The 576,716-nt window shown below is 41.1% G+C and overlaps 6 protein-coding genes, 5 long non-coding RNA genes, 3 other non-coding genes and 5 pseudogenes across 38 annotated transcripts, besides 59 other annotated features; 7 read left to right on the top strand and 12 right to left on the bottom strand.

Moving 5' to 3' along the window:
* LOC724065 (chromosome 19 open reading frame 53 pseudogene) lies at window positions 7,477-8,078 on the bottom strand (annotated as a pseudogene).
* Window positions 32,105-35,983, bottom strand: ADRA2A (adrenoceptor alpha 2A). Its single transcript, NM_000681.4, has one exon. It carries the CDS (start codon window positions 35,013-35,015, stop codon window positions 33,618-33,620), a length of 1,398 nt encoding a protein of 465 aa, NP_000672.3. The 5' UTR covers window positions 35,016-35,983; the 3' UTR covers window positions 32,105-33,617.
* Window positions 35,971-36,020: a silencer, noted in NCBI's record as "silent region_2830". NCBI's record gives its function as "represses an Ori minimal core promoter by ATAC-STARR-seq in GM12878 lymphoblastoid cells {active_cell/tissue: GM12878}" and the evidence as "EXISTENCE:reporter gene assay evidence [ECO:0000049][PMID:35858748]".
* Window positions 99,347-193,642, bottom strand: SHOC2 (SHOC2 leucine rich repeat scaffold protein). Of its 13 annotated transcripts, NM_001441185.1 has the most exons (11): window positions 193,355-193,408; window positions 171,538-171,635; window positions 161,220-161,404; window positions 147,951-148,887; window positions 127,247-127,384; window positions 112,467-112,597; window positions 108,218-108,406; window positions 105,359-105,481; window positions 103,627-103,764; window positions 103,182-103,299; window positions 99,347-101,402 (listed from the first exon to the last, which is right to left on the bottom strand). In NM_001441185.1, exons 4-11 carry the CDS (start codon window positions 148,651-148,653, stop codon window positions 101,194-101,196), a joined length of 1,749 nt encoding a protein of 582 aa, NP_001428114.1. In that variant the 5' UTR covers window positions 148,654-148,887; window positions 161,220-161,404; window positions 171,538-171,635; window positions 193,355-193,408; the 3' UTR covers window positions 99,347-101,193. The 13 variants fall into 13 exon arrangements, 12 of the variants coding, with proteins under 12 accessions (NP_001428114.1, NP_001428113.1, NP_001311266.1 ...); NM_001441184.1 differs by lacking the exon at window positions 161,220-161,404; NM_001324337.2 differs by lacking the exon at window positions 171,538-171,635.
* Window positions 123,999-124,086, bottom strand: MIR548E (microRNA 548e). Its single transcript, NR_031614.1, has one exon. It is a non-coding gene; the product is annotated as a microRNA 548e (primary transcript).
* Window positions 175,757-176,409, top strand: RPL13AP6 (ribosomal protein L13a pseudogene 6; annotated as a pseudogene). The gene has a single exon (NR_026715.1). The product of NR_026715.1 is annotated as a ribosomal protein L13a pseudogene 6 (transcript).
* Window positions 192,949-193,038: a silencer, noted in NCBI's record as "silent region_2829". NCBI's record gives its function as "represses an Ori minimal core promoter by ATAC-STARR-seq in GM12878 lymphoblastoid cells {active_cell/tissue: GM12878}" and the evidence as "EXISTENCE:reporter gene assay evidence [ECO:0000049][PMID:35858748]".
* Window positions 193,049-193,488: a silencer, noted in NCBI's record as "silent region_2828". NCBI's record gives its function as "represses an Ori minimal core promoter by ATAC-STARR-seq in GM12878 lymphoblastoid cells {active_cell/tissue: GM12878}" and the evidence as "EXISTENCE:reporter gene assay evidence [ECO:0000049][PMID:35858748]".
* On the top strand, window positions 193,646-214,282 carry BBIP1 (BBSome interacting protein 1). 7 transcript variants are annotated; one of them, NM_001195304.2, is made up of 5 exons: window positions 193,832-193,891; window positions 194,799-194,891; window positions 205,176-205,332; window positions 211,400-211,474; window positions 212,486-214,282. In NM_001195304.2, the coding sequence occupies exons 2-5, from the start codon at window positions 194,855-194,857 to the stop codon at window positions 212,526-212,528; spliced, it is 312 nt and encodes a 103-aa protein (NP_001182233.1). In that variant the 5' UTR covers window positions 193,832-193,891; window positions 194,799-194,854; the 3' UTR covers window positions 212,529-214,282. The 7 variants fall into 7 exon arrangements, with proteins under 7 accessions (NP_001182235.1, NP_001182233.1, XP_047281961.1 ...); NM_001195306.2 differs by lacking the exon at window positions 205,176-205,332 and having other exon boundaries at window positions 193,646-194,167; XM_047426005.1 differs by lacking the exon at window positions 194,799-194,891.
* Window positions 193,668-194,207: an enhancer, noted in NCBI's record as "NANOG-H3K27ac-H3K4me1 hESC enhancer chr10:112678563-112679102 (GRCh37/hg19 assembly coordinates)". NCBI's record gives its function as "activates a minimal SCP1, AML or CMV promoter by ChIP-STARR-seq in naive H9 embryonic stem cells {active_cell/tissue: H9 hESC(naive)}" and the evidence as "EXISTENCE:reporter gene assay evidence [ECO:0000049][PMID:30033119]".
* Window positions 193,709-193,758: an enhancer, noted in NCBI's record as "active region_4060". NCBI's record gives its function as "activates an Ori minimal core promoter by ATAC-STARR-seq in GM12878 lymphoblastoid cells {active_cell/tissue: GM12878}" and the evidence as "EXISTENCE:reporter gene assay evidence [ECO:0000049][PMID:35858748]".
* Window positions 193,779-193,978: an enhancer, noted in NCBI's record as "active region_4059". NCBI's record gives its function as "activates an Ori minimal core promoter by ATAC-STARR-seq in GM12878 lymphoblastoid cells {active_cell/tissue: GM12878}" and the evidence as "EXISTENCE:reporter gene assay evidence [ECO:0000049][PMID:35858748]".
* Window positions 194,339-194,498: a silencer, noted in NCBI's record as "silent region_2827". NCBI's record gives its function as "represses an Ori minimal core promoter by ATAC-STARR-seq in GM12878 lymphoblastoid cells {active_cell/tissue: GM12878}" and the evidence as "EXISTENCE:reporter gene assay evidence [ECO:0000049][PMID:35858748]".
* Window positions 209,257-209,336: an enhancer, noted in NCBI's record as "active region_4058". NCBI's record gives its function as "activates an Ori minimal core promoter by ATAC-STARR-seq in GM12878 lymphoblastoid cells {active_cell/tissue: GM12878}" and the evidence as "EXISTENCE:reporter gene assay evidence [ECO:0000049][PMID:35858748]".
* Window positions 213,006-241,084, bottom strand: PDCD4 (programmed cell death 4). 3 transcript variants are annotated; one of them, NM_145341.4, is made up of 13 exons: window positions 240,994-241,084; window positions 236,942-237,046; window positions 236,259-236,342; window positions 231,477-231,779; window positions 229,915-230,009; window positions 227,646-227,759; window positions 225,126-225,347; window positions 223,382-223,479; window positions 222,342-222,456; window positions 218,814-218,921; window positions 218,490-218,600; window positions 216,925-217,064; window positions 213,006-214,984 (listed from the first exon to the last, which is right to left on the bottom strand). In NM_145341.4, the coding sequence occupies exons 3-13, from the start codon at window positions 236,266-236,268 to the stop codon at window positions 214,924-214,926; spliced, it is 1,377 nt and encodes a 458-aa protein (NP_663314.1). In that variant the 5' UTR covers window positions 236,269-236,342; window positions 236,942-237,046; window positions 240,994-241,084; the 3' UTR covers window positions 213,006-214,923. The 3 variants fall into 3 exon arrangements, with proteins under 3 accessions (NP_663314.1, NP_055271.2, NP_001186421.1); NM_014456.5 differs by lacking the exon at window positions 236,259-236,342; NM_001199492.2 differs by lacking the exon at window positions 236,259-236,342 and having other exon boundaries at window positions 231,477-231,737.
* MIR4680 (microRNA 4680) lies at window positions 214,857-214,922 on the bottom strand. Its single transcript, NR_039828.2, has one exon. It is a non-coding gene; the product is annotated as a microRNA 4680 (primary transcript).
* Window positions 240,332-240,531: a silencer, noted in NCBI's record as "silent region_2826". NCBI's record gives its function as "represses an Ori minimal core promoter by ATAC-STARR-seq in GM12878 lymphoblastoid cells {active_cell/tissue: GM12878}" and the evidence as "EXISTENCE:reporter gene assay evidence [ECO:0000049][PMID:35858748]".
* Window positions 240,742-240,891: a silencer, noted in NCBI's record as "silent region_2825". NCBI's record gives its function as "represses an Ori minimal core promoter by ATAC-STARR-seq in GM12878 lymphoblastoid cells {active_cell/tissue: GM12878}" and the evidence as "EXISTENCE:reporter gene assay evidence [ECO:0000049][PMID:35858748]".
* Window positions 240,922-240,971: a silencer, noted in NCBI's record as "silent region_2824". NCBI's record gives its function as "represses an Ori minimal core promoter by ATAC-STARR-seq in GM12878 lymphoblastoid cells {active_cell/tissue: GM12878}" and the evidence as "EXISTENCE:reporter gene assay evidence [ECO:0000049][PMID:35858748]".
* Window positions 241,976-242,586: an enhancer, noted in NCBI's record as "H3K27ac-H3K4me1 hESC enhancer chr10:112630184-112630794 (GRCh37/hg19 assembly coordinates)". NCBI's record gives its function as "activates a minimal SCP1, AML or CMV promoter by ChIP-STARR-seq in naive and primed H9 embryonic stem cells {active_cell/tissue: H9 hESC(naive and primed)}" and the evidence as "EXISTENCE:reporter gene assay evidence [ECO:0000049][PMID:30033119]".
* On the top strand, window positions 242,108-244,122 carry PDCD4-AS1 (PDCD4 antisense RNA 1). Its single transcript, NR_026932.1, has one exon. It is a non-coding gene; the product is annotated as a PDCD4 antisense RNA 1 (long non-coding RNA).
* Window positions 245,224-245,293: a silencer, noted in NCBI's record as "silent region_2823". NCBI's record gives its function as "represses an Ori minimal core promoter by ATAC-STARR-seq in GM12878 lymphoblastoid cells {active_cell/tissue: GM12878}" and the evidence as "EXISTENCE:reporter gene assay evidence [ECO:0000049][PMID:35858748]".
* Window positions 245,414-245,463: an enhancer, noted in NCBI's record as "active region_4057". NCBI's record gives its function as "activates an Ori minimal core promoter by ATAC-STARR-seq in GM12878 lymphoblastoid cells {active_cell/tissue: GM12878}" and the evidence as "EXISTENCE:reporter gene assay evidence [ECO:0000049][PMID:35858748]".
* On the bottom strand, window positions 246,564-252,473 carry LOC124902500 (uncharacterized). Its single transcript, XR_007062288.1, has 2 exons — window positions 251,841-252,473; window positions 246,564-246,838 (listed from the first exon to the last, which is right to left on the bottom strand). It is a non-coding gene; the product is annotated as an uncharacterized LOC124902500 (long non-coding RNA).
* Window positions 247,865-248,244: an enhancer, noted in NCBI's record as "active region_4056". NCBI's record gives its function as "activates an Ori minimal core promoter by ATAC-STARR-seq in GM12878 lymphoblastoid cells {active_cell/tissue: GM12878}" and the evidence as "EXISTENCE:reporter gene assay evidence [ECO:0000049][PMID:35858748]".
* Window positions 251,581-251,650: a silencer, noted in NCBI's record as "silent region_2822". NCBI's record gives its function as "represses an Ori minimal core promoter by ATAC-STARR-seq in GM12878 lymphoblastoid cells {active_cell/tissue: GM12878}" and the evidence as "EXISTENCE:reporter gene assay evidence [ECO:0000049][PMID:35858748]".
* Window positions 251,931-252,240: an enhancer, noted in NCBI's record as "active region_4055". NCBI's record gives its function as "activates an Ori minimal core promoter by ATAC-STARR-seq in GM12878 lymphoblastoid cells {active_cell/tissue: GM12878}" and the evidence as "EXISTENCE:reporter gene assay evidence [ECO:0000049][PMID:35858748]".
* Window positions 252,511-252,640: an enhancer, noted in NCBI's record as "active region_4054". NCBI's record gives its function as "activates an Ori minimal core promoter by ATAC-STARR-seq in GM12878 lymphoblastoid cells {active_cell/tissue: GM12878}" and the evidence as "EXISTENCE:reporter gene assay evidence [ECO:0000049][PMID:35858748]".
* Window positions 253,138-253,637: an enhancer, noted in NCBI's record as "H3K4me1 hESC enhancer chr10:112619133-112619632 (GRCh37/hg19 assembly coordinates)". NCBI's record gives its function as "activates a minimal SCP1, AML or CMV promoter by ChIP-STARR-seq in primed H9 embryonic stem cells {active_cell/tissue: H9 hESC(primed)}" and the evidence as "EXISTENCE:reporter gene assay evidence [ECO:0000049][PMID:30033119]".
* Window positions 254,155-262,372, top strand: LOC124902499 (uncharacterized). The gene is made up of 2 exons (XR_007062287.1): window positions 254,155-254,376; window positions 260,071-262,372. It is a non-coding gene; the product is annotated as an uncharacterized LOC124902499 (long non-coding RNA).
* Window positions 254,923-255,052: an enhancer, noted in NCBI's record as "active region_4053". NCBI's record gives its function as "activates an Ori minimal core promoter by ATAC-STARR-seq in GM12878 lymphoblastoid cells {active_cell/tissue: GM12878}" and the evidence as "EXISTENCE:reporter gene assay evidence [ECO:0000049][PMID:35858748]".
* Window positions 255,058-255,427: a transcriptional cis regulatory region, noted in NCBI's record as "candidate enhancer chr10.4148 targeted for multiplex CRISPR interference". NCBI's record gives its function as "positively regulates PDCD4 gene expression in K562 cells {active_cell/tissue: K562}" and the evidence as "EXISTENCE:mutant phenotype evidence [ECO:0000015][PMID:30612741]".
* Window positions 255,093-255,222: an enhancer, noted in NCBI's record as "active region_4052". NCBI's record gives its function as "activates an Ori minimal core promoter by ATAC-STARR-seq in GM12878 lymphoblastoid cells {active_cell/tissue: GM12878}" and the evidence as "EXISTENCE:reporter gene assay evidence [ECO:0000049][PMID:35858748]".
* Window positions 260,169-260,218: an enhancer, noted in NCBI's record as "active region_4051". NCBI's record gives its function as "activates an Ori minimal core promoter by ATAC-STARR-seq in GM12878 lymphoblastoid cells {active_cell/tissue: GM12878}" and the evidence as "EXISTENCE:reporter gene assay evidence [ECO:0000049][PMID:35858748]".
* Window positions 266,626-267,125: an enhancer, noted in NCBI's record as "H3K27ac hESC enhancer chr10:112605645-112606144 (GRCh37/hg19 assembly coordinates)". NCBI's record gives its function as "activates a minimal SCP1, AML or CMV promoter by ChIP-STARR-seq in primed H9 embryonic stem cells {active_cell/tissue: H9 hESC(primed)}" and the evidence as "EXISTENCE:reporter gene assay evidence [ECO:0000049][PMID:30033119]".
* Window positions 269,115-269,274: an enhancer, noted in NCBI's record as "active region_4050". NCBI's record gives its function as "activates an Ori minimal core promoter by ATAC-STARR-seq in GM12878 lymphoblastoid cells {active_cell/tissue: GM12878}" and the evidence as "EXISTENCE:reporter gene assay evidence [ECO:0000049][PMID:35858748]".
* Window positions 269,635-269,684: an enhancer, noted in NCBI's record as "active region_4049". NCBI's record gives its function as "activates an Ori minimal core promoter by ATAC-STARR-seq in GM12878 lymphoblastoid cells {active_cell/tissue: GM12878}" and the evidence as "EXISTENCE:reporter gene assay evidence [ECO:0000049][PMID:35858748]".
* Window positions 269,835-269,894: an enhancer, noted in NCBI's record as "active region_4048". NCBI's record gives its function as "activates an Ori minimal core promoter by ATAC-STARR-seq in GM12878 lymphoblastoid cells {active_cell/tissue: GM12878}" and the evidence as "EXISTENCE:reporter gene assay evidence [ECO:0000049][PMID:35858748]".
* Window positions 269,905-269,974: an enhancer, noted in NCBI's record as "active region_4047". NCBI's record gives its function as "activates an Ori minimal core promoter by ATAC-STARR-seq in GM12878 lymphoblastoid cells {active_cell/tissue: GM12878}" and the evidence as "EXISTENCE:reporter gene assay evidence [ECO:0000049][PMID:35858748]".
* Window positions 270,045-270,104: an enhancer, noted in NCBI's record as "active region_4046". NCBI's record gives its function as "activates an Ori minimal core promoter by ATAC-STARR-seq in GM12878 lymphoblastoid cells {active_cell/tissue: GM12878}" and the evidence as "EXISTENCE:reporter gene assay evidence [ECO:0000049][PMID:35858748]".
* Window positions 270,235-270,314: an enhancer, noted in NCBI's record as "active region_4045". NCBI's record gives its function as "activates an Ori minimal core promoter by ATAC-STARR-seq in GM12878 lymphoblastoid cells {active_cell/tissue: GM12878}" and the evidence as "EXISTENCE:reporter gene assay evidence [ECO:0000049][PMID:35858748]".
* Window positions 270,385-270,454: an enhancer, noted in NCBI's record as "active region_4044". NCBI's record gives its function as "activates an Ori minimal core promoter by ATAC-STARR-seq in GM12878 lymphoblastoid cells {active_cell/tissue: GM12878}" and the evidence as "EXISTENCE:reporter gene assay evidence [ECO:0000049][PMID:35858748]".
* RBM20 (RNA binding motif protein 20) lies at window positions 273,544-469,767 on the bottom strand. 4 transcript variants are annotated; one of them, XM_017016103.3, is made up of 14 exons: window positions 469,572-469,767; window positions 331,128-332,211; window positions 329,585-329,646; window positions 328,580-328,671; window positions 328,123-328,220; window positions 315,364-315,504; window positions 313,094-313,225; window positions 302,550-302,629; window positions 300,065-300,734; window positions 292,836-292,940; window positions 291,077-291,737; window positions 289,398-289,532; window positions 281,830-281,951; window positions 273,544-277,144 (listed from the first exon to the last, which is right to left on the bottom strand). In XM_017016103.3, exons 1-14 carry the CDS (start codon window positions 469,595-469,597, stop codon window positions 277,034-277,036), a joined length of 3,519 nt encoding a protein of 1,172 aa, XP_016871592.1. In that variant the 5' UTR covers window positions 469,598-469,767; the 3' UTR covers window positions 273,544-277,033. The 4 variants fall into 4 exon arrangements, with proteins under 4 accessions (XP_016871592.1, NP_001127835.2, XP_016871593.1 ...); NM_001134363.3 differs by lacking the exon at window positions 469,572-469,767 and adding an exon at window positions 468,367-468,676; XM_017016104.3 differs by lacking the exon at window positions 469,572-469,767 and adding an exon at window positions 348,187-349,235.
* Window positions 282,810-282,990: a silencer, noted in NCBI's record as "fragment chr10:112589780-112589960 (GRCh37/hg19 assembly coordinates)". NCBI's record gives its function as "represses an EF-1alpha promoter that drives an FKBP-Casp9 reporter gene in an ReSE screen in HepG2 liver carcinoma cells {active_cell/tissue: HepG2}" and the evidence as "EXISTENCE:reporter gene assay evidence [ECO:0000049][PMID:32094911]".
* Window positions 297,104-297,393: an enhancer, noted in NCBI's record as "active region_4043". NCBI's record gives its function as "activates an Ori minimal core promoter by ATAC-STARR-seq in GM12878 lymphoblastoid cells {active_cell/tissue: GM12878}" and the evidence as "EXISTENCE:reporter gene assay evidence [ECO:0000049][PMID:35858748]".
* Window positions 300,498-301,063: an enhancer, noted in NCBI's record as "H3K4me1 hESC enhancer chr10:112571707-112572272 (GRCh37/hg19 assembly coordinates)". NCBI's record gives its function as "activates a minimal SCP1, AML or CMV promoter by ChIP-STARR-seq in naive H9 embryonic stem cells {active_cell/tissue: H9 hESC(naive)}" and the evidence as "EXISTENCE:reporter gene assay evidence [ECO:0000049][PMID:30033119]".
* Window positions 337,330-338,529: an enhancer, noted in NCBI's record as "P300/CBP strongly-dependent group 1 enhancer chr10:112534241-112535440 (GRCh37/hg19 assembly coordinates)". NCBI's record gives its function as "activates an origin of replication core promoter dependent on BRD2, BRD4, P300/CBP, MED14 and CDK7 cofactors, with strong dependence on P300/CBP, by STARR-seq in HCT116 cells {active_cell/tissue: HCT116}" and the evidence as "EXISTENCE:reporter gene assay evidence [ECO:0000049][PMID:35650434]".
* Window positions 338,250-338,439: an enhancer, noted in NCBI's record as "active region_4042". NCBI's record gives its function as "activates an Ori minimal core promoter by ATAC-STARR-seq in GM12878 lymphoblastoid cells {active_cell/tissue: GM12878}" and the evidence as "EXISTENCE:reporter gene assay evidence [ECO:0000049][PMID:35858748]".
* Window positions 348,352-348,852: an enhancer, noted in NCBI's record as "H3K4me1 hESC enhancer chr10:112523918-112524418 (GRCh37/hg19 assembly coordinates)". NCBI's record gives its function as "activates a minimal SCP1, AML or CMV promoter by ChIP-STARR-seq in naive H9 embryonic stem cells {active_cell/tissue: H9 hESC(naive)}" and the evidence as "EXISTENCE:reporter gene assay evidence [ECO:0000049][PMID:30033119]".
* On the bottom strand, window positions 351,770-351,870 carry RNA5SP327 (RNA, 5S ribosomal pseudogene 327; annotated as a pseudogene).
* Window positions 356,289-356,556, bottom strand: RN7SKP288 (RN7SK pseudogene 288; annotated as a pseudogene).
* LOC124902498 (uncharacterized) lies at window positions 362,699-367,318 on the top strand. The gene is made up of 3 exons (XR_007062286.1): window positions 362,699-362,761; window positions 363,661-363,741; window positions 367,243-367,318. It is a non-coding gene; the product is annotated as an uncharacterized LOC124902498 (long non-coding RNA).
* Window positions 403,257-403,808: an enhancer, noted in NCBI's record as "H3K27ac-H3K4me1 hESC enhancer chr10:112468962-112469513 (GRCh37/hg19 assembly coordinates)". NCBI's record gives its function as "activates a minimal SCP1, AML or CMV promoter by ChIP-STARR-seq in naive H9 embryonic stem cells {active_cell/tissue: H9 hESC(naive)}" and the evidence as "EXISTENCE:reporter gene assay evidence [ECO:0000049][PMID:30033119]".
* Window positions 410,788-411,394: an enhancer, noted in NCBI's record as "H3K27ac hESC enhancer chr10:112461376-112461982 (GRCh37/hg19 assembly coordinates)". NCBI's record gives its function as "activates a minimal SCP1, AML or CMV promoter by ChIP-STARR-seq in naive H9 embryonic stem cells {active_cell/tissue: H9 hESC(naive)}" and the evidence as "EXISTENCE:reporter gene assay evidence [ECO:0000049][PMID:30033119]".
* Window positions 414,206-414,705: an enhancer, noted in NCBI's record as "H3K4me1 hESC enhancer chr10:112458065-112458564 (GRCh37/hg19 assembly coordinates)". NCBI's record gives its function as "activates a minimal SCP1, AML or CMV promoter by ChIP-STARR-seq in naive H9 embryonic stem cells {active_cell/tissue: H9 hESC(naive)}" and the evidence as "EXISTENCE:reporter gene assay evidence [ECO:0000049][PMID:30033119]".
* Window positions 427,911-428,442: an enhancer, noted in NCBI's record as "NANOG-H3K27ac-H3K4me1 hESC enhancer chr10:112444328-112444859 (GRCh37/hg19 assembly coordinates)". NCBI's record gives its function as "activates a minimal SCP1, AML or CMV promoter by ChIP-STARR-seq in naive H9 embryonic stem cells {active_cell/tissue: H9 hESC(naive)}" and the evidence as "EXISTENCE:reporter gene assay evidence [ECO:0000049][PMID:30033119]".
* Window positions 440,217-440,506: an enhancer, noted in NCBI's record as "active region_4041". NCBI's record gives its function as "activates an Ori minimal core promoter by ATAC-STARR-seq in GM12878 lymphoblastoid cells {active_cell/tissue: GM12878}" and the evidence as "EXISTENCE:reporter gene assay evidence [ECO:0000049][PMID:35858748]".
* Window positions 447,747-448,041: an enhancer, noted in NCBI's record as "tiled region #1411; K562 Activating DNase unmatched - State 5:Enh". NCBI's record gives its function as "activates a minimal TATA promoter and a strong SV40 promoter by Sharpr-MPRA in K562 cells {active_cell/tissue: K562}" and the evidence as "EXISTENCE:reporter gene assay evidence [ECO:0000049][PMID:27701403]".
* Window positions 460,778-461,277: an enhancer, noted in NCBI's record as "H3K4me1 hESC enhancer chr10:112411493-112411992 (GRCh37/hg19 assembly coordinates)". NCBI's record gives its function as "activates a minimal SCP1, AML or CMV promoter by ChIP-STARR-seq in naive H9 embryonic stem cells {active_cell/tissue: H9 hESC(naive)}" and the evidence as "EXISTENCE:reporter gene assay evidence [ECO:0000049][PMID:30033119]".
* Window positions 461,278-461,779: an enhancer, noted in NCBI's record as "H3K4me1 hESC enhancer chr10:112410991-112411492 (GRCh37/hg19 assembly coordinates)". NCBI's record gives its function as "activates a minimal SCP1, AML or CMV promoter by ChIP-STARR-seq in naive H9 embryonic stem cells {active_cell/tissue: H9 hESC(naive)}" and the evidence as "EXISTENCE:reporter gene assay evidence [ECO:0000049][PMID:30033119]".
* Window positions 468,882-468,971: a silencer, noted in NCBI's record as "silent region_2821". NCBI's record gives its function as "represses an Ori minimal core promoter by ATAC-STARR-seq in GM12878 lymphoblastoid cells {active_cell/tissue: GM12878}" and the evidence as "EXISTENCE:reporter gene assay evidence [ECO:0000049][PMID:35858748]".
* Window positions 469,169-469,713: an enhancer, noted in NCBI's record as "H3K27ac-H3K4me1 hESC enhancer chr10:112403057-112403601 (GRCh37/hg19 assembly coordinates)". NCBI's record gives its function as "activates a minimal SCP1, AML or CMV promoter by ChIP-STARR-seq in naive H9 embryonic stem cells {active_cell/tissue: H9 hESC(naive)}" and the evidence as "EXISTENCE:reporter gene assay evidence [ECO:0000049][PMID:30033119]".
* Window positions 471,330-471,867: an enhancer, noted in NCBI's record as "OCT4-NANOG-H3K27ac hESC enhancer chr10:112400903-112401440 (GRCh37/hg19 assembly coordinates)". NCBI's record gives its function as "activates a minimal SCP1, AML or CMV promoter by ChIP-STARR-seq in naive H9 embryonic stem cells {active_cell/tissue: H9 hESC(naive)}" and the evidence as "EXISTENCE:reporter gene assay evidence [ECO:0000049][PMID:30033119]".
* Window positions 475,348-475,899: an enhancer, noted in NCBI's record as "H3K27ac-H3K4me1 hESC enhancer chr10:112396871-112397422 (GRCh37/hg19 assembly coordinates)". NCBI's record gives its function as "activates a minimal SCP1, AML or CMV promoter by ChIP-STARR-seq in naive H9 embryonic stem cells {active_cell/tissue: H9 hESC(naive)}" and the evidence as "EXISTENCE:reporter gene assay evidence [ECO:0000049][PMID:30033119]".
* Window positions 498,536-498,585: an enhancer, noted in NCBI's record as "active region_4040". NCBI's record gives its function as "activates an Ori minimal core promoter by ATAC-STARR-seq in GM12878 lymphoblastoid cells {active_cell/tissue: GM12878}" and the evidence as "EXISTENCE:reporter gene assay evidence [ECO:0000049][PMID:35858748]".
* Window positions 500,494-500,643: an enhancer, noted in NCBI's record as "active region_4039". NCBI's record gives its function as "activates an Ori minimal core promoter by ATAC-STARR-seq in GM12878 lymphoblastoid cells {active_cell/tissue: GM12878}" and the evidence as "EXISTENCE:reporter gene assay evidence [ECO:0000049][PMID:35858748]".
* Window positions 500,818-501,755: an enhancer, noted in NCBI's record as "NANOG-H3K27ac hESC enhancer chr10:112371015-112371952 (GRCh37/hg19 assembly coordinates)". NCBI's record gives its function as "activates a minimal SCP1, AML or CMV promoter by ChIP-STARR-seq in naive H9 embryonic stem cells {active_cell/tissue: H9 hESC(naive)}" and the evidence as "EXISTENCE:reporter gene assay evidence [ECO:0000049][PMID:30033119]".
* SMC3 (structural maintenance of chromosomes 3) lies at window positions 506,964-545,317 on the bottom strand. The gene is made up of 29 exons (NM_005445.4): window positions 545,181-545,317; window positions 543,999-544,074; window positions 539,267-539,305; window positions 537,609-537,676; window positions 535,520-535,591; window positions 535,098-535,177; window positions 534,306-534,384; window positions 531,991-532,108; window positions 530,914-531,089; window positions 530,370-530,450; window positions 529,464-529,628; window positions 529,050-529,171; window positions 528,616-528,829; window positions 523,304-523,407; window positions 523,021-523,120; window positions 522,440-522,600; window positions 521,880-522,021; window positions 519,789-519,939; window positions 516,462-516,614; window positions 514,722-514,873; window positions 513,200-513,358; window positions 512,466-512,573; window positions 511,882-511,990; window positions 511,128-511,375; window positions 510,834-511,046; window positions 510,347-510,538; window positions 510,010-510,187; window positions 509,722-509,828; window positions 506,964-508,781 (listed from the first exon to the last, which is right to left on the bottom strand). Exons 1-29 carry the CDS (start codon window positions 545,193-545,195, stop codon window positions 508,710-508,712), a joined length of 3,654 nt encoding a protein of 1,217 aa, NP_005436.1. The 5' UTR covers window positions 545,196-545,317; the 3' UTR covers window positions 506,964-508,709.
* On the bottom strand, window positions 536,551-536,652 carry LOC124902586 (small nucleolar RNA U13). Its single transcript, XR_007062419.1, has one exon. It is a non-coding gene; the product is annotated as a small nucleolar RNA U13 (small nucleolar RNA).
* Window positions 544,708-544,997: a silencer, noted in NCBI's record as "silent region_2820". NCBI's record gives its function as "represses an Ori minimal core promoter by ATAC-STARR-seq in GM12878 lymphoblastoid cells {active_cell/tissue: GM12878}" and the evidence as "EXISTENCE:reporter gene assay evidence [ECO:0000049][PMID:35858748]".
* Window positions 545,338-545,437: an enhancer, noted in NCBI's record as "active region_4038". NCBI's record gives its function as "activates an Ori minimal core promoter by ATAC-STARR-seq in GM12878 lymphoblastoid cells {active_cell/tissue: GM12878}" and the evidence as "EXISTENCE:reporter gene assay evidence [ECO:0000049][PMID:35858748]".
* Window positions 545,448-545,497: an enhancer, noted in NCBI's record as "active region_4037". NCBI's record gives its function as "activates an Ori minimal core promoter by ATAC-STARR-seq in GM12878 lymphoblastoid cells {active_cell/tissue: GM12878}" and the evidence as "EXISTENCE:reporter gene assay evidence [ECO:0000049][PMID:35858748]".
* LOC105378483 (uncharacterized) lies at window positions 545,704-548,511 on the top strand. Its single transcript, XR_946318.2, has 2 exons — window positions 545,704-545,979; window positions 547,999-548,511. It is a non-coding gene; the product is annotated as an uncharacterized LOC105378483 (long non-coding RNA).
* Window positions 546,312-547,014: an enhancer, noted in NCBI's record as "H3K27ac-H3K4me1 hESC enhancer chr10:112325756-112326458 (GRCh37/hg19 assembly coordinates)". NCBI's record gives its function as "activates a minimal SCP1, AML or CMV promoter by ChIP-STARR-seq in primed H9 embryonic stem cells {active_cell/tissue: H9 hESC(primed)}" and the evidence as "EXISTENCE:reporter gene assay evidence [ECO:0000049][PMID:30033119]".
* Window positions 558,398-558,975: an enhancer, noted in NCBI's record as "OCT4-NANOG-H3K27ac hESC enhancer chr10:112313795-112314372 (GRCh37/hg19 assembly coordinates)". NCBI's record gives its function as "activates a minimal SCP1, AML or CMV promoter by ChIP-STARR-seq in naive and primed H9 embryonic stem cells {active_cell/tissue: H9 hESC(naive and primed)}" and the evidence as "EXISTENCE:reporter gene assay evidence [ECO:0000049][PMID:30033119]".
* Window positions 558,976-559,553: an enhancer, noted in NCBI's record as "OCT4-NANOG-H3K27ac hESC enhancer chr10:112313217-112313794 (GRCh37/hg19 assembly coordinates)". NCBI's record gives its function as "activates a minimal SCP1, AML or CMV promoter by ChIP-STARR-seq in primed H9 embryonic stem cells {active_cell/tissue: H9 hESC(primed)}" and the evidence as "EXISTENCE:reporter gene assay evidence [ECO:0000049][PMID:30033119]".
* RPL7P35 (ribosomal protein L7 pseudogene 35) lies at window positions 562,139-562,966 on the top strand (annotated as a pseudogene).
* Window positions 576,292-576,501: an enhancer, noted in NCBI's record as "active region_4036". NCBI's record gives its function as "activates an Ori minimal core promoter by ATAC-STARR-seq in GM12878 lymphoblastoid cells {active_cell/tissue: GM12878}" and the evidence as "EXISTENCE:reporter gene assay evidence [ECO:0000049][PMID:35858748]".

The following is a 576,716-nucleotide window of genomic DNA, read 5'->3' as shown; positions in this document are numbered from 1 at the left end:
CCTGCCTCAGATCACACAGCTGGACATAGAAGGCCTGACTGCAGGGCCTGAATCTGGGCCTGGGCTCCTACCCCCCAGTTCCTTCAGTCCTTCAGGGACCAGCTTTCAGGGACCCATAACCAAGGGTCTGAAGACACCCTAAGTCAGAGACCTTACATCAGACATTACTGAGAGACTTTGGACTAGGACTGTGAGAGCTCTAAGTCTTGTTCGGGGAAAGTTGGGCAGGGCAGAGGCCTAGGCTTTGGGCAGCAGAGACCTAGGTTTCAATTCCAGAATCCCACTTAGTGGCCATGTAACCTTGGGCAAGTTACTTGCCTTCTTCAGCCTTAGTTTCCCCATGTGTGAAGTCAGAGTTGAATTAAGACCCTATTATCTCATCTATTAATTACTTTAAAACACTCAAGTATAGACAATGTGAAGGAAATGTAGACATGTGTATAAATTTACTTTCATTTTCACCCTAAGGCAATAAGTAAACAGTTGAAATTCCCTATCAGGAACCCATGCTCTAGAAGGTGCTATCAAGGACTTCATAGGGCTTATAGCCTAACCTCATGTAGGTCAGACACACCTGTCGTGGATAAAAAACAGGGTTCAAGAATCAGGGCTGGTTAGAAAGACTGTCCAGCATTCTAGCCTTTGCATAAACAGAGTTTAAGCATGCAGAAACCCAGAGGCACAGCACAGCTCTGGGACTAGAATTCCCTTTGGTTCTGTGTGCCCCAACCCCTACGTGATGGAGGGGTCTGCCACCTCGTGTTCCTAGAAGGATGGCAGGTTCTGCCACCAAAACACTGTTTCCTTCTCTTGAAGTGTTCTTACACACAGTGTTTGTCCAAATGCCAAGGACCCTCCACACTCACAGGCATGGGGGTGATGCTTTGGTGGACACTTACCTCTCATTCTTCACATGGTGGAATCTGGCCTGAGACTGACTCTCACTGCTGCACATCTCCAGGTAGCAAGAGGAAGATGCCAAGCTCCAGCCCAACAGGGTTTATTGGAAGCTATGCATCAAAACCAAAAATCCTGACAATTGTTGAATGGTCACCATGATTTAGATTCCTTCCCAGCTACTCCTTCCAAGTTGTCGGAGGATAAGAGACACGAAATATCAGCAAATGTTGTTATTATCATCATTCTTATTATTCAGGCCTCTCTCTTCTTTAATCAAAGAACATATCTATGATGAGGAAAGGTGCTGAGAAGTGGAGAGAGGAGAAAAGATGGGGGTTGTGTTTTGAGATTTAGAAGGGCACAGTGTGTCCAGGCAACACTCCCAGCCCCCAGAGGTTGCAATGTGTGTTAAATCTCAGGACACATGAGGCTCTCCCACTGGAGACAAGAGGTCATGAAGGCCCTCCACACCCAATCTCATGGTCATAGACAAGCTAAGCTACCAGAGCCCTTCCTTCTGCCACCCTCCAGTGACACATGACATTGAGATATGGTTGTTCTGGTGTGGGGACACTTTGTCATGGAGACACTTCAGTAATGATTATCAGAATCATAACATCAGCAATAAGTGTATTGTACCTGGTACCTGGTAAATGAAATCAGTGTTAGCTGCGTTCCTTCTGTGAATATTGTCGTAACAGGATACTGTGTGGAATATTCAATAGAGAAATTGAAGTTTTAAAAAACTAAGAAATTTGCCCACTCACAGAGAAAATGGCAACTGGGATTTGAATGCAGGCAGTCTCATTTCAGCATCTACATTCCTAACCACTGGTCTATAAAATACTAACACAATTAGGGGTGGAGGGTGACGTTACAGGAGCAGACAAACTGATTTTAAAGTTCGTGTAGAAAACTAAACCAACATATCCACAGAAATGGAAAAAGAGAGCTATGAAAAAGAGCATGCTATCTATTCCCAGTAATAAGAGTGTCACTGGCATATGCTCAGACAAATATCCCAATAGAACAGAATAAAAATATAAGAAATAGACCCTGCTATGTGTGGAAGTGAGGATGTGATAAATGTGACATCTCAGATCAGTGAGGAAAATATAGTTGAATCGATAAATAGTATGGGACCAACTGGGTGGCCATCTGGAGAAAAATAAAGTTGGAATCATGCCCCACACTATATTTCAGGATAAACATCAAAGGGATCAAAAACTTAAAACTAAAAACTACGAAACTACAAAATGCCTGGACGAAAGCAGCAGAATTCCTATAAAGCCATGGGTAACATCTCTAGTCAACACTCAAATTCCAGAACTCATAAAAGACTGATCCATTTGATTAATAAAAATTAAAACTTCTGCATGGAAAAAAATAATAACAAGCAGGCCAGGTGCAGTCTCATGCCTGTAATCCCATCCCTTTGGGAGACCTACGCAGGAGGTTTGCTTGAGGCCAGCAGGTCGAGATCAACCTGGGCAACATAGCAAGACTCTGTCTCTACAAAAAAGTTAAAACTTAGCCAAGCGTGGTGGCACACGCCTATGGTCCCAGCTAGGGATGGGTGAGGGATGGGATTGGATGAGGTGGGAGGATAGCTCGAGCCCAGAAGGTCGAGGTTTCAGCGAGCTGTGATTGTGCCACCTCAATCCAGCCTGGGTGACAGAGTGAGACCCTGTCTCTCAAAAAAAAATAACAATAAGCAAGAAAAATCTAAGTGGACATATTTATAAGCCATATCACAAATTGAGGGCTAATCTTTCTAAAATGTACAAGCTCTTACAAATTGCTAAGAAAAGGACAATCACACAAATGGATGTGAGTAGACAGTTCATAGAAAACAAATTTATGGTACCACAAACCCCCATGACACGGGTTTACCCATATAACAAACCTGCACATATACCCCTGAACTTAAACGTGAAAAAAAGAAAACAAATGTATAAATGACCCTTAACTCTATGAAAAGATACTCAGCCTTATTCATAATAAAAGTGCAAATGAAAACTACACTGAGATAATATCATTTGTCTAACAAAGTTGGCCAAGAGCCAAAAGTTTAAGAACTCACCTGTTGGACAGGCTGTGGAGAAACAAACTCCCTCACACGTTACTGGTGGAAGAACCGCCACAGAGGGCAATTTGGTAAAATCTATCAAAATTGCAATGCTTATACCCTTTACCCACAGTAATCCCACTTCTGAGAACTTATCCCACAGATAGACTTGCAAACATGTGAAGTGACATATTTATAAGGTTATTCACTACAGCGTAATGTATTATAGCAGAACAAGGTGGGAAACAAACAAACGTTCATCAGTAAGGACTGGTTGAATAAATTATGATGTTACAGTACATCCATCCAACAGAGTACTGTGCAGCTGTTCGGGAAAAAAAAGTAAGAATGAGGAAGCTCTTTATGTGCTGACGTAGAAAGAGCTCCAAGAGATATATTGTTCAGGGGCAGACCAGTGTTTACATTATACTGCTTCTGGTATAAAAAACTGGGAGGTGGAAAGGATTTTTAAACTAAAACTTATAAAACAAAAAATAAAAGTGCTTGCCTGTTAAGGATAGGGGGTGGTAATTGCACAGAACTAAAACTGGGAGGGAGATTTTTCACTCTAAAACCTTTTTGTGTAACCACATGAATATATTACCTATCCAAGAAAATAAATTTAAAAATTGTAATATTATGTTTTCAACTTTCTTCATGATTTACCAAGTACTATGTGAAAACAAATATCCTTCCCCACTTCCTCAGCCTCCTCCTATCCCTAATCCTGGAGTGAGGCTCAGGTACCATTTAAGCTAAAAAAAAAAAAAAAAAAAAAAAAAAAGAAGGTCAAAAAAAACTGATGGGTGTGTTACTTGGAAATTGCAAGAAGGGGCAGGTGCAGTGGCTCAGGCCTACAGTCTCAACACTTTGGGAGGATCAGGTGGAAAGATCACTTGAGGCTGGGAATTCAAGACCAGCCTAGGCAACATAGTGAGACCCCATCTCTATGAAAATAAAACATAAAAAAAAAACTAGCGAGGCATGGTGGCCTGCCTGTAGTCCCAGCTACTTGGAAAGCTGAGGTGGGATGATCACTTGAACCCAGGAGTGAGCTATGACCACGCCACTGAACTCTAGCCTGGGTGACAGAGCTAGACCTTATCTCTAAAAAATAAAAAATAAATAAAAAACAGCAATTTTGCATTTTGATGGGGCTGTATCAAAATGTCCCACATACAGTCACACAGATAGGAAGAGAGGGGTGGGAGGGAGTGCTTTGGATTTTGTACCTGGGCTGCAGAGAGTGCCCAGGTATAGAATTGAAAGCACTCCCTCCTGCCCAACCCCCACCCACACCACATGCTCTCCCTCCACCCCCACCCCAGCCCCTGCCCCTACTGGCGGGCCCTGCTTGCACCTTAGAATCACCTGGAAAGTTTTAAAGACAATGCCAACACCCCAACCACACACCAAACCAAGCAAGCCAGCTGGCCCTCCCTCACATCCAGGCGCTGGCTGTGGTCGTAGTGGCACATTTGTTTGTGTGATTGTTTGATTAGTGTCTTACTCTCTTAGACAGTGAGCTCATGGATCCAGCGTTTACCATTGTATACCATGTGCCGAGCGAACAGTTGGTATTCAATAAATATTAGTTAAATGAATGAAGAAAGGGAGGAATTAATTGTGGAATCCACGAAACGATGAAAGGAAGATGACAAGGCAAGGAGGTGAGGCAAGGAGCAGGCCTCTCAGGGAGACCCCATTAGGCCCAACAGCCCACAGTGGGGGGCCCAGGACCAGGGCTGACATCCACACCAAGACCTGACCCCTTACTTGGCTGTGATAGGCAACTTGTTTTCTCCAGGGAGCTGATGGATCCTACCAAGGGCTGAGGAAACATTGATCTTCAACCCTAATCACGGAAGGCTTTCTGATTGGTAGGCACTAAGCGCAGCCCAGGGGCAAGAAGCAAGGCTGGGCCCCTCTGCTCTGGACAACACCACTTCTGGAGCGCCCAGTAAGGACTCTCGTATTTGCACATGACAGAAACTGGCCAAATGGCAAAATGCCATACAGGTCACCCTGCCCTAGGCTTTTGGCCTTTCTCCTGAACATGCTAAAAGGAGTCATGAGCTGCCACATGGATTTAATAAACCAGATACCCATGATACAAACCAAGCTGACAAAGTAGTCCCCTAGGAGATCAGAGGTGTGGTCCTCTCCTTTGGAAAACATCTCCCCCTCCACCCACCAGTATAATAGCCCAGCAGCTCGTTGCCCAGGGAGGTATTGGGAGTCCTAGCAAGCCAGAAGGAATGGACCAGTAGACTAAAGGGCAGTAAGAGCTAATACCGAGGTGGACACAGGATCCAAGTTGAAGGAAAGTTGCTTCCCAAAGCCAAACCCAAAGTGGGAGAACTGCACACCCCCCAATCCTGCCTTCAACGCTAGCAATATAATGAATGAGCATTTATCAAAGTTTTCCTGAGCCTGGGGCTGTGCTAAACCCTATGTGTGTATTATCTGTAGGTACTCTTATTGTCCCCATCCACCAGATGAGGAAACTGAGGCACAGAAAGGCTAAATAACTTGTTTAAGTCTTTGAGGCTTTGCTGCGCAACACGATAGCCACTAAGGACATGCCACTATTGAGCCCTTGAATGTGGATAGTTTGAACTGGGGTGTGCTGTAAGGAACAGGATGTACCTGTGTCCCAAATAGCTTCAGATTGTATCCAAACTGTATTATTTGCCTGTCAGTATTAATCTTGTTTCTCTACTGAGCTCTGAGCACATGGAGGACAGGTAATCTCCAGGGCGTGGTGCCAGCCACCCCACGTGGCCTTGGTCAGGGTCAGCAGAGAATGACCATGGCAGAGCCCCAAGTGAAATCCTTGCTGCCCCCTGGGGGAGACTCTGTGGGACCAGATTGAATGCACTGACCTTCCTCGGCCCTGTGAGGCAGCGTCACCAGCTCAGTTCTGTGGGAAGAGATGGGGGAAGGGTCTGGGGACACTCAAAGTGGCCCAAACTCTTTCTGCTTGCTACACATGCTCAGCCCCAGGGGGCCCACAGACTCCCTTCAAATCCCGGCTCTGCTTCTCACGTTCTGCCCTTTCTGGTCATGAGATGGGAGGTATGGTGGGCTGCAATGGCAGCTCTGCAAGTGTCACCCTCCCTCCCTGCCTTTCCTGTTAGCCAGAGAAGCTGAGTGTATTAGTCCATTTTCACACTGCTATAAAGGCATACCTGAGACTGGGTAATTCATAAACAAAGGAGGTTTAATCGACTCACAGTTCTACATGGCTCAGGAAACTTATAATCATGGCAGAAGGTGAAGGGGAAGCAATCACCTTCTTCACAAGGCGGCAGGAGGGAGAGAGCTTGCAGGGGAAACTGTCCCTTATGAAACCATCAGATCTCATGAGAACTTCCTAACTATCACGTGAACAGCATGGGGGAACTGCCCCCATGATCCAATCACCTCCCACCGGGTCCCTCCCTAGACTCATGGGGATTACAATTCAAGATGAGATTTGGGTGAGGACACAGAGCCAAACCATATCACCAAGTGTGAGAATGATGACAGGGTCACAGCCAACTCTGTAGGAAGCCTACAACACCAGTCACCTCCAAGAGATGCCATATTCCACACAGATACACAAATTATGTCTACTAGCTACCCAAGAAAAGTAAAATCAACAGACCAGTGAACACTACATTTTGGGATGCAGCTTGGTGGAGCTGGGGATCTGGATTAGAAAGAAGCAGGGAACACTCCCCCTGCTCAGCACGGCGCCCGGCGTGTGGTGGAAGTTAATGCACACGGCTCATGCCCTGCACATGCTGTTCACTGCCTGGAACAGCTGCCCCACCCGACAAACCCCACCCTTGCATGTTGGGCTCTGGCTGCCCCTCTGTGGAACCATCCATGCCCTCCCACCGGGGAAACGGTGTCTCCCACCTCCATCCCACTGCCACCCCTTATACTGACCCCATGACAGTGCCCAGCCTGGTGCCACCCTCCCCACTTCTAGGGGAGTATTAGACACGAGGCCCTGCTTGGAGAAGCCTGTTCAGCACTGAAACAAGCACCGTTTTATCTCAAGCTTCCCATTTTTATTCCAAACACAAAATAGAGAAGTTTTATCAAGCACATTCAATCACCACTCTTCCTCCTTTCCTCGCATTCCAACAAACGCGATTTAAGCCTTGGCAGGCTCGAACAAATGGGAATCAAAATTCAAGTCACTTTACAACACATCCTGGAGTTCATTCATCCTCACGTTGATTGCTTCAGTCATCCTTCACCAAGCGTCTTCTGGGAGCCAGGGGCAGTGCTACACCGCGGCATCCCATGGTGGTCTCTGCCCTCCAGAGGCTGCCAGTCTAATGGGAAACAGCTTGCTGCGTCTTTAGTTGTCTGTCTATATGGCCCTGTGCTATGACAGAAAAATGAACAGAATGCTGTGGGAATACAGATGATGGAGGGAAGGACGAATCTGTCTGGAGGGATCAAAGAGGACTTCACGGAGGAACTGACATGTTAGCTGGATTTTTTTTTAAATGACAAAGCCAGGTTTATTGCTCTGGGTTGAACCTGTGAAGGTAGGACCTGGGAAGGGGGACAGGGGCAGATGAGATTGGTGACTGTATCTTCCTGGCCATTGCTGGGTTCTCAGCACCCTAGGATCTGCTGCCCAAGGGCCAGGCCCCCAATGAAGTTCTAGGTGAGACCCAGTGCTGGGGGACAGGGTGGTCTTCCTGACAATGCAGCCTGTGGGATCACCTGTAAGGTCCCATCATGGAGGTGGGGGCTGCAGTGTTGGCCTGTGCTGGGGCCAGCATCCTCAGGAAGGTGTCTTGTTGGAGGAGGTGGCAGCAGCCACCCCTTTCTTCTTGGTCGGGGCCTTCAGCAGTGCCAGCTTCTTGGGCAGGCTGTTGCTGGCTTTCATCACCACGGCATGTTCGATCTTCTTCCAGATCCTGACTTCTAGATTCTTCTTAAGCTTTTGCTGCTGACCGACGCACGCCTTCTCGGGAGCTGTAAAACGACCGTCTTTCCTGCGGCCCCGGTTCCTTTCAGAGGCCGCCGCTGCCTCTTCCCTGGCTTGGGCGCCTGGAACTTGCGCTGCCCCTGCGCTAGGATCCCGCACGCAGCGGAAGAGGCCAGCTGGATCTTAAAGGATAAGAAGAAAGGAAGAGATGTTCCAGGCAAAGGGAACATACATGAGAATGCAAGAATGTAGGAAAGGGCACTGTGAATTCCGAACACAATGAGAAAAATTCCACACACCTGGACTATAAGGTGCACGTGCAGGAGTATTGCTGATGAGGCCAGGGAGAAAAGTTGGGTCCACGTGTTGAAGGGCTATGTGTGTTGCTGTAGGTGGCAGGGAGCTGATGGTATCTATTTTGTAGAAAATTAACTCTGGGCAGGGTGCAGTGGCTCACGCCTGTAGTCCCAGCACTCTGGGAGGCCGAGGAGGGCGGATCACGAGGTCAAGAAATCAAGACAATCTTGGTCAACATGGTGAAACCCCGTCTCTACCAAAAATACAAAAATTAGCTGAGCATAGTGGCGGGCGCCTGTAGTCCCAGCCACTCAGGAGGCTGAGGCAGGAGAATCGCTTGAACCCGGGAGGAGAAGGGTGCAGTGAGCCGAGATTGTACCACTGCACTCCAGCCTGGCGATAGAGTGAGACTTTGTCTCAAAAAAAAAAATTTTTTTTCACTTCAAAAGCTGGGTGAAAATCAAGACTATTCTGGAGTGCATAAGGTGCCCTACTGGGCACAGCATATTGGACCCTTGCAGAAGAGCATTGACTCTTTATGTTAAAGGTCTGTTTGCTACAGACTAGACAGATAGGAGTGGGGAAATTAATCTCCTAAATAGGGGATGGCACAGGTGTCCCCACTCCTGCCTCCCATGGCCATGACAGGCATTGCTAATCAATCACAGCACTACTTTCTGGTGAGTCTGGTCTTGGCCCCAGATTCTTCCCAATACAGAGCTCCATGTTACCACTACAATTTAGCCGAGGCGGCACATGAAATGAAGCATATTTTCCATTATTACACCAGGGAAATAAGCCTATTATAGACGTTAGTCCAAACTAAGCAACATCAGCTAGTAAAGCTTAATGTAAAAGTTCCTAAGAAGTACTATTCAAAATAAACACAATGAGTTGGAGGGGAAGAATCAAGTTCATAGCCTTGAGAAAGTAGCATTTAAAAGTGCCCGGGGGCCGGGGGGTCTTGGGCCTCGAGATTAATTTTTTTCCAACGCAGCAGACCCACAGGTTAATCATCATAAAGCTGTCACTCTCTCCACCCTGCACTTGGAGATGATAAGAAATGTTCAAGGCCTTGCCACCGCAGGTTTTACCTTCCAATTTCCCCTTTCACCTGCAGGAGAAGGGAGTTGCAAAGTGCAATGTAAAAAAGAAATCAATTAGGATTCCTAAAGTGGGTGAGGGGCCAGCCATATTCCTGGTCCAGCCCAACAAGTCGGCTGTTCCCCTGGCTAGAACGAGGCAAGAATCCATCTGGCCATGGCCCCCTGCCCTGTCTCAGTCCAGAATTCCAGAAGGATAGCAAGGCTCAAGTTCTGAAGATCCGGGCTTTGTGCTTCAGGAGTGGCCTTTGGCAAGGAAATGGGACAAGCAAATACCACATTGGTCTTTTGATCCTCTGTGCTTGACCTCTGCCCAGGGCCTCCATTTCCTTTTCACACCTCCCAGCTCCACCCCAAAAAGCAGAAGAAAAGCAGTACTGGCCCCTGGGGTTCCCACTACCAAGTGCCCAGAAAAGCTGGAAAGGTGCAGGGAGAAGGAGTCCCACCCCATTCCCCTGAGCACGCCTCCACCTTCTGTGCAGGGCCCCACAAACAACTGTCTATTTGCTTCCTCTTCACCTAAGTAGGAGGCCCCAGCAGCTATGGCTGGTCCCTAATAGGGTGGGAGCCCAGCTCCCCAGACCCTAAGTCAGCCGGCATCTGTGAATCCTGAAGTTCCCTCACCCACAACGAAAACCCACAAGGACCCAGCAAGCAGGGCAGGACACTGGAAATCTCATCCAGTGTGGACTTTAGAACTGGAAGACATGCATGGGAGGGAGGGTCCTTCTAGACCAGGACTGAGTCCCCAACCCCCTAGAGGCTGAATCCTTAACCCCAGCCTCAGCTTCCTCCTCTATAAAATGGGAATTCTAATACTGACTTTGCAAGCTTATTGGAAGGATTAAAAACTGGGTACAGGAGGAGCCACCTAACAGAGTAGTTGGCACACAGCAGGAGCTCAGCACAGGCACAGCTACTAGCTGGACCATCTGCCTAGACCATGTGAATGGCAGGAGGCCTGGAGCTGTGGCTCATTCATACTGGGTGGTGGAGAGGTTGCTGTTTTCACTACCAAGTGAAGCTTCTGCCATGGAGCGTTCAATCCCTCAGCCCATGGTCACCCCTGAGGCCCATGAAATTTCAAGGAGATTCTGTAGGATTAGGAACAGAAGGAACTGGGCCAGCCTCCAACCAGCCTTTGCCTCTAGGGCAGTGGCCTTTGTGAGACACACTCACTGCCAGCACCCCCACCTCCCGGGCCACCTGAATGCCTGGCAGGGTTTGTTTTCCTCTAAGCATGACCAGGTCCATCCCAGAGCTGGGCAATCATTCAGGGAGTTCCCACAGCATCTGCCTAATATATGCGCCCCTATCACGTCAACCTCAGGCTGGGGTGGGACAGTCTGGGTAAATGACTTAATAGCAGGACAGTCACATGCCTGATATTCACTGCACCTTCCTCCCTTTCCACCTTTCCAGCCTCAGCCTGGACTCATGATAGAGAGACCCACGTATCCCACAGCAAGCGGGTTCCCCAAGCCATTCAGCTTTGGCCCCAAATACACCCAGCAAACCGAAAGCTCCTCAGATGGTTGTCTCCACCCTATTTAGGGACCATCTTATGCTCTTGGCACTCACTCTGGGAGACTATGCTGTATCCCACGCAGCTTATCCAAAAAGGATCTTCCCATTTCATCAAACTTTCCCTGTAAGCACTTGAGTAAACATTGCCTGTGACATTAAATTTCCAGTGGGTTTTTTTGTGTGTGTCCCCTACAGATGGGGCTCTAGACAGCTGCCCATTGCTTAATACTGCTAAGGTGCCAAGGTAATTTCCTTCTTAGAAACTCACAGCCCCACAAATGCCAGCCATTGTCCAGATGATGCCAGGTCAGACTCCAGCCCATGGCGGCAGCTTCTCTTAATCCCCTTTCACTGCTGAAAGGACACGCATATCTCCAAGTCATTGCAGCTTGCAAAATGCTTTCCCAGCTTGATCTCTTTTGGCCAAAGTTGTGGGATTTTGGGTGGGCAGAAGGCATCATCTTCCTCCTATAACTGAGAAAACAAATGGGCAGAAAAGTAGCCCAGGGGCCCATGGAGCTAGAAGTGGCAGAGAAATGGCAAGGATGTCTCTTGGCAGATCCAGAACACAACAGACATGTCTGTGCCTTGAATTTTTAAACTATTTACATAGTATTTAAGCTTCTTTGGCTACAAGTTGAAAGAGATAACAGATGGGACCCTCTGGTAAAGAGAGAGGTGAAGATTGGGCAAGATACGTAGAGACAGGGGAAATCTGCAGCAAGAAATAGTTTTGATAGTATGAATACGGACCATACATTGAGCACTTACTACATACTTCACATCCATCATCACATTCTACCCAACTTGTGAGAGGATATCATCCCCATTTTACAGCTGAGAAAACTGAGGCTCAGAGAAGAGAAGTGACTGTGCAGATACTCACCCAGTAAATGGAAAAGCCTGATACATACCCATGTTTTTCTGAACCCCTGACCCATCACATCAGTCACTACGCCGCTCCAGTTGCAGCCCGGTTCTGCCCCTTCCAGCTCCATGGGGTGCCGGGCTGTTTTTCTGGCCCTTTCTGTTTCCTCAATTGTAGGAGGCAGATCATGCCTTCTGCCCAACCCAACTCCCAGAACTTTGACCAAAAGAGATCAAGGTGGAAAAGCATTTTGTAAACCTGCAATGAACTGGAACTACCAAGCATCTCCCGGCCTTCCTGCTGAATCAGAGCAGATTCCTCCAACGGAGGATCTTGCCCCTCTTTTCTCCCACCACTCTACAGGGCACTGGTTCCTCCTCTTTTTCTTGGAAATGCTTCTAAAATCAACAAGATCATAGGCATCGAGCCCCAGTCATGCCAACATCAGGCGCCTGGAACCCTGAGCCCTGCAGGTCGGTCATTCTCATCGGCCCCCTCGCATGATCCAGAGCAATTACTTGCTTAAAATTCAAAGCCAGGTTGCACAGGGCCCCAACGTGGGAAAATGTCATGATTTTTCCCATGTGAACAAGTGACACAAAATATGAAAATAGCAGAGGGACTCCACCCCACCGCTGATTGGTCTCGCACAGCTAAAAAGGAGAACACGGTTTTATGACGGGACAAGATCAACAATGAATTGGCTTGTAGGGAGGAAAAGAGATGATATAATATTTTCTTGAGCTAAAGGGACTAAAAATAGTGTGAGGTTTTCCAAGTGATGGTGGTGGTGGTACTTCGGGATGTGGCTGCCAATCATATATTGCAACAGCTATTGGCATGTTCAGAGCCGTTCACAGGGACTGGCTGCTCACCCAGCTCCAGGAACAAGGAACAAGCAGAGGTCCGCCTGTCCCCATTATTGTACCTTTGCTCCTGCAGTGCCCCTCCCTGAAATGCCCTTCCTTCAGCCCACGCTGAATCCAGACATCCCATGTCCTGAGCTCCAGCCAGCTACTCTAGGCGGCATTTCTCAAACTTTTTCCCCAAATCACTCCAACAGCAGAGGAGAATTTGCAGGGGGCTGGGTGAAGGGTGAAATTTGAGACTTGTCTGTCGACACCAACACAAGCACTAAATTTCCTCCAAATCTCAGTTTCATCCTGAGAATTCATGAATGTCATTTACCTTAAAAAGTTTAAACTTATTTTAGTATTTAAAAATCAGTTTGTTTCCTGATGTCACAGTTATATGGTTACTCAGAAGGGCTGTTTGCCTTGTGCCATCAAGAGCTTCTTGGTCCAATGCTGCCAGTGTGGAGTGCCCCTCAGCGAGAAAACAAAGGCCTTTGCTGAGGACCTCAGAGCTTCTGTGGCCATTGAGGCAACTCATTCATTCATCCATCAATTCATTCATTTATTCATCCAATAGGTATTTACCAAACTCCTCCTCAATGCCTACTATCAGGGATACAGCAGGAAGGAGTCCAACCCTCCAGGAACCCCATCTCATGGAGGAGACAGACAAGGACACTGTGTGTCACAGCCTGGTGGCAAGTGCTCCAGCAGAGACTAATTATAGGGGCTTTGGAAAGTGGGCACCGGGGCTCAGGAAAGCCTTCCTTGCAGGGAAGGTGCACGCCAGGCTACAACCCAGCCTAACAGAGAACAGCCATGTGTCACGGGGCAAGCCGGTTAACCACTCAGTTTCTTCATCTGTGAAATGGGTATAATAGAATCATATGGCTTTCATGAGGATTAAATGTATTCAATTAAAGCAGTGCAAAGTGCTTACTATGGCACCTGATCCATACTAAGTGTTCAATAAATATTACCTATTGAGCTGGGACCTGAGGAATGGGTGGAATTGGGATGTGGGGGTGAAAGAGGAGAAGGAGGGAAAAAGAGAAGAGTATGTTTCAAACACAAGGAACAGCATGCTTAAGAACAAATATTCAATACATATTTCTTGAATGAATACATTCTATAAGGGAAATTAGAGTAATGCAATCTTGATAAGCCACACCCTTTGTCTATTGTTTCCTGGTGAGTGTGTGTAGGTGGCACTGAGTGGCACCTGAGCCAGGCACCCAAAGGCAAGTCCACTGCACTTTTCTAAGCAGGATATGAACTCCTTAAGGGCAGAGATCGCATCTTTCCCCTCTTGGGATCCCACATTTCTGAGCCAGGGTGAGCTGCAGGGTCTTATTTTTGTATCTCCAGGGGTGACTCATTCACCCCTCTCCTCCCTCTTTTGGCTATTTCACCACCACTTCCATCCTGGGGAAAGGCCTTGGCCAAGATCATTGGAGAGAACCAGGTGTCCCACTTCATGGAAGGACCTGAGTAATGCAGGCTGGGGGCAAACAGCCCTGGATTTGTATTCAAGTCCTAGCTCTGCCAGCAGGAGGCTCTGGGTCCTTGGCTGAGTCACCTGGGACACCAGTCCAGAGATGGTTCTCCCATGAGGAGCAGACTTCAGAGGTTTTGATGGGAAAGGATGACTAACCATCCCAGTTCTCCCTGGACTGAGAGGTTTTCTGGGATTTGGGACTTTCAGTGCCAAAACCAGGAAGGCCCAAGGCAAACAGAGATGAAGTGGTCACCCTACAAGGTGGCCCCAGGGAAACCATTCTCACTCCCAAACTTGTTTCTCCTCTCCCACATTCTGCCCCCTCTACCTCCCCAGACCTGAGTCGCAAGTCAGTACCAAATAACATCAGAGTCCTTTAGCTTCTTCGCTGACTCATGGATCTGTGTCTTTGCAGGAGAAGGAGAGAGGATGAGGAAGAAAAAGCGTCTGGCATTGCCTCCATGATGCTTCCACACTCGAGGTTGGCATCAATACTCTGTTTGAGGGGGAGGACTGGGCCACATTCTCTCAGAAAGTCCATGTAGGGCCAAAACCAGCTAGCCAGGGTGCTGGCAAGGCAAGGGAATGGAGAGATTGGTCCACTCTGCTCTCAAGAGGTCAGGGTGATGGAATTTATGACCTCTGGTGGCGCTGAGCCCACCACTCCTCCCCATGAGGGCTAATTGGACTGGTCAGTCTGATGCTGACCCGCTAGGCAGAGTGTGGGCAGGAGGCTGCAGGGGGCTGTCCTCATTCAGGCCCCAACCCTACCCACACTGGGAAACCCAGGACAGTCCCCTGGGGCCGCTTTTCCGATCCCCTTGGCATGCCCACCTCAGAGATCGCAGCAGGCTCCCCGTCATCCCATCCAAGAGACCTCTCGTGCTTTCAATTACCAATCCCCATTTACGTCAAGGTTGAGGCTTGAATGCCAGGCTATATTAGGCCATGCAGAGCCAGGCCTGTTATGCTTTCTCGTTAGCCACATCACATCGTATTTTTAGGGGTGGCCAATGCCAGGATGCCAGTTTTCTTCCTGAGTTCCCTAGAACCACCTCCATAAAAATAAATAAATAAATAAAATCACACTTGAAGGTCCAAGGGCCCCTGTAGTTCCCACCACAGTCTGGAAAGGTACCCTCTGCAACCAGGGACAAAGAACTAGATAAATCTGAGGCAATGAGGGACTGTGCCTATTTTTCCATCCCCTGCAGCTGCCTGCATCCACGACCCCAAAGCCCTGCTGAGCCTCTGGTTCCTTGTGGCCCAGTACAAGAAAACAAAGATCCACGACTCTTGTGGGAACCAAACGCCCTTCCTTGGAGCAGCCTCTTCTGTCCCTCCCTGTCCCTCTGCGGACCCCCAGCACTTCAGTGCGGGGCTCCTGTGCTCTGTCATCCACCATGTCCATCAGCACTGTGGCAAGGAACATTAGAGTTTGCAAAGCGCTGCCTCACCTGTGGTCTCCTTAGACTTACCTTTGGAGTGGGGTGGTAGGATACCCATTTTACAGATGAAAAAGTAGAAACAGTGGAAGGGGAGATGGTGTGCTCAAGTCAGGAAGACAGTAAATGGGAGGGTCAGAGCCTCTTTGCACGGCCCCAGGGGCTCGGCTCAGGGGCCAGGCCCAGCTGCCTATACAAGTCTACACACTTGGTAACCCAGGAGGAGCTGCTGTACATTTGAGTTCCTTTCCCAAAAGTATACTCCTGGAGGTAAGAAGCCCTGGAAGCACTGTGCCCTCTGTACTGCACTCCCTTCCCAGCCTCCTCATGCCCAGGACAGGCAGCTTCCATAGGGCTGGGGACTGGGGCAGCCAAGAGGGAAGAAGTGCTCTCTGTGACTTTCCACTTGTTCTCCTCCCCCAATTTTATAGTGATTCTCTCTCTCTCTCTCCCCCTCCATCTCTCTGTCTCTCCCTCATACACACACACACACACACACACACACACACACACACACACACACACACACAGAAGCACATCTGGGATCCAGCAAGAGACCCCAGACCATCTCAGGTGGGGGATGGAGGGGCAGGGTCACTCCTCTAGTGAGCTGTAAGTTTCTTCCCTGGCCAACAATTGAGCATGCTGCCAATGTGCTGGGGCATATGGTTGAGGAGGGGCTCCCACGGAGGCGCAGTGGGCAAGCTGAGGCAGAGGTGGTAGGAATCAGGGCCTGCTGCTTTGAGAGCAAGGCTGGGTCTTCCTGCCTCCATGAGATCCTGAGGATATGGCTGCAGACAGTAGAGGATCAGGGACCAACTCCAGGTCCCCTCCATGCTTCCCATACAAGAAGAATAAGGGCAAGTCCTTTGCCCATAGCTCTTTGGCCATTAGCCCCTCTATGTCCTTCAGACCCCATGGGGCAGGACACAGACCACCTAACAGAACTGGCCCAAGAGAAGGGCTGGCCCAGGGGAAGGACCCCACATCACCAGGGCAATGGACCTTGGTTAAATGGCCGTGGTTGCTTCCAAGTCTCTAGCTCCACCTCAGGCCACGAATCCAGGTCCATTCTCAGTAAAGCTAATGGGCCACATGAACCTTCCTCGGACAAAGAAGCAAAGTTCTAGCCTCCTTATTTCACTGGACCCCCACTCCCTGGGCCACCCCACCCACACCTCTCCTCCCACCCCTAACTTCTGCCCTCAGGCTCTTCCTTCACACCTACTGACCAACCCCATCACCATGGCAGCAAGAGCCCAAGGGTCAACAAGGCCATACCAAACACCCTCAACCTGCAGGCACTGTGATAGACCTCAGGTGGGGAGCGGGATAGGCACAGCCTTGACCCACCCAGCAGTTTCAGGCTAGAGAGGGAGGAAAGGCTTACATAGACCAATAAATAATAAATAATCAAATAATGTGGCAAGACAAGGATCCAGAATACATCCCCTTTCGTGGTGTGATGAAGCAGCCCAAAAAGACTGTAAATGGGAAACATGGAGGAATTTGGTGAGTCAGTGACACCCCAGCTGATTTTGGAAAGACAAAAGAAATGTGGTCCCCAACATTCCTCTCTTCCTTGAGACAGACATTCCTCATTCCTCAGGTGAATGAGGAACCCAGGTGTGCAGACTTCAGGGTCCACACATTTGACCACAATGCTCCTTTATTTTTCACTGGATTCATGTACACACATAGATGATTTACAGAGATTATTGGCATTTACAGAGTCTTGTGTCCAAATACTGTTGCATAGTTCTGAAAGCTGAACTTCTATAGAAATGTGAGGGGAATAAAGCAGAATATTTAAGTGCAGAAAGCTGGCAGCCCAAATGACCTATGCTCTCAGCTCATCTGGCTTCACTTTGCCAACTAGATCAAATAATGTCCCCAAAATGCAATGCACAAAAATACATACACTTTCCAACGATGTCTAAACCCATTTCTGGAAGGTTTCACCATGAAATAAGTCACTTGGTGGCAACAGCTCCTGTTACAGGACAGCCAGGATTTGGGCCATGCCTCTGGGACGATGATGGTGTTGTGCTATTTGCAGAGCCAGGAAATAGTTGTGAGAACGACCATTCTGTCCTCTTTAGAAACATGCAAATGGTAAGTTGGACCCTGAGACTGGAAGCCCAGACGGTCAGAAGTCCTCTACCTCCTATCCAATAACATAAAAGAATCCCAGAAATTGATGGATAACTGAAAGTTCCTCCCACCCTCCCAAGGAGTTGTTCCAAGTAACCTTATATACTCGACCTGTTGGTCCCCATAGGACAGCACGTGGGTTATGGGTTTCTGACCTTGGTTTGATGGACTCTAGATAAGTTCAAAGAACTGTTTAAGGCAGTGTCAACATAGTTTGAATTAGAAAGTTGATCATAACACAAGGACAAAGTGACACCCAACTAAAGAAGCAAAACAAAGAAATTCACTTCAAATTCACACAATCTTTGAGCATATTGATGAGGTGACTTTGACCCAAAGGTCACAGGACTGTATCTGTCAGGACTTCCTTGTTGTAAGTGACAGAAAACTCAACTCAGATTGGCTTAATTAAAAGAATGGGAATGTACTGGCTCATGAAATTTTTTAAAAGTCTAGAGATAGGTCTCACTTCACACACAACTAGATTAAGGACTCAATTGGTGTCATTAGGGCTCCATTTCTTTTCCTCTTTAAGAGCTCTTCCATCTTCCACGGTGGCCTAGGTCGTGGATGGACATGGCACATCCAGTGGGAAAAAACACTGCCTCTTTCTCAACAATTCCATTGAAAGTCTTCTGGAAACTTATTGGCTCTGACCGATTCAGGGATGGGCCCCTGACCCATTCATTGTGGTCACAGTGGGGGATACACTGGCAGGCTACAAACCTGGGCTTAGCTCATAGAGTCACCTTGGAGCCCACCCCAAACACACTGATTGAGAGTAATACATAGATGGGAGTGAGGCTATTGCCAGAAGAGAGAATGATGGCTGGGGAGGCAAACCACAGACATTCACCACATAACAAGCAGGTTGATTTTCATGCATGGCCTCCATCCCACACATGACCCTGATGAGCTACAGACTGAATCCAATCCCCTCAATACCATCACCATGGTTCTCTCTGCCCCAGTGAAAAGAGGTTGCTGGGAGTGCTGCAGAAAAGCAGGGAATATGCAGAAGGTACAAGAAAGTCTCCAACCCCACAAAGAGCCTGGAGCTGACACCTCACAAAGAGTGTCTTATGTCTACTGCTTCCATCAATTTTGCTCCCATCCTGCTCCCAGGCAGGGAAATGGTCCAGATCGCATCTGCAAAGCTGAGACCAGCAGAATCTGAGTCATCCCTGCTTCATGATAGTAGCAGCCCAGGGCTGGGTCAGAGAAAATGTGCATAAGACATTCTCCATTGTATTGCTGGGACAGAGAGTGAGGAATCATTATCACCAAATAGGTATCATCATCATCATCATCATCACTAAGAGGAGACAAAACCCAGAAGACAACAACAGCATATGCCAAATACAAACCAAAACAATTAAGAACTGAGAGAGGAAGTGACCACATTAGTCATCAGGACAACTGAAGTAAGATTGGACAGCACAAGGCAAGTGAGTTGTGGTGAGTGATTCAGGACTAACACTGCGAACAGTGAGCACACACCAGAGCTGCTGCAGATGAGCAAGGGCAGTGATGGGGTGCCAAGACCCTGCCCGACCCAGGCCACACAACAGAGAACCCAGATGAAGTGGCTATGAATACATGCCCAAGTGACCCTGACTTTGAGGCAGGGATCCATGGAGGTTCCATGGAGGGTGGCATGGAGGACAGGAGTCACCCAGAGAGCAAAACAAAGGCTGACCTTTGTTGCTGCACACACAAAGGATGACCAGGAATGGTACTGTCAAGCCCTGAGCCATATGAGCTTATTAGTTCTGACCCCTTTCTCCTTTCTGGTTCTTCCCTACAGATCCAGGGCCATCCTTACTTAATGAGCTGAGACCACGTTTTGCCTCCAGCCTAAAAGCTGGGACAAGAACACCTTCCTCCAATTCCACTGTCCTGAGCACTGGCAAACTCCTAGATCGGGGTTCTGTTTTCAATCCCTCTCTCTGTGTTTAAAAGCTAAGGCTTTCCCCCAACTCAAAGCAATCATTGCCATATATATAGATATATATACAGAGAGAGACAGAGGAAAGGCATATGTACATGTATAGTATATGACATGTGTGTGTATCCCATACACACACACTTGTGCATGCACACACATCCACTCCTCCATATCTTCAAGATCCTGCACAAAGCTGTTCTCTCTGAGGATCCTTCCACAACCCTCCAGGCAGTGCCTATCCCAGCCCTTGACAGACTATAGGTGTGTGATGGTTACTATTAAGTGTCAACTTGATTGGATTGAAGGATGCCTAGATAGCTGGTAAAGTATTGTTTCTGGGTGTGGTCTGTGAGCATGTTGACAGAGGAGATTAACATTTGAGTCAGTGACCTGGAAGAGGAAGACCCACCCTCAATGTGGATGGGCACCATTTAATCATCTGTCTCATGGCTAGACAAAGCAGGCAGAAGGGGGAAGAGCTGGCTTGCTGGGTCTTTTGGCTTCATCTTTCTCCCATGCTGGATGCTTCCTTCTCTTCCTCTGATGCCCTTGGAAGACTGCAGGTTCTTCTGCCTTTGGACTCTTGACTTACATCAGTGATTTGCCAGGGGCGCTCAGGCCTTGGGCCACAGACTGACAGCTGCACTGTCAGCTTCCGTGCTTTTGAGGCTTTTGGACTGAGCCACTACTTGTTTCTTTCTTCCCCAGCTTGCAGACAGCCTATCGTGAGACTTTGCCTTCTGATCATGTGAGCCAGCTCTCCCCTATACACTCCCTTTCATACAGACATATATCCTATTGGTTCTGTCCCTCAGGAGAACCCTGGCTAATACAAACTGTACCCACACAAGTCTTTGTACATCCCATCTTCACTCTGTAGTTGTTTCAAGCACAAAAATGCATCAGAGACACAGGTCTTGGGAAGTCAGACATCTGCAGATCTCATCAGGTTTGATCTTAGCCCTTGTACCAAATCAACCACTGATAATTTAAGAGCGAGGACTTTGCCAGCCAGGAGGCAGGCTCTTCCCTGGCGGACAGCACTTCCTCTGTCCTTAAAACACAAGTACTTACATTCTCTTTCCTGCGGAACTTAGCCCCTGTGAGGTGAGCGATTCCCTCTGTCTTTGTGCACATCCAGGTGTGGAGCAGCCATGTAACGTGTGTGCCTTGTCACACTTGACACCAGGTTCTCATCTCTGCATTCACAATTCCTGCATTAACGTGGTTCTCAATGGTCCCATCTACTGACTTAGGTGTATTTCATCACATTAAGTATCATTCACTCATTCATCCACCGAATGTTTACTGGATGCCTACTATGGGTTGTAGGTGACTCAGATTCAGCAGGAAACAAAGTCCTTGGATGTGGCATCATAAACAGGCAGCCACACGCTATGGGAAAAGCTGTGGACTGTGCTCCTGAAGAAGTGGTAGAGCAGAGACTAAACTCTGAGTAACTTTGGCGTGTCACATAGATCCACCACAAAGTCAGAATGACAATATGCACCCGCTTGTGGTACTGCACGAGAACTCAGATATGAAGAGGGCATCGCAAACAACCCTGATGCATATGTGGTGTTACGAGAATATGCCATGTCCCTATGAGTGGACATTGGATAGTTTTCAATGCTTGCTAACATAGACAGCATTATTGTGGGCATCTTTTTTCTCTTAATATTAGTTCTTTAGTGAGTGTTTTTCAAGAGTGTGACAGTGGAGAAAAATAATATTGTAAGTAATGTTATGGCTCATCTTACAATATTGCCAGATTTCTCTCCAGAAGATAAGGCCCAATTTACATATCATACCAGGTATGTATGAAGACATGTGTTTCTAGGTGGGCTATTTAAAATATTAGCACCCAATAGAGCATGAGCATGCAGCAGTCAGAACGGACACCTGCTGTCGACCTCCAGCACAGCCGTGGCTTTCCTGGCCTTGCATTCTATGATTTCTCCTTTTTACTGTGATTTTATTATGCGATTTTATTATTTCCATATTTTTTTTTACTGTGAGATATCCCACAGTTGTTCTCAGGCTCATTTCTTTCATTGCTAGAAAGTTTTTCCATTAACCAAATGGAGATGCATTTACTTCCCTATGTGCCGATCATCAACATTGATATCAAACTCCTCTTATTATAAGGAATCAGTCTTAAATGTGCAGGATTGGAAATTTTTCTGAATATTTTCTACCTAATGTATTTTCCCATTGTGTTGATTTCCTTTTTGGTGAAACTGGTTTTTTTTTCTGCTGTAAACATCTATTTTTGAATTTTTATGAATGATTATGTCCATCTTCTCTCATCACAGCCTTCATTTCTTCAATAGACATAACATATCTTCCCTCTAAACTGGAGACACTATAGTGTTTCCTTCATGCTTTCAAAGAATTTTTCATTTTGCTACAAAAGTTATACATGATGATTACAGAAAAATGTAAGATGAAAATTTTAGGAAAAAATTGACTGCAAACACTCCACCCACAGGTAACTACTAACAGTTTGGTGTTTCCAGTTTTTTTGTTTTTTAATGTTTCAATTTCTATGAGATCATACTGTATTGGTTATCATCTGTCTTTTTCTCTTAAATCTGTATTATGAACAGTTTTCACATAGATTGGTTTTCTTCTTAAATACACAAAATATTCCAGTATATAAATGAAATAAACGTTGCAGTTAATCCCCTATTATTGGTGAGAACTACTGTTTCTAATTTCTTGCCATTGCCTATAACACAGTGAGTTACTCTAGTTATTAACTTTATCTCCAACATGAAACTCAGGACAGGAATTAGATCTTTCCCATTTTGTATCCTCAGGACTTAGCACAGTGACAAATTCACAGTAAGTGCCAAATAAATAAGTAAATAATAGCTAATCATTACTGAGCAATTACTTTGCACCAGACATTGTTCTAAACACTTAACTTACATTAACTTGTTTGTTTCTTACCAAAAAAGCAAACAAAAATTTTTACATATGAGTAAACCAAAGCATAAAGCAGTAAAGAAAGTACTCCAATTAGCTCCCTTCACTTCCTCCTATTTGCTCTGCCCTTTCAGAACTTACACTGGGACAAAAACAGGGAACTCTGGCGCGGCCCTGAAGTGAAATATGGATCCACAGGCCACATTCCACAAAACTGGGGGAGCAGGAAGCAAGTGTTGGAGATGGAATCGAAGAGTGTCCAGAGATTACACAGAGGCAGCCCTGCCCCCAGACCTACAGCTCACAGGACCAAAGCCATCTTCTATATCCAATGCTGAGTTATTACTGCAAAGTCATCACCTCGTTTAATTCTACAGCAGCCCCATGAGATAGGTAATATTTTACCCATTTTTACCTGATGCCATGGGGAAAAAACAACTTGTCCAGCGTCACATAGACTGCCAGAGTTGAGGCCAGGATGCAAACCCCAGTCCATCAGAAACCAAAATCTAAGCTCTTCATAGCCCCATGCTGAAGAGCTTTGGAGAACTCATGAGTTAGGGGTAGCTTAGATGGGAGAAACCTTTCCCCTCTAAGGGGAAAATCTGCATGTCTTAGGATTTCCTTTAGGTTTACGTCTTTTCTTACTTCTTTCTTTCTTTCTTTTTTGAGACAGAGTCTCCCTGTATCACCTAGGCTGTAGTGCAGTGACATGATCTCTGCTCACTGCAACCTCCACCTCCTGAGTTCAAGCAATCCGCATGCCTCAGCCTCCCAAGTAGATGGGATTACAGGCATGCGCCACCATGCCCAGCTATTTTTGTATTTTTAGTAGAAACAGGGTTTCACCATGTTGGCCAGGCTGGTCTTGAACTCTCAGCCTCAAATGACCCACCTGCCTCAGCCTCCCAGAGTGCTGGGATTACAGGCATGAGCCACCACACCCGGCCCTTTTGGTTTAGTTCTGAAACTCTTCTCACCAAAAGCTCTCCAGTAGTGGGCACAGAAGAACTGGGGAAGATACCAGTCTCTGGCCCCAATCCATCTGAATGAGAAGAAAGAGTGATGAAAAGACCCTCCCTCAGAGCTTTCCAGAATGGGAGGGCAGGGGGCAGGCCCATGAGTAGCTCCTCTCAGCAGCAGCACGGTGCCCTCCACCATGTACCCCTATTGGGCATTTGCCACCTTTGGAGATGGAGAGTGGAACTGACAGGAAGACAGACCCAAGGATTAAGCCTCAGTATAACTGATGCCAAACCCCAGGTTCTTTCCACTATTAAAATTTAAAAGTGTGGTGGTGTATCTTGGCTTTAAAGTGTGGTGTGATTTTGGGAGGCAGCAGAGGGATCACGTATGTGGCATTCCACATGCAGGAGAATCTAAGCAGAGTTATGGAGGCAGAAATGAGCATTATGTTCAGAAGATAGTTAAAATGACCTGGGGTGCAGCGAAGCAGCAAGGAGCACTAACCTGGCACCAGGAGATCTCAGTTTCAAGTCTAGAAATGCATCGTGGTCGTTACAGGTCTCGTATGGGTCCTGGAGCTCTTCTAGGCCCACCCTCTTGTGCTATTGAAGACACAAGGTCTTCCATCAGGCTGGAAAAAGAGAAAGCTAAGACCTAAGTGGTCAAATCTCTGTCACAAATCACCCTAAAACACTGCCCCACCCAGCCCACCTCAGCCCAGGGCAGTTACAGGAGTAAAAGGAACCACCCAACTCCCAAACTAGAGAAGAAAACGTTAGCACTACTGAGCCTCTACCAGATGCCAAGCATAGGCCTAAGCAACCTACCAAAACACTGGCAACTTCTTCTACAAGTTACATGTGGAGAAACTGGTGCTTAGCCATCTGTTCAAGGTTAAACCAAAGCTATGTGATGAAACCAGGATTTTAATTCAGGTCTTCCTGATTCCAAAGTTTTAGCTTTAAAGTGCCCTTCTCAGCAATACCAGCCATTCCCTCCCTGGGAATTGCACAGTGGGAAGCTGTCAGCACCTTCAGAAGGGGCGAGGTGCTACCCACACTATTGGAACTGGGACTTCGGGGAAGGATGCCTGGCAGGCATTGCTGGCAGAGGACCCCTGAAGCCATTGCTAAGCTGGGTCCAGACAGGGAGAGAGCAGAGATAATCAGCTCATTCTCCACTCTCACTCCTGCACCCTGATCTGCTGGTGGCTGCCCTTAGGCAGAACTCAGAGAGCACAGAAGAAAGAGTAAGGGGGCAGCTCACAGGGCTCAGCCTTCCAGGGCCCAGCATGGACAAGGGCAGAGACTATAGCCAAAGGTGCAAGTAGAGAATATCTAATATAGAACCCAAAGCTCCGTCCTCAATGCCTTCACCTGGGCTGCCCTCTCTGGGGGCTCCTGGGAGGGACAGCTCCATTCCAAGTAAGTGTTCAAAATCCCAATGAGAACACTTGGACACAGGAAGGGGAACATGACACACCGGGGCCTGTTGTGGGGTGAGGGGAGGAGGGAGGGATAGCTTTAGGAGATATACCTAATGTAAATGACGAGTTAATGGGTGCAGCACACCAACATGGCACATGTATACATATGTAACAAACCTGCACATTGTGCACATGTACCCTAGAACTTAAAGTACAATTAAAAAATATATTTTTAAAAAATGGAAGGATTAGGTTTCAGGCAAACAAGCAAATGTGGAGGGTCATAGGAAAAGGCCCAGCCAAGAGCAGTGAGTTCGCTGCTGAGAGCTCCTCACGGCGGGCAAAGTAGACATCTCTGTCAAGTCACAGGTTCCCTAACTTCTTGGAAATGGATGACTTTTATCTTTGAGGGCCTGAACAGCCCGGAACAGGAGTCAGCAGCACAAGTTCCAGATTTGGGGCTTATCAGATCTTCTGATCCCAAGCAGAATCCATGGGGTTGGCCGGGGTGAGTCCTTGCAAGCTCTCATTCACCCTTCATAATCAACTAATCTTTGGGGACATGACATGCTTGTGCTCCACGGTCTCTCCTCAAATCCTCCCTGGCTGGTTGTGTCGATAAGACAGGTGACATTCGGAAACGAGAAGCGCGTCACACCAGGTCAGGTCCCGTGGCCTGTTAGGTCAACATACCACCATGACTGACTGAATTCACACTCCAGGAGATGTTTGCATTTGACCATGAATAGGAAGCTCTGAGCCAAGGAGCCACTCCTTGAAGATGGAAATTCATGGAGGGTAGGAGCAGTGGTTCACAGTATTTTGCAGGCAGGGGAAGCTCTAAAATCCCAATATCTGGGTCTGCACAGACACTGGCGCTGCCACTGGGTGACCCTGAGGGAGTGAGGGCTCCTGGCCTTCCCTGTGGTGTCAGCAACCTAGTCAGGCTATTAATACTTTGACTGAATTACTGCTCCCAATAACCCTCCCCAATCAGTCTCCACCCAGCAGCCAGAATGATTGTTCTGAACCAAAAAAAATCTGATCAGGTCCCTCCCTTGCCTAAAAAACCTCTCATGGCTCCCCATGCCCTCAAGATAAAATCCTTTACCTGCAGCTGCATGATCTGGACTATCTTCCTCCAGCCTCGCCACTTTCACATCTCATGGTCCTATTAAAGTGGACTTCATAAGTTGCTTGAATATGCAATGTCCCCCACCCCTGGCACTCCCAGTCCCTTCGCTGGACCTATTCCTGCCCATCTCTCATCTCTCATCTGGCTGCACACTTCTCTGGGCTCCCTCCCCAATGCCTTCATCTGGGCTAGCTTTCCCCACCCACCCTGGCACCTGCATCACCAGGCTTACCACTTGCTGGAGCCCACAAAAGAAGAAGCTCCCACCACAAAAGAAGCTCTTCCCCCAACAAAAGAAGAAGTTCTCCCCCTCACAAAATAAAAAGCTCTCCCCCAACAAAAGAAGAAGCTCTTCTCCCACAAAAGAAGCTCTCCCGAAACAAAAGAAGCTCTGCCCCAACACAAGAGGAAGCTGTCCCCCAATAAAAGAAGCTCTGTGAGGTAAAGATCCTAATTAGTTTGTTCCCCACTCTACCCCAACACCTAGTACAAACAGAGGGATGTTAGTGACATTAGCTTGGGGCAGCTCCAAAACATAGTTGAATGAATAAAGGAAGGAAGGACTCTATCATTCATTCATTAAATGTCTCCGTGTCTCCTCTAGGGCTAGGGCATAAAAAATAATCCCTTAAGTGTGTTCAGGGAGCATGCTGAGAACAGAGCAGCAGACTCCCCAGTGTAACCAGGGGACAGGTGAGGACATCAGCCTGGGCCAGTCCTCATCTCCCCTCACCCGGGCCCCAGCCTCAGTGGCCATCACTGCTGGGCAGCTCTGAGCTGTGTCTGAGCCACAGACATGGGATGGGGATTACCCAGAGAACTGTGGCCAAGAGCCAGCCACATGGGTCCCTGGGGCTCTCTCTCTCTCACCTGACCAGGTTGCAGGGAAGACAGGGAAGGGGAGTGTATGTGTGTGTGTGTGTGCGCGCACGCGCACACACACACACATAATAACCCCACACACAGCCTTGCATCTGCATAGTCAGGGAGGAAGGAGGGCCTGTGCTTTTCTTCTACAGATGCCCAGTGACCCAAGCAGCTGGCCCTTGGACAAACTGCAGAAAGCAGGCAGCTGGCCTCCCTCCAGCCTGTTCCCCAAAGTGCTGTTACTCTGCCTTTCTCAGGCTTTGGGTTCTACAGTAGATATTCTCTACTTGCACCTCCAGCTATAGTCTCTGCCCTTGTCCATGCTGGGCCCTGGAAGGTTGAGCCCTGTGAGCCGCCCCCTTACTCTTTCTTCTGTGCTTTCTGAGTTCTGCCTAAGGACAGCCACCAGCAGATCAGGGTGCAGGAGTGAGAGTGGAGAATGTGCCGATTCTCTCTGCAATCTCCCTGTCCAGACCCAGCTTAGCAATGGCTGCAGGGGTCCTCTGCCAGCAATGCCTGCCAGGCATCCTTCCCCGAAGTCCCAGTTCCAGTAGTGTGGGTAGCACCTCGCCCCTTCTGAAGGTGCTGACAGCTTCCCACTGTGCATGTCCCAGGGTACTTCCCTGGCCCTTGTAAGTTTCTCTTAACCCTGCCTGTACCTTGCGAACAGTCCGTTTTCAATTCCCCTTCTTTCATCCCTTCACAGGGTGCCATCTTGTTTTTCTCAGGTATAGATTTTAAAGAGGTCTCAAGTCCTGGGGACAACATTAACAGCCTCTCACTCTTGCCTCCCATCCCCTCCAGAATTCTCTGTAGTCAGATAAACTGCTCCTTCCACAGAGAACAGGACAGCCTGGAGGCTACAGAATATGCCTGCCAGAGAAGCAGTGTTGGCTGCCCCAGAATGCGCACATTGCATCATCCCATCCTCCTCCTAGATTGGCTCCATTGCCCTAGAAGGGGAGTGGCATTCCACCTCGGGGGAGCAGACTCGCAGGCAGGGAGGGGCCAACTGACATGACAACCAGTGAGACGCACCACACTCCCCTTTAATTCCCTTTGTGACCTCTTCCCCTGGTGTGTACACATATACCCTCAACTGCCCAGATGCTTCCACGCCAGGCCCAGGTGAGCAAAGTGGTCCTCAGTGTCCATTGGTGCCTGTTTACACGCACACAGAGATACATACACACTCACACACCCATACACGCTCACATGTTACACACACATACACATAGGCTTAGCCTATGTTTGGAAAACACACCAAACCCTCACTTCTACCCCAGCCTCAATAAGGCCAATGGCCGTTAGCGCCAGATCTCCCTACAGAGAGCACATGGCTTGGCCCTGTCCAGTGTGCCTCACCCATGGCCTGGACAGAAGGAGAGAGCAGACCGGCATTTCATAGAATTATAAAATGGATCATCAGAAAAGCCCCGTGAGATCCCTTAACCCAGTATTACCCAACAAGAGTTCCAGCAAACATGAGTCTCTGAGATGCTCTGTTAAAAAAAAAAAAAAAAATGAAATTCCACAGTCCAGGGAGTTTGGGAAACAGCACACCACGTCATCCTCTCTCAGACAATCGGAAACCACATAGGCACATTAAAGGCTCTGAGAGATCCTGAAGGAGATGTACCTATTAAAGACTGCTTACCCCAGCATTTCACCAGATAGGTGGCAGACAGGGAAGAGATGATACGTAGGTGACAGACAGTAGAGACAGATAGAATGATAATGTCAATAGATAATGTAGATAATATAGATTTTGTAGTTGAATTAACTGCACAGAACACACTGTTAAATAATATTAGACCAACCACTTGCATTTCATAAATGAAGAAGCAGGGACTCAGAGAGGGATTTGCTCAAGACCACATCGCTGGTAAAAGACAAAACTGGGCCTAGAACGCAGGCCTCCTAATCCTCAGTCTAGGCTATTTCCAACAGACCCTGTTCTATTTTTTTTGTATTTAACTAACTCTAAGCCCCAGGATTTCTGGTAATCAAATAGATCAATGCTATTTCCAAAACAAATCTGAGTGTTAGTGATTTTGCTCCGTGACTTGACGTGGCCTCCCTTTCGCGCGTGCCCTCTGCTAAGGAAGGTGCCCCTTCCTGCACCCTGGACTCTCAGGCCCACTGTGAGGGGTGGCAGGGCCCAGGGCAGAGGCCAAAGGGCTAACCTGGCACTGGGCTCTGGACCTCGGTACCTGGATCCTATTATGCTACTGAGTCAAGGACGTAGACTTCCTTACAGGTGTCCCCAAATGGGGACAGGACCTTGTCATGCCATCCCCAAGATGAGGTTGGATGAAAGCTGAGGTCTGACTTGGGCCTAGGTGCCACTGCCCAGGCCTGGCACTGGTCCCACAGGACTCAGCTGCTAGAACCAGAGCTTCCTTCGCGGGCCTAGCCTTCTCAGAGTGTGGACATCCCAACTCCCACATTCTATGCCCTGAGCTCCCAGCCACAGCCACCTCTCCCCCACTGCTCACTCACAGTACAGATGCCTATTACCCTTGGTGGGCACACAGCATCCTCTCCCCCACTGCCACACTGTCACTGTGTGTGGCTAATGAGTGCTTTTCACAGGAACATCCTGTCTCCCCATGTAGCTCCAAAGCTTCCAGAGGGCAGAGGCAGGCCCTAATCTCACTCCACAGGGACAAGTGGTGAGCTTTGCACAGTGCATGCAGGGAAGGAAGAGAACTGCCTTGCAATGCCTAGGATGGTCCTTGACACAAAGCAGGCACAGGGGATCCTCTGGGGTTGATTAGCAACTCACCACATCCCAAAACAAAATAGAATTCATGTTGGGTGCATATGGCATCAGACGGAGAGTCACATGGAAGAGTGGGCTCAGGGGCTCCTGGAATGCTACATAACCAACAGCTTTTCTAGGTCTCAGGTCCCTTGATCTGCCACTACAAGGTAAGAGTTAAGGATTGATGAGGATGCTTCTGGCTCTAAATCTCTGATTTGATTATACAGTCATAGACAGGGGAAAGCCCAAGCCACGTTTTCATCATTCTCTCCCCCAGCCTTTTAGCATAGAAGAAATTGAACAAAGCCTTGGGGAGGAGGAGACTGTGCTTGTGCCCAGGCTCAAATGAAGGCACTACCCTTCCCCCAACCCAGCACACTTGCACGAGTAAATCTAGCAAGACACACTTCAGACCCAAAAGCCAATGGCTTTCAATATCCCAACCAAAGTTACATAAAACAGGAGATTCGGCCACGAAGACAGACCCTCTTGGCCCAGATACTCGGGAACAGATACTATGCACAGGAAAATGTGGGGTTAGCTCTTTAAGCCAAGATCCCTGTGGGAGCCATTTCACCTTAATTTCCCTCCCCACCCCACACCTTGGCAGACTGTTGCTTGAGCCCTTTGCAAATGAATAAACAGTGATTCCTACTGTGAACTCAGAAACCCACCCATGCCTGGGCTCCAGCCCTCTCTCCCCCACTTTCTGCAACCTCCATCCACCTCTGAGGTTTCTCTGCTTCTGTATCGAGGAGGAGGGAGCATGACACCAGAGGCCCCTCCGTGTAGCACCTCAGCCCATGCTTCTTCCCCCTCGGCGGGTGGAGGCAAGGCAAACACTTCCCTGACAGACAGGACAGAGCTGAGAGTCAACAGCAAGCAGTATTTGTATCTGCTCCTGTGGCTGGGACACACAGCCTGGGTCCTGGGGGCTCGCCAGGCAGGCTGTTGTCTGGCACTGTTTGCCTTTGGGGCAATGGGTACACTGGAGTGAGGAGGGAGAGGAGAGGCTGGGGTGAGGGTGGGATGGGGAGCAGGCCACAGAACCAGACCAGGGAGCCAGCCGTGGCACCACAGGCCAGGAGGCTGTTTTCTGAAGCCTCTGAGCCAGGGTCACTGGAGCCCAGCACCTGGCCATCCTCCTGTGTGCCGGCTCAGAGGATCCAGGTGACGGCAGGAACTCCTCACCCCCTCAGAGCCATGGTCTTCCCTCTCCCAGGCCCCTCAGTGCCCAGATCATTTCTCAGGGCTCTCTACCCTCCCACTGCTGCATACACAGACACCCTCTCCTGCACGAGAGAAGCAAAGGAAGATGAGGAGATGCTGCATGGCCCAGAGGGTGCAGAGGACCTGCTTCTGGGGGGTGTCCAAAGCTGGTCCGCACATATTACAGGTGACTGGGCTCACAAAAGCTGGCCTCCCCCAAAACCACAACCTGACGCTTGTGTTTGCCCCTCAAACCCCCCTCCTCCATAAGTGGCTATTCATCAGTACTGCATCTGACTACACACACAGAACTACTACTACACATCTCTCAGCTGCGCCCTAACCCGGGCAGCCTGGAGCCAGAGCCCTGTCACCTAGCGCCTTGGGATCCTGAGCAAGTCGCTTCCTCTTGCATCTGCATTTGCCTTCTCATCTGTCAGATGAGGGGTTGGACTCCTGGATCACTAAGGCCCCTTCCAGCTTCAAAGTGCCATTACCATAGTATGAGGGCCATAAGCCCTCCTAGACAGCAGAGCAGACTTTGATATTATAGCAATGCAACAAGAAGGATGCATGCCTTCTGGCCAGAGACAACTCAAACCACCAACTAATACATGGTTCTATTCAGGTTTTAGACCATACTTAGTGCATAACCACACTATGGAGTATATGCTACATGTCATATATTATCATGCTTTAAGGTGTGATATACATTTTGGAGTATATTCCACACTTGGTGCATATACCACACTTTGGAGTAGATACACACTTTGAGGTATATAGACACATTAGGTCATGTAGACACTGGGGTATGTATACACCTTGTGTATATTAAATACTGGGATATATCTCACACCTGGTATAGATAGCACACTGCATAGACACCTCTCCACTGGGAGTGTTCTGAGAAGGGCTAATGCCAAAACTCTGGAAAGGTTCTGGGGTTAAGAGTGCAGGCCCTAGAACCAGATAAAGCTGGGTACGATGCATTTCCACCACTTGTTAACCTTGAGCAAGGTTAACAAACTTGCTCTGAGACTCAGTTTCTTCACCTGTAAAATGGGGATAGTAATAAAACTTACCTCATAGCGTTCTTGAGAAAAGTAAACGAGGCAATGCCTACAACCAGTTCACCACAGTGTCTAGCATGTCAGAAACACTTAGTAAATGGTAGCTTTGTTACTGATGGAACGTTTAAAAAATTTTTATAATGTACATTTTTTATTTTTAAAAAATCCATAAAATCAGATGTTCCCAGAGTCTTAAAGCTTTTGAAAACTCAGATAACAGACAAGAGGACCACTCCATTCATATTTATTTCACATTTGATCTGTAAACTTTTTTATTTAAAAAAAAATCCACTGTCATTAGCAACATGTGCTGACATTAGTTTTTCTTTAGTGAAATAAGAGTGCAGGCCTTAAATTGTCTCTGTCTAAAACATGTAGAAATGCAGATGTAAACACAAAGTCTCTGCCCTCCTCCCCTGACTTTGGCAGTTCATCAATGACATGATCTCAACCAGAAAAGCACGGAGGGGGGAAAGGACAACATTTTGATACCTAACAGCTCTTGGGGAAGAAACTGTACAGTTTGGCAGGCCCATTTGTCTTTTCAAACTGTTTACCTTGGGCAAATTGTATCAGGTTTGCTTCTTCCACATAATTTCCACTCCTTGGAGTCTAAAAACAGCAGCTAAAAGATTTCCCCATAGTCAGCACTTTCGGGGCAGGAGGGGCACACAGACATACAAGATAGAAACATACATATTCTTCTTCAAGCAGTGGCCCTGGAGGGAGAGAGGGAACACTGGAAAGAGAGGTTTTAAAGTGAGTTACTGGGGCAAACAGTGCATCAGAGAATAATGGCTTTATACACAGGGCTGATGTGAGGCAGAAAGGCTCATTTACTTATGTCTTGATCCACCATCATAATATTTACATAGGAAAAGGCAATTATGCTGTTAGGCACAGGAAAAAAATGGACAGAAATCTTTTCCCTGTCAGGAAATCTCAAAGCAGGTCCGTGTCGAAGGGACAGTCACCAGTTGCTGGTGAAAACGACGACATAGAGGGACTTCATAACACCAGAAAGGGCTTGCATTGCAAAGGGGCTTGGCCTGAACCAGACAGCTGTGTCTGCCTGGAAGGCATCTCTCCCAAGGCCAGGATTTCAACATCAAAACCAAGGCCAAGAGATATGGGGGCCCCATGTGTGCTATCAAAAATAGTGTATATTTACAGCGGGGGATGGGGAGGGCAGGCAGGGCTGCCCTTAGCATTTTTCTTTAAAAAGAGAGAGAGAGTTGGGAATGGAAGGGGAATTAGCCAGGGCTAGGTAACCCCCATCCATTAACCTTTTGTGAGCCATGCCCTTGTAGTCCAGTGCTTGCTCTGAAGAGCTGTGAGGGCTGTACCAGGCGAAGAGGGTGAAAATACCTTTAGGAAGCAATAGTGATTAGGGGTGGCCCACTAGGAAGATGGCTCCAGGTCAAGAGTGGCCAAACCAACAACTGGGGATGTGTGGGCCTGGCAGCAAGAAGCTTCCCTTGTAGGAGCAGCAGACGCCCGCCCGCAGGAGGCTGCAGAGCCACCCCAGACGAGGAAACGCAGAGCAGGCAGCGCCCGGGTTTCTGAGTGCCCTGGGGCTAAGCACCCCTCGATGCCCCCCGCTGCCTGCAGTCAGCGTGAGTCTACGCGGGCGCCAGCGGAAACCTCACACGATCCGCTTCCTGTCCCCCCGACAGAGGATCTTCTTGAAGGCGCGGCGGAAATCGTGGTTGAAGATGGTGTAGATGACCGGGTTCAACGAGCTGTTGCAGTAGCCGAACCAGAAGAAGAATTTGAAGAGCGTGCGTGGCACGGAGCACCCGACGGCCGTGAGCGTGTAGGTGAAGAAGAAGGGGAACCAGCACACCACGAACACTCCGATGACCACGGCCAGCACGAACGTGAAGCGCTTCTCGCGGTTCTGCCGCCCGCGCCAGCGCGACGCCTTGGCAGCCCCGACGCGCTCCTCCCCCGGCCCTGCAGCCGGCGTCCCGATCCCCGTCGCCCCCGGCCCGCGCCGCGGCAGGCTGTCGCCCGGCTTCACCTGGCTCGCTCGGGCCTTGCCTTTGCCCCGGGGACCGCGCTCGGGTCTGCGGGGCCCTGGAGGCCGCTCGGCGTGGTCGGAAGACGAGCTCTCCTCCAGGTCCAGCGCGTCGGTGTCGCGCGGCCCGGCCGGCGCGGGCTCGCCAGGGGCGCCGTTGAGCTGGGTGGGCAGCGGTTCGGCCTCTGCGCCCCCCGGGCCCGCGCTGCGCTCGGGGCCCAGACCGTTGGGCCTGCGCTCGGTGCCCCCCGGCGGCGCGGCGACGGCGTCCGGACCCCGGCGGCTGGGTGGCACGCGGGTGCGACGCTTGGCGATCTGGTAGATGCGCACGTAGACCAGGATCATGATGAGGCAGGGAGCGAAGAAGGAGCCGATGCACGACGAGATGACGTACCACTTCTGGTCGTTGATCTCGCAGCGCGGCTCGGCCGGCTGCGGGCCGCCGCCGCCGCCCTTCTTCTCGATGGAGATGAGCGGCGGGAAGGAGATGACGGCCGAGATGACCCACACGGTGATGATGATGGCCTTGATGCGGCGCGGCGTGCGCTTCAGGTTGTACTCGATGGCCTGTGTGATGGACCAGTAGCGGTCCAGGCTGATGGCGCACAGGTGCACGATGGACGACGTGCAGAAGAGCACGTCGAGCGCCAGGTAGATCTCGCACCAAGCCTTGCCGAAGTACCAGTAGCCCATGACCTCGTTGGCCAGCGAGAAAGGGATGACGAGCGTGGCCACCAGGATGTCGGCCGAGGCCAGAGACACCAGGAAGAGGTTTTGGGGCGCCTTGAGCGCGCGGCTCGTGAACACGGCGATGATGACGAGCACGTTGCCGAACACGGTGAGCAGCATGAGCAGGCCGGCCAGGCACACCAGCGTCAGCGTCACCTGCAGGGAGTAAGGGGTGGCCCGGGCGCCGCCCCCCGGCGCCTCGGTCCCGTTCCAGCTCGCGTTGCCCGCGTCCGGCTGCAGGGAGCCCATGGGCGCAAAGCTGCCCTCGGCCAACGGCTGCTCCTGGCGGAACATGAACGCGGGCGCCCGCTGGCCTGGGCCTGCTGCCAGCTGCCTTCCGGCCCGGCGCCCGTGGGTCCTCCTCTTCCTCCGGCGCCCCGCTCGCCTGGCTGCGGCTCACATAGGGAGGGGGCCGCAGGGAGGCCGGGCCCGAACTGGAGGACCGCTAGCGGCCCATGGCCCGGGTCCCGCGAACTGCGCCTGGCTCGCGCTTCAGACGCTCTCGGTGGGCGCCTTCTTGCTCCGAGCTCCTAATACAGCCAAGTTTTATTTCTAAGCGGCGGGAGAGAGTAGGGAGAGCCGATGGGTAAAGAGAGATTTATTCTTCAAGAAGGGAGAACAAAAATCATCGGTGGCCTGATAACTTGGAAGGATGACAGGAAATTAAATATATATATACATATCAATATCTGTATCTTGAATCTTGAGCCTGAGCGAAAGCAAGAGGTCTTACCGTGTGCGGGGCCCGCCCCCACCCCGGGAGGCAGCCGAAGGGTGCTGATGCGAGCTCGGGGGTCCTATGTCTGTCGCCTTACATCCCCGAAGCGATTACCGACTCTCTGGCTTCCCCCAGACGCTGCGGTTCTGGCCCGGCCCGGCCCGGGGCTGGGGCGCGGACTCTGCCGCCTCTCGGAGCGCCGCGAGACTTCCAAAGTTGTGCGCCCTGCTGGGGCTGGGGCACACTGTGCGGAGCTCCGGGACGGCGGCGGCGGCGGGGTGAGGAGTGTGGGGGCCGCATGAAGGCACCCCCGTCCTCAGGCGGGCCGGGGCAGGTGAACGATCAGCTCTCCAGGAGCCGCGACGGAGGCAGGGGTTCTCCTGGGCGTCCGCCTGGTGGGCGCCGAGCGCTGCTGGATGGGCCGGGGTCCGACGACAGCGCGAGTTGGGGCAGGAGCGCAAGGCGGGGAAGAAGGCGCTGGAGTGGCCGGGCGGCGGCACGCCGGCTGCTGGGCTTCTGCACCGAGCTGGAGCTGCTGCTGCTCCGCTGCGCTCACGGTGGACTCGTTTTATAGCCCCAGGATCAAGCAAGCGTTGCTGAGCAGCCGGCGTCAGCCCCCACGTGGGAAGCCGACCCTCCCCCGCCCCTCGCACCACCCCTCCGCCAGTCTAGCGCCCGCGCCTAGCGCTGGACCTCGGGGAGCGTTGCCCTCAGGCGGGACGAGCCCTTTGGAGAGGCGGGTACCTTGAGCTAGAGACTTAAAGAGGGAGCCCGGGGGTGGGGGGTAGGGGAGGAGCGGCCCCTGCTGGGAGTTGGCCATGCAGCTCCGGGCCGACGGAGCAGAACGCAACGGGCACCCGTGAGTGCCCCCAAGAAGCTGGATCTTGGGAGAAAAGGGAAGAAAAAAATGGAAGGGAATCCCCGCCCAAATCGAGGGAAGTAACCTCCGGTGTGAGTTACGTCTGGAGCAGCCCAGCTCCGGGCCAGAGCCGACGCGGTCCGCAGGTGCTCCTGGAGGCTGGGGAGAAAGGGGTCCTGGAGAGGGAGGAAGGCGCGGCTTCGGATGGAACCCCTGGGGCGGAATGGACAGCACCCACGGGGAAGTGGTACAAGCCGGAGTTCAGACCTCCGCTTAGGGAAGAAGCGGCTACGTGTCCTCCCAGCCGCGATGCTGTCTGCGGGAAACGCAAGACCCGGGGTCTGGACCGCGCCCCCTTAGACCGAGGTGGGGAGGGGTCCAGGAGCCGAGCGCCAGGGCAAAGCGAGGACGCACTGACACCTGCTGGCCGCTCGTGGTCACGGCTGAGAAGCGACCCGCTGACGCCAGGCGCCTCCTCCCGTCTCTTAGGTCTTCTGCCAACAGAGCCTTCTCCTATCTCCGAACAAATTGGTTTCTAAGCTCAGGAAAGGAGAACCCAGAGTTTGAATTGCACCCTGCCGTGTTGCAGAAATCTTCCTAAAGCAGATACTCGTGTGTCTACCCCTGGCGGGAGTGGGGGTTTGTCTAATAAAGTCACATCAGGAAGGGCTCAGCAGGCACCGCCGGCCAGAACGGGCATCCCACTCTGGACCCGCACAGCCCACCCTTCCTGCAGATCCGAGAGAGGCCAGGATCCTGCCTCCTTGGTTGCACAGCTCTGGCTTGCTGGGAATCATTATGTTTTTGTTGAGGACCGAAAGCTAGACTCCACTCCCGCCCCGCATCCCACCCCCATTCAGATGTACACACAGCATCCTTCAATAAGGGGAAGAGGGAGTAGAATATTTTCCATGTTCTCTCTGATAAGAATAGCGGTGGGGGCGGGGGGGAGTGGGTGTGCGGCGAATGGCAAGTTTTTCCGTGCGTGCTAGCTGTCCTAGGATAGATTTTAACGGTCACTAGAGCACTAGCTTGCACCCTGCTAGCTGCACTTTTCAGATGAGAGCAAGCAGTTTAATGGTAAAACCCAAGAGGGTAGGAAATTTCAGCAGGAGAGAGATTAGACTTAAAGGAATGTCGTCTTATTTAAGGAACCACTAAACCAAAATGCCTTGTGCAGTCACCTAAGTTGGAATTCCAAGGATGGAACAGGCTGCCTCTCTGTGCAGCCAGCTGCAGGCTTAGGTCTGGCTGGGGGCTGATGGCTAAATTAAGGGCCCTGAGAATCACCTTCATTCCCAGCTGATGTCTATAGCCCGCACCAGTGATACAGTTATTGGTGCTGCTGCTGTTCATGTAGTCTCAAAATCTGTACTTTCCAAAGTATTTCACAGAAGTCTCATTTGACTTCAGTACCTTTGTCTCCCAATCTTTGCCCTAATGGTATAAACTCCCTTTCCAGTGTTAGTTCTGAGGAGCCTTTCTAATCTCCCTTTCTGGACAATCTAAAGGAAGCTGAGAAGACAATTTCCTCGCTCTGTTGAGTCACTCATTTTCCATCTTCTACTAAAGTCTCTGCTCTGAGGCTCTTGGCAGGGGCTTTGGACATCGCCAGTAGGCTCAGTTGGAAACATGGCTACAGTCATTTTTGCACAGCAACTAGGAACCCCACACTTCAAGTATGAATACTAAGAGACAAAAATCAGAGCCCGTGGCAATCTGGGGTTTGCTGTGTTGCTGTTTGTAGAACTCGGGAACTGAGTCTTAGGAGACCATCACTTACCATCTGCACCCCAGCTTCCAACACACTGCTCTTCTTCCTAATTTCAGAATCAAAAGAGGAAATAAAAACAAAGTTTACAGTAATTATCTTTCTTGAAATTTCTGCTGCTAGCCTGTGTATGACACCTCTTGTCATATTTTCTAAATGCTTCCCAAACAGCCAGGTGGTTTCTTAATTCCCTGATTTGGAGTCTTTTCTCCTAAAATGGGAACAGGTCTTTTCAGAGCCAGGAACCCTGAGGCCAATACACAACGAATACCAATAATAACAAGTGCTGCATTTTATTAAGTACCATGATGTATGCACCATGTGTAGGGTGATATACATGGCCCCTTTATACACAGAGTTCTTATTCCTGTCACATGTTCCTTATCACCAAAGGTTCTGCCTCCTCAGTTTGTCACACAGGGTCAGTATCTCTGAGCTTTGAAAAGCTATGTGGACACCATTAATTTTTGCTAGAAGATTTCATGCTGTGCAAGCTGAGTGAGACATTGCTGAGCAGAAAGATATCCACAAATATAATAATTCTCAACCAGGCCTATAGATCAGCATTTCCTAGGAAGACAAAATACACTTACCAATGCCCCACCAGGGAAATTATTCACCAGGTCCAAGGTGGGATGCAGCATGTGTATTTTGACAAAACTCCTTGAGAGCTGCAGGTGTGCACACCCTGCTGAAGACTTACCACCCAAAGCAATAAATCTCAGTGGGGGACAGGAGTGATGAGCAAGTGCCCTTGTGGGGACAGGAGGCAGTGTCCAAATTACCCGGGGTAGGAAGCCAACTTGAGCTAGAAAGAGTGGGCCCCAGATTGAGAATCACTGCCCTGAGCCAGTGAGACTGCTATGACAGTGTCATAGCCCTCCAGGGAGCTGGGACAGAGCAAATAGTTGAGAGCCACTGTAAATATGGAGTTTGGGTTTGATGGCCTGAGAAGGAGTCATTTCTGGGGACCCAAATGGGGGTCCATTATTACTTATATTATTACTAAAAATAAATAGTACCTATTAGCACCAACCACATGCTAGGCACAATGCCAAGCAGTTTATGTACTATATATTATATAATTCCCAAAACAATCCCATAATGTAGATTTTATTATCTGCCTTTGTAGATGGAGGAAACTAGGCAACAGACTAAGTAAACTGTCCAGCTAATAAGTGGCAAGGACAGAGCCGAACTCTATTTTTCCTGGTGGTAAGCCCAATGAGCTTTCTAAGTTCCTTACTGTGAATCTCCAGCCTTGATCGCACTGCCAAAGAGAAACCTGCAAAATGTTCATCAGAAATGAGCACATTGACAAGTTAGCACATCCTCCTTCTAGCCCTGTCCTTTCAGTCCATTGATGTCTACTAGATTAGGACAGTACAAGGCAAGATGTATTCCCTCTTTCTGTATCTAATGCCCACTCTTGGAGGCAACGTCACATACACTCTAGGAGACTGACCATTCCCCAACAGCCAAGCTGATGGAGAGCAAGCACTACACCAACTGGTTAGGCAACCCCTCCTCCTCCTAGTAGAAGCAACCTCTCTCTCTCATGGGTGCCATACATATTTTATCATGGCTTAGATGGACTTTTCTTGCTCTAGCTTATCTATTCATTTGTATGATGATCTAGCAGGTAGAAAGGACTGTCCTTTTCATCTCTATTCCTAGAGCATCTCTAAAACAGGCTTTTTAAAAATCATATTTCTAGTACCTACTCCTTGGAGATTCTGATTCAGTAGGATGAAGGCGGGGCCTGGGTGTTTGCATTTTTAACAAGTGCATGAGTAATTCAATAAATACCAAAATATAACACACAGAGCATGGATACTTGATAAATGTGTGATGGATGAATGTATGAATGAATGAATTCTACTTACACTGAAGCTATCAAAGAGGCAAGAGGGGCCCAGAAGTTGGTGAAGTTGGTGACTACGATGGCTAGCATTTTATTCCAAAATCAGGATTTCTTAATAGTTGAGGTAGCTTAACTAGTTCAAGGATATAAGTATAGGATTCTCTCATTCTCTTTTTTCCTAAAAGGAATATGTAAGTAGAGGAAGATAAATTTATAACTATCAGCTAGGTAATTTGCCAATAAAAGAAAGCTTCTTAAGATAAATCATCTGTCCTCATGTTATATCTGAAACTAAAGTATCAGGCAATACCAAAATTTGTCTTGGCTTCTATGTCTTTGATGGTGACTTCATCTAACAAAAGTGAGGGAGCTGGCTGGGAGAGAATATTAATTGCTTACTTTTTGAAAAAAAAAGACTTGACTGTCTAAGAAAAAGAAAACATGACTCATTTAGCCTGGACTCCTAGGCTGTGACAAAATCCTCACAGATAGAAGCAATTTGGTCACACACACACATAAACACAGGCCACCCCCCCACCCACCCACCCCTGCCCCCACCACAGCCTGAACTTAAACACACACTTGCTAGTCTGAACATGATGAACAGGTGGGGAATGCAATGTTCCCGCTACTACTCATGCCGTGTGCACAGCTGGAACCAAATGCTGCAGTAAGCTACAATCATCTGTCAACTCACTGTATTGCTGACAAGGGGAAGGGGGGAGTCAATAGGGAAAACTCTATTGCTTCCTCTAAGCTATTACTTAATTCCTCCACTTCTTTGTACCTGTGCTGAAGCCCTTGGGAATCCCATCGTTATTGAAGGTTAATGGAAGCCAAAAGAAAAGCATCAACTCCAGGGGTGCTGTAAGGAGCTGCCTTATTCACCACCTACCATGTTCATCATTTGACTGCTGGATCAGTCTTGCTGTATTCACAAAAACAAGCGATGAGTCCTGCCATCGCCTTTATCTCTTTCTAACGTGCTAACCCATCCTGCCCCAGCCTGGAAAATTAAGCCAGGTGTTTTCTATCTCTGCAAGGGCTTCTGGCCAATACCAAAAAGACAGCACTTGGTACTAGGATCAACTCAACCTTGAGGATGCCAAGAAAGATTGGGCTCCCAGCTGGCTCTTCGCTGGTGTGCCACCCTGCAGGGCATGTTTGTGTTGCCACTACAATGTGACTTTTGAGAGCTTGTGTGTACACACAAAGTTTAACATCACCTACCACAGTCTTCCAAGTCAGTCCTCACAAAGCAGTGACCTTTTCCACCACATCCAGGTGAATTATCTTGTCTGCTTTGTCCAGAAGCATGAGCAAAAGCAAACCTTGAAACAGTTATGGTGAGCAATGCTTACTTGTTCTCAGGTATAACAGGTGAGCTAGAGCCACTGGGTATGAAGGAGATATTTGTCACCAACATTAATAACTCTTAAGCTAATATTCCATTAATCTAATTAGGTAAGGTAAATCACCTTTCACATTTACTCAAAGAAACCATGGAGACGCCACGCCTGAAGCATATACACCCATGCACACACACACACACACACACACACACATGCACACAGACATATTTAAGAGATGGTCTGGCTCTCACTGCTCCCTGGAAATGATCTTTTTTTCCCCATTTTTCCTAATTGATAACACAAAGCACAAACTCTTCCTTGGTAAAAGGACCACGGCCTGATAGTTTCTGGGAGGCATTCAAGTGAAGTCGTTAAGAATTTAGGCTTTAGAGTAAGAGAAACCTGAGTTCTGGTCCTGCTTCTGCCATTTCATAACTATATTTACTTAACTTCTCTAGACTTCAGTTTCCTCATATGGAAAAAGGGGAAATAATTTCACATATCTCATGCATATCCTCAAAGATTAAATGTGTGAATACATGGAAAATACATAAGACAGTGTTGGGTTTAATTGGTGCTCAGACCAGCCTGGCCAACACGGTGAAACCCTTTCTCTACTAAAAATACAAAAATTAGCTGGGAAAGGTGGCGTGTGCCTGTAATCCCAGCTACTCAAGAGGCTGAGGCGGGAGGATTACTTGAACCTGGGAGGCGAAGGTTGCAGTGAGCCAAGATTGCACCACTGCACTCCAGCCTGGGCAACAGAGCAAGACTCTGTCTCAAAAAAATAAATAAAATAAAAAATAAAAAAATAAATCTAGAGAAAGAGAAGAGAGTTGGAATCTCAAAGCTGATGGAAGCTTGAATAGGATAAAGAGGTGAATGGTTTTTTAGGGTGATTTCTTCTGCAATTCGAGCCAACCCAAAGTGCCTAAAATATAACAGAAAATGGATTGATTCACATAAATGAAATTTATTTTAACCTGAGGCAGAGCTGGCTTTGGGCAAGATGGATGCAGTAACTCAGTACTGTCACTAAGAAGCTGATAACTTTGTGGAGAAAGAGGATTAAGCAAATAGAGAGTAATAAATGTAAGGAATCATGCAAGCCTCCCCACCAAAAAAAAAAAATTATATATATATATATGTATGTATGGGAAAGAAGCTGCCTTGGTTTCTCCTAGCACTCCAAATTCCAAATGTTGTTGCTAGGAAGTTGAGATGAACCTCTTGCTTCTTTTTCTTGGATTCCATGAGATTTCAGAGCCCACACAACTACTTCCCCTTTTACTTCAGCCTCTTGGAGTTGTTTTCTATTTTGTGCAACCAGAATATTTGACCAGAATGAATGCTAGAGCCTTAACTTCATAAAAATAGTTTTCATCTTCAATACGCCAGATTCCATGCTAGACAATGATCATATAATCATCAAAACATAACTTCCAATAACTTCTATACACTGCAAAGTCTTTGAGAGGAATCTTTTCTGTTAGTGTTACATATATTCAAAAAAATTAAATAACAGTTTTGATTTTAAGCACCAAATATTTTCAGTTGATGATGGCACTCTAAGTTTATGCTTCTTCTTTTCTTAGAGATGGAGACTTGCTATGTGGCCCAGGCTGGCCTCAAACTCCTGGGCCTCAAGCAATCCTCCCAGGTAGCTGGGTCTACAGGCCTACGCCACTGTGCGTGGCTTAAACTCAAGACTTTGAAGCACCCCTTTGTCCAATCATGTAGAAATGAAAGATAAACAAAAGAAATTTTAAAAGATAGACCCACTCCCGATGCCAAGCAAGATGGAGCAAGTCTATTACAGCCTCTCGGTCCAACTAAACAGCACAACTAAAACATCTGGAAAATTCAAAAAGCAGCTATCTGAAAGGCAGACAGTAACAGGGAGAGTGGAAAGGGAAAACAAAAATTGAGGAAGAAAGCCTCATGAGAGAGTTTCCTATTGATTTTTTTCCTCTTTTGTCTCTCACGTTTGATCCACGGAAGGCCTCAGTTGTGGAACTGAGCACCCCAGCCGGTATGAGCAACTCAGAGGGTGAAGCTCCCTCTTTTGACAGAGAATGGTGGAGAGGTCCACTGTGAGCTAGGAAATGTGGAGAAACTCTCTGAACATTTTTTCTTATTTGTCTTGTTTTTACTCTCCTCACCCTGCCACTAGAGTGGCCCCAAATAGGGAAATGTGCAGTAGCCGTATAGGCAGCTACAACTTTGAGGAGGAAAAAAAAGGTCTTTTCTGGCAGTAGGAACAGGGAAAGAAAGACCCTGTGCTCTAAAGGGCAGAGCCGGGGAGGGATTTCAGGACTCTTACTGTCTTTTTTTTTGCTCTTTTACCTTACCACTCTGCCCAGGGACTGAATCAGTCATGCAGAACTGGTGGCAGGATCATGGGTAACTAAAACTCTAAAAGAAACCTATCTTTCTGTCCAGAGGAATGGGACAATGGGTCCCTGGGAGACCAAGATTACATACGGGAACCCAAAGAGAAAAGAGCTGGAGAAGGGAATCCTCTAAGCCTTGTGTCTGATCAGGTGTAAGTCCCAGGCCCACCTGTGACCTGTGCATGCGTGTGACCAATGGCAGGCAGGATCCTGCCAAGGTTCATACCCCCAACATCAAAACACTGGTTACAGAAGGGGAGATGAGACCTGTGATTTGAAACCAACTACTAGGTTGATTTCCTGTGAACATAAACCAAACAGATTTTCACAGGACCAAGAGTAATAATCATAATGTCCAAGACAGAATCCAGAATTGCTCAACATACAAAGATCCAGCTAAATGCTGGGAAGGGAGAAATGATGAACAGATGTTTAACTTGAGATGTTAGAATTAATTATCTGACAGAGTTTAAAGTAACTATTATAACCAGGTTGCAAGAGGTAAAGGTAAGTATTCATTAAGTAATTTAAAAGATAGAAGTTCTCTGAAATAGACATGCTAAAGAAGAACTGAATGCCAAATCTTAAAACTAAAAAATTCATTCAAAAAATTAAATCTCACTGGAAAGGCTCTGTATGGGTCTCCTAGGGATGCTGTAACAAATTACCACAAACTGAGTGGCTTAAAATAATAGACACATATTCTCCCACAGCCTTGGAGGCTAGAGGTCTGAAATCAAGGTATCAGTGGGGTCACATGCCCTTCGAAAGTTCTAAGGCAGAATTCTTCCTTCCCTCTTCCAGCTCCTTGTGGCTTTTTGCATTCCTTGGCTTGTGGCAGCATCAGTCCAATATCTGTCTCCATCTTTACATGGCCTTCTTCCTTCTATGCTTTTCCTATCCAAATCTCCCTCTTCTTTCCTTATAAAGACAAAAAGTCACTGGATGTAGAACCCACCCTAAATCCAGGATGATTTCATCTTGAGATCCGTAACTAATTACATCTGCAAAGATCCTATTTCCAAATAAAGTCATATTCTAAGGCTCTGGTTCAACATGAGTTTGTGGGGAACACTATTCAACCCATTACAGGCTCAGTAGCAAAAACAGAGAAGACAGAGGAAAAATTCAGTGAATCTGAAGATAAATCAATAGAAACACTAAAGGAAGTTGCTCAGTCTGAAGGGAAAAATAAGAGGGAAGCTTGAGACCTCAGGAATGAGGGAGTAACAACAGAAATGGGAAATATTTAGCATACTCATTGGCTAAGGCTGCCATAACAAAGTACCACACACTGGGTGGCATAAGCAATAGAAAATGTTTGTCTCATCATTCTGGAGGCTAGAAGTCTAAGATCAAGGTGTCAGCGGAGATGCATCCCCCCGATCTCTGCCTTCGTCTTCACATGGCGTTCTCCCTGTGCTTGTATCTTTGTGCCCAAATTTTTCCTATTTCATATTGGACAGAGGCCTTCCTAAAGACCTCATTTTAACTTGATTACCTCTATAAAGCCCTTATCCCCAAATAAGCACATTCTGAGGTACTGGGGGTTAGGACTCCAACATATCTATTTTTTGAAGGGCACAATTCAACCAACACTTGGGTATCTATAACGAGGGTAAATATATTTTTTCCTTATGAGTTCTTTAAAATATGATTGATTTTAAGATAAAAATTACTACATCTGGTAGGGCTTTCAATGCATACAGATGTAACATATATGACAATTATAGCATGGACAGTGTAAAGCAATTTATATAGTTATAAGTTTTCTACATTTTAATTTTTCCAGCTTTATTGAGGTATACATGACAAATAAAAATTGTAAATATTTAAGTGTACAATATGATTTTGATATACATATACATTGTAAAATGAGAATCACAATCAAGCCAATCAACATATCTGTCAACTCACATAGTTACAATTCTTTTGTGTAGTGAGAACACTTAAGATAACTATCTTAGCAAATTTCAAGTATACAGTATTAGCTATGGTCATCATATTGTACATTAGATACCCAGAAATTATTCATTCTGAATAACTGAATCTTTGTACCCTTTGACTAACATCTCCCCATTTCCCTACTCCCCAGTTCCCGGCAACTACAGTTCTTTATTTATACTTTTTTAAAATTGACACATAATAATTGTACCCATATATGGGGTACATAATGATGTTTCCATACATATGATGTATACAGATCAGATCAGGGTAATCAGCATATCTGTCATCTCAAACATTTATCATTTCTTTGTGTTGGGGACATTCAATATCCTCCTTCCAGCTATTTGAAACTATGCACTATTGTTAACTACAGTCATCCTACAATGGTATAGAATATAGAACACTAGAACTTATTCCTCCTATCTAGTTGTAATTTTTTGTCCTTTAACAAATCTCTCTCTACCCCTTTATTTCCCCTATCCTTCCCAACCTCTAGTATCTTCTGCTCTACATTTTATTTCTATGAGATCACCTTTTTTGTGTGTGTTTGTGAGATGGAGTCTCTGTCACCCAGGCTGGAGTGCAATGGTGTGGTCTTGGCTCACTGCAACCTCTGCCTCCCAGGTTCAAGCGATTCTCCCACCTCAGCCTCCCAAGTAAGTGGGACTACAGGCGTGTGCCACCACACTTGGCTAATTTTTGTATTTTTATTAGAGACAGGGTTTCACCACATTGGCCAGGCTGGTCTCGAACTCCTGACTTGGTGATCCGTCCACCTCGGCCTCCCAAAGTGCTGGGATTACAGGCATGAGCCACCGCGCCCAGCCAAGATCAACTTTTTTTTAGCTACCACATATGAATGAAAACACACTGTGTTCACTTTCTTTTCCTGGGTTATTTCACTTAACATAATGTCCTTCAGCTCCATGCCTGTTGCTGCAAATGACAGGATTTCATTCTTTTTTATAGCTGAATAGTATTTTATTGTGTATATATACCACATTTTCTTTCTCCATTCAACTGTTGTTAGACATCTAGGTTGATTCTATATCTTGGCTATTGTGAACAGTGCTGCAGTAAACATGGGGGTGCAGACATCTCTTCAATATACTGATTTCCTTTCCTTTGGATAAATGCCCAGTAGTGGGATTGCTGAATCATATGGTAGTTCTATTTGCAGTTTTTCGAGGAACCTTCATACTGTTCTCCATAACGGCTAGACAAGTTTACATTCCCATCAAGAGTGTCCCTTTCTCTGCATTCTCACCAGCATTTGTTATTTTTTGTCTTTTTGATAACAGCCATCCTAAGAGGGGTAAGATGATACTTCATTGTGATTTTGATTTGCATTTCCCTGATGATTAGTGATGTTGAGCATTTTTTAATATTTCTCTGTTGGCCATATATATGCCTTCTGTCTAGAAATGACTGTTGAGATTACTTGCCCATTTTTTCATCAAATAAATGGTAAGATTGTTTATTTTTTTATTTTTTATTTTTTTGGCTAGTGAGATGTTTGAGTTCCTTGTATATTATGGGTATTAATTCCAAGTCAGAAGAATAGTTTACTAATATTTTCTCTCATTCCATAGGCTGCTTTTTGACTCTGTTGATTGTTTCCTTTGCTATGCAGAAGCTTTTTAGTTTGATATAATCCCCATTTGTTTATTTTTGGTTTTGTTGCCTGTGCTTTTGAAGTCTTGTTCATAACATATTTTCTAACACAAATGTCCTCAAGTATTTCCCCTGTTTTCTCCCAGTACTTTTATAGTTTCAGCTCTTACATTTGGGTCTTTGATCCATTTTGAGTTGATTTTTACATAGTGTAATAGCTGGGGGATATGGATGTTCAGTTTTCCCAGAACCATTTATTGAAGAGACTGTCCTTTCTCCAGTGTCAAAAATCAGTTGGCTGTAGGTATATGAATTAATTTCTGGGTTGTCTATTTCATGCATTGGTCTTTGTCTGTTCTTATGCCAGTTCAATGCTATTTTGGTTACTATAGCTTTGTAGCATATTTTGAAGTCTGGTAGTGTGATGTCTCCAACTTTTCTTTTTTCTTCAGGATTGCTTTGGCTATTCTGGGTCTTTTGTGGTTCCATACAAATTTTAGGAATTTTTTCCCACTTTTGTGAAGAATGTCATTGGTATTTTTATAGGAATTGTATTGAATCTGTGGATTGCTTTGGGTAGTATGTTCATTTTAACAATATTAATTCTTCTAATCTATGGGCATGGGGTGTCTTTTCATTTGCTTCTATCTTCTATTTCTTTCCTCTGTGCTTTGTAGCTTTCCTTTTGAAGATCTTTCCCCTCGATTGAATTTATTTGGTAGTTATTGTAAATGTGATTGCATTCTTGATTTTTTTTCAGCTAGTTCATTGTTTATGTACAGAAACCCTACTGATTTTTGTACATTGATTTTGTATCTGCAACTTAACTCAATTTGCTTGTTAGTTCTAAGAACTTTTTTGTAGAATCTTTAGGTTTTTTTACATGTAAAATTATGTTGTCTGCAAACAGGAACTATTTTGCTTTCTCCTTTCCAATTTGGATGCCCTTTATTTCTATCTCTTACCTAATTTGCTCTGACTAGGGCTTTCAGTACTATGGTGAATAAGAGTGGTGAGAATTGGTGTTCCTCTCTTGTTCCAGTTGTTAGAGGAGAAGCTTTCAGCCTTTCCTGTTCAGTATAGTGTTTGTCATATTGGCCTTTTATTATGTTGAGGTACTTTTTTTCTATATCAAATGTATTGAGAGTTTTTAATCATGAAGAGATGTTGAATTTATCAAATGCTTTTTCTGCATCTATCGAGATGATCATATATGGTTTTTGTCCTTCATTCTACTGATGCAATATGTGACACTTATTGATCTGTACATGTTGGAAAATCTGTGTACTCCTGGATACTTCCCAGGAATGTGCAGATGATTAATCATGATATATCATCACTTAATCATAATGTATTATCTTTTTGATGTGTTGTTGGATTGGTTAGCTAGTATTTTGTTGAGAATCTTTGCATCCATGTTCATCATTGACCTGTAGTTTTATTGTTTTATTTATTTATTTATTTATTTTGAGATGGAGTCTCACTCTGTCACCCAGGCTGGATTGCAGGAGTGTGATCTCTGCTCACTGCAACTTCCACCTCCTGGATTCAAGTGATCCTCCTGCCTCAGCCTCTCAAATAGCTGGGATTACAGGTGTGCACCACCACACCCAGCTAATTTTTGTATTTTTAATGGAGTTGGGGTTTCACCATGTTGGCCAGGCTTGTCTTGAACTCCTGACCTCAAGTGATCACCCAGCTCAGCCCACCAAAGTTTTGGGATTACAGGTGTGAGCCACCGTACCCAGCCTAGTTTTCTTTATTTGTTATGTTCTTGTCTAGTTTTGGTATCAGGGTTATGCAGGCTTAGGAAGAATTCCCTCTGTTTCAATTTTTTGGAAGAGTTTGAGAAAATTTGTATTAATTGGGTTTGGTAGAAGTCAGCAGTAAATCAAATGCAGTCCTGGACTTTTTGTGGGGGACACTTTGTATTAGTGAGTCGATATCATTACTTATTGGTATGTTCAAGTTTTCTACTTCTTCTTGGTTCAATCTTGGTAAGCTGTGTGTGTCCAAGAATTTATCCATTTCCTCTAGGCTTTTGAATTTATTGTTATATAGTTGTTCGTAGTAGCCTCTAATGATCCTTTGTATTTCTGTGTTGTCTGTTGTGACTTCTCCTTTTTTATTTCTAGTTTTATTTATTTGGATCTTCTCTCTGTTTTTTTTAGTCCAGCTAATGATTTGTTTGTTCATTTCACTGACCTTTTGTATTGTTTTTCTAGACCCAATTGTATTTACTTCTGCTCAAAACTTTTTTATTCTTTTCTTCTTCTAATTTTGGGGTTGGCTTGTTCTAGCTTTTCTAGTTTTTGAGATTCATCATTAGATTGTTTATTTGAAATTATTCTCATTTTTTGGTGTAGGCATTTATTGCTATATACTTGCCTCTTAATACTGCCTTTGCTGTGTCCCATTGGTTTTGGTATGTTGTGTTTCTATTTTCATTTGTTTAAAGGAATTATTCAATTTCCTTCTTAATTTCTTCTTTCACCCATTGGTTGTTCAGGAGCATGTTATTTAATTTCCATGTGTTCACATAGTTTCTAATGTTTCTCTTATAACATTGTGGTCAGATAAGACAGTTGATGTGATTTCAGTGTTTTCTAATTTGCTTAGACTTCTTTTGTATCCTAACATATGGTCAATCCTAGAGAATGTTCCATGTGCTGAAGAAAAGAATGTGTATTCTGCAGCTGTTGGGTGAAATGTTCTATAAATGTCTGTTAGGTCTATTTGGTCTATGGTATAATTTAAATTTGATGTTTCTTTATTGGCTTTCTGTCCAGATGATCTGTAAAATGCTGAGAATGGGGTGTTGAATTCCTCAACTATCATTGTATTGGGGGTCTATCTCTCCCTTTAAATCAAATATTTGCTTTATGTATCTGTGTGCTCTCTTACTGGGTGCATATATATTTACAATTATATTTTCTTGCAGAATTGACCCCATTATTATTATATAATGTCCTTTGTCTCTTTTTACAGTTTTTGACTTGAAATCTATTTTGTCTGATATAAGTGTAGCTAATCCTGCTCAATTTTGGTTTCTGTTTGTGAAGAGTATATTTTCACACCTCTTCACTTTCAGTCTATGTGTGTCTTTACAGTTAAGGTGAGTTCCTTATAAGCAACATATAGTTATGTCTTTTTAAAAATTTTATGCATTCAGTCTGTTTATATGTTTTAAATGGGAGATTTAATCCATTTACATTCAATGTTACTACTGATAGGTGAGAACTTACTCCTGTCATTTTATTTTACTTTATTTTATTTTAGAGACTGAGTCTTGCTCTGTCACCCAGGCTAGAGTGCAGTGGTGAGATCTTGGCTCATTGCAACCTCCACCTCCCAGGTTCAAGAGAGTCTTCTGCCTCGGCCTCCCAAGTAGCTAGGATTATAGGCATGTGCCACCACACCTGGCTAATTTTTGTATTTTTAAATAGAGACATGGTTTCACTATGTTGGCCAGGCTGGTCTTGAACTCCTGGCCTCAAATGATCCGCCTGCCTCGGCCTCCCAAAGTGCTGGGATTACAGGCATAAGCCACCCTGCCTGGCCCTGTCATTTATTGATTGTTTTCTGGTTGTTTTGTGTATTCTTTGTTCCCTACTTCCTCTTTTATTGTTTATTTTTGTGGCCGGGAGATATCCATAGTAATAAGGTTTACTTCCTGTCTCTTTCTCCTTTTTGTGCTGGCTCTACCAGTGAGTTTTATACTTTTCCATGTTTTCATGATGGTGGTTATAGCCTTTTCACTTTCAGGTGCGAGTATCCTTTGAGTATGTCTTGTAAGGCTGGTCTAGTGGTGATGAATTTTCTTAGTTTTTGCTTCTCTGTGGAAAATTTTATTTCTTCTTCTTGCTTGAAAGGTAGCTTTGCTGGGCATAATATTCTTCACTGGCAGTTTCATTTTGAATATATCATCCCATTCTCTCTTGGCCTGTAAGGTTTCTGCTGAGAAATCTGCTGTTAGCCCAATGTGGATTCTTTTATATATGACTTGATGCTTTTATTTTGCTGTCTTTAGAATTCTTTATCTTCGACTTTTGACAGTTTGACTATAATGTGCCTCAGAGAGGACCTATTCGGGTTGAATGTATTTGGGGTTCTTTGAGCTTCCTGGACCTGGATGTTCATCTGTCTCCCAAGTTTTCAGCCCCTCTTCCGTAGGATGCCACTGATAGGCATGACCCTTCCATGGGATGCCTGATAGCCTTGGACCGAAATCCCAAACCTCAGAAATAGCCCCATGGGCACCCCCTCAGCAGACACACCCACAGGCCAGCTGACAAACCATGTGACCATATCCTGAGCCTGAGAAACAGCCTCTTGGGCTGCCCCAGGAGACACACCCCACAAGTTGAGCAGCAGTGTGCCTGCATCCTGGGCCTGAGAAACAGCTCCATGGCCCACTCCTGGCAGGCATGCCCCAGGCTGATTGAACAACCATGTGCCTGAGCTCCTGGCCAGAGTATCAGCTCCAATCTCAGCAAGTCAGAACCCAAGTTGGCCAATGCACCATGTGCGCACACACACATACACATTCTCCCAATGTGAGAAACAACCCAGCAACCCACTCTGGCACTACCCCCACAAATTCTCAGCCTAGGCCACTGAGACATTCATAAATATCAGTAGTGTGTATTACAGATGAAGAAACTACATGGAGACTACACTACTGCATCCACCTAGAAGCAAGGGCAACACATCCCAACCAAACCAACACTCTATGACCCATTCATATGAATAAGTATTTCCCTTCAAAACCTACTCCATAAAATTGGAAGAAGTGACTCTTCCACCAGATGCATAGAAATCACTGTAGGAACAGACACATCACACATGTAAAAGCAAGGAAACATGACACCTCCAAAGGAAAACAATAATTCTCCAGTAACAGATCCCAATCATAAGGAAATATGTGAAATGCCAGAAAAATAATTTCAAATATTAATACTTAAGGAAACTCAGTGAGATATAAGGGAAAACAGATAGTTAACTGAAATCAGAAAAACAATTCACGATTCAAATGAGAAATTATATATATACATGTATGTATGTGTATATATATGTATGTATGTGTACATATAATATATATACATACACGTGTGTGTGTAAAAAGAACCAAACAGAAATCCTAGAGCTGAAGAATTCAATCAATGAAATAAAAAAAAATCAAGAATTTCAGCAACACTAGACCAAGCAGAAGAAAGAATCTCTGAACTTGAAGACAAGTCTTTTGAAATAACACAGACAGACAAAAAGAGAAAAAGAATTAAAAAGAATGAAGAAAGTCTGCATGATTTATGGGACATCATTAAGAAAACAAATACTCATATTATGGGTGTTCCCTAAGTATATGGGTATTCCAGAAGTATAGAGAAGGAAAAGGGTGAGGGAAACACCCTGGGGGTGTTTCTGCAGGGGTGACCCATGGGGCTATGTCTCAGGCCTAGTATGCAGGTACAGGGCTGCTTAAATGGCCCTAGGGTATGCCCACCAGGGGTGGCCTACAGGGCTGTTTCTCAGTCTGGAGCATGAGTGCAAGGCTGTTCAGCCCGTTCAGGGGTATGCCCACCAGGAGCAGCCCTCCAGGGCTGTTTCTCAGGTGTGGCACATGGGTACAATGCTACTCAGCCATGCCTGGGGAGTGTCTGCCAAATGGGGTACTTCAGGCTCTTTCTCAGGTCTTGAGCATGAACATGTAGCTGCTCCACAGCCCCACGAACATAGCATCTGTTCAGAGGCTCAGGGGTCTCTCCCACTTGGGGATGGGCACACAGTGGTTTGACTGGCTCAAGAGTGAGTTTGTCTTGGGCAGGGCTGCCAGACTATTGCTCCAGCTGGAAGTGCAGTAATAGGGGTTGTTCATGACCAGAGTTACAGCCAATCTGGGTCCTGGGCTCCAGGCACACTGGTATTCATCCATGTGTGGGTTTGGTGGAATGAAGATGGAGAGGTGTAGTCACTACTAGCCCTCAGAGCAGGGTGCATTCCAGAGGTGGCTCTGGTCTCAAGATTCTGCTATGCTACAGGAGCTTGGCTCACAGGTGGTGGATGAGGGATGTGGAGGGCACCCTATTTGGATAATACAGCTGTGCAAATTCCTGGCAGCTCTCCAAACTGGATTCAGGACTTGGAAGGACTGTGGGATCCTTCTGCAGTAAGGACTATAGGTATTTGGCAATGGGGACTAGTGGGAATCGGATCTTCTGCTTACCTTTTCCCCAAAATGTGAAGTCCCTCCTGACTCTGGGCAGATATGATCTGGGAGAGAGATGGGCTGCAGAATCCACACGCCTCCATGCTGCCCTCCTGGAGATGCATCTCCACTTTCCCACTGCACTCCGGCACTGTCCCTTCAGCACTCCAGTCAAATCTTAACTGTTTATTCATTGTCTTGGTCCTTTCTTTTGAGGAGAATGAGCACCAGCCATCTCGAGTTAGCCATATTGCTGATGTCACCTGGCAAATACAATTCTGATCTCTGCTTTTATGAGTTTAACTTTTTTATTTTTATTTTTTGTTTTAGATAGGGTCACTCTGTCACACAGGCAGGAGTGCAGTGGCACAATCACAGCTCACTGCAGCCTTGAACTCCTAGGCTCAAGCAATCCTCCCACCTCAGCCCCCTGGGTAGCCAGGACTACAGGCACACACCACCATGCCTGCCTACATTTTTGGAATTTTTGTAGAGACAGAGTTTTGCCATCTTGCCCAGGCTGGTCTGGAACTCCTGAGCTTAAGTAATCCACCTGCCTCAGCCTCTCAAAGTACTAGAATTGTAAGGATAAGCCACTGTGCCTGGCAAGTTTAACTTTTTAAAATTGTACATATAAGGCCAGGCACCATGGCTCATGCCTGTAACCCCAGAACTTTGGGAGGCCGAGGCAGGTAGGTTTCTTGGGGCTAAGAGTTCAAGACCAGCCTTGCCAACATGGCAAAACCCCGTCTCTACAAAAAAATACAAAAAATTGGCTGGGCACAGTGGCACATGCCTTTAGTCCCGGCTCCTCGGGAGGCTGAGGCAGGAATCGCTTGAACCTGGGAGGCCGAGGTTGCAGTGAGTCAAGATCATGCCACTGCACTTTAGCCTACATGACAGAGCAAGACCCTATCTCAAAAAACAAAAAAGATTGCACATATAAGTGAGATCATATAGTATTTGACTTTCTGGGTCTCGCTTAAGTTAGCATAATGCCCTCAAGGTGAATCCTATGGCAGGATTTCCTTCTTTTTTAAGGCAGAATAATATCCCATTTTATATGCACACACACACACACACACACACACACACACACATACACATGAGGGGACTTCAAAAAGTCATGGAAAATTGAATTAAATGATAAAAATAAAAAATGTAAGGTTTATTTCTCAACATAAACTCCATCGAAGTAGACATTTTTGTAAGCAATAGTACCAGCTGATTAGTTCATCCCTAAAAAACTAAGGGTCCCGGAAATTTAAGCACATCAATGTAGGTTTTTTTTTTTTTGGTTTTTGTTTTTGGTTTTTTTTTACATTATTAACTTAAAAAAAGCTGGGTGCCTTTAAAGATTTAAAAGAAAAACAAAAGACTTAAAAGGAAACAAAAACACATCAATAGGAACCAAAGTAGGAAGCTCAGGTGGATGCCTAGTGATTTCCCATAGAAACTAACAAAATTGACCTTGATTAGAGAAAAGAGCAGGCCCATTATTGTGGTGGAGAAGGACTTTCTGGTGAAGTTTTTTCAGACATTTTTCCGCTAAAGCTTTGGTTAACTTTCTCAAAACAGTCTCATAATAAGCAGATGTTATCATTCTTTGTCCCTCCAGAAAGTTAACCAGCAAAATGCCTTGAGTATCCCCAAAAACACTGTTGCCATGACCTTTGCTCTTAACCATCCCACTTTTACTTTGATTGGACCACTTCCACTTCTTGGTAGCCATTGCTTCGATTGTTCTTTGTCTTCAGAATCATAGTGGTAAGGCCATGTTTCATCTCCTGTTCCAATTCTTTGGGAAAAAAAATCCTTCAGGATCTTGATCCCACTTGTTTACAATTTCTATTGAAAGCTCTGCTCTTGTCTGTAACTGATCTAGGCACAGCTGATCTTTGACACCCATCAAATAGAAAGTTTGCTCAACTTTAATTTTTCAGTCAGAATTATGTGAGCTGAACCAAATGAGATGTCTATGGTAGTAAATATTGTTTCTGCTGTTACTCATAGGTCCTCTTCAGTTAGGGCACAAACAAAATGAATTTTTTCCTTGCAAATTGATGAGTATGGTCTGCCAGTGTGGGCTTCATCTTTAACACCATCTCATCCCTTCTTAAAGTGACTTATCCATTTGCAAATTGCTGATTTCTCTGGGGCATTGTCCCCTTAAACTTTTTGTAAAGCATCAGGGATTTAACAATTCTTCCACCCAAGCTTCACCATAAATTTGATGTTTCTTCTTGCTCCAATTTTAGCTAAATTCATGTTGCTCTAATAGAAGCTTTTTTCAAATGGATGTCCTTTTGAAACTTAGTACCTCAAACTAGATCTTGTTCAGACATGTTATAACAAATTAGTATCTCAAACTAGATCTTGTTCAGACATGTTATAACAAACTAGTACAGGTTTCTTTTGGTGCAAAAAGCTTTGAAAACCATACATAGTTTTTTTCATAACATGCATTTTTCATGAACTTTTTGAAGACCCCCTCGTGTGTGTGTGTGTATCTCATATTTTCTTTATCCAGTCACATGTTGGCAAATACTTAGATTATTTCTATATCTTGGCCATTCTGAAAAATGCTGCAATAAACTTGGGGGTGTACACATCTCTTTAAGATATTGATTTTGTTTCTTTTGGATATTTACACAAGAGTGGGACTGCTGGGCATACAATATTTTTATTTTTAACTTTTTGAGGAACATCCATACTGTTTACCAATCTACATTTTATTTGAGGTGGTAAAACATTAACTCTAAGAAGACTATGAAAGGTTAAGGTATGTATTGCAATCCCTAGATCAGCCTGTAGAAAAATAATACAAAGATTATAACCAAAAAAAATCAATATGAAAATGAAAAGTAAATATAAATAAAAGTAATTGAATAATCCAAAAAAGACAAGAAAGAGAGAACAGAAGAACGAAGAACAGAAGTGACACACAGAAAACAAATAATAAAATGTAAACCTAAACTCAACCATACAAATAATTACATTAAAATGAAATGGTCTAAACCCACTAATAAAAAGACAGAGATCATCAGATTAGATAAATAAAACAAGACTCAACCACATGCTATCTACAAGCAGCCCAATTGAAATATAATGATATAGATAGGTTAAAAGTAAAAAGGATGAAGCCAGGCACAGTGGCTCACGCCTGTAATCCCAGCACTTTGGGAGGCTGAGGCGGGCAGATCATGAGATCAGGAGATCTAGACCATCATGCCCAACATGGTGAAACCCCATCTCTACTAAAAAGAAAAAATACAAAAATTAGCTAGGCATGGTGGTGTGTGCCTGTAATCCCAGCTACTTGGGAGACTGAGGCAGAAGAATCACCTGAACCCAGGAGGAGGAGGTTGCGGTAAGCTGAGATCATGCCACTCTACTCCACCCTGGCGACAGAGCAAGACTCTGTCTCAAAAAAAAAAAAAAAAAAAAAAAGTAAAAGGATGAAAAAAAGATATATGATGCAAATATTCATCAAAATAAATCCAGTGGGGCTATATTAATATCAAAGCCAACTTCAGAGCAAAAATTTCAAGATAAAGAGAGATACTACATAATAATAAAAGATTACATACATTAAGAAAATACAGGTAGGACATGGTGGCTCACACCTATAATCCCATCACCTTGGGAGGCAGAAATGGGAGGATTGCTTGAACTCTGGGGTTTGAGACAAGGGCAACATAGGAAAACTCCCATCTCTACAAAAAATTTAAAAATTAGCCAGGCATGATGATGAATCCCTGTGGTCTCAGCTACTCAGGGGGCCAAGATGGGAAGATTGCTTGAACCTGGAAGGTAAAGGCTGCTGTGAGCTGTGATTATGCCACTGCACTCTAGCCTGGGCAACAGAAAGAGATCTTGTCTCAAAAAAAAAAAAGAAAGAAAATGCAAAAATCCTAAATGTATATGCACATTAAAGATCTTCAAAATACATTAAGCAAAAATTGATATATTTAAAAAAAGAAATACATAAATTCACAATGATGAGTTCAACACTCCTTTCAGGGTAATCATATATAAAGGTCCTGAAAAAACTGTCAACCAAATTGACATTTATAGAACACTCCATCAGCAATAGCAAAATACATACTCTTTTCAAGAACAAAAGAATATTCGTCAAGATACCAAACTGGAAAGACAACCTGTGTTCATATATTGAAAGACTTAATATTGCTAGATGATAGTGCCTACCAAATTGATCTATGGATTCAATATAATTCTTATCAAAATTTCAACTATCTTTTTGTTAGAAATTTATAAGTCATCCTAAAATGTATATAGAAATGCAATGAACAAGGAATAGCTAAAATAATATTGAAAAAGAAGAAGAAGTTGGAGAACTCACGCTTCCTGATTTCCAAATTTGCTACAAATCTACAGTAATTAAGACACTATGTTTCTGGCATAAGAACAGACATATAGATTAATGGAATAAAATTGAGAATCCATAAATAAACTTTCACATCTATGGACAACGGATTTTCAGCAAGAGTGCCAAGACAATTTAATGGAGAAAAAGAATGGTCTTTTCAAAATGTAGTGCTCAGACAACTGGATTTTCACATGCAAAATAATGAACTTGGACCCCTACCTCACACCATACGCAAAAATAACCCAAAATGAAACAAGGACCTAAAAGCAAGAGCTAAAACTGTAACGCTCTTAGAAGAAAACAGAGATGCAACTCTCCATATCTTGGATTAGGCAATAGTTTCTTAGATATGACACCTAAAACACAAGAAGCTGATGAAAAAATAAATATATGAGACTACATAAAAATTAAAAACTTTTATGTTTCAAAGGACATCACCAAGAAAGTGAAAAAACACACAAAACAGGAGAAAACATTTGCAAATCATATATCTGATAAGAATCTAGTATCTAGAATATCTAAAGAACCTTTATAACTCAATAATAAAAAAGACCCAATTACTAAATTCTATGTAGGCAAAGGATTTGCATAGACATTTCTCCAAAGAAGACATGCAAGTGACTAATAAGCATATGAAAAGACCTTCAACAACTTTCCATATGCAAACTTCAACTTTCCATAGATGGAAATGCGTATTAAAACCACAATAAACCCAAATGTGGTGAGGTGCTCCTATAGTTCCAACTACTTGGGAGGCTGACATAGGAGAATCACTTGAGCCCAGGAGTTCAAGGCCAGCCTGGGCAACACAGTGAGACCCCATCTCTTAAAACATACATAAACACACACACACATGCAATGAGATACCACTTCACACCCATTAGAATGACTCAAAAGATAGATAATGACAAGTATTAATAAAAATGTTATCTGCTTTGGAAAACAGTTTTGCAATTCCTAAATATGCTAAACATAGAGTTACCCTATAACTTAGTAATTCCAGCCTCAAATATATACCCAAGAGAAAAGAAAATATATGTCCATACAAAAATTTGTACATGAATGCTTATAGCCATTACTCATCATATACAAAAAGACAAAACAACTTAATGTCCTTTAACTGATGAATGGATAAATAAAATGTGGTATATCCATATATCCATATAATGGAATATTACTCAGCCATAAGAAGGAATAAACTACCAATACTTCATTTTCAAGTTTTGGATAAATCTTGAAAACAGGCTCAGTGAAAAAAGCCAGAAACAGAACGCCACATATTATATGATTTCATTTGTATGAAATGTCCAAAATATGCAAATCCATAAAGATAAAGTAGACAATTACTTGCTTGGGGCTGGGAGGAGAGAATGGTGTTACTGCTATGGGTACAGAGCTTCTTTTAAAGGTGGTGAAAAATGATCTGGAATTAAATAGAGGTAATGGCTGTGCAACCTTGTGAATAAAGTAAAAACCACTGAACTGTATGCTTTTAAATGGTTAACTTAATGGTACGTGAATTATCTCTCAATAAAAATAAAAAATATAGACCGTATTCTGGCTTATAAACAAACCTTACCAAATTTAAAATAATTGAAATTATATATAGTATATTATTTGACCATAACATAGCCACACTAAATATCAATAACAGAAACTTATATGGATAAATCCCCCAAATATTTGGAAACTAAATATCACATTTCTGGAGAACACACATGTCAAAAAGGGAGTCTCAAAAGTAATTAGAAAATGTTTTGAATGGAATGAAAAATCAAATACAACATACCAAATTTTTTGAATGCAACTAAAGCTGCGTTTAGAGGAAAATCAATAGCATTATATGACTACATTTAAAAAGATGCAAGTTCTCAGACAAATAATATACATTTTTTAAAATAAGTAAATTAAACCCAAAGCAAGCAGAAGGAAGTAATAAAAAGTAGATATTAATAAAAAGAAAATCTATAGACAAAGGTCAATAAAACCAAAAGCCAGTTATTTGATGATATCAACAAATTGATCAATGTGTAGCCAAATTGACCAATGATACTTACACAGAGCTGCTACCTATAGGCTGCAAAGAACCCAGGCCAGTTCATTTACCCTGAATGGGTTGCTCTTTAACTTCTCAGGGTTGCTCTTTAACTTCTCAGCCTGTTCCTGTTGAAAGCCAAAATTTTAACTCAGGCCAAATAAAGCATGAGGATACAGTAATCATAGTATAATATTTCTAAGCTAATGGAAATTCTTAAAACCTTTAGGTAAAAGAAACAGCACCCTAACATTAAAAAGGAGGTAGAGGTAAGGGTTGCCTGGCTGTGCCTTTGAGAGATGTCTATCAAGAATTAAAAGACTTTTATTTTCCCAAATTTAAAATATTTTGGTTTCTAGTCAAGAAATCAATGAAAAATACTTATTTTTCATGTAGCTAAACTAGTTCTTTATGGAAATGTCAGGCAATCATGGAATAATTTTTTTAACTTTTTATTTAAAATCATTTCCAACTTACCAAAAAAGCTGCAAGAATAATAAAAGTCTCATATATCCTTTATCCAGATTTACCTATTGTTAAAATTTTACTCCATTTCCTTTATCATTTACTCTCTCCCTACTCCTCTTCTCTCTCCACATGCATGTGCACACACACACATACACACACACACACACACACAAATATTACTTTTCAGAACTATTTGAGAGTAAGTTACAAATATCATAGCACTTTACCACTAAATACTTTGCTGTGTATTTCTTAAGAATATACCTGTTATCTTACATAACTACAGAACAGACACCTGTACATTGTTTTCATCAAGCTACCATTTGTATTTCAATTTTGCCAACTGACCCAATAATAATTTCTTCTCCACTACAAAAGCCATTTTAGGATTACGTATCACATTTTATTGTTATGTCTTTGTAGTTGGCTTTAACGGATCATTTTCACAGACTTTGTCTTTTATAACATTAACATTTTTGAAGAACAGTGTTTTTTTTTTAAACATGATTCCTCATTTTGGGTCTATCTGATATTTCCTCCTGATTAAATTCCAGTTATACATTCCCATCAGGAATATGAATGTGATATTGTATCCTTCTTAGCATATCACAACCACAGCAAATGATGTTCATCTGCCTCCCCTTGGTAGGTTAATTTTGATCACATAGTCAAGGTGTTTCTTGGATTTCTCCTTTTTGTAGAGAGCATTTTTCCTTTCAGCTAGTAAGCAATCTGTGGGGACTTACTTTACAGTCATACAAATATCTTGCTGTTCATCAAAATGTCTTCCTAGGTTTATCATCTGTTGATGACTTTTGTTTTTACTATGATGGTTGAAAAATTATTTTCTAATCTCTGCACTCTATCCTCTGACTCTCTCTGGGTCAGTTTTTGGCATTGCACAAAGATCCTAATTTCTTCCCTAAGTATTTATGAATCCATCAAGGATATGTATTCATGGCTTTCTATTTTTTCAATGATTTATAACTAATTATTGTTCTTAATTATTTTGGTGTCCGAATAATCCGTGATTTGGCCTCTGAGAGTCCCTTCAAGCTGGTTCCTGTGTGCTTGTGACAGGCCCTTGTCAATTTTTTGAGTACTTTCTTGCTTTGATTTAAGAAGAAGTTTCAGGGATTCTTCAGCCCTAGATTCAGCTGTTTCTCTAAAGAGCCCTGCTCCCTGTTAATGGAGTAATAGAAACCAAGATCCAGACACTTTGGAGTGCTTTATCACAAAAAAAAATGTTGAATTTAGTCAAATGCTTTTTCTGCATCTATTGAGATGATCATATGGATTTTATTCTTAATTCTGTTAATATGATATACTATGTTCACAAATTTGCGTATGTCGAACAATTCTTGCATTCCAAGGATAAATTCCACTTAGTCATGATTTATGGTCCCGTTAATGTGCTGTTGAATTTGGCTTGCTAGTATTTTGTTGAGGATTTTTGAATCTATGTTTATCAGGGATATTGCCTATAATTTTCTTTCTTGTTATGTCTTTATCTGGCTTTAGTATGAGGGTAACAATAGATTCATCTAATGAGCTGGGAGTACTCATTGTTGCTTAGGCGTCTGTTTCTGGGTCCTTTCAGCAGATAGAGCTAGGAAATATATGAATGTATATACATATAGACATAGATGTATATATATACACACACACCTATACATATACATGTACATACATAAGTAAATATATTTTATAAATCATGAGTTCACATTGTTACCCCAATGCCTGTCCATTCCCACAGGGCTCTTTCTTGCCTTTCCTCATTCCAAATTTGTATGACCCTTCTTCCACAATAAGCCCGCTGACTCCTAACAACCTTAACATAGTTCCTCATTTGCTCAGTCTTATAATACATATAAAATATTAATAATTTAAGAGTTGCTTCACTCATCTCACTACCCAAAAAAGAATCTTCTATAAAGAGTTCAGAGATCTTAAGTATACTAAATGAAAGAAGCAAGACACAAGAGTCACATACTATATGATTCTATTTATAGGAAATATCTAGAATTGCTAAATCCATAAAGACAGCAGATTCATGCTTGCCAGGCACTGGGGTAAGAGGGAGATAAGGAGTGATTACTTTATGGGTATAGGGTTTTCTTTTGGAGTGATGAAAATGTTTTGGAACTAGATGTAGGTAGTGGTTGCACAAAACGATGAATGTACTAAATGCTACTGAATTTTACGCTTTAACAGCTAATTTTATGTTATGTGAATTTCACTTAAAATATGTTTTAAAAGTTTGTATGCCATTCTCCTCCATCCTGCAACCCCCAAGACAGGAATACAATCAAGTAGGATTGAGTGTATATGTTTGCTTCCAGGTTTTGTTTGTTTCCCACTCCCCTTCCTATCTTTATTTTTTTTTTGTTTGGTTTTTGTTTTCCAGAGTTATTACAGTATAACTGACAAACAGAAATTGTACATATTTAAGATGTATAATGTGATGTGCACCACCATGCCTGGCTAATTTTTGTATTTTTAGTAGAGACAGGGTTTCACTATGTTGACCAGGATGGTCTTGAACTCCTGATCTCGTGATTCACCTGCCTCGGCCTCCCAAAGTGCTGGCATTACAGGCGTGAGCCACCGCGCCCAGCCCATTAACTCTTCTTTAACCCTTTTCCAATTTAGAAATAAAAGTGCAGCTTGCTGCCAGCACTCATTTAATTTTACATAAGCACACTCTTTTAGGCTGAAGCAAATCAGACTGATTTTCATTGTGAAAATAAAATATGAAAACTGTTTTTGGAGTTATTTCTAAACAGAACTAACATCAGAATCGTCTCAATCATCAGAATCATCTATTTTGGAAAAATCTGATTCATCAAATGAATCTTCAGTCAACAACTGTTCAAGAACGATGTTAACATCATGTGTAGGAATGCAATGCTTTCCAGGATTTGACATTTTCAGCAATTGAGAATTACTATATTTTGTAAATGAAGATACCCCTACTAAAAACAGAATGCTACAAATAGAATGATGTATTTTGTTTCCAAAGTTGATATACTAGAGTAATGCAAAAATAATAAAAGCAATATATTTGAAAGCAAAGTTATCTTGGGGTAAATGCTGTGGCTGCAAGTGCCGCTGGTGAGTATTCTTAGGACAAACAGGAAAAGGGTTAAATTTTTGGTACAATTCACCTGTGAAGCTTTCTGTTCCTGGGCTTTTTCTTTGTTGGGAGATTTTTTATTACTACTTCTCTCTCCTTGTTATTCATTTGTTCAGATTTTCTATTTCTTCATGATTTGGTCTTGATATGTTTATGTTTCTAGGAATTTATCCATTTCTTTGATGATCCAATTTTTTGGTGTGTGACTGTTCATTGTAGTCTCTTACAATCCTTTGTATTTCTTACAATCCTTTGTATTTCTTTTTATATATATATATACTTTAAGTTTTAGGGTACATGTGCACAATGTGCAGGTTTGTTACATATGTATACATGTGCCATGTTGGTGTGCTGCACCCATTAACTCATCATTTAGCATTAGGTATATCTCCTAATGCTATCCCTCCCCCCTCCTCCCACCCCATAACAGGCCCTGGTGTGTGATGTTTCCCTTCCTGTGTCCATGTGTTCTCATTGTTCAATTCCCACCTAAGAGTGAGAACACGCAGTGTTTGGTTTTTTCTCCTTGTGATAGTTTGCTGAGAATGATGGTTTCCAGCTTCATCTATGTCCCTACAAAGGACGTGAACTCATCATTTTTTATGGCTGCATAGTATTCCATGGTGTATATGTGCCACATTTTCTTAATCCAGTCTACTGTTGTTGGACATTTGGGTTGGTTCCAAGTCTTTGCTATTGTGAATAGTGCCGCAATAAACATACATGTGCATGTGTCTTTATAGCAGCATGATTTATAATCCTTTGGGTATATACCCAGTAATGGGATGGCTGGGTCAAATGGTATTTCTAGTTCTAGATCCCTGAGGAATCGCCACACCAACTTCCACAATGGTTGAACTAGTTTACAGTCCCACCAACAGTGTAAAAGTGTTCCTATTTCTCCACATCCTCTCCAGCACCTGTTGTTTCCTGACTTTTTAATGATCACCATTCTAACTGGTGTGAGATGGTATCTCACTGTGGTTTTGATTTGCATTTCTCTGATGGCCAGTGATGATGAGCATTTTTTCATGTGTCTTTTGGCTGCACAAATGTCTTCTTTTGAGAAGTGTCTGTTCATATCCTTTGCCCACTTTTTGATGGGGTTGTTTTTCTCTTGGAAATTGATTTGAGTTCATTGTAGATTCTGGATATTAGCCCTTTGTCAGATGAGTAGGTTGCAAAAATTTTCTCCCATTCTGTAGGTTGCCTGTTCACTCTGATGGTGGTTTCTTTTGCTGTGCAGAAGCTCTTTAGTTTAATTAGATCCCATTTGTCAATTTTGGTTTTTGTTGCCATTGCTTTTGGTGTTTTAGACATGAAGTCCTTGCCCATGCCTATGTCCTGAATGGTATTGCCTAGGTTTTCTTCTAGGATTTTTATGGTTTTAGGTCTAACATGTAAGTCTTTAATCCATCTTGAATTAATTTTTGTATAAGGTGTAAGGAAGTGATCCAGTTTCAGCTTTCTACATATGGCTAGCCAGTTTTCCCAGCACCATTTATTAAATAGGGAATCCTTTCCCCATTGCTTGTTTTTCTCAGGTTTGTCAAAAATCAGATAGTTGTAGATATGTGGCATTATTTCTGAGGGCTCTGTTCTGTTCCATTGGTCTATATCTCTCTTTTGGTACCAGTACCATGCTGTTTTTGTTACTGTAGCCTTGTAGTATAGTTTGAAGTCAGGTGGCGTGAGGCTTCCAGCTTTGTTCTTTTGGCGTAGGATTGACGTGGCAATGCAGGCTCTTTTTTGGTTCCATATGAACTTTAAAGTAGTTTTTTCCAATTCTGTGAAGAAAGTCATTGGTAGCTTGATGGGGATGGCATGGAATCTCTAAATTACCTTGGGCAGTATGGCCATTTTCACAATATTGATTCTTCCTACCTATGAGCATGGAAGGTTCTTCCATTTGTTTGTATCCTCTTTTATTTCATTGAGCAGTGGTTTGTAGTTCTCCTTGAAGAGGTCCTTCACATCCCTTGTAAGTTGGATTCCTAGGTATTTTATTCTCTTTGAAGCAATTGTGAATGTGAGTTCACTCATGATTTGGCTCTCTGTTATTGGTGTATAAGAATGCTTGTGATTTTTGCACATTGATTTTGTATCCTGAGACATTGCTGAAGTTGCTTATCAGCTTAAGGAGATTTTGGGCTGAGACAATGGGGTTTTCTAGATATACAATCATGTCATCTGCAAACAGGGACAATTTGACTTCCTCTTTTCCTAATTGAATGGCCCTTTATTTCCTTCTTCTGCCTGATTGCCCTGGCCGGAACTTCCAACACTATGTTGAATAGGAGTGGTGAGAGAGGGCATCCCTGTCTTGTGCCAGTTTTCAAAGGGAATGCTTCCAGTTTTTGCCCATTCAGTATGATATTGGCTGTGGGTTTGTCATAGATAGCCATTATTATTTTGAGATATGTCCCATCAATACCTAATTTATTGAGAGCTTTTAGCATGAAGGTTGTTGAATTTTGTCAAAGGCCTTTTCTGCATCTATTGAGATAATCATGTGGTTTTTGTCTTTGGTTCCGTTTATATGCTGGATTATGTTTATTGATTTTTGTAGGTTGAACCAGCCTTGCATCCCAGAGATGAAGCCCACTTGATCATGGTGGATAAGCTTTTTGATGTGTTGCTGAATTTGGTTTGCCAGTATTTTATTGAGGATTTTTTCATCAATGTTCATCAAGGATATTGGTCTAAAATTCTCTTTTGTTGTGTCTCTGCCAGGCTTTGGTATCAGGATGATGCTGGCCTCATAAAATGAGTTAGGGAGGATTCCCTCTTTTCCTATTGATTGGAATAGTTTCAGAAGGAATGGTACCAGCTCCTCCTTGTACCTCTGGTAGAATTTGGCTGTGAATCCGTCTGGTCCTGAACTTTTTTTGGTTGGTAAGCTATTAATTATTGCCTCAATTTCAGAGCCTGTTATTGGTCTATTCAGAGATTCAACTTCTTCCTGGTTTAGTCTTGGGAGAGTGTATGTGTCGAGGAATTTATCCATTTCTTCTAGATTTTCTAGTTTATTTGTGTAGAGGTGTTTATAGTATTCTCTGATGGTAGTTTGTATTTCTGTGGGATCGGTGGTGATATCCCCTTTGTCATTTTTTATTGCGTCTATTTGATTCTTCTCTCTTTTCTTCTTTATTAGTCTTGCCAGCAGTCTATCAATTTTGTTGATCTTTTCAAAAAACCAGCTCCTGGATTCATTGATTTTTTGAGGTGCTTTTTGTGTCTCTATTTCCTTCAGTTCTGCTCTGATCTTAGTTATTTCTTGCCTTCTGCTAGCTTTTGAATGTGTTTGCTCTTGCTTCTCTAGTTCTTTTAATTGTGATGTTAGGGTGTCAATTTTAGATCTTTCCTGCTTTCTCGTGTGGGCATTTAGTGCTATAAATTTCCCTCTACACACTGCTTTGAATGTGTCCCAGAGATTCTGGTATGTTGTGTCTTTGTTCTCATTGGTTTCAAAGAACATCTTTATTTCTGCCTTCATTTCGTTATGTACCCAGTAGTCGTTCAGGAGCAGGTTGTTCAGTTTCCATGTAGTTGAGTGGTTTTGAGTGAGTTTCTTAATCCTGAGTTCTAGTTTGATTGCACCATGGTCTGAGAGACAGTTTGTTATAATTTCTGTTCTTTTACATTTGCTGAGGAGTGCTTTACTTCCAACTATGTGGTCAATTTTGGAATAGGTGTGGTGTGGTGCTGAAAAGAATGTATATTCTGTTGACTTGGGGTGGAGAGTTCTGTAGATGTCTATTAGGTCTGCTTGGTGCAGAGCTGAGTTCAATTCCTGGATATCCTTGTTAACTTTCTGTCTCATTGATCTGTCTAATGTTGACAGTGGGGAGTTAAAGTCTCCTATTATTATTGTGTGGGAATCTAAGTCTCTTTGTAGGTCACTAAGGACTTGCTTTATGAATCTGGGTGCTCCTGTATCGGGTGCATATATATTTAGGATAGTTAGTTCTTCTGTTGAATTGATCCCTTTACCATTATGTAATGGCCTTCTTGGTCTCTTCTGATCTTTGTTGGTTTAAAGTCTGTTTTATCAGAGACTAGGATTGCAACCCCTGCCTTTCTTCGTTTTCCATTTGCTTGGTAGATCTTCCTCCATCCCTTTATTTTGAGCCTACGTGTGTCTCTGCACATGAGATGGGTTTCCTGAATACAGCACACTGATGGGTCTTGACTCTTTATCCAATTTGCCAGTCTGTGCCTTTCAATTGGAGCATTTAGCCCATTTACATTTAAGGTTAGTATTGTTATGTGTGAATTTGATCCTGTCATTATGATATTAGCTGGTTATTTTGCTCGTTAGTTGATGCAGTTTCTTCCTAGCCTTGATGGTCTTTACAATTTGGCATGTTTTTGGAGTGGCTGGTAGCGGTTGTTCCTTTCCATGTTTAGTGCTTCCTTCAGGAGCTCTTCTAGGGCAGGCCTGGTGGTGACAAAATCTCTCAGCATTTGCTTGTCTGTAAAGTATTTTATTTCTCCTTCACTTATGAAGCTTAGTTTGGCTGGATATGAAATTCTGCGTTGAAAATTCTTTCCTTTAAGAATGTTGAATATTGGCCCCCACTCTCTTCTGGCTTGTAGAGTTTCTGCTGAGAGATCAGCTGTTGTTAGTCTGATGGGTTTCCCTTTGTGGGTAACCCAACCTTTCTCTCTGGCTGCCCTTAACATTTTTTCCTTCATTTCAGCTTTGGTGAATCTGACAATTATGTGTCTTGGAGTTGCTCTTCTCGAGGAGTATCTTTGTGGCATTCTCTGTATTTCCTGAATTTGAATGTTGGCCTGCCTTGCTAGATTGGGGAAGTTCTCCTGGATAATATCCTGCAGAGTGTTTCCCAACTTGGTTCCATTCTCCCCGTCACTTTCAGGTACATCAAGTAGACGTAGATTTGGTCTTTTCACATAGTCCCATATTTCTTGGAGGCTTTCTTCATTTCTTTTTATTCTTTTTTCTCTAAACTTCTCTTCACGCTTCATTTCATTCATTTCTTCTTCCATCGCTGATACCCTTTCTTCCAGTTGATCGCATCGGTTACTGAGGCTTGTGCATTCGTCACATAGTTCTCTTGCCTTGGTTTTCAGCTCCATCAGGTCCTTTAAGGACTTCTGTGCATTGGTTATTCTAGTTATCCATTCATCTAATTTTTTTTCAAAGTTTTTAACTTCTTTGCCATTGGTTCGAACTTCCTCCTTTAGCTCGGAGTAGTTTGATTTTCTGAAGCCTTCCTCTCAACTCGTCAAAGTCATTCTCCAACCAGCTTTGTTCCATTGCTGGTGAGGAGCTGCATTCCTTTGGAGGAGGAGAGGCGCTCTGATTTTTAGAGTTTCCAGTTTTTCTGCTCTGTTTTTTCCCCACTTTTGTGGTTTTATCTACCTTTGGTCTTTGATGATGGTGACCTATAGATGGGTTTTTGGTGTGGATGTCCTTTCTGTTTGTTAGTTTTCCTTCTAACAGTCAGGACCCTCAGTTGCAGGTCTGTTGGAGTTTACTGGAGGTCCACTCCAGACCTGTTTGCCTGGGTATCAGCAGCGGTGGCTGCAGAACAGCGGATATTGGTGAACCACAAATGCTGCTGCCTGATCGTTCCTCTGGAAGTTTTGTCTCAGAGGAGTACCCGGCTGTGTGAGGGGTCAGTCTGCCCCTAGTGTGGGGTGCCTCCCAGTTAGGCTACTTGGGGGTCAGGGACCCACTTGAGGAGGCAGTCTGCCCGTTCTCAGATCTCAAGCTGCACGCTGGGAAAACCACGGCTCTCTTCAAAGCTGTCAGACAGGGACATTTAAGTCTGCAGAGGTTATTCCTGTCTTTTGTTTGTCTGTTCCCTGCCCCCAGAGGTGGAGCCTACAGAGGCAGGCAGGCCTCCTTGAGCTGTGGTGGGCTCCACCCAGTTCAAGCTTCCTGGCCGCTTTGTTTACCTACTCAAGCCTGAGCAATGGTGGGCGCCCCTCCCCCAGCCTCACTGCCACCTTGCAGTTTGATCTCAGACTGCTGTGCTAGCAATGAGCAAGGCTCTGTGGGCGTAGGACCCTGAGAGCCATGTGCGGGATATAATCTCCTGTTGTGCCATTTGATAAGCCCGTTGGAAAAGTGCAGTATTAGGGTGGGAGTGACCCGATTTTCCAGGTGCCGTCTGTCACCCCTTTCTTTGACTAGGAAAGGGAATTCCCTGACCCCTTGCGCTTCCTGGGTGAGGCGATGCCTCGCCCTGCTTCAGCTCACGCATAGTGCGCTGCACCCACTGTCCTACACCCACTGTCTGGCACTCCCTAGTGAGATGATCCCGGTACCTCAGTTGGAAATGCAGAAATCACTGGTCTTCTGAGTTGCTCACGCTGGGAGCTGTAGACTGGAGCTGTTCCTATTTGGCCATCTTGGCTCCACCCCCAATCCTTTGTATTTCCATAGTATCAGTTGTAATGTCTCCTCTTTCATTTACAATTGTATTTATTTGAGTTTCTTTTTTTTTCCCTTTGGTTAATCTAGCTAAAGGTTTATTTTATCCTTTCAAAAAAAAAACAGCTCTTGGTTTATCTATTTTGTTTAGCCTTTCAAAGAAACTTTTAGTTTCATTGATCTTTTCAGTTGTTTTACTATCTTAATGTCATTTATTTCTGCTCCAATATTTATTATTTACTTCCTTCTGCTAACCTTGGACTTAGTTTATTATTCTTTTTCTAGCTCCTTGATGTATAAAATGAGTTTTTTTATTTAAGATATATTCCTTAGGCATTTATCACAATAAACTTTACATTTTAAATTTTATTTTATTTATTTTTTTGCAACAGAGTGTTGCTCCGTTGCCCAGGCTGGAGTGCAGTGGCATGATGTCAGCTCACTGCCACTTCTGCCTCCTGGGTTCAGGCAATTCTTATGCCTTAGCCTCCCAAGAAGCTGAGATTATAGTCACATGCCACCATGCCTAGCCAATTTTTGTGTTTTTAGTAGAGACAGGGTTTCACCATGTTGGTCAAGCTGGTCTTGAACTCCTGGCTTCAAGCAATCAGCCTCTCAAAGTGCTGAGTTTACAGGTGTAAGCCACTGCACCTGGTCTTAAACTTTAATTCTATAATTGCTTTTGCTGCCTTGCATAAGTTTTGACATATTGTTTTTTCATTTTTGTTTTACACAAGATACTTTTTAACTTCCCTTTGATTTCTTTGTTGACCTATTTTTTTCAGGAGTGTGCTGTTTAATATCCACATACTTGTGGATATTAAAAACTTAATACTCATCACATACTTGTGGATATTAAAAATTTTCCAATTTTTCTCATTATTTCTAGCTTCTTACTATTGTGGTTCGTAAAGATACTTGATATGATTTTAGTCTTCTTAAATTTCGTAAGACTTGCTTTGTGGCCTAAAATGATATATCCTAGAGAATGTTCCCTATGTGCTTCAGAAGAATATATGTTCTGCTGCTGTTGGATGGAATGTTCTATATATATCTGTTAGTTCTATGTGATCTATAGTAGTGTTCAAGTCAGCTATTTCTTACTGATTTTCTGTCTAAAAAATCTATCCATTTTTGAAGGTGAAGTATTGAAGTCCACTACTATTATTGCATTGCTGTGTTTTTTTCCCTTCCAGGTTCTTCATATTTCTTTATATATTTAGATGCTCTGATGTTGAGTGCATATAGAGTTACTATTGTTATACCCTCTTGATAAATTGACCCTGTATCATTAGTGACCTTCTTTGTATCTTGTGATGGATTTTGAGTTAAAGTCTATTTTGTCTGATATAAGTATAGCCACCCCGTTCTCTTTTAGTTACTATTTGCGTGGAATGTTTCCATTTTTCACTTTCAGCATGTATGTGTCCTTAAATCTAAAGTGATAAACTGAGTCTCTTGTAGGCAGCATATTGGTGAGTCTTGTTTTTCTTTTAATCCATTCAGCCACTATGTTTGTTTTAATTTTGAGAATTTACTCCATTTATATTTAAGGTACTTATTGATAGGTAAAGACTTACTATTAGCATTTTCTTGTTTTCTGTTTCGTAGCTCTTTTCTGCCTCTCTTGCTTTGTGATTTGTTAATTTTTGGAGTTATATGCTTTGATTCCTTTCTCTTTACTTTTTTGTGTATGTACTATGAGGGGTTTTTGGTGATTGCCATGCTTATATAAAATATATTTATAACAGTCTATTTCAAGTAAATAACAACTTAACTTCAATTGCACACAAAAACTCTACATTTTTACTTCTCCATCTACCCAATATGTTATACTATTTATTTTATACTTTATATTTTTTATATTGTGAATGTATTCATTAACACATTATTATAGCTACAGTTATGTTTAATTACTTTTGTCTTTAAATATTTATAGCAAAGTTAACAGTGATTTCTACACCATTACAGTATTTGAGTACAATTGACCCTTGAACCACATGGGTTTGAATTGTGTGGGTCCACTTATATGCAGATTTTCTTTTACCTCTGCCACCCTTGAAACAGTGAGACCAACTACTACTTTTTCTATTCTCCTCAACCTACTCAACATAAAGACAACGAAAATGAAGACATTTATGATGATTCAATTCTACTCAATGAATAGCAAATATATTTTTCTTCCTTAAGATTTTCGTAATATTTTTTCTCTAGCTTACTTTATTGTAAGAATAGAGTATATAATACATACAACATACAAAATGTGTTAATTGATTATGTTATCTGTAAGGCTTCCAGTCAACAATAGGCTATAGTAGTTAAGTTTCTAGAAAGAGAGTCAAGATTATACATGAATTTTCAACTGTGTGGGGGGCCAGCACCCCAACCCTTTTATTGCTTGAGTCAACTATATACTGAATTTGAATATATATTTATCTTTACCAGTGATTTTTATGCTTTCAAGAATGTTTATGTTGTTACTTGGCATCCTTTTATTTCAACTTGAAGAACTCCCTTAGCAGTTCTTATAAGGGTCTAATGGTGATTAATTCTCTCAGCTTTTGTTTGTCTAGGAATGTCTTTATCTTTCCTTCATTTGTAAAGAACAGATTTTCTGGGTATAATATTTTAGGTTCACAGTTTTCTTTCCCCTCAGGTTTTTTTTTGTTTTTTTTTTTTTTGAGATGGAGTCTCACTCTGTCACCCAGGCTGGAGTGCAGTGGTGCGATCTCAGCTCACTGCAAGCTCCGCCTCCCGGGTTCACGCCATTCTCCTGCCTGGGACTGCAGGTGCCCACCACCACACCCGGCTAATTTTTTGCATTTTTAGTAGAAACAGGGTTTCACCATGTTAACCAGGATGGTCTTGATCTCCTGACCTTGTGATCTGCCCACCTCAGCCTCCCAAAGTGTTGGGATTACAGGCGTGAGCCACTGTGCCCAGCTCCCCTCAGTATTTTGAATGTTTTATTCCACTTCCTCCTGGTCTGCAAGTTTTTACTGAGAAATCCGCTGATAGCATTATGGAAATTGGCTTGTACATGAGTCATTTTTCTCATGCTGTTTCAAAATTTTCTTCATCTTTGACTTTTAACAATTTGATAATAATGTGTTTTCCTGTGGATTTTTTTTTTAAGTTCATCTTATTTGGTGTCCTTTATTTCTTGGATCTGGATGTACATTTCTTTCACCAGATGTGGGAAATAATTGAGGAAATTATTTAAGTAAGTTTTCTACCCTCTTTCTCTCTTGCTCTTATACTTCTTAAACTCCCATAATGCGTACATTTGTTCATGTGATTGTATCCCATAGATCCCATATGGTTTCTTCACATGTTTTCTCTTTCATTTTTTGTTCCTCTAACTGGCTAATTTCAAATGACCTGCCTTTGAGTTCACTAATTCTTTCTTCTGCATGATCAGGTCTGTTGTTAAAGCTCTCTATTGGATTTTTTTTAAAAAAGTTCTGTCGAAGTATTTTTCAGCTCTAGGATTTCTGTTTGGTTCTTTTCAATATATTCTATTTCTTTATTAAACATCTCATTTTGTTCAATCACTGTCTTCCTGATTTTATTAATTGTCTACCTCTGTTCTCTTGTATCTCATTTAGCTTAAGATAATTACTTTGAATTCTTTGTCATGCAATTTGTAGATCTCCATTGCCTTGAGATCAGTTACTAGAACCTTACTGGTTTCCTTTGGAAGTGTTATGTTGGCCTGATTCTTCATAATCCATGTAGGCTTCCACTTGTGCCTGTGCATTTGAAGGAGCAAGCACCTCTTCTGGCATTTACAGACTGGTCTCAGTAGGTAAAGATCTCCTGTTGGGTCCCTGGGCTGATAGGATTGCCTCTAGGATCACAATTGAGAAAGTCTGAAGCTGGGTCATGTGGCTGCTGCTGGGTTCACAGTTGGGTCTGCAGTTGGCAAACCTATTTCCAGAGGTGTGGATCTTTCTTGGTCCCTGAGTGAATGGGACTGCCACCAGTACTTTAGTAAGGCTGGCTCTGCAACAAGAGTTCACTTCAGGGTGTGTAGTTGTGTCTAGAGATGGCAGACCTCTTGCCAAGTGCACAGATGAGTGTGACTATATACTGAATTTGACTATATGTTTATCTTTGCCAGTGATTTCTTTACTTTCAAGTTACTTGGACAGTTTTAAATTTTACATTGGTCCCTGGGAGGGCTACCACCAGGTGTCTGGGTGGGTTCCTGGGTGGGCAGGACTGACCCCAGACTGTGGCTGAAAGGGGTTGGAATTGAGTTTGGCTGGGTCACTCTTCAGGTGCCACAGCCAAAACTGAGGTCTGCAGGTCTGCCTCCAAGTATACAGACAGGTGTGAGTCCATGGGTGGGCAGAATTGCTCCCAGACCATCGAGAGGGGTTGGAATTGGGTTATAGGGCCACTTCAGAATCAGCGATTGGACCATGATCACAAGGCCTGTTAACCAACACATTGGTGGGGATAGCTCCTCCCAGATTCCTTAGTGGCTAGTCCTGTTGGTAAAACCAAGGCCAAATGGGGCTGTAAACAAGTCCACAGAGGGACAGAGTTGTTTCTCTGTCCTGTGGGAAGGACCACCCTTCTATCCTATTGCATCACCACCACTTGTACATAGCGAATTTAATTGTCTTCCTTCTATAAAGATAAGCAAATGTGTGCTTATTTCCTTTTACTACACAACAGGTAATATTGTATATACATGTTGCTTTTTTTTTCCTGAACAATCTGTCTCCTAAAAATCACTCCGTATCAGTTATAAAGACTTCCCTTCATATATTTTGTATAGGTGCATAGTATTCTATTTTGTGGATATATCATAGTTTATTCAACTAATATCCAAATCTGCTTGAACAATTATTTTTCAATATTTTGCCTTTATAAATAATGCTTCAATGACTAGCTTTATGCATATGTGCTTTCATATTGTTAGAGATGTATCTTCAGGGTAAATTACTACAAATGGGACTGCTGGAGTGAAAAGAAAATGTATACCTAGTTATATTAAATATTGCTAAATTTCCTTTTCAGTGGTTGTGCAATATTGTTTTCCCACCAGTAGGGCTGCCACTGCAACAAAGGTTCACCTCAGGGCCTGTTGTCTACAAAGCCTTGCAAATGGAGCATATGGTCAAACTTTTACATGTTGTCAAGCTGGTGGGTGAAAAATGCATTAATTTACATTTATCTTATGAGTAGAGCTGAATGTCTTTTTTACAAATTTATGTCTATTTATCTATTTAGGTTATTTTTCTATTATTCTATTAGCTACTTTGGTCATAGTTTAAAAGGTTTTCCCTATACCCACATTAAAAAGGAAATCACCTATGTTATCTTCTAGTTACTTGCAGTTTTATATTTTACATTTAGGTCTCTGATCCTTTGGGGGTTCATTCTTGTGTGTGGTGGAAAGAATGGATCTAATTTTTTCAAAGAGCTATACGGCTGTCCTTATACCATTTATTTAGAATATTTTTTCCCAAGTGATTTATCAACTTTATTACATAGATTTCCACCTGTAATAGGGCCTATTTCTGAATTTTCCACTTTAATCTATTGGTCTGCCTTTACATGTGCCAGTATCCCATTTTTAATTTTAGTATCTTTTATTGTCTGATAGGGTAATGCTCATAGCTTTGTTTTCAGTGTTTTCCTAGGTATTCTTGCATATTAGTTTTCTTACAAAAACTTTAACATCAACTTCTTTAGCCCCATGAAAACTCATTGGCATTTTTTTGTTTTGCACTAAATTTGTAACTTAGGGAAAATATCTGGACGATGCTGAGATGCCTAAGCAAGAACAAGAATTATCTTTCAAATTGTTCAAGTCTACTTGTCCTTCAGGTGCATTTTACAGTGTGTTCATGTATATATATATATATATATATGTGTGTGTGTGTGTGTGTATATATATATGTGTGTGTGTGTGTGTATATATATGTGTGTGTATATATATATAGTATGTGTACATATGTATCTATATATGTGTATGTAGCTTTTGAACATTTCTTGTTAGGTAATTTGTTTTTCTTGCTAACATAATTGGGATTTTCTCATCCACTGCATCAACTAACTGGTTATTACTTCTGTATACCACACATTCTCAATAGTGGCATTATTGCTCCTCAAAGACAAAAATTGATTTGGTGGAGTAACATACTAGTTTGTGGGTCTCTAAAAGATCACAGTACATAAGGAGAATACACTATACCTCTGTTCAGGTTTGGTCTCAATTTTGTCATCTTATGTTGTATTCATTGTGTTCCTTTACTTGATGTGTCCTTTCTTGCTTTTTAAAAATTTATTTAGGTATTAGAAAGGTTTGCCTTTTTATTTGGATGGTTATCTTTGTATTAATAGTTTTAAAATAATGCCCTAGTCCCCTTATTTCTCATTAACCTTTTACTATATGGTATGTTGCTTTTATGTATCTTTCAAGTTTCATCTATACAGTGATTGATGATCTTATTTAAGCTTTCTCTCTGCCTTCTCCCTTTTAACAGCTTTATTGAGATATAATTCACATACCACACAATTAATCTACCTAAAGTGTATAATTCAACTATTTTATTATATTCAGAGTTGTGCAGTCATCACCACAATCAATTTTAAAATATTTTATTACCCCTGTACCCATTAGTAGTCACTCTTCATTTTCCTCAAAGATTTCCAGCCTTAGGCAACCACTAATCTATGTCTACGTTTGCCTATACTGGACATTTCATATAAATGAAATTATACAATATTTGGTCTTTTGTGACTGGCTTCTTTTACTTAGCTTTTTCACGTTTTCAAGGTTTATCCATGTTGTAGCATTATCAGTATTTCCTTAGTTTTCATTGCCAAATAACATTTCAATCTGTGGCTATACCACATTTATCTATCCACGAATCAACTGATGGATTCTTGGGTTATTTTTGCCTTTTTTGCTATTATGAATGTTGTATGAATATTCTTGTACAAGATTTTGTGTAGATGAATGTGTTCACCTATATTGGGTATATATCTAGGGGTGAAATTGCTGGGTCATGTGGTAACTGTTTAACATTTTGAGTAACTGCCAGACTGTTTTCTAAAGTGGCTGCACCCTTTTACATACCCATCACCAATTTATGAAGGTTCCAGATTCTTCACATCCTCCTCAATATGTATTCTTACCTGTCTTGCTAATTATAGGCTTCTGAGTGGGTGTGAAGTGACATCTTCTTGTGGTGTTGATATATATACCTCTCCTTTTTAGATTGTGTTCTCTCTAAATATTTAGTCAGAATATTTAGTGTTCATCTGCCCTTCATTCCACCCTGGTTTTAATGTTATTTCTACAAATATACAAAATGCTCACAGCTGGTGTTTGTTTTCACAGTCATCTTTTTGCTTAGTAATACTCAGTATCTAGTAGATTCTTCAGGAAGGGTACATGTTTACAGCATTGCCTGAGATCTTGCACATTCAAAACTGCTTATAGCCTTAATACTTGAAGGTTAACTTTGATGGATATATCTTAGTTCACACTAAACTTCCTCAAAATGATGTTCCACTGTTGTGCTTGTGCTTTCATATTTTTGAAAGTATAATGTCTCTCAATCTCTTGCCTTTTAAAATTTTTTTCCTGAAGGATTTAAGGATTTTTTAAAACAATCTTTAATAGTTTTACTATAGTGTGTCTCTGAGTCAATTGTTCTAGTCAATTTTCTTGGGGAACCAATAGACTCCTTCAATGTGTCCATTCGGGTCTTCTTTTATTTCTGGAAAGTTATTTTCCCTGTAGCCAAATATGGTGAAATACCAAGTCCTAACCTATATTCAGTATTTTGGCATTTAATGTTGAATTTTCTCTTTTTGGGGTGAATTTGTTTATCTGAGCAAAAATGGCAGAAGCAACACAAAGTTTACCACACCAACTTGGGCAAATGCTGATGGCTTTTCCATCAACACCTCAATATCCTCCTAGGTTGGTGACAAGACTTCACTACATTATTTTCCACAATTTTATCTCAAATCACCAAAATATTTATTTCCTGTTCTTCCCAACATTAGAATGTAATGAGTCAGAAGAATGTTACTTGTAGGGAGAAGTGAAAGTTTTAAAATAGAAAAATCATAGAGATGCAGAAACACCATTTTAAGGTTATGTTTTTGTGAAAGCAATGAACAAGCTTTTAACAAACATTAACCAAACAAAAGAAACTTAAAAGTGACATGATTTTTGACAATATTAATTGCAAAATAAAATGATTTTTAGAAAAAATGTGCTAAAGAGGAGTTAACCATGCTCACTACCGTGGTAGGATCCAATATACAGTATCTGGGGGAGGTTAGCATGTTATCAAGAGTAATTCTGAGAGTTGCACAATAACTGCATGCTAGGACTTTTATAAGTCATATTTAGAGATAAGGATAACATTGCAAAAAAAAAGATTTTTAAAAGGATATTTTGAGGCTATTTATTGATACTTGGGGCATCAGGGTACTGCCATAATAATTTCATAGAGAGTGCACAGGAGTTGACGTCTCTCAAAAAAAAATAGCCACCAGAGAATTTCTGAGAATCATGGTTTCTTAAAATTTTGAGAGGCTCGTTATAAATCCACTAGAATGGCTAAAATGAAAACGTCAAACAATAGTAAATGTCAGGCAAGATTTGGAGCTATGGAACCCTATATATCAACTGGTAGAAGTGTAAATTAATGCAACCACTCTGGAAAGTTGTTCAGTAGTGAGATCATTTGGCTGTGTCCTCACCCAAATCTCGACTTGAACTATAGCTCCCAGGATTCCCTTCTGTTGTAGGAGGGACCCCGGGGAGGTAACTGAATCACAGGGGCCAGTCTTTCCCGTGCTATTCTCGTGATAGTAAGTCTCACGAGATCTGATGCATTTATCAGGGGTTTCTGCTTTTGTTTCTTCCTCATTTTTCTCTTGCTGCCACCATGTAAGAAGTGCCTTTCACTTCCTGCCATGATTTTTTTTTTTTTTTTTTTTGAGACAGAGTCTCACTCTGTCGCCCAGGCTGGAGTGCAGTGGCACTATCTCTGCTCACTGCAAGCTCCACCTCCTGGGCTCACGCCATTCTCCTGCCTCAGCCTCCCAAGTAGCTGGGACTACAGGCACCTGCCACCATGCCCGGCTAATTTTTTTGTATTTTTAGTAGAGACGGGGTTTCAACTGTGTTCTCCAGGATGGTCTCAATCTCCCGACCTCGTGATCCGCCCACCTCGACCTCCCAAAGTGCTGGGATTACAGGCGTGAGCCACCGCGCCTGGCCCTCCTGCCATGATTCTGAGGCCTCCCCAGCCATGTGGAACCATAAGTCCAATTAAACCTCTTTTTTGTCCCAGTCTCGAGTATGTCTTTATCAGCAGCATGAAAAGGGATAATACAGTAAATTAGTACCAGTAGAGTGATGCATTGCTGAAAAGATAACCAAAAATGTGGAAGCAACTTTGGAACTGGGTAACAGGCAGAGGTTGGAACAGTTTGGAGGGCTCAGGAGAAGACAGGAAAATGTGGGAAAGTTTGGATCTCCCTAGAAACTTGTTGAATGGCTTTGCCCAAATTGCTGACAGTGATACGGAAAATAAAATCCAGGCTGAGGTGGTCTCAGATGTAGATGAAGAATTTGTTGGGAACTGGAGCAAAGGTGACTCGTTGTGTTTTAGCAAAGAGACTGGGGGCATTTTGCCCTGCCCTAAAAATTTGTGGAACTTTGAACTTGAGATAATTTAGGATATCTGGCAGAAGAAATTTCTAAGCAACAAAGCATTCAAGAGGTGACTTGGGTGCTGTTAAAGGCATCCAGTTTTATAAGGGAAGCAGAGCATAAAAGTTTGGAAAATTTGCCACCTATGTGATAGAAAAGAAACACCCATTTTCTGGGGAGAAATTCAAGCTGGTTGAAGAAATTTGCATAAGTAGCAAGGAGCCTAATGTTAATCCCCAAGACCACAGGGAAAATGTCTCCAGGCCATGTCAGAGACCTTCACGGCAGCCCCTCCCATCACAGGCTCAGAGGCCCGGGAGGAAAAAGTGGTTTTGTGGGCCAAGCCCAAGATCCCTGTGTTGTGTGCAGCCTAAGGACTTGATGCCCTGTGTTCCAGCTGCCTCAGCCTTGGCTGAAAGTGGCCAATGTACAGCTTAGGCTGTGGCTTCAGAGAGTGGAAGCCCCAAGTCTTGGCAGCTTCCATGTGGTATTGAGTCTGCAGGTGCACAGAAGTCAAGAATTGAGGTTTGGGAACCTCCACCTAGATTTCAGATGTATGGAAATGCCTGGATGCCCAGGCAAATTTGCTGCAGGGGCAGGGCACTCACGGAGAACCTCTGCTAGGGCAATGTGGAAGCGAAATGTGGGGTCAGAGCCCCCATACAGAGTCTCTATTGGGGCACTGCCTAGTGGAGCTGTGAGAAGAGGGCCATCATCCTCCAGACCCCAGAATGGTAGATCCACTGACAGCTTGCACAGTGCACCTGGAAAAGCCACAGACACTCAACACCAGCCCCTGAAAGCAGCCAGGAGGGAGGCTATACCCTGCAAAGCCCCACAGGGACAGAGCTGCCCAAGACCATGGGAACCCACTTCTTGCATCAGCATGACCTGGATGTGAGACCTGGAGTCAAAGGAAATCATTCTTGAGCTTTACAATTTGACTGCTCTGCTGGATTTCAGACTTGCGTGGGCCCTGTAACCCCTTTGTTTTGGCCGATTTCTCCCATTTGGAATGGCTGTATTTACCCAATACCTGTGCCTCCATTGTATCTAGGAAGTAACTAGTTTGCTTTTGATTTTACAGGCTCATAGGTGGAGGGGACTTGCCTTGTCTCAGATGAGACTTTGGACTGGAGACTTTTGGATTAATGCTGAAGTGAGTTAAGACTTTGAGGGACTGTTGGGAAGGCATGATTGATTGGTTTTGAAATGTGAGGACTTGAGATTTGGAGGGGCCAGGGCAGAATTATATGGTTTGGCTCTGTCCCCACCCAAATCTCAACTTTAATTGTGTCTCCCAGAATTCCCCCATGTTGTGGGAGGGGCCCAGGGGGAGGTAACTGAATCATGGGGGCCAGTCTTTCCCGTGGCTATTCTCATAATAGTGAATAAGTCTCATGAGATCTGATGGGTTTACCAGGGGTTTCTGCTTTTGCTTCTTCCTCATTTTCTCTTGCCGTCACCATGTAAGAAATGCCTGTCGCCTCTCACCATGATTTTAAGGCCTCCTCAGCCATGTGGAACTGTATGTCCAATTGAACCTCTTTTTTTTCCCAGTCCCTAGTATGTCTTTATCAGCAGCGTGAAAACAGACTAATACAAATAGTATCTAGTAAATCTGAATATCTGTATATTCTATAAGTAATTCCATTTTCAGGTATATACCATAGAGACATACATATGTTTATCAAAAGACACATTCAAAAATGTTCATAGCAGCATTAGTCATAGAAGCCTGAAACAGAAAAGGAAATCATAATATTCATCAACAGCAGAATGGTGATATAAATTGTGGTATCTTCACATGATGGAATACTATATAGCAATGCAAATGAACAAACTACAATTATATGCATCATAAATCTCATTTGTAATTTATGTACTTTTATATATATTTTTACTTTTATAGTTTATATAAAAAAGCTACCTACAACTAAAAATATATATGTGACTTACTTGACAACATAATACCCTTCATACACACAGAGCATTTAAGATCAGAAGGAAAAACAAAAACCAGTAACTCACAAAATAAAGGGTTAAATTTTTCAGAAATTATGAAAAAAGAATATAAAAAATAAGGCAAGGTTTTTCTTCCAGATTTAAAGATTGCTACCCAAAAAGAAGCATTTGATGATATTGCACATTACAATTCTAGCATTAGCTAGATTAAAAGTCTTGGAAGTTTAGTTCACACACTGTATTCTCAATTTTGGTTAATGAAGACAAATGCCTTTATGTTACTTGTTGCCTTTCCCATTGGTTTTATTTCTTGGGAAGCATTTTGTCTTTTCCTCTTAGGAATTTTAAAGAAAGGTAATGTTCACATCCAAGAATGAATTAGATATAACTCCATGGTACCTGGGTGTGACAGTCATAAATGTCAGTGATAATTAGTTATAAATTATAAAACTCTCAGATTAATAGTTTAATATAATAATACAGCTCAGACTAATTCCATGATCTTTCATATTTCATCATGTCAAACTTTAAAAAAAGAAAAAGAAAAAGACAATATACTTTTCAGTGTTTGGGGGGAAAGTTCAAAATTGTGGTATTCTCATGGTAGTCACAAAGGAAGAAACCTATAATAAACACACTAAATATAAAAAGCAAGGAATTAAAACATACTACCAGAGAATATTACTTATCCACAAAGGAGGACAAAGAAGGAAAAGAGGACTTACAAAACAACCAGAAAACAAATAACACAATAGCAGTAGTAAGTCTTTACCTATCAATAATAATGGTAAATGTAAAAGGACTAAATTATCCAATCAAAAGACAGAGTGCCTGAATAGATTTAAAAACAAAAATAAAAGCAAGACCCAACTATATGCTGACTACTCACTTCCTCTGCAATGACACATGTAGACTGAAAGTGAAAGGATGGGAAAAAGATAATCCACACAAATGGAAACCAAAAACAGAGCAGTGGTGGCTATACTTATATCAGACAAAATAGAATTCTAGTAAAAAATTATCAAAAGACAAAGTGATTATGTAAATGATATGGGAGGGGGGCAGGGAAGTGCTGGGTAGAGACATGAGGGGTCCCCGGCAAGGGCTCTACCCTCGGGCCTGTGCCCGTGGACCTAGGTGGGCAGACACACCAGTTTTTGCACCCAAATGTTGCATTTTTCAAGACCACCCTGGCCTGCCACGCCCCCATCCTATGCCTGTGAAAACCCTGAGACCCAAGACCCTAGCGGGCACAGAGACAAGCAGCTGGACATTGAGAGGAACACACTGGCAGAAGAACACACAGGTGCCTGGAGGTCAAGAGGGGCAGAGGGGTGGAAGAGCACACCGACAGGTACCAGCAAATGCTGACGGGCCATCAATGCGGGACAGCATGGAATTCAGCCAGGGCGATCAAAGGAGAGTCTGCCGCTGGGCAGCCCGACTCCAGGGGAAGACGACCTTCCCACTCCATCCACCTTAGGTCCTCCCCATTCAACTCGCTGAGAGCTACTCCACTGAATAAAACCTTGCACTCATCTCCAAGCCCACATGTGATCCGATTTTTCTGGTACACTAAGGCAAGAACCTGGGATACAAAAAGCCCTTTGTCCCTGCGATAAAGCAGAGGGTCTAATTGAGCTGATTAACACAAGCCTCCTGTGGACAGCAAAACTGAAAAGCACACTGTAACACACACCCACTGGGGCTTTGGGAGCTGTAAATACTCAACCCTAGACACTGCCCAGGGTCAGCACTCCCCACCACCAGCCCGTCTGTATGCTCCGCCTAGGGGTATGAGCAGTGGGGCACCTAAGAAGCGAGCCACGCCCCCATTGCAGGCCCTGAGAGGAGAATAAGACAACTTTTCCGGATGACAAAGGGGTCAATTCAATAAGAGGATATAACAGTAGTAAATAGGTATGCAACCAACATCAGAGCACCCAAATACATAAAGCAAATATTAATAAATCCAAAGAGAGAGACCGAAATACAATAGTATTAATAGATTTCCACATCTCAGTGTCAGCAATGGACAGATCATTCAGAAAATCGACCAAAACACATCAAACTTCATCTCTAGACCAAATAGACCTGATATTTACAGAACATTTCATCCAGCTACTGCAAAATACACATTCTCCTCATCAGCACATGGAACATTCTCGAGACTAGGACATACATTCTCTAGGATAGGACATATGTTAGGTCACAAAATAAATCTTTAACAAATTTAATAAAATCAAAATTATATCAGGTATCTTTTCTGACCGCAATGGAATAAAACTAGAAATCCATCACAAGAGGAACTATGGAAACTAAACAAATACATAGGTTAAACATGCTCGTGAATGACCAATGGGTCAATGAAGAAGCAAAGAAGGAAATTTTAAAATGTCTCGAGACAAATGAAAACACAACATACCAAAATTTACAGGACCTAACAAAAGTAGTACTATGAGCGAAGTTTCTAGCAATAAACAACATCAAAAAAGTAGCAAGACATCAAATAAACAAACTAGTGATTTGCCTTAAAAAATTAGAAGAGCAAGAACCACCCAAATTGAAGATTAACAGAAGGAAAAAATAATGATGAGGGCAGAATAAAATTGAGGCTACCAATATACAAATACCAACAAAACAAAAATTGGTTTTTTGAAAAGACAATATAAGCAAATCTTTAGCTAGACTACCTAAGAATAAATAAATAAATAAAGTCAGAGATAAAAAAGGAGACATTACAATGATACCACAGAAATTCAAAGGATCATTAGGGACTATTATGAGAGCAATGTAGGCCAATAAATTTGAAAACCTAGAATAAGTGAATAAAGTTCTAAACACACACAATCTACTACGATTGAAATATGAGAAATAGAAAACCTGAACAGATCAATAATGAGTAACAAGAAAGAAGAAGTAATAAAGTCTAACATCAAAGAAAAACCCCAGGGCCCGATGGCTTCATGCTGAATTCTAGCAAATATTAAAACAACTAATTCTACTCAAAGTGTTTCCAAAAACTGAGGAGGGAATACTTCCAAACTCATTCTACAAAGCTAGCATTACCCTGATACCAAAACCATACAATAATAATTTTTAAAAAAGAATACAGGCCAATATCTCTGATGAACATAAATGCAAAAATCCTCAATAAAAACCTAGTAAATTGAATCTAACGACATGTAAAAAAGATCATGATGATCAAGTGGAATTCATCTCAGGGCTGAAAGGATGGTTTAAAATATGCAAATCAATAAGTGTGACATCACATTACTAGAATCAAGGACAAAAAAATATGATCATTTCGATAGATGCTGGAAAGGCATTTGATAAAACCCAACATCCCATTCATTGTAAAAACTCTCAACAAACTGGGTATAGAAGGAACATAATAAAGGCCATATACGACACACCCACAGCTAGCATATTGAATAGCATATATATCGAATGGTGAAAAATTGAAAACCTTCCCTCTAAGATCTGGAACGCAACGAGGATGCCCATATTCAACACTTTTATTTAACATAGTACTGGAAGTCCCATCCAGAGTCCATTCCTACTGGAAGACAAAGAAGTAAAGGGAATCCAAATTAGAAAGGAAGATGTCAAATTGTCCGTGTTTGCAGATGACTTGATCTTACATTTAGAAAAAACTAAAGACTCTGCCAAAACATTACTAGAACTGATAAACCAGTAGAGTTACAAGATACAAAATCAACATACAAAAATCAGGAGCTACAATGTTAGTTGTGCACTTGGAAAAAAAAATCAGTAGCATTTCTATATGCCAAGAGCAAATGAACTGAAAAGGAAATCAGGAGAGCAATCCCATTTCTAACAACTACAAAAAAACCACACCTAGAAACAAACTTAACCAAAGAAATGAAAGCTCTCTACAACGAAAACTATAAAACACTATTGAAAGAAATTGATAAGGACACACACATACAAAAAGGAGATATATCCTGTGTTCATGGATTGGAAGAATTAATATTGTTAAAATGTCCATACTACTCAAAGTGATCTATACATTCAATGCAATCACTATTAAAATACCAATGACATTCTTCACAGAAATAGGGAAAAATTCCTAAAATTTGTATGGAATCATAAAAAACAAACAGAATAGCCAAAGCAACCCTGAGCAAAAAGAACAAACCTAGAGACATCACAATATCTGAACTCAAAATATACTACCAAAACAGCATGGTACTGGCATAAAAACAGACACATAGACCAATGGAACAGCATAGAGAACTCAGAAATAAATCCTTACATTTACAGTCAACTCATTTTTGACAAAGGCACCAACATATATTGAAGAAATGATAGTCTCTTCAATAAATCATGCTGGGAAAATGATATCCATTTGCAGAATGAAATAGACTTATCTCTCTCACTGTATACAAAAATCAACTCAACATGGATTAAAGACGTAAATATATGACCTGCAGCTACTAGAAGAAAACATTGGGAAAACACTTCAGGCCATTGATCTGGGCAAAGATTTCATAAGGCCTCAAAAGCACAGGCAACCAAAGCAAAAACTGACAAATGGGATTACCTCAAGCTAAAAAGCTTCTGCACAGCCATGGAAACAATCGACAAAGTGAAGAGATAACCTAGAGAATGAGAGAAAATATTTGCAAACTATTAATCCAACAGAGGATTAATAACCGGGATATATAAGGAACTCAAACAACTCAATAGCAAATACTAATACTCCAATTTAAAAATGGGCAAAAGATCTTAATAGACATTTCTCAAAAGAAGACATACAAATGGCCAACAGATATGTGAAAAAATGAGGTAAAATAACTTGCCTCAGGTCACAGATCTAGTAGTGGCAGAGCTACATTTATTCACTTCATTCAGGATAAAAGCTAAAATCCTTAGCGTGACACACAAAGCCTCATGATCTGCTTTTCTCTTCCCCATCTCTCTGACTTTATCTCTACTCTTTACCAACTTGCTTTTCCTCACTCCAGCCACACAGGCCTCATTTTTCCTTAAAAATCAGCTGTTTTACCCAAAATGCCCTTCCCTCAGATATAGCTAAACTTCATCTAAGACTCAAATGACACTTTCTTAGCCAGACTTACCCAGACCACCCTATCTGAAATAGCAACATCATTTTTTTTCAAATAAACGTTTTAAGAGCAATTTTACGTTCACAGCAAAATTGAGCAAAGTACAGAGAGTTCCCATATATATCTCTCCACACACACCCACAGCCTCCCCAGCCAATGTCCCTGTGTGGTACATTTGTTACAGTTACTAAAGATTGATACATATTATGACCCAAAGTCCATAGTTTACATAGCGTTCACTCTTGGTGGTGTACATTCTACAGGTTTTGCCAAACGTGTAATGACATTATCTCCCATAATATCATACCGAATTCTTTCACCACCTAAAAATCCTCTGTGCTCTACATACTCGTTCCTCCCTTCCTCCAAACTCTCGTCAACCACTGATCTTTTTATTGTCACTAAAGATATGCCTTTCCCAGAATATAATTTAGTTAGAATCATACAGTATAAAGTCTTTTCAGATTGGCTTCTTCACTTAGCAATAAGGATTTCGGTTCTCCAGGTCTTTTTATGGCTTGATAACTTATTTATTTAGGGATTTCCCAGACACCTCAAGCTCTCTATGTGATACTGAGAGGCAGCCAGAGTGCATCAAAATGGTAAAGGGATACAAGGGGTCTGGTTGTGATACCTACAGTATTTGCCACTCCTCCTCCTATAGAATAGAGTAATATCCCATTGTATGAATGTGCCACAGTTTATCCATTCACTTATTGAAAGACATCTTCATTGCTTGCAAGTTAGGCAATTATGAGTAAAGCTGCTGTATGCATTTAATTGCAGGGTTCTGTGCAGATGTTTTAATTCATTTGGGTAAATACTAAAAAGCATGATCATATGGTAAGAGTATGTTTAGTTTTGTAAGATATTGCCAAATTGTCTTCCAAAGTGACTGTACCATTTTACATTTTCACCAGAAGTAAATTGTATTTCCAGTTATTCCACATTCTTGCCAGCATTGGTGCTGTTGGTGTTTTGGATTTTAGCTATTCTAATGGTTGTGCAGTGATATCTCATTGTTTTAATTTGCAATTCCCTAACTAATAGAGGATGCTGACCATCTTTTAATGAGCCTACTTACTATCTGTATATCTTCTTGGCGAGGTGTCTGTTTAGATCTTTTGCTCATTTTTTAATTGGGTTGTTCCATTTCTTATGCTGAGTTTTAAGAGCTGTTTGTCTATTTTGGGTGAGTCCTTTATCAGGTATGTCTTTAGCAAATATTTTCTCCCAGTCTGTTGTTCTCATTCTCTCGATAGTGTCTTCTGAAGAACACAAAAATTTAATTTTAATAAAATCCAATGATGTCTTTCACAAATCGTGGTTTGGTGTTGTATCTAAAAAGTCACTGCTAGACCTAAAGGCATCTAGACTTTCTCCTAGGTTTCCTTCTAGGAGTTTTATAGTTTTCCATGTTACATTTAGGTATGGCCAATTTTGAGTTACTTTCTGTGAAAAGTTTAAGGCCTAGATTTGCTTATATTTGCATATGGATCCCCACTTGTTCCAGCACTGTACGTTGAAAAGAACTATACTTACTCCACTGAATTGCCTTTGCTTCCTTGTCAAAAATGTTGACAATATTTGTGTGGGTCTCTTTTTGGGGACTCTATAGTGTTACTTTGATCTATTTGTAATACCAGTCTTAATTACAGTAGCTTTATAGTAAGTCTTGAAGTTGGGTGGTGTCAGACCTCTTGACTCTTTTCTTCTCTTTAAATATTTCACTGGCTATTCTGAATCTTTTGCCTCTCCATATAGATTTCAGAATCAGTTTGTCAATATCCACAAAACAACTTTCTGGGATTTTAATTGAGATTGTGTTGAATTTATAGATCAAGTTGTGAAGAACGGATTTCTTGACAATATCAAGTCTTCCAATTCATGAACATGGAATCTCTCTTCATTTATTCTTATTTCTATCATTAGAGATCTGTATTTTTCCTCATGTGTGTTTTATATTTTGTTTCATTGATAACAAAGTATTTCATTTTGGGAGAGAGGTACTAATGTAAATGGTATTATGTTTTTAATTTCAAATTCCAATTATTCTTTGTTCTGTATCGGAAAGCAATTTACTTTTGTATATAAACCTTGTATTATGCAACCTTGCTATAATCACTTGCTATCATCAGTTGTTTTTGCCATTTTCTTTGGATTTTCCATAGACAATCATGTCATCTGCAAACAAAGAGTTTTATTCCTTCCTTCCCAGTCTGTATGACTTTTACTTCCTTTCCTTGTCTTATTACATTAGCTATCACTTCCAGTAAGATAATGAAAAGAAACTGTGAGGGAGAACATCCTTCCCTTGTTCTTGGTCTTCGTAGGAAAGCTTCAAGTTTTTTTTACCAGTAAATATAATGTTAGCTGTGGGTTTCAGGTAGATGTTCTTTATCAAGTTAAGTAAGTTCTACTCTGTTCCTAGTTTGCTCAAGAGTTGTAACGAAGGAGTGCTAGATTTCGTCAAATGCTTTTTCTGCATCTATTGATATATGATTTTTCTTCTTAGCCTGTTAAGGTGATGGATTACATTAACTGATTGTCTGGTGTTTAAACAGCCTTGCAGGTTGACATTAATCTTGTGAATTCTTAGTCGTTACTCCTCAAATACTTGCTTCTTTCCCTTTATTCTTCTGGTCTTCTCATTAAATGTATATTACATCTTTTGTAGTTGTCCCACAGTTTTTGGATATTTGGTTCCAGTTAGTTTTTTCTCCTCTTTGCTTTTTATTTGGGAAGTTTCTACCGACATATTATCTTCAAGCTTCCTTCCTCAGCTGTGCCCAGTGTACTAGCCAATCATTCTTTATTGTTAGTGTTATTTCCAGCATTTGTAATTCTTTTGTAGAATCTCTCTCTGCTAATATTACCCACCTATTCCTACATGCTGTCTACTTTTTCCATTAGAGCCCTTAGCATATTAATCCTACTTATTTAAAATTCCTGGTCTGATAATTCCAGCATCTGTCATATCTGAGTCTGCTTCTGATGGTTGCTCTGTGTCTTCAAATGGTGCTTTTATCTTTTTAGTATGCCTTGTAATTTTTTTGTTGAAAGCTAACCACAATGTGCTGGTTAAAAGGAACTGAGGTAAATAGGCCTTTAGTGATGTAGTGCTAAGGTGTGGTGGGGAGGGGAAGCATTCTATAGTCCTAGGATTAGGTCTCAGTCTTTTAGTGAGCTAGTGCTTCTGTGCTGTGACCTAAACAAATGCTTCTTAGCTTCCCCTCCCCCACTCCCAATTAAGTCAGATAAGAAGTATAGAACTGGAGATTTCCCTTCTCCCACATGGAAAGCTAGAGGTGTCTAAAGTTGGGTATTTCCCTTTCCCTGAATTGGGTAGGCAGGAGGTTAGGCTCTGGTAAAATAATTTCTCTTGAGGCCAGGCTTTGTTAAGAAATACAGAATGCTCTGGTGTATTTCAAAATGGTTCCTTTTCCTCTCCCCATGCTGGAAACATGAGATTTTGGTTTTTTTCTTCTCAATCTTCACTATGAGAACCTGGTAGGGCTCCTAGAGATAAAACTCAGAAAAGGGAGGGGATCCATTTTTGATACCCCTCCAAGGTTTTGTTTTTAAAGTATTCGTCAAGACCGAATATATTCAAAGTGTACATGATTTAATATACATATATTGTGTGATAATTACTACAATCAAATTAACATATCCATCACCTTCCCCCACAACAAGTTAACTCTCAGATTTGTTCACATTGAGCTTCCAGCAGTTTATCAATTATAGCTTAGGTTTTTCCTACTCTGCCCTTTGTTCCCACGGAGGTTTCTGCTTGTTCCCAGTAAGTTGTGATTCTCTGTATCCACGTGTCTTTCTCCAATTTGGGGGGCTTCAGTTTGCTCTGTGACCTCCATTCTCTGATGGATCTAAGAAGAGTTGTTGATTTTCAGTTTGTTTAGCTATTTGTTAGGACAGAGTGACAACTTTCAAGCTCCTTACATGCTGCATCAGAAACCAGAAGTCCATTGGTTTTTTACAAATAGTATTTATCAACCTTTAATAAATCATAAAATTTACTTAGTATATTTATCTTTTGCTTGCCTTACTAGAATGTAACTATGGTCTGTTATGTTTGCTAACATATCCTGCACCTAAATCAGCGCTCAGCATGTTGGTGAGTGCTCAGGTATTTGCTGAATGATATACACACTGATTCTTCCTAAGAAACGAGATATAAAAAATACCAGTTGGGCACAGTGGCTTATGCCTGAAATTTAGAAGACTGAGGTGGGAGGATCACTTGAGCCCAGGAGTTTGAGACCAGCCTGGACAACATAGCAAGACCCTGACTCAAAATGATGATGATGATGATAATAATAATAATAATAATAATAATAATAATAATAAAATTAGCTGGGTATGGTAGTGTGTGCTTGTAGTCCCCCCGTTACTCAGGAGACAAGAGGTGGGAGGATCACTTGAGCCCAGGAGTTGGAGGCTGCAGTGAGCTATGATCATGCCACTGCACTCCAGCCTGGATGACAGAGCAAGACACCATTTAAAAAAAAAAAAAGAAAGAAAAAGAAAAAATGTATCTTAGACTTTCCTAGGAAAGTCATAGAAAAAAAAAATGAACTTGAATGGTAGACTCATACATCAACCATACTACAAAAGACAACTGTGGTAACTTTTAATTTGCATTTATATATATTGCAGGACACCTGGCTTCCTTGGTCTTGGAACAAATGCAATCTGGCTGCAATACCTGTCATTCCTTTTTTCCCCCTGGATTCATCTAAGCCAATCAGATTGGCTAGCCAGGAGGCCCTCTTTCTTAATTAATGCTGCATGCACAGCTCCAATCTCTCCTAAAGCTGAATTTTCAGAAAAGAGAATGTGATCGTGGCTAAAGCAGCATCACCAAGTCACAAAATCACAGTCAATGTGATAGAATCAAAAGAATACTATACTAGGAGAGGTGGTCCCCAGTACCCCTATACTGTTTATCTGACAGTCGGCTTAAAAACCTTTTGATTTGGTTACTTTAAAATGGGATAATGTCTTATCTTCCTAAGAGAAAGGCGGCAGTCTATGTAATTTTTTTGAAACTACAACTCTAAAGTCATTGTCCAAGACAAAAATTGTATTTGATATTCTCCCTATAAACATGAAAGATCCCAAACAAAAATAACAGCAATTAAGTATGCAAATTATAGATTATACACTTAAGTCTTGCACTTTGTGGCTTTAATCTTGCATTTGGTTTAAAAGGATGAGGAGGAAAGAAATGTGAAACTAATCAAATTTATGGCTATTACAATATATGCTTTTTCAAGTTAGATGATTAATGGGAGAAAAGTTGTGTTTGATATGGCTTTCACCTGGTTAGCCTATTTTAGTCAAAGCCCCACTTTATCAGCTTTCACCTGGCTAGCCTATTTCAATTAGCCTAGTGCAGACATCATGTTTTAGATGGTGAGGCAATACAGTGGAGTAGAAAGAATACTGATTAAGGAGTGAAAGACTAAGGTTATAATTTCAATGCTGATATGACGCTGCATCAATGTATAACTCATTCACTTGCCCTGGATATTCCCTGAAAATAAAGTTAGATTTACATAGAAACCAAAGAATCAGGAAAGGGAACATGAGATTCACTTATTTGTCTAAAATAATACACAACTGATCCTTAAATAAACAAACTAAACTAAAACTAAAGAAGTGTAAAAAATGATTACCAACATTGTCATAACAAGTTTTTAAAGGTTTAAAAGAAACGTAGGTGCTTAACAACACTCAATTTAACTTGTGGCCCAAATGGAACGGTAGTAATACAAATTGTTTTAAAAAATTTGCTCTTGGACACATAATAGTATATAGTAGAGAAAAGCTATAAAATAACTGCCAAGGCACACAGGCACAAGCAAACTCTTGTTGAACTCAAATTGTTTTAAGGCTTCCTTTGGAAGAATTGTTTACAGTACAGTATTTTTTTTAAGTGGGTATTTAGTAAATAATATTCAAATGTCCTACAAATGTAATTTCCATGAAGAGTGGTAAATGAAACAAATATACATATGTATGGCTATATGCATATAAACTGAAAAACAGCAATGCTTAATTCTTAGATATCTCATCTATGCTAACACCTAATGAATATGGTAACACTGATCATGCCCTGAGAAAATTAACTGGATAAATTATTGTACAAAAACATAAAATTTGAAAAATTTTGCTTTTACAGTTCTCACCTGCAATCCAAATAAATTAAGGGTTACCCAGAATTATTGGCTGTACAGTATTCTTTTGAAGTGCACATCAAAGGCCAAAATCTGTAAATTTATGACTTGCCTCTAAGTTGATGATCACAGAAAGAAAAAAAGAAAAGTCATCTCCAAACATTTTGTTAGAAAACAGTGATTACCTCAAATCTAGGTTCATCCATGAATCTTCAATGTTAACATTTTAGTCTCTATAAAGGCAATCAATGTTCTCACTTGCCCCAAGATGTCCTTTATTCCACAGTCACGGGAGGTGCTTTGGAGGTTAGAAAAATCGAACTCTGAGTTAAATCAGATATTCTTACTTTTTAAAAAGTAGATTACTCAAAATAGGTGTGAATTCCATTAGTTTGTGATCTAAGGGCAAAATTTTCTATGTGTCCATAGTGCGTGTTTGACAACAGAAGATATAGAATAAATATTTAATTTTGCACTAATGAACAGTGCTAGTTAAAAGACATGGAATACATAATAAATAAAATTCAGCAAAATATAATGGTCCCAAATCAGGGAAAATCAGAGAAGAACTTGACAAACTGGTCACCTGCTTGAGTTGAGACACATAAAGTTCACTTTTGTTTATATTTTTCACCTTCATGATTTTTATCCCTTTTCTCCTCTTTCATATATTCGTATGTACACAAGTGTATACACATGGTACATCTTTACATTTCAAAACAAACCCCAAACACTGTGTGCACTTCTGCCATAAGAAATATGGCAATTGAGAGTCTAAAACACTGAGCATTAAAAATCCACCCCACTCTTGCTCTAGAAAATAAATTTCATTAAAATTGGGGTTTCCAACTAATTTTCAAAGTGATACAATCTAAACTAAAAAATCCAAACATTTAGATTCTTTAATCTCAACAAGGAAATTATTCAATCAAATAAAATATTTTTTAAAAAGATCTGGACATTTACAATGCCTGCTTTGGAAGATAATATTTATATGTTCTCAGGGGTATAACTCAGGGGTAGAGCATTTGACTGTATGTATGTTCTCAGATATATGCACTTCTAATTTGAATAAATTACGCAGTCTTTAAAAAATTCCGGTAAAAAAGATTAACAGTCTAATCACTTCAATCTACTAAAGCATTACAGAGCCAATAGTCTAATCATTTAAATGTAATTTATTTTTATATTTTATAACAGTATTCTTTTCAAGTCAGAATATTTTGTGTGTCTGTTTTAGAACTGGGCCCCTCCAAAATACAGTTATTCTCTTCCTAGGCCTAAATTTTGCTAATAAAGCTAAGACTATGAAAAAAAATCTAATTCTTTAACTGGATCAGGTAAGCCAGTCTGAGTTGCAGATGAGTTAAAAACTAGACCTAGTAGTTATCTCAAACCCAATCTATTCCACAAGGTTAACCACAAAATAAAGGAAGAGTTAAAGAGCAAAATGAAGAGGGAAAACCCAGCATAAACAGGTTAATTAAATAATTAAAAGTCTGGAAAAGAGCGGTAAAATTTTTTTAATGCAGAAAAATAAGCTCAATCCTTAACATGTTATTTCTAAAGAGAAGATTTAAGGGAATTAAATCTAAATAAAGAGGATAAGCAGTCCTATACTGCCCTTAACATTCTCCATCTGGCATCCTCCACCCCAATTCTTTAAGGAAATACAATTTCTCACCTCTACTACAGCTACTTCTTGATTTTTGGAGTTCATCAGGGATTCCATCTTTTTCCCATCCTACATGATCTCCCTAGGGAATCCTTGTTTCAATTACCATCTATATGTTGGATCATCTGTTTCCAGGCCTAACTTCCTAACATGTATGTATCCAATTGCTTACCTGGTATCTCCACTTGATGTTCCACAGGCTCTAAAACACATTTTCTTCCTACCTCTAAACAAACCAAAAGAATCTGGTCCTCTGCCAAGTTTCCTTAGTTTAGTAAATACACCCAGATGCTTAAGCCACTAATCTGGGAGTATTCTTTGATCCTTAGTCATTTTACCCACTCAATCATTACTTCTTACTAATATGTATTGCTAAGACTCCCTTAAGGGTCATTCTTTCCACCCCATTACTAAAATTTCAATCAAAGTCACTGTCATCCATCATCTGGATTACTCTAACAGTCTCTCATCTGGCCTCTTGGTCTCTAGTTGTGATATCCTTCAATCTATTCTTCTCAAGGTAGCCACAGTGGTTTTTAAAAATACATATTAAAGAATGATACCAGGAAAGATGACAATTAATCACATTGTGCAAAGGACTAAAATTTGTTGTCTTCCTTAAGTTTTCTTCAGCCAATTAAATAGTTATCATTGGGTATTATCTCCTTTATCCTCATAGCTTTTGTTTTTGTGAAACATTTTAGAACACAAACTTACATAATTAGCCAATACTACAACTTACTTTTCTAGGAAACCTGCACTCAATTTCCACCTTTAGTTACCATGACATCCTAAACAGCTGAGTCAGAGCAAACTTTCTTATAAAAGTTTACAAAAGAAAACAAAAACATTTTCTTTACAGAACATGGAGATCATGATAAAAATACTATTAGGACTAGAAGGCTCAGAGAATGGAAGAATGACTTCTAAGAATTCATTTCTCCATTATAGAGCACAGTCTTCATGACAGGATATAACAACAACAACAAAAAAAACCCTGACATTTAGGGTTTTAAAAATAATAATATATAAACAACATAAACAACTATAATGAAGGACACCACTGACCGTATCAAATACTATGTTGCATGTTTTTGTGCACTTATTTCTGTATACCTTCTACATGCCATTTGCTGTTTCAAAGTTCTCCAGAAGAATTTCATAATAGTAAAAAGTCATTTCTCTCAGTTCCACATTTTTATGGTTTCATGACACTGCAAAGACTGACTTCAGGTCCAGCTTCAGTTACACACAGCATTAGAAATCTTTTCAAAGACTCTATGGCAGAACATTTACAAATACATTATTTCCATTGAATAACAATACAGAATGACTTACTAAAATGGCCATTTTTATAAAGTCGAAATAATCAACAATATAATTCAAGTTCAAAGTACATTATTTGAAGGCTATTTATACCTTTTAGCCTTGAATCATAATTCAGAATAGCTAAGTATTTAACACAGTACAAGCCCTGTTAAACATCAGTGGAAACCTGATCTTTACCTGGAGAAAAATCCAAACTGTTAAATACATCATCATGTTCTTATTTAGCAATTATAAGATAACTTTCTGAACTATGTTAAAAATGAGTTTTGAGGTGGAAGAAGAGACAAACAGCAAATGTGAAAAAAACTATATTAGTATATTTTTCTATTCAAGACTAATATTAAAATAAATTATTTGATCCACACATAAAACATTTTTAGTAGTGGACATCAGGTTTTAAGTACTAGCTAAATGGACAGATTTCTTGAATAATAATTTCTTCGAAATCATAAAAAGAAAATGGTATAGATGGCTGATGCAGATGCTACTTGTATATTGTTTGATCAGACCAGTGGAAGGTTAAATTCTCCATAATGCTTTAAAAACTATATTTTCATTTTAAGAAACAACATAAGCCGGGTGCGGTGGCTCATGTCTGTAATCCCAGCACTTTGGGAGGCCAAGGCGGGCAGATCACGAAGTCAGGAGATCAAGAACATCCTGGCTAACACGGTGAAACCCCGTCTCTACTAAAAATACAAAAAAATTAGCCAGGTGTGGTGACAGGCACCTGTAGTCCCAGCTACTCAGGAGGCTGAGGCAGGAGAATATAATAGTGTGATCCCGGGACGTGGAGCTTGCAGTGAGCCAAGACTGCACCACTGCACTCCAGCCTGGGCTACAGAGCAAGACTCTGTCTCAAAAAAAAAAAAAAAAAGAAAGAAAGAAACAACATCAATAATTATAAAAGGCAAATTAGATAACACAGAACATCTAAATGATGACGGTCACTGATAAAGCACCCAAAAACTCTCATTAGATTTTCCAAGTAAGATGATTTTTTGGAGTACCTATAATATATAAAATGCTTCTAATGCCATTTAAATATTATTACATCATAAGGATTCCTAGGATGGAACTCTAATAATTTGCACAAAGACAGAATCTCCCCTCTAGCCAAACTTGCGCCATTGTGCAAGAAACAAACAAAAAAAAGCTCCTTCCTTAAGGTTCTTAACTGTCAGAAATGTGACATAATATATTGATTTTGTTAGAACAAGAAACTTTACCAACACCTGCTAAAAAAAACTGTGATAATATACAAATCTATGATGTGAATGAACATCACCCCCAACATGTTATGCTGTTGTATACCGCACAAACCGCAAAAGCTGTATAAGGCATGCCCTGCCCCAACTACTCTAAACAGTAGAGGCTACTCCTCCTACCAAACTTGGAAACGTTTCCAGTCTGAAATACTATAAACTATTATCCAGATGAAGTCTTGATCACAAACAGGTATTTAAATTCAAAACCGCTTATATTCAGAACTTATAATGTCAGTGGGATATTTAATAAGTGTATACAAAAGAAAGTATTTTTTAAGGGTAATGAGAACTAACTCCAGTTTTTAAAAATTAAAAAAATCCCTTATTTTTAAAGTCATTTTTCAAAGTGAAAAAATAAACCCAGAAATTTTTCTCAGAAAGGCCTTCTATTCAATAACAAAGTACTGATAACTATTTTATAAAACATTCTCATATTTGCCTAATGTAACAATGTTCAAGATACCCCCTTAGATACCAAGACAATGTCACAACTCTGGCACATTCAAATTCTCCAAGATTACATAATCAACTAAAGATTGCCATGCGTTTCCCAATGACTCCTAAAGACTAAACTACTCAAAAGAATAAGGCAAGAGATAAGTTTTAGCTAAGACATCTGATACACTATCTTATCCTCTGATCAAGGCAGAAGGAGATCTTTCCTCACAAGTAATTCATTTTAAAGTTTATAGATTTCAGGAATGTATACTTCTCCAGTTTATTTTGAATTATGCTATCCACTTTTATCTAATTTTAATCATGCAAGAGTGATCATATATTCTGATTTCCTGAGACCAATGTTGTGCTGTTGGCCCTATATAACTATTGGTAGTGCCCCCTTTTCATTTCAGAAGTGTCTACTTTTATATACTTAGTTACTATACATTCCTATTAATAAACAATTATAAATTCTGCAAGGTGAAATTTGGATTCAATACACATGGCTTAGCAATAACAGATGAGGCTGGGCGTGGTGGCTCACACCTGTAATCCCAGCACTTTCAGAGGCTGAGGTGGGCGGACCACGAGGTCAGGAGATTAAGACCATCCTGGTTAACAAGGTAAAACCTCATCTCTACTAAAAATACGAAAAATTAGCTGGCCGTGGTGGCAGGCACCTATAGTCCCAGCTACTTTGGAGGCTGAGGCAGGAGAATCGCTTGAACCCGGGAGGCGGAAGTTGCAGTGAGCTGAGATCACGCCACTGCACTCCAGCCTGGGTGACAGAACGAGACTCTGTTTCAAAAAAAAAAAGGAAAAAAAAAAAGGAAGTAACAGATGAAAAGCAAAAGGTTATAACAAAAATTTACAGAAAATCTAGATAAATTTTAATGTATAATAACTTATCTATTTTAAATGATTCAAGCTACACAATTAGATAAATTAGAAATTTGCAATTACATTTTTTAGAGATCATTCCCATTGCAATACCTACATTTTAAGTACAAATAAATGTTTTATGTGTATTTTCCCTTCCTGTATCATCTACTGTTTTCACTTGTATCTATAAAGTTCATAAATTATTTAGCACTTCCTCCTTTCTGTATAAAATAATCATGTGGGATTTAGAAAGTATTAAACTCAGAAAAGGACAGCTTGGCATTACCATTGCCATTTTTCTGCTACATATTAACAAAAAGCAAAGTTTAGAGCAATGTTTTTATAATGTAACATCCTCGGACATTCTTATTTTATTTGCTGAGTCTCATGGAGAGACTAAATATAATTTCTTTAAAGGAAAGGAAAATTTTTGGATATGCCAATTAGTCCCATTGCAGTTTCAGGAAAAAGTATTAGCTCATATGTAGTCTTCAACAATATCCCTTATTATATTCAAACTATTTAAATATTAAATATCTTGATTTCACAGGGATATCTTAATCAGAGTCCATTTTAGTTTCTTGGGAAATAATGAAATTTGTGGGCTCTCACAAGGTGACAGCCTACAGAGGATATACATTTTATACTTCTTTAAAATTTTTTATAACTTGTCATTATATTGTTTACACACAGCATGACTTCTACATGTAAGACTGATCGTTTTACATTACTGTTACAGATTAACATAAAGGTGGAACAAAAATGCTTTAAAAACCATATTTTCATTTTAAGAAACAATAACCATTTTTTTTAAGAAAAGACATTTAGTTACTACCTTTAAAGTTCAAGTCCCAACATCTTAATATATAAACACACCTGGATACGAGATTTAAAAAACCACACAAACACACAAGCTCTAGGTAGAGCTGTAATAAACAAATTCCTTTTATAAACAAAATTTTAACTGAAAAGCCACAGCAGATGGGGGGAAAAAAAAAAGAAAGGATATTACTTGGTAAAATCCAGTGACATCTACAATAGTTTTACAGCACATTTAAGCATTCTAGGGTTTTATATCTTCACCTGCCTTCCATTTCTTAGTTGATCCTTATAAAATCTCTCATTACGAACATAGGTTTGACCTCAAAACTAGTCATGAATTTGAGTGCCAGGAAAAGCAGAACAACAGTCCAAATTTCTATCTTAATATCATAGCCTTAATTCAAAAATGGTTTTGTGTAAAACACAACGCCCAACTAAATGGAAAAAAAAAAAAACACACAAGCAGCAATATGTAATTATACAAAATAGTGATTAATTATATATGAAGTGTTTTTTAGGATGACATCTAGAACGCACCTTGCTCTGAGACTCCTCAATAATCAAATTGACTTAGACCAACAATACTGCTAAGTATTAAAAGCAGTGAAGCAAAGAAAACGCATCAAATAGTACATGCACATCTTACAGAACTTCCACTGAACTCCCCAATGGCTTCTATGCAATGTGCCTCTTTTCCATAACTGTATTAACAACTACCAAGAAAGGAAAGATGAGATTAAAAGTAATGATACTGAACTGAATTGTTTGAAGCCAGTGCCCCATATGTGGGGAAAAGTGCATTTAGTTCAGCAGCAATACAGCACAGTGTGAAGATATTGTGCTTAGACACAGATATTCCAGAATTGAAAGATGTACAAGGCAAGTCAAGATATAAAACCATAGTACACTGTTAAATAACCTTGAAACATACATACATTGCAGTTTTCAAAGAAAGACATTCATGTCATTGTACAAGGATAGGAAGAAATCCTTAAAGTTACCTACTGTAGTTTATGATATAATAAATACATATCTATATAGCATTGTATATACATATATAGATTGTGTGTGTTTATATGTAATTTATTTGCCCAATTATCCTGTTAGTTTTGTGGATCTGCAACTTTCAGGAATGAAAAAACTCCTTTTCACTGCAAGTTTCTCTTCCCCCAAACTTAAAAAATATTCATACTAGAAAAGGTCTCAATACCCTTCCCCTACCCAAAGACTCACTTCAGGTATTTTGCTTCACAACTCGTCAGAGAAGCAAAATTAAAGAAATTCTAGATTTTTGACTGTATCTTTTCACTTTGCCAGTTTTTTTTTTCAACAAGCAAATACCTTTCACTGTTTACACCAGTGGATGCAAATTCTTTAGCAGAGGATTCAAACTCTAGATTTGACTGAATAAAACAGAGCAAATCAAAACAAACAAAAGAAATCCAGTGATTTACTCTGACTGTAAACAATACATAAAATTTAAATCTCAAATCTCAAAATAAGTTAAAGAAAAATTCTACTTTCAGGGCCTACAATACTATAAGGATAAAACAATTGGTAAGGGGAAAATATATATGAAAAGTTGCAACAAAAATTTTTGCCCATTATTTTTCCTAAGAGAAAGTATATCTAACTATACTACCTCTGTCCCTTAAATTTAATAACTTCATAATGTGTTGGCAAATGTTTTAAGCAAACTGGCATATCAGATTACACAACAGAAAAACATCCATCAAATTCAGCAAAGAAAACTTATATAAGCCTTTTGTACAGAATTTAAAAAAAATTCTAAATGGCTATGATTCCTCTATTAGCAGAAACACATAATGCAATTTTTATAAATCTGCCATATACCAATATCTACATAAATAGATACAGATATAGATAAGAAACATTAATGGCAGTCTATTTTTGAACAGTGTGTGGGACCAGCAGATTTATATCAGACCATGGCACGATATGGACCCTGCATCTTTAAGAACTGAATGATGAAAGAAGGCCCCCCAGCAACAATCTGAGGTGGAAGGTGACTGAGTGGACAGTTCTCAATACTCATGATTGAAAGCTTGCTGCAGAGTGCCAGCTCAAAGGGAAGGCTATGCAGGTTGGGGTTGTCATTCAAATACAGTTCTTCTAGGTTCTCCAGTGTACCTGTTTAAAAAAAAAATCAATTTTTTTTTAAAAATTAGTTGCTATTTTAAAAGTTCAACTGGGCATGATGCTGTTCTGGTCATTACATATACTGAACACACATTTCCTTTTATTCTCCTTTCTTAGCTTTAAAACTCTACAACCATGGATCTCAAATTTTGCTGCATATTCAAATCAACTTGGAAGACTTTTTAAACTCCTATATGTCCAGGTCACACTTCATACAAACTAAATTAGAACCTCCTCCTTTATGGTAGGTCTTCAAGCTTGGAGAGGTTTTTGAAAATACATATGCCCCATCTCCAGAGATTCTGTTTGGGATAGTTTGGCACATATATAACATTTACTTATATATATTTTAAAACTCCAAAGGTGAGCTTATTATATATTCAATGTCTATAACCACTTTTCTGTTGTAGATGTAACATTTTCTCAAATTAATAAATTTCTTATGTGCAAAATATTTGTTACTTAATATGAACCTTTCACTAAGAGTTATCACATATATGGCAGTAAGCCAAAAACTGACTTATGTAGACCTTTAAAAATTTTTTCTTAGGATACTTGTATTCTCTAGGAAAATGTCTCAAGCAATTAAATGAGATCAGGTGAATAAATATACTAGAAATATAGGTGTAAATTTGCCTCATGTGTTTCCAATTTTTAAATTTCAAAATTCAGAATATTTCACAGTGGCATTTATTAGAAAATAACAGAAATAATAGCTAGTATGTAATCAATTTGTTTACATGTAAGATATTATTTAAGCTTCAGAACAACCTTGTGAGAACTTCCTATTATCATCTTTATTTTACAGGTAAGAAACTTGAGGCTTAGGGAGTTTACATACCTTACCTAAAGTCACAAAGCCAATAAGCAGCAGGGCTAGATTTTGAATTGTCAATTATCTCCAAAACCATTTTTTTTTATTATACTTTAAGTTCTAGGGTACATGTACACAACGTGCAGGTTTGTTACATATGTATACATGTGCCATGGTGGTGTGCTGCACCCGTTAACTAGTCATTTACATTAGGTATATCTCCTAATGCTATCCTTCCCCCCTCCCGCTACCCCACGACAGGCCCCGGTGTGTGATGTTCCCCACCCTGTATCCAAGTGTTCTCATTGTTCAATTCCCACCTATGAGGAGAACATGCGGTGTTTACTAACCTATAGTTCCTGTGGGACAGTGCACTATAGATGGGAAAACATTAATGCATAGAATTACTAATTTAAAAGCTAACATTTAATTACCTTAATCAAGTAATTCTCTTTATAAAGCAAGATTACAACTTGCACTGTCTAAAATTCCAGGTGGTCATGTATATTACATAAAATAATGGAAATGAAAACACCTGGAAAATGTTAAGTATTCCCAAATGTTAATATTGGTTAAATATTAATATTAATTCTAAAATCTCATAAATGTTCTTTTGGCATAAAACATTACTAATTCAAGCCTGTGTAATTTTAAATTTAGAAGGAATATAAAATAACTTCTAAAATGAGGTTATACATAAAACCTATTGGAAATGTAAGTATTCCAAAACATTCTCAAATACAGTACTAATTTTAAAACCAATCCTAACAGCCTTTAGGAAACCTAACCAAAACCAATCAACAATCAACCATCGGTGCTCTATTAAAAAAAAAAATCTTAAGCCTGATATAACCTCAGTTTAAAAAACAATAGATTTGTCATATTTATCTGAAATATTGCTTGAATGCACAAGAGCAAATTATTAGTACAGAGTCAAGCATTCACAGGGTTCATACCAATTTCTTCAGGAAGGTGAGTAAGTAGGTTCTCTCCAAGGCCCAGATGTGTGAGATTAGTAAGGTGACCAATGCCTCTGGGAAGAGTGGTCAACTGGTTGTTTGTCAAGACTAATTTCTAAAAGATTTACAAAATAAAAGAGAGTTACAAATATATTTCCTACATTTAATGTAAACTGAAAATAATATGTCTAAACAATAAAATAAATTAACAGGGAAACCAGATTGGATAGAATGAGAATCACTTACATTACATATTTTTCTTTCACAAAATACCATTTGTTAGGAAAACAAAGCCAGGTTATATGAACATAAAACTCAGCCCTAATACTAGAATAGGAAAGTCTATCTGATCCAAGAATTACATCAAAATCTTAAGAGAAATGTGGAATTTGGAACAGATTCCAAAAACTTTATAAAACTACAAAATCAGCATAATGTTTACCTGTAAATCCTTAAGATATGCAATTTCATTTGGCAAGGATTCCAATTTGTTCTCTTCTAGATCCAACTCTCTTAACTTCCTAAGGTTTCCAAGACCATGGGGAAGCTTCTTTAGAAGATTGTTTGATAAGATAAGAACCTAATGAGAAATTATTGATAATGTTTAGGAAATCATGAAATGAAATTATATACTGTCATTGTGTGGCTTAAAATCTATTAAGCAATGCTAATTTTCCAAACAGTGAATATTAAGGGTGATGTTCAATTATATAACATATAAAATATTTAACTTACTTTTCTAAAAAAACACCATAGTTATTAGAAAAGAGATTTTATTTGATTATATCAAAACTAATGAAAACAAAAGAAGCAATTTAATTTTAATGAAATTTCAAAAAAATGCTCAATAGTTACAAATGTTTATCTAATAGGAAACTATTTATTCAAAATCCCTTACAAACCATTACTTAAGGAAGGTAAAAGCTACCTTCTAAACTTGCTATATCAATCCACTCTATTTATTATCTGTGGTGTTCTTATTACACTGAAAGCATCCTGGAAGATACTGAAGGGGGTTAAAATGGCAGAGAAGATAGCCTTTGTTCCGATAAAGTTACAAACTAGCAGAAAGGTAAGGAGACAATACTGGGTTGGGAGAAAGAGCAATAGGTAAAACAGATACGTAAGGTTCTGGGTAAGTTTTTATGTTCATTTATTTTCCCTAATGTTACACCACCCATAATAAATATATACAGTAAGATGGAGAAAATAATTACAGCAGTCACCACTTGATTTTACTATTTGCAAGGCACTGTACTGAATGCATTATGTGCATTATTGCATTTAATCCTAACTACAACTCTACAAGGTAGATACTCTTATTATCCCCATTTCACAGCTTAAGAAACTGAAGCTTGGGCAAGTTAAGTACATAAATATACAGAGATAATTACACTCAGCTTTGTTTGACTTCAAAGCCCATGTTTTTAGCCATTAAACCATACTATTTCACCTTATTAAATAATTTAAAAATTAGACCTTTAAAAAACATGGATATGAAGGAAATTTTAAAAAGCAATATATTTACTATTAGTAAGCATTTTCATCAAAGGGATGAAAACTCTAGGAACTCAGAAGCAGGAGAAATCATCCTTAACTGAAGAGGTGAAAATAAGATGGATCTTTAATTATGGAAAAACATACTAAAAGAAAAAAACTAAGGGGATGAGAAGAGGGCATTCTAGATACAGAAAACAATAGGACTAAAATTAGAGGGCTAGAAATAGGCATACCAGATTTACAACAAAGACAATAATCAATGAGTAAATAAAATAGCAGGTCGGTAATTAGGATGAAAAAGTATGATAAAGCATTCTAAATGACAGTCTGAGAATCGATAATTATTTTGGTAGACAATGGTGTAGTTTTTAAACAGAATAAAGAAAAAAATTGTTCTAAAAGATGCTTTTACAGAACTTTTCTTTTAGAGATATTAATACTTTATGGCACTCAAAGACACCAACTTGTAGTAGGCAAGAGAAATTCAAAAGCACTGAATCTAGACTACCTAAGTCAACACTTCATTATCCTATTAGGGTTGTATGTTTAAGTGAGTTCTAACATTTCTAATTATGACATTCACCCAAATAGAAATTGCTTATTTAAATTTGAAATTTTTAAATGAGATACGTATGGAAGGTTCTGAAGTTCTCTAATTGCTCATTTATACTAACCTCAAGAGAAACGAGACCAGACACATCCTCAGGGATCTTTGTGAGCTGATTAGTGGCTAAATTCAATTCTACCATACTGGTCCAAGTTCCAAAATCCAAGGGAAGTGATGTTAACTGATTGTCCTGGCAAAGACAAAAAGAAGCATCCAAGGTAGAATCACAAAAACAAAGTTCTATATATACCTGTCACTTCGGAAAGAGAATTCTTAATTAAACAAAATCTTATTCCCCTTTTTGATATTTAAATATAGAAAGAAAAAAAATCAGCAACAGAAAACTCTAAGCCTCCAAAGTTTTTTATACAGTAATGAGGCTTTTATTTGGGAGTTAAACTGGAAGTTTGTTCCTTATGTGATTATAATGGAAATAGAAAAACACAGTATACAGAGAAACACTGGAGATTTCAAAGATCCTATGATAAATATGATGTTTTTACAATTTCACAATATGCAGAAATCACTGAATAAAATATAAATGCTCAAATAAAGATATGAAAACAATAGAAGAAGACGCATCTAATGACAGCCCATAAGGAAACCAGAATGAGCTCAGGAATTCTTAAGGTGCTGAGCAGTAAAGTAGGGGAGGAAAAACAGTCTTAAAAAGACAGCAAATTAAATCATTAAAACACTAATCAGGTATTTACCATTTCACTTTAAAAATCCATAAGAAAAAAATGGTAAAATATATTCATCACCAAAACAGAGGAAACAGTAAATATGGTCTTAATTTGGTTTAAAAATTAGACAATGCTGTCCACAGAAAAAAAGTATGCCACTTTTATTCACTTATAAAGTATACTTTCATCAATAACAACTCGTACCACAATGTTATGTGTTAGGGGTATTGGTATTGGGAGAGGATAATCAACACCCCATCCAGCTCAATACCAACAATGTATGTCAGTATGTTAACAGTGATGCTACCTCTCAGTGGCAGTATTATTTTATATCCTTTATGTTAATCTGTATCTTTAAAATTTGCGGCCGGGCGTGGTGGCTCACGCCTGTAATCCCAGCACTTTGGGAGGCCGAGGCGGGCGGATCACGAGGTCAGGAGATCGAGACCATCCCGGCTAAAACGGTGAAACCCCGTCTCTACTAAAAATACAAAAAATTAGCCGGGCGTAGTGGCGGGCGCCTGTAGTCCCAGCTACTTGGGAGGCTGAGGCAGGAGAATGGCGTGAACCCGGGAGGCGGAGCTTGCAGTGAGCCGAGATCCCGCCACTGCACTCCAGCCTGGGTGACAGAGCGAGACTCCGTCTCAAAAACAACAACAACAAAAAAAAATTTGCTGCATTGCACATGGATTGTCTCATTTCACACAAAATGACCCATAAAAGAAATCCCAAGTAGCAAGCATCCATTTGAAAACCCACTTTTTCTTTTATTGTAATATTTAAACTTGTTATCTATGTAATATTTAAGCTTAGTACCTATCTATGCCTAAACTACTGACACTTATAGTATGATTTATAAAGTATTTTCATTTTTAAAAATTTACTACTGTTACTTACATGCAAATGCATAAACTAATGAACACCTGAACCATTGTGTTTTAAGCCTATTACTACAAAATGAATGTTCAGAATCAACACCATTACCACTGTTAAATCTCATATAACCAGACTGATTAACAAGAAATTTTACAATTGTTAAAACTGTATGAGTATCTTGAATTTCCATTAGTTTACTTATCATATACTTCCAAAGAATCATCATAAAAGATACACACCATATTTATGAGCAAGTGTGGATGAAATTTAAAAATTGTACATTTAAGATTATAGTTTAAAGAACCACAACTATGTTCAAATGGTTCATCATGACAGGAAGAATACTATCAGCTATGTGGCCAATTCAGTTACCTTCCTTGGGCCTAAAGTTTGTCCAGTACAAATTAAATCACTGAACTTGATAATTTTCCATTTGTTTTCTCCTTTTGCAATGAATTTCATTACAAAGGTGAAACTCGATCACTGTAGAGTGGGTAAGCAAAAGGAAACTAACGTTCACCCATAAATAATTCTGATCTCTAAACATTTTGGCAAAAACCAGCTATACGTATAAATATAAAGATATTTAATATACAATTAAGCATATTAAAAACAGCTTTCAAAAATTCTGGGTGGGAAGAGATTTTTTACATGCTTTAACTTTCTTCCACTTGATAAAATGAGAATATTTCAACTAGTACGTAGTGTTCTTTTAGACCAAAATATGATTTTTAATGGCTCCACAGTATTCCACTAAAGATAAACTACTTAACAAAATTAAATCTCTATTAATAAGTTGGTACCTATGAAATAGATAGCTCTGCAATACATATCCCTACAACTATACTTTTATAGACATTCATATTTCCTTTTTTGGGGGGATGGGGAACAGGGTCTTGCTCTCTTGCCTAGGCTGGAGTGCAGTGGTGCCATCATAACTCACTGCAGCCTTGAACTCCCAGGCTCAAGCCATCCTCCTGCCCTAGCCTTCCATGTAGCTGGTACCACAGGCCAGCTAATTTTTAAAAAATTTTTGCGAGACAAGGTCTCACTATATTGCCCAAGCTGGTCCTGAACTCCTAGCCTCCAGGGATCCTCCCACCTTAGCCTTCCAAAGCACTGGGATTACAGGTGCATCAGCCACTGAGCTGGACAATGATTTCTTTAGGACAAAATCCTAAGGGTATGCTCAGTTCTAAGATATTTGTTATCTGATACAAAGTACCCTGACATGTCTTATGATCAGTTTAGACCCATCAGCAAGGTACAAGTACCCACTCCCCACACAATTAGAGAAAACATAAATATTAGTGGAAGTACCAATTAAAGCAATTCCTTTCCCTAGTAAACAAATATATGCTTACCTTCATATTCAGCTTACTTAATACTTTTGCTCTGGAGAAAATTCCAAATGGAATTTTGTTGATTCGATTGTGTTCCATGTTGAGGGAATAGATGGTAGAAAACTGAGATGGACCACCCACTGGATACAACTGGAAGCAATTTCTAGCTAAGGTCAAACTATTCAGTTTCACAAGACTTGATAAAAGACTCTGTAAAAAAAATGAAATAAACATAAGAATTAGAACTGTGATGAGACTCATTTTTTATAGAACAGCAGTCCCAACACAAATGCCTCAAAGGGCTTTGGGGGGTGACAAATGACAGAGACTGGTTGGGGCAGTCTGTGACACTTCTCTACAGGGACAGTCACTACACAGTTCTAGCAGTTTGGTGCCTTGCAGAAATGTGGAACCAATGTAGACTTCCAGATTTTATAGGAGGAAACAGAAAATTTTCCCAATTTTTATTCTTTGGCTTCAATTTATTTAAAACACTGTATGGAGTAAGGAAAACATGTCTGTGTGTGAGAGGTGCCTCATGGGTGACTAATTTGAAACTTCTACATTGCAGAAACTTTAGTGTCAGACAGTCCCAGGTCTGAGCCCTGTCTCTGCCACTGGCTGTGTGACCAATCCTACCTAGTCTTAGTCATATACCTCTCTCTAAATTATTAAGATTAACATAAAGATTCCTTTTAGGAACTATTAAATTCAGTAGATGATTATGCTTCCTGATACTGTATAATACACCGCTTTTCTATATGGTAAAATTTCTGAGGGCATATATGTACCCATTAAACAAGTATTTACTTAGCACATAACCCCATCTTGCCCTACTTTAGCCTCTCACCATTTAACCAAAGTATTAAAATATTCAGGTATTACCAAAGAATCTCTGCGGTAAAGAAGATTAAGCTCTATTTATAGAAGTACATAGGTAAGAAATAATTAGAAAATAATATACGACCGTATATAATCAATAATCAATTATATATAATAGGCTCTTGCTATTCAAAGTCTGGGCCAAGGAAGAGCAATATCAGCATCCCCTGGGAGCTCGTGAGAAATGCAGACTCTTGGGCCCCACTCCCACTGAATCATAATATGCATTTTAACAAGATTCCCAGGTGATCTGCATGCTCATTAACATCTGAGAAATCCTGTACAGGCTATAAACTGTTTTGAATCCTGACTCTATCTTTAAATAGCTTGTGACTTTGGCAAGTTATTTTTCCGAACCTAGTGTATCATTTTTTAAATAATAATATTTTATGGGCCATAGTGAAGACTAAAAGCGATAAAATACATAAATAAGTTAACAATACCTAGTAGGAAGTAAGTGCTTAAATTTTAAGTCCTTTCTCTATTTAAATTCAAAGCAAGGAAAACTGGAATAACTGGAAAAATAGGATGAAAGCTGACAGTGAGCTAGATCTTGAAGGATGAAAACATTTTAAAATACTCAGAGAAATAGAAGAAACACTCTAGATTCAAAGTAAAAGCACAAGCAGGGAGAAGCAAGCACTGTATGAGGTATGTATGTTTTTAAAATAATGTTCAAACTTCAGTTGTCCACCATCAGCAAATTGAAAACTTAGTACTTGAGGTGACAGTATAATTGGCAAAGCCATCTGAAGGAATGAAGTAACTATATAATTGAGGATATAACTATACAGAGAACTGAAACTTGTTCTTTATACTGTACCTTAAGAAGCTACCCTTAAAATTTGTGTATTGTTGTACAGAAACAAAAGGAACAACAGAGGTAAAACAGTGGCAAGAAAACTGCATGGCAGTCAATTCAGGAAAAATCTCTACAGGCTACACGATTGAAAATAAAGGAGTTTTACTGAGCCTCATGGCAAAAAATGTGATTCTTTTTATTCTTACAACTGACTTACTTTATTGAATTGACTCTTATGATAAAATGTTAATACTGAGTATATTTGAGAAGGGGCAACAAGAAGCCAGCTCTTCAAGCTCTCATTTCTTAGTCACATTGTGAAGCAGGGGTTGCTTATCATTTTTTTTTTTTTGTTAGAATGAGACACATCTAGGCTTCTATTTTACACCTTCTACTAAGTTTTGTCAACTTTGGTGGATTAATTAGATAATCAATATACCTCTTACCATACTTCCAGAAAAATATTTAAAGTAACAAATTTGGCCAAAAATATAACCTCTCTTAAGCCTTATTTCGCTATCTGTTTGATGAGGATACTCCAATAACTAGTAGGTTTATGATAAAGATTAAATGAGACAATACATGTAGAGCAACTAGACTCAAGCCTTGGGAATATGTGGTTCAAATTATTAGTTCCTTTTCTATATGTATACACCTACATTAAAATAAGTCCATTTTCAGACAGTCTTCAAATGACAAAATAGTCATTTTAGCAGCTCTGATTTCAGCTATTTAATATGCCCTTATTGAAAACCACTTTCATGATTTCTTGCCTAACCCAGCTTGAGTATCTCATAAGTGCTGTCTAATGGATTTTATTGTTTTCCTTACTATAAATGCGGATAATTTCACATTTGCATTGGGACTATGCTGCTTCCAAAGCACACTGATTACTTTTAAATTATGACTTCATACTTTCCCATATTCAGTGGGACTGGGAGTGAGGCTCAAGAGTCCACATTTCTAACAAGCTCCCAGGAAAATCCGTATTTCCTAATAGGTACCCAGGAATTATTAGTTTCACTTCACTGACAATAAGACTGGATATATATCCATTTAAATTTTTTCACTTATTTTTTTTTTTTTGAGACAAAGTCTCCCTTTGTTGCCCAGGCTGGACTGCAGTGGCGTCACCTCGGCTCACTGCAATCTCTGCCTCCCGGGTTCAAGCCACAAGCCATTCCCCTACCTCAGCCTTCTGAGTAGCTGGGATTACAGGTGCCCACCACCTCACCCAGCTAATTTTTTGTATTTTTAGTGGAGACAGGGTTTTGCCATGTTGGCCAGGCTGGTCTCAAGCTCCTAACCTCAAGTGATCCGCCCGCCTGCCTCGGCCTCCCAAAGTGCTGGGATTACAAGCATGAGCTACAGCGCCTGACCTTATTAAAGAACCCTTGTTCTTAATTTGATTACACACACACATACTCAGAAAAACTACCAAGTCAAAACATAGTAGCAGCACTTACGTAAGACATTTTTGTTACAAAAAAAGACTCTGCAAAGCTCAATCAATCCATAAGTCCCCAATTCTTTTGTTACATTACTACAGAAAGACATGCTTGAACAACTATAAGCAAACATCCATTGTCGACATGCTAAAATAGGTGGGAAAAGAAAGTCAATAGTAAAAGACTAATAATGTTGATAAAGACAACTTTAAAAGAAGAGTATTATATTGGCTGGCTGTGGTGGCTCACGCCTGTAATTTCAGCACTTTGGGAGGCCGAGGAGGGTGGACCACTGGAGGTCAGGAGCTCGAGACCAGCCTGGCCAACATGGTGAAACCCCCATCTCTACTAAAAATACAAAATTAACCGGGCGTGGTAGTGCCTTTTATCCCAGCTACTTGGGAGGGTGAGGCAGGAGAATCGCTTGAACCCAGGAGGCAGAGGTTGCAGCCGAGCCAAGATCGCGCCATTGCACTCCAGCCTGGGCAACAAGAGCTAAACTCTGCCTCAAAAAAAAAAAAAAAAAGTATTATATCTTACCCAATTAATCCCTAAGCAAAATAAGTGAAAATATTTTTCTAATAGAATCAACAAAACCTAAAAATGTGTTAAAAAAAAAAAAAGATTCTGGCGATTGTTCTATACTAAATAGGCCTTAATATTATTGCATAAACAAGGTAATAATTTGAGTCACAGGAGAATTGCTGCTAATATTAATTTTGATGATAGTGCATTCTGTATCACTTATCATCTTTCTTTTTATAACTGAACTGGGTGGGGTAGCTGAATTTTAAAACCAGCCATATAGTTTTTCCTTAATACCTTTACTGTCAGTTCCCAAAATGAAATGAGAAAGATTTACATGGTGCTAAAGTAGAATACAGCACACTTACTTTCTTCCTAGTTTTTCCCTTTTTCTTTACATTAAAAAAATAATAATCATAAAACTTAATAGGTTCATATACCCATTCTTTCTTGTTTGGAGTTACTTCAGCGGTGGTGGTACATTCACAGCATACTCATTATTTAAACAATCTCAATCACCAAATTATTTACCCTGCTATAAAGATTTACTAGCTTTCCTTGAATTATCTTGCAGACTCATTTCAAATCTTGTTTTCTCTAATCCACTTCTTACCTCTGGTAAAGTAGAAATGTTATTGTTCTCTAAATTTAATTCTTCAAGTGCACTGCATTTTGCTAATGATCTGGGTATTGCTGACAGTCTGTTATATCTCAGACCAAGACGACTTAAACTGGACAGGTTTCCTGTAAACACACACAAAAAAAGAAATTTATTTTTTACAAAATCTGATGAGCCTCTCACTGTCACAGGCTATCTACTAACTATTTACAAATTACTTCAAAGTACTGTTTCAGCAAGTTCCTTAACTTCTAGCACAAGGAACTCACACTACACTATCAATTAGGATGAAATTGAAATCACTTTTATGCTCACTTGTCTCGGAGAAATAATGAAATACACAGCTGTTAAGTTAATTTTTAAATGAACGATTAGATAAAGTATTGGCATACTTTAACAAGTTAATCTTTAGATAAGGCCTAATTTAACTGCATCAAAGCAGTGTATATTTTAAACTTACAATACTTATTCCATTTGTTCTATGTTATGATGATCCAATTTAGAACAAGTGGTTATATATAAGTATGTACACGTAATTTTGGAGAAGAAATTTCCAAATTTCTAAAATGGTATTGTTTAAAATATAAATTATTTTCTGAGATCAGAAAGGTTCCATACTGAAAACTTGGCCTGATGGTAAAAAATTTCTCAACCCCCTCCCCAAAACTTACAAACCAAAGTGAAAGTTATAGTCTCTTTTATCTAAGCATATCCAGCTTGAGCACAAAATAGTCATTATCGAATAAATAAACAGAAGAGCACTTTCTTTTCTTTTCTTTCTTTTTTTTTTTTTTTTTTTTTTTGAGACTGAGTCTCACTCTATCACCCAGGCTGGAGTGCAGTGGCATAATCTTGACTCACTGCAACCTCCACCTCCCAGGTTCAAGCAATTCTCCTGCCTCAGCCTCCCAAGTAGCTGGGATTACAGGTGCCCACCACCATACCCAGCTAATTTTTGTATTTTTAGTACAGACGGGGTTTCACCATGTTGGCCAGGCTGGTCTTGAACTCCTGACCTTAAGTGATCTGCTGCCTTGGCCTCCCAAAGTGCTGGGATTACAGACGTGAGCCACTGCGCCCAGCTGAGCATTTTATTTTCTACTTTTCTTGCCAAGACTACATGGCCAACTATATATAATGAATGATGAATATAATGACATCTGCTATCATATATGGTTCAACTCAAATTCAATTCTGCAAACAATATACGTTAAAAATAAGTTAATTTTGATACAAAAAAAGCTAACAAGACAAGAATTTCATCCAATATACTATTTTGTTGTGGCTGATTAATTTCTTTTTTGACTTCAAATCACAACTGTTGCTATGAGATACTTGGATGGGCCAGGTTAAAATGTCAAATGTAGCCTTTACTTTTAAATTAAACAGTTATTTCCAGTGTTAGAAATTACAGAAGTGGAAGCCTGTGTCAACACTTAACTTTTTGGAGATAAGTATTTTGAGTCCTTTCAGCCTTCACAACCTCTTGATGTCCATTTCTCTCCTTTTGCTTTAATCATTGTTCAAAAAGCTGTCATATGATCAACTTACTTTCTTAGATGCAATATTACTACAATACTTACAGAAAACATACATTAGTCTATAGCATAAGTTAAGCCTTGACACCTTAAGAGGGCACTCCTTATGCCTCATGATCCTTATTTGGTCATCAATCATCTGCATCTTTCCTTCTTGCTGAAAGTATCAAGTGAGTGAAGTTACACATAATGAGTAATTGGAGCTAATTTTTAGCCTTTACATTTTCAAGATAAGAATCAGTCATTGATAATAAAAAAATACTCATAATTCTATGCCATAAGTTGTCAACTATAACGCAGAAAAATGTAACCACCACTTCAATTCTTCCAATTAGAACTATTCCATAGGTATGCTATACTCATTTACTAATACATCACTTTTGTACAATAGTGTTTGGAAACTGGGCCAAGAGTTTACTGGGTCTAATTAAGTGAGATTCCAACCGGCACAAAGTGGAGTACAAAAGCAACAATAAAAAACTACCACTTAGCAAAGACAAGTTAATTTAGTCTTTAAAAAGCTTTGTAAATTAACTAAGGATGCTTCACTTAGTGACTTCATCAGTGTCTTTCTGATGACACTCTGGTGAGACGTGTCAATTCCTCAGGAGAAAAAAAAAAATTGAGTGACTTTCCAAAGCCCCAGAAAATTTAGAGGTTAGAAATACGAACGAGAATATTCACTATTGCTATCACTGCGTTAGGCCAGGCATGGTGGCTCACACCTGTAATCCCAGCACTTTGGGAGGTCGAGGCAAGCGGATCACCTGAGGTCAGGAGTTCGAGACCAGTCTGGTCAACATGGTGAAACCCCATCTCTACTAAAAATACAAAATTATCCGGGCATGGTGGTGTGTGCCTATAGTCCCAGCTACTTGGGAGGCTCAGGAAGGAGAATGGCTTGAACCCAGGACGTGGAGGTTTGCCGTGAGCTCAGATTGTGCCATTGCACTCCAGCCTGGGTGGCACAGCAAGGCTTTGTCTCATTAAAAAAAAAAAAAAAGACTATAATAAAAATGTTACTTAAAAGCTGGGTTGGCAGAAAATAATTTGCTTTATGACAAAATATGTTAATTAAGTCATATATAATGGCAAAAATAGGGACAATCTAAATATTCAATAACAGAAGAATAATTATTTAAATTGGAAGCATCACAATGTAATAGAAAAACCAAAGTATTTTATATCATTTATATGTCCATGGGCAAGTTACTTAACCTCTCTGTGTCTGTTCCTTATCCATAAAGTGGAAATAATGCCACATACCTGACAGGGTAGCTCTAGGGGTTAGATATAACGTGCGTAAGATACTTAGCACCATGACTAACAGATACATAATAGATGTTCAATATATAATTTTCATTCTGTAGTATGTCTATATTCTGCAATATTCTGTACATACTAAAGTTATGTTATAAAAAGTTTTAAGATGTGAAAGACTTTCAGGTATGATGTTAAGTTGGGGGGGAAAAAGCATGATAAAATTGTGCATTTTGTATGATTTCAACAACGTAAGAAACAGGCATGCAAAAAAAGGGAAAGAAAATGTATCAAAACTAATTGTTATCTCTGCATGGCAGAATTATGGAAGAACAATTAAAAATTTGTTTCATTTTGTCTACATTTTTCCTAATTTTCTATATTTTAAAATTTAAAAACATTTTGATAAGAATAGAGCTATAGTTCTAAAGTCATTTTAATTTTTTAAAAAATTGTGACATCCTTCCACTATCCTTTTTCTTTTGGATGAATATTTTACATTACAGAGATATTTTATATAATGTGACCAATTTGCATTATATGCCTGTACATGTTTTTAATAGTATATTAGACTATATATTGCAGGTTATTTCACTTAATTCTGGCTTCTAAGTCAACTTGTTTTAAAGTTCAAAATGTAATATCTTAGCAATGCAAAGACCAAGGGGAAAATGCCAATAAACAGTATACACCATTTGCCAAATAAAGAACAAAATAAAAATGCCCAAAATTCATTTTAGAATTCCTAGTTTCCTGATACTTAACTCACTTAACTCTATGCTCTGTGATAAAGCTCTACCCACCTCTCGACAAGTGCACAGGAGCACCCACAGCACTGTGCCAATACCTCTATCATCATGATTACACCATATTATAAATGTTTATTTCATGTCTGTGTCCATTTTTACACTTAGTGAGTTATCCACTGTCAGAACTCTAGTGCAGAGCCAGACACTGGTAATATGTATTTGATGTTTACTGAAAGTTTATTATAATAAAGCAAAAATTGAGAAACATTAAAAAGGTAGGTTGTATTCTATAAAACTGTATTTTATAGAAGGGAATAAGTACATATTTATCTAGTTAAAAATGTTTTCTAGTATCAGTTTCATCCCTTCCAAGTCAGTCACAAAATTCTATTTGTATTCTCAAAATATATTTCTCATGTTTGTCCCTTCTCCAATCCCACCCTCATCATTTCTTTTTTTTTTTAAGAGACAGAGTCTGACTCTGTCGCCCATGCTGGAATGCAGTGGCGCAATCATGGCTCTCTGCAGCCTCAAACTCCCTGGCCTAAGGTGATCCTCCCACCTTAGCCTCTGGAGTAGCACGGACTACAGGCATGCACCACCACACCCAGCTAATTTTTGTATTTTTGTAGAGATAGAGTTTCGCCATGTTGCCCAGGCTGGTCTCGATCTCTATGCTAAAGTGATCCACTCACCTCAGCCTCCCAAAATGCTGGGATTACAGGCGTGAGCCACTGCACCTGGCCAAAAACATTTATACTAAAAACAACCTATTTCCTATTGTATCAAATGTAAACATTCTTTGCTAGCTTCTAGGGGTTCCCGTAATATACCTCCACCCATCAAGCTAGCTACTTATTGTTTAACTGCTGTATAATTGCATAGTGCCACACAAGACATAGTCTCTTCTCTCAAGAGGCTTACAGTACAGTGGTATATTTTCACAAATAACTATAATACTTAGTTGACTATGATAATACCCTAAAAGAAGTATGAACAAAATCTCTGAATGTTTAGAGATGGGGGAGACAACTTCCAACACAAAGGATCAAAGCTGGCTTTATAAAGAAAGTGAAAAAGTTAATCTTAGAAAGAAGGAACATCTCTGTCTCTAGGAACAGGAGAGAATGAACAAAAGATAAGCAAAGAGGGAAAATAAATGTAGAAGTAAGAAGTCTGGGCACTTTACACTGTAAGGGTCATCTTCTCCATAAAGAGAACACATAAGCTAAATTGTGAAAAAAATGAGTATGGTGGTTTTAAGTTTTAGATAGCCATCCTGTGACATTTGATAAAAAGAAATGAAAAAGATACCTAGGAAGCAGCAGTAAGAGCCATCTGAGGGTAATCAGCAGGGACTTTACCATAACATTTGTGAAGTAACTTGTCACAGTCACCAGCTAGTTGGTGAATCCAACTTGGTTGGCTCCCTATCAACAAATCTGCCTTCAAGATCTTCATTGACTTTGCTCCACTTAGCTTGTTTCCTTGTCACAGAACCATGCTGTGCTCATTCTCACCTTCATGCTGTTTGACTGTCCTCACTGTTGTGCTCATGGACTGCATTTTTCTTCCATACTGAGTCCAATGCATTTGTTCATTGAGCCATTCTTAGTCATTTTATCAAGCTCTTACCGACCTCTCTGTAAACTGGATATACCAGCACACTGTTTTCACCGTAAGTTGGCAATTAATTATATTTGGTCTTATGTTAACTGTTTCATGGATTAGTTATCTCCCTCACCAGACTGAAAACCCAGTAAGTGAGGAGCTTTGCTATACTTCTCTCCACAGAATTGGTTTCAGTGCTAAGCATACAATAGGCATTAATTCATACTTTCTTAATAATTACAGAAACTAAAACATTTCATTATTTATCCTCCTTTCCATTAGGAACAAGATACAAAAAATTATATGAAAGGCCCATAAAAATCTATTTTCTTCAACCCATTCTTATTTTATAAAATAGCATGTCTATGAAACACAGACTTTATTGGACATAATTGAAAAATATATATGTTCATCTGGTCTATCTGAATACAAATTAATCATTCTACAAATATTTGCAGGAATTTTTCTGGGATACCCAACTTCTGAGCAGTCCATGCTTAGGTATCAGCCGGGAAGGAACTACTAACAATTCCAACTTTCTGCATTCCTCCCACCCCACCACATCACTTTTAGTTATAAAATATATAAATGTATCTTCCTATTTTCCTTAGATAACCATGGTTTATAGTCTGATACATACCTATTGAGACCTGTCTCTAAACACTTATTTATATGTATAAAAATACAGGGATTTCTTATGTTTATGTGTTTGCTTTCATATAAATGAGATCATTCTATATGCTTCTCCCCTCCCCCATATAACAGATGATAGAAATATTTTTATGCTGAGTAAACACAGATATACCTCATTCTATTTAACCATTGTAAAGTGTTTCATGTCATGTGTACCATTATCTCTCCAATCATTGCTCAACTGATGGCATTTAATTTTTTAAAAAAGAATTATGTAATGAATACCCCTAGACATGTATCTTTGTGCACATGTGAAAATATTTATGTGTCAGATGATATAGATATTTAAAATTTTAATAAATAACAAAAGGCTATATCATTTTTATTTCCACTAAGAGTGAAGAATAGCCCCCATTTACTCACATCCTTGTAAAATGGGGAGGGATGGTATCAACATTTTATCCCTTGCCTATTCCATTCCTATGGCCACTGCTACAGCAAGGCCAGCAGAAGTGAACATTTTCCTCCAAGTAGTGATCATGTCTGATTACAAAGAACTTCAAAACCTTCTGATAAAATTTTAATTTCCTGTATGCAGCTGCAGATAAAATGAGGCAGCTAACCTTTAAAAAAAAAAATGGAAGTAAACAAGACCATCCCTTTTTCTCCTTTACATCACTGCTTTCCCTATGGAAGAAAGTTGATCCATTGTAACAAAATGGCTGAATCTTTCACCAAGGGGTCTTTGAAGTCTGCCATAAGAGGGGAGAATTTATTAACAGAGAGAAGTCTCCATGATCTTACTCCATCAACTGACATGCCTCATTCAATAACCCTTTACAGTATCATGGTAGATAAATACAATATTTTAAATGTTTTTTATTCTCACTGAAAACTAAAAAACTTTCTGTGGTAACAAAGGTTAGTAGGGGAACCAAATTCTAAATGTTTGTCAACTCAAAAGCCTAGTAAATAGAACCAGATTCTTGAAATTTCTCATCCAAAACCAAATAACTCTTAAGTTTCTCACTTTTAAAACCAGAGTAGGTTCCTAGAATTTAAAAATTACAAAATAAAAATAATGTAGCCAAATTGCTACATGACATTATCTAGTACCAAAACCAGTAGTAATTTAAATTAAAAGGTACCTCCACCTTTCTTGGATCTAAATTTTTTGCTTTTTGCTGGGGCGGAAGGGGTTGAATTTCTAACAATGTAATCTATGAGAATAGGCTGTTCTGATGAAGAAATCTCACATTTGCAAAGGCCCTATCACTTGAGACCACTGGCAAATTCAAAGAGTCATCCACATTTTGCCAAAGTCCATTACTCTCAGCTAAATAAAAAAGGTTAAAAAAATTAAGGATGAAATATCAAAACTCTTTTACGCCAGAAGAAAACATCAGAAGTCTGGCATTTATTGTGATTCACCCTCTGCAGTGGTTTCAGCTCTAACCCCTCTCAATGAGTGGTTTTAACCACAAACTAAACTGCAACCTAGAAATCAACACAAGCTTGCTTTAATGTTGAGCCATCTTGACTAAGAAATAAAATCATTGTTGCTGAGCTCCTGTATATAAACGTAGGCTGATCACTGCCAATCACTGGCATTTAGCTTTCAAGTGCTTAACTTTGTCTACAAATTGTTCTGTGCTCCACTTTGACAGCTTGCTTTCTCTTACGCTGTCAGATTTTTAAAATATGGTGAAATCAAATGGCTATGAATTAAAATTAGATTCTTTCAATTTCAGCAAATATAACCAGCAACTTTAGTTTAATTTAGTATAACTTTCGAGTAAGACTAATTTAAATGATCATAATCTTATTTTAACAAAGTAGCAAAAAAAATAGTAGGAAAGACTCAGGGTTGGAAGGATGAAATGTCAAAGGTACCATTATTTTTTCAGAAACATTAAACTGAAAGCAAACTGAAAAGTAAGCAACACAGAAATTCCTGAATGTTAAAAACCCAAAGAACACCACCATTAAAAAGAAAACTAGTAAAGTTGTTATACATACGCTGCACTGTAATTACCTAAAACCCAATTACTAAAATGACTAAAATGCTACTTGTTGATATAACCATAATTAATGTAACATTTCTTCAGAGCCCAGTGCAACAAAAAGGCTTCTGTGAATTGTTCTGCACTCCAGCCTTGAAGGCAAGGTTTTGTGGCACAGTTCTCTCCTAATCTCATTTTGAGAAGAAATACAAAGTAAAGTATTTTTTCCTACTTCGGACTGTTTCTTCCCTGGATTACATAAAACTACCAGAGGTACCAGAAGGCTTTAAAAAACATCAGGTTCATACTTTAAAACAAAATAACTGTTGGAATAAAGCTTAATATTTTCTTCTGTTCATAGCTAATTTCTGAATGAGAAAATATTCATATAAAATAATACTTTTTTTATTCAACAAGGCAGACTAACAGTTAAATCAGAGAAACTATAAATATGTATTTAAGCACTCTCTTACTTAACTGCAACTTGGTAATCCCCAACCCATTTCCTTCTGTCTCTTCCTCACATCCTATGAGTTGTCAGCGATACTAGCTTCTCAGCCTGGAAGTAAATGGCAGTAATTATCACAGGGGAGTGATAGTTACTCCAGGAATGTTCATGTTAAATAAAGAAAAAAGTAAAAAACATTCTGGTCTACTTATAAGAAAAAAGAAAAAAAGGAAAAGGCAAGTAAATACAGTGATTTCTGGGAAGTGATTTTAAGACAATACAAGATTTGATTTTCAGTTACAAGTTTAGGGCAAGATTCTTTAGTCCAAGGAAAAGAGAGTGGGCAGCTGCTTCCAGACTAGCATCAACTCTGCAGAACAGGTGTTGGGCTTTCTGTTTGTTTTTCATTTTAAGTTATACTTTCTCAGAACTAGAGTAGGATTTAAAAAAGGAGAAGTATCAGGAGAACCATAATTCAATTAAGTTTCCACTACTTAGGGTAAATTCTTCATCTTCAATAAATGAGAGTGAAAATCTCAAAGGTCAATTAAAACTGTTGAAATTTTTAACAGACCAAGACCCAAACGTCAAAGTTTCCCACCAAACCTCAATCTTCTGCTACATCATCAAAATACTAGGACTGGAAAGGATGGAGAAAGATAAAGTAATTATTTTAATAAACATGGTAATCGATAAATGACTACAATATCATAAAAAGTTTCAATAAATATTACTAATTTACTTTGCCATTTACTCAGAGTAACAGCTGTACTATACTTGGTGACAACCATCAAAGCATATAAAAGTAAATGCAATGTTATTTAAAATTTTCTTGTTGTTAATGTTTCAGTTCTCATTGATTTCCAATTTGTAATACTGTAATCTGGCCCTATAGAATAAGCTAGAGGTGAGGCATATGTGTTATTCTAGGATAACATCTAAACTACAAGAGATTAATAATAAAATCAAATGTTTTCATATTAGTAAACACACTTAAAACACAGAAGAATTACCTCCAATAGGACACTAATCCTACTTACTAGAAGACTGTATCATATATCACCACCTATGCTTTCTCTGTTTACCAGGATTATTCATTTCAGTACTTTAATCGCATGCCCCTTTGACTGTTATTTAACAAGTTTGAGATACAGACACATATATAAAAATATTAAATAATAAAATATTGTTAGACTATTTGAGACAGAGAAGAAGGCCGAATGAAAATCATGCTATATATATCTATCTGATCAGTTGAAGGAGCAGGCAAAGTTACACAGATATTTAGGAGAAAAGAGTTCTAAACAGAGAGATGGGAAGCACAAAGATCTCAAGGCTAGAATTTACCTGATATGTTCAAGAAACAATAAAATGTCTAGCATGTTTAATATCCTAAGATATACATAGTGACTAAACATCAATGAGAGGGATAAGAAAATCACTTGATAACATTTCAAGTATCTTAAATTTTGGTTCTCCTGTCTGATTTGCAGTAGAGTAAAGCAACATTTTGTTGTGTTTTTTTTTGTTTTTTGTTTTTGTTTTTTTTGAGCAGTAGCAAGATTTATTGCAAAGAGCGAAAGAACAAAGCTTCCACAGTGTGGAAGGGGACCCGAGTGGGTTGCCAATGCTGGCTCCGGCAGCCTGCTTTTATTCTCTTATCTGGCCCCACCCACGTCCTGCTGATTGGTAGAGCCGAGTGGCCTGTTTTGTCAGGGCGCTGATTGGTGCGTTTACAATCCCTGAGCTAGATACAAAGGTTCTCCACGTCCCCATCAGATTAGTTAGATACAGAGTTTCGACACACAGGTTCTCCAAGGCCCCACCAGAGCAGCTAGATACAGAGTGTTGATTGGTGCACTCACAAACCTTGAGCTAAACACAGGGTGCTGATTGGTGTATTTACAATCCCTGAGCTAGACATAAAGGTTCTCCACGTCCCCACCAGAGCACCTAGATACAGAGTGTCCATTGGTGCACTCACAAACCTTGAGCTAAACACAGGGTGCTGATTGGTGTATTTACAATCCCTGAGCTAGACATAAAGACTCTCCACGTCCCCACCAGACTCAGGAGCCCAGCTGGCTTCACCTAGTGGATCCCGCACCAGGGCTGCAGGTGGAGCTGCCTGCCAGTCCCGCGCCATGCGCTCGCCTTCCTCAGCCCTTGAACATTTTGTTTTTCTAAGACTAAGAATTTGGATCTTATAAAGTCATTTTTTGAAAGTGCTTTTATGTGACATTCCACTGAAAGTGATTATGATGAGATTATGCATTATTCTTTCTTTTCTTCTTTACCATTCCAATTAGTTTGTTGTTCATACTAACCAAACTTACAGATACATATTTTAATGTAAAAACATACAACACAAACTAAATATGTCACTGTGTGACATATTTACTATACTGAACACTATACTGAATATACACTGAATATATATGGCAAACAGAAAGCATATATACCCTGAATATATACTGAATATACTGAAGAACACTGTACTGAAATAAAACTTAAACCTATATGTTGAATTGGCCCAGAGTATACTAGGAAAATATGATCCTGAAAAATAAACACTGATAAATAAAATATAGTTCTTAAAATTTCAGAAATCTAGAAATAATACTTTGGCTGGCCAAGCAAAATGACTAAGTCACTTATCATGGGGAAAAAAGAAAATGGACTGGCCTCTTATTTTTGTACATTCAATTCCAGAAGAAGGTAGAACTACCTGTTAACAAGTTCTACTGAGATCCTCAAGGAAAGGCAGTTTGATCCAATTATTTTGTATCTATCTAAATTGTTCTTAAATTATAAAAGCTACACACATGCAAGAACTATAGGAGAATACTGCTCCCATGAACCATTTTTGAGCAAATGACTACCAACCAGATTGACTTCAGCCAACCAAGAAATGACTGAGGCAACTATGGCAACAGGACTGCTGATAAACATTAAGACTAAAACAAAAATGGGAATTAGTACAACAAGGTATGTTACCTATGCTGACAATGCAGTTAACAAAAATAAGAAGAAAAAGAGACTCCTCCAGAAACGGCAGAAAGTAGAATAAACTCATTGATTGCCTCATCTGTACCATGATTCATATTTATGGATCACTCCACCCAACAAAAGTAGAATACACATTAAACTGCACATGGAATACTTTTACCATGATGAAAGAATTCAAGTCCTATCAGGAATGTTCTTGACCACAATGGAGGTAAATTAGAAGTCAATAATATATCATGGAAAATTGTCAAGCTTTTGGGAACAAAATAACATTCTTCTATCAGGTTGGTGCAAAAGTAGTCTCAGTTTTTGCCTTTAAAAGTAATAGCAAAAACCGCGATTGCTTTTGTACCAACCTAATAAAGCCATAGATCACAGAAGAAACAAAAGGGTAAATTAGAAAAAACTTTTAAAAGGAAAATACAACATATCAGAATTTGTGGGATGCTGCTGAAGCAGTACTTAAGGGGAAATTTACAGTGCTAACTGTCTTTATGAGAATAATAGAAAGGTCTCAAATTAATGACCTCAAGCTGCCACCATAAGAAACTAGAAAAAGAACAAATAAAACTCAAAGTAAGCTGGTGAAATAAAGTTCAAAATGGAAATCAATGAAATAAAAACCAGAGAAACAATAGGGAAAATCAATAAAACTAAGAGAGGATCAACACAATTGATATACTTCTAACCAGAATGATTAAGAAAAAGAGAAAACATACAAATTCTTGATATCAGGAATTAGAGAGGTGGCATTACTATAGATTCTACAGATATTAAAATAATAAGAATGTTATGAACAACTTAATGCTTTTAAATGTGATAATTGAAATAAAACAAATATATTCCTTGAAAGACCCATATGACCAAGTTTGCTGAAGAAGAAAGTGATAACCTGAATAGCCCTATATTTATTAAAGTAATTGAAATTGCTTTAAAACAAATTCCCATAAAGAAAAGTCCTGTCCTGGATGGCTTCACTGGTGAATTTTATCAAATATTAAAGGAAGAAATAATGCAATTTCATACAAACTATTCCAAAAATTGAACATACGTAGCCAGCATTACCCTGAAACCAAAAACCAGGTAAAGATAGGTTGTATAACATTACATGTGAATTTATTATTTATTCAAAACAAATACATCTAATATTTAAAACTACCACCAGAATGTAACTTTTTAATTTATTTCTTCTTGGTAAGCAATTTTGGTCTTATTATCCGGGTTTTTATCAAGTTCAGGGAAACATTATAAAATTATATTTTATAACTATCACCACTATTTGGCCTTCTGGAACGTCTAGTCCTATCTGCCATGACTTTTTAACTTTTCACTTCTTTTGTATACATTTCTTTTTGATCTAGATTCTAGGGGACTTTTAATTTATCCTAGAGATCATCACTTTGGTCTCTGGCTGTGTTCATTTGGTTATATGGAATTTTCCATTAAATTTGATTTGGCAAACATATCTCTAAGAATTGTATTTTATTCTTTGTTCCCTTTTTGTATCAGCCTCATCATGTTTTAAACATGCAGTTTAAATATCCTATGTTTTTTTTCTCCTAAGGTCACATCTCCTTGTTCATCTTGGCCATTTCAATAGATTTTAAAGAGAAAAAAAAGCATGAAATAATTGTGCTTGGTCCTTATTATCTTGAACCAGAAATCTGATTCTCTTATTTTATACAGGACATTTAGTAGAATATTTATTTTGGATATTAATAGAATAATTCATTATGTGTTGGAGACAATCTTGCCTTTCAGAGGGACATCTAAACCATAAACCAGTTAACTAGAATATGTAATCTCTTTCCACTACAAATAGTAATACGATAGTGTCATGGGCCAAAAATCAGGGAAACATAGATTCTAACGGCTATTTATTACATCCATGTCTCAGCTTGCTTTTCTGTAAATAATTGTCCTGTATAACCTAAGACAATCTACTCAACCCTGCTAAGAAATTCCCTAACAACTGCTTTGTTTCAAGTAATGGTAGGTAATTCAAATAAATTCTCCCAATAAAAAAATAAATAAATAAAAACATCTTCCAAAACCAAAATCAGAGAGTTAACAACGTAATGACTAAGCACCAGAACAGAAACAAGCTGGGAACCCAGATACAAGCAAAACAATGGAGATAATTCTGTCCTAAGAACACAGCCCTAACTGGAAGATGCAGCTAAAAGGCTAAGTTATTTTTCCAGCAAGAGTCAAAATCTAGGGCCTGCCAAGGGTGGGGACTCTAGTCATCAACCTCAACTGGGACCCTCTAGAGCTGCACCCTACCAGTAAGGGTGAACTGGAAATAAAATAGTCATCCAGTTAGCCTGCAGCAAAACTTTTAATCACTTGGGGGACCACACACATCTCAAGCCTTGAACACGAATTGATTGAAGTGATCCCCTCTCTACTAGGTACCCAACAGAGGCAGACAAAAACTCTTCTGGAGAAAGATAACATCATCACAGGCCTCAAATGATTTAGTAATCATGCCTCTAAAATATTCATGACTGGACCAAGCACGGTGGCTAAGGCCTGTAATCCCAGCAATTTGGGAGGCAGAGGCAGGCAGATCACCTGAGGTCAGGAGTTCAAGACCAGCCTGGCCAACATAGTGAAACCTCATCTCTATTAAAAATAGAAAAAAATTAGCCAGGCGTGGTGGTGGACGCCTGTAGTCCCAGCTACTCAGGAGGCTGAAGCAGGAGAATCGCATGAACCCAGGAGGCGGAGGCTGCAGTGAGCAAAGATCACGCCACTGCACTCCAGCCTGAGAGGCAGAGTGAAACTCTGTCTCAAAAAAAATAAAAATTAAAAAATTAAAATACTAAATATTCATGACTGAAATTATGTAAATTAAGTAGAGATGTAATTTTTCTAAATAAACATTATAGTATCCTTATACCACATTAATAACTAAAAAGGCATCAGAATTTTTAAAATTCACTTTACTGGTATAAATTTATGGGCAATCGGAAAAATAAGACTACATAAACACAAAACATATCACAGCTCAATTCAATTTTTTGCAATTTGGCTAAGTCTATAAAACATATTTTGAACTTCAAGTCATCTCCTTGCTTATCCCCTTAGTATTACAGATAAACAAACTTTAAAGTATATTGGCCATGTTTAAAAAACTAAATAGCAATGGTTTTATTTTTCAGTATGGAATACTTTAGCAAAGAAAGGACCACACCCAGTATAATAACATGCAACTCAGAAATAAGCAGAAATAGAAAAAGCCACCCATTTTGCAATTCAAACTATGACAGAATATATATACATGTAACTCAATATTCTCTCTCTTTTATAATCCCATTGGGCTCATTTCCTAAAACCTATTTTCTTTGCCAAGAAAAGGAAATGAAAAATGATTTTAAAATATTATCTTAAAAGTTTTACAACTTTGGTAATTGTGAATTTTACTCCTGAATTTTCATTACCAAATGGATCAAAAATAGTCCTATTAATATCCAGTTAGCTATTAACAGCTATCAATATCTCCTTTCTCCTCTCATACCTATAGTATCTGGGAGGTCTAGCAGTTCATTGTGCTGCAAGTCAAGGTTGGTTATCTGTGTACAGTTTCCAATCTCCTTTGGAAGGTGTTCAAGTTGATTGTGAGCTACATCCAGCGTAATGAGGTTACATAATTCACCTGTAAATTGACCAACATAAAAATTCAATAAGCATTATTAAAGAACATACTAGATAATACTTCTAAGCAAGAAAATAAATCTATAATTTCTGAACACAAACAACGGGAAACATAACCTTATTAGATAGGCAACTTTTATTTTAAAATTTTAAATCATTTAGTGAACATACTTGCATTGCCAGAAAATAAAAACTTCTTTTTTCTGTATCACAATTGTATTTTCTCAAAAACTAAGTCAACCACAAATCTGAAACCACTACTTCAAGATGACATCTGATAAAATTAAAATGTTGTTTCTGAATGATTACTTTTCCAACCTCTTTAAGTAACCAATTCAGCCACAAATGTTTACATATATTCCAAAATTTGAAGTACTGATTTTGTTAACCAAATTCAGCACAATAATATCAGATACACCTTGAGTTCAGTTTGAGGGTCATAATCTACCTCAAGACATGGAAATAAATGGAAATGGAAAAGTGATTTTAAAATATTATCTTAAAAGTTTTACAACTTTGATAATTGTGAATTTTAATCTTGAATTTTCACTACCAAAATGGATCAAGATAATCTTCTTAATATCCAGTTAGCTATTAATAGCTATCAGTATCTTCTTTTTCCTCTCATGCCTATAGTATCTAGGAGGTCTAGCAGTTCACTGTGTTGCCAAAGTTGGTTATCTGTGTACTGTTTTCAGTCTCCTTTGGAAGGTGTTCAAGTTGATTGTGAGCTACATCCAGCTTTCAAATATGAAATCTCATATATGCTTTCAAATATGCATGTGTTCTGATGTTATATAAATGCATAAATTGACATTTACAAATAAAAACTGCTTCTCAATTTACTAGGACTCTAAAAGAACAGAAAATAAGGTATATTTCTCCCTTTCCATTCTGGTTGAAAGCTCTGTATTGGCAATTTAAATTACTTGCAGTGTTACTGAGCTTTAAAAAACCTTTTCATTTTTAATTGGTCTTGTCAAGATTTTTCTATTTATTATTATTTTTTAAGGCAGAGGTTGGAGATACAGAAAAGCACAAACTACAGAACTCTGAAGAATGGGTGTGGAACACATTTTTAAGCTATACATAATAAAAAAAGAAAAATCGATGTTAGATTTTATCAAAATTTAAAACTTTAGTGCATCAGAGGATACTATGAAGAGTGAAAAGGCAACCTATATAGTGGGAGAAAATATATGCAAATCATATATCTCATAATGGATTAATATCCAAAAATATATAAAGAACTACAATAAAACAAGACCACCACAAAAAACCTCAAAGAAGCCAATTTTAAAATGGGCAATGGACTTCAATAGATATTTCTCTAACGATATACAAGTGGGCAATAAACACATGAAAAGACGCTCAACATCAGTAATCACTAGGGAAATGCAAATCACAACAAGATACCACTTCATACCCACTGGGATGGCTATTATCAAAAAATAGAAAATAACAAGTACTAGTGAGGATGTGGAGAAATCGGAACCTTTGTGCATTGCTGTTGGGAAATGGTACAGTTGCTGTGAAAAACTGTACAGTGGTTCTTCAAAAAATTAAACATAAAATTACCATATAATCCAGCAATTCAACTTCAAGGTATATATCGAAAAGAACTGAAAGCAGGGACACAAACAGGTAATTGTACACCAATGTTCATGGCAGCATTATTTACAATAATCAAAATGTGGAAACAACCCAAGTGTCTATTAACGAATGAATAACCAAAATGTGGTATGTTTATATAACGGAGTATTATACAGACTTGAATACATTTCTGATAGGTGCTAAACATGGATAAACCTGGAAAACATTATAAACCAAGTGAAATAAGCCACACACAAAAAAACAATTTTATGATCCCTCTTATATGAGGTACCTGGAATAGTCAAATTCATAGAGACAGAAAGCAGAACCGTGGTTAGTAGGTGCTGAGGAGAGAGGGGAATGAGGACTTATTGTTCAGCAGGTACAGAGTTTCAGTCTCAGATGACGAAAATGTTCTGGAGATGAATAATGGTAATCGTTGCACAGCAATGTCAATGTGCTTAATGCCAGTGAACTCTACAAGTAAAAATGGCTAAAATGATAAATTATATGTTATGCATATTTTATAATAAAAAAACTTATGGGACATAGCTAAGCTAGTGCTAAGAGGGAAGTTTATAGCACTAAATTTTTACCTTACAAAAGAGGCAGGATCTCAAATCAGTAATCTAAGTCTCCATCTCAAGAAAACAGAAAAAGATAAAAATAAGTCCAAGCAAGCAAAAGGAAGGTAATAAAAATAAGAGTATAAATCAATAAAAATGAAAAAAGGAAGAGAATAATGTAAATATAAGATAGTTTTTTGGTGGAAAAAAATCAATGTTTATAGCCCTCTGCCATGACTTACAAAGATAAAAAAGGGAGAAGGCACATATTTCAAATATTAGCAATAAAAAAAAGGAATACTGATCCTATGGTGTTTAAAAAGATAAAAAGGACATATTACAAAAATCTTTGTAATTAAAATCATAAATTCAAAAACTTATAAGATATAACCTAATTATTTCAAAGCCACAAACTACCAAAACTCAATCAAGATGAAACAGAAAACCTGAATAGTACTACTGCCATTAAATAAATATTTGTAACTAAGAAGTTTTTCAAAAAAGAAATTCTAGGTCCAGATGGCTTCACTGCAGACTTTTACCAAATGCTTAGAAATGAATTAACACCGATTTTATGCAATGTCTTCCAAAAAATAGAGGAAACAATTTCAAACTCATTTTATGAGGTATTACCTTGATATTAAAATCAAAGACAGTACAAAAAAGAAAACTATAAATCAATGTCTCTCATGAGATTTCTATGTCAGGAACTTAAGACACAAAAATTCTCAACAAAATATTAGAAAATTTACAAGAAAAAAACAAACAACCCCATCAAAAAGTGGGCAAAGGACATGAACAGACACTTCTCAAAAGAAGACATTTATGCAGCCAAAAAACACATGAAAAAATGCTCATCATCACTGGCCATCAGAGAAATGCAAATCAAAACCACAATGAGATACCATCTCACACCAGTTAGAATGGCAATCATTAAAAAGTCAGGAAACAACAGGTGCTGGAGAGGATGTGGAAAAATAAGAACACTTTTACACTGTTGGTGGGACTGTAAACTAGTTCAACCATTGTGGAAGTCAGTGTGGCGATTCCTCAGGGATCTAGAACTGGAAATACCATTTGACCCAGCCATCCCGTTACTGGGTATATACCCAAAGGACTATAAATCATGCTGCTATAAAGACACATGCACACGTATGTTTATTGCGGCATTATTCACAATAGCAAAGACTTGGAACCAATCCAAATGTCCAACAATGATAGACTGGATTAAGAAAATGTGGCACATATACACCATGGAATACTATGCAGCCATAAAAAATGATGAGTTCATGTCCTTTGTAGGGACATGGATGAAATTGGAAATCATCATTCTCAGTAAACTATCTCAAGAACAAAAAACCAAACACCGCATATTCTCACTCATAGGTGGGAACTGAACAATGAGATCACATGGACACAGGAAGGGGAACATCACACTCTGGGGACTGTTGTGGGGTGGGGGGAGGGGGGAGGGATAGCATCGGGAGATATACCTAATGCTAGATGACAAGTTAGTGGGTGCAGCGCACCAGCATGGCACATGTATACATATGTAACTAACCTGCACAATGTGCACATGTACCCTAAAACTTAAAAAAATAAATAAATAAATAAATAAATAAATAAGAAAACTGAATTCAACAATATAAAAGGGATTATACATCATGACCGAGAATGATTAGGATTAATTCCAGATATGCAAGGTGGGTTTAATATTTGAAAATCAATCAATGTTATTTACCATATCAACAGTCTAAAGAAGTAAGATCATTTGATGATTCATACAAGGAAAACTTTTAACAAATTCAAAATGCATTCATGTTAAAAACTGTCACCAATTTAGAAACAGTGGGGAATTACCTCAATTTAGTAAAAATCTTCTATAAAAACTTACAGCCGACTTCCAGTTTCCAATCTAACACATAAAAAATTTTGAAGTCATCGTTCCTGTCCTCACAAGAAAAAGGCTGAACAAAGTGAAGATTATCAACTTTTCTTACATCCTTTTGAGATCTAAGGACAAACCTCTGCCCCAGAACTGGAGAGAAATGTGATGCAGAGTCACCAGGAGTAGAAGCCACAGCTGGGAGCTTGGTAGGAACACTTACTGCATTAATTCATTCATTCAGACAAAAAATTATTGATATGTACATTCTCTTTTTCCAGACACAATACTGGGCACTGAAGAAACAGACTACAATATACTAAATGTTTGTATTCATGAAACTTACAATTCGTAAAAAGACTATAATGTGATTTGAGGGAGGCTAGAGAGTCTCTGCTCCAAATAGGTCCTTCACTGCTTGCTTATAAAATTTCACCATTAAAGAGCCATTCTTTTGGATCTTCATGGCCATTCACAAAGTTCTTTATCTTTAAGGTGGTGACCCATTTCACTGACTCATTCATGAAAGAAAAACTTACTGTGCACCTACTAGAGATTCAACAGTGCAGGAAATGAAACAAGTTTCCATCTACATGAAAGATTCAGCAGTGCAGGAAACAAAGCAAGTTTCCATCCACATGAAACTTACACTGTAGTGTGCATGGAGTGGGGAATCATAAAATAAGGAAATAAAGTGTCAGAATGTGATAACTGCTGTAAACAACAACAAGAAAACACATAAGGAAAGGAAGTTGGAACTGACTGTTGGGGGAAGTTGGGGTGAAAAAAAAAAGCATATTTGAACTGAGACCCAGGGGATTGGGAGGGAAAATAAGCAATAAGGAGAGGAGGGGAACAAAGTGAGAAATCTAGGGTCTTAAATATCAACCTAAGGAATCTAGACCATTTTGACCAGATAATAAAGCACAATTTAAAGTTTTGAAGCAAACCATGATAATCAGAGTACTGTTCTAAAAAGTCTGTTTTCTCTAGGTTTGAATGGATGGACTTGAGAAAGACAAATAAAAAACACAGAGCCTAGGTTGAAGCTACTGCAATTAGCCCACGAGAAATAGTGTGAAGGTCTATACTACCTCAATGGCAGTGGAAGTAAGTGAGTGAACAACAGGCCTACTATCAAGAGAGAAGAAAAAGTGACAGGACACTTTGGGAGGCCGAGGTGGGCAGATCACGAGGTCAGGAGATCGAGACCATCCTGGCTAACACGGTGAAACCCCGTCTCTACTAAAAACACAAAAAATTAGCCGGGCATGGTGGTGGGCGCCTGTAGTCCCAGCTACTCGGGAGGCTGAGGCAGGAGAATGGCATGAACCCGGGAGGCGGAGCTTGCAGTGAGCAGAGACTGCGCCACTGCACTCCAGCCTAGGCGACAGAGTGAGACCATCTCAAAAAAAAAAAAAAAAAAGTGACAGGAATGGGGTAGAACAACGCTTTTCAGACTACAGATGGTGAAGGCCTGGTTCTTTGTCTTTTGCTGTTCCCAACTGGTTGTAGATGAATATTTAAAACACAAACTCACACACTTGGATGTCTCAGCAATGTCAAATTGTTATGTAAGATTCTAAATGCTTACTTTCAATTTCTGTTCTTAATTTGGGCAAACTAGTAACAAACAGTTGGTGGCCCAGTACCTGTCTAGTGAGTAGGCTACACCTTGACTAGAATCAGAACAACAACAAAATTCTCTGATCCGAAGATACTGAGCTTGGGTTGATAGAGAAGATAAGATGCAATTATGAGAGAGGAATGGAATCCACAAGGAAGAAAAGTTGAGCTGAAGTTACAGTTTGGTCATGAAGAATTTAAGATATCAGTGAGACATCTACGTAAAATATTTAGTGGCTAACTATGGGGGAAAAAGATGAAGAAAATGTTATCATGGTAGAACATTTTTGTCCTAAGAGAAAGCTGGATTTAACATCTGCAAACACTGAGCTCTGGCTAAGGGTGGTGAAGTCGTGTTGATAATTTAAAACTGTGGATAAAATACTTAAAGGCATACAGGGAGACCAAAGTTAAAACTAGAGGGAATTTACCCTTAAAAGAAGAGAACTGTAATAGGCAGACTTCTAAGATAACCCCCAATGGCCCTGCCTCATGAATAATTGTATACGTTATATAATTACCCCTCCCCTTGAGTGTGGGCTAAACTTAGTGACTTGCTTCTTACCAACAGAATATGGCAAAGGTGATGGGATGTCACATTTGTGATTCAGTTACAAAAGATTCTGACTTCCACCTTGCTAGCACTTTATTGATGTCTTAGCTTACACGCTTTGATAAGGCAAGCTGCCATGTTGAAAAGACCCATGTGAAAAGGAACTAAGAGCAGTCTCCAGCCAACAGCAAGAAATTGAAGCCCTCTCTCCAGCAACCTGCTAGGAACTAAGTCCTAACAAAAACTACATGAGTTGGGATGTGTATCCTTTCCCAGATGAGTCTTCCCAAGCCCTGGCTAACACTATAACTGAAAAACCTTGTGAGAGACACTAAATCAGAAGGTCCAGTTAAGTTGTGCCTGATACCCAAAACAAAGAAACTATAAGATAACAAATGATTGTTGTTATAAGAGTTATCTTTTAGAGTAATTTGTTACACAACAATAGATAACTAATACAGCAATCACATGAGATTTACTTTCATAAATGCCTTTTTATAAAGCTTTTACCATGAAGTAACTAAAAAATCTGCAGGTGAAAAGTAAATCTCAAGTCGAAGGCCAGAGTCCTACTGCCTAAGAAGCCAAAGGACAGAGTTCAGGGTTATAAGAGTGACTGGAATTCAAGGTTGGATACTCTGTAAAGGAGGAAATCACAAAGAGCAGAGCCCTAAAATCTTCAAATACACACTCCTCAAATTCTTGCTGACTCCGAAAATACATGTGGGAGAGGAGACTGCAAGGAGCCCAAGGGGAGAACCACAGCTAGAAGGCTAAAGGAGCTGAGCAGAGATTTCAACAGTTGCCAACTGTGGTCTTTAAGAGTTTGGATTTTCAGTCTTGTCAAGTTGCTGGAGAGTAATAAACAAAATTCCAAAAGGGCTATAACATAGGAGAGTAAAGATCACATCTCAAAACTAAGGAATTTACCCTAGGTTTAAGGCTATAACCAAATAGCATCACCCTTACAAGAGCTAAATCTAAGTCTCTACGGTCAAGGTGACTCAACAGCAATTTAACCGCCTAGCAGAACAAAATGTAACACTTTTCAGAGGATAATGGAATCCACAGGAGTTACAGTATTAGCTATTTATACTAGCCAATCAAGAATTACTAGACTGTCTTCTATTTACCACCATGATGCAACTAGAAAATGAACAAAATGTTTGAGAAAATGGTTTGCAGACTGCAGACAACAGCCATATATGACTGTATTCCCTTGTATCACAGGAAAACAACAGAAGTCCCATGATTGCCCCAGGTTACTGCCTGGAGGCAGGTTCCAGGTCACAGAAAAAGCAGGGAAGGAATATAGAACAAGGGCCAATAGTTATTACTAAGTTAGGGCAAACGATTTTAGTCTAGGAAAGCCAAGATGGTTAGAATTTGGGAGGCAGAACTGGAGACAGAAGAGAGCAGCAAATAGATTTGTGCAATCTGCAAGAAAGTCTTATGCAGTGTTTGCCTAAATTCTTATCTGCATTAGGTACAAACAGACTACCAAAGGCTAGGCAAAGACCTAGCAGCAGCAACCCAAACAATTCCCAGCAGTCACACAAGGTTGTGAATAGTGTGAATTCCTACCAGCCACAAAAAGACCTCATAATATATAGTTTATCAGGGAGTCATCAAAATTTATTACCTTAGTAGTGGGGTTAAATTAGATGTAGACAAAAGGCTACTAAAACTACCATAACAAAGCTTAAAAGCAAGCCACGAAAGGATTAAACTGACTACAGAAAAATTTAACTGTATGCCAGAACAAAGTCCAGCACTATTAAAAGAATACAACAAAATCCAAGACTCAACAATGTGAAAATGTTATGAAGCTCACATCCAATTAAAAATTACTAAACATGCAGGATGGGTACGGTGGCTCACGCCTGTAATCCCAGCACTTTGGGAGGCTGAGGCGGGCGGATCACCTGAGGTTGGGAGTTTGAGACCAGCCTGACCAACATGGAGAAACCCCATCTCTACTAAAAACACAAAATTAGCCGGGTGTGGTGGTGCATGCTTCTAATCTCAGCTACTCGGGAGGCAGGAGAATCGCTTGAACCCAGAAGGCAGAGACTGCGGTGGGCCGAGATCACACCATTGCACTCCAGCCTGGGCAACAAGAGCAAAACTCTGTCTCAAAAAAAAATTACCAGACATGCAAAGAAGCAGGAAAATATGACCCACAACCAGGAGAAAAATCATTCTGTAGCAACAAAAACAAAAATAAAAGAGGAAACTATAAGACAAGGACAGTGAAAAAGCTGTTAAACAATGAGCTCCATATGTTCAAGGTAAAGAAAACTTGAATAAAAATGACACCCAATGGAATGTATAGAGGTGAGAAATAAAATACCTGGTATGAAAACTTCATTGTATAGAACAGTAAGATTTAGACACTGAAGAAGAAATGATATACAGCAACAACAAAAAAATAGCAATAAAATTATCTAAAATATACATGGACACACATGGACAAACAGAGCATCAATGACTTAAAATGTAAAGTCTAATATACATGTAATAAGAGACTCAGATAATAGAAAAAAAATGACCAAGTAAGGGAAAAGTTACAAGAAATAATGGCCAAAATTTTTCTAATTTTGATGAAAACCATAAACCCACAGATCCAAGAGGCTTATAAACTCCAAGATCAGAATAACAGCAGACTTCTTGTCAAAAACTAGGCAAGCTATAAGAAAATGCAGAGGTGTCTCTAAAATACTGAGGGGGGAAAAAAGGAAACTTTCAAACTAGCATTGCTATATTAGGAAAAACAGCTTTCAAAAACGAAGGCAGCAAGGTGTAGTGGCTCATACCCTTAATCCCAACATTCTGGGAGGCTGAGGTGGATGGATTGCTTGAGCCCAGGAGTTTAAAGACCACTCTGGGCAATATGGTAAGACCCTGCCTCTACAAAAGATACAAAAACTAGCTGGGTGTGGTGCACACACCTGTAGTCCCAGCGACTCGGGAGGCTGAGGAGGAAGGATCACTAGAGCCCAGGAGGTCGAGGCTGCAGTGAGCCATAATCACACCACTGCACTCAAGCCTGGGTAACAGAGTGAGATCCTGCCTCAAAAAAAAAAAAAGGCAAAATAAAGATTTTAAAATAAACAAAGCTGAGTGAATTCATTTTGAGCAGACCTGTACTACAATATGTTAACGGACGTTCTTTGGGCAAAAGAAAATGATTTGAGGCTGGGTGTGGTAGCTCACGCCTGTAATCCCAACACTTTGAGAGGCCGAGGCAGGCGGATCACCTGAGGACAGAATTTGAGACCAGCCTGGCTAACATGGTGAAACCCCGTCTCTACTAAAAATACAAAAATTAGCCGGGTATGGTAGTGTACACCTGTAATTCCAGCTACTTGGGAGGCTGAAGCAGGAGAATCACTTGAACCCGTGAGGCAGAGGTTGCAATGAGCCAAGACTGCGCCATTGCACTCCAGCCTTGGCAACAAGAGCAAAACTCCATCTCACAAAAAAAAAAGAAGAAGAGAAGATCCAGCAACGAGTGCTAAAATTAGTGAGCAAAAGATTAGGGAAAAACAAGGTATCTGCATAGTCTAAAAACATCTCCCAAGATAAATTAAAAAGAAAAAAATATTAACTTTAAAGTGGAGAAGCACAGCAGAAGCTGTGGAGAAGCTGTGGAGAAGCATTAACCAACTGGTCGAGGTCAAAATCACCAGTAATGAGACTTATCAATATGAATTGATATAATTCACTGGAAAAGGCAACACAATCACCACTGTGGCATCCTTGACAAAAAAACCAAACTCAAACTAGTCGTGAAAAAAAAATTAAACAAAGGAAAAATGAGTGATATGCTATAAAACATTTGAAGAGTACTCTGCAAAAGTATCAAAGCCATGAAAGAAAAGGAAAGCCTTTCAGTCTTTGCTTTCAGACTGTCAAAGATCAGAGGATACTATGGACACATGACTATTAAAAATGTAACATAGGCCGGGCGCAGTGGCTCACGCCTGTAATCCCAGCACTTTGGGAGGCCGAGGCAGGCAGATCACGAGGTCAGGAGATCGAGACACGGTGAAACCCCGTCTTTACTAAAAACACAAAAAATTAGCCGGGCGTGGTCACAGGCACCTGTAGTCCCAGCTACTGGGGAGACTGAGGCAGGAGAATGGCGTGAACCCAGAAGGCGGAGCTTGCAGTGAGCCAAGACTGCGCCACTGCACTCCAGCCTGGGCGACAGAGCGAGACTCCATCTCAAAAAAAAAAAAAAAGTAACATGGGATTCTAGAACAGAAAATGGACGTTAGTGGAAAAACTGATGAAATTAACTAAAATTTGTAGTTTAGTTTATTGTATTGTATCACTGTTAATTTCTTGGTTCTGATCACTATACAATGGTTATATAGGATGTTAATTAATATCAAGAAGCTGAGTGAAGGGTATATGGAAATCTTCCAAAATGGTTTTGAAACTTTTCTGTATGTCTAGAATTTGTTCAAAATAAAAAATTTTGAAAAATTGTTTAAAAACATAATTTAAACCTTAAAGCAAAATAGTATCAATGTATTATTATGGGACTTATGATAATGTGAAGAAGTAAAATGTATTGACAATAATTGTACGAAGAATGGAAGGAGGGAAATAAAGGTGTTCTGTTGTGAAGTTCTTAGGATATATGCAAAATAATACAATATTATTTCAAAGTAAAATGTGTCAAGTTCTGATAATGTATTGTAAACACTAGAGGAAACACTAAAAAAAACGCCACAAAGATGTGTAACTAATATGCCAAAAGTTGAGATAAATGAAACTTTTATTTAAAAAATACTTAATCCATAAGAAAAGAGAGGAAGGGAAAAAAGGAACAAGTGGCTGTCAGGCAGGATAGAAACACAAGACCTAACTATATGCTGTTTACAAAACCCATTTTAAAAAGATAGAAAAAGGTATACAATGCAAGCACTGTATGACACTGTTGAATGTAAAACATTATCAACCACCTTGACCTTGCTGATATTTTTACAATCCTCCAAAAAACAACAGAATATAGTCTTTTCAACTGCATTTAGAACACTTATCAAGACAAGCCCTATTTTATAAATCAAAGCAAAAAAAAAATCTGAAAATCTCTCTCATATATTTGGAAACTGAACAATTAACTTCTTAATAATCCATGGATCAGAGAAGATATAAAAAGGGATATTTAGAAAATATTTTGAATAATGAAAAGATAACCTGCCAAAATTTGTGTGCTGCTAAAAAAGTACTTTGAGGGAAATTTCTAGCTATGAAATAGTTATATAATGAAAGAATAAAGGCCTGAAATCAATCTAATTGACCAACTTAAGAAAACAAAGAAAAGCGTATTAAACCCAAAGTAATAAGGAATTTGAAAATAAAGACCAGAAACAAAGAAAACACACAAACAAAAGAATTTTTAAAAGATCAGTAAAATTGATACACATCAAGCCAAACTGATAAGCAAAGAGAGAAGGCCCAAATTACCAATTTCAAGAATGAAAGGGGAACACCACTATATATATATATAGTGTATATATATATATGGAACATTAAAAGCATAATAAAAATGTGAACTTTAAGCCAACAAAATCAACAAACTGTACAAAATAGACAAACGCCCTGACAGATCAAACTACAAAATTTCAATAGAGAACAAATAGAAAACCTGAATAACTATGTGTCTATTAAATAAACTGAATTCGAAATTCAAAACTTGTCCATACACACAAAAAAAACCCTAGTCCCAGACTGTATGGCTGATAAATTCTACCGAACATTTAAGGAGGAAATAATACTAATTCTGCACAAACCCTTCTAGAATATAAAAGAGGAAGAAACATGTCTCAACTCATTCTATGATATGAGGACAGTATTACCCTGATACCAAACCATGATCAAAATTTTTAAAAAAGAAAATAAAATTACAGATCAATATCTATGATGAATACAGACAAAAAAAATCCTTAACAAAATTTTAGTAAATTAAATCCAGAAATATATAAAAAGGCCCTTTGAAAATGTACCTAGTAGGCAATCAAAGATTGGTAAATGAGTAATTTAGGTTTGTTTCACGGTTATAAACTTTCCTTTACTCTTATTTGACTCACATTTAGGATTCTTATATTCTAAAATAACTCTTGTTCTTTATAGGGATATTTTTCAAATATTCAGAGTTCAGCTCTATAAAAATCAGAGCAAATCTTATTAAAATACATTCGTAAAACTATATAATTAAAAAGAGTTGGAAACACTTGTCCCACAAGTTTGAACAGATTTAGAGAGGTCAGAATTTATACCAGAACATTATTTATACTTGTCTTAAAAGCTTAATTATTCCTTTTCATTGCAAAGACGACTTCAGGGGCTCTTCTAAGCAAGTTTTCTGCAACTAAGGGACATGGACAAGTGACAATGCTCCTCTGATTTTGTAACATGCTGTCTTTACGGTACAATGTCTGCCTCCCTCTCTTTCCCATACCTCAGCCACATGGAAAGTAAACTGTCTCCTTTGATCCTATCAAGTCCTTCTAAAACAGTTCAAGTACTATTTTTCTGTGTTCCATTTTTTTTTCTCCTGAGACAGGGTCTCTGCCACCCAGGCTGGACTACAGTGGCGAGATCACAGCTCACTGCAGCCTCAACCTACCGGACTCAGGTGACTCTCCCACCTCAACCTCATGAGTAGCTGGGACTGTGGGTGTGTGCCAGCATGCCCAGCTAATTTTTTGTAGAGACGGGGTTTTGCCATGTTGCCCAGGCTGGTTTCAAACTCCTGGGCTCAAGTAATCCACCTGCCTTGGCCTCCCAAAGTGCTATTCTGTGTTGTTGTTTTTTTGCCTCCTTTAGCAATAATAACTTCTCTGGGTTTTTGTTGTTTAGTGAAAATCACAATTTCCTAACAGTAATAAGTAAAGAGTTCATTTGTAGGTTTCTAATGTTTCTTGCTGGTTCCCAGTCAAAAGAAGTTATTTATTAACAACTATGAATTCCCTTTACTGATTTATCATTCCTGCTAAAGTAAGTTACTTAGCATTTGTACAAACATTCAAATGAGATTATTAAATAATGTTACCTGGACCATATAAGCAATTGTATCACTCCTGGCAGTCCTGAGAGAATTTCAAGAATTTTAGTGATCACAAGTTACAATTTTAGTTAATACTGAAAATATTACTGAAATATTATAATGCTGTACTAAAATAAAGTATATAATACTAAAATCTTGAAAATACTATACTTTTTATATATTATAAAGTTATAGTAATAATACCATAATACTATAATACTAAAATATAAAATAAAAATAGGTTAATAGTACTGAGCTTTATTAAATTTCCTTCAAGCCACATTTATTGAAAGCCTACCACTTAATGTCTAAAAAATTCACAGAAAAATTACATAATAGGAGTTAAATTAAATCTCTTAAGGTCAACTTTTTGAAAAAGTTGCTGACTCTGTTCAATATGCTTTTATATATAGATATTAATTATATACACATGTATGTGTCAGTTATATGTACATCATTTGACTTATAATCAAATATAACACCTCCATATTGCACAATAGTAAGAAACTGATTTTGCTTTCAATAAATGTTGATGAGTCAAATAGGTAATTTTTAAAATGCTGATTCTTAAATGTAAATTTAAGGAGGTGAAAAAGCTCTATGATGAAAACTGTAAAACAATGAAAGAAATTCAAAGGGACCAAAAAATGGAAAGACATTCCATGCTCATGAATTAAAAGGATTAATATTGTTACAATATCCATACTACCCAAAGTGATCTACAGATTCAATGCAATCTCTATCAAAATGCCAATGACATTCTTAAAAGAAAAAAAAATCCTAAAGTTCATGTGGAACCATAGAAGACTCTAAATAGCCAAAGCAATACTGGGCAAAAAGGACAAAATTGGAGGCATCACACTACCTGACCTCAAAGTATACACAAAGTTAGAGTAACCAAAATGCACAGTACTGGCATAAAAACAAGACAATAGATCAATTGAATAGAGTAGAGAACCCAGAAATAAATCCACATATTTACAGCCAACTGATACTTGATAAAGGAGCCAACAATATACATTGAAGAAAGGACAGACCCTTCAAGAAATGGTACTGAGAAAGCTGGATATATATATATGCAGAAGAATGAAACTAGACCCCTATCTCTCACTATATACAAAAAACTAACTCAGAATGAATTGAAGACTTAAATGTCAAGAACCAAAAATATAAAACTACTACAAGAAACATAGGGGAAACACTTCAGGACAATGGTCTGGGCAAAGATTTTATGGGTAAAACCTCAAAAGTAGGGCAAACCCAAGCAAAAATAGACAAATGGAATTATTTCAAACTAAAAACTTCTGCAGAGCAAAGGAAACAAAGACTGAAGAGACAACCTGCAGAATGAAAGAAAATATATGCAAACTACTCATCTGACAATAGATTAATATACAAGAACTCAACAGCAAAACAATAATCATCATTATGTGATTTAAAAATGGGCAAACAATCTAAGTATACATTTCTCAAGACATACAAATGGCCAAAAGGTATACGAAAAAATGCTCAACATCACTAATCATCAGGGGAATGAAAATCGAAAGTACAATGAGAAGGTATCTCAACCCTATTGGAATGGCTATCATCAAAATGACAAAAAAAAAAAAAAACATCATCACAACAACAACAACAAAAACAGATAGATACTGGTGAGAATGCAGAAAAAGAAGAACTCTCATACACTGTTGGTGGGTGTACCATAAATTGGTACAGCCACTATGGAAAACAGTATGAAGGTTACTCAAAACACTAAACAAAAACCTACCACATGACCAAATAATCTGACTACTGGGTATATATCCAAAGGAAAGGAAATCAGCATATCAAAGAGATACCTTCACTCTCTTATTTATTACAACACTATTCACAATAGTCAAGATATGGAATCAACCTCTAACAACAGATGAAGAAAGAAAATGTGGTATATATACACAATGAAATGCTATTCGGCCAAAAAAAGAATAAAATTCTGTCATTCACAGCAACATGAATGAGCCTGAAGGACATTATGTTAAGTGAAATGAGCCAGGCACAGAAATATAAATACTGCATGTTCTCTCATGCTAAAAAAGTTGATCTCAAAGAAGTAGCGAGTAGAATAGTGGTTACTAGAGGCTGAGAAGGGTGGCGGGGGTTGGGGAGCAGCGGGATGGGGAGAGGTTGGTTAATGGACACAAAACTACAGCTAGATAGGAGGAATTCTATCTGTTCTAAATTCTACTGTTCTGTAACACTGTTGGGTGACTTTAGCAAACAATTTATTGTATATTTTCAAATAGCTAGTAGGGAGGATTTTGAATGTGTCCAGTGAAAAGCAATGATAAATGTTTGAGGTGACGGATGTGCTAATTACCATGATTTCATTATCACACATTGTATACATGTATGGAAACATCACATTGTAAACCACAAATAGGTACAATTATTATTTCTCATTATTATTTCTCATACATATGAATGATGTGAGAATTGCTTTGTAAATGAAGAAAATGATATGGGTTCTCAAAAAGCATATACTTTAATATATTAGATAATTTTCCTAAGCAAAAAAGGTTATTTTGACAACTAGACCCACATGAAATTATATACTACATAAATATGTAGCATTTTATTGAACCTACAATGTAGGTAAAACACATTTTTAAAAATACTCCAACTTCTGTTTTTATAAAGAAGAATAAATAAGGGAAACTTTAAAGAAAGAGAAGAAATCCTAAACCCACAATTCAGAGAGAAAAGAAATCACAGGAATATTAGCAAAATACAAAATGAAGTTTATACCTGGTTTCAATGAGCAACGATTTCCTTCCCAGAAAAATAAAATCCTTTAAAACTTCACTGTCTAGAGTTGCCTGAATAAATAGATTCGTTATACAAACTGTCTATCTGGTGGCCCCTGCTCTAATCCACTCATAAACAGAGAATATACAAAAGCACATCTTTTACAAGAAACTCAAAGGAACCAATCAGTTGGGAAAGGAGGTAAAAAAGTGCTTATTTCCTGTTTTCCCTCTGAAAACATGGGTTCTTGACTGTCTTTGTATAGAGTGAAGAGTCTTTTTCAAGATTAGAAATGGAGAAAGAAGGAATGACAGGAAGAATGGAACACTGATCTATAAAAGAAAGCAATGACTAAGGTTTCAATTTGTCTACTTAACCCAAAAAGAAGGGACACTTACTTTATTTGTCTATGCCTTAACATACAAAAGGAGAAAAGTAAATGAACATTACTAAATGAAAAGTTTTCTTAGCTACTTTCTGATAGATCTCTGGCTCTGAACAGTCTGTTCCAGTATCTTTTTATTGTTTTCTGCCAATCTTTACCCATGTGAATATGTATCACTGGTATCAAATCACATTACATTAATAAAAATGTCATTAATGCTTAAAAGGATAAATGTTCTAATATTTTTTTCCTATCAAGGCAACAGCATAGCCCAACCTTGTGTCGTGGTTAAATTCCAATTATATTATTTAAACTAAATAGTAGGCTCTATTTCGAAAACTCCTAATTTTAAAAAAATTATTTTTATTTTTTAGAGATAGGGTCTAGCTCTGTTGCACAGGCTGAAGTCCGGTGGCGCAATCATAGCTGACTGCCCAGCCAACTCCTGGGCTCAAGGATCCTCCTGCCTCAGTCTTCCCAGTAGTTGAGATTTGAGGTGTGAGTCACAGTGCCCAGCTAAAAACTTATATTCCTCAAATATACTGCTGAATAAAAACTGGATGGCATGATTTAAAGTGATATATTTATTCAAACAAGAAGAATAAGCATCTAATATAATATAAATTTAATATATATTTATAAATAATGTAGCTCTAATATGCATAAATGAAAGTTTAACAAAATTATAATTAGCATATATTTTGAATTAAAAATTCCCTGTTATGGGTTTCTGCAGTAAGTCAAATTACATTAAAGGTGTTTAACACTTTAAAAAATGTCAAATTTCCATTTTACTTGATCATTGAGCACAGGTCTTATTTTATAAACATTCTCCAAGGAGCTCAGAACTTCTTTTAAATTAAAAACCCATTAAAGCAAGATCTACATCACAGAAAATAACTATTTCTGTCTTTCCGTTACAATAAAAGATAGCTCTCAAGAATTAAAAACAAATATATAGTGATCAGGGAACTGCAAAACAAAACTACAATGAGATACCAATTCACACGATAGAATGGTTATAATAAGAAAAGACGGATAATAACAAGGTTACTGAGGATGCAGAGAAATTGGAACCCTCAAACACTGCTGGTAGGAATGTAAAATATTGCAGTCCCTTTGGAAAACAGTCTAGTAATCCCTCAAAAAGGTTAAACATAGAGTTACCATATGACTCAACAATTCTACTAGGTATATACTCAAGAGAAGTGAAAACAAATGTCCACACAAAAACTTGTACACAAATACAGAAACTATACTCATAACAGTCAGAAAGCAAAAACAACCCAAATGTCTGACAACTGATAAATGCATAAATAAAATGTGGTATACTCATATAATGAAATATTATTCAGCAATAAAAAGGAATGAAGTACTGATACATGCTACAACCTTGATGAGACTTGAAAATATTATGCAAATTAAAAGAAACCTGTCGTAAGAGACCACATATTATATGATTCTATTTATAGGAAACATCCAGAAAACACTAATCTATAGAGACAGAAAGTAGATTAGTGTTTGCCTAGGGTTAATGAGTTAGGAGAAATTAGGAGTGATTGCTTAAGGGTTCAGAGTTTCTTTTGGAGGTATTGAAAATGTTCTAACATTATCTCTGATGGTTACATAAATCTGAATATTCTAAAAACCACTGAATTGTTTATTTTTAATGTGTATATTGTATGGTATGTGAATTATATTATAATTAAACTGTTAAACCCAATCCTCCCCCGCAATCTTGTGCAATGGCTTTCAACTGCAGTTGCACATAAACTAACACAGGCTGCTCTTTAAAAGTACAGACCCTGGACCTACCAGAGAATCAAAATCTATGGGGGGTGGTACCCATTTTTCTAGATTGTGGGGAGACTACAGTGGAAACGACCAAGACTTACATTTCAAATTCTGACTCTGCCAACCTAGAAGCATGATCTTCAGTAAATTACCTAATTTTTCTACAGTGTCAGTTCCTTCTTCAGTAGCATGGGGAAAATACCTATTTCATTGGGTTACTGTAAGGATATAAGATAGTATAATTAAAGTATACACGGACAGAACAATGTATAGTATTATGATTCATGGGCTCAAACAACAGCCATCCTTATTATTATGATGTTATTTTTACTAACCTTTATTTTCTTGTTCCCTATAAAGAAACAGATGACCCAGACTTCTGCATGTTTGCCCCAGATCCATGTATCTAAGTTAAACTTTATAAATCATAATTCCTTATGAAAAACATTATACTTTTAAAAGCAGTTTACTTTCTGATGCCCTGCTTAGAATGAAATAAGCAACATTTATGATATTACCATTTTTACAGAAGTACAGCAATTACAAAAACACAAACTTCAGTAATGTCACTAATGATGGGAAGGAGCCCATTAACAAATTCAATGGCTGTTTTTAAAATTACAATTTAGGAATAAAGGTCAAAAGATTAGGTAGCCACAAATATAAGCCACATAATTACTTAAAATATGCCAATTTTAAAAGATACATTCACTTTTTAGTAAAAATGCTATCTATATGCTCAAGAACATATATGTATATTCTTAATTCCTAGGTAATTTGATAGCATTGCTATGGAAAAAGTCCTTAGAGACTTGTGAATTAAAGCTAGACTTTTAGGACTGAGTGTAACACATACACAAAACAACAAGAACAAAGACAGGAAGTAACTTTTATATTTCTATGTAGAAATTCAGCATTTATTTCTCCAATTGCCTATAATTCTATTCCACAATGAGCCATAACATGCAGGTCAAATTTTGACTAAATATGACACTAAAACAAGTCATTCAACAACCACATTCCTATCTGAAGACATGGAATGGAACATTTTCACCCAGAAATTCCTGGGAATATTTTAATATCTCGTGAGTAAGTCATACTCTACAGTATATTACTTGAGAAAACCTATCATAAATTTTCTAAACACATTAAATTAAACCAAAATTTAATTAATATTTGGATTGTCTAGTTAAGAGTTAAATGTAACAAGTCATACCTAAAATTTAAACCACATCTTTTTTCAAAGCTAAACAAAATATTAAAACACCCACAGAATATCATATCTTTGAAAAGCTGCAAAACCTAAAAATCAGAAAGTTTATCACTCATTATAAGACCAATGCTGAAAGCAACAAAAATATAATCTTTATTTTTCTCAGAATAAATTGCCTTTAATACAAAAAGAAAACATCCTTTAAAAAGCTTCATAATCAACTTCTTATGACAATTTTTACAAATCTTATAAAAAGGGCCCACAGAGGCAATACCTTTATCAATTTTTCAAAACTGATGTCAATGGATTACTATATTCCAAATGTTTCAGAATGTTTTTCCATAATTAAAAATGCCAGAACTAATTTTTAATTTTTTACTGACATGTTCACGCGTTTATATTCCCTATTTTTTTCTCCTACTACCAGCCTTTAAAAAACATTTTCTTTGTTTTAGTACAAGTTAGCTTTATGTGAAAGACTGGAATGAAAATTAGCAAAATGGTAACAGTGCTGCATTCACTACAGGTGACGTTTCTTCTACCCTTCTAAATTCTTGTGTTATTTTTAATAAACATGTAAGTACTTTCAAGATGCAAAAAAAAATTTTTTTTCTATTTCTTATGACACTGCTCTTTTGTAAGGCTCTGATTTGTCAACCTTTTGTGGTAAATTAGGTAGAAAGTGATGTGAATTTAAACATCTTTCAGATAAAGGTGGAAAAGTCAGAGAATGAGAAAATGTAGTTTTCATATATCTAATAAAATTGTATCAACAGATACTTTAAACACAGCAACAACTTGAAAATTAGGCAAACATCTTTTCTTCTTTAAATTTACTTATTCTCCAATGAAAGTTAAAGATTAGGTTTGTGTGGGAAAGATCTAATTACATCTATTTTCTAACTCACTTTTTAAGTCTATGAAACAATTTCAAGCCATGTACTATTAACAGTGCTGAAAATGGAATAAAGTAAACCATAAAAAAGTTGTAATTTAGAAATAAGCTGTTTTTAGGCAAGTATCAGGCATTTTTTGATATGAGAAAGCACTCAAAATTATTTAGCATAACAAATACTACAAATAATAATAATCCAAGGCCTCTTACCAATTTCAGCAGGTAGTTGTTTAATTTTGTTCTCTCGAATGCTAAGCATGCTGAGTTTTGACAAGTTTTTGATGTCCTTTTCCACAGTAGTTATACGATTAAAGCGAAGGTAAAGAGTGGTGAGAGAATCCAGCCTATACACCACTGAAGGAATTTCTCTCAGTTTATTATGCCGTAAATCAAGCATCCGCAGCTTCTTCAAGTTATCAAGAGAGTCAGGCAAACTGGTAAGTGAATTTTCACTTAGAGCCAGTGTCATGAGATTTACTAAACATCCCACCTCTGCTGGGAGGGACTGCAATTTGTTACTGTATAAATAAAGTTCTGTTAATTGAGTCAACTCTTTGATTGATGATGGCAATATGTGTATAGATCTCTTGGATAAGTCCAAACGCATTGAATTCTCTTCCCGGCATTTGTTGAGCTCTTTAATCACCTCTGCATTGCTGGATTTTTTTCTAGTCCCAGGTGCTGGGTTTGGCCGTTTGATCGTATTGTCAACTGAAAATGCCACCCCTGGTTGGGCAGCACTGGAGTCCTTCTTTCCATCTTTGGCATCTTTCCCTTTGGTCTTAGGTTCTTTTTCTTTGCTCTCTTTCCCAAAACCTCCAGAGGCTTTTGCCTCCTTTTCTCTTTCCTTGGCTGATGGTACTTTGGGATCTTTTTCTTTAGAGTCTTTTTCTTTTCCTAAACTACTACTCATGGTGACTCAAGCCTGGACAAAAACTACATGAACTCCTTTTATTTTCCAGTAATTGAATTCAAAGATGAAGAGACAAAGATCCTACACAATCAAAAAAGTACTGGCTTGAAGAAGTAATCAGCATGGAGTAACATCCATCTGTTACATGTTGGATCTAAAAGCACTATGCCCATTTCTGATCATTCATTCCAACTGGTAAAATAGTGCTGGTCAATCAATGATTCATTAGAGTTCCTGAAATATAATATAGACAGTATTAAATTACTTTAGATAATTTATATTAAATAGGCTCTGAAAAACAATCTTATTAGAGTTTGCCATTTTCCTATGATTTCATTCTCAAATATTTATGAACATCCTTTATAGGTAAAAATCCATTTAAAACTACACAGCTTAATAAGGCTGGCTCTACCTTCAAGAAACTTGCAATCTAATAGGAAGATGTATGAATGTAAGTTACTTTACTAGAAAATTTTATAAGACCTAAAAAGTGGAAGAAACCACAACAATAAGCTTAATATTTATTAAGTGCTTTCTATGTACTAGCATTATTCTGAGGAATTCACATGTATTAATATAACACATACAACAGCCCTATGAGATACATTGTTATCCCCATTTTATACAAAGAAACACTAAAGCACAGAAATATTTTTAAGTAACTAACTCTGAGATCTTGGAAACATGATGGAGCCAATATTCCAAATTAGGTAGTATGTGCTCACAGCCTATGTTCCTAACCCACTACACTAAAACAGTTCTAGCTACAATTAATTGGCGGATAGCTTTAGATAACAGAAAGGATTTCAGTGGTGGTGACGATAGAAGAGAGAGCAGTCTGGCAAAAGAAAAAAAAAGAACAAAGTGAAATATGTATGAAAAACAGCACAGTTCAGGGAAAGGGGCATTAATAATCTGTACTTTAATAAGCACTCTACATGATTCTGATGGAGGTAGACCTGAGGATCACCTTTGAAAACCAGTGACAAAGGGCAATGTCCAATGATGTGTATATTCTAGGGACTGAAAAAGAAAGATCAATGGCACAGGGTTCTTAAAAGCAGAAAAAGTCTGCTGGTAAAATGACAGGCCGAAAAGATTGGCAAAGGACAAAAAGATTAGTAAAATATTTATGGAAGGAATCAGTCCTCCCTAAACATTTTGAAATTTAAAATTAGTAATTCTTATTTTATGACTCTATTGTTAACTCTATTTAACTAACTGGTAATTATTTGGTACTAGGGATTAAAGATAAAATAACTTCTTACCTGACTAGCTTAAGAGGTTAAAACAGTTATTAGAATTTTGTCAGACTACCAAAAGGATGTGATAATGTTAAGTGCTAAGGATTCTGCTAATAATTTATTTTTATAGGATGTGAACCTCTCTGTATACAAGCTTGTAGTTTAATTAGACAGCCAAAACACTCACATATAACAAGTAATTGATAAGACAGCATATTATTAAATCCTCAGGCAAGTGGCATATGCTATAGCACTTTTGAGAAAATTTGTAACAGTGAGAATGGTTGAGAAAAGCATACAGGACTTAGGCTAACTAGTCCTGGATTAATGGGTTGTGTTCAAGCAAGTAAAGGAGAGATGGCAAAGCATTACAGGTGGGTGGCATGAAAAAGAAAGTTTTGCCTAGAATAGGGAGTGGAGCTTAGTTTGCACGGGACACTGAAAATGTGTCACTTTGCTGAAGCAAATGGTCAAATGTGCAGAAATAACAGGAACTGGGGTAGAGGATGAATAATCTGTAAATTTGAAACTGCACAGTATGAACTTTACTGGTATATAAGATTCTACAATTAAACAAATACATCATTATTTGCTAGCACACCAGGAGAGCTCTATCTATTACTATTCAACCCTTTCAAAAAAAAAGAAAAAAATTATTTTGCACTGCGATGGAGAGAGACTAAGAAAAACTCTAGAGATACTGATTCAGAAAATAATGCTGATAAGCCAATATGAAAGTACATTTACTAAAACCATACAACTGAATAATGGGAAATATGCATAGCTAAAGGGTTACAGGCATTGCTTATCAATTTGTATTTAAGAAATGTCATTATATCAAGTTTCTGGAAATCAAATTTCTATTTAGCAAGATATGTATACCCTAAATTTAGAAGGACACCTCCTATATAAGGATCAAATGAAATATATAAGGTGTAAAATCACATATATTAAGTACAGAGGATAGAACAAGATTACCCCTATTAAAAGGTAAGAAAACTTGGAAAGAAATAAAAAGTAAACTTTTCTAATGATAAAAACGAAAAAAGAAAATACGTGACCTGAGATATTTGTTTAAAAATACAAATTCCCAGGCTCCATCACAAATCACTGAATCAAAATTTTAGGGAGAGGGGGTCTAGGTATTTTATAAAAATAAACGCCTCAACAAAAGCTTATCAAGTTCGGGAAACACATGATATGACCAAATGTAAGATCTGAACACCAGTATATTTAATATTATATTTTTCAAATATAATTAAAAAACAATGAAGGTTGAAGGTAATGGGTGGGTCAAGAAAGAAACTGTATTAATGAAAATATAAGTTATTAATAAAGTTCCCATTGAAATCTAAAAGGACTTCCCATAATCCATAATACTAGCCACTGTATCTGAAATTCAGACTGATACTTGAACTGTCTGATGGGTTTACTGCAGTGGTGATGAATTTGAACTAGTGACCCCCAAACTCATCCTGTAGCACTTGTACCTAATGAGATTTGCTGATATATATAGTTCAATAATAGCTCATAAGAAATATAACTAGTCAGAGAATAAAGCTTTTGACCTTGACAAAATTACTATGCTTTACTTAAGGGAATTAACTAACCAGCCAGACCTAGCTATTAACTAAAAATTTTTCACATCCAGTAAAAATATTTTTGGCCAAGAGAACTAACAAATTATCTGACAGTCAAAAATTAAGTTCTGGATCTAGTTCAGACCTGAATCAGGTGACACTGTCAAACGTTTTAGATAAGAAAACATATTGAGAGTAATCTTTCATGTTTCTTGGAAATAAGTTATTTATTTAATAGTTGTTTTTTAATCACTTCAACTCCACTATGTTTTGGGGGAAGGCTATATTTGCATAAAATTTGAATCTTGCACTCATTTAGGTAATAGAATACACAGTACCCAGTCTCAAAATGCTTGAAATCTAGTGATAAAAGCATAAAATTGCAACAATAATTAAGCTGAGGCTGGCAAGGAGGTTTTTATACAGGGATCTTTACTACCCCAGAGGACTCTTTTATTCACCTCCACCTAATAACTACCGCATATGAAGCACTTGATATGTTAGCTCCCTTGAATACACTTAACCATTAGTGACCCCAAACAAAAACACTACAAATTTGGCCAGGCGTGGTGGTTCACGTCTGTAATCCTAGCACTTTGGGAGGCTGAGGCAGGCGGATCACTTAAGGTCAGGAGTTCGAGACCAGCCTGACCAACATGGTGAAACGCCATCTCTACTAAAAAATACAAAAATTAGCCGGGCGTGGTGGCGGGCGCCTGTAATCCCAGCTAGTCGGGAGGCTGAAGCAGGAGAGTCACTTGAACCCAAGAGGCAGTGGTTGCAGTGAGCTGAGATTGTGCCACTGCACTCTAGCCTGGGCGACAGAGAGAGATTCCTCAAAAACAAAACCAAATAAAAACTACAAACTTGGTGGAGCTCTGAGTTGATACCATTTTTCTCTGGAACATAACTATATTCCAAATTATGAAAACTCTGAATTTCAAATTCCTAAGTAGAATAGTTCCTCTAGTCCCAATTTACAGATGAGAAAACTGAGGCACCAAAGTCAGATACCTACTAAGTGACTAAGGAAAAATTCAAAACCAGGTCAGCCTGGTCAGGACTCAAAAGCCCAGATATATTCTTTTCCCATCCCATGTTGGATTTCAGAGATAAAACATCCAAATCATGACTATATGACGGTGGTGATTACAATTCATTTAGGCTTCTAATGGCTTCTAAGTCAAGGGTGAGCAAACTTTTTCTGTAAAGGGCCAGATTTTAAATATTGAGGCTTTGCAAGACAGATTGCTTTCTGCTGCAGGTACTCAATTCTGTCAGTTTAGCATAAAAGTAGACAATATGCAAATGAGTAAGAGTGGCTGTGTTTCAATAAAACTTTACCAAAAACAGACCTCAAACTGGATTTGGCCATCAGGCCATAGTTTCCCAAGCCCTGTCATAAGTCAGTGTCAGGTTTTAAATCATTCCTTTCAGGAACTATATTTTTATGCAAATTGGACACAAGAAGTAAAAAATGTAGGCTGCCAAATTTGGAAACGCTGGTTATTCAAATTTAGTAATTTGGACTTTATCATGCAGACATCATGATTCTTTCAACTCTAATGTTCCAGCAGTGTACTCTTAGGGGCTGCCAAGAGTAAATATAAAAAGCCAATAAAGGATTCCTGAAGGAGAAGAGGCTATGATTACAGTCATATTTTAACAAAATTTACCTGACAATGTTTAGAATGACTGTAAACAGTCAGGACTTCAGAAGGAAGGCAGAAAATTTAAAAAGCAGTAATAATTTCGTGTTTAATCAGTGCCAGACATTTTCAGCAAGAATTCCCTAATGTTCAATCATTGCCAGACATTTTCAGCAAGAATCATCTGGCGAGCTTAGAAATCCTAACCCCTAATCCAAGAATGCTAACAAAATAAATATCTGTGGTAGGGAACAGTAAGCTGTATGTTTAAAGAGTTTTCCAGGTGATTCTATGTAGAGCCGAATTTGGAAGCCACTGCAACAGTCCATGCTAAACATGATAAAGGTACAATCTAACTATTTTTAGCTACAGTATTTTGGAATTTTGTAGGTTCACTTTAGGTTGTCTCAATGTTTAGAGAAATGCTACTGGCATTTAATGGGCCAGGTCTGGAGATGAGAACTATCCTTGCATACTGTACAACCTTCAAATACCTACCAGATATATAACTAGGTGAAATACCTGTTTATAATTTTGAGCACCTAATTCCATTTTACACAAAAACTGCAATATTTTTGCACTATTCTTTAAGAGTTATTTGTTATTTCTGATGATCACTGATACTCATACTGATCTTGGTATCCGAGTCAAAAATATAACACGTCTATATCAGTTTGCACTTCTAACAATCACATTCATGAGGACATATGTACAAACTTTTGCTCTTCATTGCTTTCTGGTATTGTGCCTGAACACTTAAATACTGAAACATAAAATGTATAATAAATTCTTCATTTTTTTCTAATATCATTGTGCCTAAGCATTTACATAACATATAAAATGTACAATATTTTTCTTATATATCTCCTTTAAGAAATTACATAGATTTTTAAAAATAATGTAGGTTACTATCATTTTAAGAGTAAGGAAGTGTTACAGAATGTTGCATAAATGGGATATTAGGTCTGATGTACTTGAGAACAATTGGTTTAAACTACAAAGGTACTAGGAAAATATAGGAATAATTCTAGAAACAGAAAGCAGTTGGGGATGAACAGGAGTAGGGAGAAGGAAGGGATTCAGGGTAATGTCTGAGTAGCCGGCTTAAATCAGGTGGAGGCAGCATGATTATTCAAGACAGGGAACAAAAAAAAAAAGAAAATTAGTAAAATTTTGAACAAATTTATACTTAGATTCTAGTCTAGTCCACACTTGAAAATGTGATTTTAGAATAAAGGAGGGAGGTCTGGGCTAGAAATAAAGATACAGCTTTGGTGTCAACAGCAAAGGTTTCAGATGAGACTATCCACAAAACGCATGTAGAAGATGATACTGGTACTCTGGGGAAGATAAATATTTAGAAATGGATGGATGGGCCAAGTGCAGTGGCTCACGCCTGTAATCCTAGCATCTTGGGAGGCTGAGGCAGACGGATCAGGAGGTCAGGAGATTGAGACCATCCTGGCCAACATGGTGAAACCCCGTCTCTATTAAAAATACAAAAATTAGCTGGGCGTGGTGGTGCACACCTGTAGTCCCAGCTACTCAGGAGGCTGAGGCAGAAGAATCGCTTGAACTGGGAGACAGAGGTTGCAGTGAGCCAAGATCGCACCACTGCACTCCAGCCTGGCAACAGAGCAAGACTCCGTCTTAAAAAAAAAAAAAGAAAGAAAGAAATGGATGGAAGACAAAGGCCTCAAAGAGAAACAGAGGTACACATAAACTAGGAAAGGGTATTGTCAAAGCAGCAGCCAGTTCATCTATTTAAATTTTAGAAGGAAGGAGTAGTCAAAAATATGTAGCATACTGGCAGAAAACTTAGCCTTAGAGAAGACGGATCTTTTTTCCTTTCAATTAAAAAATGAGAATGGATTCAGCTACAGACAAGTTTGTTTGAAGGGAGGAGGAATAAGAGAGTTAAGTGGGATTATCATCTCCAGTTACATACAGAATCATATTTGTTTGGTGAAACAGAAGCAAATTAATCTGTTGAGAACATGAAAGGCAAAGTTTGCTAAGGGGTTGATGAAAGAAGTAAAAGGAATGTATGAGGACATAGACCAGAGATAAATAAAATTGCTGAGTCTGATAAATTTTGATATCATTAATTTGTCGTGGCATCAATCTCCAAAACTGTACTTGGCAATCTAAATTGTATTCCTAAATTAATTTAAAGTTGAGGGGATTCACAGGGCAAGTGTGGCAGAAAAATAAGGGACCAGACAGTACAGTTTGGGCTGGTAAGGAGAAAAAAGTGAACCTAATAAGCCATTAGTTTCTTAGATAATTAGAGGAAAAGGGAGTGATCAAGAAACTGGAAGAGTGAGTTGGAAATTGTGGGCTGGGGGGGGGGTATCTTCATGATTAAGAATCTGATGTTCTTCCTGCAGGAGAATTTACATTTATCCACAAACATATACATGCGGCATTATACACACCAGGTAAAAAACTATGTTAAGTCAAAGAGTCGGTATAACAGACGAGCATTAAAAAGCTAAAAAGATAGTAAATTATGGCAAAACAAAGCAATAAGCTTTCAATCACAACAGTCCTAAGACTTTGAGAAGTAAAGAAATGAGCTGATTTACTCAAGCACATATTGGAGTCACTGAGTTGCTGAAACTAGAATACAGAGCTACTGATATTCAGGGCACTATTCTAACCAATCTTGCTGACTACAATAACATATTTTATCTTGATGAACCATTTAAATGGTATGAAAGCATGGAACAATACTACAACCAAAGGTACCCATTTATGAATATTGCTATTTCCAAACTTAAATACAAAGATCAGCAAATTACAGGAAGAAAATATCTATTAAGTTAATGTTGCCTTAGGGCAAATGCCCAATAAAGAGCTTGTTTTCTTGATCTCTGAACAAAGCTCCAGGTTCACCAGAAAAGGTACCCTGATGTCTAATTCTGCAGGTCAGCTAGAACCTTTTCTTTCAATTAAAGAGGCTACAAATATAGCTAACTTTCTTACAAGAAGAAGCTACTTACGAGATATTTCACTGGCAATATATTAAAAGGAACATTAAACGGAATACTTTGTTATTTAAAAAAAAAAAGGATTTTTCCTAGGGCCCAATCATTTATTTTTTCTTTTATTTCTCATAAACATGAAAAACACAATGATTATATAAGGTAACAGAGGCAGACAATCTAAACCCAAGCAGATCAAGATAAATGTAAGATTTAAAACATTCATTTTATACAAGACTATCATTTTTTAACATGTAAGAAGAGTTTTCAAACTGGAAAAGTCTTAAACTTTTTATTCCACAATTTCAACATATTTTAGGACAAGGAGCACTGCTGTGAAAAACAAAGGTTTTTTAAAAAGCAGCAAAGTATCACAGGACATTAGGCAAAGCAGCAGAATTGCAAGCAGCTATATCCAAAGAAGCAGAGTGGTCTTAAGGTATGAAATGTAGTCAGGAGTTTGAGACCAGCTTGGCCAACATGGTGAAACCCAGTCTCTACTAATAATACCAAAAAAAATTACCCAGGTGTGCTGGCGCGCACCTGTAATCCCAGCTACTTGGGAGACTGAGCAGGAGAATCACTTGAACCCGGGAGGCGGAGGTTGCAGTGAGCCGAGACTCCAGCCACTCCAGGCAGAGTGCAGTGAGCGCCATTGCACTCCAGCCTGGGTGACAAGAGCGAAACTCCGTCTCAAAAAAAAAAAGACATGAAATGTAAAAAACCTGTTGGATCCACAGGAGTCATTTCAGGCAATTAGGCACATGCAGATACCAGAGGAAGCTATTACAGGTGACTCTGCAAAGTCTATAATTCTCTACATATGTTGGTGCATGTGCTACCCATACATAGCCATATATTTGGGTTGTGTGACCCATGTAATTAAAAAGCATATATTTAATAAGTTTCCATCACTTACAACTCTGTCATATCTTCCAATTTTGATGACAATGACCTTTAAATTATCTAAAATTATTTTATTTGCTTAATTGTTCCTTATGTCTTTATACCCTTCCTTCCTCCTAACTCTTCAACGAGAACAGGAACTTTGTTCAGTGTTGAATGAACATTGTAATATCAGAAAATAAAACATGTAATTAAGTCTCATATTTCAATTTCTACTCTAGGACAATGTACTTTAGTAAAAAAGAAATTATAATATTTTGGTTGAAACAAAAATTATAGAAAACAGAGCAATGACACAAAGTCACATTATGTATTTCTTGGTTAAAAGATTCTATTTTCCCCCTGAAGTTCCCTTTCACACTACAGGTTAACAGATGTCCCACACGTGATACCGCAAGTATGAATTTATTAAGTCAGCAGTTAATGAGTCTACACAAAACTCTGCATACAGAGACCTCAATAAATGTCTTTTAAACTGAACTGAGATAATCAATAGATTTCCCCCCCAATCTCACTAAAAACCTACCTCATTTGCATCAAACTTGATTTCCTTCCAAAATCAGATCTTTATCCCAAACTGCTCCATTTCAGTAAAAGACAACATTCAGTTAAGCAAGAAACTTAAGAAACTTAAGAGTTATTCCTATTCCTCCTTCCTTAATTTCCCATATCCAAACCTTTGGCAAACATGGTGGACTTTAGTCAAAATGAATCACAAATCGTCTACTCTCCACATTCATTGCCTTCACCGTACTCCAAGCTCTCATCGTCTCTCTCTTGAACTACCTTGTCTCCTACCTTGGCCTGCTGATTCCCACATACTTTAAATCCATTCTCCAAAAAGTGAACAAAGCACTTTTTATCCAAATAGTTCATATTACTCTCCTGCTCAAATTCTCTAACCGCCGTATGCAGCACAAAATGTTACAGAGGACTAGAAATGGCTAATTTTTCAAATATTAGGTAAAGAAAAGACATCTTAGAGTTGCCCCATTAAATCTCAAAATTAACATATTTTAGGAAAAGGTTTCCCTGCCTGTCTCTTCAACCTTACCTCTTACCAATCTCTCACTGGCTTACTATTCCCCAGTCACACTGCTCTTACTGTTCCTTGAAAACATCAATTTCTTTCCTACCTCAAGCCCTTGTCTGTGTTTCCTCTGCCTGGAATGTTCTTCCTCAGTCTTCACATGGCTGACTCTTTATAATATTTAGGACTCACCTCAAGCTTCACCCCTTAAATAAAGCCTTCTCTGACCATCTATCCTGTTTTATTTTCTTCATAACATTTATTAGTATATGAAATTACTTTACTCTTTTATGTTTATTTGCTTATGATACATCCCATTTCCCTGCAAGAATGTAAGCTCTGTAAGACTTCCTTCCATAAGATAAGGGACCTTGTCTGTCTTGTTCACAAATATACTGTTAGCATCTTTATCAGTTCCTGTTTTATAGTAGTTAAGACCCATATTAAAATAACAAAACATTTAAACTTTAATTTCAAAGGCACTTTTAATTTCAAAGTGACTTGAGAATCTGCTGCAAAGAAGCTAGCTGATACTACCCCTTTATTTTGATGCTAACATAAACATTTATCATATAACTAGGTAGTGAATGAGATGATTCTAGATGACCAAGTCTTCTGATTCCATAGTCAATATACTCCTGCCACCCTAACCAAGCTGCCTCTCTCATGTTAAAAAATGTATAATCAGAAAATAAAACATGTAATTAATTCAAATATTTCAATTTCTATTCTAGGACAATATCTTTTAGTAAAAAAGAAATTAAATTTGTAATATTTAATATTAATATAAGTAAATATTTTAACAGTATATACTGTGAACACTAAATTGGAATATAAACATTAATAAATTATACACAAAAACAATGGACTTATTTTTCCTTAAAAAGAGGCAAACAGTAGCTTTTCCTGAATACAAATTATTTAGAATAAAAATGTAATTTTTCAACAAATTTTTGGTCAACAAAAACTAAATCAGTGCTTATAGACAACCCAAATTAGAAAATAAAATAAACCAAGATAGATGACTTCACTTAGGTTAAATATATTAAAAAGTAATAATTATATATAATTAAAAATTTTCCTTTTTATACTATAGAAGAGGTATCACCAGATATCCATTTTTAAAGTATATTTCCTTTTCTATTCCCCCCAATCCACCAAATATGTGGCATAAGATGGTAGGTTTAAATATATATACACATCAAACCTATCAAAATATATATATATATATACACGTGTGTGTGTGTGTATATATATATCTCTCTCTCAAAGATTTACTGTAACTACGCACAAGTTATACAATCCATCAATTGTGCTCCTTGGTATTACCCAATGAGATGAAAACTATGTTCACAGAAAAACTTGTACACAGATGTTTATGGCAGCTTTATAATTGCCCAAACTTAGAGGCAACCAAGATGTCTTTCAATGGGTGAATGAATAAACTGTGGTACATCATAAAATACAATATTAATCAGCGCTAAAATGAAATAAGCTATCAAGCCACAAAAAGACACAAAAGAATTTTAAATGCACATTTCTAAATGAAAGAAGCCAATCTGCAGAGGCTACATACTGTATGAATCCAACTATGAGACTTTCTGGCAAAGATAAAACCAGGGAGAGAATAAAAAGATCAGTGATTCTGATCATTAGAGAAATGCAAATCAAAACTACAATGAGACACCATCTCACGCCAGTCAGAATGGTGATTATTAAAAAGTAAGGAAACAACAGACTCTGGCCAGGCTGTGGAGAAACAGGAACACGTTTAAACTGCTGGTGGGAATGTAAATTAGTTCAACCATTGGGGAAGACAGTGTGGCGATTCCTCAAGGATCTAGAACCAGAAATACCATTTGACCCAGCAATCCCATTACTGGGTATATAGCCAAAGGAGTATAAATCATTCTAATATAAAGACACATGCACACATATGTTTACTGCAGCACTATTTACAATAGCAAAGACATGGAACCAACCCAAATGCCCATCCATCAATGACAAATTGGATAAACAAATGTGGTACATATATACCATGGAATACTATGCAGTCACAAAAAAAGAATGAGCTCATGTCCTTTGCAGGAACATGGATGAAGCTGGAAGCCATCATCTTCAACAAACTAACACAGGCACAAAAAACCAAACATTGCATGTTCTCACTCATAAGTGGGAATTGAACAATGAGAACCCATGGACACGGAGGGGAACAACACACACCAGGGCCTTTTGCGAGGTGCGGGGCAAGGGGAGGGAGGGCATTAAGACAAACACCTAATGCAGCCAGGGCTCAAAACCTAGACGACAGGTTGATCGATGCAGCAAACCATGATGGCACATGTATACCCATGTAACAAACCTTCACATTCTGCACATGTATCCTGGAACTTAAAGTAAACTTAAAAAAAAAAAATCAGTTATTGCTAGGGGTTGGGGGAGTGAGGGATGAATAGGTGGAACACAGGAATTTTCAGGGCAGTAAAGCAATTCCCTATGATACTATAGTGATAGTTATATGTCATTACACATTTGTCAAAATCCATTGAACCTACAACAGTAAAAACCCTAATGTAAACTATGCACTTTCTGTGATAATATGTTAATGCAAGTTCATCAATAATAATGAATGTGCTTACTCTGATGCAAGATGGTGGTGGCAGGGAAGACTTCGCTTGTAGGGTGGAAAAGGGAATATACGGGAACTCTGTACTTCCAACTCAATTTTGCTATGAACCTAAAATTTATCTAAAAGTGAAGACTATATTTTAAAAATTTAACTGGAAAAAATCACTTAAATTACTGCTTTATTAAAAGCTGAAAAAAACAAAACGTAAAAAGGCAAAAAATTAAGGTTAACTAGTGTGAAAGAGGGCAATATTTAAGAGAAACTAGTAGTTTCATTGTCTGTAACAATCTACAGATGACCTCTTAAGTCTGTCCTAAATCAAAAATAAAAACAGCCCTGTGCCTGTAAGTTTTAATCAATTGAAAAGACATTATTAGGCCAGGCGTGGTGGCTCACACCTGTAATCCCAGTAATTTAAGAGCCTGAGGCGGGCGGATCACTTGAGGTCAGGAGTTCAAGACCAGCTTGGCCAACATGGTGAAATCCCACCTCTACCAAAAATACAGAAAAATTGGCCAGACATGGCTATAATCCTAGTTACCTGGGAGGCTGAGGTGGGAGGATCGCTTGAACCTGGGAGGCAGAGGTTGCAGTGGGCCAAGATCAGATCATGTCACCAATATCAGGATTTCCTAGATTTGAAGGCTGAACGTCACATTTTCTGTGTGTATTCTTCCATCAATGAAGACATAGGTTGATTTCATATCTTGGTTATTGTAAACAATGCTGCAATGAACATGGGAACGTAGACATTTCACAATATAATAATTTCATTTCCTCTAGATACGTACCAAGAAGTCAAAGAAATGAGATTGATGGATCATATATGGTAGTTCTCTTTTTAATTTTTTTATGAAACTCCATACTATTTTTCAGTACATGGCTGTACCAATTTACAACAGTGTAAAAGAGTTCTATTCTCTCTATATCCCCACCAACACTTACAGTCTTATTATCGTCTTTTGGATAATAGGTATGAGGTGACATCTAACAGGTGTGAGGTGACATCTCATTGTGGTTTTTATTTGCATTTCCCTGATGATTAATGACGTTGAGCATTTTTTCACATACCTGATGTACACTGTATGTTGTCTTTTGAAGACCATCAATGCAAGTCCTTTGTTCATCTTAAAAACTTGGGTTGTTTTTGTATCATTGAGTTCTTAAATATATTTTGGATATTAAGCCTTTATTAAATGTATGGTTTGCAAATATTTTCTCCTATTCTGTCAATTATTGTTCACTCTGTTGATCATTTCCTTTGCTGTGCCGAAGCTTATTCAGTTGATGCAATACCATTTCTCTATTTTCGCTTTTATTCCTTATGCTTTTGGGGTCATATCCAAAAAATCATTGCCCCAACCAATGTCAAGAAACTTTTCCCTTTGTTTTCTTCTGGTAATTTTACAGTTTTCGCTCTTTAAGTCTTTAATCTATTTTGAGTTGATTTTTGTACATGGTGTAATTATTTTCATGTTTTTATATATAGTACAGGAATGAAATTTTTATGCTCATGCTTCTGCATATGGATATTCAGTTTTTCCAACACCATTTATTGAAGAAACGATCACTTCTCCATTCTGTGTTCTTAACATCTTTGTTAAAGATCAACTGATTGTACACATGGTATAAGCTTTCTGTTCTGTTCTGCTGGTCTTTATCTCTGGTTTTATGCCAGTACCACACTGTTTGGATTACTAGGTTTGTAGTATATTTTGAACAATTATGGAGGCATCGGGTAGTATGATGCTTCCAGAATTGTTCTTGCTATGGCTGCTTGGAGTCTTTTGTGGTTACATACAAATTTTAGGATTGCTTTTCCTATTTCTGTGTAAAATATCATTGGAATTTTGATAGCTGTTGTATCAAATATATAGATTGCTTTGGGTAGTATGGACATTTTAATAATATTAATTCTTCAAATTCAAAAACAGGATATCTTTCCATTTATGTGTCTTCTTCAATTTCTTTCATCAATGTTTTATCGATTTCTGTGTAGATCATTCACCTCCTTTGTTAAATTTATTCCTTTTTATTTTTATGCTACTGTACAGGGGATTGTTTTCTTAACTTCTTATTCATTGTTAGTTTATGGAAACACAACTGGTTTTTGTAAGCTAATTTTATATTTTGCAACTTTACTGAATTCATTTATTAATTCTAACATTTTTGGCGGAGTCCTTAGGGTTTCCTACATATAAGATCATGTTATCTACAGAAAGACAATTTTACTTTTTCCTTATTGATTTCCACATCTTTTATCTCTTTTTCAGGTCTAACTGCTTTGATTCAGATGTACAGTACTTTATAAACTAGAAGTGATGAGAGAAGAAATCCTTGTCTTCTTCCTGATCTTAAGAGGACAAGCTTCCAGCTACCTGAGGGCTTATATAATCTTTATGGTGTTGAGATACGTACCTTCTATCCCTAATTTGTTGAGTTTTTATCACAAAGTGATAATCTTGTCAAATGTTTTTTCTGTATCTATTGAGAGATCACACAATTTCTGTCCTTCATTCTGTTAATGTGTTGTATCATTTATTGGTTCTTGCATATGCTGAACCATCCTTGCATCCCTGGGATAAATCCCACTTGCTCACTGTGTGTGAACCTTTTAATGTGTTGCTGAATTCAGTTTAGTAGTATTTTGTTGAGGATTTCTGCGTCTACGTTAATCAGAGATACTGACCTGTATTTTTTTTTTCTTTTAGTGTCCTTGTTTGGCTTTGGTATCACAGCAACACCAGACTTGTAAAATGAGTTTGGAAGTATTCCCTCCTCTAAGGTTTTGGAAGAGTTTTAGGACTTGTGCTATGTCTTCTTTAAAGGTTTGTTGGAATTCACCAGTGGAGCCTTCAGGTCCAAAGCTTTTCTTTTTTGGGAGGTTCTTGATTACTGATTCAGTCTCCTTACAGTCACTGGGTGTGATTGGATTTTCTCTTTCTTCATGATTGGTAGACGCTATGCTTCTAGAAAAAAATTTCTATTTCTTCTAGGCTATCCATCTGTTTGTGTATAGTTATTCATTGTAGTCTCTTATTATCTCATTTGTATTTCTGTTGTATCAGCTGTAATGGCTTCTCTTTCATTTGTAATTTTAATTGAGTCCTTTTTTTGCATAGTCTAGCTAAAGATTTGTCAGTTCAGTTTCTTTTCACAAAACCAACTCTTAGTTTCATTATCTCTTCTACAGTTGTTCTAGTCCCTATTTCATTTATTTCTGCTCTGATCTTTATTATTCCTTTCCTTCTAACAACTTTATGTCTGGTTTGGATTCTAGTACAAGGTTTCCAATCTTTTGGCTTCTTTGGGCCACAATGGAAGAAGGATTGTCTTGGGCCACAAGTAATTTACACTAACACTAACGCCAGCTGATGAGCTGGGAAAAAAAAAATGCAAAAAATCTCTCATAATGTTTTAAGAAACTTAGAAAGTTTACAAGTCTGTATTGGGTCACATTCAAAGCCATCCTGGGCTGCATGTGGCCCACAGGTTGGACAAGCTTTTTCTAGTCCTTTGAGATACAAAGTAAGGTTGTTCATTTGATTATCTTCTTTTTTCCTTAATGTAAGCATTTATCACCATAAAATTCCCTCTTAAAACTGCTTTTGCTGCTTCACGTAAGTTTTGCTATGTTGTGTTTCCACTGTCTTTTGTCTCGAGACACCTTTTCAAATGTCCCTTTTTTCTTTGATCCACTGGTTGTTCAGGAATGTGTTAATTTCCACATATTTGTAAATTTTCCAGTTTTCCTCCTGGTGTTATTGATTTCTAGTTTCATACTCTTATGCTTACAAAAAATACTTGATACAATTTCAATCTTCTCAAATTTCTTAACACTTGTTTTATGACCTAATGTGTCTTAAAGAATGTTCAATGTGCACTTAAAAAGAGTGTATATTCTGCTACTGTTCAATGGAATGCTCTGTATATGCCTGTTACGTCCATTTGGCCTAAAATGTTGTTCAAGTCTGTTATTTCTTTATTGATTTTCTGTCTGGCTAATCTATCTATTGCTAAAGCAGAGGTACAAAAGTCCCTATTATTATATTACTATCTATTGTTCCTATCATTTCTGTTAAGATTTTAGAATCTTGGCTTTCTCATTATAAAAAATATTTTGGTGCTCTGATGTTGAGTGTATATATATTTACAACTATTATATCTTCTGGATGAACTGCCTTCTTTATCATTGTATAATGACTTTGTCTCTTATGACAGTTTTTGACTTGAAGTCTATTTTATCTTACATAAATATAGCCACCCCATTCTCTTCTGGTTACCATTTGCGTGAAATATCTTTTTCCATTTCTTCATTTTCAGCCTATGTGTGTCCTTAATGCTAAAATGAATCTCTTTTAGGCATAATACTGTAGGATCTTTTGAAAAATATATTTTAAAAAACTCTGCCTTTTGATTAGAGAACTTAATCCATTTACATTAAAAGTAATTGTGGATAAAGTCTTAACATTGTCATTTTGTTGTTTTCTGACTATCTTGTAGCTCCTCTATTTCTTTCATCTTCTCTTAATGTTTTCCTTTGCGATTTGATTTTTTTTTTTTTTTTGGTACTTATTTGCTTTCTCTTTATCTTTTGTGTATTTACAGGGGTTTTTCTCCACGAAATGTATATAAGACATCTTGTAGTTATAATAGTCTGTTGTTAAGCTGATAAAAATTTAATTTCAATCACATACAAAAACTCTTAACTTCTCCACACCCTCTCCAAGTTTACATTATTGAGGACACAACTTATATCTTTTTAGATTATATATTTATCAACAAATTATCATAGCTAAAGCTTTATTTTGTTCCTTTGATGGTGTCACGTTTCCCTGATCATTTGAGATCCTTATGGACTTGCACTGGTGTCTGCATATTTGAAGAAGTAGTCACCTCTCCAGTCTTTACAGAGGAGCTTTAACATAGGAAGCCCTTTACCAGTCAGCCTGTCCAGAGATTCCGGACAGCATGGCTGGCATAGTCCACGAGCAGGCTTGCTGCCTGACTTCTCCAGCAGGCTAGCCTCAGTTACTGGATCCGCAAGGATGGGTCTGGAGACTGGTTCTGTGGGATCTGGCCTGGTGCCTGGGTCCATGGGTGCCAGCCTGGCACTGGGGTTCACTGAGGTGGTTCTAGTGCTGGGGTTCACAGTAAAGTTAGGGGCTCACTTGACTCTCCTTCCTCCACTTGGAGGGCATCTATCTCCATACTGTGCTGCACAGGCTTGGGAAGGGGTGAAACAATTAATGTGCAACTGTAGTTCCTATCCTCTTCAATGCATCATTTGTTGTATCTATGCTACACCCGGGTGCTACAATCTATCATTTGGAATCCTTAGCTCTTGTGAAGGTATTTTTGTCTATGAGTGGTTATTCGAAATGCTTCTGTGAAGAAACAAATGCTGAAAACTACTATTCTGACATTTTACTAACATCACTCTTCCTATTTAACTTTTAAATATGATGAAGTCACTCCCTTGCTTAAAAAATCTGATGCCATCCCATCTTTCAAAATAAAAGGCAAGCCCTTACCTCCAACCTCCAAGACTCCACATGATCTAGCCCCTACACTTGTCTAGCTTTTCTCCAACTCTCCCCGCTAGGTACTTGCATTCCATTCATATTAATCTTGCTTTTCTTTGAATGCAGATCTACATGCTCACACATGAAGTCTTTGTTCTAGCTATTCCATCTGCATAGATACAGCCCTTTCTCTCAAATATCCACATTGTTTGTTCCCTGCTCAAATATCTCATTCTTGATCTACATATAAAAGAGAAATGTCTTCCTATTCTTTTTACCCTGCTTTATTTTTCTTCACAACATTTACTACCTCATAAAATATATTTACTTATTTATTTTGTCTATCATCTCCCTCTCCTCTATGAATGTGAAAACTGTGAAAGCAGGGGCTTCTGACTATTTGGTTTGCAGCTGTATATTCAGAGCCTAGAACCTGGCCAATACTAGATGCCCAAGAAATGGTTACTACATGAATAAAACAACAAATTAATGTATCTAGACATAATTTTTTAGAATAAATTTCTTCTTTAAGAAATATAAATGATCAGCTTCAAAATATGTTATCTCAGTAAAACTAAAATGAAAAATAAAGAAGGCATGGTATAGAATTGTCATTCCCATACCCATCAGAAGTTACCACTACAATAATAAGATATCAAGGATTTCACTGAGTGATATCATGATTATACTATTCAAACTGAAGGGATTTTTATTTGATTAAAAAAATCCTACTCAGGGCCTGAGTAGGATGAAAAGGACAATCCCACAAAGATGCAGTTCTGTGTAGGGTATCAGTTAGAACAGGAAGAGATGAACACTGACATATGATGGTAACCCACAAGATGTTTAAGAGGCCAATTGGGATAGGGTGGGTATGCTCATAGGAAGATAGCTCAACACAGAGAATCAGAACCTGATTGGGGGTGAGAAGAACATCCACAGGTAGTGATGAACCAGGGTGTGATACTGGAGTCTATGAGAGTGAGGAAGATTTCTACATAATAGGCTTGATTGATGGTTAAGGAGGAGGCTGCGCAACATGAACAGTTAAGATTTCAAGCAAGGTGAAAAGGTATTCACACACAGGGTAAGCCTAGCATGGAGAGTCAGAGTCTGAGTGGGGTTGGGGTGGAGATAGGGAGAGTCAAACATGGAGGTCTGTCAGTGTGGGATGGCAAAGCCCAAGTGGAGGCGACATCACAGAAAACAGCAGAGTAAGCATCTCTAAAAACTGTCTCTTCCACAAAAGCACAAAGAAAACTGGAAAATAGAATCAACTTTATCAGAACTCTAAAAATTAATAAAAAGCTTGCATCCAAGTTGCATTTATTTTTAAAAAGCTCAATCTCATTAAGAATGATGAGCTTTCTATTTTAACTTGCCCTAGTCCCATCCCTTGCTCTCCAGATCCACAGTAGTCTTGAAGAAACGACAGCTCACATTCCCAGTGCACTCTAGAAGCTACGTTAAAAAGCAGCAAGAGTTGTAGCTCATTCAAAGCTTCATTCTCCCCAAATTATTGCTTGAGCAGTCTTGTTTCCAGGAAGACCCTATTTGCAATGCTGACCGTATGTGACCTGACTCAGAGCTTGCACAATGCAAAACGCCTTTTCCCCAGGGAGATATTCATTGAAAAAAATTACAGGAAAGTGTTTTATACCATATCTACTTGAGGCAGTGAATAACAGTTGGAGCAACAGACTTAAATCTTAAAAGGAAAAGCTGAGAATGAAATACCCGTAACAGACTTTGAAAAGCTCTGACATATTACTGGGAATCTAGAAGGTCATACACATGCCTAAGGCTGTGTACATGCTCAAGGAAGACCTGAAAAGGGCCTAAGCTTTGAAGCTCTGCACAAGCAGGACATAAGGACAAGGCAGAGTTGCCAACTACCCAGCTGAGTGTTGAAGGCATGCCCCAAGACACACACACACAAAATCCTCTGGCAAAGACTAGGAGATTTACTGGTTCCAGGCATGTAAAGAAATCTTTGTCCAGTCATTAGCAACAACTAAGCTAACCAACTAGAGACTGAATTATCTACTGAGGTAGTCACACACATCAAATAGAGTTTGCAGAATTAATTCACAAAAGAAATTAAATGAAGAAACAACTACAAGTACTCCAACAAACCCTGAAGAGAGGGCAAAATGTGATTTTCATAGTTGTCAAATTATTTTATTATAAGTCTCCACTATTTGGACATTTTTATATTATTTAGAATGTCCACATTATTTCAAAGATCATTTATTATTTAAAATGTCCAAATGTAATTTTCAACAAAAAATTATAAGATATGCAAAGAAACAAGAAAATATGAACCATACACAGGAAGAAAAGCAAATAACAGAAACTGTCCCTGAGGAAATCCAGATATTGGACTTATTAAACACTTCTAAGTCAGCTTTTTTTTTTTTTTTTGGCTCAAAGATACATACTTTTCATTTGTGATCTGGATTATCTTCATTTTCCACTGTGGGCAGAAGGAGCACACATAAAGGTAGAATCCATAAATTTTCACTGGATAATGGTAAAATGGTAAGAGGGCCTGGATAAGTACCAACTTCAAAATAAAAAGCAGAAAACAGTATCACAACAGAATATCCTAAGAATGGAGATAACAATATACTATGGAACAAGGAGCTTATGAACTTTGTAACATGTCACATTTCAGATTTCATAATAAATTTTCCAAGGTATGTTTTTGTCATTCTCAGTTTTTCTGTAATAACAAAAAAGCAGGGAGATAATAGGCAGGTCTTCCTTTGAGACGAGCAAGAAAGAGGAGACTGGTGAGATCAAATCCAATCCACAGCCACTTGGGGCAAAGTTGGGGCAAAAGACGATCTGAAATGATAATATGTGGAAGAAGTGTGCTAAAAGAGTTGGTTGAAAGATTCTGGGTTGCCAAGAAGAAAAGGAGAATGCAGACTGTTAAAACTGATCCATAGAAGGCCAATGTGACTTTCCGTGACCAGAATGCTTAATTCCATTCCTACTGCCTCAAGATTAACTTCCTTGTTTAGATATAAGAAAATAGGTTCTCAATTTGACAAACACAAGTTACTCACTTAATATTTAACATGGTGAGACTACTTTTTGTTCTCTAGTGAGTTAGCAAGGTTTCAGTGTTCCAGCAGGACAACTCAGCCATTTATTATTGATCACGCCCTGGAGTTGAAGACACAGGCTCACAGAAGGTCATGATAGCCCATGTTCACTTAGGTAAAAGTTGTAAATGAAAATTTAATATCAAATCTCCTGTAAGTTAGCTATTTTTAAAATGTTCAATGAACTAAAGGAAAACATGCCTGTAGAACTAAAGGAAGGTATAAGGACAATGTCTCACCAAATAGGGAATATCAATACAGAGATATAAGTTGTTTTTAAAAGAACCAAATAACCTGGAGTTGAAAGTGCAATCATGGAAATGCAAACCTCACTAGAAGGGTTCAACAGCAGATATGAGCAGGAAGAAGAAAGAATCAGCAAAGTTGAAGATAGGTCAATTTATATTATCCAGTATGAGGAACAGAAAAAAAAAAAAAGAATAAAGAAAAAGAAACGGAGCCTCAGAGACCTGTGGAATATCATGAAGTGAACTAACATACTCATAATGGGAGTCCCAGAAGGAAAGAAGGAAAAGAAATAATGGTTGAAAACATCTCAATTCTGAAGAAAAGCATCAATCTATACATCTAAGAAGCTTAACAAACTCCGAGGAAGATAAATTCAAAGAGAATCCACATGAAGGCAGATGATTATCAAACTGCTGACAGACAGAAAGAATTCTTCATCTTAGAAAACTGAGGATGAAAAAACTCAAAACAAAGGCAACAAGAGATGTGACTCATCATGTACAAGAGATACTAAGTATTAACATTTAATTTCTCATCAGAAAATATAGAGGCCAGAAGGCAGTGGGAGGACATACTCAAAGTTCTAAAAGAATTTTTTTAAACTGTCTAACAAGAATTCTATATCCATAAAAACTATCCTTCAAAAATGAAGGTAAAATGAAAGCATTACCAGAAGAATTCATTGCTAACAGACCTGCCCTATTAGAAATAAAGTGAGTACTTTGGGTTGAAATGGAAGGACACTAGAAAGTAATTCAAATATACATGAAAGAGTCCGAGTAGACCAAGAGGATGTTATTACAGAGAGGTAGCCTGGTATGGATTATCAAAACCTGAGCCAGTTGAGGAGAACGTGCGGCTCTTCAGTCTCTAGTATTTGGCAGACATTTTCTTGAAAATAAAGGAAATGAGCCTGTTAATTCAAAAACAAATGAGCTGGGTACAGTGGCTCATGCCTATAATCCTAGCACCTTGTGGGGCTGAGGCGGGAGACTTGCTTGAGCTCAGGAGTTAGAGGCTGTAGTGAGCTACGACTGAGCCACTACACTCCAGTCTAGGCAACAGAGCAAGACCCTGTCTCAAAAACAAAAACAAAAACAAAATAACAGAATATTTGTTGCCAGTGATAAAGTTAGACCCTAAATAAAAATTAGAACTTTAGAAAGCATGCATTCACCACCATGAACTTTAAAGCAACCCAATATTTAAAGACCTTCCTGACGAAATCAGTGGAATTATTAACAAATGTCTTTATTTAATACTGTATGATAAAATGTGTCAACATTTAGAAAATCTGCGTAACTCAAAGAGCCAGAAGACCAATGTATGATGAATCAAAATCACACGTGGGTAAAGAACCCTTCAAAGTACAAAACAAACGAATGAATTTTGTCTTAGCAGAGAATGAAAAATTCTTTGGATGGTGCTGAACAACTGGATATCCATAAGCTAAAACAAAAACAAAAAATTACCTTAATCTAAATTTCACAGTGTATATAAAATTAATTCAACTAATCCAAAATTTAAGTTAATTCAAAATCATGGTTTTAAATGTAAAATGTAAACCTATAAAATTCTGAGAAGAAAACATACAAGAAAGTCTTCAAATACTAGTAATTCGTAGGCAAAAAAAAATTTTTTTTCATAAAAGAAAAGAATCAATACACTGCACTTCATCGAAATTAAAAAGTTTTGCCCCACAAATGATCCTGTTAAGAGAATGAAAAAAACAGGTTATATAGACTGGTAGAAAATATTTGCAAACCATGTATTCGACAAAAGTCTTACATTTAAACATAAAAAGAACTCTCAAAACTCAACATTACGCCAGGCACAGTGGCTCATGCCTCACTTTGGGAGGCTGAGGCAGGTGGATCACTTGAGGCCAGGAGTTCGAGACTGGCCTGGCCAACATGGCGAAACCCTGTCTCTACTAAAAATACAAAAATTAGCCAGGCATGGTGGCACATACCTGTAATCCCAGCTACCCGGGAGGCTGAGGCACCAGAATCACTTGAGTCTGGGAGGCGGAGGTTGCAGTGAGCCAAGATCGCGCCACTACACTCCAGCCTGGGCAACAGAGGAAAATGCAAAACAAACAAACAAAAACTCAACATTAATAAAAGAAATAATACAAGCAGAAAATGGGCAAAGACTCAGGCAGACATTTCACGGAAGAAGAGATACAGAAAACAAGTATGTTCAAATAAGATGTTCAGTATCATTAATCAATAGGAAAATGCAAATTAAAATCACAATGACAGATCACTACACACCTATCACAACTTAGAAAAAAAAAGTGAGAGATGGGGAGAGAGAAATAATGTAAATACCAACTATTTTAAAAATTAGTTGGGTATGGTGGCATGTACCTGTTGTCTCAGCTACTTGGGAGGCCGAGGTGGAAGGACTGCTTGAGCGCAGGACATGGAGGTTGCAGTGAGTAGAGATTGTGCTAACTGCACTCCAGCCTGGGCAACAGAGCTAGACCCTGTCACAAAAAAAAAAAAAAAAAAAAAAAAAAAAAAAAAAAAAACCCACCACAAATACCACTATTTTGTCTTTCCTCAAGAAAGACAAATGTGTGTGGTCAATCTATAGAAAGAGTGTGTGAATCATTTTTCAACATATCCAAACATTCTAAAAAACGTATACCAATTATCCAAGTGGCCAGGTTGAGTGGATGGTGACAGTTCCTCAATTTGTTAAAGAAAAAATCTAAATTAAAGACAACAGAAAACCATTAAATAACTAAGAGAGGAACTGATAAAATCATCACAGTAAATAAAGATGACAATAAACAGAATCAGTAAATTGAAATGTTCATAAACATGCTGCAATACCTAAGAAGCACCTGAATAATTTGTTAATATAAGCTCTATATAAAATTGTATAACTATAAATAATTGAATTTACATACATGATACATGCAAAATCACATTATACTTTGAACATTTAGAGGACTTTGAATGGACATTTTTAATATACACTATTTTCACGTATATGCTGACTTTTGAACCTAACCCTAAAGATGTGCCTTCTTCCTAATATGATTCATTTCTTTTCTAAGAGAAATATAAAGGTATGTGAGAGTTACGCATCTCTGAAAGAGGCACAGAAGAAGAAATAGAAGAACATACACCACAATTAATGTAAAGATTAGACACATAAACCCCAAGAAACTATGATGAAACAAGATTAGGAAAGGCAGCATTGCTTTCTAGTATTGGGAAACTGAGTAAAATGAGTGGCCAACAAAATACACAAAATCCACATGTCTATCTCAAAAAAAAATTTTTCTCCTATCATTTCAGTCCTGATTCTACAGATGGCACTAATAACTTTTATCATTCTGCTATTTAAAAGAGAAATTTCTTCCAATAATACATTATGTCTAAATGCATAATTCATATAACCAAGAGGCCAATTATTTTCAACAGAATGGTATCTTCTGAAAAGTATGTTAAAAAGAATATATTCTATAAATTTTAATTCAGCACCTTAGAGATTAACTTCATAGTCATTTAAGTCCACTTTTCCATTAATAGTAGGAAAATATTTCCATAATTGACCATTAGGAAGTGATGATGTAGCTCAATTGGGAAAAGAATCTGACTCATCCATCTCTGGCCTGTGCACCAATTCTTAAAAACTAGCACTGATTATTCCTTAGTAGTAATATTGGTAAGGATACATGCTTATTTTAAAACTACTTTTTCTCTTGCCTAGGAGAAAAATAATTCAGAGAACTGAGGGGGAAACTAGATGTCTAGAAACTTGAGTTCTACATATATTAAAGTTGACATACGTTATAATCTAACATCAAAGTTGACATACGTCATAATCTAACATCAATCTAACATCATATGGATGACTCGATATCTTACCTCAATTCTCATGTTAAGTGGAGATACCACCTAGCTTTCCATCTCAAAAGCAATGTACTCAAAAGTAATCCCAGAACTTTTGGAAGCCAAGGTAGGGGGATTGGTTGAGGCCAGAAGTTCGAGACCAGCCTGGGCAACATAAGGAAACCCTATTTCTATAATAAATAAATAAAAATTAGCCAGGCATGGTGGCACGTGCTTATGGTCCCAGCTACTCAGGAGGCTAAGGTGAGAGGATGGCTTGACCCAAGAGATAGGAGCTACAGTGAGCCATGATGGTGCCACTGCACTCCACCCTGGGTGACACAGTGAAACCGAGTCTCAAAAAAATAAATAAATAAAATAAAATTTTTAAGGCAGTAAAAAAAATAGCAAAAAAATCTGGAGTTATAGGGTTTGGTTCCAATGTGACCTAGGCAAAAGCTACATTTCTAGGCTTCAGTTTTTACTGAAAAATAAGTCGGGAGGGCTACAAGATTTCCAAAATTCCTCCTGCTAAGACTTAACAGAAAGTAGTTCCAAAGAAGATCAATTTTTGATGTTTAATACATAGGAGGCACTCAAAAATTACTTTTAGTCTGGAAAATCAATGGTAACAAAATTTCCATGTCAAAAAACTCTCAGATTTATAGAAAACATACTACCACAGTTAAATGTTCTGATTATATTTACATCCTGGGACAGCAATTATCATTTATCCCTATTAAAAAGCAACTGACATGCAAATACATGTACTGGAATACCGTTAACAACACACTGATCTGAAAATATTCTATAATATATTCTCAGCATTTCCCAAAATGTATTTCTACAACATTTAGTTCCACTATCAAATAGGTTTGGAATAAGAAGTGCTTCCAATCTAATTATACTCTTCCTTTAAGTAGAAATTATTAGTGTTCTATACGTTCTTCGCAAAGTACATTATTATATTACATAGAAGATATCCCAAATTTATTTGGATCACAAAACCCTTTTTGGGAAATATCTATCAATATCTCACAGTGTTTCAACTGCTCAAAGTACACTTATTTAGTAGTAAACATAGGCACTATTATCAAATTAAAACATTGATCAAATTTTATTATTATAAATTATTAAAAATGTAATTGAGATTTTAAAAATACTGAAATGATCAATAACTAGAGTAACAAAGGCTAAAAATTGAAAGCTCCAATAATCTACCAAGCATTAAAATTTTCTGTGAAGCTGTTAGATGTGTTTTTATATTTGAGACTAAGAAATATACAGTCAGTCACATAAAAGAAATGGGGTGGAAAAAATACTTAGCTTCTCTCAGGTGCCACAGGTAAAATGAAACTCAGGCAAATGAATATAAGAATATGTTCAAATCAGAGAACAGAAGAAGGCTTGCCCACTAGCTATCAAAATTTTTCAAACATATTTCTTTTAACATATAGGACCAATTAAGTGAGGAAAATAAATGGACACTACCCTTGAAAAACAAGATGCCATTCAGAATACCAGATTATTCCAGAACTAACATTCATTAAGCTAAAGGACTTAAAAATATTCTAGTAGCAGAACTTTGTACATGAAAGTTTAATTTTCAGATTCAGTTGAAAGAAGAATCACCATCTAAGGAAAACTGAAGAACTGATGAGCACTCTAAAACTAAACCCTAACTTTAGTTATTAGTCTTTAGGCATTAGTCTCTAGTCTCATGCTTAATTCTTAATTGCAGACTTACTAGTTTCATTCTTAATGTTTTTTAATGCACAAGACTTCATAACTACAAACTGATATAATCAAACTCATATGTTAAATTGTGATTTTGTTTAATAAAACAAATTTATCCAAAAGAGCCTCTGTAAATGAACTATTTTTGGCTTTCGGAAAACTACATCAGCCCATACTTTATCCCTTAAAGTTATCTTAATTCTGACAAAACTGGACTGACCTGTAGCTCTTAGGATTTCTAATTTGAAAGATGGTATGGTCCCCTCTTTTCCTCTTAAAAATATCTGAAAACAACTAGGAGAGGAGAGTGAGAAACAGAAACACAAACTACTTCTTCAACAAACTAAGACATATCCCTAACCATAACATATGAGAGGGTCTACTAAATACAGTGAAGGCAAAGAGGGATGCTAGAAGAGCTCAAGCCAGGGAAATGGCTTGCATCTTCAAATCTTAAAACTATTAGTTCAGTTCTGTAAATTACATGACAGTCAGAAAAGCAAACCCAACAGTCCCTTGCTTGAAACATTTGAAGCTTTCACAGACCTCATTTGGCATCACTGAAACACAGAGTCAGGATTGGACCAAAAAAAAAAAAAGCAGCTTTCCCAAGGGGCAGCCGAAGATGGCAGAGGTGCAGGTCCTGGTGCTTGATGGTCGAGGCCATCTCCTGGGCCGCCTGGCGACCATCGTGGCTAAACAGGTACTGCTGGGCCGGAAGGTGGTGGTCGTACGCTGCAAAGGCATCAACATTTCTGGCAATTTCTACAGAAACAAGTTGAAGTACTTGGCTTTCCTCCGCAAGCGGATGAACACCAACCCTTTCCGACGCCCCTACCACTTCCGGGCCCCCAGCCCCATCTTCTGGCTGACTGTGCGAAGTATGCTGCCCCACAAGACCAAGCGAGGCCAGGCCGCTCTGGACCGCCTCAAGGTGTTTGACTGCATCCCACCGCCTTACGACAAGAAAAAGCGGATGGTGGTTCCTGCTGCCCTCAAGGTTGTGCGTCTGAAGCCTACAAGAAAGTTTGCCTATCTGGGGCACCTGGCTCACGAGGTTGGCTGGAAGTACCACGCAGTGACAGCCACCCTGGAGGAGAAGAGGAAAGAGAAAGCCAAAATCCACTACCGGAAGAAGAAAGAGCTCATAAGCCTACGGAAACAGGCCAAGAGGAACATGGAGAAGAAAACTGACAAATACACAGAGGTCCTCAAGACCCACGGACTCCTGGTCTGAGCCCAATAAAGACTGTTAAAAAAAAAAAAAAAGGAAAAGAAAAGGACATGCCCTTTCCTAAGAAAAGCTGATGCAGACTAATCAAGATAAATACTGCAATAGTAAAATTACTGTTTCTCAAAGATTTAAAAAGAGAATCCTTTGAGAATCTACGCAAAAAACATTACTATCTTAACATGTGAAGGAGGAGGGAATCAATGTTTAAACATCAGTGAAGCAGGCTGGGTGCGGTGGCTCACGCCTGTAATACCAGCACTTTGGGAGGCCAAGGCAGGCGGATCACCTGAGTTCAGGAGTTTGAGACCAGCCTGGCCACATGGTGAAACCCCGTCTCAACTAAAAAAAAAAAATACAAAAATTAGCCGGGCAGGGTGGAGGGCGCCTGTAATCCCAGCTACTCAGGAGGTTGAGGCTGGAAAATCACTTGAACCCAGGAGGCGGAGGTTGCAGTGAGCCGAGATCGCGCCATTGCACTCCAACCTGGGCGACAATAGCGAAACTCCGACTCAAAAAAAAAAAAAAAAAATCAGTGAAGCAATATCTAGAGTACTCAAGAATTTACCCCCAGCATAAAACATCATTAAATATGCAAAACCCTAAGGAATAGTTTTCATAAACTTTAAGAAAATACTTGATGATAAAGTTCAGCCATCTAAAAGATTTTTAAAAAACTATCGAAAATAACAAACTTTGAGCATTTGAATCCACTTAACTATTGGTCTAAAACTATGGCTATGGCTATAGAATATAATGTAATTGTTACAATTCCTGATAATGTTTTTATATAACCAACAAAACGTGAGAGAGTAAATAGACTGAGGAATGCTAATATCTTTATACTGTACTGCTTTACATCTTTAAGTATATTTCAATTGTTAACATACCTTGACTTATCTCTTAGTCCATTAGCTATAAAAGATGAGGCTATAACCATAATGATATAATAAATATAAATTAGCTAAATACATTCATTGAAAAAAAAGTCTCATATTAGATCTCAAAATAGAATGTAACTATATGAACACAAGACTCCCCTAACTCCCAAATTTGAATGGATGAAAATGAAAGAGATTTACATATTCAAAATGACACAGGCATTTATAAGCACCAGGATATTCACACTAGCATCATCTATAACAGCAGTATATGGAAACACCTAAATGTCCACCAACTAGGACCTAGTTAGATAAACTGAAGTTTTTTCAAGGGAATATTATGTAGTTAATAAAAAGAATGAGGCAACAATTGAGTTAGTATAGCAAATGGGCTAATATAAAAGACTCTGTAGCCAAACTGCTGGATGCTGGAGTTCACCTTCCAGCTGACAACCTACTAGCATGTCATTTAAAGTTTCTGTGCCTCAGTTTCTTCCTCTGTGGTAAGGGAATAATATTTACCTACTTCTCACGTTTGTGATGAAGATTAGTAATCAATACAAAAACACTTGTTAGAACAGGGCCTAGAACAAAGCACTACGTAAGTGTTAGATATTATTATAGTTAAGTGAGAAAAAGTGAACTGTAGAACAGCATAGTATGCTATCATTTACAAAAAACTTAAAATATATACATATATATGCACATATATGTGCAGAAAGTATACATATATGTATAAAATATGTGCAGAAGGATGAATAAACTCATAGTAGTTTCCCAGGAGCAGAAACTGGGTAGAAGAGGTTTCAGAGTGGGAGAAAGATTTACTTTACCTTTCTATATCTTTTGAATTTTACACCACATGCATGTATGGACTAGACAAAAACTACTACTTAAGTTACCTTTAAAAATCTTAAAGAATCTAGGATGACTAAACACAGTGCCACTTTTCTGGTTAGTTCTCTGGTCTACCATGCCTAGGGTGCATTTACTCAATTCAAGGGTCATACAAATAGCAAATTATCAGAGGTAAATGTATGTCCCCAAGATGTCACAGAGTTCAGATATTTAATGTTGTCACCATGTAAGATATAAAAGGAATATATCTTAGGAGACAACACTACAAGGACATATGTAAAGGGAGTGTTCACTGCAATGTGCACATAAATAGCAAAATATTAGAAATAACCTAATGTACATCAATAGACTAAATTATGGTACTATGCAATGTTGTACGGATATTAAAAATGACAGCATAGTATAACTTTATGTATATAAATTATAATTTTTGTATGTAACTAACAAATAGTAAATTCTAGACTCTCTCCACACAGGAATACAGATATATTTCATCTTTTCATTGCCTATGATTTGTGATATGGCTATATCATAATTTAATCATTCCTATTATCAACTGATATTTAGGTTGTTTCTATTTTCCTTTACATTTTTTAATCTTGTTTTCACCAAGATATATAATGCTTCACTGAACATCAATCTTCACCCACAGGGACTAATATTTCTGTAAGGCAGATTCCTGAAAGTAGAACTGTCAGGTCCAAACTAATATGCATTTTAAATTTTTATACGTAGTTCCAAACTGCCTTCTTCCAAAGAGCCTGCATCAACTTATACTCTTCCAGCCTTGCAAATTAGTAATCATTTTCATCAATCTGACGTATGCAAATGATATATTATTTAAATCTACATATTAGTAAGAGTGTGCAGATCTTTCCATTCTTCCACTGTTTGTGGTATTCAAACAAAATACAGCTAATAGCTACATCGTGCTTAACACACACTGTGGCTTTTTTAATTTGCCAGAATTTAATCTTTGGGAGCCTCACAAAAAAATCCAAACTTTCGTTAAAAAAAAAATCAAAAGATATGGGCATCACTGGACTGGATCCACATTTCTTTTGTTTGTTTTTTAGAGACAGGGTCTTACTACATTGTCTAGGCTGGAGTGCAGTGTCTAGGCTGTTCACAGGTGTGATCAGTGTGCACTGCAGCCTTGAACTCCTGTGCTCAAGAGATCCTCCCACCTCAGCCTCCAGAGTAGTGGGACTACAGGTGCATGCCACTGCGCCCAGCTCCATACTTCTTAATGACGAAAATCAACTGACATTGAAAAGGAGCTGCCCTCTCCAAGTGTTCTACAATTCAACCACCTCATATATTTCCCCTACTGGGTTCACTCATTTATGTTACCTGCCTGGTCTCCTGTAATAATTGAAGTTTAGTATCCTAGTCCTATTGGTTTATTTGGCTACATACTGGCTATTAAGATTCTTACTATAAATGATATTAATACCTTATCTTGTACAAACATAAGTATTTACTGTTAATTTTTCTTTTAACTTAATCATATATAATCATAAATATATATAAAATTTTCAAAGTCTAGAAGAACATAAAGTGTTAGCAATGCTATCCTTCAATTACAGGTGATTTTCACTTTTTATCTCTGTATGTATATCTTTTAAATGTATACAATGAGTAATCACTCCTTTCATAATTAGAAAAAAAGCTACTCTCATTTTGAAACAAAATATATGTAACACTGATAGTGATGTTAATTTTTAAACTAATAAAGCCAATTAAAACTTTACCTACAAAGAAAATCTGAATGCATAAAAGATCTATATAATAATCAGAGATCATTTAGTCTATGATTACCCATAAAGAACTTAATATATCTACTACTTCCAGCCAGAATTACAATATAAACTGTTTTTACAAGTGGCATTCAGAAGTACATGGAATGATATGACTCACTCTAAAGTTGTAAAACAAGTTTTGAATATTAGCAGTTCAGAAAACCAATTTTCTCCAATTACATTTAAATTTTTATAAATATAAAAAGTATATTTTCATTTGGTCAACATTTATACTAAGTGTAATGCACTTAGTATACCTTGCACTTTGCAAGGTGCAAACCATGCAATAACAATAAAGCACAATCCTTGCCTGAAAGCTTATACACAAGTGAGTAAAGCAAGAAAAAAGTCGAGTAAGTGCTGTTGAAGCACAAAGGGAAGGCACCTGAATTAGCCTTGGAGGTTAGGGGAATCAGGAAAGGCTTCTTAAAAGAGATAACATCTAAGCAGGAATCAACCAAAAAAGGTGAAAGGGGGCTAGGAATCCAGGTGGTGTCATCCTGACTTCTCTCTCCCCTTCAATGTTTACATTCTGACAATCACCAAATCTTATCAATTTTTCTCCCCAAATTTCTCAATGCCATTGGCTTCTCTTCATTCTCACTGCCATTACCCTGCTATAAGGTATACCAAATTCTCTCTTCTAATAGCCTTCTAACTGGTCTCACCATATCCACTTTCCCATCCTGTTCTTAACCTAATCACTATGTTGTAATTAGAGTGATCTTTCAAACATTCAAATCTAATCAGGTTAATGTCCAATTAAAAGAACTGAGGGGAGTCCTCAGGATTAAACCCAAATTTCTTAATAATAATTCACATGTCTTGAAGATCTAGCCCCTGCATACTTTTGCCACAACTCTAATACTTCCCATCTTGCACTATGGTCACATGAACTTCTTTCACATCCCATGGCAGCGTCTTCTATCTCCTGTCTCAAGGACTTTGCACAAGCTATATTCTTCTGCCAGAAACACAGATTTACAATTCTTCACTGAGCTAACTCCTACTTACTCTTCAGACCTCAGCTTAGAGGTCTGGGAAGGCTTTTCCTAATTATTCAAAAGCCTTTCTGCATACCACCTCCTCTGTGTTCCCACTTAAAACTTCCCCTAACAGAACACTTATCATGCTATTATTAGACTTGGCAGGTTAGTTGTCTGACTCTCTCATTTAAAGGTAATGGGAAAACAGGAACCCTTCTGCCTTTTTCACAGTTGTATTCTAGTACTTAGGACAATACTTAGCACATATAACACTTATATTTATTGAAAGAACAATAAATACTTGCTAATTTGGCTTTATCTGCCATTCTAGACAGCAATTTTTACTCTATAAATAACTCTAAACATAATATTATGAACCTTTTATTGAGCACAAAATAAATGCTCAATAAATACTGGTTTAATAACATGATAAATGAACAATAAACAAGGTTTCATCTCATGCATGGAGTTCCCCTATATCCTACTTAAAATTAACTCCAGGTCACTCAAATTTTGACATGAATACCTAAAAATGACAAGATTTCAATTGTATTTCCCATTATTTATTAAGATGTAAAGGCTTCTTATTCTTTTAAATAAAAAGAAAGAGCTCTCCCACCTAAATCATGTAAACCTATATATTTTTGCAGTTTAAGAGTTTAAAAAGGAGCTTTCAAAGTTAGAAGACCAAAAGATTGGTCCAAAGAATGAGAAAACACCCACAATTAACATGCTCAAAAGAATGTTATTGTTTACAGAGAAATGGAAAAGCACACCTTTAAGCAGCACAAGTGAACCTGAGGTAGGGGATAGAGGCTAACGGCTGTCCACAAAAATAAAATGTTCTACACTTGTCCATTTAACTAGAATTATGTCAAGAGTCCACAACTCATAGCATCTTCAAATTCATTCATTCAACTTTTTCCCTCCTTGGTAAGGAAGCAAAATAAAATATTTTGGAAAGACATGGAGAGACATGGGACTGATTTATTTTATATAGCAGCAAATGGGAGTTTTTTAGGAAACCTGCATTACTTCTTATGGGAAAGCAAAAGACTTTACGTGTAATTTACATTCTAGGAAAACAAGAGTTTAGAGCAAAGAACTGAAAATTCCTGTTTACCCAATCCACAATATAAACCATAATTGGGATTACAGCTCTCTTGTACAACACTTCAACTCACCATATGCATAAACTGCAAAATTCTTCACCAAAGTCTCACAGTTAAAAGGCAGGATAGGGAAGAGGGGATTTAAAAGTCTCAAAAGTACTAAGATATAATGGTAAACGTCAAATGGTAAATGACCAAACATTATCTGAAAAGTTTTAAATGCCACACAAACACTACCAAAAAAAAAAAAAAAGATTTACTCGTGAATATTTGCTTAAATTGCCTTTCTTGCCAAGGAACTCCAAACATGTCATACACAACTTAAGTATTCCCAAGATATACTTTACTTTTCATTTCCCATGCAAACTGGCAATTTTAAAAAAAAGGCTATTTAATTACCAGTGTAAAGCAAAAGAGAAAATATAACTGCTACATACACTAAGATGACTACAATATTCAATATAGTATTTTCAAAGAAAAAAAGATTTTCAGACCTTTTAAACTAAAAACTGTTAATTAAATTTAACTACTACTTTTTTGTACATATAAAGCCACATATTTCTTCACTAAGTCTATCTCATTATAAATCCTTTCCATTACTCACTCTATTTAAACTATCGGAAACTGTCAGAAAAAAAACAAAAATAAATGCGCTCTCAATAACAAGACTAGGAGTGTGTGGTCTCAAGGTATCTTATATTTGAGTATCAGTCAGTATTTAGTAAGTTGCCATGATTATAAAACAACTGGCGTTTCTTACATTTATATGGTCCATTTCTGAGACTTTAAAAGACCTCTATGTTCAACTATTTATCTACCATTCTGACAGTTTGGTTTATTAAATAGAACTTTTATAATTTGGGTTTTAAAAATATAATCTCATTATCTCTGTATTACATTTTAAAAAATATCACAAAGCTAAAATCTTCCTCATATAAGATCAAAAGAAACATAATAAGCAGCCATACTCAATTTAAGGATAATAAGGAATTTCTCCCATCAGAAGTTACTCAAGATATTGAAAGGCAGCTCTTATATGTTTTAATATACATAAAGGGATACTTTATTTTTGTAATTTAACACATTAAACACAACCCTACAATTCCCAACTGGTATGTATTAACTACTATCTTGTGAATATAATCCTGCTATGTCCTGAACTGTGTCCTTCCCAAATTCTTATGCTGAAGCTATAACCTCCAATGTGATGGTATTTGAAGATGGGACCTTTGGGAGGTACTTAGGTTTAGATGAGGTCACAAGGGTGGGGTTTTCATAATGGGATTAATGCCCTTGTAAGAGGAGACCAGAGAACTTGCTCTCTCACTTTCTGCCAACTGAAGATACAGCAGGAAGACCTGTAAGAGACTCTTCATTCGCCCTGAACAGAAACGGCTGGCACCTCAATCTCGGACTTTCTAGCCTTCGGAACTGTAAGAAATATATATACTGTTGCTTAAGCCGCCCAGTCTATGGTATTTTATTATAGCAGTTCAAGCAGATAAAGAAAATCTCAAAATAAGATTCCCACATCAGAAGCTTTGATATGAAATAAGATTCCCACATCAGAAGCTTTGATATGAAAAAAATTTCCATACCACAAACATGTAAATCACGTAGTAATTTGCAGGTAGCAAGTGATATATTATTTAAATCATGCCAGGAAGAAAAAAATGTTGACATTAGTGATTCTTAGTTGCTCTTGGAAGCAACTCAAATATTATCAATTTGCATAATTAGTTATAAAAACTGGATAATGGCCATAAGATGTGCTAATGAACAATTTTTATTTTTACCACATCAATCTACTATTTATAGATTATCAATTTTCAAAGAATTTGAATATGACAAAATATAAGAAAACTTCAATTATATTAAACAATTTCAGCTTTCTTTGATAAAACAAAAATCTTCAAGATCTTGGCACAGGATCATTGTTGTTATATTATGGTATTTATATAATACACATATATACCTGCAAATATCAGGTATAATTGAGTTCCAATTGAGAAAAAGCCAGGAAAGTTTTTTCATATGCATTAAGGTATTACTCACAGAGCTAACTCTACAGGAGTTATACAGCTGACTTTTTTTGAGACAGGGTCTGGATGTGTTCCCCAGGCTGGAGTACAGTGGCAAGATCTAGGCTCACTGCAACCTCCACCTCCTAGGCTCCAGCCATCCTCCCACCTCAGTCTCCCAAGTAGCTGGGACTACCGATGCATGCCACCACACCCTGTTAATTTTTGTATTTTTGGTAGAGACGGGGTTTCACCATGCTGCCCAGGCTGGTCTCAAACTTGTGAGTCAAGCGATCCATCTGCCTCAGCCTCCCAAACTCCTGGGATTACAGGTATAAGCTACTGTGCCTGCCATACAGCTGATGTTTAAAGCAAATTTAAGTCCATCCTTTTTCATATCATAAAACCTTTTATCTGAAACATTTAATATTAATCTATCTTTTACAACTAGTGCAGGCTCAACTTGGTCCCTTTATAAATTAACAAAATAAGCTAGTAAAAGTATGTTTTATCAAATTCCTTTATAACCATATTTTCCTAAATAAAAAAGTAAATAGTGAACTTTTTTTAATAGTTTCTAATCAATTTCAGTATCTGGTTCTCATAGGCTGAAACAATGCTACAATGACGGGGTTGCACAACAGTCTCGGGAAATTATTTTGCTTGTTTGTTGCCCAGGCTGGAGTGCAGTAGTGTGATCTCAGCTCACTGCAACCTCTGCCCCTCAGGTTCAAGCGATTCTCCTTCCTCAGCCTCCCAAGTAGCTGGGATTACAGGCATGCGTCACTGCACCCAGCTAATTTTTGTTTTTTTAGTAAAGACAGGGTTTTACCATGTTGCCCAGGCTGTTCTCTAACTCCTGACCTCAGGTGACCCACCCGCCTCGGCCTCCCAAAGTGCTGGGACTACAGGTGTGAGCCACCACACTTGGCCAGGGGAAATATTTAAATAAAAACTATTTTCACTAAAAGCTTTAAGTATTGTACACAAGCATCATTGGAATATTTATATCAGAGTTATCAAACTTTTTCTAATAAAAGAGTATTGTGTTTTAAAAATAGTGACTCCATTTTAAAAGTCATTTTTCTCAAGCCTCCAAATAATTATTTTCATGAGCCTTATTTGCAACCTAAAACATTACCACTTGATTTATTTCAAACATTCACTAACCATCATTATATCTGACTATCTTAAGGTGCTTGGTGCCCAACACAAAGCCTGACACAATCTCACATCATTTTGCGGTTTCAATATGCTTTGTTCTCGTCCCAAATACTCATATTCTGTTGTACTACTATAAGCTATTATATAACAGGAGGTGGGGAAAATTTAAAAAATACTGCAGCACTACCAGCCATTTAGCATACTGAGTTCCCACAGTTGCTTAGTGGGTGTTCTGAAACTAGGCCATTTTCTAGTATTAAGAATTTCAAATCACTACTTCCAAAGTACAGAAATAAATGTCTTCAAGATTAAATCATAAAACCTTACTATTTTAAGCTGCCTAGTATATAAGCATCCCATTTCTATGAGTTTAGAGTTGCAATTAGCACATGGTAGATAAACCAATATTTGTTTTAGGAGCAAAATAACTAGCTCTCCTACCTATCCTTATAGTCACAGAATTCAAGAGATCACAATATTAAAATAAAATGTAATTTATTTGAACCAGAACTAAAGCTCTGGTGAAATTTTGAATTCTATATCGCAGATATATACAAACCCAAACTGAATTAAATATAATCTATTTCAGGTCACCCAATCTGTCAGACACCACATACTTTTAGCAAAGAACTATGACTTTCAACCTAATTTTCCCAGTCCGGTTAACCAGGCAATGCCAAGGAATTAAGCTTATTTTCTTTAACAGAATAAAAGTTGAAGAAATACTTAGTTATTTTGTCTTATCAATGCAACAGGTTGTTTTCATTAAAAGTGGGTCAAGAAAAAAATGTTGCTACTCAATTTTACATATTTCATAGCAAAGTAAACAAAGAAACACATAGTAATTATAGTATCTACCTCTACAAATTACAAGGTAGTATATTATACTGCACTGATCAGTATTTTCAGATAATTATTTGTTTCAACTTAAATTTTGTTCAATAAATACTGTTACCTACTATATTTTACCTCATTAAGCAAACCTTCCCAGTAAGAAAAGCTTAACACAGTAAAAGTTTTAAATTGTATCATTTTGAATGGAATTTTTCCAAAATACATGAGGTTATTAACAAAATTTACTAATATCCAATAACCTCTTCTTCATGATCCTAGATCATTATTTTCTATACTATTCTATGTATAAAACAAAGTGTCTTGAAAGATTCTACGCATGTTTGTCATAACATTAAGTTGCTATAAACTGCTGTTTTTACAAAATGTCTTGCATCTGGCTTTTCGAGTTTTTCTTCTGCTCTTATTTTCAACTCTCTTATCCCTCTAGGAGTAATTTCAGTCCTTTTTACATTTGGTTACCAAACTTTTAAAAATTGTGCACTACGTGAGAATAAAAATGCCTGAATTAAGGCTTGAAGGACTCTAAAAACAGAAAATGTGTGTTTAAAAACAAGAACATTATGACATGTCTTTGTCCTTCCTTTGGGCCTGTTCAGTTTGTTTTGGAGCTGTAGACTATTCATCTAAAACTAATTTTCCACTTGGAACCTACAAAGTCTAGACATTGTATACTGGTGGAACAGTAAATAAGACAGACATACTCAATGCTCATCTTAAGGCTTACAGTCTAGCAATAAAGACAGACATCAAATATATCATTACAAAAATAGTGTTATAAAAAAGGAAGTAAAAGCACTAGGATACCTTCAAACAGAAGAACCTAACTAGGGATGAAAGGAAGGTCTCCCAAAGTCTGGGATACAAAATTGAGGCCTGAAGGGTGATTAGAGTTTAGCTACATGAAGAGTGCATGAGGTAGTAACCAAGCCGATGACACCAGATAGTTTTAGTTTCCTATAAGTAATCTCAAGATAAATGAGGTGTAACAACATGTTTAAGGCAATTGCTAAAATATTAATATTTTTAAATTTCTCAGATTTCTATAATAAAAATAATTAGGAGCATCAAGAAATGCAAATGAGTGTTTTAACACAGAAAACTATGGCACTCTGCAGGGAATGGAGTTTGGGATATCAAAATTAGGCCTCACATGATACGCCCTGGAAGAAATATTAAATTATATTGCATGAAAGGTCCGGCGTGGTGGTTCACACTTGTAATTCCAGCACTTTGGGAGGCCAAGGCAGGTGGATTGTTTGAGCTCAGGAGTTTGAGACCAGCCTGGGCAACACGGCAAAAGCTAGTCTCTACAAAAAATAGAAAAATTAGCCAGGCATGGTGGTACACACCTGTAGTCCAGTTACACGAGAGGTTAAAGTGGGAGGATCACTTGAGCCCAGGGAGGTCAGGGCTGCAATGAGCCCCATGATTGTGCCACTGCACTCTAGTCTGGGTGACAGAGCGAGACCCTGTCTTGAAAACAAAAACAAAACCAAAACAAAAACAAAAAAAAGCGTGAAAAAGAGACCCTGTCTTAAAAACAAAAAAACCCAAAAAATACTGCGTGAAAAATTAGTCAATTCTCAAGTTCAGAGAACTTTTAAATCATACAAGACAATTACAAAGCCTGCTTCTAGGGTATAACTGTTGACCATACAGTCTGACTTACCTAAAGAGTGGCACTGTCAAGTAAGTATGGAAAGTGTTTTTTAAAGTGTACTCAAAAAAGAGTACATTTTAAATGATTATACAAAAAAAAAACTTTACCATGAATTCTAAGAAAGTTCATAAATGTTACTCTTAACATGATACATAAATGCTGAGAAAAGACATTTAAGTATTGCTTTTTATTTTAATTTTTTTTTTTTTTTTTTTTTTGAGACAGAGTCTCACTCTGTCGCCTAGGCTGGAGTGCAGTAGCATGTTCTCGGCTTACCGCAACCTCCACCTCCCGGGTTCAAGAGATTCTCCTGCCTCAGCCTCCCGAGTAGCTGGGATTAAAGGTGCCTGCCACCACGCCCAGCTAATTTTTTGTATTTTTAGTAGAGACGGGGTTTCGCTACATTGGCCAGGCTGGTCTCAAACTCCTGACCTCAAGCGATCTGCCCGCCTCAGCTTCTCAAAGTGCAGGGATTATAGGCGTGAGCCACCACGCCCGGCCTTAAGTATGATTTTGAAACATTATCCAAGTTCTAAGCCTGGGAATTATTCCCCACGTTACACTGATATATTCTCCTTGTATTTAATTAAAATAGTAATGAAAAATAGGTGAAAATTTTTCCCTTTTCACAGGTGTTGAAGGTGAAGTTTTAAATAATAGTTTGGTCAACATTAATACAGATCTGCAGTTCAAAGCCCAAATAAAATTAGGAACACAAGAAATATTATTATTAATAATAATACAAGCTTTAATCGAAGTCTACCATATGACCTAATATTATTACTAGAATCCAAACTGTTATTCTTCTCTAACTGCCCAAGTGGACCTAAACATATCTAACCTTTGTGCTTTTATTACCCTCCCCTATCCTACTTATTCCTCAAGAGTTCATTCCAGTCCTGTCCTCCAGTAGGCATTGCCAGTTATACGTGCAGTGTGAGTCTTAACTCATCTGAGTTTGCCAGTGTATATACTGCTGTTAAAAGCATGTGTCACATTGTTTAACAATTAACTATTGACTTGTCCGGTTCATGCAACAAACTCTGAACTTACTGAAAGAAGGAAACATATTTATCTCTGTATCCACAGAGCCTGGGACACACATGGCATTCAGCAGAAGTTCCATGACATTGGTGAATGTGAAACTGTAGTTACTAAGAAATATTTATAGAACAAAATTGAAAAGTTAAAGACTATTTGCAAGACTGAGAAAGTACTGAAAGCAGGAAGAAGTGTTATACAACACAAAACTGGAAACTGAAAAAAACCCAAATGTAACTGATCAAATTAACTCCAAGTTCTAGAAATTATGTGTCAAAACAGGCCATTTCCACTTTACCTCCAAGACATTAGAAAAACTAAAAGAAAAAAATATTTATCTTTGTCAGCTGTAAAATTACTTAAAATTATAGGACTTTTAAATAGTAATTGAGGGCAAATAAAGTATTTAAACGTTAGAAGTCTTCCTAGTGCTATCAACAAAAGATAGTCATGCACAAATAATTTATAAAAATATGTCAGGTTCATTTCACATAGGGACCAATTATACCCCTTTTTAAGGTCTCCTGTAATGTTTTAGCTACAAGCAGTATGTTCACTCTTTCTCATAAATGAATCCTTACATTTTAGAGCATGTACTACTTTTTGCAATCAGTTCTGACCTTTAGAGAAGTTGGAATGAGATATACAGTGTGAAAATGAATTAGTGTTCTTTTAAATCTTGATAATGGGAACTGCATGCTTTCTCAAGAAGCACATACACTACCATTATCTCAAAAGCTTAAGGATCATTGGTAATTAAAATATCCTTTTGCGTGTATAAACTCTGCTTTGCTGAATTAAAGATGCTGTGTTAAAAAGTTGAGACCCGGGGGAAAATACCAAACAAAACCAGAATGAACATTAATTTATATTAAAATAATTCAATTATATATTTTAGAACATAAAAGTTTCTCAGACTTATGTTTCAATCTGTAATGATTAACAAACACTTTTAAGAACACTCTATAATATATGAAGTTCAAGCATACCATAGGTCATCTGTAATTCAGAAATTATTCAGATTTTAAAAGTCAGTTTACACAGTCGGAAAATATAAAAATTTAATATATTAAGAGAAAATATTTCAAAAAAGATCTACAGGGCACAACTTTGATGCAGTGTAACAAGTAAATGAAACAAAATTCAGAAGGCCAAGCAGTTAAAATAGGGGATTACAAGGATAGCAGATGATATATGTCCATTAATTAGTCTAAGATTCAGCCAACTTATATGTCTAATGCACAACACATAATGCATGAAATACAGGTCTACCAACAAGCAAAAATACCAACTCACTTAATATTTGAAGTACTCATTTAAGTATCACATAAAAGTACTTAATGTATAATTCTACTGATAAATTACAGTTTCCATTTATTCATCTATAGCAAAATACCAATCCCTACTAGTCTCATTAAGAAATGTCAAAATATCCAATTTATATTTAAATTTCCTCTGTTAATTGATATTTTATAAACGAGTAGCAAAATTCTTCCAAGTCTAAGTTATAAATCTCAGAACTCACTGAAGGATTTGTGAGTTAACTTGTTTTGTTGTTTTTTATTGTTTGGGGTTTTTTAAAATCTTATTTTGTTATAAGCATTAATCTTAAGGCTTTTTCATACATGAAAGATACATGAATCATATAGTAAACCAAATTCTAAAGATACATTTCACTTAATCTTCAGCCTCCAAAAATATGCATCCTTATATCTACATATAGAGTTTGTATCTTTTAGTTAAAACACAGATTTCTGTATTTAAATATTTTTACAAAAAAATCAAAATATCTGAAGTTTAAAGAAGTCTTCCAGAAATATTAAATGATACAACAAATATTGAAAATGAGCATATTTTTAAGGCAAATATAACTATAATTTATCCACCTGTATAATAAAGAATTTCAAGTTTATTCACCCATCCTCCATAATTCATACAGGTAAGCCAAAGCAATAACTATACCAATCACTACTCGGAAGCCATCTTTGGAAACATTCCACATAGAATTCCAGTTTATGTCTCTCTGATGTGGAAAGAGAAAAGTCATTCTTCCCTGACCCAAGTCACAGAAAAAAGAGTAACATTTTAAAGGCGTAATTCCAGCAAGTGTGACAAAGGAATTTGTAATTTTCATGTTTCTATTTAAACATGAAATGTTTCAAATTTCCAACTGGCTTGTAGTTCAGAAGTTGATGCATGACCTTTTACTTGCTACAACTACCAGAAAAACAGCTCTGATGAACTTTCTGAATACGGTAGTTTAAAAACTAAAAAAAAAAGATCTAGCTGCAAACTATTAATGTATATTTTAATATCACTCTTTAATCCATAATAATTTATGAGAAAATTTTTTGAACTTAAAAATTATATTAATAATGAGCGATCAGAAAACAAATGTCAACTTTTAATGTAGCTGTTTCCTCAAAAACTGAAGGGGGAATGTGGGGATGGTTAATGGATATAAAAAAACAGAATGAATACGATCCAGTATTTCATAGCACAACAGGGTGACCATACTCAATAAATTTAATTGCACATTTTAAAATAACTAAGAGTATAATTGGATATTTGTATCACAAAGGGTAGATGCTTGAGATGATGGGATACCTCATTTACTCTAATGTGACTATTATGCATTGTATGCCTGTATCAATATCTCATATAACCCATAAAAACCTACTATGTACCCATAACAATTAAAAACTAAAAATAAAACTGAACAAGCACCTTGGGAAAATGCAGTACCCTTAAAGACATGTCCATAATTTGAAACTGGGATTTCAATATTGTTTTATATGTTGGCTTTATATTAAATTTCAGACATTTGAAAGTTACAAACCTTAGACAAAACTTTTATTCAGTTTTGTGTTTATTTTTGTCTATTTTTCAAATGTGTATTTATAATTACATAAAAAGTTTACAATATACTTTATGTCCAAATAAAGACAAAAGGCTTATCATACTCAGTCTAAGTTCCATATGTGGCGAATGGTCATTTGCATACTTTATTCCTAAAATTCTTTTCACTGTCACACAGCAAAACATCAACACTTGATAAATTCAAATTATAAATATAACCTTACTGAATGTTACAAATTGGATGCAATAGCTAAGTCTCTTCAAGTACACAGTAACAGTTCTACAGTCCACAGCATGGAGGATGAGGGTAAAGATTAGTAAGTACACTAATAAATTGAGGTCTTTAAAATTAAAACTATTTTTCAGTGGTGTTGCTGCATTTAGTTACAAAAACACTTGGTTACACAAATGTACCTTAGGATTCTGAAAACCGTAACAAAAAGCTTTTGATATAGTAGTCCCTCTTGAGTAGAAACTAGACGCACTCGGTATCTAAGAAAAGTATACGAAATGGCACAGGTGTAAGCCTAGACACTGCTGGTAGTTATCACGCTGGAGGCAAATACTATACAGTCCACATCTGCAACCTAATTTTGCTTCAGCATCCCCAGAGACTTCGAAAATATTTCTTTGGGTAGGTTGCAAAACAGTGCTTCCTCTTTTATTCTCATCACCCCCATTACGATACAAAGCAACAGACAAGAAAAATCAAACTGCCAACTGTAAGGGCTTAAACACACACACAAAGCATCTTCTTTCTAGCTCCCGAATCGGTATTTATTCCACCTGTTTGTAAATCCATAATTCCACAATAACACAAACTGCCTGCTTAAAGAAAGGAAGGAAGAAAAGAAAAAGAAAGAAAAGAAATAAAGAGAAAGGCAAGTTAATGCTTTGGAGTCATTACTCTTCCACCTAGGCATGGGGGGAGGGGGATGGTACAAAAACAATGGATATTGAGGTGCTGGGGGAAAAATCGTCTTGCCCCAAAGCCTCTTGTGTTATGAGCCTGGGGAAGTCGGGGAAGAGTGAGACTACTTTTCCTCTCTCCCTAAAAGCTGTGCTATCACGGGGAGAGGTTGCCATCGGGCATGTTCTACGAGGCGGTCTCGAAGGGCTACAACTCGCTTCGCTAGGCAACACACCCAGAGCCGATCCAGCACTCTTCACTCAAGGGTTTTTAGGGAGAGGAGAACGGGAGAGCAAGGTGGACTCCAGGGAGGGGGCGAGAAGAGACCCCACCCTGTATGACCGCCGCTGCGCCCGGGCCCTCGCCAACGATTTACACGACTCGGGGCGCCCTGCGGACTGGGCCCGGGGGCCCAGGGAGCCGAGAGGAGAGAGACTGTCCGCCGGGGGCCCCCGGCCCGCGCCCTCGCGCCGGCTCGCCGTCGCCCAGGCGCTGTCCGGGCCGCCCGCCGCCGCCGCCGCAGGCCCGGCCCCGGCCGCTGTCACACCCGACCGCCTTCCTCTCCGCGCCGGGCTGCAGGCTCCCACGCGAGCCGGCTCCAAGGGCCCCGCACTCCCGGAGACAGCAACCAGGAAAGCGGCGGCGGCGGCGCCTCCCAGGGCCCCGGCCCCTCGGGCCTCGCCCCGGCGCTGCCGGCTCGCGCCTGTCAGGGCGCACGGGGCCTCCCCCTACCGACAGCCAGCCCGACTGCCCGACGGACAGGAAGGCAGGCAGGAAGAACCGACCAACAGACACCCTCCGCCTCATCGGCCCCGAGTTACCGTCAGGAGCCCCGACTCCGCCATCCTCCTCGCTCGCCCTCCTTCCTCCTCTTCCTCCTCCTCCTAAGAAGCGACGCTGCCCAACCGCCGCCCCCCGCCCGCCCCTCCCCCACTCGCCCCGCCCCGCCCGCCCCGCCACTACTCTCGCTCCAGCCTCCCCGCCCCACCCCTCTGCCGTGGGCCCGTCACTCGCTAGGCAAGAAAAATGGGCGGAACCGGGGCAAGAGAAGCTGCCCAATCAGAGACGGGCAGTGCCGCCAGCTTCTCTCTCTCCGCCCTTGTCCTTTCCTCAGTTCCTCTACGCCGTCTCCCGCCCACTGGGCGCCTCTGGCTAGCCGGGCTACAGAGTAAGCCTCCAGCAGGGTAGAGTGACAACTCCCCGATCGGAAGTTACTGTTGAAGCTAAGGCGGCCATAACTGATAATGGCAAAAGGAGATTCCTGGCTTCCTGTTTCCAGGGTGACGTAGATTTTTTTCCTTCGCCAGTCTCACCGTTACCCGGGGCAACAGCTGAGCCGTCTGGGAAGGGATGCATCTGTAAGTAAGCCCAAAGAGGTACCGTGGGTGACCACACATCCCATGTTAGACAAGTTAATTCATACTCCGGATTACACGTCCAGTTTCCTGGCCCTTATTTTACTGAGACGTCTGGTCACTTACGGAGATGGACAACAGTTTAGGGCTCCGAAATTCCCTCTCCTGCCCGGAAGTTGCATTTGGCACTTCCGAATTGGGTCATGGCGGAAGGGTGTTAATAGCCTGGCCGCCCGTGCCCCAGGGAATGCTTATTTTTGACCTTAGTTGCAAAGTGAGGTGAGTCCGTGGACCCCAACCAGTGGGCCGGACCCGGGCCGGACGGTCCCTGTGGGACAGAGCGCTGAAATGGCGAGCGGGGCTCAGGGCCGCTTCCGTTGGAAGGCGGTTTTTTTCCGGGCTGGCCTGGCGGCGGCCCGCCCCCGTGAGGCTCCCTGTGGGGTGAGGCCGCTCTACAGGCCGCCCTAACCCAGCCAGAGGCAGCCCGGCCGGGAGGACCCCAGCGGGGAATGGGCGGGGACCTCGGGGCGGAGCTCCTAACTCCGGCAAAACGGAGCTCTTGACCACGCCTCCGCAAGTTCCTATTAAGTACTTTCACTCCTTGGCCTTTGGAGGGAGGAGAATTCGGGAACTTCAGAAAATCATTTTCCACCTTCACCTATAAAAGGAAAAGATGAGCCCCTACCACCAGGGCAGGACCTCAATCTTTTTCCCCTGCCACCTGCCTTCCCATTCTGATTTTTCCCCCCTTTCCGCGTCTCTCCTTTGAGTCTTTGTAAGCTTTGACTGCGGTTCTGGTGGTGGGATTCCTGCAGGTCTACAGTTTCTTAAACAACGTGTTGAAGATTTTTGAAAATACTGTATTGCTTTTATATGGCCCTTTACAAAGTTATCATACATTATCTTGTAGTTTCTTCTGTATGCTTGAGTCAAGAACTCTAAGTCATCTTGGTAATACCGGGTTGGATGCTTAAAGCTGCAGCAAAAAGACCAGAACTTTCAGGTAAAATTGAAAATGGTTAATATCCAGCCAGTCAACAATACAGATGCAAACCTACCTTCTCGACTTAATTTCTGCTTCCTTAGTACTTACACGCCAGCCAAAATGAACTACTCTTGTTTCTTTGCTGTTAATTACTGAAATCTGTTGTAGCAGTCACCTTTTGTGATTCTGTATCTGATTCTGTTACCCGTGGAGATGTGTTTCCAGATTCTTCCCAGCAGGAAGTAATTTCCTCTGAGTTTAGCATTTTTTGTACATCTTTTATGACAATCAGTATGTTATATATATATAATAGCGCTTATGTTTTTAGCTTCACTACCATGTCTGCACCTAAATAGAATGGTTTGTATCAGATTCGTCTTCCCGTCATTTTCACCATGCACATGATATTATTTTGGTAAATACTTACTGAAAGTTTGAATATATCGGGTGTCTCTTGGATGCCCAAGACACTTCCAGCCAAGTTTTAGAGACCTTCAATTTATCAGAAATTCAGCTGAGCGCCTGCTACTCAATCTTTGTTTTACGTTTCCCCTGTGAAGTCTTTCTGACATGATTTTTTTCCCCAGTGTTTTATTATGAAAGTGTTCATATATTTAAAAGCTGAAAGAAATAATTTAATGAATATTCATGTACCCATCATCTATATGCAGCAGTTAACATTTTGCCATTTTTTTTCATTCCTCCCCACTTTTTCATTGTCATAAAAAGTTGCAGACACTTATTGTTAGGCAAGACACCCTTAAGATTTCCAGCATGAATTTCCTAAGAATTTTGAAGTTCTCCAGCAAAACACAATATCATTATTTCAGCTGTTTTGTAACTTTTAAAATCTAGGCCAAGTGCTAATTTTCCTAATTTACCCAGGAATATCTTTTATACCTTCTCCTTCCCAATCCTGCAAAAAAAAAAAAAAAAAAAAAAAATCAGGATCCAGTCAAAATTTTTCTTTAGCTTTAATGTAGTAGAGTTCCCCCATCTTTTTTCCCCCTGTGACATTGGCATTTTGAAGAGTTCAAGGCAGGAGTCTTTTTGGAAATGGGCCCCTCTTTTTTCTTCTTGTAAACCAGAAGTTAGTCTAGAGGCTTAAGCTGAACATTTTTTTTGCAAGGATATGTCACAGTATTCACACTTTTCTAGTCATGACTAAGCCTTCTCAAACGCAGCTATACGCACTTTGCCGTGAGTTGCTGGTTAAATCCATCTCACTTCTTAGCATGCTTACCCCTCTCCAGTGTCCTACAAAGAAGAGGGTAGCATTTAATCCTGTGTGTATAGAGTATGTGTTAGTGCCTTGGGTTGGCAACATTGACTACCTTTAATAAAGTGTTGCTGCTACTTTGCCTATTCTTGGAGCTGATGCAATGACTTTCTGCAGTAAAGTGTACTGATGTCAGCATAGTTTATGAGTGTCAACTCCTGGCACCCTGCAGACATTGTTGAAAGATGTGTGGGCCCTGCAATTCAAATACAGATGAATCTTGATGTTATCAAAGCAAATACCAAGGCAACTGTTGGCCATCTGGTCACATTCCAATTTAGGCAATGTTATTTTTCTCACTGAAATTCTCATGCAAGTCTTAATTGGTCCTGGTGTTTTTATGATAGCTTTTTGGTAGCATTAAGCAGAGCCTATTAAAAATTGCAAAATCAAGATTATACTTAACACTTAGTACACTAGATACGTTCTCTGCCCAATGGATAGAGAAGTGTTTGTGGAATTTACTTCCTAATCACAAAGGGAAAACTCAAGACTGCCAACGTCGTATACTCCTCCTAGCCTAGACTTATATTTGATCATGAAAGATAAGTGAAAGGAAAAAACTGCACATAAGGGAGCAGAAGAAAATGCTCTGGGAGGACAGAATTTTTTAGATTGGTATAGAATGTTTTTAGCCATCATATTGAAAATTACATAGTGCATTCTGTTAGTTGCTTCCTTTGTGTAGAAGGGAATTTGCTTGTGTGGAAATAATCCAGATTTAAGTAAGGCAAAATAATATACCAATTAAGATCACAGGTTTTAGCATCAGACCTGGGTTTCAGGAATAAGACTATTCAATAACTGGATGACCTTGGACAGCCTACTCACTCTATTAATAATCTATTAAACAGTGCCTTGCCAGGTGTGGCTCACACCTATAATCCCAGCACTTTGGGAGGCCGAGGCAGGTGTATCACTTGAAGTCTGGAGTTTGAGATCAGCCTGGCCAACATGGCAAAACCCCATCTCTACCAAAAATGCAGAAATTGGCCAGGTTTGGTCATGCACACCTGTAGTCCCAGCTACTCAAGAGGCTGAGGCACCAGAATCACTTGAGCCTGGGAGACAGAGGTTGCAGTGAGCTGAGATTGCAGCACTGCACTCCAGACTGGGCAACAGAGCGAGACCCTGTCTCAAAAAAGAAAAAAAAAATTAAAACGAGCCTTAAAACTGTTAAGGATTGTGTTACAGAATTAATTCAAATATATATAAAGTGCTTTACCTCGGTTTATAGCACATGGAGTGCAGTCAGTTTATGGTAGTTAATAACTTCTAAAGCAATCCAGTTAGGGGACGTATTGAATTCAGGCACATATTGACATTGATTATTTAGTGAGTGAAGGAATGAATCTATGACAGTAGTTCTCTTAAGTTTAATGTGGGGGACTTAATTAAAAGTTAGGGTCCGGCTGCTGTGGCTCATGCCTGTAATCCTAACAATTTGGGAGGCTTGGGTGGGCAGATCACTTGAGCCCAGGAGTTTGAGACCAGCCTGGGCAATACGGCAAAACCCTGTCTCAAAAAATAAAAATATTAGCTGGGTGGGGTAGCATGTTCCTGTAGTCGCAGCTACCTGGGAGGCTAAGGTTGGAAGATCACTTGAGCCCAGAAGGTCAAGGCTGTGGTGAGCCATGATCGCACGACTGCACTCTAGCCTGAGCAACAGAGCGAGACCCTGTCTTAAAAAAACAAAAAAAGAAAAAGTATTCTGATTCAGCAATTCTGATTTCTGAAGAACTCCAGAAAAATCTGTATTTTTAATAATTGTACAGGGAGTTTTGATGCGATGATTTGGGGACTGGGCTTTAAGCAGCACTCTGTAAAGTATCAAACAACTTTTCTCTTTCCTTGCACACTGTTGAAATAGCTAACTAAATATCTCAGGTGCTGAGCAAATACTTTTTTTAAAAGGTTAATAGCTAACATTTTTAGGACCACTGTCTACTACTGAATTTTGAAATAGGAAGGGTTATTAGAAAAAGACATTTTGCATGAGTAGGATGTATCATTACTAACTTAATAGTAGTGTCTGCTACTGGATTTTCCCAGAGCCAGTGGCATCATCCAAGTTCACCCAAGAATTCCCATTCTTAGGCCTAGGTACATTTCAGAAGCTAGACACCACACATTTTATTCACATGAGCTTGAATTAATTAGCTAAATTGAACACGTTGCAACATTTTTCTACCAGCAGATGCCAGATAGCAAAGCAGAATAGAATCTGCTGTAGTCTCCGACATATGACATATGATGTCATATGTTACTTGGCATCTCCAGATAAACATTATCAATCCAAATTAAGCATTCTGCTAGCATGTGGGCAGTTGAGTAAGAGTGAGTATTACTACTTTATGTTTGCTGAAAAATGCATTCTTTCTGGGCTCCCCTTTTCACCTTTTTCTCATATTTACATTCAGAAATCTAGTATGTTTTTGAAAATTCATCTGTCAGTTAACCACAAGTCTTGGATAAGACAAAAGATAAAAATTTTGTTATTCTACCATTCTCACCACCCCCTCTCAGAACCCCCACACTAGGCAGGTTGAATTTACTTTAAGGGACCCAACTTAATAAATATTCATAGAAGAAAAATACTCTTTACATAAAGTATCCTTTACAGTCCATGGCCATGATTGCTCCTGACTACTCCTTCAGTTCCCAGAGATTGTATTTTTGCATCTCAATGCCCATTAATGATAAAATTAGACAGCTTGGCATATGTTTTACTGTAGTTGCAAAGTCAGATGCCTACAATGGATGGGCAAGTAAGGTAAGAGGAAACAATAGGTGGTAGGAAGGACTGGAGAATTCCAGAGCATGTGCTTACCTAAGTGAAGCATCACTTCCCAGCCCTAGCCAAATTTTGCCATGTTGAAATGTGGGCTTGACGTTGCCAGATTTGTCAAGTGGAGCTAAAATTTGGATTTTTTGTGAAATTTCCTGATTTTTAAACATTGGCTCAAATACTTTTTAAAAACCTATAAACCAACAAAATATTTAAGTGGATAGCTTCAAGGGTTACCAGTTTATGACATGTATGTTTCTTAACATGAAAACATAAGTGGTGCTTTTGTTGAGAATCTCAAAATGCTTCAGAAATGTTTTCTTTTTGCCATATGTCAACTGCATTTACTTCTCTAGGTTAGGCAACAAGTCACCTGTCATCTCCATCAAAAATTCAAGGTAGATTAAAATTTAGACAACAAGCTTCTGTTGCCTTGATTACAATTTTAAAGGTTTTAACCTTTGCTGCCCTTTTAAAAGTTTGTTCACATTTTCTCAGCTTTGAGTTCTATTATGAAATAGGTTTGCTTTATTATCATACTTTTTAAAACATTTAAGAACACAATTTGGCAGCACGTGCTGCTTCAAAAGTAAGTAAGTGAAACAGGTTTTTAAAGAAAAGCACCTTTAAATAGATCATGCTGTCTTATAGGTACCATGATATTTATGAAGATTCAAAGATTTTTAGAGACAGAAGATACCTTATGGTAATCTAGAACAAGTCCTTTATTATAGCAATATGAAAATTAGTCCTGGAATAATAAATGTCATACTGTATTTCTAAGGACTTTTACATCCACTTATCACTTGACCCTTACAACCCAGGACAGATAATAAACATGTTTTGTATGAGAAAACCAAACCTCTGGTTGGCTAAGAAATGTATTCAAGGTCACACAGCTAGTTAGCGGCATGGCCAGAGTACAACCATGTACCCCATTTAAAGTATAAATGTGAAATAGAGTACAACTAGTTAGCACCAGAGAGCAACCCTGTACTTCATTTAAAACATAAAGGTGAAATAGATTGATTAGAAAGAAATGACAGACTCTAGTATAAGCTTCTGTTTTATTTAGGTCACACATTGGATTTTACTGTCATAGTTTATTTAAAACACACGGAATCCTAGGATATGCTCAAGGATTCTATTTCTAACTTTAAAACTGGGGTCTGTACAATTAGCATAAGCTGATAAGTTTAGATACATTAATAGAGGGAAAAAGGAATTACATTGAAGATGTAGTGACAGGTTAGGAGTAGTAGGCACATATTATGGAAGATAAACACATAGACCCATGGAACGGCTCCTTGGGGCTCCCAGCAAAGATCAAATACTAGATTAAGGAGACTTAGTGTGGGGAGGACAGTTTTAAAAACATCCGAATCCCATCCTGAACATTTTTAGAAACCAAGACTTGACTTTGGCATCCACAATATGTTTTCATTTTGATGTTTCTGATCCATATGTATACGTTATGAGTAATCAGGAATGCAGTTTGAATTTTAGTAATTTAGTCTCCTTCTCTGTCTGTCCACTGTGTGACCACAGCTTACATTTTCCAGATGGCTAGATGAAAATAGGTGCAGTCTAAAGCTAATTGCCCTCTTCAGCTGTTTAACCCAAGATCAGTATCTTCTCATGAGTTGTGATATAAGCTGTCATATAATTTGTGATATGATGAAAATAATTTAAAAATGCAAAATTTGTAAGCTTTTAAAGTGTTGTATATTTCTAATTAAGCTTAGGATTTGAAAGTTTCAGTGACATAGTGTTTAAATAATATTTAATGCTATAAACAAAATCTAGAGTCAAAAAGCAGTTTTTCTTCCTAAGAGATTTATTTCAGAATGGCATCAAACATGACAACTGGAATGCTAAATCCTCAAATTAAGAAGACCAAAAAAAAAAAAAAAGAAAAGAAAAGAAAAGCTACATGTTGGTTAGAGCCATATATTGGTCCGACTGTGACACAGTTCCCAAACTATAGAGGAAGAAATGTGCTTTAGTCAATATGCTGCGCTTATTTTTTCGTCTACCTCATTCCTGAGATTTACTGTTTGCCTCATATTTTATTTTCACCCTCCTTTGTAAGGGTTATTAGTGTCTTCAAAATTTCCCATTTCAGTAGAAATTGAAGATTGTATGTTACTTCAGCCTTTGTTGGCTTCTGCACACCATAGTCTACGATTATCTCTCCACCATCTTCTTAAATGTTGATATTCCTTCAGTGAAGCACCGTACTAAACCTGCTTGGGATCTCCCTATCCTACAGATGTAGCATAGAGAAAACTGAAAAGAGACCTTGCCTTTGAGTAAGGCAGACCCGAGTTCAAATCCTGTTTCTTATCGACTATATGATGTTGGACAAGATAACTCTTCTTAAACCTTGTTTTAGTCTGTTAAATTTCATCATATATATATGTGTACCCAATATATAATTTTACCCATGTGCCCGTTCACCTCCCGCTGCAACTGGGAGATGCAGTGGGAGGTGGATGGGCACATGGGTAATTCAATTCCAAAATCACCAGTTATGGTGATAAAAGTTTTTTCAAAATTACTGCAGAAAATTCCTTAAAATATCTACTTAGTTGAAATACATGCATGACTTCGTACTAAACACTGTGTTGCTATTGTTATTCTTAAGCAAACTAAAATTTAAGAGCCACTAGGCTAACTAAAGGAAAGAAGCTAAGGTAAATGTCCTGACATTTAAACAAGTCTGCCTTTAATATAACTCTTAAGAGTATGGGTATTGAGAGAAGAGGTGGAGAATTCTAAAATATTTTTGCTTGCCCATAGGTTTTTCATCATGCATTTTTAGTAATAAGCCTCTATAACTAATACATGTTAATAAGCTTATTTTTTCTGAAAATCTAATTTTATGCCAACATTATAATGGTACACTATGGTAAGAATTGCTGACATTCATTGAGCTCTCATGCAGGGTTTGGTCTAATGGCTTTATATGAATTATATCTTTAATGCACCAGCCATCTCAAGTTGATGCCATTGTAAGCTTTATCTTGCAGTTGAAACGAAGGCTCAGAAAATCAAGTAATTTAAGTGACTAATCTGACTTCAGCTGCTTCTTTCAACCACCACACTAGACCCTTGTCTCTTTTTACCATCACCCCACCACTTACCATTTTGCCATATCTTTCTTGAGTGATTATATCCACCTCCGTAGCTTGTACTACTGTACAGTTGACTCTGGGCCTTCAGTCCTTTTTACCTTCCTCTTGGACTTCCACACTCTGTGAATCTAAACCGAACTCATGGTCTTTACTATTCCTTCTCAACCTTCTCATCTGTGTTTCCGGTATGAATTAATATGGGTATATCCACAATCATGTTAGCTCACTTCAGTCGTCTGTGATCATTTCCTTATCACCCACTGGCAGTGGGGGGTGGGAAGGTGGAGGATGTTTGAATCTCAACTTCTTGTACCCTTAATTACCTCATATCTTCTCCTCTTAGTGTCTGTTATCACTGCTTTAATTCATACTTTCATCATCTTACCTAAACAATTATAGCTTCCTTACTAATCTCCTTTCCTCTAGTGTCTCTTCTCATTTTTCCTTTATTTTGTCTAGAATGTGTTTCCAAAACATGAATCATGTCATGTAACTGCTTAGAACCATCCAGTTAGCTCCCTCCTGACTATAGGATATGAAGTCCAAATTCAGCGTTGCAGACTGAGTGTGAACTGGCCTCCAGCTGGTCAGTCCCACCACAATACCTGGTGCACACTGTATGCACACTGTACACACACTGCACTCTAGCCATGTCCTCCGACAGAACACTTTTTTTTAATGCTTCTTCATTTGAACGTATTTTTCGCTTTGTCTAGAACATCTGCCCCTTGCTATACATCTCCTTCTCTGCCTAGTAAACCCCCATTCAGCTTTCTGGGACTAGCTCCAATGTCATGTTTAATAATTCTTCTTCAGAGACCACCCGTTGTCCCCTATCCTTAGCCAAGTTTTTCATGGTTTTCATTTCTTAAGGCACAGTAGGCATGCTTTTATTAAAGTACATTGTATTCAATTATAATTATTTACATGTGTCTCATTCCCTACCTCACCTCCACCAAAGAAAGAAACTGGTTTTTACCTACTCTGTCTCTCTCACTTAGCTACGGCTGGTACATTATAGACATTTAGTATGTTTGTTGAAAGAAAAAATCTGTTCGTATAGGTACTTTATCATTCCAAATTATTTTTATGTTACATTTGTTAGTTTTCTACTCTGAAAGAGTAATGCTTTTGTTGTCACCTAAAACAACATCATTCTCATGTTTATCACTCTAGTCTTTACTGTCCAGTGCTTATTTCCAAATAGAATACAAGGTACAGCATTAATTTGGCCTATTAACTCACAATTTCTGTCCACTGTAAAGATTTATACTTTCTTGAACAGAGAACTAGGAGCTAGGCTCTTTTCCCAAATATGTAATAGGTGTGCAGGGAAGATCTTAGCGAAGGATTCTGTCTTTTTCTAAGACTTTCACTTGTAGGTCTCCTGCAAGTCCACAACATTTAAGTTCAAAAGATGACATAAGAGCCAACCTTTTCTGGCCGGGCACGGTGGCTCATGCCTGTAATCCCAGCACTTTGGGAGGCCAAGGCGGGTGGATCACGAGGTCAGGAGATCGAGACCATCCTGGCCAACATGATGAAACCCCATCTCTACTAAAAATACAAAAAATTAGCTGGGTGTGGTGGCACATGCCTGTAATCCCAACTCAGGAGGCTGAGGCTGGGGAATCGCTTGAACCCAGGAGGTGGGGGTTGCAGTGAGCCGAGATCGCGCCACTGCACTCCAGCCTGGTGCCAGAGCAAGACTCCGTCTCAAAAAAAAAAAAGGCCAACTTTTTCATAACAAAATTATATAAATCTTAGTCTTTACAGTTTGAAGTTGTTTCTGTGAAGATGCTTGCCTGATTAATGGAAAATCTGTTGAGGGTATCATTGTTTTGCTGGCCTGAGTTAATCACCACCCCATCACAGCTTTTACTTAAATCTTGTCTTTCCCTAGCTTTATGATTTCACAGTGTAGCTAGGTGCTCAGTTGAAGCACCCATTTTTCACCTGCACCTAAACTATTTGAAATAGCCCTGTAATTGTCCTCCTGAATACATTTTAGATCTGTTCAGGTCATTCTCATTCTTAAAATATTTCAGTGGTTCTCCTTATTTCCTTCAAAATCAATTTGATTGCAGTTTGGTTAGGGTTTGTTTCCAGACAGATTGCTCGTAACTCTTTTTTTTTTTTTTTAAGCATTCCTTGCCTCCCCCATAATGCACCATGTGCTTTGTGTTGCCTATCTTCATGCCTCTGCACAAACTGTTGTTACCTGCACCTAAAGTTCCTCCCCCATCATCTGTACCTGACACAATTGCTCCCTATTCTGTGTTCCCATGGCATTTTTACAAATACTTCTAAGTATAGAACTTATATTGCATTATGCTTCTTCGCTTATGTGCCTGTTTCTTCTCCCTCCACCCCCATCCTTCAGGATCCTCAAGCCTAGAGACTATGCCTTAGTAAGTTTGATGCTGAATTAAAATTTCAATATAAGATGACTTGCTATTTGAATACTTCAGTTTTGTTCTTAACCCTTTCTTAGTAATGGATGTTCATGTAATAGAAAGTAGAAATAAGGCCCATAAGTAATCATTAGTTAACATTTTGGCACAAAATATTGTACTTGCGTCACTAGAAACCCCCACATCAGGATATCCTTGTGATAGGAGAAAAAGATGTCATTTTTGCCAAGTCTACAAGTCTTTTGCAAGATTTTATCTTTTCATATTTAAATAATTCCTTTATAAAAATACAGCTTTGTCCAGGATGGTCTAAACTTTTCACTTAACAGAGAAAAAAGTCATTCTTCACTTAATTTTAATAAGTGTTACATTCAGAAGAAATACAGCTTTTACTAATTTCAAAATTAGTTATTTGTAAATACTGGTATTTTCCTTAAATATGCTTAAGATATAGCATCTTACTACATATGCCATATTGAAAGTGACATTGCCCTAGGAATACAAAGTGTGTTCTAGGCAATACTGGTCCCATGATTGCACTTTTAAAGAATTCCAGAATCACATAACTTTAGGAAACAATATATACTCAACTCCCCTGTTTGAAATGTATCACATACTTTAGCATATTAAAGTTTCTAAACAGTCCTGCTATTAAAAAGAAAATTTAACTTTTTTCCTTCCCAGGGCTTCTCAAATTTAATAACTATGGAATCTTATCAGAAAGTCCATTAACATCTCAAAGAACAACGTGGTTATTGTATCAATCACCATCCTTTATACCAGGATTTGCATATCCTTCAAGATGCCTGAAGACAATCGGAGGGGTATACAAGCAAGCGAGGTTAAGAACAATCACTTTTCAGATCCTAAACTTTTATATGTAGTGTCTGCTGATAATGCATTCCCTGAGAAAATGGACCTGTGGATAAACCATCATGCTTCATCTCATTTCCTGTCTCCTCTTTCACCATTTTTCTTTCTTTTCTTTTCTTTTTTTTTTTTTTTCTTGAGACAAGCTCTTACTCTGTCACCTAAGCTAGAATGCAGTGGCGTGATCATATCTCACTGCAACCTAAAACTCAGGCTCAAGCAGTACCCTCACCTCAGCCTCCCGAGTAGCTGAGACTAACAGGCACACTCCATCATGCCCGAATAATTTTTGTTAATTTTTTGTAGAGATGAGGTCTTGCTTTGTTGTCTAGGCTGGTCTTGAACTGGGCTCAAGCGATCCTCCCACTTTGGCCTTCCAAAGTGCTGGGATTCCAGATGCGAGCCACCGCACCAGTCCCCCAATTATTTTTCTAAGGATGTATGAAGGAAAGGCATCTCTCTAGCCTGGTAGAATCTTACTATGACAAAAATGCTCCAGAAAATAAACATCTCTTAGGAGCTACACACAGAGACAAGGAAACACTGGTAACTCAAGAAAGACTAAGGGCTTCGCTAATTATTAAGTAAGTAGTGCTTCTGCAAGTCAAGAGACTGTTCTCAGCTTTCAACAATACTGAAGGAATACCTAATTGAGTAGTCTGCTGGTCATTTAAAATTATTTCTTGATGATAGGTCACTACGTGATTGTTAGCATATAACGTAAGTTCAAAGATTGAAAAAAATTTTCCCATTTTCATCTCAGTGTTTACATCTACAAAAATGAAGAATAGGGCTGGGCACAGTGGCTCACGCCTGTAATCCCAGCACTTTGGGAGGCCAACGGGGGCGGATCACTTGAGGTCAGAAGTTCGAGACCAGCCTGGCCAACATGGTGAAACCCTGTCTCTACTGAAAATACAAAAATTAGCCGGGCATGGTGGCATGCGCCTGTAATCCCAGCTACTCGGGAGTCTCAGGCAGGAGAATTGCTTGAATCCAGGTGGCGGAGGTTGCAGTGAGCCGAGATCGTGCCACTGCACCCCAGCCTGGGCAACAGAGCAAGACTCCATCTCAAAAAAAAGGAAGAAGAATAGAATTGTAGCAATAAGTAAATTTCAGCCATGTATATACGTGAACTAATTGAGAAAATAAAGCTGTCTTCTTATTAACAGATATATGGCCAATAACTTTTATGTTCAACAATTGCTTTATCAATGTGTAATTCATTTTGACCAATTTTGTGCCAGTTGTAATAACTGAATCCAAAATATTTTAAAGTTTAAATTTATAAACATTTTTGTAGCAAAGAAGTATGATAGGATGATCATTAAAATACCAGGCATGAGGCCAGGCACGGTGGCTCACCTCTGTAATCCCAGCACTTTGGGAGGCCGAGGTGGGCGGATCACGAGGTCAGGAGATCAAGACCATCCTGGCTAACACAGTGAAACCCCATCCCTACTAGAAATACACAAAACAAATTAGCCGGGCTTGGTGGCGGGCGCCTGTAGTCCCAGCTACTCGGGAGGCTGAGGCAGGAGAATGGCATGAACCCGGGAGGCGGAGCTTGCAGTGAGCCAAGATCGCGCCACTGCTCTCCAGCCTGGGCGACAGAGCAAGACTCCGTCTCAAAAAAAAAAAAAAAGGCATGAAAATACGTTACACTAGAATAAAGTGGGTTGGAAATAGAGGTCCAGGAAGAAAAAAAGATGATATAAAACTTCTAACTTAAAAATGATCTTCTTTTTATTAATGGATGATGGTAGCTATCAAATTGCTGTTATGTTTAGATTATATTGGATATGTTTTTAAAAGACTGAGGTAACAGTTATTTTTAAATATGCTGGAAATTATATCCTTTATAATTTAAATTTATGATAAGAAATTTAAACATCAGTGTATGAAGTGATACCTAGTTTTCCAAAATCTCTTTGGGAGTATGCAAGTAGAAAATTTGAGGACCACTAATAATACATTCTCCAAGTTCAGAAGGACACTTCAGTGATCTAGTCTGGTCTCACACCCATTATTTAATTTGGTTATCCAACTAAATCACACCAGGGATTTTTTTTTTTGGAGGGGTGGGGGGAGGACGGAGTCTCGGTCTGTCGCCCAGGCTGGAGTGCAGTGGCACGATCTCGGCTCACTGCAAGCTCCGCCTCCCAGGTTCACGCCATTCTCCTGCCTCAGCCTCCGGAGTAGCTGGGACTACAGGCGCCCACCACTACGCCCTGCTAATTTTTTGTATTTTTAATACAGACGGGGTTTCACCATGTTAGCCAGGATGATCTCGATCTCCTGACTTTGTGATCCGTCCGCCTGGCCTCCCAAAGTGCTGGGATTACAGGTGTGAGCCACCGCGCCCAGCCCCCACACCAGGGATTTTTAACTTGCCAAATGTATGTGATTGATTTGAAGGCAATAATCCATCCTAGACCTGCGTTTTAACTCTCACTCCTAAAACAGAGTAAAATATTTCATGACAAAGATTTGGTTTTCCTTCAAGTTTTTCAGCATTAATTTTAGACATCCAGCTCAAATAGCTACAACAGGTTTGCGTACCTTGTCATGATTTTGGAATGCACTGTTCATCAAAACTATTATCTCTGGGAGAAATTACAAACTTTAGAATCTGTGTAAGAAAAGGAAACAGCAGATTCTTCTCCATTTACCTAAACCAAGGCCTTCAAAAAATGATGAATTGACACTGTATTCTGTGAGCATTATAAGTTTGGTTCTATTAATGTAAGAATAATTTCATTTTCTGTAATTTAATGTTTTCTCTTAAGGTATGCCTTGACAATCTGCATCATTTTTTAATTTGGCATAGTATTCCGTTCTATGGATGTTCCATGATTTATTTAACCTTTGATCTGCTGGTGAACATTTAGTCAGCTTCATCTATTGCTGAACATTTTGCTATTCAACACAATGCTTTAATGAACACTCTTATTTTTACACATTTGTGTTCTTTAGAACCAATTACTATGAGTCAAAATTGTGCATATTTAGTTTTAGTAGATACAGTACTGCAAAATATTCCTCTAAAAAAGCTTAACAACAGTGCTAATTTCCCTATACCGTCCCTACCTGTGGATACTATCAGACTTTTAACTTTTTTGCAGTTTAAAAAGACATTACACATGCACTCATACACACAAAAGCAGTCTTTGCTTAAATGTCACCTTCTTAATGAGGTCATCATGATTTTCTTCTTAAAACTGAAATACCACCCCCCTCAGCATTCCTTAATCCCCTTTACGTTATTTTCTATAGTTCTTACCACCTTCTGGCATGCTGTTGTTTCTCTCCTTATTCTAGACTGTAGGCTCCAAAAAGGCAAAAGTTTGGGTTTTTGTCCTGTTAATTATGAACAATGCTTGGCAGATGATAAAAAAACTCACATATTTATTGAATTAAATGGCCATGGCAATTGTAGAATACACATGAATTTCAGCCATAGCTGTTATGTTTCTCCCTTGGCCCATCTGTCCCTGGTTTAAATACATCTCACCTGACAAGAAAGTTCTCTTAAAAGTAGCCACAACTGCTTACAGTGCATTACTCTAAGCAAATCACCCATGTCTGGCTATTAGCAGGCCGTGTGGGAGAAGGAAATACTGTCTGTATACCAACGTGATCAGCAGTAGGCTGCATATACAACAGTGGTTCTATAAGATTATAATGAAGCTGAAAAATTCCTATTGCTTAATGATGTCATACCCCGTTGTAATGCTCATGATATTGTGGCAGAACACTTTACTTTGTCTATGTTAAGATACACAAATACCATTGTGTTACAGTTGTCTACTGTATTCAGTACAGTAACATGTACAAGTTTATAGCCTAGGCCCAGTACACTCTACCATATAGCCTAGGTTTATATTAGGCTATACCATCTAGGTTTGTGTAAGAGGCTATACCATCTAGGTTTGTGTTAGTACACTCTTAGGATGTTTGCACCATGACAGAACCACCTAATGATGCATTTCTCAGAACATATCCCATCATTAAGAAACACATGACTGTACTCCTTCCTACTCTGGACTCCCAGGGCAGCTGATTATCAACAAAGTGTAGCCCAGCCAGTGCTGGCCATCCAACCTTGCTTATTTTAGCCCTTCCCTTCCTGTTTCTTTCTTGCCAATGCCTAAGGGGGCCTAGAAACAAGAACCAACCCTATTAAAACAGACATTCTATCCAGGCAAGTGACTGGCACTAATCTCCCCCACACTAGGTGCAGCCCACTCCCTACCATCCCTTTGGCTCCACACCCTTTACAGTAACAATGGCAGCTTAGTCAAACAGAGAACTGAGGTTTGGTAGAGCACCAAGTTTCATTGTTTTTGTCAGGCCAGATTTTGGATGTGAAAGAGTTATCAGACTAAGAGAAAACAAAGGATAGTGACAGTTCAGAGTAGCTGGAGTTGCTTACACTATATAACAGCTAAGAGTTGTTTATCTACCACTTTAGCATTTTGGTGATACATATAAAAATCCTTAGCTCCTATGTATTTCCTTCACATTTATCAACATCTATAATGTCCTCCCTTTCAGTGGCGTATCATGTCAGGTTTGCTTCAAATAAAGAAATGTGATCATAATGAATATTTTCACTGTGATGTATTTAATGGAGAGGCTAGGTGGTGGTTTTGATAGTTCAATTCAAGGCTAATCAGGGGGTCTGCAATGCTAGTAACCTTCATCCTAACCTGGAAAAAAAAAAAAAGGCAGTGATCACTAGGTACCACTGGCAGGCCTAAAAAGAAAAGAATATGGTAGGAGAAGCTGTGCAGTCTAAGGAAATTGTGTATTGTATTTATTTCACATTCCATTTAGTGATGAGTTGCTTTATTCCTGGTCCATTACTTATTTCATCATCTCTCCCTGCTAGAGCAGTATAGGGGTGAAGTTTGATGACAAAGTTCTGGAAAGCAGATAGAGGTTTTCAGGAACTTAGACGTTCCAGAGTAAGAATCTGAGCAAGAGAGAGGAAGAGACTTGAATACAGAGTAGGAAGCTTTTATTAGGAATGTCAAAGTAGTGGAGCGGGAATAACAAAAACCAGAAGAAGCTTCACTTGATTATAATTAATTTGCAGTGGTTGGTAAAGGCAGGCACCAAGCCAGATTCACCACTTTATAAATAATAAATCTGTGGGGGTGATGTTGTGAAAGATGCATGGTAAGGTTGCATCAGCAAGGTGAATCACTGAGTGGGTGGGACCGTCTAGAAAAGCATCTGTGTTTGGAAAGGGATCATTCTACAGCTTAGTCCAGAACACCTTGAACACACAGCATAGCAGAATCTTGACTGTAATACTTGGAGCAAATGTCACTGGCAAAAATGGCATATATGCTGGGATGTTCATAACAAATAGTTAAATATTGTTGGTCCTTTCGCATATAGAATCTCGGTATTAGAGGAAAATAGTAAACTGAAACTCTATTTCTGTTCTGCAAGAGCCAATTTCACCTATTGTATTACTTCGTTACCAATTGCAGCTGTGTAGTCAGTCATCCATAGGATTCTTTTTGTTAGACACAAAGTAGAAACCAGCTGTTGGCCGTTGAGACAAGTAGGAATCTTAGGAAATGTTAGCCTGCCAGTTCCTACTTTTCCTAACTACCTGCCTCACCACCCCCATCAAATGGTGGTCATGTTTTTTGTCACCCACCATTCAGGGGAGATGCTATCAACGAACCACGCTGGCTACACACAAATACCTTTTCCTCAGATGATATTAATCATCTTTGCCTTAAAAACTGAAGCTCTACCAAGTTTTCACTATGAGAGAAAAAAAATTACAACACCTAGCCTTGTAGTTAACACCACAACTGACTAATGGAAGTTGACAAGATCTAAATGCTTATACAAACTATCCCAAGGTCACAGGAAATTAATGGCAATATTATACAAGGTTAGGGTAGTTCACTTTCTATAGGAATTTGGATTTTACTTCTTAAACTACAATGGAAATGTCTCAGGCAGTCTGCTTTGGGAATGTATTCTTGAATAATACTGATTTCTCATTGAAGGAAAAAACACTATATCCAACAACTCAGATATGGCAGAAGTGAAGTCAATGTTCCGGGAAGTTCTTCCAAAGCAAGGTATGTACATCACAAATATTGAGGTCATTGATTATTACAGGACTAAAGAAGTCATAGGCAGTGTCACATAGCAGGCTTAATAGCTAAACATCTGCAGCTATTGTGTTCCGTATTATCTCATTTACTGTCTTTTACTATATGCTTTTTCATGACATCCAGTAAAAGGATAACAAATGAAACATTGTTTCTTATACCTAAAATTGCCTATTAATTAGCTAATTCCTAAAATTCCTAATTACAATATGAATTTTTTTTAAGAGACAGGTTGTCACTCTGCCACCCAGGCTTGGGTACAGCTGGCACAACCGTAGCTCACCGCAGCCTTGAACTACTGGGCTCCTGCCCTAGCCTACTGATTTGCTAGTACTACAGGCATGTGCTACCATGCCTGGCTAATTTGTTCTTATTTTTGTAGAGAAGGGATCTCAATGTGTTGCCTAGGCTGGTCTCAAACCCCTGGGCTCAAACAAACAATCCAACCCCTTTGGCATCCCAAAGTGCTGGGATAACAGGTAAGAGCTACCATGCCCTACTCAATATGAAACTTCAGTGAAAGAAATAATGGAATTTACTATGTTAAATAAGGTCTGAAAGTGGAGAAAGAGAAACCTGAAGCAACAGTAAGAAAAGCCGAAGGTTTAAACCTTCAGTCATTTGAATATTTACGTTAAATATCATATTTTGCTATATTTTTTTGCACTATGTATATATATATTCTGCCAAATCTTATTTTAAGATTAAACTTCTGACACAAAAAGTTGTGTCTTATGGTAGCATAGATTCTTGGGTAGAACGCTCAAAACTTGTCTTCCTCAGAAGCACCCTACTAGTAAGAAATGCGCTTATAGAATGACAATGATCTTTCTGGTTCCAGAGCAAAACTCAATTTAGGTACAAGAGTTTTTCAGTGACAAGAGATTAATTTTTTAGACCTTCATTCTAGCTGCAAATCCAACTACAAACAACTGGGTTATCTTTCTTGAATTAATTCTTATTTCTTGTTAAACTTAGGGCCACTGTTTGTGGAAGATATAATGACAATGGTGCTGTGTAAACCCAAACTTTTACCCTTAAAATCTCTGACTCTGGAAAAACTAGAGAAAATGCATCAAGCAGCACAGAATACAATTCGCCAACAAGAAATGGCAGAAAAGGATCAACGGCAAATAACCCACTGAATGATAACTGAGCACTTTAGGGAACAACCTGCCTTATCTACTATTTAACAATAACTAGAAAATATGCTTCTGTGTGCTGAAAGTAGTATGTGTTATCAATAAAATTGATAGTATTCATAGAAATACAAAAATATCCAAGATTGATGAAATTTGTATTGTGAATGTAAACACTCTGGTTTGTATTGAACATAAACAGTTAAACTATGAACCAAGTTTTATGGGGTTTAAGTCATGTTTTTAGAATTGCAAATTAAATTATTTGTTCACCATTCCTATTGCTATCTTTTATAGATAACATTCTTGGGATCTTTTATAGCATTCTTGGGCACAAGGGATTAAATACAACTTTTATATACAGAGGATCTTTACATGTTTATTAAATCTGAATTTGAAGATACATTCCAATCTTGCATAAAGTGTTTGTTGGGCTTTTACATTACGTAATTAAAAAACAAAATTTTTTAACCAATTTTATGTGCCATGTCACGTTTAATGCTATCTTGTGTGACCAGATCCCACCAGTAATGACAAAACTGTCTTAAACCTCATTTTTTTTTTTTTTTGAGACAAGAGTTTCACTCTTGTTGCCCAAACGAGAGCAATGGCACCATCTCGACTCACTGCAACCTCTGCCTCCCAGGTTCAAGCAATTCTCCTGCCTCAGCCTCCCAAGTAGCTGGGATTACACGCATGCGCCACCATGCCTGGCTACTTTTGTATTTTTAATAGAGACAGGGTTTCTTCATGTTGGTCAAGCTGGTCATGAACTCCCAACCTCAAGTGATCCGCCCACCTCGGCCTCCCAAAGTGCTGGGATTACAGGCATGAGCCACCGTGCCCAGCCCTTAAATCTCATTTTTAAGAAACCCTCACCTATTCTGTAGTCAGCTAAGCTTTTAATTACATTAATTTTAAGCACTTGAGAATAAAATGACTGCATTTATCATCCAAGTGTCAAACAATTAAAAACCTAAAAATGGTAACTATATATAAGCTGAGGTAATATGGGCTTGATAAAGCCCATGAGGTAAATATGAACACTAAACTTGGTTTTAATTCTAACAGACTATATCTAAACCTGTAAGCAGTATACTCCTAACAGTACCCTCATAAATTCTGAATATAATTCTTGTTTGCTGCAGTCAATATTTGGCAGTTTAAATTAGCACAGACGTTGAGGCCTTGCTGAGTTATTAGGCTATGTAAAAGAGGTTAAAAATATGATCATTCTTTATTGTTAATTGGTAATATTTTCTCATACATTAGGTAAATGTCAAGCTTTGGGTCTCTGGAGTATAACTTTTTGTAACATTAGCCATTATTTGGTAACAGAATTTAAGGATGATGGAATGATGGAAGGTATTACATATTTCTAAAACTTAATTAAGCTCTAGGTCAGATAACAATGGAGTAAAGTGATACCTGCATTTTTTTCCCCAGTGTAATCTTAATTTACTATTGTATTTTTCACTTAAAATTTTGTAGGGAAAAAAAGTTTTCAAGGGAACACTAAGATTAAATTGACTAGGTTCAAATATGCTTCCTTATGAGATTCAAAATTTACTGTGTGAAATTAAAGTTTAAGAGACCTAAAAAAATGTACTCCCAATAAAGAATCAATACTGCTTCACATGTTTTATTTTGGTGTACATTCTTCTAGAACCAGGTTCATTTTTCCAGTTTTGTAGAAAAATAGATGTTCCAGCCACCTTTTACTTAACTGTCTAGTCTTTTAAGACCAATCAGTATGTTCCCTGGAAAGATGAATAAGTCTCATGACTAATTTTTTAAAAATTCTTTAAGACAAAGAAATAACTTTCTTTTTTTACTCCCAAAGCACAGTATCTCAACAGCAGCAGCCAACATGGGGTTTTAGCAGCTTAACTTTACCCCCTAAATAAAGCTTTGTATAAACCAGTGATTTTACTACAAAAAACACTGTCCTTGAAAGAAAGGAGTGGCAGTCAGACATCAATGCAAAACTTGGAATGATTAGATAATAAACATGGCACTTACAAAAGGTAGCTTATTAGAATATTCCACTTAAGAAGAGGTTACTTTTCTGTCCCTCCTTGCCCCCTCGAAAAACAAAAAAAAAAGAAAAAACATTTCCTTTAAAAATTCCCCTTAAATGTAGGTTTATAAAATGTCAGAAATGCCTTGTACCCAAAACAAGTGCTTAAAAAAAAAAAAAAAAAAAACTTGTGCTAACAACTCTTACAATTCAGATATATATTTTTATAACATCTAAGACTGCAAGAGTTCTTATATTCAGTAGCTCTCTGGTTTAAGACGACCTCCATCTCCTTCGCTTACAAAACGCTTTCTGCCCCTGTAATGAAGAAAAAAAAAGACATGAAAACAGATACAAATTCTGACTATAGTCAATATATAAAAAAATTAAAAACTTGGTATTTTTTCGTTACGTGTTAGCTTTTAAAGGGTTTTCCATTAAAAAAAAAAAGCATGCCTCTAATTCCTTTGGAAAAGACTCCCTACTATATATCTTAGCATAAAACATCAATATCAAATCTGAGTTTTTGTTTTAATAAGTTCACTATCCAAACAGAGTCACATTAAAAAAAGTTGACTCAAACTAAAACATTTTATTTAGAAATTTAAAATTATTTCTAATTAATTTCTAATTATTATTTGTAAGCTTAACAGTAAGCCAAATAGGAAACACTAACATAATTCAGAATTATGCAAACTGGAGCTGTGCAACCTATCAAAATATCCATGTTTGGCAATTTAAAAAAAAATGTTTTATCAACTGTAGAAAAGCCATAACTTGAATGTGGAAAAAAATCAGAATTACAGCCTATGCCCCATTTTGGGATTCGTGCTTTGTCAAACTCAAGAAGCCCTGCTCTATAATGTAACCACACTCTTACCTACATGTAGTGGCAATAGCCCAGAAGGAACAGCTGGCCAGTGGCCTAAAGCAGTAAGTGGGAAATAGAACTTAGGCAACATTAGCCCTTACTCTCTGACCCCAGGCCAATAGGCACAAGCATGCAAAACCACACACAAATGTGCACCTTACCCAAATAGGCTAAAAGATGAAGGACCCAAGTCAAAGCTGTATGGTATGTATACACAGAAAGTTTATTGCCTCATGTGACCCTTGAGAATAAAGCCACACAGAAACAATCAGACTTTCAAACAGAGGCTGAAAAACTTTCAAAAAGCCAATGCCAGGGTACTGGCCCCTTTTCATATTAAGTCTAAGTGGAAAACAGCTACATCATCTTGAACATAAAGGCTTCAGACTGTATGAGACCAAGGTAGGGAATGAAAAAGCAGTCAATAATAAGAAGGCCAAAGTTCAGAGTTTTTACTGATGTATATCACTTGGCACATCCATACATAAATCCTGCCATCACCAAGCTAACGTCTGTATTTCCAAACATTTCTAGTAAAGCTATTAAACTATCTTTCATCACTTTCTTTTCCCTCTCTTTTAATGGCTTCTAAAATTCTAAAGCAAAGGCCCCTACCAGGAAATATTTTTCTGACTTTTAATTCTTACAATGCACTTAAAAATATCAAAGCTTAAGAAATTTTCCAGATAAAAAATTATAAGAACTTAAGATTATATAAAACTGACCCACACAAGCAAAAAGTTTAGCTATTACTAAACATTTATATTATTACATTATAAGCTTCATTATTAGCTTTAACAACAACAAAAAAACTTACCAACTAGTAGCAAAAATATTAATAGCTCCAAGGAAAATCACCCACACACATACACTTTCCAGTGAGAACATCCTCCACACACCCCCCAACACACACACTTTCTAGTGAGAACATCCAATTAGCCCTAATTCTCCAACCTGTAAAGAAGTCAAGGAAGCCACATCCAGTACAGGTAAGAGCCTAGATCTTTGAAGCCAGAAAAGTCCTGAATTCATACTTGGCTTCTACCATGTACTAGCCATGTGACCTTAGAAAAAGTACATTATACCTCCCTAAGCCTCAATTTTCTCATCTTATCACTGATAATACCTACTCTAAACACTGAAACTACTTACAACAAAGGACCTGCTCCACAAGATTAGTTTCTTTCAAATAAACTAGGACTTCATGAGGCAGTCCTGTACAGATTTACAAGGGGGCTAAAACAAGCTTCGCCCTTCTTTCTCCATGAACTCACAAGAGTCACGTTCTTCAGTGACTTCAGGGAACGATAAACTAACTTAGCAGTTAACCTTCCCAAAGATCTCATCCACTATTTTACATTGAGAAAGTAGTATTTAAATAAAGTACCTTGAAGGACAAAGATCTCTGAGTTGTTTGGAAATTATTCCAGCCTGAAAACATTCTTCTACAAACCGCTCCAGCACAGAGTATGAATGTGGGACATCCAGATTAATGTCCGGAATTTCATTGTAAATTCTCTCATAACCCTACAACAATGAAATTACATGCAGAATTGTTAGCCCATATAAAATAAATGTCATAAAACACAATCCATCACTATGTCATCAATTTGTATTTAAGGCCAAATATTCAAATGGTTAAACTGAAGTCAGATTTGAATCGTGAGAAGCACAGAAAGTAGATTTGTTACAGTGTTTTACAACTGTTCTCTTTTATTAGAGTCAGGAAATAACAGACATTGGCAAGGTTGAGGAGAAAAGGGAAGGTTTATACGCTGTTGGTGGGAATGCAAATTAGTTCAGCCCCTGTAGAAAGTGGTTCGGAGATTTCTCAAAGAACTCAACATAGAATTACCGTTCAACCCGACAATCCCATTACTGGGTGTATACCCAAAGGAAAATAAATCATTCTACCAAAATGACACCTGCATTTGTATATTTATCGGGTACTATTCACAACAGCAAAGACATGGCATCAATCCAAGTGCCCATCAATGGTGGATTAGACAAAGAAAATGTGGTACATATACGCCCATGGAATGCTACATAGCCATAAAAAAGAACAAAATCATGTCCTTTGCAGCAACGTGGATGCAGCTGGAGGCCATTATCCTAAGAAAATTATCACAAACATAAAACCAAATAATGCATGGTCTCACTTGTAAGTGAGAGCTAAACATTGGGTACACACAGACATGAAGATGGGAACAATAAACATTGGGAATTTCAAAAGTGGGGAGGTAGGAAAGAGGACAAGAGTTGAAAAATTACCTATCAGGTACTATATTTACTACCTGAGGGACAGGATCATTAATTAGAAGCCCAAACCTCAGCATCACACAAAACACCCATCTAACAAACCTGTACATATACCCCTCTGATATCTAAAATTAAAAATATAAATAAAAAAATAAGTAAAACTGGTTACATAGCTAAAAAATTTTTTTTAAATACTGTTCTCTTAAAAGAGCTGTAAGCAGACATCAGACATTGGGCAAACTCCTTTCCCATCTACTTCTCTATTTACACTTACTACCTTTTTAAAAAAATACAAGGCAAACAAAAACCTCACAAACATTTAAAACAATAATCATAAAATTTTTAATAGGAAAAAAGTACTTTATAATTTGTTAAAAGTTAAAGGTTCATGTTTCTCTCTAGATATAAAATAGAAATTGTCACATCTTAGAAACCGAACCCTTGAGGTAGAATACATAATTACATTTGTTAAAGTAGGTAAAAAAAAAAAAAAAAACACTGCAGTGTTACTTTCCAAAAAATGGTTGCAAAAGGTTCAAACCTCAAACATTACCATTAAGAAAAAACAAAACATATAGGCATATTAACACTAAACATACCTAAAGAAAATTTCACTGACAATTCATAATCTGTATTCAATCATATATTTAAGACATAATCCTACAAGTTGTTCAAAAACAATGTTATACTTACTCTTTTCATTTGGTCTACAGTAATGGTAGAAGACTTCCAAAGGGACTTTAATAAATCCAAAATCATCTTAAATGTACTTTCTCCAGTTGACTCTAAAACCATTATAATAGCCTAAAAATTGAATCAATGAGTGAATTTTTGGTTAATTCATATATGAAACTGCTCCTAAAATGCACCTAGATGCCTTCTGTAATCGTAGAAATTTAATAACCACTTCCTCCTTTGATATTAAAAAAAGGATGTACATTATTTAAAAAGCATAAGTCGCTACAGTACAAAAAGGAACACTTAATAATTATCTTTGACATGGCAAGGTAATCTTACTTCATATACAAGCTCATGGTGAAAATGAGGTACTTCCAGTTCCTTAAGGCAATGTTCAGCTTCAGATATGTCTCCAGAGAGTAAATATTCTTTCAGCAGCATATCAATCTATTAGATTTAAAAGTTGAGATGTGTCAGAATTCCTAACTTTTAAAATATCGTGCTTGCCTACAGGATTATTTGCCCTCATTCCAATATAATGAAATAGTGGGTAACAAACAGCTAATAACATATACATTGGATGTGGTACTATTACAACAGAATTTTTCATAATTAAAAAATAAATCCCCAATTTTTAAATGGTTCATAATTATGATTCAAATGCAATGCTTCAGTGTGTCTGAATCACTGAGAACTACGAATAGGTTTATAATGCATGCGTCCTGGGTTGTGACCATAATGCTCTAGTGTGCCACTAAAAATAAGGGATTTTAAATACCACTAGAGGGCACTAACAAAGTTTCAACATAAAGTGGCACAAAATATTTCACTTCTATCAAGACGCTCTTAATAGTGCACTGAGAGCCAAAAAATGAGAGATGATAATGGGGCATTACTAGAGAGGGCAAAGATTTCCACATAGTTTCTCTTTTCTCTACAACTGAGAATTTGAAACTCATTATCTAAAATGTTCAATAATTCAGTTTCCAGCTGTAGCTAAAGAGACAAGTCTTGATTTTCCCGCTCAAACTTGAACATCTCAAAAAAGTGGGAGAACTTTTTCAGCACAAGAGTTTCAACTAGGAATATTTTTCCCTATATGTTATTTGTTAAAATCCCCTTTGTATTTGGTGGGCACATATCTAGTTGCCTGAATGTTGAATGTTGGCTGACTGAATTTAAAAAATCATATTTAAGTATCCTTCCAACTTCTATAAGATATTTTCATAAAAGGTAAAGTAAAATTTAATTGCTGTCATGCTTTAGGATATAATATTTACATGTAAGTAAATATGTATTTAAATATTTACATGTAAGTAAATATTTAAAGCATAGCATTTGAGTATTTTTACAATTACAAACTAATGCATAGTCATGCATCGTTTAACAGGGATACATTCTGAAAAGTGTGTTAGATGACTCTGTCATGGTGCAAACATCATAGAGTATACTCACAAAAACCTAGATGGTATAGCCTACTACACACCAGTGCTATATGGTATAGCCTATTGCTCCTAGGCTACAAATCTGTACAGCAGGTCACTATATTGAATAATATAGGCAATTGGAACACAATGGTATTTGTGTATCTAAACATAGAAAAGGTACAATAAAAAACAGTGTAAATGATTTTTAAAATGATACACCTGTATAGAGCACTCAATATGAATAGAGCTTTCAGGATGGAAGTTACTCTGGGTGATTCAATGAGTGAGTGGTTAGTGAATGTAAAGGCCTAAGACATTACCCATACACTGGCTATGCACTTTATAAACACTGTATACTTAGGCTACATTAAATTTATGAAAAAATAAAGTAACTGTGCTACAACATTACAACTGCCTCCATATCACTCAACGATAGGAATTTTTCAGCTCCGTTATAACCTTATGGGACCACCACCATCCCACACAGTCCATCACTGACCAAAACATCATAATGTGGCACGTGACTGTACTTGTTATTCAAATTATATTACTTACTTTTAACATTTGTTACATAACTTTAGAAGTATTAAAAATATCCCCCATCAAATTCCATGCACTTCTGAGAATGATAAATTACAAATACATTTATACATTTCTAAAAGTCTTCTTTGATCCAACCCTTCCATGTAAGCAAATATCCAAATAATGTCAACCTCAAACTCATATACTGGCAGTTTTATTTCCATTTTTATCTTGTCAATTTTCTTTATTGAGAGAGAATTCACACACCATAAAACAGCTTGTCCAGTTTCCAAAAATATTAATTTTGGAGAGTATTACCATCTTAACAATATTAAGTATCCTCATCCATAACCATGGGATATCATTCTATTTATTTAGGTCTTCCTTAATTTCTTTCAACCTGTTTTGCAGTTTTCAGTGTACAAGACTTGCATTTGTCTTGTTAAATTTATTCCTAAGTATTTTATTTTTGATGCTATCACAAATGCAATAATTGCATTTCAGATCATTCATTTCTACTGTATAGAGAATTGAATTTTGTGTACTGATCTTTTATCTTGCAACCTTTCTGAACTCATTTTTTAGTTAATAGTTTGGTTTCAGTTTTGGGGAGTTAAAAAATGTGGATTCATTCAAATTTTCTGTATACAGATCATGTTATCTGGGAATACAACTAGTTTTATCTCCTCCTTTCCAATCTGGATGCCTTTTATCTTTCCTGCCTAATTGCCCTGGCATCTTGACTATTTTTATACCTCAATTTTTCTAATAATTGTTTAATTTTTAAAAAACAGATACTGCAATCACGACATTACAAACACTGACTCATCTATTTTAACATATATAAAAGCAAAAACAGTCAAGGCTCTAACTACAATTTGAACTCCTTAACACTTAAGCTAGATACACATACACAAACACACACACACACCTCATTAAAAGACTTACTAAAAATCAAAATTGTAGTTACATGAAAAGATTATACTCAAAAATCAGAAGCACATGAACTACAAATCTTCTAGTTGCATGCCTTTTCTTAAAGAGATCTGCAGATAAGGAGTTTTTTCTGTTTTTTGGTTTCTTGTTATAGGACACCACATTGCAGCCAGAAAAAAAAAAAATCCATAGGGAATAAATCTGGCATTTTAATGCAATAAATCGCTTTTTTTTTTTTTTTTTTTTGAGACAGAGTCTTGCTCTGTCACCCATGCTGGAGTGCAGTGGTGTGATCTCAGCTCACTGCAACCTCCTCCTCCTGGGTTCAAGCAATACTGGTGCCTCAGCCTCCCGAGTAGCTGGGATTACAGGTGCGCACCACCATGCCTGGCTAATTATTATGTATTTTTAGTAGAAACGGGGTTTCACCATGTTGACCAGGCTGGTCTCAAACTCCTGGCCTCAAGCAATCCACCCGCCTCAGCCTCTCAAAGTGCTGGGATTACAATCAATTTTCTTTTAAAACATGCATATGGGTAGTGAATGTCCTCACAAAAATCTAACACTCTGATCTGCTCTAGTGCTCATAATTCATAACTCATTATTTAAGACTATCTAGTTTTAAATTGCTCATATAAAAGCGTATTTATTGAATAGCTAAAACACAGAAAATCTCATTTCAACAGCATTTGAAAATTATTAAATAATACTATAAGAAAAAGATTTCAGGCATTCCTTTGAAGTTCATAGATGGCTTGCTTATAATTATTCATGAAAGCCATTTTAACAGACTCATTTTTTAATCATATAATTTATAATAAAAGGTTATAAAGCCACATATTAAAAAAATTATTTCATTTTCCAATTGCAGCTGTAAGACCGAACTTAATTTTTGTCCATAAAAATACCAGCTAGTAGCCACAATTTATTTCACTCAGAGGAATACATATAAATTAAGTTAAAAACAATACCCAATCATTACCTCTTTAACAAGGTGATTGACAGATTGCTGCCCACCTCCAGAGCCCCACACACTATCTTTACGCTTTCCACCTTTAGACATACTCAGAAGCACGGTAGCCTTATCCAGAGCAGCTCTACAGAGAAAGAAAAAAATTTAAGTTTGATAGCTGGACATACCTAAAGTTTACTAAATTAGGGATAAAGCTGACAAAATCCTATATGCCCTAAATCTTTCACATAACATAAAAGCAAAATAAAATTCAAAACACTTTTTCAAAACAAAAAGGAGCAAAAAGAAGTTGATCCTCATGTTAATATTCTCATGCTCTATTTCATTTCTCATTCAAGAAAAATCAAAACACATTACAAAATAACTGATCTACACTGAGAAGAAACACTTCACATATAATTAACTTTCACCTAGATCCATGCCTTCCTACCCAGGGACACCATTCCACTATGATGTGAAGTAGCCCTAGAAAATTAAGTTAATATATAGACCTGAGGAAAACTAAGACATGGCTGAGTCCAAGTCTCCAAGAAGTTAAGAAAAATCAAATAGCATAACTCCCAAATATCACATTTAGTTATACCAAATATCATATTAATTATACTAAATCACAAGAGTGAAAAAGATACTTTCTGACTAAGATTTCTACAGTAGATAAATACAAAATAAAACTATAAATCAGGCCTCTCTTCTTAAGGTTATCCATCTTATTAGAATATTAAACTATTACACAATGCTAGAACCTGAAAACAGAACTTAAAGATCTGTCCAATGGTTTTGTTTCATAAATAAAGAAACTGAGGCCCAAAGAAGAGTGGCTTGACATGAAGGTAATTAATGATTTAGCTAAACTCCAGAACTTTTCCATTATAGTACTGTCCTCTTCCTGGTATATCATGCCAATAGTCTCTCCATTTTAACAGTGGAGAATATAGAGAAGTGACAAACAGATGTACAGAGTGTCTGATTAACACAAGTGTCATTTCAATAGGATCCTGTAGAATTTTCCCCTATTTTGAAATTCTAAGTAGGAAAAGTGATTTACTTACCTAGCCTGCACACAATCTACAGTTCCTTTGTAACTATCAATATAGGTATTACATAAAATTCCATCTCCAACAGCTCTAGCAATAAACTGGCCCACCAACTGTAAAAAGGAAAAAAAAAAGAGCTATAAAAAAAGTTAAATAACTTTTATAGGTCACAATTTCTAAATACATAAATGATGAAGATTAGCTGAAGTACACAGTCAGTACCTAAAAGATGCTGGAATTTTTTTTTAAAAAAAAACCTATGTAGTACCTGTTATGCCTGGCATACACTCCCACATCTTAACCTTCAAGTTAAGTGCCAGAGTGGGGGCCACATCTGTTTTGCTCACTAATGAATCCCTAACACCTTGCACACTGCCTGAATACATAGCATATGATCAAATTTTTTTTTTTTTTTTTTTTTTTTGAGACAGAGTCTCGCTCTGTCGCCCAGGCTGGAGTGCAGTGGCACGATCTCAGTTCACTGCAACCTCCACCTCCCAGGTTCAAGTGATTCTTCTCCCTCAGCCTCCCGAGTGGCTGGGACTACAGGCGCACACCTGGCTAATTTTTGTATTTCTAGTAGAGACGGGGTGTCACCATCTTGGCCAGGCTGGTCTCGAACTCCTGACCTCGTGATCCGCCTGCCTCGGCCTCCCAAAGTGCTGGGGTTAAACGAATGATTTAAGGTCAAGTGACGTCCTCTCTTCTTAAAACAAAACAAAAAAAAAGGACTAGGTTCTCTCAAAAACTAATCAAAGGAATTTATCTTGTGGAGAAAAAAAGTTGTATAGAAATAGTTGAAAGTATGTTCACAGCATTACTTATTATAAAAACTGGAAATTGGTGTCCAAAAATAAAGGTATGGTTAAATGGTATACACATAAAATGGTATACTATGTGGCCACAGGGAAAGATATTTACCATATTTTATGGTATGAGAAAAATCAAGTTTATAAAATAGCATAATGGTATGATTCCATTTTTTTAATTTTAAAAAATTAAGGATTTATAGAAGCCATACATTGATATATACCCACAGAAAGGAGAATGGAAAACTTAACACCAGTAGCAGTTTTTGCTGGCCTTTCTTCTTTCTGGCTTTTATTTTTCAAAAATTCTACAATAAATATAAACTTATGTAATCATTTTCTTAAAGTATGTGTATTGGTATAAAAGGAAAAAATGTCTGCATTAGAATCACCACTTAATATCTCATACCGAGTATTGTCTGTCATTAAGTTTAACAGAAACAGCATTTAGGAACTGACATGCCTATATTCTATTTCTAAATTAATGTTTTAAGTAAAGTGATTTTACCTTGATTAAAAACTTTTGACAATAGCAACAATTTCACATTTTCAAAGCTACAAAAGGGAAGAGTCTTATTTATGACTTCTTATAATAAACATTAGTGAAGCATTCAATCATAACCTACATTTTTTAAAAATCTTAGCTAATAAAACAACTACATATAACAAAGACTATATATATGGCAAAAAAAAAAAAATTACCTAAAAACTATGCAGATCATAGGGGAAAAGTACAAGATAACATTAAATTTATAGCATGATGAAGACCATGTTTAAAAAACAAAAGAACTAGGAAAAAATACATCAAAATGCTAGCGGAATATTTCGGTGTCGTAGGAAATGTTGGCCATCCCCTTCCATCTACTAAAATTTCCTAGGAGTATACATTATTTCCACAATTAGGAATATAGTAGTGGGAGGGAATGAACAAAAAGAAGAATCATACAAACCTGTGGTGCTCTAGGAGTATCCAGTGCTAATTCAGGTAGATCTTTCAACAATTTATCAAATGATTTTTCCACATCAGTTGTGCTCATTACTGTCCCACAAAGGTCAGAAAGAAGCTTAGATGTCATCTCTCTATGACTAGCCTTCCCCTCCAATGCTAAGGATACTGCCAACACTGGTACTCCACTTTTCATTTCACCAAGATTTAAATCTCTTAACATTTCCTGTTCAAAAAAATAATTTAAAAACATTTTAAAAGTGTATCACTACCTATAGTTCAATAAAATTTTATTTTTGAAAAATTGAGCTTTTATCTATATATCTCTACGTCTCACTCTTTGGAAATAATCAAAAGACCCAGTCATGTTTTAGAAGATAGGATAAACACACCTTTCCCTGTGCATAAATCAGACATTGATCCACTTTGTCAAGCTTTAACTGCCTTAACATCGCTAAATTCAAAAATGTGAAATACCTTTAAAATACTGTCATGGGTCACGACACAGATACATTCTGAGAAATTCACCATTTAGGTGATTTCATCAGTGTGCAATCATTATAGAGTGTACTTACACAAACCTAAATGGCAGAGCCTACATGTAGGCTACATGGTATAACCTATTGCTCCCGGGCTACAAACCTGTATAGTATGTTACTATACTGAATACTGTAGACAACTGTTAACACAGTGGTTACCTATCTAAACACAGAAAAGATACAGTAAAAAGAGTATTATATGAGACCAAAGGTATATATGCAGTCTGTCATGGAAACGTCATTATGCAGCTCATGGCTAGTTCATTAAACTACATAATATTGCTGAGATTGGTATTAGGAGTTAACTAACCTGCCTTACAATCTATTATTACTATAAATATTGTTTTATGAGAATTTGTGGAAAAATTCATTTTAGATTATCATAAGCTATTTATATTCTACTTTTCTTCAAAGACTTCTCTTGAAATAAAAATTCACTTCACACTTTTGTATCAAGTTTAAAATGAGATCTTAAACAACTGTTTTTAAATGGGATTATTGGTTTAAGATTCTGGGGTAAATTTAAAATTTCCTTTTAGAAATATAATAGCTGCAGCTAATACTTATTGACTAATGTATCAGGCATTATAATAGCCTCTTTAGTTATATTATCTTATTTAATACTCAAATAGCCCTTTGAGTATTAAATTATCACACCTATCATACTCAAAGGAGAGAGGGCACACAGCTGGAGTAGCCAAACTGAAAGTGGAATAAAGGCAGTCTGACTCTAGAAGCTAAGTTCTAATTCAGTTAGAGTGCCCTCCTCTTTAATGAAAGTTTTCTTAGAATCTTTAAATCATGATATACTACTAAGAGAGTGCCAAAACTATTTTCACAGCCACGTAACTGGTGTCCTTGTTAGTAATCTCTTCTCACTGACTGCATTTCATCTTCCTTGACCGCACTTTAACAACTAATCCACTACCCTCAAACACAATACTCCTCTTTCCTGGAAAACTATCTTAACTGGCGAACTCCTCAACATCCTTCAGACAGCAGAGAATCATCTCTACTATTACTCTCTATTTTATGCTTTCCAAACAGTACTCAGTTAACAGATACATAGTATACAATTGATCTTATGCTAGGTAGATTAACAAGATTTCAACAGTCCCTGCCCTCATAGGACTCATGGAAACTTTTCCTCTATAACAGAACGTTTCACGTATTTTAATAATCTGTTTACATATCATTTCTTTCACTTGACTGGGCTTCAAAAGGGCAAGAATCACCTATTACAAATTCCTCCAGATGGTATGCACTGAACAAATATTTGTCTTATATTCAAATCCTACAAATCCAAAGATATCAAACCTCACAGTATCAGACAAATCATAAAAGTCCAGTCTAAATTTTAAGAATCTAAATGATCAAAGTCTTCTAAAGAGTTACAATTGTATTACTTTAATTTGATAATCCTAACTAGACCAATGGTTTTATTTTATCCTAGATTTACTTTATGAACAAATCATGATTATTCTCATGGCTTCTGTATATTCTTTTTCAAATCTTTATTATTTGTGGGGTTTTTTTTGGACAAAGTACAAAAAGATTTTATCCTACTTCTGAACATACGTGAAATAAATGTCAAAAAAATGAAACTATGTCAGGCATTCTTAACTGAGATCCCTGAAGAGGTTTCGGGGGGCGTCTAGAAGTGCCCTCAAACTGCTAAAATTATATTTTATAAATTATAAAAACAGATTTTATAAATTCATATACATTACAAATTATAATTATAAAAATTATAAAAATATTGTGTCATTTTTCAGAGAACAAAATGGCACACAGCTCTCATCACATCCCAAATATATAACTGTTTTAATGTAATGAGATTTTATTCCATTTCTTAGAAATTCACTTATGCAAAAGAAAATGATTAAATTTATTCAGTGACCCAAGATCATTGTAGATGTATTTTGCTTATAAAAGATGTCTTCTCTCCTATATTAAATAAATTATACTTGCAACTTTAAACCTACCGCAACTTCATTAGTATCTCCATGCTCAAAATATTCCTGTATGATTGGTGTTAAAGTCTTCTCAAATGCCCTTTCATCCAAAGGCAAAACTACAGTTTCATAAACACAGTTCTCCTTTGAGGGGAAAAGGGAGTAAGAGTTATAAAAAACAAAATGCAAATAAACAAGTGAAATTGTTGTACAATTTTATATTCTAAGTGGTTAATAATCCCCACTTAGCACAAGACAAAGACATGCTACATACATTGATCGCATATAAAAATAGAATCTAGGCCAGGCAAGGAGACTCATACCTATAATCCCAACACTTTGGGAGGCAAAGGCGGGAGGTTCACTTGAGGCCTGGAGTTCAATACTAGCCTGGGAAACATAGCAAGACCCTGTCTCTACAAAAAAGTTTTAAAAATTAGCCAGACATGGTAGCTTGCCCCTGTAGTCCTAGCTACTCAGGAAGCTGAGGCAGAAGGATCTCTTAAGCCCAAGAGTTCGAGGCTGCAGTGAGCTATAATTCATCACTGCACTCCAGCCTGGACAACAAAGCTAAAAAATAATAATAATAAATCATAATAAAAATAGTAGAATTTATATGTCACTGCTCTTTTACAAAATCAGAATACAATAAGCCAATATATAGATTAGAATCATTAACCACAGCAAATACATAATTTGCTCCCAACCCCCATGTCTTCTGTTAATTTTTTCTCTCAAAATTTTTATGTCTCTCTCAAAACCAATCTTTTAGTAATCAAAAAGTTTCATGATGGCTTCCTATCATAAATGGTGTTTTAATTAAAATTTCACTTTAAAAAAAAATGAAGCAGGAACCAAAGCCTTCACGATTAGCATTATTATAATAAAAAGTATAACACAAAGATCAATGTTGTAGTGACAGAAAAAAAATCTCTAAGGAAAAAAGCACTGTTCAATTGAAATTTCAAAAAGAAAATTAACATCCATCATCAAACCATTCCTCTCTCCCCATGCTAAAAAAGCTCTGAAATGTAGTGCCCCCTTATCTACAAGGGGTATGTTCCAAGCCCCGTCCGAGGATGCCTTAAACCACAGATAGTACCGAACCCAATAAATACTGTTTTCTCAATCCGATAACCTAGACAGCTACCATGTGACGAATGCACGAGTAGTGTATACATTGCGGATACACGCTGGACAACGGAATGGCTCACATCCTGGGCAGGATGAGGTGGATGAAGCTGGACAGCAGGAGATCTCATCACACTACTCAGAATGGCATGCAATTTAAAACTTATGAATTACTTCTGAAAGTTTCCACTCAATATTTTCAAACCACATTGGACCATGGGTAACTGAAACTGCGGAAAGTGAAACCACGGATAAGAGGGGACTGCTATATTTACAACTTGTGACTGGCTTCAGCCTAAAAACATATACTTGAAAGATTAATACATTTTTAGCAAAGATTCTACAGTACTTGAATCCTACTAGTTTCATATTTTTCATGTTCTCTTAGAAATATTTCCATATCTATTAGTTAAAACACTTAAATACATACATACAACACACAATAAAAACAACCTAACACATACTCTTAACGTTTTCCTGTCTAAAATTTCCATCACCGTGTCTCACCTTGTGCAAAGACAAATTTTCAAAAAACATAATCAAAACATTTGGGATTTGCTTCAAAATAATCCAAAACAGGGTGGGGCAAAGGGGCCAATAGAAGACGGAGAGTAAATGGAATTAAACAAGACTGCCTATGAGTTTGTAATTATTTAAGTTTGTAAAGCTAAGAGAGGAGTACAAGCAGATTATACTATTCTACTTTAAATTTTTTCCATTAAAAAAAATAAAAAATTCACTTCACAATCTATTAAAAATTTACATTTTCAGCATTATCCCTAAAAGAAAGATGCGCATGTCCCCAAAACAAAATGTATTATATAGTTACCATTCTAAACAGTAATATTTAAAAGGAATCTAATATCTGTAACTCATAATATTCAAAAGAAGATATTCTCAATTATCATTACTATAGAAACAAACTATATTAACAGAATTTACTGAAAAATGGACAACTTAATAATCCTAAGTGAATTTCTAAAGAGCTATTTTTGACTCACTACAGAAACCAAGTGAAAGTTATGCATGTATTACTGTCAGTTTACTTGGTTTCCTAATCCAAAACATTTATACATATGATTTGACACATGTATGAGTAAACTACAAACATGAAGTCAAAAAAGTTCATAAACATTTTAAATATTATGAAAAAGCAAAGCACTGATACCTGGTCATCATCATAGTTAGGATCTTTCACATCCACCTCCTCCACATCATACACCTGTCCAGGTGTACCCCAGACACCTTTGCCTCCTGCACCACCTGAAAAAGTTTAGCATTGAGAAAGAAAAAACACAAAATTCATCAATTTGTTGAAATCTAAAATAAAATGTTCCGATGTTAAACAACAGCTAAAAAAAAATTGTATTTAACGTGTTAGTTTTTTTCCAGTTTTCTTCCCCTACTGGTTTTTGTTCAGACCACTCTTTCAATATTTCCAAAAACATTAAGTTAAAATAGCTTATGAAGTTAAAAACTAAAAAAGCAGATGCTTTAAAATAAAAGCAAAAACAAATAAAGATAAAAAAATAGCTATATTGAGGACCTCAAAGGAGATGATATTGCAGCTGAGCTCTAAATTTTATTCGACATTTCTTTGAGACTAAGACAAAAAGAAACATTCTGGGCCGGTAAAGCTTAGCATAGAAAACTCAACAAGGGAAAAATTATTTAACAAAAAAGGACAGTAACCACCATCAAATATTTTAAGGTCAAATACAGTACTCTTTAAATATTAAAGTACACATTAAACCATACAACTAGCAATATGTTATAAATATAGAAAAGAATTCTAACTGCTTTTAAGCATTAACAGCCCTGAAAATTCTGTTTTCTAAATACAAAACAACCAAAAGAAGCTTAACAATTCCAATTTTCAAAGTTGCTTTTCTACATCAACTTACTGAAATGTTTTAAGGACTAATGTACTACACTATTTTTTAAAGAACCTTTACAATGTCACCAACATTTCTGTTTTTGGAGGTTTTTATTTTGTACCAAGTATATCCTTGCCATCAGACCAAAACAGAATCTGACAACCAGGTTTCATTTTGATATAAAACATGATTGCAGAGGCATTTAACAAAACTAATTTTTGACAGATCACAAAAACATTTTACAAGAAACCTAGGCTATAAATTGAAGTTCCCACCATTCAGAAGGTGATGAAATCGTCAGAAAACTCTTATTCAACAAATATTTGCCTACAGTGTACTAGTCACTATTTCGGGTACTAGAGAAACAGCAGTGAAACAGACCAATCTACTACAGAACCCAAAATAAAGAGCTAAAGAGAACTCACCGTGAGATCTAGGAAAACATTAAAATTCAGATCTAGACGTTATCAATCAAATGTATATTTATTAGTAGTAGTAATGGACATAATTATATTAAATAAGTATGATGGATTTCTGACTCCTTTCAAACTTAGAGAATATACGTAAAACTCGTAACAGTGAAAAACATCAGTGTATATTTTGCTGGAAATAAATCGTTAACATTCTGCTCAAGAAAATTAAATCTACTCAAACAAGAAAAAACATCAACCTAAAGAAAAAGTGAGATGGTTCTCACATTATTACTAAGTAAAAATATATACAAACTGTAAAGCCTTACATTTTCACTTTTTGAATCTCTCTCATTCCTAGAACAAGGAAAGTGTAGTACAAGAACCAGACAATTTTTTTCCACTTGTTTATCTTCCATTTGTTGGACATGATATATACCAACCTTTCTTTGGTAGTCCCCTTCCTTTCCCAGATCTGGATCGCCTATCCAGCAACCTTCCCTTTGGACTGGTTGGCACAGTTAATCCACTTCTAAGGGCGTCACTCCCACTGTCGCTGACCGAATCGCCTCTGCCAGAGTCCCGGGATGAGTTTTTCCTTAGTCGCCTTTTTGCCTTGGCATTAATTCTAGCTTCGTTAATGGAGGATGCTGAAATCCAATTTCCATTTATTTCATTCTTTATTTCCTCAGTCCCAGCATTTTCTTCATCACCGGAAAAGAGAGAGTCACTTAAGTTATCAGGATCTTAAAGAGAAAAATGAAGAAAAAAATTCTAAGTATTTTAAGTATCTACTGTTTTATAGATATAGTGGTAAGTTAGATTAGGTTGAATCACATGACATTACCATTTTTGTAGGTAAATTACAGTCACATATTGGGAATTTCATCTACTTCAATCTAATAAACAACTAAATAAGATTACTTTTCACATTATCAAGGAAAGTAAACCAAGGCACTGAATTTTAACAAAGCATGTTTGTTTCTTACCAAAAACAAACCAAATTTGTTTGTTTTTACCAAAAGAAGCATGTTATTTCACGTTTAGATCATAAAATCTATGCTAACAGCAACACCAAATATAAAACCCTTAGACTTTTATGAGCTAATTGGAGATATTAAGAAAAGACAAAGCATCTTGAGAAGAGAGATAAACTAATATTTATAGAATGCCTACTATTAGGCACTGTGCTAGACACTCTATCATTTATTTATGCACAAGTTTGGCAGTTAATTATTATAACATTGAAGACAGATAAGGAAACTAAGGCTGAGAATGTTTAAATGATTTGCCAAACGTCCCATAACTAGGTATAAACACTTAAGAACTATTAGTAATCCAAAAGAGAATGAAAGGCATTTAGCAAATAATCGCATATGATTGTTGAGCTGAACTGCTGATGCTTTACTGCCTCAAGACAAAGTTTGCTTTCAAGAAAAGCCAACATCTCAAAGTCCTAATTCATCTCCCTAAACTTTTCTCCTATTACTTACCATCCTGTAAATCTTCCAGCCTATATAAAATTGATTCTTCTGAAAGAGATCAACATACTGGAGTTCCCAGTAGAATGTCGCCCTCACTGTTATTTTCAGTTATCAAAATCCTTTAGGATATAGCCCAAGTCTTACTCCCTGCATTAAAACTTCCCTTACAACTCTAGGTACAGGAACACTAATTGCTCACATACTATTCATTCAACACGTCATGGAAATCACTTTCTTTTTATATAGCAGTCTTTTTCTTCCAACTAAGTCATAAGCTTCAAAGGAGAAACCACAACTAGACTGTATGTCCTTCTTTGTATCCCCATCACCTAGCAGAGTGTCCTTCATACTCAAATTCCATGGAGATCAAGTGGAGGCACTTGGCTTTGCCCTGAAAGCTCTTTAAGTCAGAAAGGCTACTGAATTAGCTACCACTGGGCCACAGTTTTGTTCATTATTGTTAACGCAAATCAGAGCTGAATCACTCAAATCATTTTCTATATGCCTAAAGATAATTATAACATGTCAGGTCTATGTGCATGGGCTTTAATATGTTTTAAGACATGTTGAAACCAAAAATTTTCACCAACCTATAAAAAGCATACATGTGTTTAAATCTTTACAATTCTTGACATACTTAGGAAGGTAGGAATGTTTTGTTTTAAACAAAATCATCAATTAGAGCCAAATTATTTCACTAGTCTCATAAGTAGTCTCCCTGCCTCCAGTCTTCAAACTATACTGAATGAAGACTGATTTTCTCAAGCATGCCCTCACTGAAGATCCTTTAAAAGTAGTCCCATTATGTCACAAAAAATGTAAACTTTTTTTTTTTTTTTTTTGAGACAGCGTGTCGCTCTGTCACCCAGGCTGGAGTGCAGTGGTGCAATCTCAGCTCACTGCAAGCTCTGCCTCCCGGGTTCACGCCATTCTCCTGCCCCAGCTGGGACTACAGATGCCTGCCACTACGCCTGGCTAATTTTTTTGTGTTTTTAGTACAGATGGGGTCACCGTGTTAGCCAGGATGGTCTTGATCTCCTGACCTCGTGATCCACCTACGTCGGCCTCCCAAAGTGCTGGGATTACAGGCGTGAGCCACCGCACCCAGCCAAAATGTAAACTCTTTACCTTGTAACTTAAGGTCCTTTATGATCTTGCCCCTGCTTACCTCACCAGAATCACTGCTAACTACTCCCACACTCAAATTGTCAGAGCTTAAGTTAGATATCATAGGGAAGAGATGGGAGGGATTCATTTGGCAGAAGAATACTGAGTATATTACAAAAAGAGAAAGTATAAAGTAGGAAACCGCTAAGAAAATGCTTCAGTAATTCAGTCACAAGCTAACTGGTAAAGAGCAAGGGTAGTAACTGTGGGATAAATAATAATGTTACACTTTTAAAGAAAATAATGAAGGACTTTTAAGCAGAATGTATCTAGGATTAAAGAGAAGTCAAACAATGCCTTAAAAGTTTTCAAACTGGTAAGAAGCCGGTGTTAGGATGGTGTGTTTGGGACATCATCATAACCATCAGTAGTAATTATAGTCTTAGTGGAAGTAGTCGTAGTACTGTTTCTTTCATCATTACCATTACTATTGTCATCTATTAGATACCAGGTTCCACACTACCTGGTACCTATTAGATTCCACACTACCTGGTACCTATTAGCTAAGGCACTTTACATATGTGGTCTATAAGCTTCAAGAGCTCTAGAAAGAAACTGTTTATCCTCATTTTACAGAAGGAATGTGTTTCACAAGAAGTTACATATCTAGAAAGGATTATGGCTAGAATTCAAACCCACATTTTTAATCCCATATAACTACAGAAAATACAAAACTAGAATACAGCAGAGTATTGACAGCTAAAGAGACGAACAAGGGCGTGAATGTAAAGAGAGATAAACAAAAATGATTAAGTGGAAGGGGACAGAAAGATCAGGATCACATAAATTAGATGACATTTTCGTGTAAGAGTGGATGGTTGAGAAAAACATTAAACATCTACCTGTAACATAGTGCTTTCATCATTGTGCCATTAAGGTGAACCACAAAACTGGTCCAGAAGACACAGGAGTCAGAACTATAATAAAATGTCTTAAACTGTCCCTTGGAGTATTCAATTTAAATACATCTATTTCCCATAATCGAGTTTTCTTTTCTTCAACAATTTTAACATCCTTTCAAGTATGTTTGTGTCTCTGCAGCAGTAAACATTCTCTCAGTATAATTTATATATTTGACCTTATCATTTTTAACCCATGTTTGTATTAATTGCTTTATATTTTGTTACTCATACTCACCTAACTGTTGGAGTTCCATAACCCCTATTGAGCTGACTTTAAGAAAACCAAAATTAAAATGATAAGCTGAGTACAGAATGTGATTGACTTCAAAATTGTTTCCTACTGTGTACTAATTCCCTCTTTCTGAATTCTGATATCTCAATAGTAACCACTCCAATTGTATATGACCACAGCACCAGAAAATCACATTTTCAATTACTGGTGTCCAATGAGTGGCATAATTAGAATAACATTACCACACTTTCATGTATTACATACCTAGTATGTGCTTCACAGACTTAACACACATATACAATATCTCACTAAATCCTAATTATAAATCTATACAGAGGGTATTTATATCCCAATTTTATACATGAAAAAACTGAAGGTCAGAATAACCTACTTCCTCCAAGTAAAAGAGTAAGAGTGTGACTTGGACTATTTGCTATGTGAAGAATTTACTACAAAGAGGGTCTATCTTAGGCCTATTCAAATATTGAAGAACAAGTCTTTTATTTTAAAGCAGTGCTGGACACAAGCACCAAGAACAGGGTTAGAACTAGGTCTTATTGTAGTTAGGAAACAAAAAGTACACATTTTAAAGCTGTGTTTCTATTTCTAATAGAAATAGAATGCAAGCCATATAAGAAATTTTAAATTTTCCAGTAGCCACATTAAAAAGTAAAAACAGGTGAAATTAATTTAAATATATTTTATTTAATCTAATATAACCATATCATCTCAACATGCAAGCAATATAACAAATTATTGAGATAGTTGACCTTCATCTCAACTCAGAGTAGCCACATTTCAAGTACTCAACAAACACATGTGGCTAAGCACAGTGGTGCACACGCCTGTAATCCAGCTACTGAGGAGGCTGAAGAGGGAGGATCACTTGAGCCCAGGAGTAATAACCACATGTAGCTAGTGGTCACCATACTGGACAGTGCAGAAAAGAAGCAATTACCTATATGTAAAATATATTCTAAACTGTATTACCATCCCCATCTCAATTAAGTAGGTACATATTATCCATTTATAACCCTAAAGCATACTCATACAGCTATTGTATACAGCAGCACAGAAATGATCATTAATTACATAAATTTTTTTCAATTTTTTACCATACTTTAAAAAGATCTGTAAATAAACAATGGTAAAGAAGCTTCAAATTCAACATGTTTGTTCAGATCAAAGAAAACTATGTACATTGTAAACAATAGTGAGTTAAGTCACTGAGGAAAGAAAGATGTAGTATTTAGTTACGAAATACACTTAAAATGACAGAAAATAGCTTTCAATATTAATAAAATTATAAGACAAAGAATTATCCAAAGTATACCAATATGAACTGTTCTCACTATTCAGATATTACACAATTCTAATTAACTTTTTGGGAGATTATTTTTAAAACTATAAATACATTTTAAATTATCTTGAGTTACTCACATTTGGTCATCTATTCCACAAAACTGTTCATTTTTATGATAATAACATGCTATTGAAGCACCATGGAGAATTAGGGAAAATACCCTAGGTAATTTAGAATATAAAAATTATTTGTTAGGAAAGATACCAAAGATACCAGTAAGTTTATATTACAGAAATCACTAACTAGCCCATGTGAAAATAAGCAGGCTCACTATTCTTCTCTATTCTGTACTATATAACAGAGAATAGGAATATGTGGAATGTGAAAGGATAGGCAGAAAAATAGGACATGTAATGAATTTCCATGAAAATAAAAATCACAAACTTGACTTTAAAAATAATATAGCCTGTTTTCTTACAGCATGAATAAAAGAGTATTTAAAGATAGTTTTTCTATCATGTTTTTATAAAATATGGAATGGTCTGAAGCTTCCTCACAACATAGTCAAGCTTCAAGATATTTCAGCCTAGGCAACATAGTGAAATCCTATCTCTACAAAAAATAAAAAATTAGCCTGGTGTGGTGGCACACACCTGTTGTCCCAGCTGCTGAGGAGGCTGAGATAGGGGAGGATCTCTTAAGCCCAGGAAAGTCAAAACTGCAGTGAGCCATGATCACACCACTGCACTCCAGCCTGGGTGACAGAGCAAGATCCTGTCTCAAAACGAAGAAAAAAAGAAAAAAGGATATCCTTACTTACCTGCAGGGTTTACATTCAGTATCTGCTCATTTTCTACATCCATTTTCCCTTAATTTCGCTTGCACTGATTAAACAAATTACCTAATGGAAATCTTCCTTCAGAATCTGTTTTTTTAAAAGAAAAAAAGAAAGCTTCAAGATCTTTTAAACTGATGTAATTAAGCTGAATTAAACTTACTTAAGCACACTGTAAAAACAAACGACAACAACAAAAAACACACAATTCCATTAAATAAAACAGTTCACTTTACTTTCAAAGACAACTTACCCTAATTAACATTTGGTTCCAATCTTTTTGATAAATTTATCAAAGTCAAAAAAAAAAATCCCAGATTTCAGCATGTGCCAAAGCACCCCTTTAATTGGAATTAAAAGATATGTTTGTGATACATGTTTACGTCAAGTTAAAGAAATACACACATCCAAATCTTTTAGGAATACCAAGCCTCAAAATTAATCTGATATACATACATAGGAATATAAATACTGGATAGTTCCCTACCAATGAATTATGAGAACTACTCCAAAATAAAAACAACACAGTTTTAGTTAATAAAGAATATCACATGACTGTGTTATTTTTCACATTACGGCATATCTGAAAGGCAGATATATCTGCCACTCATTACCTAGGTCTCTATAATTACTAGAATAAGACTTTGGGAGAAACTTTTAAAATCAGCTTTTTTGATAATATTATTTATATGAGAAATCCTTTTTTGATAATATTATTTATATGAGAAATCCATTTTTTAAAAATCTGATCATTTCAGAAAGGAGTAAGTACAACGACATAAGCATTTCAGTATTTTAGGCCTCAGTTTCAAAATGGCTTAAAAATTATTAATACTGGAAGGTTTGATGAAATCAGTTACCTTTTAGACAATTAACTTAGTGATACAGATCCAATAATGTTATATGAAAGAAATATCAAAATAGTTTTCAAAAAATATATTACCAGAAAGTGCAACCAAATTAAGATTTCAGAATCTCTCTAGAAGTATTTTTTAAATAGTGGTTTAGAGTACTTAAGTGTATGTTTAAGTCACATAGGTTGGATATAAGTCCTTCTGGTCATTTACAATCAGGTTGCTAGCAGTGTGCTCTTCAGAGATATAAAATGCACAAATTAGTGAAAATGCCTAATAAATTAATTACAGAAAAGCACATTTTTTCCTATATAACTTAACCTACTGTTAGATGTCATTTTAGGATAACAATGATATATACAGAGCCTCCTGGGACTCAAAGGTGAAACTGACTTTTAAATTCCTCATTATGTACTACTATTTGCTAACATAAGTTTATAGCCCTTTTCTTCAGAAAACGGTATTATTTTGTGAAACAAAAACAAATGGACCTTATGTTAAAATTATAGGCTTCTTACTATGGTATAATCCTCAGACTAATATGCTATCATATTGCTTGGGAACTTAAGAAAATGGTGAGATCATTCTCTAATTCTGTTAAGAATAAATTAATATATGTGAATCTTTATAATCACTTTTCACTATAACTCCCGCCAACTTTAGATATGAAAAAAAAATCTTAAAAATATGTAGAGATTCATATAAATATATGAACAAAAATGGTTTGCAAATCTAAACACTCAGCATCCTTCATGGCTGAAAAGGCTACATTCTGTTTTAATTCCATGCATGAAATACATATAGGAAAGGAATAATGTCATATGATACGTGTTTCAGTTTTTTAGAGTTCCATTACAAAGTCTTTTTCATTCTTGATGAAAGTATAACTTTTGAGAGAATACTTTCTGCAGAACCTAATAAGCGAAATGATTATAATTGATGTTCATAAAGCCCTTTACAATTCAAAAAGAATTGTACATGTATTATTTAATGTACCTTACAGAAAAACCTTCGGGTAGGTATTCCACCTTACACACAACTAAACAGATTCAGAGAGGGTAGGTGATATGTCCAAGGACAGACAGCTGCTTAGTGGAACAGCCAGGATGAGAATCCAGACCTTCCAAATCCAGTACTGTTTGCACAAGTTCAATCCAAAATTTTAATATCCCACAGGAAGATTCTTTTCAAGGGTTAACAGAAGCTTCTTAAAACAGACTTCTGCTGTTCAAACTTTTAAATGCTGTTTTCCAAACACTAAAAATAATTATTTTAAACTATTATACAGAAGGCATTCCGTCAGACAAAACTGTCAGGAAATGACTATCATCTCTTTTATTAAGATAAAAACAAAGTTATCTTAATAAAAAAAATAGTCCTGTGTCTTTAGGCAATGATAACCCGATCAGGAACTCAAGTCATATTTGACAGCAACAAACACGTTTTAAGAGTTTAGATAAGACATGTTCCACGTTTTTACGCTCTTTAAAGTAGTAGGATTTTTTCCAATTTATTTAACAACCCTTAATTGGCCCAAACAAGAAAATATAAAGCAAAAAATCCAAACGCTATTTCCTTCATACTAACCTACAAAAATGAATTTTCGATGAGAAAACTATACATACAAGTTAGAAGAAAATGAAGGCTGACATTAAACACTGTTCTTTTCTCCAGTGTGTTACACGAAATATACAATCAGAAGTATTCAACTGCCAAGACATTCCCTAAGAGACAGACCCTCCACTCCCCCACGAAATATATACATATGTATTTCCTGAAATATACCTCATAAATTGCTCTGGCATTTTGGGGAGTCAAGCTTTGGCCATTTATTAACTAGGATTACTTGTATTCATTCTTCGGCTACGAACGGCTAATTAGCAGCTTAAAACCAGCTAAAAGCATTCTACTACAGTAATGCAAAAGCAAGCACTACAGATAATATTCAAGCGGCATTTATTTTTGCAGTCCTAATATTTTTTCCTTTCACATTAGTACCACAGAAAAAGCCAGTCAATTATAATTCAAATACACTTACTGAGATATTAACGTATTCAATAAGCCTATAATGAAGGAATATTAAGGGCATAAATACCAGTAACTCCTTGCTTAAAAAGCACTTGGTGGTTTCCCAAAAAAGTCACGTTAAGAATATCAAGATTGTAACAATTAAAGTAAAAATACAAGTTAAAAACAGGGGAAACCCTTTTTTCCCCGACACCTAATCGCATTTCTGATCGTTTTCATCATTTGTAGACACTACACAGTTGCTGGCTACGTAGCGAGTTCTCACAAGGGGGAGGGGGGCGAAATTGACGTCTGCAGACAGTTTTGAAGCTCTTGCAAAACCCCATGTACGTTACAGCATCAAACTGACAAATGGAGAAGATGGCATGCGTTTCACAGAAAGGGGGCTCCCTTCCCGGCTTTGTTTTCTCTGGGAGATTTTATTTTACCTAAACTAAAAAAAAGAGACCCTTTGCCGGAAGACGGGCGCGACGAAGTTCGCGCAGGGATGGGGCGGCGGGCACGTGTTCGCCTCCCAGCGCCCCCGGCGAGGATAGCGCGCGGCCCCTCCCCACAGCGGCCGGGCCTGTTCTCCCGCAGCGGGCTCAGGCTAGGACCCCCGAAGTCCCAGCCCGGGTCGGCCCCCGGAAGGGGCTGGGCCGGGGCCGAGGCCGGGGCTCCGGGTTCACGAAGGACAGGGGGCCGCATCTTCAGAGGATTCCCAGGGAGGGCAGGGGGCGGGGAGGGCGCGAATCTTCCTCACAGGATTTCAGTCCAGCCGGAAACACGCCTTCCAATCCCGGCCCCCGAATTCAACCTCCGCCAGAGGGGGAGGAGGGCTGAGGGGGACCTTCAAGGGCGAGCGCCTCGCGCGCCCCTCTCAGTGGGGAGATGGCTCCGGGAGGGGGCGGGCCCGCGCCGACACGCTCCAGGCTGGGCTCAGAAAGAGGGAACCAGGCCGGATGCCCGCAGTCCGGGGCGTTGGGGAGGGCGCGGCTGGACCTGCGGGGCTACAAGAAGGCAGCCGGACCCCCGCACCGCAGGCCCGGACCTGACAGGACCGCGACCCCCACGCCTCCGCCCCCGCCCCCTCCCATCTTGCGGCTGCCTCCGAGGAGGGATGGGGGAGAGGGCGCAGTCTTCCCGAGCGTGTGAGCCGCGCCTACTGGTACTGACCCCTCGGGCCCCCGCCGCTGCTCGCCCAGGTTCCTGGTCAGCCGGCCCCGACCCCGCTCTTCTGTCTCTGCCGCCGCCTCGGAGAGTCTCTGGCCCTTCTCGCTCTGTTTGTTTTTGTTTTCTTCTACCCAGTAACACGGGGGCGAGAGGGCGGCGCTTATTGGCCGAGGCCGGGTGGTCGGCTGGCCAATCGTGGCGGCGGAGCCGGAGCTGAGGAGGAAAAGGGAGAGGAGTGAAACGTGGAAAGTTGGGGAGGGGCGCGGGAGGGCGCATGCGCATGTGGCTCCTGGGACTGGCTGGAGCGGGAGTTGAGCGGGAAGTCGGGGTGGGGGTATGTTGGGAGGCGTGGCGGGATGGGAGCGTTGGGAAAAGGGCAGTGCTGGGGGATGGGGACGAGGATGAAGCTTCCTCGACCCAGCTCACCCATTCTCCTCACAGGGCGTTCTGCAAACTCGGCTGAAGCAAAGGTTTTGAGCTTCCTGATGGTCCCTGCCTCCATTTCTAGAAACTGCTTAGGCGAACACTCCAAGTGATCAGCCTGTCCGATTCCTCCTCCCTCTGGCCGCTGCTTTCTCTGTGGCTTCCAGTTTCTGGAGATCCCATGCTAAGAAGTTTCTCTCAGCGAATCCCCTCAAACCTTTGAGATGGAAATAATTCCCATTTCACAGATATAAAGCAGGCTCCAAAACTCTTTGAAGTTCCTTTGCTAATCATGACTAGCCAAGCCTCTGGCGTTCAAACGCACAAATTCCGGCCTCCAGTGCTGGGGTTCTCAGCCATGGCTACAATTTCTGTATTGAAACTTCCACCTCCCCTCGCTGTTCTCTGTGACTTTTCCTCTTGGCTGCATTGGTTTTGGCTGGTACTATCCTTACTCTTTCAAGGTCACGGTCCCCTGAGGGTGATAACCAGAACCTTAGGCTTCCTTTGTGTTCCCAGGCGGGGACTTAGCCACTGCCTCTGATCAGATTTTTCAGTTGTCTGATGGGCAGCACCGAATGATTGCTTGTGCTCTCCAGAACCCAACTGCCTCATCCCGCACAGGCCAGCGCTTTCCCTTGGCTGCCCAGTCACCCTGCCTGGGAATCATCTCTAATGCTACTATTTCTCTGCACACACACGCACACACACACACACAAACCTTCACTGGCTTCCCATTGCCTCTCTTGAGTGTCAGCGCCTCGGTCGGTCATTCAAGGCTCCGTGATGTGACTTCAAGACTTTCAGGCTGTGTCTCCACACATCTCCCCATATGCTTCCTCACCCCCTGGTAGTTCTTTATATATCACCTTGAAATGTCTCTCTTCTCATCTCCTATCTCCGCCTGATGCAATCCTTCTGTGCCTCATGGCCCTTCCTGGTAGTTTTTTATTTTGTTGTTGTTGTTGTTTTATTTAATTGAGGCAGGGGCTTGCCCTTTAGCCCAGGAGAATGCAGTGGCATGATCACAGCTCACTGCTGCCTCGACCTCCGTCAGCCTCCCTAGCTCAACGATCCTCTCACCTCAGCCTCCTGAGTAACTGGGACTACAGGCACAGCTCACTATGCCCAGCTAATTTTTGTATTTTCTGTACACACAGGGTTTCATCATGTTGTCCAGGCTGGTCTTGAACTCCTGGGCTCAAGCAATCAGCCCACCTCTGCCTCCCAAAGCGTTGAGATTACAAGCGTGAGCCACCATTCCTGGACCCTCGTAGTTTTTCTGGAGCCTCGTGATTTGATATGATCTTCCTGCCGCTGATTCCTCACAGTGTTGGCTTGCCACACCTCCAGGGGCACTGATCACATTCTACCTGGCATTATTTCATCTGAGTCCCTGTCCTAGCCCTTCTGCCCATTAGACTGTAACCTTGTTTAGGGAAAGACCTGTGTCTTACTCATCTGTGATTTTGTTGTTGTTGTTGTTTTGAGACAGGGTCTTGCCCTGTTGCCCAGGCTGGAGAGCAGTGGTGCAATCTTGGCTCACTGCAGCCTCAACCTGTTGGGGTCAAGCCATCCTCCCACCTCAGCTTTCCAAGTAGCTGAGACTACAGGCCTGTGCCACCACACCCAGCTAGTTTTTTGTATTTTTAGTAGAGATGGGGTTTTGCCATGTTGCCCAGGCTTCTCTTGAACTCCTGAGCTCAAGGGATCTGCCTGCCTCGGCCTCCCAAAGTGCTGGGATTACAGGCGTGAGCCACTGTGCCTGACCCACTCACCTGTCATTGTAGTACTTAAGATGCCTTGTTCATTTATTGTGCCTGTGCAATAAATACACCTTGATTTGAGTTTACAAAGATTCTCAGCAGTTGGTGGTCATCCTCATCTCCTGGGCGGGGGCCTCCTGGTGTGGCCAGTATCTGAATTAGTCTCATAACTCATGTTCACTTTTTAAAATCGGAGCTTCCCAGACCTCAGTTTTGTTTTGTTATTTTCCATTATCTGCAGCTGTCTCCTTTCCCCTCTCTCACCTATACTCTACTGATCAGTGACTGCTGGCTCCTTTGTTACCCATCCTTCTCTTTCTCCACATTTTTTCTCTTCTCATCCCTTTCAGTTCTGGACTGTTTCCTTCTTCCTCCCTGTCTTTCATTTAGTCATTCATTGAATGTACTTACTAAGCACATATAGCATAATCAGGCTGTGTTGGGTAGGCATCCCGAGTTCTATGAGATAAAGAAAGAATGGGATATGATTACCAATTTTAAGAAGCATCTAAAACAACCTGTTATGTTTTAGCAAATTGCCCCCAAAGGACCCATTAGGGAGGAAAACGTTCATGTCCTTTTTGCGTATCATCTCAAGCAGTACCCATGATGGCTGGGATCCCAGAACCCACCTTTGAGAATGCTGCCGTATTTGCGTGTGGTTGACAAGGTTGGGCCAGACACTCAGGAAATAGGGTTGTCGTCCTACCTCCCCCACTAACTTCCTGTAAGAACTTCAGCCCCTCTCAGGACCTTTTTCTTTACCAATAAAATTCAGAAATTGGGCTCAATCAGTAATTCCCAAGTTATTTTCCAAAGAACATGAATTTTGTGGAACTTTAATAGATATCATGCAAAAAAAAATGTGGGAGGGATTGTTCCATGGTCAAATGGTCTTGGAAATAACTCGTTTAAACAAAAATAAAACTGTTTCTTTACCCACAACTCTTCTCAGTGGTTTTTTGTTTGTTTGTTTGTTTTTTGAGATGAAGTTTTGCTCTTGTCGCCCAGTTTGGAGTGTAATGGCACTATTTTGACTCACTGCAACCTGTGCCTCCTGGATTCAAGTGATTCTCCTGCCTCAGCCTCCCCAGTAACTGGGATTATAGGCGCCTGCCACCACGCCTGGCTAATATTTATATTTGTAGTAGAGTTGAGGTTTCACCATGTTGGCCAGGCTGGTCTCGAACCCCTGATCTCAAGTGATCTGCCCTCCTCGGCCTCCCAAAGTGCTGGGGTTACAGGCATGAGCCACCGTGCCCAGCCTTCTCAGTGTTTTTAATAAGCTATGTGCCTTTAGTGTCTTGGGAGACCAAGGTAGGAAGATTAGTAATGTTTCCTACCTTGTTTAAACACAGAACCTTTTTTTCTCAAGATACCCCAGAAGCAGTGTTATTTAGAAACCAACTTGGGAAATATAGATGACAGCCACTGTCACCAACATTCCTTCCAGCTGTGTTGAACACTTAGTCACCTGTGCCTTTGCAGCTGAACATTTAACAAAAAAAATTTTTTTAAGAATAAGCTGAAAATGGAGAAGTATCCAAGTGCCAAGAATTTTTGCCTACCAAATCAATCCACAAATATTTTAGTGTGTGCCTGTTCTATGAAAAGCACAGTTGATTCAGCTGTGTTCTTGGTAAAAGGCATTATACTACTTTAGGGTAGGTAATATCTGAAGCCTAGGGCTGCCCGGGCTTCTGGGCCACAATGTATGTTTTCATTTCACGTTGTAATTGTCACAAACTAGGTTTCTGTTACCTGAATCCCTGTGCCTATGGGCTTATGTTAATTTAGCTATTAGATGACAGAAAAGGAGAGAGGCCTTCCCCTTAACTCACTCTATACAGAATAATGGAATTGCAACTTCCATTTCCCTTAAGAAAGATTCATTCCAAGAGCTTAGGAGAGGAAGGGAGATCACAGTTGCCCAGAACAAGACAGCTGCTCAGAGGTGGCAACAGAAACTCTGTGCTTTGTGAGTAGATAAACGTTACATACTTCATCTTCCCCGTACTCCTCAGGCTTAAGCAGTATTGAGATACTTGGAGGGGCGCAAAGAGTGTTTGGTTTTGTCAGGGGAGAGGGTGGGAGATAGTTCCTATTTTTCGCCTCTTAAGACAAGGTAGTGACCCTGTCCCTAACTAGCTGTGTTGCTTTGGGTGTTTCACTTCCTCTCCCTGAGTGAATTGAATGCTTCAATTTTCTGTGCTGTAAAAGAAGGAGGTGCCCATTGCAGGGAGTCCATAAGCAGCCATTCAGTTCTAACACCCTGGGATGCTGAGCAAGGTACTGAGTTGGTACCATGGGAGTCCTGGGAATGGAGAACAAGAGATAAGAAAGTTTGCTGGCCGGGTGTGGTAGCTCATGCCTGTAATCCCAGCACTTTAGGAGGCCAAGGTGGGCGGATCACTTGAGGCCAGGAGTTTGAGACCAGCCTGACCAACATGGTGAAACCCCATCTCTACTAAAAATACAAAAAAATTAGCTGGGCGTGGTGGTGCATGCCTGTAGTCCCAGCTATTCAGGAGACTGAGGCAGGAGAATCTCTTGAACCTAGGAGGCGAAGGTTGCAGTGAGCTGAGATCCCGCCACTGCACTCCAGCCTGGGTGACAGAGACAGACTCCACCTCAAAACAAACAAACAAAGGAGTTTGCCACTGTTGGCAGGAGAGGATTCCACCGGGTATGGACAGAGGGACTGTCAACCCAGGGGCTTTCTCCTAATGCAAAGCTCAGATAATATCACCTCCCTCCATCCCAAAGGCAAAGTGATGGCTGGTGTGGGTTTAGGAGCACTAATTAATTAATTTGGGTAAAGTACTTGAAAAAGCACAGTTGAAGGCAAAAGATAAGCACCTAGATTTACTATTAATGCCTTTGGAACTCTCCAAGGCCTTTTCATTCTTAGGGTAAAGCCTCATTTGAGAGTTCTGTTTCTTAATAAGAAATGGTCATGCCCCTAAATGAAATTGAGGAGAATTTGTCTTTCTGGGGGCTAAGGGTAGGTCTTAGCCCACTTCCTTCCTAAGAAATTTTAGATGCTGCTGTCATTTGCAGCAACTTCATCTACCTGAACTGACGCCTTGTCTCCTTTTGTCAAACCAAAGCCTGAATTTTGAGAATTTCTCTAAGGCAAAAATTGCACTTTAGCACAAATGGTAAAAGATATAAAACATGTTCTGAAGAAAGAGCTGCATAAAGAATTCTTATAATAATGATGATAGCTGACATTTGTGTTGGCCTAAGATTTACTGAGCACATGTGCATAGACTTTCACCACCTCCCTATGAAGTGGACAAGATTCTGTGCTTTAAACATGAGGGAAATAATGAACCTTGAGCAGGTCACTGGTAATCATGGAACTTTTATACTGAAAGGAAATTTGGGGATTCCCTAGTCCAAACCTTTTATTTTACAAATGGAGAAACAGATTCAGAGAAGTTAAGTGGGTCACCTAAAGCCACACAGCTAAGTTAGTAGCTGAGCCAGAAGTACATATGAGATCTCTGCCCAGAGTTGTAGGGAATGTGCAGACCAGGAATCCAGACCTTCTGGCACCCAGGCTGGGCTGGACTTTCCCTCACATGCCTCTTGATTGACAGTTAAATTTCTGGGTCCTAGAGGCTCCTGGTATCAGATGAATCCATCTCAGGGGCCTGAAAGTGGGGAAGAGGGAAAGGGTAGTAAGCATTGTACAACGTTTAGAAACCCTTCAAGGGGCATTTCTTGCATGTCTTTCCTGGGGTAAAAAGCAAGCACAGAGTAATGTGAAGCATAGTTCAAAAAATAGATGCAATATTTTACTGTGGTATGTACCAAGAAAAATTGAAAGACTACTAAGATTTTATTTCCTCAATTCAGGTTTCGAAAGGTTTTCTTAGTACATTTGTCTTTTATGGGGTTTCCCCCCCTCAAATCACTCCTACCACCTTAGAGATTTAGAAAAAAAGCTCAATTAACATTGAGGAACTCCAGCAAGAAATCTTTCCCGCACCATATCCCCCGCCAAAACACAAATTTTACCACATCTCCTATACTTGGCCTAAGTTCTAAGCCTTTGCAAACTCCAGTTCATTAGACTTTTGCAAACACAGACCATTCCACCCGATGCTTTTCAGCATTTATTATAACTGCCACGCCCTGCATTTAATAGTGTTGAGTCAGGGTAGAGAAGTGCTCCTCCAGTTGTATCTCTCGGGGCTTTATTCGCATTCTTCTGGAACACTGGATCCTGGGCTAGGCTTCACATGTCTCAGAATTAATCCTCTTTTCTCCAGCTGCCCTGAGTGCACATAGCTGCCATTATGCCCCCCTCCCCTCTATGTCTGCAGTGTCGGCTTGCTTCCCAGACAAGGAGGTAGGGCCCAGAAAGCCTGGTATAGAAATGAGGAACTTTTCATTCTGGAAAATAAATGAAATGAATGATCTTGGGTTGTGATTAAGACAGCCAAATCTATAAGGAAGTACAAACAGAGAAGGCTAGAGAAGGGCAGGGGTAAGGCAGGGCTGAGGAAGGGGGATGGCTGAAGAGACAAATGCTGGGTAGAAGTTAATTAATGGAACTAATCGAACCTCTATTTATTTTGAGCAAAAATAAATAAATAAAAGTAGTGGCAAGAGAAGAACAAGGGAAACCCAAGAAAGATGTTGCTTTTTGTTATTAAATGTTTATAATAAAAATGAAGCTAGCCCCGTAGAAGTTCAGAGAAAAGAATAAAGTCCCAGGAGATGACCTGGTGAGGACAACTTGCTCAGATAACAAATGAGCAAACCAAGGCCCAGACAGAAGTGGTGCGGCTCCTGGCAAGACACAGACAGAGCCATAGGACCTCATTCCACGGCCAACAGCTGCCTTCCTTTTCCATATGGTTCTCTGCATGTGTCTTGTCCTTCTGCCCTGTTTTTTTTTTCTTTCCAAAAAGCTAGGAGGACAGCATTCAGAAAGAGAAACTAGGACTGGCATTTGTAAACAACAGCTCCAGGAAGTCCCCAAGTACCGCAGTTGAAGTAACATGATTGACAGTCATTCAGCGCAATTGACAAAGCCAACATCAAAACAGGAACTAGCAAGCAACAGGCCACCCTCCAAGAACCAAGAGTTCAAAAGAAAGAAAAAAAATAACTGCTCAGGGGACAACTGAGAGTCTTACTATCGTTTCTTGTGTTACATAGGTCTATGATATGTTTTGTTTTCAGAGAGCTCTCTTTGAGGACAGTAAATCTAGCCCAGTGATTTACTGGTTGGCTTCAGAGGGTGCAAGAACACCCTAAAATTTTATGCAAGTTTTATTATGAATATGCATTTGATGCCACAATGGGTCAATAACTTTTTCCCATAAGGCCCCCAAAAGAATCATGTCCCAGAAAAGATCAAGAACATCTGGAATATGTTTCTACATTTATGTTATTACATGTTATTACATTTGGGCCCATTTTCAGACTGGGTGTTTGTATGGTAAATGCATCTGATAGCAATAACTAAAGCATACCCTGAGAATGAACTTGTATGACAAATGCACCTGAATGTGTGTTCTGAGCTAGGGAATCTGGAAGTGGCCAACCAGGAGATTCGTTCCTTGTCTGTCAGGAACATCTGAGCCCCCAGACCATCCTGTGAAACATGGGCTGTACAGCAGCTTGAGGCCCTGAGTTTTGGGTTGAGTGAAGGTTGCCAGGTGGAGGTTATTAGGGAAAGGATGCTAAGTGAAAAAGATATGTAAACTGCATGCCTTTTGCAATCAGTTGTGGTTCTTCTGTCCAGCCGGCCACCACTGCACTTTGCAGTTATCTTGTCCAGCCCACCATCACTGGACTCTGTCTCCTGTATGTAAGCCCCCAGCCAAACCCCATGTCTCATTTGCTGGCTCTGGGTCTCTTCTTCTGCCTCTTGATCCTGGCGCTATCCCCATTGGAGTAGATAGGGGTTTGACACAACAGTATTTCATCAAGAGAGGCCACCAGACTTACCTTTCCTCTGTATGTCAAACCAGGCGCAGTCAAAGTACTTCAAAGTAACAATAGGAAAACAAAACAAAATTGGTTTTTAAGACAGCAGTGGTCCTAAAAAGAGATGAATTGCCATCTTGGAACACCCCATAGTCATTCCAGTCAGGCCTGGCACCTACCTCCCATTATGATGACTTCAATGGGCCAAAAATATAAGCCAAACCTCCCAACATTTCCTAAACAAAAGTCAGCCCCATTACCCATGAGTGTATCTTTAAAAAACTCTTGAACTTATTTAAGAGAGGAAGCATTACATGGTGTCTCTCAAAATATGCTCCACAGATGTTCCACCACAAAAGGGTTTTAGGATGAAGTAAGTTTAGGGAAACTGCTAATCATCTCCCCTCTTAGAAAATCACAATAAATAATGGTGTTTTAAAGGCTCTGAGAAGTTCTGTCATAAGTAACCCATTCAATTTTCTTTAACCCCATGTTTGCTGTTCTTATCTGACCATAACACCCTTTTGTACATAGTGTCTATTAACGTCTTATGGAATACATATTGGAAAACACATTTAATGGACTGGGATCTGGACGAGAAGGCAAGAGGTTTGGATTCCAATCCTAGTTGTGCTACTAATTGGAAGTATGACCTTGAGTAATTTGATGGCTCCAAGGGTGTAGAACTTAAAACGTTTCCCAGATTCTTTCTGGGGCTGTAATCTATCCAATATGATCTGTGAGTTGGCTGAGATCTGGTCTAAGATTCTGCTTATAGCCATTGCCCACGATTATGCATGTTTTCTTCCAGGAGACTGTGTGGTGCAATGATTTCACTTATAAGCTACCTTCTCTTAAGAACTCTTTGGAAAGATAAGGCAAACGTCGAGGCACCAGAACAAAATGTAACCAGTGCTGTAAAGCTTGGTCAGCTTTATTCACTGTGATGAATATATGTGGTAGGTCCATAGCCATAGAACTCAGCAAACACAAAGGCAGCTGACTGGTGGCCATGTGCATTTGATGGGGCTGTATTTTTGGAAACTACACAACCTCTTTGAAGCCACCAAGGTTTTAGCAACTGTGATCACATAACCTTAAAGAGAAAACTCCTCTTTTCAAAGAACCAAAGTTATTACCACAGGTATTGTTACTCTGTGGGAGAACCCCCTCTCTCAGAGAAAAGGAGTGCTGACTCCAGCTTACCTTCAAAGGCATTTGAGTCAGTAACAGCCCTGACAGCAAGCTTTCCCAGGGAATACTAGAGGCCTGGGAATACTTTAAGTACCACCTGTGAAGCGTCTCGAGCTCTTGCACAATTATTATAAGTTGTCTTAATGCGTCACCCAGAGCAGTAGCCCAGGGTGACACATTAAGACTACACGTGGTTTCTGCATCCTAGGCACAGGAAGTTCCGTAAAATTTCCACAGGCAGATCATGGGGAAGACATCTTAAAAAGCAGAGGCCGCAGGGCTGCAGGCAACAGGGCCAGAGATAAGTCAGAACTTGTTCCATGGAAGGGCTTTTCTCCAGCCACCACTGTGGCAGTACATCATGTCTTTGTACTGAGGTGGGGCTACATGTTTAGGCAGGCTGTGCTGTGTGCATCTTCCTACCTAATATAAGGAATCTTCTAAAAATAAATCCATATCATTACCCCTTTGCTCCTTGGTGCCTCATGAAATTTAGACAGTTTAGCAAAGCCTACCTATATGTTTCCAGCTGAACTTTGCCTTGTGTTTGAAAGCCTGGGCTCAGCAAATGAGTACTATACAACTGTGCAAAAGAATGAGGAAGATTGCTATATACTCCAATAAAAAGCTCTCCAAGACTACATTAAGTACAAATCAGTGTTAATATATGCCACTTTTGAATAAGAAAGAGGGGTAAATAAGAATATTTACTCAGACTCATTTATATTGACATAAACACTGAATAACATATAAAAAACCAATGTAACTGTTTACATCTATAAGGGCAGCAGGCAGTTGGTGTGTATGGGATATACAGAGACCAGCAGGAGATGCCAGGAGGGGAACAAGACATTTACCTATTTATATTATTATATTTTTTGAACATATTAAAAAGCATAAAAGCCTGGGCTCTGGAATCTGCAGAAGTTGGTTTGACTATTTGTTCTTCTATTTCCTAGTTTTGAGTGAGTTATTTCACATTTTCTGATCCTCAGTTTCCTCACCTGTAAAATGGGGATAATTACAGTATCGTTGAATTAGGGATGTTATTCAAATTAAATGAAATAATGTTTGTAAAGTACTTAGTAGGATGCTTGACATATTGCAAGTATCTAATAAATAATAATAATACTTTAATAGCTTTCGATATTATTTTTACTTATTGAAATCTAACTGATCCTTCAGGCTTAGGTAAAGTAATGCTTCCCATGAGAAGTTTTCCCCAGGCCAGGGCAGAGTGAAGAGACTCTTCCTCCATTCCTGCCATGATATGCCTATCTGTTATCATGCTGCTCCCCAAGCTCAGCTGTTTGTTTTGACATCAGTTCCCCACTGGACTGTGGCCTTCTGAAAGGCAAAAACCTTGCCCCTGCATCAGGCTTATTGTAGGCAGGTGGTTGTCAATAAATGTTTGGTGAAAGACTAAAGGAACTAATAAGATTTCTATTTTCTGTACAAGAGCCTGTCTGAGGCTGCCCACAGAGTTTTACTTCCTGGTTTAGCCCGGCAGATGCCTACCTGTCATTTGCTAGGTGTGTGTGGAGTTACTCAGGAGAATGAACTGCAATAAGCTGTCCTCAGCACTTGCAGCTCATGCTTGAGTTTGCTGTGAATTTGCCAGAAGGTGAACTGTGGCCATCTGTAGAGGCCTCCCAGGAATGGCGGGAAGCTGAAGCCCTCCAGGGACCGCAGCCATGCTGGATCCCAGGCAGAACGCGCAGGCTGACACTCCAGCTGTCCCAGCCTGAGGCAGAACTGATGCTTCTACATCAGCCCAGGGGCTAGGCCCAATAGCCCCAGAGCTGTTCCTGCCCTCCCTGAGTCTGCTTCTCTGGGGTGAGGCCTGGTTCAGAGGAAGAGCTGACAAAAATAAAACCAGAGTGACAACGTGCTGTGCAGGAAGTTGCAAGTCTGAGAGCCAGAACAGAACACAGGTACCTAGGTGACATACCACAAGAAAAGTTGCCTGAAGAGCAGACCATAGAACAAAACCCCGACTGTATTTGCATTTGTGGCCTTCTTCTTTTAGGAGTCAAGCCAACAATGCCTACTGTTGTCAAGCAGATCTAAGCCCAGGGTGGACCTCTGGCACTAACCAGCAGGTTGAGTTTAAACAAGAAGCCTCTCTGAGCCTCACTTTCCTTGTCTGAGAGCCACTGGGAGAATTATAGAAAAAACATATACTAAAGGATCAAGCATTTCTAAAATAAATATGTGTCTTTCCTTCCTGTACTATTGAGCACTGTTGAAGGTGAGAAAGACAAGGCTTCCACAATCTTACCGTAGAGAAGCATGTACACCACATATATATATATACACATAATACACATACATCACACACACATATACATACATGCCATACACCACACACATACATACATGCCATACACCACACACATACACCCCCATACACACCACATAGATACACACACACCCCCATACACATGCTAAGTTTAGAACATTTATGAAGCAACAGCTCTAGCAACAACTGAAGAATTTCACAGTTCTTCCATTGGCTGCTTCCTAACTAGAAACAGATTGCCTTACCCCCAGCTGTTTCTGGGCCAAAGTTCCTCTAAATGTGGGTTTACTCCTGGTAATTTCGTTTCCTTTTCTCAGTTAACAGTCATGTGACACCATTGCCTGGGTGTCCTCTGCAGCCCTGGCCTTTTATCAGTTCATAAATCCAGAAACAGAAGGAATGCTTACAAAAATGTATGTGGACTCCACCATTTATTGAGTGACTGCTGTGTGCCTGCGTACTCCTTGGTCTCTGATCCTCATCACATCCAGCAAGATACTGCTATTATCCCCCTCACACAACAAATGAGGAAATTAAGGTTCAGAAAGGTCAAAAAAATCGCCCAAGGCCTCACAAGCAGTAAAGGGCAGGCTTGAGATTTGAAATTAGCCTGAGCTGTTTCAACACAAAACTCAATTCCAGCTCTTAAGGAGTTCCCAATCTACTGCCCTAAATACTGCCGAGGCCATTTCCCTCTCGAGTTTCCACTTGGGTCCTTCTTGGCCTGAGCTCCCTCTCCTCCCCTTTTCCCTCTGGGAGCAGACTCCTGCTGGCAAAAGGCTGGTGGTCTCCACTTCCCTTGCCTCCTGCCAGTGTAGGCAATGCAAACTTCTCACTGGAAAACACCATGCCTTCTGGACAAAGGCTCTGTGTGATGTTCTAGGACCTGCCCGACAGGCCTTCTGTGAAAAGACCCAGCTGGGGTAGCTGTGCTGCCAGGCCTTGGATGGGCAGAGTTCATAAACAGCTTCTCCAGCCATGGAGCTCCAAATGCACCCAAGCCAGGTGCTGCCTACCTCAGTGTCCAACCAGCCCCAGGGCTTGGCCAGACAGAGTCCTGTTCTGGGAAACCAGCAGGGCAGCTGGATGTTCAGGGGCGGAGGCTGTAGGTGGGCTCCTTCACAACAGAAAATAAGCTTCTGAGTCAGGCAGACCCTGCTTTAAATCCCTTTAAATCTACCACCTTCTACCTTCCTGACATTAGGAAAGTGGCTTCTAGCCGGGCGCGGTGCCTCATGCCTGTAATCCCAACATTTTGGGAGGCCGAGGCAGGTGGATCATGAGGTCAGGAGTTCAAGACCAGCCTGGCCAACATGATGAAACCTTGTCTCTACTAAAAATACAAAAATTAGCTGGGCGTGGTGGCACATGCCTGTAATCCCAGCTACTCAGGAGGCTGAGGTAGGAGAATTGCTTGAATCTAGGAGGCAGAGGTTACAGTGAGCTGAGATCATTTCACTGCACTCCAGCCTGGGCAACAGAGCAAGAGTCCATCACAAAAAAAAAAAAAAAAAAAAAAAAGAGAAAGTGACTTCTGCTGCCAGAGCCTCAGCTCCCTCACCTATAGATGAAACTCATAACATCTACTGTCCCTAGCCCAACACTTGGATCTCAGTCTCTTCATCTCCTGAAATAGAAGAGTTGGACCACATGACCTTGAGATTACTATCTGAAACACTTCCTATGCAGGCTGGGGTGAAGGTGTCCTTCCTGCTCCTGGGTTCAGTGAGGAATTTAGATGTCTTTCTCAAGGTAAGTTCATCCCTGTGGGAGAGTCCCTGGTTTAATTCAATAAATTTTATTGGGCACCCCATAATGCATACCATACTAAAGCTTCAACGTACAAAGATAAACAAGCATAGGCCCTGCCCTTAAGGAACTGATAGACTAGGCCAGCAGGAATGATAAGACTCATAAAAACAACCATTGTACATAGTGGAAAGTGATAAGTGCACAAGGAGGGGTACAGATAAAAGACCAGGAAGGTTGAGAGCAGGCAGAGGGTGACTCTGGGCTGGGAGGGAGCTAAAGATGTGGCCAGTCCATAAAGAGTCTTGAATGAGTTTGGACTTTATAGGGCCAACTGTTGAAAGCTCTTAAAGGTTTCTGACCAGGCAGTGGGCAGATCAGAGCCATGGGGGCTGGAGCTTTTTGTTAGTCTTCTACCATCTGGAGTAGTCAGACCGTAGAATTTCTAAAAGGGAAAGGGCCCTTTTCCACCATTTTCACAAGGGTTTTGTTCCCTGGATGAAACCGTTCAAGATTTGCATAAAATGTGCAGCTGTCAATGGCTGCCCTTTGTTCTGGCCCTGAATCTTCTGCAGCATGATGCCTACTGTCTTTCTTCTCTGTGCCCTCTCACCCAGCTGTCTCCCTGCATGAAAGACAAGAGAATGAGGCACATGGGGCAGGAGGCCGGCACCCAGCTCAGGGAAACAGTCCTGCCTCAACAAAGTCCCCTGGGACCTTTGCTGCCGTACCGCCTTGCCTTGGCCCAGGTCCCAGGATTATGGGAGAGAGTTGGCCTGTTGAGGAGAGAATGTGTCAGTGAGTTGCAGTGCCTTGAGTCTCCTGAGACGTGTGCGTGTGTGTGTTCAGGACTAGGTGTTTTGCAGCTGATTTCAATCTAGGTCAGAATTGTGCAACCCTCAGCACGTTGCTATCTAGAGAAGATAAGCTTGAACAATCCCTTCCAGGACCAGCAGCGATAAACTACGGCTCTGAATGTAAACACAGCTGTTTGGCAAGCTCTAATTTCTGGAAATGAAGGGGCCTGCTGCATTAGCAGAAGGGATCCAGGTGTATCATGGAGTTGTTTAAACCTCCCAGAGGGGCTACTGCTGACCCTCTCTTCTGAAGAAAAGTCCAGGAGAGGTGCTGGTGAGCTTTGCCCCAGTCACGCTTCTACCACTTGGCTCATCCAAGCCAAAACTGACAGGGCCATGGATGGAGGAAGACACCCACTCACTTGCCATGTGGCCTTGACTGAGTCATCTTGTCTTATTGGCATCCATGTCCCCATCCGTAAAATGGAGCTAGTGCAGTAAAACCACATCAGTGTGAAAGCAAAGAAAATCTCAAAAGACCTGTGAACGAGCAGAAGAAATGACCTCTCTTATCAGTCTATCCCCTTTACTCAGATAAAAATCCCTTAGAGCTCCTCCTGGAGCCTGTGTTTTCTTGGTTGTTTTTTTTTTTTTTTAACTTTTTTTTTTTTTTATACTTTAAGTTTTAGGGTACATGTGCACATTGTGCAGGTTAGTTACATATGTATACATGTGCCATGCTGGTGCGCTGCACCCACTAACTCGTCATCTAGCATTAGGTATATCTCCCAATGCTATCCCTTCCCCCTTCCCCCTCCCCCCACCCCACCACAGTCCCCAGACCAGAGTGTGATATTCCCCTTCCTGTGTCCATGTGATCTCATTGTTCAATTCCCACCTATGAGTGAGAATATGCGGTGTTTGGTTTTTTGTTCTTGCGATAGTATACTGAGAATGATGGCTTCCAATTTCATCCATGTCCCTACAAAGGACATGAACTCATCATTTTTTATGGCTGCATAGTATTCCATGGTGTATATGTGCCACATTTTCTTAATCCAGTCTATCATTGTTGGACATTTGGGTTGGTTCCAAGTCTTTGCTATTGTGAATAATGCCGCAATAAACATACGTGTGCATGTGTCTTTATAGCAGTATGATTTATAGTCATTTGGGTATATACCCAGTAATGGGATGGCTGGGTCAAACGGTATTTCTAGTTCTAGATCCCTGAGGAATCGCCACACTGACTTCCACAATGGTTGAACTAGTTTACAGTCCCACCAACAGTGTAAAAGTGTTCCTATTTCTCCACATCCTCTCCAGCACCTGTTGTTTCCTGACTTTTTAATGATTGCCATTCTAACTGGTGTGAGATGATATCTCATAGTGGTTTTGATTTGCATTTCTCTGATGGCCAGTGATGATGAGCATTTTTTCATGTGTTTTTTGGCTACATAAATGTCTTCTTTTGAGAAGTGTCTGTTCATGTCCTTCGCCCACTTTTTGATGGGGTTGTTTGTTTTTTTCTTGTAAATTTGTTTGAGTTCATTGTAGATTCTGGATATTAGCCCTTTGTCAGATGAGTAGGTTGCGAAAATTTTCTCCCATGTTGTAGGTTGCCTGTTCATGTTGAGAATATGCTTGGTTTTCTGGCTTCCGAGCCTATCATAGATGACAAACAATTGATGAGCAGGAAGTTCAGCTGCTAGAGATAGGCACACTGATTGCTGATAGAAACATAAAAAAGCAGAGAGAGAGCAAGGAAATGGAAAGAAAAACTGTAGGGCAGAAGCAAGATCTTCCAAAGCAATGGGAACCGTTTAGTACTAGGGCAAAGGCATTTACACGTGGCAGTATCTACAAAGCCATCTGCCTAGGAGCCTGGTATGACAATTGATGCTTACAAAGGCTTTCCAAGGAAATTTCAAATGATTGTACTCTGTAACTACTGTTTAACAAGGCAGGGCTTTACCGAATGTTATTTTAGGAAAATTTTCTTACAAATGTTTCTAGTAAATAAAGTTTTGGTGCTTAAGGGGGAAACTTTTCAATATCTTGAAATTTCATATATGGGAAAATACATAACTCTTTCACGAGTGCTCTGGAGGACACAATTATACCTGTTCTCTGCATGCCAGAGTTTTGTCCAAGGATCAAATCAAATAATAGAGATGCTATTGTACTGAAAATGTATAAAACACTACCCAAATTAACCACTAGGACAGTGAGGAGCAGTCACTTTGGTCTGGAATTCTTCTTTCTTTCTTTTTTTGAGACAGAGTTTTGCTATTGTCATCCAGGCTAGAGTGCAGTGGTGCGATCTTGGCTCACTGCAACCTCTGCCTCCCGGGTTCAAACTATTCTCCTTCCTCAGCCTCCCAAGTAGCTGGGATTACAGGCATGCACCAACACACCCAGCGAATGTTGTACTTTTAGTAGAGATAGGGTTTCACCATATTGGCCATGGTTGGTCTCGAACTCCTGACCTCAGGTTATCCACTGGCCTTGGCCTCCCAAAGTGCTGGGATTACAGGCATGAGCCACCATGCCCGGCTGGTGTTGAATTATTCTTGAAGACTTCTTAGAAATGATACTAACAAACATGCTTGTTGATGAGTTGGCCTGGAACGTAAATTCATTATGCCTTCACTTGTATTTAGAGTGTGAACTTTTCCCAACACAGATGCCACACCCACTGTGGGAGGCGCTAAAAGGGGGAATTGGGAAATAAAATTTGCAATCAGAAGAAATGTCTTTGTTCAGTGAGTGGAGCTGTTATCTTCACATCGGGGTAAACACTGTGGGCTTGTAGAGAAATGCAACCCATTGAGCTACACACCTCTGTCTGGGACTCACTGTGCCCTGGGATAAGGAGAGGCACCCAAGAAGCATGGGGCTGCCCTCAAGGAGCTTACGGTCTGGTGCTTTTCAAGGCCACCAAGGTGGCTGCCCAATATGAGATATCGACAATAGCAGCCCTCCTGACACTTTTTTCTTTAAATACATTTCACTACACAAATCATAATTGTTTATGTAGAAAAAGAAAATATAGGTGATAAGATGAAAAAGTTAATATCTGCAACCCATCACATAGAAATAACCAGTATTAACATTCTAGTTAATAATCAACATTAACAAATTGTAGAATTGTTTATATAAGTGAGTACAATAATGGGATCATATTTGATATTGACCTCTTTTACTCAAAAATGAGCCCCCCCAGTACATTTAGAGTGATGAGAGAAGACAACCTCAGAAACACATCCTGTATGCTGAGAATATAAATTCTTCATCTATTCCAAATGTAAATTTCTGATATACTAAAGATGCAATTATAAATATATGGAGCCATAAAAGTATTATAAGCAAACAGAGGAAAATAATTACATAACATCAGCATGGGGAGACTGCTTACACAAGACAGGAAACCCAGAAGCCATGAAGAAAACTATTATAGATTTGAATATTGAAACATTTTAAACTTCCACATGATGAAAGACAGCACAAAGTTTAAAAAAATGATAGACCTAGGTAAAATATTTGCAACACTTAAAACATGAAAGATTAATATTCCTAATATCAAACACAGACCTCTGGCAGTTCAGTACCTGCTTCAGACCCTGATACTCACCCCTGGGAGCTTCAAAACACAGTGTCTTTTCTCTCTGCCAACAGATGTTTATGCTTAATGTACAAAAAGTGCCTATAAGTAAGAACAACTCAAACATCCAAATAGATAAATAGGAAAGAAATATAAACAAAGAATTCACAGAGGAAAGGCAAATGGCCCATAAACATAAAAAGATGTTCTCTGTTGTCAAGGAAATGCAATAATTAAAAACTTGATAGTACAGAGTGCTTGCAAGGATATCTGGAGTTCTCTCACACACTGCTAATGCAAGTGTAGACTGGCACAACTTTGGGAGGAAGGTGATTTCATAGAATCTACTAAAATGTTAAATGTGTGTCCTTTTTGACCCAGCAACCCCATGTTCAGTACTCTGTCTTACAGAAATAATAACACAGATTCATAAACCTGTACATCCATTGCAGCAAGATTTGTAATAGAAAAACATTTAAACCAAGAAAAACATCCATCAGTAGGTTGTGTTAATTATCATTTATCCATATTAGGGAATATTATACAGTCACTGAATAGTACAATATTTTATCTGTGTTGACTTGAAATGATATACACATATTGTTGAATAGAAACAAAGCAAGTGTCAGATCAATATGTACAGTAATATGTAGCTTGTGAAAATATGCATGTGTATCTATATCTATACATATTTGTGTCAGTATAAGCCTAGGGAAAATCTGGAGGTATTTGAACCAAAGCATTATTAATACAAGTCTGGGAAGGGTATTGGATTGGTGAGGAAGAAGACTCTTCTCTTTACACGCATTTTTTATAGTTGAAAGTATTCTCTCTGCTTTGTATGTAAATTTACTGAGGCTTATAGAAGTTGTCATTGCCAAGGTCAAATAATGGAGCTACTGAGTAGCAGAACCAGGCTCTGGGTGAGGTTCATTCGGCCCCAAAGCCCATGTTCATTTCACATTGCTAGGCTGCTCCCGAGGTATAGGGTTAGCAAGAATAGCTTACAGGATTCTATCTGAGATCTTAAGGACCCAGGCAGACAAGATTAAGTCTATGACTAGCCCTAGAGGCATTGCTTGGATGTTTCTGGAAGCAGAGGAGAAAGGGTGAGTTGCAGGGATGTCCTGGGGACACACCCTGCTTTCAACTTTTGCCTCTGTTCCTGGAGGTGCTAGGCGGTAGTCACTGAGTGATCTAGATTGCCTTTCTGGGATGCTTTTTTTCTTCCTCTCTGTACCGTTTCCTCAGTGGTAAGTTGTGAGAAAGATGATGTGCCTGTTGTCTTATCCACAGATTTTCTGAGAGGACAAAAGGCGATTACTGTGGACTCCTCTAAAGGCTGCAGCCATAAGGAAAAAAAAATTTCTAATCTGAAGAAATGAAACGAAGCTACAAATGAAACAAAGAAATGAAACAAAGTTATAAATGAAACAAAGTTACAAAGAAGTACTTAGCCTCCTGAGAGGACCATCCCTGCACCCTTGCTGTGCTCAGGAGTCTTGAGCTCTTAGAGGCTAAGGCGTCTCATTAGCTACCCTAGGCAGAAAATGTGAAGAAGGCCTTAGCAGGCAGCTTTGCCCTGGGATGCCGCTCTCCACCTTGTTTTTCATGTGCTGGTGCTGCTTTTGCCTAACTCTCTGACCAACTGCCTGAATCAATATGACAGAGCAGCCCTATCCTGGTTGACATTCCTGGACTTGGCTTTTCCCCTGCTGGTCTCATGGCACTCACCTGATCCTTCCTCCCGGTAGGTTTCACACAGAGCACTTCTAGGTAGCCGTGCCCTGGGCAATGTGACTCACTGACCAGCTGACACACTTCAAATTCCAAAGCTGTCAGGGTTCACTTTGACTCATCATCCTATCGACATGTACATGCAGGCTGATCAATTTCCAGTGACCTGCCTCTGGATAGTAAAGTCCCTGAGGACAGTGACCATGTCCATGTGTCCGCTTTGTTCACCAATTGCACACTCAGGACCATAGAAGACTCCTAGAAGAACCTGGTGACTAAATGAATATAGGAAGAATCTACTTAGGCTCCCTTTTCCCCTGCCATATAAAACAGCTTAAGTCATTGAAGATAATCCACTTGAGCGGGGATTGGCAGACATTTTCTGTAAGCAATCAGCTAGTACATCTGGGCAACATAGTAAGACCTCGCCCCTACAAAATAAATTAAAAATCAGCTGGGCATGGTGGCAAGTACCTATAGTCCAGCTATTTGGGAGGCTGAGGTGGGAGGATTGCTTGAGCCTGGCAGGGTAATAAGCCTGATGGCACCACAGCACTCCAACCTTGGCAACAGAGTGAGACTCTGTCTCAAAACAAATCTGGGATTCCCAGGCAAGTGGCAAAATCGAGGTTATGATATAGGTACTTAAAAAGCAGAAGAGAAAACAAATTCCTATGATATTTGTATTAGTGAAGTTCAAAGTATAATAATGAATACAGTTTTTAGATAAAACATATCTCCTAATAAGAAGATTAAAATTCTTTTTTCATAAATAGCATTTTCCTTAGTTGGGGCTCAAAGTGTTCTATCATTAAAATCAATTGCAAATGTTCATCTGCTAATGCTGATGTGTAAAGAGATTTTATGTATTTCATATTTGATTTTCATATAATTCGCATATGTCATAAAATATTCTTTTAATTTTTTTATTGATTCTTAGCTTGAGGGCAGCACAAAAACAGACAGTGGGCTGGATTTGGCTTCAGGCTGTAGTTTGTCAGCCCCTGCACTTGAGGATACTAGAGAGTAAAGTATTCTCATTCTCTCTCTCGCTCTCTCTCTTTCTGGCCTCAATCTTCCAAGTCCTGCATTTTCTAAAACCTTGGGGTTTCCAAGACACTTTCACTCCTGTTCTTGGTGCCCCTTCCTTCTCAAAGAAGGAAACACAAGTCTGAGCCTGACAACTCCAGAGAATACGTCCCAGGGGCTTCGTTATTTCCCAACTGAGCAGAGTCAGAGCTGCTAAAGGCCTTTCCTTTTCCAAAGCTGGCATTAGGTCTCTGTCAACCACACAAAAACCGCTGGGAAGGGCTTGCCTGTGCTGCTTCTCCACCTCAAACCACAGAAGAAGGGCGGCCTCAGAGAGGCTGGGTAATGGGAAACAGTTGTGCTTGCCCAGCCCCGCTCACGGAGGGAACATAATCAAATGCATAAAATCTCACTGCATCCTGAAAAACATATCATTTTGGGAAGACAACTGACCACAGCACAGAGTTCAGTGTTGGCAAAATAACATAAATAATGCACTACAAGGACCTCACCTTTTGTAAATATAGAGAATACTAAGGAGATCAGATACTTGTGAAAGCATCAATCATTCATGGATTCATTAATCTATTCAACAAATTTTTCAAGGGTCTCTCATGTGTCAGGCACCGTATCAGGCCATGAGCATACTGCACACTGCAGAAAATAAGACAGTCTCTGCTGTCATGAAGTTTGTAATGGTGTTTAAGAGCATTTGCTAAAGCTCAGTGTTCCATGGTACATTATAAATATTTCTTGAATTAAAATGATTGCATGGTGAAATAGTTGGGGAAAACAGGGGTTAATAAAATAACCAGGTTACTTGATTGTGAAACCTTTCTGTGTGGCTTTCCATTGAGAGTCTCAAGAGAGAAGTATATAGAATGCAGCCTTCCCAAGCTTATTTAACTGTGGCATTCTTTTGTGAGTTGTATTTTGTGGCACCAGAGTCACATGGAACATAGTTTGGAGAGCACAGCTCTCAGGACCACTGGGCACACCCATGTAGGTTGTGCACTGAACAACTCTGATGGGACCACTCTCATAGACTACCATATTACATGGTGCCCTGGAGCTGTATGACAGTGGACATGATCTCTGTAACTACAGGGCAGAGCATGGGCAGCACAGCGTTCATTTGACTACCGCTCAGCCTCCTAGCCTCTCACTTTTTCCCACAGAACAGCAAAGGTGCTAGTGGTTTTACCCACCATTGTTTTTGCCCCATCAGTGTGAATGTCAACACAGTGAGAAAGGCAAATAAAATCTCAATGTGGTTATAAAAATAGTTTTGACTTCATGCAGGGATCTGCAGACCACACTTCGAGAACCATTGACTTACAGCTAGCAACCTCAGAATTAGAGTGTGTCTTTTTGATGGTACTGACAAAATCACAGGGAACATTTTGATTGGCCCATTTGGATTATGTTCCTCATCCTGAATCAATTGCTGTGATGAGGAGGATGAGGTTCTCTGATTAATCAGGCTTGGATCATGTGAACACCTCTCTGGGAAGGACAGGACAGATGGGCCCATGCAAATCACAGGGAATGGGTTCCCGCAATAAGCAGTGGTTTTCTTGCAGGAACAAGAGGGAAGGGATATTGCACAGGCAAAAATAACTTATGTAAAACATCAGTTCAATAGGGTAAAAGAAGTTAGTGCCTAGGCTAGTGGCTGGGCCTATTCCTGGGAGAACCTGAGGCCAGCACCAGGCAGGAGAATGGATTAAAGGTGATGAAAAGATTCTTAGGCAGGATCCCTGCCCCTGAGGGCACCATGTCCTGCAGCCAGTCTGGCTTAGCCCAGCAGGCAGGATGAGGCAACCAGACCCAGGTTTGGTCAGGTTGTGTGTGTGTCTGCAGTGGTGGGTACTATGTGTGTTTGCAAGGGCAGGTGCTTCTCTCTGTGGCTCCCATCAACAATGTTGGGGTATGACTGTTTATATGTTCCCTATCTTAGCCAGACTTGATTCAGGAATTGGAATCCAGTGGGTCTTCAGGCATGGCTGATAGATCAAGGCAAAAGGGATTCAGATATTAGAAGCTGGGGATGGAGAATGATTCTCTAGACCATTCATAAGTCAATGGAAATTCATTATGTCACACCAGCCATTGCAGTTTAAAAATGGCACTCACTCAAATGCGATTTGACCTGTCTGAGCTTTTTCACTTTTGCCATTTAACACTCTGAATCTACTTACTTACTCTCAGAATTACTGAAACACTGAACTAATACAACCAATCAGGAGCATTCAACTCTAGTAAACAAAACTCTTCACTCCTGAAATATTCTCATTCTCAGATGTCCTCGATGCCATACTTTTCCCAGATTTCCTCCTAATTCTCTGGCCGCTGCTTCTCAGGCTCTTTGCATATCCCTCAGATGATGGAAGTCTTTAAGGGCTCTGCCATAAAACCTCCTTCCCTTCAGGCAATCTGATCTGTCCCCAGTCTCTAAAGACATTTCTTTCTTAAACCACTGCAAACCACACTGCCTTCTGCATGCACAAATATGTTCTTTGTGTACTAAGTCTCCATCAATACTCTCCTCAAGAGCCTGGGATAATCAGAGCAATCAATACACTATGGGCACCAACGCTATCGTAAACCTAAACATACATGGGTGGGTGTGGGGGGTGGAGGGGTCAAGTCATTTGACCATCCAGATGTCCAGACTATGGTATGGGTATGGGGGAATGTGTGGATATGGTTCTGTGCATATGCCTATTTTTCTTTTTTCTTTTTTTGAGATGGAGCCTCGCTGTCTTGCCCAGGCTGGAGTGCAGTGGTGCAATCTCAGCTCAATGCAACCTCTGCCTCCTGGGTTCAAGTGATTCTCCTGCCTCAGCCTCCCAAGTAGCTGGGTTTACAGGCGCACATCGCCATGACCAGCTAAGTTTTGTATTTTAGTAGAGATGGGGTTTCACCATGTTGGCCAGGCTGGTCTCAAACTCCTGACCTCAAGTTATCTGCCTGCCTTGGCCTCCCAAAGGAATGGGATTACAGTTGTGAGCCACTGTGCCTGGCTGCATGTACCTATTTTTCTACCCATCTTTCAGATTGTCATTAAAATGAAAAAAAAAAAAATCTATGAAGACTAGGAGAGGACTTGACTACAGCCCCTTGAGAATACGTGATTGCTCAACCTTTAACTGCTTAAATGAGTTTGTCTTATGTGCAGGCACATGCAGTAGGTGCTATGAGGGCTACAGGGTGAAAACAGGGTGAGGAGGAGAGGACCTGACCCAGATGCACGACTGTCAGCAGAAGAAGTTTAAGAGCCCCATGCAGTCCAGTCCCAGCATGTTGTGTATTAAAAAATCTAAAAGAACTTTATCCATATATTTTAATACACACAATTTTTTTTACATTTTAACATTCCTGAAACTAGGATGTATTTAACAAATGTGTGTTAGAGTTTAATTGACTGTGTCGTTTTCTTTCTTAATTGTACAAAAAATAAAGATGAGAGAGTTACAATTGATGCCCTCTTAGATGAAAAATATTATTCGGATCTTTCAAAGAACATAAAGTGAGATCAGATATGCAATACATAGCAACATGTCGTTAAATCTCTCCTTTTTTTGGAGATTTAACCCAGAAGCCTCACATTCTCTCTCTACTCTCCACCAAAACACCTCAAAACATCCCTGACTGCTTCCCCAGAAAGAGTGTGAGAGTGTGTTCTCTTTCTTCCTCCCCCGCTTTTTCCTCTTCTCTCTGGAAGTCCATCTCAACCATCCTTGGTGGGCCTCTCCCCAGCCCCGCTCCTCTGGCTCTTCCCCAACCCTGCTGATTGAGCTGCTCTACTTAATAAGAAAAAGAGAGAGGAGTAAATGCTTGGCAGTTAAAATTTTCTTTAGCAAGGATGAGGAAAGAGATAGAGGCTTTGCATAGTCCCACAGGAATACTTGTTGAACCAGGAGCCAAAAGAAACAGGCAGATAGAGCGGCTGCAGCCCAGGGCCAGGATGGATGGGAGTGTTACCTGTGATGGGGCATCCCGGGAAGGCTCAGATTTGAAACTGCCAAACGTGACAGCTCTCAGGGAGCTTCATATGCACGCATACACACTTGCACACATGCACATGTGGACAGACACAGGCACTTGCACACACGTGTTTAAATAATAGGTTGATGTCTTTCTCTGCTACGTCACACCAGGAGGGAAGGAGGCTGGGCCAGGATGATGGTCTCATTTCCAGAGAGGAAAAGGCCTGGGGGTGAGGAGGGGAGGTAGGGGGAAAAGGAAGTGACCCAATCAAGTCACCCTGCAATTCAGTGGAAGAAGCAGGATGGGCAGCATAGGGTTCATATGGCTTTCCTGGGCTGGCTGGGCTGTCTCAGGTGGGAAATCTGGGCTGCAGAGAGCTTGGGGGATTTGTCTCATCCCAAAGCAGAAGGGTTGCATTAGCCTAGCTGGCTCGAGACCAAGGCATCAGAGGGGCCGAAGTCACACACCTATCCCCACACCTGAAGTAAAAACTAGCCACAAAAGGCTGGACAACATGCTGATGAGTGGCCTCCCCCAGATGAAGAAGCCTCATAACTGGGGAAATGTGGAGCTGGAAGGAGGAAGGGGCAGCAGGAAGGCAGCCTACGGGGAGAAGATCATGCTTCCCCAGGACCTTAGGAAAAACAAGGGAAAAGCTGGGAGGATGAGTCTACAGAGAGAGGGAGGAAGGGAGCCCCACTTTGGCCACCCAGCTGCACCCTAGTGTTTGGGTCCTTGGCCCCTATAGTGTCCAGCAGCCAGCTGTGGAGTCTCAGTGTTCTCATGGTTGGAGAAGACCCCTGGGAGAGCTCAGGAGGCTCTTGCTGATGTGGGTGGGCTGCACCCTGACTGGCCAGTTCCCACCTCTCTGAGCTGAACGCTGTTGCTGTGACAGGATCATGCAAGAAGCCAGTCCTGGGTATGCTGAGTGTGCCATGCCCTTTGCTGGGTGCTCAGCAATGGGAATATAAATAAGGGGAGAGGCTGTGCTCAGGAGGAGCTCAGGAAGAAATCGTGTGTCAACACAGGTGCAGCTGAAGTCCAAACTGCTTTGCAAATCCCACCCCAGAGCAGAGCTGCCAAGGCTGCCTGCACCCTAGGGATTGCCAAAGGCCTGCTCTGAGCTCAGAGCCTGTGGAAAAAGTCAGTAAGGTTTTATTAGGAGGTGGATTTGTAGACCTGGGATAGGTGGGGAGGAACCCCTGAGACTAAGAGGCCTAGTTCCCTGGGGGCTTTCAGAGCTGGTCCCATGCCAAGCTTCAAAGCCTCCTTCTCAGCCCCTACTCTCTGGTAATTCCTGGCTGCAGGGTATGTGTGTGTCTGGGAACAGGTCAAGTTTAATTATTAATCATCTGGCTGGCCTAATCAATCTAGACCAAGGTCTCTCTCTTCCAGGGCTGTGAAATTCCCACTCAGTGACCCAAGTCTCCCAGTGCTTTTTAGACATGAAGAGAGGAAGGTGCCAGGAGCCTCCCTGCAGCCCTTGGGTCTTTGGAGGCATTGAATAGGTGTGGGCATCAGGCAGGCAGTCAGGCAGGCGTGGTTTGCAAAGTGCAGGGTGAACCAAGGCCATCTACCCAGTGTTGACAGAACTGTCATAAACCCTGCTTTGTTCTCAGCTCTGCCTGGGAAGGTCCTAGAGAACTGGGTGGGCCTGGCTAGGTGGAGGTGCAGAGTGAGGACAGACAGGTTTGGGGAGGAGATGCCCCTGGGGACACAGAGATGCAGCCTACACAGGAGCCCTGGCTCTGTGGCTATAGAAGAAGCCAGCTGTTAAAAGGCCAAGCTTTGGGCAACATAAGCAGGGCTGTGTTATCCACTTTCAGAGCCAACTGCCAGCCCTGGGGTAGGGGGACCAGGGAAGGGAAGGATGGGTAGGGGGAGGGAAGGTGGTGGGCGGGTAGGGTGCTCCCTGGCACTGCTCCAAGGACCCACCCTGCTCCTAGAGCCAGCCAGCTGTGCCAGTCCTCATGGTACTTGGGCAGAGGTACCATGGGTTGGTACCTGGGCAGTGTGTGACTGGGCAGAGACTTAGGACTCAGGTCTCTGTTGCTCCAGCAAGTCCCAGAAGTGAGCAACAGATAACTTAGTCCTTCAACTAACATTCACTGGTATCTGCTCTGTAGTGGGGATACCAGTGTGCACAGGGGAAGCAGGATACACTTCTTGACCTTGGAGACTCAATGACTACTGCAGAGGCAAATCTATAAACAGATAACAAGGAAACATGATAAGGGCTATAAAAGAGGGGCCTCTTGGGAGGCCAAGGCTGGCAGATCACGAGATCAGGAGATCGAGACCATCCTGGCTAAAATGGTGAAACCCCGTCTCTACTAAAAATACAAAAAATTAGCCAGGCGTGGTGGCGGGCACCTGTGGTCCCAGCTACTCGGGAGGCTGAGGCAGGAGAATGGCGTGAACCCGGGAGGCGGAGCTTGCAGTGAGCCAAGATGGCACCACTGCACTCCAGCCTGGGTGACAGAGTGAGACTCCGCCTCAAAAAAAAAAGAAAAAAAAAAAAGAGGGGCCTTTGTGTGTGTGTCTGGGCTAGGGGTACAAAGTGTTCTGGGACACAGTGGGGGACCAGCAATACCTGCAGGGAGGTCAGAGAAGTCAAGGAAGGCTTCGTAAAGAAGACAACACCTAAGTAGAATGTTAAAAAAAAAAAGTCGTAGTTTCCAGGTAGACAGAAAGGGCCAAAAGGTATTCCTAGCAGTGGGAAAACCATTTACAAAATCAAGGAGCTGGAAGGGGCCTATTTGGGAACCCCCGAGGCACTGAGCATAGCTGAACCACAAATGGAGGCTGTGGGGGTGAGAAGGTGGGTGGAGAGGAGGCAAGATTAAGTAGGGTCGGTGGAGGGCCAAGCTAAGCCATACGAGGAGCCCAGGAGACAAAAACCACAGAGACCAGGCTGGCCGACCCCAAGCAAGCCTGCCTCATGGGTAGGCTCCCCTGCTGGGGGCAGGAGGATGGTAATAAGGACCATAGCTCCCCACAGGCCCATGTGGGAGATTCAGGTAGAGAAGTGACCACCCCCCACCTTGTGATTGACAGCAAGTCTCCACTCTTATTTTCTTCCCAAAAACCTCTGGCACGCACAAGGCACACATCAAATGCACAGATGGGAAAACCGAAGCAACAGAAGGTAAACATTTGCCTACATCTCAGAATGAGTTCATTGTGGATTTGACCCAGGAACTCAAGGTCCTGATTCCCAGCATGGAGATCTGTCCCTGAGCCAGAAAGCTCTGTTCTTCCTAGGCTTGCATACAGTGATGGTGAGAGATCTCACGGGCAAACGGGGCACACCTTTTGCACCCCTCCTCCCTAGGCCGCTCCTTATCAGACAGGTTTGAGGGGAAGTTCCCAAACTGCCAGAGAGAATCAGCACTTCCCAGTCAGGCTTTGTTCCCTCCTGGCTGTGGTCATCCGTTTGGGGTAACCCCAAAGAATAAATGCTGGAGAGGTTTATTTCCCCCAACAATCCAAAGAGCAGGGGCCCCACCCTAGAGCTCTCTATTGTCAGGTGGGTGTGGCAGGGCACTCAGGTAGTAGAGATGATGGTGGCCTCCTCCTTGGCCTGTGAACACTGGTTCCTGGAAGTTCAGCCACTTAACAGAGAAATTTGAAAAACAGAGCTTGAAAATAAACCCAAACAAAAATTCATGAACTCCAGCCAGCATACTCACTCTCAGGTGGCTGGGCAGGTGTGAGCAAGGATCAGGCCTTCGGACACTGGGAGGTGTTGCCCCAACATCAGGAACCAGTTCACACAGACCAGAAGCCATCCCAGTGTCCCCGCTCCCACTATGCTCTTCTCCAATGTTGGGCTGTGAGCTCCCTAAGGATTTTTCCAACACCTCTCAGTACCTCTGTACTGTCCCTCAGGAGAATTATTCCAGAATATAGAGTCAAGTAGAACAATCTCCCCAGATAACCTGGAATGCTCTCTCCAGCCTAAGGACAGAGCATGTTTTTTTTTTTTTTCTTTCTGCCTTGGCTCCCAGGAGGCTTCTAGTCACATCTCTTGCTGTATGAGCCCTTACAGACCATATATTTGCTGCCTCCAACTTTCTTCAATCCTTGTTTATAATTTTTTGTTGTCTTAATCTGGACACATGGCATCATGTATGTGCAACATCTCTACTCCATGTTGGAAACAGGTGGCAGGCAAGTCAACAATCTAGTTTCACTCAGGAAGGAGAGGTCACAAGTGCAATCCGGCTAGCATTTTGGGGCTGTGGGAAATCCCCTTTTGATCACTCCCCTTTGTCCCCAAGTCCCCTGAGAGCAGAAAGCAAGCTGCTTCTCTTTCTTCTCCTCCCTGAAACAGGAGGAACTTGAGCAGCCCCCGGGGCCCTCCTTCCTCTCTTGCCCTCAGACTCAGCTCCCCTGGAATATTCTCCCAAGTGAGAAGAAGGAAGAAACAGTATTTCTCTGGGTATAGTGCTGTGGGTGGAGGCCTTTCTTTACTTTCCAGGGAGGAGAGGTACTGGAGAAATCAGTTTCTGGAATTTAACAATCAGGAATTCAGCCATAGGTAACTGCAGTATTGCTAAATTAGACTTTCTAATTTATCCAAGCAGCTCTGGGCAGACCCAGAGTCTAGAGGCTTTAGGGAGAGGCAGGAACAGGAGGTAGGCAGTGGAGAATAGTGGCTAAGAGTGTGGTTTGACAGTCATGTGGACCTGGGTTTGAATCCCAACTCTGCCACTTACTGGTCGTCTGACCCTTGACAAACCACTTTGTCTCTCGGAGCCTCATTTTCCATCTATGAAATGGGGAGAATAACAGTACCTGCTTCTCCAGTTGTGAAGAGGCCAAGAGACAGTGCCCCTATGGAGTACACTAAGTGTGCCATGCAGGGGGACTCAGGAATCAGCAGGGCCGAGCTGACAGCAGTAGTGTCTTGTGGAAGAGGGAGAGAAAGTGTGTGTGACCCCAGAGTTCCTCGCTGACAGCAACGCGGCCCTGGGCAGTGGCCCTGTTCCTTGTTTCTCCTCTGAGTAAGGATTGCTGACTCCACACAGCTCTCTGTCTTCAGCAGCAGGGCTTCCATCAGATCTCGAGGAGCTGTTTAATAACCACAACACTTCCAGCCATTAACAAAGATAAAGACAGCATTGGAAAATTGACTTTTGCCTGAGCACAGTAAGTACGAACCCAACTAAAAATCATAACACATGCTCCCAAACCCAGTTCGATGACTGTGACACGCTCCCACCCCCATCCTTCGCCGCCTCCCCCACCCACCAGCTGCCACCAGCCCCTTCTGCCATGGCCATGCTGGTCTCCTTTTCTCTGCCTCCTACTGTCAAGCCTTTTTCACACTAAAGTGCCCCTACCTTCAATGGCCCTACCACCCAGTAAAATAAATGCTGCTTCTATTCCAGGAGCTACTGGGGAAGTCCCTGGTTGACATCTAGGGCAGTGTTTCTCTAAGTGTCATCGGTGGACTGCACCTGCATTGAATTACCCCCCAGGCTTGCTAAGATGCAAATGCCTGGGTCCTCCCCGTGACCTAATGAGTCAGAATCTCCATGGGGGCGCCAGGAATATGCATTTTTAGCAAGCTCACCAGGTGCGGCTGATGCACCCAAAGCATGAGAATCCATGATTTCTCTTGAGTCCCTTGCTGAGTGCCAAAGTCCAGCTAGGACCAGACCTGGAAAATTCACACGATAATGTAATCGAAATATCATAAACTCTCCAAGTAGCCCCAGCAAGACTCAAGGGATCTGGATTCTAGTCTTGGCCCTATACCAATAAGCTGTGTTGCCTCAAACAAGTCACCTCTCTTCTCTGGGCCTGTTTTCTGGCTTGTAAAAGGAAGAGCAGAGGCTTGGGGGTCTCTGGGGCCATCCTGCTCCAACATGCTTGGAATTTCACTCAGGATAGGCACCTTTATATGACTGCCATTGTGGGAAAAGAGAATGGGGAGTTGACAGGGTTGAGCCCAGATGTCCAACCACTGCCTAAGAGGGCAGTTAACAGTTGCTGTTGCCAGGTTTGATGGTTCATGCCTGTAATCCCAACATTTTGGGAGGCTGAGGTGGGTGGATTGCTTGAGCCCAGGAGTTTGAAACTAGCCTGGGCAACATAGTGAAACCCTATCTCTACAAAAAAAAGTTAGCCAGAGGTGGTGGCACATGCCTGTAGTCCCAGCTATTTGGGAGGCTGAAGCAGGAGGATGGCTTGGATCCAGGAAATAGAGGCTATAGCAAGCTGAGATCGCGTGCCACTGCCCTCCAGCCTGGGTGATAGAGTGAGAGCCTGTCTCAAACAAACAAACAAAGAAAAGAAAGCAAGGTTAGTATCCAAGTGCCCTGACCTAGTAGGGCATTATGAGGAGGAATCCCAGTGTCTAGGCTGTGGCAGAGTCAGGCAGGGGCAGTCTGGAGTTGATCCCTGGGGATAGGTGTGGTACAGGGAGTAGGTCTGAGTGTCAGAGGTCCAGCCTGGTGGACTGGCTCAGAACCAGGCTCTAGGGCCCACAGAGATATCAGAGAGCAAATGGGAACACCCAGGCTTGGGGGAACAACTGCAACTCGAGGGAAGGGGGTGTCCCTGGCTGGGTGTCTGCATTGCACAACTCCAGGGGGTGCCATCCTATAGGATACAATGTGGATGCCCTCTCTAGAGTTGTGCCACATAGAACAACATGCTAGGACTAGGCACCAGGGGCACCCCCAAGCATCCTGGATCCTGTACTTAGGGCAGCAGAACCAGTCTAGGCCCATTCACTGCTTTGGCCATCTGGGGCATAGATAGCAGTTGCAGAAAAGGAGGTTTCCCTACTCCTCCTGGTTGGAAACTGGAGGCCTGAGCTTGGTCCACCATGGCCACAGGAGGTGGGGGTGGGGCGCAGACAGCAACAGGCTCAGCAGGAACTTTCCTCAGACCTGCAATCTGTTCCCAGGAATTGCAGGCGGCCCCCTCACTTTGCCCTCTGGGTCCAGGCTGCCCAGCCCCTCCCTGTTGACTCAGGAGCACTGCCAACAAAAGGGAAGGGCCCAGAGAAGGTTCCGGGCCATTCAAAGGACTGGCCAACTGGGCCTAGAAGACTGGCATTGTTTTGCTAGAAGAAATGGTTGAGAAACAACTTAAGAACCCCTGAAATTTGGAGGGCTGCTGTCCAGATTGCAAAAACAAACAAGATTCGGTGACTTGCAGCACACCAAGTGCTTCCACCAGCAATTATCTTAACCCTGAAGCAACCCTGGGAGGCGATTCATTTTTTTTTTTTTTTTTTTTTTGAGACTGAGTCTTGCTCTGTCACCCAGACTGGAGTGCGGTGGTGCAATCTCGGCTCACTGCAACCTCCGCCTCCTGGGTTCAAGCGATTCTCCTGCCTCAGCCTCCTGAGTAGCTGGGACTACAGGTGCGCACCACCACGCCCAGCTAATTTTTGTATTTTTAATAGAGACAGGGTTTCACCGTGTTGGCCAGGATGGTCTCGATCTCCTGACCTTGTGATCCACCCACCTTGGCCTCCCAAAGTGCTGGGATTACAGGCATGAGCCACCACACCCGGAGCAAGTAATACTCTTATCTTCTTTTACACCCAAGGAAGCGGGCCTTAGGAAGTCATGGGCTAACAGGGGCAGGGCCAGACCTCTGCCTGTGCCTGCTATTTCCACTACAGCACTGACCACCAGATATTCATCTTCACAGGGAATGGAACTTACAGAAATGGCCTAACCCTGGTGCAGGACGCTGGGTGGCAAAGCTAGGAGTTTATAAGAGGCCAAGAAATGTTCGTATCTGAGCCTCCAAAAGGACAGCAGCCCCCACTTAGTCAGACTCATCCCCCGAGGATCACCCCTGAGAATCTCTGATTCTCTCTGGTAGCCTAACTGGAGCCCTAAGAAAACCTGTTTTGTCCTCTCTGTTCAACCCTTGAAAATAATTCACAATTCAAAGGGACCAAATCTCAACCTTTCTGCTTGATGAGCCTTCCCCAGCCAAATGTCAGGGACCCCTGCATGACACAGAGTCACTCACTCACAGCTTTCAAATTCTCTTTATTAAAAATCTTTTCTTTTCTCTTTTGTAAAAACAAACACTTTGCAGTCAGTTATACAGATCAGGAAAAGTAGTGACAATTTATAGGACACTCAACAAATTTCAATACTTTACAAGTTCAAACTTAACTTAGTGTTTTGGTTTTTCTCATAAATTCAAAAAACAAACTCTGGTCCAGTTCAAGTATAATCTAATTATCTAACAGGTCACAGCCTCGGACTGTCCAAGAATGGGAAACCCTGATACTAACGGCTGCTGCTCACACCATCAGATTTTCCAAATTCTTTGGGGATACTGTCTAGATAGATGCTATTTTGGGTGTTAACAATGAAAAGACAATTATACAGGCCTTTTGTTGTATTAACCCAGGGTAAATATGAATCTGTTGCTTAAGGGAGCAATTGCTCTTCAGCATCCTTTTTTGGGAGACACTTTGAAATGGTTGACAAAACACTGAAGAAAAGCTTTAAAAAATAAATCAATATTTACCTGGTTGCCATTAATACTGCATTGTGTGTGGCACACATAGAAATAAAAAGTGCAAATCATAGGGTCGGTGAAGGACCATGCCAATGGAATTGTATAAAAATAAATAAAAATAAATACGTATGTACACACAAGTATAGACTCTTAGATGATTTTAAACCGAAGGTTCTGATTGAAGGCAGATAGCGCCTTATCTCTCTCCCTCCCAGGGGCTCTCCCTAGCTCTCCAATATGAAGGCCAGTCTATCACAAGAGAGCCATAACACTACACGACCATCTGGATTTCCATGGAAATGCTGCTGGGGATGGGGGGTGGGGGAAGGCCAGGGTGGAGTGGAATGAGCTGGTAAAATCTTCTCCCACTTTGCTAGGGGATAAAGTGTCCAGTCTCTCTGATAATGTACAGTTCTAACCTCTGATAAAAATTGTGGGCTATTTCCAGCAAAGTTCAGCAAGAAGGCCAAAGAACTGCCCCCACAATTCCCTTCAGTAGGAAGAAAGACACACAAGATCAAAGGTTTTCTGAGAAATGGAGGAGGCATAGCTGGTGTCCAGAATGCCAGGTTCAAACCTGTGGAGTTGGCCAGGGGAACAATCTGGGCTGAGCCGTGATCTTCAGACTTTATTTGAGATACCAACTTTTCAGCAGCCCCCATATGGTCTTCTCAAAAGATAAAATTACAACAAATTTACTTTGAAGATCTTAGTTGGCCTTTATTTTTGATTCTAGAATTGGGCAACATGTCATTCTATAAAATAGAATGAGTGTTCCCATGAGCTGAGCGGAGGAGGTTGGCTTTATAGACAGAAAAGGGCTGAGGAAAGCAGACACAAAGAACAAAAACCAGACTGGTCATCTCAAAGCTGCTTTCCTTATAAAGGTTAAAACCAAGGACACTTCATCATGCTGGTTAAAACTGGCCTGTTTGGGGATTTGGCTATTCTTTCTCTCTCTCTCTCTCCTGATTTCCTGGAAGACAGAACTTCAACATGAGTGACTCCCTTTTGTTTTGGTCTGTTGGGCCTATTGCAGGAGCTCAGTCCAAACCAACAGCCTCCTATAAATTTTATTTAATAGCCTGATGATGAGTTCAGGTTTCTTGCTTCTTCCAACCTCTCCGCATCACATCTGTTCAAGTTGGTCTGCTTTCCCCTGGTGCTTGCCTTAACTGCTCTCTCTCACCAGCTCCCATGAGCCTGTCCCTTGCCAATGACTGCGTGCTTTCAGGTTTACACTGATCATTTTATGTTCTTCATTTGTTCCCTTTGTGTGCCTCAGTTACCTGATATAAAATGTTAGCCTTGAACTAATCTCTCTGCCCTTCCTCCATTAGTACAGAGGACAGAATGTACAGTATGCTCTCACATGCCATAAAAAGGAAAATGAAAAAAAACAAAACAAAACCCTACACAGTCCCTTCTCAGTCTGCCTGCCCAAGGTCAGGAACAGAAACAACAGGAACTGCCTAGGGGAGAGTGACCTGTCTTCCTTGTTTTATTTTTCCTGGGCTAAGCTATGAAGGGTGCTTTCAGGAGAGTATCTCTGCTCATGAAAACAGCTCCAGGCTCCCTTCTTAACTGCCCGAGGGCCTCTCTATGGCTGTGGCAGAGCCTCATTTCCCCCAGCACCTTTATCCCACACCCTTTCAATGGAATATCAGGCTAGAGACCCCACAGCCTGAAGGTACCCACCCTCCAGTACCAGAAAGAGCAGCGGGAATCACGACTTTTCATAACATTTTGGTATCAAAGTCTGCACATACAGTCAAACCCAGGGAGCCCTCAACTATCTGCCCAGCTGGAAAGGGTCCACCTACAGACACCCAGCAAACTTCAATGCCACTCTTTGGATCTGCAGCCTTCTCTTTCCTTAGCTTCTCCCCCAACTGGGGGGCCATTTAAAAACCATCCTACTGTGAGGTGGTTGTACCCCAGAGTGCAGGCACCAAGGCTGAATCAAGGACAGATGATGTTTCCTTGACTTAAATAAGCTCATTTAACCCCCAAGACAACTCTGTTTTCCACAGCCTGGAGCTGTGCCTCTCGAGCCAAAGCTGTGCTTTGCAGAGAGGCCAGCATTCAACCTAAGCCCGCGCCAACTGCTGCTTTAGCTGGAGGAAGATGCTTCTGTTTTTATATTTAATTACAGTGACTCTGTACCAAATTCATTGTCCAGAATAGAAAAACCCTGACATCTCCTGAAATCAAGAGGAGGGGAATAAGTTTGGAGGAAACTTATCAGAGCTTCCAAAATGAAGGGCTCTTTTCATCTTCTCTAAAATTCATTTAATTTTACTTTAAGGCATAAGTCTGGCAGATTTCTAGAATAACTGAGAGGATGAAACAGTTATTAAAAACAGGGGCTTTTCAAAAGGGTGGCCCAGTTGGAGGAAGAGGTTAATGAAGACCCTCCCAGCTCTGCCAACAGATTGTCCGTGATGTCCCCTCACCAGGACTGCAGACCTGACTCAGCTCCTCATGCAGGGGATACATGGGACACCAGGCAGAGATACTGCTGTAGACTCACTGCAGGGGTTCGCCTGACCCAGGAGTTTCCATTAAACCTTTTCCTTGCCTGACTCAGCTAGGCCTGACCTGTTATATCCTACCAAGAATTTAAACACTGTGAAAATCCCTGAGAAGTTGGGTTTTGTGAAAAGGAAACGATCCTTGGCACATAAGGAGGGAGGGAGAGAAAGAACAAGAGGAAAAGAGAGAAAAACGAATTGAAAGATTGAGAGAAACAAGAGTCAGCAGGGAGAGAGTTGGTGACCCTCAGTGGGCTGGACACACCTGGGTGACTTGCTCCTGGAGACATATCAGGGGCATTTCACTGAGTCTCTGGGAACAAGCCCAAGCAATGTGCCCTGCTTGGTTTTCCTTCCTCTCAGGCTTTAGTCCTGTCCCCAGAATCAGGAAGGCCCCACTTCAGCAAGCTCTCCTTTCCAACCTTGCAGCAGCAGCAGTAGCAGCAGAAGCAGAAGCATCAGAGCTTTTTCCTTTCGAAGCGTGGCACGATTCCGCTGTCCTCTGGCCTCGGGCTATCTGCCCCCTCGGTCTCCTTGAGGCCCTCCTCGGCCAGCTGGGACAAATATTTCTGTGGAAAGAAGAGGGGAAGTGGAGGAAGGGGCATGTTAGTAGGGACCTAGATGGAGAGGAGAGGAGCGGACATGCCTCAATCATCCCTCTCCTGGCATCTGTGCCCAGCTGTGGGGGTTACCCTTTTCCTGGTTCAGAGATCCCCACTGGGGCTACAGAACTTATGCTAAGTACCTCATTATGTTAGCTTGCAAGTAATACATGTCTCCTGTAGAAAATGTAGAAAGTACAGGCCGAGCGTGGTGTCTCACACCTGTAATCCCAGCACTTGGGAGGCCGAGGTGGGTGGATCACCTGAGGTCGGGAGTTGAGACCAGCCTGACCAACATGGAGAAACCCCGTCTCTAATTAAAATACAAAAAATTAGCTGGGTGTGGTGGCACATGCCTGTAATCCCAGCTACTCGGGAGGCTGAGGCAGGAGAATCACTTGAACCCGGGAGGCGGAGGTTGCTGTGAACCGAGATCGCACCGTTGCAATCCAGCCTGGGCAACAAGAGTGAAACTCCATCTAAAAAAAAAAAAAAGAAAAAAAAAAGAAAAAAAGAAAAGAAAAGAAAGAGTAGAAAGTACAGCTATAATAGCAAACACTTCCAAAGCCCTTATCTAGTGTCAAGTGCTGTTCTAACTGCTTGACTTAAATAAGCTCATTTAACTCCCAAAACAACTCTGTTTTCCAGAAACAGCCCAAGCTCTAGGCAACATATCTATGCTTAAAAGGCAGAGGGAGGGAAGCTGGAAGGCAGGGTAAATGAGCGCTGGCCTATGGCAATTGTGCAAAACAGCACCACGGCCTGACATTTGAGACTCTTAACAACCTGTTTCCTGTCAGGGCAGGCTAGTGGGTGGGGAGCCTTGGAGGTCTTTTGATGGATTTAAAAATGGGCCTGTCTATTCTATCGTTGAGGGCTGCCTCTGCATGACCCCAGAACACTCACTGCTATGACTGGCCTCGGCCCAACACCATGAGGCAGGTTGGGTTGCTCTTGGGCTATCTGGAGTCAACACAGTGAGGCAGACTGGGACAGGTTTGAGGCCCCAGCTGGGGTTCTCTGACAGGGCAGCAAGGAAAAGGCAAAGAGCACTGGATTAGGAGACAGAAGGGTGCAGACCAGTACGGTGGTTAAGTGTGTGCACTTTGAAGTCATATGACCTGGGTTCAATCCTATCCCTCAGCAGGCGAGTTATCAAATATCTCTGACATCTGTGAAGGGAGGGGAATAACAGTAACAACAACATAAGGTTGCTGTGAAGTCGAAGAGAGGCAACAAAAAGCATTCAGTACAGCGTTTGACACAGAATAAACACTCAGTAATGTTGGCTTTTCTTATTAGCAGCACCAGCCATATGAGTTGGAGAAAGCCACTCCTCTTCTCCCAGCCTCAGAGGCCTAATCTGTTAAATGGGAGGAACACTGTTGTCCTCACCCTCCCTTCTGGGGTGGTGTGTGGGTCAGATGAGAGGGTGTGTGTGAGATGACCAGGTCTGCCTGCTGTCTCCATAGAAGAGACTGCAGTTGGCTTCCAGAAACGGGTGCAGCCTGACTAGGAGAAGAGCAAACGGTGGATGGCAGCAGGCAAAGCTGCTGATGGAGGGCCTGGGTTCTCCTCTGCCTTGGCTCAGGGAGGGTAAACCGTGTGCTGAGGAAGGCAAGCGAATGAGCGCCCAGTACGTGGACACATTCCGCTCCAGGGCCTGGAGCCAAGCAGGTATCTAGTTTTCCTATCGAGCGCTGACTCCACCTGTTGTTCTGAATCACTCTGGGTGGGTTCTTGCAGAGCCGTGACCAGCCGTGGGGCACAGCACAGGCTGCTCAGAGAGAGCGGAGGCTCCTTCAACCTGCTCCCTGCCTTTAGGAGCAACCTCTGGTCCCCAACTCAAGGCCTCTCAGTGGTGTTAAGTTTAAAAGTTGCCTGATTTAAGTGTCAGCCATTACCTGCTGCTTGGGGTGGGGGAGGCTGTGTGGACAGAGGCATTCTGTCAAAGCCGCTGACAGAAATCCTATCTGGGAAGCCTGTGGTGGAAACTCCCAGCTCCCCAGCAGGTGCACCAGGTAAAGCTACACTGCAGTTGGCTGGCACGAGGGGCTTAACCAATGTCTACCCCAATGCACTTGAGAACTACAAGAATGGCTCTGGCCTGCTGCGGGGAGGGGAGTCTGCCTGGGGGCGTGGCCCAGAGGCTCAGAACACAGTGCAGTCCACTGCCCTGGGAAACATACATGAATTAGAATTAGAGGCCCTGGCAAGTCTGAACTCTTCCTAACTTCCGAGGTGACCTTGAACTATGTGGCCCCCTGAAGGGCTGCACAATACTACTGCAAATGCTGGATGAGAGAAAAGGTTCTCACATCGACTATCAGAGCCTGATATAAGGATGGTTTACAATACAGACTCTCAGGCCCAGCCCTACAGAAAATGAGAAAACAAGAGTAGGGTGAGAGCCAGGAAGCTGCATTTCTTTTTTTTTTTTTTTTCTGAGACAGAGTTTCGCTCCGTCACCCAGGCTGGAGAGCAATGATGTGATCTCGGCTCACTGCAAGCTCCACCTCCCAGGTTCAAGCGATTCTCCTACCTCAGCCTCCTGAGTAGCTTGGATTATAGGTGCGCGCCACCACGCCTGGCTAGTTTTTGTATTTTTAGTAGAGACGGGATTTCACACTGTTGGTCAGGCTGGTCTCGAATTCCTGACCTCGTGATCCACCCGCCTCGGTCTCCCAAAGTGCTGGGATTACAGGTGTGAGCCACTGTGCCGGGCCCAGGAAGCTGCATTTCAAAAAGATGCCAGCTGGTACAAAGAAGAAGGTTTGGGAAAACCAGGACCAGATGATTTCCAAGACCCCTTCCATCCTTACCATTCTGTAGGTTTCATCTTGTTGGGAAAAGGGATTGATTATGTCTTCAAGCTAGATGACTTCCCTCAGCTGGCTTTGTGGGACCCAGTCTGACCCTCCTGCTCTGGCCAAGTCAGGCCTTTCTTGCCTTGCCCGAGGAGAGGCCTAGCCCTGGGCCACAGGTGCTGTGGCTGCCTCAGTCACAGAGAAGCTGCTCTCCGGAGGGAAATCAGAGGCTTAAGTGACTTGAGTTTGGGCATAGCCTATGATACTTCTCTGCACATGGTGACCCAGGCCATGACATTATGGGTCTCAGTTTCCAAGACAAGTATAGTAGAGTAAAAAGAGGAAAGTGATTCAGAATCAGGCGATTTGATCCTAGGCCCAATAACTCACCATCTGTGTGGACTTGGATGAATTATATAGCTTCTCTGGGTCTCAATTTTCTTAATTATTAAACAAGAAAATTGGCCCATATCTGAGTTTGTTTTTTTTTTAACTAGGGGTGCACATTTGAATCTTTTGGAGAACTTTCTCAAATTACATATTCCTGCAATCTGCCTTCCACCTCCAAATTCTACTAAATATATAACTTAGTACCTGAATTTTAGAAATACTGTCCAGATGAGTCTGATTCATGTCCCTGGTTAAGAACGGCTAGATCAGTCACTTTTAAACAATTTAATGATAATAGTAATGCCTAGCCTGGGACTTGGGCACAGCCACTGTGAGGACTTCTTGAGTCAAAGCCTTATGGTTCAAATAACTAGTCTGATTCCTTGTAGTAAAAACAGGAGGTGTCTTCAGATACTTACCCCTGGCCCTCTGATATACCATGTCTTCTGTTAAGCTATCAAAACCTAGCCCATGCCAGAAGTTAATCATGAAAACCACATTCTAATATATTACATATTAATTAGGTATATATTATAGAACATATTACCATATTTCATTGATCTCAAGACACATTTTTTCACACATTAATATCTCTGAAATAAAAATTCATTTTACAGTTGATGGAGTCTCATCACTTGATTTGCAACATTTTTTTTCTAGTTGGTACCAAAAAATAGTGGTGCCTTACAAATGATGGCACCTTAGACTGGGTGAAATACGGTGTATAGAGTATTTTTTATATGTCGCCCTTTAACATACTATACCATTTATTTCATTTATTGCTTGTCACCTACATTAGAATGAAAAATCCATGAGAACAGGGATTTTTGTCCACTTTACTGTTGTTGTTCCAGTATCCCTGGTCCCTAGAATAGTGTCTGGTACCTAGCATGCCTGTGATAAGTATTTGCTGTATGGATGAACAGTTAAAAAGAACAAAGCAGTGTTTTTTTTTTTTTTTTTTTTTTTTTATTCTAGCAAGCAGGGATACCTGCATAGGGGAACAGAAACAGAGAAAAACTAGAACATCCGAGTCTTGTGGGAAGGGGTCAGTCCCAATCACAGGCCAGAGGAACACTGGCCTAACTTGAGTTACTCACAGTATAGAGGGAGAGGTGGATATTGCCAAAGCCAACCCAAACAGGATGTTTTAGGTATTAAAGTAGAGACATGTGCTAGGAGCAACACAGGAGGTAGCCACCATGTCGAGAGCAGCCTGATGGAATCAAGTCTATGGGAAGATTAGGGGTTTTCCATGTAGTGGAAGGAGACAGACACAGAAGCAGAAAACAGCCTGGTGTGCTTGGGGAATGGCAAGTAACCTGTGGCCTGGAGTAGGCCTTGCAGGTAGGAGCTAGACTCAGAGGCAAGCAAGGCCAAGGACGCCAGACACCTGGCTCGGTTATGGAGACTGGGGAGCCCCTGGCATGCTGGGCAAGGAGAGTGGATTTTTACCTGTAAGTTCCTGTAGTGGACAGCGCTGCGGCAGTGGCTCATCTTTGCTGTCTCCTCGCTCGTGTAGAACAGCCCACACAGCTTGCAATAAAAGCCAGTCCTGGGAACCACGAACTCCACCCCTGGGAAAGGATGGGGGATAGACACGCAGGGTTAGGATGGCATGGGAGGCAGGCCCCTGTGTCCTGGCAGCCATCAGGTAGAAATGGGAGCCACGAGCTCCACCCCTCACTTGCTGTTGACCTTGGCTGGTTACTGAGCTTCTCCAAGCCTCAGTTTCCTCACTTGCAGAACAGTCACAAAGAGACTCACACCCACTTCATTCACAGGTTGTTGTGAATGTAAGGGATGGACTCGGCGGTGTGGTAAGCACTTAGCCATTCCATGGCCTGCCGCTGGCCTGTTCTCCTACTATCAGCCTCCTTCCAAGAACAATGAAGGTGATTTCTGACATTTCTGATATTTCACTTGTTGGATTTCATTTCTTCACACTGTACCTCTCTCTGCAGCTGCTGTGACCGGGACTCTCGAAGAATTCTCTCGTTTTTGTTTGTTTATTTTAGAATTATGTTCTTTACAGAAAAAAAAGTAAATAAAAGGAAGGAAAAAATCACCCAGAGTCACTCCAATCCAAATATTTTCTTCCACATAATTAACCTATATGTAGGCCTCTTTTGGGGGGGCCATTTTAGTCATACCCTAATTACAATTCTCTGTCCTCTTTTTTTCGTGAAATTGTATATCATTAACATTTTCCCACTTCCTCTAGTCTTTACATCCGAACCATCAATTAGCATTTCATTTGTGATTTATTAAATATAAGTCCCAGAATTCTGGGAGGCCTTTTGATTCCAAGCAAAGGAAACAACTGGCACCACCGCCAGAGAGGAGTGACAATGTCACAGCCAGGGGAGTCATCCTTGAAGGGATGGTGGCTGCTCCAGCCTCCACGAAGGTGTTTTGCAGGTCACAGTTCTCCTTTTGAAGACACGGTCAGTCAGTGGAGTGGAAAGAGCCCAGCTCTGAGAGGGTCCAGGCCAGATGCTAAGAACCCATGTGACCCGGGGAGAGTCAGCCGAACTGCTCCTGGGGCTCAGTTTCCTCACCTGAGAATGGAGGTAGGAACACATGCCCTGTTTACCAGGCACCTGACTGTGCAGCGCCAGCCAAAGGGCAGGGTGTGAGGGCTGTGAGAAGCAGGACCCATCAGGGAACTAAGAAAGAGGGGTGATGCTTGGAACACCCAATCCCACTTGCAGGCTGCGGGGCAAGCCTCTCTTCTGCTGGGGCTGGGCAATGGTTTCAGGTCTGGCCATCCTGGGTAGAAGGAAGGAAGGGGCCTGGGAATGGCACAGGCAGGGGAACAGCAATTTCTTGCAGGGATGGGGACAGGCAAGGTCTCCACTCATGACAGCGCCTGCTCCAAGGCACAGCGTGACCGACTGCAAGCCCAGCTGGTTGGGTGGCTTCACTTTCCTCCTCCCACCTCCCAGGACACTGAGCTAAGTGCCTAGGAGACCCTGTCAGAAGGAAGCAGCCTAGACTTGTCATTAGAACTTTTTTTTCATTTCAAAATAGCCACTTATCAGTGTGAAGGGCAGCTCTGAGGGAGGGAGATGGGAGGGAAGGAGGGAGCCCAGGAGGCCTGCCTGGACTGACAGTGGGGCTGTGGTCCGGGGCCTGAGGCGTCCTCCTCAGTCTGGCTTTCTCTAACTGCCACATTGCAGGCTACACGCCATGCCCTCAGCAGTGGTCCCCAGAAGTGAGAGGGCCTCACTCAGGCCCAGGTGCCCGGAGGGAGGTTGAGTGTCCTTCCCTTCCTCTCTGCAAAGGATGGAAAAGTGGCCCCAGCTTGGGCTGTGGGGGCCAGTTCTCCCCTCCACCTCACAAACAGGTCCTGGCTCCTGGCTGTTGGTGCTGGCAGAGGCGCATTCAGCAAGGTCTGCCTCCTTCCTGCGTTGTTACAAAATAGTTTTCCCTCTGCTGCTGCTCTGCAGGGAGCCGAGACCCCCGCAGTATAGGAGAGGGGCAGCTGGGAAAAAAGGAGAGCTTTGATCAGAGCCACACTCTCAGTCCCGTCCCAGCCTCTGGAGGATGAACCAGCTGGGTGGTACCAGGAAAGAAGCCCTGGGGTTTTTATTAAGCCCCCTGTTGAGTCCTCTGAGTCCCTGTCCTGGGATCCCCAGAAGGGGTACAGATGCCCTAGGAGCTACCACAGACCCTGAAGCAGGGATTGAGCTGGTAGCCAAAGCCCCCAGCAGTGTAGCTAGAGCTATCTTCTGTCAGTTCTGGAACCGATTTCACTTGAACAAAGACTTCTACTGTCAAAAAAACAAACAAACAAACAAAAAACAAAAAGCAAACAAACAAAAAAAAACCTTGGAAGCCACAGTGTCATGGAGAGAAAATAGAATGTAGAGGCAAACCCAACTCTTTTACTTATGCTGTGTGACCTCAGGCACACTGTTTACCCTCTCTGAGATTAGTTTCCTCATCTGTGAAATAGGAATAATAGTGCTGTAAGTGATGTTTAGGGGAATCACCTATCATTTTGCCTGTTGCTCAAAAATACTGGTTTGGAGACACGTGTTAAATATTTCATCACAGAAGCTGTTAATAACTGCCTAAATGTTGGCTTTCTCACTTGAACCCCAACCTCTCCCCAAGGCCACCTGGGGAACCCGGCTCCACAGTTTGGTGGCAACTTTCTTCCCTGGCCCCTGCTCTGCAAGTTCAGGCAGTACCAGGCAGCTACCAGGCAGCACTAGGGGGAGAGAAGCCTGGGGGAGGAGAAACCCCAAGAGCTGGTAACTTGTCCCAGAATAAATGGGGGTTGCTGCAGACACCACATATCCCATGGCACAACTCAGGACACTTCTGGAATGTGACGGGGACATGAAGAGGCAGCATCAAGACATATTGCCCCGGCCCTGATGTGTTCTGGAGCCACTCAGTCCTCCATTTTTCAGCCTCTACTAGGATCACTAAAGCTGCATTTGGCTTCTAATAACAGCTCATGGCACGGGTAATTATAACTCTGTCATCCTAGTAAAGCTGGGATGGATAGAGGAGGGAGCTTGCACTTTGCAGGCGATGCTGTTTGTTTCTACTGAGAGCAAGCCTTGGCAGGCTCGCGCTGGCCAGGGTCATGCAGAACTGGCCTGGATCTCAAGTGCAGAGTGCAGTGTACTTCCCCAGCCATGCCCACCCCCAGTCCCCGAGCAACGCGACTGGCCTCCCTTTCCTCCCATCTGGGAGCCCAGTCCTTGACATCCCTTATTTCAGCTCTATGCTTTCCATGGGACAAAGCCAAAAAATTGTCTCTCACCTCCCTAGAAGTCTCCATGCCAGTAGTGACCAGTCCTGCAGGCTAAAGGGTTATGCAGCCCCGGTGAGAGGAGCCATAATAGGTCTTAAATATTTCATGAGTGAATAATAATAATAGACAACCCTTATTAAGTACCTCCCACTGGAAGCCACTAAGACCTTACCAGTATTTGTTCACTTAATCCTCGAAATAACTCTGCGTAGTAGCCTCCTATTACTATGGCTGATTCACAGATGAAGAAATCCAAGCAGAGGTTAAATAAGTTGCTCTTTGTCATCCAGCCAGTAGGTAGTAGACAGGGGATTTAAACTCAGGGAATCAGATTCCACAGACTGTGTTCATAGTTTCTGCACAAATGTAGCCTTTCCTACACTGTGTTGCTGCCTGAACTGGAAGAACCTGGAGAACAGAGTGATCTGAGATCGGAAATCCTGAGTTTTTTTTTTTGTTTCTTTTCCTTTTTTTCTGAGACAGGGTCTCACTCACTCTGCTGCCCAGGCTGGAGTGCAGTGGCACAATAATGGCTCACTGCAGCCTGGATCTCCTCCCAGGTTCAAGCAATCCTCCTCCCTCAGCCTCCCAAGTAGCTGGGACTGCAGATTTACACCACAACTCCTGGCTAGTTTTATTTTATTTTATTTTTTTGCAGAGACAGGGTCTCCCTATGTTGCCCAGGCTGAGAAATCCTGAGTTCTAACCTGCGTTTGCTATGTCATCCTGGGTAAGTCTCTGGACTTCAGTTTCCTCACCTGTCAAATGCAGAACCTCATACCATACTCTTCCTTCGGGGACCAATGAGATAATGAATCTCAAAGCTAACTGAAGACTATTAACAAATACAATCTGTAAAGGCCCCGAACTGAAAACAACCCAAATATTTGTCAACAGATGAATAAATAAACAGAATGTGATGTATCCATATATGCAACGCAATACTCCTCAACAATAAAAAGAAACAGACTGGCCGGGCACGGTGGCTCACACCTGTAATCCTAGCACTTTGGGAGGCTGAGGCAGGTGGATCACCTGAGGTCAGGAGTTCAAGACCCCAACAGTTCAAGGCCAACATGGTGGAACCTTATCTCTACTAAAAAAAGACCAAAAACTAGCCAGGCGTGGTGGCAGGTGCCTGTAATCCCAGCTACTCCGGAGGCTGAGGCAGGAGAATCACTTGAACCCAGGAGGTGGAGGTTGCAGTGAGCCAAGATCATGCCACTGTACTCCCGCCTGGGTAACGAGAGAAAAACTTTGTCTCAAAAAAAAAAAAAAAAGAAGAAGAATGAAACAGACTACTGATCCACCCAACAGTACAGATGAATCTCAATGATGTTGAGCAAAAGAAGCCAAACTAGCACATACAATATGATTCCCTTTATATAAAACTCTAGAAAATGCAAACTAATATTTAGTGACAGAAAGGAGATCCTTTACCTGGGGGTTGCACTGTGGGGAGGGAGGGGTTACATAGGAGACAGGAAATTTGGGATATGATGAACATTGTTCCCAGTCTTGATTGTGGTGATGGTCTCACAGGTATATTTATAGGTCAAAACTGATCAAACTATGCACTTGATATGCACTTACTTTATATCCATTATAACTCAATAGAGCCAATTTTAAAAAGGTGAGATACTATTTTCTTCCTAACTGGTTAGGAAAGATTAAAAACTGATAAAATCCAATGGGAGGTGGATATTGGGAACTCTCACTCAAGGTCGCAGGGAAAACTGATACCATCTTTTTGGAGTGCAATTTAGTAGCAATTATGAAAATTTAAAATGCAAATACATACCACCCTACAACCCCCTGGCTAGGACGCTCTCCCACAGGAACACTGGCATACACATACCACTGAACAAGCACATCTGAAAGGCAGCAGAGAACAGAAGCTAAGAACATGGCTCTAGAGTCAGATGACTGGGATTTGAACCTGACTCTGGTTTTTGCCAGTTATTAGCTGTGTGACTCTGCATTTCAGATTTTTTATCTGTTAAATAAGGATAAAAACAGCACCTACCTCATAGGTGTTTTGAGAGGGTTAAATGTGATAATACATACAGATCCCTAGGGATGGTGCCTGCATGGGGAATGTTAACAATAAAAGCTTAGCTATTAAAATGGGAAAAAGAGCAGACAGCCTAACTGTTCACCAGCAGAGGAAAGATCAGTCATTTATAGCATAGCTTTTACGATGGAATATTTGCAGTGGTTAAAAAGAATGTGTTCTCTATGTACTGACATGAAGAAATGTCTAAGACCTGCTACTAAGTGAACTTGCAGAACATTATGTGTGTAGTGTGATCCCATTTTTGTGAGAGAAAAACTGGGCATGACAGTGGTAGGCTACCTCTGGAGACTGGGGAGAGACTGGAGGGAAGAGATCAATCAGACCTTTAATATTGACTTGATATGGTTCTTATTTTTTGAATTTGTTACAATAATCTTTCACACTTTCTATAATGAAAAACAGTAGTAAAACACAAATTACAAGGTAGCAGAATTTATTCTTAATTTTTGCTAGTATCAATTAGGTTCCAAGTTCTTGGATGACAAGAGACTTGCGTTATATTTCTTGGTTACCCCAGAGTGTCTAGCACAGTACCATGTTATCCAGTAAGTATTTGCTGACTGACTGAATGCATGAAGGAGCCCTCTCTTCTCCTGCAGGGTGGCCTTTGCAACTGTTTTCTAGAGCTAAAATACCCAGGGTCATCTCAGTTTATTCTAAAGTTAGTATTTCTTTTTCCTTCTTTCTTATGTTTTTGTCTTGGGAGATGCTGTGCAGCAAATTTATCCCTTAAAAAAAAAAGGAAGTTTGCTCTCCAGATCTGACTATAAAAATGGTACACCTGGAGGAAAGAAATAGTAAGAGATTTTTTTAAAGGAGAAGGGAAAAAAAGAGCAAGTTGGATGGAAAGGACGAGCCTCCACACTGACCAGCCCCTCCCTGCATGATCAGACACGTGGTCATCAGGCATCAGATGACCCGTGCTTTTTATGCTTCCTTGTGACACTTTCCCAGGTGACACTTTCCTGAGCTCTCCTTCTGAGCAGCTGCTACTACTACTTTATCTAATTCCGACCTTTCAGAGCTAATGCGAGGGGACTCAAAGATGATGTAGGCTGGAGTTGCTGGGTTAGTGGTTGTGTCAGAATCTCCCAGGGAACTTTCTTAAAGTGCCTTCACTCCCTACCCTGAGACTCTGCTTAACTCTTCTCTTTGAAAAGGGATTCATTCCTAGGTGATTCCATCAGTAAACTCCCTCCCCACTTCATTCCCAACACTTCCACCATTGAAAAAATCGCTGTCTAAATTACAGAGAGGAAACTAAGGCTCAAGAAGGGGTATGACTTACCTGAGGGCACACAGTCACCCATAAGTAGGAAGAACAGAAACCCAGGTCTCCCTGTTCAATACCCTTTCTATGAACTAGGGGTAGTCTGCCCCAAACACATTCTATTCAGCATCATTGCCTCAGAAAAGTTGGTCCTTTAAAGAGAAAAAAATATGTAGCATTGTTCTGGGAAGGACTGGAGCAATGAACAATAGCAGACGAAGTTCATTTTTGTTGACTTTATGGAGGCTGCTGGGCATCTGCTTTCCTGCCTGAATAAAGGCTAGGCTTAAAGACTCCATGTCATCAAGAATAAAGCATTCCCTGACAGGAAAAACAGGACTTCTTAGTTCTGGGTCCCAGGGCACTGTTATTCAAGGCTGTTTTCACGGAGTATCTGGTCTATTACGGGAGACTGAAATTGCAAGAAAGTTTACAGCCGCCCCTTGCAAATCTAGGTTATTGCATCATACACTTAAAATAACGATAGGCCGGCCAGGTGAAGTGGCTCACACCTGTAGTCCCAGCACTTTGGGAAGCTGAGGCAGGAGGATCACTTAAGCCCAGGAGGTGAAGACCAGCCTGGGCCACATATGGAGACCCCATCTCTGCAAAAAAAAAAAAAATTAAAAAAATTAGCCGGGCCTGGTGGTGTGTACCTGTTGTCCAAGTTTCTCAGGAGGCTGAGGTGGGAGGATCACTTGAGCCCAGGAATTTGAGGCTGCAGTGAGCTGAGATCATGCCACTGCACTGCAGCCTGGGTGACAGAGTGAGACCTTGTCTCAAAAGAACAAAAAACGATGTCAACAACAAAATGCCAAAAAGCTCTCTCAAGCTCTTGAGGTTGCTATGGAACTGTTATTTCCTAGACCTGAATTTCAGGAAAGACTGTGTGTTTTGCTTACCTAGAGGAATGCTAAGTTCACTGAACACATCCTCTGGTTCCCAAGAGGGCAAAGAAAGGGGCTGTTTCAGTTCCACTTCAGTGTACTCTGGTGACCTCACCTCCAGAGATTTCATTTCCACGTACCTGGAGTTTTCTGCAAAACATGAACCAAGGCAAAAAAAAAAAAAAAAAAAAAAAAAAAGAAATACAACATGCCTCAAAGAGTCCCTGAAATTCTATGCCTGCATAGTATGATTGGGAATTGTTCCTTGGACTGCTTAATCACATAAGGCTGGGGCAATGGTTGCTAATTAGAACCAAAGCACTGTCATTAGGAGCTTTTTCCACTGCCAAAAGAATGCCACACACAATAAAACTTGGCAAATGTTTGCATTTGGCCCAGGGGGATGGGCTGCTGATGCCTTCAGTTGAGAAGATCCACCCCCCACCCCCCATGCCTCCCATCTCAGTATCATTCCATCTCTGCAGGCAGAGGAATTACTGACGGGCAAAAATTGTGCTGACGTCCACCGAGGCTAGCAAAACAGGCAATGCCATTCTCTCCCCAAGCTTGTCAAGCTGTTATTAAATATGAACCCCAAACACTGGGTCAGTTAATGAGCCTCTAACACTGGCACATGTTGAGACCTATACCGCAAAATAAAAGGGGCTTGATTGGAGTGAGGTGAAGATTTCACTCCTCCTTTATTCTTGCCTTCTCTAGACAGAGCCTGGGCCTCACGGTTTCTCTAGCAACAAGAAGGCATTTCACGGCGGGGTTTCCATGGAAACTCAGATCCGTGCAGGTAAAAAACAGCTCAGGTCAGCTTGACATGGAAAAAATCCCAAGCCTCCCAGTTACCTAACAGCTCATGCCACCCACAGGGCCCTGGGTTGAAATGTTCATTTTTAAGCCTTTCCTCTGTATTTTCTGCCCCTGACTCTCACTTCAACCTCTGGTGTGCTACAGGCTTTCTGTAAAGCAAATCCCTAATTATTTTCACAGTGAGAATCTTAAAGGCTACTCTCTCTCCCTCCCCCCAAACCCCCTGATGGATCTTAAGTTCCACTTGGCAGAGAAGACGGGGCTTAGCCTATTTTAAACTCTCTCTTTCATGATGTCACAGTGCCGGGCATAGGCACAAAACGTCACCTCCAATGGAGTGAGAGAATATCCTGAAACAAGTCTTGTATCACTGTCAGACCCTAGCAAAAAATGGGTCTGAGGTAGTAAGAAGGGGAACAGCTGTACCCTTTAAGGATCCTCTGTTCCTTCCCCTTCCACTCCTTTCTTGTATCCCCTACTCTTGCCCCCATCACAGAAATAACAGCCTGGGTGGCCCTCTGCTGTGCAGGCACGAGGCTCCTCCTGATCTCCTTTTGCTGATAACCCAGTCTAATTTTAGTTATCCAAGTCCATCTGGGCTCCTGTAAATGCAGAGAAGTCTGCCCTGAGTTTGCTTCTCAGAAAACATGCAGCCTCCTATCTAACTTCCTTTACACCACTTGCCTAAAATCACTAACAGTTTAGCCAGGCTTTTAGAGGCTTGCCTTTGTTGCTAAATCACTTTCTGCACCCACTTTAATGCTAGTTGAAACCTTACTTATGTTCATTCCAGCCTGCACATGCTCATACTTTATCAGGTGAGCAGGAGTCCAATCAACCCGACCACCCGTGAGGAAAGGGGAGATAGTTACCCGGGGTCAACACTTCTTGGCAAGCTTGGTTTTGGAGGTCAGTTTCGATGGGGGGGCTGGCTTTCTCCTCCAGGGGGCTGCCTTCACAAGCCCCATCTTCGGGGGTCCCCCTGGTCTTGCAATCATCCACAAATGGGCTTGGCTGCCGGGCCCTCTCCTCTGCTGGCTTAGGGGAAGACATTTGCTGGACTGTAGGGGCTGGATGAACATCTGAGCTCTCCACTCCCTTTGCCTCCTTCTCGTAGCAATCTGAATCCTCCAGGGAGAGGCCTGTCTCACTTTCAGCTGGCTTCCGCTCAGCATCCAGATTTAGGCCAGGCATTTCCACGTCCATGTCACTGGGACAGCTTGTGGAAGCAGAGGGCAGTTCTCTGGGTGACTTGAGGCTGATTTCTGCAGCCCCATTCCCTACGGCCTTGACTCCTTCCTTGGGGAAATCCTGGGCCAGGTCTAAGTCTAAGGTGGTTGTCACACACAGACATGTTTCTGGGCAAATTTTGTCTTTCTGGTCAATGGGCACAATTTCTTCCAGCTCTGGGATGTCTGGTTCCACGATAAAATCTTCTTCTTCCCCAACCTCGTCCACTGTCACCAGCTCCTCCATGTTAGTGGGATACCAGCTCTCCCCCTCTGCCTCACTTTCACTCTCCCAATCTTGTTCCTGTACAAAAATGCAGAATGGAGGTCAGAGGGTGGTTGAGAGCATTCAACTGGAAGGCACAAGACTTGGCCATAAGGACCACTCAAATCAGGAAGAATCTGAGCATTCTTACCTCTACCTGGTACAATTACTGTGAACCACTCAAGTCCCACGGCACCAACTCATCTTTAGGGTGATGCTCAAAGTTTGGAATAGGCCCTTAATGCTTAATCCACCATATTTAAAGTGACGCAAAGAATTTCAAGCCCCAGTAGATAATGGGTGCTCAATATACAGTTTTTGAATGCATGAATAATGAAGTTATAAACTCTAAATACTTACTGGAGCATCTTTCTTGCATCTGGGTCATCACTAAATGTAACTGCAGCAAAGCCCCTCACAAAATTCCCCCCAAGCACCCTCTCCCAGCAGGGGTACATACACTCCCACAGCCAAAGCTTCTACTAGGCCCCTTCTAGAACTTTCCCCTTGGCATCTGCAGCAGCCCATGGACTCCCAACTCCACAGACAGATTTAGGAGATCAGCTTCCCTGCCAGCGATACTCATTTCTCCTGCCTCTCCTGACCGGAAAGGCACGAAGATGGCCCTGTTCCAAGGATATTTCTTTTTGTTGTGGCAGCTCCAGCCCAGGAGAACTGTAACTGGATTTTTTCATTTTAATTAAGTAAAACAATCTATACAAGCACAGTAGATGGCTTGTTAATCCTAGGGTCTGGGCCTGCTGAAGTCAGGGCCCCAGCTTGAGTGCCCAAAGCAGCTTCTCGCCCCATCCCCGCCAAGGGACTTGTCTATTTTGGGAGCCTGGCTCTGAAGCCTGAGTCTTTTTTTGGGCACATGTTTTCTCGTAGGAACACAGCCAAATTGCTGGAGAGTGAGCAGAGCCCAGACATGTGGGTAAAGATCGCTTCAATAAAAACTGTCCGAAGATTCCAGGCACAGCCACTCCTCCAAAGTAGCGCTAGGAGGACTGGTTCATTCATGGAACTAATGGTGGGGTCTCAGCCATATTCCATCCAGCAGGACATCACCAGGCAAAAGGGGGACTCCTGTGACTCAGTCCCTCATGGCAGAAGTGCAGAATCTGAAACAAACTTTACCTTCTTTGTCCTTGTGTTTTCCGGATCAGAGAACTCTGCTTCTTTCTCCTGTCTGCCCACTGATTGAGGGCTTTCTTCCATGCCCTCCTGTTCCTCTTTTCCAGCCTTATCAAAGGAAGAACAGAGCAAACCAAATCAACAGTGAGCAGTGACAGGGAGAAGAAAAAAAGAATGATATTGAATGCAGGTCCCAGCTCTCAGATAGGTTTCACATACAGCATTTCCTTTATCCTCCCAGAATCCCTTGGAGGCAGCTGCTATCAGCATCTTCGTTTTATAGATTAGAAAACTGAGGTTCAGAGAGGTTAAGTAATTTGCTCACAGTCACACAGACAAATGGAGGCAGAGAAATGTCTTGAAGCCTGGCCCGATGTCTTTAGGGGGCAGAAATACCTGGCAAACTGGGTATTTTTTGCAGAGTAGAAGCAACAAAACTTGAACTGACTTGGGCCGGCCAAGACCCCAGGGTTAACCATCACGGTGACATTTCCCCAACAGAGTCATCTTGGCTATGAAAAAAATCATTCAGGACACTTATAGGTAGAAAGGGCACAGTCAGAGTGCCCTCACACCTTTCTGTTGCCCTCTGTCCTTGAGTGATAGCCCAAACTAACACTCCCTTTCCTCCTTCCTTGTATTCCCTTCCCCCAAATCAGGACCCTCACAGTAGTGCGCATGTCTGTGAAACTGAACAATTGAAAGCAGGTGTTTGGTTTGAGAATTAGGGCCTCTACCCAACCTTTAAGACAAGGGTCAACAAACTATAGTCTGCAGGCCGAATCTGACCTACAGCCTGTTTTTGTATAGCTTGTGAGCTAAGAATGAATTTTACACGTTTACATAATTACATTTTAAGTGATTATAGAAGTGCCTACATAAAATCCTCAATTTTGCCCCTTGGCCCACATAGGCTAAAATATTTACTATCTAGTCCTAGAAAACTTTGCCAACCCCCACATTAGAAGTTTCTGGGGGATATTCTCCCATGACTTAAACTTTGGCCACCAAATCAATGACTACTCCTGGGCTTTCTGAGGGCCAAGCTGCAGTTCTAGGACATTCTTGGCTGAGGTTGGTTCTAAGTAAACCACTCTAGTTCTGATTTCTTACAATCAGACACACCCCCTTGAGCTGACTAGGAGCCAGCTGGAGCAGAAGCTCAGGGCTGACTGGTTTCACCAGTTATTACTGGACAGGGATACATGGTTCAAATCCTAAAGTCCTTTGTTTCCAGTGTTTGCTGTGGAAGATTCCACTGAAAGCTTTGCTGAAGTCTACTGCACTAGCCTGAGTATAAAGCAACTACAAATACCTTTTTAGCTATTATAGCTTCTACCAACAGGTGACTTTATTTTTATCTCCCTGAATCACCTATCCATGGCCCTCTCTTGTCAAAATGAATAATCCTTACCCTTCCCAAGCAGTTCCTGCAGCCACACTCCCAGATCAACACAGTAAAGGGACCCCCTTCAGTTCGAGTTGGGAGAGGCAGGGACAGTCTTGCTAGCCGGGCTGAAAGCCCTCCACCAAGCAGACCCCTGCTCTTCCACCCTGCAGGCAAAGGAAACAACCTTTCAGAGCTTCCCTTTGCTGTGGGATCACTTCCAGGAGAGAGCAGCAGCTTAAGTGGAACAGATGGGTGCAACGGGTGCCCCCAGCTGCCCACAGCAGCTCACAGACTGAGACTGAAACGCCAACTGTTGCAAGCAGGGCTCTGCCACCACAGGGCCCGGGCTACCGAACCACTTCGAAACTGGTCTCCCACTTCTGCTCTGTACCTTCCCCCAAAATCTATTCTTCCCAAGGCAATCAAGAATGATCATTCCAAAATGCAAAAATGATCACATCCTCACCATATTGTCGTTTTGGTTTTTTTTTTTTTTTTGAGATGGAGTTTTGCTCTTGTTGCCCAGGCTGGAGTGCAATGGCATGATCTCGGCTCACCGCAATCTCCGCCTCCTGGGTTCAAGCAATTCTGCTGCCTCAGCCTCCCAAGTAACTGGGATTACAGGTGCCTGCCACCACACCTGGCTAATTTTTTTTTTTTTTTTGTATTTTTAGTAGAGACAGGGTTTCACCATGTTGGCCAGGCTGGTCTCGAACTCCTGACCTCAAGCGATCTGCCTGCCTCAGCCTCCCAAAGTGCTGGAATTACAGGCGTGAGCCACTGTGTCCAGCCTCTTCACTGTATTTTCTTGCTTAAATACTTCATTTGCTTCCCCTGGTAGTTAAGATAAAGGCAAAAATCTTCAACCTGCCTACAAGGCCCTGCATAGTGTAGGCCCTGTTGACAAGTCAGCCTCACCTCCTGTTACTCTAATGCCAGCTCTCTGCTACGGCAACGCTGGAGCCCTGGAGCTGCTGGAGGCCCTTGTGCATGCTGCTTCCTCTGTCTTTTCACTTCCTTTTCACCCAGTCAATACTCACCGTGCCTCCAAATCTCAATAGGCACAGCCTAACCCTGAGAAGGCTCAGATTTATCACAGGCACTCACAGCATTGCGTACCTTCATCTCCTTCTTAGCACTTAATACTCAAGCTCTTCTGTTCATTTAAGAAATCACTGGATTAGCATTTCTCTCACTAGACTATGAGCTCCACGAGCCCAGGGGTCATTTCAGTGTCACTAACTATAGTCCCAATGCCGGGTGCTCCACAAATATTGGTCAATAAAAGAATGAAATTGGTAGAAGGGGGTGGGGCGAATAACAAGTTCTCACCTGTCTTCCCGCATGGTTGGGTCTTGTCTAGGCTCTGAAGCATAAGGGTTTTAAAAATCTTCACCTCTTATGGATTGGTTATACCAGGGGTTACACTCTGGGGCTTCTAGATGGCATCTGGCCCACAGGTATGTTTTGGTTTATACTAGACACTTGTCTTGCTCTAAGAAAAGGGAGATTTGACAGCGTGGCATGCGTTCCTGCATGGCAGCTGTAGAATGGAGCTGAGCAGTAGCTCCGGCCCCACAGATGGCACCACTTTCTCAGTCAGCCATGGTCCCATCATGCTGGCCTGGCTCCACTTGTCATTAGCCTGGCTTCCCTTCCCTAGTCACCTGGGCCTGCCACTCTCGAACCCTCCCTCCCAGTAGGATGTAGCAGTGTTTCTTCCCCATGTTTTCCTTATCTGTGACTTCATTTCTTTCCTCCTCTTTATGGTCCTGTGGCCAGGATTGGGTCTCAGGTATGGACGTGGCCACCCATCACCACGGAGCAGCACGCACACTGGCTTCTCAACCACAGAAACTTTCTCCAGAGAGCTCAGGATATTTTAATGAGCATGACCTCTTTACAGTACTACAACAGCCTTGTGATCACATCCATTTTACAAACAAGAAAAGTGAGGCAGAAGAAAGCAGGGTCTGACCTGGTTCTCAGAAGCCAGGCCTTTGCTTCCAGAGTCTGGGTTCCAACCTTCATACCTTCAACAGGTACTCACTGGACACCTGCTCTGTGCCAAGCCCTCCTCTAGGGACTGGGAACACAGCAGTGAACACAACAGACAAAACTTCCTGCCTTGTGAAGTTTACACCTGGAGCTGGGGGTGACAATAGACACTAAGTAAAATAAAGACATTAAGTGATAGGTTTGAAGGTGGTAAATGCCACCAAAAACAGGAAAGCAGGGAGGGAGAGGAGGGGGTTGAGGTGTTGAGGTGGTCTGCAGCGGTGCGAGGGAGAGGAATGGGTTGGGGTATTGAGATGGTCTGCAGTGACGAGAGGGAGGGGAGCAGGTTGGGGTGTTGAGATGGTCTGCAGTGGCGGGGAGGGAGAAGAGTGGGTTGGGGTGTTGAGATGGTATGCAGTGGTGGGGAGGGAGAGGAATGGGTTGGGGTGTTGAGATGGTCTGCAGTAGTGTCGGGGGAGGTGAGGGGGTTGGGTGGGGTGTTGAGATGGTTTGCAGTGGTGGGAGGGAGAAGAGCAGGTTGGGGTGTTGAAATCATGTGCAGTGGCCAGGGACAGTAGAGAATGTGGCCATGAGTAAAGACGAAGGAGGTGAGGAGCAAGCCAGGAAGACTTGTGGCTCCTCGGCAGCAGCAACACCTGTAAAGGCGCTGAGGGCAGGAGGTGCCTGGTGCACTGGAAGAACAGCAAGCCCTGCTGCCTTCATTCCCAAGTTCAGTTGCCACCTGTTATCTGACTCCAGGGGCAGCCCTGTGGGGTCTGGGCTTTTCTTGAGTTCATCATACAGAGTTTGAGGACAGTGCAAAATACTCTCTGTTCTGCAGTCATTCCAACACACACTGTTGGACTGCCTGGCTCCAAACCTAAAGACACAATCTGTGAGGGGCCCCAGTAAGTCCCTACTGACCCCACTCCAGGGTTGTAAGAGGCAGAACCAACTTGAGGGACAGAACTGTGGGGAAATTCTTGGGGCTTTCTGAGATTCTTTTTCCATCAGGGGCTCTTTGGCTGACACATAGTGTCACCTTAAATGAGCAATGTTATACAAACCGATGAGAGCAGGGTGGTAAAACAGTAGAAGAAATGAGGTTCCCAGGGCAGAGTCTCAGGAGTGTGAGTAGAAGTGCAGGAAGCAGCTCCACCTCTCAGCCTTGGGGGAGAGAGGGTTGGCAGGCTGGTGGTATCCACATGAAGCCCAGGCTTTCCTTGAGCCCCTGCCAACTCTTGCTCTCTGCCCATCATCCATCACCAGCAACTTGGACACCTCCAAGCACATACACTTTTTAAAATATCCACTGGTTCACCAGGTCCTTGGGATCCAGTTCAAGTCCTTGGTGAGGCACACAGTGTCTTCCATGAGTCTCACCCTCTTCCCTAATCTCATCTCCTGTTCTTCCTCCTGCTATGCCAGTTAGGAAAAATCGTGGCAGACTTTGTAATGGGCAAAAAAAGACTACTGGGTGTCCTTTCACTGGAACGCTGGGCATTTGTCTAGCACATCCTTTCAGGGCATCTGATTCTATAGAAGTCTGCACCTTTCATTATCTTGAACTGAGGTATTTTACAACTGTATAAGTTGCAGAAATCAGATCCTAATACAAATGATTCTTGTTCCTAGAGATGCACATGAATTGTCTCTGCTGGAGATGCAACCGATTCCCTGCCCCCTGTGGAAGGGGCCACTTTTACACCTATTAGCAAATTCATTTTAGCATTCCTGATTGCCTGTATATGTTGCCTGCTCTTTGGATTCTCTTTTGAGTTGGTTTTTGCATCTCATGATGCCGTCATTAATTAATGAGTTGAATAAAACCTTTGACATGTATTCATTATATATGTGCATCAGAGTCATGATTTTACTCTTTAAAAACATTATCCCTAATATGCCCTAAAGATGCAGCCATGCCGATTATCTCCAGGTTCTTCAAAACAGTCTTTCTTTTTCACTTTTGCCCTGGCTTCTGCTTCTATCAAGAATCTTGGCAGGGCACGGCGGCTCACGCCTGTAATCCCAGCACTTTGGGAGGCCAAGGCAGGAGGATCACGAGGTCAGCAGTTCGAGACCAGCCTGACCAACATGGTGAAACCCTGTCTCTACTAAAAATATAAAAATTAGCCGGGCGTGGTGGCGCACTCCTGTAATCCCAAATACTAAGGAGGCTGAGGCAGGAGAATTGCTTGAACCTAGGAGGCAGAGGTTGCCGTGAGCTGAGATCACACCACTGCACTCCAGCCTGGGTGGGCAACAGAGTGAGACTCTGTCTCAAAAAAAAAAACAAAACAAAACCCAAACTGCTTTTTTCTACTTTTAATACTCAGCTCAAATATCACCCTCTCTGAGCAGCTATTTTCCCGTTCCTGTGCAGAGTTAATAATTGCCCACAGAGCAGCTCATCCGCTGTAAATGCTGGCATGAGTCCCATTGTATACAAATTATTTTTATATTAATAGGTCTGTTTCCACCACTGGACTTCAGTCTCTGCTGTAACATGGACTATGTCCTATTCACCTTTGGCTCGCCTGCACCTAGCACATCACCTGGCAAAGTGGCACTCCATCTATACATGTTGGAATGAATGCTGAAGTAGCATCCAAAAGGTGACTCTTCAGTGTTCATGGAGTAGAGATTTGGTTTCCTTATTTGCACTTAGTATTGTCACCAACTCCCAGGTCAGAATGACTAGAAGGTATGTGTGGAGGATTTTAAAAATTAGGCTCCTTATGCATATTGCCAAACCTCACTTATCCTACCCCTACTTAAATATAGAAGGCTCTGGCAAGAAGGAAGTGTAAGCCAAGTTAGAATATAAACCTGGTAACCACAACCCTCCTTGTGACGCCCCTGTGTGAACTGAAGTACTGCTGCAAGCCCTCAGACCTTTCAGATGCCATGAAGGTGCCAGCCATTGCCATGCATTTTTTTTTTTTTTTTTTTTTTTGAAATAGAGTTTCGCTCTTGTCATCCAGGCTGGAGTGCAAAGACATGATCTCGGCTCACTGCAACCTCCGCCTTCCGGGTTAAAGTGATTCTCCTGCCTCAGCCTCCTGAGTAGCTGGGACTACAGGGGTGCACCACCTTGCCTGGCTAATTTTTGTATTTTTAGTAGAGACAGGGTTTCACCATATTGGCCAGGCTGGTCTCGAACTCCTGACCTCAGGTGATCTGCCTGCCTCGGCCTCCCAAAGTGCTAGGATTACAGGCATGAGCCACTGTGCCCAGCCACCGTGCATTTTTATTAGAGTGGAGGTAAAACACTGTGGACAGCTCTGGGCACCCAGTTTAATTTAGCAGGTGGTGACGGCTTCTCCTTCACCACTTCTCCTCAGAGTTCCAGGACTGGTAAATGCTTCTGGCAGGAGGGAGGACAGAATGAACCAAAGATCTAATCTCCCTTGGGAGGCTCTTTGGGTGCAAACACCTCAGGCCACTCCCTACTGGACGAACAGGACTACAGGCCTTTCCATGATGTCCCACCCTAACTTCTAGTAAAGGCAACAGGTGCCATGGGATTTGGGGCCAGATCTCCTTGGTATAATTCTGGGTCTGCCATTTCCTGACCGTGTGTTCTTGGACAAATAACGTAAGTTCTCTGTGCCTCAGTCTCCTCACCTGCAGTAACAATAGTACCAAGCTCAAAGGTTGGTACTCAAAACCTGTGAGGATTAAATGAGTTCATTGAGATAAAGTGTCTTGCACAGTGCCTAGCGCATAGTAAATAGCCAGTAAATGTTCATTCATTCAATAAACGTTCATCCTCATTATATTATTATGATTATTCTCCTTCAGGGCCTGCCTCGCCTTACCTGGGGAAGAAATTGATCATTACCTCATTCTCTGCCATTGTGTTTTCTTTTCTATCATCAGCTCCTTCTTGGTCTCTATCAGTTCTCTTGGTTTTATTTTTCTCATTCTGCTTGGCCTTGGCGCCCTCAGGGGCCCTAGTGACCTTTGGCCCCAGCCCATCTTCCTTGCCTGAGTCATCCGGATGGGGGTGTCTGCTTTCCCGCAGCCTGGCCTCGTCTTTCCTCCTGGACCTCCCGGGGGCATCCTGCTGCTGCTTCAGATACTTGTCCGACTTGGCTTTGGGCTCTTTCCGGTAGTAGCCGTCTTCACGGCTTTTGTAGCTGGACACAGAGTGGGGCAGGTTGGGAGACCCAGATCTCGGGTACTTCTCCCGGTGGGGCCTCCCTCCTTCTGGTCGCTCGTCCAACTCAGCCTTGTCCAGTTGCCGGGGGTGGTGTTTGCGATCATGTGCCCAGGGGTCCATCCTGTCCCTCTTGTCATCTCCGTTGTCCCTCCAGGGAGCCGGGTCTCGCTCTTCCTCCCTCCTGGCATAGGGAGAGTGCTCCCAGGAGTCCCGGCCATTGCCCCAGTCAGCCCGGGAGGGGCCCGGAGGGCTGTGGGAAGAGCTGCAGGAGGTGAAGCTGGGAGTGTGGGACCTCGGGGAGAGTGACCGGCTCACCGGACTACGAGACCGCGGCCTTTCTGGGCCATATCTGTGAGGGAGCCAAGGAGCAGGATTTAGAATCTTCACACCTCCCATCCCACCCCACCCACACACAGACACACAGTCTCTGTCTTAGATATACTGTGCATGTAACTGTGTACACTCTTAACTCCCAACTCTACAGAACCACACAGAGTGGTTCAGGAGAAAGCCTTTTCCTCCCTTCTGGCTTCCGTGCAGAGGACTTCTCCTAAGCACAGCACTGGCCACTCGCTGTGCCTTTACTCATTCTGCTCCTGGGAACTAGGAAGAAGAACTGGGCTGATTTGGCTCGGTTCCAGCTTGCCTTCTCTTGGAAGGGAGCTATGCTCAGGGAGCGGACCTCTGACTCTCCTCCTGGGGGTGTGCGGGGTGGGCGCTGGGGGGCAAGATTGCCCTAGTCCAGCCTAGTGGGTAAGGCTGCCTAACCCTGGGTGCCATTAGCCGGCCTCTTAGCTACAAGACTTGAAGCCACTCCTACATTTGGGCTGTATCAGAATGAAGCCAACCTCTTAGCCTCCAGTTTTCTCATTTATTTCTCAGCTCAATTTATGCATGGAAAAGGGATGCTAACTATTGGGGAGGGCACGCTCAGAGGTTAAAAAAAAGAATTAGGAAGGCATTTTAGGGTTGGAAGATACTCTAGAATCCTGATCTACACGTCTGAGATGAAGAAACTGAAACCCAGACAAGGACCCCAACCTGTGTAAGGTTCAGAACAAGACTTCCTAACCCCCCTCCACTCTGCCGCAGAATTGCAGGTGGCAAGATGTGGCTTTACACGTCTTTAAAAAACCCAAATAATCAGAATTTTTTTAAAAAAACAGACAGACTAATAAACAAATAAAGATTCCCAGCCTGAACAGTTACGTACAAAGATATACGCACATATATACAGATACACTCTGAAGGCTGTTTGGTTATTAAGCAGGTCAACTGAGTCATATATCCGATATTCTAAAAGGATGGGCATTTTTTCATTAAGTTCCCAAACACAGGAAAACCACGTAGCCCTCACTGACCAGGGGACACCAAGGTGCATCTTGCTAGGACCAGGCTGCCTTGACCATCATGGGGGAAACACCCTGGGCTTGTGCCCTCTACAGGGAAGTGACAGCACCGACTGTGGCCACCCCAGCAAGAACCCCAGGACGTGCCAGCCAGGTGCCTGCTCCTGCAGTTTTCTACCTTGGTTCTCTTCAGGAACTGTCTTTGTAGGGGAGTGACAGTGGTCAACTTATAGCCCCAGCTTGGCCTGATCACAAACTTCGGTTGGAAGAAATGGGTTGGAAAACTGAATATATTCAATGTTTCGAGAAAGTGACTGTTCAAATAACTGATTTTTTTTAACCATCTACATTTTACTTCCTACATCTACATTCAACTTATGAAAACCAAGAGCTGGTTCTAAACGAAGCCACACGTACACACACACACACACGCACACACATGCACACACACACGCACACACGCACACACACACACACACACACGCATTACTTTTAGGCTGTTTTAATAGGGTGTAGACTTGCCCCAAAGGGCCAAATATTAACAGACCTTTTCCTATATTATTTTCCAACAAAGGGTGAGGAGCTGAAGGGAAGCTCAGCATTTTGTATTTTCCTGAGGTTAACCGGAGCAGCATGTCTGAACTGGACTGGTGTTTTTCATGGGGAACATGGAAAAGTGGGACCCAGAAAAGCAGATGGATGGGGTAGGGGCAAGAACAGGGCACAGCATGACTCAAATGCCCCTAAGAATGAGAAACAGGAGTCTGTTCCCACTGCCCAGAACCTGCCTGGAGACTTGGGGCTTGGGGCCTCACCTGTCTGCTTCCCGGAACATGTCCCTCTCCCTCTGGGAATGGATGTCCTGGATGATGGCAGCCACGGCCTTCCCGGGTTTCTAGCAAAGTCAGAGAGATCACCATCAGATCAGAGATGGCCTTGCAAACACCTGAGGGAAGCAGCTCTGACCTGGGTCATTCATTGCCTGGTCCACCAAAAGGGAAAAAATACCTTGTGTGGGGAAGACAAAAGGTGTAATCCAACGGATGAGTGTGAGTATAATGCTGAACTGGGTGGGGCTGTGTGGCCCAGAGAACACTGAGTGGTCCATTGAGCTGGGGAAGGAAGGAGCCTGGTGTTCACATCCATGTGCTGGAGACAAGCAGCATTTGTTAATACCCACCTCTGCCCGAATAAAAAAAAATTAAAATGTGAAAGAAAGAAAAGGACAGAGGGATGGAGGGAGGGAAGGAAGGCAGGCAGGCATGCATTGTAAACTTGGAAAGACTTGAAGATCATTGACTGCAGCCTCCGCTTTTTATATCTATGGAAACTTAGAGCCAGAGAGGTTGAGGCAGGGTCTCTGCTCTGCACAGCTCCAGGGTCACCAGCCACCCTGTGTTCCATGCAGTTGGTGACTCTTGGAGTTGTATTGGGTTAAGGAACACTTCAAGGTCACACAGATAGTGAAAAGAATCAGGACCTGACACCAGGTATTTTAACTCCAAGTTCCTTTCCATGCTTTCCATGCTCTGTGCCCCCTTCAACACCTCAAGCACAGACATCAGCTGATGCTCAAAGTAAATCTGTGAGGAGGGTGGCATAAGCTGGGAGTCGGGCTTCACAGCTGAGAATAGTAGGCAGCCAGGGCTCCATCCTTCCCAGAGGTCATTAGACGGTGGCTATGCCAGGACAGGACCAACCCCAGCCCCCCATTCCCGACCAAAGCCCTTTCCTAAACCCAGAATGGACACATGATAACCAAAATAAATAAATAATAAATGATTTTTAAAAAGAAATTCATAAGCACAAAAGGCAACAGGAGCATCTTCCTGAAGACTATGCAGAATTCATCCCTTACATAAAAATGTAGCAAGCAGAGTGAATTTTATGGAATGTGAGTTATATCTCAAAAAATAAAGCTGATTTTTTTAAAGACCAAGACTAAAAACCCTCAGTCTATGTAAACTTTTGATAATGAGTTTTATTAAATTTAATCGACTTTTTTTCCTTGATTTTTTCTATGTAATTTACAAAGAATCATGCAATTTTTTTTTTTTTTAAGAAACGGGGTCTTGCTCTGTCACTCAGGCTGGAATGCAATGGTACAATCACAGCTCACTGAAAGCCTCAACCTCCCAGGCACAAGTGATTCTCCCACTTCAGCCTCCAAAGTAGTTGGGACTACAGGGGCTCACCACCACACCAGGCTAATTTTTTTAGGTTTTATAAAAGACAAGGTCTCGCTATGTTGCCAGGGCTGGTCTTGAACGCCCGGGCTCAAGCAATCCTCCTGCCTTGGCCTCTCAAAGTGCAGGGATTACAGGCATGAACCACCACGCCCAGCTAAATCATGCAATAAGAGCCATACAAATGTTAAAAAGCATCACGTATCTCATTTGACAGATGGGAATCTCAGGTCCAGAGATGTGATCTAGCTGGCCTAGCATGGTATGAGTGCTCTGAGTGGCGTGGCTGATTATCTGTTATTGTTGAGATAGAGGGTTGGGCTGGGAAAAACACAGAGTAAAGGTGAGAATGAAGGAGGAGCTGCCTGCAGTTTCAGGGAGAGAGGTCAGGACACAGAAAAGAGATATAAAATGTTCAAGTGAGGGAGGGACCTCACCTCTTGTCATATGGAGATGCAAAATGAAAGAAAGTCAAAGAGAAGGCAGTGACTCCTTCAACTGTGCTTGTGAATAAGTCAGAGGTTTTAGAAGTCAGCCAATCCCCCATTCAAGAAAAGGCCCAGGAACTCAGCACTGGGCAGGATGTCCACAAGAAAAGGCACCACAACTTTGGCAAATGGTCCCTTATGTCAAACTGGAGCTGTAGAGATCAACCCTCTGTAAAGCCCATGAAAGTGCCACCTACAAATTACCAGATCACCCAAGACTTGCACTGGCCTCCAGCACCTCAGCCACTTAAACTGGACCTTGTTCAGACCAAGGCCAAACAAGGATAGAAGCCAAGCCTGTTGGTGTCGGCCAAGAAGAAAGCTGCTGCCCAGGATGTCTCCTCCCACCCCACCGTGTGGCTAGAGACCACTGGTCCTTCAGCCAGGGTCGGTTGTCACTTGGGGTAGAAGAAGAGGCTCACTTGGAGCTGACTGCACTTGATGTGGATCCCACCAAGCAGGTCTTCTTCCTGCCTGCCCACCTTGGGCCACACAATGAACTCCGGCTACTGTATCATCAAGGGAAAGCCAGCTGGGATGGCTGGTCCCTGAAAGGACCTGTCACAGCACTGCCTTCACACAGGCACCAGGGGAGCAGCAGAGCTTGGGAAAGCTGGTGGGAACCATCAGGACCAAGACCATGACATGAGATCTGCCATCGCCGGGAAGCCACACCCCGGGTCCCTCCCAAATCTGTGGCTTGCACTGCCAAGCTAGAATAGACAAAGGCTAAAGAATGTGCCCCCAGACTGGCATAAATGTATATGGCAATTCTTCAGAACATAAAATTCCCCATGGGAGTTGGATGGGGAGCTTTCTGTTGTAAAAAGAGTCCCCAAGGTTCCAGTTTTCTTCTGCTCTTCTGGAACTTCATATCCTCCTGGTTATTCCTTCCAGCCCAGATCCAGGAAAGACCGACGTGGGAGGAGGATGGTCTTGGCAGGGAGCGGCTGAGGTTTTGCAGATTACCCATGGCAGAGTGACTATGAGGGTAGGGCTCAGGTGCATGGGGGCAGGAGCAGGTCAGGCCAATGTCAGGGCCAGAGGCATTCCACGAGCTCTTGGTCCCTTCTGCACGTTGGTTATCACAGATGGCACCCCCAGGCCCTTCCCCTCAGGGGTGCCCCCAGTGAGGGGCAGAGCGGGCTGATCAGACACTGCAGATGAAAACATCCTCTAGTGGCCCATGCAGTTTCCCAGGGGTCAAAGAGGTGCAGTTAGAGTGAGCTTAGAAGAGCCTCTCCTTGGCTTAAACATTCCTCTGCCCCTTATTTTCTTAACCACAGAACCTCCTCCTGGGGTCACTTTCAGCCCATACCTCCTGGAGTTACTTCTATCCGGATCCCAGGTCCCCAGTGAGGGGGCCCCTGGGCTGATAATCTTCACACAGCCAGCACCAGCACAGAGCCTGGCATGGAGCAGGTGCTCCCTAACACTAATCCCAAGATGCATGGCTGGAGAGATGGAAGGATGTGGCTGCAGAGAATGAATATGAATCTGCAAATACTGCACGCTGGGGCTAGTGGTCACAGGTATTGTGATCCCTCCTGAGGATCAGAGCATCAGTTCTGCTATTTTAGGTGGTAATTGCAAATTGTTTGGTGCTCTCTGGACCAGCTGCCAGCTGCCATCTGAAAAGGGGACAGAAGTAGCCAAAGATTTTCAAATAAGAGAATTGACTTCGGAAAGCCCTAAGAAAATTCTCTCCACCTTCCTCTTTGGCCAGCTTCTGTATTCTGTGGGTAAAGGCATAAAGAAGGCAGGTGAAACAAAGCTGTAATCACCCCAGAAAAATTGAAATGGGAGAGAAAAGAGTAGGTCTATGATAAAATTTTGGTTACCTTTTCATTGTAGAAAATTTCAAACATACACAAAAGTAGAGAGAATGGTTTACTGAACCCCGAAGAATCCATTACCCATCTTCAGCCAACAATGATGACTAATCTTGTTGCATTTTGATATGGTTTGGTTCTGTGTCCCCACCCAAATCTCATGTTCAATTGTAATCCCAGATGTTGAAGGTGGGGCCTGGTGGGAGGTGACTGGATCATGTGGGTGGTTTTTAATGGTTTAGCACCATCCCCCAGTACTACTCTCGTGACAGAGTTCTCACGAGATCTGGCTGTTTAAAAGTGTGTAGCACCTCCCTGCTCCCACTCTAACTCCTGCTCTGGCCATGAAAGACATGTCTGCTTCCCCTTTGCCTTCTGCCACGACTGTAAGTTTTCTGAGGCCTCCACAGCCATGTTTCCTATGCAGCCTGTGGAACCATGAGCCAATTAAAGCTCTTTTCTTTATAAATTACCCAGTTTCAGGTAGTTCTTTTTTTTTTTTTTGAGACGGAGTCTCACACTGTGTCCCAGGCTGGAGTGCAGTGGTGCGACCTTGGCTCACTGCAACCTCTGCCTTCTGGGTTCAAGCGATTCTCCTGCCTCAGCTTCCCAAGCATCTGGGATTACAGGTGCCCGCCACCACACCTGGCTAATTTTTGTATTTTTAGTTTAGGTTTCACCATGTTGGTCAGGCTGCTCTTGAACCCCTGACCTCAAGTGATCCGCCCACCTCGGCCTCCCAAAGTGCTGGGATTACAGGCGTGAGCCACCACGGCCTGGCCTCAGGCAGTTCTTTAAAGCAGTGTGAGAACGGACTAATACACATCTGTACTCACCACCCTCCTTCCCCACCCCCTATATTATTTTGAAGCAAACGTCAGACATTGTTATCTTTACATCCATTCTGTGATGACAATGATTCCGCTCAACAGCCCCACAAGGGACCAACTACAGTGCTCAGAGTTAACACATCTTGCTGCTTTTAAGACAAGGGTGAGATTCCAAGCCCCATGCAGTCCTAGAAAAGTGCTGGCATATTAAGAGGGAGGCACCACCACTAGGAATCTCAACCCAGGAAGAGCAGCCCCAGCCCTGCCCGCACCTGGCTAGGTCACCCTGGGTCAAGGCTTATTGCCGATGGGAAACTCACTTTCTCCACCAGTGAAGGTGGGTTAATGAGGCCCATCTGGCATCCACCAAAAGCCTCAGGGCATGGCAGGCTACACCCGTAAAAGTCACAGAGTGCTTGGCCAACATGAAGGGAGCTGCTGGAAAGTTTCATGCCCTCTGACAACTCCACACCTGTTTTACACACTTCAAGAGTCCTGGGAAGACACTGAAACCTTCTAGATGAGCCCAGAACTCATCTGAGCCAGATCCTGTCAAGGCAGCCCTGACTGTTTCAACATTACCAGGCTTTCTAGGCTCGACATCATCACTCACCCGACTCCTGCCTGGAAGCTCTGTCTCTCTTTAGCTAATTCTCCCCTTCTTCAAGGCCTTGTTTAGGAATCTCTTCCCTTTTTCACACCCCTCAGTCACACTGCCTTTTGCCATGGAACTTCTGGTAGCTCCTGTACTTATGCACTCATGTTTAAATCTTGTGTAATTTTGCACAAGAATAATTTGTCTCCCAGTTGGAGAGTGAACTCTTCCCAACTGAGAACCATGTCTTGTATTGCTTTGTAACTATCAGCACATAGAGAAGACTCTCAATCATCTTCCCAACTGAGAGCACCATGGACCATTCACAAGACTGCTTCCCAGGGCCAGAAGCCCTCTCTGTAGCGAGGAGGCTGGCAAGACCAATGGCTCTGAAACCAGACCCTCTGCCCTCAAAAGCACCTGGGAGTCTCATTCCCACCCGAAGCCTATTGAAGAGAATCTCTGGGCAAGAGGACTCCCCCCACAAAAAATCCCCTGATGACCCTCTGATGAAGTGACTGGGAGACACTGGTTTAAATTATTCCAAGTTCACTTCTGCATCAGAGAGATTATGATTCCATACTTATTGACGAAGTTTCCATAGAACAACCCAGAATATATTCCAATCATCTTGTCCAGGTCTGCAGGAAGAAGGCTACTCACTTTTTGTTGTTCCTTCAGATTTTCTCTTTCTTATTCATTTTGCATATTTATTAAACATCTATCATGTGAAAGGTTCTGCCTCAAATAAGCTGAGGAACTCCCTTGCCACAGGAAGTATATGGGGAGATAAGATATGTGCATGAAGAAATATTCAAGAGAGGAAATGAAAAATACCTTAAAATCTCTCCCTTCTCTCCCTATACTTTACCTGGTGAGCAAAAGATAAAGTTAGAGGAGAAAGAGCAATCAGAATTTCTCCCCACCTCTGCAAACCCTGGTGGGACCTCATATGCAGCCCCTTTGGCCCAGAGACACACATGGATACAGTGTTTGCCCTCTACCTTCCCGGTAGCCACTCTCCCTCCTCCTGATAGCAGCTGTTCCTCCCTCATCTTGCTCCAGAGCTCTAGGTGGGTCTCTGTCCCAGCTCTGAGGATGTAGCAGATGACACAGGTCCAGCCAATCACAGCATGGCCTAGCCCTGGCCAGAGATCAATTCAGGAATGTGCACCTGTGCTAAGCTAGTCCAGTCAGAGCGACTCTCTCTCAAAAGTCTCAGGACTTTTGTGGGAGCTTCTAGGAAAAAACTCTGGCTTTCTCTTGTTGAAGGAAAGGGAAGGGGGAGAAAGAGCTGCTGAGGTCACTGTAGCCATCATGCCACCTAGAGGAGAGAGCCTGGGCTGCTACGGCCCATCCCAGGGAGCCCCCAGTAAACAAAGCCAAAAGAGCAGAAGGCAGCGTGGAGAGAAACCAAGTCCTAATGAGGGTCTCTGGGTCCTGAATCCAGCCGCACCTGCAGCCAGATCTACTCCTGGACGTTTCATTTACATGCATCCATAAATTCTTTTTTTTTTTTTTTTTTTTTTTTTTTGCTTAAGCCAACAGGCTTAATGGAGATGAATTTCTGTTACGTGCAGACAGAGTGGCAGCTGATTCATATCAACATAGGGACCATAAAGCATGCATTACTATGTAGTTGAGACATACATTAAGTTGTTTTCACATCTGTTATTCCATGCGACCTTCACAATGCCTTAAGAGGGAATATGGCAGCTTGGGGAGCAGAAAAGCCCTGCTAAAGATCAGAAAATAATGTGTTCTGCGCCCTTTCTATTCAAAGTGTTCTCCGAGGACCACCAGCAGCAGCATCTCCTGGGACCTCGTTAGAAATACGCAATAACAGCACTACCCTAGATATGCTGAATCAAAGTGAGTTTTCACAACATCACCAAGTGATCTGTATGCACACTGAAGCTTGAGAAGCTCTGTTAGAATACTATCTCTGCGGCTTCTTGGCTGGGTGACTATAAGCAAATTACCTGATTTCTCAGGTTTTTTTCACATAGACAACAGAGATCATGATAACACACTATAACAATGCAGCTTTAGTGCAAAACCAAAACAGCACTAAGTTTTAATCATAGCTCTTCCAGTAGCTAAGTACAATCCTGGGCAAGTTCCTGAATTTCTATTAGCTTCAGATTCCTCATCTGTAAAACTGAGATAATAATACCTGTCTAACAGGACTGATGTCAGGATTAAATAATGTATGTAAACTTCTTTGCCCCAGAGTACCGGGACTCAATTAAAGGTATACATTATTGTTATTGTTGTACTCTTATAATTACTGCTATTATACACCCTACACACTTCACAGGGTACAGTGATTACGAGACTGAAAAGATAATGTATGAAAAAAAATACTTAAAGCCAAATAACTCAAAGTATAGTCCTTTCCTGATCTGTAAACTGAGGTTCACAGAGGTTAAGCAACTTTTCTAAGCTCACTAAAGCAGGAAGCGGTAGAGCCCAGGCTGACATCACCATCTTCCAATCTAGGATAGGTCACATGGTTGTCAGTGGTTCTTTGTTTATTTGCTTTTTCTCCCACCAGACTGAGCTCCTCGCCAGCTTGCTACTTCTCCCTCCATGGCACCTGGCCCAGTTCCACCCACGGTGAGCACTCAGTGCACATTTGCTGAAAGCAAAACTCGACCATCTGACCTCTTTAACCCATGTTTTTTGCACCACCCCAAACTATCTCCCTCAGGAAGGTATTGCTATGCTTTGGTACTTTAATTTAAGAAGCCAATTACTGCCGTTAATCCTAATTAGAAACTTATGACAACATCTCATTTGGAGACCAAAGCTCTACTGGGAACTTAGTGTAGAAATTCAATTCCAGCCCCCAGGGAAGAATCCAGGAGACCAGGAACTTTGGTTGGATATAGAATGGGGTGGGATGCTTACTTGTCTGAAAGAAGCAATATACTTTTATTAGGAAAAAAAAAAAAAAAAAAGCCAGGTTCTGCCTGAAGGAGAACTGTTAGTAAAGGAATTTCAGAGGCAATGATGCAAGCAAAGCAGATTCAGGACTCTGGAAGCTGGTTGACACAGTGCCCATCTACATATGGAGACTTGTCAGAATGCCAGTCCTAGCCAGAAACATCCACTAAGCCTTTGTCTTCTAACTTCAACCTTGAAGGTGGATTAAGGCCTGTGGGTCTTAGACAAAATGGACCCTAAGTCAATGTGGAATGAGCTAAAGTGAACGGGAAAATCCCTATTAAATGGAACAGTAGAAAGCACAAAATAAGAGGGTAGATTCAAACACTAATACAGCATTAATTACAAGAAATCCAAATAGACTACGTGCTCCAGTTAAGAGAACTCCTGCAAACCAATAAGAAGACACAATGCAAAAGAAAAGCATGGGCAGATGACCTGAAAAGAAACAGCCCATCAGAGAAGATCCAGATGGAACAGCCAACAAACAGATGAAAAAGTGCTCAATCTCCATGCGCAATTAGGGGAATAAAATATAAAACTGTGATAAACTGGCCAGGCACGGTGGTTCACGCTTGTAATCCCAGCACTTTGGGAGGCTGAGGCGGGCAGATCATAAGGTCAGGATATTGAGACCATCCTGGCCAATATGGCGAAACCCTGTCTCTATTAAAATACAAAAAAAAAAAAAAAAAAAGTAGCCAGGCATGGTGGTGTGTGCCTGTAGTCCCAGCTACTCGGGAGGTGGGGAAGGAGAATTGCTTGAACCTGGGAGGTGGAGATTGCAGTGAGCCAAAATTGCACCACTGCGCTCCAGCCTGGTGACAGAGCAAGACTCCGTCTCAAAAACAAAACAAAACAAAACTGTGATAAACCATGATACTCTCCCACGACAGGCAAAAATTTAAAAGTTGGACAAGACAATGTGTTAGCAAGAATGTGGACCATTGAAAACTTTTTTTTTTTTTTTGAGACGGAGTTTCACTTTTGTTGCCCAGGCTAGAGTGCAGTGGCACAATCTTGGCTCACTGCAACCTCTGCCTCCCAGGTTAAAGCGATTCTCCTGCCTCAGCCTCCCGAGTAGCTGAGATTACAGGCGCCTGCCACCACGCCTGGCTAATTTTTGTATTTTTAGTAGAGACGGGGTTTCACCATGTTGGCCAGGCTGCTCTTGAACCCCTGACCTCGTGATCCACCCACCTTGGTCTCCCAAAGTGCTGGGATTACAGGGGTGAGCCACCACGCCCGGCCGAAAACTCTAATACACTACTAGTAGGAGTATAAATTTGAGACAACTAATTTTGGAAAGAGCTTGCTATCATCTAGGAAAGTTGAGGTAAGCATGCCTTATGATGCAGCTATCTCAATCTTAGTTATGTATGTACCTCTAGTTATATGCTCAAGTGCATATATACCAGGATGACATGTTTGAGAAGGTTCAGATTAGCCTTGTCCCTAAAACAACTCAAATGTCCATCAACAGTAGAATGGATAAACTGTATAGCCATACAATGGAAATGTATATAACAATGAAAATAAATAGACATGCCCAACAACATGGATGGCATCATGTTGAATGAAAGAAGCAAGATCTGTAAGAACACAGCATAATTCCATTTATATAAAGTTCAAAAACAGGCAAAACTAAACCATAATGTTTAGGGAGGCATATACAGGTGATAGAACTATAAGGAAAAGCACAGATATGATTATCATTGAAGTCAGGAGAGTAGAGAGGGAGGGGTTGAACAGGAGGAGGGACTCACGGGAGCTTCTGGATGCTGTCCATATTCTATTTCTTGACTTTGGTGGTGGTTTTACGGGATTTGTGAGATCTCACCCATTATTACTTTTTAAACCATACAATATATAATCAGCCATTTTTCTGTGTGTTCTGTTATACTTCACAATAAAACAAAAAAGAAGGAAAGAAAAGAAAGAAACGTAGATCAGCTAAAACAAAAGCAAACCCTGGTTTGGAACTATTTGAATGCATCCCTGAGTTCTGACAGTGGCCAATTCAGCCAAGGGCTGCTTAGAAGGACTTCTATGAGGCTTAAGACGTAAATATGAAGGAGAGAGAAGAGAACAAGAGATCAAGGGGGTGACAGAAGAAGAAAATGTTACTGAAGGTCTGTATAGGGAGAGAAGGTTGTATTCAAGGGTTTATGCCTGGAACTCTCAGCACCTTTCCCTTCTGACTTCCTCCTTTAAAAGTTCCCCTGTGAACATCTTCTTCTGGAAAACTTTCCTTGGCTCCCAGGTAGTCTCAGGCGTCTCTTTGCACTTTGTATTTACCTCAAGAGCACTTTTCTTGCCATGCTGCAATGGTTTGCCTCGAGATCCTCAAAGGCAGTGTGTAATTTCTGAATCTTTTCCTATCCTCTCCTTTCCACCAGCGTTTAGGTCAGTGCCTAACACGGAGGAGAAACTCATCTGGTGCTTGTTGAATGACTGAATGAGCAAGATAATGCTTTACCTTGAGCTGCAATTCCTTGTATCTCTTGGACATCCGAATGAGCAACTTCTCACCATTGATCACAGCAGATTTTTCTTGATAATACTGGACCATGGCCTGTGCAGCTTCTGTGTAAGCCATCTCTAAAAAGGCCTAAGAAAGAAAGGAAGGACACTCACTGGACTTGACTTTAATGGTCTTAAACAAGATTCAGCACAAGGCATGATTCCACGTCTATGAAGTTCAAGAACAGGCAAAACTAATCAACGGTGACAGGAGTTAGCATTGAGCTTCTCTCTCAGGTGGGGATGGGGAACTGATGGAGAAGAAGCATAAGGAAACCTGACATTCTGGAAATGCTCTATATCTTTACCTGGGTGTTAATTATATGGGTGTACACATGTAACCGATTAATGGAATTGTACACTTAGGATGAGTGTACATTATGCACTGTAGAGTATGTGTTTTATACCTCACTTAAAAGGAAAAAAAGTCAGCACAAGGAAGAGATCTCTTTGATCCCATCTGTTCAAAGAGACCTTTTTATAAACATCACCAAAAGAGCTCATTATAAGATGGCCCTTTCCTGATCCCCAGGGTTACCAGACATTGTTATTAATTATGTATGTCTGTCCTGGGCTACATCATGCCATGGAATACCTCTGAGATGGAAGAGCCCACTAACCCACATTTCCCTGGAGGGGCAGTTGCATATGTGGCCTTGAGCTGATCCCTATAAAACTTGCTCTCTGGTGGTGATGGTGACAGCAAGAGACACAAGCTTTGGTTATTTGAGTTCTACTTTCCTTATAAAAAAATTCAGGAACTCACAAACCCCTAGGCTTGAAGGAAGGCCATGTTGTTGTGAGTTAAAGAAAAAGGAAAACTTCCCGATTATGTTTCCACAGCATCTTTCTTCTTTATTTAACTGCTCTGATAAAACACAGACAAATGGGCTTTTCCACTAAACCTGTGTCTACTGAGAGTTCCAAAGAGACCGTTTTGACTGTGCATCAGTTTACCCCAGTAGTTGGTGTGGTGAATTTGTTGCTGCTATTGTTTTTTGGATTTGTTTGGTTTGTACTATACTGACAATATACTGATCCTGATTCCTCAATGCTGCAGGGGAAAAGGGGTCGGTGACAGGGAAGCCCTCACTGTGAGCCCCTGACTCTCTCATTTCCTTAAACTAAATGATCTAAACAAGCTCATTCTCTTCCTTCTCTCATATTTATTTCTGAATTTCAGATGCACAGCTTTTCTCCATGCTGTCATAGTCTATGGCATTAGCGTGGGCGACTAAGAAGTCAAGATTCTTTAGGGTTTTATTTCACATTCTGCCACCCAGCTTTCTCAGTGCCTTTTTCTTGATAAACACTTTAGCACCTCTAGCTCTCACTTGTCAAATGGGAATAATACTAATCTAGGGACTCTCACCACATCAATGTTACAAGCTGAATTCTGTGCATTTACCCAAAATAGAATTTCTGAGAAGTAGGAACAGAGACAAGTGAGTAGTCTCACTCCAGGTTGATGGAGAGAGATAGCTTAATGACCTGATGTGGCTATGAGTCTCCAAAGTTCAGCCTTCTTTAAGAAAAGAATTTTTCCTATGCCTGTTCCTCCGATTCATAAAGTAAAAATATTCATTAAAAGATAAAATATTCTGATTTCTGACTGTTGGGAGTATAAACTCCCCACCTGACTTTAGAAATGAAGACAAAGGTACTCCATCCCAAAGGGCTCAGTCAACTCCTACAGGTTAAGGATTCTTAGTTCCTTAGACTTAGTAAGCATCCATCCATTCTCACACTCCTACTCTCCTGCTGTGAGACAAAGGGCCTCACCTGCTGACATCAAGGACCAGGAAAAATACCTAGTCCCAAGTTCTTGGCTGGCTCCAAATCCAGGCCATCAGATAGGAGAGGCTTAGAGGATAAGATTATAATTAGCTCAGGGGGGTTGACAACACAGTGAAGAGATTCAAGTCCATAGATTTTTATTTTGGGTGCCAATTACCCTTTCTATGTGAATGAGCACCTCATTCCAAAGCATCTCCTCTCACCTCTAGGCAATTCACAAAGGCCTGTACCTATCACTAGAAGGTTAGAGTGAAACTAGGGGAAACAAAAAAACATCACCAGCAAAAACACCTACGCCATGCCAACAGAAGGCCAGCTACGGCATCGCCTCTTTATGTTAAGAATGGCTTCTTTCAAAAATTATATCGTTCCCTTTCACTAATGTGTGGTCTGTGGCATATACACTGGAGTGAAAGTACCCAGACCTACCTGATTAGTCGACTTCATGAGGATGTAATTAGTGACCTTTCCAAAGGGCAGCCCCAGGTTAATGACGTCATTCTCAGTGCAGCTTCCTTCAGGGAGATTGCAGATGTGCACCACACGGCCAGCCCCTTTCCGCTGTGCAAACTAATGGGAACAAAGATCATTAGTGGTATTCAGAAGACGGTTCCCTTTTCCCCTCTCTTCCAGACGTTCTTAATGGCTATCTTTCCCCTAAACAATGATTGTAAAACTATAATTTACAAAATTAATGCAGAAAAAATCCATTCACAGACACACATAAAATATCAATTTTATTCTATCTCTTTACAAAAGGATTCATTATATATATATATATTTTTGAGACCGGGTCTCACTCCCATCACCCAGGCTAGAGCGCAGTGGTGCAAACACGGCTTACTGCAGCCTTGACTTCCAGACTCAAGTGATTCTCCCATCTCAGCCTCCCAAGTAGCTGGGACCACAGGCATGCACCACCATTTCATAATAATGTTTTTTATAAGCAGTAACAACGAGGGCTGTGGAGGATATGAGGAAATGCACATATCCATATGTTGCTAGTGGGAGGTTGAGTATCTGTAAACTTTTGAGAATATACTTTAGCAATATTAAATAAAACAAAGTATACAGAGCCCATGATCCTGCCATTCCACTCTTAGAAATGTATCCTATAGAAATAATAGCACCCCAATATGTGATGGCTCATGTGCAAGAACATTTATTACAGTAATTTATTAGGTGGCAAAAAATTGGGGGAACAGCCTGAATGTCCAACAATAGGGAAATGTTTGAGTAAAGGATGGCTCAATCATAAAATTGAAAACTACATAGCCATGACAAGAAGGAGGTAAATGTGCTGATATAGAATAATTTTTTTTAAGAAGTCAGAGTCTTCCTGTACCACTCAGACTAGAATGCAGTGGCACAATCATAGCTCACTGCAGCCTTGAACTCCTGGGCTCAAGCCATCCTCCCGACTCAGCCTCCCGAATAGCTGGGACTATTGATGGCTTGAGCCATCACACCCAGCTGATTTTTTAATTTTTATTTTTTGTATAAACAGGGTCTTGCTGTATTGCCCAGGCTAGTCTTGAAATCCTGACCTCAAGTGATTCTCTCACCTTGGTGATATGAAATACTTTTTAAGACAGATTGTTAAGTTAAAAGCAGGTTACCAAGTGGTATGTGTACTATAATGCCATTTTTGGAAAACAAAAATATATGAAAAAAGACAGATGAAGCAAGTGTTGTAAAATTTTGATAATTATTGGAATTGGGTGATGGGTATACAAGGATTAATTATACTGGTCTCTACTGTTCCGTATGTTTAAAAATTTTTGCAATAAAAAATGCTTAAAGAATATCAGCACATACAGACAAAGATGTGCAGCATATATATCAACCTGTCAATGCTGGTTATCTTCAGAGAAGCAGAATGGGAAGGCAGTAAGATGAGACATGCTGAACCTTCTTCATATATACCTCATGTTGTTTGACTTACAATTCCAATAAAGAAAAAAGAACATAGAAAGTTTGTGGGAATCTAATACATATGCATTGATATTCACAGCAAAAACCTGTGGTTTAGGGCAGTGGTTTTCGAAATATTTTTAGCTTGGAGTCCTTTCTTCAAACAAAACTGGTTTATCCCAATGTATTCAACAAATAAAAGAGGAGCTATTCTGGTCAAACCTTGGGGTCCGGCACCCTGGCACGACCCCCACCTGGCAGTCTCAAAGGCACCTCTAAGGAACACAGTTTGGAAGCCAACATTTGGCCCTAATCAAAGCTCCTGGAGGGAGGAAGTGTGTCTGTCTGTTTTGTGCAAACCTTAATCAGCCTGGAATCTCTGGGAGGGTCAAGAATTAGTAACCATAAGCCAACCCAATGTGGAAGAGAAGGATATAATTTTCCGAACCTGAAACACATTCTAATAGCATAGTCTCCATTTGCATAATCACAATTTTCTATGTTAAACTGAACTTCTACATCTAATTACATTTGATGTGGGGCCGACTCTGCTAAGGTAATACAGGGGGAAAGTCTAAGATGTCACCCCTAACAAGGGCTAATACTTGGGTAATTCTACCATGAAAAGCCCTCATTTGTCTCATTTGAGCTGAAAACAATTACAGTCAATAAGAATTTCCTTTTATGGTTCAGCCCTGAATTGTTGAAGCCCAAGTGCCTCTTTCCGACCTCCCACTCTGCAATGTCCAGAGGTCAAGCACTTTCCCAAAGGGGAGCAAGGATTCAGGCAGCTCCCAGAGCAGCTCCTCATCTTCCTAAAGTGCAAATGGACTCTCCATCAGCTAGGAGACTTTGAGTCTGAGCCTGGCTAGTGAGGACTGAACCCTTCTGCAGAAACGAAAGGAGGAGTGCTATTAAGAAGCAGAATCTTTGCCTCCCATTAGTGTGAGTGTTCACTTAAAGATGCAGACACAGCTGAGCTTTCAAGCAGGGTAGAGTGGCTGGTCCTCTGAGCTTATCACAAGGACGGCTGAGGCTAGGTGCTCTGCCTGGTCTCTTAGCGAGGCACGTTTCTGCCCCATGTGACTTTGCTGTGGTTGGCCTGTGCTAATGTGTGCTTGGACAATGGAGCAGACACCCAAGGCAGTTCCAGGCCTATCCTGCTCCTGGCCTATCCAGTTGCCTAGTGAACAGGCATGAGGGCCAGTGCCTCTCTCATTGTCTCCTCCAGACTGAAAGGACAACTCAAGAGGCTTTTATTGGAACATAGCACAGCAACTGCTGCTGCTGGGTAGTAGAAAAAACAACCTCGCAGCTGCCAGTCACCAAAGAAGAGAAGCATTCATGCTGAAGATGTCGTTACCAAAGGCACTAAGTGAATGGGTCTCAATTAAAATTTCCAGTCAAATTTTAAAAAGACATCTTCTGAGTTCTTTCTCTTCCAAGATTTTAATCAGAAACAGATGCTGGATTTTACCAATTCCCTTGTTGTCATTTATTAAGACACTAATGAGATTTTTAGTATTCTTCCAGATAATAGTAATTTGGAGCTTTCCAATTATGAGCTACATCAACTGCAAATGGTTATAGGAGTGCCAAGATATTGATCCCTCAGGCTGAAGGCCAAGTTCCTCCAGTGATCATGAGTAGCTTCTTCAGTTAAACCATTTACTTCAGCAGATTATTTTCTAAGTGAGCCATGAAATGAAAATCTTGAGAATCTCTAGGTTAATAGTTTGCTTTTGTGTGGTGTCTGGCTTCAGGGCATGTGGTAAATCCTATCCAGTTAGAAAGATAAATTAATTTTTATGTGTTCTATTCTTTTGCCAATATTTTATTTAGGATGGTTCATCAAATTCTTTTCTGCCATTGATCTGAAATATCTTTGGGTTGTTGTTGAACTCCATTTAGGTTCAAAACCATATATGATTCATACAAGATGTAGAATAGTAGCTGTTTTCACTCTATTCTATTCTCATTACACTTTACATAAACATGGCTATTATTTGCCCTATGCCCTGTGGGAGATCTGAATCATGAGGGAAAAAGGGAGGGAGCGAAGGAGGAAAGTGAGAAGGGAAACAGGCGGAGTGAGGTCCCTGAGTGGTACATCAAAAGTACAGTTTGTACATCAGGGGCACCGGCAATCCTGAGTGCTCTTGAGCAAGCGTCACCATGCTACGCAGTAATTCCCAACCCGGGCTCTCTTATAAGCCCTTAAAGGTCTTCAAAGGTAATAATACCACAGGAAGCAGGGGGCTAAACATTATTCTTTACATTGAAAAATGCGAGTTGAGATCGTACTTTGAATTTCTTTATCAATATGGTAATGTGGTGTTAAATTCAATTTGGCCTGAGGATGCCTCCATACTTTGAGTTCTTATGTAAGGAACTGCATTTTAACTTAGCACATCACCTAGGTGAAAGCCTGAAGTAGTGTACTTTTCTAACAAATAGCTGAGTCTCAGCCAATCACAGCAGCCAAGCTTCAGTTAATCACAGGCAGCCAACGATCAGACCATGTTCAAATTAGGCAAATACGGAGATGTAACCTATCAAGCTGTTTCTGTATCTGGCTTCAGTTTTCTGCCCATAAATGCTGCCTGCCCACGTGGTGCAGCGGAGCTCTCTGAACCTCTTCCGGTTCTGAGGGCTGCCCAATTAAATTAAACTCTGTTAAATTTAATTCATTTACAATTTGTCTTTTAACACTGGTTAGCTCTTAGGCTAATCAGAAAGTCTAATTGGTGTGTCTCTGTCTTTGATTAATAAAAATGGGTCACCAGTTAGTTACTCATTAATACAAGTACTTTGGCAGATAAAATCTTTCCAAATATGAAGATGCGGGACAGTGGCTGCTTGGGGTGGAAGTAAATAATGAAAGGCGACTTGAGCTATAAAAAGCTTGGGACTTTCCAGTGGAAAGAGCATCCTCCTAGAAGACAGAGGGCCTGGGTTCAATCCCCAGCTCAGCCGCTGATTAGGTGCATGACAGAGACAAACTAGTTTCCTTTTCTGAGCCTTAGTTTCCCCACGTCTGGAACGAGGGAGATGACCTATAGGTCTAAAGTCCTTTCCGGATGTAAAAAATATATATGCTTATGTGGCTCTAAGTTCTAAAATTCCACTCCTCCCAGATGCCTTGACAAGCTAAACCCCAAGAACCAGGATAATGATAGCTTTCTCCAACTGTGCTCAGTATAAACAGGAAACCCATGTCTTTCCCACTCCCTGTTCCAATGAATGTAATGTTTGTCCTCTCTCTCTGTGTAATTGGCTGTTTAACCATGCATCCATTCCCAAGCATGTTCATCTTTCAGACATGTTTGTCTGTGTTGGTGGTAGTCTCATCTTTATAGGACTAAAGATAAGCTCCAAGCAGTGAGCACCTTGTTTATGAATCCTGCAGCTCCATGAATAATTCTGCTGCCACGGTGGCTAGAAAGAGTTGAGAGGATACACAAATGAACTACAGACACCTGGGCCTGGGGCCTCTCTGAGAACAGACTCATGTCAAGTGTGTGTTTTATAGTCACCAGGCACCAGGGTCAGGGCAGTGGGAGAATCAGACAGACCTGAGTCTGTGTCTGCTCCCTCTGTGACTAACTGTGGGCCAGTTACTGAATTTCTCCAAGCCCAAGTTGGCTTGTCTGTAAAACAGGGGTAATAAAAATTGATTCCACAGGACTGCTGAGAAGATGAAATGCCACCGTGAATGTACGGTGCTTTGGGGCAATGCCTGGCATTATGCAGGCTCCTGTAAATAATGTTTATCTCCTTCCTCCACCCAACAGTTAAAGGATGTGTTACAATGATTCTGCATTGGGAAAAAATATTGTTGTGATTATGTAAGAGAAAGTCTGTATTCTTAGGAAATTCATGCTGAAAAAGAAGTGAAGAGGTACAATGTCACCAACCTACTCTAAAAATAATGATTTAGGGGAAAATGCACAGCTGATCAAATGATGGATACATAGATAGATAGATAGATAGATAGATAGATAGATAGATAGATAGATAGACAGATAGAGGAAGATAGAGAAAATGACAAAGCAAATGGGGCAAAATATAAAGGAGTAGTGAAATTAATCTGGACAAAAGTTATATGGGAGTTCCTTATACCTTTTTGGTAACTTTTCTGTAAGTTTGAAATATATTAAAAGTTACCAAAAATAAATTTTAAAAGACATACTGTAGGGGAGAAGGGCAGGTCAAGGTGTTGATGGGCTCTGTCTGCTGAGTGCCAAGGAGCCACACGTAAGACAGGTGCACTGAAAACTTTCCAGCAGAGGTCACATCTCTAAGAGAGCTAAGTTGCAGGGGTGTGACTAAAGCCTGAATTACCAAGCTAAAGGGACAATCATCCTTTTTCAGCCTCAGGGAGGCTTTAGCCTGCCTGCAAGCCAGCACTGACCTTGAGTGCCCCCACATGGGATCGGGGGCCTGGGCTGTGCATTTTCACATGCGGGGGCTGCACCTTTAAAACCAGATGGTGCTCCTGATCGTTCATATGGCTGGGTCCCAGACCTCTCAACTGACCCTCAACTCTTTTGTAGCTGGGGAGAAATGCAAAAGAAGCAAACAGACTTGTATATGAAGATTCTAAGACCTTTCATTGCCCCTTGGTGCAGGTAGAAATAGCCTTCACAGATGAGTTCAAATAAGAGGCCCGAGTTCAAATAAGAGGCTCAAGTTCAAATAACTTAGAGTTGCCGTAAAAATATGGCTTAGGGCAACAGGCCTGCAGGGTGAGAGAGGTCTCTCAAACTGCCTCCTAGAGCTGCAAAGTGTAGATTCCATCTTCAGTAAACGATTTCTGTGCTCCAGCCTGATCTGTCTCAGATGTGATCTAATGTTATCTGGCACAGAGTCTGTGGGCCTCTGCTGGTTTTGTTCTAAACATGCCTAAGAGCAGATATGGCAAATATTTATCTCTCATGATGTTGATTTATAACCTGTTATGCAGAGAGCAAGATGTTGATTTTGAACCTATCATGCAGATAGCAAATGGTTGCAAATTCCGTAGCTATGGATCTTGGCTTAACTTGGAGGGTAGACACAGTTGCCTTTATTGATGCTTTCAAATATTTTATAGAGCATATTAGCTCTGACTCAGAGTGAATTTACTTTTACTGGTAAATCCATAGGATTGCCTACGGATCTTGGACGATTCACCTGTTTAGCAGCTTCAACATCCCTGGAAACTGTAGAGTCACAAAACGTTAAAATTGGGAGGTCATCTGGTCCACGCTGTATATGAGGACACTGAAGCCTCAGAGAAGTTAAGGATCTTAATCTGTGGCCAATTAAACAGTGGCAGATTTGTGATTAAAACTCAGGTGTCACTGAAAAAAAACCTATCAATCGCAGACTTGATAAATTAAGGTAAATACAAAAATGAAGTTACACAATAAGATAGGAACTATTTACGTTCTGATGTGGAAAGATGTCTAGAAATCGATTTAAATATATATTGAAAGCTTATGTTAAGTGAAAAAAACAAATTGTGTAACAGATTGTATGACGTTATCTGGTTTGTGCCCAAAAAATTACTTTTACTAATGAAACATGTACACATACACTAGCTAGAGAGATATATACTTATAACAAAAGCATTTAACTTCTGTTTTCTCTGCAAAGTTGACTTTTCTTTTATATTTCTGTTACTGCTAAGATTGTTTACACAATGTTCACACTGCTTTTCCAACAAGAAAAAGTAAGATTTGTAAAAAGAACAAATTCCAAAACAAAACCTACCCAGGTCTCCTGTCTCCTCCTCTTTGCTCTCTTTGAAAAAGCACAAGGTGGCCCTTGCTGGAGGGACAGGAGCAATGACAGAGCTGGAATGGTGGGGAGGCGGCTGGTAGTATATGCCACATCAATTACTAGTCCTCATGCTCAAAGAAGTCAGGAGACCAGAGCGCTCTAAGCCATGCATTCAGAGGGCCAGGGCAGACAGATGGTGTTCCAGAAACAGCCAGTAATCAGAGTTGCAGCCTGTGACTTACACCTCTGGCCTTCCACAGACATTTCTATTTTCCTGAGCCTCCATTTCCTTATTTATACAAGTTCCCCAATGTGCAGGGTCTTGGCGAGAAATAAATAATAAAAACGATGTGTATCATCCCAGGTCAGGGTGGCCCATCTGTGACACTGGCACTAAATAAACTCCAAGATGGTTGTGAAAACTGCAAGGTGGCTTTACAGGGACAGACACAGAGAAAGTGCACCTCGGGCAGGTACACAAAAACTACTAACAGGCTGAGAAAGCCCCAAGGCCCCTTCCAGAAACCTGATTACTCTGTTTATGACGACTCAGTCAGCCAAGGAGAAAGTGCCTGGCCTCAAATGGCAGGAGCTTAAGTGAAAGTGAACACCTATCTCTGGGGACCCTAGAGTGGGATGGGAGGGGCTGAGGACAGACACAAATCACCCTACCAACAGCAAACACAGCATACAACTGTCAGTGCAGTGTCCCGTCTCTGTCAAATATAAACACGCGAGCCTGGGCAACATGGCGACACCCTGTCTCTCCAAAAATTAGCTGAGTCTGGTGGCACATGCCTGTAGTCCCAGTTACTTGGAGGCTAAGGTAGGAGGATCGCTTGAGCCCAGGAGGTGGAGATTACAGTAAGCCATGATCATGCCACTGCACTCCAGCCTGGGTGACACAGCGAGACCCTGTCTCGATAAATAAATAAATAAATAACAATAAAAAGGAAAAGAAAAGAAAATGAGAAAAAAAAAACCTAAACAAAAATAAATAAACAAACAAGGCAACGAAACACTCAGACTCCAACACAGGTGGGAGAAGTTTAAATGCAGCCAAGTCTGTCCCCAGAAGGGCTTGGTGGCAGTGGCAGATGGTCTTTGCGGTCCTTTTAGATTTTGTGGCAGTTCGGATATAATCTGAAGGCTCATTTCCAGAGCTCCGTGTCACTTTGGTCTTCTCTTGCTTAAAAACAGGGAGCTTTAGAGGCAGTAACTGCTCTTCGCTCCACAGACATTAGTGATATGATCAGACAGTGGCAGGATCCTGGCTGTTCCTGGTTTTACTCAAAAAAAAGTGTTTCTGAAAAGATGCATGTAAATGGAATCAGACATACAAAGTGCTGGCGCAGGACCAGACCTCACTTGTGGAGGAAAATGGGATCTCTGTGAGGGCTGAAAGGGAGACAACCGGGGAATTTCATTCCCCTCAGTATTTCTTTTCTGTTTGCATTTTCACAATAAGCATAAGTTTTGTAAGCAGAAAAACATTAGAAATGTATATGCAAAAACAACTCACTGGGCATTCATTGGAAACTGGAAAAATATCCTTTGGCAACAGAGTAATCACCCCTTATCTTTGGGGTGATATCTTTGGAGGTCAGTGTTTGTAGGCAGAAAGAAAGTCAATAGTTTCTCTGAGGGACTCTTCTGCTACTTAAAGGAGACTTGCAAAGTATTTTTCAAGAGTGGATTAATCATTTCTCCATTTCTCAGCTTGTCTTCAAATGTCAATGTTCTCGCATTTCAGGTTTTCCTCAAGACAGATACACCTGCATTCAATTCCATATGCTGGCAATGGCAAACCGGGGGACCAGCGTCTGACAGAAGGATGTGAATGAACATCAAGCCACTGACAATGTAGGGGTTGGCTGGGGCAGGCTTTGTCCTTGTCCCTCAGATAGGCTTGAGGAGGCTCATGTGACCAGCAAGATGTCACAGAGGTTATAATGATAAAACCAGACAAATGCTGACTCTCCCCTTCCACTGGGTCTGTAGAAAAGGCCTCCAAACATCTGAGTTCATCTTGGCAGATGCTGTCAGGGTGCAGAAGAATGTGGATACCAGGTGTGGCTGGCCTCTTCATCTTGCTCCATGGGTGGCCAAGGCCAGAGAAGTCCCTGTCACCTGCAACGCAGCCTCAGAACCTCCCAAGCGGCTTGTGGGGTAGGGAGAGGGGGAGGTGAGAGGGGCTTACTAAAGAGGAGGATCACAGCAAGGAAGAGACCCCTCAGATCCTCGCAGAGAGGCTGCAGGGCTTAGTGGTTACAAATGAGGCTTCCAGAGCTAGGCTGCCTAGGTTCAAATCCCACCACCTCCATTTACCAGCTATGTGGCCTCATATAAGGTACTAAGCTTCTCTAGGCCTCAGTTTCCCAACTGTACAATAAGGATAATAATAGTATCCACCTCATGGGGTTGTCTAGAGGACTAAATGAGCTAATACAAAACAAAAATGCTAAGAACATATTGAGTACTATATAAATGTTGGCTGTTGTTTTTATTATCATCCTACAATGACTGGGGCTCTCTGTCCCCTCCTAGCTCCCAAAATGTTAGCTCTCTGTCCCCTCCTAGCTCCTCGCAGAGAGCTGTCCCCTAGGTCTCTGTCCCCTCCTAGCTCCTAGCAAAATGTTTCCTGCGTTGCTTCTCACCAGGCTCAAGCCAGATAAACTCCCCATCTCTAGGTGTTCGGAGGAAGTGGCACTCAGAGCTTCGAGGAATTAATTAGAATCAACACACAAATCATCAGATAGCTTGTGCTTGCCCACTGGTACGTAATTTAAAAGTACATCCATGGGAACCTCAAAACATCTCTAAGGTGGAGCAAGTGTGACCCTGGGTATTACTAGACAGATTTGTGTAAGGGGAACACTGATACCAAGACTCGGACAAAATCCTATGGCCAGCAGACAGAGCCAGCCTTAGACAGCATGGGTTTCCCCCCGACTCTTCACAGCCAAAATGGGTTAAAAGCGCTCGTTACTCAAGAACAGCCATGGTTACTTCATATGTACTTGACGGTTCCCAAATCATTGTCCCTGATATTATCTCATCTGATCCTCACAAGGGCAGGACAATACTGGATCTATCCCAAGCCTTGCTCCCACTGTCTGGCGCTGGCCACTGAACCAGAAGCCTGGGCTGCAGAGCTGCATGGGATGTTCTGAGATTCGAGGAATAATCAAAACAATAAATTACACAAGCTGGATGGAAATCCAGTTGTTTACTTTATCTTCCAAAGGCATTATTGTTCCCACTTAAGGAAACAGAGCCTCAGAGAAGTAAAGTGACTTGCCTGGAGACACACAGCAAGTGGCTCCCAAAGTAGGACTTGAACTTAGGTCCCTAGAGCCAAGTCCATAGGAAAGGGTCTCTGGCTCAATGGGCAGCGCTGGAGGGTGGGGAAGAGGCCTGGGACAGACTGCAGAATGTCCTGCCTGTGTCTCTCCTCTCCCCATCCACCCCCCTTTATGGAGGGGCTCAGTTAATGCCATCTCTTCCCCGTACCCAGACCCCAGGTTGGAGTCAATTTACAAGCCCTGCCCCCTGCCCACCTGACACTCAATCCAGCCTCCCCCATCGTGGTCACAGTTCCTCCCCTTCAGTGCCTGGAGTGGGGTCTCAGGGCAGGGTTGTGAGCACAGAGGTGCCTCCATGGCCCACACCCCCATCAGGACACAAGGTCATGTTACCAGGAATCTGACCTCAGAGGACAGGCCTCACTGAATCTAGCCATTGCAGTCTCCTGGGACTGACCCGAAGCTGCCATTGACCTGGGCATGGCTCTGAGCGAGCAGAGTGCAGAGAGGGAAACCACAAAATTCTCTTTCACCAAAATGTGGGCTTCCAGACAGGGGCTCTCTCGAAGCGCTTCTCCTATTCAACATCACAGATCAACACACACAAATAAACAGAAGCCTGGGCTCAGGCAGGCCTCACGTCTCATCATGAACCACCTCGCTTTTCCGCTTACTCACTCCTCAGAGCCTGAGAGCTGCACTTCACAGCTTACTGGCCTGATGCTTTGCAATGCCAACACGTAGAGGGGACAGCACGTGGAGACATGCTCTTGTGAGCTTGTGTTCACTCGCAGGAGAAGAGAGAAAGAGGCTGCAGCAACTCACACCACAAAAGCACAGGCACAGGCTAAGGCACACAAACAGGTGCCCTCCAGCAGGGTTCAGACAAATGCATTTGTTTTACAGTCAGTTTTCCTCCCACTCCCCTTTCTCCTGCCCAGAGGAGAAGAAGAGGTCAGATGGGGGTGTAGGGTGGTGGCACAAAACAACTGAAACCCCAGAGAGAAGAGGAGCTGTCACCGTTGGTGAAAAAGGAGAGATGAAGCTTAGGAGCTTTGGAGGACGAAAATGTATGTTGCAGAGACAGCAAAACTAAAAACAAACAAAAACATCATACAGCACAAACCAGTTCCTCAAGGGGCCAACAAATGCTACTGGTGCGTAGTCCTTACTTTCACACACTTTCTGGTTCAAGCTTCAAAATTACCCTCTCATAGGAAATAATCTACTTCCATAAAACATTAAATAGTCTTAAAAAAACATAAAAAGCTCCAACTTTTTTTTTTCTAAGCCAGCGCTGAATGCTAGAAAGTCCAGGAATGCCTTGAATTTTAAGGATTTATGTCTGCTTCTTAAGTCATGTGTTTCAATACTAGATGAACTGGATTAAACAGCTCTTCACTTCTGTCTGGGGTTGTTTTTCTGAATGACACAAAGCCAGGTCAGCACCTCTAGGCCCAGATATAGCAGGTGATACTACAAACGCTTGACAACAACAATGACAATGGAGAAAATGGTTTTTTTGTTTGTTTGTTTTGAGACAGAGTCCCGGTCTGTCACCTGCGCTGGAGTGCAGTGGTGCGATCTCGGCTCACTGCAACCTTTGCCTCCCGGGTTCAAGTGATTCTCTTGCCTCAGCCTCCCAAGTAGCTGCGACTACAGGCATACACCATTCATGAACCAATCTATGGCCAGAAAGTGTGATGATCTCCTTGGCTGCCTGAGTCACATGCTCACCTCACTTCTGGTCATGTCATCTTGGAAACTAGAGAAGTGTAATTCCCAGAGTGGAAAATTGAAGGGTACCAGGTATAAATGGGTCTAGACCTCAAAAGCCAGCCAACTCTCCACTAAAAAAAGTGTTAACATCCTCCCAGCCTGTGGCATGTCAGGTGCATACTGAGCATGAAGAACACAGTGCTGGGGAAAGCAACAAGCATTTCAGGGTGACTGGCACACAGAGAGGTATTTGAGGCAGGGCATGGTGGCTCACACCTGTAATCCTAGCACTTTGGCCACCTGTAATTCCAGCACTTTGGTTGACCGAGGCAGGAAGATCACTTGGGACCAGGAGTTAGTTCAAGGCTGCAGTGAGATATGATTGCACCATTGCATTCCAGCCTGGCTGTCTCAAATAAACAAACAAATAAATAAACTAATAATCATTTTCATTAATTTCTAGAGAAAATGTTTCCGTACTCACAGTTGTCCCCACAGAAGCCAAAGGAAATGTGGGGCTTGACTGAGTGAATGACCTTGCTGGAATGGGCACGTATGATGTTCCAAGATTTGAGGCATAATCTAAATGATGAATTACACAAAGTCAGTGAAAACCCAGAATGTAACATCAAAAGTCATTATTAGGACATAAGCAGGCATAGAAAACTGAACCTTTCCCCTTCACATATTATTAGTGATTGGCATGATTGTACCTCTGGACATGCTGATAATCAGCAAAGCTTTACGTCTCAAGTATCTCAGAGAATACTGATGGGCCCAGACAGCAGGCCCAATGCATTTTAGTGTCTTGGGATCTGTTTGCTTTCTACATCCGTGAGAAGGGGACATCAGGGAAGTCCTGGTTATTAAAGACAGGACATAATGTGCCTGTGGGTAGCCCACTTCTGCTTCAAGCTGCTGACCTGTAGGGCCTTGCTCACCTTCATTCCCAGCAGGGTTATAAACAGCTGTGCTGTTGGGAGAAGCACACAATGTTCCCTCTGCCGAACCAAGTATACACCGGATGCCAGCACTGGAGAGGGCGAGAAAGGGAAACCGGCTCCTTAATAAGTTAAACAAAGAATTAGCATGTGACCCAGAAATTCCACTCGTAGGTGCAGACCCCCAAATAGTTGAAAACAGGTGTTCAAACAAAAACTGTCCCCAAACCTTCCTAGCAGCCCTATTCACAATAGTCAAAAGGTGGAAACAATCCAAATGTCCATCAAAAGATGAATGGATAAACAAGAATGTGATATATACATGCAATAGAATATTGTTCAGTCATAGAAAGGTTGTACATATTACAACATGGATGGATGTACCTTGAAAATGTTATGCTAAGTAAAAAAGAAAAAGCCAGTCACCAAAGGCCACATATCATATGATTCCATTTACAGAAAAGTACAGAACAGGCAAATCCGTAGAGACAGAAGGCAGATTGGTGGTTGCCAGGGGCTGGCTTAGGGGGAATAGGGAGTGATTACTTAATGAGTATGAGGTTTCCTTTTGGAGTAATGAAAATATTCCGGAACTAGAGAGTGGTAACATTTGCACAATGTCGTGAATGTGCTAAATGCCACTGAATTGTATACTTCAAAGTATTTTCAAAGTATTTAAAATAGTAAGCCCTATGTGAACTTGACTACAATGAAAAAAATGAAAGCCAGAAAAGGGAGGCACACGCCCACGCACACACGCACTTCCGGCCTCTGCCTGGTGTTTTCTGCCTAGCATTTACCACCAGGGATGCTGTAATTTTCTTGTTCATTTTGTTTATCATCTCCCTGGCCCCTGTGAAGCACAAGCTCCTTGAGGGCAGGAACTTTGCCTGTTCTGGTCTCTGCTATTGCCCCAGGACTCAAAACAGCGTGTGACACACAGTAAATGCTCAGTGAATATGTGTTGAGCCTACGCATGAGCCTGTCCTCCTGAACAGCACTTACTTTTCAGAGAAGACCAGGCATTTCTGAGCGTGCAGCTTCCCTTTCACATGCAGCTCCCAGTCCTAGGTCAGAAGGAAAGAAAAGTGACCAAAGTAGAACTGAGTCCATGGGAAGGCAAAGGATGAGCACAGAGACACTGGTCAGGCAGGGAGCACAGAGCGCCCAGAGGCTGGACCACCCCTGCAGACACATCCCTCCACCCTTCCTCTCTCCCTCCCAGGCTCCTCCCACTGTTCCTGCCTCCCCATCCAGCCTTTGCTCCATCAGCTCCTCATCCATACATCTCATGCCCATCTTGAACAGGAGCCCAGACTCACAAATTGGATTCCCTCTACCCCTCTCAATGGACCCTTGCCCCCACCACCTACCTCCCACCTCCCACCCCTTCTCCTTTCCCCCAGGAAGACCCCACCTATTTCATATCCAGTTGGGAGAATCTGGCAGGTAGACTCACAGTGACTTACAAAGCCTTAGAAAAGGTTCATGAGAGACAAAATCCTTGAGCACCTCCCCGTGTCAGCTAGTCCCCTCCCAAGACTAGAGGTCAGAGGGCATGTCCTATCTGGGTCACAGGGATGCACTTGGATGGTGTGACCCAAACAGAGGTGAATGACATGCTGCAGTGTGACTCACACTCTGCAAGGACATTATTATGCTTTTGGACAGGATGAGAGATGGGAGGCAGGACAGCCCAGTGTTTAAATGGTGCAGGCTCTGAAAGGGTCAGGGCCACATTTGAATCTCCACTCTGCCACTTTCAAGCTGGGGAGGTGGCGGGGAGAAGGGGCTGAGTAAGTCATCTCATCTCTCTGGGCCTCAGTTTTCTCATCTGTAAAATGAAAATCATAATAATATCTACCTCATAAGAGTTACTGCTGGCACACAGAAAGGGTTTAATATATGGTATTTGTTATAATTGTTATTGCTTCAAAATATTTCACTGCATCTGCAATACATTTTTTGGGGGGACATTATACTATCATATACCTCTGTTTGCAGGAACTCAAAGCATTTCCCAACCACCGGGAAGGTGTCATGAGACTCTACCTCCATTTTGCTGATGGGGAAGCTGAGGCTCTCTATAATAATTTGTCTAGGTCCCAAGGGGGAATTAATCTGTTTCCCCTGATCCAAAATTCTGCTTTTTTTCTTTTCTAACTCACTACAATATGGGTACTCAAGGGGCAGTAGATTCTAGGCATACTACGGGGGAGAAGCCCTCCACGAGAAGGCAGGAAACTCCTGAGCCCCTTCTCTCTGCAACCCAGGTGGGGTCCTTTGCTCCCCTACTCAGCCTCAGCTTTCTCATCTAGAAAAAGTGTGTAAGAATTTCTGACTCACCTTCAAGCAAGGGACTGGTCCTGATACATTTCTGAAATTCCTATGGGTCCTAATACCTGTGATTTTAGTCAAGAATACTGATGGCAAAATTCTGTTACCCCAATGCAACAGTTCCTTGCCCATTGGCAGCGTGAGTTGGGTCATGGGGAAAGGCCTGCCCAGGCTTCTAGCTGTGGCTCCCAGCCTGTCTTGGACAACTCACCTTCAAATCAAACACCTTCTTGTCACAGATGCTACAGATATGCGGCAAGTGGAGGGGGGCCACACCGTGAAAGTCGTTCAGCTCATGAGCCTGCAGGGGCCGCACAGATAGCAACGCCTGGTCCTCCTTGGCCCTCCGCCCAGCACCGATAAAACCCTGTTTGCTGTTGTTAAGCCGACCCCCGAAGGAAGGAGGTGTCCTGTCTGAGGTTGGTTCCTCGGGGTCGTACAGCTCATAGGGCTGGTTGTGGGGTGGAGGCCACATGGGACCTGCTGTGAGATCAGGCTTGCTTTGGCCCGAGAATCCATGGGGGCTCTCCCATTGGCTGTTTGTGCCCTGCAGCAGTGGCCCGACCTCACTTTTCAGGCCCCCAGCCTGCTCAGCTGGAAATCCGCTGGCCACATGTGAACCTTGGGAGTTGGGTCCGTAAAAATCTTTGGAAAAGGCAGCTTGACCATCCTGCCCTGTGTGGCTGTAGTGCCCTTCATAGGTCACACTGCCCGAGGTTGAGGCCGAGGATGGCAGGAAGCCAGGCTGACCATCTGTTTCAGGGCCATATGTCTGGCCAGAGCTGGCTTTGCCATACTCATAGAATCCTGCTGTAGCTGGAGCAGGCCCAGTCTTGCCAATGCCCAAGATGACTGCTGGCTGGCCAGGGGTCTGAGGCATTACCCCAGTGAAAGGATGCATCACCATGGCACTGGGTGGCTGGTTGGGAAGGTTCATGGAGGGTCCGGGGCCTCGTGTCTGGCTGGGGGGTGAAAAGGCAATTGCATTAGAGGGAAACCGGGTACTGGGTATGGCTGCAGCATGTTGGGGAACCCCAGCATGGCCGTGGGGGCCAGTGATCACAGACGGATGCCTCAGTTGATTGAAGAGAGGCTGGGACATGGCCACTTTGGAGAGGACTTGGTTCAGGACTGTGGCGGCTGCAGTGTTGTTGGTGACAGCTGTCTGTGCCAGCTTCAGCCGGTGGAGGGTGAGCTGGGCCTGCAGTTGAGCCAGCTGGAGACTGGCAGGTGAAGGAAGCAGAGGGTTCGGGTTACTGACCGAGAATGGGTTCTTGTCCAGGAGCTTGGCGGCACTGTGGGAAGACAGAGGTCTAGATGCACAGCTGGTTTTCAATGAGGGGGGCAAGGGGCTGTTCTTTGTTATCTGTGGTCCCCCCTCCCACATAAACAAGACCTTCCCACACTGGTCCCACATACAAGTGAATCTGCAAAAACCTGTGCTCACACATACACATTAAAAAAAAAAAAAAAAACTCCAATGGAAAAATTATATGACAGAACGTTCAATCTCACTAGTAAGTAGAAACATAAACTAAAACCATTCAAAACAAATATTTGCCTAGCAAAATAGCAATTTTTTAAAATGGCACTCCGTGTTGGAGAGAGAGTAGAATAGGCACAATGTCAATGATAATCAACGCATACAGCTTTGTTAAAAGATAGTCTAACAAAATGCATTTATTATAGCCATATTCTTTGACCCTGGAATTCAATTATATAAATCAAAACTGAGAAAATGAGCTCAAATGCAGACAAAATTTGATACCCAAAGATGCTTAATACTATACTATTTAAGAGTCCAAAGTTGAAAATTACAAATATCCAACAATAGCGAGATGGGATTTGAACTGAGGAAATTATGATACACCAACATAATAAAATATTAAGTAACCATTACTATTGGTGTTCAAATTTCTACTTTATTATGTAACATTTAGGACATTCAAAAAAGAGTACACAGCACCAAGCTTAAGACAGAGAGCATTCCAATACGATAAATCTCCCTTGGTTACGTGCTCCCCCCACCTCACCCTTCCCCGTGATTGCCAATGGTAAACATTATCTTGAATTTGCCAAAGTCTCTGTTACAAAAAAACAAAAACAAAACCACTTTAATGACATGAGAAAATCTATATGCTCTAATGTTAAGTGAAAAAGGCAGGCTTAACAATTGCCTACAGAGTGAATCGTGTTTACATTTGTGCCAAACACATTTTCATCCTTGTCCTCATTTCACATCCAAAAGTAACATGAATTGTCTTCCTGTCTGAATATAGGCACAAACAAATTCAGCGTCTCCTATACTCTCACAACACGAACCACTTCTGACACTAGATGTGTGGGAGGTTTTCTCCACACACCAAGCAAGCAACCAGTTCTGCAGTGGACACCAGCTGGGTGTCTGCCAATTCAGTTCTGACACTACCTGGGGAAAGCGTCAGATCCCACAGGTTGATGGCTCAGCCCCACAAGACTGTCCCCCCACTTTGGATGTCAATCACAAGCCCCAGGTTGTTTTACTCATGCTTCTGACCAACTGGCTGTAAATCAGAATTAGACTAATTTGCTAGAGAGGCTCCCAGAACTGAGGGAGATGCTTAGTTTTACTGGTTTATTAGAAAGGATATATGACAAAGGATGCCAATGAACACCAGATGGAAGAGGTGCATGGGGCAAAGTGTTTGGGAAGGGGTACAGAGCTCCCACATCCTCTCGGGCACCCCCCTCTCCAGGAACCTCCACATGTCCCAGTCCTTTCTGGGTTTTTACGGAGGTTTCATTGCACAGGCATGTTTGATTAAATCATTGGCCATTGGTGATCAACTCTACTTTCAGCCCCATTCTCCTTCCCTGAGGTTAGGGGTGAGGCTGAAAGTCCCAACCCTTCCATCCTGCTGTGGTCTTTCCAGTAACCAGACCCCATCCTAAAGATACCTAAGGGGCTGCCAGACATTTGTCAGCTTATTAGCATACAAAAAGATATTTATCCGATTCCAAAGACTTTTGGAGTTTTATGCTAGGAAACCTGAGGAAGACCAAATCTCACAATATCACAGTTCCCTTCAACTGAGCTCTCAAACCTAACTAGTATAAGGAATAACCAAAAAATTACAAGTAAAAAAATCTGAATTTGAGGTAGGGGACAATAGCAGACTCTCACCGAATCTTACTGCAGAAAGGGTGTCCGTCTGACATGTGTCTTTCATGTGACCTATATTGGTTGGTTATAGTGGTTTCTGGACCAAAAATCAGTGTGCATGGTCTGGAAACTGGAAAGACTTTCCCAGAACATCTGGGATATGTGGTTACCACAGGCAGGGAGGGAATCTTTGGTTAAGACCACATTTTCCAGGTTTTAAATTCCCCTCTGAAAAGTGGGTGTCATCAGGAAATATGTTCAGGATGTTGATGAACTGGAATTCTGGGACATTTGAATGGGAAGAAGGGGACTGGAAAACTGGAAATTGGAGTTGCCATAAACAATGCATGCTGTACAATAAGCATGCTTAGGCAGTACAGGGTAGACACTGCACAACTGGGACACCTTAGTCTCCACTGTCACAGGTTCTGTACAGTAAAAATCCAATGATAATGGAACAAAAACGAGAGAGGCTGGGAGCTAGCTCAGCTGAGGAGGAAAAGGGAGACATAGCAAGTGACATGGGTTGCCACACTGTCTTGTTGGAAGGGAGTTCCCAGAACATCAGGCACACCCACATTTAAATGTAAGTACAAAGCACATTTGAGAGCCAGATAAAATGCCTTTGTTATTCTTTCCCATTTGCATGAAAAATCAAAAATTGCCTATAAGTTGTTAAAAAGACACCACCTTCCCCAGCCAGCAGCCCTGCTATGCTCCAAGGGCAGAACAGGCTGGCTGCATTTTAAAATATGGGGGAAGAGGGCACTGAAAGTTAAAGGTAGTTACAGCCCTGTTCTCCTTTGGGGAGCCGGGCTGGTTGCAAACAAGCCTTGGGGGTCCCTGGGTGACCCAGCACAAATTCAACAGCAGCAGAATGGGGAGCGACCAATGTCTATGTAGGCAAGAATACGGAAGGAAGAGGAGAATGGATGGTCAAGAGTCTGATGATAGATTTTGACTTGTGTAGTATTAAGTAGCTGAGCTTTAGAAAAGCAATTAAGCTTAACTCAAAACCGTGGCCACACAGGGCCAACTCTTCCTCCCAGGTTTGTCCATCATACAGCCTGTTCTTGCTAACAAGGCGATAATGAGGTGCCAAGTTGGTTTCCATGACCAGAGTAAGACAAGGTTGGTTTTGTTTTTCCCAGAGAAGTCAGCTCTATTTTCTAAAATTGCATTCTGGGCAGGAGGGAGCTCTTAGTAGAGATTCCCCTTTGCCACTGAAAGGACACGTGAGGAAGGGCTTTCCAACTAGGAAAGCCAGCCATGCTGGGTATTTGCAGGTCAGCCATGGGAAACCTGTCCTTTTCAGAGTATGGCCCAGGTTACAGACGTTAACCCATTCAGATTCCTCAAAAAATAAGAAAACTAACCAGGTTTTCTTCTTAATTTTTGCTTTGACTAGGAAATTTTCATCATTCCCAACTTTAGTCAACCTTGAGTAGAAGTGATTTCACATGAATCATCAGAGCTGAGCACCTGCTTTCATCCAAACACCCTAGACAAAGAAGAAAAAACACATCATACTATTTTTAAAGCCCTAAAATTCTTAGCCTGCAATAGTTAATAACCTGAAATTGAGGTGCATATAGTAGTGATCATATTTCTGAACCAAAAATTGGGGTGCATGATCTGACACCCCTGGAAGCTGGAACTGATGTCTCCTGCTGTCTTCCCACTCCTTAGTTTGTCACTTTTATATCACTCAGCACATCCTGTGCCTTGGGTTAAAAATAATTGCGTGCGTGCCTTTCTACTCCACCAGACATAAGTTCCACAAGAGAAAGGAGTGTGTCTTGGAGAATCTTGTATTTCCTCAGCACACTGCCTCCCACTTTATGGGCACAAAGTAATTGCCGTGAACAAAATGAAGAAGGAAGATAAGGGGTATGGCTCATCAGAATCTGGTGGCTTTGAGGCAATATGGACACCTCTTTTATGAGTACCCAATTCTGTGGAGAAAAACCCACAAACAGCTCAAAAAGGACAATCTAAATACACCCAAGAAGCAAATAAAACTAAACCTACAAGCAGGTACAAAGTCACCTTCCTAGGTCACTATCTACAATTTCCCACTCCAATGCAGGAGCTTCAGTACACTCTTTCTCTGTCTAAGTTCAGGTTTTTAAATTGAGTGGATAATCCCTGCAGTAGGCTGAATAATAAAAATGTTCACATTCTAACCCACAGAGGCTGTGAATATGTTATCTTACATGGTAAAGGGGACTTTGCAGACATGATTGAATTAAAGATCTTGATTATCTGAATTTCTGAATTTAATTTGGTATGCCCAATGTAATCACAAGAGTCCTTCTAAGACGGAAGCAGGAGGATCAGAGTCAGCGAGAAGATATAAGGATGGAAACAGAAGTCAGAGAGGAGAGAAGATGCTTTGCTGCTGGCTTTGAAGATGGAGGAAGGGGCCATGAGCCAAAGAAATGCAGGAAGCCTCTTAGAAACTAGAAAAGACCAGGAAACAGATTGTCCCTTAGAGCCTCCAGAAGGAACTAACACCTTGACCGTAGTCCAGTGAGGCTGGTTTTGGACTTATGGCCTCCAGAACTGTAAGATAATACATGTATGTTATTATAAGCCATTAAATTTGTGGCAATTTGTTACAGCAGCAATAGAAAACCAACACAATTCCCAAGACAATTAGATGCAAAAGTGGCTTCCACTAGAGAGGCGGTGGTAGGTGTAGGGGCTGACTGGACCTTGCTGGTATGAATTGATCCCCCCAGAGTACAGACCATCTGACCAAACATCCAAAGACCCTCTGGGAATGTAGTCAGGGGCCAATTCTGCACAAATAGGGGCCCAAGCAACGTGTCTCAGACCTGGCCAGTCCAAGAACCACATCCCTCTGGCAACAGTGATTGGCTCATGGGGGAACACTCTCGGATACTTTGTTAGAGCTATCAGGCATGATTCTCTGTCATGCCATGGTTGCTAAATTGTTGTTAAGCCATCACTTAATGACAGCCTGCTTGAGAATAAAGCCAACTCAGAAGATGCTGGCCTGAAGACAGAGGTACAGGCAGCTCCTTGATGACTTCCTAGGAATGCCTTGAGCCAGCTTCTCCTGAATCCACCCTGTACTTTGCTGGACATGAAGCAATGCATTTCCTTTATTTGCTTAAAGAAAGCCAACCTACGTAAACCACGGGCATTTAACCATCTTTTAAAGACGGTTCCTGTCTGTGGCCCACATTGACTTGAAGGTTCCTGGTCACCCTCCAGTTTCCTCTGCAGGAGTGGACTGACTGTGAGGACCCAGTAGTTGGAGCTACAGGGTCACTATCATCATCATAGGGAGAAAAGAGGATTAGAAGATAAGGAGTGGGCAACTGCTGAGAGAGGAGGCAGCAGGCATGGGGATGGGATTTGAGGGATCCAAGAGAGTCTTAACATCTGGTTGGTGAACCAGGACTTAAAGGGCTGTGGAATAACAAGGACACAGCTGAAGTGCAGTAGAGTGAATGTGCGTAGATGTATCAGCAGGCTCTCTCCTGGTAATGTCCAGCCATCCAGAAGCAGGAGCCAAGAACCACAGCCCAGAGCATGGTAGTGCCTAAACTCATGCACCGGCCACATCTGCAATAAGCACAATATCTTCCAAGATAACCAGTTCAGGAATTTAAATTCACTTCCAGTGCAACTGGCTGAGTGGTGAATGCGCCATTTCTTCTTTTGTGCTAAAATATAGAAAGTAATCGAGGTGAGAGGGCTGATGACCAGGCAAGAAAATATTTTCTAGGTATGACCACACTATAAAGGTGTGGCCAAATAAATGCAACGCTGAAGGTCAGATCTTTAGAGCAGAGTTGAGAATTTATGATCTTTCCATGTCTTTATGACACATTCTGCTAGTGTCAACACAGGAGAGACTTAAAGCAAAGAGAGGATTAATGTCAACTTAACTAACAAGAACTACATTATAGTTTTCCTTCCTTCTGAACCATTTTTCTTTAAAACATTCCTTATTTATGGTATTTTGGTGGGAATTTCTTTTTAATATTTATCTTTCCTAGATCAAAAATTCTCAACTCTGCTATAATGCTTTCAGAAGCTAGGTCAGAATATGAACTAGAGAGGGACATTCCTGAATGTCAGGTTACAAAGGTGACAATGACAACACAACAGTCATATTGGGGCTAAAGTTCAAACTCTAGCTAGTGATCACACTTTAAGAGTGAGCTGAGGCCTTACAGACAATTTAGTTTAACTCACTCATTCTACAGACAAAAACAAAACAAAACAAACAAAAAGAAAACAACAAAAAACAAACAAACAAAAAACCGCAAAAGCCAATGAAGTTGGCGTCCTCTGTGAAACCGCCTAAGTCACACACCGAGACAGAGAAGAGCTGGGACTGGAATGCAGGCTGCCTCTGTCCTCAGGGCTGATGGAGGTAGCTGTGGTCGGATACACGCCTATCAACATATACCAGATGAATTCTCTCTTTGCAAGGAGAAGATGAGGCCACACACCTTTTGGATAGTGCTCTTTCTTGATAACAATAGGGCTGCTGGGTCTTCACTAGCTTGGCCTCTGTGACTAATTTCGAGACTACTGGGTCAATGCTGCTATTCTGTGTTTGGGCCTTAGCCATGACATTACCATATGATGATTCATATCACCATGACACCTCTTGGAATGATTCATAACAGCAATATAATCCTATCATCTCTCTTTTGTTTTGTGTTTTTCAGTTGGTGTGTTAATGAGTGTTCTCACTTCATTAGCTGTCTCATCTCCAGAACAGCCATATGGACAGCTAAGTCAAATATGACCATTTCCAGTCTATAGTAAGAAGACTGAGACCAAGAAAGATCAGATGAACCGTGTGAGGTCATCCAGTGAATAAGGGACTTGACTGGGACTTGAAGGAGGGTTTTTAAACTGTAAGGCCAATATTCTATCCTCTGTTTACACGTTCATTAAAGGGAGCTCCAAAAACCACATTTCTGGGCCTACTTCCTTTGGGCCAGTTAAACATGAGTTTGGGTTAGTTAAACATGAGTTTAACTAACATGTTTGGTATCAGATCCCCGGGCTTTCAGTCCACTGTGCTCCGTACGTCGCTTATCAGGCAGAGCACAGTCTCAGAACCAGGGGACTATGCAGTCACAATGGGGCAGCTGGTGGGTTTAGAACTGACACGAGAGGCCTGCCTTTCATGCTGGACTTATTAGAACGGCTCAAAACCTGCCAAAGAGAACTGATCCTGCAGCAAATGCAGAGAAAATGATACACATTCTGCTAGTGTCATCACAGGAAAGACTTAAAGCAGAGGATTAATGTCAACTTAACTAACGAGTCCCATAGTATAGTTTTCTTTCCATCCTTCTGAACCATTTTTATTTCTTTGAAAATATTCTTTATTTTTATAAAATGAGGGTATGGTATTATAGGTGAGAATTTATTTTTAATATCCATATTTGGTTTTTTTTGAAAATTTTAAAATACAGAAATATGAAGAGGAAAACAAACACTTATGAATTCAGTGCCCATTATCCAAAATGAATAAATGCTACTGTAATGGTCATTTTGCTTCAAAATTTTTTAATAAAAGAATATTTGACAGATAAAGCTGAAGCCCCCTTTGAGACTCTGCTAAGTTCAATCCCACCTTCATCTCCCCAGTGACATCCACATGTGGTGTGTCTATCTGTCTGTGTATCTGCCTGTATCTATATATAGAAAAAAAGCAGGAAAATAAGGGATTTTTCCACATGTGTGCATTTATAAAATAGTGCCTAGGACTGATATCAACAAAATTTCTCCTTAAGAACAAATGCATAACCTACCAAGTTTCCTCTAACACACTGAAGACTGAGAATAGCGCAATGGAGTGCAAAATCAGGAAGCTAGAAATCAGAAGACCTGGGCCTGGCCCAACAGCCCTTATTCACTCCCTGTGGGATCCTAGGTCAGTTAGTTTCCCTGGATCTCAGGGAGTTCTTTTTTTTGTAAAATGAGAAAGCTGGATGAAAGGATCTCTAAGGTCCCTTCACCTTTGAAATCTGATAACTCTAAGGTTTAATTTCCTCATCTGTCAAATGGAGATCGTAATGTCTGTTCCACTCACTGTAAAGATCAAACGTGATGTGCAGGTGCTCTGGAAAATATGATAATTATATTAACTATCATTATCATTGCTCACAAATTCAGCTATTTCTGCACCTGGCCACTCCTGGGAGTGCTTTTAAAGAAACCATTGTTATATATACAGTCATGTGCTGCTTAACAATAGAGACATGTCTTGAGAAATGTGTTGTTAGGCAATTTTGTCATGCGAACATCATAGAGTGTACATACACACCTAGGCTATATGATATACCCTATTGCTCCTAGGCTACAAACTTGCACAGCATGTTCCTGTACTGAATGCTGGAGGCAACTGGAACACAATGGTGAGTATTTGTGCATATCTAAATATGTTTAAACCTAGACAAGTACAGTAAAAATGCAGTATTATAATCTTATGGGACCACCATTGTATATGCCATCTGTTATTGACCAGAACATCATTATGCGACCCGCGACTGTATATGGCTTCGTTCAGAGGCATGTGTTGCAGGCCAGACAGCATGAAATAATTTCATTCTCTCTAACCTTGTTCTGTTAGGCAGTCAGTTCAGCACGGAGGCTCTCTTACCTATATCCCTGAAGATTTAGTAAATGAAATACCAAAAATACTTTATTATAAAATTCTCTCATCTACAAAGACATTTCCCAGATGGACCCACAGCTTTCAGAGTGAAATGTGGCTCAAATCCATTTAGGACAGGAGTTGGTTTGTCGGAGATGCAATTATTAAGAAAATCCACAATGGGCAAAAATTAATTGGTTTTGTGCAGTCTCAAATTGAGGAAGCTGGTTTGACTTCTGGGGTTAGGGGAAATCTTTCCATTTTCTCGGTAACATAAGATCTGGTGACCTCTCAACTGAGAAACTTTTCTTGGGAACATCTGAGTCTTTTGTAATGGAAAAATGAGCTTTTCGAAATGTATATTTTAAAACTGCTATGCAAAGCATTTGGTTTCTCTAAGAAACCAAATTGCTAATGTTTATACACACAAAGAAATACATAGGGATTTATAGATCAATCCTGGCCCAGTGATAGAAAATGTACACACAAGCATTGATGCCTTGGCATATACTGGCCCCTCTCCCTACACAACCTCCTCCCTACTCCCCTTCACCTAGATATCTACCATACTTTGAAATGTAGCTCACAGGACACCTCCTCCAGGCAGCCTTCTCTGGTTTCTGCTCCCATCCAGTGTGCACTGATGTCCCTTTCATGATCTTCAGAATGCCCTTCTGCTCCATCAGCCTCAACTGTACTCTCTTCTAACTCCACCACCTGCTCTCATAATTGTCTACTGAAGCACTTGTCTGACTTTCCCACTGTCCCATGATCATTCGAAGATAGGAACTATATGTGTCCCACACCACATCACAATACCTAGCACATGGTAGGTGTGTGGAACCAATAAACACTTCTATTCAATGGGCTAGGCATGGTGGCTTAACGCCTGTAATCCCAGCACTTTCGGAGGGTGAGGCAGGCGGATCACTTAAGGTCAGGAGTTCTAGACCAGCCTGACCAACATGGCGAAACCTGGTCTCTACTAAAAAAAATACAAAAATTAGCCAGGCATAGTGGTGCGCGCCTGTAGTCCCACCTACTCGGGAGGCTGAGGCAGGAGAATCGCTGAGATCACACCACTGCACTCCAGCCTGGGCAACAGAGCCAGACTCTGTCTCAAAAAAACCCACAAAAAAAACCAAAAAAAAATTTATCCATGGACATGCCTGCTCCATGTATATGTGTATGTAGATAATAGCTGTGTGTTCTCCCTTCGTTTTCTTGGCTTAATGTTCCCTGTGTATTGCTACAATGCTTTGAAAGATGAAGCTCTACAGAGAATGTGGATTAGATTCAGTCTTTGAACACGGACAAAATTATGTAAATATCACTAACCACATCAAGTATAAAATTGTAAAGTATTCAACAAACAGACTTCTTGTCACGTTTTTCCTTTTAACCAAATCGGAAGAAAATGCAATTTCAGTGTGTGCCTCTGAGGCGCTGTTAAGTGCCTAATCTACACGATGTTGGGATGAAACCTATGTTCCAGGACTGGTCCCCATGTTCTGTGAATTTTCTTTTCAGCAGTTTACATCACCGATATTTTTTTCTATTAAATGTACAAAGACAGTTATAAAATTCAAGCCAATTTGAAATGAAAGAATTTTGGATTAATTTTAAAGAATTAAAATTCTGTTGGTCTTTTTCTAGAGTTGCCTGACAATTAACCTAGACATTTTAACTGACGTGATTTCAGCCAAATACTAGAAGTCCACATAAAACTGGAGAGGCAATGTGGGCCAGTGGGGGAGGAAGACTGTGTCGGTTTTAAGTAGACCAAAAGCTCTGTCACCAATAACTCTACATCTTATTGACTTCATGTCACCCTATCGACCTTAGTTTTCTCATCTGTGAAATGGGAGGGTCAGATGAGACAACATTTAAGGTTTCTTTATGCCTTATGATTTTAGGATGGTGGGTGTTTTCTTAAGGCAGTTATTCATGACACAGAAAAGTTAGGATGATCTGGCCATGGTGCAGAGACAGATCTGAGGACTGGGGTACCTCAGTTTCTGACAAGGTGAAATAACAGCAGTAATTCAAATTTTGGTGGGCACCCGGAGAGGAGAACTTCCTAAAACACAGATGCTGGGCCCACCCCTCACCACCACCTACACCCTCATCTCTGTGTCTGACTCGGAAGATCTGGGGGTGGAGCGTGAACATGTACATTTCTAACAAGTCCAGGTGAGGCTGATGCTGCACCTTGAGAACCGCTGTACTAGAGTATTTTGAAAATACTTTCCAACCCTAAGAATGTATAGTGAGGTGGCTGGGGGTAGTGGCCTCACACCTGTAATCCTAACACTTTGGGAGGCCACAGCAGAAGGATCACTTGAGGCCAGGAATTCGAGAACAGCCTGGGCAACATAGAGAGATTCTGTCTCTAAAAAAATTTTTTAGATTGGCCAGGCATGGTGGCGCACAACTGTAATCTCAGCTACTTGGGAGGCTCAGGTGGGACGATCACTTGAGCCCTGGGTTTTGAGGTTACAGTGAGCTATGATACCAACACTGCACTCCAGCCTGGGTGAGTGAGCAAGACCCTGTCTGAAAAAAAAAAAATCTATAGTGAGTTATCAGGAATTGAGTAACCCCTGTATTTTAATGAGCTACTTCTACTAGCTGCAAGTACACCAAGAATGGGCTTCCTCTTCCATGGGGGTTTCAGACAATGTAAAAATAATTTCAAGGGACACATGTAATTAATTATAAAACTACCTTCCCTTAAGAGACATAATCAAGATTTTCAGAACATTTGGGCTGCTGTAATAAAAACACTCAAGGTTCAGGGAACCTTAGGTAACATAGATGGTTGAGTGACTGGCTTGGCATCATATTACCAGGTTTGTTGGAAAGGGAGAAAGCATACCTCCATCTACACTGAGTTCACTAGTACAGAGAACAGAGGGTGAGCTTCCAGAAAGCTGAAAGTTCTTTAGTCAACACCCACCCCCATCATTATAAAAAGCCCATTCCAAAACTCACCCTAGAAGGCTTAGGCTAAAACAAACAAATAAACAACAACAAAAAAAAGGTTGTTGATAAAGTCATCTGTATCACTAGATCTCAAACTTGGTGGCACTTAGGAATTACTTGGGAAGTTTTAAAAAGAACTGGGGCTTGAGTCCCACCTCCAGAGATTGACTCAACCCAGGCACTGGAATTTGTAATATTAATAGCTCCCCAGGAGAACAATTGTGCAGCAAAGTCTAAGAATTACCAATCTATAAAAGAATAGAATCAATCTGTTCTTTATTACTTTGGGTCCCACAAGCCATTTTTGTCACTCCAAACAGCATGACCATTTGTCTTAAATGACCCTGAAGAATAAACACTGAAATTTCTACAAGTCCACAAAGGGTCACAAGTCCACAAAGGGTCAAACACAATACAGCTAAAAATATTTCTTAGCTCTATTGGCACCTTTTCATGCAAATCGATAAATATTTTTTGCAACAAGATTTCCCCCAGAGAACACATACAGTTTCTGCTGCAGAATGCCAGGTGAGGTTTGCTAGGGGAGGAGTTTTGCCTTCTAATTATAAGCACCTTGAGGACATCATCCACATCCTAGAATCTTTCAAACTCCCAAGTGCCTATGTGGCTCAACACTGGGCAAATTAGAGGCACTGAACAAATACTGGTTCAACTGACTTGAAATTATGACTGTCTTAAGCATGTGGGAATGTAGATCTTACCAGAATACCCTGTTTCCTTGTGAAGGACATGGTATATGTTTCCGTGTGTGTTTTGGGAATGTGCACAGTTTAATTCCTTTACACTCCTTAGATTAAATGAGAACATTAAGATTGGGGCTTTATAAATAAGCCATATAACTATTTATTGAGAAAAATATCCCTTTCCCAAAATGGGTGGAAGTTTCTGGTGCCTTAAGACACATATCTTTCTGACTACAGCCAACACAACACAGATGTCGCCCAAGGCAGAGAATATTATATGTGCATTACTTTTGGCTTTTGCCTCTATCTTACAAAGCTGTGGCCATAAGAAAGTTCTCCCTCTCCCTCTCCCTCTCCCTTTCCCTCCCTCTCCCTCTCCCCTCTTTCCACGGTCTACCTCTGATGCCGAGCTGAAGCTGGACTGTACTGCTGCCATCTCGGCTCACTGCAACCTCCCTGCCTGATTCTCCTGCCTCAGCCTGCCGAGTGCCTGCGATTGCAGGCGCGCGCCGCCACGCCTGACTGGTTTTCGTATTTTTTTGGTGGAGACGGGGTTTCGCTGTGTTGGCCGGGCTGGTCTCCAGCTCCTAACCGCGAGTGATCCGCCAGCCTCGGCCTACCGAGGTGCAGGGATTGCAGACGGAGTCTGGTTCACTCAGTGCTCAATGGTGCCCAGGCTGGAGCGCAGTGGCGTGATCTCGGCTGGCTACAACCTCCACCCATCGTCTGGGACGTGAGGAGCCCCTCTGCCTGGCTGCCCAGTCTGGAAAGTGAGGAGCGTCTCTGCCCCGCCGCCATCCCATCTAGGAAGTGAGGAGCGCCTCTTCTCGGCTGCCATCCCATCTAGGAAGTGAGGAGCGTCTCTGCCCGGCCGCCCATCGTCTGAGATGTGGGGAGCGCCTTTGCCCCGCCACCCCGTCTGGGATGTGAGGAGCGCCTCTACCCGGCCGTGACCCCGTCTGGGAGGTGAGGAGCGTCTCTGCCCGTCCGCCCCGTCTGAGAAGCGAGGAGACCCTCCGTCTGGCAACCGCCCCGTCTGAGAAGTGAGGAGCCCCTCCGCCCGGCAGCCGCCCCGTCTGAGAAGTGAGGAGCCCCTCCGCCCCGCAGCCGCCCCGTCTGAGAAGTGAGGAGCCCCTCCGCCCGGCAGCCACCCCGTCTGGGAAGTGAGGAGCGTCTCTGCCCGGCAGCCACCCCGTCCGGGAGGGAGGTGGGGGTCAGCCCCCGCCAGGCCAGCCGCCCTGTCCGGGAGGGAGGTGGGGGGGTCAGCCCCCCACCCGGCTAGCCGCCCCGTCCGGGAGGTGAGGGGCACCTCTGCCCGGCCGCCCCTACTGGGAAGTGAGGAGCCCCTCTGCCCGGCCAGCCACCCCGTCCGGGAGGGAGGTGGGGGGGTCAGCCCCCCCGCCCGGCCAGCCGCCCCGTCTGGGAGGGAGGTGGGGGGGGTCAGCCCCCCGCCCGGCCAGCCACCCCATCCGGGAGGGAGGTGGGGGGGGTCAGCCGCCCCGTCCGGGAGGGAGGTGGGGGGGTCACCCCCCGCCCGGCCAGCCGCCCCGTCCGGGAGGTGAGGGGCGCCTCTGCCCGGCCGCCCCTACTGGGAAGTGAGGAGCCCCTCTGCCCGGCCAGCCGCCCCGTCCGGGAGGGAGGTGGGGGGGTCACCCCCCGCCCGGCCAGCCGCCCCGTCCGGGAGGTGAGGGGCGCCTCTGCCCGGCCGCCCCTACTGGGAAGTGAGGAGCCCCTCTGCCCGGCCACCACCCCGTCTGGGAGGTGTACCCAACAGCTCATTGAGAACGGGCCATGATGACAATGGCGGTTTTGTGGAATAGAAAGAGGGGAAAGGCGGGGAAAAGATTGAGAAATCGGATGGTTGCCGTGTCTGTGTAGAAAGAGGTAGACATGGGAGACTTTTCATTTTGTTCTGTACTAAGAAAAATTCTTCTGCCTTGTGATCCTGTTGATCTGTGACCTTACCCCCAACCCTGTGCCCTCTGAAACATGTGCTGTGTCCACTCAGGGTTAAATGGATTAAGGGCAGTGCAAGATGTGCTTTGTTAAACAGATGCTTGAAGGCAGCATGCTCGTTAAGAGTCATCACCACTCCCTAATCTCAAGTACCCAGGGACACAAACACTGCGGAAGGCCGCAGGGTCCTCTGCCTAGGAAAACCAGAGACCTTTGTTCACTTGTTTATCTGCTGACCTTCCCTCCACTATTGTCCTATGACCCTGCCAAATACCCCTCTGCGAGAAACACCCAAGAATGATCAATTAAAACAAAAAACAAAAAACAAAAAAAAAAACAAAGTTACTGCAGAGTAGAGCTAAAAGACAACCTCACAACGGTTAGATACACAGGCCCATCTTCATCACATTTGCATGTGCCATTCTAGATATTTTCTTAGAATACCACAAACTAAACCTGTGGTTACGATCCAAGCAGATTGAAAACTGCCTTGGCTGAGGCCAGAAAGAATGGTTAAAGCTTGAAGACTGATTTTTTTTACTTGAAACTGCTCTCCAGCACTTTCCCCAGCTACCCCATCCATTGCTAATTAGAGGCAGCCAAGGCTTGACATGTACACAGTTCTCTGTGGTAAAATTGATTATTATATTACTATGGAAAATAAGGAAGTCATTTCATTCGAAATATCAAATTCCACAAAAATCATACATGGCAGCTGTTAGCATATGCATGTGGGGGAAGGGCAAGTGTGTGAACATATTAACCCTCTCCCCTTCAGTTTTCTGACATCTCAGAATTGCAAGAAAGAAAAGATTCCAATGTATATAAGGCAGAAACCAATGGCAAAGCTGCATAAAAGCTATTTTTGAGGTTAAAAAAAAAATCTCCGTGATATAAGACACCCCGTCCATGCCGTTTTATGAGTATGGATTTGCTTTTACACACTTGCAAGCAGAAAACTAGTATTCCTCTACCACATGTGTTGAAGCTACTTGTAATTGCATCAGATAGAGAAATGAGGTGAGTCATGTTTGGTTGTGCTTGAGTCTGCTAACAGACCATCATGTCCATGTCCAAATTTGTACCCTGAACCGCACAACAGAAGTTTATGCACTTGCTTGCTTGCTTGGCGACAATGAAAATAGTTTTGTTTAAACACTTAACTTTACTTAAAGATACCTAAGAGGTGCTGAAATTCATATTCCAGCTACTTCAGGGGTGCTCAGAAGCTATTCTCAAGCCTTGTTTCTTGGCGAAATATCCCCTGCTCATGAATTTTAACACGGCACTCCCCTCCTGGTCCAGAATGAGTCAACACTCAACACATACGAGATGTTTCAAACACCTTTAAGTTCATTTTCCATCACTGCCAAATTCCAGCAATTAACACAAAGCACCTCACCCTTAAGAGATGCCCATCATTTATAAAGTTTTGGGATTCTGAATGCATCCCCTTCCATTCTCCCAGATCTGGTGATAACTCAATCTGTTTTCCAGTAGCCTTGCGACTTTTCTTTAAAGAAGAGTTTAGTAACCAGCGTAAAAAGAGCATCTAGACTTCCTGACATTAGGATCGCTGATTTCACTGGGGTCATGAGGAGCTGTTTTAGGTCACATGTTAAACTGCCGTTGTGAATCATTTGTTAATTTTTTTTTAAAACGGAGGGGGTGGGGACACAGACAAATCGCATACTCATGCACAAATGCTCAGCGCCGAGAACATGTTTAGAGGTGCTGCCTGAACTGGAGAATTAAAAAAGAAACAAATAAACCTCGATTTCTCCCTTGTGCTGGGGAAAGGTAGGATGATGTCATGCAACCTTACCTTTCTGAAACATACCAGGGTGCCTGGCACGACGGGCTGACCTGCGGCTATCGAAGCCTGGAGTCATTTTGGGTGTTGCGCATGTGCCTCCCTAGAAAATTCCAATGACATTCTACCAGCTTTCTGCATGCCAATCATGACAAGCCTTCACTCAAACTCTCTCGAGTCTGGAAAGGGGCAGCGGAGGGGGTATGCAAGCGAGGGAGGGAGGGAGCGAAAGAGAAAGAGCAGTGCCTGAGCACGGCATACCCGCCTGGAAGGGCAGTCACATGCCACCGGGAGCCATTCCTGCTGCATTACACATGCTGAGTGTAAATGGCAAACAATATCAGTCGATGTTTATGCCACATGTTCTCAGCCTCTTCACATATCAACACCCAAGCCAGCTCTATGGAGACAGGTCTCCTGAGAGCACTTCAGAAGAAGGGATCTAGGTCTGATCGCGCTGACCATTTTTAATAAAATTCCAAAGCCTCGCCTGGTTTACTTCCCTATTTTTTGTTGTTGCTGCTGTGGGTGGTGGTGGTGGTGGTCTGTTTGTTTGTTTGTTTGCTTGCTTGCTTTTTACTCTGGGTTTTCACGGGTGAAAATTTGGTCCTGAAGATACCCTTAAAAACCTTAGCAATCCAGCTACATCAGACAACCCCAGCAAACTGACTCCCAGCCAGCAAAGCTCCTGAAACACTTGCCCTTCTTTATTTTTGTGGAACAGGAGATGAACGGAGATGACCCATCATTTCACCTACCCAGTGGTAACTGCAATACCTTTCAGGAGGAAAAGTGAGTTCTCCTTTGCTCTAAGCAGTGGCTGGGGATGATTTTGGCCCCCAGGGTAATGCTGGAAACAGTTTGTTGTCAGAACTGAGGGGGGTGATGGGATGCAACTGGCATCTACTGGGCAGAGACCAGGGATGCTGACAAAATCCTACAATGCTCAAGACAACCACCACAAAAGATAATTATTTGGCCCAAGATATCAATAGTGTTGCAGTTGAGAAACTGTGCTCTCAGGCTAACGCCTTCAACCAGTCTTGCAGAAAGTACAATACCAAAAAAAAAAAAAAAAAAAAAAAAGCCAAGAAGCCCCTCTCTGTGAGGAAGTGGCTAAAGACCCTGGCTGGCCTCATTCAGAGTTTGATTACTTAGAAATGTAACTTTTCTTCCGAGGAGCCACCGTTCTCCTGCCAACTTTTTTTTACTTTTCTCCTTCCAAATCTCACACTGTAATCCTTAAACACTCAAACCAAACTCAACCTTCACGTGATTTTCTAAAATCAAAATCTGTTGTCACAGGTACTTCATTGTCAGGTTATGCAAAGCAACCATCATTCCAATTTGTCCTGTCTGGGACAGGCTGATGTCTACCTGCAATGCCTGGTGTCCACTGTAATCTCCTATCCAAAACAGTCAATAGGGTATATTCCTTTTAAAAGGTCAAAACTCCCCAGTGAGCTTATAAATGACTTAGTGATTGAGGCTTACTAGATTCTCCTATTTTAACTTAGCCCCTTGGAGGAGATGGGGCTTGGGGTATCCTGGCATCAGGGGGGCTTCCCTCCTGCTGGGACTGAATTCAGACCCGGTGTGTGACGTTTCTATAGTCGCACTGAAAAACCAAAGTGAAAGCCAGTCGGATATGTTTGACCAGCCTGTTTCTAGCTGCCCACCAGAGGCTCTTCCATGGGCCACCTGCCCCAGTGACCTCCCAGGAGAGCCCAAAGGCTTTTTCTTCCTAATTTAGTCACAGCCCACAGGCTGTCCCAGGCTCCGTTGGCCTCAGCCGCTGACTCAGTCACAGACACCTAAAAGCGCCAGTCCCAGCTCCTGACCTGAGGGAACCAGCCAGCCTGGCCGTGGCTGCCTTTCTCTTCTGGCCTTGAGTCCTTCCCATGGTCTACTAGGTTTCCCCAAGCTGCCAGGCTCTACTCCAATCAGCAGGTTTGGCCCTTCCTCTCTCTGTCTTCTTTCATTATGCCCAGAACTTTCTTAGACTAAGAGTTTATTGAAAAGCGCCCCACCACACACATCTTCCCAAACCCACATAGAAGGCTCTGCTCCTGTCTGCCATTGTGGGAGAAGCAGTGATGTGCAGTGGTTAAAAACAAACACCTGAAACCTGCCAGCCACAGCCAGCCACAGGAAAGAAGGATGAGGACCGTGCCTACCTTCAGGATTCTGGTAGGAGCCACGTGTCACCTGGTACAGCCGGAGCTGTGTATCTGCTATTGTGAGCTCCGTAACATGATACACTGAATGTGAGCTTGATTATTGAAATAAAAGGAACCCTCATACACGGCCTGGAGTGCAATTCCCAGGAGAATAAATGCCAATACTTAGAATAAGCCCTTCTAATTGTATGGTCCTAGCTCTTACCCAGAGACTGGGACACAACTCCAGTTCCAATCTGGAAATGAAGACGCACAAGCTGAACATCCCAAATGAAAATTCAGTTCAATGTCGTAGGCATGTATTGAGTACCTACTGTATACCAGCACTGTGCCAGGCAAGGAAGGAGTGGGGAACATGTGGTAGGCAGTAAGTCTGGGTGCACAAGGCTAATTATGCTACCTGCTTCACACATTCTCTTGATTTTCACAAGTCTTAAAACAAATTAAGATCACTATCCCCATTTTACAGATTAGAACATTGAAGCTCCAAATGACTGAGTACCTCACCTAAAGTGTCAAAGCCTAGTATGTGGTTATTTGAAACAATGTTTGTTGGATTCCAAAGACTTTGTATTTCCACTAAAGCACCTCCCAGTACACAAGGTGTATTTTTAGTAGGGACGGGGTTTCACCATGTTGGTCAGTCTGGTCTCCAACTCCTGACCTCAGGTGATCCGCAGGCCTCGACCTCCCAAAGTGTTGGGATTACAGGCATGAGCCACTATGCCATGTCAGTTAATCCTTCCTTTTACTCCAAAACTAGTATTAAGGTAAGAGGTGGAAGCTGGGTTGGGAGAAGCACATGGCACACCTGGCCCCCATGAATACTGTTATTTATTATGATACTATGGGTCTCTTCCGGTACCAGGATAGACGGGGATAATCTGGCCTCCATGCCGGGGACATGTCCTGCAGCGGGTGGTATAGTGGCCCTCACTGGAAGTAGAAGAGGGTGTTAAAACACAATAATGTAAGGAGGAGGCAACTGGCAGTGGTATACACCCCACGTGTGGGGACAAAGTCAGGGAAAGACTGAGATCCAGTGAATATAATGAGTGTTCACCTGGGAGGTGGGAGACTCGGGCTACGGCTGGCTGCATCACCCACTCACTGTGTGACCTTCAACCGTTACTGAGTCCTTGTGGCTTAAGTCGCCCAAGTGCCAAGTACACAGGAACTTAAGGACATACTATGCTGCCATTAAAAAGTGATATTTACTATTCATTTACTATTTAATGTTAAATCTAAAACCAGTGCACAAAATTGTATATACATTACAGTTACAGCCATGTAAAAGGCTTTCCTCTGGTAGGAAAGAAATCCTATTGGAGAACATACCAAACCGTTAACAGGAATCATTGTGTTTAGATGGTAGAATCATAGGTAATTTTTTTCCCTTCTTTCCTTTTGTAAGTTTTCTAAAGCTTCTCCCATGCAAGTACTAACTAGGCCTGACCGTGCTTAGCTTCTGAGATCAGATGAGATCAGACATATTCAAGGTAGTATGGCTGTAGGCTAATTTTTCTTTTCTTTTCTCTTTTCTTTTTTTTTTTTTTTTTTGAGATGGAGTCTTGCTCTTGTTGCCCAGGCTGGAGTGCAGTGGCATCATCTTGGCTTACTGCAACCTCCACCTTCCTGGGTTCAAGCAATTCTCCTGGCCCAGCCTCCTGAGTAGCTGAGATTACAGGTGCCCACCACCACAACTGGCTAATTTTTTTTTGTATTTTTAGTAGAGATGAGGTTTCACCATATTGTCCAGGCTGGTCTCAAACTCCTGACCTCATGATCTGCCTGCCTTGGCCTCCCAAAGTGCTGGGATTACAGGCCTGAGCCACTGCACCTGGCCAACTAATTTTTCTTTAATAAACATACCTATTTTAAAATTAAAAATAATTTTTATAAGACAAAGGAATTCCTGGCCAGGTGCAGTGGCTCACACCTGTAATCGCAGCACTTTGGGAGGTCAAGGCAGGCAGATCACAAGATGAGGAGTTCGAGACCAGTCTGACCAACATGTTGAAACCCTGCGTCTCTACTAAAAATACAAAAATTAGCCGTGCGTGGTGGTTAGTGCCTGTAATCCCAGCTACTTGAGAGGCTGAGGCAGGAGAATTGCTTGAACCCAGGAGGCAGAGATTGCAGTGAGCTGAGATCCTGAGATCACGCCACTGTACTCCAGCCTGGACAACAGATACCCTGTCTCCAAAAAAAAAAAAAAAAAAAAAAAAAAAAGATGATGGAATTCAGCTGGGCTAATATTGACCCATGTAGCTTATAGTGTCTTCCAATGAACCCCTCAGATGAAAGTGTCTAACACAGCCCCTTTCCCAAGAAGGGAGAAGGGATTTCCTCTCCTGGAGAACCAGGTGCTAAGAGTAAGGGCAATGCACATGTGCATGGGAGGGATCTTCGTGAAGCACTGCCACGTTTACACATGAAGCCAAAGCACCCGATTCAGGTGGGTTTTCACACTTATGTTCTGGGAAGGTTCTTTGCAAAAGGGGATGGAACACGCCAGCACATTGTTCAGTCATCACAGGTACTCATTTTATGATCTCAAACTTGTCCATCAGAGGGACCAAGGTCATCAACATCAAGATAGCTTCTTGGTACATGCCACGGCTTGAAGCTCACAGCCTTCCCCTGTGCCCCCCACCACCACTGAGCTAATTGCAGACAGTCAGGTAAGACCAAAGGAAGGAGGCAGAGTAACTGCTCAACCATGGAGGTGGGCTTGGCTCTGTGGCCTCCAATTTAACATTTGGATTGCCTTTGCTTTGTTTCTTACACCTTTCAGGGTGGTACTAGGTCATTGTTTTTTCTTGGGCTATGTAAGTACAAAGAGAGTAGTAGATTCATCATTAAACCAATGACAAATCCAGGCTAGTCCAGGATTACAGACTCTGCAGCTGAGCCTCCTCTAATCCTCAGCACACTGAGCCAGCATTGGCAACCTCATCTCTGTTTTCGCCTGGCAATCTTGCTGGAGCCGAATCTCCATCCATGCTGGATGGACAGAGCCGGTCCCTGCCATTGCCCCTCCCTCTGCCCCTGCTGGGACTAGCCAGTGGCTGCTTCAAATAGCCCAATTCTTGCCCAGGAGGTAGAGAGGCTTCCGTGGCCTGAGAGATCCCAATGCATATATGGCATGTAAGAAAACCACTGGAAACATTCCTGGGGCCTTTTCTTTTTCTCTTATTTCTTCTTTCCTTTTCTTTCTTAATCCTTTCAACATAAAGTGGCAATTCAAGGTGAAATTCTCTCTAAACAGCGATTTCTCTTTAAAACCAGGGCTGACTACTCTATCTTTGCAATGGAGGAAAATAGAAAAGCTATGCCAGAAAAGATGAGGTCTGAGCCCCCTAGGATGATGGAGGAGTTGTATGTGGAATACAAAGAGACACCTTGAAGGAGCCATGGTAGGGGTTCCAGCCTCTTGTTACCAGAAGATGCAAGTCCAGAACAAAGGCAGGATTCGTTCCCAGAACGAACAAGCTCAGCGCCGAAAAGGCTACATCCTGCACAGACAAAGGCTGGCCACAGCCATTAGCAGAGGAAACCAGTCAAGAGTTGTGAGTCAGCCAATGTGGAATGAGTCCTTCCTAGGAAAGGAAATAGGTTCTTTGTTGAGCAGGGATTTTAACTCCTGTCTGGTTAACTGTTATTCCTTTGTAGGTTCTCCAGAGGCCCATAAAACAGAAGCAGGAAACATCATTAAATTTTCCAGATTTGCTCTTTAAAAACTGACCAGAGCTTCCAGTCAGGGATCTCATGTTGGATCCACAGGGTGACATATCCTCAGTACCTTCTCACAAGCTGCCCTCCCTACCTGAAACGTCCTTCCCCTCATCTGCACTGTTCAATAGGATAGCTATTTGCCACATTTTTCTATTTAAATTTAAATTATTAATATTAAATTTAAAACACAGCTCCTCAGTTGCGTTAGCCACATTTCAAGGGCTCAACAGCCACATGTGACTAGCGATTATCATGCTAGACAGCACATATCATCGGCGGCAGGTGGAGGGTTCTGCTGGGCAGTGTCGCTTCATATCTTCATGTGACTGAGTCTCAAACTCACGTCCCAGTGCTACTGTCATCTTCTCAAAGAGGCCACCTCACAGAGAGTGAACCATATGTCCTGCCTTAAACTTTGGATATATCTCATCCTATTACTGGATTTTGTATGGGCGTGTGGACTCCTCTAAAGCAGGACATATGGTTTACTCTCTGACCTCCTCCCTTATCCTATCTTTATCACTATAAAATTACCTTGTTTATCTTGCACTTTATTGCTTGTCCCTCCCCTGGAATATAAGCTCCATAGGAACAGGGATCTTAGGGCAGGCACAGTGGCTCACGTATGTAATCCCAACACTTTGAGAGGCTGAGGCAGGTGGATTGCTTAAGCCAGGAGTTTGAGATCAGCCTGGGCAACATGGTATAACCCATCTCTACAAAAAATACAAAAATTAGCCAGGTGTGGTGGTGCACACCTCTAGTCCCAGCTACTTGGGAGGCTGAGACAGGAGGATTGCTTGAGCCTGGGAGCTGGAGATTGCAGTGAGCTGAGATCGCACCACTGCACTCTAGCCTGGATGACAGGTGAGCCCTGTCTCAAAAAAAAAAAAAAAAAAAAAAAAGAACAAGGATCTTGCCTGTCTTTTCTATTGCTGTATGCCCTATGCCTATGACAGTATCTGCCACAAGCAGAGCTCAATATTTTGAATAAACAACTCACAGTAGGGTCTATCCCATGACTCTGGAGTTAGAGGACAAAAGCCACCCAAAAGAGATGCAGCTAATCTTCCCATGGGCCACCATAATGTCTAAGCATGGGCCCCATGAGGAGCATCTATCTGGGAGGCTGAGTGCTGACGGAGTAGCAGAGTAGACAAAGTCCAACTTGGTCTAATTCTCCTCTAGGAACACCAGTTGCCTTTTATTCCCCAACAGTCAATGCCCAGTGCTGTGCCTAGCACTTTGCACTGTCTTCATTCTCTGTTTTTGCAAAAGACCAAAATATCCTCTAATATAGCATTAGACAGTCTTCAGTATGGTATCACTTTTTGTCCACATGCACCTACAGAAACAAGTAATAGGATGGAATCTATCCTAAGTTTAAGAAGTTAGTATCCTAATACTTCGCATATTCTGTGAGTACTTTTGGGTGCCTCCTCTGGATCAGGAGAAGGAGAAAGACCCACTCTACTCCAACTTTGTTTTACTATTTACTTCAATTAAAATTTGAATGGCAAGGGTATTATACTCAGCAAAACATGAACCCCATGGCCAAACACTCAGGGAGTATAAAGATATAAAAGTTGGAAAACATATCACATGTCACATATTACTGATCTTTCATAACAAGCTGAGTACAAAAGTCACCTTTGTTTAGGATCAAAATATTCAGCAACATAGAGGAATAGAGCAAAGAAAAACAGTGTGTGCTTGGGAGAATAATAAGCAATTAGAAAGCAAAATAAAAGCAGGTGGAATCTGTGCTCTGAACCACACTAGGAAGGAATCCTCATAGTCAAGGAAGCTGGGGGACTGGAAGCTAACAGCCCAATAGCTTGCCAAGAAAAAGAGGGGGCAGCTTGGAGAAACTTTGGCAGTATATCCTCTAATTCTTGCTGAGGGAACAAATCTGATTGTAAGTTGTTTTTCCCTGAAAGAGCACATGGCAATTGTTTGCTGAGGCTTTAACTGATCTCTTAGTGACATTAATTAATAAATGCACCAACCTCACTTGTGTAGGAACACTGCAGAACACTCAATTTTGAGAGAATTGGCAAGGAGATACCAAGTTTGGGTCCTTCTAAGTTTTATTAATTCAAATTCCAGTATCCATTATGAAATGATTTCCAGGAAATGGGGTCTGCTCTGATGCATATATCGTGACAACCACAAGGTTGTATAAGACCTGGTGACAGCCAGAAAGATTAGCTCCCACCTTCAGGCTTTCTGCATTTTGTCTTTTGCTAAGTCTTAAACAGAGAAGCACAATCACCTCCCTACCTTGACCAAATGATAGAACTCCTCTGGACAGAAAGGTCACATTCACTGCCATGAGCCCAGATGTGGGAGGAATGTGCATTGAGGTATGAGGAGGGAAGAGATGCCAGCTAGGCGGATCAGCCACATCAAACCTCGTGAGCAATGGGATGACAAACATCCTAGCCAGATCACTTTCACAGCCATCCTCAGTGGCTCCTCTAAATCTCAGCTTCTCTCTTAGGTGGGCATACTTGTGTTCTCTGTATAGGAAAAGACTAGAAGCGTTCTGAGGGCACGGATGCCACAATACCCAGCATGGTGCTTTCCACAGAGGAGAAGTCCATTAAGTGTTTTCTGAATCTGTAAATGATTTACAGGCTTTTCCTCATGTTGATTATAGCATCAGAGGTTTCCATCCAAATCTGGGATATGAGGACTGAACAGTCAAGAATTCATTCTTAACACTCAAGGTTTAAAGTTTTAAAATCGTGATCCAACACCAACTGGCTAAATCGTGATGTTGAGGGGAGCCCAAAGATGGGACTCACAAACCTGGCCCAAATTTATCCACTGAAGTATCCTGAGCCATGGCCACAGTCAGGAATCCGCTGTCATTGTCACAGATGCACGTTGGAGCGTTAAAGATCAGGGCATGCATGAGAGAAGAGGCTGCTGACTAACGCTGTCTCCACAGCCTGAATCAAAGCCAGCTGCCCTAACTTGAAGGGGCTGGATGGTGGCCACTCCAGGGCAGCTCAGGGCCAGGCTGAGGTGGTTGGGAAGCCAGCTAAGAGTAGTTTTCCCTTGGTGGTCATTTTTTTTAAGGCAAGGATGAAACTTATTGGCCAACCAATTAAAGTTACCCCTTGAGGAAACAACAGATGGCATCAAACAAGATGGGCTTTTCCATTCCCCAGTGTTAATGTGCAACCAGTAAAAGTCTCTCACCTTTTCCCCCAAGATGGGACACCAGGTCAATATCCCATGTGGCTACTAATATCTTAAAGCAAATAAAAACTTGTGGCCCTACATTCCCTTGATTTTTTCTGCACTGTAAATTTCTAAATTTCCTAAAGACACATAACACAATTATTAAATTGTAAATAAATATTAAACACAATTGTAAAATTTTACACAATAGAAATGTAATAGCTATTTCCTACGAGGGAAGGTTAGGTGATTGAATTATTGGATGAGCCCTCAGCTAAAAACAACTCTGAGTAAGTAACCATAAAAACACTGAAGAGCTGAATGATAGCACATCCCTACCAGGCTGATTTAGGGAGAAAGCTTTAACCTAAAGAGACTCGAGGATGATTTGAGTGCCAAAGCTGCTTTTGCCTTGCAGACATCAAAGGGGTAAGGATGAAAGATGTCAGGGCCCAGAGCACATCTGATGTAGACTCTTACAGGAGACATATACCTACAGTAAGCTGGGTCCCAAAGGGCCACACCCTCAGGATTAGGATGAACCAGGAGTAATATGTCACTTCCTGTCCCCCCCAAACCCATAGGCCCAGAGAGAAACCTGAGCAAAGCAAGAGAGGAAGTAGGAAGGGGATAAAATTACCCCTGAGATGTGACCAGAGGCCTGCCCTCATCCAGATTTGCACCCCAGGGTTCTATATCATACATGGACAATGAATTTCATTTGTAGTGACTCCAAAAGGCAACCAGAGGAAGGAGAGCACACTCATTCTAAGCCTCAGGGGATCTCCACACATAATTTCTTTACGGGCAATAACTAGTGAAATTGTCAGGCGTATCAGAAAATAGATCATCAGGCATAGAAGGAAATAAGGCAACATGAGTGAGAACCAGCATAAACAGCAGAGAGCAGAAACCGACCTGGACACACTTCAGATGCAAACTCAGTAAGTTTATATTTGCTAACCACATGAAAAAGTAAACAAGCTTGCAAATATCTGCAGAGCACCAAAAACTGTAAAAACTGACTTAGTAGATTTGGAAAAGAATCAAACAGAACTTCTAGAAAGGAAAAATTTAAAAACAAATGAAAATCTTATTGAAGTGTTTGGCAAAAGATTAAAAACAATAGAAGAGAGAATTAAGGACCAGAGGTTAGATCACAGGAAATTGTTCAAAATACAGCATCAAAAGCAAAAATATGGAAAGCACAGAAGAGTGGATTTAGACTATAGGGGATAAGTCAGAAGGCCCAACATATATTTGACTGGAGTCCCAAAAGAGGACAATGGGGATGGGAATGAGGTAATATGGAAAAGATAAAAGCTGAGAATTTTCCAGGACTATTGAAAGACACTAAGTGGTCAAAAGACCAGAGAATCCCAAGCAAAGTAAATGTTAAGGAATGTACACCTAGACCCATCGTAGTTACCAGTGATCACAGTGATTAAAACCAAGAGAAAAGCTTAGAGAAAAAAATATACAGATTATCTTAAAAGGGATCATACTTAGACTAAAAAATATCTCAACATCAAAAATGGAAGCCAAAAGACAGTGGAATAATATCTTTAATACGCTGAAAGAAAATAATGACAAATCTATAATTCTGATGAGGAAAGATGAATGACCCCCAAAGATATTCAGGTCATAGTCCCTGGAAGCTGTGAGTGTTACCTCATATGGCAAAAAAGACTTTGCAGGTGTGATTAAGTTGAGGATCTCAGAATTTAGATCTCATAACCTAGATGGGTAGATTTGGGTGGGCCCTAAGTGCAGTCAGAAGTGTTATACAGGCCAAAGAGGGATTTGACACAGAGAAGGTGATGTGACAGGAGAGAGATTTGGAGATGCTACAATGGCTGCTGTCTTTGAGGATGGAGAAGGGGGCCATGAATCAAGCAATGCAAGGAATGCAGCATCGCAATGCTGGGAAAAGAAAAGATTCCCCCCTAGAACCTGCAGATGGAGCGCAGCTCTGCAGACACTTTGACTTTAGCCCAGGGAAACTGATGATGGGCTTCTGCCTTCCAGAATCAAAGGAGAATGAATTTGTGTCGTTTTGAGTCACCAGGTTTGTGGTAATTTGTTACAGCAACCAGTGAAAACTAAGACAACTGCCACAAATACCCTGCCACAGTGAAGTGAAATCCAGGAGTTTTCAGGCACGCAAAGAGTTCCTCACCAGCAAGGGAAATTCTAAAGATTACATTTCAGGCAGAAAGAAAGTGATCCCAGATGGAAGACTGGAAACACAAAAAGGAATGAAGAGCAAAGAAAGTGACAGATGCATGATGAGTAAATCCAAATGAACTTCCACTGTGTAGAACAATATATTTTGTTGGTGTTCTTTAAAAATATAGAATTAAAATACAAAACAATGAGAGAAAATAAGTTGGGAGTGGTTAAACATTTTTAGAGTGTTCCAAGGACCTTGAGTTACTCTATGGGAAATGAAAGCTTTGATAAACTTTAGACTGTCAGTATAAATATTATAATTTCGCCAGGCACGGTGGCTCACACCTGTAATCCCAGCACTTTGGGAGGCCGAGGCGGATCACAAGGTCAGGAGTTCGAGACCAGCCTGACCAACATGGTGAAACCCCGTCTCTACTAAAAATACAAAAATTAGCCGGGTATGGTGGCGCACGCCTGCAATCCCAGCTACTCAGGGGGCTGAGGCAGGAGAATTGCTTGAACCCGGGAGGCAGAGGTTGCAGTGAGCCGAGATCTCACTGCTGCACTCCAGCCTGGGCAACAGAGGGAGACTTCATAAAAAAAAAAAAAATATATATATATATATATATATATATGTATAAATATATAATATATATGTATTATAATTTCTAGAATAGAGCATGTAACTCTCAAAATAATAGAAACACAAGTGGTAAAATTATAGAGAAAAGCAAGGAAATTACACAAAGGTGTAAGTGAGGAAGGAGGCTGGGATGGCTGAGGGACCCTCGAGGGCTTCTGGGTGCCAGGGGCATCCCATTTATTGACCCAGTGATAGATACATAGGTGTTTGCTTTATTTGTTAAACTTTGCATAGATGCCTTAAGTATTTTTGGGTGTGTATGCAATATTTTACAATGAAAAATCATTGGAAAAAAATAAGTACATATTTATCCCTTTCAACTACATCTATATCCAGAAATCTTCTTAGTTCAGTGTTTAGCAGATCAAAAATCCATACATGTGTTCACACAAAAACCTGCACACAGATGTTTATAGCAGCTTTATTCAGAATTGCCAAAACATGAAAGAAACCAAGATGTCTTTCAGCAGGTGAATGGCTAAATAAACTGTAATACATTCAGACAATGGGATATTATTCAGCACTAAAAGGAAATGAACTATCAAGTCATGAAAACACATGGAGTAAACTTAAATACACATTACTAGGTGAAAGAGGCCAGTCTGAAAAGGCCATATACTGTATGATTTTAACTATGTGACATTCTGGAAAAGGCAGAACTATAGAGACAGTAAAAGGGTCAGTGATTGCCAGGGGTTAGCGGGGAGAAGGGATATATAGGAGGAGCACAGAGGGTGTTTAGAGCAGTGAAACTATTCTGTATGGTGCAATAATGATGGATACACGTCATCATGCGTTTGTCCAGACCCACAGAACGTACACCACTAAGAGTGAACCCCAGTGTAAAGGACAGACTTTGGGTCTTATGATGAGTCAATGTAGGGTCATCAATTGTAACAAAAGTACCAGTCTGGTGGGGGATGTTGGCCATAGGGGAGGCTGTGTGTGTGTGGAGGCGGGGGTATATCGGAAATCTCTGTACTTTCCTCTCAACTTTGCTGTGAACCTGCTCTAAAAAAAACAGTCTTTCAGAAAGAAAAAAAAAGTGTGCCTGAGCAGAGGATCTGCTCTATCTCCCCCAAGTTCCTTCCCAAAACCCAACATCAATAGAGTTTTTTTTAATTTCTATTTTACAATATTGGTCCTTTACCCAATAAACTTTGATGTTATTTAACAAAAAAACCCACAGATGGGTTCTCCAAAAATGGTTTCATCCAGTCCCTGTCTAAAGGCAAGTAAATTACTATTATAACTCATTTATGGATGATGCAATTGAAGTCTAATGAAGTTAAATGATTTATCCAAAGTGTGCTTGCCATGACGGTTTAGGTGCAAGAACATATTTGGTTACAGATTATAGAGGCATAATTATGAATTTTGTCAGACATTATTTTATGTGTAGGAAAGGCAAGGACTGGGGTCATTTCTCTTTTAGGAAATATAGTGACTTAGGCAAAAGACATGGGGGGCATGTTTTTTATCTTCTTTGGTCTTTAAAGTATCTTTTTGGAGAGTGGTATGTCATCACAGAATTAGGGGCTTTGTGAAATGATGCTGTGGAGATGAATAAACATGGCTTTTTATGTTTGTCACTTTATCTCACAGTCTCTTAAAATTCATTCCTGTGGTAAAGAGGGGCCCTTAGAGAAGGCCTTGCCTTTCCACTCAGACTTTCTTGTCATCTAGCACCCAGACAGGTTTTACAGAGACATCCTGTAAGGTCTGAAGAATCTGTGCACACACAAATTACTTAAGATGATGGAGACATTGGTTATACTCCCTGCTTAGATTGACAGCAGTGATAGCTATAAGTATGTAGCCCCAGTGGAAAACCACACTACCTTCCTCTTACCTTCAAAGCCCTCTCTCTGCTGGCAAAAAGGAAAGCATGCCCTACGTCACTCTAGTCTGCCCCACTTCGCAGATGAGAAAACTCAGGCAGAAGTGGTCAGCAGGTCTGCAGGTAAAGCAGAATTCCACAACTCCCATTTTCAAATTACCAGCCCACAAATGACCACCTTGCTTAAAACACTGGTACCTCCTTAGAGACCCATCGCACCCTTCCTTCATCACCCCACCATACCCAGGTGTATTTCTTGGCTCCTGAAAGGCCTCATGATTTCAGACCAATAATGAAGCCCAATTAAGCAGGTACACTGATGTCAGCAGCATGATGCTCCTAGTCAGTCCCAGAAAATTCAGAATCTCTGCCACTTGTCAGGGAGCACACATTTCATTACAGAACACCCAGTTTCACCCTGTCAAGGAAAACAGCAAGGTCTAGAGCTTAAAAGAAATCAGGCAGCATCTATGAATTAAGAGGTCGGGTAAGTAAGAATTGAATGCAATGAAAACAATTTCCCCATGCTTGGATAGAACTTAATGCTTGTGACGATGCTCTTCCCCACGCGTTCTTCCTTCTCTGCTCCTCTAGCAGTTGTAACCTGCCCCACAGAGAGAAGAGAAAATGTGAGCGCTGGCAAGGGAGGAGGACCTAAGCTAGTAATCAGTCCAACCCTCTTGTTTTCCAGAGCACACAGCCCCTGAGAGGAAGGTCCTCACCCATGGACGCAGCTTGCTGATGGCAGTGATAAGATCAATCAGGATTTTGGGTTTGGCAATTTCCCCCTATACAACGATAGTTTCCACCTTTCATGCTGAGGTTGGTAGTTGCTTTGTGTTGTCTTAAAAATTTTTTAAACATGGAAATATTTCTAAGTGTAACAAGCCCTTGTGTCCCCACCAACCAGGATTAACCAATGTTAACATTTTTATCATTTTTCACATGATGGATAAAGCTGATGTCCCCTGTCCCATTCTCTCCCCTCACTCTGTGTCCAGAGGCAACACCTATGTGTATACTTCTAGGCCATAATCTTATATTATACACCTATAAATCATAATACTTTAACCTAGTCAAATTTATCATTTTTTTCACTTCTGAGTTGTGTTTTTTGGATCCTTTCTAAGGAATTCTTTTTAACCTCTCAGGTCATAAAGATATTCTCCCGGGGTTGGCTTCTGACAGTGTTAACATTTTGATTTTCACATGCTGGTTTAGCTGAGATTTATCTTGGTATGTGTTGTGAGATGCAGATCTAGTATCTTTTTTTATAGAAAGCTAGTTGTCTCAAGATAAGTCAATGATGTGCTCAGCCTTTCCCACTCATTCATCATGCACTGTTATCTAGTATTAAATTCACAGTGATTCTTAGGCCTGTTTCTCTGCTCTTTCATTTGCTTTCTTGACCCTTTTATTCTTTTTTAGACATATCAGACCTGTGGATGTACCTTACTCTTCAAATCAATTTTAGAATTGGTTTCTGTAATTGCAAGATAAATCCTGTTGGGATATTTATTGGAATTGTCTTCAATGAGACACTTTTACACAAATGAGCTATCCTATCTACGAACATATCATATTCTACTTATGATATACTTTATGTTTTATAATTTTTTCTATTAAAGAACTAGGCATATTTTATTTAATTTTTTTCTAGGTACCCTATTGTTTTATTGTTATTGTGAACTGTATCTTTTTTTCTATAACATTTCCTATAGGTTACTGTAGTTCGGCAGAAATGCTATTGCTTTCTGTACATGGACACTGAATTTCCAAAAGTATTACATATAATAAAAGAGGTAAGCAACTCGTTGAAAGTACACAACCATATCATCTCCACATAACAATAATTTGTCTCTTACTTTCCATCCTTGTGCTTCATTTATTTTTCTTGTCTTACTGCATTGGCTAGGTTCTTCAGCACAATGCTGAATCACAGCGGTGACATTTAGCATCTCTTATCTTATTTCTGACTGTAATTGGGAATGCTTCTAAGGTTTTCCCAGCAAGCATGATGTTGGTCATAGGATGTAACTGTCTTTTTCATGTTCTCAGATTACATCTTCCCAATTAGTAAGCTCCTTGAGAGTAAGGCCTAAATATCATACATTTTCCCATCCACCACAAAACACTGTGTGTCACACAGTAGGCAAGTCCATAAAGACGAAAACCACATTAAGTGGTTGCCAAGGAGAGAGTGACTGCTTAATGGGCACATGGTCTCCTTTGTGGGTAATGAAAAGGTCCTGGAACTAAATAGTCATGATGATTGCCCAGCATTGTAAATGCACTTAGTGGCACTGAACTGTGTACCTTAAAATAATCAAAATGGTAAATTTTGTGGTATGAGTATTTTGTCACACACACAGAGAGCGAGAGAGAGAGAAAGAGAGAGAGAGAGAGAAGATATAACTAGTCCAGGGACACAACAACTCGTAAGTGTGATTACGAGAACCCAGTTTTTCACTGTAATTTTAGGAGTCAAAAGAGAGCTACCCCCTACATCTCTACATTGAGCCCAAGTCCAGTACATTCTCCCTGATGCCTCCTCTGAGTGATCCAGGCCTCGGTAGCCCTTGTTTCCAGACACAACCATGGTACACACCCTGGCATGAAACCCTATCTGCCCCATATCACTCTCTGGTCATTTCATGCACACTGGTTTAGTTCCCCAGGTAGACATACTCTGAGCTCTTTGAGTCCAGGGCCCATGAGCCCTCCCCACAGGGCTCACTGGCTTGACTACTGTTGTGGAAACTGAAAAGCATACCAAATGCTTATTTATATGTTTCACAGTTTTAACTTGCATTTTAGCTAAAATGTTCCCACATTCTTTTGGTTAGCAAAACATAACAGGCTCTCCTTTTGCCACTGATTCAATCTCAGGAAATGCCTTTTCGCCATAGAACTCCTAAACCCATTGCTGCCTATTGTTTTCTCATTAATGAAAAAAAAAGTTAACACTACTTTCTCCACTTACTCATAAAAGTTTCATTTCTCTACTTCAAACACTGTGTGAACATTAAAAGGTGCTATAGGTTGCATTTTAATAGAACAAGACAGTAAATAAAAGCATATGAAATTACAGCCTAGGAGTTTAAACACGTAATATTTCAAAGAAGTTTTACTTCACTTGAAAAAGTTTTCTCTTTCAGAAAGAAAACTTTCTAAAAAGTTTTCTCTTTCAGAAAGAAAACTTTCTAAAAGGCTTTCTCTTGCAGAAAGAAAACTTTCTAAAAAGTTTTCTCTTTCAGAAAGAAAACTTTCTAAAAGGCTTTCTCTTTCAGAAAGAAAACTTTCTAAAAAGTTTTCTCTTTTTAGTGTATTTAGAAATTAGCAAGGAAAACCCAGATTAAAAAGTCATTTAATCTACCTTCTAGCCTTGGATGCATCACTTACTTTTGGTCCCAGCCAAGTACCTCAAACCCTGGGTGTTAGTTTTCTTATTCACAAAATGGAAATAAAAGTGTCTTCCTGTTAGTCTTAGAGAAGCATTGTAACCCACGATTAAGACAACAAACAAGAAAGTGAGTAGTAAAGGGCAGAGCCCTGACTATAAGGGAGAAACTTGGGACAGAGGATCTCTGAGTCCAGAAAGGGAAGAAAGGAGGTGGCAATGACTGTCTCTCCCCATCCTTGGCTCCAGGTCTCTGCACCACTGATCACCTAGTCTAGCAGGTGCTTTGAGCCTGGGCAGGATCTGTGGAAGTGGCCAGTGGATCTGAAGGGGGTTGAGAAGCCAGTGCTACCCTGCCAGAATGACCCCCCCCCCCAAAAAAAGAGTTTTTAAAATCAATGCTCAACTTTTCTCCCAAATGATGATGCAAATACCAGTAATACACAAGCAGGTGGAGGTTATTTTTAGTGAGGGTATTTTTTTAACTTTCTATTCTGAAATACTTATAGACTTGCAAGAAGTTGCAAAAATAGTACAGAAAGGTCTATGTCCTTATCTCCTATCTTCCCCAATGATAACATCTTATATCACTATATTACATGATCAAAACCAGGAAATTGACACTGGCACAATACAATGGACTAGACTGCAGGCCTTAATCAAATGTTATCAGTTTTTGCAGACACTGTTATACAAACAACTATAATGGTGCAGAGGGTAGAAAAAAGAAAAAGAAGTGGTATAGAATTATTTACATCACTAGGATGAAATCAATACAATGTAATTTCGATAGACAATTCATGAGTATGCAAACAATTTTTTTATTACAAACGATATTTTTCTTCATGATTGAGTCCATTGTGATGGGATGATATTTGCAGCATCTTACTCCAGTCCCCCATTTGGGGAGGTGAAGAAATTTCCCACAACAGTTCTAGAAGAGTCAGGGAGAAAGAGGCATCCAATGCCCATTGCAACCCTAATCCCAGACCCTCTCCATAGGTAGCACTGCCTGCTCCCAATCCAGCTGTGCAAAATCATAGAATTCCCACAGCTTGAAGGGCATCTCCAGGTGGAATTTGGTGCCGGCCTTGAAATACTCGGGGTCGACTGAGCAATGCCACCATCTGGTGGTCAGACAAAGAACTAAGGAAAGCAGTGGCAGCTCTCCATTTGTGGGTCTTACCAGTTGAGCAACCTTTTAAATCTATTCCAGGAGGCTCTACTTAAGGTACAGCCATACTAAATGTTGTAATAAAGAATGTTTCGTAATGAGAATAACCACTCTACAGTGGATTAAATATGGCCACAAATTCCTGGAAGCCCCTCCCATTAAGACATGAGTCTATTTCCCTATCCTTTGAATCTGGGCTGGGCTCTTGACTTGCTTTGAAGCAGAATGCACAGGAAGAGATGCTGTGTAACTTCCAAGCCTCTACCTCAATTGGCCTCAGAGTTTGCCCCTCACCCTCTTGGAAGACTGCCACTTTGTGAACAAGCCCGCACCAGCCTCCTTCAGCATGAGATTCTAGTGGAGAGAGAATCTCCATTTCTCCTGAGGTCCCACGCATATGAATTCCAGCCGAATCGCTACCAAACGTGGTGATGAGCGAGCCCAGGCAAGAACAGCTGAAGGCAACTCAAGTCATAACCCACAGAATCATGAGAAATAATAAAGGGTTCTAAATCATTAAGTTCTGGGGTGGCTTATAATGGAACAGATTTGAACATTCTCAAATTATTGTTTAAAAAATCTGTACTGTGGACAAGCTTAAGGTTTATTATTACTATTTTAAACTAGATTACTAGGCAGGGCATACATCGCTATTTCCATATGGTAAACCTTGCTTGTTGCATGCATTTTGAATATACGGCATACTTTGATTTTCCTTTGCATTTTCAGCCCTCCTCACATGTTATCACGCATTCATTCATCAAACACCAAGCATGTTGAAAGTGACAGCTCCTGGAGTAGGCACTAAGGATGTGACATTGAATTGGATATGACGGCTACTCCTGAGAAGCTCATGGCTATTGGAGAAGATACGTATGCAAATGCTGAGTGACCACTCCCAGTGGAAGCAAGACAAGGGGCTAAGTTAGTCAGGACCCAATAAAGAAAAGAGAAACCACTCCAAATCCCTTGGAGAATTTAATCCAGAGAATTTATCAAACAGACAAGAAGGTACACAAAAGCTAGTGGGGACAGGAGTAGCAATAGAGCCCTGGAAGATCCCCAGCCACTGTCAGACAGCCAGCCACAGAGGAGGGGGAGAACCACCCTGGCATCCCTCTCCGACCACCCTGCAGTCTCACCCCAGAGGCTTGCACTGTTCAAACCCAGCAGGCGCCTGGAAATGCAGCCTGCAGGGATCAAATCCCTGGGATGTGGAGCACAGGAGGGGAAGAACAAGGCTTATGACTTGCCATGGTGGTATTCAGGCTAGAAAGTCTTTACAGCAGAGGCAGTGGCTGGGCCAAGCCTTGACACTTAGAAGAACTGGACTCTATTTGGAGATGTTTTGCAGTCACATTTGGGTTTGCCCAGGAGAAACAGGGATGAAAAAGCAGAGGGTTTGTATTCAAGCAACTGCTTACAACATTGACCCAAACAACAGTAACCACGAGGAGAGTGACAGTGCATAAGAAAGATGCCAGCACCCCCAGGGAGGAAGTGCTGGAGTTCCGGAGAGGCAGAAGTAACCTCTCGCTCTTGGCTCCTTTTGGTGCTGGGAGGACAGTAAGGTCAAGGCCATCCCTTCAGCTGTCCTGAACACAAGCCTCTTGACCCACATGGTGGCCGCTATGTTTCACCATGAGCCAAGCAAAGGACCAAGATGGATTCATTGCCTTTGTTCGAAATATAACTGAGTCTTCATATCAGCAGATTTCTTTCCTTGTCTTCTTGGTACAAGTGTACATATCTTTAGATTTCTTATTTCAGTAGCTAAATATACATCTAAACTCATTTGAAATGAAATAGGGACTGGCTCTTTCACATTCTAAAGTATGGTTTGCAAACTTCAGCAGGCCTCAGACACACCTGGAGGGCTTGTTCAAACACAATATCACTAGCATCCACCCCCAGAGTTTCCGTTCAGTAAGTCTGGAGGAAGGTTTGAGAATCTGCGTTTCCATCAAGTTGCTAGGTGGATATTGCTGCTGGTGCAGGACCACACTTTGGGAACCAATGTTCAAAGGTATTAACTTTCCTCCAAGTTCTTTTATTTTATATATCAACCCACCTTCACCTTTCATCACCTTGGTAGTGGCGTTTCCCAGCCACAAGCATCAGCCCGGTGCTGGTGAAACTACAGCTCCCAGTCACTCCCCTGGAGATTCTGAGGGCCTGGAATGCTACCTTCAAGGGCCCCAGGAGAGTCACATCAGGGTGACAGAAACCACAGGCATCCTGCAAACCTACTGTGTGCCAGGCACTGTGCTTGACAGTGATTGACAGGCGCTATTTCGTGTGATCTTCCTTATACTTCCGCTTGCATTTCCTCTGTATAGAGAGGTATCTGAGGCACTGAGAGGTGAAGGAGTTTGCCCAGTGCCACACAGCCAGCAAGTGGAAGAGCTGAGGCTCAAACTCAGGAAATGTGACACCACCCTGTCACTGTACTCCCAATCATTCTACTCTATTTCTTCCTAAAGAAAAGGGGACTGGAGCCCCCACCAGGATCACTGAAAAATTTCTCTAGTGAAGAGAAGCTGATCTCTTCCAACAAGGAACACCAAATAAAAATAAAAGGACAGCTGGGCACCGTGGCTCACACCTGTAATCCCAGCACTCTGGGAAGCTGAGGTAGTCGGATCACCTGAGGTCAGCAGTTCAAGACCAGCCTGGCTAACATGGTGAAACCCCATCTCTACTAAAAATACAAAAATTAGCCGGGTGTGATGGTGCGCATCTGTGGTCCCAGCTACTCAGGAGACTGAGGCATGAGAATCGCTTGAACTGGGAGGCAGAGGTTGCAGTGAGCTGAGTTTGTGCCACTGCACTCCAGCCTGGGCAACAGAGCAAGATGCCACCTCAAAAAATAATAATAATATAAAAGAACAATGTGGGTATTGCATGCATGCATGCATGTGTGTGCCTCTGTGTATGTTGTGTGTGTGTGTGTGTGTATGTATAAACTGAATCAGAAGGCTGGGAGAAGGTGAGAAGAGGGAGAAGCTTTGGACTAAAGTTGACCATTAAAACCTAGTAATTAACAAATAAAAAGTGTAACTATTTATCACATGCAACATAAAATAAGATATATCACGTTAAACTTGTCATTTGATGAACTGTGAAAAAAATAACCCCAGTTAGCCCATGAAAACTCTTACCCCTTTTGGCAAGCCACTTAATCTCTCTGTGCCTTGGTCTAATGGTCTGCAAAACAGAAATTGATTTACCCCATTGGAGGTTTAGAGAATTAAGTGAAATAATGAATGTGAAAGCCTCTAAGCTCATAAGCCTTTTTTTTCCATTGTTGGTAAAATATACAGTTCATAAAATTTAACACTTCATATAAACCTTTCAAAAATAATTTGTAAAATACATTGTGTCTGAGTTCCTTAAACAGGGGAGTGATTAAACCCTGAGGTTTTCGGAACCCTGCCAGGCTTGAGGTGCTCTGAGAGTGATGGCTCGTGCCACAGTGAGAAGGCTTCACACTGTCCCTGTGCAACTGACTTGATGACAGCCCGGGCCGCCTTCCGGGGAACACATCTCTCCCAGGTCCATGCTCAGCAGAAAGCAGATCTTTCACAGTGAGAGTTGGAGGTGAGGCACACTGTTGAAGAAGATGCAGATGAATCTCTTTATGTTTCTAGCATCAGCCCTCTACTCAAGAACCCGAGCCTCTGCTTTGTGCAGCTTTTGGGGGTTTGAAATACTAACCGAGCCTCCCAGCTACTACCTAGGTGCTTTTGAAACAGGTGAGCTACTAAAATATAGACCAGCTGCCTGAACAGTAGCAGTAGTGGTTGGATTTGTGTGTCAAGTTTGGGTTCTGTTTTATTTTGTCTTTTGTAAAAGAAAGAAATCATGTTATGAGAAAGTGAAACTTCTGTACAAAGAAGTTCGGGGGTAAAGAAAAAAATCCTGGGTTCAACTGGGTTTCTTTCCTTTAGTAGCTCCAGAAAAAGGCCAGGATGAGCACACTGCCAGGGGACTGTCACAGGCCCCACACTCAAGACCAAGGTCCAGGGGTCCATGTTGCTAAGGTTCCAGAGACTTCAGTGGTTCATGCAGCAAAACTGTCCAAGTCCAAGTCCTGTGTCTTCTTCTCTTAAGTCATGTGTGGAAAGTTTGTCCATTAGAGACCTGGGAAAAGGCCTCCAGCCTGGGAGCTAAGAAAGAAATGGCTCAGGAAGCTACTGAAAAGTGAAAGTCTTCCTTGTCCCCAGCCCCTGACTTGGGAGAGGGCAGTAGTGCAGAAGGCTCCTCTGATGAGGAGGTGTAGATAGAAAAGTCAGGCTGGAGAGAGCAGATTCCTCTGGCAGAATCGCAGAACATCAGGTCAGGAAGGGACTTTGAGGCTCCTCCTAGGTTTATTTATTATTTTTTACAGGAACTACATCATGAACTAACTTCTGGGTTCATTTAATCTACAAAAAAGGGTGGAGCACTCACTGGGGTCAGGCTGAACCTGGTGTCTCAACTTTCAGTCCACTACATTTCCCTCCCTCTGTCAAACTGGGCAAAGATAATTTCAGCAGCTTTTGGGTTCTGCCCTAGAGGAGTGTACGTCCATGGGGAGGCAGGCACGTAAACTGATCATCCTCACACTGGGTGGGAAGTGGGCATTCTAGAGGAGCAGGATCCTGGAAGAGGTACTGCAGGGCTCTCCTGGGGAGGGAGGGGGGTCATGTACTCTGGTCCTGGAGGGGTTCCTAGAGGAGGTGAGGTCTGAGCTCAGGCTTGGTGAAAGAGTAGGACAAAGCCAGGTGATGGGGGGCAGGGGGCAGCCCTCAGGTACATAGCTACTGGGAATTGAAAACAATTTCAGGCTGCCACAGAGTTGTGAGTTGACAAATGGCAGAAGGCTTGGTGGGGCAGTCTTGGAGAGAAGATAGAGATTCGGGGAAAATTTAGGACTGAAAGCTGGCAGAACTTGGTGAGTGGACATGGGGTAGAGGTGAGGGAAAGGAAGGAGTTGAGGATGACCTGTGGGTCTCTTTCACTTTCTGAGTTGATGGAGGAGTCATGTGGAAAACAAAGGCTGAGTTTGCATGAGTTCAACTTCGGACACATGAAGTTGTTGGTGCCAGAAGATATAATGTGGAAACAGCTGCAGTCCCCTAAATACTGACATCTGGAGCTCAGGAAAGATGACAGAGGCAGATACCTGTTATTTCTCTATTATCTGTGCTTTCTACGTCACCTCTACAGATGATTTCTTATTTTACCTGTATCCACCCTAACAAATATTGAATACCTGTGCTTATTCATAGGTGCTTCTTGACTGGGAAGGAGTGGAAGAGGTCCTAGGTGCAGAAGGGTATGGAAGATAAGGTCAAAGGATGTGCTGGTGGGAATGGGAGACAACTGAGAAGGTGAGACAAGCTGGAGGAAATGTCAGGAGCTGCTGAGAGAAGCTCAGCCTGACCAGAGATGAGAATTGCCATCTTGAATCGTCAGGAAGTGAAGGAAAGCCCAGGTGAATGCCACCCAATCAAAAAGAAAAAACAAATGCAGATGGTAAGGTAGAGAAGGCTCTGAAGCCCAGGTAATGAGAGCCATGTTACCCTGGACAGAAGCATCCAACACCACACATCTCCAAGGATGTTGGAGATCCAGCATCTGGATCCAGCTAACTTCTGCATCCTCTTCTGTACTCACAAGAGTTAACATGGACGTCCATGCATCTGCTGGACAACACCCCCTAGAACGAGTGTCTTTGTATGTTTTCACACACATAATGATGTTATATCTGCTGCCATCCTACTGAGTAAGGGGATGAATAAAGGTAAGAAGAAAACAAGTCACTTTAACTCAAAAAGGAGTCCTCGGGCCACTCCAGTGAACATCAAGGTGGCCATAAACTTGCTTTCCCCACCCCTACCAAGCCCTGGTGGGAGAGGGAGACATGGGGGAAGGGAAGGAGAGAAGGGGCTCCATCTCTCTGGTGGGTCCATAACCCAGTTCTGTGAAAGGCAGCTCCACACACCTGGCTCCCACTAGCTCTCCTGCCCCTCCCTCTGCAGCAGGGCCTTGGGCAAGCTTCTCTTCCCAGCCCCCACCCTTGCCCATGAAACACTCAGACCAAGCTGGTACTACCCCAGGGGCCACTTCTGCCCAATGCATTAAGGTTTGGCTGATTCAAAAACACCCAACTTAAAAAAAATGTTGTTTTCTATCTCCGACACAGTCCTTTTGACCTACACTAGATGGTCTCATCAGAAACAAAAGCATCCTAACCTTCCAAGGTCAACATTACTCCACCTCAACCCACAGCCACAGCCATCAAACACATACCCAAGCCAACAGATGGTTACAAAATTCTAAACAGTGCTCTTTCAGAACTCTGGGGCGAGCTACCCTGGGGCCTCCAACTAGACTTCCTGCCCTGGCCCTGGCCTTGACAATGAACCTGTTTCATCTCAGCAGTTGGCTCGGAAATGCCAAGCTGCCTTGTTGTCCGTGTTTCCAGACAAGTCTGCATTGCTGAGTATCAGGGGCAGCTGGAGCAGGTCTGGGCACTTGGAGAAGGAGGGAGAGGGAGACAGTATAGTGGGGCTGGGAACACCCAGTGAGGGCAGGAGGACCCAGACGGGCAGGGCCGCTGGGAGTGGCTTCCTCACTGCTTGTGGGCTGTGTTAGTCACCCAGGTCGCACAGAAGCCTCATGCCTTCATGACCGCAACAATCACCCAATACTCAGGCCAGGGATTTGAACTGCTGGATCTCAGTGCATTTCCACAGTTCAGTCCTGCAGGTGGGAACTATTAATACCCATTTAGAAGATCAAAGTTGCCCCAAGTCGTACCACAAGGAAGCGTCCCAGCTAGAATGTTCACATTGATGCTGGTGCTCTTTCCCCTGCCACTCTGCCTTCCACCACCACGTCAGTCCTCGAGTTGAGTTCTTTCTGGAAGGCTGTAGAAAACTGGTTTCCAACTTTCCAATCCTAGATTTTCTTTCTTTCTTATGCCTACACACAAGCACTTTTCCCTAATGTAAAATTCTCTGAGGGGTCAAGAGATCCGGCAGCTCATCAAAACAATCCATTTTGAAAGAAAATTTTGGATGAATATAAACATTAAGAGGTTGGGGAATTTTGTCTGTTTTTGTTCACTGCTGAATCCCTAGTGTCCAGGACAGTGCGAGACACAGTAACCCAGAGTGGGCACCTAATGAATGTATATTGAATCAACACTCTTCCAGATTGCAGATTCTTGCAAAATTTTCATGATCTCCTGCTCAAATATCTTCCTAAAAACACAGCATGACTTCAAGAGCCCTCAACTGTACTAAAGTAGTTACATACATATAGCATAAATCAGACTATGCAGGCCTTGGTCCTCAGGAGGACCTGTCAACAGACAGAAAGACATCCATCTGATCCTGTGCCCAGCCAGAAAATGCCACCTGCGACAGGTACTTCCTGACTGTCCAGACACCTCCCCATACTCTCTCAGTTACAGATAAACTCCCTTAAGGATTGTGAGCAGCTGTGGACCATTTCAAATGCTTCCTACTAATTCTTGTAGCTGAATGGGCCCTTCCTGCTCTGCTGTGATACGAATCTGCAAGGAAGGCGAGATCTGGAGAGTTCTCAGACCAACACACCTCACAGCTATAGGTCTGGGCTCCCATCACAGGCACAAAGGCTGCAGCCCCAACCCCAATGTCAGCCTCGCCACCTCCTCTATCCCCATTCCCGCCTCCATGCTCTGGCACCTTGGCACTCCTTCAGCTCCAGGAACATGCCCCGCGTGCTCTTCCAGCTTCCTGGGAAGCTTCTCCCTCACCGTACCCTGGTATACTCTCCTCATCCCTCCAATCTCAGCTGTGTCACTGTTTCAGGAAAGCCCCCCTTCCATGCCACCCTCTCCCCCAGCCCAGATCCACTTCCTATGTCATAAGTGTTAGTCCAAGTTGCACCGTTTCGTAAGCTCCCTGTCATTTCACAGACCTTGGTCAAAGTGAAACATTCCACGGGGGGTTCGGGCCGTGAGAAACAGCCTGACCAACTGCCTGACTTTGCTGGGAGAAAGGGCAAGGAACATCACATTCCACCAGAACAAGGGCCAAACCACCTCATCGTGGGAACATGTTATCAACATTTTCCCAGGCAGCAGGCCATGCTCCCCCCAGACCCCTCCTGCTCAGGCCTATAATTGCCCCAGCCTGTAAGCAGCAGTGGGCACTGGCATTAAGCTGGCCCCCAACCTCTGCAGGTTTTATGTTGGACATAAAGCCTATGTTTTGCTGTAGGGCCGCCAACTCTCTCTCTGTTTTTCTTTAACCCTCACCTTCCCTTTAAAAAACCTAACAGTAAGCTGTCCTGGGATCCTGCCTCTTTCCTCTTCAGCACTTACCTCCATGGCAATCACACCACCTTACCTTGGTGTTTGCTTAATTAATGCTGGCACAAAAGCAGAAACCACATCTGCTTCTGCTCCTTACTATTCCCAATGCCTCACATAGTGCCTGGCATATAGATGATGATTAATGATGACAAGAATCTAGCAGCAGGCAAGACCTGGTCTTATAGGCCCCAGTAAGGAAATTTAACAACCCAGCAATTCCACCCCAGGTGTATACCTGGCAGAAATGTGTACATATGTTCTCCAAAAGACACGTAAAAAATGTTCACAGCAACATTCTTTGTAATAGCCAGAAACTAGAAACAACCTATATCCATCAAGAGTAGAATGAATAAATAGTGGTGTATTCCTGTAATGGAATACTACACAGCCGCGAACACTAACCAGGTATAATTATTTGCTACAACATGGATGAATGTTACGAACATAAAACTGAGTAAAAGAAACTTAGGCACAAAAGAGTATACACCATATCATTCCAATTACGTTAAACTCAAAAAAAAAAAGGCAAACTAATCTATCTTCAGAGAGGTCAACATTGTTAAAGATCGTCAGAGGCTGAAGAGTGACTCAAAAGGTAGCCACTTGTTCCTGGGGTGCTGGTAGTGTTCTGTTTCTTGATCTGGATGCAGGTTTTTAGGGATATGTTCACTGTGTAAAAATTTATCAAGCTGTTCACACATTATTTCTATACATTATACTTTAGGACCTTAGTCATTTCAGATTGCTAAACCTTAGACCAGGTAACTTAAAAACAATAGAAATTTATTGCTCAAAGTTCTGGAGGCTGGGAAGTCCACAATCAAGGCACCAGCAGATTTGGTGCCTGGTGAGGACCACTTCCTCATAGATGGTGCCTTCTTGCTGCCTCCACTCACATGGTAGAAGGGGTGAACAAGCTCTGTTGTTTTTGAGTGTGTGTGTGGGGTGTTTTTTTTTTTTTTTTTTTTGAGGCAGAGTTTCACTCTTCTTGCCCAGGCTGGAGTGCAATGGCACTATCTCAGCTCACTGCAACCTCTGCCTCCCAGGTACAAGTGATTCTCCTGTCTCAGCCTCCCGAGTAGCTGGGATTACAGGCGCGCAACACCATGCCCGGCTAATTTTTTTGTATTTTTAGTAGAGATGGGGTTTCACCACGTTGGCCAGGCTGGTATCGAACTCCTGACCTCAGGAGATCTGCTCACCTCGGCCTTCCAAAGTGCTGGGATTACAGCTGTGAGCCACTGCGCCAGGCCGGGTCTTTTTTATAAGAGCACTAATCCCACTCATGCCTTCATGACTTAATTGCTTCCCAAAGGCTCCACCTCTTAATACCACCATCTTGGGGATCAGGTTTCAAAATATGCATTTTGGAGGGATACAAACATTCAAACCATAGCATTCAATGAAGAGCTTACTGAAAAAAAGGAAAGAAGGCAATTCCTCCATTAGGTGGTGGTGGATCTCAATAGGCCCACAGGGTGTTTGGCAGAGCCAGAGCACAGCCTCCACTGCTCCAGGCATGTTTCTGCATTCCCAGCACACACGGACACCTGCAACCACCATGTCCCTCTCAGTTTCTGTCATCTGGATTGGTTTCTTTCTTTCTTTTTTTTTAAGATGAAGGTAAATATTTAAATTTTCTCTCCCAAGAAAATTCAGATGAAAACAGGATAAGTATTCAATGACCTAATCCAAAAAGTGTATAAAATTTAAAGCAAAGACAAAACAAAATAAAATACCTAGTTCTATACAGCAGTTTTATACAACAGTGTCTTGACACGCACAGATAGTGTGTGACTAAGAAGGGAAAAAGAAGCAAGGAATGGAATTCAGTGCAAACTGGGTATATTGTGTGCAAATGGCATTTGTAGAGAAGTAAATGTGTGGAATGTAATTTGGGAAGATGGACTTTATATCTTTAATTTTTGTAAAAACTGCATTGCAATTTTCTTGCTTTAAGCAACTCCTTCCCAAGCCCTCTGGTTGCAAAACTGTGACTTTGTAATCCTAAATACATGTTATTTGAGATTTGCTGCCAAAAAATTGTGTTTCATCTCCAGGTCTGAAAGTGTGAATGTTCTGGGCAAATGCACTTGTGCTCTCTAAGGAAGACAGGCTGGCGTGTGGAAGGGTTGGTTCTGCCCACCGCCTAGTTAATCTGCCATCAGAGGGAGATGGGTGGGAGATACCATATCTTCAAAGCCTAAGCTTGTGGTTAAATTCCAGAGCCTTTCACTCTTGGGGTGAATGTTCACTAATCTAGCCATGAGATCAGCAATCCTGAACAAATACCCCAAACTCCTACTAAGATACATGTTAATTAGTAACTTTGACTTATGTACCTTTCGTGCATGGGTCAGTGTCCTGAGCTCTACATGTAGTAGCCGATGCTTAACTAGAAGGCATAAAACCTTGAGATGGGGCAAACAGACATGCTCATGCGCTAGATGACTGTTTTCATCAAAACAAAAGCAAATATACCTTTCACCCAGCAATCCTATTTACAGAAATGTATCCTTCCGATGGACTCATACATACATGCCAAGATGGGTGTGCAAGGATCCTCACTGCAGCACTGTCAGTAATAGTAACCTATCAGAGACAATCTAGATTAACAGGAGGCTCGGAAAACACATTATAATAATTTATACAATGGAACACTATTCAATCAGGACAAAAGCGCAAGGTACAGGCTTGTGTGCAGACAGGCTACAATCTCTTCAGAGACACATTGTCAAAACGAAGTTAAGTATGGTGGCTAGACAGTATGCATGATATGTTCCTTTCCACATAAAAAAAATACATGCAGATACATGTTTATGGTAGTTCTCCCTTATCTGCAATGGGGGGATATGTTCCAAGACCCCTACTGGTTGCCAGAAACCTTGGATAGTACCAAATTCTATATATACTATTTATTTTTTCCTATATATACCTGGAATAAACATTTACCTTTTCACTTAAAGGAAGCACTTTATGGCTTCTCTTGGGCATATCTGAATCACCAGCATCACTACTCTTATGCTTTGGGATTGTTATCAAGGAAAATAATGGTTACTTGAACACAAGCCCTGCGATACCTCGACAGTGGACCTGCTCACTGAGATGGCTCCTAAGTGATGCTAGGATGGGTGGTGTATACACTGTGGATACACTGGAAGAAGGATGATTAACGTCATGGGAAGAACAGAGTGGGACAGTAGGAGATTTCATCACGCCACTCAGAACAGCTCACAAATTAAAATTTAGGAATTGTTTATTTCTGGCATTTCCCATTTAACGTTTTCAGATTGTAGTTGACCAAAAGTCGCTAAAACTGTGGAAAGTAAAGTTGCAGATTCAGGGGGCATGAGTGGGGAGCACTGTATATAAATAAAGAATATCTCTGGGAAGAGACCCAAGAAACTGAGTCAGGAGCCCTATTTTACAAATGAGAAAATATCTCCTCTTAAGATTAAAATTACTGACCTCAATGGGTTGGGGGGTCTGGGTATACTAAGGACACTCTCAAAAAAAAAAAAAAAAAAGAGGGAATTTTTATATTGGTTCCATGATAGAAAAAAAAAGACAGCATCTTGGCTTATAGAATAAAATGAGTTCACCCACAGGATTTAATAAGGTAGGTAACAACATGAAATCAACATAGATGCAAATCCATATTGAGCAGAGGGAATCATTTCCAGTGACACCTGTAGTTCAAAGAATACTCAAAACTGTATCTGAAAGTAAATGACTTAAAAGTTACAAATGTGTATGAGTGCCCAGAGCCAATCTTGAGGGGCCATTTCTCTACTGACATAGCAGTATTTGTGGACCTGATTTTCCATGTTCTAGTCTCTTCTCCATCCCTCTTTCTGCTCCTACAATCTCACCATCCTTTTGCTCAACATCTCATCCAAGGAAGCACGAATCAGTTTCTCCTGGGACACAAATGAGACCCTCTTATCACACTCTATGACATTCTAAAAACCAGATTTAATCAAGAAGATATGTTGGAATTACAATGCTTCTTTCAAGCTCTTGCCCAAAGACAAATAATTCAAGACAGAATGTCGACCTTCAGTGAATGATGATAATTATCTCCTCATCCAATGGAAGGGAGGGGTTGATTTGATTTTTACAAAAAAAAGAGAAGAAATGCATCTAATGGATGTGGCTAACAGACATTCGCAGGTATAATGAAAAGATAAGAAAAAGACAGGCATGATTAAACATCACACCCACACAAGCTGGTTAGCTGAAGTCACGTGTCAGCATCTCTGAGGCTGTTCTTTTGAGAAGCACCCCAGAAGGGCAAACCGAATTGCTGGGGATAAAACATGTCCATTACCTTGCTTTAGAGGCGATTATCTTTAGAGCGAGAGTGAAAGTAGCTGAGCGAGCAGTTCCTGGGCATTCTGCAAAGTCACAGGCATCAGGATCTCCAAGGCAGCCAGAAAGCGCCGAGCCACGCCAGTGTGGGAAATTTGTGGCCAGAGCGAAGCCAATATTTCTCCAGCTAAACAAAAATGCCAGGCAAGATCCCCAGGGATTATGAAAGAGAATGCACCCCTGATTAACCATGACCTCAATCAGGGTACAGAACCCCAAGGAGCTAGCCCTGCATGGGCAATTCTATTCATAGTAACCACAAATCACTGCATGCCTCCTCTGTGTACCCAGAGATCATTTATCCAGAGGCAGTGTCGTCCTCCAAAAGACACCCGTTTGGGTAGGTATTTGGAAGCCACATCGTCAATCCTCCCAGCCATACACCCGGCTCTATACCGTGTGGTTTCACCTCATCCTCCTTCTCAACATTACACATCCCCCGCCAGGGGTGAGGGCAGGGAAGGGGTCACTGATTCTGCACTAGAAGAAATATCAGGGTTGGGGACGGGGATGAACTGAATTGAGACACCATGAACCAGCTCTGGAGCAAGAAGGGCAGAAAGAGATCCCAAGAACAACTTCAAGTAAGTAGTAAAGAAACTCCATTTTCTGAAAGGGCATTGTTTGTCGCTGGCTGTACGGATCCTTTCAGAGCCTTACAAGCTTCCCTTCTGCAATACGGTGGTGACGGTGCTGAGACAGAGACAGAAAGGGAAGGAAGAATCTTGACAGAATTAGGATGTCCAGCAGGGATCCTGGTACTTATAAGAATTGATTCCATATGGAAAATAGAAGAACAAAAGGAGATTTTCCGAGCCTGGTGAGTAGCCCTGATGATATTGGTCACTGAGATTGGTCATTCTTGTTTCCAGGTTCTGCAGCCTGGGAAGGTTTCCTAGGGTTTCCTGGGGTCTGTTATGGGGAACCAGGAGGGATGCTGATGGTTCCAGAGGTCAACACAGTCAATGATTTCCAGTGAGGTCTTCAAAACTTCTAGACTCAGGAGACCAAGTTCTCACCCTTGACATGATTTCAGTCTTCTCAGGGCAGGAGAAAGAGCCAGGCTCCCTGAAGAGTTTTTGCTCTGGAACCCAACGATGGGGTGCGTGTGAACGGCAAGGGCAGAATTTATGTGGCGGTGACTCACACTTAACCCAGAAGGCCCCTGGACCCCAGAAAGGCAAAACCGGAGTTTGAGAAATAAAAGAAATTTAGGGAATGATTTCAGAACCTAAGAATGAACCCTAACTGCTGGAGACAGAGCAGTGAATTGAATTTGCCCTTGGAAACCTGGTTTTGCCTTTGTCAGAAGTCAGGATTGGTGGGCAATTGAAATCATCTGAAGGAGAAAGGAAACATTTCCCCTAAATCCTTAAAAGGAATCTGAGAGGAAGCTGGAGAAGGGATGCCCATTTTCATAAAAAATAATTCTCATAGGAAAGAGCATGGAGGAACTGAGAAATAACCATGACTGACAGCGCGTCAGAGAAAGAAAATCAATACCAACCTCTCCATAGAAATAGCAGGGGCGAGGGGACAGGGGAATAGAAAAAAGTGGAGATGACCATGAAACAGATAAACCAACGAGAACTGCAACATGGGAATATTGAAGGATGCTATGTATAAGAAATACTCTCGAGAAAAGGCAAAAAGCAGGGGAGGGAAAAATGTCACTATCAGAAGTATGGTTATTAAGATAAAAAGTGGCATTGTTTGAGATGCACAGTCCTTTTAGAAAAACATAGGTGAGAAGATTGAGGAGACAAGAAAGAGCTCTAGAGGTGCTGAAGGTGCACATGGAGAAGATGGACCTGAAGGTCCATGAATGTGAGATTCAGAGGCATCTAATGCCAAATGCAAGGGTAAGGATTTTAAAAGACCAGCTTTATACCTCGAATCTTACTACAACAGTAAACTTAACACAAAAAAGGACATTTTGCAAATTAAGCTGAAGAGAACACTCTCAGCATACAACTAAGGAAAATGCCTGAAGAAGCCTAAACTCTGAAGTGGACAAAAAAATGCAGCTTTTGCCTTTAGGAGCCATTCTAACATAAGAATGTCTATTTTCATTAGCACACTCTCAGAAAATTCTAAGGTGAATTAGCCTAGATAACAAGAGGGAGAAATGATAATTTCTACAAATTACAGTATAAAAGGCTTCTGAAAAATTATTTTTTAAAGATGGCAGCACACGTAGAAAATGACAGAATTGTAACTAAGGCAGATTTATGAGTTCAGCTAAAAGGGGTGGATTCCTGAGTTTTTCAGAAAGAAATGGGATATGGCAAAGGGAATTTGTGACCCAGGGTACAGGTGTAAGAACCTATGGATAGAACATTACTGAACTTGTGGAAATCCAAAACACAATTTTAGCTTCTCTCTTCATTGAGTCCATTCTTTTATTGTTTACCAAGGAACCAAATGAATTGCCATCTTCCTTGTTTCATTCTCTCAAGGAAAGGAATAAAGCAGGGAAATTAGCAGCTTCTTCGCTTCCTTGTTTTTTGTTTGAATTTGTGGGCAGACATGGAGGAGGTGAGAGGAAATAAGAAAGGAGGGAGGAATCTGGTGATTTCCCAACGTGGATAACAACCAGCCCCCAAATATCGAGAAGTGGCCTCATGCAGAGTACCTAGAGAAAAGACTGCCTTTCATACCGAGAAAAAATAAAACAAAACAGTTTCATACCTCAAACTCACTATGGCCAGTGAATGAACCACTGGAAATACTTATCAGAAGGAGTTCTAGACAAAGCATATAAGTTACACAATGGTTAAAGAGCTCTAGCCCACTGGTTTCTAATGGGGCCAGTACGAAGCGATTGGTGCTGTGTGCACGCTCTAAGCAGGATGGGGGGCGGCTTGACACTTCAAGTAGGAGGGTGGGGAGGTAGAAAGAAACCAGGAAGGATGCCTCCCTCCTCCTTCTTCCTGATTCCCTGCCTGCCGGCCTCTCCCACATGACTTTGCTCTTGCAGTTATTTAATTGGGAAACACAAAGGAAGGAGGGGCTGGGCATGAGGTCTCAGAGCTTCTTGTCCTCATTCAGGACTCCAAGAGAGATTGGAAAGGGAGCACTCAATCCCACCGCAATGAACTTTGGAGAGGAGGACATGCTGGCATGGTCTGAGGGCTGACCATGGGCTGGGCATTCTGCCCATTTTACAGATGAAGTTCCTAGCAACTTAAAGCTTGTTCAAGGCCACAATGTCAATAGCACAGCCAGGACGAGAACCCCACCCTGTCTGACTCCAAAGTCTGCACAATGCTGCCTCCTTCTTCTAGGCTAGAGGAGTCCTCGGGACTGAAGCCGTGTTCATTTCTGCTGGAGGACCTGTGAAAGGGGGAGGGGCATTCTGGAGCTGGACACCCAAGAAAGGAGGTCGGGGGATCTCCAAGCCAGGATTAATGAGGTTAAAATCAGGCGCATTCAATTTGCATGTTCTTAAACCTTTGCCATAGAAACTTTGCCTTGGCATTGCTATGTTAATGCACAGTCAGGAGAACAGAAGTCCGAGGAAACCATCTTGAATGTGTTCTAAGCAACCAATTAGCTGCTGTCATTTATCCAGGGGTCTGCTTCTCCCAGGAAGCATGCAGAGCTAACAAGGCAGATGAGCACCTGGTGCTTGGGACTAGTCTTAAAAAAGAGAAGGGCCAAGCACGGTGGCTCACACCTGTAATCCCAGCACTGTGGGAGGTCAAGGCGGGTGGATCACCTGAGGTTGGGAGTTTGAGACCAGCCTAACCAACATGGAGAAACCCCATCTCTATTAAAAATACAAAAAAATTAGCCGGGCATGGTGGCGCATGCCTGTAATCCCAGCTACTCAGGAGGCTGAGGCAGGCGAATCACTTGAACCTGGGAGGCGTAGGTCGCAGTGAGCCGAGGTTGCACTCCAGCCTGGGCAACAACAAGAGTGAGACTCCGTCTCAAAAAATAAATAAATAAAAGGGGGAAGAAATGACATTAATGTTCCTGACAGAGGGGGTCAGGAGAGGGCCTCTCAAGCATTCCAACATCGCATCTAGGGCGGAGGTGGATGCGGTTCCCCTCAGGCCTGTCTGCGCTACAGCCAGGGTACAAGGGCCAGTGTTCTCTACAGTGATGACGGACGGCTGGGAATCACCCCTGGAGCCTCTAACTGATCACACCTGACTTTTAGGTTTGAGCTGCAAGTGGCAGCAGCTGCCAAATCTGGGAGATACGATCTCAGCTTCTGCCCTCCTGCGGCTCATAGCCTAGAAGAAGAGATAGATATTAATCAAACTGTCAAATAATTGTGAAACTGTGGGTTGATCAATGCATCAAAGGAAAGGGTAAATAAGAGGGTGTGAACCTCACCTGGAGTTGGAAAGTTGTTGGGATTTGAAAAAAGTGCAAGGTTTACTAGGTGAGAAGGAGAGGCAGGAAGGGCAGAAAAGAGAAGCCCAGGCACCAGGACCTGAAGGAAGAGACAACCCCTCGCAGGAGAGAGCTTTGGGAACAACACATATTATTTTATTGACTATTTAAATAATTACCTGGTAGTTACGTGAAAAGGATTATTGAGGTTAAAATTGGGAGCGTTTAAGTGGCATGTTCTTAAATCTTGTGCCATAAATTGCCTTCTCTGTATTCAAGATACTTTCTCATTCTGAATTTCTTATACACCTAGCAGAACGCTTGAAGAAATTATTGCTGTCATGGTTGCAGCAACAGTAACCAATATTCTGTCTCGGCGAACAGTATTAAAAGCCTATACTTTACATGCTTCAGTTCACATGATTCTGACAACAACCCTATGGGCAGGGGAGCAGTGAAGAAATTCTGCCCAAGATCACACAGCCTGGGTGTGACAGGGACCAGATCTGAACCCAGGCCCAACTAGTTCAAGGCTGTGTGCATAAACAGAGCAGCATCGCTCAGCGGGTCAGCAGAGGAGGTGGAAAGATACCCAGGGACAGCCTGCTGTCAGTCCTGAGACCTGGCGACTCAGCAAGCTTCCTATGACATCACCTGCCTCACCTGTAAAATTGGAATAATGACACCTGCCCACCCACCTCCTTGGGTTGTTGTGAGGCTTAATACAAGCACACGTGAGCCTGACAGGTTGAGAGCACCACACAAAAGAGAAGCATTATGATTGGGCAAAAACACACCCTGATAATAACTTCAAGTAGGCACAATGAATGACACCCTCCCAAGACCACAGACATAATTACAGAGAAAGGAGAAAGAGAGAAAATTGAAGTCACTCCCCCTCACCTTGACCCTGAGGCATAAAAATGAGCACTAACAGCAATTTACCAAAGTCTACCAAAGTCTACCTGTCTAGTAAAGAATCAACCTTATCCAAAAAAAAAGTGTGGCTTTTTCCCTTTCCTGGACTCTGAGAGGTAACCTCTAAACCCTTAGATTGTACTGCCTGAGAAGAGTGGGGACCTTGGGCTACCCAGATAGTCTAATAACGTGATTTATGGCAGGGGCCCTGGGCCATGCAGCATCAACTCAATCTCCAGAGAGGCTGGAGACCTAGGCCAGCCACACAGCTGTCAGCTACATGAGTGAGCCCCAGTAAAAACTAGGCTCAAGAAATAGCATTTGACCCAGCAATTCCATTACTGGGTATATACCTAAAGGATTATAAATCATTTTACTATAAAGACACATGCACACGTATGTTTATTACAGCACTATTTACAATAGCAAAGACTTGGAACCAACCCAAATGCCCATCAATGATAGACTGGATCAATAAAATGTTGCACATATATACCGTGAAATACTATGCAGCCATAAAAAAGAATGAGTTCATGTCCTTTGCAGAGACATGGATGAAGCTGGAAACCATCATCCTCAGCAAACTAACACAGGAACAGAAAACCAAACACCACATGTTCTCACTCATAAGTGGGAGTTAAACAATGAGAACACATGAACACAGGGAGGGGAACACCACACACTGGGGCCTGTTGAGGGATGGGGGACAAGGGGAGGGAAAGCATTAGGACAAATACCTAAGGCATGCAGGGCTTAAAACCTAGATGATGGGCTAATGAGTGCAGCAAACCACCATAGCACATGTATACCTATGTAACAAACCTGCACGTTCAGCACATGTATCCCAGAACCTAAAGTAAAATTAAAAAAAGAAAAATATACAAAATTAACTGATAAGCCTCTTATAAATAAGAGCCAAGAGGGAAGTGATTTGGTCTTCTTTATATCAAAACATTGCATATGAGTAAACAACCAGACAACTAAAACAGAATAGAAAGTTTAAAAGTCAACCCAACTACATACAAAATTTAAAATATAATTGAGATAGTGTCTCACATCTGTGAGAACAGGATGGACTTTTTATTTATTTTTTTTTTATTTTTATTTTTTGAGACGGACTTTTTAATAAATAGTATTGTGACAACTGGAGAGTCATTTGGAAAAAGATACAATTGCAGCCCACACCTGACACCAAACACCAGAATAAACCGTGCGTGAATCAGAAACCCAAAAACTGAAAAAATGAATTATGTACACATATTGAAATACCATGCTGTATCCCAGAAACACATACATTATGTGTCAACTAAAGATAAAAGGGGGAATTTCTTAATAGTAAAAAAAAAAAAAAAAAAAAAAAAAAAAAGGCTGGGTGCAGTGACTCACGCCTGTAATCCTAACACTTTGGGAGGCCAAGGCAGATCACTTGAGGTCAGGAGTTTGAGACCAGCCTGGCCAACATGACGAAACCCTGTCTCTGCTAAAAACACAAAAAATCAGCCGGGCAGTGTGGTGGGCACCTGTGATACCAGCTACTCCGGAGGCTGAGGCAGGAGAATTGCTTGAACCCATGAGCCGGAGGTTGCAGTGAGCCAAGGTTGCACCATTGCACTCCAGCCTGGGCGATAAGAGCAAAACTCCATCTCAAAAATAAAACAAAACAAAAATACAGGCTCAGGTGAGATTCCCTGTGGGCCCCTGCCCTCAGCTTATTTTAATTTGTATCTTTTTCCTGCAATAAACCATAACTTTGATTATAACCACTTTCAGTAAGTGCTGTAGGACTTTCTAACACCTGAATGTGGTCTTGGAGACCCTTGAACCTGCAACTGGCATCAGAAGTGGAAGTGGTTTTGAGGACCCCAAACTTTGTAGTTTTTCTACAATGTCATTTAATCCTCAAAAACCAAAGAAGCGGGTGTTAGTCCCACCTCACAGACAAAGACACTGAGTAGCTTAGAGGGCCATCACTTGATCATGATCCCATATCCAGTGGGTAGAGGAACTGGGGTTAATCACCAAGCTATGCACCAGTGAAACTCTCATTGGGTGCAGAGTAATACTGCCTCCATCTGCTACCCTGAGAGTGACAGGCAAGTGAATAGAGGGCCTCACTCATTGCTGATGCTTGGAACAGTAACCCATGCCATGAGAGGATAGGGGAGACCTTAGAAAGTGCTCTAGTACGGAGAAAATATGATGCTGTAGAGATGCTGGGTGGTATCATGACCTTACCATCTCCAACTCTGAGACAGGCCACCTAGGACAGAGACACCCACAGCAGCCCTGAAACCCAAACCTGAGCCCTTTCGTGGTCAGAGCCAAACCAGTCATCAGGAGCAGGAGGCTGGTCAGCAGTGATGCAATGCCTCCTGGGACAGAACATTCCACTGAGAGGGAGAGGCCGGCAGAGGGGCTGCGTCAGGGGAGCAAGGAGGCAGGTGCCCAGAGAGAGGGAGAGGTAAAGCAGGAGTGGGCAGATGGGGCAGTCAGCAGCACATCTGCCCCCAAGATGGGGATGGGGTCCATCTGCTCAGCACCACTGCCTGCCAGGATGGGGTCGGGGGAGGGGGGCAGGAAGGAGGCTGCACACGCAGCAGATTCCACCCCCAGCACAGAGGCCAAGCTGTGGCTGTCAATCCTGCCTCCCGTCTCAGAGAACTGGCGTGACCAATGCTCTCAGCTTCCTATACACACGCCACCCCAGCTATATGCCATACAATTGGTTTTACAAGAGCAACAGATTTAACGCTGCCTCCCCGCAATAGCTTTGTGAGCTCTGCAGCCCCTGAAATACACAACCAAGCAAGATGTCACACCTAAAATCCAGGTTGATGTGCTCTGTTTCTGTATTTTTTTAAAGCCTGCACCTCTGCAATTGTTTTCCATTTTATGTTATACATGTACACAAAACAGAAGACAAATCTGGCCAATCAGATTGTCTTGCTTTTGCTTTATCCTTAAAGTTCATCAATCTAAATAATACCTAGTTATAAGGGATATTTAGCAAATAATTGTTTAGGAGAAAGATTTTTAACATAGAAGTAACTGAGAAACATAGGATTCCTAATAATAGTAATGTGAATTTATCTGGGACTTTTAAAACATCCTTCAGGGAACAAGCACCGAAACAGGCGTTATTGACCTACAGGTCCCCCACAAGGGTCCATGGATGGGTTTCAGGATGTTCATAAAAACCATGAAATTGAAACTGTTTGCAAAGTCATATAAGCGCACGCTCCAGAGTAATTTTTCTGAGGTGAAAGTCCAAAGCTTTCATCAGCCTTTGAAAGGGATCTCTGATTCCAAAATGTTAGCACCACTAGTACACTCAACTCTGGCACATTCTTGGTCTCATTTACTCCCGAGTCATTCTTGTGAATTACACAGGGTGAGAATGATTAACCTGCTGTGTAGATGGGAAAGAGCTATGATCATCCAAGTTCATGGAGTGGTGTCACTTGCTTAATAGAGCTCAGTGACAGTGTTTATCACAGTCCACTTTGCAGTAACTTGGCAATCCACACGTTTCTCTACCCAAAACTTTAAACTCCTTGAGGACTGGGACTCCTCCTCGAAGACCTGACACATGGTAGGCATGCAGTCAGAGCCCAAGCAGTCAAGTTCCTGAGGGGGATGCAGGCAGACCAGGATCAAGGTTTCCAGGCACTGCCTCAAGAAACCTGGTACACTTACAGTAGGTGCCGGATAAAGCATCTCCTGTGATAATGGTGATCCTGCCTTCCTTGCCTACTGTTCTCATTCCCCAGATGATTCATCCCCAGATGAAGTGAAAACATCTGCTTTGGCTTCAGAGAAAGAATGTCCCCTCCCTGAGTCTTGTGCCAGACCTCCACCAGGGCAACGATATGGCCCAGCACGCCCATGGCTGCAGGGATATTACTGGGCCTGTCAAGGTGACTCTTTGTGGGGAGAAGCCAGGGAGTCAATGCTTCTCCCCACTCACAGTGCTAACGTGATTCAAGTCAATGGTTCCTGCTCTGTCTCCAGAAACAGAACTGAGAAAATCTTGACGAAGCACTCTCAGGAAATAGCAGGTAAGAGGTGAGGCCCCAGGAAACATCTTCAGACTTCCTCTCTCAACAAAGAAGTCACAATTTTGCTGAAAGGCTACTTCAGTTCTGCAGCTCCCAGCTTGGAGCAATTTCAACCTGAGCAGCCTGCAACCTGTTGGAGCAGATGTTTTACAGGTAGTCTGGTGTGGTGTATTCTGAAGCATCACTAGCTTGAAGGTCCAGCATCACAGCATCAGTTTTGTTTTGTTTGGTCATTTGTTTTACCACTGCCACAGAGACAAACGGGTTCTGCACACACACTGGCAGACGGGATTTGTTTGTCTCTTTTGATGGCTAAGTATTGACTTCAGAATACAAGCCCTGAAGTCAATAGACCTGACTTGGACCCTGGCTTGGTCTCTTACCCGGTAACTTTTGGCTAGTAATGTAACCTTTCTGAGCCTCAGTTTCTGCAGAGTTGTTTAGAATAGTAGAGTGTTTAGAATACAGTGTCTGTCATCTACTAACAAATGAATACTATTATTATTTAGACATGGAAGAAAAGATAAGCCTATAATTGAAGTAAAACTCAAGCCCAACACTTAAGGAATTTCATATGAACTGAAAATCACAATAATTCTGCCTTCCCTGTGCACTGCCACAGAGGAAGGGCCGTGCTCATCTGTACAACAGGGTTAAAAAACCTCAACAATAAAGACCCATAACCCAATTAAAAATAGGCAAAGGATTTGAATAGATGTGTCTCCAGAGAAGACATGCAAATGGCCATTAAGCACATGAGAAGATGTTCAACATTGTTAGTCACTAAGGAAATGCAAATCAAAACCACAATGAGTTTCCCCTTCATATCCACTAGAATGGCTGAAATCAAAAAGATGATAATAAGTGCTGCAAGAATGTGGAAAAATTGGAATCCTCATTCATTGTTAGTGGCATTGGTGTAAAATGGTGTAGCCACGTTGGAAAACAGTTTGGATGCTCCTCAAAATGTTACATCTGAAGTTACCATATGACCCAGCAATTCCACTCCTACATTATCCCATTTATATGAAATGTCCAGATGAGGCAAATCCACACAGACAGGAAATAGTTTAGTGGTTGCCAGAGGATGAGGGAAGGGGAAAGGGAAGGGATGGGGAGTGACTGCTAATGGGTACGCAGTTTCTTTTGGGGGTATAAAAATATTCTGGAATTAGTGGTGATGAATTACAGCTCTGTGAATATATAACCGTTTACTTGTATATTTTTAAATGGTGAATTTCATGATATGTGACTTACATCTCATCAAAGCTGTTATTAACAAAACAGTACCCACCTCCTACCTTATAGGGTTGCTGGGATGATTTTTTTTTTTTTTTTTTTAGATGGAGTCTCGCTCTGGCGCCCAGGCTGGAGTGCAGTGAGGTGATCTCGGCTCACTGCAACCTCTGCCTCCTGGGTTCAAGCAATTCTCCTGCCTCAGCCTCCCAAGTAGCTGGGATTACAGGTGCATGCCACAACGCCCGGCTAATTTATATATTTTTAGTAGAGACAGAGTTTTGCCTTTTTGGCCAGGCTAATCTCAAACTCCTGACCCCAAGTGATCTGCCTGCCTCAGCCTCTCAAAGTGCTGGGATTACAGGTTTAAGCCACCATGCTCAGCCCACTGGGAGAATCATATGAAGTCCCCAGTATATGTCCTAGCCCTAGAGCTCCTTTGTCAATGGTATCAGAGATGTAATTAGTATCATCACTCTATCCTCCAAGGTTACCTGGGGCACAAATAGAAGCATACAAACAAGCTGATAACAGTGACTAATTCTGGGGCAAGATCTGAGTTTGAGAGTGGTGGAAAAAAGAGACTTTAGCTTTATGTGTAATGTTTTAATATTTTAAAGGAGCATGCATTCATCTATTATTTGTGTAATTAAATTTTAATTTTCACTAGGGCAGTGAAACTACTCTGTAGGATATTATAATGGTAGATACATGTCATTACACATTTGTTCGAACCCACAGAATACACAACACCAAGGATGCTCCCCACTGTAAACTACGGACTCTGAGTGATCACAATGCTTCATGCAGGTTCATCAACTGTAATAACTGTACCACTCTGCTGGGGGATGCTGATAATGGGGGAGGTTGTGCATGTGTGAGGGAGGGGGTGGATGGGAAATCTCTGTACCTTCCTCTCAATTTTGTTGTGAACTTAAAACTTCTCTAAAAAATAAAGTCTATTTAAAAATTAATTTAAAAATGCCTGCTGTTGTTCTTGAAATACATCTTCCCATTAATCATTTCAAATCATCTTGCCTGACAACCATAATTAAACACTGACAGCAACCAAGAGTCAGGAAGTTTCCATAGAGGAAACAGTGCATCAAAAGAAATCATGATTTCTAAGACAATTAACTTAATTGCTCTAAACTACATCATCCCCTCCAAAAAATTAATCAAAGGCAGAGAAAAGGCAGGGGCAGAGACAAGGAGAAGGAGCAGGTGCCTAAGGAGGGAGCCCTCCCCTCTCCAACTGGGAGAGGAGATAAATCTCTGCCCCTGACACCCCAGTATGCCTTGTTCTAATACCCAAAGTCTTGGATGCATCCCCCCAGAGACTGCCTGCTCTGCATGCACATGCTCCGGGCTGTAGGTGAGGTGAGGAGGAAGGTTCTGCAATAAATGGCCTTGATCTGCTTATCACACCTATTTATAGGCCTTCATTTTATAGCTTGGTGAAATGAGAAGGTGCAGAGAGATCCAAGTACCCAGCTACATTAAGATGTTCCATGAGAAATAGGGAGACACTTTCACAAGCAGAACCACAGTCGGAAGCCACAGGTTGTTTTTGAAGATGACACCAATTAGGGAGGCTGCAGAAGAGCGTGCTGATTTGCCCTGTGGTCATGTGAAAAGGCACGGTCAGTGCAGTGATGATTTACTGCTGGGAGGACGATGCCTGGACAGACCCAAACATGGACAGACATGCGCACACTCACCAGTCCCGTCCCTCCATGGCAGAACTTACCAAGGCCCATGGGAAACGGCATTCACAAGAGCAAATGTTCACACTGCCCACTCCGAGGCCCACTGGAGGGAAGGTAGCCAAGGTTCTAAAAGCAGGCTGGGCCCTCATTAGAAAGAGTCCAGGTTCGACATTTTCATATTCATTTAACAAACAGGTGAGGGGCTGCCATATGGCAGGCATTGCTCTAGGGATGGAGATTGACTCAGCAGGGAACAAGAAAAAGTCTCTCTCCTCATGGAAATGACATTCCAGTAGAGGACAAGTAAATGTATAATGTGTCAGGCAATGCTTAGTGCTGAGGAAGACTGAGGAAGGAAAGGGGGACAGAGAGTGAAAAGGGATTACGGGGTGCTTGAGATAGGGCCAGGGAAGGCCTCTCCATGTGGCGGCAACTGAGCAGGTGCCTGCAGGAAATAAGGAAGCCAGTCCTGTAGAATCCAGAAGGAGAGGGTTCCAGGCAGCAGGGAGCGAAGGTCATACCTGAGGAAGAGCAAGGTAGCCAGTGAGAGAAATGTCAGGGAGAGCACGGGAAATGAAGTGAGAGGAAACGAAGGTGAAGGCCATGGAGGGCCTGCCAGGCCATAGTGGGACCTCTGGCTTTTATTCTGATAATGTGGGAAGGGTCTGGAGGGTTTTGAGTAGAGGAGGGAAATGACTGGATGTGCATTTTCAACGGTCACTCCAGCTGCTGTGGGAGAGCAGGCTGTAGGGGCAGGGTGGGATGGGCACCACAGGGATGAGGGTTAGGAGAGCAGGCTGCAGGGGCAGGGTGGGATGGACACTGCAAGGATGAGGGTTAGGAGATCAGGCTGCAGGGGCAGGGTGGGACAGGCACTGCAGGGATCCAAGTGGGAGGCCATGTGGCCTGGCCCAGGTGGTAGCAGAGGAGGGGTGGAGAAGTGATTCTGACTGTGTCTTAAGGTAGAGCTGAGAGGATCTGCTGATGGACTGGATGTGGGGAGAAAAGAAAGATGAGAGTCCAGGATGATGCCAAGACTTCTGGCCCATGGCTATGTTCCAGTCCCGCGGTTGCACTGCAAAATGTGGACTAGAAAGTAGATAGAAGAATGTCACTTTCCAGGAGAGCAAAGGTGGTGTGAGGGCCTGAGCACTCCCAGGAAGCAGCTAGTCCCCTGCTGGTGGCCGGGTGGACACAGGATTCCCAGACATTGTGCCAACCTCCTTGGCATCAAAGAAACAGCCCTGAGGACTCCACTAGGAATGAAGCAAGCTTGTCAGTGCAGTGACTGGAAAGGTGGGAGGGTGGACTGAACATTGGAGTTCTCCCAAAACCCATATGTTGGCATCTCACCTGCATTGTGATGGTATCAGGAGTTGAGGGCTTTAGGAGGTGATTAGGTCACTAGGACAGAGCCCTCATAACTGGGATTAGTGCCCTTATAAAAAAGATCACCGCCAGGGCGCTCCTTCACCCCTCTTGCCATAGGAGGGTACAGCAAGAAGGCGTCTCCAAGAACCAGGAAGCTGTCCCTCACCAGACATCAAATTTGCTGGTGCCTTGATCTTGGATGCCCCAGCCTCCAGAGCCGTTAAAAATAAATGTTTATTTAAGCTACCCAATAAGACAGCCCAAACAGAATAAGACAGAGGTGGGAGAAGGAGGAGGAATGCTTTACACACATTATCTCATTGAATCCTTAAGAGGCACATATTACAATCCTTGTTTACAGATGAAGAAACTAAGACAAAGATGACAATACTGGATGAAATCTCTAACTTTAATAAAAAATACACATAGGAGAAACTCTTTGTAATCTGGGATGGGAAAGGTCTTCCCAAGAAAGACACAAAACTCAGAAGCCATAAAGAAAAAGATGAACAGGTTCAAAGTCATAAAAATTGAAAATGTTGGCCTGATTAAAGAAAAACAAAAACAAAACCTAAAACTATACATACATATACCCGCGAGACAAAAACAAAAACAAAATAAAACCCATTTATAAACAAAACCAAAAGCAATATTTACAACATCAATAGCATGGCAGTGAGACCTGTTAGGAATTAGGAATTTGTCAAGTCAATAAGAAGGACACACAATCACATGTTTAGAAAGTGAAATCAATGAGTATCAATTAATGGAAGGGGAAATGCAAGAGACCAAGACCTCTGTGAAGGGTGCCCACTCTGCCAGTGTTCAGAGGAATGAACAGCAACAACAATCTCATGTGTTTTCATTTTCAAGACTAGGAAAACTGAAACAGGCTCACCTTCGGTGTTGGTGAGGATGTGGGAAAACAAATATTTCCTGCTCTGCAGGTGGGAGTCTGAATCCGAAAAGCCTTTTTGGAACACCATTTGGCAGAATCTACCAAAATGTGTCACATACATGCTCTGCAACTCAGCCATTCTATTAGAAGACTCTACCTACAGATATGTCTCCAAATGTATGTAGGAAAACAAACACAAACTTTCCCTCTACAGAAAAAGACAGGACAATAATAACTCAATGTCCATCAACAGCGTATTATTTAAGCAGATTAACTATGCTATCAAATCTGTGAAGTCTTTAATAAAAAAGAAGTAGAATTAGGCTGGGTATGGTGGCTTATGCCTGTAATCCCAACACTTTGGGAGGCCGAGATGGGTGGATAACTTGAAGTCAGGAGGTCAAGACCAGCCTGGCCAACATGGTGAAACCCTGTCTCTACTAAAAAAAAATTCAAAAATTAGCCGGGCATTGTGGCGGGTGCCTGTAATCCCAGCTACTTGGGAAGCTGAGGCAGAAGAATAGCTTGAACCTCGGAGGCGGATGTTGTAGTGAGTAGAGATCACACCACTACATTCCAGCCTGGGCAACAGAGTGAGACTAAAAAAAAAAAAAAGAAAAAAAAAAAAAGAATGGAGTAGAATTATATGTATTAACATCAAAGATCTCAAAAAAAAAAAACTAAAAAAGTTATAGAAGAATACATGTAATAACCTACAGTATATGCTAAAAAATAAAACAAACTATCTATGCATGTATACAAACATACAGATAGAAATACCAGAAAAAGGGCTAGAAGTTTATACCCCAAACAGCTGTCAGTGGTGACACATGTTTTGCAAGGGAGAGTCCAGTTGGGCAGAGGTGGGGAAGCATGGAGCCCTCCTCTGAGTACTTGGTCTTCTAAGGAAAAACTAAGATGCCTGAATGTCTGTAATTATGAATTTATATATTGCTTATAAAATGTAATGTGTTTTAAAAACTAGAGGATGATAAAGGTATTTGTATTCAAACTCTTTTAAGTGCATGTGACAGAAACCCAACCCAAAGTTGCTGAAACAAAAAGGGGAAGTGCTGGCTTCTGTCCTTGGGAAGTCAGGGGTGGTGCTGACTCCAGGCCCACTGCATGCAAGGGTGGAAGCCATGTGGCCAAGCCTCTGTCCCCCGCCCTAGCTCTCAGGCTGCTTGTCTGTTTTTCTTCATTCTCAAAGGATATTGCCACATGTCAAACAGAACAGATGCCCGAAGCCCCAGACTCACATTCTTTCTAGGCAGCCCATGTGCAAAAGGGATTGTTTCTCTCCATGCACTAGTCCCAGGAGAAATGCTAACTGGGGTTGCTTGAGAATGAGGCTCCTCCCTCGCACAGTGAGTGGGGCCAGTGCAATGGAGCGCTTTGGGTCACCTGCCCACTCCAGTGAGTGAGGAAGATCCCTTTGTGATTCCATGACTGATAGCCACAGTAGGACCATGTGAGGTGGATGAGGAATTCCCCTCAAGGAATCAAAACCAGAGGAAGAGGGATGGGAAACTGTGGCAGGCAGATGGAGCAACAGATGCCAGGATCCACTACAGAACACAAGTGAACAAGATCTGAACTGAGACCCAATGTCGCACAACCAGTCAACGGCAGGGGTGGGATTCAAATCAGGTGGGAGACACTTCAAAGCCCACACTCTCTCCACCTCACACTCAGTTCATTCCAGATGGCCAGGGGACATTGATGTCATCTCTACAGTAAGCTCTGCAGAACTGAAGGGGGTTCTTGGGGGCCTGTCACCCAGGAACTCCAGTAAACCCATCACATTCCATAAGTTTCCCTGAAGATTATCACCCTTGGAACAAAATGGGATTTGCACAGATGGAATTTTTCTGGAGAGGAGGGAGGAGGAGGGGGAGGAGGGCAGTAGAATATTTATGAGATTTGAAGGTCCCAACAGTACTTCTAAAGAATAGGAAAGAATGAGGGTGTAGTGAATTAAATATGAAGGCTGTCACTGCAGACCACCTTCACCAGCCTCATCATTTATTAAACACCTTATTTTGCATTGCAAAAGGAGCTTGGAGAGAGAGTGAAGCAGGCAGCACACAGTTCTGTCCTCAGAAGCCTGCAGTTGAGGATTGCCACACTAGTGCTGGGGCCTGTCACAAGAAACACGGACAAGACAAATGTGATATCAAACATTTCTTTATGCAAAAACCAAACAAACAATGAAAAAAACTCAATCAACCGATGTTTAAAACACAATTACAGGAAGGATAACAAGCACAGTTGTAAATTCAAATTTTCCATGTTTTAAATCTTTTTTTTTTTTCTTTTTTTTTTTGAGACGGAGTTGTGTCACTGAGGCGGGAGTGCAGGGGCACGATCTCGGCTCACTGCAAGCTCCACCTCCCAGGTTCCCGCCATTCTTCTGCCTCAGCCTCTCAAGTAGCTGGGACTACAGGCGCCCACCACCACACCTGGCTAATTTTTTTTTTGTATTTTTAGTAGAGACAGGGTTTCACCTTGTTAGCCAGGATGATCTTGATCTCCTGACCTCAGGATCTGCCCACCTCGGTCTCCCAAAGTGCTGGGATTACAGGCATCAGCCACCACGCCCAGCCATAATTCTTTTACTCTATACTCCAGTCATTTATTCCCCATGAATATGCATACTGAAATACCCACTGTCTTCTGAACTCTGATCATTGTTTCTTGTACACTGACTCCAAGTTAGGACATAATAACTTGCAATATTAGATCACCCAGATCACCCCAATCCCAAATCCTACTCTTTCAATGGCAATTGCATGAATAAAGGTAAACAGTACACGTTTAATTAGGCCAGATGTTACATAATTGAGACCTGGTCAATGGGCCTCCATATAGGCCTACAGAGCAGGAGAAGCCAGGTGCCCTGAGGCTCTGGGGTGAGGGTGGTATGCAGTTGCAGGAGTTGTTCTATGGCAGGAAATGAGGCTAAGCCTTGCCCTGGAGGGAGACATCTGGGGCCTTCTAAGGGGACTGCTTCTGCCCCTAATTACGCACCTACCATTCTACCTCCTCATTACTAGGAAAGAGAAAAGACCAAGACCTTCACACAGAGGATGCCTAAATTATTGATTAGTCTTTTCCAAACTGGAAAATTGGCAATACATACTTGACTTTTCATCACTTACATTATCCCCTTTTTACAAATGAAGAATGTGATACTTCCTGAGACAACTTTGCTGCAAGTGAGTGAGGGAACCAAGAACATAATCAAAAGCTTGTGGAGAGACTTCTAGTGCTCATGCTCATCTAGTTCTTTTCTTCTGGGCACACAGGGGGATTACGCTTTCTGCCTCCCTTGTAGTTAAGTGGGGACCATGTGATTAGTTATGGCCAATGGGCTGTGAGTAGACGTGATGCTATCTCCAGGCTGGGGTGAGACCCTTCAGTACTGTAATTGTAATTGCAATGTAATTGCAGGGGTGAGACCCTTCAGTACTCTCTCTTCCCCATCTCAGTGATCAAGGCCACATGTTCCAGTTAGCTCAGCTATAAGATGGTGGAACCCCAGTCATCCTGAGTCCCTGAGGAATCATATGGAGCAGCCCCTCAATATTCACCCAACCAAATCATGTAGGATTTGTGAATGAGTGAGAAATAAAATTTTTGTTGTATTAAACCTCTGGGGTTTTGTGGCTACAGCATAAACCTAACCTATCAGGACTTAACAAAAAAGACTTTAGTCTAGTGGAGGGCTAAGATATGTACATAAGTACAATGCAGCAAAGGAAAACTGACATTTGATGGCCTGAGCCATCTACAGTACTCAACCAACATCTGATGAAGGAGTACATGCATGGCTGATATGAAAGTGCTGCAGACAGTGTGATGACACAAGATGGAAACATTCACTTCCACTTGGGAGTTAGTCAGTAAAGAGTGATGGAGTATAGAAGTACGAATATTCACAAATTATGGGTTTTTTCTTTGTTTGTTTTGTTTGTTTGTTTTTGTTTTTGGACAGAGTCTCACTGTGTCGCACAGGCTGGAGTGCAGTGGTGCGATCTTGACTCACTGCAGCCTCTGCCTCCCTGGTTCAAGCGATTCTCCCAATTCAGCCTCCCAAGTAGCTGGGATTACAGGAGTCTGCCATCATGCCCAGCTAATTTTTGTATTTTTAGTAGAGTTGGGGTTTCACCATGTTGACCAGGATGGTCTCGAACTCCTGACCTCACGTGATCTGCCTGCCTCGACCTCCCAAAGTGCTGGGATTACAGGCTTGAACCAATGCTCCCAGGCAATAAATTACATTTTAAAAACCTTTTGGATTACAGATATTATTTTCATCAACATCATTTGGGAAGGCAATCCTTTTTCCCTGGGCCACCCCTCCAACAAGTGACTTGAAGACCAGGAGACAATTCAAGCCAGCTGGAGCCTCCACCCTGAGCTGCTGGGTCTCCAACCAGGTCAACTACTAGGGAAGGATTCTTCTTGGAAGATGGACCATGTTGCCCCTTCTCAACAATTCTAAGGGGCTGAGGACAACCAGGAAGGACTGCCTCACCTGGTACTCTATCTGCTGCTCCTACTGGTGACTCCTGTTGGGCATGGGCCACCCACAGCTCCCAGAGGCTGTTCCTGCTCTCTTGGGGCAGCAGCTCCTCCTGACAGCTGACAGCAGCTGCTCTCATCAGCAGGTCTCTCAGCAAGTTCTAGAAGCAGAAGTTGCTGCTGTCAAGTAATGGGATCTTCTAGGAGTACCTTGGGTTGGAAGCTCTTGGGTCCTCATTGTCTGGCCCTTCTAGCAGTTCCTAGGAGCCTAGATGGTCAGGTGGTCAGCTCAGTATGACTACAACCACTGCAGAGCACAGCTTCAGACAGGCCAGTGCTAAGCCAGCTTTATTTGTTGCAGCAATGGTACTAGAGACATCTGCCAAACAATACTCCTTTACACAACCTTTTCATTGACCTCCAAGAACTGCAGATATGGTTACATTTCTAGCTACCCAGCATGGGCAAGACCCAGGTTCATGAGGCTCTTGAGTCAGGGAACACTCTTTTCTTTCTTAAGAGGGTCTCCTACCATTCCCTAATCCCAACTATGCCAAGGCTCAAGTGTCTACTCAGGAGGCTTAGCATGTCCCAAAGTCCTCTTCCCATAGCCCATCTTCAGAATCAGGAGCACTGCCATGACTGTAACTCCAGGCACAGATCTGCTTAGCCAGGTCCTCACAGGAGATGGGTAAGCTTCATTCTAATAACATTCCTGGGTGATGATCCTTTGGGCCATGTATCTTCTAGGGATTAATACATCTGAATATTATCAGTCTTCACAATGAAGTATTTCTTACTGTTCCCAACTAGCCCAAAAACGTAGTCCTTAGTAGGCTGGAAAACGCACTGGCACAGGGATAAGGAGCCCGGGATTGTGGTTCCAGACTTGCCACTTACTAGCTGGGAAACCTGAAAAAAATAATCCCCTCTCTAAGCTTCCATTTCTTTATCCATAAATTGAGGTCAGATGTGCTCTACCTACTTTAGGGAATGGTTGCGAGGCTGACATTAAATTGATGAATGTGAGTCTCTTTCAAAACACTGTACAAATGCTGAGTAGAATTTGTCCATTTATTCTTTAATTTGCCAGTAATGCATATATTTAGATAATAAAAAATTCCTCAGCAATGCCCTAAAAACCCAGTTGCAGTACTGAATTATTAAATGACTACTCTGCCCCTGTAGCGTGCAAAGTGTCATAAGGGACACAGGAGATTTAGGGCCTCATCTTTGTTCCCTAGTGATTTATCCTAGTCAGGGTTATAATCGTATTGCACCTAAAATGAGAGTGGAGAGGACTCAGGATATCACTCAAGCCATGTTCCTTACTTAACAGCAAGGAAACTGAGGCCAGGAAAGATTATCTAATAACCAGCAACAGTTATAATACTAGCTAAGCCTAGTGCACGTTACTCTGTGTAGCAGACTTGTTTAGGACCACACAGCAGATCTGTGGCCACGCCAGACCTGGAATCCTAGTGATGGCTCTTTGGCCAGGTTTCTTTCCATATATTTTCCATAAAAATCCACTTCTCTGCATCTGCCCCGTTAGTCAAGCCTGTATGTATGTCAATGACTTATCTTCTGTGATTCTCACACTAAAAGCCCTAAAGAGCAGGGAGAATAGAGCAAGCACTGAGGGAGTGGACAGAACAAAAGAAGCATCACAAGAGGTATTCTGGGGGAAACTGAGGCAGTCAAAGAGGAAGGAAAAGACACTTTACAAATATGGACGCCAAAGTTAGGGGTGACCCAGGATGACGGCAACCATTTTAAGATACTCTACAGAGGGTGTAATAGATGTGTTGGGGAATCACAGAAAAGAGCAAAAACAGTTTATGCCAAACAGATTATATAGTGGAGTCCAGGTGATTAAGTACACACTCATGACATAACTGAAAGGTAATTATTGGGGTCTCTAGATCAGTTTTTTGGGGGCAGGGCACAGAATCTTGTTCTGACACCCAGGCTGGAGTGCAGTGGTGCGATCTCAGCTCACTGCAATCTCTGCTTCCCAGGTTCAAGCGATTCTCCTGCCTCAGCCTCCCGAGTAGCTGGGATTAAAGGCAGGCACTGCCACGCCCTGCTAATTTTTGTATTTTTGGTAGAGATGGGGTTTCACCATTTTGGCCAGGCTGGTCTCAAACTCCTGACCTCAAGTGATCCACCCGCCTTGGCCTCCCAAAATGCTGGGATTACAGGGGTGAGCCACCGCACCCAGCCTCTAGATCAGTTTTTATTGGCCTCAATCAATAAAGATTGAAATATTCTAGCCAACCTCCTCATGTCATGCTCAGACTATGGCAGTAGCTATTAAATTGCAGTAGCTTTTAATTTTAAAAGAATCATCTCTGTTCACAATGATTACTACTGATACCACCACTATTATTGCTACTGCTATACACAACCACACAATCAAACATACACAATATCTTAGGGATGACAAAAATGAGGGCCAGAGCTGGCATATGACTTACCTGAAAACCATACATGAACTCACAATTAACTAACTGTAACTGAGCACCTTGTTTGGTCTGATGCATCATTTCCTACTGAAGAATGACACAAAATAATATAAAACATGATCTTAATTAAAATATATGATAATTCAATTGGAGAAAAAAGAAAATAAAATGCTACTTCCATACTTGGATCTTATCACTTCTTACTATTACTGATTCTAATAAGAAATTACCATTACTAATGTGAATAAGCTTCCTGAATCTGAAACAATGCTAGCACTTTCCCACTGTAGATCAACAACACATTACCTTACAATATTAAATGAGTAACAACAATAAACAGAGGTGAGGGACAGAGAAAAAAAAAGGATACAATCCCTGTGTAGGAATTCAGAATCCTAGTGGGTAGGAAGAGAGCACATTTGCAAAACCCTGAAGTCCTGTTTTCCTAGTACCTAGCATTGTACGCAGATGATACTAAGCATTGTGGGATAAATGCATGAATAAATCAATAATTCTTCTGGATCAGACTGATAGATAAAGGAGGCTGGCTTATGCGGCAGTCTCAGTTCACAGAGTACAAACATAGAATGCCTTCGTTTTTTACATAACTACCCCATCTGGGCAATGTCAACCCCTTCTCTGACTTTCCCCATTAGTGGGGACTTCCTTAAAGTCATCCGTTGACTTTTCAGTCACTTGCAATTATCCAGTCTCATTTAGATTTCTAAGACTCAGCTCAGTTCATTTCAAAACTTCAGTCTCATAGCTGATTCCACATTCTTTTTGTCCCCTCCTCCCAGCCAGGCAAGAGCTATTGCAGTGGTGGTAGCTTGGGGTAAAGGTGGCAGTGGCCTGTCCTTCCCACACCTCCCCTCTCCTGGACTCTTTTTTTTTTTTTTTTTTTTTTTTTTTTGAGATGGAGTCTCACTCTGTCTCCCAGGCTGGAGTGAAGTGGCACAGTCTCAGCTCACTGCAGCCTCCGCCTCCCAGGTTCAAGCAATTCTCCTATCTCAGCCTCCCGAGCAGCTGGGATTACAGGTGCCCACCACCACGCCCAGCTAATTTTTGTATTTTTAGTAGAGACGGGATTTCACCATGTTAGCCAGGCTGGTTTTCCTGGCCTCTTTCCTGCACCACTGGATAGGGGTGGCCACAATCGCCCGGCTGGAGTCTAATCACACACGCACCCCACAAGTCCTCCATGGTCTTGGGCTGGGGGACAGTAACAAGAGCCTCCTCCCAAACCACTCCTCTAGATGACCCTGGAGAAATCCGGATTCCCTTCTAGGGGTGTGTCTCATGACAACCTCCACATGTAGGAGCCTTCTGGTTCCCCAAGCAAAAGCAGTCCCAGCCAACTGTGGCCTTCACGTCACCTGCCCGGCTCCACAAGTCCAGAGCCTGGGACTCACATGAAGCCTGTCTTTGGGATAAGGGTTCCTGACCTCACTTCTCCTTCTCCTGTGCCAGGAGCCCAGGGCAGGCAGCTGTTCCTGATGACGCACGTGTCTAGCTGGAAAACTGGATGCCAGGGTGCCCTATCTGCACAGAAAACTTTGGAAAAAGGAAGCCCCATCATTTGCCCCCAAAGGGGAAGGGGGAGGGAAGGACCAGCTTCTCTCCAAGAAAACTGCATTCTCCAAACTGTGAGCTCCTTCTCCCGCCTCAGTCCTTCCTACTGGGGCTGGGAGTTTAACTGGGAGGCAGAGAACTGAAGATGGAAAAGTGGCTCTCTGAGGAGGCCCAGTGGGGCAGCCCCAATATTCAGTTGTTCTCCAACCTGAGAACCGGAGGCACCATGAGATGGGGCTGGCAGCAGGGCCTACCTCCTGGCTGTTGAGAGGATTAAATAGCAATCACATGGGAAGTGCTCAGGCAAGTGCGAGCACACAGTATATGCTACAGAAGTGTCTGATTATTGTCATCATAATTTGCAGTCTTGGCTACATTTCCAGATTATTGCGGAATATCCAGTTCAGCATGACCACCAGCTTGTTGCGCGAAAACCCACCTCAAATACAAAGGAAACTGCCCAATATGATCATAGTCCAACTATTGGTATCTGTTTTCACTCGTCAGCACTAAAGGGACCTTGGACACTAAGGATCAAATAGCATGATAAAAAAAAGTTGATCGAATTCAGTGGTACTGCTTTTTAGACATGAACTCTTTCTTCATATGAAATACTAGGTGAAAGCCTAAAACAGAACGCTGATGTGAGCAAAGCTGGTCTGGAGGACGTGTAGGAGGGCACATGTCTTGGAGTCCCTGGGGCTCCAAGGGACAAAGGTTTTAAAAAAACAAACATTCTGTTCATCTCTAATGGGTTCTGACTTTTTTAGTTGAACTTTATGATTTTTGAAATCATAATTGAGGCTGGGCACCACTGCTCATGCCTGTAATCCCAACTTTGGGAGGCCAAGGTGGGAGAATTGCTTGAGTCCAGGAGTTTGAGACCCGCCTGGCAACAAAATGAGACCCCCCATCTCTACAAAATTAAAAAAACAAAATAGCCAGGCATGGTGGCACACGCCTGTAGTCTCAGCTACTCAGAAGGCTGAGAAGGGAGGATCACCTGAGCTCAGGAGTTCAAGGCTGCAGTGAGCTACGATCATAACACTGCACTCCAGCCTGGGCAACAAAGCAAGATCCCATCCCAATTAAAAAAAAAAAAAAAAAAGAAATTATCACTGATCTTTAAAATCATGTTTAAGATGTGCCAGGGCCTTTAGTGAAAACATTTCTGCCTACAGACAGAAAAGTAAGAGATGGTCCCTCCTCCCAGGGTCAGGGCAGACACTCCCTCTAACAGACAGGCAGCAATGCTGGCCAGTGTGGGCTGCTCCCAGAATGGCCTGCTGTCTGCTCCAGTGTTCCCAGCATGCCTGCGGGGTTGCCCTCTCCTAGGCAAGCGTCCAGCATCAAAATGCCAGGGTCATCCCCTGGGTCTTTGACTCCCGATCCCAGCATTTAAATCCTGGCCATTTCACAAGCAGCAGGAGGGCATTAGCCATGCCACATTGTACAGCGGGGCTGAGATGTCAACAAGGGTTTAGAATCCAAAGCTGTTTGTCTCACATTGAACCTGACCCTGCATCAGGATAGCTCTGTCCTGGTTCAAAGGCAACATGCAGCTTTGGCTCACAGCAACACGTCTGACCTGCTATTGAGGGATGAGGTGAGGAGAACATTTAAAAAGAAAAAGAAATGAGAAACAAAGACACACTACAATTGATAGCCAAGGACTCAAAATAAAATAAAATTGCATCACTGCCTCGTGAAATTGGACGCCAGGCCCAGATTATTCCTAAGTTTACAAACCCCACTGGACGTTTCTGCCACAGTCCTGCCACCCCAGCCACACTCTCAATCATTCCAAGCCATTTCTTGAACTTCACTAAATTTTCTGTGGTTGCCCTCAGGAATAGGAACCCCAGGATCCTCAATGCCCCAACACCACCTTCCAGAATGGGAAACAATGAACAGACTTTCAAAAAATTCTTTATTGTTTCTTGTTTCCCCTGAAATACAAAAATAATTCCGCCTTGTTGTAAAAACTTGAACTCAGAGCTATAAAACTTAGAAAGTGAAAATCATTTGAAATCCCAGCTTTCAGCAATAGCCACTATTAATACTTTATTAATAATTTGAGAAATAAGGTTTTATTTCACCTGTTTTTATCTAGCAAAAATATATAGAACCTACGTATTTTACCAGAAACTAGTAAATAAGTGGGATTTAGCTTTATACTGTATGAAACAAGATAAAAATGTTTAAAAACACCACTTATCTAATACTTAGCCCTTTGAAAATAGTTGAAAAAAATTATCTACATGAAAGTTCATCACGCTGGTCCTCACAAATTCACATACAGAAAAAAACAATCTGATAAACGTTAGTTAAGATTAGGATTAAAATTCAAAAGTCCAAAGCTAGTTTGAGCTGAATTATTGGGTAGCTGATATATAGGACCAGCTCATAATTTGCAGGGCACACTGCAAAATGAAAATGTGGGGCCCTTGTTCAGAAATTAGTAAGAATTTCAAAATGGTGATTACCAGAGCATCACGCCCAAGCACAGAGCCCCTTTAAGCATGGGGCCCTATGTGACAGCACAGATCACCTGCCAGTGAAGCTAGCCCTGCCAATGCTCATTCATCCAACCTTTTTATAACCGAGTGTTTACTTCATATGTTTTCTTTAATTTTTTATTGTTATAGGTACATAATAGGTGTACCTCTTTGTGGAGTACATGTGGTGTCTTGACACAGAGGTACAACATATAATAATCATATCAGGTAACTCATGCATTTGTCATTTATTTGTGTTAGGAACATTACAATTCCACTCTTCTGGTTATTTTTAAATGTACAATAAGTTATTGTTGACTATCGTCATCCCGCGGCACTATCCAATACTGGGTCTTATTCATTCTATCTTACTATATTTTGTACCCATTAACCATCCCCACTTTCTACCCTCTCTTCCCAGCCTCTGGTAACCATCATTTTACTCTCTATGAGTTCAGTTGTTTTAATTTTTAGCTCCCACATATGAGTGAAAACATGCAAAATTTGTCTTTCTGTGCCTACCTTATTTCACTTAACACAAATAATGTCTTCCAGTTTCATTCATGTTATTGCAAATGGCAGGATTTCACTCCTTTTTATAGCTGAGTAATATTTTTAAGGCTTCAGATCTATGCTCTTTGCCTTTTAAAACCATTCATTCTGTGTTTTAAAAATGTTTAACTTTCTCTAGGAAATAAATCAGCAGAATGGCAGGCAATAAAACCAGAAAAAACATTTTTTTAAAGTGTATTTTAGCTTGATCTTGATTAACTTATATGCTTTTTGATGTATTTTCCAGTTGAAATGAATTGGCTATGCAGCCAATATTGTAAAAATACAATATACACTCTGGAATATCAGGTTAGCAAAAATAAAATCTTAAGCTCCATTTTATATCCAACAATCTACATCTGAGCTTATTTACAACATGAGATGTTTTTCTAGGATAGATTTTCTAATACACTTCTAATTGTTTAAATTAAAAATATGAGCTTCCTTCCCAATATTCCCTATAGCCATCACTAAATAGATTTTCCTTTAAAAAGGGAAAAGAAAGCCTTATCACTTGGCAGATTAAACTGTACAAAATTAAGAATTCTCTTTAGCCCCTTTAAAATGCAACAGGTTCATTTTACAGCACACAATTGCTATGTAAAGTAGCCATCCTAGAGCCTCCCTGGGTCATTTAAGCGTTTTTCCACGTTCAACATGAGCTATGTCATGCATAAGAATAGCTTGATCTTTTATACACGATGAGAATACCGAGAATTCCTTCTTACTGCTATAAAAGGCTCACAAAAGCCACAAAAAGGCCTGGACCACATTCTTTGGCAATTATCAGTATGAGGAGGAGGCAAGACCAAGACAGAGAAAGAAAAGGAAAGTGATTTGTAAATGGCCTGACTACAACCAACCCTCTTTGATTAGGAGAAACAGCTGCAGAGCCTCTTTACCCTCAAGCCAAGGAGAATCGCCATTGGTTTTGAGGTTCACCCTCCAGACAGACAGCCCACCACTCCGTCCTGAAATTTCCCACCCTTTCATCCCAAGAGAGACCAGAATAGCTCTCCCATCCAAGCTTGCATGGACACAGCAAAGAAACTCTAGAATTTATTCAAGCTTCCTTTGGAGTTCAATGTAGTCACTCAATGAATGCTGCTTAAACAGAACCGTTGCATTTCCTGGCGGATATCAGAAAGAGAATGAAAAGGGAGGCAGCTCTGTGACTGGTCACGCTGAGCTCCAACCTCAAGGTCCAGGGCTGTCCCAGAGACACACAGATATTGCCCATTCCAGGTGGAGAAGTGAAGACAACTCACATTTCTTAAGAACCTATTGTATGCCAATGCCACTCCAGACACTTTGTGTGGATCATATTATTAACCCACAGAAAGCTTTACCATTTTGCAGATAAGGAAGATGACTATAGCTATGAAGGCAACTTGCTCAAAGTCACACAGCTACACAACCAAACTGCTACCCCAGTGCAGGCAATAAGGTAGGATGTTGTCTCTAGAGATTTTTACAACAGGAATAAAACTACTAAAAGTCATCTGCATCAGCAGTTCTTTTATTTTTTCTTTTTTTTTTTGAGATGGAGTCTCACTCTGTCACCCAGGCTGGAGTACAGTGGTGTGATTCTGGCTCACTGCAAACGCCACCTCCCAGGTCAAGCGATTCTCCCACCTCAGCCTCCCAAGTAGCTGGGATTACAAGACTCTGCCATCACACCCGGCCAATTTTTGTATTTTTAGTAGAGATGGGGGTTTCACCATGTTGGCCAGGATGGTCTCAAACTCCTGACCTCAAGTGATCCACCCACCTTGGCCTCCCAAAGTGCTGGGATTAGAAGCATGAGCCACTGCATCCGGCCAAGCGTCAGTAGTCTAAACAATGTCAATGAGAAGCTACTCCTTCACAAAAACAATTGTTTTGTTGGTTTAGGTTCCAAACAATTATTGCAACCACTGTTGAGATTAATATATATGTAAGTTTCAAATTAGCATATGTGTATTACTTACGCTTTCATAAGCATGGTATTTACATGAAATTTATTTGGAGAACTCTTGGATTTGTAGTTGCTCATGCAAATCCAGACTCACCTACACACACAGATTTAGAAAATAAATTCATACTAGTTTAGAATCAATTCATTTTCAATTCCATTTCCAACACAGTTTGTATCTCCAATCCCTGCAGTATTATCGATTCACTGGTTAAAACAGATTTGGTATAAACAGTGATAGCACAGTGATTATAAAAATGAAAAATCAGATGCTAATTCAGATGTGAAATATTTTATTGGATCTGAGTAGTATATTTAAAACTTATATCCATTCTTCTTCAATCATTCATTGTTTACAAACTGAAGAAAAAAATCAAGAAAATTATTGCTGACTGCATGGTTTTTATTGAAAATAATGTTGTCATATAGAGGACAGTAATGTGAAAAATTATCTGTTCCAGGCGTCAAACACATTATGTGAACTTTCACTGCACTCCATCAAAATGACCCAATCCACAGAAAGAACCAGCATCGTGCTGGAGGCCGGGAAAACCACTCTGTGACTTGGCCAACAATCGAACTTTTTGTTCACAATGGTGAGTCACTAAAACCAGCCATTTTCCAGCAAGGCCATGCTTCTGTTTTCTTCTTGTAAGAAAAGTATACCCTTTCAAAGGGATTTATCACTGCAATAATCCTTACCTTTAACCAAAAACATATAATATTCCATGAAAAATCAATGGCTTTTCTTCAAATTCAAATATTTCCAATTTTTTGTCAAATACAAAAGACCATAAAATTTCCAAACTCAGCCATCGGTGGCACCAACATTGACAAGGCTTCTCCAAACCTCCACTCTGTCCTCATCTCCCACCTCCCACATGGCTGTCCTCTGGGCTGTTTCAGGCCTTCTATAATTTGCCTGCACACAGTCTAATGGCTCTTCTTTCCAGCCACTCAATTCCCAGAGCTAAGATGACACATGTCTTAAAGACAAGAACTGTCACCAAACCATCTGAATCCCCTCCTCTCCCTTTCCTCTTACACAGTCCTGGATACATTGTAAAAGCCAGTGGTCTGTTTTAATTTATTTAACAAATACTAATACAATGTTAGCTGCAAGTCAAAAAGTGGAACATCCATTTACTGTTGGGAGGTACAAATTTAAATAACAAAGTGTTTTTTATAATTATTAAAGTAGTAAACCTAAACATGTAATTACCATATAACCCAGCAATTGCACTCTTAGGCATTTTAGGCATTTTTCCCAGAGAAATGAAAACTTATGTTCACACAAAAACCTGTACACAAATGTTCATAGCAGCTTTCTTTGTAATAGCCAAAAACTGGAAAGATGCCAGATATCCTTCAATAGGTGAATGGTTAAACAAACTGTGGTACATATATACCCTGGAATACTATTCAGCAAGGAAAAATAATGCACCATTGATACACTCAAAAACTTAGATAAATCTCCAGGAAATTATGCTGAGTGGAAAGGCTTGTCCCAAAAGGTTACACACTGTATTATTGCTTTTATTTTATTTTATTTTTTGAGACAGAGTCTTGCTTTGTTGCCCAGGCTGGAGTGTGGTAGTGTGATCTCAGCTTACTGCAACCTCCACTTTGCTGGTTCAAGTGATTCTCCTGCCTCAGCCTCCTGAGGAGCTGGGACTACAGGTGCACACCACCACAACTGGCTAATTTTTGTATTTTTAGGAGAGATGGTGTTTCGCCATATTGGCCAGGCTGGTCTCGAACTCCTGGCCTCAAGTGATCCACCCACCGTGGCCTCCCAAAATGCTGGGATTATAGGCATGAGCCACCATGCCTGGCCTGATTTCATTTATATAACATTTTAAAAACGACAAAATTTTAGAAATGGAGAACAGATTAGTCCCTGCCAGGTGTTTCGTCAAAGGGCGGGAGGTGGATGTGGTTGTAAAAGGCAAAGCAAGAGATCCTTGTGATGGAACTATTTAGTATCTCGACTGTAGTGCTGGAAACATGAACCTACATGTGTGATAAAATTGTATAGGGCTAAATATATACACACATACAAAGGAGTAGAAGTAAAATGGGAAATCTTTTATAAGATAAATAAGAGAGGTAGATTGTAACAATGTTAATATCCTGGCTGTGATACTCTTCTACAGTTTTGCAAACTGTTATCACTGGGGGAACTGGATAAATGGTACATGGGAAATCTCATCATTATTTCCTTTTTTAGTTTTATTTTTAACTGATACATTCTAAATTCTTTCTTTCTTTCTTTCTTTTTTTTTTTTGAGACAGAGTTTCACCGTTGTTGTCCAGGCTAGAGTGCAATGGCGCAATCTGAGCTCACTGCAACCTCCGCCTCCTGGGGTCAAGCGATTGTCCTGCCTCAGCCTCCCGAGTAGCTGGAATTACAGGTGCCTGCCACCATGCCTGGCTCATTTTTTGTATTTTTAGTAGAGATGGTGTTTCACCATGTTGACCAGGCTGGTCTCGAACTCCTGACCTCAGGTGATCCACCCGCCTTGGCCTCCCAAAGTGAGGCTTTATTGCAGGCATGAGCCACCATACCTGGCCTAAATTATTTCCTACAAGTGCATCTGAATCTACAATTATCTCAACAAAAATTTCAGTTAGAAAGGTATTAAGCCAACCAAAAAAAAAAACAAAAAAAAAAACAAGAAAAAAAACCCACCCCAAACCCCAAACTCTTAATATTTATTAAGCAAACACTTACATGGTGCTCACTAATTGCCAGATACCATTTTAAGTACTTAAAGGTTAACTCATTGACTCCTTCTAACAATCATATGTGGTATGTACCATAATTTCCATTTTACAGATGAAGAAACTGAGGTGCAGAGTGGTTAAATAACTGTCCAAAGGGCACACAGTGAGTAAGTGGGTGGAAGATGATTCCAACATAAGCAGTCTGGATCCAGAGCTCTCCCTTCTGAGATCTCTGCATTACGCCCATGAGGGCTAGTGGGTGGACAGGCACAGAAGACCCTGAATTCCGACAGCAGTTCTTTCAGAAGGTTCCCAACACCCAGGGGAAAGCATGACACATCCTTCCGATCACAAAGCCAATCATAAACTTCACATGCTTTCAACTTCATTTATGTATTTTTTAGAGACAGGGCCTCATTGTGTCGCCCCGGGCTGCAGTGCACGGTCGCCATCCGAGCCCATTACAGCCCCAAACTCCTGGGCTCAAGTAATCTTCCTGCCTCAGCCTCCAGACTAGCTGGGACTACAGGTGTGTACCATCTCACTCAGCAAATTTGTTTGTTTGTTTGTTTGTTTGGTAGAGATGGGGGGGTCTCACTTTTGAACTCCTGCCCTCAGGTGATCCTCCCACCTAGGCCTAGCAAAATGTTGGGATTACAGGTGTGAGCCACCACACTCAGCTGATACGCTCTCGACTTTAAAGGAAGTAAACAGAATGATTGAATTCTAATGTAAAATCTTCCACTTGGTGAGAGTGAACACGTTTAACACTTGAGAGCAACTTCCCACTTTTGCCCAGCAGAGGCTGGAAAACAGAAAGAAGAGGTGGGCACATTGGGGAGCACATTTCAGAGGGAAGGTGAGGAGGCCTAAAAAGCACAGTGCCTCTGGGGGCAGATAAAAGGGGATAGCTGAGGCTGGCTGAAACAAGACCACGCAATCACGTCCTGCTTCACACAATTGTCCCAGCTCCCAAAGTCCTGCTGCTCTATCCCCAGAGGAATGCACCTTGTCTGGCACTCTCCCTCTCTGATAATCCCCCGTTAGCTCTCTGCCTTATCAGCATCAAGCCCACAGGCTCTTACAGATCCTGGCCAGTGCGGACCCTGGGGATTGAAACTCAGAACCTATGCAGCATTCCAGGTTGCAGGCCTATAGCAAGGCAATCAGGCTTGGGAGATTTTCAGATTATCAAGTGGGAAAGGCAGGAATGTCACGGCCTCTGTGGGTGGACACAGGGACATTCATCAAAATGACAGCTACCATGAAATCCCTGACTCCCTTTCCCACTGGATGGTGTGGAGCTGGGGTGTGTGCATGGACATGCATATGTACAAACCGAAATTATTTTAGCAGAAAGTCATTTCCCAAGATAAGGCAAAGGAGGGCTGGACCTGAACTTTTCAAAAGGCAAGCTCCCAACCAGCAAGGCACTGTAACTTAACACTAACAGTGAAATCTCCGGCTCATACACGGGGTAAATGATGGGAACAGCATGTTCCCCGTGGTCCAGGCTGATGCGAGTACCATTCAGAAAAAAAGGAGAATCAGTACCAGGGAGTAGGACCGGACTTTATGGGTTTCTAAAGACAGGAACTCTTGGAGATTTTCAGTTAAGCTTTGGCTGACCAGGTGAGAAGTAAGCCCCACTGTGAACTCCAGGCTGGAAGAAACTAGGAGGAAAAAAAAAAATTCTTCACAATCTGTAATTTTGAGAAAGAACCACTGGGAACGGAGTTGAGAAGGGTCACCAGGAAAATGGAACCCCCGGCTCACACAGGTATCCCAAAATGACTCAGCTCTGTGCATCAGTTTTCACATTTAAATGACATTTCCTTTGCAATGAGTCTGAAAATTTCCCCTCCCAGATAAGGCAGAAGCAAAGAGAGGTTTTTGTTTGTTTGTTTGCTTTGTTTTGTTTTTTTGAGACGGAGTCTTTCTCAGCCACCCAGGCTGGAATGCAGTGGCATGAACTCGGCTCACTGCAACCTCCATCTCCCGGGTTCAAGCGATTCTCCCGTCTCAGCCTCCCAAGTAGCTGGGATTACAGGCACCCGCTATCATGGCTGGCTAATTTTTTTATTTTAGTAGAGACAGGCTTTCACCATGTTGGCCAGACTGGTCTTGAACTCCTGACCTCAGGTGATCCGCCCGCCTCAGCCTCCCAAAGTGCTAGGATGACAGGGGTGAGCCACCGTGCCTGGCCCAAAGAGGGTTTTTATTTGTTGCCCATCCCATTTCCTGCTTTGGTTGCTGGCATGTAAGTAGGTAATCCTGGGGCCTCTGTCACTGTCCTGTGAAGAGGAGGCCATAGGCATAAGAACAAAAACATCATGGAACGTGGCAAGGTAGGGGATGGAAAGACTTTGGGTCCCTAAAGACCCTGTTGAGCCACCAAACCAAACCTAGGCCTCTGCCTCCAGGTTTCATGTTGAGATGAGAAATGTCCCTCTGGTTTAAGCCACTGTTGGGGTTCCTGTTGGCAGCCAAGGATTTCTTAATTGGTACAGCTCCTCTGCAAAGATTTTGCTTAACAGTCATAAAAGGTTGCCAATTCCACACTCCCTAACTGGCCCAAGGCTGAAACTTGGATGAAACCTCTAGGTCTCTGTATCCTATTATCTAAATCTGAAGCGCCCAAGTGAAAAAATGTAGCACCTATAAACCCAGCCAACCTTGTCTGGTGTTCATGCCAAAGGCTCAACAGATAAACACAAAGACACAGAAATGGGAGGGACTAGGGGGAGGCATGGGAGAGGTGAAAAACAGGAAGAGGGGAATACAGTAGTCCCCCCTTACCCACAGTTTCGCTTTCCAAACTTTCAGTTACCCACAGTCAAGCGTGGTCCAAAAATATTACATGGAAAATTCCAGAAATAAATAATTCGTAAGTTTTAAATTACACACTGATCTGAGTAGTCTGATGAAGTCTTGGGCCATCCTGCTCTGTCCACCCGGGACGTGAATCACCTTTTTGTCCAGCATATACATGCTGTCTATACTTCCCACCCGCAAGTCATTTAGTAGCCACCTCAATGATAGGATAAACGGTGATGATACGGCAGTGCGTGTGATCAAGACATCCTTATTTCGCTTCATAATGGCCCCAACGCACAAGAGTACTGTGCCTAATTTATAAATTAAACCTTATCATAGGCATGTTATGTATAGGAAAAAAACATAGTATATATATATAGGGTTCAGTACTATTTGCAGTTTCAGGTATCCACTGAGGGTCTTGGAACATATCCTCCATGGATAAGGGGGGACCACCGTATAAAGGAAAAAAGAGCGACAGGAAACAAGTACCCTTTAAGAATGCAGGTTTGGTTTTTTTTGTTTTTTGTTGTTGTTTTGTTTTTTTAAACGGCTGTGTGCAGTGGCTCACACCTGTAATCTCAGCACTTTTTGTGGCTGAGGTAGGCAGATCATCTGAGGTCAGGAGTTCAAAACTAGCTTGACCAACATGGTGAAACCCCATCTCTACTAAAAATACAAAAATTAGCCAGGCGTGGTGGTCAGCGCCTGTAATCTCAGCTATTTGGGAGACTCAGGCATGAGAATCACTTGAACCCAGGAGGAGGCAAACATTGCAGTGAGCCGAGATTGCACCACTGCACTCCAGCCTGGGAGACAGAGCAAGAGTAAGACTCCGTCTCAGGAAAAAAAAAAAAAAAAAGAATGCACTTTTTTTTTTTAAAGATGCCCTCATACTTTTCAAAATCAGCATGCCTTGAGTAAGAAGCCACTGCCTGCCGGATCTCCATCATCACGTGGGTCTGGAAAGGTTAAGTCCATCAGTGGAGCCCCCGTCTAACATGGCGCAGACGTGTGAACGACCAATGGCTTCTTGCATTGCCTGTGCATGACTTGGCTGGCCAAAGCATATTTTACATTAGCTTAGGTCCTGACATTCTATCATGTTCCCTGTCAGGAAGCCAAGTAGTTCTTGGAAGCTTGCACACCAAGTGACATATAACAGAACCCTAGCAAATGAGACAGCCCTTTGCCAAGTGCCCTTAAGTTAAAGGCTCTTCTTGCCTCTCCCACCTCTGTGGCAGTGGTCTGTCTGGCTGGGCTGAGAGCAGGCATATACCACTGAAAGGTCACCATCCTCTGCCAGCATCTGAAGTACTTTTCAAGGAGGCAGTGTCACATGGTGCGGGGCTATTTGCAATTGAGTTGCCTTTAGCAATCTGTATCACTGAGGAACTAAAAGTGGGACAGAGAGGGGTACCCTAGGCTGTCTATGGAGCATGGCATAAAGCTGAAGGAATGGCCATCAAAATGACACCTTCTGTATCCAGTTCCACGCTGTCTTCAATGAACCTGCCACCCCAAGGGACACTCTGTCAGGCTGTAAGAGGAGAAGCTCCAATGCCACCTCACATGACACTGTCCAGAACGTCTGTGGCCCTGTGGCTGGAGTTTCTGCACCCTCCTCACAGGGTGTCAACACTCTTGCAAGGAAGATGGGCCCTCAAGGACAGGCAGGGTTCCTGCCAGGCTCCTGCCAGCGAGGGCAACTCCTGGTGCTCTCCTTCTGGCCTCCCCAGGGGCCGCCATCACAGCCTCTTTTTCCGGTGCTCCCCTGCCCTTCCCAGCCCACCTCCTGTGTGTCCTGGGTATCTGCCATAAGCTCAGAACTGTGCAGGGCATGCTGGAGCAATGCTGGGAAGTATAGGGGAAGTCTTTGCCCATAGGGCCTGTGATAACTAATATAAGAAACAAGGGCCGGGCGCGGTGGCTCACGCCTGTAATCCCAGCACTTTGGGAGGCCGAGGTGGGCGGATCATGAGGTCAGGAGATCGAGACTATCCTGGCTAACACAGTAAAACCCCGTCTCTACTAAAAATACAAAAAAATTAGCCGGGCGTGTTGGTGGGCGCCTGTAGTCCCAGCTACTCGGGAGGCTGAGGCAGGAGAATGGCGTGAAGCCGGGAGGTGGAGCTTGCAGTGAGCCGACATCGCACCACTGCACTCCAGCCCGGGCGACAGAGTGAGACTCAGTCTCAAAAAAAAAAAAGAAAAAAAAAAAGAAACAAGGCCCCTGTTTCTTCAATGTGAGGGAATAAATAATTGAGAATTGATGGGATTGTGGTGTGGGGAATACGCTGATAAAATCAGGGGAGGGAGGCATCACAAGAGAAAGGGCTGGTCAGTGAAGACTTCTTGGAAGAGGTGAGACTTGAGCAAAAGCTTGAGGGAAGGATGAGGACCAGACAGGGAGGAAATGAAGGGATAGTGACAGTGGATGTGTGATGATCATGAAACAAGGTGGGCTCAGGGGCCAGGAAACAACCAGCATGGGTGGCATCCAAGGAGGTGGTGAGAAGTGAACTCATGCAGGTAGGACTGTGCCACATTTCTGGCTGCCTGCATGGCAAACAACAAACAATACCTCAATCCCTCTGCCTGGGCACACCTCTGTATCCCAGCTCTTGGCATGGGCCTGGCTCATAGTTAGTGCTCAATACACACTGAAGAGTGAACCAAGGAAATTACTAAGCACCCTCAGTCATGCAGGAGGCCCCAAACTAAGAAACAAAACCATATTTAAAGGCAGGGATTGAAAACTCATGGGCCAAGCCCAAGTGGGCCAGGCAAGTAACAAAAGTGCAGCTGGCTAGGAGTGAGCAGTGGGGAACAGCCAGGGATACTGACGCATGGACACCCATCTTCAGGGGGACGGTTCCTACCTGACTACAGCCCAGCACTGCTGCTGAGGTTCACGAGCCCAGTGTTGTTGGGCTTTTGTTGTGTGAAATCCCCCAACTTTTAAATCTGAGCAATGAGCTTAAAAAAAAAATTCTGCATAGACCAAACAAAACACATAACTCAAAGTCATATCAAGCCTGAGCCATCTTTGGCTCTACAGGATAAGTTTTTTTCCTTAAGAAGTGGATAGTCTAAAAAAGTCCCCAACAAAACTAATCTATGATGACAGAGGTAAGAATGGGGGTTGCCTTTGGTGGCAGGGAGCTGTGGATGGGCTCCCTTTTGGGAGGCTGGAAATCTCCAGTCTTTTGGTCTGTGTGGTGGTAACAGGGATGAGCACACATTTGAGAATTCATCAAGCTGTAAAAGTAAGAGTTGCAGACTTTACTATATCTAGTAACATAAAAAGCAAAAAAGGTCCCCCAGAGTTGGACGAAACCCTCTCCAGAGTGTGCTTTAAGCTGTGCTGCTCCTTCAGCCTCAAATTCCCTTTGGCTCTCCCTCTCTTTACCCTGCTGCCACTCACTTGCCCTATCAGCCATGGCCCAGGCAGTACTTCCTCCAGGAAGCCCTCCTACTCCACCCCAGCCCACGGTTGCGCTTGGCCCATCTGGGTGCTCCTAGATCCAGCCCAGTGAGTGCCACTTCATCCCCACCTTCATCACTTCCAAGGTCTGCCACCCTTGGAGTTTCTGAGGTCCTGGGGATGAGGACTGTGCACTGCTCACTGTGGTGCAGGCATTGCACACAGTGGGCATTCAGCAGAGGTCTGACGTGACAGCTCAATCCCCTCCAGCAATCAGCAAAGGGGAGGATGCCTCCCTCCCAACCCCATCTGTATTTCCCAAGAAGTGACTGAGCACAGAATCTGGAAACATGAGATCTGGAGAGAAAAAAAAGCCAGGGGACTAGCTGAGTCCTGGGTAAGAAGTCCTGGGGGAGTAGGGTTGGGGACATGTACATCTAAAGATTTAAAATGCGATTCTCTTGCAACCAGCTATGGTGACTTCCTACTGAGGAGAGGAAATAAGGATGCGTACAATTCTTAAATCACTTCCCTGGCCAAAGAAACTCTAGCCCAGTGTGGCTCACGCTTCCGCAGGCATCAGAATCACCAGAGGCTTTGTTAAAAACAGATTCCTGGGCCCACTAAGGAGACTGATTGGCTCTGGAACAGGGCCTGAGAATTTGCATTCCTAAGTAGATGCTGATGCTGCTGGTCCAGGGACCTCCACTGTGAGTGACACTGGCTCAGGCAAGACCACTATTAGGAAGAACAAAATATCACAATGCATCAGTGTTCTTTCAGTGACTCGTTTAACAAATTTTTATTACATTTGTACTGTGTGCAAAGCCATGTAAGTGATGCAGACATAATTAGAACTAGTAGTTGCATCCTTACCCTTGGTCACCAGAAAATGGATTGCTACCTCTCAGTGCCTGTCACAAGATTTGCTGTTAAAGCAGAAAATGACACCCACTTTCAGCCACTTCCCAATGCTCAAATGATCTCAGGTTCAAACTCATGACTCTGAGAACAAAGTGTGTGAAGTCCACTCCCATCAGCGAACTCATCTGTTTCTCCAAACATTTCTGATGAAATGAATCATTTCTCTTGGGCCTCTCTTCAATACATCACCTCCTTTGTTTAACCAGAAGAGGAGTTGGTTGTAGATTTCGTACTCTGGGCTGGGCAAGGGGCGGACACATTTCCCCTGGAGTCCAAGACAGCAAAGGGTCTCCAGAAGAGTCTGAGGGTGGAGGCAGCTTTCCAGCAGACAGACAAACACACTGCTCTGAAATAGCACCCGTTCCCATCCCAGGCAGGAGCCACCTTCCGACATATTCAGTTACAAGTGAGTGCCTGGGCATTAAATCTAAATGGCCCATGCTATGGAATGCCTGGGCAGCATGCAGTTAGATTATTTATGCCCTCTGCACCTGTGGAAGTGAGGTTTAATTATTTATTTCATGTTAAATTTCCAATCCTTGGCTTCCAGTCTGCAGATGAATAAACACCTCAGTTAAACTGCAGGGGTCTTTGGGTCATCCACTCAGCAGGGGCCAGAAAACTTAAGGATTTCAGCACCTCAGGATGTCATCTCACTCACTGCCTGACGATATCGTAACAAAAATCAATCCTGTGGCAGAGTTTTAAGAATCCTTTGAAGTGACAATATCTGAAAAATTCAGTTTTGCCCTGTCAATCAAAATGTAACTCAAGAGGTAAGGACACAACCTTTGAACCACAGACATGACACTATACTCTGCTAGTATATCTTTCCTGACTTGCTATAGGAGGCCACTAGCCTGACTTACTCCAATTCTTTCCTAAATTTGGGCAAAATTCAAAATTGTTGAATTTTGAATTCAACAATTCAAAATTGTTACAACTCTGGAGTTAAACGTCAGTCAGCTCCTTGTGGTGTCTGATTAAAATGTAATACTAAGGTATGTTCTAACTGAACTAGTTGCCTTCTTATGGTATAATCCAGTTTGCTGTTAGCAAGAGGGCTGTGGTTTGGAAATTGCTATCTTAACCCAAACCATCATCAGCTCTGCACCTCAAGCAGAACTGCTCAGAATTCAAACCTCAACCCTTCTCTACTTGCCTTTTCCTGTATTAGTAACTTGAGTCCAATCTCCTGTTCCAATGAAATGGTTAGATTCCCATTTTGCTATATTTTCTTCTGTGGAGAGAATATCAGCTTTCACTTACAATTCTGGAAGGTTTCCAAGGCCATGCACAAATTTACTGACTGCATCATCGTAGTCCCCTTCCTCTTAAAAGTGGCTGCTCAAGCTTTTGACATAAGAGCTAGCCCAGCCCCAACAAAGATGGCAGTGCCTGAGAATGAATTCAGTTCTTTAATAGGACAAAAATACAAAGCTCTAAACTTTACAATTTGGGTTACAGAATCAATTTCTTTTGGGGGATCAAGGCTGCCTTTTGGCTTTGGTTTCATTCGGTTCATTGGGTTCATTGGTTCTCCCAAAGCACAGGGAGTTGTCTGCTTTGTGCGCTTCTGTGTTCTGCATGGTTGGGATACCTATGGTTAAGACGGTGCTTGGTAGAGGGCAGCAAATGCTTGTTGCATGAATGACTGTCTACCAGGAAACACCCATCCTGAAGACCAGGTAGAAGCACACAGGAAAGTCACAAAGCTCTTGTGCCCCACTGATGCTGGTTGCTTCTCTTAGCTCTCTCTGACCCAGTGTCTGATAAGAAAATGGAGAAATTTAAATTTGAGCCAAATATAACACTGGTTCATTCTGCTACACAAATTAAATGGGCTAAGGACCATATAAAAGCAGTCAGTTTACCAAGAGTGAGGATAATTGTGAGTCAATAATGATATTTTACCAAAAACTCCACAGAGGCCCTGTAATCTAAACTATGTCTCTGGTATGTTGGAATCATTTTTATATAGCCTGATAATCTTATACACAAATGAGATTTCCCACTTTTAATGAGTCAAAAGACATATAGTAAAATATTTTATTAAATATTTGGCAAAAATTGAATACACATTAACAATCATATATACAAGCAAAAGCCTCATGTTCCTTGGTACTTTACCTTGGAAAGAAATAACATGTCATTTAAAATGAGAGTTTCACTCTAAGACAAGAAAGTAATTCAATAAAACAGACAGTAGTAACAAATTTGCCAACAGTTTAGTTTAGAATGGTCACGTTTGAAATGGACGAATGCCTAGAAAGATACAATCTACCAAAACTGACCCATGAAGAAGTAGAAAATATGAAAAGACCGATAACAAATAAGGAGATTGAATCAGTAATCAAAAACCTCCTAACAAAGAAAATCCCTGGACCAGATAGCTTCACTGGTAAATTCTACCAAACATTTAAAGAAGAATTAACACCAATCTTTCTCAAACTCTTCCAAAAATTTGATGAGAAGAAAACATTTCCTACATATTCTATGAGGCTAATATAATCCTGATACCAAAGCATGACAAAAACAGTACAAGAAAAGAAAAATGATAGAACAACATCCATTATGAATATGATGCAAAAATCCTCAACAAAATACTTGCAAACCAAATTCAGCAGCATATTTAAAGAATTATACACTATGACCAAGTGGGATTCATTCACAGAATGCAAAGATAGTTCAATATAAAAAAATTAGTCAATGTAATATACCACATTAACAAAATAAAAAGGAAAACCTCATGAGCATCTAATCGATGTCAAAAAAGCATTTGACAAAATTCAACACCTTTTTATGACAATAACACTCAATAAACTAGGAATGGAAGAAAAAACTTCCTCAGCATGATAAAGGTTAGATACAACAAACCTACAGCTAACATCATACTCAATGGTAAAACAAAACAAAACAAAACAAAAAACTGCAAGTTTTCTCCTAATACCAGAAGCAAGATAAGAATGCTTGCTTTCTCCACTTCTATTCAACATAATACTAGAAGTTCTAAACAGGGCAATTAGGCAAGACAAAGAAATGAAAAGCATTCAAATTGAGAAGGAAGAAGTCAAACTATTTCTGTTTGCAAATGACATGGTTTTATATGTAGAAAACCCTCAAGTTACACACACACACACAATGGTTATAGCTCATAAACAAATAGCAAAGATGCAGGATACAATATCAACTCATAAAATCAGTTGCATTTTTACACACTAGTAATTAACAATCCATAAAGAAAATTATGAAAACAATTTCATTTATAATAGCATCAAAAAGAATAAACTAGGAATAAAGCAAGGAGATGAAAGGCTTCTACACTGAAAACTACAAAGCATTGCTGAATAAACTCAAAGAAGATAAAATAAGTGGAAAGACATTCCATGTTCATGGATTGGTAGACTTAATATTGTAAGTGACCTACAAATTGAATGTAATTCCTATCAAAATCCCAATAACATTATTTTCAGAAATAGAAAAATTTATCCTAAACTTCACATGGAATCTTAAGGGACAAATCCCAAATAGCCAAAGAAATCTTGAAAAAGAGGAACAAAGTTGGGAAATGTATACCTCCTGATTTCAAAACTAACTACAAAGCTACAGTAATCAAAAGAGTGTGGTACTGGCATAAGGACAGACATAGAGCAGTAGAATACAATAGAGAACCCAGAAAAAAAAATCTTTACATATATGATCAATTTTCAACAGGTGTACCAAGGCCATTCAATGGGGAAAGCACAGTCTTTTCAACAAATGGTGCTGGGAAAACTGGGTATCCACATGCAAAATAATGAAGTTGGATCCTTACACAATATGCAAAAAGGAATCAAAGACCAGAACTTGAGATTATAAACTACAGTTTACACGATAAAATTCTTAGAAGAAAACATATGGGGAATGCTTCGTAACATTGGATTTGGCAATGACTTCTTGGGTATGACACAAAAGGCGCAGGCAATAAAAGAAAAAAGAAATAAATTGAAGTTCATAAAAATTAAAAACTTTCATGCATTAAAGGACACTATCAAGAGAGTAAAAAGACAACACACAGAGTGGAAGAAAATATATGCAAATCATATGCTTGATAAAGGGTTATATTCTGAATACATAAAGAAATTCTACAGTTCAACAACAACAAAAAATTCAATTCAAAAACAGGTAAAGGACTTGAACAGATATTTCTCTAAAGAAGATATACAAGTGTCCAATAAGCACATGAAAAGATGCTCAACCTCATTGGTCATTAGAGCAATGCAAATCAAAACTACAATGAGATACTACTTCACACCTACTAGGATGGCCATAATAAAAACAAACAAAATAACAAGTGTGTTTGAGAATGTAGAGATATTGGAATCCTCTTGCATTGCTGGTGGGAACATAAAATGGTTCAGCCACTGTGGGAAACAGTTTGGCAGTTCCTCAAAAGCTAACCACAGAATTATCATATTTTCTTAGTCAATTCGAGGTGCTATAACAAATTGCCATAGACCAGGTTGCTTGAACACGCACATTTACTTCTTACAGTTCTGAAGGCTGGGAAGTCCAAGATCAGGGCACTGGCAGATCTGGTGTCTGGTGAAAGCACTCCTTCTAACTTGGGACTGTATTCTCCTACTATCCTCACATGGTATGGGTAGAGAGCAAGAGCAAGAGCAAGCTCTTTCGTGTCTCTTCTCATAAGGATACTAATCCCATTCAAGAGGGCTCCACAGCCTCCCAAAGACCTCATCTCCTAATACCATCACATGGGGGGTTAGTATCTCAACATATGAATTTTGAGGGGACATAAACATTCAGTCCATAACACATAAGATCCAGCAATTCTGTTCCTAGGTATATGCCCAAAAGTATTGACTCAGGTCTTTCAAGTCCAGCAAGGACTCAAATATTTGTACACCAACATTCATGGAAGCATTATTCACAATAGCCAAAAGGTGAAAACGATGCTTCTGGCCATCAACAGATGAATGGATAACTAAAATGTGATATATACGTATATTGTACTTACAAAGTATATTTTATTCAGCCATAAAAAGGAATACAATTTTGATACATGCTACAGTATGAATGATCCTTGAAAACACGATGCTAAATGAAATAAGCCAGACAAAAAGGACAAATATTGTATGGTTTTACTTATATGAGATACCTAAAATAGGCAAATTCATAGAGACAGAAAGTAGCCTAGAGGTTAGCAGGAGCTGGGGGAAGAGGGACATGGGGAGTTTTGTTTAATGGGTAGAGAGTTTCTGTTTGGGTGATGAAAAAGTTAAGGAAATAGTGTGGGTGGTTAAACAACTTTGTGAACCTATTTAATGTCAGTGAATTGTACAGGTTTTGTTTTTTTGTTTTTTTTTGAGACAGGGTCTTGCTCTATTGCACAACCTGGAATGCAGTGGCACTATCACAGCTCACTGCAACCTCAAATTCCTAGGCTTAAGCGATCCTCCTGCCTCAGCCTCTCAAGTAGCTGGAACTACAGGCACACACCACCACACCCAGCTAATTTAAATTTTTTTAGTAGACAGGAGGGCTCACTGTGTTGCCCAGGCTGGTCTAAAACTCCCAGCGTCAAGCAATCCTCCAGCCTCAGCTTCCCAAAGTGCTGGGATTACAGGTGTGTGCCACCATGCCTAGTCAAATTGTACAATTAAAAATAGTTAGGTTATGTATCTATTTAACCACAATAAAAAAAGGCCATAGTTGTTTATTTTAAATCACTCATTTCCAGGGTTTTTAAGATAACTGATATCATTCCATAAATTGATCTGAAGGCCCTATTTAAGCATTGTTTCATTCCCATTTTCTGGAAGCACTTAAAATTAAGATATCTCTTTTATGAGTGACACAAATTGACAATCAGATGAAAAGCCCATCTAAATATATGCAATCCAGAATCTTCCCTGGCTTCTACCTCTCTGATTTTGTCACAGCTTCTTGATGATATGAAGAATACCAAGAAATAGAAACACTGCTACTTTAGACTTGTAAAAGGCTTTATACTCTATGCCAATTGTCACTAAATGTACAAAATGCCATCACCAACAGGAGGGACTCTACACTGTGGGACTAGAAGCATCGGAAACAAGGCTTTCCACGGAATTTCCCAACAAACAAACTCCCTAGATTTTTAAAGACCCGCACTACCAGCACAGAACAACCGTGTGGATTTCCAACAAAGATATAAAATAGTTATACATGATGGAACTGTAAAACACCAATTAAACTGTTACTGATATTTTCTCCCATCAAAAGCAGGCACCTGCCCCTGAGCTCCGGCCAATAGAGCTGAAAGGGAAGGCTGGCCCATGGATTTCCAACTTTCTCTGAGTCCTTAGTCTGATTGATTTTTCCTCATAGCACTCATTAGCTGACATTATACTGTTTGTGCATGTGTTTACTTGCTATGTCTGTTTCCTAGAAGCTAAGCTCCATGAGGGCAGGTTTTGTCTCTCACTCACCCCTGTGTCCCCAGGCCTCCAGCAGAGCCTGACTCATGGGAGGCCCCAGTCAGCACGTGCTGAACCAAGGGAGTGCAAGAGTTGAGTTGGTTGGAGGATCTACTGATCTTGATTCTATCAATGTCAATATCCTGGTTATGATATCAGGTGATGGTTTTCAAGATGTTGCCATTGGGGGAAACGGAATAAAGGGTACACAGGGTCCTTCTATATTATTTCATACAACAGCAGGTGAATGTAGAATTATTTCAAAATACAAAGTTTAATTTTTAAAAACTTTAAAATACATGCAAACAAACAAAAAAATGCCTAAAAGCCATTCTATAAGATCCTATTATTCTTCAAAACTGTAAAGGAGATTAAAAAAAAAAACAGGAAAGACAGAGAAGCTATTATAGGCTGGGGAAGACTAAGAAGAAATGATAACTAAATGCCATGTTGGATCCTGGGTAGGATCATGAAACAGAAAAAGGACATTGGTGGGAAAACTGAAGAAATCTGAATAATGTCCATAGTTTGTTAATAGTATTGTACCAACATTAATAATGTTTTAGTTTTGAAAAATGTACCATGGTTATGTAAGGTATTGACATTAGGGGAAGTTAGGGAAACTCTATGTGCTTGATTTGTAGCTTTTTTAGTAAATCTAAAATTATTGCAAAGTAACAGTGCTTTTTTTTTAAATGCAGGATTGGAAGAAGGATGTTTGATAATGCACCAAGCAGTTAACTAGAACTATATCTGCTTTACTTTTCAGATAAAAATCATACAAATCTAAGCAGTAAAAATGTTGGGACATCAACGTGTAAACAATTATGTTGTGGTATGAATCCGAAATCCTTAGGGCCAAATTTGGTGAAATTTAGAATCTTTTTTATTTTGAAAAACAAACAAGTATGATGCATGTGCTAGACTTTGAACCCAGTAGAGTCCAGGCCAGAACCATAGCATTAAACACATGAACATTTCTTGAGTAAAATGCATAAATAGTCACACTATGTGAGATTAAAAATAAAGACTGCAAACAGCCTCTCATCCTATCAAGTCAGATTTTGTTGCCAAATACTTTTGCTCAAAACTTTAAGAAAAACCTCTCTGTTTTCAGAGCTATTTGTATTTCAAAACTGCAGATAAGGAATTGTGGACTGGATTATTAGGATTCCAAATGAATAATATTTGATTTTTAATTTGTTAGACCACCAAATTTCTAAAAATTATCAACTCATTATTTCTCTCTCTCCTTTTTAAAACACATACACACACATACACACACACACACACACACACACACACACACACACACACAAAACCATTTAGGAGTAGCACTCATGACCCAGAGGAAGGACAAGGAGGACTTCTAGGATGTTGATGTTTTATTTCTTAATCTAGGAGCTGGTTAGAAGAGTAAACATTCAATGAGCTATGCACTTAAAATTTGTGTACCTTTTTTATATGTATCGTAAATGTTGATGCAACATTTTTAAAAAAGCAGCAATGACACAATTGATGTAAAGTCAAAACATGTTAACATGGGAAGAAGTCTTTTCTCATTCGAGATATGTAGTCACATCCCCTGTATCACAGGTGGACAATGGTCAAGTGACTTGCCCAAGGTCACACAGCAACGCAGTGGGAGAACAGAGACTTCCAGCTCAACTCCTGGTTTGTTACGCAAAATCACGAGATTTCTGTTTCAAACATTTGTTCTATAATATGTGTTACTAATTAACTGGGAAAACTTGTAATACCATCAGACTGGAGTTAATACCCAGACATTTTTTGCTCGTTTAGATTTACTTTTTCCCATGAAATTACAGAACTGATGTCTGGATCAGATGTCTATATTTAATTGGGTGTAACTATGCTTCTCTCTAATAATGCGTAAAATCATCAATGACCATAAATACAAGTTAAGTGTTTTGTCACATCATCCAACTTAATCATTCAGCTATGAATATATCATGGATGATTTAAATCACATTGATTGGACTCAGCACTTAAAAAATGTTAACCCTCTAGTTAGCTATGACATTTTAAGGATGGAAAGGAAAATATAATTTGGGCCTCTTTGACTTACATACTTTTAGTATCTTACTACTTTTCTAGACATTACCATATGACTCAGCTTTTCACTGTGTTTAATTTACATTCTTACTTTTCATAGTTTACAATCTTGCCATAGGCAGCTGAACTGGGACAGTACTAGAAAAGCACTGTGCTTATACAAGGAACACAAATTTTTTCTTTTTTTTTTTTTTTCTTTTTGAGACAGTCTCGCTCTGTTACCCAGGCTGTAGTGCAGTGGCATGATCTTGGCTCACTGCAACCTCCGCCTCCTGGGTTCAAGCAATTCTCCTGCCTCAGCCTCTCGAGTAGCTGGGACTACAGGCATGCACCACCACACCCGGCTAATTTTTATATTTTTAGTAGAGGCGGGGTTTCACCGTGTTGGTCAGGCTGGTCTCGAACTCCTGACCTCAAATGATCTGCCTGCCTCAGCCTCCCAAAGTGCTAGGATTACAGGCATGAGTCACTGCACCCGGCCTATTTCTTTTACTGTAAAAATAAATGATGGATAGAAATGCCTATAAGCAGAAATTTCCAAATTCCAGACATCTGTAAAAATATCTCTTAGATAAAATTGTAATTTCCATTTATATTTTATTATTTTTTTTTAGAGACAGCATCTGGCTCCATCACCTAGGCTGGATGCAGTGGTGGGATCCTAGCTCACTGCAGCCTTTGAACTCCTGGGCTCAAGCAACCTTCCCGTCTCAGCCTCCCAAGTAGCTGGGACTACAGGCGTGCGCTACCATGTGTAATTTCCATTTTTAAAAAGCACATTAAAATCAGAGAGTTTTAACTGGGCTTCAGACTGAATTACTGGCATTCTGTGCTAAATTGTGTGGGGGTGGGATCGGGGGAAGGAGGCTCATACTTCCATCAGATTCTTGAAGGAAGCCATGACCTTAACTATAGGGGGGCCAAGCGGAAGAATCATTCATCATTAGTCACTAGCTACTATAAATAAATAGTAATAATAAAGAGTAAGGAAAGTAAGATCTGGGAGTGAGAGCCCAAGTTTCTATCACAGGTTTCATAGGATATTTAAAGAGTCATGACGACATTGTCATGTAGCGCTGTACCTTGGGCCCTCACAAGAGCCCTTTGAAGCAGGAATGGACTGGGCTCCATTTTGCGGATGAGAAAAGTAAGGTCCGTGAGATTAAAGAACTTGTCAAAGCTCCACAGCTATTCAATGTGGATGCAAGATGCTGGGAATACATATAGCATTTAAACTGATCCCCATCCGAGCTATACGCTCAGGCTTACGTTAAATACCTGTGAGGATTTAAAGGGTCTCTTAAAAGTTCTCCTATCATGTCAGCCTGCGTCACTGTGCTTTTAAAACAAAGATCCTGCATTATGTAAAAGCATTATAAAAATGCAATTTTCAGTGTGTTAGTTTCAATTTGTTTCACAAAGCATACCGAAAAAAAAAGTCTTGCCCTGATCTTGTTACTCACGTTAGCCCGAACCCACCTCCCGACCCTCCCGCCCAAGGCTACCTCAATTCCAACCTTTATTTTTCATGTTCCTTCCAGCCATTCCCTTTCTAGGCATTAAAAATACCTATACCATATACCAACGGTAGAACTCCCTCTGTGCCTTCTAAACCTGAAGTTGGACATCTTTTCCTGCCCGCCCTCCCAAAGGTCTCTCTGCTTCTTCCCCTCTCAGTATGGACTACTAGGGACTTGCTAACCAAAATAGCAAAGAAAAATACATTCCATCGTCTCCTTCCTATCTAGGTGTTTAAATGCCAGAGCTATCTTCCAGCTACCCCATGACCATTCTGAACACAGGCACAGCTGTCAACAGAGGAACAGAAAACAAGAAAGTCCCTGCGAGTCTGACCTGACAGAAGACAGCTTTGTCACCAGTCTCCAAGTCGAAAATAGATCACCCACCACTCAGAAGGGCACAGGGCACTTTTCCACTCTTATCTCAGAGGCCTCCAGGAGTTACATGAAACGCGCTGAGCACTTATGGAATAAAATGTGCAATCAGCGATACGCTTTCAAAATAACTTCTTTTTGACAGGCCCGCCAAGGACAAGATGACAAGGAATGCGTAAGGTCGCGTGTGAAAGTGCTGATCCTCGGCAGCGACCACAAACCCCAGGAAGGACAGCAAAGGCCCCTACGGCCAACAGCTGGGTCATTCGCCTCGTTTTACAAATGCGCAAACAACACTCTCTACCGCAATTCAGGCAGATCGCTCTCCTTGTGCTAAAGCTTTTGCAAACAGATTCACTTCTCAAGATGTTAGGATCCACCGCAATCATCCAGCTGTTTCACCAGCAGTTCTCTTTACTTGTCTCCTTCACATTTTGTGTGTGCGTGGTGGCAGGGCAGGGCCGGCGGAGTGCTCCCAAGCTTCAAGAGGTCTACATCTGACTCATAACTTTATTTAGGCTGCATCCCAGATAGTGAAATAAACACATGGTGACAAAGTCTACGATTTTCTCTTGTAAATTTTTTTAAAGTATTAAAATCCTCACTTTTCATCCAGTGCTGCAATGGAGCAAGATGAACAAGTTAAGTAGGAACAGCATGCCTGAATTTTGCATGCAATTTCCCATTATGAGTGGAAACTGGCCTGAACTTCTACAGTGTTTTGTAGCACATACTTCTTTAGTTAAAGAGGGTGGAAATTAAGCTGTAGTTTATGAGGCTTTTAATTCTGTACCAAGACAAATCAGAAACTCCCCATATTATTTTTTGGTTGTTGTTTTTTGTGTTGTTTTGGTTTGGTTTTGTTCTAACAATATCTTGGGCAAATGACAATTTCTGTTTTCTTTTTCTTTTTCTTTTGTTTTGTTTTGTTTTGTTTTGTTTTGTTTTTAAGATGGAGTCTCACTCTGTCACCCAGGCTGGAGTGCAATGGCACAATCTTGGCTCACTGCAACCTCTGCCTCCCGGGTTCAAACGATTCTCCTGCCTCAGCCTCCTGAGTAGTGGGACTACAGGTGTGCTCCACCACACCCGGCTAATTTTTGTATTTTTAGTAGAGAAAGGGTTTCATCATGCTGGCCAGGCTGGTCTCGAACTCCTGACCTCAGGCGATCCACCTGCCTCGGCCTCCCAAAGTGCTGGGATTACAGGCATGAGCCACTGCGCCCATCCCAAATGACAATTCTTGTCTGTCAATGTTTTCCTTGACACTGTAGAAAAATTATTTCCATGACTTTCTTTAAGAGCTGAATGAATTTACTCATCTCCCGCCGCCCCAAAATATAGTTAATTAAAAATATTTCAGAGTGAGGCATACAACTCTGTTCTTAGTCACAGGATATAACTTGATTTTTCTTTTTCTTCCATTATCTTCCAGCAAAGAGCTACAAGTTTCTGAAATCATCTAAAGAACCCACAAAAACATAAAAGCCACATTCATCAATCATTTCACTAATCTTCCATACAGTTACCTTAAGAATAATTTCAACTGTAGATAGAAATAGAAGTTTCTCCTATTTTAAAAAACTGACTCAACATATTCATTTTGTTTTTTAAAACAGGTCAAATAGCTTTTGAAAGTTGAATTGGAAGTCTTGATTGGCTCTCCAATTGAGGCAAAATCATTTAGACTGACATTTTAATTTAATCTAGAAATGAGCAAGTAAAAGTTACAAAACTCAATTCGCTTTAACTCTTCACTGAAGCAAGGTTTTAAACTCTTAAATAACCTTCCCCAACAAATAACAGAACAAAAAGGAAGCTCTTAAGGAATAAGAGGATAGGGAGAGATAATAACTGGAACCACTCTCAAAATGCAAACCTGACCTAGCATTTACGAGAAAACATTACCAATCTCCTCTTGCACACAAAATTAATGAAAACCAATTACCAGCTCCAATCGCTCTAATGCGGACACTCTTACTGCAACTCAACCAGCACCAGCTGTGTTGTAGATTGAAATTGTAAATCTGACCAGTGCTTTGAGCCAAAAAATAAAACTGCCTTCTGCCATTAACAAGTTCATGAAATTCAGACCTATTAGGTCTTAGGGCACCGGCTGCCCACAAAGTTGTAATTAGAATAAAGCTGACTATGAAATCAAGAAGGTGGTCAAGAATTCGATGAGAACAAAAAAAGCCCAACACTTAGCAACCACTTTTGGATTTTTTGCTCTCATCTAATTCTTGATCACAAGAATTAGACACAATCAAAAATTGTGATCAATGACACAATCAAAAATTGTGATCATCATAACCCAAAAAGTAAAAGAAATATCTGACTCCATACTGACATAAATACTTGATAAATAAACAAGCGAGGAAGAAGGAACAACAGCTCTTCCTTACAGAAGAATTCCAAATAATAAATGGAGAAGGAATGACTGAAATGGAAAATCACTGTTAGAATATGACAATGATAACTATTATAGGCAAGCTCCACAGATGAATGCCAAAATTAGCAGGTGAAAGTTTGAAAAGAAACAGGATATTTGCATAATCCTACAGTAGCTCCCCTGAAATATTCTTAATTACAAAGAAAAAATAGCAGCTTTTAACTTTACAGTTAACACCACCTTAAGCAAGCAATTAAGTGATGCTCTGAGAAGGGCACATCCCCTCTTTGGGAATCTTCTTCCAACACACATAACCTCAATCTAATCATCAGGACACATCAGGCAAACTCAAATCCAGGAATCTTTCACAACAGGAGTTGGCAGATTACAGCCCAAGGACCAAATGTGAACCTTTGCCCGTTTCCATAAATGAAGTCATACCGAGACCCAGCCATGTTCATTTATTTACATATTGTCTGAGGCTGATCTGTGCCACAACAGTAAAGGTGGGTAGTTGCAACAGAGAACATGTGGCCTGCAAAGCGAAAACTCTTTACTATCTGGCCCTAGATAGAAAAAGTTGGCTCCATCTGTGTTCTACAAAATAAGTGACCAATACTCTTCAAAAATGTCAAGGTCATGAAAAACAAGAAAAGACTGAGGTACTGTCATATTCTGGAGGATGCTAATGGAGACATGACAACGAATGCCAGGTGGGATCCTGGATTGCATCCTGAAATAGAAAAACACATTAGTGAAGGCCAGATGTGATGGCTCACGCCTGTAATCCCAGCACTTTGGGAGGCCGAGGCGGGTGGATCACCTGAGGTCAGGAGTTCGAGATCAGCCTTGCCAGCATGGTGAAACCCCATCCCTACTAAAAATACAAAAAAATTAGCCGGGCATGGTGATGGGCAACTGTAATCCCAGCTACTCAGGAGGCTGAGGCAGGAGAATCATCTGAACCCGGGAGGCAGAGGTTGCAGTGAGCCAAGATCATGCCATTGCACTGCAACCTGAGCAACAAGAGCGAAACTTTGTCTCAACAACAACAACAAAAAAAAAAGCAGAAAAGAAAAGGAAAAGAAAAAGGAAACATTAATGAAAAGACTGTTGAAATCTGAAAAATGTCTGTAGTGTGGTTATTAATAGTGTGCCAATATTCTTTTCTTGGTTGTGATAAATGTATCATGGCTTATCCAAGATGTTAACGCTAGGTGCAGCTGGGTAAAAAGCATACAGGAACTCTCTGCACTATTTTTGCAAATTTTCTGTAGGTCTAAAATCATTTTAAAATAAAAAGTTAAACAGTAATTGTGATGAACTCCTCACCCGACCTCAGGCTAACGGGGAGCAGCAGCAGCTGCCATTTCTAGGCCAGCCTCAACCTTCCAATGGTGTCTTTACAGGGCTTAAAAGCAACTGCAAAAATAATTCCAAGGTCACTGACACTTCAAGCCAGTGACCTGAAGGCAGAAAAGATTAGCAGAGAGCATGCCTCAACCAATACTGCCTTTACAAATACCTTACAGTTTAGGGTTTCATGTACTTAAATATAAAGTACTAAACAAGAGGATGAAATTAGACATCTAAATCTCTCTTGTGCCATTTCTCAAAGCTTAAACTAACCCTTAAAGATAGGTGGATGTGAAGATTTTCTTGGAAGTGTTGGCAGGAGGAGGTTTGGTGCAGACCCTATTGCGAGGAGACGTGGTCTAACAGCAGGGGGAGACAGTGTGTCCCTGGGATTCCGGGCCAGTTCTGTCACCAGCTTCTCGCACAGCCCTGACAAGGGAGTGAAATGCCTTCTGCAGAGGTCTCTCCCTTGTTTGCTCAAAGGCTGTCCCTGCATGGTCAGTGAGGAATGTGCGAGAAGAAGGTGCCCCTGTTTCTCTTCTATCAAGCAAGTGCCCCCTAGACAGAAACCATCCAGGCAGACTTAAGATTTTTCACGAATGTAACAAGTCATGTCTGTAATTACGCAAAAATACAGAGAGAGAATAAGAGACAGACTGAAGAAGAAAGAAGTGGAAAAGAAAGAGAAGTAAATGGAAATGAGTGGGGAGAGGGGAGCACACGAGAGAAACAGGAAGGAAATATGGAGGTGCAGCTGTCCCCAGCAAGAAGCAGCTGAGCAAACGGACCCTCGAGAAGCACCTGTCTTCCTCCAACCTTACTGATCAAACCTGGTATAGGTGCATCAAAGCTGGGGTGAAGGAGAAGGTCCTGCCAAGCCCCACTATGAAAGGTGGGTCACAGCCTCCCCCAGGCGTGCACCCTCCCCGCCCCCAGGTGACACGCATTGCGTGACAGCGCACCACAGCCCACGCTAGTTAGCCGTATGTGTCAGTCCCCGAGCTAGCCAAACACCCTTGGCAAATCCTGGCTCGCCACTGAACACACAACCCAGCAGCCCGAGGCCATCCATCATGCCAGCCCAGGAGAACAGATGAGACTTGGAGAAGGAGGCTCCTACCACCTTTTTAGCTGACCGAGCTCCTCCTCCCCCAGCTTTGAGAGAACCGAACCCCTGAGATGGGGGAAACCAGGCAGTGGCCAGTGCCATCAGGAGAAGAAAGAGGAGGCAATTTTATGAATGGACCATTCAGACAGGGAAAACAGCCCTGTGGGCCTTCCCTGGCCAGTGCCACCCCTCCCCACTCTGAAAATTCTTTCGACTCCATCTGCTCCGAAGGAGGCAACACATCCAAGGAGCAAACCCACCACCCACTCCAAACTTGAACTTCCGCCCCCACCAAGAACATTCCAGTGGTTTTGCCAAACAAACTAATTGCTCTCCCCCAGGACAGCCTGCATGACAACAGGTGCCCGGCTCCCGGCTCTAATGCCACCACTCACAGTTTCTGGGTTTCATTGTTTTTAATTAGCCTAAATAATTGTTCTTAAAGTCATTTAGAAACAGTGCTGTCCTACTGTGCCCTTATCTCAAAATATGAGAAGAGCAGGTTAAAAGGGGCAGTGTCAGTCCAGGGATGAAACTGAGATTGAGGTGCCCGCCGACCGTCTCTGGCACCAGATGGCATGAGCTGTGAATGACAATCACCAAGTGAATGCCGCTGTGGCCATCTGTGTGCTGGGTCTGTCTGCCTGGCTGGGAAGTGCGTCTGCATGTGCCCCAGTCCATCAGGGCTAGAGGAAGGCGGACCTGCCTCCCAGCCCTCAGCCAAGCCCTCTCTCAGGAAACAGCCACGCTGCAGACAGACAGACTGCCAGCCTGTGGCTTTGCCTGCCCAGCCCTTCAGAGAGGATCCAGGGGCTCGCAAAGCCCTTGCATAAAGTCACACCTGATTTTCAAAACAACCCCATGAGGCAGACACCATAAGCAGGAAACCAAAACATAGGGGCTTACATGATGTGCCCAGCTTAAGAACTGCAATAACAGGAACTATGATAATTATTAACAAGAAGAGGCTGGGCACGGTGGCTCATGCCTCTAATCCCAGTGCTTTAGGAGGGTGAGGCAGGAGGATTGCTTGAGGCCACTAGTTTGAGATCACCTGGGCAACATAGTGAGACCCTGTCTCTACAAAAAATAAAAATTAGCTGGGCATGGTGGCTCGTGCCTATAGTCCCAGCTACTCGTGAGGCTGAGGCAAGAGGATCACTTGAGCCGAGGCGTTCAAGGCCGCAGTGAGCTATGATCACACCACTGCATTCCAACTTGGGCAACAGAGCAAGACTCTATCTCTAAAAAAAATTAAAAATAAAAAAAAGAAGAAAAAGGACAATGAGCATTTATTGGGTACTTACTATGTGCCAGATACTGTGCTAATCACTTTATACAGCCTTCATCCTAGTGCCAACCTTGGGAGGAAGACAGGAGTACTTATAAATAAGAAGCAGAGGCTCCATTTCATATATTCAAGCCTGAGGCTCCAGGAGGCCAAGTTTCCTGCCCAGGTCTCCATGGCTCCTCAGCAGAGTATCCTGGATTTGAACCGAGAACCTGCATATTAAACCACTGCAGAGCCTCTTTATCTCCAAGTGTGGGTTGCAGCAAAGCATGAACCCATCTGTGCTCCAGGCCTGAATGAACATAAACCAAGTCATTCCAAAAGTCTCTGTATTGCTGAGCTTGAACTTTCAGACTCCTGGACCAGTGCTCCCTCTACTGCAGCATATCATGAAAATGTCACATCTTCATTAGATATGAAGTGAATCTACCACCAAACATTCTCCTATTGCCCACTGCTTCTGTAATAAAATTTAGACCTAGAAAAATCTTTCAAGGTCATCAGGCTCAACACCTTTATATTCCAGATGTGGAAACCAAATCTCCAAGTCTCAGAGAAGCCAAGTTCATTGATCAAGGGAGTGGGTGGCAGGATGAAGAGTAGACCCCAGACTCCCCCGGCCTTGCACACTCAAGAGTGCTTTCCAAAACCAAACTGTACCTTCCCAGAAATGAACAATAAGGGAGAAATCACACAATAGGATGCTTTCCATGGGTGTCCTTAACTCAGGAGATCCTTTCTCTGATGATGCTGCAGTGGGCATGATGCTGCTTTAATCAAAGTGAACCAAATTATGAGAAGATCATGGTCTCAACATGCTATGAGCTCAAGTACGTCTTGAAACAGAATTCCATTTAGTGACACCCTCATAGCCACTTAATGGCAAAGTAATGTATTTAAATGCCTTGACACCTAAACATTTTTTTGCATAATTACATTTAATCTTTGCTCTTTGGTTAGGTTTTTATAGGGATTTGTTTTGTGTGGATAAACTTTTGAGTACTCCCATAGCTCTATTTCCCCACATTGTCTATAAGAAAGATAAGGTTGAAAGAAATCCTTTCTTTTCCTTAATATTATTTATCCCAGTTTATGTTTTATAGTTACCTATTTTTTTGGTTTATGTTAGTTTTCCTCACTAGACAGGAAGCTCCATCCATAAGAATTACCTATTCCATTCATCACTCAGCACCTAAGACAGCACCTAGCACATAATAGGTGTTCAGTAAATACTTCTTTCAGTTGAATGAATTAAAAATGAAGTTCCCCGAGGGTTAAGCTGTGAAGGAGCAACATCTAGAGGGTGCAAATCCCCTCTGACTCGAGTAAAACAATTCAGAAAGCCATTTTACCAGCCTGGTTGGTATCATTATTTTTAGAGAGATGTCTACAACATGAAGACAAGTAACATGAGATACATGCCCATCGAACACACCAACTATCTAAGATCTTCCGTTTTATCAGAAATTTGGAAAAATTAAACAATATGTAACACTCCAGTTTTCCCAAAATACCATTTAGCACCAAATAGTTCTGTGCTATGGTTTGAATATTTGTCCCCTTTAAGATGAGGCCTTTGGCTGGGCGCGGTGGCTCACGCCTGTAATCCCAGCACTTTGGGAGGCCAAGGCAGGCAGATCACGAGGTCAGGAGATAGGGACCATCCTGGCTAACACGGTGAAACCCCATCTCTACTAAAAATACAAAAAATTAGCTGGGCGTGGTGGTGGGCACCCGTAGTCCCAGCTACTCGGGAGGCTGCGGCAGGAGAATGGCGTGAACCCAGGAGGCAGAGCTTGCAGTGAGCAGAGATGGAGCCACTGTACTCCAGCCTTGGTGACAGAGCTAGACTGTGTCTCAAAAAAAAAAAGAAAAAAGAAAAAAAGATAGGGCCTTTAAGAGGTGACTGGGTCATAAGGGCTCTGGATTAATCCATTTATAGGTTAACATATTCATAGTTAATGGATTAATGGGTTATTATGAGAGTGGGACTGGTGGCTTTATAAGAGGAGAGAGGCCTGAGCTAGCACGCTTAGCCTCCTCCACCATGTGATACCCTATGCCACCTCGGGATTCTACAGAGTTCCCACCAGCAAGAAGGCCCTTACCAGATGCAGCCCCTTGACCTTGGACTTCTCAGCCCCCATAACTATAATAAATAAATTTTGGTTTCTTTAAAAATTATCCTGTTTTAGGAATTCTGTTAAAAGCAACAGAAAACAGCCTAAGACAGTCTACAAGTATCTATCTGATTGCAGCCTTACTTGAAAATTTTAAAATTCTAAAGTGACTCTGAGATTTTTTAAAAACATTAATATTTTCAAGCTACATATATTTTAAACCTCTTTATAGCCTCTTGCATCCACAAATTTAAAAACCAATATTGGATTTGAAGCAAAAAAAATAGCATTTGTTGCTTCCAAAGAAGCCAAGTTGGATTATATCAACGATACAGGGACAAGAACAAATAGGTTTGTCACAACCAAGGAGACTGCAAATCAGAAAAGTACAAGAAGTTGTTCTTCCTAATTGATAGACACTTTGTGAATTTTGAAATTTGTGAATGAAGTAATATAAAGAAAAACTCTACAATTGCAGAATGTCATACAGAAGAAAAACTACCATATGAACAGTTTGAAATGTGCAGGAACGCAAGTGTAAGAAGTACTAAGTGATGTTGCCCCATAAATTCTGAGAGCGATAGTTAGAATTAGCATTTCATCTTAGAGCAAAGTTTCTCTTCCACTGTTTTTTTCCTTTTATGCATGTTGTCTAAACGTCTCTGCCTTGGTTATAATTGTTTCGTGCATTGTTTAACTTTATAGGCAATAAAAGATACCACTTCCAAATATCTATTTTTCTCTCTCTGTGAGATGCAGGGCACTTATCTGTCAGCGCCGTCAGGAAGTGGGAACCAGCAGAGCGAGGACACTGGGAATTTCAGCATATCCTGATTTCAGCCCCTGGGATGTACAATTGGCACCAGATTTTATGCCAAATTTCAGTACAATGGAAATGTCCTGGTTTCACCCTCTGGGTTTTAGAAGACAAAAGGAAATGCAGTCAGTTCTTGGAGCAAAGCAGAACCACATCTGGAATTCATAGTCCATTCCTGGGATGCTCCAGAAGAAGAAATCCAGCGCCCACTATCCGTTAGCTAATTATCATTGCAGGTGACTACCAAGTAAACTCTACCTAAATCATGTCCACCCTCACTGCTTCTCATTCTCAGAGACTGCATTATAACCCTACATATATCTGTGAAATATAAGCCATAGCAGCTATCATTTCCTGCCTGCTTACTCTCTGCTAGGCATTCTGCTAAATGATTATATATATTATCACATTTAATGCTCCCAACAACCTGAGGTAAATATTCTTCCTTTTTCATAAATGAGCAAATCAAGGCTCAGAGAAGTAATTTCCAAGGTCACAGCTGGTAAGTGGTAGAGCCAGAATGTGAGCCCAGGTCTGTCTGACTTGAAAGGCGGGGCTCCCTTAGAACTTGAGGGGGACTATGTTAATCTCAACAGGGGCTTTCAACAAGCACCAAGAGACAGTATTATACAGTGGTGAAGAACAGACTCTGAAAGCAAGCTGCCTGATTCAGTTCATCTGAACCCCTGCTTGCCCACATACCTTACCCGCTGGAAGTTGGTTGACTTCTTTATATCCCAGTTCCTCTGCTATAAAGTGGACATAACAATTGTTATCTGTTCCATAAGGTTGTTTGGGGATTAAATAAGATACTACATGTAAAGTCCTCAGAACCACATTATAAGAATGCAAGACACAGCTGCTCATAATGATGATGGTGCTGGTTGTGGTAAAGGCCATGATCTCAAGGATAAGCCTCGCTTCTTAACTTTGGAGCCTCCTCCCAAACCTAGCCCATCATCCTACCTATTTTTTTGACTATCACAATTCAATATTAAACTTATTCACCAAAACAGGCTCTCTTTTCCTTTATTCCCATCCTGCTCTTTTCCGGGTATAGCCAGTAAGTTCACTTCCACCTATCCAAAACTTGCTCACTTCTTCAAGGCTCCCCCAAATCCCACCTCCATGAAGTCTCCCCCAAACACAGATGATCCATTGTTCTTCTTCCAGACAAATTGCAGTCCACCATTTAGAGTCAGCATTTAGAGCATCATCAGCAATCAGCAATGTACCATGGATACAGAATTGCATCCTGCCTTGGAACGTGTATTAGATATTTTGACTTTGTTTGCCTTATCCCCACAACTTGGTTGCAAGCTCCTTGAGGACAGTATATGATATATTTCTATGTCCTCCATAGGCAATAATACAGAGCTAGTGTGTGCACACACACAGACACACAATCACATCAAATAGGCATATCCTCCGGTGGGAGAATTCTGAAGTTATTGATTTAAATTATTTTAAATGTCAAGAGTGCAGAATGAAATCAAGAAAGAATCTAAAAAATATAGTACATCGACAGCCTCAAAAACACCAGACCTTGTATGTGATCTTGAAGACTTAAGCAGTGATCAATCTTAACGCCTGCACTTATTACCAGCTTGTTAATATGCAGGTTTCCTGATGCAATTCAAATTATTTGGATTAAACAGATTCAACACCATTAATCCAGTGAGCTTCAAAGTGATCTACAAGACTTGGGAGACATTATTGAGCTTGCGTGGTCACGACAAAAATGTGCAGCTACAGGTTATGTAATTCAAGTCTGCTCATCGTCTGGAAATGGGCTTGGAATTGGGAATGATTCTCAGAGGATGCTCAGAATGTGTTTAAACTTCAGGACACTGGAATCCTGCTCTAACCTGAAAGTAGTGGGGCAAAAACAGCAGTCTTGGTTTTAAGAGTTCCCTGTTGTAAGCAATTCCCCATGAACAGGAGAGCCAGGTGCAGAATATGTGAACTGATACGGGTACAGGTTTTCTAATGGATTTTACAGAACATAAGAATTGACTATAACTCAAAAATGACTTCCATCCTACACAGATATTAAAGCCCAGCCCTTCCTTCCAATATGTTTGCAGACTGAGTAGCCATAAATGAGTTTTATATTACTTCCCACCCACCTGACACACAAATGAACTAAAATGCACCCTTAAAGAGATATCGTCTCTCTTCAGGCAGCAAGTTTGGCAAGAAATTGCAATATAAAAATGCAGGAAGGAGGATTAGAATATCCTCAAGTCTGGCCTTGCCTCAGGAAGATACACCCTCAGACTGCCAAAGGAAAGCTTCTCTGCTGGTAGATTCATTCTCCCCAAAATGTTTAGGAAGCCAACCCTAAAAAGCTATGCCACCCACAGTAAAGGATATTCCATTTTTATGTGACTCAAGCTCATAACAATTTCTGATGGCTCTCTGAACTTAGCAATCCAACACAACCTCTAGTACCACTTCAATCCCTGAAACACAAGTAAACCTCATTCCTCCAGTTTCAATATAGGCCACTGTCCTCAGAATGTGGGGAGTTGGAAACAAGCAGATTGCAGAATATACATCTAGGTTTCAGATCACACAGACTTCAGCAGCCAGTACCTTCTAAGCTCTCCTCGCCTGTGGCCTTAGTGACATTATCTTAAGAGTATTCTCATAATTCCTGGTGCTGGTGAGGCTGGCCGGAAATAAACACTTAAGCACAGCTAGCAGGAGTAAACATTTATACAAATTTTTTGAAAAGCCATTTGGATGCTGGGCATGGTGGCTCACGCCTGTGATCCCAGCACTTTGGGAGGCCGAGCTGGGTGGATCACGAGGTCAGGAGTTTGAGACCAGCCTGGCCAACATAGTGAAACCCTGTCTCTACTAAAAATAAAAAAATTAGCCAGGCATGGTGGTGTGTGCCTGTAATCCCAGCTACTTGGGAAGCTGAGGCAGGAGAATTGCTCGAACCCAAGAAGCAGAGGTTGCTGTGAGCTGAGATTGCACCATGGTACTCCAGCCTGGGCAACAGAACAAGACTCCGTCTCAGAAAAAAGGAAAAAAAAAGAAAAAAGAAAAAAGAAAGAAAAGCCATTCAGGAATATGTATCAAGAACCTTAAAAACATTCTCACTCTGCCCTATGATAATGAGACTATAACCTAATACGGAAACAAGTTTTAGCCAGAAAGATGTTTACTGCAGAATTTTTTAATGAAAATAAAAAAACACCTAAATATTCAAAAGTAGAGTGGCTGTATATGGCATGACAGAATATTATGCAGCCAGTATGTATGTTTGTAAAATAATAATAAGAGAAAAAATGCAAAGTTCAAAGTTGAGCTTCATAGTACAATTAAAAACTAGAAAAAATAAATCTAACGTATGTATAGACAAAAAAGCAAAGGAACTATTCCAAATATCAGTTGATTTTAGATAGTGGACCCATGACGAGTTTTTCCTCCCTGCTTTCTACTGCTCTATACTAAGTATGTGTCAAGCTTTATTTGAAAAACTCAAGTACAAGTCCACGGTACAACCTAGCACTCTGGGGGCACTGGCACTCCAAAAGAAAGTTGCCTTCCCACTCCAGGAGAAAAGACCATCTCACCGGGGACCGCTGTGCCCACCCCAGGTCTGAAACGTCCCCTATCCGCGGACGGAAGCATCTTCAGGGGTCGCTGGAGAACCGTGGGGGCGCGAGCGCGCAGCTTCCGCGAACACCCGGGAAGACCGCCTGCGGCGCACCGCCCCGGGGGCTTTGGCTGACGATCACGGAAGCTCCGCCGGGCGAGGGAGGACGGCAGCAGCCCGGAGAGAAGGTCTCTGCAGAGCGGGGACGCAGGGTCCCGGGTGACACTCGGCGAGGGGAGCCTCCCCTTTGACTGTCTCGCTGAGACCTCTCAGGCTTCTAGTTTTCAAACACGAGGGTTGAATTATTCGGAGAGCTCAGCAGAAAGCGGATTAAGAAGGGGAAAGCCGAGGGAGCCATAAACTGACAAGTGCTGCGACCTCTCCGGCCACCAGGGGCCGAAGTCTCACCACTGCCCCCACCCGCGGCGCCAGGCATCGCCTCCCTCGTGGCAGAACCCTGTCCAAGTGCGCGGAGAAACGCAAAGCGCGGCAGGGACGGCTCCCTGAAGCCCACCGGGTAAAAGCAATGCCAGACATCAAAACCAGGAGCCTCCGAGAGCCGTCATCGGACAAGATAGGAAGAAGAGTCCCTAATAGGGCCCTAAAATACCCCCTAAGTTTGTCCCTCTGGGGTGAATTTGAAGTCTTCAGAGCTAAGTGGCTGATTATGAGCCTCAGCACCTCGGGTCCCAGGTGATATTTTGGTGATGAGACTCCACCCTAAAGGGATAGCAACTCTGTAAAAGCTGAAAAAGAATTCCTACATAATATCAATAATCACACCAGAATGGATCTCTTCTGTAAATTAACATTTTAAAAGATATCTTTACCAATAAAGAGATTTAAAGGGAGTGTTTCTTGTAAATACGGTTAATAAGCATGTCGATATATATACATATATATATATATCTTAAACAGTGTCATTTTACTTCTATTAAATTAGTTTTTTAAAAAAAATCTTGAGCTGGAGAGGTGTTTGTTTCACGAGCGCACAATGCATAATACTTTGGTAGACACTGTTCTGAGCAATATACAAATACTCATTCCCAATAATAGACCTATGAGGTGGGTACTGTGTCACTCCCACTTTAAAGAGGCAGTAACTGAGGCACAGGTAGGTTAAATACTTTGCAGAAGTTCACACAGCTGGTAAATGCCAAGTGTCAAGCTGGAATTCAAAGCTGGGCAGAGTGGTTCCGCTTAGTTATTGTGAGACCAATATCCTCCTATGTTACTGCTAACTTTTTAAACAGGTACAACTTTATTGTAAAGCAATGTGGCTAATATATCAAAAGCAATAAAAATATTCATACGCTTAGAAATAATAATCCCATTCTGAGAAAATATTCCAAAATGACATGCATGAAGAAAGCCATTACTATAGTATTGATAAGACAGAAAAACTAGAACCATCATTGTCCATCAGTAGGTGAATAATAACTTTGGGTAAGTCAGCTCAGTGAGGAGGTATGTGTACATGCCCACGTGGTTCTCCAGCGATCCCTGAAGATGATCCACTGGAGGCTTCTGTTTCCTGATTGGAGACGTTTCTAGGCCTGGGGGCTTCGAGGCAGCCACAGGAGAGATGGTCTTTTCTCCTGGCATGGGAAAGTGACTTTCTTTGGCAGCGCCAATGCCATCATGAAAAATTAAATTATGAAGAGGATGCAACTGCAAGAAAAGTCTTTTTACATCATAATGTTAACAGGAAAATAGAATGTAAAACCATGTGTGATACTTTAAAATATATGCACATGACCAAAAATAAAAGGAAGGAACACAAAAGAGAAAAATAACAATCTGACAAAGAGATTACTGCTAATATTTTTTCTTTCAAGAATTTCCCTTTTTGTTGTTACAGTCGTGTTGTTATGCATAAAGTTTGGAGAAACTGAAGTACATCTCAAAGTATTTATGAGAATAAGCCATATTTCCTGCGTCAAGAGCATCCCAAAGGAAACCTGTAACAGGGATGGTTCTACGGTATTTAAATGTTCTCTGAGCGGGGCTCCCTCTTGCCAGGGAAGGAGGATCATGCTGGCAGCTGGAATTAGCACCGTTCTCAGCCGCTGTATTAGAGAACCCCAGCAGAGATGAATGCTGCAGGGATTCCAGGCCTAGCATCAATGCCCACAAATCATAATGATGGTGAAAGAAGCAGAAGCCAATGTCTGGGGCTTTTCACACCCAGCAGCTAAAGAAATACAGTCCAGTCATGAGAAACTTAGTTTCAGATCTCACCAACGGGCAGTCTAAGGATGTGCCACATTCTTCACTTCCTATCTGTCTGTGCCAGATATCAACCAACAGTCCCTGGGAAAGAGACAAGAGTGAGCTAGATCATTTCTTGAATCTACTCTAAAACTCCAAGGTGTGAAACTTTTAGACTCCCTAGGAAATCAAGTTGAAGCAAGGAAAAATCAAGACAAAAATTCTCAACTCAAGACAACATGCATTGAATACACATTCATGTAAACGTGCAAAGAGAGATGATACCACTTTAACAAACTGTAAATATTATTTCACACAAAAATCACCATCTAAAAAAATCACTCTTCAAAAAAAAAATAAGGTGGAAACTAAAAGGTTTCAAAGAGATGAATTATTAGACTTACTAAATAAAGTTGGGTCATGGTTAAAACCAAAGCAAACATTTCTGGAACAACTAAATAGGGTGAAATCGAATGGTTTCAAAGAAATGGCATATTATTTTTAATTCAGCAACCTTTAATCAGGAGTTTGTCGATTGACCAAGTTCTAAGCCTTCTCCAAAAGCCAGTAGAGTACCTTTTAGTCACTGTGTGCTTAAGAACTGTGTCAATGTACAACTCTTGCCACCCCAATCCCTACCTTTTACTAACTGGACAGACCCAAAAATGTCAGTTTGGCTGGGAAAGCCAGTCCCTTGAAATGTACTACAACCAGGCCAGATACAGTGGCTCATGCCTGTAATCCCAACACTTTGGGAGGCCAAAGCTGGAGGACCGCTTGAGCCCAGGGTTTGGACACCAGTCTGAGCAACACAGCAAGACCGTATCTCCATTTTTTAAAAAGTACTGTAACCAAGTGAAGGTGCAAAGTTTTCAGATTTGAAAGCAATCTTCTGAGCCTACAAGTGTTGTAATTGAATCCAAAGTTTTGTTGAAAGGCACATACAATCACGTAAGTGGTTTTTGAATGGGAGGCAAAAAACCATAAGAGGCTTTTCAGATAGATTGTAGTGGCCTGTAAACACGTCTTACTTCAAGTTTATTGCTTTTAACAGAAAATCCAAATAATACATGGAGGAGCTGGTCGTTTAAATATCATTCCTATTCCCCAAAAGACAACCCTGTCCCCCCTACCCCGCCACACGCATACAGACTTGCCACACTCCTTCCCAGTGCTTCCCTCTCAGGCTATCTGGAAACACTTTCATAGTTCTCCAGCCATAAGCAAGCTCACCGTCAGTGGATTAGCCAAAGTAACCAGTATTTTAAATTAATCTTCTGCTTATTCTCCATCATGGCTTTGCTGCTATTCCAGAAAAAACGAAGGAAGATTTTCCTCTGCTTAAAAACCACAACACCTTTATGAGGTTCAAGACAACTAAGTTAAATACACATACATGTAAACATGCAAAGAGAAATGACACAACTTTAACAAACTGTAAATATGTTTTCCATAAAAGTCACCATTTTAAAAGTCACTTTTCAAACAAAACAAAGCAAGGGCCAGGACTTAAAATGATCAGTAGGTTTTTTGGTTTTTTTTTTTTTAATTGTTATACTAAAAAAGTAACCACAGGGAACTGTCCTAAGAAGTTCAAAAAAGAACTTCGTCAGTCTCTGCCTTCAAGTGAAACATTAGGCCAAAGAATCTTAAGAGTTGGGATCAACTCTGCCTCTACCCTCCCCTCTCTTCACAGTCCTCAAAGAGCAGACATGAAAAAGATTTCAAAGAGGGAATTTAAGAGGGTTTCTAAAAGGTTTCTCTGGCACTCTCATCACTCATCGCAAACTCTCTGGGCAGGAACGACACTTGTTCAGTTTTTTTTTTCCTCTCCCTCCCTCCACCTGTTGTCCCAAGTCTCCCTTGGTATGTTGGGGCCATTCGCAATTTCTGCTTGAATGACAAGGTCTCCCCTATAATCCAGTGTCTCCCCTTCAACCCAAGTCGCTGCTTCTAAATTGGAGCCCCCTAGAAAAATATGTGCCAATTAGGGGAGACTTTACGCATCACAAAATGGCCATAGGTTGGTTGGTTTGGTTAGTTTTTCCCTTGTTTTATGCTTTTCAGTATTATGACTGGCTGCACCTTAACCTTCCAAAGTAAGTGAAGCTGAGATGGGTGAAGACGCACACAGTCAGATAGCAGGGGGCTAGGCTAGTGGTCCCTAATTCCCTTTTGGCCTCCCCACCCAAGGTAGCCCCAGACACAGCTCTGGAATTCCAGGCGGGATGCTTGGCATACGTCAGTAATTGAGTTAGGGGGATCTAAAGAAAGACTTCACGTTCACATTCATATGCTAAACTTAGTTAAAAATAGATGCAAGAAGGGCCTGACTTCACTTTTAATTTTAGCCTGGTGATGAACATGCCCTAAAGACAGAAAGTCACCAGGCATTTTCCTGAGCGCAGTGATCTTCATATTTTTATAAAAAGGAAATGCAGCATGTTCTATTAATAAAAGTGCTGTAGCCTCAGTTAAATCCGGACAGTTCGTAAATCAGGGCTCCCTCTGGCTTAGCTTCCCTGCACCACTCACTCACACCCAAGCCCCAGAAAGTGGGCAGGTCACATGCATGGGGGGTAAAGTGAGCAGGACACCAGGGGCCCAGGAATCAAAGGCCACACTGGATGGCTTTGTGATCAGTGAGGCACTCCAAGGCATGGCTCCCAGACACTTCCCAGGTGATCAAATGACTCAAACAAGTGCATTTGCCAGTCATTCTTAAAGGGCTAATGAAAAGATCGACACTGCCAGGATGAAGCCCTGTGTGTTACGAGATTAGTGATGAAAAGGGGGCTGGGTTCTGGCTGTAAGAGGCAAACAAGGTAGAAAGGAGAGAAAATGTGGTGCTTGCTTCAGGAAGAGCAGGCAATTTCACCTTTTCCTTCCAATCTCAAAGCTGGCAAAGTTCAAGCTGGCTTCTAGTCATCTAGCTACTTACCTTTCATTCACCCACCGAGGCAGGATCTTCCCCACTGTCCATGCCCATCAAGCCACATGACAAAATAAAATGGAGCCAGGTAGAAAAAATGCCATCCTTAGAGCACTGAGCCTCCTCATTCAGGCTAAATGATCATCCCAAACTTAGGCAAGGTGGCCCAAGGTCCCCAAGAAAGTGCTGGAGAATATCATGGGGTTCAGTGGGGGTACCCACGTCACAGGGATGTCCAAACACATAAGCTCCGGCCCAGCCTTGGGATTCTTAGGATCTTGGTGAATGCACTGCAGTCTTCTTTTCTAAATGAACATCAGAGACCTCACCTCTTGCCAGGCACTGTGGTAAGCATCATATGGACAATCTCATGTCATCCTCACAACAGCCAAATGAGGTTGGTTGAAACAACTGTGGCACAGAACAGTAAGACCACACACATCCTAAGTAACAGGCTGTGCTACCTAACCCAGATCTCTCTCAATCCAAAGCCCAGGATGGTGGCAACAGAAAGGGCCCAATAAGGCCACAGTGGGAGGAATGCGGTCTATTTCCATTTTCTTCCCTTATCCTTGGATAAATTTCCCGCCCTCAAAGGAAGACCGACTCTGATGTTTTGGTGGCAGTTTTTGTTCTTGATTTGCCTTGCCCCAATTTTCCCATGTTTATATTACAGCTGCTTGTAAAACCCTATAATCCTCAATCTAAACAATCCTACAATAGTTTGAGCCCCAAGAGAGACATAAATTCTGTAAGGTAAGATGGAAAGACTGTGAGCTTTGGAGCCAGACAGATGTGAGTTAGGATCTCAGCCTCCTACTTGCTGGCCAGGTGATTTTTGTTTTTTATTTTTTTCTGAGACAGGGTCTCTCTCTGTCACCCAGGCTGGAGTGCAGTGGTATAATCATAGCTCACTGCAGCCTCAAATTCCTGGGCTCAAATGATCCTCCTACCTCAGTCTCCTGAGTAGCTGGGGCTACAGGCATGTACCACCACAGCCAGCTAATTTTTTAAAAACTTTCTGTAGACATGGGGTCTGGCTATATTGCCCAGGCTAGTCTCAAACTATTGGCCTCAGGCAATCGTCCTGCCTCAGCCTCCCAAAGTGCTGAGATTACAGGCATGAGCCACTGCACCCAGCCCCCAGGTGATTTTTAAGAAGGGTCTGTCGGCTCCACAGCCCAATATTAAATTTAAGGACATCTGAAAACAGAACTGGCCAAGTGGCTGAGCTGATGTCTTGTTCTGTTTAACTTTTTATTACGGAAACTTTCAAATTATACAAAGGTAGAGAGAATAATATAATGATTTCCATGTACTCACCACCCAGCTTCAAAAATTATCAATCTATGGCCAATCTTGTTTATTTTGCACCCCCCTTCATTATTTTGAAGCTAATCCCAGACATATCATATTTAATCTATACTTTAGTATACAACCCTAGAGTATAACTGCTTTCTTTCTTTCCTTCCTTCCTTCCTTCCCCTCTCTCTCTCTCTCTCTCTCTTTCTTTCTTTGTGCCATCACACTGGGCTAATTTTTTGTATTATTTGTAGAGACAGTTTCACCATGTTGTCCAGGCTGGTCTCGAACCCCTGGATTCAAGTGATCTGCCCATCTTGGCCTCCCAAAGTGCTGGACGACCATGAGCCACAACACCCAGCCAACTTCTGTATTTTAACATAATCAAAATACCATTACCACAGCTATAAATAAGTAACTAATAAATAATATTCTTTTTAATGTTCACATAATCAAATAAATAATACATGAATAAATAATTCTTTAACCTCACTATTCAAATATAATATCTTAGTTATCATATATATCATAGATTATCATATATATGTATATGCATGCATGTATACATGTTACAGTTAGATTTGTTTTGAGCTAGGACCCAAACAAGAATTATATACTACATTTTGCTGATAAGTATTTTAAGTCCTTTTTAATCTACAGATAACCCCTCCTGCTATTTTGATTCTTAAAATTTATTTGTTAAGGAAACCAGGCCTGCAGCATGTCCCATTTTCTGATTACCTGATTCATCTGCCCGATATCATTTGTACATGTTCCTGCATCCCTTGTATTTTCTATAAACTGGTAGTTAAATCTCAAGCCTGCCAAGACATTAAGATCGATCAGTGGGTTTGAATATTATCAGCCTGATCCCTCCATTATAAAGAACGCCATCAGCTGCACCTAACAGCTTAGTAGCCATTAACAACCACATTGTCTAAACTCATTATTCACCAGGGGTTGCAAAATGCTAATATTCATTCCTTCTGTATTTATTAGACGGCATTCTTCTATGAAGAATTTTCTGACTGGTCATGGTGACTCATGCCTGTAATCCAACACTTTGCGAGGCTGAGGCGGGAAGATCACCGAAGCCAGGAGCTTGAGACAAGCTTGGGCAATATAGGAAGAGCCTATCTCTACAAAAGAAAAAAAAAAGTAGCCAGGCATGGTGACATGTGCCTGTAGTCCCAGATACTCAGGAGGCTGAGGTGGGAGGATGGCTTGAGCCCAGGGGGTCCAGGTTACAGTGAGGTATGATGGTGCCACTGCACTCCAGCCTGGGTAACAGAGCAAGGACCCTGTCTCTAAAAAGAGAGAGAGAGAGAGACTGAAGAAGGAGGACAGGAGGAAGACAAAGGGGATGAAAGTTGGTTCCCCAGCACCCTATAGTGGAAACTACTGAATTTTTATTTTTTTATTTTTATTTATTTTCTTTTTTAAAAAATTTTTTTGAGACAGAGTCTCACTCTGTTGCCCAGGCTAAAGTGCAGTGGCACCATCTCGGCTCACTGCAACCTCCACCTCCCAGGTTCAAGCGATTCTCATGCCTCAATCTCCAGAGTAGCTGGGACTACAGGGGTTAGCCACCACACCCAGCTAATTTTTGTATTTTTAGTAGAGACGGGTTTTCACCACGTTGGTCAGGCTGGTCTCAAACTCCTGACCTCAGGTGATTCCTCCCTCTCAGCCTCCCAAAGTGCTGGGATTACAGGCATGAGCCACCAAGCCCGGCCGAAACTACTGAATTTTTTTAACTTATAGATTTTGCACATGTTAATATATTTGATGTATGTAAATCCACTATAGTTATTATTTTTAATGCCCAAATTGTTCAATATTTGGACAGGGGGAGCCCCTTCAATTAGCTTCTGAGTACTTCTCACAGGACACCGTGGTCTTTGATAGCTTCTTTGCTTTCTGATACAACAAGATATTCCAGCTCATCTTGTACACTTTCTGCCCCAGGCCTGGAATCAACATTTTTCTAAGGATTCTTAGTTTCTTTTTAGCAGAAAAAATGTACTTAGAGGCCATAATCTGGATGTTACAGGTGCTTACTGCTACTAGGTTTGTCATTATTTCTAGGCTGTTCAGTAGACAAGGTTAGAAAAATTTTTTTATTTGTTTAAAAGAAAATACATCAGGAGTTCTTACTAATATTTCCAATTCAAATTTAGAATTACAGGATTTTCATTTAATATCTTGATGGTAAAATTGTCACTGTTTTTGTATACTGAAAATTTTGGTTTCTAATGATTGCAACATAATTGCTCTTATTATGTATACTCATATGTTTATGTGGGTGTGTGTGGATATATATTAGTGTCAGTACAGTTCTATCAACATTTTTACTTACAATATTACTGAAAACAGCTCAAGATTAATTTGGCATTCACGTTGACGGTAAGATATACACTAGGGATGTATAATTAAATTAATTGTGTTTTCAAGTTATCTGAAATAATTGTGTGGTTAAACCACCAACTTGATACATAAGTTTGTTTCACTTTAGTCTTGATTTTTGGGGATTACTTTTGTCCATGTGAATTTAATTTTTTTATAATTAAGACAAACATCTATAAGCTTCCAAAGTCAAATCTACAAAACAAAACACATTTGGAGAAGTCTAGCTTCTACCTCTGACCCACTCTTCCATTTCCTACCTACACATACAGGTAAATATTTTTATTGGTTTATTCTTCCATTTTTAAAAAAGTATAAGCAAGTACATGTATATTTCTTAAATAATAGATAGCATGCCATCCGCTTTTTCTGCACTCTGCTTTTTCATTTAATAGTACGCCCTGGAGATCATTCCATAGCAGTACACGGAGATCGTCCCCCTTCCCTGTCATTGATACATAGAATACTGTGTTCTACGTATCAGGGTGTGGAATGTGTATACAACTGGCTATCTTCTCTGTAAGAAAGCAGGGTGATGGCTGGGTGTGGTGGCTCACGCCTGTAATCCTAGCCCTTTGGGAGGCTGAGGCAGGTGGATTGCCTGAGCTCAGGAGGTCGAGACCAGTCTGGGCAACGCCCCGACTCTACTAAAATACAAAAAAATTAGCTGGGTGTGGCAGTGTGCATCAGTAATCCCAGTTACTTGGGAGGCTGAGGCAGGAGAATTGCTTGAACCTGGGAGGCGGAGGTTGCAGTGAGACAAAATCGTGCCATTGAACTCCAGCCTGGGCGACAGTGTGAGACTCTGTCTTAAAAAAAAAAGAAAGAAAGAAAGCAGGGTGAGAGGAAGGTGAATATATATTTGTATTTGCTTCAGTGACCAGAGGGGCCAGATTTGAGGGATGTCCAATGTAGGGATGAACAGGAAGATCAGAGCCTACAGGCTGCCTAATCTCAGACACTGTGTTCTACACATCAGTATAGAGGAAGGAGGGCGATCCTTTACTCAACCCATTCCCTGGTGATGGACATCTGGGTTGTCTCCAGTCTTTTGCTATTGCAAATAGTGACATGATGGAGAAGCTTGTGCCTATGTCTTTTAAAAAATTTTTGTGTGTGTATCTTGGGATAGATCCTATAATAGGATTGATTGGTCAAAAGGTAACCCACATGTACTTTTGCTAGATATTGCCAACTTCTCCATAAAGGTTGTATCATTTCATGTTCCCTACCAAAAAGTGATATGTTTTACATGCTGACAAGTTTTCTTTAATCCTTCCAAAATCTTGGGAGCTTTAATTAAAAACCTCTGAGAGAAATGTGAATGAAAGCCATCTGATTCAATTCTCTACATTTTAGACCGAGGAAATTTCTTTGAGAAAGGGCAGTGATGTTCTCAAGGAACTGCCTGACCCAGTTTGGCACTTTACACATAATCTCTGTCTCCCCTAGTGATGTCAGAGAAGTCAGCACAGTGTTAAATATTCGGTTTGAAAATATGATAGATTAGTTTTGGTCTTTGTGAACCGCAAGTGGCTTCCTGAATTGGAAATGAAAGTTTACTGGGGAAGGAGAGCTTCTCAGTGCTTTTTTCTTTCCTCATCCCTTCACAGCCCTTCTAACAAAGCACAGATCTATTTGGAATTTAATGGTACCATTCAAGTGCTGGCTCCTATCCACACCAACACCACTGAAGATCATCTCCCTTGAGCGTCCTCCCAGCAGCTGGGATTAGACAGCATATAGACTCTGCCACTCAATGCTACTATCTTTTTTTTTTTTCCTGAGACCAGTCTTGCTCTGTCACCCAGGCTGGAGTGCAATGGCATGATCTCAGCTCACTGCAGCTTCCGCCTCCTGGGTTCAAGCGATTCTCCTGCCTCAGCCTCCCAAGTAGCTTGGATTACAGGTGCCCACCACCATGCCTGGCTAATTTTTTGTATTTTTAGTAGAGACGGGGTTTTGCCATGTTGGTCAGGCTGATCTCAAACTCCTGACCTCAGGTGATCCACCCACCTCGGCCTCCCAAAATGCTGGGATTACAGGTGTGAGCCACCGTGCCTGGCCCCTACTTTCAACATCTCTCAAATCTCACCCTCTGGTCACTGAAGCAAATATGAATACATATTCACCTTCCTCTCACCCTGCTTTCTTACAGAGAAGGCAGCCAACTGTATATACCTTCCACACCCTGATTTTTGCCCTTAGTAATATATTCTTGAGACTTCTCTGTATCCGTACCCAGAGATGGTCCGAATAGTATTGGGAGGATGTAGCCAAGTGTTATTCACGAATCCCCTATTGCTGGACACACGGTTGTTCCAATCTTTTTTGGCCTCTATGTCTAGGGACTGAGCCCAGGCCTGCTGCTCTCCCTCCACCATCAAGATCCCACCAAATACACAAGTCAGATCCCAGCCTAAGGGGTTCTGGCTACACTGGCAACTGCTGGAGCTGGGCCATGAGAAGAGCACCAAGTCACGGGTGCCCAGGGAGAGTCTTACTTCCAAGAACCCCACAGGAGCAGAGGCTACAATCTTCTAACACCTTCCACTTTCAGTTTCCTGAATCACAAAACTCAGACCCTGAAGCCCATATAGTTCATATCCTAGGTGGGCTCAGAGAGGGAACAAATGCCACCACATAACAATCACTAAAGTCAGTATTTTTACCTATAGTTCACTTAGTCATTCAACAAATATTTAGTGAGCATCTTCCAGGTGTCAGGAATTGCTCCTAGGCCCTGGGGGGTAAATCACTGAGTACAACTCTCCTGCCATTGGAGAGCTTATGTGGTGGGGGCAGGGTGAAAGGAGCCATAATAGACAGTAAGAACATAATAAATGAGTAAATTATATAATTTGTCAGAACAGCGGTCCCCAACCTTTTCGGCACCAGGGACCAGTTTTTTGGAAGACAATTTTTCCATGGACTATGGTGGCAAGGGATGGTTTAGGGATGATTCCAGCATATCACATTTATTGTGTACTTTATTATTTATTGTAATATATAAGGAAATAATTATACAACTCACCATAATATAGAATCAGTGGGAGCCCTGAGCTTATTTTCCTGCAACTAGATGGTCCTATCTCGGGGTGATGGGAGACAGTGACAGATCATCAGGCATTAGGTTCTCATAAGGAGCATGCAACCTAGATCCCTCCTATGTGCAGTTCACAATAGGATTTGCCCTCCTATGAGAATCTAATGCCACCACTGATCTGACAGGAGGCGGAGCTCAGGCAGTAATGCGAGTGATGGAGAGCAGCTGTAAATACAGATGAAGCTTCGCTTGCTCGCCCACCGCTCACCTCCTGCTGTGTGGCCTCGTTCCTAACAGGCCACAGCCTGGTACCCGTCCATGGCCTGGGGGTTGGGGATCCTTATGCTAGAAGACAACAAGTGGAAGAAATAAAGCAAAATAAGACAGCCTGGATGGGAAGAGATGGGTTCAAGATGCAATTTAAATAGGGTGGTTGGAGTAAGTCTCCCTGAGGAATCGTGAGCAATCACTTATTTTCCAGGCAGCTTCTTTTTTTTTTAAGCTGCCACAAGTCGACTGTCATTATTACTGCTATAGTTAAACTGTCATTATTGCAAATGTCAAGGCAATAATAAAGCAGTATCTTGGTGTTGCTGTTGTCTTGATTTGTGTTATTTTAGAAATTGCTTGAGGCCAAGCATGGTCACTCACACCTATAATCCCAGCACATTAGGAGGCTGAGGCAGAATGATCGCTTGAGCCCAGAAGTTTGAGACCAGACTGAGCAACATGGTGAAAACCGGACTCTACAAAAAAATACAAAAAAAATTAGCCAGGCATGGTGGTGCACACCTGTAGCCCCAGCTCCTTGGGAGGTTGAGGTGGGAGGATCAGTATGCACTCTAGTCTGGGTGAGAGTAAGGCCCTGTCAAAAAAAAAATTAAAAAAAAAAGAAGAGGAAGAAGAAGAAGAAGTGGAAGAGGAAGAGGAAGAAGAGGAAGGGGAAGGGGAACGGGAGGAAGAGGAGGAGGAAGAGGAAGAAGAGGAAGAGGAAGAAGAAGAGGAAGAGGAAAGGAAAGAAAAGAAAAGAAAAAAAAGAACAGAAATTGCTTGAAATAGGCAGATGCTAGCTTAGGGCTTAGAAACTTTTTTTTGAGATGCAGAAATGTATCATTGAAAGCATTGATGCAAGCAGGTTTTAAGGAGTGTTCCTAGTGGTCATTTCCACCATTTATCCTATTTGGATCAAATCTCTCAGAAATTCAGCCTGGAAATTGCCTGCACACAATCTGGCCTCTGGCTGGAGATGACAGCATGAGACAAAAAGCTGGCTTACATGAGGACACATGTATTCAGTACTGCTTTCCTACCAAGGCATGTTCACCTGTCATCTCATTGACTGTTTGAACAAGCCCCATACCCTGGTCCCCCTTTAACCCATGTGGACTCTAAGAAGCTAAGTGCTACCTCTGGTCACACAGTGGCTTGAGAGTGGAGCCCAGAGCAGAGCTGAAGTTTATGACTTTCCGCATTTATATTCTTCTTATATGGCCTCTCTGAACATAAATGTCTGTCTAGCCCTTTCAGACAGGCAGTCCAAATAAAACATAAGCTGGAGAAAACCAAGCTTTGGCGTCACATCAGGTCTCACCCATGAGAGCATCCTGACTAGTATTTCTCATCACCAAGTCAGTTAGATTGAAAGTTCAGTTGCAGTTAAGTTCCTCATTCCCAGATATTCAACACACTATGTGCCAGGGGCTCTGCTAGGTGATGAGGATAGCAAAGGTGAGTGGCAGTGGCCTTGACTGCAAGGACTTTGCATGGTCTTTATGGGAGACAAGCAAGAGGAGAGCACGGACAAATGCTACTATGGGAGCCACAGACAATTACAGGAAGAGGGTCACTCAGCCCTCCTTCCTGCTTAGGGTTGGGGAAAGCTCCCTGGAAGAGGTGAGGTCTAAGCAGAATTCAGAATGTTCTAGTTGAGGAGAGGGAAAGAGGGCAGCCAAGAGAGGACAGGAAGTTCTGGAGCTGGAGGGCTGAGTGGGGCAGATCTGGAAAGGCCTTCCATGCAGTCTGAACCTTAACCTAAAGGCCAGGAGAAGCCACAGCAGGGCTTCCAGCAAGCAGAGGACAAGGTCAAGACTGTGCTGCTGCAGAGAAAGAAGGAGTGGAGCCCAATCCAGCAGGAGGCCGGGGGTAGAGCTGGGAGGCCTGAACTAAGGGGACGGCAGTGGGCAGGGACAAGGAGGAGGAAATTCAAACGAAAAAGAGGAGGGCACGCAACTTGGAAGGAGTCAGAAGGCCTGGCTCTGAGCCCGGGATCTCCGATCATTGGCTAGGTGACCCTGAGCTACTCCTAGTTACTTAGTCCCTACCTACTTCACAGGGTTGTTGGAGGATTAACTGGGATAACCTAGAAGGAAACAAAGTGCCCTGTGAATGCTACAGACTGTAAAACACAGCGCCATTCACTCACCCCCCAGCACTGTTGCATCATGGCTAGGAGACGTCAAATTACCCTCACAGGTGTGTAAGTTTCCCCTGCTCCACCGAACTGCTCTAATACTCGGCTGGCCTTTGGTAAATCCAGTCTCCTTTCTGGACCTCATCACCTTTTCTGTAAAATAAAAGAGCTGACTCAGGTGATTTTTAGGGTTTCTTTCAGTTTGAAGTTCTGCAGTTTTGTTGTCTTTTTCATCTTGTGTCCCGACTTCCATGGTCATAATTACTTGCCAAATGAAAAACTATTGAAGGAAGATTCATCAACAGAAGAAAAAAAAACTAATGAGTGATTGATTCTGAAAACAAAGATGAAAAAGTGTATATTCTTTAAACACCTTAAAGGGTTACATTAACATGCTCCATTCAATGACATACTAATAAAAATTTGAAGACGTTTCACCCAAACAATGATTCTTATGTACAATATTTGTGATCCTAAAAGGTTAAAATATCATTGGCCTAGAAATTTACCCAAGAGAAGCTGAAAGATATGTCCAGATAAAGACTTGCAAAGGAATGTTCATACGAGCTTCATTTGTAATAGCCAAAACCTGGAAACAACCTAAATGTCCATCAACAGATGGATAAAGAGTTTGCACTATATCCACAAAACAGAATACTACTTAGCAAAGTAAAAGGCCCAAAGTTTTGATACAAGAAACAACATAGATGAACCTCAAAATCATTATGCTAAGCAAACCCATAAAATAGGAGAACATATTTGCAAATTATACACCTGATAAGGGCCTACTCTCCAGAATTTTCAAAGACTCTTACCATTCCAAAACAAGAATGTAAAAAACCCAGTTTTAAAATGGATGATAGATTTGAGTAGACATTCCTCAAAAGAAGATATACAAATGGCCAACAAGCCAACATGAAAAGAAGCTCAATATCATTAGTCATTACTGAAATACAAATCAAAACCACATTGAGATAGTACTTCATACACCCACTAGGATGGCCATTAAAAAAAAAAAAGAACAGGCCGGGCATGGTGGCTCATGCCTGTAATCCCAGCACCTTGGGAGGTCAAGGCAGGTGGATCACGAGGTCAGGAGATCGAGATGATCCTGGCTAACATGGTGAAATCCCATCTCTACTAAAAATACAAAAATTAGCCAGGCGTGGTGGCATGGGCCTGTAGTCCCAGCTACTTGGGAGGCTGAGACAGGAGAATCGCTTGAACCCGGGAGGAAGAGGTTGCAGTGAATCGAGATCACGCCAATGCACTCCAGCCTGGGTGCCAGAGCAAGATTCCATCTCAAAAAAAAAAAAAGAATTACCATATGACCCACCAATTCCACTCCAAGATATATACCCAAAAGAACCAAAAACAGATGTTCAAACAAAAACTTGTACAAAAATGTTCACAGTAGCACTATTCACAATAGTAAAAAGGTGGAAAAACCCAAATGTCTATCAATAGATGAATGGACAAAGAAAACGTTTTCGGTACCTATACAATGGAGTATTATTCGGCAGTGAAAAGGCATGAAGTGCTGACACATGACACAGTATGGATGAACCTTGAAAGCATGATGCCATGTGAAAGAAGCCAGACACAAAAAGCCACATATTATGTGATCCCATTTATATGAAATCTCCCGAATAGGCAAATCCATAGGGATGGAAAGCAGATTGGTTTCCAGGGACTGGGGAGAGGTGGGAATGGGAAGCAACTGCTTAGTAGGTATGAAGTTTCCTTTTGAGGCAATGCAACCATTTTGGTACTGGAGAGTGGTGATGGTTGCATAACACTGTGAACGTACTTGATGTCACTAAATTATGCACTTTAAAATAGTGAAAGAAGACACACACACACACACACACATGAGTACATACTTGGATTTCATTTGTATAAAATTCTAGGAAACGCAAACAAAGAAAGCAGATCAGTGGTTCCCTGAATGTGAGGGGGATAAGGAGAAGAGGGAAAGATAAATTATAAGAAGTATGAAGAAACATTGTGGGGTGATAATTTTTTTTTTCGAGATGGAGTTTTGCTCTTGTTGCCCAGGCTGGAGTGCAATGGCGCTATCTCCACAGCTCACTGTTGTAACCTCTGCCTCCCGAGTTCAAACGATTCTCCTGCCTCAGCCTCCAGAGTAGCTGGGATTTCAGGCGCCCACCACCACGCCCGGCAAATTTTTTGTATTTTTAGTAAAGATGGAGTTTCACCATGTTGGCCAGGCTGGTCTCGAACTCCTGACCACAGGTGATCCACGTGCCTCGGCCTCCCAAAGTGCTGGGATTATAGGCGTGAGCCACCACACCCAGCCAACAATGTTTATTATTATCTCAATTGTTTAATGGTTTAATGGATCCTGATGGATGCTTTAAACATGTGCAGCTTACCACACTTCAATTATACCTCTTAAAATTGAAAAAAAAAAGACCAAAAAAAGTTTTAAATTTTATTATTAGACCTCTGAATTGTTAGCATTATTGAATTGCTATTTGAAATACACTGAGAAACTCATGGTTTAAAGGATTTTTACTGTAAACCCTGTCGCAGATCAAAAGGCACAATCCTTCCCCAGTTTATGGATTCTGTTCAGTCTGGTTGTTACAGACCATGGTTTCTTAAAGCAAAAGAACACTTGTAACAATGTCTGCAAAGATGGTTCAAAAAGTATGTCTGGCAGAGACTAGCTGAGCTTCATGTGTACTTGTTTCAAGTCAGGAATTCCTTTTGCTATGAATAGGAGCCTTGGACACTTTAATCATTGCAGAATCCTGGTTTTCTGAATTGGTTCAAAAATGGTCTGGTGGAAGTTGGCAGACACACTTTGCAAATCAAACTATCGTGTCTGTTATTATTTTAGCACATGCTGAGAGGATTATAAGTGTTTATGTGCTCTCTGTGAGCATCAAATTTAGGTCTTGTTTAACATGCATAACAAGCAGAGTAAGACAGTGAATCAAATGCCAGAGTCAGATTTGTTCATGGAATTTAAATTGGGATATAGATTTCACTTTAAACCAAAGCTGTACTTAAAGTTTTAAGGGGAAAAAAAAGGGCGGGGGTGGGGGACGGAAACAGGAAAAAAAAGTTTTAATTGGATTGCTTAGTTTGTCTTAAATTTGACCTACTTTCAGATTTATTTTAGTCATTTTTTTCTATAATATTTTCTTGTAAGTGATGGATTTTCTATAAATTAAGGAAACAGATATTTACACAGAGAAGACAGGATTGCTTGAATTAGTATAACATTCTTTATTCCAAGCCCCATTCCACCATGTTTTCATAAATACTATTTTTCTTAGCTTTCCTGGGTCCTAGTAAGGTTGTGCCTCAGTTTCCTCATCTGCATGATGGGGAGAATAACAACACTTACCTCACAGGATTATTGTTGAAGTAAATGGATTGAAAATACCTCAACTGTTTAGAATAGTGGCTGGCACACAGAAAGCACTCTGTACGAGTTAGTTGTTATTCACTTTATTATTACTGCTTCCTTTAACAGATAAGAACACTGATGCTCAGGGTTAGTAGTGGCAAAGCTGAATCCAGAACATAGATCATGCCTGCTCCTGCTCCTTTTCACTACTCCACACCACCTTTTTCACCCATACATATTTTGTGTATGAAAATAGGAGTACCAAAGTGGAACAGGCAAAAATAGCTGTGTAACTTAAATCTAAAAAACATGAACAAACTGCTAGTCACTGACCAGCCCCAAGACTCACCCAGTTTAGGCACCAGGGCAAGTCATCAGTCATTTTTAAAGCCTGCTTCATACAGTGATTTTGAAAACAGAGTTAAAAGGCTTCTGCAAAGAACCAACATAACTTCAAGAGGATACCCAAAAAAATCTGATGAGCAGTACAAATTACATCAGTATCCACTTATTTCCATTAGCATTAAAATGGACATTAAAAGCACTGCAACTCAAGAGATGGAATGTCTCTTATAGAGTTAAATGGGAAGTAGCTGACCCATGGATCAAGTCCTATGAAGTCAGGACTAGAAAAATCCAGAGGCTCTAGATAATATCTATGGGGTGATACAACGCAAACATATTTGCAAGGCTGTTTGATATAAACTGTGTGTCCAAACTCATGCATTCTAAAGTGATCCACATATTTCATTACAATTGCTCCTTAAATATTTAATCAAATTAAAAGACAAAGCCACCAGATGAAAGTCTGTTGGAACATAGATATTCAGAGGGTCTCATGGTAGCACCTCTGCAGACAACTTACTACTTATCACAAACAGAAAAATGTCTGTCTACAATGGAGCAATCCGGTGGCCGCCATGTTAAACAAGGGGTCAAACTCTTAGCCTATCTTTGCCAAAATGTTTAACCTGGATCTGGTCATGAAGAAACAACAGTCACAGCCATATCATGGTTCATTCTCCAAGACAACTAGCCTGTAATCTTCAGTATTGGAAAGTAGAAAGAGGTGGGTATACTTGGTAGATTAAAAAGAAGAAATGGCTGGTGCAGTGGCTCATGCCTGTAATCCCAGCACTTTGGGAGGCTGAGGCAGGAGGATTGCTCAAGTCCAGGAGTTCGAGACCAACCTGGGCAACATGGTGAAACCCCATCTCTACAAAAAATACAAAAATTAGGAGAGCGTGGTGGTGCACGTCTACAGTACCAGCTACTTGGAAGGTTGAGGTGGGAGATTGCTTGAGCCAGGGAGGTCAAGGCTGCAGTGAGCTGTGATTGCACCCTGTACTCCAGCCTCAGTGACAGAGTGAGACCCTGTCTCAAAAAAAGAGAAAGACATTATAAACAAATGCAAAAAAAAAAAAATCAGCTATATGAGAGATTATCTGACAAATGAAAGTTAAAAACCTAGTGTTTATTAGAAAAAAATTAAATAAGACTAATTTCCTGAGCTATGATAACAAAATTATAGTTATGCAAATTACTTTCAAATAGTTCAGGAAAAGAAAAAGCAAGAGAGAGCACACTCAAGGGCAAGCAAGAATGCAAATATAGTCCCCGCAAAGCAAGGTTTACTTTTTAAAAATACAGTCCAAATTATATCCTTGGTTGAAACAAATTTGAAGCAGAGTGGGAATTGGGGTGGCAGAAATAATAATGGGCATTCCTATAACTGGCTTGGGAGTAAGAAGTAAAATGTGTTTTGTTTCCTTTAAATATTAGTTATGCTTTTACATCTCAAAAGGTTCATCTTTAAACCACAGCTTGAAGGTGTTAAGAGGACGTTTCTGGGTATGAAAGGAAGGTAGGTACTGGGTTTTTCCTCTATTAAGGATCTGGGGAAAAAGAGTAACCTTGAACAAAGAAGAGCAGAGAAGAAAATGTGATGGTTGGCTTCTGTTTGGCAGGAAGGAACAGAGCATGAGATGCCCAGGAGAGACCCAGTCTACTGCCACTCCCATAAAAGTCCCGTGTGGGTGGGTGAGCAGGATGGGGTGAGAGGAGATAACACAACCAAGGATGCTTTTCTCAACCCTCTTAGGGGAAGTGAGTAGACTAAGGCTGGTACATACACGGTTAATTTATGAATGCCTCCATTTCTCTCTCCTCCATTCCCAGGATGACAAAATGGTGGCTTAGCAGAAAATATAAGACAGAAATACAGGGATTCTCATCACAGCCTGATGACTCCCTCGCTGTGTGACCTTCAACAATTCACTTGACTTCTCTGATGCTCATTTGTCTTACCTAGAAAAACAGGAAGGCTGGGCTAAAACAGCTCTCAGCTACCTTCCAGGACTAAAATGTAAGATGCTAAAGGGCAGCTCAGTCTTCAAGACAGTGCAATACCAATGTGAAATGTCTACTCCTTCTGTTGCTGTTTTTAAAAATGAAATACTCGCAGGTACAGACGGTTAGGAAAAGAAATAGATAAAGAAAAAAATAGTTTTATTGTTTTCTTTTATTGTAAAAGTAATACATGCTCACTGAATTTTAAAAAAATAGACCATATTAAAAAGGAAGAAAAAAAGACAAACCAGTCTAATTGCCCCACCCAGAGTTAGAACTACTGTTAATGTTCTTTACATTTGTTCTTCAGATGTTTTTTAAGGCTGGCAGGCACCAGCACACACTCATACACATCTTTTCAAAAACAAACATGAGATCTTTGCATACATGCTGTTTGTAATTTTTTTAGTTAATATTATATGGTTCTCCTTCCATATCAATCAATGCAAAATAGCAGCATCATTCTAATGGCTGAGTAGTACATGACCTTATACCTACACATGGTTTATGTTTCCAACTGAGAAACATTTAAGTGGTTTCTAATTTTCACTTTTCTAGACAGTGTTGAAATAAATATGCTTATGTTCATCCTCATGTATGTACATATTTGAAGACTTTAAATCAAGATTTAATCACAGACTTCTCTCTCTTTTTATGCAGAAGGTTAAAATATTGATCATTTCAAATACCAAATAAAGTTTCTCCACAACTCTGCTATTGCCAGCGCAGGAGGATGCAGCACTGGCCCCACAGCGCCCACATCCTGGCTCTGGAAACACTCGGTCTCCTGATTCAGTGAGGCTACACGGAAGCATGAGGCCCAGCTTTGGGACAACTATGACATCTGCAAGGCTGCAAAGAGGTTTTAGGGCGAGCTCCAGGCTGGTCTCTGCGGCCAACTGACTGTGCGTCACGGTTCAGGAGTCCCTGCAGTAGCCACAGCCGTGCTCCTGTAAAACGTTTGTGGGTCCTATGTTTACATTCTCTGACTCTGAAACCATCGATGTCACCAAACACACTCCTGTTGGCCTGTGTTTAACACAATCCAATTCAGACACATGAAAATTATTATCTCTGTCTCCCAAGCTGAAAGTGCTACTTTCAGTTTGTTAAAGTAAATGTTAAAGTACTTACTTTAACATTCCAAAAAATTATTCTTATACCAAAAACATTTTTAGAGATTGAAGAACAGTATAAAACCTTTTCCTGTTCACTGACATTAGTGTTTATTTTTCTGACTTTTAAAATTATGTCACTGATCCAAATATTCTTTGTGAATGCTAGAGAAAGTATTTCATTCTCTTTTTGTGGTTATTGTTGTATTCATGGGTGATCAGTGTCACAAATATGTACCTGTGTCCATGGCTAAATTTAATTGATGTGGGACATATTCCGTATCAGGTGATGGAGGAAGTAGATGGAGGGAGGCATTCTACATTGGGTATCACTCCACAATTTTGCTAAGATTTGCACAAGAGCCACCTAATTTTATTCTTGGAAGAAACTGCAATTGATCATTTCCAATCCCTGGAGAGGCTAGATTAGAAAGGTTAATTGGCTTGTCCAGGTCACTGACTCCCAGTCCAGAGTTTTTTCCTCTGTGGCACTCCTCGACAGAAGCCCAGTAATTAACTTAGAGCAAAGATGCTCATTTTACACCTGAAAATATCAGACTGATCTTAAATCATTCTGTTCAATAATTAATTCAAAATAAACCAAAGGAGGAGATTTAGTGAAACCAATGCATCTTTAAAATATATATTACCTAGTCTACTCCTGACACTGGAGGGCAGGTTGAAGGGCAGGCCTAACAAAACTTAAAAACATATTCGGGAAGGAGTCCACAGACAAGTTGCAAAACCAAAAAGTATTTAAGATGTCCAGACAGCAGCAATTGGAGGTTTCCAGGTTTGGGTCAGAGTGGGAAGTGGTAACTGAGAACTGATGGGTCATTAGTGTGATCAAGAGAAAGCAGGTGCAAAGAAAAGGCAGAAGCAAGTGGCCCTGGTACAGCCTTAAAGCAAATACCACATTAAAGAAGGCAAAATTGGCGTGGAAACTATCTTCATGGGGTGATAACCACTCCCAAACACATGCATGACCCCCCTGCCTTTTGTTTCTGAACACATGGAAAGATTGATTTGTCCAACTGAGCTGTGAGTTATGAACACATCCTCATGCAAGTTGCTTAACTGCTCCCTTTTTGCCCATAAAGTACATCAGCACCAATATGTGCCATCTCCCCTACAGATCTGCTGTCAGCAAGTTGGAAAAGTTGCCTTAGAAACCATCAGGGGACTTACTTATCTTATAAAATCCATCAGGAGCTGTGGGGAAGAGGAAGATCAATCAACTTGACTGTAACTTCCACCGCGGTAAAGAGTTTATCATATTAAATGGATATATGCAACATATCCAAAACACACACAAGTTATTTGGGGGGAGGGGTCCTTCTCACTTTCACTTCCTCCCCCAACAGCTGGCAGTGATAACTTCTCCCCACACTTGCTGTGTGTAAACTTTGAAGACTAAAATCTTGTACAGCTCTTTAGTTGGGTGGAATTTAAACAGTGACCACCCATGGAGCCAGTCAAACTATCAGCTCACCAACAATACCCCCGTGGTGGTGTTGCAAACCAAATTCACATTCCTGATTCAAAAACATGTCTTCTTAATTAGGATCAGAATCTGCCAGTCTACTCACTGGTGGGAACATGCAGTATTAGGCATCCAGGATAACACGCATATTCTCAAGATCCAGCCAGGTTCTTTAAACAGAAAGGGAACTGCCGTGTGCTCCTTTCTGCAAACCACTAATTACCATCTTTGCCATGATTCTGTAATATGGATCATTTTACTTAATGCAAAACTTTTCAACACTCTAAACGCAGCTACCAGTCACTCACACTAGCTGCAGATCCACAGCAATTTTCCCTGTTAAAATATACCAAATAATATCATTTAGACCATCCCCAATTAAATAATCACTGTGGCAGGAAATAAAAATCAGATTAAGTAGGATTTTGTGGTGTAGGAGACCATTCAAGCTTTTGTCTGGCAGGGAGACCAGGACAGATGAAGGGAGAGGGGTGTCCTACTTCTGAACTTCTCTTTTGGGTTTTAACTCCAGTATCTCAAGCTTCCTCAATTCTTACTTTCCATATTTAGTTCAGTCCATTTTAATTTCTATCCCTTGATTAAACCCCAGTTCCCAACATTTTGTGTATTCTTGTTTATCAAACCTGTGAATTGAGCTATATCAATTTGTTCACTTGAGGACCGGCTGTTGTGGGCGGGGAAGAATATTAGTTTAAACTGGAGTCAAGAACTTAAAGCCACAAAAATAAATAAATAAATATATAAATAAATAAATAAATCAGAAGGAAAGAAAGAAACTGGATAATGTGGAATCATTTCACTGTGAGTCAATCCTGGTTGGTTTTTTTCTGCCCCCTGGTGACTATTAGGACTGGCAAAGAGATCTTAACAGATCAGAGTTCACATTCCAATGGACAGATTTGGGCTTTTTAAATTATTAATTAGATAAACTGCGAAGGAGGTAGCAAAAGAATACATGGATAGAAAAATAAAAAGGGTGATCAAATTCTTCTTCTTCTTCTTTTCCCCCCTACAGCACTGGCATTAGAACAGCTCTGTGTGCACCATATGCATAGTCCTTTACTGTGACTAATGGGAATAATGTACTACATTTCATAATACTGATCTCTTTGGCAATTTGAGAAAAATTCACAACTAAATGATTATACATACTATCTAAAAATACTTATCACAACAAACCCTCAAGCAAAATTTCTTTTTCTGATAAAACTTTGGAAAGCTTTCTAGATAAGCAAAAGAATCATTCAGGCTGCTAAGAAAATAGCACCCCCCCCTTTTCTTCCCTGTTGGGGTAAAGGCTTAATCCTCTCAGATGTTTTCCCTGCTGAATGCTTGTCTTATGTGCAGTTTAAGATGGTATTTAAAATTTTCAAAATTCCTTCTACAAGTGTATTCCTATTTCCCCTAAAATTGGGCTCAAACTGATGTTAACTGGCACAGATGTTAGAAATTCCATCCTCTTTCCAGAAAGGACCAAGTATGAATGAAAGGGAATGTCCCTTTTTAGCAAATTCTTATTTCTTCTCTCTGACTCTGGATGTAATTGTCAGCATACCCATCAAAGTGGGTGAACATCATACACAACTTGCCTGCGAATGACTCCCTAACAGTTACACGGAGATCCTTCTGCAGAATGTCTGTAAAATTAGAGTCTGTAAATCGGAGTTGCTACTTACAACATTTTCTATTCCGAGTGAGGGGAGCACTTTGCTCTGAAAATATAGACAGCCAGTGTTCTAATGCTATACGGAAGACTATAGATCAAAGAGATCAAAGCTGGATTCATGTTTTCATTAACTACAAGCATTTACACGCAGGTAACACTAGCCATCAAATGCTAAACCAAAACTTTTTCTATTGTTTATAATTATTTTTATTCACTGCTTAAAAAATAATACAGAAAAAAGTGTCATCTATACTCAAATTAAATATGCAACCTGATGCCACGCATTACCCAGGAATATTTTGCTGCAAATCAAATAAGTTAGGAAAATCACCTCTACATTCACTTCATAAGAGGGGTGCACGTGTTTGGTTTCTTTCCTCCATGGCTAGTGGTATACTTCGTGGTTCCATCTGACAGCTAACTTCAACATTTCACACGGAATTGAGTGGCTCTGTTTTCATTCTAATGAGTGCTTTAAAACTGGCAACCTAAAACTTAAATTTCTGACGTTCATCAAGGTTAATAAATAACTTCTTATAAATAAAGGATTAGGTTTGACTTTAAAGCTCACGATTAAAACAAAATAATTTTAAAAATAAAACATTGTAAATGTTGGAGGAGATAAATCCTTATAAAACATTCACCAGAATGTCAATGTTTTCTTATTTCTGCTAGTATGGAAAAAATATATATTTGTTAAGTTCTCAAATTATTCTGATTTCCTAACTTATCCCAAATCTCCTCTTAGGGTATTATTTATATTTCTTGTTTCCTAAATAGCCTAAATCGTGTTTTATATACAATAATGCCTCTATATTAGCCAATTTGGAGAATGCATATTTAAAATAAAAATCTTATAAAATATTAATTATCTGTGTCTATACATGGCTGATAATCTTTACAGTAAACAAGAGCAGAAAAGGTATGGATGATTCTTAATGGAAGCTAAAAATACAATGACAAGGAAATGAAATCATTGTACTCCAGAGAAATTAACTCTAGATGCAATCTTCATAAGTACTAAGACTGGGTCCATAAAACAAACAAAATCAGTCTCATTATTAGTCATCACGCTTCATGTGTTTATCTTTGTAAATGTAGTATACGGCAGTTCTCTAAACACCAAATATAACGTGAACAGGAACTGATTTTTATTATAATTGTTACTATGGTTTTTCCAAAGTCATTGACTTTGATCTAAAATAAAAGCCATTACTAATAAAAATCAGTAAACATAGACAGTAAGTGGAAAAATGTTTGTAATCTTCAAACGCACTATGCAACATGAAGAAGATTGATGTCGCCATCATTTTGAAAGCAATCAAAACTTCTCCTCTTACCAGTTACATAACGACCTCACTAAAATAACTAGAAAAAATAGAGGTTCTCTAATAATATTTAATATGTGTTCCACCAGAGGAGAATTTCATCCAAAGCTGTAGCTCACAAAATTCCCCAAATCAACAGGCAGACAACTTGTTTTGCAGCCGAGCACAGTAGCTCCACTATATTTTCTCAAAGATGGCTGATGCAAACCACACCTCATAACTCCATAAAAATGTTTGCTCAGATGGACTTATGCAAATGCAGTTTCAAAATAACCTGCTCAAATTTCGGCGCATTGAAGATGGACCTACAAAGCGTTTGCGACATTATATCTGGTTCCAGCGGAATTTCAGTGGGTACTAAGGAGAGCACAAGCTCCAAATCATCCTTGTAAAGAAAGACTGAAACGTCAGTGCGCAAACATCAAATCCTATGGGCACATTCACAGCCCTGGGACCTGGTCCCTGAACACTGATCCGTCACCAATGTAAAGCAAGCAAAGCCATGAGGCGCTTCTTGAGGTCTCCATCCTGCCCTTCAAGTAGAAGGGGCCATCTTTGAAAAGCTGAGTCTTTTCTTTTAAAATTAGATATTCCAAAGATGGGATTTTCAAAATGGGGGATGAATTTAGAGGGTAAATTATTTATTATGTGAGGCAAATAAAATATACTTTAAATGATCCATTTCCATAAAATGATATTTATTTTCAACCTGGCAGTATTTCATAATCAGACGCCCTTCTACAAAGACTTTTCTGTGAATATAAAGTTCCCAGTTTTCTTCTACTTAAAAGTAAGTAATAGAAAAGTGCAGGGTAATTACAATACCGAAGCAATTTCAATTAACTTCATATGCAGCCTGATTTCAAGCCGCAAGACACTGGCTCCGTACGAAGCACATCAGATGTTTCCAAATTAATAATTGGCCAAATTGGATTTTTCACTAAGTAAACTTTAAATTTTAAATAGTTTTTCTCTGTTGCTTTACATTTATATTAAGGAATAAAGAGAAATTTTAAGTATTGATGTACATAAATTGTCAATCATATTTAGTATTGGCTGAATAATTTGCAAAACAATAGAAAAGAATAATATGAAATATTTTCATTTTGGAATAGTTGGAAACTGTTTGTAGTTGAAAGTTATATAAAATATCCAATTAAAGCAAAAAGTTGTCACAAGTGGAGACTCAGTATTCCACCAGTCAACATAGGGAACCATTTTGTTCTGAAATATGATACCAGCGTTTTCTAATGTTAAACTTGAATTTTCACAATTCTTTCTATTAGATAAATCAGTCTTCAAAACAATAAATACTTAACTGCTATTTACTTCCATTTACACCCATCACTGGTTCTTTCTGTTACTAAGTTTTATTAAATTTACAGGACTCAAAGCATCAGCGGAGCAGCAGAAAACCTCTGCTGTGTTCCATAAGGGTAAATTTTGCTGTACTTGCGTGTATTTATTTAGTGTTGTCAGTTTCGCAGAGGTGCGCATCATTCACTTTCCTACACTTATTAAACTAGTTTTGAAGACTTCATTACAAACTGGGTAAACCCTTAGGAGAGCAGAGATCCTTCAAATAAACCAACATTCTAGGCCTTAAACGGTCACACGAAATCTCAAAAGAACAAACAATACAAAGCATCACTGTTTTTACTTGTATGTTCCTCAAACGGGCTGAAAGAGCCTCTCGGGGCTTATTAACCACCCCCAACCTTCTCAAGCATTGGGAAGGCCGACCTGAGAATTCACGACCCAAGTCGCACAGGTCACCCGAGTCACAAGATGGTAACATTAATGGAAAACGGTTGCGTAGCTAAACTCTTCGAAAAGGCCTTCTTGAAAAGTGTCTACACTTTCAGGGCAAAGTAAAACATGTTGTTTACAAACTGTCACCTCCCTTTCCACTGGTTGGTTTCAGGGGCACCATGAAGGGTGGTTTAATTTTTGGCATTTTACTTACACACCCTCACGCGCGCGCACACACTCACGCACGACTCTCCATTCCAGCGTCCTCTTGGGACCAGAAAGATGAAATACAGTCGCTGGGCCATTTCCCCCCAATCTGAGCTATTTTAGTTCAAAATATCTAGTACCATTCCTGAAGAGAAGAGAAAGGAGATAAGGAAAAACAAAATAATTTTCCCTAAAGAACTTGGCTCCCCTCTTTCCAGCCTAACAAACAGCCAGAAGGACACCGACTCTGCCCAGAGGGGGTACGAGAAAACTTCAAACCCAAGGGGGGCGAGCGAAGTTCAGCAGGGACGGGAAATGAAGCCACAAAGGGGGCTCTCGGGGCGTGTCCCCAGGCGCACCCGTGGTCCCTGTTCCCTTCTCCCTTCTTACTTTTGGATGATCTGGGGTAGGCCGGCTTGGGGCGGGGGCGGTGGCTGGGGCGGCGGCGGCGGCTGCTGCATCCCTCGCGGGCCGGAGGGTGCCGGGGACGCCCGGGCACCAGGCACACTGCAGGCAACTCTGTCCGGCTGCTCCGGACCGCTGGGGTCCGCGTCCTGGCTCATGGCTGCTGCCAGCACCATGCGGGGCGAGACCCGCCCGGGATCGCGGCGAGAGAGCTCAAGGGAGGGGCGGTCCCGGGCCACGGGCGCTCACTGGCCGGGGTCCCCGTGCCCAGTCCCCTTGTCCTTCCCGGTGGCGCGGGGAGGAGACGCGAGGGGCGGGGAGGAGGCAGTCCTGGCGGCGCCGCCTCCTCCCGCTGCTCCAGCTCGTCCCGGCCGGCCACGCGGGGGCGGGGGCCAGGGGGCGTCTCCCGACCGGCGGGAGCTGCTCTGCGGCCGGGGGCTGCTCAGCGCCAAGCTGGACCCAGGAACTCTGCCCGCCGACCCTGGGCGCAGGAAGCGGGGAGGGAGCGCGGCGTACGCCACCCGCCACAGTGCACCCTCAGGGTCCGTAGCCCAGCGTTCCACGGCGCAGCATACCGCGTGAGGAAGGCGACACACGCAGCCCGCGGTCGGCCGCCGCGCTCTCGCTCCACCCGGGAGCCCTGAGTCCTCCGGCTGTCCCTGGGGACGGTGCGCGCGGCCTCTCGCAGCTCCTGCCAAGCCGGGCGGACCGAGCGCGCCCGGGACGTCCGCGCGCATCGCCCGTGCAAAGTGTGCCGGGCCTGGCATCTGCTCGCGGCTGGAGCCCGGCCAGCGCCACTGGCTCTTGAGGCACCCGACCCTGAGGGGAAGAAAGCCTGGACTCGCCCCGAGGTCAGACTTGTATTGTAACCCAGGTCTCAGATGACCATCCCCGGGGCTCTCCAAATTGTCAGTTCCAGCTGCTGATTTCAGGTGTCCCCGGAAGCAGCCGGTGGGGCCACCGTGGGTTTCTGGTTTCTTTTTCTCTTCACTTAAAAGACCCCGCCACGACCCCACGAGCGCAAAGACAAAACCATGCGTACATTTTATTCTTGTTATTTATTGGCCAAATCTCCGTGGAAATGTAAAGGATGAAAAGAGAGTTCGCCGACAACGTACGGTCACCGTCACGCCCTCTGAAGCCCTGTTAATTACCCTGGCGCCCGCGTGCGCCCGTCCACCTGCACTCACCGGTTCACAGCTGTGGACGCGGACATCCTGCGGCCTTTCAAGGCTGAGAGCCACCAAGCAAGGTTCGGCTTAATGCCCTGGCGCGTGGGTGCGAATATGCGAGGCACCTGACACAGAAATGTCTACGGAGCAGAGAAAGACCAGAGAAAGCGGCCGCCCAGTAGACCTTACCGGCTGTCCGGCATACAGGAGTTCTAAGTCCTGAGGCCAGCGTCCCCGGGAAGTAGAGAAAAGCGTGCCTTGCGTGCCTGGGAAACCAGAGCCCAGGATGCCGCATGGCCTGGAGAGGAGTTTGCTCAGGGTCTCCACTCAACTCATTTTCCTCCCGCAACCACGCGGAGGAAAATTCTGAAGATGGATTCCCTGAGACCTAGCAACTACTTGAATTCCCCAAAAGACGCTTTCATGTCTCCCCAGACTGAGTTTCTAGCCTCAGGAAACTACGCCTCCGCCTCCGTTGATTTCTGCCATCATTCTCTCTTTCTCTCTCCTTCCTTCCCTCTCCCTTTTTTATCTTCCTCTCTCCCTCCTCTAATATAAAATGACACTATCAATTCCTCGTATTCATAAAGATCAGTTTGCCACAGTTCGCAAAATTGAGCCTCACCAAAACAAACAAAAACAAAACAAACAAAACAAAAACATGAAACAGGTAGGCTGGTCCGAAGGTAGGTAGTTAGCTCAATAGATTGTTCCGTTCGTTACACATAGAACTCCTTGTTCTACTCTTTCCCCCTTCTCCTTAATGCAGCTGACAAGAAAAAAAAAAAACACCTGGTAAAGAGGTGTTGATTGTTTTTCCCATTTCACAAATGTGGAGGCATTAGGGTGATCTGTCGGGAGGATCCACGGCTAGTAAGAGGCTGTAAGAACCAAGTCCATTCTCTGAATCGTTATCATCTTCAGTTTCTATCACTAAATTCCTAACCGTGGTTTCCTTAAATCTCCATCTTCCACCCCATATTCCCACCCCCAGACTTCCTTAGTGAAAGGAAATTACTTAAAATTAACATTGCAACTCTCCCAGAAATAAAAGTTTTTCTATGTTTGTACGGAAGTCTTTTTCTCAGAATCCTCCAAAACCTGGATGGAAAGAGCTTTGTGATCAAAAGGACCTGTTTTTGAGTCCAGACTCTGTAATTTACCAGTGGAGTAATTCAACCTCTCTGAGTGTCAGTTACCAAATATGTAAATCGGAATTGATGAGACCCTGGCTTGGAGAGTCTCTGTTAGGGTTAGAGATAATGTCTCTTGTATACTTTGTGCATAAGATGTTCAATCTGGCACTTACTACAAACATGACTCTTTATATTCCAACCATATAGCCAAATATTAATACAATAGATCTCAAACCCCAGAAAGCTGAGAGCCTGGAAGTCACAACATCGATATAAGTGAGTCTATTCCCATTACATTTTTATTGGCAAAAAAAAAAGAGGACCATGTTATATGAATGAAGCTGTCTGAATCTCAAAAATAATATCCTAGCATATGTGATAAAATAAGAAACAATGGATAAATCTAGATATTCATTGGGCTTTTTTTGCATCCTTTCTGTAAATTTGAAATTTTCAAAATTAAAAAAATGGGAAAAAATGAACGATTCACAGTTGTTTTTCAGAAATGCCATCTCCATGATTATAGCTTAATATTTGCAACCGACATGTTACATAATAACTGAACTTAGAACAGATTTGAAGGGAGAGGGCAAGACGACAGCAAAAACCTAGAGGTAGTTCATGACCTTCTTCAGATCCCACAAAATGTTTTCCAGGATGACATTGAACAAGCATTCCATTTTGCAAGTCAAACATAAAGTATATTCAAAAGTTGCAATGATAAATATTTCTAAATGTTTCTCACTTCTCTCCCGGAGGAATGAAAAAGCATAAAGAGCCATAGCTGAGGCTGCAGCCCTTGCTTTGATCTGCCCCTGGGCTCTCATCACTCCCCTCCCCCAAGCGTGCGCTTCACAGTGAGAGAAGCCAGACAAATGCTGTGTGAGTCACCTGACTTGACAAATGGGAGTGTGACTGAGAGGTGAGGACTGGTAACATCTCTCTTTGTTCCTCTCCACAGAAGCATCCTGTCCCTCCTTGACCTACAAGTGAACTACAGTCACGTGGTGAGGTTATTGCTGTTTGTGCATACGTTGAATATTTAACAAGCTGCTAAGTATTTTCATAGTTTATCTTACTTTATATTCACAATAACCCCATGAGTAGCAACTGTTAACTATGTTTCATAATTAAGAAAACTGAAGCTCAGATAGCTACAAGAATTTGCTCAAGGTCACCCAGCTCTTAAGAGCCAGAAAGAAGCAAGACTGCAGGTAGGTTGGTCTGTCCCCAAAGCTCACCCACTCTCTACACTATCTCAGTGACAGAAGTGGAACTGAGATCTTACCTGTCTTCTTTTGCTGTGATGCTGCTGTGAATATAAAATGCCACCTGCATTGTGATGCAACTCTGCTACTCATATCTTTTCACATCGGTCAATTAATAGGAAATATCTAAACTGACCCTTACAAATAAGAAAATTCAAAGAAATGATGCAACCTGGTGGGAGGTGGTAGAAAAGGGTGGAAATACAACCCAAGTCTCTATTATACTAGGGTCATTCTCAAACTTACTGGGGACTCTGGCACTCTGGCTTGTCCCATGATGTTAATAAATAATCCAGGCACTGGCTCTAGGAGTTTTCTCAAACCTTATTTCATTTAATATCACCATTTTGGAGAAACTCGAAGAACCTGCCCAAAGTCACTGGAATAATAAATAGCAGAGCTGAGATTCAGACCCTGCTCTGAATCACTGTGACCTTCTGTCCCCTCTTCAAAGGGGAAATATAATAGCTTACCTCTCAGTTGATTGTGAGCATTCATCTCTGCAGATGAGCTGATTTGTATGTGTGGCTGTTCAGCATATGTATACTATCACTGTTATTTTTTAACAACAGTTTACTTTGTAAAGTTTGATGACACAGACATTCTCATATACTATAGGTGTCAGTTGCAGCAACTCTTTGGAAGTGAATTGTAACTTTTTTTTTTTTTTTTTTGAGACAGAGTTTCGCTCTTGTTGCCCAGGCTGGAGTGCAATGGCGCTATCTCGGCTCACCGCAACCTCCACCTCCTGGGCTCAAGTGATTCTCCTGCCTCAGCCTCCCAAGTAGCTGGGATTACAGGCATGCGCCACCACACCCGGCTAATTTTGTACTTTTAGTAGAGACGGGGTTTCTCCATGTTGGTCAGGCTGGTGTTGAACTCCCGACCTCAGGTGATTCGCCCACCTCAGCCTCCCAAAGTGCTGGGATTACAGGCATGAGCCATGGTTCCTGGCCCAAATTGGAACTACTAAAATTGCAACAAGGGAAACTGACTCAGCAATTATCCTCCTAGGAATTTATACTCTCGGTTTATTTGTAGCAATAATCAAAGCTACATGGACAAGGGAGTTTATTGTGGCATTGTTCATAATAGCAAAAACTAGAAACAACCAAAGTGCTGCACAGAAGGGTGGCCTTACAAAAGATGGTCTCTACTACAAAAGAGTACAATGTAACCCTGAAAAAGAAGGAGGTAGGTCTGTATGCACTGCTAGGGAAAGAGACCCAAGGTGTATTATTAAGGAGAAGGTGCAAGTTTCTCAACAGTATTGCAGTATGACTAAATGTCTATAAAATCAAAGAGAAGAGAACATTTCTGGAAAAGTTATACAAGTAATTTTTAACAGTAAGTACCTCTGGAAATTAGGATACAAGGCCTTGTATGACCTTTTATATTGTTTGAATACTTGAAATAAACTTTTATTGAAGTACATATACTATTAGAGTTTTTGCTATGAACACATGTCATTGTTAAATTAACCAGTGACAACAAAACTTAAAATTTTGTTTTTTCAACTAGTAATCATTAACAACACTTAGTACATCAATAAGATTTTTGTTTATGTATTTATTTTTTGGGATGGAGTCTCACTCTGTCGTCCAGGCTGGAGTGCAGTGGCGCGATCTTGGCTCACTGCAACCTCCACCTCCTGGGTTTAAGCAATTCTCCTGCCTCAGCCTCCCAATTACAGGCAACTGCCACCACGCCCAGCTAATTTTTGTATTTTTAATAGAGGCGGGGTTTCACCATGTTGGCCAGGCTGGTCTCAAACTTCTGACCTCAAGTGATCTCCCTGCCTCAGACTCCCACAGTGCTGGAATTACAGGCATGAGCCACCGCATCCGGCCAAAATTTTTATTTTTAAAGCAAAAATTCATGTGAAGGAATGAAGGAGAAATACACTGGATAATATATTGTCCAGTCTTAAACACTGTCCTTTTATCCTAGCAACTCCAGTAGAGACAGTTAAATAAGTAAATCATTAAGTTGCTACCAGTCACATTGACACAGTTATAAGCTACTAATCTGACAATTATGAATACATATGAAGCAGTCTATCATAGATCATCTTAGCCATAAGATATTAACTGTTATCTGGGTGTTAATAATAACAGTTGCCATTTCTTGCTTTAGAGACAGAGTCTCACTCTGTTACCCAGGCTGTCATCCAGGGTGGAATGCAGTGGCACGATCATGGCTCACTGCAATCTTGAACTCCTGGGCTTAAGCGATCCTCCTGCCTCAGCCTCCCAAGGAGTAGCTGGGACTCCAGACATGTACCACTACGCCTGCCCAGCTAATTTTTATGTTTTCTAGAGACAGGGTTTTGCCATGTTGCCCAGGCTGGTCTCAAACTCCTGGCCTCAAGTAATCTCACCCCAGTCTCCCAAGGTGCTGGGAATACAGGGGAGCCACCACACCCAGCCAACGGTTCTGTTTCTTGAGTATTAATCTGCCAGGCTGTCTTGAGCACATATTTGTCATTTAGTCCTCACAGTCACCTTAGTAGGTGGTTGGTTTTTTTATACCCATTTTACAGATAAGGAAACAAAGGCTCATGAAGTCCAGCCACCTGGCCAGCTAGTAAGCAGAGGAGCTGCGGATCTAACCCTAGTTTCCATTACTCCTAGCATTGAGCTTTAAACTACTTTGTATGTTGTTTCTTGATATAATGGGGCTTTGAGACTGGACACTCCTCTGGTAAATCTCCAGCGTTTGAACCTCTTTGCTGTCTCCAATATCCCATCCCTTGGTTTCCCATCTCTCCACACTCCCCGGCTTCTCTTTTCTACCCCCCGAGGTAGAAATATTTACCTCAGCTTGACCTATTGGCTGGTGCCTCGACCAGAGTATGATTTTTGTTTGACTTTGAAGTCCATGGAATCTCTGCAGATGTTTGAAAACAATCAGAAAATAAAATCCTGTCCTGGCTTCACAAAGGGTCACCACTCCCTGAAAACCCAGGAGAGACAGTGGCTGAAGGATGCTGTTTAAAAATAATGTGGTTACTCATGGAACTGGATGCACATCTGAATTTGAAGGAGACAGTCAGGGAACTTTAGCTGAGGAAAAGTGAGGACATGACCCAGGAGGCTCTTTTCTGCCCGACCGACTCACTGGGAACTTCCGGCATTGGCTGCAGGGAAAGGCTTAGCCTCCATCCCTCTGGTCAGGAATTTATCAGCCAGGCCTCTTGTCCTCTAATAAGCCCTGCAGGTGTTGTATTGTAGTCAAAGTGCAGTTGGTTGGAAGTCAGGAAACCGTGGTTCTAGAGCTTTAGGTATACATCCAATGTCCTTGAACAGGAAAGCAGTTATCCCAACCACAAATGACATCAGCATCTTTGCCTCTCCTAAAAGCATCACTGCTCCGAGCCCCGGGTGGCTAGAGCTCTGTTCTGCCACCGCTTGTTCGGTACCTGGCGACAAATCAACAACTGCAGATTGCGTCCAGAATCACAGGGGCCCAGAGCAGCAAGGGGGAGGGTTAACCTGGGCATGGCTTCCTGGAAAAGAGGAGTTTTGAGCTATGCTTCCAAAGAGCCAGAGAATGACTTTCTCTCATTTGCTGTTTCCAGGACACATAATACAACAATCTTACTGTGTGTTATAAAGCAAGTTGCAGCTGAATTTTTTTGGAGGGGGGATGGGAAGTGATGGAGGTACGAAATGAATGTGGGAGAAATGTTAGAGGTAGCTAATTGCATGACTGAAGTTCCGTGGGGCTCTGCACCCCCTGTGGAGACCCAGCTTCCACAAGTCGTGCTTAATCCCTGGGGAATGTCACTGTCATTCAGAGGCCAGTGGTGTGACTGTAGGCCCCAGCCAAGGAAAACAGCACTTCTCAGAGGCAGGGGACTCCTTTATCCACCCTGTCCCCCAGTTGCCTTCTCTGTCTCTCTTATCACCCCGCCTGTCAAGCCAGTTGGGCATCAGAGAATAAACATCTCAGGCTGTTTGCCCACCAGCTCCAGGATCAGGTGACCATTATGGAAGGCAACACCGGAGGCCTCTGCATGCCAGAGTGACGCCAGGAACAGTGAGAGCCTGCAATGTGCTGACCTCACTGAGTGGGCACCCATGCAGCTGGCTGGGAGTAGACTAATGCCACTCCTGGTGTGGCCCCTTTGGTCATCCCAGGGCCACCCCATACAGAAGACCCTGCCCCGCTTCCTCTCAGCCCAGACTCTGGAGTCAGAATGACTCCTTTAGAAATCCAGCCCCAAGGTCTGCTAGTCACATGATGTTATGCAACTTACTCTACCTCCCTGAGCCTCAGTGTTCCCATCTGAGAAATGGGAATAATAGTGTCCACATCATGAGGTTACCGTGAGGATTATATGTAAAGCACTTAAGCCAGTGTCATCTGGCATATGACTGGGGCTCAGTAAATTGTCATTGGCTGTTTTTATTGTGATTACTGGACTGCCCATTGGGAACATTCAGTAATCATAACACACAGTCCCTTAAAAGAGCTTGCTCTGGGTCAGGAGGTCAGCCACCTTCGGCACATATAAATCCCAGGGGGAAAAGAACGTTTCCATTAGGAACGTTCAGTAATGATAATACACAGTCCCTTAAAAGAGCTTACTCTGGGTCAGGAGGTCAGTCACCTTCTGCACTTATAAATCCCAGGGGGAAAGATACCTGCCTCGGCCTCCCAAAGTGCTGGGATTACAGGCCTGAGCCACCCAGTCTGGCCAATAGTCCTCTATTTTTGTAACACCATGTTAATACTGGATGAGCAAGAATTATATTGGAAGTCTGTACTCCAAAGGGTGAGAACGTAAACCTCACAAAGATTCAGGGGCTTGCACATTAGTGGACTGGTAAGGACCCTGGTCCTAACCAGTCCACCTACCTCAGCCTCCCAAAATGCTGGGATTACAGGTGTGAGCCACCATGCCTGGCCCATTGTATATCTTTAAACTGTCCCTTTTGCCCATCTTTATATTGTTTTCTTAATGTCTTTTTCCCCTCGATTTTTAGAGCTCTTTATAAATTAGGGAGATTAGACCTTTGATAAAGATGGTGTATTATTTGTCTTTTCTTATTGTTTTACTTGTTTGTCTTTTCTTATTGTTTTTGCCATGCCAATGTTATTTTTATATAGTAAAATTTATCAATTGTTTCTTCTGTTGCACCTGCATTTTGAATCGGAATTAGAAAAAGCTTCTAAACACTGAGATTATTTTTTAAATTCTCATGTTTTTTGTAGCATCTGTATGGTTTAATTTTTTTACACTTAGATGTCTGATTCATTTGGAGTTCATTCTGGTGCACAGTGTGAGGCATGGATCCAATTTTATCTTCTCCAAATGGCCATCCAGTTGTCCCAACACCACTTATTGAAAGGGCTGGCTTTTCCTGCAAGATATAAGATACCATCTTTATCATACGCTAAATTTCCATATGTACTTATGTCTAATTCTGGACTTTCTATTTTTTTCCTAGTAGTCTTCCTGTTTACTTATTAGTTTTGATTAAAGATCCTTTATAATAATATTTGTTATTTGACAAGAACTCTTTCTTCTCACAGCTCTTCTTTTTGGGGGTTTTCATAACTCTTCTTGCATTTTTATTTTTCCGTATGAGCTCTGCAATCAATTTTCTAGAAAAAAAATGTGGTATTAAAAAAAAATAGCCAGATGTGGTGGCACATGCCTGTAATTCCAGCTACTCAGGAGGCAGAGGCACAAGAATCATTTGAACCTGGAAGGCAGAGGTTGCAGTGAGCCAAGATCGCACCACTGCACTCCAGCCCGGGCGACAGAGCGAGACTCAGTCTCTAAATAAATAAATACGTGGTATTTTTATTAGATCTTGTTAAAATTATATATTATCTTGAGGAGAATTAGACCTTTACGATGATGAGTTAGTCCCATCACAGAACAAGGGATGTCTTTTGCTTTGTTCAAGTCTACTTTTATGCCTTTAGGGAGTATCTTAAAGTTTTCCTCAGAGAAGTTTTGGTGGTTTTAGTGGTATCAAATAAAACACTTGACACTGCAGCAGATCAAAGCAAAAGCTTTGTTACAGAAAAAGTAATACTAGGAGGGAGGACAGAGCCAAGCAAATCATCACACTGACACCAGCTGCCAGACTCACAGCCCAGAGGGACAAGAGACGTGGAGCCAGACGGGCAACGAGCCAAGCCGGAAGTTGGCACCCACAGCACCTCCCCTGGAACTAAGCACCATCCTCATAGTACCTGGGCTTGTAAGACCCTCGGAATTCTAAAGTCGTTCTATGGGTGGTTATGTTGAGAGCCAAGTTTGTCTATTACATACCATGTTTTCTTATTCGTGACTATCTAACTCATTTATTCCATGCTTAGTGCCACGATATGGGATCAACAACTCCCTAAGGTATTATGTTGGAGTTCCCACACAATTCACACTTTTCTTCTTAGTTTGTTCCTAAATATTTTATGCTCTTTAGTTTGTATAATAAGTAAGGCTTTCTCTTTTATTATCTTCTCTAACTGGTTATTGTTTATATAAATATAAATGTATATTTGCCTATTTATATTTCTATATTATTTAATCTATACATAAAATAATGCATGCATACGCACAGAATTATTTTGCTTGTTTTAGTTTTATCATTACAACTTTTGAGTTTTCCAGATATTCTATCATGTTATCTACAAATAGAGTTTTACTTTTTTCCCTGTCAATTTGTATTCCTCTAATAGTTTTCTCTTGTCTAGTTGTATTGATTAATATCTCGATTGTGTTAAATAATAGTAGTGGATATATAGGCTTCTTTGCCTTTTTTCTGATCTCATGTGTTTATCTATTAAGATGCTGACTTTCCTAATATGTACATTTATTATATATGTTTACATCCTTATATATACATTTATTGTATTAAAATGAATTCTTACATTGGCATTGTGTGGAAAGTTAAAAAGACAAGGAAAAGGCCCGGCACGGTGGCTCATGCCTGTAATCCCAGCACTTTGGGAGGCCGAGGCGGGCAGATCACGAGGTCAGGAGTTCGAGACCAGCCTGGCCAACATGGTGAAACCCCGTCTTTACTAAAAATACAAAAATTAGCCAGGCATGGTGGGTGCCTGTAATCACAGCTACTAAGGAGGCTGAGGTAGGAGAATCACTTGAACCCAGGAGGCTAAATTTTGTATTTTTAGTAGAGATGGAGTTTTGCCATGTTGGCCAGGCTGGTCTCGAACTCCCGACCTCAGGTGATCCACCTGTCTCGGCCTCCCAAAGTGCTGGGATTACAGGCCTGAGCCACTGTGCCCAGCCAATTGTCCTCTATTTTTATAACACCGTATTAATACCGGATGAGCAAGAATTATATTGGAAGTCTGTACTCCAGAGGGTGAGAACTTAAACCTCATGAAGATTCAGGAGCTTGCACATTAGTGGATTTGTAAGGACCCAGTGGTCTAGGGTCTGTCATCCCCTCCAAAGTAAAAGGTAAATCTTTTGCAGTGGCCTTATCAACCTCTTTCCCCTTTCAAAATTCTACTTTCCCCTCTGAATAGCTGGTACGATGTGAGTGTCTTCTTATAAGTGTCTGATGTAAACTGGGTGAGGATCAGGATCAATCTATATGTGAAATATTAGCAAAACTTTGAAAAATTTTTGATGACATGGATAAAAGAAAACCAAAAGCTCTAATATTTTCTTCTTGTATTCCAGTGGATTGACTTTTGAGCCTCATATTTGGAAGTCAAATGAATAAATTATTACTTTTATTTTATTTTATTTTATTTATTTATTTTGAGGGGGAGTTTCACTCTGTCACCCAGGCTGGAGTGCAGTGATGTGACCTCGGCTCACTGCATCTTATACCATCCATCATCCAAAAGGAAACATAGAGATACTGCCTTGGTCCATCTATCAAGTGATAGGAAATGCTGTCAGCTTTCTTGGAATGAGGCACTGCCTGGGAAAGGATTCTGCAGAAAGTCCAGGCTGGGCATGAGTAACTCTGCTACCTGGACCATGTGACACAGAGGATCCTATAGCATGAGAGGCATTTATGGAAGGAAAGACATATTGAATCTATTACAAGCCCCAGTAGGGGGATCACAATGTAGACACCTAGAGCTCTGGAGCAAGTCATGACATGTGCAGCAGAAATTTACAGCATTTGGAAAATAGTTCCTAGTGGGTGACTTGGCCCTGGTAGAGACAGAGCCTCTGATCTTGCCAACCATGGAACATCAAGTGACTATGTGGCAAGAGCTGCTGCATTACATTTCTACTGTTGTGTAACAGATTATTGTAAATGTAAGGGCTTAAAAGAGCACACATTTATTTGTTCACAGTTATGCAGGTCAGAAATCCAGAATGGCTCAACTGGGTTCTCGGCTCAGGATGTTACAAGGCCAAAATCAAGATATTGGCCAGGCTGGGCTCTTATCTGGAGGCTCTAGGTGAGAATCTGATTCCAACTTCATTCAAGTTGTTGGCCAAGTTCAGTTTCTTGTGGTTGTAGGACTGGAGTCCTCATTTTCTAGTTGACTATCAACAGAAGGCCTCTCTCAGCTCTTAAGGCCACTACACTCCCTCTCAAGTGGCTCCACCATCTTCAAGCAAGCAACAATGCATCAAATTCCGCTTATACTTGAAAGAGACTTGAACCCACCACTAGAACCTTTAGAGTAAATCCAGCACACTCACTGTTCCTCACAATCTAAATGATATAACTCCTATGCTTAGAGAATTGGCTCCTTCTCTGTTTATTAGCAGGCTGTGCTTGAGCAAGTCAAGCTATCTAATCTCTCTGTTTTAGTTCCTGATCTAAAAAAATAAAGGTATAACACCTTATAGGGCTGTTGTGAACATCAGTGAAATAACACTTATAAAGTACCTGACACATGGAGATGCTCAGTTAATGAAAGCAGTCAAAACCAGCACCTCTACCACCACCACCACCACCATCATCATCATCATCATCATCATCAGAACAATGAAGACATGAACAATGCTGTTTTAGGCCTCTTTGGCCTAGAGAATGACAAGCCTTTGGTAAAATAACAATGGAAATGAAAATAGTTTGGGGCTCCAAATCCTAATGTATCTGAATTCCTGGGATCCCTGGAGACCCAAGTTCCATTAAAGCATCATGGGTGGTATGTGTTTGGTGGCCCTCTTAGTTTGTTTTTTGTTGCTTATAACAGAATACTGAAACTGGGGAATCTATAAAGAAAGAGAATTTATTTCTTACAATTATGGAGGCTGAGAAGTCCAAGGTCAAGGGGCTGCATCTGGCAAGGGCCTTCTTGCTGGTGAGGACTCTCTGCAGAGTCCCTAGGCAGTGCAGGACATCGCTTGGGAAGGGGGCTGAGTGTGCTAGCTCAGGTCTCTCTGCTTCTTCTTATAAAGCTACCAGTTCCACTCTCATGATAACCCATTAATTCATTAACCTGTTCATAAGGCCCAATCACCTCTTAAAGCCCTACCTCTCTAAATACTGCCACGTTTAGGATTAAACTTCAACATGAGTTTTGGAGGGGACAAACATTCAAACCATAGCACCCTCATTGGTTTTGCATATGGTAAATTAGTGGCCATTCAAATCATTCTACTTTTCTCGTCTTAATTGATAGCTGTTCTTCTGACATTGTTGGGATGAGGTAGGCTCCCTGCTTTGCACTCCCACAGCAACAAGAACTGCCCTCATCACCACCCTGTCTTCTAATTGCCTCTTGCTGGCTACATATTCCATGAGACTGTGAGTGCTCTCTGAAGGTGAGTGTTTTTGTCCTACTCACCATTGTATTCCCTGGATATAACACAGCATATGATAGCATAGCAAGTGCTAATTAAATACTTGTTCAATACATGAATGAATGAATGTCTCCCAGCTCTTTTAATCATTATACCTAACAAGGCAGAAGGAATTAAGTGAATTAGGGGCATTATTAGTACATAGCAATTAAAAATGATAATTGTAACCATTATGTAGGAACTTAAGAAGACAATTATGTAAGAATGCCAAATGATAGAAAAGTTACTTAAACTCCTTTTGGCCACATCCAGAAAATGAGGCTAGCAGCATCTGTAATATTGGTTTGTTGTTATAATTAAATGAGAGAAAATAGGTAAAATATTTAGCATGGTGCCCAATATGAACATGTGTTTCATAAATGGCAGTCATTTTGTTGTTGTTTACAATAATAGTAGGTGAAAGAAAAAAACAGAATGAAAATAGTTATTTTAGAGCTTATAAAATGATAGCTCTATAATTCTACAACTTCAAAGTTTCTATAATTTCAAATTCTATTTCTATAAAAATAACTATCACAAATATTTCTATTTTGTCATTAAAGTCAAAGTGACCTGGGTTTATTACCAATTCTCTGAGCCCCGTTAATAAAGTAAAAATAAGTATTATATCGTACTTGCTTTATAGGTCTTCAGTCAATCAAATAAATTTCTAAATGTGAAAGTGACTTGAAAGTAGTCACCTACTTTTTTCCAGTTCTGTCCTGCCTTAGTTTTCCCCTCTGGTATCCTTGTGATGGGTGTACTGGCCACAAGGGAAATTCTGTACAAAAAGGGAGTCAGTAATTGGAGTGAAAATCAGTATGGGGTTGCCCATGACTTCAGAGAGTCAGAGTGGCCAGCCCTAGAGAGGATCTAGGGAGCAAGCCCAGGGAGTGGGTTCCCACAAAGAGAACCTGGAGATGACTGGGAAGTGGAGACAAATCTACCGCGCTGGATTCTTGGTTTGGAAGGAAGACAGGAAGACCCAGGAATGTAAAATATATATACCCAAGGAGAGCATCCTCATACCACCAGGGCTCAACTGAGGCATTTTTTTGTTCAAAACTAGCTCTAGCTTCCCACTTCCCATACCTAAGCCACCCACAGGCCCCAGCCTATTATTAGTATTGGCAGTTTGGTTCCGAATGACATGAGCCTTTCTTTGACTCTATCCCCAGGCTAAGAAAAACACAGGTCTTGGCTGGTTAAATTCTGCATCTACAGAGTCATAGCAACTGATCAGCACCACGAAGGTTATTCCTGCTGCTGGATGTGTTGCTTTCTGGCTCCAGAAATAGCACGCATTCCTTGCCTCTGTGTGTTCTACCCACTCCCTCTGAGAATACACAGACAGAAGTTGGATCAGGGACCACTCATGCTAAATGTAAACAGTTGGGTGTATTTGGAGTCCTTTTGTTTTAAAAGTCCAGCAGCTTCTTTTGCACCTGTTGGCACAGTGTCAACTTTCTCTGTTTCATTCATGCTGCATGGGAGAGTCAATCATAGCTTCAATTACAAAGTCAACAACATTTGGGAAACCCTGCCAGGAAATTTCACTTAATCCTCATAAAAACTCTACATAATACAAGATAGGCATTATGCACATTTTAGGAACAAGAGAACTGAATTTCAAAGAAGTTCAAAAACTTGAACAGGAGCACACGGCAGAGCCAGGATTCAAAACTAGAGCTTTGGCCTACTGAAAGCCTGAACCTTTCTACAACACCAGATTATAAACATAGAATGTTGGGACTTTAAAGATTGCTTTGTAAGTTTATACTTTGAAGAACTACTGCTGCTCCAAGCATGTAAGAATAATAGATGAAATATGGGGAAAAAAGGTAATCTTTGCTCAAAAGCACAATGAACATCTCCATGGACTACTGAAAATGAACCTGAAAAACAAGATTTTTAAGCAAATGAAAAAATCTAACCCTAAGAAAAAAGCCAACAAAATCAAACAACAGGAAGAAAAATTTAATACAGATAAAATTAAAATAATAAGATTATCTGACAGATACTTTAAAATATGTTTAAGTTGCTCAAACTAAGAAATAATATGTATATAAGAACAAAATAAAGGTGAAATAGGCAGAAAAAAAGGGAACAGGTGAGTAATGAAAAAGAACCAAGTAGGAATCTTGGCAAAAAAATAAATAAACAAAAAAGAGTATTCCACTTTTGGCCTCGATGGATTAACAGAGACCGGATTTACCCTCTTGCCAGAAACAACAAGAAAAACAGAAAAACATGACACAATGGTTTTCAAGACACTTGACATTAGGAAACAAAGAACATGATCCCTGAACAATGGGAGACAAACAAGGTGAGCCCTGTTACTGCTACAGTTTACTGCCTTGAGAAGAGTTCCAGGGCACAATCTGGGGGTAGGGGGTGGCGGGGGCGGGTAGGGGGGTGGTAGGGTGTAGGCAACTAAAGCCCAGTAGCGTTTCTGATTTGAGGCGACAGAGCTGAGAATCTAGCAAGACCAAGACGCAAGTGTTCGCAGGACAGAGTACCAGAGGGGAGAGAACTGCACAGAGACTGAAACCCAGAGATCTCCAGAGGGTCCCTCTCAAATATCCAGCAGAGTACTAATCAGTGCACGTGTGTGAGGTCAGGAGAAAAATCATCTGAAAGGATCTGAGAGAACAGTGTTCAGCACTCACACAGGACCGGCAATAATACCTGTTCCCACCAGAGAGAATGGAAAAACTCCAAATTCAATGGGTAGTGTATTCAAGAAGATCTTGCCTTAGGAAGATCTTCTGAGGAGTAATTAGCCTAAGACTGAGTACTTCTCTGAGTCTGCCTTAAAAATCATAAAAGCAAGATCTAAAAGCATCAAACTGTTTCCAAGTAATAGTTGGAACAAAGTTCAATAAAGTTCAAGATTTACAGGGATACAAAATATCCAGTACCTAATAGGGTAAAATTCACAATGTCTGGCTTCCAGTCAAAGATTACTAGGCATGCAAAGAGGCAGGAAAACACAATCCATCATGGGGATAATAATCAATTAAAACCAACCCAGAAATGGCACAGATGTTAGAATTAGTAGAGGGCATTAAAACCATGATTAAAACTGCATTCCATATGTTTAAAAAGTTAAGTAGAAACATGAAAGATATATAAAAAGATCCAAATAGAACTTGTAGTGATAAAAATTACAATGATTGAGGAAAATAATAGACATGAATGTAGTTTCATCAACTCTAACAAATGTACCACTCTAGTGAAGAATGTTCACCAGATAATGGGGGAGGCTATTCATGTGTTGGGACAGGGAGTATGTGGGAAATCTCTGTACTTTCCTCTCAATTTTGCTTTGAATCTAAAACGTCTCTAAAAACAACATCTTTAAAAAACATATTCTATATATAACATATTTTATACAGAGAAACAAAGAAAAAGATGACAGCAGGTTTCTTGATTTCTCTTCAGAAACAATGCAAGTGAGAAGACTTGGAGTAACATCTTTAAAGTATTGAAAAAAAGTTGTTGACCTATAATCCCACGTCTAGCAAAAATAACTTCCAAACGAAGATAAAATAAAGTCATTTTCAGACACAAAAGTTGAAATAATTTATCACCACCAGACCCATACTATAGGAGATGTTAAAGCAAGATCTTCTAAGGTCACTCAACCAATTAGGAGCACAGCCAGGATTTGAAAACAATAAAATTAACCACAGCAAACATTCAACAAACATTGGCTTATGGAATAACGAAGGACACTCACTTAACCTTCACAACACCCATATAAGGTATGCATGACTTGGCCTTACATTATAGATGAAGAAACTGAGGCCTGGGAAGGTGAAGAAACTTAGCTTAGGGCACACACATGCCAAGGTTCAAGTTCAGGCTTGTCTGAATTTGGAGGGTGTGATCTTTTCCTCGTATGCAAATCTCTTGGGGGCACCAGCAATAAGTGGACCAGAGGGTCCAGCCTCTCTCTGGGAGGGTCCTGGCATCTGGAGATCTCTGTCTGGGCAGCTAAGAGCCCAGATCCTTAGATGGTCAACCTGAATCCTCAGGCTGAGGGAGTCAGTGAAGGAGTAAGTGAAAAGTTGAGACCACTATCCAACAGGTCTGGGGCATGCAGGTGAGCCCAGGCCCCACAAGCTGGAACCATGAAGGAGCTCGTGAAAGTTACTCCCATCCCACAAGAGCAGCTCATCCCACTGGTCTCAGCTCTACCTCTCTAACACCCCCGAAAAAGGGAAGCCAACTCCAACAACACCTTGGTGTCCCTGGAGGTAGTGCTTCCTGCATTCCACATCCCACTGACAGATTGTTGGCTTCCTTTGATGACCCTAATAAAATGTACCAGTAATTATTTATTTTGTCTTAGGAGTGCAAAAGGCTTATTGGGGGAAAAAAAAGGAAACAAACAAAATAATAATTTGCTTTGCCTTAATTAAGAACTCCTGCTTGGAGGCAGTAAAGGAATGACCCTCCATGGCCTGATGATCAAACTCAGGGTAAAAGCTCTTGGCTCTCCACCCACTCCTAGTCTCCATGCCTCTGAACTCTCCATGACACCTTCTCTCTATTAGGTGCTGGACAAGACCTCCCTCACTGCCTTCTGAGGTTTGTTTTTACAACAGTAAGAGCTTCCATTTACTGAAAGCCCACCCTGGGCCAGGCCCCATACCAAGCAAATGACCTGCTCTCTCGCTGATTCCTCATGGCCACCCAGAAGAGTGCCATTATTGTGTCTACTCAGAGATTGGGTGGCTTTCCCAAAGTCACACAGCAAGTAAGTGGCAAAGACTCAAATTGCATGTACTTGCTTCTGAGCCACACTGCCTTAGTCAGCTGAGAGTGAGCCAGGAGACCCCCAAAAGTCAGACAAGGACCCTGCCTTGAGTCAGATATTCCTGGGATGAGACAGGAATTGAAAGTCAGAGTCAACTGCCTTCCCTCTGGGCCCTCTGGCACAGTGATTACCCTCATAAGTCTGGAGTCCAAAAGGCACGGGGTCAAATCCAGGCTGCTTCCAGGTTGCATGGCCTTGGGCAAGGTACTTAAGTTCTCCAACTCTCAGTTTTCCCATTTGTGAAATGAAATAACACCTATCGTACAGTTTAGACTCATAGGGCTGGAACTGAGTCAACTCAGGCAGCAGTGGTGTCAAGGGCGCCCTGTGAACAGGCCACAGCATAGCAGGCCTGAGCAGGAACTCTGGAGACTGACTTCTTGGGTTCAAATTCCATCTCTATCACTTATCAACTGTCTGACTTCAGGCTGGTAATGTGGCCTTTCCAAGCCTCGGTTTCTTCATTTACTAAAAAAAAAGAAAATGGGAAACTGCTTCTTCTCCTTCCCTCTCCTTTCCTTGCTGAACAATTCATGGGGGTGGGGACTGGGGAGGATAACACTGCAGTGACCCAGAGTGAGGGTGTTGGAGTCTGTGGAGGGTGAGGAGGCATCCATTTGGGAGGTGGCAAGTCATGGGAATCAGAATGGGAAGAGGACAAAGCAGTTGTCCCATGGAGGGGCAGCCCAGCACGAAAGGTAAGAGACCAAGTGGGGTGAGAAGGGAATCTGCTGGTGTGGGGAAGTGGTGGCCCAATATGGAGAGTCATAGAACGGGTGGGGCAAGGAGAACATTCATTGGGAGGGGCAGAGGCCCAGCCTAGCATGGGTGTCAGAGTCCAAGTGGAGTGAAGAGGGCGTCCACATGTGGGGAGGCTGAGTTCCCGAGCTGATGAGAGCATCTATGCGTAGGTGACAGGTGGCCTGGAATGGGGGATTTGGGGCCCAAGCGGAGAGGAGAGTGTTTGATGAGGGAAGGATTAGTGGAGGACATGGACATTGGTCACATACAGAGGGATTAATCAAAGAAGGCAACACATTCAGGATAATGAAACCAGAATTCTTGCCACTGGAGAAATGGGCTGCAAAGATGTAAAGGGAGAAAATGAGAATAAATTCTATGGTGTGAAACTGGAACTGGAAGTTTCAGTGTGAATTTATTTCTGTATGTATTTTATCTATATTTATTTCTTATATAGAGAATATAAATAAATCTAGAAGTAAATATGTATCATTTATGTGTACTTTTTTGAAGATTTTTGAAATAAGCACAAACTTACAGAAACTTTGGAAGTACAAGTAACTTCTTTTCTTCCATTTGAGAGTAAGAAGCTGACCTGATGCCTCATTATTCCTGAACACTTTACTGACTTTTTTTTTTATTTTGGAGGTTGGTGGGGTATGAGGACAGTGGGGGAGTATTAAGACAAAGCCTTTCTGTCACCCAGGCTGGAATACAGGGGCACAATCACAGCTCACTGCAGCCCCAAGCCCTGGGCTCAAGAGATCCTCCCACCTCAGTCTCCTGAGAAGCTGGCACCACAGATGTGCCCAACCATGCCCAGCTAATTTTTTTTTTTAGAGAGGCAAGGGTCTCCCTGTGTTGCCCAGGTTGGTCTCTAGTGTGTGATTTATCCTGCATAACCTCAATACAACCTTCAAAAGCAGGGATTTCACATAGTTGCATTACTCTCTTTTAATCCTCAGACAAAATTTTGCCAGTTGTCCCAATCATTTTCTTTATAGCAAAAGAATCCAGCTCCAAATCACATGGTGCATTTAGTTGTCACGTTTCTTCAGCTTCCTTAAATGCTGAAAGATGGAATAGTTCCTTGATCTTCCCTTGACTTTCATGATCTTGACAATTTTCAAGATAACAGGTCAGCCGGGCGTGGTGGCTCATGCCTGTAATCCCAACACTTTGGGAGGCTGAGGTGGGTGGATCACCTGAGGTCAGGAGTTCAAGACCAGCCTGGCCAACATGGTGAAACCCCATCTCTACTACAAATACAAAAAAAAAAAAAAAATTAGCCAGATCTGGTGGCGTGCACCCCAGCCACCCGGGTGTAATCTCAGCTATCTGGGAGGCTGAGGCAGGAGAATCACTTGAGCCAGGGAGGCAGAGGTTGCAGTGAGCTGAGATCATGCCACTGCACTCCAGCCTGGGCCACAGAGTGGGACTCCATCTCAAAAAAAAAAAAAAAGATAATAGTTCAGTTATTTTGTAGAATGTCCCTTAAGTTTCCTCCATACTTGGATTCAGGTTATGCATCCTTGGCAGGAGTATCACAGAAGTGATTTTTCTCATTGCATCTTATCAAGTGGTTCATGGTTTCAATTTGTCCTGTTAATAATGATGTTCATTTTGGTCTGTTGACTAAGATGGTGTCTGCTAGTCTTCTCCACTCCTTTGTAATTAGTAACTCCTTTGTAATCAGTAAGAATTCTGTGAAAAGCCATTAGGATGCTGCTGCATTTGTGCAAACTAGAGTCAGTGGTGGCTTTCACTGAGATAATGGCACAGCAGTGGAGAGGCAGGGGCATGTTTCATAAAATTCAGGAAATACAACCCACAGGCCTTGGTAGCTATTTGGATATGAGGAATGAGAGAAAGGGAGAAGCTAACAGTGGTGCTAACAGAGTTCCCATCTGGGCAGCTGGGTGTACAAGTGCACTTGGTAGGTGTGTAAATTAGCTCTACCATTGTGGAAAGTGGTGTGGTGATTCCTCAAAAAGCTGAAAACAGAACTACTATTCGATCCAGCAATCCCATTATTGGGTATACCCAAAGAAATATAAATCATTCCACCGTAAAGACACATTCACATGTATCTTCATTGCAGCACTATTCACAATAGCAAAGACATGGAATAGACCTAAATGCCCATCAGTGATAGACTGGATAAAGAAAATGTGGTATATATACACCATGGAATACTATGCTGCCATAAAAAAGAATGAGTTCATGTCCTTCACAGGAACACGGATAGAGCTGGAGGCCATCATCCTCTGCAAACTAATGCACGACAGAAAACCAAATACCACATGTTCTCACTTATAAGTGGGAGCTAAATGATGAGAACATGTGGACACAAAGATGAAAACAACAGACGCCAAGGTCTATTTAAGGACAGAGAGTAGGAGGAGGGAGAGGATCAGAAAAAAAATAACTGTTGGGTACTAAGCTTAGTACCTGGGTGATAAAATAATCTGTATAAGAAATCCCCGCTACACAAGTTTACCTATATAACAAACCTGCACATGTACCCCTGAACCTAAAATAAAAGTTAAAAAAAATAAAAATTGATATTCTGATTGTCAAATATAAATGGAAAGTTAAAAGAAAACTTAAAATAGCTAAAAACAATTTTGACAAAGGAAGAAATCCAGAGGACCTACACTACTAAATCTGAGAATTACCATTAAGTTACAGTCATCAAGACAGCTTAGTATCGATGGAATGACAGATATAGAGATCAATAGATGAGAATAGAGTGAGAAATAGGCCTATACATATAGGGTTAATTGATTTTCAGTGGTGCCAGGATAATTCAATGGGAGAAATACAATCTTTTTAACAAATGGTATTGAATCCAATGGATAGCTTCATGAAAAATAATTAAACCTTGGGCCGAGCGCAGTGGCTCATGCCTGTAATCCCAGCAATTTGGGAGGCCAAAGTGGGCAGATCTCTTGAAGTCAGGAGTTCAAGACCAGCCTGGCCAACATGGTGAAACCCTGAGTCCACTAAAAATACAAAACTTAGCCAGGTGTGGTGGCAGGCACCTGTAATTCCAGCTACTTGGGAGTCTGAGGCAGGAGAATCACTTGAACCTGAGAGGCAGAGATTGTGACACTGCACTCCAGACAGAGTGAGACTCCATCTCAATAAAATAAAATAAAATAAAATAAAATAAAATAAAATAAAATAAAATAAAATAAAATAAATTTTGACCCTCACTTCACACCATACACAAAAATTAACTGAAAATGAATCATAGACCTAAATGTAAATGCTGATTATAAAATTTCAAATAAAAAATAGAAAAAAAATCTTTGCACAAACTTTAAAGATTAATAAATTAGAGTTCATTAAAATTAGAACTTCTGCTCTTCAAAAGCCACCATTAAGAAAATGAAAAGGTAAGACACAAACTGGAAGAAAATGTTCATAGCACATATATCTAACAAATAGCTTGCATCCAGAATATAGGAGGAACTTTACAACTCTATATTAAGAATGCAAATCAGGAGACTTTTTATGATGAGCAAAAATTTAAAACATAAAAGAAGATAAGCAAATGGCCAAGAAGTACTTTTAAAAAGCTCAACATTGTTAGTTACCAGGGAAATGCAAAGTAAAACCATAATAAGAGCATCGTACACCCACCAAATGGCTCAAATTTAAAAGACTGGTGATATGAAATGTTGGTGAGGGTACAGAGGAACTGGAACTCTCATATACTGCTGGTGGGAAAATAATATGATGCAACCACTTGGAGAGCAGTTTAGCAGTTTCTAATAAAGTTCAAATATACTTACTATACAACCTATACAACCCAGAAATTGCTCACCTACTGAAATTAAATTCCTCCAGAAGAATTTAAAATATGATACATCTACACAAAGACCACTATACAAATGCTCTTAGCAGCTTTATTCATAATAGCCAAAAACTAGAAACAATCTAAATATTCATCAGTAGTATATGGATTTTAAAAATTGTGGTATGTTTATATGATGGAATATTACATAGCAATAAAAAGGAGTACAATAGCAACATATGAATTTCAAAAATGTGTGGAGCAACCGAAGCAAGATACAGAAGAGTATATAATGTATTATTCCATATATTTGAATTTCTAGAAATGAAAAATCTCATTTATGTTGACAAAAAGCAGATAAATGGTTTACTGGGACCAAGGGGACTGACTACAAAGGGGCATGAGAAACCTTTTTGGGGGTGGTAAAAATGTGCTAATTTATCTGAGGTATGTAACTATGAGTAGAATTACTAATCATAGCGTGGTTGTATGTTCTGGTTTATGGACCATCAGACCTTTTCCCAAAGTGGTTATACCAATGGTGGTGGTTTACACTCCCACCAGCAGTATACAAGAGTCTCAGTTGCTCTATATCCTCAACACTTGATACTGTGAGTCTTTTTAATTTTAGCCACACTGGTGGATATGTAGTAGTAATTTGTGATTTTAATTCACATTCTCTGAAGACTTTCCAATGTGTATTGGCTTTGGGAAATGCTTTTGAGACCTTTTGCCCATTTTGAAAATTAAAATTGAGTTATCTGTATTTTTCTGATTATATTGTAGAATTTCTTTGTATAATGTGGAATTGAGTTGTTTGCCAAATGTAAATGTCAGTATAGCTTAACTTTGTATTATTCTTTTTATAAGTGAGGATGAACATCTTTTTATTAAGAACCATTTGTATTTCTTTTTCTGAAGAGTCTTTATCCTTTGCCTATTTTTAAAATTGTTTTGGCATTATTTCATATAAATGATAGGAACTCTTTATATATTAAGAAGATTAGCCTTTTGCCTTAATATCAATGGCATGTTTTTTTCTTAGCTTGACACTTGTCTTTTAGCTTCGCTTATGGTGTACTTTTTGGCCACGCAGGGTTTTTTTCTTTTTTTTTTTAAAGAATTTATCAACCTTTTCTTTTAGATGTGTAGTCATTTTTACGTCCAATGTCCCCATTAGATACCAAAGAGAGGTGATGTCAGGCAATGTCTAGCCGCCTTGGACTGAGCCTATGGAAGGGCCTGAGCTAGTAGGGAGGGGAATAGGGGCTCAAGTCCTCTTTCTGCTACTTATGAGCTGTGGATCTTTAGGCAGGTTACTTTACCTCCCATTGGGGCAGTTTCTTTTTCTGCAAAATGGGGATATTAGGGCCCACCTTACAGAGTTGATGTAACAATTAAATGAGATATTGTACGAAAAGCACCTAACGCACAGCTAGCACAGAGTATAAACACTCCATACAAGGTACTTCTCTCTCTCTAAATGGGGTGTGTATGTGTGTGTGTAACAGGTGTAAATAAATGTGTGTGTGTCTGTGAGTGGGAGGAAGCAGGGCCCAGCTGTAGGATACAACACACAGTTGGCTCAATTACTCGTGGCCTCAAGATTAAAAAGCGGCTCCAAGTATTTACAGGCCCCCGGATAATTGCAAATCCCACAGCCTGGCTCCAGGCCAGAGCACTCTGCCTACACTCCCTTCCCCCACCTCCTCCACTGGTGGTCAGAACCTGGCTCCCCTACTCCCTCACTGGGATGGCCTGGCCCATAGATACCCAGAGGATCTGAGACTCCAGGGTGGTCTTGAAGGGGAGAGGCTGGGGCCTTGGTGGTCTGCTAAGCCTTCTGGAGATCCCCATCTGGACTGATTGCCTGCTCTGGGGACCTCTCCAGGCAAGGAGATCAGTGTACAGCCAGTGAGTAGAGGGGCTCCACATGGCCTGGGGCTCTCCCCCTTGACACCTTGGCTCAGCCAGACTTGCAAATCTCATTCCTCAACATACTGGAGTTCACAGAGCAAGTGGGGCTTTATGTCTCAGTGTTGCTGAGAAAGGGCCAGGAATTCCCTTTTTGTATATCCAATTCTTCCAGAGTTCTGGGAGAGCTGGCAGTTTAAAGAAGTCCTGCTGAGAATCTTCTAGGCAGACCAGGTTACCTCTTCCCTGTGGAGCTTTGTGAAGCTGTTTTTCTCTGACTTTGCTAAAGATGAGAGGTGCATAGACACCTCTGGAACCAGCTGGAAAGTTGGCATGAGGCCAGGGAGGTCTCTTTGTTTCCCCAGTAGTGCCAGTCAGCCTCACAGGGCTCTGGTGCTAGGAAAGGGCTCATGGGCAGCAAATCCATGCTCCTTCTTGTCCTACTCACTAGGGAAGTGGGCACCAAGAAGGGATATGATTTGCCTGAGGTCACTACATTAGAAGCAAATCCAGGCAGAGATCTAGAAACCAGGAGCACACTCTTTCCTCCCTTCAAGTTCCCAGCATCAGGCATAGGGTCTTTAGTGTAATGGGAGCTCAAAGTGATGGTTGGCTGGATTCAAACACCAGGTTTCCTGATGGCTGATCCAGTACTGATCTAGTTCTCTCCCAAGATGGCCCTGGAAATATTCTATGCAGAGAAATACTTTGTAAGATCCTTGTTGAGGGTAGCTGTGGTAGATTAAAGACGGCTGCAAAATCATGGCTATTCCTCCATGGAGAGGTGGGGCCAAATTCCCCTCTGCTTGAAACTAGGTTGGGCTTAGTACCTCACCTGACAAATTGAATGATGTGGAAGTGATGTTCTAGGACTTCCAAGGCTAGGTCATAAGCAGCTTAGCAGCTTCTACTTTAGCCATTAGTTAGCACTCCCTCTTGTAAACCTGAGCTTCCATGTAGGAAGTCCAGCCACGCTGAGACCGCCAGGCCAGAGAACTCACTTGCAGGCCTCTGGCTGACAGCATCTCTGAGTCCAGCCTTCTCACTTCCCCTAAACACACACCAGACACGGGAGCGATGCCGTCTTGGGCCCTCCAGTCCATCTGCCCTCTCCATCCCACTTAGGCAACCACCACTCATTAGTGAGTCCTGCCTGGATTTCCGATCTTCAAATTCATAAGATGCAATCAAATGGTGCTTGTTTTAATCTACCTGAGTTTTGGTGACGTTTGTTACACAATAATAAATAACTGTAGGAAAACTTTCCCTCTTCAGGAGCTGCTGTTGAGCCCATTCCAGAGTGAGTACATGCAAACTTACCCAGCCCCAAATATTACAAAGGTAACCTGGCTGCCAACTGGCACAAAAAGCTAAACCTAAGTCTCACATAGCGAGCACTGCACGCAAGGCACTCTGTTCACACATAATTCTCAAGCCACCTTTTTAGATAGTTTCGTGTGATGTCTCCATTTTACCAGAGAGGAAATGGAGGCAAAGGTTAACAGACTTGCCCAAGACCACACAACTAACAAGTTGCACAGCTGAGACTCAAAACCCACGCCTTTTTCCAGAGTCTATGTGTATTGTCTCCCTCGATGAGTGGGTGCTTCCTGGGGCTCTCCCCACTTAGGAAACATCATGCCTGCACAGGCTGTGTGGGTGACATGAGGGACTCTGGAGTAGACGTGAGAGTGAGAGTTCCAGTGCCCAGGAGAGCTGCCTCCAGGGTGATGAATGAGTCCAAACCCCAGGCCCAACCTCGTTCCATCCACCCAAGCCCCCTCCTCAGGCCCCTGCCACAGCTGCCACCATCACAGCCTCCTATCCAATTACAAGCCCCAGACTACCCCCCTCCCTACCTCCTCCTCCTCCTCCTTCCAGTCCACAGGAGGGCAGAGACCCATCCTTCCTGGGAACAGTGCTAAAGCTGGAGCACAAATCTGTCAAAGGCCGTGCCAGCTGCTGTCATTGCTGTGGCCCCCGCTTGCTGAGCTCATTCCCTGGGGTCCAAGGCAGCTGGTGCTGAAGAAGGACAGGAATGAGGGCCCTGCAGTGAGGATGTGTGGAATCCTGCAGTTGCCTTTGTTTAGATGTGTCAGACCACACCAGGCCTGGGCTCTGCACCTGCTGCTGGAGGAAGTCACCTCCTACCTCCCATCCAGTACATGAGCATGTACACACACACAGTGCCACCTCTACCTTCCGCTCAGGGTGCGCTCACTCTCTCTCACACACACACACACACACACACACACACAGAGTGTCTCCTCTACCTCCCACTTCAGTGTGTGCTCACACACATACACATACGTATGCTGACATAGTGTCACCTCAACCTCCCACTCAGGGTGTGTTTATACACAATACACACTCACACACACAGAGTGTCCCTTCTACCTCCCACTTCAGTGTTCAGTGTGTACTGACACACACACACATCCAGTGTCACCTCTACCACCCATTCAGCGGCCTCCCACACAGTTGGGTCAGTGTGTGGAGTGATGTGGAAGCTCCCACATAGGCCTGGTAATACTGGTCTTTCCCGCTTAGTTGGTGACTCTTTCCTAATCTATTTTTATTTTCAGAGATGGGGTCTCAGAGTCTCAGGGCCTCGCTCTGTTGCCCAGACTGGAGTGCAGTGTTGCAATCAGGGCTCACTGCAGCCTCCAACTCCTGAGCTCAAGGGATCCTCCTGCCTTAGCCTCCCGAGTAGCTGGGACTACAGGCGTGTACCACAACAGCTGGATAATTTTTTTTTAACTTTTTGTCAAGACTTTTTTCACTTTGCCCAGGCTGGTCTTGAACTCCTGGACTCAGGTGACCCTCCTGCCTCAGCCTCCTGAGTAGCTGAGATTACAAGCATAAGCCACCATGCTCGACCCTGTTCCTAATCAGTTTTCCCATCAGAAAAATTGGTTAATCAAAGCATCAAACTTACAGGTTTTTATATTTCAGGTCCTTACCAAATGATTGTTGAATAAAACCAAAGAGTCACTCCCCAAATCTATCATTCATCCCTATGGTGCAGGTCCCTAACCCCACTCCCTGTACACTTTCCCTTCCTTCCCACCATCCCACACACACATGGACCTTGACCTGAGCTGCTCCTTATCAGGCCTGCCTTCTACCCTGAGAGTCCATGAGCTGCCTTCCTCATGGCCATGCTCTGAGGCCTGAAGTGGGTGGTCAGAGGAGCTTCCTATGTTTTGGAAATGTATCTAATACTTGGAAAGACATGACAAGCTCACTGGATGTTCTTTCAAAGCCACACTAGAGCATGGTCCAACAGACCCTCTAAGGGTCATCTGACTCTCCAGGGGAAAGTAGCTTCAATTGACCCACTGTTTTCTACTGATTAGACCCAGACTCTGTAAATGAGATGTTAACTTACAGGGAAATAGAGGCTGGTAAATTGGAAGTGACTCTTGTCTGCTAGAAAAGATAAGCCCAGAGCCGGGCGCGGTGGCTCACACCTATAATCCCCGCATTTTGGGAGGCTAAGGTGGGTGGATCACGAGGTCAGGAGTTCAAGATCAGCCTGGCCAATATGGTGAAACCCCCTCTCTACTAAAAATACAAAAATTAGCTGGGTATGGTGGTGGGCACCTGTAGTCCCAGCTACTCTGGAGGCTGAGGCAGGAGAAACGCTTGACCCTGGAAGGTGGAGGTTGCAGTGAGCCAAGATTGCACCACTGACTCCAGCCTGGGTGACAGAGTGAGACTCTATCTCAAAAAAAAAAAAAAGAAAGAAAGAAAAGAAAAGATAAGCCCAAAGGTTAATGTCCTAGACAACTTTTGTCATCCTGCTGGTTCCCTCATTAATAAGTCCCTGACAAATTCTCACTATAGCCTGTATGAGAATCATGATTTCAACTTTGCAAAAATTATGCTTCAACGCTGATCTCAAGTTTCCAGAGGATGTCAGAATTGGGGTGAGAGGACCTCTGAGGGTGGAAATTGGGAGGAAGAAGGTTGAAGTCACTGTGAAGGATGACAGGCTGTAGGGTGGAGAAGAAGACTGAGCTTAAGGCAGGAAGTGCCCCTGTGTCCTGAGTAAATGGTGCTGAGGATGCTGGTGGGAATATGTGGGGTGGGGGTGTGTGGGGGAGGTGGGGGAGAGGAGCAGACAGAACTGGAAGAGGTGATGGCTAAACAACAGTGGTCAAGCAAAGTGGCCACCAAGCCAGGAGCTCATTGGTCCCTCTTCCTAAACCTGAGAGAGAAGGTGGATGAGGAAGTCTGGTCTCTATGAGAGAGTGTTTCAAAGAAAAGAAACCTCAAAAAAATTCTCATGTAGTAAAAGGAACGTTCCAGAAGTCTTGGTGATACGAGTTTTTTGAAGGAGGTGGGGGTGAATATGGAAGATGGCAGACTGCAAGGAGCAGCTCCTCAGGTCCAGGAATGAAGGCAGCAGGGTGGGAAGCCTTCTGGAAGGCAAGCTGAATCATAATGAGGCCTGTGACAGACTGACCAGACCTGGGGCTTCCTACTGGAACAGGGCCTGGTGTGGACTCAGAGATCAGGGATGCTTCAAGTCTGAGTTCTGAATGCTGGGCAGGGACCATTAGGGTTTTTCTTGGTGGGCTGGGCTAGAGGAGACAACTATGGAGTTGGTCACACTTCATGTGTGACCACAGCAGCTTTTAACAGAAGCACCCTAGAAACCACTGGTACAAGGACAGTATCAGGTGGCAAGGAGCAGCCATAAGGCCCCCCAGCAGCATATCTGCACCACCAGGGCTGTGATTACCAGCAAGTCCCACCCTCAGAGCTGCTGCTGGCACAGACTCATCAGCTGTGAGCTTCAGGTTTCTTCTAATAAGGAGGCTGATGAATCAAACTGGCTGGTTTAAAATTACTCTCCACTCAAGAAAGGAATGAGCTTAATAGCCCCAAGTAAAATGGGGCAGTAGCACATTACTGTGGCTGGTCAGGATGCAGACATTGGCTCACTCATCTCTGTAACCCCAGCCCTCCAGCTTGGGGGCCTTTCTGTCTAAAATTCTGCCAGTTTCAGAGACTCCCCTCTATACCCAGTTGCTGTGCCACTGTTTATTTACCAAAGATAAATTCCACTTTCCTCATTGGATAAAAACAAACAAAACAAAAAATCTCTGCTGCTTTCTTTTGTATAGATGCCTCAAAAAGGATGTCTCCCAGGTTCACAAACCATCCTTTCCAAAGGTCAAAATTTTAGCCCACCTAACTCCACTTTTTGAGGTCAATACATTTCCCTGGTTAGCAGGTCTCACCTGTGGCCCTCCTGGGCCCTGCCCGAGATCCAGTGTAGAATCTCCAAGGGGAGAGACTAGAAAAATCACTCTTTCAAGTGAATTTGATAATGAGGCAAGGACTGGGTAGGTTTAGATTAGAACCTCTCCAGTTTGCTAACAAGATAGTACGCTGGGTTCTGCACACATTTCTAGACAAAGTTCTGGCAAGGCTATTCCAGAATCTTACCTCACCACTAGGTTCACCCCGGGGTGGGGAGATCGGGGGCAGATGAACTGGGCTCCACAGAGTGCAGCTTCTCTCCAGCACCCATTCCTCATTTCTCTATGGGTAGAATCTAGTTAAAGAGAACCATGGTGAAGACGGCAGTCGTCTGTGGGGCAGTCTCTGAGGGGCGAAGCAGCCAGGGTATTGTGGGAGCTAGCCTACCACAGGTGGAACACTCACTCATCGCCAGAGAGGCTCCCCGTCATTGTGGACCTCTGAGGTGGACGAGGCCTGCGGTGAAGCTGGCTTCCACCACTTACAGCTGCATGGCCATGATGGGTAATAACCTCTTTAAGGTGTAGTCCACTCCTTTGGAACATGCAGAGAACAGTAATTCTTTCAGGGTTGTTGTGAGGTTTGTCTGCCACAAAGAACAGAAATTACTCAGCATAGAGCCTGACACATAGTCAGTGCTCAGTAAGTGCCAGCTACTGTATATTCGACAAACACTGGGTAAAAATAAGAAAAACAAAAACGGATAGGCATGGCCCCAGCACAGAACTTACAGAGTACAGGGTCTTAAAGGGACATTTCACTCTAAAATAATAGAAGACAATGGGTATTTGTTTTTAAAGTGACAGGAAAATAACTGGGGAAAAGCACAGGGTTGATTCAGAAATGAGTTTTTTTCTGACCCCTAGAAGCAGGGAAAAAAAAAAAAAAGAGGAAGAGAGTTCTGACCTTGCACGTTCTTTAGACCTAAGTCTGTTGGAGCTAAAATAGAGTACAGGGGCACAGAAAAGGGGTGTGTCTTACACATTGCAGAGCCTTTAGCCTTGCGGCAAATTGTTACCCCTGCACCTGCCCTAATGTGTCTGACAGCTTGGCTACCTGGAACTGTTTTGAGTTGTCAACATCCATATCCCTTCTGATATTGTTGGCTCTGTGTTCCCACCAAAATCCCATCTTGTAGTTCCCATAATCGCCACATCTCGTGGGAGGGACCAGGTGGAGATAATTGATTCATGGGGGTGGTTTTGCCCCATCCTGCTCTCGTGATAGTGAGTTAGTTCTCACGAGACCTGATGATTTTATAAGGGGCTTCCCCCGCTTCACTGGGTGCTTAGGCTCTCTTCTGCTAGCCTGTGAAGAGGTGTTTTCCACCGTGATTGTGAGTTTCTTGAGGCCTCCCCAGTCATGTGGAACTGTGAGTCAATTAAACCTCTTTTCTTTATAAATTTCCCAGTCTCAGGTATTCCCTTCATGGCAGTGTGAGAATAGACTAATACACCTCCCTACGTCAAATGTCCCAAGTGTCTCCTTAAAAACCCTCTTATGGCTGGGTGCAGTGGCTCATGCCTGTAATCCCAGAATTTTGGGAGGCCGAGGGGGGCAGATTATTTGAGGCCAGGAGTTCGAGACCAGCTTGACCTACATAGTGAAACCCCGTCTCTACTAAAATACAAAAATTAGCCGGGCATGGTGGCAGGAGGCTGTAATCCCAGCTACTTGGGAGGCTGAGGCAGGAGAATTGCTTGAACCCAGGAGGTAGAGGTTACAGTGAGCTGAGATCATGCCACTGCACTCCAACCTGGGCTACAGAGCAAGACTCTTTCTCAAACAAAAAACCCTCTTATACCTACAAACTACAAAGTGAAACACATTTAATTGGATGTGAGAACCAAAAGAGAAATGAAATGCTTGGGGGCAGAACCACAATCCTGCTCTTCAGAGTGGGCAGATGAAGCAGGGCTGGGCCAGGCTCCTGCGAGAAAGCAGAGTGCTAAGCGGCAGGGTCAGGAACAGGCACAGGGCAGTGGTAGTGTAGTGCTCGGCGTGCAACCTTTCCCAGTCCTCCCACTACCAATCCTCCACTAGTCTTTTCCTTTTCAAAACTGGGAGTAGAGACTAGGGTTGGGCCAGGTGAGAGGAGTTGAAAGTTAACTGCTAGAGAATAGCAGAATCAAAGGCACTCAGCTGGCAACTACTCTGCCAAGATGCACGTGGGGCATACAGCGCAAGAGAAGGGGCTCCTCCTCAGGTGCCATCTGAAAGAGCCTCCATCACCCAGGATCTTGTTCAAACAAAGCCTCCTGCTTTTGTGGCATGGCGTCCCAAGGCTGTGAGGATGGAGACAGCAGGAAACAATACAGCCCAGATTTGTAGACAGCTCTGAAACCATCTGGTTCAAAGGTGCTTTTTGCCCTTCCTTGTGGCTGGTCTGTCTACAAGTGTTGGCACTGGTTTCATTTTGAATTTTAAAATGGCAACTAGAGAGGTTGGTGGACTAAGATAAGCCAGGACTCTACTCTCAGTTCCACTGCTTTCCAACAGAAATTGTTAGACAAGTTACTTTGCCCTCATGAAACTTAGTTCCTCTTCTGCAAACTGGGGTTACCACCACCCACTTCAAAGTCACTGCCCTTAAGAGAGACGATAAAAGCGCACATCTGGTAGCTAGTAGGTAATTATTATGCACAAGGTGCATACATTGATATACAAAAAGAAACTATCTCTGAAAGACTGTAATCCTTCTGCCCCAAGGGATCAAGAAATTACTTGAAATCAATGAACCCCTCTTTTTCATCTACTTAGCCAAGGGCAGAAGTTAGATGAACAGACCCCCTGCCTAGAAGCATGTGCATAAGAAAAAGAAAAACTAAAAGGCAAGGATCACTGAGAAGACCTGTTTGGCACCAGCTTCAGTGGTTTCTCTTTTTTGAGGTTTCTCAGAATCTCACAAATGAGATGAGCTCTGTCCATCACAAGGCCATGCTCCACGGTCATGCCAGCATTCCCATCAGTGTCAAGGCAGATGTTGCATCTCAGAGGATGAGATTTAGCCTGCTGTGTGACCCCTGTGCTGAGGTACAGGGGCAGGGCTGTGTGTGGGCTCCCACATGCCTGCTCACCATGGGGATGAACCCTTTATTCTTAAGCAGTAGGGAAATGGGACTTCTGGAACAATCCTAAAGCACATAATAATCTCACATAACAGCCACATAATCGCAAGGCTACAGGGATTCTAATAAGATTTCTAACAAGAAAAGAAGCAAGTATTCCCTTCACTCTGTGAAAGAACATAAGAGACGCTGATTCGGAGTGTCTTGTTGGGGAGATGACTTAAAAATGATAAACTGAAAAGCAACATAGGTGAAGCTGTTTCAATTAAGGGATGCAAGGTTAGAGACAGAGCAAATGAGGAAAATTATAATAGAACAAACTCTTCTGGGTTTATATGAAGATTGAGAAAGTATAGAGGAAAAAACTGCTCTGAGGAGAAACAAGTAGGGCTACTGCAAGAAAGGACTGTGATGGCTGATATTGTCAAATTGATTGAATTGAGGAATGCAAAGAATTGTTGCTGGGTGTGTTTGTGAGGGTGTTGCCAAAGGAGATTAACATTTGAGTTAGTGGATTAGGAGAGGCAGACCCACCTTCAATCTGGGTGGGCACCATCTAATCAGCTGCCAGTGCAGCTAGAATAAAACAGGCAGATGGAAAGAGCAGACTTCCTGAGACTTCCAGTCTTCATCTTTCTCCCGTGCTGGATGCCTCCTGTCCTCTAACATTGGACTCCAAGCTCTTCAGCTTTTGAACTCTTGGACTTATACCAGTGGTTTGCCGGGGGCTCTCAGGTCTTCAGCCACAGACTGAAGGCTGCACTGTTGGCTTCCCTACTTTTGAGGTTTTGAGACTCTGACTGGTTTCCTTGCTCCTCAGCTTGCAGACAGTCTATTGCGGGACTTCACCTTGTGATCATGTGAGTCAATACTCCTTAATAAACTACCCTTCATATATACATCTATCCTATTCCGTCCCTCTAGAGAACCCTAATACAGACTGCAAATTTTGTTAACAAGATCCCATTAAACAGCTGCTGCATACCTTTCTAAGCAGCAATCCAACCTGTTGCAAGCACTAGGTACCTTGGCTAAAAGCATCCAATTACTGAGCTGCAGTTAACACGTAGCTCAAACTCTTGCAACAGAGAAATCTCAAGAATGTCACACCTTGACCATCTCATTGCTCCTGGAACTCTACTCTAAGAAACTAGAGTTTGAAAAACTAGACTGAAAAAATGGAGGGGTTGGCATGTGTCAAGGGCCCCCTCTAGTGGCTCTGGGAAAAAAGTGAAGTAATTACTGGGAGACAAAGCAGCAGCCCAATGATGAAGAAAGCCTCAGCCTTATCTACCTTTGCAGCCATCATTTCTAATTCTGAAGTGGTACGATAGATTCCTGTGTTTGAAGACCTCTCCTAGCAAAGGCCTCTGCCTCAGAAGTGTCAGGGACCTTTAGTACATTATACCTTAACTGCCTCTGTTAACTTAGTCCCAAATGATTTGCCTTAAACCCGTGTCCTTCAATTTTCTATGGTGGTGGGTTTTTTCCACCCATATGTAGTTCCATGTTTCCAGCCTTTACCGCCATCATTGTTAATTACTGAATAATTTTAGGTGTATATTTATAAAGCCAAAGCAGGACTTGTGATCACTGTACACTTTAATGTTTGATAATCAACTTTCCAGGCACTGATCTGAACACACAAGTATCCATGAGATAACATTCAAACCTTAATGTCTCTTTCCAATAATAGAGTTATACCAACCAATGTGAGGACTTGAGAGAGGAAATAAATCCATGTGCTTCTTGCAAACCTAATCGCTAGGCTGCCTCATGTCCCTGAGCAATTACTGGCTGCCACAAGGGCTCTTACACCCAGGAGACTCTGTGTCTAGGAAGGGGAGAGTGAGTGCCACATGGTGGCAGATTTATGGAGCAACGCTGGCATCTTTCATGCAGAAGACTGGCAGCCAGGAGTAATCCAGTCCCCCTAAGACACTGAGATAAGTGATCAGAGTGTACCTAAATAAGTGCAGTCTAAAGAAAATAGGAGGAGTGGGGAGGCAAAAGGCAAAGAAAACCAGAGATGGTGAATTGTGCCCTTAAAATCTGTTTCTCTGTGTCATGTGGAGGATCAATCAACACTGTACTATCTCTCTCCCATTTTCATAGTTAACTTGGGAGAAAAAAAGAGCTAATGTATTAGAGTCTGTCCTGCTTGCGAAGGAAAGCCAGGACTTGGTTCTGGCTCTGTGGGTTATTAAGCTGTGTGTGCTCATTTATTCATTTGGGTCACTTACCTAATCTGGGCTTCAGATTTCCTCGTCTATAAAATTAAGGTATTAAACTAAAAAATTTTGTATCTCTGGATCTAAATATATCCTTCAAAGTCCTAACTTAGAAAAAGTGGAGATATGAAAGCCACTTTATTTTTTTGAGATAGAGTCTCGCTCAGTCGCCCAGGCTGGAGTGCAGTGGCACAATCTCAGCTCACTGCAAGCTCTGCCTCCCGGGTTCACGCCATTCTCCTGCCTCAGCCTCCCGAGTACCTGGGACTACAGGCGCCCGCCACCAGGCCCGGCTAATTTTTTGTATTTTTAGTAGAGACAGGGTTTCCCCGTGTTAGCCAGGATGCTCTGGATCTCCTAACCTCGTGATCCACCCACCTTGGCCTCCCGAAGTGTTGGGATTACAGGCGTGAGCCAACACGCCTGGCCGAAAGCCATTTTTAAGACACGTTTTGTGAAATCTGAGCTCTTGCCAAAATAATATTCCTTCTAGAAATGTTAACCACTTTATCAAGAATTACTTAATGTGACCAAAATAAAAGCTGTAACACTTCTAGGCAATAGGCAATTGAAACAGATTCTGTTCTTACTTTTCCCGGATGAAAAGAAGAATTGTTTCTTCCAAAAGATAAAACTAAGGAAACAAGGATATCACTGTTCAATCTTCACACAAAAGGAGAGGATAATTTCCACCTAATTACATATAATTTTAAAACAAAAAAGGGCCAGCTGCAGTGACTCACACCTGTAATTCTAACACTTTGGGAAGCCAAGGATCACTTGAGGCCAGGAGTTCGAGACCAGCCTGGGCAAAGTGAGACCCCACCCCCATCTACTTAAAAAATCAGAAATCAGCCGGTGTGTTAGCACACACCTGTAATTCTAGCTACCTACTTGGGAAGGTGCCCTGAGAGGAACCCTTGAGCCCAGGAGTTGGAGATTGCAGTGAGCTATGATTGAACCACTGCACTCCAGCCCGAACGACAGAGTAAGGCCCTATCTTCTCTTTAAAAAAAAAGAGAAAAAAAAAAAAAGAAAAAAATACCAAGTAGGGAAGGAAAGATCCTCCTAACTTTTAACAGCAGGCTAACACTTTGCTGTTACCATTTAAACTGCATTAATGTGCAACTGGTTCCATTTGCACTTCCCTCCATTTAAGATAGCTGACTAAGCATAAATACACAAACCTGGATTATCAGTGTTCCAGGATAAGGAGATACGCCTAAGTAAAAAGATACAGAATGAATATTATTTCGTAAATATAACACTTTTTTTTTTTGAGACAGGGTCTTGCTCTGTTGCCAGGCTGGAGTGCAGTGGCATGATCATGGCGCATTGTAGCCTCAACCTCCCAGGCTCGTGACCCCTTCCACCTCAGCCTCCCAAGTAGCTGGGACTACAGGTGTAGCCACCAAACCCAGCTAGTTTTTAAATTTTTTGTAGAAATCGGGTCTCACTACATTGCACAGGCTGGTCTCAAACTCCTGGCTCAAATGATCATCCTGCTCCAGCTTCTAAAAATGTTGGTATTACAGGTATGAACCACTATACCTAGCAGAATTTTTAAGAAAATGATTTCTTAAATCTTTAAGACAGAACATAATCTCTGCACCTCTGTGGCAAGCACCCAACAACTGGAAGCTGTATCCTGTGTAAGACCATTTGCTGGGTGATAGTGAAATCTGAATACTGTTCACTTTACTTAAACACTGGTATTCTCCCTTTGTGGGAAGCTGAATCAAAGTACTAGTCCTTTTATTAAGAGAGTTTTGGTTTTTTTTTTGTTTTTTTTTTTTTTTGACGGAGTCTCGCTGTGTCTCCCAGGCTGGAGTGCAGTGGTGCGATCTCAGCTCACTGCAACCTCCACCGCCCAGATTCAAATGATTCTCCTGCCTCAGCCTCCCAAGCAGCTGGGACTATAGGCCCGCATCACCTCACCCGGCTAATTTTTAGTAGAAACAGGGTTTCACCATGTTGGCCAGGCTGGTCTTGAACTCTTGACCTTAAGTGATCCGCCTGCCTCAGCTTCCCAAAGTGCTGTGATTACAGGCACCGAGCCACCGCGCCTGGCCTAGATAGTTGTTAAAAGAGAAACACCTTTTAAGAATTAACTAAATATTTCCAAAGACCCGTTTGCTATTGCTTTTTTTTTTTTTTTTGAGATGGAGTCTCGCTCTGTCGCCCAGGCTGGAGGGCAGTGGCACGATCTAGGCTCACTGCAAGCTCTGCCTCCCGGGCTACCGCCATTCTCCTGCCTCAGCCTCCACAGTAGCTGGGACTACAGACGCCCACCACCACGCCCGGAGAATCTTTTGTATTTTTAGTGGAGACGGGATTTCACCAGGTTAGCCAGGATGGTCTCGATCTCCTGACCTTGTGATCCACCCACCTTGGCCTCCCAAAGTGCTGGGATTACAGGCGTGAACCACCGTGCCCGACCGGCTATTGCTTACTCTTAAAAAAGAAATCCTCCCTTTCTATTTCTCCCTTTTCTACTGATTATATTATTCACAGTAAAATTATTTCTATAAATTACATCATTTTCTAAAATTACTATTTCACTAATTTTGAGTAGACAAATCCTTAACCTACATACTAACCATTTCATATTTTACATTTTTTTCAAAAAGAGCATAAAGAGTATACAAAAATCCTTACAAATATTCACACTCTGACTTCTAGGAATCTACGCTGGGAAAATAATCCTAAATGTTGGGAGTTTTATGTATAAAAATGTTGATCTGTTTTTTAATTCATTTTTGGTACTTTAGCCAAAAGAAAACGATCTAAGCCTCCAGTGGGATATTTAAGTAAATTATGCTACTTCTACTTGACAGAATAGTATATGACTATTAAAATCTTGTTTCCAAAGCATTAAAACAGGAATATTTTATATTATTACTAAATTAAAAATCTAAGATATAAAATTATACACCTAGAATAAACATAAACCACAAAACTTTTTATGAAGATTTGAAGGAAATGCCCCAAAATATTAATATTGGCAGGCCAAAGCAGAAGATCACCTGAGCCCAGGAGTTCAAGGTTGCAGTGAGCTGTGATCCTGCCACCGCACTCCAGCGTGGGTGATGGGATGAGACCCCCCCCACCATCTCTTAAAATATATGTTCTTCAATTCCACTATGGTGAATGTAATGTATTTGTAACAGTATTAACAAAATCTCAAAGTGGAAGAATCAGTACTACTCTGAGGAAAGGACTATCCAGCCAAAGAGAAGCATAGATTTTCTTATGAATCACTGGCTAACTCCTTGGGTAAATGTCTGTCCTTCCTCTAAGTTTCTGGGTTAAGCATGCTCAGGATTGTCACATTTTTCTATTCAGTCTCATTAGAATTAATTCATGACTAAGATATCGCAAAGAATATAGGCTTTTACAAAAATTTTGTTTCATTATTTAGATGCTTTATTGTTATAAATTTACTGGCATTTCATTATACTAATATCCTTGGGGAAATGCTTAAGAACAATATTAAGAAGTTCTAGAATGATGTTATGTTTGTAACATCCCTTGAATTGAATCCTGGAACTTACCTTACACCAAATTCTGTATTATAAGGGGTTGGTCATATCAGAGCAACTCTACAAATCGTAAACTATACACCAAGCATTCATGATGAATATTCTTAGGTAGTTGTTTGAGAAAAATTCTTGGGTAAATGTGTAAGAAAAATGGTAGAAATATTAGAAAGATATTATAGTTACGTAACCCTTTGAATGTAGTCATAGATAGAACATATACCAAATTCTCTATTATAGATCAGTTATGTTATAGCAAAGCTACAAAGTATAAATAATACACCGAACATTTAAAGATTCAGCCAGTCAAAATGAAAACCCAAAGTAAACTCACATTTTTAAATTCAATTTAAAGTCCCATTACTATTTCTTTATTTTAAAAGTATCTCTTTAGGTATTTCTGGTTTCCAATGATGGAAGAGTAGCTCCTAACAAATTCTCCTGCAGATAACCAGTATAAACTCAGGCCAGGGGAAATCAAGAAAAAGAAATTAAAGGTAAATATTTGAAAAGGAAGAAATAAAACTGCCTCTTTCTTGCAAATGACATGACTGTCTATGTAGAAAATCTCAAAGAATCTACAAAAAGCTACGAGGACTATTGAGGTAGTTTTCCAGGGTCACAGGAGACCCCCAGTGCTTAAAGACCTACTTTCAAAGAAAAGAGTAGTATGGAAAGGGAAAAAAATGTAACTTCACAACAAAGAAACCTGGCAAGTACAATGTTGGGTAGGTGATCAAGGTAAACATCAGTGATAAAACATGTTAATAATATGTACTATTATATGAGGTAATGAGAATACTTCGCTTCTGTGGTATTAGCTCCAATCTAACCATGAGAAAAATATTAGACAAACCTAATTTGAGGGACATTCTACAAAATATGTGAATATTATTCAAAATTGTCAAGATATGATAAACAATGACAGAGAAATTGTCACAGACTAGAGGAGATGTAAGTAAATGTAATGTATCCTCTGTGGGATCCTAGAAAAGAAAAAGGGCCTTAGTGGAAAAACTAGTCAAATCTGAATAAAATCTTGAGCTTAGTTGATAGTAATGTATCAATGATAAATATACCATGGTAGGGGCTGATTTTGTGCTTCCCTTCCCAAACTCACATGTTGAAGTCCTAACCCTCAATACCTCAAATTTAACTGTATTTGGAGACAGGTCTTTTAAAGAGGTGATTAAGTTAAAATGAGGCCTTACATCCAATCTGATTAGTGTTCTCACTGGAAGAGACTATGACAAATGAAAAGCCACATAAAACACTATATTAGTCATAAAACCGATTATTTAATTGAAGCTATAAAAAAGGTAGTATAAGTGATAAAATAATTAGGAAAGAATATTTAGCATGTTTCAAAACATTTAAAATAGGAGCAGAACATTTTACAAAAAGTTGTACAGGAAATTAAATTCTTAAACTATCAGTACAAACATGACATTACAGAGTATCTTATAAAATACAAAGACAAATATAAAAGGACTATGATGCTTTAAGTCTGAAAACTATTGGCCAAATATTTAGGTTTAAATTTACAGTTCCTGGGTATGAGAATCATATTACTATATACATCTCCCAAACCAGTAGGTAGTATTTTCCAATTAACCATGTGTGGTATCATCTTCTACAAAGTCTTTGGCCATCTCTGCTGTGATCACATCAATATGACTAACCTGAAGAATAAATGTTAAAAACAAAAATCTGTTAATTACATCAGTGTTTACATTGTATAGGGTAAATATATACAGCCTATCAACTACATTTAACTACATTTTTTAATTTTTAGTTTTTTTTTTTTTTTTTTTTTTTGAGATGGAGTCTTGCTCTGTTGCCCAGGCTGGAGTGCAGTGGCACCATCTTGGCTCACTGCTACCTCCGCCTCCCAGGTTCAAGCAATTATTCTGCCTCAGACTCCCAAGTAGCTGGGACGACAGGTGCACGCCAGCATGCCCAGCTAATTTTTGTATTTTTAGTAGAGACGGGGGTTTCACCATACTGGCCACGTTGGTCTCAAACTCCTGACCTGGTTATCTACCTGCCTTGGCCTCCCAAAGTGCTGGGATTACAGGCATGAGCCATTGCGCCCGGCCTATCACCTATATTTTACATATGAAGGAAAATAATTCTGAAGCACTGACTTATAAAACCTTTATTTACAGTGGTGTTTGTTCAATGCATAGATTTAAAAAATATGTATTTTAATGCTCTGAAGAAATAAATATCATGCCTAAACATCTAAACTACCTTTTTGTTCACTTTCTATTACTTTGCTATTTCATCAAGAATTTTAAGGTTGGGAAGACACCCAGGAAGAGCTATGCAGTCTATACAAATGAACATATATAATTGTTAAAGACTGTGCATTACAGAAGCATTGAATAGACTGGACAGAAAGATATTGTTTATTAATGCCAATGAAAATAAAACCAATGCAACGCCATAAAATACTGCTAAACTTCATAGTTATTTGAAGGAAAAGTTCTTTCTTTACAAAGACATCAGATAAGCAAAGACTTTCTAAGTTTTCTTTCACTATTTAAGTAACATAAAATCAGAATTCAACAAATATAATTGAATAAATACAAACTTAAACTCAATGTAAAATAAAATTACCTTATTTCTGAACTTTACACCATAGAATTTGTCAGCTGACTCAAGCAGTTCAGGCCTAAAAGTAGTTGTAATAAACTGAGCATGTACAGCAAGTTCCATAATCATATCTGTAAAAAGAAAATTGTGCTTTAACAAATTTCTTTTCAGCAGATCTGAAAATTTAAAAAGCAACTATCTTTACTCTTACTAAAATTCAAAACTGCCTGAGTTTGATTTTTTCATATATACATCAGCAAATATTACCAGCTTATTGTTAAATACAAAACCAAAACTGTACTGAAACTGTACCTGACACAGCCTTTCTGTGCTGAGCATCCAGAGCCTGGTCAATTTCATCAAACAAGTAAAATGGAGCCGGGTCACATTTCTGAATGGCAAAAATCAGAGCAAGGGCTACCAAGGATTTCTGTCCACCTGAAAGCTGTTGCATTTCTCTCATTTCACCTTGTTTTCCTGTAAATGACACCTAAAAATAAACATATTATGAGTTAATATCCTAAAGGGCAGAATCACCACCATCTTTCAAAAGTAACTTGCATATAATGCACCAATCAGATTTGCAAAAGATACTATAAATTCTATTATGGTAATGCTCTGAGGAAAATGGAATATAAAGGTATTTTACCCTAATTCCAACTCCAGTAAACTGGTCAACTGATGGGACACTGCTTTGTGAGCCAGAACCCCTCTCACTCTCACCACTCCCTTCTCCTTCATCTTGAGACTGACTGCCCTCCACATCTCCTTTCTTCATCACCAAAGTAGCTTTGCCACCAGGTACTAACTTCTGGAATACTTCACTGAAGTTCTTAGATACCTTAAAACAAAAGCAGATTGAAATATAAATTTTGCTTAGAATTATATATAACACTTAAGTAAAATATTTAAAAGCAACCAATTATTTTTTAATCTTAAGAACAAGGATAACAGACTAGATCCTTCTAAGGGCTGTGTAAAACATTCAAGTTACTGTAAACCTATATGCTAGGTTTGTTCACATGTATTAGATTCACCTGGTAATGAGGAAAACAGCTTTAAAATCTTTACAAACTGAAAAGAGCTGGAAGCTTTTGTCCTCTGTGTGTATGTTTTAACTACAAAGCGAAACATACCTGTTTGAAAGTTAACTGAATAGCTTCATATTTCCGAAGTTCAAGTACATTCATCAGTTCCATGATTGATTTGTAACCCCTATCTAACTCTTCTTGACGCTTTATTAACTTTTCTTTCTGCTCGGAGAAATTTACAAACTGATCCAAAGCCTTTTTGTTAACATGGCTGTACTTCTTTAATTCTGTGTTGCACTGCTCAAGTTTTCGAAACAACTATAAAGAGAAAATATGTATTCATATAAATAAATTTATATACTGAGCAATTTGTAACAAGACTTCAAATTTAAAACCAACCTGTTTGAGGCTCAGTGTCTGGTACTTTTCAAATGCTTCCTGGGGAAGTGATCCAAGTTCTCGAATTTTCTTCATACACTCTTCTTTCTTCTTCAATAGCATGCCTTGCCGATTTGTCATCTTTTCCAGTTCTTTAGTATCATGATTTATAGCATCCATATGTTCTTTTTCCATATTTTTCCAGCGCTCCATACTCTTCTGAAGCTCCTTAATTCCAGCTTCTGTTTTATCAATGGAATTGTCCAAATCTAAGATGGGGGGAAACAAAATTAGGCTATAATACCTATAAAGCCAGTGTTATATGTTGAGTATAGATTTTTATGATCAAACCTACCAAAATAGGTTTTAGGTTTTGTGTTTAAAATTTTCTGTGAAAATTTATGAACCATGTTAAGTCAGTACAAAATTAGAAGTATATATGAGTCACTCAAATATATAATTTTCATTATTCAATGTTAATGCTTATAAACTATAGTTATTTTCTAACAACTAAGTGATGAGAAACTTTCGTCAGGTATTTCATATTTTATCAACAAAATGAATCATTTATGGTCTCAAAATTGTCATAAACATTTCAGTAAAACAAAAGTTACTATTTATAGTCAACTTCCTAAATTCCATTTGCTATACATTGTTTATAATGGAAAACAAAAAATCATTAGCATATGCTTCTGCCTATTTGGACATTTCATTCTGTAGTAAACAATTTTATAAAACATGCATATAAACAAAATTTTACTACATAAAAATTCACCTTCTGATCGTGCCATAGTGTCTTTTACTCTTTTATTGATGGCTTCAAGTTCTGATGTTGTGGCTGTGAGAACAGTACCCCCTTCTGTCTCTCTCAGCTCATTAAGTTCCTGTAACAAAAAATACAAATTCCATTAGTTTCAAATGTTATGACTGCCAACATTTTCTATGGCTATTGTCTGAATAAACATTCAAGAAAACAAAAAAATATAAATACATCATATAATTACAAATACTTAGAAGTATCCATTAAAGGGAAGAAAAAAAAGACACAATTACTAGAAAATTTCTAAGCATCTAACCACCACTGAAAAAATATTAACAAAGTACTTAGAATGTGTCAGGATAGCAATTATATAAAACAAGTATGATAATGCTTAATTCACACAAGAAACTGAGGCTTAGAAATAGTGACTTGTCCAAAATCACACACTAGGTGGCAGAATTCCAACCCAAGGCCCACAAGACACTAAGCTTTCTGTCCCCAAAGCCCATGCTTTCAATCAGAGCCTCTGATATAACCACTTGCAATAGGTCATGGCCACCAAGGAGCCCTTAAAAAAAAAAAAAAAAACACATACACACCTGTTCTACTTGGTCCAAGCGTTTTCTCAGATTCTCATTGAGATAAGTCTCTACTCGAGTAATAATACCTTCTAATTTAATTCTTTCATTTAGCAACTGTCTGTTTTCCTAGAATTAAGAAAAAGTTGTCTATATAAGCATGTACATTTCACACACAGGAATGGTGCTCATTTGCTGTCCTCTCTAGTACTTGTGCTCATGTGAGCTGAAATGAAGTTTAATATGTTATATTCTTCAAAAAAGCCCTATACTTTCTTCATTTTTCTCTTATCAATTCATAATGTTAAATTTTTGTGGCTGGCCCTTTTTATAACGCATGCTGTCAAAAACAGTTTCTTTAAATGCTTTTCATTTTTTAGAATCGGTGTTGGTAGTTTACATCTATGCAGTTTTAAAAATCAATTAAAATGCTTGATCAAAACATTAAATATGTAAAGGCAGTAAGATAAATATGGTAAGGCTAACAAGCTCAAACTCATAGCAATACTTACAACTAATAAGTAATGCTAATTAACTAAATTTTAAGGAAATGAAAATTTCTTGTATAATCCTAACCTAGCTAGATTGGTTTAGAAAAACAAAATCTTATTTACTCCTATGTATATTAAAAGTCCAAGCCTCATTTTAATATTTTCTCAGTTCTTTTCTTTCATATTGCCCTAGTTAGCAAGAAAGGCCCTTTTCACAATAGCCAATTACTAACGAATTCTTTTTCCAGTCAGCTGTCTACTTACCTGCTGAAGTTGACGAATCTCATCATTCAGTGCATCTACTCTCTTCTGATCTTCCAAACTCAGTTGAGAAAGCAAATCAGTTCCCAGTTCTGCTTTCAATGACTCTCTGGTAGACTCCATAGCATGCAAGCTTGCCTCCAAACTCTGTAAGCTACGTTGCTATATGACATTATCCATTTATTAGTAAGGTATTAGCCACTGTATTACTTATAGTGAAAATTTTAAAACAATCTATATTTGATTGAGCTAAATATATAGACATATCAACTCAAATATTAGGTGCCTATTAATTTGGTAATTAGGACTCTAGCAACAAGAAAAATATGATGTAATAGTATAGGTGGGGCAGGGTGGGGCAGATCATATTCCATGATTAAACTATACAAAAATCTTCAGGCATATTATAAGAACAAAAAGTTGCCGGGCGCAGTGGCTCACGCCTGTAACCCCAGCACTTTGGGAGGCCAAGGTGGGTGGATCACGAGGTCAGGAGTTCGAGACGAGCCTGGCCAACATGGTGAAACCCGTCTATACTGAAAATACAAAAATTAGCTGGGTGTGGAGGCACACGCCTGCAATCCCAGCTACTCTGGAGGCCGAGGCAGGAGAATTGCTTGAACCCAGGAAGTGGAGGTTGCAGTAAGCCGAGATCACGCCATTGCACTCCAGCCTGGGCGATAGGGCGAGACTCCATCCCCCTCAAAAAATAAAAAGTTGTCAGAATATGGTTGGGATGGTACAACTGTAGGCACATCTTTTTTTTTTTTTTTAAGCTCTTTGTAGTTTTAGTATTATACTAAGTAAAAGATTTGTCAAAACTGTCAAGTTTATGAGACCAATAACACACTATCACTTATAAGTTTGCTTTCTAATTTTAATACAATCTGGACAAAACGGAATCAAATATTCAACTAATTCCATTGTGCTTCAGATAAAAATGGTTACTGACAAAAACTGACCATCAGACAGTACTCTTATGTCACAGCTTCAAATGCCTATTTGTTCAATGAAGGTGGAAAGTTTGAACGTGCCAACAATAGGAGACTTTGGGTATCCATGGGTTTAAGAATGGTAAAATAGATGTAGATATCCAAAAGTATGGGTCTAGCCTGGGCACAGTGGCTCACACTTGTAATCCCAGCACTTCGGGAGGGCAAGGCAGGTGGATCATCTGAGGTCAGGAGTTTGAGACAAGCCTGGACAACATGGTGAAACCCCATGTCTACTAAAAACACAAAATTAGCCGGATGTGGTGGCGTATGTCTGTAGTCCCAGCTACTCAGGAGGCTGAGACAGGAAAATCGCTTGAACCCAGGAGGTGGAGGCTGCAGTGAGCTGAGAACGCACCACTGCACTCCAGCCTGGGTGAGACAGAAAGAGACTCTGTCTTCAAAAAAAAAAAGTATGGGTCCAAACAAAAATGAAACATAAAATTCAAGGATAACCCATATAATGTATGATTCATATTTCCATATTATTAATCTGTAACAATCGATCTATAACCAAAGATATACTTACGAACCTTAGGCATGAAGGTTTTCTCTGACTGCTGCCTCTTCTCTTTTAGCATCTTCATTTCTGATAATATGCTATCTCTAGATGCTTTAAATTTCCTTTGCTGGGTCTCGATCTGTTGCATTTGGTTCATCAACTGATCAATTTCATTATTAATCCATATACAAGGCTAAGGAAAATTATCTCCAGGTTGTAAATATATCGTATGTTCTTAATTCTTTTTAGACACAACACCATGTATCCCTTCCTTTTCTTTACCCCCAAATAACATTTATGTCCTCAAATTTATGGACCAAAACAATGCTGAACTATATTACCCAAAATGCATTCAATCATAAAGAAGCTTGAAACATTTCACCCCATTTCACTCTCAGAATAACATGTATACTGTTTTACTAAAAGTTATACAAAACAAATTCTTGGAAAACCATAAAGGAGGTTAGGTGAAATCTAACAATATTACATACTTTTAAATATCTTTTCATTCAACAAATGTTTACTGTTACTATGCTTAAGGCACTATGTTAAGGGTTTATGTATGAAGAGTTCTTGCCATGTGTGGAATAATTCAATCTAGCTGGATTATCAAACACAGGAAGACAGCTGGTATACACTGTCAACATCCTCCTTTTCCTCAGTATTTCCCCATACGCTCTTTGTGTTAACATCTTGCCAAATTCAGGCAGTTCTTTAAAGTGCGATATGCAGACCCCTGCAAGGTCAAAGCTCAGGTGCTTATTTTTCTTTTTCTGTGCTTGCACTGATGGCACAGAAGTTATAAATCTGCAGTTTTAAAAAAATTCCAGTTTCACCTGAAGCAGTTAAAAATCATTAACTTTATATCTATTCTTGATGCTCAAGTACCTATATTTTTCAACTTGTGTGGCAAAATGGAAAGCACACATAAAGTACTTCTTATACCAAAGCACCATGGTGGTTTTAAGAAAATCCACATATACAATTGTTTCATTTGTGAACTGAACTAACCACTCCTCATGCAGCACCATTTTTATGTAAAAAAAAAAACTATGGCTACTCCGACTTGGTTATCTGACAGCCATTTCCTCCACTAACATTAAATCTGCACCAAATAACTTCAAGACAGTAAAATCTAACATTTTTCACCCTCCCCTGTCACCTTTTTTTTTTTTTTTGAGACAGGGTCCCACTTTGTCACCCAGGCTGGAGTGCAGTGGTGTGATCTCAGCTCACCGCAACCTCCACCTCCCAGGCTCAAGTGATCCTCCTGCCTCAGCCTCCCAAGTAGCTGGGACTACAGGCCTGTGCCACTGTACAAGTACAATAAAATGCCAGTCCTTATATATTTGACTTCTAAGCAATATGTAACATTACTGATGCCGCCCCCACTCTCTTCCTTAAAACAGTATCTCTTGCTTACATAAATTCAACAGGGAAGAAGGGAAAAAAAAAAAAACTACCAAGGTTTTACTTGTACAATTCACAAACTGATCCTTCTCAGTTTCCTCTTTCTTTGCCTGATACAACCTTTATTTTTGTGTTCTATGGGTTCTTTTCTTCCAAGTGACTTCATGGTATTAGCTACTTAACACTTAAGCAAAGAATCATTAAAATAGCTTTTAGTCTTCAAAAGCTAAACAAACATAAGCTCTTGAACTTAAAACACAAGAAATTTTTAATATGTGAAAAAACAAAAGATTATATATGGCAACCAAAACACAGTTCTTCCCCCACAATATCTATCACTATGCACAAAACAAAAAGATATTTTCAATATTTCTGCGCAGGTTTTCATTGAGCTTTGCTTCAAGTTCACCTAGTTCTTCTTCTGCTTTTCTAACATCTTTTTGCAATTCAAGTCGAGACTTCCTTGTGTCATAATAACCCCCAGTTAGAGCACCCCGATGGCTGACTTGGTCACCTATAAACAAAACATATGTAATAGGTCTGTACAACTTTTTTATTCAATGATAAATTGACTTATAACAAAAAAACTAACCTACAGGCTTTAAGTAGATAATGAGAATTGAAAGTAATTTAAACCACCCTGAAAAAATTTTGCTTTTCAATGCTAGATTTTTTTTTTTTTTTTTTTTGAGACAGGGTCTTGCTCTTGTTGCTCAGGCTGGAGTGCAGTGGTGCGGTCATAGCTCACTGCAACCTCAAACTCCTGGATTCAAGTGATCCTCCTGCTTCAGCCTCCTGAGTGGCTAGGACTACAGGTGTGCACCACCACACCTTTTTTGTAGAGACCAGGTCTTGCTATGTGCCCAGGCGGTTCTCGAACTCCTGCCCTCAAGTGATCCTCATGCTTTAGCCTCTTAAGTATCTAGGATTACAGAGTCAAGCCACTGTGCCCAGCCAAAATTTGCAGTCTTTAAAAAAAAAAAAAAAAAAAAAAGAACCTCCAGTTGAACCTGAACATCTACCAGAGGGGAAGGAAGTGAAGACTAAAGAGGAAATATTAGTAGGACACAGGACCTAGCTTGAAATTTCCACTGGCCATATTTGGGAAAATTTGAGCATCAAAATAACAATACCAATGTAATAACATATTGAATTAAAAAAAAAAAATTCATGAATCACAGTGATACTTTTTTAAAAAATGAAAATTGGAGACTCTTTTCTACAGAAGAGTGACAGCTAATAAATGCAGCAGCAATAACAGAATTTATGAATCACCATTTTGAAACCCCCCAGTGTAACAACTGATTCAGGCAAGAGTCAACAAAGTGCTAAAGCAACTGAAGTTGTTGGGAGAACCTGACTTGAAGAATAATCTCACATATTATTAAATTACAAAGGGGCAAAGGGATACCTTTACAACGGAGAGATCTGCAGGTGATCAAACCTAGTATCACTAACAATGGGACACATTATATGACACCATAAGTACATATCATTCATGTAGCATTCATGCCAACAATATTTAAACAATGATGAGGAAGCAATAAGACAAATCCAGAAAATGGAACTTTTCTGGATTTCTCTGGGTGGGGAGAAGGGAGCAGGAGGAACTGTCTTATATTTAAAGAATCTAGACCGGGCATGGTGGTCATGCCTGTAATCCCAGCACTTTGGGAGGTTGAGGCAGGCAGATCACCTGAGGTCAGGAGTTCGAGACCAGCCTGACCAACATAGAGAAACCCCGTCTCTACTAAATACAAAATTAGCCGGGCATAGTGGCGCATGTCTGTAATCCCAGCTACTTGGGAGGCTGAGGCAGGAGAATCGCTTGAACCTGCGAGGCGGAGGTTGTAGTGAGCTGAGATCATGCCACTGCACTCCAGCCTGGGCTCGAAACTCCATCTCAAAAAAAAAAAATAAAGAGAAGACACTATATGCATACTTGATTTAATCCTAAATAGAAAAATATTTTAGGATAATTGAGAAAACTTGAATATGGATACTTTTTAGAGGATATTAGGTTAATGTTAAATTTCTTAGGTGTAACAATGATACTGTGGCTATACAAAAGAATGTTCTTATTGTTAGGAGATGCATGCTTAAATTTTAGAGATGACATGACATGATGTTTTACTTATTCTTGGATGGTTCAAAAACAACCACAACAAAACGTACATATACAGAAACAAAGCTTGGGGGGAGATGGGTTTACCTGCTTTCTTCAACAAATAAAGAGGAAAAAAAAAATTGAGGGCAGGTAAACTAAACCTATATACTGGAGGTTCTTAACCTGGATTTCAAAGATAAAATTCAGAAGATCTGTGATCTGAGTAGGAAAAAAATTTACATCTTTATTTTTATTAACCTCAAAATGAGATTTAGCATTTCCCTTCTATAACGAACACGACAAGAACCACAGTAGTAGTATTAGTATCTGTGACTACCAAAAGAAGAGCTATTTTCATATTAGGTAACACTTGTCAGATGTCAAAATATTGTTTACATGTATCAGTACTTCAAACTTATGGTAGCTATTAGACCCACTACTATCTTGTTTTTTGAATACATTAAATAATTATATAATATTTTTTAAAATAATAACCATGCGAATACAATTCATCTCCTTTGTGATCCAAAGTATTTTAATTTATGCATTAAAAATTGTGTTGAATGTGGCTTTTGTTGTGGAAAAAAGTAAAAAAAAAATAAATTTAAAAATTAAAAAAAAAATTGTGAAGGATCCATATGCTTCAAACAGCCAAAGCAGTCCACACTGCAAAAAAGGTTAAGAACCCCTGCTATATGATCACATTTCAGAGACATCAACTAAATATCAAGTACGAACCCTGTCTGGACTCTTAATTGAACAAACCAACTATTTAAAAAACTATAAAATAATTGAAAATAAATTTTTCTTTTTTTTTGAGACAGGATCTTGCTCTATCACCCAGGCTGGAGTGCAGGGGTGTGATCTTGGCTCACTGCACCCTCTGCCTCCCAGGTTTAAGCCATTCTCATGCCTCAGCCTTCTGAGTTGTTGGGATTACAGGTGTGCGCCACCACACCCAGCTAATTTTTTGTATTTTTAGTAGAGATGGGGTTTCACCATGTTGGCTAGGCTAGTCTTGAATTCCCTCCTCAAGTTATCCACCTGCCTCAGCCTCCCAAAGTGCTGGGGTTATATATAGATGTGAGCCACCATGCCCGGCCAAAGGCAAAGGATGAATTTTTCGAATACTCTCAAAACCAGAATGTCTCCAAAATACTGTAAGATATATTAATCAGACATGCATACAGCTCAACTGACATATTATACAGATTATATGTCTCTTTGTTTTTTGAGACAGAGTCTCGCTCTGTCACCCAAGCTGGAGTGCAGTGGCGTGATCTCGGCTCACTGCAACCACTGCCTCCCAGGTTCAAGCAATTCTCCTGCCCCAGCCTCCTGAGTAGCTGGGACTACAGGTGCACACCACCACACCCAGCTAATCTTTGTATTTTTAATGGAGACAGGGTTTCGCCTCGTTAGCCAGGCTGGTCTTGAACTCCTGACTTCAGGTGATCCACCCGCCTCAGCCTCCCAAAGTGCTGGGATTACAGGCATGAGCCACTGCGCCCAGCCAGATTATATGTTTTAAATGATTTGTTAGAATTTATCTGTTTAAAGCTAAGAATTAGTATTACAAACCTTCCAAAGTAATACAGTCCATAGTGAAAGCACGGGCCAGCTGGGTTGAAACTTCCATGCTACGACAAATAAGAGTCTTTCCAAACACATGTTTGAAAGCTTTGTCAAATCTGGGATTGTACCTCAGTTTGCTGATCATAGGAATAGCATCCTAAAAATGAAATTTTGTCAACAGAGAGATCACAACACAGTTAACTAAGAACTTAGAATTATGAAATTACATCTTTATGAAATACAAATAAACCATAAACACCATTATATTTCAAAACGATTGGCGTTTTCCCTGAAGTAGTTAGAAGACTCATTCCACTAGAATATCCTGGTAATTTTGCTCTTGTAATCAAGGTTTTCAATAGTAGAGCCTAATAGTGCTAAAGAGTTTAGTGGTTCTGAAGCTAGACTGCCCAAATTCAAACACTCGTTTCACCATTTATCAGATGTGTACTGTGGACAAGTTGCTTAACTTCCTCAGATAATAGTTACTTTATCTACAAAATCGTAGACAATACATACCTTCCTTATAAAGTTGTGAAGACTAAATGAGTTAATATATGCAAAACTTACGATAGTATCTCTCACATAAAAGGGCTAAATATAAATAGTACTTCCTCAAAATGTTTTAATTTTACATATTTTATATATCTAAATTAGATAGGAAAATATTTTGTCAGATAAAATTTCATTTCCTCTCTCCTAAACTGTTAGAACAGGGTTTTTAAAATTATGAAAATATATCCCATATATAGAAAAATGTAGTTAAGTATTCAGTGTAAATTAATAGAACACCAACATAACCACAAGAAACAGAGCACTGCTGACACCCCAGAAGTCATGGGTGTGCTCCTTTCCTAATCACAAAGCAGTTACCTACAGTGGTTACCTGCGAGAAACGACCACTGCCATGACTGTGCTAATCACTTCCTTGCACTTCCCAGTTCTATAAAATTTTTTTTTTTTTTTGAGATGGAGTCTTGCTCTGTTGCCAGGATGAAGTACAGTGGCATGATCTTGGCTCACTGCAACCTCTGCCTCCCCAGTTCAAGCGATTTTCCCGCTTCAGCCTCCCAAGTACCTGGGATTACAGGTGCCTACTACCATGTCCAGCTAATTTTTTGTATTTTTAGTAGAGACAGGGTTTTGCCTTGTTGGCCAGGCTGGTCTTGAACTCCTAACCTCAGGTGATCCGCCCACCTCCCCCTCCCAAAGTGAGGGGATTACAGGTGTGAGCCACCGAGCCTGGCCCTAAGTTTGGTTTTGTTTACTCAGCGTAAATGGAACCACGCTCCATGTACTCCTTTGTGTCTCGTTCCATTCATACATCATGTTTTTGAGACTCAATTTTTCTTACCCAAACTTCAAAGACAATTTGTAGATGTGATAGCAGAAAAAGTCAGACCCTTTGATAGCTTACAAGATTCTTAATGTTCCACTTAAATTATTGATCATTCTCATGGGGTTTCAGCTTTAACTTCAGAGGATGGTAAAACAGTTGATGCTACCATCAACATTCTGAAGTCAAGTACCTCAAAGCAATTACACTGTTCTAAGAATGGTGTCTGAAGAATATTTTTAATCCACCTAAAGTGCACTTTTGTTACCAACAAAAGCAATGTTATGCTTCCGAAGTCTATCACCTTACTAGCCATTTTTTTCATTTAATCCTAAGTACGTCAAGACACTTTTAAACTATACATGACAGTTCCTTGGGAATCTTTCTCCAACTCCCTAACCTTAATTATGTCACTCCCAGATATGCTCTCAAAGTATCCTGTACTTACGCTTTTAACACTGCACATTTGCAATGATTTGTTTCATATCTTAGCTTTTTTCTCTTCTTTTTAAATGATCCTCCCACTTCAGCCTCCCAAGTAGCTGGGATTACAGGCGTGCATCACCACACCAATCATAGCTGTGACTTCTGTCTCCCTCCCCAAAACCCACTCAGCACTAAGGTCCATGGGAAGACAGATATTTTTATCTCATACACCACTGAATCCCAGTGTATAGTGCCTGGGCACTAGCATGTGTTAGATTATGTGATAAAAAATAACATTATAAAAGAGAAATACACCTTATCACACAATGACTCACATTGGTTTCAGGATAGGCTGTATCCCTGACATCTAACTTGTTAAGAGGCAGAAAAGTAACCTCTCCAGGAAGATTCATTTTATTAAACTCCATTAAAATCTTCGTGCTGACTTCATCTGAATCAACAATGTGATAAAATAACCTAAATATAAACAGAGTAAGACAAATCTTTATTGGTACTCAGGGTCTCCCTATGTTGCCCAAACTTATCAATCCTCCCACCTCAGCCTCCTGCATAGCTGGGACTAAAGGTGTGCACTTTTAAAATGTTATAAACACTTAAGCATCAAACAGTTTTTTCCTATATAATCCAAATAATTTTGGAAAATAAGACTACTTTAAAAATTCCAATGGCGGGGAGGGAGAAACTCCCAAAAGAGGAAAGTTCTAGCTTCTATAATTAGGAACAAATACTTAGCATCTACTTCTTTAATTAGAAAGTTAAGGAACCGAGATATAAAAAGATAATGGAAGATATGTTGTACAAAAACTACAAAAGTTGTTTAAGCTATTCTTATTCCCTCTTCTAAAAATGCTAAATATCAAGCAAAAGCTTTAACCTGTTTCCAGCAGTGACTTCCACGCATGTGTAGAAAGCTGGTTCACATTCAAAGTTATTCATTACAATACCATGATAGCCATTTTGAACATGCTGGTTTATTCCTTTTCGACGGAAGTGGTCTAGCACTTTGTTTATGCTGTCTATTCCATTTAAAATGGCCTGTAAGTTGTCAGAAATGAAAAATATTAAAATAATATCATCAATGGCACTCCTGGTAAGGAATGAGCCCACAACACCATACATTTTAAAAATATACCAGTGATTAAACTAAACATCCTCTCCAACAAACACATCACCTCCTCACAATATGCCAACTACATGTAACACCTTATATGATAGGCTCTGTTCCATAACAGTAGTGTTAAAAATGGGCTCTTTATCTGAACATCAAAAGTGCTATTAATAGTATGTGTAGTAATAAAACTATTTAATCTCTATCATTTCATATTTAGAAGATAATTTGGACTCCTATTTATCACTTGGAACCCATGACCTACACCTTGAAAGGTAAAAAATTATTACATAACGATTAACTCAATGACTCAGTGTAAACAGAGGTGATGAAAAGAACCTGCCCACCTTTCCTGTTGCTGCTCTAAGAAGTTGTTGCTTCTTTTCAAGATCTTCTCTTTTAGCAGCAAGTGCTTGCTGTTCTGCATTCTCTTCTCTCCACAAGTAGCTAATAAATAAAAAGTAGACTGTCTTTAATTTTAAACACATATGAGGATGCATTAACAGTATACAGTTTAGAATCAAAATACAGAAAACAAGCCTGACCGGTTAACTTGTAACTTAAAGACCACATAACAGCTAGTAACGAACATTACTGAAAACATTAATGCACATTTTAGTCTATACTAACTTTCTTTCACTTTGTAGTTCATCTTTCTTATTTTTTACTTCGTAATATTTTCTGTCCAGTTCTTCTACTCGAGCTTTGACTTCATTAAGATCCTGGTCCAGTTTCTATGGAAATAAAAATAAATTTAAAATTCAATTTCATGAAACTAATCTACACTGATAGAAAGCAGATCAGTGGTTGCAGATGGATGGGGGAGGCGGACAAAAGGTGAGGGAGGAATTACAAAGGGGTATGGAAAACGCTTTTGGGTAATAAACGTGTTTATTGTCTTAACTGTGGTGTGTGGTGTCTTAACTGTGTGGTGTTTTACAGATGTATACGTATGTCAAAACTCATCAAATTATATACTTTATTTTTGCCACTTTCCTGACTAGGAAAAATGATGTACACTAAATATGTACAATTTACTGTATGTGAATTATACCTCAATGATGCTGTTGAAAAATCCAATTTCAGTTTGTTTTTTTTGTTTTTTGTATTTTTAGTAGAGACGGAGTTTCACCGTGTTAGCCAGGATGGTCTCGATCTCCTGACCTCATGATCCGCCCGTCTCGGCCTCCCAAAGTGCTGAGATTACAGGCGTGAGACACTGCGCCCGGCCCCATTTCAGTTTTTAAAAGTTGTCTTTAGGCAAAAGAGCATACCACACCAGAAAACACAAACCATTAAATACTATAAAACATGTTGCTAAAAGTTAATTTGTTCATTAGTGATCTAAATCTTCCTATTTCTATAATATACACTCCAGAATTTTAGAAAAAAAATTCTAAGTTCTCATAATAGTCCATTATATACTTTCATACTGCCCCCTCTACACACACACACAACAGAACACAAAAACTATTTTCAACTATTTTACATTCAAGAAAAATGAGTTAAAAATCTTGGCAGAACCTATAACAAATCTCTAAGAACCTAACGTAAGATGCTGTTTCCTTAAGGAGAATTAATGAACTGTATTCATTAATTTAGTAGACTATACTGAGCTGAAAAAATCCAATAGCCTCACTGGCTAGAGTTTAAGGAAGCTGACACTTCATCCACTTAGTGAAGTTACCAAAACCCCAGTATGTACCAGGCATTCTTAGAAGAGCTGGGGAATCATAAAAGACCAAAGCAAACAAAAATCCTTGCCTTACTGGGAAGCAATAAGACAAGCAAAATAAAGCTGAAGATCATCCTTCAGGGGAAGGGCTTCAAACTGCTTCATAAAGTAATTACATTCATCTGTTTGTATTATAACTAATTATTGTCAGATATCAAAGTAATTGTAAATATTCCCACAGAGTACTGACAATTATTCATCCTCAGTAGTAACACTGACTTTTTGTCCAAAATTTTAATGGACAAAAGTCAATGTTACTACTAATTCCACTGACAAAAAGTCAATGTTACTACTGAGTCACAAAATCTTAGATTGGCCGGGCGCGGTGGCTCACACCTGTAATCCCAGCACTTTGGGAGGCCGAGGTGGGCAGCTCATGAAGTCAAGAGATGGAGACCATCCTGGGCAACATCGTGAAACCCCGTCTCTACTGAAAATACAAAAATTAGCCAGGCGTGATGGCACACGCCTGTAGTCCCAGCTACTGGGGGAGGCTGAGGCAGGAGAATCACTTGAACCCAGGATGGGGAGGTTGCAGTGAGCTGAGATTGTGTCACTGCACTCCAACCTGGTGACACAGCGAGACTCTGTCTCAAAAAATCTTGGATAATCAGAATGACTTTTAACATCTTGGATAATTAAACCCTTTAATTCTACACATAAGGAATTTGGGACTCAGTGGTATCTGAAACCATAAAAGAGTTAACAAATTCCCTAGGTAAAATTTAACTTTTCTGCAGCAATTACTTAATTCATCCCCAGGCTATCTGAACACATGCTAAAAGAAGAGTATAAACCTTGAAGAGTCAGTTTTCCTAAATTAATGTTTCAACTTTTACAGTCCTAAACAATTCAGACTGTTGTGTTATTAACTAGCATTACAGCTTACAATATTTCTTTTTTTTTTTTTTTTTCTTTGAGACGGAGTCTCGCTCTGTCGTCCAGGCTGGAGTGCAGTGGTGCAATCTTGGCTCACTGCAAGCTCTGCCTCCCAGGTTCACGCCATTCTCCTGCCTCAGCCCCCCGAGTAGCTGGCACTACAGGCGCCCGCCACCACGCCCAGCTAATTTTTTATATTTTTTAGTAGAGATGTGGTTTCACCGTGTTAGCCAGGATGGATGGTCTCGATCTCCTGACCTCGTGATCCGTCCACCTCGGCCTCCCAAAGTGCTGGGATTACAGGCGTAAGCCACTGCGCCTGGCAGCTTACAGTATTTCTTAAGTCCTACATACTTTGTTTTTTTCCAGGTGTATCTGAACACTAATGGTTCCCTTTCTGACACCATGATGCTACTCAGAACCAGTAATAAAGTAAGCTACCTATATTAAATTCAAAATATAATGTTTTGTAGACTTTATTAAATGCATTACAACCTGGAAAAGAGAAAACATTTAGTTTGCACTGAAACTATCTAAGAGCTTCCCCTTCTCCACAGCAGTTGCTACGGCCAAGATACCACTGACATAAGTTAGAAAAGTCTAAAAACTTAAGTTTGATAAGTATGTAGGATATGTATCACATAAATGAACTGTAATAAAGCATAATAAAACCACCAAAAAGACATTTTATTTTTCATACTGCAGGTTTTAAAAATACACTGTGGAAAAATTAATTTAGGATTATACCAAGAGGCAAAAGCCTATTTACACCGGGCGCGGTGGCTCACGCCTGTAATCCCAGCACTTTGGGAGGCTCAGGTGGGCGGATCACCTGAGGTCAGGAGTTCGAGAACAGCCTGACCAACATGGTGAAACCCTGTCTCTACTAAAATACAAAAATTAGCCGGGAGCAGTGGCGGGCGCCTGTAATCTCAGCTACATGGGAGGCTGAGGTAGGAGAATCGCTTGAACCCAGGAGGCAGAAGTTGCAGTGAGCCAAGATCGCACCATTGCACTCCAGCCTGGCAACAGAGTGGGGCTGTCTCAAAAAAAAGGCTATTTACATAACAAAATCAGCGCCATAAAATCATCTCTGTCCAAAGGAAAGGCTTCATCTTTACAAGTGGTCATTCTGATAACCAAAAGTGTGGCTGGAATACTGGAAAATAATGAACTTCAAGCATGACAAAAAATGAATAAATTCTCTCACTGGAGGCACCTTCAAAAAGGGCATCTGCTGAGGTTGGTTTCATAAACTCAAGAGAAAACTCATTTTATTTCAAGAAAGGAGGTGTTAACTATCAGTTCAGACTATACTAACCATATAAAGAACTGCCTGGATTAACCCAACTTTTCCACTCCTTCCACAAAGTATCACAACTAAAACCCACAGCACGACTGGACTTCCAAAAACAGCAGGCTACACTCCTCGCAATTTTACCTACCTATTGTTTATGCCTACAGAGGCTGTTGTGTTTTCTCCCCACTATATATTTTTTTCTTTATGTAAAGTGAGAATATGAGTACAAAGTAAACAGCTCTTTCTTTAAAACTTCACTGAGGTTTTGGATACATTTAAAGGTGAGTCACCAAAAACTTAAAGTGGGCAAATCACTATAACAGATTAGGGGCCAGGCATGGTGGCTCACACCTATAATCCCAGCACTTTGGGAGGCCGAGGCAGGCAGGTCACAAGGTCAAGAGATCAAGACCATCCTGGCTAACACAGTGAAACGCCATTCTACTAAAAATACAAAAAATTAGCCAGGCGTGGTGGCATGTGCCTGTGGTCCCAGCTACTTGGGAGGCTGACGCAGGAGAATTGCTTGAACCCGGGAAGCGGAGGGTGCAGTGAGCCGAGATCGCGCCACTGCACTCCAGCCTGGGCGACAGAGCAACACTCCATCTCCAAAAAAAAGAGATTAGGGACAAATAATTATATATAATATACAATTAATAAGTACATAAATATTAATATATGTACTTTATAACAAATAATTTAAAATGTCAAGTCCCAAAAGTCAAGAAAAAACTGAAGAACTGGTCCAGATTAAAGCAGATAAAAGAAACATGACAACTAAATGTAACATAAGATGCTGGAATACCAAAAAATGAAGTTTTAAAAAAAAAAAATTACACCGGGCATGGTGGCTCACGCCTGCAATCCCAGCACTTAGGAAGGCTGAGGTGGGTGGATCTCGAGGTCAGGAGTTCAAGACCAGCCTGGCCAAGATGGTGAAACCCCACCTCTACTAAAAATACAAAAAAATTAGCCGGGCGTGGTGGCAGGCACCTGTAATCCCAGCCACTCGGGAGGCTGAGGCAGAGAATTGCTTGAACTCAGGAGGTGGAGGTTGCAGTGAGCTGAGATCATGCCACTGCACTCCAGACTGGGTGACACAGTGAGACTCGTATTAAAAAAAAAAAAAAAAAATTGTTACTATCAGCTGGGCACGGTGGCTCACGCCTGTAACCCCAGCACTTTGGGAGGCTGAGGCAGGCAGATCACCTGAGGTTGGGAGTTTGAGAGCAGCCTGACCAACATGGAGAAACCCCATCTCTACTAAAAATACAAAATTAGCTGGGCTTGGTGGTGCATGCCTGTAATCCCAGCTACTCAGGAGGCTGAGGTTGCAGTGAGCCGAAATTGCGCCATTGCACTCTAGCCTGGGCAACAAGAGCCAAACTCCATCTCAAAAAAAAAAAGTTACCAACAAGCTATTTTAGACATATGTTGTGACATCTTGTTAAATTAAGGGTATGTAAGACACATGCTACCAATTCATAAAAACATATTTTAAGCTGGGCACAGTGGCTCATGCCTCTAATCCCACCACTTTGGGAGGCCAAGGTCGGAGGATTGCTTAAGCCCAAGATTTCGAGACCAGCCTAGGCTACATGGCAAGACCTCGTCTCTACAAAAAAATAAATAAAAATTTTGCTGGGCCTGGTGATACATGCCTGTGGTCCCAGTTAGGAGGCTAAGGATGGAGGATCGCTGAGCCTGGAAGGTGGAGGCTGCAGTGAGTTGTGTTTGTACCACTGCACTCCAGATTGGGTGACAGAACAAGACCCTATCTCAAAAAAATTAAAAATACATACATACATTTTAATATACTTAATCTACATAAAGGCTCAATGACATGAATATTCTTTAAAAAAGAACTATATGTATATTAAACTGTGCAGGCCTTTTCTAAATAAGTATCTGTCATATATTTTAAGAGCAACATGTAGACTTATTTAAAAAGAAAACTTGAAGTAGATAAAACTAAACACATTTATCTCTTCTGAAAGATTTTTACAAAGCAGCTATAGAAGTTCTTACATTATACTGCTCCAGATTTTTCTCTTTATTTGCTTCAGTGTCTTCCAAATCCTTATGTATAGCAGCAATCTGTCTTTTCTTGTCATTAATAGCCTGATCTAAAGACTTGAGTTCCTTTTTAATCCACTTATCCCTTTCTTCTTTTGATGTAAACTGGCTTCCTCGACCCTGCTTTGCATAAAGATCCGTTCTTTCCTGGGTAGCTTGAGCCAATCTACACAAAATAGAAGCAAATGGGATGAAAAGGAGAATAATAACCAAGTTTAATTGCAACCAATAATGTCAACTGCACACAGAAACATAAAGCCATTTTTCAAAAAGATACAAAAAGAATTAAGTGTAAAAAGCAGCTACTATATAATTGAGCTCCTCGGACAACCTAGTTTTACATAATATGATGTAGAAAGTTAAAGTGTTGGTGAAAGTTCTCAGACCTAGCAATTCCTCGTTCTTCTTTCTCTTTCACACTGTTGAATTTGGGTTCTGTTTCTGCCAGTTCTTTCTGCTTTTCTTCTATTTTTTCAAGCAGCTTCTGCCTCTCTTTTAATAAACGTTTCTGTAAACAAAGTAAAAATGCAAACTGCTTTAAATTTTTTGCATAATTTAGGTCTAGCATAAATGTTTTCTCAGGAAAAAAACTTCATGAGAAAACCCACCTGTAACATGAAACTCTTTTTTAATGTAAGAAACAAAGGGACAGTACCAAGTTGTTACTTGAGTACAAATTATGCTAACGTAGCAAAGCTTAAAAAAAAATTCCAACACACACCAGTCACAGAAAGGGCTGTCTTCTACAGTTGCTACTCACCTGAACATTCACATCTTTCATTTTTAGCATTTTAACTTACCCTTTGTTCACTATTGCCTGCTAGTTCATCTTGTAAATCCTTGGCTTTAAGCTCCAACTTAGTCCTCTGCTTAATCTGCTCTTGTCTTTCAGCACTAAGCTGTTCTTTTTCTTCTTTCATAGCTGAAATTTTTGTTTTCAATTCTCTAACTTGGCGTTCGATATCCTATTCAAAAGTATTAAACAGAAAATAAGGCAATTAGAAGTACAATAGCAGAATTGTGACACCATTAATTCTCTTTCACTTAATGTTTAGTAATACTCTGTCCTTTCAATATTCAATTCCTCTAACTCTCCCTTGTGTAATCATTCCATAATTCTGGTACAAAAGGGTTTACTATGGTCAAAAACATACGATGGCTGGACATGGTTGCTCATGCCTGTAAACTCAGCACTTTGGGAGGCCCAGGTGGGAGGACTCCTTGAACCCAGGAGTTCAAAACCAGCCTGGGCAACATACTGAGATTCCATCTCTTCAAAAAATAACAAAAATAGGAGGCTGAGGTGGGAGGATCACTTGAGCTTGAGAGATCAAGGCTGCAGTGAGCTGTGATCTCACCACTGCACTCCAGCCTGTGCAATGGAGTGAGACCCTGTCTTCCAAAAAAAAAAAAAAAACTTCAGGAGGCTGAGGCAGAAGGACCACTTGAGCCCAGGAGTTTGTGACCAGCCTGGGCAACATGGTAAGACCTTGTCTCTACAATATATTTAAAAACTAGACAGGTGTGGTGGTACACACCTGTGCTCCAGCTATTCAGGAAGCTGCGGCAAGAGGATTGCCTGAGCCCAGGAAGTCAAGGCTACAATGAGCCATGATGGCACCACTGTACTCCAGCCTGGATGACAGAACAAGACCCTGTCTCAAAAGTAAAAAGTAAGTTAACATGAACCTTGTTTATAATCTTACCTCCATTTTATCTCTTGCATCCTGCTGAGCATCTCTTAATTGTCTGGATTTTTCTCCACTAGTCTCTCGCTTAGCAGAAAGCTAAGAAAAAAAACAACTTATCATATCTAACTCATTTTGTAATTACTAAATATTTCATAACATCTAATAAAAATTTTTCTATTAAAATAAACCAAAAGTAACTGCTCAAATTTTCTACAAAAATTTTAAAAATGATTTTAAACTAGAAAACTGAAGCACTAAATTTTTGTACAAAATGTGTAGTTTAGGATATACTACAACTACAAGAAGCCTTCAAAATGGCTTTCCTCTCATCTTGTCTGCCTAATACCACCATCTGATTATATTTCAGATAATACTATATAGCAAGGACCACATGGCTAATTTCCTTGAACTAAAAAAACTTGCTGACTAATAAATTCATTGAGAGGTTTTTTTTAAGTTTCTATTTAAAATCACTGAAAAGTGTAATTATGGCCTGAGTTTAACAAATTCATAAAAACAAAATTAATCTGATTTTAAGTGTCACAGGTAAATATTTTACCTCATCAAGTTTGGCACGAGTCTCGTTAAGTTCCTGATTGTAAATGGTATATTCCAGGGCTCGTCTCATTTTATCCCACTTCTGATACTGAGCTAGTTCTTCCTTTTCTTCCTCTAGAGTATGTAATCTCTCTTCAATGTATTTTAACAACTCATTGATTTTTTCCCGTTTGCCCTCTTAAAAGAAATGGGGAGAGAGGTGGAAGAATTGAATAAGATTTTTATGTAATATCACTTCTTAAATATACCTTGAATTAAATTATTTTTAAGAACTGTAGCATTATTTCTTTGATGTGATGTGGTAACCCAATTTAAAATACTAAAATAGCAATTAACCCATTTATGCCAGAGGTTGCAAATTTTTTTCTGTGAAAAATCAGACCTTGGCAATGACCTTGAGCAGTAGAATATAAGTAACATCCACAAGCTTAGGATTCCAATAATGGAATGCTAGGCATAAATGGGTTAAGATCCTTTATTATGAAAAGCACCAGAGAACAAATTTACACATGGTGACACTGGTTCTTTTATAACATGTAGTAAGGGCCTCAGTTTAAGCTTCCTTTTAAAAAGTCAGTGTGCCGGCCAGGCGCAGTGGCTCATGAGTAATCCCAGCACTTTGAGAGGCCAAGGCAGGTGGATCATCTGAAGTCAGGAGTTCGAGATCAGCCTGGACAACATGGTGAAACCCTGTCTCTACTAAAAATACAAAAATTAACTGAGTATGGTGGTGGGCACCTGTAATCCCAGCTACTCAGGGAGGCTGAGGCAGGAGAATCACTTGAACCCGGGAGGCAGAGGTTGCAATAAGCAGAGATCGCGCCACTGCACTCCAGCCTGGGTGACAGAGCAAGACTCCATCTCAAAAAAAAAAAAAAAAAAAGTCAGTGTGCGTTTCCACAATATTTTTAAAAGCTACTAACATCATTGGTGTTATGGATTCTCAATTTTTATTAATAACAGCATTATCTAATGCTGTCATATACTAAACACCTACTATATTCCCATCATGGAGCCACTCTGTCACAAAAACAGTAATTTGCAACAAAAAAATAAGGCAGAATCACATTTATTTTACCTGTTTCTTTCATTAAGGAGATGCTTTCTTCCTTTCGTTCGTCATACACTCTAGTACCAGCTACTTCTCTTAATAGCTTTAATCTCTGAGAATCTGGTGCTGTTGCCATCTGGTTGATCTAAAATTTTTAGAAAAATAATCATTACATAGCTGTAGCCTCCGTTTAAGAAGAAGAACTCCACGTTGAAAGGTTTTTAATACACATGAAGGTTGGGTATCCCTTATGCAAAATGGTTAGAAACCAGAAGTGTTACAGATTTTAGATTTTTTCAAGTTTTGGAATATTTGCATTTATACTTACCAGATGAGCAACCCAAATCCAAAAATTTGAAATCCAAAATGTTCCAACAAGCATTTCCTTTGAATGTCATGTCCACACTCGAAAGGTTTCAGATTGTAGAGCATTCTGTATTTCAGACTTTTGAATTTGGGACATGCCAAGTTTTAAACAGATTATGATTTGGCTAATGTCATTTGTATAGTACGCATGCCTACATATCTATGTCTCCTTTACTTAAATGAAATTTACCAAATAAAATCCAAATACAACTGTTACGGTCATAACTCTCCTTTATGAATAGGGCTAACAAGTGAAGGAGTATCTCACACCACCATCTTTTTCTTAGTCAATATGATAAGGTATAAAAGATGAGCTCCATTCTCAAAAAACAAAGTATTTTTATAAGGGAAAACCATCACTGACTACACTTTTTTTTAAAGCTACAATAATATATTAAAAGTCAATTCTTCCTCAGTTTCCATGGGGATTGGTTCTAGGACCCCCTGCAGGTACCAAAATCCAAGGATGCTCAAGTCCCTTATATAAAATGGCATAGTATTTGCATATAACCTATGCACATCCTTCCATATACTTTAATATCTAGATTAATTATAATAATACAATGTAAATGCTATGTAAATAGTTTTACTGTATTTTTAAATTTGTATTATTTCTTATTGTACTGTTTTAAAATTTTATTTATTTTAAATATTTTTGATCCATGGTTGGCTGAACTTGCAGATGTGGAACCTACAGATACAGAAGGCTAATGATATGACAAAAATGGTATGCTTTAAATATAGAGAGAATGGTACAACTTAAGTGCCATGCAACTTAATATATAACAAGTATCCCTAAATGTCAAAAATGATATCACTGCATTAAAAAATTGAAATTATCTCTACGAAAATAGGTCTATCAAAAGTATCTACATCAAAGAATCATCCTTCAGATCCTCATTATTGAACGCTCCAATTATACATATTGGTTCATGCAATTTCCTCACTTAAAAATTATTTTTCAAATGGCTACAACATATGTGCCACTGCTGGGCACTGGAAAAGAGCAAACAAAGCAGAAAAGGTCCCACCCTCATGGAGCTTACATTCTAATGGAAAAAGACAGAAAATAAGTACTATCCTAACAGTGTAAGTGTTATGAAGAAAAATAAAACAGATTAAGGAAATAAAGCACATAGGGTTGAGGGGACGGCAATGCTTTCAGATGAGGCAATCAAGGATGGCATACGGGCAGAAACTGAAATGAAGTAAAAGGGCCTAGATTGACAGCAGACGGATCTCAGAAAAGTGCTCTTTCAAATCAGCCTCCATTTAAAAAAATTTATCTCCCACAAATAGTTAAATCGGAAAAAAACGTGTTCTTCCAGTAACACATTTTCTAAAACTGAAACTCCATATTCTTCCTAATCACTTCTTCTAAATGCTAACTTTCCAATACATATCTAGAAAAAAAGGCCTACAGTATAAAATAAGTGAATATTCTTTGAGAATTTTCCCTAGTCCAAAAAAAAAGTGAAAGTATATGAGAAGAGAGCAGAACAATCAGCTAAAAAAGTTTGTAGTTTGGCTGCTGAAAAAATGTAAAAACATAATCCCTATTAGGGAAAATAACATGTGGCAAAATGGCAGATTTCTGGTAATGTTAGCTTTTCAGTATTTTAATTGTGATAAATAATTAGGTAACACAAAATATTAATTTTAGAAAGTTTTTCAAATGTGATTTTTATAGAATTCCTACAATATTCTTAATTATTGCAACATTCATAAGCCAATAATGTCTTCCCATACTTTCACCTCAGTAAGTAATACCAGTCACTAGGAAAACAAGATCCACTTAATATGCTGAAATACTTCCATCTCAACATGCAATGGACCTATTTGGTACTTTATGGCCATGTAAAAGAATATGGCCATTTTTGCTTCAGCTTAACCACTCAAATCAATAAACCAAATTCATCACTCAAGAATTACTCAGAAAACAAATTCTACTTAAAAAGGACATACAATTGTTTTACCTTTCCTTGTTTAACAATATAATAAGGATTGCTTCGAGAAAAACCAGCGCTTTCAAGGAGGTTCATCACATCATTTTTCCTGTTGACAAACAATGAAATTACTTTCCGATAAATAATTTTAAAGCACCATTAAGCAATGAGTAGAGTAGCCCCTTGGTTGATAGCATTAGGGAGGAAAGATCAGTAATTAAACCATCTGTATCATCCTCAGAACTTTCTGATTCTTATGTTTATCCTCTATATGTTGACTTGTTGAAGATGAAGCAAATATTCCTCATATATGAAGCAGGTAAAAGAATACTTTTTACTCTTTTGTAAGGAAATCATAAAATTGCGGGCTGGGCGCAGTGGCTCATGCCTCTAATCCCAGCACTTTGGGAGGCCAAGGCAGGCAGATCACAAGGTCAAGAGTTCGAGACCAGCCTGCCAACATGGTGAAACCCCGTCTCTACTAAGAATACAAAAAGTAGCCGGGTGTGGTGGTGACTGCCTGCAATCCCAGCTACTCAGAAGGCTGAGGCAGCAGAATAGCTTGAACCCGGGAGGTGGAGGTTGCAGTGAGCCGAGACTGCGCCACTGCACTCCAGCCTGGGCGACAGAGCAAGACTCCGTATTGAGAAAAAGAAAAATGCTGGCTGGGCGTGGTGGCTCATGTCTGTAATCCTAGCACTTTAGGAAGCCGAGGTGGATCATTTGAGGCCAAGAGTTCGAGACCAACCTGGCCAACACAGCAATACCCCATCTCTATTTAAGTACATATTCAGTTTTTTTAAAAAAAAGAAAAATGCTTACGTGACCATCTTCTTGTCTAAGAAATACTGATCCTTTTTGGCACCAATAACTCTTCGAAGTGAAACTTCCTCTTTATCGATCTAAGAAAAAATGTAAAAGCCCACAGTTAATTTAATAGTAAAGGAGAAAACTTTTTAAATAAGGTCATTTTAAAGTCCTTGCCCATAAGTATTTATTTTAAAATTTCAATTATCTCACTAAAAATAATACTACAAATACTCAATACTCTTAACCAAGACACTTTTCACAACAGTTTGTACATTCCCATTTGTTAACAGAGTATTCATTGTCATTTTAAGATAAAATCAGTATATAAACTGTAATTATAACAAATTATAAAAGCTTAAAAAGTTTCAAAGTATGAAGAAAATCAGCTAAACCAATTAAATTCTCAACATTACTTTAAAAAAAAAGTTACTTACTGGTAACCGGTTGTCTGAATTATCAAAAATAATCTCCACAAAAGCAGAAATAACACGAGGACCAGTACCTTCCTAAAAATGAAAGAAGTGAGAAATTTGCCATTTAAGTTGTATATTCATATCCTTTAAAGGATTCTTAAAGTCTAGGGCATAATAACAAGTCTGATTCAATGGAGAAAAATTTCTGCTAGATTCATATATACACACACACACTAATCTAACGTCTCTGCTCTTTTGGCAAGAGGGATACATACTTTGGGGATATCCCCAGAGTTATAGTATATATCCCTCTTGCCAAAACAGCAGAGACGTTAGATTAGGACAACAAAACTTCTCAACCAAATAGCTTTTGATTCTAAATAAAAAATAAGAGCTATGCAAGACATGTCAAAGTTAGATATCCTTAAATATGATTCTACAGACCACTTTATTAGACTGCAAGACTGGGGACATTTAACTCTACCTATTTGCTAATATCTAATACACCATGAGGCTTTTCTCTTACAGTCTCATTTTAATGCTGCAAAGAAATCCTAATAAATCATGGGATAATTACCAAAAGTCTGTTTTTTAAGAAAAATTGAGACATTCTACAGTTTTAAATCTATTATAGAAATATACACATTTAACATGTGTCACATTTAAACCAATCTATGACACAAAAACTATGGTACCAAGTCCAGATACCTTCCAGATTATAGAAACTATGTAGTAAATACAATGAAGAACTGTACCAAAGAGGTTATTAATTATTTTAATGCCAATCTGAAAAACCTAAAAAGAATTTTTCTAAAGGAAATCAATTCTGATTACTGGGCTACAAATTCAAACTAAACAAGGGGAAAAGACAGACAAGAGCTAAACAAAACAATTTCCTATGTGTGAGAAACACTGTTAAGACATGTTGAGGAATTTCATTTTCTAGTCTTTAATAAACAATATTCAAATCAGAAGGATTAATCGTTTTATTGTAGTCTTTCATGATTTTCTATCCTAAAATTACTTTAGTCCATTACTCATATTTTTTTCCACATCACATTGGTAATGTGCCAATGTCCTAACAAGGTTTGAGGGAGGCATGACTCACATGAACACGAAAACCCAATCATCGTGCTTATGCATTACAAAAGGACCCACTTAATAAAATATCCTAACTCACATTACTGTAAATATACAGGTGGTCCCCAACTTACGATGGTTCAACAAATGGCTGAATGACAACGTGATAGCAGTCTACATTCAGTAGAAACCATAATTTGAGTATCCATAAAATCACTGTTTTTTACTTTCAGCATAGTATTCAATAAATTATATGACAGATTCAACACTTTATTATAAAACAGACTTTTGTGTTAGATCATTTTGCTCAACTGTAGGCTAATGTCCATTTTTGACTTATGGTATTTTCAGTTTATGATAGGTTTATTAGGACATAACCCCGCTGTAAGTTGCAGAACATCTCTACTGTTTTTCATACTGGAAAATGATGTTTACTATCTAAGTACAAATATGGCTAAAACAACAAACAACTTGTATGTTGTTTAGTTTGCAATGGTTGTTTCTCTATGTTCCCAATTAATTTTTGGTTCTGCATCTTAAAGTTCCTAATCTGCAACCTCAAACTCTTCTTTCTCCTCAGCAAACCTGCTTCTTAAGCCTTTGCAGATCACATCCTTAAAGAAATGTACATGGAGGACATACCCACCTATAGGCAAATCCTATAATTTTCTCCTAACCATCACATAAAAATTAGGCCTTTATCTGGCATTAACATGTTAGGCTAAATTTCACAGCAGAATAAAACACTTATGATATATATCATGTCTCCTTTAAGACATTTATATGGAGGACATATCCATCTATAGGCAAATCCTATAATTTTCTCCTAAACCACTGTATAAAAATTGGGCTTTTATCTGGCATTAATATGTTAGGCTAAATTTCACAGCAGAGTAACACACTTATGAGAAAGATTGTGTCTTGTTCACAAAGAATCTGAAACTTGAACAAATGCTTTTTTAACCAGCATGGAAAATTTATTTTTAAAATATATGTAATATCAATAATGTCTTAAAGCAGTCTCACTCACATGCAATAAAGCCAACCGCTGTTCTGGACGAAGATGACTAAACTCATCACTGAGAACAAACTGAATTGCTGGAAATACAAAAACAACTATTAGTATACCCTAAAAAAGTGTTTATAACTTATTTATAACTTCCCACACCTCAATAGAACATAGTGTGTCTGGTAATAGACAATGCAAATAAATTATCTGTTTCATATGGACAAAAGGAAATGCAGAAAATGTGCCTGCACATCAGACTAATCAGGTAGGAAATGATATAAGAAAAATACTGAGAAGTTTTCATTGAAACATTTAAGGTAAGGAAATAAAGAGAAACCACCGAAATACATGAAAACAGACAAGCAAAACTAAGGTATACCTCTGGCTCAAAGTGTTCACTGACTGGATTAGGTTAACACTGTATTTGCTTTTTTCCCCACTAGACATAAATGATATGAGTTAAAATCCTTTTTAACAAAATAGGATGTATTTTGAGAATATGCTTAAGTGGATACTTTACCAAAAGAAATAAAACTAAGGAAATACAGGGAAATGTTTGAGATGCCCAACTTATACTACACTTCTTATACTATACCGAGCTCTGTAAGAAGGGGCCGTTCCTACTTCGGTATAGAGTACCTAACTGGACCACCCTGCCTAGGAAGTGGAACTCTTTACTCAGCTGTTCTTGTCCCAGTCCACCCAAGAGACCTCTGGCACTGTGTGTGTGTGGAGGTGGTGGGGGTGCCCACATCAGCAAGTACGTGCATAAGCATTAATGTGTGTGCTGTGGACACAGGTCGAGGTGAGGAGACTTCACACTGCCCTGGAGATTCTGAAATACTTCCACTTCAGTCCATTCTCTCATCATTGCCAAATTACAACCACAATAGGATATACAGGCTAGAGAGTGCCTTTCAGATTCGTGTGCACAGAAGAGATAGAACCTTTGTTCTTACTAAGCCAGTCCACTAAATGCCCCTTTCCCTCAAGCATTACCCAACTAAAAAGTTCAAATTTTTCAACCTACTCCTTAACTGTCTAATTTTGTTAAAATGTTTTTCTCCTCAAAGGATTTGTTAACAGACGCATTGCTATTTACACTTAAATGCAATTTAGAGAGAATTTTTGAAGCTCTATTTACTATCTTCAAAGTGACAACAGTCTGTTCAGTTTCAAGTTTTTTATACCTCTTCATCCTTTACAAAGATGATTGGTTTAGAAAACGTTTTCAAAAAGGTGAAATAAGAAAGATGAACAATTTTCCAAAACAATACTATCAACTATTCTACTGCATTTACATACGTTTAAAATATGCATTTATAACATTTATATATTACATTCAAGTTTAAAAAGCATTTTCATACATACTATTGCATTCCATTCTTACAAACCATCTAAGGTAGACAGGGCAAACATCCAAACATCTCCATTTTTAAAGTGAAAAGAAAAATTTGAGAGGCTACGTGTTTTGCCCACTCTCACACAGCTAATCAGCCACTGGGTATAAAGCAGAATTCAGATCTGTATACTCTAAACCCTCTACACTAAGCTGCAACCCCATATAAAGTATTTCTTGGGTTTCATGAATACATAACCTCAGAAAATTAATGATTTTAATAATCTACCCTAAGATACCCAGGTCTTAATATATTTACAATTCAAAAAGCAACACCTACCATAAAAAAAGTTACTTTTTCCAGATCCATTTCTGCCCACTGGAAAATTTCAAAAAGTACAAGTTATTTTACATAAAAACCAATAAAATTAAAACTGTTTACCTTTTTAAAAATACTCAATATTTTTAAAATCCAATTTTCTAATACATCTTAACATCTGAAATTAAACAGTGAACAAAAGAAACCAATAAAACAACTATAATCACCAAATAAATTCAATTTTTGTACAGACTTCTAATAGTTTTTTCTTTAAAGATATTTCACAGTTGATCCGTTTGCTCTTACCCAATAGTTTAAAATGAATAGGAATAGCTAAATATACTACCTGGCTCTTATATCATATTACAATGGATATATAATTCTATTTTAACTATATATGTTTAACAATTTAAAGATTCATATATTGCTAACGTTCTAAAATAATCATTTTAAATCCTTAAAGTGTTCTCATGTTTAAAATCAACCCTATATTATCATGTGTAGTCTCACAGAACCACAAAAATATAAATAATTTTAAGGTACTTTTTGACTAACAAAATTCAAATATAAGCAATTCAATACGTAAAAGGGTATCAAATCCTTTTAAGTGTGTTTAGTGAAATTTTCAGTGTTAAGACTCATAAATAACTATGTCAGTCTTCTCACTCTTGAGCCAGAAATATCCTGAGCAAATTAACCACAAAGTTACCACCTTTAATGCAAAGTAAATCTCAAAAAGATCATTCATGTCATGCCAGAAAGGATGTACTTTTTAAAAAAACGCATATGACAGACACAGGAGCCAGCTTGAAGGGGCCTTTCAGTAGCTAAAACTAGGGGTAATCTGAGCATCAAAATGGCCAAATAAATTATAAATTATTGGTGGGGGGAATAATCCATGCATCCATACCAATAATAAAAAGATAAATAAGTAGGTAAGGAAGGAGGAGAATTACCAAATGCCAAGTTGTAAATGTGAAAGGAGTGCTGGAAATGAAAAATCATTTTGTGACCGTCAGAATAAAGGCAAGGGTCATCAACAGATGGTAAATGCAGGCACAAAGTTTGAAAAGGAGCACAAGATTTACATGGTCCAAAAGCATCTGCCTATATTACTTATTAGCTGCAAGGGAAAAAATAATACCTACACAGTGGAAACATTAGACCTTGACTGGGTGATCAAAAGTAATATCATCAATAAGAGTCAGACAGACCTCATGTGCCTCCAGATGTGATATCCTGAGAGGGACACAACATCACTTATGTCTTAATTCTCAAAAATAACAATGTTATAAAAGACAAAGGAAGGCTGTGGAAATGATCCAGATTAAAGGAGACTAAAGAAGCATGACAACTATGCAATACCTGCTCCTAAATTAGATCCTGTACTGGAGGGGGAAAAATGCTATCAAGAACACTTCTGGGTCAGTCAACATAACTGGAAAATGGACAGATTACTATGTATTAAATTTACTTAAGTTGTAAATTGTACTGTGATTATGAAAGAGAACATCCCTCCTCTTAGAAAGTACACATTAAAGTCAGAGGTAAAGGACCATGGTGTAAATAACTTTAAGGAAAAAGGTGTGTAAAAAGTGGAAATGATACAGCAAGTGGGGAAAATGTTAACAACAGGTGAATCTAGGTAAAGGGTTTATGAGTAGTCTCTGAACAGTTCTTATTGGGGAAATTTTTCTGTAAATTTGAAACTATTTCTAAATAAAAGTTTAAGATGACAATTTATCATTAAATGAATAAATATTTCAAACCACAATCCATCTATAAATAACTGAAATTTTAAGAATTTCCTTTTAAGAATTACTGCTAGAGTGGAACACTATATAGCAATTTTAAAGGATGCTGAATATTTAATAAAGATATTTCAAGATTTATCCTGAAGGAGAATAACAGATTACCAGTAAGTTATATGATGAACCCATTTTTTATTTAAAAATGAACCCATTTTTATTTAAAAATGAACCCATTTTTATTTAAATATATATTAAAAAGATGTATACAAAGACTAAAAACGTACTGAGGTAAACACAGTTTATATGTGGCCCCAGATTCACCTTTCTCAACCCAGGCCTTGGCTGCCAATCAATGGAAAAGCTCAGTCTCCTAATACCTCTGGTAGATTCAAGCTACCTTGGGAGTACATTCAGGTACTCCTGAATTGTGAACATGGAAAGGAGGCTATAACTCCCTGACTACTTCCGGGTGTTAGTTCCCAGAGCACCACAATCCAAAAGCTTGGAGGCATCAATGCCAGATGTAGAAAACTTTGACCAATGAAAGACAGGTGCCTGCAAACAAATCCTTGTCAGAATCCAAATCCATTCCTCTATCATCTGACCTTTCTAAGGTATGGTGGGTCCACAAAGTCTGTGAGTTATTTAACATGACTGCAAACCACCTGTCTCTTCTTTAGAAATCTATGACCAGCTTTTCTCTTCATTCTTGCCCTCAAACTGCACCTCCCATCAAAGCCTTAGCAGCTAATCCTGTCTGTGCTGTTTTCTAGGAAACCAGGACTAATCACAAGTATAGACTGTTATTATTAAGAATGGTTATCTCTGAAGAATCATGGTGTGCAGTAAAAAACAAAGAATGGTTATCTCTGAGTAAAAGGATTATAGTTTATCTTAATTTTCTTCCTTTTAGCTTTTCCATAATGTTCTATAACATGTATTTCTTTTGTTAAAGGTTAGGGGGAAAAAAATCCCTAAAAACGTATATGTTTGATGCATATACCCAACATCAGTACAAGAGATATTTTTTAATAGTCAACATCATTCATCAATCAAAGTGGTATGCTTTCACCAGATATTTTTAAGGCAAATCTCAGTACCTAACTACTTTTGGTCTTTCTTACATTATGTCTTACAACGTGTCTGGTTTTAAAATATGTTTAATCAGTACTGTTATCTTGGGTTCATTTGTTTTAGTTAAACAAAACCATTTTCCTTTGTAACAGTGACTATTAACAAATCTAATGCTGCAATCACAGAGGTAACACAACTAACTGATAACAGCTAAAACAATGGTATTTGATGGACCTTATAGACAAAATGTAATCATTCTAGCTAGTAAGTTACAGATCATTTATAAAATCACACAAATGAAATATTAAGGTACTTATTTTAAGGTGCAAGTTAAAGAAAACAGAAATCTAATAATTCTTATTTTTCTACATTTCTAAAGATTTTCTGATTGATGAAAAAAATCAGAAAGTACTTATATGTAAGCAAAACCCCAGTACAATTAAGCCACCCTATGGCATGTCAATTCAATTAAATGACTTCAGTAGACAGAGCACAAGCAGGGAAAAAAAAAGTATGCCTTCTTTATTCCCAACTACAAGGCTGCTATTGATAAATCGAGGGCAAAAAAACCTGCCTTCAATTTTATCATTTTATACAAAATGAAGTATGATTCTCTAAAGGTCTTCTGGAAACATTAGTAATGTGAATCTCACCCACGCACCACAGACTGAATTGAACTGACACCCTGAAACAACTGACACCTTAATCCCGAATGTGATAGTATTTGGACATGGGGACCCCTGGAAGATGATTATGGTTAAATGAGGACATGAGGATGGGGCCATGTGAGCACACAGCAAGACAGCAGCTGTCCATAAGCCAGGAAGAGAGCCTCACGAGAACCTAACCATGCAGGTATCCTGATCATGGATGTCTGACCTCCAGACTATGAGAAAAAAAATATCTTGTTTAAGCCACCAGTCTATGGTATTTTGTTATGGCTGCCTTAGCAAACTAATACACCACTTAGTTTGGACTCTGTACAGCAAAACTGTGTCAACAGCAGTCTGTGTTTCTGGTGTCCAGAAGCACTCCTTTCATCTATCCTGTAAAATACTCAGCAGAGTGTCAGAAAACATTTTTGTTAGCTGTATCAGCAAAATGCACACTACAATCTGAGCAATCTATAATGACTACATATTGTTAATGGCAATCACCATTAGCTCTTTATCTTCACACTTACATAAGGTTTCTCATTTAATCTTCTCAACAGCCCTATGAGACAGGTATCATCTCCACTTTACAAATGAGAAAACTGAAGCTTCTCAGAAAGTGAAAAAGAACGTGTGCCACAACTGGGATTTTTTTTTTCGTTGTTGTTATACTAGGATACATGTGCACAACATGCAGGTTTGTTACATAGGTATACATGTGCCATGTTGGTTTGCTGCACCCATCAACTCGACATTTACATTAGGTATTTCTCCTAATGCTATCCCTCCCCCAGGCCCCCACCCCCCTATAACTGGGATTTGAACCCCATTCTGTTATGCTCCAAAGTTTATGCTCTTCCAATCTAGCTACATGGTCTGTCCTTAGAGACACTGACTGCCGGGGTGGGGGGGGAATCCTGGCATCTACTTTGTGAATAAAAATTGTCTGTCTCTGAAATAAGGCAACAGTCAGCATTTTCACTAGGATATATAACAAGAACAGAAGAGCGGAAATGCTTTAAAACACTCTTACACACACATACAAGGCTACCTAGATAAAAAATGGATAACTTATGAGTGTCTTATCCAAACATTTTAAGTTTATAAAAATAAGCAATTCATCAGTGCAATAAGACAGAAAAGTTATTTCACGCAGAAAAATATAACTTAATATTCAAAGACAATTCCTGTCTCCTTAAGCCAATATAGAAATGGACAGAATTTACATTATCTGTATAGACTATAAATATGACCGAGTAAACCAAGAACACTTACCAATCACATTATGTTTTGAACTGAAGGGATCTACAATTGTTTGATCTCTGTAACTTCGAAAACCCTGGATAATCACCTAGTAAATAAAAAACATTTTTGAGAACCCACCCCACAAAAAAAATTAACATTTTTCTCTTGCATTTCTTTCTTGTTTTTCATTTAATGCAATATAGAAAACTCGAAATTTCATATAAGAAAAATTCATTTTGGAAAGTGGTGATTAAAAATCTGCTAAAAAAAAAAAAAGGTACTTTTATCGGTAATCTTTGCCAAGGCAATGCTGCTGGGTTTTATTTTTTTTTAGGAGTTATGCTGTCAACCTGTTAAGGACCTTTCAAAATCAAAAACACTGTGTGAGCTTAACTGAACCCTAAACGCTGCAGTACAATAGCAAGTCTATAAAAGCAGGCCGACGGGCCCCAGCTCTCCTGACTCCAAGACCACCGAGTGCTGCTTTCAGTCACTCACGCCGGCCAGCCTGAAAGAACCCACGTTCCAAAGAAGGAGTGCTCAGAGCCCGACAGACCCAACAGAAAACCGTCTCCAAGGCCGTGTGCCTGGGCTCATCTTTGTGGTGGAGTCCCGCGCGGGAAGACCATTTTGACAGAAGTAAACAACCGAGGGAGGCGGCGCTCCGTATCCTGCAAGCAGGAGGGTCCCGCTCACTTCGCGGGTTAACTGGGGAGAAGAACGGCTCCCCGCAGTGACAGGTGACGACACCCCAGCCAATGCCCCCAGGGCCGCCCCCGGGCCGGGGAAGCCACCTTTCCACACATCCCAGGCACATGGGCCGTGTGAGGCCACCCCTGCAGGACCACACAGCCCTTCCCGCCCGCGGCCGCCCCGGCGGGGTGCCCCCCGCCAGCTCTGGGGCCACCCAGGAAGGCCCAGTCCCTCCCAGCGGCCCGCCCGCCGGCCCTTCCACACCTCTCGGAGATCCTGCCTCTCCCAGACAAGCGCCAGCAGGGAGGCCGGGGCTGCAAAGGAGTGCCCCAATTCTCCGCGACCCCGCAGCCGGGGCACTAGCGGGACCCGGGTCTCCCTCCTCCCCCACAGTCCCCGCCCAGCCCTGGTCCAGCCTGTGGAGACAGGGGAGAGGCTGCGGGTGGCGCCGCAACACTCCCGCCTCAAGGAGCGGCCCTTACCGGCCCATGACGGGGTGGAGGGACGCGAAGGCCTTACCTGCTTTATGTACATGATTCCGGGCCCCTGGCCTGGAAGGAGACCTGCCCCGGAGCAGCAACCGCACGGCCGCAGGGTCAGGTGAGGCGCCTACGCGACCCCTCCCCCAAAGCGCCGCTCGCTCCCCTCAGCCAAACAAAATGGCGGCGCTCGTGGGGGCGGAGTCCGCGCCTCGGACGGAACCACCTTGCAGCCTTCACAGGGCGTAGGAGGAGTCAAGTTCAGGTCTGCTCTTTCTTTTAGGCAAAACCAGTCCTCCACAGCGTTTTTTGGTGGATTTCTTTTGAATCTAGAATTCTGTAGCTAACGCTTTCCTGAGACTTAGTCAAAAGCTTCACTCGGAAAATCTATGACCGTAGGGTTGGTCCGTACCACCTCCGAGCGCGGGGCCAATGGTCGCGTCCACAAAGGGGGAAAGGTTCCGCGCCAAAGCCAAGAGGGAGACTCCGAGGGCCAGTAGCGCCGCGGGCTGTCGGCCACGTGATTCCGCGCTGTTTAAAAAAGCGGACCTCGCGCGCACTGTGCTAGCCTTGGAACACATGGAATGCTGGTGATTCTTGGAATTCTGTGTGCGGAGTCACTGCTGCCCCTTTGTTATCGCTCTCCATAGGAACGTTTACAATCTTAGCACGCCCCAAGCTGGTTACGAATTGCCCACTCGGAGGACAACCCCGAAGGGATTTGTCAATGCTCGAAAATTTGTTTTAATAATGTGATGATTAATTCCGTCGGGAACTGTTTCTGTTCTACCATCTGCTATAAATCTAGGCAGATCTGTACAATTGCAACAAAGATTTAGGTAAGGCTGAAAGCTTTTAATCCACTTTAAAAACAAAAGAAAACAGCCTGAAAGATACTAGGTGCTAGTGGCAACCCTAGGTCTGTCTGATCCTTGTCAGTCTTGGGAGAAAAACATCATTTGTTTAGAAAATGAATCTCTGGGCTGCTCTGAAATTACTTGCTGGGAAGAGAACAAAATAACTACCCAAATCATCCCCAGCCCCACCCCCGCCCGCTGCTGGAGACAATTCTGGCCCTAATTATTTCTAGATTGAACTATTTTTAGTAGCCTCCTAACTGCCTCTGCTAACCAGGGTATCTCCCTAGGAGTCCTTTATCTGGAGCCCGGATCAAATCCTATCCAGCCCTTGGTTTAAAAAAATAAATAGGCCTGGTCGAGTGGCTCAAGCGTGTAATCCCAGCACTTTGGGAGGCTGAGGGGGGAGGATCACCTGAGGTCACGAGTTCAAGACCAGCCTGGCCAGCATGGCGAAACCCCCGTCTCTACTCGAAATACAAAAATTAGCTGGGCGTCGTGGCGGGTGCCTGTAATCCCAGTTAGTCGGGAGGCTGGGGCAGGAGAATTGCTTGAATCCAGGAGGCAGAGGTTGCAGTGAGCCAAGATCGCGCCACTGCACTCCAGCCTGGGCAACAGAGCGAGACTGTCTCAAAATAAATTAAATAAATATGTAAGCATTTTCTTTTCTTTATTTCTAACTTTTTTTTTTTTTTTTGACAGGATCTTGCTCTGTCACCCAGGGTGGAGCTGGAGCATAGTGGCTCGGTCATGGTTCACTGCAGCCTCAAACTCCTGGGTTCAAGCCATCCTCCCACCTCAGCCTACAGGCTGTGGCCACCAAGCCCAGCTTTTTTTTGTTTTTGTAGAGACCAGGTCTCCTTATGTTGCCCAGGCTGGTCTCTAACTTCTGGCCTCAAGCGATCCTCCCACCTCTGCCTCCCTAAATGCTGGGATTACAGGAATGAGCCACTGCACTCAATCTAAACATTTTACTTCTAGATTTTAGTTGTATTATTTAAAGCTTAGGACAGGTATGGTGGTTCACGCCTGTAATCCCAGCACTTTGGGAGGCCCAGGTGGGTGGATCACTTGAGGTCAGGAGTTTCAGAACAGTCTGGCCAACGTGGCAGATAGGATTATCTTATACATCCTGTTTGTAATTCTAAATATGATGGAGTTTTATCATCTTCATTTTATAGACTAGGAAGTGGAGGCTCAGCATGGCAAAACTCCGTCTCTACTAAAAATACAAAAATTAGCTGGGCGTGGTGCAGACGCCTGTAATCTCAGCTACTCAGGAAGCTGAGGCAGGAGAATCACTTGAACCCAGGAGGCAGAGGTTGCAGTGAGCCGAGACTGACACTGCACTCCAGCCTGGGTGATGGAGCGAGACTCTGTCTCAAAAAAAAAAATTCTAAGCCTCCACTTCCTAGTCTATAAAATGAAGATGATAAAACTCCATCATATTTAGAATTACAAACAGGATGTATAAGATAATCCTATCTACCTAAAATTGTTTATACATATGTAGGCAAAATATGAAAAGATGGTGACTAAAACATTTGAATGGCTTTCACAGTGATGGGAGTTTTACTTTCTTCCTTAGGCTTTTCCATATTAAATGAAGCTTATACAATTAGCTTATATAATTTATATAGGCAGAAAAAAAGATCAGCGAAAAACCTAAAATAATCAAAAGGTGATTTTGAGAATGTAATGCTTTTATTTATATTTATGTATTTATTGTCTATCTCTGCACGAATATAAATCCAAGAGAGAAGGGACTTCATTTTGTTCCTGCTGTTACTTAGTAACTAATTCACAGAAAGTACTCAGTATATATTTATGAGTGAAAAATGCACAGAAGCAAAGTACTTACCACCGTGCAGGGCTTACATATGCCAGCTACTGGTGTTTAAAAGCTCCCTATGTCCCCATTCCACCCACCTTTCATCCCCCTTAGGAGCATCATTCTCTTCTGGTAAGTACGTAGGAGTCGAACATATTGATCTCCTTTAGCCAGGATAAATAGTTATTCAAACCTATGAACTATCTGGAAGCAAAGGGACATTCCTGAAAGAAATTGCCACCATAAAGCAGAATGCCAGCCGCACAGTGCCTACTAGCTCATAGCTAAACAACGGAGAACTGCAGCCTTGAAACAGTGCCCCAAAGAGTTAAAGAAGTCTGTGACTAACAAATTCTTGAGTTTGCAGGATAGCAGATGAGAAAAGAAACAACTTGCTGAAACTCCCTCCACTTGTAATATTAAAAAACTGACTGAAATTGCTTGCAATCAACATGACTAACTGGAGTTTGTGCAGAATGGTTTGCTAACATCACAGCCTGAATTTCCAGTGCATGGTTCATACAAACTCCCCGAGTTTGACATATGATCCATGTGGTGGCATGAAGAGGTAACTGTGCATGCCTCAGCACTTTCTAGACCTCCGCTTTCCTTCCGCCAATCACCTACTAATCCCAGAATCCACCCATGAATTTTTTTCTAATAAAATTACTGCTTTAAACCTAGCACAGAGAGACAGATTCGAGCTGGATTCCTGTCTTTTTAGTCAACTTGCAATAAAAAGCTTTTCTTTTCTCAAAAACCCGGTATCATAGTATTGGCTTCTAGCACATCAAGCACTGAGCCCTTTTTGCTTGGTAACATCATTTTACATCTAAACATCCCATTAACAACACATGGCATCACCTCCTCAGTGTTTTTATTTCTCTCCCCCAACCCCACCTCAGATTGATTCAGCATGATCACTTAGACACACTGGAGTGGGAGGAGGGGAAAAAGAGACACTAATCATAAGTCTCTTTAAGAAGGGAGTCTCTAATGCTCAAAGCACAGACACACAACAATCATAATCCCGTATATTTGTGTAGCTCCTCACCCAGCTTCAAAGTGCTATCATGTGTATGGTCTGTCTTAGATTTTTCTCACTGATGCTGTGAGGAGCAAGGGTACTTATTTTGCATTGGGTTGGAAACCCAAGGGTCTTATGCTGACTCCATTTGACAAATTCCATGAGTTGGGACATGTCATTTTACCATGTGACTTTCTGTAGATAAAATGGGAATATTCTCTGCCTTTCCAGGCAGCAAAGATGCAGATAGACATTTGCCCCAACAGTCAGTGGTCAGACTTTGGGAGAGCCGGGTCACATCCTGGCTCTATCACTTGCTGATGTATGACCTGGGGAAGATTAACCTCCTGAAGCCTGTTTCCTCATCTATAAGTAAAGATTTTAATGATATCTATGGAAATTTCCTTGCAGGTAAATTAGGATGATTTATTTAAAATAACTGGCACAAGACATAGTGTTAGCTATTTTTGTTATTAGTTCATAGCCAAACTTGTAGTCAGCAAATCCCTGGGAAAAGACAGCAAAGAGCTAAACTGAAAGATCAAAATGCCAGGAGAAAACTGACCAAACACTCTGGGACCACCTCACCCCCCATTATTCATTCATTCATTGAACAGATATTTACTGATTACCTCTAGCATGAATGTGTCCTAATAGCGTTGAGGAGAAAGAAACTTTTCCTCTGCCCTTTTATGTTTATGGGTGAGGTGTGGAGTGGGGGGAATCCATGAACATAAGAGGACAGGAGCTTAAGGCTTGGCGGCGATCGCCTGTAGTCCCAGCTACTCCGGAGGCTGAGGTGGGAGGACGGCTTGAACCTAGGCGTTCAAGGCTGCAGTGAATCATGACTGTGCCACTGCACTCCAGCCTGGATGACACACTAGCAAAAGAAAAAGCAGATTTTAATCACATACGTACATGTGGGAGTTCACAAAGAAATGTGACTCAAAAGGGCAGTTACAATTTGGGGCTTATATAACCCAAATGGAGTTTGAGACCAGCCTAGCCAACATGGCAAAACCCCATCTCTGCTAAAAATACAAAAATTACCCAGGCATGGTGGCCTGCAACTGTAATCCCAGCTACTAGGGAGACTGAGGCAGGAGAATTGCTTGAATCTAGGAGGCGGAGGTTGCAGTGAGTTAAGATCACACCACTGCACTTCAGCCTGGGTGACAGAGTGAGACTCCATCTCAAAAAAGAGAAAAAAATCCATTTTGACTGTGTGCTCATTGGTCAGGGAAATTGCCGCAGGATGGGTTTATGGACCTAGTGCAACGAATGTGAAACAGACTTGAGCCAGGACTTCATGTATCACCTGGCCTTTGTACACCTCCACTGGATCAGGGGAGCCATAAACATGTTTGAGCTCAGTGTCAGCTCAGATCCTATGTCCAACAGCACTCAAAAGATCTGGGTGTTCCCCTTTTCCTAGGGTTCAGTTACTCTGTTAAGTTTTAGGGTCAGATTGAAAGAAATGATACTGAATATACCCAAGGAGAAAATACACCTTCCTTGGGACTCAGCTTCCCCTTCAGTTGATGGGCTGTGGTGTGAGATCTGCCTCCCGTACATAAACTGGATGAGGGGTTGAGACTTTCCATTGCAGGGACTGACATCAGCTTGTGCTCGCTCAAGCCTAATCTAATTTGGTATGTAAGTGAAGATGTACACACCGTCACTGGCTGCCAACTTATCTTACTCCTAGAACAACATGGTCTATGAACCATAGCCACAAACCCCTATGGGTTATAGACTTAAACACGTCCTAAGACAAAATTATAATGAATTTAGTTTAAAGATCTTAATTGGCTTTACTTGTGATTCTAGAATCAAGCAACACCTCATTCTATGAAAAAGAATGCACATTCTGGTGAGTTGAGCAGAAGATCATGGCTTTCTAGATAGAAAAGGGCTGAGGAAAGCAGACAGAAAACAAAACACAGCTGTTTCAAAGTTGCTCTCCTTGTAAAGGTTAAAGCAGAGGAAGCTTCCTCATCATGCTGGCTAAAACAGGCCTATTTGGGAATTTGGCTATTTTCTCTCTCTCTTGATTTCTTGAAAGTTCAGATAAACAACTTAGTTTTGGCATGGTGTTGTGGAACTTCAATATGAGTAAATCCATTTTGGTTTGGTCTGTTGGGTCTAGTGCAGGAGCTCCATGAAAACCAATGACTTTCTATAAATTTTATTTAGCAAACCTAGGAGCTAAAACTACAAGACCCCCAGATGGAAACATAGGAGTAAATCGTTGTGACCTTGTGTTGGCAGTGGTTTCTGTAATGCATTGCCAAAGCAAAGTAACACACACAAAGATTAATTGTACTTCCTCAAAACTGTTGTTCACTAACAGAAGTGAAAAGATATAGACTGGGAGAAAATATTTGCAAATTGTATACCTGACAATTTACGTGTGTGTGTGTGTGTGTGTGTGTGTGTGTGTGTGTGTGTGTATATATATATCCAAAATATATAAAGAACTCTCACAACTCAACAATAAAAGACAAACAACCCACTTTAAAAATGGGCAAAAGATTTGAATACACATTTCTCCAAAGAAGATAAACAAATGGCCAATAAACGTGTGAAAAGATGCTCGACATCATTAGTCATCAGAGGAATGTCAATCAAAACCACAGTCAGATACCACTTCATACCCACTAGGATGGCTAAAATAAAAAGGCAGACAATAACAGGTGTTGGCTGGGATATGGAGAAATTGAAAGCCTCGTATGTTGCTGGTGGGATTGTAAGATGATGCAGCCACTTTGGAAAACATTTAGGCACTTTCCAGAATAGGAAAATCCACAGAGACAGAAAACAGTTCAGTGGCTGCCTGGGGCTGGGGATTGGAAGGGAAGGTTTGAAAATGGAGTACAGGTTTGTTTTTTAGGGGAGGAAAGGGAGTGTTGAAAATATCCTAAAATTATATTGTAATGATGGTTGCATGACTTCTTGAATATAGTGAAAATAACAACTCCATATTTTAAATGGGTAAATTTTATTGTATGTGAAATATATCTTAATAAAGCTGGAAAAACCTAGGAAAATATTTCAACAGTGAATCTTTGAACCATACCGATACTTAGACCATGTACAGATGATAATGTGTAGATTATCTAAGTCATTCTTGAACTATTTCATAAAATATAACAGTGCTGTATATAATTGAAATACATCATAATTTCAAATGTGCTATTGAAATCTCAGGTTTAGATCGTCTTTACACAAAGCTTCAGCTATTTAGATTAATGCAGAAATCCAAATTCTGGCATAGATTCAAATATGCCAGGTTCCAGATTCCCAATTTTTCACTCAGTAGTAACTGTATCACTAGAAAGTTAAACACAAAACTACATTATTTAACAGTAACGTAAGCTGATACATTTTCTGGTTTAAATTATCTTTTATAATTTAAAAGATATTTAATACAAAATCCCTAAATCTAGTATAAGTATTTTTGGGAGAAAGCAATGAAATGCAAAAAACAAGTTACTAGGAAAAGGGAGGTTTGGCCAGGCATAGTGGCTCATGCCTGTAATCCCAGCACTTTGGGAGGCCAAGGTGGGTGGATCACGAGGTCAAGAGATCGAGACCATCCTGGCCAACATGGTGAATACCCATCTCTACTAAAAATATAAAAATTAGCTGGGCATGCTGGTGCACACCTGTAGTCCCAGCTACTCAGGAGGCTGAGGCAGGAGAATCGCTTGAGCCCGGGAGGCAGAGGTTGCAGTGAGCCGAGATCGTGCCACTGCACTCCAGCCTAGGCAACAAGAGCAAGACTCCATCTCAAAAAAGAAAAAAAAAAAAAAAAAGAGACGTGAACTACAGACACATGCCGTGACGTGGCTGAATCTCCAAAATATTATATTGAGTGTGGCCGGGGGCGGTAACTCATGCCTGTAATCCGAACACTTAGGGATGGAGAGGTGTAAGGAACGCTTGAGCCCAGAAGTTTGACACCAGCCTGGGCAACATTGCAAGACCCCATTCTCCACAAAAAGGAAAAAATATATGTATTCTACTGAGTGAAAACAGCTTTCCCCTGATGAATACACACTGTGTAATTCTATGTATATGAAGTTCTTGAACAGGTGAAAAGCATCTATGGTGGAAAAAAATCAACTCTGTCTGACAATGAGGGCATATAGGTTAAAAAAAATCAGAAAAGTGATAGCTTCAGGGAGAGTTGGAGAGAACCAGGAAGGAACATAGGGAATTTTCTGAGAGCTGATGATAATGTTCTGTATCTTTATAGAGATTTGGATTCCACGATTTATGCATTTCTCAAAACTCAGTTAAGAATTTTGGAGGAGCTTCTGAAACCTTTTAGGGGATGGGCAGTTACTCTGTGATTCTCCCTGAGCATGTGCATGTTAAATGAATTTGTATGCCTTTTCTCTTATTAATCTGCCTCGTGTCAGTGATTTTCCAACCTCCAGGGGGGCCAGAGCCTTGGCCCCTATACCTCTCATTTCTGGACATCCAGTAACTTGGATGCTTGCAATGAAATATGTTTTTGGCAACCTTTATTTTAATATCCAGCATAACTGAAGTAGAAATTATTCCATTTCCAACCTCCCACAGACTGTTACATGAGACTCACCTAACCCTGGATCTAAAATTCTTGCAGTTCTTCTGAATGGTACACAGAAATACTAGAATGTTTATAAAGGAAAAGACATTGATGAGGGAAAAAACACCTTGAGTTATGGGGAAAAGAAAAGAGCACAAAACCTGGAGAGTCAAGAAGCTGGAGTTCTCAACTTTCCTGAGCCTGGGTTATATCAGCTCTAAAATGGGGGAAAAAAAATCTGCCTCACATGTTTTCTGTGGGTTGAAATGAGATGAGGAAGGTAGAAGACCCTAGAAACAATGACTGGCCCCATCGTAGACTCTTGGTCAGCGTGGTTGAGTCACAGTCCTGGTGGGGTGAAGTGGGGTCAGGTAGGAAAGTGACTTGGAAGGTGTCTGCAGACTGAGGTGGATTTGGGTTCACGAAGAGGAAGGATGAAGGTATTTCAGCAGAGGAGAACCACTCACCTGAAGGCACTGAAGTGAGTAGGAGCCGGTGGTGTGTGTTAAAAATCCTATCTAAGGCCAGGTGCTGTGGCTCATGCCTGTAATCCCAGCACTTTGGGAGGCCGAGGCAGGCGGATCAGGAGGTCAGGAGTTCAAGTAGAAACCCTGTCTCTACTAAAAATACAAAAATTAGGCAGGCGTGGTGGTGTGCACCTGTAATCCCAGCTACTCAGGAGGCTGAATCAGGAAAATCACTTGAACCAGGGAGGCAGATGTTGCAGTGAGCTAAGATCACATCGCTGCACTCCAGCCTCAGCGACAGACACTCCATCTACAAAAAAAAAAAAAAAAAAAATCCTATCTAACGAAATCTGTGACAGCTAATTCAGGGGAATTGCTGGTGGAAACAAGAGTGCAGAGTGATTAGCTGCAGAATTCTCCCTTCCTTCTTTTTTCTTCCCTTGGAGATGAAAGCAGGAGTCTTGCTTTCTGGTGAGGGAGGAATGGCAGGAAAAGCAAACCAGATAAGCCACTCACCTAGTGAGAGAGCCCCAGCCTGGAAATCAGCAACTGGTCCCAGATCTGTCACCTGTGCTGCAGAACCATGGGCATAATGGCTCTGTCTGTGCTTCAGTTTCCCTGTTGGCCATGTGGAAATCATATCCCTTTATTTCTTTAATTCATTTACCAGCGAGTTAAAAAGTAGGAAAACTCCCTAAACTACATGGTTATACAAATTTAAGATGTTACTAGTGCAGAGCCCAGTCTGAGTGAGAAAATATGGTGTTGATGCGGAGAAGTTTGGAAACTGAAAAGTTTGAAGCAACTAGCAATATGGGTTGTTGCTTAAGAAAGAAAAGGAAGCCAGGCACTGTGACTCTCATCTGTGGTTCCAGCTACTTGGGAGGTTGAAGTGGGAGGATCACTTGAGCCCAGGAGTGATCACAGCTTCAGTGAGCTGAGATCGCACCATGCACTCTAGCCTGGGCACAGAGCAAGACCTTGTGTCTAAAAATAGTGATAAAATACTTTTTTAAAGTGAAAAAAATAATTTTGGCCAGGTGCAGTGGCTCAGGCCTGTAATCCCAGCACTCTGGGGGGCCACTGTGGGCAAATTGCTTGAGGTCAGGAGTTCAATACCAGCCTGGCCAACATGGCAAAACTCATCTCTACTAAAAATACAAAAATTAGCTGGGTGTGGTGGTGCTCATCTGTAATCCCAGCTACTCAGTAGGCTGAGGCACGAGAATCACTTGAACCGAGAAGGCAGAGGTTACAGTAAGCTGAGATCGTGCAACTGCACTCCAACCTGGGCTCAAGACTCTGTCTCAAAAAAAAAAAAAAAAAAAGGTGGGGTGTGGTGGTTCATGCCTATAATCCCAGCACTTTGGGAGGCCGAGGCAGGTGGATCATTTGAAGTCAGGAGTTCAAGACCAGCCTGGCCAACATGGTGAAACCCTGTCTCTACTAAAAATACAAAAAGTAGCCACATGTGGTGGCAGGCCCCTGTAATCCCAGCTACTGGGGAGGCTGAGGCAGGAGAATCGCTTGGACCCGGGAGGTGGAGATTGCAGTGAGCCAGGATTGTGCCACTGCACTCCAGACTGGGCAATAAAGTGAGACTCAGTCTCAAAAAAAAAAAAAAAATTAAACTTTTTCGTAGTTTGAACATTTTTATAACATGTTTAGAGATAAAAGTTCTGTAAGATCCTAAACAATCTGGCTCATTTTTACCTCTCTGATCTCGTCTCTTGCTATCTCTCCTTTCAGTTCGAGCCACATTGAAGTGCACCAGGTGTCTCCTACTGCAGGGATTTTGCATTTGCCCCTCCTGAGCCTGCAAGTCTCTTCTCTGTTAGATCTATTTAACATTCTGCCGAATCTTCTGCGGCAAGCCAAATTCTAAGATGGCCCTAAGACGTCTGCCCCCTTGTGGTGCACATCCTGTATACGTTTCTCATTTTGAATGTGGCTGGGACCTGTGACTGTATGATGGGGGACCACTCTTGTGATTAGGTTATGTTATTCATATGTGGCAAAGGAGAACAGACTTTGCAGATGTCATTCAGATCCCTAATCAAGTGACTTTGAGTTAATGAAGAGGGAGATTATCTTCAGTGGGCCTGACCTAATCAAGTGATCCCTTTACAAGAAGGTATCAGAAATGAAGTCAAGTTAGAGAGATTCAAAGCCAGAGATGCTCTCCTGCCGGCCTCCTGCCATGTTGTGGAGAAGGCCATGTGGCAGGGAATGACAGGTGGCTTCAAGGAAAGATTTAGAAAAGAGAGACAAACTCTTTCATCGCTTCTCTCACAGATACCTAGGAGACATTGCAAGACCTCTTTTGGGACTTTAGCATCCCAAAAGTTCTACAGTTCTACAACTGCAAGTAATGGGTTCTGCCAAATCCAGGGAGGTTGGAAGAGGTTCTGAGGCTTGGATGAAACTGCAGCCTGGCTAACACCTTGATTTCAGTCTGATGCCACCGGGCAGAGAGTTGTTACCTGTGCCCAGACTTCTGGCCATATTTCAAAAAAATTCTGAGGCTGTAGACTCTTTCACACAACAACAATGTAGTTGGTGCAATAAAGTACCTGGTGCAATAAAGACTCCAAAGCCAGCAAAGGTGAGGTACAGGGCAAGGGTAAAGTGCACACATGATGCACCTTGATGTCATAGTTTCTCATTGCCCTCCTTATCTCCCCTCTACTGCTATGAGATTCCATGGGAAAGTTCCATCTTGAAGTTAGTTTCAGTTCAGTTTCTCTTATCATCTCAGGAAGGGATCATGGACTGATTTTATCTCTTTGTTTAATTTCTCTGTTATTCCTCCCCACCTCTTAAAAATATTTTTCGCTCTCTTCCTCTCTTTTTTTTTTTCTTATGTGTGCCCTATCCGTTTTCACTCTTAGGCTGGACAGACTTTCTATGGATACTTCCCAGTCTCATGAATAAGAAAGATACCTCACTATTGCCCAGTTCCTATTCAATTCTCATGGTACCCAAGAGATAGAACTGGCACCCCAGAGATGTTCCCAAATTACAGTTCTGTCTTGGTGATGCCTGGGACTGTCAAATCATCCAAGAGAAAACCTAGGACACTCCCATCCTGGAAGATGGAAGAAGAACATTTGTGAGAAGATGAGATTTAGAAAAAAGAGACAAATTCTTTCATTGCTTCTCTCACAGAAGAGAGATACCTAGGCGACATTGCAAGACCTCTTTTGGGACTTTAGAGAAAAACCTTACAAAGGAGCCTTTTCAGATGCTTGTAACAAGCCCCCAAAACTAAAGACCAGACTCATACCTCACAGGAAATACAGGTCCTCAGCCCTCCACTGAATGATGCCAGGAAAATTGTCATTATTGGAAAAACCCAGTAATTTTAAAAAGAAGTGCCCAAGAAACTCTCAATAACCTTCATTTTGCTTCTCCACTTAAAATTAACTTTGTGCCACCATAATCTTCAAATTTTTATTTTAAAAAACTCAATTCTCATATGAGCATGTGTCATAGTTTGATTTAACTTATTAATGAGGGAATCACTAAAATGACAAAGCTGGTTTAAAAGAGAATGTAAGAAACTCAAATTTAGGCATTGGAAAAAAAGAGTGCTGAAAACACACAAAACTAGTAAATATTCTACAGCGTGATAAACTATAACCTTTAAGGTTATCTTTTTCTAAGGGTCAAAAGAAATTCATCATACCGTATCAGTTTTCTTCCATTTTCTACAGCATTGTAAACCATCTGGGCCTTAAGCAATCGTGAATACTGAGTCATTAATTATATTGAAAGGCCATGCAAATTTTTGTTGTTGTTGTTGTAGTTCCAGGTTTTGCGTTACTTTTCTGAATAAGGACCTTGAGAATAAAAGAAAAATTAGAGAGAAACTTTCTTGGTAACCTTAAACATTCCCTAAAAACTAAAGACCAAACCCTTATACCCTTGGAAAGGGTTACAATAATTCTGTCTCCACTGAGCTAATCACAGTAGGAAAATTGCAACTATTATGAAAAGCTGATCACTGGAAAAATAATTGCCTGAATAAACAAACCTTGGTAATCCTCCATATATTGCTCTTATACTTGTACCAAATCCTCACAGCCTTCATTTTCCATGTAAATGCAATCACAAAATATGTGGCCTTTTGTGTCTGACTTCTTTCACGTAGCATAATGTTTCCAGGACTCATACATGTTGTAGCATGTATCAGTTATCTCTCCCCTCCTCTCTTTTTCTTTTTCTTCTTTTTCTTTTTTTCTTTTTCTTTTGATGAGGTCTTGCTCTGTTACCCAGGCTGGAGTGCAGTGGTGCTGTCACAGCTCACTGCAGCCTCAACCTACTGGGCTCAAGCAATTCTTCCACTTCAGCTCCTGAGTAGCGGGGATTACAGGTGCATGCCACCATGCCCAGATAATTTTTGTGTTTTTTGTGGGGACAGGATCTCACCACATTGCCCAGCCTGATTTCGAACTCCTGAGCTCAAGCAATCCAGCTGCCTCAGCCTCCCAAGTGCTGGGATTACACATGTGAGCCACCATGCCCAGCCTTCGCCCGTTTTTTATTTAGGTTATTTCCTTTTATTGTTGAGTTGTAAGAATTCTTTATATGTTCTGATCCTAGACCCTTATCAGGTACATGATTTGCAAATATGTTCTCCCATTTCTGTGGATTATCTTTTTACTTTGTTAATAATGTCATTTGAAGCACATACATTTTTAATTTTAATATAGTCTAACTTATCTGGTTTTTTTTCTTTGGTTGCTTGTGGTTTTCCTATCTGAGAAGCCATTGCTTAATATTTGGTCCAGTTTTTATTACTGGTATCTGTGAAAGGCTTCATCTGACTACTTCACACTGCCTGGAAAATACTTCTATGAGAAATACTCCCAAGACTTCATTCAGGCCTTTGCTCAATTGTCACCATATAAGGAAGGTCGCCTCTGACCACCCTATCTAAAGTAACACCACCCCTTGGTCACTCGGCAGATTTTATATTGCTTTGTCTTTCTTCAGAGCACTCACTGTGTGACACAGGGAGCCATTTTCACTGATTGCATTACCAGCCCCCCACTGGAATGTGTGCTCCTGGAGAGTAGGAATTTTGGTTTACTTTGTTAACTGCTGGTTACTCAGTGCCTAGCACAGACTTGTGATAGGTGATCAATAATCATTTATTAAATTAGTGATTCCCCACATCCTAACCAACACAATGTTATCAAACTTTTTGGTCTTTGCCAATCTGAAACGTGGAAAATGGCATTTTAATGTCTTTTAATTTGCATTCTTATTCCTGTGAGCGAGGTTTAGCACCTTTTCATACATTTGAAAATCATTTTTATTTCTATCTCTAGAAACACCATTGTTTTCAATAGATGCTATCATAAGAAATATATATACACCCTTTCACAAGAGTAATAGATGTCACAGTAGCGTTTGGTCCTTCTGTACTTTATTAGAGTTTAAAAAAGTGCCTGTTGAACGAATGAAGCATGAATACCAAAAGCACAACAGCTAGTTGCTGAAGACAGGCTCCATAAAAGTTCTTGATGTTTAAAAGGAGTCTTCATAATTGAAGGGGATCGGCTGGGCGCGGTGGCTCACACCTGTAATCCCAGCACTTTGGGAGGCCGAGGCGGGCATATCACCTGAGGTCAGGAGTTCAAGACCAGCCTGGTCGACATGGTGAAACCCCTGTCTCTACCAAAAATACAAAAAATTAGCCAGGTGTGGTCGTGGGCACCTGTAATCCCAGCTATTCAGAAGGCTGAGGCAGGAGAATCACTGGACCCGGGAGGCAGAGGTTGCGGTGAGCTAAGATCACACCATTGCACCTCAGCCTGAGCAGCAAGAGTGAATCTCCGTCTCAATAATAATAATAATAATAATAATAGTAATAATAATAATCGAAAGGGATCTGAAATGTGCAGGTTACTCAGCATCTGCCCATGGACTTTATTTTAGTTTCCTCCACAAATGAAGCCTGACGTCAGGATTTGGGTGCCGGTGGTTTAAATGGGAGGAGATCCCAGGGAACAGAAGTGATGGAGTAGGAAGAGTAAGACAGCGAAGAGAGAAAAGCCAATAACTTATGCTCTGTTGAACCAGTTAGAAGTATGAACACTGAGAATCAAGCCCACTGGGAAACTTCTGAGGAAATGTCAATAGCATACCTGTATTCATCCATTTTCACGCTGCTGACAAAGATATACCCAAGACTGGGTAATTTATAAAGAAAAAGAAGTTTAATGGACTCACAGTTCCACATGGTTGGGGAGTCCTTACAATCATGGTGGAAGGCAAAAGGCATGTCTTACATGGCGGCAGACAAGAGAGAATGACAGCCAAGCAAAAGGGGAAGCCCCTTGTAAAATCATCAGATCTCGTGAGACTTACTACCGTGAGAACAGTATGGGGGAAACCACCCCCCATGATTCAATTATCTCCCACCAGGTCCCTCCCATAACACATGGGAATTATGGGAGCTACAATTCAAGATGAGATTTGGGTGGGGACACAGCCAAACCATATAAATACTTCAGAATTGTCCCACCAAAGCACAGGGACACAGAGGCTCTCGTCCACCAGTTCTCATCTCCCAATGACTGGAGGTTGCCCTCAGAGGTCATTGCACCTCTGCTTGGCTGTGCCGATTTCCTTGGCCTCAGAGAAGGAATGGAGGCAGAAAATCAGGTAGGTGGCATAGCACTTGGGCAGGGAGTCTGTTAACATGCATGAAAGTATCCACAGCCTGTTGTGCTGAGGGCTTGTGTGTAGCCCTTCCTTTGCTGTTCTTTAGACTACCAGTGCTTTTGAATGCTTCCTCATACTTTTGTCTTGTCTCCTCACCTGGATTTCACACACCTTAAAGGTTAGACTGTTGGCTAGTCTAAGGTATATCATACAGTCCCTTGGAATTACATAGTGACTTATACATTTGTTGGTTATTTTTCATTTTTGACAAAGTGGTAATTATGGTTCTGCAGAAAAGGAAGAAAGACATGTTTAAGTGCTTTGAAATTTATACCTACCTGACCTTGCCTTTTGTTGCCCAGGGCACTGAATTTGCCTTCATCCCTGCATTTGTACATCCCAGAAAAGGAAGCCACACAGAACTTATCAGCCCTGGGCCAGATATCCAGGTGAACATTAGCTATAGAAATGCATTGAGCTAAAGAGTTGGAAGTCATGAAATAAAATCTCTGCTATCTGCAGATAATGTCCAAGGTTACAGCTCCTTCTGAACTGCTTTGTTAAGGGGATAAAGGATAGACAGTGAGGGTCCTGATTATATCATCTAAGCTGGTTTTGCGGTCACCATAATAACTTCCCTGGGAAGAAAGCTGGTGGTTCTACTATTTGGAAGGAAAGACTGTGTTTCAGTGCCAAGGCTTGACTCTGGCTAATCAAGACAGTGCTGCTGTGTATGACTGTGTAGACTGCACTGCATAGCTCCTGGGTGCACAATTCCCAGAGTGGTGTGATATGCGGACCCATAGATAAGGATCTCAGATGGAAGCTCCTCAAATGGGAAAGGATTGAGAAAGGAGAGCACTGGGGGGTGTCTATGCTCATTGAATGCTGATGATGCACTTGTCCCTCTCCCCCAGGCTTGGTCCTGAGGAAGATAGTGAAGGCTGGGAATCCGTGTCTGGGAAGTCATCAGCCTACCTTACACTAGTGAGTTAGTGATAATAGTCATAGCATCTACTCTGTACGAGGCTCTATGCTAAACACTTCACATGAGTAATCTCATTTAATCTTTACAAAAGCCCATTTGATAGATGAAAAAACTGAATTAAAATAGGAAATGAAGAGGGCATTAGACTAAGAGAAAGGTGATCCAGCACTTACTCACCACTTAGGTCTTCTTGTCAGCACTATTCAAATTGTGCTCCATAGAACCCTGTAGTCCACAAACTGTTTGTTACCAGTTCATGAGGAGAGCAGTACCTAATTGAAAGCAGGCATTTAGAAACCTTTATAGCAGTTTTACATTCAAGTGCATTAGGGAACCTGTCTCACTGAACAAGGGATAGACCAGTTCAGGTGCTGGCCATGAGCTGTGTGGCAGCAGGACCATGCTACAGTGTGTGGTACTTTAAGGTTAGTCGGTCAACTGAAAGCCAAAGGCATGTAAAAATCTGAGAAAACAAAAGCATTTATTTCTTTTGATATTTTGTTGTTTTTACTTATTACATATAATGTTTTTGTAAAAACTAATTTTTTTTAGTTTATAATTTTAAAATCTTCAGTTTTCTGGGTGGAACCAGGGAGAGTGTTGAAGAGAAGAAAAAGAAGGCTCCTGCTGTGCCAGAAACCTTTAAGTAAAAGTGAAGGCATTTTGCAGAGCTGAAGATCAAGTGCCAGAGAAAAAAGTTTGCCCAAAGGATGCTTCGAAAGGAAGGAAGGAAGCTTATCTATGAAGAAGCTAAACACTATCACTAGGAATATAGACAGATGTATAGAACTGAGATATGAATGGCTAGAATGGCAAGAAAAGCTGGCAACTTCTGTGTACCTGCAGAACCCAAATTGGCATTGATCATTAGGATCAGAGGTCTCAGTGGTGGCAGCCCAAGGGTCCGAAAGGTGTGGCAGCTTCTTTGCCTTGTCAGATCTTCATCAGAAACTTTGTTAAGTTCAACAGTGCTTCAATTTACATGCTGAGGATTGTAGAACCATATATTGCATGAGAGTCTCCGAACCTGAATTCAGTAAATGAACTAGTCTCCAAGTGTGGTTACAGCAAAATCAATATGAAGCAAATTGTCTTGACAGATAACACTTTGATGGCTTGATCTCTTGGTAAATATGGAATCATCTGTGCAGAGGATCTGATTCATGAGGTCTGTGCTGTTGGAAAATGCTTCAAAGAAGCAAATAACTTCCTCAGGCCTTTCAAATTATCTTCTCCATGAGGAGGAATGAAGGAAAAGACCACCTATTTTGTAGAAGGTGGAGATGCTGGCAACAGGGACAACCAGATCAAAAAGCTCCTTAGAAGGATGAACTATGGTGTGTGCCACAATTATTTCTGTAATCTGATCAGTTAATAAACAGTGATTGCTTTCAAATTGAAAAAATAAATAACAAAAATATTAGCTAAATTAGGAAGCAGACTTTCATAATAATTTTTAACTGTAATTTAGAGGTGACAAAGCAAACTTCACTAGACTTGTTTTCATCAAGAAAAGACACACCTTTGCTAATGCACAGCAGCACCAATAGTAAAACAGATGATGTCTATGGAAGTGATTCCAAGGAAATTAAACTACTACGAAAAGAGTTTGTACTAGTTTTACTCAGAAGTATAATTCCTCACATATTGAGTTCAGTTTTGTAGCCATAATTGACACTAATATTCTAAAACTATAGTATGTTATTTGTAGAGATATGCTAGCTAATAAAGCTCATAAGACCATCAACCTTATGTAGCATTTACATAGAAAACAAAAGAAGTAAATTCAAAACCTAAAGAATACCTTGAAAGAATGTTGAATTTAAAAAACTCATAAGAACAGATGTTCAATATTTCACATATAAACATTAGTAATGTATGAGCATCTTATAAAGCAGCATTTGGGGATGCGAAAATTTAAAAAAGAAGACTTTAGCACAAGACTGTATCAAAGATCTTTGAAATTATGGGTGACTGTGGCAAATAAAGTAACTCAAATGTCGTTTTTCATAACTAGACGAATTCAGTAACTAGCTAATGACATGGCAGATTAACTCACAGATACACGGCTAGCAAAGTCGTTTTCATTGCAAGTTATTGAATGCCCACATACTGCTAAAATGACAATTAATGTAGTATATATGCAATTCAAACATAGTGGAAGAATTTTTTTCAGTTTCATTGATGACAAGCACAACTAGTCCTAAATGTATAAAACTATAAAGGATTACACTGTCAAGGAATGTGGTTTAAGACTGCTGTAGGAAGATGCTTTAATGTGCAGCTTCATTGACAGAAAAGCATACTAAGTTTGAAGAATGTAAATCAATGCACTGCTTTTTTTAATCAGGAAAGTTTTACAATGAAAAAATGTTAGCTGAATTAAACAGTGTCTAGTTGTGTAGTTACATAGCAAAAAAATAGTTATGCAAAGGATAATGCATGAAATTCGAGATTATTCTCTTTATTATAATATGTGTTCATATGGAAGCTGATCATAAACAACTGTTGTAGGTGAGATACGATGCTTACTGAAGAGAAAAGTACTATTAGGAATGTTTGACTGTGAAACAAACTCTTAGTGTTCCTAGAAAGTAAAACAAACATCTTTATAAGGTCCCAATGTGGTTTGGGACAATAGGCATGCTTCTTTGTGTGATATTTTTGGCATTTTAAATGCTTTTACTACTTCTAAGCAGGGAGAAAAAATGCAGCATGATTTTCAATGGCAAAGAAGATTGAAGGGCAAAAATGACAGAAGCTTGGAAGAACAGAATATCCAGAGACTGTTACAACATGCCCCATAGTTTAGCAACAATTATCAGTGATGTTAGTGATAATCTTGATATTGCATATCTGTAAAATGTTATGGTCAAACAAGTTATGGGACATTTACATTTTATTTCCATCAAAAGAAGATTCGTGCATGGGAAATTCATAGATCCATAATCTGTTGCTTTCATTGAAAGACAATTTAACTCTACAGGATAAACTGTTGGAACTGGCAATTGAATAATTGACGAATTTTGAAAATACAGAATCATTTGCTTCATTTTGAATAAAAGTGAAAGATGGAAATCCTGAGCTTCCTAAAATTGTCTTAAAATCTCTTTTTCCTTTCCCGTTAACAAAGCTCTGTGAGACTGGTTCTCCACTAACCTCTTATTAAAACAAAATATAGAAGCCAGGTGCTGTGGTACGTGCCTGCAGTCCTTCCTAGCTACAGGCAGGGGATGGGGGTGGCGGAGGGGGGCAGTCCTGAGGCGGGAGGATCGCTTGAGCCCAGGAGGCTTCAGTGAGCTATGATCTTGCCACTGCACTCCAGCCTCAGTGACACAGTGAGATCCCATTTCTAAAATAAATAAATAAGTAAACAAATAAATAAAATAATTATTCTTTATTAAATTACAACAACAACAACAACAAAAATAGAAGCAATCTCATCACACATTCTACTTTGCAAGTAGCATTATAGTCCATTCTGGCTGGGTTAGATAGGTTGGCAAGCCATAACTTGTGTATTTGTCCATTAAGAATGCTCAATATTTATATGCATGGTGTTCATTCAAAGTAGAGAAACACTATTTTACTCAAAATTTTTCATTTAGTTATAATTGCAGAACAACAAAAATTATAAATGCAATAGCAATTTATATATTAATCATATAATACACACATTCAATAAACATGTACAGATTTTGCAATTATTTTTCCCGTTATGTTTATTCTGATTATATTTATTGAAATGCAATTTTGTCTGTTGAATATGATAATAAAATTTGGTTCAATTTTGTATATCTTTGTTTTTTAATGTAATGTGTCCAGTATTAATAATTCATTTTTATTGTACAATGGATTGGTTTGCAGATTAAAATTCTTTTAAAAACTGGTTCTTCGCCAGCCAATTTGAGAAGCACTGTTCTACAGGTCAACTTTATCTGTAAAGTGAGGATGAACTGCCAACTTTGGAGCAATCACAATTTTGGATTATATAAAGTCCAGCGAGTTATCAGAAAAAAAGGGGCCATGTTCAACATCAGCAGGAAAGGCGAATGGTTATTCTGAGTGTCACATCTTCATCTTTACCACTAGAGGGCGGTGAAGAAGTTCTTGTAATTGTGGGATGCATCACAAAGCCAAAATTGCTTGTAAACCGAGAAATTGAAGCACGCAGGAAAAAAATAAAACACAGAGTAAGATCAATTACCCAGTGAACATTTGTTGGTCGCCAATACTGTCCTGTAACACACTAAGACTCAATACAGAGGTCAAAACCCAGGGTCTATTTGTAGCTAAAATTCAAAATAGTAGGTAAAATTGGGATGGACACAAGATTAAAGAGATAGCTTTGCATGATGAAGAGTCCTGGAGATTAGTTGCATAATAACATCAACATACGTTTAAAAATGCTTAAGATGGTAAATTTTGTGTTATGTGTATTTTGCCACAATTTACGGGGGTGGGAGGAAGAGAAAGAGAGAGAGATTGCTTCTTTAGCCTGGCGTGGGCAGGAACTGTCTATACCCAACCAACAGCTCTAGCTCACAAGACGTGGAGAGGAGAGGTGGAGGTACACAGGCCAATGCATCACAGGGGTTGTGGAGCCTTTGCCGTGGGACCCACACTCACACACACACATGCACTTTTATTCTTAGTTCTGCCACATATCTTAGCCCATCACTCTGCCCCAGTTTTTCAACCCCTGAAAAGCTTAGGGAGCTCGTTTGCATAATCAGTTCATTCATTCATTCATTCATGTATTTGCTTAATGTTAACTGAGCACCTACTCTGTTCCAGGCATCCTGTGAGGTGCTGGGGTACAGCTATGATAAGACAGACAACCTCTGCCCTCAACGTGTTTACAGAGAATTGCCTTTTCTAGTTGAGGCCTTGAAGGGTCCTAGGAACTGTTTTTATCTCAAGTCAGCATCTCCTTCAATCAGTGACAAGTAGGCCATTTGGAGCCGCTGTCTCTAAAGTATTCTCTTGAAACCGTAGGAAGACAAGGACACAAGAGGGAGAATAACCACAGAACCACAAAGGGATCCAAGGTTGCCTTGACAACAGGATCAGAGGAAATAGCCAAGCCCTTGAGGTGCCAGGACTGGACTCTGAGCCTGGGCCGACTGTCCATTCAATGTCACCTTTTGACTTTGACAGGACTTCACTGAAGTGAGTCTTTGAAATCCAAAGGAAGAGAGGCCCACGCACTGAGGAACTCATCCCACGTCCATCCCAGCCTTGTTCTGATTCTGGAGGAACACAGGATGTCCTCACTCCAAAGGCTGCCAGAGACTGCTGGAGGCCGCACAGGAAAATAGGCAAGAGTCTGGCTTATGATTCTAACAAGCTTCAGTTAAACTCGGGCTGGGCCTCAGAGTCGCTGTGTAACAACATATGTCTGTCTGAGCCTCAGTTTCTCTATTTGTAAAGTAGAAATAATACTAATAGTATATAGCACCTCAGGGAATGTTATGAGGATGAAATTACATAATAAATGTGAAGTTCTTAGCACAGTGCCTGGCACACAATAAGCACACACTTAATGTTGTTTAAAAAAAAAAAAAGCTGAGCTGGACTCCATCTTTTCAAATGAGAGAACTGAGGCCCAGCAGCTTAGTAATAGTGGAAAGTTGATGAATTGTGGAATTATACCCAGTTTTGGCTCTCCCAGTAGACTTTGGGAAACTCACTTAGTCTCTCTAAACCTCCGTTTTCTCATCTGTGAAACGGAACAACCAGGTTGTTCTGAGGACTACCTGAGTTATGTTAAGCACCTGGCACCAGAACCTGGCATATTGCATTGTCCAGTAAAATGTTCATTTTTTTGTTCCTCTCTGTGGTTGTCCAGAGTCAAACTTGGTTCTAACTTTAAAATTGCAGCCCTCAAGGAGTTCATGCTCACCTTCACAATGCAAGCTTGGAAGTCAAGCAGCTCTCAACTCAAATCCAGTTCCTGACCTTGGGCACATTACTTAGCTTTTTTCTTTCTGCTGCAGTTTCCTAGTCTGTAAAATGAAGATCATAATAGTACCTCCTTCCCAGTGCTGGCATGAGGATTATGTTTTCTTTTGAAGTGTCCCATAAATGTTTATTATTATGTCCTGCAATCATGGCCCTAATCAAGAGGCTCTCAAGTAGATAAGTAGTATGCTTATATTTTGGTTTATTTGTGTACTAGGCTGTTATCAGAGCTGGGATTCACAGAGTTAGACAAGACTCCTGCTCTTGAGCTGCCCACAGTCTAGGAGAAGAGACTTAAGCAATAGCCTCATGACTGTGGTCAAGGGCTTTGATGAGATGCTGGGTGGCCAGTGGTTAAGAATACAGATTCTGGAGCCAGACAGCTGAAGTTTGACCTCAGTCCTGCCACTCTGTGATCTTGTGCAAGATATACTTAACCTCTCTGTGCCTCTATAAAATAAGGATAGCAATAGCACTTGGTTCATAGGGCTATTAGGGAAAGTTCAGTGGTTTCATATCTGCTTAGAACAGGGCCTGGCACATAGTAAGCACTCTATGCAGGCTCCTTCAATGAATAAAAGCTTACATACAGGCCGGATTCGGTGGCTCATGCCTGTAATCCCAGCACTTTGGGAGGCCGAGGCGGGCGGATCACTAGGTCAGGAGATCGAGACCACCCTGGCTAACACGGTGAAACCCCATCTCTACTAAAAATACAGAAAAATTAGCCAGGCGTGGTGACGGGCACCTGTAGTCCCAGTTACTCTGGAGGCTGAGGCAGAAGAATGGCGTGAACCTGGCAGGCAGAGCTTGCAGTGAGCCAAGATCACACCACTGCACTCCAGCCTGGGCGACAGAGCGAGACTCCATCTCAATAAATAAATAAATAAATAAATAAATAAATAAATAAATAAAATAAAAGCTTACATACAAATGACATTGGTAGCATTCAGAGGAGAGAGTATAGTTCTAGAGGAGGAAGTAAGGAAACCCATAAGAAATTGAGTACAGTTTCTATACCTCAGTCCCCCTGGATTTCACTCAAAATATTTCCACCAGCAAAACCTGGAAGGGATCGTGAAGAGTTTTGTGTCAGAGACTCATGGTCTGCAGATAAGGAAACTCAGGCCAGAGAAAGTGGCTTGCCCAGGTGAGGTGGGCAGAATAATAATCCCCCAAATGTCCACACCCTAATTCCTAGAACCTATGAATATGAAACCTTACATGACAAAACTGATTCAGTTCAGGATTTTGAGATGGGGAGATTATCCTGGATCATCTGGAGTGGCCCAGCGTAATCACAAGAGTCCTGATAAGGGAAAGAAGAAGACAGGGGAGTTGGGAAAATAGAGGTGACGACAGAAGCAGAGGTTGGAGTGACACAGGCCAGTGAGCCAAGGCACATGAGTGACCAATGCCTTTGCTTGTACCACATCTCCTTCCTCCGGGGTGCCCTTCCTTTGATCTGAGCTCTCATTTCCTGCTATTTGTCCCAAGGACCAAATTTCCTACTTTGAGCCTTGATAAAATGCTCTTCTCCCCAGTCCACCAATGCTACTAACAGTTATCTCTGGCTGATGGAATTGTGGGAGATTTCAGTTTTTTCCTTTTGGCTTATCAAACATTTTCCATATTCAGTAATTAACGTGATGTATCACCTTGCAGTTGAAAATTATCTATAAAAATAATTAAAAGGAAGTGAGCATTTGGTGATATCTAGTTTGTGCCTGGACTTTTCCATACGTTATCTCATTTACTCTTTAAAACAGCTGTGTGAGTTAGGTGTTATGGTGCCCATTTTATTTGTGGAGAAACTGACACAGACTTTTAGGTAACTTGCCCAAAGTCACATAGTAAGTACTGGAGCCATGATTTCCAACCAATGTCATCTGACCACCCTCTTTTTACTATACCACTAGCCTCCCTCTAAATAATTCCCACGTCCCTTTGTGGTCTTTCTACGTTCTGAGCAACCTTTTGCTTATGCAGTGGTCTCAACTTGCCTCATCCATCAGGAGAGAACAGTAGTGCAGCAGCAGTAATCTTGTTGCTGCTGGACTCAAGGAATTGGCTTATAAACTAACACATTCATTTCCTGTTTCATTATTCCCATTCTTGTTGATTACTTAGAATAAATTGGTCTCTCAGGATCTGATTAGGGCTGTAGGAACTGGTGGATTAACATAGAGCCAGACCCGAGGCCATGCTTGTGGGCTCCGGCTAGCCTGGCTGGTTTCTTGCTCAGCCTCCTTCACTCTGGCCTCCAGTGAAGGGAGTGGGTCATTTGAAAGAAGCTCTATCTTTGGTACATACCAGCAGCTGGATGATGCCCCAGCATATGTTAACCCAGGGCATTGGGAGGAATGTTCAGTTTCCAATGCTCAAGTTGACCAAGGAAAGGTACGTGTCTGACGGGACTCGGTACCCACACCACTTAGCACGGTGCTTGGCATGGAGAAGATATTCCGTCAATGTGGGCTGAATTAATCTGTGGTCATAGGAAATCAGCCAGGTAACTCTCCCTGCCCCTGCCTGTGGGGAAACCTAGAAGAAATTGCTTCTGTTGAGCCCACAGGTACCCTTTGTTTCCTCGTGCAAATTTGGCAGAAAATATATGTGTGTGTTGTGTGTGCATGTATAAACAATGTATTATATACACATACATAATACATGTGTATTTATATAAAATATATATTCTTGTATTTATTATGTATGTATACATGTATATGTACATGTGTAATATACATGTGTATTACATGTGTATATATGTCATATTCATAACATGTATTATATACATACATAATACATGTGTATTTTTATATATTATATGTATTTGTATGGATATATAAATATATATGATATAGTTTGGATCTGTGTCCCCACCAAAATCTCATGTTGAAATGTAATCCCCAACGTTGGAGGTGAGGCCTCGTGGGAGGATTGCATCGTGGGGGTGTTTTCTCATGGTTTAACACCCCGGAGCTGTTGTCGTGATAGGAGTTCTCGTGAGATCTGGTTGTTTAAAAGTGTACAGCAACCTCCCCCTCTCTCTCGGTCCTGCTCCTGCCATGTAAGATGCCTGCTCCCACTTTGCCTTCTGGCATAAATAAAAGCTCCCTGAGGCCTCCCCAGAAGCAGATGCACCCATGCTTCCTGTATAGCCTGTGGAACTGAGAGCCAATTAAACCTCTTTTCTTTATAAATTACCGAGTCTCAGGGATTTCTTTCTTGTGTGTGTGTTTGTGTGTGTGTGTGAGATGGAGTTTCTCTCTTGTTGCCCAGGCTAGAGTGCAATGGCACAATCTCGGCTCACTGCAACCTACACCTCTCGAGTTCAAGCGATTCTCCTGCCTCAGCCTCCTGAGTAGCTGGGAATACAGGTGCCCACCATCACGCCTGGCTAATATTTTTGTATTTTTAGTAGAGACAGGGTTTCACCATTTTGGCCAGGCTGGTCTTGAACTCCTGACCTCAGGTGATTCACCTGCCTCAGCCTCCCAAAGTGCTGGGATTACAGGCACGAGCCACCACACCCGGCCCAGGGATTTCTTTATAGCAGTGCAAGAATGAACTAATACTGTATCTATCTATAGATCAATATAGATACATCTATCTGCATATATATAGAGATAGATAAATCGAACTATATCTATCTATATCTCCACTGTACTTTGGGTTGGATTCCTGGCTCCAGCACTTAACATTGAGAGATTTAAGGAGGTGGCTTAAACTCCTCAGGCCTCATTTTCCTAATCTATAAAGCAGGAAGAGGTACCACGGCCTAATTTTCTGTGTTGTTGTAAGGATCATATTAAAGCCTGATACAGCTCCTATTTATTATTAATCAAAGCAGGCTGCCAGAAGTTGCCTTTTCTTTCCCCTTAAGTCAAAAGTTGCCTGGGTGATCAGAGACATGAGCAAGCTGTTAGTATTTTCTGAACATCTGCACTATGTCCTGTTACCTGAAATGACTAAAGGGAAGGGGACAGAAATGGACAACTATTGAGTGCCTGTTTGGGGTCAGCACTCTGCTCTTTTCCATATTCATTCATTCATTCATTCATCCAACAAATACATTACTTGGTGAATGTCTACTGTAGGCTAGGCTTTGTATTGGGTGACAGAGATAAATAAACAGGTAAACAAGGATGCTGTGTAAGAAGCTTCTTACTTAATTCTCACATGATCCTTAAGCATACAATTTTTTTTAAGTTTTTAAATGATCATATAGGAACGTTTGACTTTTTTTCTTCTGATGTATGGTTCTATGCATTTTAACATATGTATAGATTCCTGTAAACAGCATCTCAATCAGGATACAGAACAAAGTGTGGGAATTTTAATTTCCAATTGACTTTGAGGAAATCAAGGTCCAGACAGTTTGATGACTTTGATGCCCCAAAGTCAACCTGTCCTGTGTTAACACAGATGGCCAAAGGGAATATGGGTTTAGCCGTGGAGTCTGTGAGAGGACCTCAGGAAAACTCTGTGGCCCCTCACTGGTCCTTGAAGTGGAACTCCTCTCTTCCCCATGGATTGCAAACTTCTTGGCATTGGTGAAGTCTACTTTGTAGACTTTAAGAAAGGCTTCCGGGAATTTAGAACTTAGCTGGGCCCAACAGTTAACTCTCTTCACTTAACTGCCCTATCTCAAGGTATATATGGCTTATCTGGAGTAGCTGATTTTTTTATTTTATTTTATTTTTGAGACAGGGTCTTGTTCTGTCGCTTGGGCTGGAGTGCAGTGGTGCGATCATGGCTCACTGCAGCCTGGACCTCCACCTCAGCTACTGTGGTCTCGGCTACTGTGCCAAGTAGCCGAGACCACAGGTGTACACCACAACACCTGGCTAATTTTTAAATTATCTGTAGGGATGGGATCTCTGTGTCACCCAGGCTGGTCTTGAACTCCTGCCTTGGCCTCCCAAAGTGCTGGGGTTACAGGCATAGGCACATTGCCCAGCCTGGAAGAGCTGATTTTAACTAAGCAGTATTTGTCTCACTTTCTTAAAAAAAAAGAAAGAAAGAAAGAAAAGAAAAAAAAAAGGTGAATACAATATAATCTTTTGCCAATAGCTCTTGGTTCCTTTTGTGGCTGTCAATTGTTGCACCCAAAATGAAACAGAGTTGTTTCTCTGACTCCTCTCTTGGGGGATAGTGTTCTTGCCTGCCCTTATCACCAGCCTAAGTTTCATTTTAATTGATGAGTTTCCTGAGCTCTATACTGGAAAGTAAACATTTCAGTGTTATGCAAAGGGTTTGTAAACTGAAAGTCTATAAATCTGAGAGAAAGGTCAAGAGCCTCTTCTAAGAAGCACCACACACTTGCAACATCCAGTACTCTGTTACGCCACTTAAATCACCTACTGTGTTGCTGGAAGCACTTTGGGAACTTTTTAACCCCAGTGTTTTTATTTTAGTTTCTATAACTAATACATATACATGATAAAAATGGCATTAAGTGATGAATAGTGTCCCTCTCACCCAAGACCCTCGTCCTCTGGCCCGCCTCTCCAGAAGTGAACACATAACCAGTATCCTGAGTATCCTTGTGCAAAGTCACTAAACAACTGGAAGGCATTTTATTTATTGTTTATAGAATGTGCATTTATATACTGCCTTAAAGAAATACGCCATTTCATTCTTCCTGACTTTATTCATTCAATTAATTCAACCAAGGGCCAGCACCAGGGATACAAGAACCAATAAGGCAGTCGTGCCTTTCAAGGAGCTCATAGTTGAGCACAGGGGAACATACGTGTAAATGGGACTGAACACAGAGTGCTCTGATTGGTGGCTAAAATCCCCTTGGTGCCCCCCAGTTGGTCCTAATCCAGTCATCCCTGGTGCTATCTTGTGACAGTGTGGCTGGTTTTCCAGATGTAGCTGCAGGGCTGGTCCAAGACCTCCAAGGCAGGGGTAAGCTTGCCTTCCTGGAGAAAACGGTAACTCTTCTCCTCAAAGTCCCCAAAAAGACCCCAGAGGCCCATCCCACAGCCTGTGACTCCCCCCAGCCTGGAGCAGGCCTTTGCAGTTCCTTCCAAAGTACTTGGAATGCCCACCCTAGCATCATCAGACCAGAAAAGACTTTATAGGGTAAGCCACTTTCTTTCCAGATTCTCACACATCTTGTCCCCATCGTAGGGAATTCTGGCCTCTGTGGGAACACAACAGTGACTGGGCACTTCCTCCCTGGGAAGCCCACTTAGTGGTCACACAACATAAATCATTAGAAAGATCTTCCCTATATTAGCCAACACATGTGGTCCAGTCACTTCTATTCACTGCAGGATTATCCAACGGGTAGACCCTACGGGGCAATGGCACCAGCAAAGTGGAGGCGACAGAAAGTGAGAAAAAAAGACACTGACAAAAAAGGACTGAAGTGGTCATGATGGAAATAATCAGAACATTACTGGACTTCCTTATGCTTGTTTTTATTGATTTTTTCTTTTTTAAACTTTTTATTGTGTATTAATCTATGATATTTACGTATTAATGTATAACATGTAAATAGTTTTGGGACATGTGATAATTTCATACATTCATGTAATTTATAAAGATAAATCAGTGTACTTGTGATGTCCATCACCTTAAATGTTTATCTTTTCCTTACGCTGGAAGCATTCGAATGATTCTCTTCTAGCTATTTTGAAATGTACAATAGATTATAATAAATTAGAGTTGCCCTCCTTATGTATCAAACACTAGGTCTTATGTATTCTATCAAATGGTATATTTGTACCCATTAATCAATTTCTCTTCATCCCCAGTTCCCTTTGCCTTCCCAGCCTCTAGTAACCACCAATCTACTCTCTCTTTATGAGATCCACTTTTGTAGCTCCAACATTTGAGTGAGATCATGCAGTATTTGTTTTTCTGTGCCTGGCTTATTTCACTTAACATAATGTCCTCCAGTTCCATCTATGTTGCTGCAAATGACAGGATTTCATTCTTTTTATGGCTGAATAATATTCCATTGGGTGTATGTACCATATTTTCTTCATCCATTCATTTGTTGATGGGCACTTTGGTTGATGCCATATGTTGGCTATGGTGAATAGTGCTGCAGGAAGCATGGGAGGGCAGATATCTCTTCCATATATTGATTTCCTTCCTTTTGGATGCACACCTAGCAGTGGAATTCCTGGATCATATGGTAATTCTATTTTTAGTTTTTTGAGGAACCTCAATACTATTTTCCATAGTGGCTGTTCTCATGTGCATTCCCACTAGCAGTGTATAAGGATTCGCCTTTCTCCATATCCTTGCTAGCATCTGTTATTGTTTTTTTTTTTAAATAAATAAAAGCCATTTTAACTGGAGTGAGATGATATTTCATTGTTTTGATTTGCATTTCTCTCATAATTAATGATGTTGAGCACATACATGTTAGCCATTTGTATGCCTTCTTTTGAGAAATGTCTATTCAGATATTTTGCCCTTTTTTTGTTGTTGTTTTTAAGACAGAGTCTCGCTCTCTCACCCAGGCTGGAGTGCAGTGGTGCCATCTCGGCTCACTGCAAGCTCTGCCTCCAGGGTTCACGCCATTCTACTGCCTCAGCCTCCAGAGTAGCTGGGACTGCAGGTGCCCGCCACCACGCCCGGCTAATTTTTTGTATTTTCAGTAGAGACAGGGTTTCACTGTGTTAGCCAGGATGGTCTCGATCTCCTGACCTCGTGATCCACCCACCTCGGCCTCCCAAAGTGCTGAGATTACAGGCGTGACCCACCGCGCCTGGCCTATTTCGCCCATTTTAAAATGGGATTATTTGTTTTTTTCCTATTGAGTTGTTTGAGCTTTTTATATGTTCTGTCAGGTGGATAGTTGCAGGTATTTTCTCCCATTCTGTAGGCTGTCTCTTCACTTTGTCGATAATTTCCTTTGCTGTACAAAAGCTTTTTAGCTTAATGTAATCCCATTTGTCTTCTTTTGCTTTGGTTTCCTGTTGCTTTTGAGGTTACATGAAAAGATTACATGGAAAATCTTTGCCCAGACCAATGTCTTGGAACACTTCCCCAATGTTTTCTTCTAATAGTTTCATAGTTTCATGTCTTAGATTTAAGTATTTAATCCACTTTGATTTGATTTTTGTGTATGGGGAGAGATGGGGTCTGGTTTCATTTTTCTGCATACAGTTTTCCCAGCACCATTCATTAAAGGGATGATCCTTAGTGTTTGCTCCTGGCACCTTTGTCGAAATGAGTTGGCTACAAATGTGTCGATTTATATCTGAGTTCTCTATTCTGTTCCAGTGATCTATGTGTCTCTTTTTATGCCAGAACCATACTACAGCTTTGTAGTAAATTTTGAAGTCAGGTAGTGTGATGCCTTCAGTTTTGTTCTTTTTGTTCAAACTTGCTTTGGCTATTTGGAGTCTCCTGGGTTCCATATGAATTGTAGATTTTTTTTTCCATTTTCATAAGTAACATCATTGATATTTTGATAAGGACATACTTATTTTTAGGATTTAGATTGTTTTATTTTATGTTATCTATGATGATTTGTGTGGGGCAAGAAATACTTGTAGCATAATCTTTAGAGGTTGAGTACTGCTAAAGATCTTAATCCAGCCATGATGGTCCCAGATTTTGCTCTGTGCATTTACCCAGAGGAAGTCTCCTCTTCCGGATGGCCCCCTAGTATCTAATGACTCCCTCGGCTCTAGGACTCAACATTAGCTACAGCTGTCAGCCTCCAGGAAGGCATTTCTGAGCAAATGAAAGAGAATTGGGGTTTCCCTCAAAGACATATAAACCCCTTGGCATTTCTTTCCACTTGGTGTTCTGACCCATGTGCTTGCAGACAACAACATCCAGTGAGTAGGTGCCTCTGAGGAGCCCACCGGGTCAGTGACTACCTCCCTTACTTCATGGCTGAGGTTTGGACGTCTGCCCACCTGTCCGGTCAGCCTTACATCACCAGTCTAGAGGAATGGAGATCGTCCTTTTGCCTACTTGTGCAGCCCCGGGACAAACGGGGTGTCCCACCAGGCTCCTGTTGCAAGGTAGTGAAATGGTGCAGAAACTGAGAGTTGATGCTTCTAAGTCTAGTAGAATCAGGGTATAGGAAGGGGTGACTAAGCCCCCCTAGCAGTCCAGGAGTCATAAACTTTGTGGCATTTACTAAATAGGGCATGGCAGAGTGAGGGCTCTGGAGAACAAGGGACCCTGAATGGAACAGGAAG

This window comes from Homo sapiens, chromosome 10, assembly GCF_000001405.40.
Source record: "Homo sapiens chromosome 10, GRCh38.p14 Primary Assembly".
Classification (NCBI taxonomy): Eukaryota; Metazoa; Chordata; class Mammalia; order Primates; family Hominidae; genus Homo; species Homo sapiens.
The sequence above is the reverse complement of the archived record's forward strand: the minus strand, read 5'-3'. Positions and strand labels throughout refer to the sequence as shown.

What these genes read in the sequence shown, in the direction of transcription:
- RBM20 (NM_001134363.3), bottom strand. Translation starts at nt 468,557, where the DNA reads ATGGTGCTGGCAGCAGCCATGAGCCAGGACGCGGACCCCAGCGGTCCG. An exon ending in CCAAGAAGTGTTGACCCCGG is followed by an intron (nt 289,533 to 291,076) that starts GTAACTATCTCC and finishes CATGTTTTGCAG; the next exon opens with AAAACTCCAGGTACGTGGAA. An exon ending in TGAACTTAGCATTCCTCTAG is followed by an intron (nt 281,952 to 289,397) that starts GTAAGCAAAACA and finishes ATCCTTTCCCAG; the next exon opens with GGGTGGAGTTCGTGGTTCCC.
- SHOC2 (NM_001324336.2), bottom strand. Translation starts at nt 148,653, where the DNA reads ATGAGTAGTAGTTTAGGAAAAGAAAAAGACTCTAAAGAAAAAGATCCC. An exon ending in ACAACTACCTGCTGAAATTG is followed by an intron (nt 127,385 to 147,950) that starts GTAAGAGGCCTT and finishes GTCAATTTACAG; the next exon opens with GTGAATTATGTAACCTCATT. An exon ending in CATATCTTAAGGATTTACAG is followed by an intron (nt 103,300 to 103,626) that starts GTAAACATTATG and finishes TAAATCTTTTAG; the next exon opens with AAATTAGTCTTGACAAACAA.
- ADRA2A (NM_000681.4), bottom strand. Translation starts at nt 35,015, where the DNA reads ATGTTCCGCCAGGAGCAGCCGTTGGCCGAGGGCAGCTTTGCGCCCATG.
- PDCD4 (NM_014456.5), bottom strand. Translation starts at nt 236,984, where the DNA reads ATGGATGTAGAAAATGAGCAGATACTGAATGTAAACCCTGCAG. An exon ending in GAGATACTAATGAAGTTGCG is followed by an intron (nt 225,348 to 227,645) that starts GTAGGTTTAAAG and finishes TTTTTTGAACAG; the next exon opens with GAAATGTTAAGAGATTTAAA. An exon ending in GTAGATTGTGTGCAGGCTAG is followed by an intron (nt 222,457 to 223,381) that starts GTAAGTAAATCA and finishes CTTTCTCTGTAG; the next exon opens with AGCTGCTCTGGATAAGGCTA.
- SMC3 (NM_005445.4), bottom strand. An exon ending in AGCGGTTGGCTTTATTGCAT is followed by an intron (nt 535,592 to 537,608) that starts GTGAGTGAGACT and finishes TTTCATTTTTAG; the next exon opens with GAAGGTACTGGTCCTCGTGT. An exon ending in GCACAGAAAGGCTGTGTCAG is followed by an intron (nt 509,829 to 510,009) that starts GTACAGTTTCAG and finishes TTCTTTTTACAG; the next exon opens with ATATGATTATGGAACTTGCT.
- BBIP1 (NM_001195304.2), top strand. Translation starts at nt 194,855, where the DNA reads ATGCTTAAAGCTGCAGCAAAAAGACCAGAACTTTCAG. An exon ending in AAAAAGACCAGAACTTTCAG is followed by an intron (nt 194,892 to 205,175) that starts GTAAAATTGAAA and finishes TTTCCTTCCCAG; the next exon opens with GGCTTCTCAAATTTAATAAC. An exon ending in GGAAGTTCTTCCAAAGCAAG is followed by an intron (nt 211,475 to 212,485) that starts GTATGTACATCA and finishes TGTTAAACTTAG; the next exon opens with GGCCACTGTTTGTGGAAGAT.